This window comes from Rhinatrema bivittatum, chromosome 1 (assembly GCF_901001135.1).
Source record: "Rhinatrema bivittatum chromosome 1, aRhiBiv1.1, whole genome shotgun sequence".
Lineage (NCBI taxonomy): Eukaryota > Metazoa > Chordata > Amphibia > Gymnophiona > Rhinatrematidae > Rhinatrema > Rhinatrema bivittatum.
In genome coordinates this window covers 559768588-560345303 of record NC_042615.1, presented here as the reverse complement: position 1 = coordinate 560345303, position 576716 = coordinate 559768588, and the positions used below count along the sequence as shown (strand labels likewise).

Genomic DNA, 576716 nt, shown 5'->3' with positions numbered 1-576716 from the left:
CTGAAGCTGGACCTTATGTACTATATTAAATACAGCCTGGTATGCATGGACCCTCTCCCTTTGATGAAACCTGTTTGGTCAGGATGGATGAAAGATTCCATCCTGAGCTGCAAAACTTTTGATAATTTGGTTTGTCTGAGTTTAATAATGAAATGGGCCTGTAGGAGCCCCAATCCAGTGGGTTCTTTCCCTTCTTATGGAGCAAGGTAATGATAGCATCTGTCATGTCACCCAAATCCCTCCCTGTTCACCCTTATGGTTGAATAACCATGCTAAGAAGGAGATATGCTTAGCTGAGTACTTATAGATAGCTATAGGGTAAGCATCAGGCTCTGGACATTTTCCTCCAGGTAATGCCTTAACTACAGATTGAATTTCCAACCCTGTGATAGGTTCTTTCAATTTGTCTGCCTGAATCTTTGTAAGCTTAGACAGTGACAAGGAGGTGAGGAAACTCTGGATATCAGCTGAATTTCCCAATCAGGTTTCTGCATATAGTTTTTCATAAAACTCCCTAAGCCCTGTTTCCATGCTTTTTGGGTCTGTGTGAACTGTTCCCAAAGGACCTCAAATTCCCATGGTAATAATCCTACCAGCTTTCTTTCTAATCACTTGGGTCAGAAATGAACCAGGTTAATCACCATGTTTGTAAAACTTGAGCATAGAGTATTTAAGTGCCTTCCTTATACCTGTAATCTCGAGAGATTTCAGATCCCTTCAAATTGCTCCAGGGTCTTCAAGGTCTGCTGCGAGCAGTCCTCCTTATGTTGTTTCTCTCAACTACCAATCTTTGCTAGGACGTTATCCATCTTTTGCAGCTTCTGCAAATGACTAGAGTATGATATTTTACCTCGCAGGTAGGCATTGAAGGTCTTCCATCTTAAAAGAAGAAAATAATCTGCTTCTGAGTTGAAAGTGTCAAACTCCTCTATTGCTCCCTTCAACAATTCAAGGAATCTTTTATCAACCAGGAGTGATGTATTAAGCCTTCACATTGAGTTCTTTAGACCCCTGCCTCCCAATTCCAGGACAACTACTACAGGGTTATGATCTGATTATAAAGGAGACCAGAATATCACTCCGAACTATTTTTTCGACACCAACTCCAGACAATAATCTGTCCTGCTATACATAATGTGCCAGTTAGAATAGAAAGTATAATCTTTCTCATTAGCATTTTGGTGTCTCCATATATCGGTGAGATGAAGACTCTCCAAGTATTTCATCTCTCTAAAGGTCCCCAAATTAGTTTTAAAGGATGAGGTTTTATCCAAGAATGGATCCAGACATTTCCAATCCCCTCCTACAAGGAGAGATTGTGACCCCCCAATCAACTCAAGTTTGTAAATTTGCTGAAAAATTCTCTCTGGTCTGTTAGAGCCATAAACATTTGCCAGAGTAAATGAATTCCCCCATAGTGTACAGTTGAGCATGACTGTGCCTTTCCCACCTGTAAAGAGAGAGTTTTATGTATCAGAGTTTCTCACAGGACAAGCAGGATGGTAGTCCTCACATATGGGTGACATCATCAGGATGGAGCCCAATCACGGAAAACTTCTGTCAAAGTTTCCAGAACTTTGACTGGCCCCTACTGGGCATGCCCAGCATGGCACTAAGCCTGCAGCCAGCAGGGGGTCCCCCCTTCAGTCTTCTTTTTTCCGCGCAGCAGTAGCCTCACGGTTTAGGAGCTCTGAAGAGATTCCTGACAGGAATTTTCCTCACGGACTTAATTAAAATTACTTTGCCCCACAGGGGTCCCTCCTCTAACTTTTCTCAAGCCGCGGTACTCCGGTAAGTTTTTCACCATTTTTCGTTGATTACCGTCGAGTTTGGCCCTCGCGACCTACTGGCCGTCGACCGCACCGCGGCTCAATTTTTCTATGGCCATGGCGTCGGGTTTTCGTCGGTGCCCGGACTGTACTCGTACCATGTCTATCACAGACCCTCATGGAGTCTGTGTAATGTGTTTAGGCCATGAGCATGATGTCCTCACTTGCACCAAATGTGCCCTTATGACACCGAAAGGTCGCAAGGCCAGAATGAAGAAGATGGGACTCCTTTTCCGTGCTCACACCCTGACGCCGTCCATCACATCGTCATTGGAACCGGCACCATCAAAGTCGCACCAGCATCGACAACCGTCCGGTGACCGCCCGCCATCGACATCTTCACGGCCATCGACTCCCGTTTCTCCCCCTCAGGATCGAGGGGATCGTAGGGAGAAGCATCGGCATCGTAAGTCTCGGACCATCGAGGGAGCGAAATCATCGACCGAGCCACCGTCCAAGCCACCATCGAACAAGCCCTGTCCAGGAGCGGCACCGACCACTCCTGCGACCGGGACATCGAGGCCACCCTCACCTGATCGGGGTTTGGGAGTCGCGATTCCGCCTGTAAAGGCGGTCCCTCCGACTGTGCCTCAGCCTCCCTCTTCCATCACGGAACCGGAGCTGATTGCCCCAGATCTCCGGGAAGAACTGGACTGCCTGGTCCAGGGGGCCATCGACAAGGCGATGCAACGACTCCAGGTCCCTCCGGCACAGAGAGTGGAACCGGTCATCGACCTGATTCCAGCAGCGCTGGCACCGCTGCTATCCCGGATGGAGGCGTTCATGACAGCCCTTCCACCGGTGATTCTCGGGGCTCCGGTGCGCTCCCCGATGACTGCTTCATCGGGAGGAGAAACACCGTTCCGCATTCCTCCTTCAGGGGTATTGCCTCAGCCATCGATGCCATGTTATCCCTCGCCACCCATTCATTCATCGGGGGCGATACACACATCTGCGCCTTCGATGCCGGCACCGATGCCCCCCAGGGCATCCGCGGTGCCCCCAGCGATTCCTTTGATTTTCTCGGACCCTCAGCCGGGCCTGTCGGGTATCCAACCCCCTTCTCGTCCTACAGGTCAGCCTGCTGATCCTTATGACACCTGGGGTGATGATACTTCCACAGACACCGATGATTTGCCTTCACCTCCTTCTCCTACTGAAAGTAGAAAGCGTTCTCCAGAGGACCTCTCTTTCGTTAACTTTGTGAAGGAAATGTCCGAATTGGTCCCTTTTCAGCTTCAGACAAAGCAAGTTGATAGGCACCAGATGATGGAGCTTCTCCAATTCCTGGATGCCCCTAAAGTGATCACTTCTATTCCCATTCATCAAGTTCTTCTTGACCTCAAAAAGAACTGGGAAAATCCTGGATCTATTGCCCCAGTACATAGAAAAGCTGACACTACTTATCTAGTACAGTCAGCCACGGGCTTTCAAAAATCTCAGCTTGACCACCACTCAGTTGTGGTAGAATCAGCTCAAAAGAAAGCGAAAAGGACGAAGCCACACTCCACTACCCCTCCTGTAAAGGAACACAAGTTCCTAGACAATATTGATCAATGAGTGTTCCAAGGGGCCATGCTCATCTCCAGAATTGCTTCTTACCAGCTGTACATGACCCAATATAATAGGGTCATTTTCAAGCAAATATAGGACTTCTCTGAAACCCTGCCTGACCAATTCCAAGAACATCTTCAAACCCTTGTCAACAAGGGCTTTGAGGCAGGGAAGCATGAGATATGAACAGCTTATGATATCTTCGACACCTCCACTAGAGTGTCTGCAACTGCCATTTCGGCAAGACGCTGGGCCTGGCTCAAGTCTTCTGACCTTCGCCCAGAAGTACAAGACAGGCTTTCTGACCTGCCCTGTATAGGAGATAATCTATTCGGTGAACAAATTCAGCAAATTGTGGCTGAGTTAAAGGACCATCATGAGACCCTTAATCAGCTCTCATCGATGCCTTCTCACTTCCCTTCTAGACAGCCCTTCAAGAAGGACTCCAAGAAGTCATTCTTCTGTCCAAGGAAGTACTATCCCCCACCAACAAGGTCCCAAGTTACGAGGCCTTATCAAAAATCTCAGCCTCGCCAGCCCCGGTAGCAAAAGCCACAAGCAGCTCCCCAGCTGGGGCCTGCTTCAGGTTTTTGACTTTCACTTGGAGAGCAGCAGCCTGATCCCTCTGCCAAGCATACCAGTGGGAGGCCGATTATGCCACTTTCATGGAATATGGCAATCAATCACAACCGACCAATGGGTGCTGGCAATCATTGCTCAGGGTTACCATCTGAATTTTCTTGCTGTTCCACCAGACACCCCACCTCTACAAGCGTGGAGAGTAACCGACCACTCTGTACTTCTGGAGCAGGAGGTTTCCCTTCTCCATTTAAGAGCAATAGAAACCCGTTCCTCTTTCACAACAAGGCCTAGGGTTCTATTCTCGGTACTTTTTGATCCCCAAAAAATCCAGGGGGCTTCGTCCAATTCTGGACCTACGTGCCCTCAACAAGTACCTCCAGCGGGAAAAGTTCAAAATGGTAACCTTGGGCTCGCTTCTACCTCTTCTAGAAAGAGGAGACTGGCTCTGCTCTCTGCTCTCTGGACCTCCAGGATGCATACACCCAGCTTATCGCAAGTACCTCCGGTTTTTAGTAGGCCCAAGGCACTATCAATACCGGGTGCTTCCATTCGGCCTAGCATCGGCACCACGAGTCTTTACCAAATGTCTCGTAGTTGTTGCAGCTTTTCTCAGGAAAGAAGGTGTTCACGTCTACCCCTATTTAGACGACTGGTTAATCAGGGCCCCATCCCAGCAAGCCGTTTGGTCATCCCTGGATTTGACTCTACACACTCTAATCTCTCTAGGATTTCTCATCAATTACGAGAAATCCTATTTAGCCCCATCTCAAACCTTGTCTTTCATTGGGGCAGACTTGGACACCTTACAAGCAAAAGCCTTTCTACCTCAACGAGTGCAAACCCTCGTGTCTCTCACTCACCAGTTGCAGTCTCAGTATACAGCAACGGCGCGGCAATTCTTTGTCCTTCTCAGAAACATGGCGTCCTCAGTCCATCTCACTCTAATGGCCCGCCTGGCCATGAGAGTCATGCATTGGACTCTGAGGTCACAATGGATTCAAGCGACTCAGCCTCTGTCAACCATTGTCCACATCACCGACACACTCCGTCTGTCTCTCGCCTGGTAGAAAGATCAGAACAATCTCCTCCAGGGACTGCCCTGTCATCTACCAGATCCTCAACTCATTCTCATCACCGATGCTTCCAACCTCGGCTGGGGAGCTCATGTGAACGATATACAAGGATCTTGGTCTCCAGAGGAAGCCAAACACCAGCTAAATTTCTTGGAGCTTTGAGCAATGCGATATGCTCTCGGAGCTTTTCAGGATTACCTATCAAATCATGTCATCCTAATTCGGATGGACAATCAGGTGGCCATGTGGTACATCAACAAACAGGGAGGCACAGGTTCCTTCCTTCTGTGTCAGGAAGCTGCACAGATTTGGGCGGAAGCGCTCTTTCATTTGATGTACCTCAGGGCCACCTACTTACCGGGAGTGCACAATGTCTTGGCAGACAAACTGAGTCGTGTCTTCCAACCGCACAAGTGGTCTCTCAATCCCTCGGTAGCGACCTCTCTCTTCCAGCAATGGGGTTATCCCCAAATAGACCTCTTTGCGTCCCCTCAGAACCACAAAGTAGACAATTACTGCTCCCTCATTCGGAGCGAATGCTCTCAGTCCAGAGATGCATTCTCCCTCTCCTGGGCAGCCGGTCTGCTTTATGCATTCCCTCCACTTCCCCTTCTCTCGAAGACTCTTGTGAAGCTCCATCACGAGAAGGGAGCCATGATCCTTATAGCACCTCACTGGCCATGCCAAGTGTGGTTTCCAATACTCCAGGATCTTTCCATCCACATGCACATTCCCTTAGGACAGGACCCGCTTCTGATCACTCAGAAAGACGGATGTCTACGCCATCCCAGTCTTCAGGCCTTGTCCCTGACGGCATGGATGTTGAAAGGCTAATCCTTCAGCCACTTAACCTTTCAGACTCTGTTTCTCGTGTCCTGATTGCTTCGCGAAAGCCTTCCACACGGAAATCTTACTCCTATAAATGGAAAAGGTACACATCATGGTGCACTGCGCAGTCCCTTGATCCCTTTTCCTGTCCAATCCCAAGGTTTTTTGACTATCTCTGGCATTTGTCTGAGTCAGGTTTAAAAACCTCTTCAATCAGAATGCATGTCAGTGCGGTAGCCGCCTTCCATAAAGGTGTCTGGGATGTCCCTATATCGGTACAACCCCTCGTAACACATTTTCTTAAAGGCTTGCAAGCAAACAAGCATATCAAGCCACCCTTATGTCCTCCTGCCCCTTCTTGGAACCTTAATCTGGTTCTAGGGCGGCTCATGAAACCACCGTTCGAACCTCTTCACTCCTGTGACCTAAAATATCTCACATGGAAAGTGATTTTCCTTTTGGCTATCACTTCAGCTCGCAGGGTCAGTGAGTTACAGGCCCTAGTTACCTATCCGCCTTACACTAAACTCCTGCAGGAGCGGGCGGTACTCCGCACTCACCCTAAGTTTTTGCCTAAGGTAGTTTCGGAGTTTCACATTAATCAATCCATCATACTACCTCTCTTCTTTCCCAGGCCACACTCCAACCCAGGGGAACAGGCTCTGCATACCGTCAGTTGTAAACGGGCTCTAGCATTCTACCTAGACCGTACAGTTGCCCACAGGAAGAGCACTCAGTTATTCGTCTCTTTCCATCCCAACAAATTAGGGCAACCTGTGGGTAAGCAGACTCTCTCCTCCTGGTTGGCGGACTATATATGTTTTTGCTATCAGCAAGCAGGCATTCCTTTCCAAGACCGTGTTAAAGCACACTCTGTGAGGGCCATGGCGACTTCAGTAGACACCTATGATCGGTGCCGCATCCTGACATTTGCAGGGCTGCCACCTGGAGCTCTCTCCACACTTTTGCAGCCCACTATTGCTTGGATAAAGCCGGAAGACAGGATTCCATCTTCGGCCAATCTATCCTGCGTAACCTATTTCCAACATGACGTACCAACACCCTTCCGCCTGCCCGGTGGGGTTCAGGATGCCCTCTACCAAATTCCACCCCAGTTGTTGTGCCTGTTGCATGCCGTTGGGTACATTTGGTGCATGTTCGGATATCCTCAGCTCGGTACTCACCCATATCTGAGGACTACCATCCTGCTTGTCCTGTGAAAAGCAAGTGTTGCTTACCTGTAACAGGTGTTCTCACAGGACAGCAGGATGTTAGTCCTCACAAAACCCGCCCGCCGCCCCGCGGTGTTGGGTTCGTAACGTTTTGTTGTTTTATTTCTTCGGCACTGCCTGTAGCTATCAAATAAGACTGAAGGGGGACCCCTGCTGGCTGCAGGGTTAGTGCCATGCTGGGCATGCCCAGTAGGGGCCAGTCAAAGTTCTGGAAACTTTGACAGAAGTTTTCCGTGATTGGGCTCAATCCTGATGATGTCACCCATATGTGAGGACTAACATCCTGCTGTCCTGTGAGAACACCTGTTACAGGAAAGCAACACTTGCTACAAACACCCTTACTTTACGAGTTGAAAGAAGAAAAGTATACCTGTCCCATCCAATCTGTTTTGAGCTTTTCATGTTCAACTTGTTAGATGAGTCTCCTGCAATAGTAGGATATCCACTTGATTTCTACAAGCAAATTGAACATAAGAAATTGCCATGCTGGGTCAGACCAAGGGTCCATCAAACCCAGCATCCTGTTTCCAACAGAGGCCAAACCAGGCCACAAGAACCTGGCAATTACCCAAACACTAAGAAGATACCATGCTATTGATGCAATTAATAGCAGTGGCTATTCCCTAAGTAAACTTGATTAATAGCCGTTAATGGACTTCAAGAATTTATCCAAACCATTTTTTAACCCAGCCACACTAACTGCACTAACCACATCCTCTGGCAACAAATTCGAGAGTTTTATTGTGCATTGAGTGAAAAAGAATTTTCTCCAATTAGTCTTAAATGTGCTACTTGCTACCCTCATGGAATGCCCCCTAGTCCTTCTATTATTCGAAAGTGTAAATAACCGATTCACATCTACTCGTTCAAGACCTCTATCATATCCCCCTTCAGCCATCTCTTCTCCAAGCTGAACATCCCTAACCTCTTCAGCCTTTCCTCATAGGGGAGCTGTTCCATCCCCTTTATCATTTTGGTTGCCCTTCTCTGTACCTTCTCCATCGCAACTATATCTTTTTTTAGATGCGGTGACCAGAATTGTACACAGTATTCAAGGAGTGGTCTCACCATGGAGCGATATAGAGGCATTATGACATTTTCTGTTTTATTAAGCATTCCCTTCCTAATAATTCCTAACATTGTTTGCTTTTTTGACTGCTGCAGCACACTGAGCCAATGATTTTAAAGTATTATCCACTATGATGCCTAGATCTTTTTCCTGGGTGGTAGCTCCTAATATGGAACCTAACATTGTTCCATATCCATACAGCAAGGGTTATTTTTCCCTATATGCAACACCTTGCACTTGTCCACATTAAATTTCATCTGCCATTTGGATGCCCAATCTTCCAGTCTTACAAGGTCCTCCTGTAATGTATCACAATCCGCTTGTGATTTAACTACTCTTAATAATTTTGTATCATCTGCAAATTTGATTACCTCACTCGTCATATTCCTTTCCAGATCATTTATATATATATTGAAAAGCACCGGTCCAAGTACAGATCCCTGAGGCACTCCACTGTTTACCCTTTTCCACTGAGAAAATTGCCCATTTAATCCTACTCTCTGTTTCCTGTCTTTTAACCAGTTTGTTATCCACGAAAGGACATCGCCTCCTATCCCATGACTTTTTAGTTTTCTTAGAAGCCTCTCATGAGGGACACTACATCTACCGGTTCACCTTTATCCACATGTTTATTAACCCCTTCAAAAAAATGAAGCAGATTTGTTAGGCAAGACTTCCCTTGCGTAAATCCTTGTTGACTGTGTTCCATTAAACCTTGTCTTTCTATATGCTCTACGATTTTGATCTTGAGAATAGTTTCCACTATTTTTCCGGGCACTGAAGTCAGGCTCACTGGTCTATAGTTACCCGGATCGCCCCTGGAGCCTTTTTTAAATATTGGGGTTACATTGGCCACCCTCCAGTCTTCAGGTGCAATGGATGATTTTAATGATAGGCTACAAACTTTAACTAATAGATCAGAAACTTCATTTTTTAGTTCCTTTAGTACCCTAGGATGCATACAATCCAGTCCAGGTGATTTGCTACTCTTTAGTTTGTCAATCTGGCCTACTACATCTTCCAGGTTCACAGTGATTTTGTTCAGTTCGTCTGACTCATCGCCCCTGAAAACCATCTCCAGAACTAGTATCTCCCCAACATCCTCATTAGTAAACACGGAAGCGAAAAACACATTTAGTCTTTCTGCAATGGCCTTATTTTCCCTAAGAGCCCCTTTAACCCCTCTGTCATCTAATGGTCCAAACAACTCGCTCACAGGTTTCTTGCTTCGGATGTATTTTAAAAAGTTTTTATTATGAGTTTTTACCTCTATGGCCAGCTTCATTTCAGATTCTCTCTTCACCTGTCTTATCAATGTTTTACACTTAACTTGACAATGCTTATGTTTTATCCTATTTTCTTCAGATGGATCCTTCCAATTTTTGAAGGATGTTTTTTTGGCTAAAATAGCCTCTTTCACCTCACCTTTTAACCATGACGGTAATCGTTTTGCCTTCCTTCCACCTTTCTTAATGTGTGGAATACATATGGACTGCGCCTCTAGGATTGTATTTTTAAACAATGTCCATGCCTGTTGAACACTTTTAACCTTTGCAGCTGCACCTTTCAGTTTTTTTCTAACTATTTTCCTCATTTTATCAAAGTTTCCCTTTTGAAAGTTTAGTGTTAGAGCTGCAGATTTACTTATTGTCCCCCTTCCAGTTATTAGTTTAAATTTGATCATGTTATGATCACTGTTGCCAAGTGGCCCCACAACCGTTACCACTTTCACCAAATCCTGCGTTCCACTAAGAATTAAATCTAAAACAGCTCCCTTTCTTGTTGGTTCCTGAGCCAATTGCTCCATGACGCATTCATTTATTACATCCAGGAACTTTGTCTCTAGCAAGTCCTGATGTTACATTTACCCAGTCAATACTGGGGTAATTGAAATCTCCCATTATTATTGCACTGCCAAATTGGTTAGCTTCCCTGATTTCTCTTAGCATTTCATCATCTGTCTGACCATTTTGTCCAGGTGGACGGCAGTATACTCCTATCACTATACTCTTACCCAACACACATGGGATTTCTACCCATATAGATTCTACTGCGTATTTAGTCTCTTGTATGATCTTTATCCTGTTGGACTCTATACCCATCCGGACATAAAGTGCCACACCCCCACCAAGTTGATCCTTCCTATCATTGCGATATAATTTGTACCCTGATATAGCAATGTCCATTGGTTATCTTCCTTCCACCAAGTCTCTGTGATGCCAATTATGTCAATCTCATCATTTGCTGCTATACACTCTGACTCTCCCATCTTACTTCTTAGACTTCTGGCATTGGCATACAGACATTTCAAAGTGTGTGTTTTGTTTGTATTAACAACCTGCTTTTCAGTTATTAGGAATAATTTGGAAATCATTAGCTTCGGTGATTTTTTACATATAGACATATGGACTAAGTTTGCTTTTAATGGAACCTCTCTGTTGGGGTGCCCCAACTCTCCTGTTTCATTAGTATCCTTCAACGATACATTTCTCCAAACCATGCATTGCTGAGTGACTGTCTGCTTTCCCCCCTTGTTCTAGTTTAAAAGCTGCTCTATCTCCTTTTTGAAAGTTAGTGCCAGCAGCTTGGTTCCACTCTGGTTAAGGTGGAGCCCATCCTTTTGGAAAAGTCTCCCTTTTCCCCAAAAATTTCCCCAGTTCCTTACAAAGCTGAATCCCTCTTCCCTGAACCATCGTCTCATCCACGCTTTGAAATTCTGGAGCTCTGCTTGTCTCTGGGGACCTGCACGTGGAACAGGAACCATTTCAGCGACTGCCACCCTAGAGGTTCTGGATTTCAGCTTCCTACCTAAAATCCTGAATTTGGCTTCCAGATCCTCTCTCCCACATTTTCCTATGTTGTTGGTGCCCCCATGTACCACGCCAGCCAGCTCCTCCCCAGCACTGTCTATAATCCTATCTAGGTGACACATGAGGTCTGCCACCTTCGCACCAGGCAGGCAAGTTACCAGGCGGTCCTCATGTCCACCAGCCACCCTGCTATCTACATTTCTTTTGATAGAGTTGTATATCCCATGCACATTAGGCGACACACATTTAAATCGAGAACTCATAACACTTCTTATTTCTTAAGCCCTGCATAGGAGGAATTGCAAAGTGTACATGTTTCAACCACATACAGAAATGCATCTCAGTCTTTCTGATTTCCCCATTAGGTGCATCTCTACCGTACCCCTAAAGTCAAACCAGGATAGCATGCTACCATAGGCACCAAACACACTGCCCTCAATACTCATGCCTTTTACTTTCCCCCCCAATAATAACCCCCCCCCCCATCCCCCACAACCATTCTAACAACCAGACCAATGAAACCCCCCCCCCCCAGCCTGCCTTTCAAACCACCTCCCCCCCCCCCCCCCCCCCCCCAAAAAAAAAGCCCTCTCCCTCTGAAACCCACAAGTGAGGACAAATCTCAAAAACCCCCAGTGGGATTCAAATCTGGACTGGGTGTTGGGCCCTCCCCCAATCCCTTTCTGCTCATTCTGCCTCTCAATATCCCACGAGGCCTCCAAATCAAACTTCTGCAATGAGTCCTCGAACTTAGTAAATTATGAGTGAACACAATGGCCCATAACAACAGCCAGCAAGTCAGAGATAGGATACTGTCGCCTCTGTAGTCTTCTTTGCCACATGCCCAAGTGTCTCAAATAAAGCATTTGATGACTGCTGAATGAGTGGCAAGCTAACTGATGGCCCACTTCTATAACAAAAGAAAAAAATTAGTCTTCCAACTCTCAGGGTCAATTTCCCTCCTCAATGCTACTCTTAGGTTCTCCCAAAAACAGAAAAATATCTACTTGTAAATGGAAAACCTGAGCTGTGTTGAAAATTCACAGATCGAGGCTGACCCGTTGCCCATAGCAAAGGATACAACGCCAAAAGCAATGAAAAGGCGATTAGGCAAAGATATAAGCACAAATTTGAGGTCCTGAGAAAAGATGTTTCATAGAAAATTGCCCCATTCTTATTAACTTCCTTCAAGAAGGTAACTTCTACTGCTCTTCTGTTGTGCTTCCTGCCAAAACCCAGGAAATGGCTGTTGTGTGCAGGCAGAAAGAAGGAGGAGCGTTGGCCCACGTGCAGCAGAGTTGCTGCTGCTGCATACCTGTATCTTGTGGTAGCTCAAGAAGAGGAATGCCAGTAGCAGGACTGCTGCAAAGCCCATCTCGCAACTGCTCAAGAAGAGGAGGTCCAGAGGCGAGAGGGAGGCTGAGGCTATGTAGAGAGTGTGTGTATGTGAGAGAGTGAGTTGAGAGCCTGTGTGTGAGAGAGAGAGCATATGACAGAGCGTGTGTGTGTGTGTGTGTGAGAGAGAGAGAGAGAGAAACAGGCAACGTGTGGGCTTGTGTGTGTGTGTGAGAGCATATAAGAGAGAGAAATAATATGTGAGAGACAGCCTGTGAGAGTTAGGAGCCTTTGTGTGTTTCAGAGATTATGTGAGAATGAGAGCATGTGTCTGTGAGAGAGAGAAAGTGTTTGAGAATGAGTGCTTGAGTGTGTGATTGAAGGAGGAAGGGAAGAAGATAGGGAGCAAGAGAAAAAACAAAGAAAAAGAGAGACAGTAGAAGGAATTGGAAAAAGATCAAGAAAGGGAACATGGAACTGAAAACACTGGGACCAACCAATTAGAAAAATAAGATTAGACAACAAAGGTAAAAAAAAGTATTTTGAATATTTAGTGATTGGCATATGCTATATTTGGGAATGTGCATTATCAATGTTCCCTTTAAGGACTGGATTGCTGTGAGCTTAACATTTTTTAGCTTTTTGCATCAAAGAAAGGATAATAAAAGCAAACATTTTTGCTCACAGCAATTCAGTCTATAGAGGGAACATTGAATGGGAGCTGTATTTTTTTTTCAGCACATACTGGGAGCTTTCCTGAAAACTCCAAGCCCTGCTGCACAAGAGGCCCAATGAAAATGTCACGGGGCCACATGCCTATGGAAGTGGAGCAGAGGCATCCTTAGCCCTGTGCGCATGGGGCCTCTGGTGACTACAGCGCTGCAAAGAAGGAAAAGTCCATTGAGTCCACCATGGAGCCTATCACTCAGTGGCCAAAGAAGAAGTCCATCAATCTACCAGCACACTCTAACCTACCCACGGGCTGGCCAAAATAAAAAAGATGCTATGGGCTGCACAGCTCAACCGCCGCTGGCCATTGGCAAAATCAAGAAGCTACATGGCCACAGTGCATCTCAATCCGCCAGCGGCCTCAGGAAGAGGCTGCAGGACCTTCCACTTCCTCCTCAGATTTCAAAAGAGGCAGAGGACCGGGTGAGAGGGAGGAGTGTGGGTGCATGTGTGAGAAAGAAGGAGCTTTTATGTATGTGTGTGAGAGCCTGTGTATATGAGAGAGAGGGTTTGTGTAAGCATATGTGTAAGAGCCTGCGTATGTGGGTGAGAGCCTGTGTATATGAGAGAGAAGGTTTGTGTAAGCATATGTGTATGAGCCTGCGTATGTGGGTGAGAGCCTGTGTATATGAGAGAGAGGATTTGTGTAAGCATATGTGTATGAGCCTGAGTATGTGGGTGAGAACCTGTGTATATGAGAGAGAGGGTTTGTGTAAGCATATGTATATGAGCCTGTGTATGTGAGAGAGAAGGTTTGTGTATGAGCCTGTTTATGTGTGTGAGAGGGCGCTTATGTATGGGTGGGAGAGCCTGTGTATATGAAAAAGAGGGAGCTTGCATGTGTGTATGAGCCTGAACTTATGAGAGGCCAAATAATGACCTGCTGGAAAAGGACCATCGGGAGAGGGGTGGGATAAATCATATAGCAGGTTGTGGGGGAGGAGACTGGTGAATGACTGACAGGGAAGGAGAGGGTTTTAATGGAAGAGAGGGGACTGGAGTGAGGGAAAGGATGTTGAGTGACTGAGAGAGAAGAGGAGGGAGCAGAGGGAAAGGGAGGAAGCCCCTGCTTGTTGCTGGTATTAGTCACATGGGATCTATTTAATGTTTGGGTACTTGCCAGGTACTTGTGTCTTGGATTGGCCACTGTTAGGGACAGGATACTGGACTTGATGGATCCTTAGTGTGACGTGGTGTGGCAGATCTTATGTTCTTGTGAAGGAGGAGTGAGAACGTGGAAGAGGAGAGTGAGAAGGACATATAACAAAGATATATTTTCCCTACGGCCATCTCCAGAAGATACACTATACTAAATCATTCCCCCATGTTATTTACACCTCCCTCCCTACCCTTTCATCATCCCTCTTCTCAGTCAGAATCAGTCCCTCCAGTTAATATAAAGCTTCCACTTATCTGTAAACATCTTTAATTTATTCTTCCAGATGGCCATTAGACATTCCATTCTATACATCTGCGCCAATCTTTTATCAACCTGTAATATAGTAGGAGCTGTCGCCACACCCCTCACAGCATTGAAAATTTGAAGTATTAACTTGCTTACTTTGCTAGGAGCTTCTATAATCACATTAAAGAGAAAAGTTTTTGAATCCCACATAACATAATTTGTCAAAGACCGAATATACCTCCTAATTTCTTTCCAAAACGGGGCCTATTTTACACATTGCTATCAAATATGGCCCATAGTGCCCTCCTCCCCACACACCCTCCAAAACAGGCCCAACACAGAATCATAAAATTTTATGCAATGTGAATGGAATGAGATACCATCTGTATTCTTCATGAGCTTCTTATATAACCACCAACCCATTCCTCCTCCCATAATACAAACTGTAAATCCTTCTCCCATGAAATCTCATGTTTAAGTATAGCTCTCAGCTTACCCAAAAGGAGTTTATACAATTGAGATGATAACCCTTTAATTTTTATAGGTTTGGAGTACATCCCTTCCATTTTCGATCTCTTTTTACTTAACCACTCCTTGCCCACATTATGATTTAAAAAAATGTCTAATTTGAAAATAAGCATACAGATCCCCCTGAGCCAGACCATATTTATCCTTCAAAACTACAGACTCTGCCACTATCCCTTTAAAAACAATCTGCCTCAAATCCTTCAGCCCCAAACCCATTTTTTAAATACCTTCCCATGTAAACCCGGAATAAATCCTCTATCGAACCATATTGGTGTGTATAGAGAAAATTGCCCCCATGACACTAACCATAGATAATACTTATCCCATATTTTTAAAGTGCACTTAATATATGGATTGTGTATTTCCCCTTGGATTCTATATTTCTTCTCCACCCATGGAGATATGTGTTCTATACAAAGCTTAACCCTCATCCCCCTACTTTGATGCCACTCCACAAACACCTTAAATTGAAAAGCATTATAATATCAATCTATATTCAGTACTCCTAATCCTCCAATTCCATACGTTTACTTATCCTCGGGGCCTATGTCTCCAAATTAAATTTTAAAATGTATTTTCAATTTGATTAAGCATATTTTTGGGAACTTCAGTTGGAAGTCTTGAAATAAATAGGCTAATCATGCCAAAGCATTCATTTTCAAAACTGCCACTCTAAGAGCCAGGAAATTGATTCAGTGGACCAGATCTCTTCAGACAAAGGAGGTGGAGAGGAGAGGAGAGACTGTGCGTATCCAGTGGCCATTCCGGGGGTGATGAGGAGTTCCTGGCCCCGACAGGGCTCCAGCTGGTCTTCCCTGTGCTAATTCCAGATTCTGATGTCATTTAAGAGGGATGCACGAAGGGCTTTAAAACCTGCCCTGTAGTGGCATCCCAATCAAGGTGGAGAGGTGAGTAGAGACTGTGCAGATCCAGTGGCCATTCCAGGGGTGAGGAGGAGTTCCTGGCTCTGAAGGGGCTCCAGCTGGCTAATTATATGTTAGGCTTTTTAGTCGGTTCATTTTAGTTAAAAGTACATTTCCTGGTATTTTCACAGTCACACGACCAGTGGGTAATGAATGTACGATACTTTAAAATCTGGTTTGGTGCTCCATGAGGATCAAGCAAACTTGAAAGTGTGCCTCGCTATAAAGAAAGGTTGAGAAGCTGAGCTGTAGAACATAACAGAGAAGCAGAATGGTTGCCCAGCATACAGGGGGCATATAGAAAAGGCAAATATCAAAACTATGGATTGGCCCGAAGTTACACCAATTGAGCCTAAGAAGCCAGGTCAATGCGAGCTCCAAATTGGAACAGCCCTGGCCTTGATGGAGTGCCCAACTATTGGCTAAAATATTTGACTTCTGGCTAACTGCAAAAAACTAATTAGACAGCCAGAATTAACTCCACACTGGCTAATAACAGGAAGAACACTCCTGCTCCCCCAAATTTATCGTCTCATAACCTGCCTGCCTACAGTTTTCAAGCTATTCATGCAATCAATGAAGACAGAATATATGATCACATTGATTCTAGTAAAATACTGGCAACAGAACAGAAGGGTAACAAAAGGGGAGCCTAAGGAAGCAAAGACCAGCTGATGCTGAATAAAGCCCTCAAGGCCAGCTGTATAAATAGCCAAAACCTTAGCATAGCATGGATCAACTACAAGAAAACAAAAACAAGACCGACGCCTTTGAAAGAAGATTTATTCAATAGAACAAAACCCGCCCGACTCTGGCCGAGTTTTGCCCTTTACGGCTGAAGCAGGGGCTCTAAAAAATACAATAAATATAGACTTTAATATTGATATAATCATCCCAATAAAAATAAAGTAAAATGAATTAAGTAACATTGAAATAAAATTGAAATAAACTGAGAAACTACGTATATCACAGTAAATGAGCAAAGGAGACGACAAGTTTAGAGTTAAAATCAAGGACAGAGAAGAAAAAAATCAAACAATGTATGAGTAAATATTACCTTGAATTTGAATAATATCTAGAGTATGTACTCAGGCACAATGTGTGATTTCTGGAAGTAACAACATGCAATACACTAATGTCATCACTAGAATGATGTTGGCATAGCAAGACATTTAATTGTTTAGTTTCCAGTCCGGGTGCATTATGTAATAATTTTGAATTGAGTACTGTTATATCCACGAGACATGGAATAGACTTAAAATGTTAACATACTTTTGCAGCTGTTTGTAATAGGCTCCAATCTGTAAGTTTCTTGTGTTTTAATTGTATATTGGATATTATTCCAAACCCACAAAATTAAGCAATTACCATAGATACCCAAACATGCTCCGGTTATTTTGTTTCCCTAAGTTGGTTAAAAAGATTTTTTTTGGGGGGGGGAGAAGTAACGTCATCATTTGGAGATGGCCGCTTAGAAATTTTCTCTTACTCTCCTCTAAGCGATAATCGCTAATTCATCCAGTTCCAGCAGTGCTCTTACTTGAATTTTCACGGATTCGGAGCCTTAAACAGAGAGATCATGGTTGCGAAGAAAAAAGCAGTGGACCTTCAGCAGTTTTCGTATGATTCGGGCGGATCCCGATTCGCGGCCCTGGGAACTGCCACGGGGCCTGGAGAGGGACCGGAGGACTCGACTCATACACTGCATTCTGTGTCGCAGGAATTCGGAGGGGATGCTGATCCGATACAGAAACGAGTTCTGCAGGTCTGTTTTCAGGACTTAAAAAATGATATCAAAATACTGACGGACGAATTTAGGGACGCTATTTCTACCTTGCGTACTGACATCAAGGAGTTGGGGTGCCGCGTGGAAGACAATGAGGCATGCATGGAAGAACACGACGCTCGAATTAAGTCATTAACCTCGGAAGTAGCTCTTTTGAAACAGACGCAGGAAGACATGACTTTAAAACTGGAAGACATTGAAAATCGCACAAGACGTAATAATTTAAGGATCCGGGGTTTACCGGAGAAGTCCGCGTATGCGAGTACTGCCGACGTTGTACAGCTAATTTGCATTGCGATCCTCCAGGCCGCAGCATCGCTGGAATCCGGAGAGGTGGCGGAAACCCCTGCAAATATAGTGGTGGAGAGGGCACATAGGGCGCTAGGACTGGCTCCGAGAAATGGCTTGAGAGACATTGTGATATATCTTCACAGCTATATTATAAAGGAGGCTATTATGAAGGCGGCTCGCAGACTGGAAGCTTTCGAATGGGAAGGACATGTATTATCTGTATACAATGATCTTTCTCCGGCTACTTTAAAGCGACGCAGGGAATTCATCCCTGTTACTACAGCTTTGCAAAAAGACCGTATAAATACTGGTGGCTATATCCTTGTGGGATGGCTTTTACTGTTCAAGGAGTCACATCAAGGGTTAAAACAGTGGAGGAAGCAGTCACCATCTTGCGTGCAGCAGGAGTGGAAATTTCCAATGTGACCTTATCTGCAGCGCCAGTGACTGCGACACCAAACGTGGAATCAACAAAATGACAAAGGGCTGGAAAAGGAGGTCGTCGCTTGAAGCGGTTGTCTGGTCCGGGAGATGCGTGGCAACCAGCCTCTGCTAAAAATCGGAAGGAATTACCTCCTACATGAAGATTTTTAGACTGCAGGAGGGAATTGTATCTCTAATTGTGGTCATCGGTACTTAGAGGCACACTGCCTTATTGCGAGACAAATTGGAGCACAGCTGCAATTTAGGCATATCGCTTGCCTAGGTGTTATGTTTATATTATATGATTCTTTTTGACGGAATTGGAATGTTATTTTTCTATGTTGATGTTAGAGGGAGAGATTGGGGAAACCGGATGTAAGTTCCTCCATCAGAGGTCTGCCACTTGCAGGGAGGCTTCCGATATGTTAAGGCTGAGGGAAGGGGGGGGGGGGGGGAGGTTAGGGGGATTTATACAACAGGTATGGATGAGTATGCATGTGAAAATAAGGTATGCCACACTTTTTGGAGCTCTGGCTGTAAGAGGGAGATAAGGCTTCATGACTCCTCTTAGGTTTCTATCCCTAAATATAAAGGGTTTAAATTCACCCAGGAAGCGTAAGCAGCTGTGTAATGATCTTTCCAGGCTCCATGCATCTGTGGTTTTCTTACAAGAAACATATTTAAGGCGCCACCATGAGCATTAATTAAACCTCGATCCTTTCCTCACAGATACTTTGCAGCTAGTACTCCGGACTGTAAATACAGCGGAGTAGGGATCCTGTTTGCCAATCATGTAGGGGTCAAAATACTTGATAAAGTGGAAGGTTCAAGGGGTAGATATCTCATATTGGTGGAGATTGACAATTGTAAATTTACACTGGTAAATGTGTATTGTCCCAATCAAAATCAGGGGGCATTGCTGAATGAAATCAACCAAAAACTGCTGCACTTGGAGGGTGGTTTTTTAGTTATTGGAGGAGACTTTAATTTGGCTATACAGGTGGGCAAAGATACATCTTCAGGGAAAGGGGGTTCTACACAGACCGACAGGCGGGCCCTTCAGCGGTTAATGACTGACTGGCATTTAATTGACATATGGAGAATGTTATATCCGCATAGTCGTAATTTCTCATTTTACTCCAGACCTCATGATACGTACTCTCATATTGATTTCTTCTTAGTGGATAAATCTTTAAGCGATCATACGAGACTAGCTGATATAGAAAATATAACATGGTCTGATCATGCTCCGGTGTGGTGGGAGGTAGATATGCCTCAATGGGAAACTGGTGTTCGCTTTTGGAGACTGAATGACAGTCTCCTAAAGCATAAATTATACTTTCTCAAGGCGCAAGGCCAGTTAGAAGATTTATTGCTTAACAGCACGCCTGAGATTTCCCCAGTGACCTTATGGGAAGGGCTGAAAGCAACTATGCGGGGGAATTTTATTAGTCTGGGAACGTATCACAAGAAGCACAAAGATATTCAGAGACAAAAACTTGTAAAACAGATTTCGAAACTGGAAAAGGAACATAAGCAAAGCCAGCTACACTTCGTAGTTTGGATGAAGCCCGTCAAGAGTTAAAGGGGCTAGATGCGGAACAAGTTGCCCACCAATTAGATCTTGTAAAACACTTATATTATGAGCAGGGGGACAAGGCTAGCAAATTACTGGCACATAAATTGAAAGGCCAGTGGATATTATCTCATATTCAGGTTATAAAAGATAACCATGGTCAGGAACAAACCAGGTTGTCTGATATTAAGGCTAGCTTTATGCACTTCTATGAGAAGCTTTATACTACCTATCAAAAGGCCTCGGAGGCGGATATTTCTCAATTCTTAGATAGGGTATCACTACCATCAGTGCCAGAAAGGGAGCAAACATTTTTGGGGTCTCCTATACAACCACTGGAAGTTCAAAATGCTATTAAATCACTAAAAGCGGGAAAAGCCCGAGGATTAGACGGGTATACACCCTTTTTCTATAAAAATTAATGGGAATCTTAGTAAAGCCACTTACAGCCATGTTTAATGCTCTAAGGGAAGGTCATCAATTATTGCCTAATGGTAACACTGCAGGAATAACTGTCATTCCCAAACCTGGAAAAGATGAAAAGCTGTGTAGTTCTTATCGCCCGATATCATTGATAAATATAGATCTCAAATTGCTAGCTAAAGTATTGGCCACTCGCCTTCAAACGGTGATTTTAGCTTTAGTAAAGGAAGACCAAGCAGGTTTTATGCCGGAAAGATCCACATCAGATAATGTTCGTAAAATTCTCAATATCATGTCTATATTACAACGCACCAAAACTCCGTCCCTCTTGTTAACTATAGATGCCAAAAAGGCATTTGACAGGGTTCACTGGCCATTTTTGTTTACGGTGATGGACAGGATGGGATTGGGTGGTTACTTTTTGACATGGGTAAAGGAATTATATAGAAATCCGAAGGCATGTATAAAAGTGAATGGGGGTTATACAGATACTTTCCCGATTTTCAGGAGCACTCGGCAAGGATGCCCCCTATCACCTATGCTTTTCGCTCTCAGTGTAGAACCTTTAGCTTGAATTGGTTAGGATATCTGGGACTGTTACTGGGGTGCAGTCAGCTAATTTTCATTAAAAAATATCTTTATATGCTGATGATATTATATTCACGGTTACTGACCCAGCCCGTTCACTGAGTGCGCTGACGACAATATTGGAGCAATTTGGGGCAGTGTCTGGATTTTGAATTAATATGGACAAATCGGAGATCCTGCCCCTAAATCTTTCGACCTCACAACAGTCTATGTTGTCACAAATGTTTTCATATCGTTGGACGAAGGGACCTATTAAATATTTAGGAGTTAATTTGGTGACTGAACACAAAGATCTCTTTAGGGTGAACTATGAGCCTTTACTTAGCAAATTGTATAAGGACATGCAGAAGTGGGATAGATTCCAGGTTTCTTGGTTGGATAGAATTGCTATTGTGAAAATGAATCTATTCCCTCGCTTGAGTTATCTTTTTCAGATGTTGCCCTGTCTGATTCCTGATGTATGGTTCTCAACGGTACAAAAGAAAATGCTGTTAAATCTTCATCTGTAAGCATAGACCATGACTTATTTTTACATTTTTCATTCTTGAAAACAATTGTTTGCAGCAGTAGGTGCTATCAAACAAAGCAATGAACTTCTTGGCATCTTGTGACAGATTGGGGAAACTGTGCGATGAAACATAAGCACTGTGGAATCTCAGAAGATCATGTTCAGTAAAAGCTTTCTTCAAGTCACTGTCATTCTTAATGTCAATGAGTTCCATCTGGTATTTATCAACAGTCTTTCGGATCAATTTGAAACGGATTACTCAGTAGCTTCATGACGTCAGTATGTTTTCTGAAATCATTACTCCTGGGGAAATTCTGCGCAAAAAATTTTAAAATTCTGCGCACAAAAACTTAAAATTCTGCAAAATTCTGCAAACTTTATACTGGTCAAAATAATACAATTTACATGACAGTATATAAGGAATTACATTTTTAATTAATACAGAAAAAAGTTAGTACTTAGAGATGCAGAATTTTAAAGATTTTGAGCAGAATTTCCCTAGAAATTCACTGTAAGAGTGTCCTTCCACTCGCTCTCCCTACTCCCCTGGCCATTTTATCCTCTCAGCCCCCAACTCCTCCACCTACCAGTATCTCTCTTCTCCACCTCTAGGCTCAACCCCATTCACTCTATCGCCAGACCCAGAGTTTGACCCCGTTCTCAGTACTGCTCCTCACACAGGCTCCCTCTGACCCTCCCTCTCTCACACAAATGCTCCCTCTCTCTAGTCACATTCACACACCTCATACAGGCTCCCTCACACTCTCGCACACACACATCCCCTCATACAGGCTCCCTCACACTCTCACACACACACACATCCTCTCTTGCATACACACCAACACAAACTCTCTTTCTCTCTCACACATACATCCTCACACAGGCTACCTATGTCTCTCTCTCATGCACCCCTTCACACAGACTGTGTCTCACACATACACAATCCCTTCACACAGGCTAGCACCCTCACATACACTCGATTCCTTTTTCATACACACGTGCTTCTAATCTCTCACACACATGCACACTCCTTCACAATCTCCTCATATAGGCTCCCTCTCTCTGGCACCCACACTCAAGCATCCTGCCCCCCCCCCTCACCTCCCATGCTCTCTCTCACACCCTCTTGCTCACCCCCTGCTCTCTCACCCCCCTGCTCTCTCTCTCTCACTCTCCCTGCTCTTTCACCCTCTCCTCCCCCTCACCCTCCTCTTTCCTCTCTCACCCCCTCCCCCCTCCCCCACACACCCTTCCCTTTTTCTCACACACATACATTCACTTTCACCGGGGCCTTCATCTTCACTGCGAGCAGAGCATACTCCATTTGTAGCACATGGGGGCCTTCATCATCGCCGCGAACGGAGCACGTTCTGAGGCACATGAGGGCTTTCATCTGCACTGCAAACGATGCTGGGGCCTTCATCGTCGCCGCAAGCGGAGCGCGTCCCGTGGCACACAGGGGCTTTCATCTTCGCAGCGAATGGTGTGGCATGCCAGGGTCTCCTCTGCCATTTTCTGTACATAATTTGGCAATTCTGCGCAGAAAATGGCAATTCTGCGCAGGGGAGAAATTCTGCACAAATTCTGCGCTCCGCAGTAGTGCAGAATTACCCCAGGACTAAATCCTCAAACCTTTGTTTGAAGTCATCAATGAGTATGACAACTAATTCTGAGTACTTCTCATGTTGCACTGTGTCAGTAGATCTCGTGGAAAGGACTGTCAAGTCTACAACTTTCTTCAGAATCATCTGTGAATGAATAAGCTCCACTTTCTCAATGAATATAACGACATGTTCGTACAATTTGTGTGCCAGCTGATTCTTTCCTTGAAGTTTCACATTCTAGTCTGCCATATATTTGGTCATATCAACCATAAATGCCAAGTCACTCACCCACAAATTATCATCTAGGAAACTTATATCCTTCCCTTTGTTGGCCATGAATGTCTTTATTTCACCACATAAAGTCCACGTAAAATCTGGATAGCATGCCTGATCTGCTGAGCCATCAAACTTGGCTGAAGTAAATCACATCTAAGCCCACTTCCTCCAGAAAAGATTTAAATTCCCTGTGATTCAGACCTCTGGATCGTATGAAGTTGACACTTGATACAACTTTTTATTCACATTCTTCATTTCCAGTTTGTTGGTGCACAAGTTTTCCTGGTGAATGATGCAGTGGTGTATGATGACTTCCTGTGGCACTGATTTCTCCAACAAGGTCGCAAATCCATTCTGCTTTCCTGCCATGGCTGGCACTCCATCTGTTGTTATGCCAATCAGTTTGTTCTCACACAAATTGAACTTCTCCATTACCTGCTTGACTTTGTCAAAGATTTCCTTTCCTGTTGTCATGCCCTTCATAGGACAGATATCAAGCAGGTCCTCGAATATGGAAAACTTTTCTGTATCTCCTCTTACAAATATTGCAGTTGAGCTGTCTCACTTATGTCTGTGCTCTCATCAACTGCTAAGCTGTAAAACTCACAAGCATCAAGTCTCTTGATCAAAGTCTCTTGAATGTTTGTCGCCAGGTCATCAACTCTTCTAGAAATAGTCTGATGAGAAAGGCTGACATTTTGCACCACAGACTTCTTATCTGGGCAAACCACATCCGTAAACTGTTCCAAGCATTCCTTAACCAAATTCCCATCTGCAAACTGTTTTTCTCTCTTGGCTATGGTTTCTGCTATTAAAAAGCTGACCTTTGTTGCTGCTTTGAACTCTGATTAGCTACTTTAAACAAAGACTGTTGGCTGACGATGCTTTGTTTCAACAAGTTGATGTGATCAGTTCATGGTTGACCGAGGCTATCGAATTTACTTGCATGCTTTGTAATGTATTGTCGCTTTATGTTGTACTCCTTTTGAACAGCAATTGTTTTTTGGCAAATCAAGCACAAACCTTTACCTACATGTTCCACCACGAAAAAGTCATCCATCCATGATCTTTTGAATATGTGGGTTTCGACATCCATAACTAAAAAGGACCAATACCCTCTTCCGCTTATTCCACAACTACTTGATCGACTTCAAGGAGCCAAGATCTTTACCAAACTGGACCTGCGCGAGGTTTACAATCTGGTCCACATTAAGAGTGGAGATGAATGGAAAACTGCATTTAATACGCGAGATGGGCAGTATGAATACCTGGTTATGCCTTTCAGTCTATGTAAAGCTCCAGCAGTCTTCCAATTTTCAGAGACTCCTGTATGGTAGTGTAGTGGTCTATCTGGATGACATTCTCATTTTCTCCAAGGACCTTTCCTCTCATCATTGAGATGTTTGTCAAGTGCTCCAGAGACTTTGAGTCCACAAATTGTATGCCAAGTTGGAGAAATGCTTATTTGAAAAGGAGAGTTTGCCCTTCCTGGGGTATATAATTTCCAGCAAGGGTTTCCACATGGACCCAAGAAGGTGAAATGCATTTTAAATTGGCCACAACCCTCCAGCCTCTGCTCCCTCCAGAGATTTCTGGGATTCATAAATTTTTACCGTCATTTCATTCCCAATTATTTTCAGATGGTAGCCCCCCTCACTGCTCTTATCCGGAAAGGGGAAAACACAAAGGATTGGCCTTCAGAAGCAGTCACAGCCTTCTTAAACCTAAAGCAAGCATTCCTCAAAGAACCATGTCTTCGCCATCCGGATCCCATGCACCCCTTCATCCTTGAAGTTGATGCTTCCTTGGAGGGAGTGGGAGCTGTTTTAAGCCAAAGCTCCGAGGAGGGAATTCTCCGGCCCTGATCTTTCTTCTCTAAGAAGTATTCACAAGCCAAATGAAACTATGGAATCGGGGACAAGGAACTGCAAGACATAAAATTGGCTTTTGAAGAATGGTGGCAATGGTTGGAGGGGGCACAACATCACATTACGGTATACACAGACCATAAAAACCTAGAACATATCTGTAATGCACAACGTTTAAATCCCCGTCAGGCTCGATAGTCACTGTTCTTTGCCCGCTTTGGTTTCGAGGTGAAATATAGCTCGGTCTCCAAGTGTTGTGGCTCCCCTGGCCGGGCCCTCCAACTTTTCCGACAGGCCGACTGCGGCCTCAAATGTGGTGGCAACACCATCCTCCTCTGTCCGGCAGAGCTCTCCCTAGGCGAGCGTGCGTGCAGGAGACTCCGCCCTTTAAAGGGGCTGCGGCGGGAAACATCGGCCCAGCCCCAATGGATGACATCACTCCGGAGGGGTATTTAAACCCCACAGCAGTCTCCAGCTCTTTGCCTTTGTAACAGGTCATCTCCTTGGAGTTCTAGTTGCTGTTCCAGACGTCTCTCATTCCTGTTCCTGCCTTAATCCTGATCCTAGTTCCATTCCTGCTTCAGCCCTTGAGTTCCTGAGTCCTGCCCTGGCGTTTCGGTTCCTGCTTTCCTGCCCGTGCCTCCATTCCTTGTTTCTGGTCCTCTCCTCGATCCTCAGTTCCTGTGACCTCATCCTCGGCTTGATCTCCTGGTTTGACCTCAGCTTGTCTTCTCGTCTCTGCTTGTCTGCTGCCCGTCTTGACACTTGGCCTGGTACTTTGCTCTTGCCTGCTTGCCACCTACCCTGGATCTTTGAACTGGACCTCGTTCTGCACCGTCGTTGCCTGCCTAGACCCGGACCTCTGATCCTGTCTCCATCCTCCGTTTCATCATCTTCAACGAGGCACCCACACCTAAGTCCTGCCGGCCCCGGCACCCAAGGGCTCAACCTGCGGGGAACAAGGGCTGGTATAGGTGAAGGTCCTGCTGGGTTGTCCTCACCAGCTCCACCTACCGGATACGAGTTTCATTGGGGGCAATCCCTCAGTGGTTACTTCACTACTCGTCCCGGGCCCAAGGGTCCACAACCACAACACCAAGAACATCCGTGCTGATGCCCTCTCTCAATCCTTTGAAGTGGAGGATACTCTGAAACCCCCGGGCCACATTATCGATCCTGCACAAATCCTCCTGGCCGCCTCTACTACTGTCCCACCTGGGAAGATGGTAGTTCCACGCCGCTTCCATCAGAAGGTGTTAGAATGGGCACATGAATCTCAAATTGCAGGCTATCCAGGTCGAGCACAGACACTGAATCTGCTTCAGCAGCTTTACTAGTGGCTACAGGTGAAGAGGGTCGTCAGGGCTTACATGGACTCTTGCCCCACCTACGCTCAACAAAAACCAATGGTAGGTTGACCAACAGGCTGTTACAACCTCTACCAGCCCCCAAATAACCATGGACTCATCTATCCACTGATTTTGTAGTAGACCTCCCACTTTCAGACAGCTATCGAATCATCTGGGTGGTTATCGATCTCTTTTCCAAAATGGCTCATTTCATGGCTCTCATCACTGTTCCTACTACACCAGAATTAACAGAGTTATTTACTACACTATCTTTCGCTTATATGGATTACTGCGAAGCATCCTCTCGGATAGAGGTACATAATTCATGACGAAATACTGATGGTCACTCTGCAAGAAATACAATATTACATTGGATTTCACCACAGCTTACCACACCCAAGCCAACAGCCAAGCGGAGCACACTAATCGAACACTAAAGGCGTTCCTGTCCGCATTCGTCAATGAGCACCAGGATAATTGGGCAACTCTTTTTCCCTGGGCTGAACTTCCACTTCAATGCTGCTAACGGGGCCTCCTCATTCCAACTAGTCTATGGGTGACATCCAACTCCGCCACTGCCCCTGCCGCTCCCCTGCAGCCCAACTGATGGCTCAGGAGCTCCAGAATCTATGGGTTCACACTGAGGCTATGGTACGGAAGGCTGCATTTAGAGCCAAGAAGACCGCTAATAAACATCATTGCCCAGCTCCGCAATTCAAGCCTGGAGACAGTCTGGCTAAGTACCTGATACATCTGGCTCAGGGTACCCTCTATAAGGCTTGCACCTCTTTACATTAGAATATTCCCCATTATCCGTCAGATAGGACCCGTCACATACCAGTTACGTCTACCAGCTGCCCTAAGGATATACAACGTCTTTCTCTTTTCCCTCTTCAAACCCCTGGTGTTATCTTGGCCCCCTGAAAAATCCCGGAGTCCTTGACGATTTCATCAGCTGATGATCAACTGTATCAAGTAAATGATGTCCTGGACATCTGCTGACGGAACCGAAGATGGGAGTATTTGATATCCTGGGAGGGATATGAGCCGGAGGCCAATACTTGGGAACCTGCCTCAAACATTTTGGATAAAAAATTACTTAAGCAGTTTCACACTTGTCATCCCAAGAAGCCAAACCTCCTGGAGGGGGCGTAGAAGAGGGGATACTGTTGCGCTTGCCGGCCGTGGGAATCCGTGGCTGGCTTTCCTCACCCGTCAGGGTCACAAAGCTGCTCCCTCCAACTTCGCAGTGACAGGAGACCACTGCTGACGTCACGCTTCTTCCTTGTGGCACAGGAACGCCACCAGCATGAACTCCTGACACCCGGCAGCAACTCTAGTTGTGCACGCATGCTTCTCCCAAGCTCTTAAAGAGGCCGCAGCAGGAGAATTTCTCACGGTCCCTATCCTGATGCCATCAAGCAGGGACTACTTAAGCCTAGTCCATGCTCTTCAGCCTTGCCTCTGCAACAGGTCATCTCCTTGGAGAAACTGGTTGTCTGCCTTGCAATCCTGATCTTGTGTTCCTGCCTTGTGTTCTTGACCTGATGTTTCCCAACCGTGTGTTCCTGCTCTCTTACTCCTTATTCTCTGTTTTCCCCCGACATCCTCGTCCTGTCTCCTTCAGAATGATTTCTCGTCTTGATCCTTGGACTGTTCGCCGGATTCTGCTGCCTGCCGCCTGTCTTGACCCCTGGACTGTTCACCGGATTCTGCTGCCTGCCGCCTGTCTTGACCCCTGGACTGTTCACTGGATTCTGCTGTCTGCCGCCTGTCTCGACACTTGGACTATTCACCAGATTCCGCTGTTTGATGCCTCTCTCGATCCTTGGACTGTTCACTGGACTCCGCTGTTCTCCCCTGTCTTGGGCCCAAATCCCCAAACCTCCATGATCCACCTTTCAAAGACGACTACCTGTGGGGTCCTTCTCTACAGGTAGTGTTGACCTCGTCTTGGCTCAGGGGTCCACCGTCGCTACACAGAATATTATGGATTGGGATGGCTACTGGCTTTGCCAGTGTTTTCAGAATTTGAAGGAGGCCAAGATGTTTGAGTGAGGATCTTTGTCCTTATACAGATTCATTCTGAGCACTATTCCCAACTTGTCCAGAAATTTGGGGTGGAGAAGGTCCTCTGGTGGAAGCGAGTGTTCTGGAGGCACTGAAAGAGGATCAGAAGGGATTCCTCATGATGCACATCTTTTCACTGTCTAGACTCTACTGCAAGCAAATGCCATGAGCTAGAACCATCTCACAGGGGTTCTGATGGAGTATTCATGCAAACTGGAAATACTGAGGCTCCCCCTCGAGGGAGTAAATCTGATATCCTGAAAAGAAAAGACTGGAAGGTTCCCTCTTTATCCTTAGCCACTGAAGAGATAAAAGAAATCCTTCACCAACTCCGCTACTTCGCCGAGGAACTGACGTTCCTTTTGTCCTAGCATGGGTGGTGGCACATCCTCTTCTGATACCATAATGAAATTCTGCACATCTTCCAGGTTCTGCAAAATTTGAATAGGGGGTCAATTAGATATGAGAGGTACCAGACAGCAAATGGAATCAGATGTTTCCAGACATTGCACTTATTCCATTCATTTTGTTGGTGTAAGGGTCCTGGTATTTGGTGGGGGTAGAAATATCATATCCCCTTCTGCCCCTGTCAAAATTCTTGGTAGGCCAACATATAGCTGTGTTGGATATACTGTAGCACAATGCATCAATGATGGAGCCTGATCTGATAACAAGGGTGTTGAGGATTGATTAATTCCTTGTTCTGGGGCTCAGTGCATTGAATGCATTGAGAATTTATGTGTCAATGGCACCGAAATTTCATGCATCAACAGTGCCAATGTACTGTGTATTGAAGGTCAATGCATCAGGGAGTGCATCAACAGTAATGAGACTTATTTTTTCAGTGCCAGCTACACCATGAGCATGGATCCTCTTCTCTTCAACACATTCCACTTATTTACTCAACTCCAAGGAGTCAAACTCTTCTGCCGGAAGGGGAGAACTTTTGGAGAAGCATCTGCTCAACTCCATTCCTGGGAAGTTGTAGCTAACGTCAGGTCAAATACTGTGGCTTGCAAATTTTTAAGCAAGTTGCTTATTTAATTTGTATTGTTTAAAGTAATTATGAGTTGATTAGCATATATTTACATGCTAAGCAGCTCATTATAATATATGTGGTGCCGGGGATGAAATGTGAGGTATTTAAAATATCTTGCATTATCCCCATGTTAGGCCATTTACTGTGTGGTAAATGGCCTAAAATAGCTTTTGTGTATGAACCCCATTGTTTACAAAAGTTATTTCTACACTTTTTACCTCCTTTCTCACTCCATGCTCTGCTGTCTACCTGATACATGAGTCTTGGAGTACTGCACAACGTACTGTATGCATGCTGCTGTGAATGAAAAAGGAAGGATGCTAATTAGGACCAGAGAGAAGCATGTACCCCAGTTTCCATGGCAAAAAAACAACAAAGGGACTACCTTACACCGTGGAAGATTTTATTAGAGGTGCCCTCTAATAAAATCTTCCACGGTGTAAGGTAGTCCCTTTGTTGTTTTTTTGCCTTGGCTACGTGGGACCGCCTTCCGATTTGCTTTATTGGACCTTCCCCAGTTTCCATGTACAGTACAGTCTAATTAAGGCTTTGTAGCTTCCACCAGCACTGGAAGGTGATTGCCATAGAAATTGTTCAATTACAGGTTTTGTATTACAATTAAGTATTAATTGCAATACAAGCTCAGTTAAAACTCCTTGCTGCCCAACACTGTGACAGAATGAGTGGGGCAGTGTTACTAATCACACTTCCTTGATGCCAGGCATTGTTCCATAGTGTTAGATTTTGGTGTGGGCAGTCATTTATTTACATTAGCAAGCTCCCTGCTCCCCAGTGGCAAACAAAATCCATGAGACTGAGGACAACTGGTGGTTAAGAGGAGGTGACTGTGTGTGCAGGAACAGCTCAAGGTAAAAGTTGCCTGAGGTGAGAGATGAGATGGCGCTCCCCACCCCCAAATTTAAGGCCAATACATAGCATGACCACACAAATACACACACACACACACACACACACACACACATACTGACTAGTCTGTCTCATACACATAAATCATTCCCACTGACCATTCTCTCTCTCTCTCACACACACACACACACAATTAGTCCCCCCACCATTCTCTGTCTCGCACTCACTTTCTCACTCACACACACACACACCCACACACACACACACCTCACCTCCATTGACTAGTCTCTCTCTCACACACACACAACACTCCTCCGACCAGTCTCTCTCACACACACACATCACTCCTCCGACCAGTCTCTCTCTCTCACACGGACTAGTCAACCCCACCAACCAGTCTCTCTCTCTCACACCCACCCCCCCACACACACATTAGTCACTCCCACTGACCAGTCTCTTTCTCTCTCACACACTCACTCACACACACACACACAATAGTCACACCCATCGACCAGTCTCTTTCAAACACACAAACTAGTCGCCCCTATCAACCAGTCTCTCCCATATATGCAGACACATTAGTCACCCTCACCAACCATTCTCTATCACACATAAACATTAGTCACCCCTACTGACCAGTCTCTATCTCTCATACACACACACACACACACACACATATTAGTCACCCCCAGTAACCAATCTCCTTGAAACACACACACTAGTCATCCCCAGTGACCAATCTCTCCCACATACAAACACTAGTCACCTTCACCAACCAGTCTCTTTCAAACATGCACACTAGCCTCCCCCACTAACCAATTCCACACACAAACACTAGTCACCGCCACTGATTGGTCTCCGTTACACACACACACATTAGTCACCCCAACTGAATAGGATCTCTCATACAACAATCACCCTTCAACCAATCTCTCTCTCACACACACATTCACACTAGGGATGTTCATTTGTTTCATTCATTTTGGAGATATGGACCTTATAGTACATGCATAACAGATAGTGTGTGTGCACTTTTAATAGCTCGAACTATGTGCATATTCTCCGGTTTTTTACACTAGTTACATGTGTATCTCCAAAATGAATGAAACAAATGCACATCCCTAATACACATACACACACACATACCCTTCACCTCCCCACCCAGCTTCTCTCAGAAAAATCAGTCACCTCTTTTGACCAGTCTCTCTAACATATACACATCAGTCACCTCTCCTGACTAGTCTCTCTCACACACAACCAGTTAGCTCCCTAACCAATCTCTTTCACGCATACACTAGTCACTTCCCCCAACCAGTCTCTCTCTCACACACATGCGCACACACCAGAAACTTCCCCTGACCAGTCTCACTATAACACACACACACAACAGTCACCTGCCCTGATCAATCTCTCTCTCTCTCACATATACACACACACCAGTTACCTTCCCCACCCTGACCAGTCTCTCTCTGTCTTATCCCACCCCCACCCCTTCTCACCAATGTTCTGGAAAATTAGTGTAGCCTGTCAATCTGTAATCAGGTAAGTGTGCTGCTACTGCCTGCTCCATAGGGAGGGACTGCAAAATCTATTTCAGTGCCTCCCTTTCTCTCCAGCCTTTTCCATAACTCTGAGCACTTCTTAATTGGGCTGCAGAGCAAGAAGGAGCTGGAGACAGACTTTGGCCCATTCAGTGACGTGAGATTGTCCCTGCAGCACTGCTGACAAAAAGGGACCTGTGCAGCAACTTCTGCCACTCTCCTCCAGCCCATGTGCTGCAATGCTGCCTCAGCTCTCCTGGCCACTCAGACCCCTGCCTCCCTTTCATTCCTGGCTGATGTACTGCCTGAGTCTCACTCACCTCTCTCGTCTCCTTGGAATATTCCCTCTTCTCCAGCCAACTCCCTTCCCGTAAACAGCTGTCATGTGAAGTAAGCAATGGAGGAAAAGGATAACAAATGCAGAACCCAGCAGCAAAGTCATGGGTTACATGGCAATTGAACTGGTATTAGACAGAAAACAGGGCAGGCTATTTACAGCTCAGCAAGAAAAAGCAGAGCAGAGCAGTGGGGGCCTGATCAATGCCTTCAGACTTTACAAGAGGAAGATTTACAGCATGAGGCAGAGCAAAATATGTTATGAACATGAGCCTGTGTGTCACGGTGATATCCAAAGCTGAGGTCTTGGGAGGTTCTGCTACTCTTAAATATCTGCACTGTCACTCATGAAGTGAGTGTTATGAGTGCCGTTCACAGTAGACCCGCGGCACGGGTCCCCCCACCTCTCTGCAGTAACTCCAGCACCTGGTTCCTTGTTCCTGGCAGCGATAGGCCACCAGCTCCGTCCTCGGGCCTCTCCTTGTCCCTCCGGCTCAGCTACAGTCCTTGGCTTTCCCGGTCCAGCCACCACTTCCATTGCTGCACGTCGGGCCTCTCTGCGTGGCCCATGGAGAGATGCTGCTACTCGGCGCCGTACCCCTCCCTAGATGCGTGCATCACTAATGCTTAAGTAGGGCCCGCGGCGGGAACCGAGCCACGGTCCCGGATAATGACATCAGCGGAGCACCGGTACTTGAGCCCGGGCTCCGCTCCCTAGCTTTGCCCTTGCAACAGGTCTCCTTGCTGGTCGAGTACTCGTTGCCTCCTGAGAGATTCATCTCACTCCTGTGTTCCTGTTCCTCGCTGATCCTGGTTCCTGACTCCTTGCTCCTACGTTCCTGCTCTTCACCTTTCCTCGGATTGCCTACAAGGACTTTGACTCTGCTTTGCCTGACCACGCTGTTCACTCTCTCCAAGCCCAGACCTCTGCTTCACCTGACAACGCCGTTGACTCTCTCCAAGCCCGGACCCTGCATTGTCTGACTATTCCGTTGCCTCTCTCCAGACCCAGACCTCTGCAGTGCCTGACCAAGTCATTGCCTCTCTCCAGACCCAGACCTCAGCATCGTTTGACTATGCTTGACTATCTCCATGATCAGACCTCCGCCTTGCTTGCCACTGCTTCCAGATTGCCACCAGCCCTGACTCAAGCCTGTTCCTCGACGCCTCTTCAGCCTACTTCCTGGACTTGGTTTATTCAGACTTCGGCCTGCTCTTGCTTTGGCGCCCGAGTATCCAGGATACTACCTTGTCCAGTGTAAAACTGTACCATCTCCCTCCTGCTGTCTCTAGGCTGATCTCGATCTCCTCATCGACCACATACAGAGGCCCACCTAAGTCCAGCCGGCTCTGGCACCCAAAGGCTCAATCCGCAGGGAACGAGGGCTGGTATTGGTGAAGCTCCAGCTGGCCTCTGTTCATCAGCCCATTCCGCCCATAGGTCCCTACCTACGAGTTGCGTCAACCCCACCTCGGCCCAAGGGTCCACCTCTGGCGCAACAGTGAGGCAGCTGTTGCACAGGTGTTTTGGGGGGCATTTTTTGCCTCCATAAAATTTTGTCTTTTGAGGTGGCCATCTTACCCCACCTAATAAAAGAACTGCCCCTGCTTATGAAGCTGACATCACTGTATTGCTGACAAAATATGTTGAAATACTAGAATGTAGCCCAAAAGTCAAAACGTATGTCACATTCAGCCTTAAGTTTCATTCCTGCCCTCTAGGTTCTATTTAATTTAATTTAATTTACTTATTTATTTATTCATTCATTATTCATTCATTAAAATTCCTATTCTGCCAATGACAAAGGCTCAGGAAATCACATGACTTGCAAGAATATCAGCTTCATATATGAGATAAAATAATAATATCTCCTATTAACAGGATTTTGTGTTAATGTCATCCAATTAGGAAATGTTATGAGAACAAACTAGCTCACTGGTGTGCAAATCGGATTTAATCTATTGTGTAAACAATGCTCTCTGAGACTGCTTCTGAATTGTCTTCTGAATTGTCTGAATCAACAGCAGGGATAAATGTGGAAAAGAGGATTTACATTCAGACAATATCCAACAAGGCATTGGTCTGTGTAGTCTGGGTATAAGAACATAAAAACATAAGAACATGCCATACTGGGTCAGACCAAGGGTCCATCAAGCCCAGCATCCTATTTCCAACAGTGGCCAATCCAGGCCATAAGAACCTGGCAAGTACCCAAAAAATAGGTCTATTCCATGTTACTGTTGCTAGTAATAGCAGTGGCTGTTTTCTAAGTCAACTTAATTAATAGCAGGTAATGGATTTCTCCAAGAACTTCTCCAATCCTTTTTTAAACACAGCTATACTAACTGCACTAACACATCCTCTGGCAACAAATTCTAGAGTTTAATTGTGCGTTGAGTGAAGAACTTTCTTCGATTAGTTTTAAATGTGCCACATGCTAACTTCATGGAGTGCCCCCTAGTCTTTCTATTATCCGAAAGAGTAAATAACTGATTCATATTAACCCGTTCTAGACCTCTCTTGATTTTAAACACCTCTATATTATCCCCCCTCAGCCGTCTCTTCTCCAAGCTGAAAAGTCCTAACCTCTTCAGTCTTTCCTCATAGGGGAGCTGATCCATTCCCTTTATCATTTTGGTCGCCCTTCTCTGTACCTTCTCCAGGGGCAGATTGTGGGAAAATAGTGGCCCGGGGGATTTTTCTCCATACTGGCCCATGGGTACCCAATTACATATACAATATAATTTACATATATAATTTACATATATATGTACACACCCCTATATTTCGGCATGGTCCTCAAAACTCAAAGAATAACAACCCCACCTATGAAAAAGAATACCACAAATATTACACCAGAATCTAAAATATCAATACACCTCCTATCAGAAAAACAGAACTACTACAGATCCCTACAGAGAAACCACATGCTAAAAGAATGCTTCATCTCAGTCTTTGCATGCAGAACACAAACTCTCACCAAATACAGAATAAAGCCATATAAAGTATAAATAGAAATGTGCAGACAAAAACTAAACTGTAGAACGTATCACACCAGACTCTATACAGTACAACAATGGAAAACCAAAAATGTCACCATTCCTCATGAAACAATCAATAAAATCAAGATATATAAATCATGAATCATAATTATAAAATCATACTAATAAAATAATTTCAAAACAGCTGATGAATAGAATATCCAATAATTAAAGTCTCAAGCAAATTTTGAAACCTTTACCAAACACCAATAAAATATTTCAAACAGCAGACACATCACATACTACCCAATAATTAAAATGGTAGTCAATCAAGAAAAATGAACTTAAAAAGCCACCTTTCTTACCCTCTCCAGCAGTTCTCCTACTCCTTTCCCTTGCAGGCCACACCAGAAGCAGCAGTAGCTGCTGAAGCTGTCTTCACGATCCTCTTCCTTAGGGCCAAAACCAGTCTCTTCTCTCTCTCTCTCTCTCTCTCTCTCACACACACACACACACACACACACACACACACACACCAGTCATACCCTCAAGAGCAGTTTCTGTCTCTCACACACCAATCATCTCCCCAACCAGTCTCTCTCTCTCTCTCTCTCACACACACACACACATACCAGTCATCTTCCTGATCAGTCTCACACATACACACGTCACTTCTCTGGCCAGTTTCTCTCAATCACACAATGCTCTCGCTCCCTCTTACACACAGGATTTCAATCACACACATGCTCTCTCTATTTCACTTACACACAAGCTCTCAATCACACACATGGTCTATCTCAGTTACAGGTACACAATATTTATGCAATGCCCGGATTTACGCGAGCAGGGCCTTGCGCGCCGGCGCGCCTATTTTCTATAGGCCACCGGCGCACGCAGAGCCCCGGGACGCGCGTAGGTCCCGGGGTTTTTTGAAGGGGGCGTGTCGGGGGCGGGACCGGATGACGCAGCATTTCGGGGCGGGGGGCGGTGTTTCGGGGGCGGGACCGGGGGCGTAGTGCTGGCCCGGGGGCGTGGTCCAGGCCTCCGGACCAGCCCCCGGGTCGGAAGACGGCGCGCCAGCAGTCTGCTTCTCGCAGGCGTAAATCTAGGGACAAAGGTAAGGGGGGTTTAGATAGGGCCGGGGGCGTGGGTTAGGTAGAGGAAGGGAGGGGAAGGTGAGGGGAGGGTGAAAGGAAGTTCCTTCTGAGGCCGCTCTGATTTTGGAGCGGCCTCAGAGGGAACGAAGGCAGGCTGTGCGGCTGTGCGGCTCGGCGCACATAGGCTGCCCAAAATCGGCAGCCTTGCGTGCGCTGATCCAGGATTTTAGAGGATACGTGCAGCTATGCGCGTATCTTATAAAATCCAGCGTACTTTTGTTTGCGCCTGCTGCGCAAACAAAAGTACGCGATCGCGCTGTTTTAAAAAAGCTACCCCATTGTATACATCCTGTTCACCAAACAGTATTCACCAAAAACCCACTTGGAAGGTTGAAAAGAGGTACTGAAGCCGGCAAGGATGTGGAGACGTTGTTAAGACTTGTATTTTTAAGATCGGAGTTTAAGACTAAGGAAAGTCTCCCGATGCGGAGTGTCATTTTAATATGATGAAGGGATATGCTTGATATTGCTACTAACTTCCGATACTGTTGCAAACCTCAGAAACCTGATGGCGGTAACACATTACATGTGTATGAGGTGTTGAAATTTTTATGGTTTTGTCCATGGCTTTGTGGGGACTTCGTGTATACAATTGAGAGGCGCATGGTTCAATTCCTTGAAGACATGATTTCAAAATGTGATAGATAATCATTGGGAGAAATATCAATAATCCAATGATGACATGCTGAAAATTAATGAACACAGTATCTAAGAAGCAAATTGTCAAATATTAGGAACAATAAGATAATAATTCCACAGTGTTTGAATTATTGAGTTTCCCTGAGGAAGCCTGGTAATTCAGGCGAAACGAGAAATCTCGTCGGAGTATTGTAAACCATGTCAGTGGGTTTTTGGTGAATACTGTTTGGTGAACAGGATATATAATAGAAAATGTACGTATAAAGTCACATGAGTACATATGTATCAAGGGTTTTTATGAGTGAATGGTGTGAATGTAGTATGTGTGTATGTATAATGGTTAAGAAATGTATGTATTGGTTTAATTTTAACTGATCATAGATGTATAAGATTCTCACACAAAGCTCGGATGTATACAATGTATGTATTAAGAATGATGTATATACAATAAAAAAATTGTTTGGCATTCTACATTTCCAAGTTTCCTCTGGAATGTTGATCTATCTCAGTTACAAACAGGTTCAATCACACACATGCCCTCTCTCACAGCCACAAGCCAGCCAAAAACATGCTCCATCTCTCTTGCACACACACATTGACACACACAAGCACCCTCCCTGACTCACATACACACCACTTACATACAGAAGCACCCTCCCTGTCTCACATGCACATTACACTCTCACAGAAGCACCTTGCTTTCAGACTTGCAGCATTTTTCATTTTTACTAAAAGTGAAAGTGATGATCCCAACCATTAAATAAGAAAACCACATTCCTGTCAGAAGGTGAAATTACACCCTTCCTTCAGGTTCTGTCCTCCCAAGGGACAGCCACCCACACCGTACAGCTTCTCTTGTTTTACACTTTCAGGTAATAAAGCAAGTGTCTTTCTTCAAACTATCAGTCATATGATTATTCATGTGGGAGATATGAAACCGAAAGACATTCTTAGTCAACTTCCCTTTTAAATGGGAAGATTCCAGTCATTTAAAAATATACATTTTCTAAAGCTTAAAAAAAATAGCAAAACCGTTTCAGATTGGAGCTATTCTAGTCTTCATGCTTAAATTATGCTTCAAAAAAAACAAAAACCAAACCCTACCTGGCATCAGTATCTTAAATTTGTGATTTTGCTGAGATGAACATTTTAAATATTTTAATTTTTTTTTTTGCTTTAGTATTTGTCTCTAACCACTTTGCTAAATTTTATTTTTCAGAAGAGGGATGCTTAAAATTCAGTAATTTCATCTTTCATCCAACTTTTCAAAAGTTGCGCTACCAGCACAAAAGTTGAGGTATATGTATTATCACATTTCATTTTTTTTTAATCTGGCAGATTCCTTTCTCACATACATAACACACACACACACACACACACACACACACACACACAAGCACCATTCCTTTCTCACACATCATACATACACACACAACACACACATACAAGCACCGTTCCTTTCTCACATACACACAGAAGCACCCTTCCAATCTAAGGCCCCCAGCTGAACAGCTGGTATCCGGCAGCGGTTAGCAGCACCGGTGTTCACTTCTTCGGCCCCCACCGGCCTCGATTTTAATTTCTTCGGCCCCCCGGCTTGGTCTCCGGCGGGGTTCGAAGAAATTAAAATAGAGGCCGGCAGCGGGGGCTGAAGAATTTAAAATTGAGGCCAGCGGAGGCCAAAGAAAAGAAGATGGGCGCCGCCCAGCCAGCCCCCGCTTGAGACTGGCTGGAAGATGCCCATCTTCTTTTCTTTGGCCGCCGCCGGCCTCGATTTTAATTTATTCGGCCCTCGCCGGCTTGGTCTCCCGCAGGAGCTGGCTGATCTTCTTTTCTTCGGCCTCGATTTTTATTTCTTCGGCCCCCGCTGGCTTGTCTCCGGCAGGGGCTGGCTGAGAGGCGCTGAGGCTGGGCTGAGGAAGAGCTACGCAGTCGAGACCATGTGACCAGCTAGACCGGCCCACCGGGGGAAGCCCGATCCCCCGATAGGCCAATCTGCCCCTGACCTTCTCCATCACAACTATATCTTTTTTGAGATGCGGCAACCAGAATTGTACACAGTATTCAAGGTGCGGTCTCACCATGGAGCGATACAGAGGCATTATGACTTTGGGGTAACTTGCTTGATGCGGCTGTTACAACCCTTAACCATTAAGCCTTATGCTCACCTTTGATGCAACTCCAACATTACTCTCTGCATCAATGGCAGGGGATGGCAGGAAATTTGAATCAAACAGTTACCAACAAGGGCCCTGAACTTGGTGGTTGGTGAAACAGATATGTATGGGAAAATAAGTGTGGGAGCTTGCTGCGCAGACTGGATGAGCCGATTGCTCTTTTTCTGCCATCATTTCTATGTTTCAATGTCTTGCTGGTAATCTGGCACTCTCCTAGAATATTCCAATACTTTATCTAAAATAAAAGATTTTTCTTAAGCTGCCAGTATAAAGCGTTTATTTTTGGTTAACCCACAACAGATAATCATATCTGATGATCTCAAGGTAGCAAAACAGATGGATAAAATGATGGCAAAAGCTAGAAAGATGCTTGGGTGCATAGGGAGAGAAAAGAATAGCAGAAAAAAAGGAAGTGATATTGCTCCTATATAATGTAGAATTCTGGAGGTTGTACTTCAAGAGGATATGAACAGGATGGAATTGGTCTAGAAGGTGGTTACTAAAATGGTTAATTGTCTTTGCTGTAAAGTATATGGGGACAGATTTAAAGATCTAAATATGCATACCCTAGAGGAATGGTGAGATAGAGGATATGATAGACTCTTTTTTCTAAATTATATTTTTATTGAAATGTTCATTAATTATAACATCAACACAATGTTCTCGGGAAAAATACAGAGAAACAAAGGAAAAAAACTATTAACATAAACATTAATCATGTTTAAGAAACATTGTACATCTCTGAATATCATAAGATGGGTGGGAGTCAAGATTACAAAAAAGCAGATATTTTTAAGGAAATACCAATATTAATTACAGACATGCATAATACCACTGCCATCTCTCTATTAGCCTATCCCCCTTGGAATAAATATTAGGAGTGTGAGTTTAGATACTCTAGGAGATATGATGGGTCCACAAAGATATATTTAGTATTTTGAAAAACCACAATGCTTTACAAGGAAAACGTAAATTGAATTTTGCTCCCCTAGTTACCACCTCATTTCTCATGCTCAAAAATGTTTTCCTTCTCTCCTGGGTTACTTTTACAATATCTGGGAAGACTCGCACTACTTGACCATGAAATTGTTGAGATGAATTTCGAAAGAAAAGTCTAAGTACTGAATTTCTTTCAGATATAAAAGTAAAAGTTACCAACAGGGTTGCCCTGGATTCAATAGGCATTTCCAATGATTTTTCCAAAATCTCAGTCAGATTTAAGGGTGATACCACTTCATTTCCCTGTAGCTCATTTTCCTTGCGATCATTCAGTGATGATATGTAGTAAATCTTCGATATAACAGGAATAGCAGACTCTGGAAATTTCAGAACATTTATCAAATAACTTTTAAACATTTCCTTAGGTGGTATCAACTGGGACTGAGGAAAGTTCAAGAATCTTAAATTAGATCTCCTCATCGCATTTTCCAATTCTTCCATTTTATTTGTATGTAAAGATTCCGACCTAATTAAATTAGCCTGGACTTCTTTGACTATTTTTATTTCATTCTCCAATTCTTTCATAGATGTTTCCATAGATGTTGTTCTATTTTCAAGACTGGATTTTATTGACATTCTCTTTCAACATCAGCGTTAAAGAATTAATAGATTTATCCATAACTTATAACAGTTTCCACATTTTTTCCAAAGTTATTTTCTTCGGTATATCCATTTTATAAATCTCACTGGTACCCAAAACTTCTGCTCCTACCTCCAGGAGATCTCTCCAGCCAGCGTCTGGATTCCTTCCCCTCTGGTCCTTGTCACTGCAGCCTGTGGAGCCCTGCACCGGGCTCGCCGAATCATTCAGCGTTTCGCTGGCGATTCTCTGGGCAACAGAGGTCAGTGGAGTGGCTGGTAAAGCTGTTTTTCCCAGATATTCCTCCATTCTTTTGGGAGGTCCATACGGAGGGCTGGGAGTTCTAGGCGCTCCGGGGCTGAGGGATGTTTCTTCGACCTGGGCGGTCGGCGTCTGCCTCTTGTCGGTTGCGCCAGCGGCCCCTCCCTCCAGTCTCACGACAGCGGGTCTCGCAAATACCTCCTCAATCTGTGGTTGCCTTCTGTCAGATGTTGGAGTCGAGGTAAGAATTTCATGAATCTGTGCTTTTCTTTTAGTGTGCGGCATGTTTGAAGAAAAATAATTATGATAGAGACATTTAAATACCTCCAAAGTATCAATGCACAGAAGGACCTTTTTGAATGGAAAGGAGGTTCTGGAACAAAGGGTCATTGGATGAGGGTGAAAGGGGGTAGAATCAGGAGCAATCTAAGAAAATATTTCTTTATAGAGAGGGTGGTGAATGCATGGAACAGCCTACCAACAGAGGTGTTAAGGATAAGGACAGTATTTTAAAGGATAAGGGGCAGATTTTAAAAGGTACGCGCGAGCATACATTTGTGCGTGCTACCCGGCGCGCACAAATGTATGCCCGATTTTATAGCATGCGTGTGCAGCCACGCGCATGTTATAAAATCAGGGGTCGGCACGCGCAAGGGGGTGCACACTAGTGCAGCTTGTGCACACCGAGTCCTTGGGGAGACCAGCTGGCTTTCCCTTCCTTTCCTCCCCCACCTTCCCCTCCCTTCCCCTACCTGTCCTGCCCCATCCCGAAAAAAAAACACTCCGTACCTTTATCTCGGAGGCATACGTGACTTGTGCGCGCCGGCCAACTGCCAGCGCGAGATCCACCGGCACAGCGGCTGTTCAGAGGCATCTGGCCACACCCCCGCCCCACTCCTGGTTCGCCCCACCCACACCCCGCCCCTTTTTTCAAGCCCTGGGACTTACACGCGTCCCGGGGCTTTATGTGCACCGCCAGGCCTTTTGAAAATAGGCCCGGCACGTGTAACCCCCCCTACGCACGTAAATCCTCAAAAATATGCCCCTATCTGAATTCAAGAAATCAAAGGACAAGCACAGGGGATCTCTGAAAAAGTGGTAAAGATTGTATAGCTAGGCAGACAGCAGACTAGATAGGCCAGGGGTGGTCAACTCCAGTCCTCGAGAGCCATAAACAGGCCAGATTGTCAGGATATCCACAATGAATATACACGAGATAGATTTGCATATAATGGAGGACCTGAGTTGGCCACCCTTGAGATAGGCTATATTGACTTTTTCTGCCATTATGTTTCTATGCTTCTAATTAAGAAGCATAACAAGTTTTGTAGCCATTTTGATTATAAGAGGCTTTTGATTCTTACAATCTTCTTGTATTATTTTATTTCCACAATTTCCATTTCGCTGATCCACCAATCTCAGTGGATTACAGTCAACATACACAGAAAAGCATAATAAAACATTTTATTTATTTATTTTATTTATTTTTAATTTTTATATACCGGAATTCCTGTATGCAATACAAATCAATCCGGTTTACAAGTAACGAAAAGGTTGCCCTGGTCTGGGGGGTTAGACCGGGGTTATTTTACATGGAACATTGAACAATAACTAATCATACAAACAATAATAACATTACACAACACAAAACATAAACATGCCAGAACAGCTAAAAAGCAAATTTACTATACATCTCTTGCAAAAAAAACCTCCAAAAACATAACAAGATCAAGCAATATGTATGTTGGCCAATTCCAGAAGAGTTTAATTGTTCATGAAGGCCACAAGGACATGATATATACTAGGAAATCTTAAGAAACAATTGTTTGCCTACCACACAATTGAAGTTCTAGGGAATTAAAAAAATCTACCTGAAAAAAATTGATTTTTTAATATACATATTTAGTATTCTTATCCAGGGCTTCTTAAAAGCGATTAGAGCACATTACAGTCAGGATGATATAAATAAAGAGATCAATAACTGACAACTCATGAAAAAGTGAGGTGAAAGAAATTAACTTTTAGTATACAATGCAAGGTAGCTAGAGATATGATATAATTTGAATAGAGGAGGGAAGATTATTCTAGAGGGAAAGGGGTATGTAATAATAAAAAATGGATTCTGCTGATCTCATAGTGTAGTAGTTTTAACCCGCAGTAACCCTTGTCGGCTTTGTTCCAGTGGTCGTTAATAGTACAATATGAGCTCTTCATTTGTTTCCTTCGCTGGTCACCCAGAGGATTCCAGTTGTGAGTGCTGTTGCTATTACTACTACTACTACTACTACTACCTAACTTAATTACTGCTACTACTATTACTTACTCTGTAGTGCTACTCAACATACACAGAGCTGTACAAACAACACACCAGTGACATTCCCTGCTTAATAGGGTTTACAGTCTAATTAAGACAAACGTACAGGTCAAGAGACAGTGGTTAAAATTAGTTAATGAGGTTAAAGGTGGGACATCAGGTTTAAGATTTAAAAGCAGCCTCAAAAAGGTGTATTTTTAATTGGGATTTACAGAAGGTGAGAGAAGGAGCCTGATTCACCAGTTTAGGAAGTCTATTCCAAGCACATGATGCAACCAGGTGGAAAGTACGGAGTCAGGAATTGGTGGTAGAGGAGAAAGGCATAGATAGGAGTGAGTTTTCTTCTGGAATGTGTTCCTCTTCCAGATGTGTCGAGGTGTATGGAAGCCAGTTTAGACCTGTATGAGTATTAGCCTCTGTGTGTGTGTGTGTGTGGGGGGGGGGGGGGGGGGAACGGGACAATGATTAACTGAGCCAAGTGTGTAATATAATTTTCCTTCATGAACTGTTAACAAGGAGAAATCCAGCATCCTCTTTCTGATTAACACCTCATTCACCTGAGAAAATTAATAAGGAAGAATCCAGTACCCTCTTTCTGATTAACACATCATTCACCTGAGGAAAAAGTATCACCTTGTTGCACAAATAACATGCAGCCGATAGAAACCACCAGAGGGCACAGTTTACCCATTCAGTATTTTAAGATGTAGTCATGTGTTCAGTTTATTTAATCTCCTCATATGATTTCTCAGTATTTTAAGGGTGTTTGCAAACTTATAGCAGTGTTTCAATATATCTAGTATGAAAATGTGATCCCTGAATTTTGTTTAATGGGCAAGCTCACCAAAAAATATAATCTATAAATAAAACCTCAGTTATTGTTAATTATGCTCTAGAGAAATAAAGTTGCATTGATCCAAAGCATTTTTTTTTAAAGACATAACCTTATTCAATAAAATTTGTGGTAAAAATTAGTTTTAGTATACAATTTGGTAACATTTTAACATGAATATTAAAATGAGGCTTAATGTGCTAGAATACGTTTTATAGAGGTCGTACCAAAACTTTCTCTTCATTTTGTGGCATCAGTGCTAATGTGGATGTCAACACCCAAAAGTGTAACATCCAGCCTAGCTGCCGAGAAATGTCCCTTGCTGACCAGTCTGAAGTGAAAGGGCTGCCTAGTAGTGGCAATTTCCACCCTCAGTCCTCCCTCATGCCTCCCCACCCCCCCCTCCCCCCACCAAACCTAACATTACACAGCCCCTCCTCCTAGCAGCAGTGATGTAGCCATCATCAAGGCTACCCCCTACCCACCCCCTCCATAATGAAATATTACAAGACTGAACCGTGTGGACATATTACAGGAATAACAAAAGAAAGTCACAGTTGCACAAACTATATATAACGTCCTTCATTTTTCCAATCCTTGAAAAAAGGACGAAAAAGAGAAAAGAAAAAGAAAAAAAAAACAAAGGCCACCATTTTCATTTACCAATAGTATCATTCCCACAGGTTTTTTTTTAAACCCCTATCCCTCAAACATCCACACCATTCATACCCACACACTCACATATTCACCCAAGGGGAATTTGATCAAATAAAGACACAGAATAGTGGTTAAATCATGTGAAACTTTCCTAGTACAGTGCTAATTGTTTTTATCCAGAAAAAAAATCACCATGTAGTGGAGTACCCATTTATATCTAAGGATAGTTGAAATTTAAGAGGTAATAATTTACATGTTTCCATCCATAATTGAATGTAATCCTTATGTACATTTTTACGTACATATAATGCATCAAGTCATTCAATTTGCATCCAATCAGCCAACTTTTGATACCAAATCAGACTTGGAGGGCCATGGGGTTTAATCCAGGTAAACAGAATGCATGCTTTTGCCAGTAAAATCAATAGCTTGGAGTTTGGAAACCCCTGGCAAATCTTGCATGGAGCCCAATAAAAAAAAATTATCCACAGAAAGGAGCTCTTTTTCTCGTTAATTTCTCTATGATTTTGAAAACTATTTCCCAAAAAGTACAGGACAGTCAGAAAGTTGTATGTAAATAATCCTTTGTGCATATAACATTTAATACAAATGTCCACTTGTGTGATGTTCATTTTACATGCCTTGATCATATCTATGTATTTCGTGTGCAATAATTTGAATTGTATCTCCTGAAGTTTGGCATCAATCATTGTTTTAAACACAATAGCAAAATAATGAATCATTTGTTTTTCTGTTATAACAGTTCCAATTGCTAATGACCAAAAATGAGCGAGAAGAAAGCAGAGGAGCAGCTTCAATCCTGAAGCACAGATTGAACCAACAAGACAATGTATTATTGTACTGTTTGGATTTCTTTATTATAGTAATAAATGACTCCAGTGAGCATACATTTGATGCCTGAGAAATCACTTTATTTGCATAATTCCTGGCTTGCAAATCCTTATAAAAGTGTTGGGAATTGATAGAGTAACGGGAGGATAACTGTTCGAAAGAGAACATAGTTTTCTGTTCTATACAGTAAAGATGGTCAATACTAACCAACCCTTACTGCTTCCATGTCATAAAAGCTGAATTTTGCAGACTGTGGGAAAATTCTGGGTTACCCACTAATTCAATCAATTCTGTAGCATAGGGGATAATACCCCACCATTTTCACATAAACTTCCAGGCCATCAAAGTGGGTCTGACTAAAACGTGTGTACTCTAAAAGGGAGGAAGGGACGAATCTCTAAGGTGAAGTAAATTAACAGCTGAAGTCGGGTGGGAGATATTGTCTACTAAGTATGGGACTTCAAATGTAGATTGTCTTCTACACCACTCCCAACAAAAACGAACCTGGCATGCAGCATTATAATACCGAAAATGAGGACGTTTTAGCACCCCATATTTTTTTGAGCACATCAGAGTAACAAAACTAATTTTGCAGACTTTGCCCTGCCAAATAAAATGACCCACAATAGAGCACAAATATTCTACATCTTTTGTTTTCATCCAAACAGGAAGCATTTGCAACTTATACAGCAGTATTGACAAGAGAGACATTTTAAAGAGGGCACATCGCCCAAATGATGAGAGGGGGAGATCTTTCCATAGCAAAAGTTGATCTTTAATAGAGAGGATTAGTTTAGATATAGTCAGCTCATACAAAGAGGATAGATTCCTAGCCACCCATATCCCCAAATATTTGAAACAACTCAATGACCACACTAAGGGAAAACACCCTTGCCACAAATGTTGCATAGTGGGCGAAATTGCTAGGGCTTCTGATTTAGAAAAATGCATTTTCACGCCAGGAAATAGACTGAAATCACCTATCAAGCCCAGAAGCTTGGGTAGAGAAGCATAGGGATTCCTAAGAAATAATAACATTTCATTGGCAAATAAACCGGCATGATGGGGTTCCTAATCTCGTGAAAATGGCATGATTTCCTGGCGTGGTTCCTAATCTCGTGAAAATCTCGTGAAAATCTCGTGAAAATGGCGTCTATTTCCTGGCGTGAAAATGCATTTTCACGCCAGGAAATAGACTGAAATCACCTATCAAGCCCAGAAGCTTGGGTAGAGAAGCATAGGGATTCCTAAGAAATAATAACATTTCATTGGCAAATAAACCGGCATGATGGGGTTCCTAATCTCGAATGCTGGTATAGAAAAATATAAAAATAAATAAATAAATAAATAAATAAGCATTCTTTAACCTCTCTAGTACCTAAGTGAAACCCCTCAGTCTCTGATGTTACTCTGATGCTGATAACTAAAGGTTCCACCATTCAAATATAAAGGAGATAAGCAACATCCCTATCTAGCGCCACATTTCAACGAAAAAGGAGTAGACATTTCACCGTTTATCAGAATACTGGCAGTAGGTTGAGTATATAATAACCATATCCATGTAATAAAATTGGGAGGGATACCATATTTATGCAGCAGCCAGAACATATATGGCCATTGAAAATTGTCAAATGTTTTTTCAGTGACTAAGGGCCTCATTTTCCAAGCACTTTACCGCGTGCGATAAATTCGCAAATCGCGTTAACAGCTGTTAACGCGAATTAGTCATTTGGTATTCAGGGGGCGGAGTTGGGGCGGAGCATATGTAAAGCGGGAACCTGTGTATCGTGTGCGGCGAAACAGCCGCAGTGTTAGCGTGGCTGCTAGCGCGGCTAATAACTACAACTCCAACCTCGCGTTATGGACTGCGCTACGGGCCAGAAAAGGAGTATCGCCATCCACGATACCTCCAGACAGCCTGTTTCAGGCTCCCAGAGAGAGAGAGAGAGAGAGAGAGAGAGAGAGAGAGAGAGAGAGAGAGAGACTTGCTATAGTGTCTCCTCCCTAGACAGGTATTTGTATCCCTATGGGAGGCCCACCTAGTAACTCGAGGTGGGGATTAGGTATGAGTGTAGGGGGTTGGGGCCACTTTCACATTCAACATGAGACGTACGAACAGAACAGTGCTCTCTTGTGAAGATTTGATGGCCTTCAGAGTGAGGAAACTCACTCCAAGAGAGTGTCCATCAAGCTAGGTTGAGAGAACATTGCCCAAATCTCAAATTTAAATTTAATTTGTGTGCCAACATACACCCCCATCTGTGCATTCAGAAACTTGTGTAAAATAGCTAAAATTCTAAATTGGTATTTCCAACATAATGGCAACCAATGCAAAGAGAAAAGAACAGGGGAGATATGGTCAAAATGGCCAACACCACCTACTAGTCTAGCTGCGGCATGTTGAACCGACTGCAAGGCCTGGAGAACTTTGGTCAGAAGGCCAACCAAGGATACTATAAGATACAAATCCTTAAAAGATTAGATGAAGATTTCCGACCTGTTTTCCAAACTTGAATGTTTTCAAACATCAACTACTGCATTTTCTTACTCCTGGGATTTCCAGACAGTTCTCTAAAGGCACTTCATATGCTTCAGAATACTACAGGTCGTATTTTACCAGGAAGAAGGAAATATGACCATATCACACCTGTTTACATTCACTACATCGGCTACCCATTCAACATCTTATTCATTACAAAAACTTTACGTTAATTCACAAAATACTCTCCAATAATGATAATACTGTTTTGGCTTGGAGCTACAACGCACTGTTCTGCATTGGCCTGCAGGTTATATAAGGGTACCTGACCAATCCCAGCACCCAAGGCAGGAAAAATTCTTAGAGATGGTCCAAAAATGTAAGAAAACACTCTCCAAAGTTGGAAAAGGGAAAAATTAGTGGTAAGCAAGCAAAGCTCATCTCACATATATTTGGAAGGTGATTAGACCTTATGATTAGCAACCTAGCGTGCATAAAAGGCCCTTCCTTGCACATTAAGCCTTATTATGTAGGCCCTAATGAGCATTGACAGGCATTAATACATATATAAAAATGTTCACTACTATTTATTTCACAGCTAATTAACATTTTTGGAGCATTGTAGTAAATTGATTCCATTACATTAGCATTGATCAGCATTTGTTAAAAGGTGGATTGCTAAGTATAACAAAGTCTTACACTAATTCATCAAACATAACTCATTAAAGTTTATTACAGATTGAACCTGTAGGCTGCTGTGGGCTCCAACCTGAAATATCTTTCCCAGTGTTGGGCCTCCCCACTTCCCTTAGATTATAAGAAGCAAGAATCTCAAAAGTGCATTAGCAAGGACAGTATTTAATTAAACATTTTTTTTTTACAGGATTTCTGCACTGAATCCCGTGCTCATTGGATATCATGTTTGTGCTCTACTGGAAGGAACATGATGTGTGTGCGCTGGAGTTGGTCCCATGGGCGTTTACTCTGGTCCAGCAGTGTTGTCGGAGTGTATCATTTAGTTCTGCAGACCTGGATGAGAGCCCCTTGATGATAATCTGTCAGCAGATTGCCGTGGGCCAGCTGTCACCCTCGCCCCCCCTAGCAGTGGTCTATAAATCAGACTGCTGAGAGAGGTGGGAAGTATGGCAGGAAGCTCTCGCAGAGGAACCCCAAAATCAGCATCCAAGGCCACTGCTTGCTCTGCCTCGAGGAGTCCTCCCTGCGCTGTGGAAAGCTTCTGATCATTTTGTGCGAGCAGCAGCAGCAACAGCAGGGTGGTAACGCCAGAAAGCTCTCCCTGTTGTGAATAGAGGGAAGAGTTACTAACAAACAGGCCGATACTGTAAAGTTCGCGGGAGAGCGGGCGATACAGTAAAACAAAATATTTAAATTAGGGCCCACGGTAAAAAGAGGCGCTAGGGACACTAGCACGTCCCTAGCTCCTCTTTTTGGAACCGAATGGCGGCTGTCAGCAGGTTTGACAGCTGACGCTCAATTTTGCCGGCATCGGTTCTCAAGCCCGCTGACAGCCACGGGTTCGGAAAGCAGACACCGGCATAATTGAGGGTCCGGTTTTCAACCCGCGAGCCGCGGGCTGATTTTACTTTTTTTTTTTTTTTTTACTTTTTAACTTTTGGGAGGGTGGGGAGGAGGAGTTGTAGGGGTTTCGGATGGGAGGAGGTATTGGGAGGGTTTCTAGCTCCGGTAACTGCTGTTTTCACTTGGTGAGTTTTGCAATTGCGGTTGATACTGTACATTCATGCTCAGCATTTACTTTTCCATGCATGGGAAGCTGAAAGAAGCCTGGATGTACAAAGTCAAGCAACATTAACTGGCTAGTGGAACAGGAAACAGATGTTAATGCTGCCTGGCCAGAGCAGTTCAGGTCCCTGATCACTTATGGTTGCAGGGGCAGTACTAGCATTTTTGCTGCCCCCTGCAAACAATTACTGTGCTGCCCCCCTTCTCGGGGTTTTTTTTTTAAACTCAGCATAACCCATCTCAATTAAACATGCAGAACACAGACTCACCCTCACCAAATACAGAAAAGGAGACTATAAATTATAAACAGAAATGAACTGGAAACTGTAACAAGCCAGACTCTGTATGCAATACAGCAATGGAGAAACAGAAATATCACCAGTCCTCATAAATCATTCATCAAACAATAAAATCAAGGAATATAAATCAATCAAATTGGTAAAACCATACTTATAAAACTAATAGTTCCAACAAGCTAAAGAATAGAATACCATCCAATAATAAGGAGCTCATAAAAAATTTAAAACATGTTTCCAAACAATATAATATTTCAAAATGGCAGACACAGATACCCAATAATTAAAACTAATAGGGATGGAAAATTCACTGCTCTCCATACCTGAAAACTTTTCATTTCAAGTCATCCTGAGTATGGCATGGATTAGTGGAACAGCACAAACTTTCTTCACACATACACACACCCAGGCAGGCTCCCATTCACACACATACACTCTAAACAGGTTCCTATACATACCCCTCCACACCAGATAGGTTCCCATTCATACACACACACACACACACACTCACTCACTCACTCAGGTTCCCATTCACACACGCTCACTGCCCAGTCAGGTTCCAATTCACACACACACACACACACACACACACATATCCCAGGCAGGTTCCCATTCACACACACATATATACTTAACCCAGGCAGGCTTCCATTCACACACACACATATACTTAACCCAGGCAGGCTTCCATTCACACACACATAAACTTCAGACAGGTTCCTACAACTCCCCCCCCCCCCCATACACACACACACATCAGACAGGTTCCCATTCATTCACACACCCCAGTCAGGTTCCTATTCATACACACACACACACACACCCAGGCAGGTTCCCATTCACACACAGAAACACCACAGAGAGTTTACCATTCACACATACACACCCCAGGCAGGCTTTCATTCACACACACATTCACTTCAGACAGGTTCCCATTCATTCACACACACATACACACACACCCCACTCAGGTTCCTATTCACACCCGCCCCAAGCAGGTTCCTATTCACACACACACACACACACACACACACCCACCCATCCATCAGATTCCCATACACACACACACAATTTGTGAGCCTCGACACAGGGAATATGCCAGGCTACCAACATGCAAAGGACACTGCTTCTGATTGAGGTGTGTGAGGGTCAAGACAAACTGTGGCCGACAATCTGGATAATGTCTCACGAACTGGCCACACATGATCATGCAGTACCAGCAGTGTGGGCACTTCAAGCTTGTCATTAACCAGTGAGCTTTAAATAGCTCCCAATGTTAGGATAGGAAGGGGGCCATTTTGAAAATGAATACATTGAAAGTGTATAGTGCTTGCTTACACACCAAGCTTTAGGGCAGGTGCATTGTTTGCCATTACAAGATTAGCAGGCATCTGCAGCATGGGCTGAAAAAGCCAGGCCCTGAGTCAATGGGCTGCAGATGTAACTGTGCAAGCCACTTGTCATGGCAGCAATGCTTTTCCTCCCCCCAGCCATCCCCCATTTCTGTGCCATTTGCCAAAAACACATAGCCAAGAGAACCGTCACCAAGGTCCTCAAAATGTTCAAAGAGTCCCGATTGCCTAAGAATAAAGGAATCATGCATAGTTCCCGGGTACCTGGCCACCACGTCAAGGATGTGCATTCGAGTGTCACAGACCACTTGCACATTGATGGAGTGGAAGAGCTTTCTGTTGTGGTACATCTCCTCCCTGTCACGGGGTGGAATGAGGGCCATATGAGTGCAGTCGATAGAGGCCCAGAACATGGGAAAGTTTGCAAAGGCATAAAAGCCTCTCTTCAAGTCCATCAAGTCCTGCCTATCCCGAGGAAATATTATGTAGTGATTAATGAGGTCAGAGACTGCTGTGATGACCTGGTCCAGACAGCGTGAAAAAGTGGTTTGGGACATTCCCCCCATGACCCCTACTGTCATTTGGAAGGAGCCAGTCGCCATCAAAAGCAGGGTGGCCACAGTTTGGTGAGGCCAGGCACAGCTTGGGACCTTTCGGTGCCCGGATCCAAGTACCCTTGGATTTCTTCATATAATTCCAGGATAGCCCGAGAGCCGAGGCGATACTTGCAAACCACATAGTCCTCTGGCATGCCCAGCAAGGATGTTCATGGAGGAAAGATGCGCTCCCTGTATCTCCTCTGCCATGGCCGCCTGCGAGTCAGGGGCTGCCCTGGGCCTGTGATGCTGCCTGCGATGCAGACACTTCCCTAGGAGGGCTGGGAACTGGCCTTGCCTGTTTTTTGAGGTTGTTGTTCCGCTTATTGTTGTATGTGGTGAGCCTCCCGAAGTATCCAGTATCCCCCAACAATTAAACTTGCCACAAACATTATGGGCCAGATTTTAAAAGGGTTAGGCACATAAGGTACGCGTGTAACCCTTTTAAAACCCCCCTGTGCACGCCGAGCCTATTTTGCATAGGCTCGGCAGCGTGCGCAAGCCCCGGGACGCGTGTAAGTCCCGGGGCTTGCAAAAAGAGGCGGTCGGGGGTGTGGCCAGGGGGCGTGGTTTAGGATTGGGGGCGTATCCGGGGGTGTGTGGGCGGTCCGGGGGAATGGCCAAGTGCCCCGACACAGCGGCCTGTGTCGGGGCCTGCCGCGCCATTGCGCGTAAGTTACTACTGCCCGGAGGCAGTAGTAACTTTTCAGATAAAGGTAGGGGGGGGGGGGTCCTAGATAGGGCCGGGAGGGAGGGTTAGGTAGGGGAAGAGAGGGGAAGGTGGAAGGAAAGTTCCCTCCAAGGCCGCTCCGATTTCGGAACGGCCTCGGAGAGAACGGGCAGCGCGCGCAGGGCTCGGCGTGCGCAAGTTGCACAAATGTGCACCCCCTTGCGCGCGCCGACCCCGGATTTTATAAGATATGCGCGTATCTTATAAAATCCAGCGCACTTTTGTTCGCGCCTGATGCGTGAACAAAAGTATGCGCGTGCGCGCTGTCTTTTAAAATGTACCCCTGTGGCTTTAGGAAGCTAGGTAAGGTAAGAATAGGTGTTTTTATTGGGGCAGGAGGGCCTAGTAGGGATGTCTGTTATCATTCCTCTTTTTATCGCATGCGGTAATCACTGTGATAATACGATCCGCGATATCAGCCGCAATAAATACTATTTTCACCGTCCCAAAAAAAAAAGTGTAGTTATTTCCGGTGTTAAATCCCACGATAGCGTGCATTACTGTATTGCACGCCATGCTACCAGACCCTCATTTCAATTTACTCAGCCCAAACTCATCCTACTCGAAAACATATGTTTAATTTGCATGTGCATTTTGCGATTCGGTATTTATCGCGTGCGTTATGGCCCTAACGCGGAATGATAAATGACCCTGTTAGATTGCGCGCCCTCTGGGGATAGGGATTGACAACAATCCCTATCCCCAGAGGGCGCGCCTAATCAGAACATAAAATGGAATGGGTCTCTTCAATAATAACTCTTTTTGCAATTTATAAAATGTGGATTGTTTTTAAGCATAATTGGTATAACTTCATTTGGTGCCATAAACAAGGGTTTCTCTTTTAGACTAGGAAAAATATTATCTGGCTAGCAGCAATACTGTTTGCATGTGTTTCCAGCTCACATAATTAGCAATAATAAATGAATATAAACAAATCCCCTAATTAGAAGGCAGCAGTAATATCTTAGTTCTAACCCTGGGGCAGTCCAATTCAATTGGTTATTAGCAGCATAGTAATCAGTCATGTACTGCATGCATATTGCCCTGACAAACCATACTTTTCCTCACTTCAGGAACTTAAAAGGACCAACTGCAGCAGCATAGGAACGCTGTTTAGTGCATCCTTGTCTGCTGCAGGGGGTAGTGGCCTTCAGCTTGTCTTCCACAAGATTAGGAGCTAATGATTGGCACCGATGTAGGGTTGGCAATGCTCTGGGGTATTCAACTCCGGTGTAGTGCCAGGAGGTTCCGTCCAGAGCAAGAGGAAACCCTAAGTTCAGCTCCAGAAACTCCTGCTCCAGCCCTGAAGCAGCTCCAAACTGCTGCACTAGCTCCGGATTTATTATTTATTTTTATTTTTTTTACCAGGCTCCAGCTATGGAGCCTTGAGGGGACAAAATGTGAACAAAAGGCATGAGATTGCACTACCCTTAATAATATTTCTAACTGCTGACACTGGATAATAAATATTTATCTATTTATTTATTTATCTAGTTTTATATACCATCATTCAGTTTCGCCATCATAACGCTTTACAAAAAATACAATGTTTAGAAGGTTAAGGAGGTTAACAAGGTTTTCAAAAAGGTTCAAATGATTGTTAACATAGAGACACCGTATACAAGTTATTTGCTGTTCAGTTTTTTACGTTTCAGTTTTTTGTTATAATATATACTTGGGTTGAGTTTCAGTTTTCTTAAGGTTAGGCCGGAGGGGGTTGGCTTTGTTTTGTTCATTGGGTGAGTTGGTTTGCTTTGGTAAACATCCATGTTTTTAGGTCTTTTTTGAAAGATATTCCAACATAGTTATGCCTTTGAGTGAAAAGATATGATACTTAAGCTGTTTATTAAACCTGAATTGTTTTATTTGTATATCTAACAAATCAGCAACTATGACATCAAGACTAGGGCTAGGAAAGTGATATGTTTTTCTTTTAAATGATTAACTGGGACAGAAACATTTTCCCTATTTGTATGACAATAACTGCCTACTCAAACAACCAAATCAAACTTCCTAAACAAAGATTTGTTGCTATTGCTTTGTCCATTGTTAAACTGGTTTTCCAGCATCCCCATTGTTCACTGCATATTCAAGGATAGGTTACAGTTCATCAAAATGATTTTCTCAGCATTTGCAGAATCCAGTCTTGTTCTGAGATCAGCGATAGGGTCTCCTGCTTTACAGAAGTCTTTTTCTTTCTACACATGTTGCTGGTACACAAAAAAAACCACCACAAAACACATTTTTGCACTATATACCTTCAGCTCATTGTGGAAAAGAGAGGAGAAACTTTCCGTGCTGACATCTTCAGGACTGCTATAAAAAGAGGTCACAGATACTTGCAGATGTGCAGGCCGTCATGGCTGGAACTGGCATTGGCATATTATTTTCACTAAGTGAAGATGCGGCAACAAACAAACCTATCACAGCTTCCTTTTGCTCAGTGTCAAAAAGACAATGCTTAAAAACATGAACCTAGAAAGATAGATATTTGACAATCCATATCATTCTCAAAGCTTGACAACATTGTACAGATTTGACTCAAAAGATAAGTCTTTCATTTTTCGGCCAGATTCAGCTTTAGTGCTGTGTTTTCCAAGCACTCTGTGAATTTCTACTATGGCGGAGACAGCGAGCGATGCAGTTTGTTGCACCAGAGTTATGATGGGCTTCTTGGAATTGTTTTAGCATTTCACACACTTCCTCTAGAAGCGTCTTATCTTCAGCAGTAATGTTTAAAGCTAGTTTCTTTAAAGTCACAGTTGCAAATTCCAATTGTTCTGCTAGTTGGACCACTTTTTCAATCATTGGCAAGCTTGAATTCCATCTTGTAACACAGATCCAGTTTCAGCCTGGTACACCTTAAAATATGCATGCCAAGCATTAGGTACCATCTTAGAAATCACCACAGATATTTCTTCCACAAATGAAATCTTTCTGAACTACTAACCAAAGAAACTATTTTCTTCCTTCACTAACCCCAGGGAAAGCATCTTCTTGAATCGCTGACCTTGTGAGGGCGCCCTCTCCAGACACTGACTTTGTGAGGGTGATCAGAGGTGACTTGTCAGAAACAGGGTGTCCAAAAACTCTATTGCAATCCTAGCAGATTACATGCAGTTCTAAAACCATTTAAATATGGAACAGATAACAGGTACATGGCTGCAAAGATAAAAACACTTCAGTCTTGTACCTTCAGAAACAGAGACGCACATATACATTTACCAGCTCACAACCTGCAGCTTTAATTACATTATGCATAGTAACATAGTAATGATGGCAGAAAAAGAGCAAAATGGTCCATCCAGTCTGCCCAGCAAGCTTCGCAAGGTAGTAACCGCCGCTCCGTGCAGGTTACCCCCATGTTTCTCTTAAGGGTAGTAACTGCCGCTCCATGCCGGTTTAGCTTTTTTATTCATTCCCATCCTCTAGCCTTTTAGGGATCCACAGTGTTTATCCCATGCCCCTTTGAAATCCTTCACAGTTTTAGTCTTCACCACTTCCTCCGGAAGGGCATTCCAGGCATCCACCACCCTCTCAGTGAAGAAATATTTCCTAACATTGGTTCTAAGTCTTCCTCCCTGGAGTTTCAAATCGTGACCCCTAGTTCAACTAAATTGTTTCCAATGGAAAAGGTTTGTTGACGACCATGGATCATTACAACCTTTCAAGTATCTGAAGGTCTGTGCCATATCACCCCTGCTCCTCCTCTCCTCCAGGGTGTACATATTCAGGTTCCTCAACCTCTCCTCATAAGTCATTCAATGGAGACCATCCACCATTTTGGTCGCTTTCTCTGAACTGCCTCCATCCTATCTCTGTCTCCTTTGAGATACGCTCTCCAGAACTGAACACAGTACTCCAGGTGAGGCCTCACCAAAGACCTGTACAAGGGGATTATCACTTCCCTTTTCTTACTGGTTATTCCTCTCTCTCTATGCAGCCCAGCATTCATGTGGTTTTGGCTATCGCACTGCTTTGTTGACTTCAGGTCGTTAGACACTATCATCCCAAGGTCTCTCTCCTCCAAGCACATCAGCCCTTCACCCCCCCATCACATACAGCTCTTTTGGATTACCACGCCCCAGATGCATGACTCTGCATTTCTTGGCATTGAATCCCAGCTGCCATATGTTCAACCACTCTTCCAGCTTACTATGCTTAATTTAAATATTTATCAAAGACCAGATATGTTTCCTCTAGTTTGGTGGTGCTTGGTGTGAAGACCAGTAGAGAGGTGGCAGAAAAACAGCGGCATGCTTCAACTCTCACAGTTGCAGGAGCCATCATAATAACTGGATGAACTAACACATATTCGGAAGGTTCCTTTCCCTCCCCCTCTCCTTCCCCCCTTCACTTTTGGAGAGGACCAATGAGGCTTTTATGGGATCTCTTGCCTTACAGCAGTGGTTCTCAACCCTGTCCTGGGGACCCCCCCAGCCAGTCGGGTTTTCAGGATATCCACAATGAATATGCATGAGAGAAAATTTGCATACACTGCCTCCATAACATGCAAATTTTCTCTCATGCATATTCATTGTGGATATCCTGAAAACCCAACTGGCTGGGGGGGTCCCCAGGACAGGGTTGAGAACCACTGCCTTAGAGCCACCACCTGTTGTGGAATTTGGTGCAGACTCAATGTAGGATGAGATTGCGGTAGAAAGAAATTTGGCTTATGAGGTTGATCTGGCACCAGCATAGAGCTCTGAATAGACTTTGGCAAGCGCTATACAATTTAAGTAAGGACTTGCTCCCTCATACAAAAGTTTTTAAAAGTAAAGTGCAGTTAATGGAGAGCAGTCTGCCTTTCCCCTCCTGATCTTTCACTCTTCAAATCATGTACCCTCACTGATTAACTTTGTATTATTGACCACTACATTATTGCCATCTAACTCCTCCCACCCTTTGATGAACTTATTCACAGAATTATTTTTGTATTATTTACTGTTAGTTCGCTCTGGATACATTTCCTCCTGAATTTTATGTAAACAACATGCTTTATTTTTCACTATGCCAATGATCCTGTAACTTTGCTTCGCCTTACCTTATTGATCGTTTCTGCTCGTTATCTCATATAATTCCTTGTTTTGCATACAGTTATAGTTACTGTTCCTTGTCTCATATAGTTATTGTTACTGTTCCATGTAAAGGCTTTGCCTAAAAGTTCCTAGTTATTTGTAAACTGATACGATGTGCAAACGGATGTCGGTATATAAAAAATTCTAAATAAATAATAATAAAATAAGATAGAGTTTGTGTCTATTTCTATGGGTAACCTGGAAAGTAAATGGAAGAAACTGAATCTTTTAAAGTTGTAGTGGCCAAAGACAATTTGATTCTTGCCAGCAGAACTGAAATACTGCAGACCGACTTGTGAAGAAAAAAAAAAAAAGCATTCAGGGTGTTAATGTTCCTCATGATAACATTATTTTAAAAGTACTAGGTAGAGCGTTTACAGTTTATGAGTGAAACTACCTCCTTTGTGTAAGGTCTCATCAGAAATCCCCCTCTCCCCAGCAGGGAGAGGTTCTGTGGCACCACAGTGGACGGATGCTAAACGTGTTTACATTTTACAGGAGAGCAGGCGTCATCGTTCCACAGTCACCAGCAGCTGGCGCTGAAGGGGGAACTTGATGGTTGGTGGCAGCTGGAGCAAGAGAGAGACATACAGCTGGGGTAGGATTGCCAAAGTTCCTAAAATTGTCACTATTAATTAAGATAAAGCAGTGCTTGCTTAGTTCTGGCAAAGTTCAATAGAAAGTAAAGGAGACACTAAGTAATCCCTTTTCCTTTCCCTGCTTGCTGTAAGGCAGATGTATGCAATATCTTTTTCATTCACTATTCCTCCATTGTGATAATAAACTCTCCACTTTATTAATGATCTGCTTGGGAATAATTGTATCCCAGGTGAGAAGCTGTGTAATGCTAGTGGGGGTCTGTATTTCTCTGGGAACTGACGAGGTTTGTGGTGTCAATGTCCCCAGAAAGACCCTCAGGGAATAGCTATGTGGGTAGGTATTGTTCACAAGCAAGCAGAACTGCAGTTGGTGGGTGGATGGTTACCAGAAGGGCATGTGTGGAGGTGCAGATGAGACCTCCACAGTGCCTACTGGGACCTCCAGATGACTATGGGTCTAAGCTCTGGTGGGTGTTCATACATGTAGAAAACTTTCACTAGTGTTATGTCACAGCTAATATTTTTGGAGCGCTGTAGCAAATAGATTCCTGTAGGCTGCTGTGGGCTCCAAACTGAAATCTTTCCCACTGTTGGGCCTCCCTACTTCCCTTAGATTATAAGAAGCAAGAGTCTCAAAAGTGCATTAGCAAGGACAGTATTTAATTAATTATTATTATTTTTTTTACAGGATTTCTGCACTGAATCCCGTGCTCATTGGATATCATGTTTGTGCTCTACTGGAAGGAACATGATGTGTGTGTGCTGGAGTTGGTCCTATGGGTTTTTACTCTGGTCCAGCAGTGTTGTCGGAGTGTATTATTTAGTTCTACAGACCTGGATGAGAGCCCCTTGATGATAATCTGTCAGCAGATTGCCATGGGCCAGCTGTCACCCTCGCCCCCCTAGCAGTGGCCTATAAACCAGACTGCTGAGAGAGGTGGGAAGTATGGCAGGAAGCTCTCGCAGAGGAACCCCAAAATCAGCATCCAAGGCCACTGCTTGCTCTGCCTCGAGGAGTCCTCCCTGCGCTGTGGAAAGCTTCTGATCATTTTGTGCGAGCAGCAGCAGCAACAGCAGGGTGGTAATGCCAGAAAGCTCTCCCTGTTGTGAATAGAGGGAAGAGTTACTAACATTGTGACTGAAGAATAAGAGACAGTTTTTATAGGAAACATGCTCTCCTTTTCCCAAGGACCAACAGGAAACAACCCTGAAAACTTTTCAGGCCTGACCCACCTAATTATTCACACATTTTGTCATTTCCAAATCTGTGCTGTTTAAGAAAATGTTTTCCAGTCCTCTCCTGCAGCCACACCTAGTCGGTCAGGTTTTCAGGATTTCCCCAATGAATATGCTCGAGATAATTTTCATACTCTGGCTCTCTAATGTATGCAGATCTATCTCATGCATATTCATTATGGATATCCTGAAAACTCAACTGGTTAGGTGTGCCTCCAGGAGAGGGTTAGGGAAACACTGGTTTAAGCCACAACTCTCGCAGCTCAAACTAATAACAGTCACTGTGATGCTATACAAGAAACACAGATCTGAAAAGCACCTCAAGAAAACTATTAAAGAAACATCAACAATACAATGACAAAATTAGTTTATGAAACAAGGAAACATAAGACAGGGGTGGCCAACTCTGGTACTCGAGAGCCACAAACAGGCCTGGTTTTCAGGATATCCACAATGAATAGGCATGGGATGGGCATGCACTGCCTCCACTGTATGCAGATCTATCTTATGCCTATTCATTGTGGATATCCTGAAAAACTGGCCCGTTTGTGACTCCCAAGTACCGGGATTCGCCAGCCCTGTCAGAAGGCAACAGAAATACACATAGTAATTGGGTAACAACTAACCTTATTTGGGGGGACACAAATGAATCTCTCTCAGAAAGCAGTAAGTCTCTCCCTTTCTCAAAACGAGCACCATAGAGAATGGAGGAAGGCGGCCAGAAAGTCAGGATGTCGCTGGCAGTAACACAGCTGGCAGAACAGAGGCCATGACGAAGGCAACAGGCGGCCGAGAAAGAAGCTTCAAGCTGCTGCCTGTCACACAGAGGAAAGGAGGCAGTGAGGAGGTAGTGGAAGGAAAGAGGGGGCAAGAAAGGGAGGAAATGAAACCTGACAAGCTTGACAGAGGGTGAGAGGAAGAGAGAACGGATGAACAGAAGAATAAGAGAAGGAAGGAGAGCCTACGAGCCAGCACATCAGCACGTGGCCATGAAAAGCAGACAAATCTGAACTGCTTGAGAGGTGTGTGAGGGAGAAGGGTAGTCCAGGGGATATCACATCACTGCCTTTCCCGCTCTGTAACCACTGCGATGGGCAGCTGTTGTGGGGGCTGCATTACCAGTGCAAAATAAACAGAAAGGAATGAAAAAACAGAATGAAAAGAAGGGGTCATGGTCCCTCACAGGAAAAAACAACAAAAACCCTGCACCAGTACCACACCAAGTTTAAAATTAAATGCCTTACCTTGGGCCTACTCTTAGTCTCACTCTCTCCTACCCGCCGCCACACCCATCTTACTCCATCCCTACACCCATTTTATTCTGCCATTTTGAATAAGGACCCAGCAGGGCAGGAGCAATGGGGGGAGTCACTCTTGCCCCATTTGGATTTCCAAAACCCCACAGATGAGGTAAGATGGTTTTGGGGGCATGGGTAGGCCCGGGCGGGGGGGAGGTGTAAATAAATTACACGACAGGTTCTCTATCACCCAGAAACTGGAGGTGTTTGAATCTGAAGCTGTTTGGAACAAGGGGGACACTATTAGCAAGGTTCAGATTGCACGTTTTCTTCCAGAATATTGCAAGAACTTTCATGGGTCTGCAAGTCGGAATTTCTCCTGGGGTTTCTTGCACGACACGGAACTTGATGGGAGCCACCTTTGCACTGAAATACCACAGCAATTGTAGTATTTGTTTTTATAAAAATGTTAATTACTTATTTTGGGAGCCTAGACAACTTTCTGACTTTATATTGAAGCATAGCTTAGTACACCTGCATCTCCCTCCCTACCTGAAATTGTCTCTTCAGATGGCATTGAATAGCATAATCATGTACTTTTGTTCATATCATGATTGGGTTTATTTTTTTCTTTTGTTTGTAAGATTTGCAACTGGTCAGATTTTTTTTTTTTGGGGGGGGGGGGGGTGTTAAATTGGCTAATTTCCTTGTATTCCCATTTTTTGCTTTACTTTGTGGATCTCTTTCTTGGATTGTTTTATTTTTAAGATTATTTTGTTTTTCTCTTATGTATTTTGTCATGTAGTCTTATGGAATATCTGTAATGTACATGTTTAAAAATATAACAATACAATTTTTTTAACTTTCTAATTGAGCTAGACAATAGGGTTTACAAGCTCCATTCACAGAGAATTAGCTGCTACTATGGCTCTGGCAGCAACTGGTTTCCAGATGAAAAGGCCCCAACAGCAGTGCAGCACTTACAATTTCTGATATTGTTATGATATCTTACAGGATGATTTCTTTGGGCTCATTTATCATACCAACGTACATCTTGTAGCATGTGAAAGCCATGAATTTTAGATTTCCAGAGATGTCAATTTATTTGTATAAAAATCTGCTCTCTCAATAGTATGACTAAACTGCAGATTGATGCAACAGAAAAATACCTCTCAAATTAAGTTGAAAGCAGACTGTTCCAGAGACTCAGTCTTCAGTTCCAAACCTATCACAAAGCTGGAAACAGTATAAACACCTAAAGCAAATGTGGACAAATAAAACAAGAATTTGTTTTTATTTTTCTCTCAGGCAGTTTGACTTTCCAATATGGCTGTTGAAAGCTGTTTCAAAACATTAATTATTTTGACTGACAGTTGCTTTGATCAATAAGGCATTTTAAGGCCTAGATCTAAGGATTTATGAGGCTGTTTTGAGTCAAAATAAGGTCCAAACTGTAAACCATAAAGATTTCTGTAGTAAGCAAAATATACATTGCAATCTGTCCCAAGTTTTTAGTACATTTCAGTAAAATGAACTTTTATGTCCCTTTTAAACGACTAGGGCTTGATCTTTTTTCGTATGATCTGCATTTTTCTATTACCGGTCAGGCCGATACAGAACAGTGCACTCGGCCGAGTGCACCATTCAGCCCCCATTTGGCTGTGCGTTTTTGATGCACTATTATTACCCCTTATACAGTAAGGGGTAATAGCGCGTGGAAAACACGCGGCCAACCCCCCTGAACTAATAGCGCTCATCACATGCAAATGCATGTTGATGAGCCTATGAGTTAGTCACCCGAAATACACAAAGTAAAATGTGCGGCCAAACCGCACATTTTACTCTCAGATATTAAGTCGGAGGCTCCAAAAATTAAAATAACCAAAACTAAAAAAAAATCTGCCCGCGGGTTGGAAAACAGATGCTCAATTTTGCCGGGCATCCGTTTTCCGAACCAGTGGCTGTCAGCGGGTTCAACAACAACCGCCAGTAAAATTAAGCATTGGTTGTTGGACCCGCTGACAGCCGCCGCGTCCGCTAATAAGGAGGCGCTAAGGTCACGCTAGTGTCCCTAGCACCTCCTTATTAGCGTGGGCCCTAATTTAAATAATCACGTGCCCAGGAGAGGTGCCTGGGCATGTGTCGGGGAAGCGGGCGCTCACCTACCATCTGCTGGAGACAGAGCATACTGGCAAACTGAGGTCAGCACAGATGTCTCCACTGTCTGGACTGGTCTGATTGGAGTAATAGGAAGAGGATGAAAAGGAATAGGAATTTTTGAGCCAGTCCAGCGGCTCAGTGCACGTACTTCCATGTGGAGGGACCTGGATTCAATCCCTGGCACAGATCTTCTGCTCCCCAGGTCGTCCAGGGGCACAGGAAGCAGAAATTATAATGCACAGATCTTCTGAGGTATTTACCCAAGTAAAATGACTTGTAAAATTACTTTTTTTAAATGTGGATAAAAGTACCTACACATGCTATACAACTGCATTTTTATCTACACTAACAAAAAAAAAAAAAAAAAAAGTATTCCTGTGGGTGTTTTTAGAGTGGAGATGGGAGGGGATGGGTAAAATAGCATGTACACATTCACTGTTCAAATGTATACATGCTATTTTGCCTTCTCCCCTGCCCACGCACTTGCTAATTTTCAAAGAGAAATAATGTGGGTAGTTTCTGTTCAAACATTTGTAGCAAGTCCGCACTTTAAAAACACCCATGGATTTTGCAAAGATGCAAGCTGTTTGAAAATTGTCTCAGAACATGCTGCCATTATTTTTTTCGGTCTGTTGGCACTTTTCTCCTCTGCAATTACATAGCTAGCCTACAGTATTTAAAGTACAGTAACTGCATAATCCCTTTAACTACTCCAACCAGGCTTGCAGGGCTGCAACTTTAATCTGGATTTTTTTAAAAATTACCCTTTTGATTTAAAATGCCCTTAAGAAAACAATGTGACATCACTAAGATTTGGAATGTTTAAGATGCAAGAACAATTAAAACCAGACAGCCAACCCAACAAAACATCTGAATACAAGAGATGCCCCATGTTAGATCTCACTTTAACATTGTCACAATTTCAGAAACTATTTCTGAAACACTCTTTTCAACATTAATGATAATAAAATGCTCAGGTGCCGAAGGAGGCTCCAGAGTGTCAAACTGGGACTGAAGTAAGGCTGAAGGCATAAAATGTCCTTTCCTTCCCTCCAGCCGCTGACAAATGACTTCCATGGAACCATCCAGATGAACGAAAAGGGGGCGACTCGATGGAAACTCTTCTTTTTTCACTCGTTGACCACAGTTGGGTAAGAGGGTACTTTCCCCATTTGATATAATATTTCTGTACGCTTGCTTCAGAGCAGAACAGGCCAGAACTACATTTTCACTCGATAGTCCTTCTCTGTAAAACAGAAACAAAATGTATTGAAGATTTATTTTCAAGAAACAAGGCATCTAGCACAAAAAAGGGGTTTGGACAAGTTTGAGTAGAAATCCAAAAAAAACATTAGCCAGCTAGATTTGGGGAAAGCCAGCACTTATCCCCGGGGGGGCCCACTCTTTGGGATTCTACTAGGTGACCTGTGAGCCAGACTGGCCACTATCAGAGACAGGAGATTATAAGAGCGTGGCACATCTACTGCTCTTATAATATCAGGGATATATTTACCTTTGGTAGTCAGAAACTGTAAATCATAGGTGAAAATGAAGAGATCTATAAAATCTGCATACTTAAAAGAGCAAGGGCTCAAAACCACTAAGGTGGGAGATGTCGCTGCTTAAACTGGGAATGCGAGCACAGGCAGGCAAGACAAACCACCTCGTGCCCCCTCATTTCCTTCTGCAGGGCACGTCCTTTACTAAGCACAGTTGAGAATTCCTCCCCAGTATCTCTTCGCTTTCAGGCCTGGCGCATAATATTCCTCACCGCATGAATTTAACACACCAGGAAACAAAATCAGCCAAGTCTGATTGGCTGATGCAGTCTCTCTCTGGTGCATACTCCTCTTGATAGAAGAAACACAATAGCCTTGAAGATTTGAATAGAAGTTGATAAATTGTTCCCATCCCATTTTGTGCCCATGGGAAAATAATGGTAGTGAAAAGTTTCACTTTGCTCAACTAAGTCCACCCTTCACAGAAACACCCACATAGACATGACCACACAGCCTGACCAAATACTGCATAGTAGGCTATAGAAGATATTCAAGTAGGGAAAAAATAGATAAGTAGGGAGGGGCTAAGGAAAGAACTTAAAAAAAAATAAATAAAAACTACAATAACCACCATAAGTAAGTTAAGATGCTGGTTAGTTTGCACATGAGTTACTTACAGTGAGCATTAAATCATCTAACACAGAGTAATTTAGAAATCAATATATTTTTGGACAGATATAATCTACCAATCTCACTTTGTCAGCTGCATTAACAGGCCGATACAGTACAGTGCGCTCTCTGCCCTTGGACGCGCGTTTTCCCTTACCCCTTATTCAGTAAGGGGAGGAAAACGCGTGTCCAACTCGCGGCACCTAATAGGGCCCTCAACATGCAAATGCATGTTGAGGGCCCTATTAGGTATGCGCACGGGATACAGTAAGTAAAATGTGCAGCGCACATTTTACTTTAAGAAATTAGCGCCTACCCAAAGGTAGGTGCTGGTTTCTGCCAGCACCGGGAAAGTGCACAGAAAAGCAGTAAAAACTGCTTTTCTGTGCACCCTCCGACTTAATATCATGGCGATATTAAGTCGGAGGTCCCGAAGTGTAAAAAAAGTTAAAAAAAAAAAAATATAAAATGGGCCGGCGGCTGTCGGGCCGAAAACTGGACGCTCAATTTTGCCGGCGTCCGGTTTCTGAGCCCGTGGCTGTCAGCGGGCTCGAGAACCGACGCCGGCAAAATTGAGCTTCGGCTGTCAAACTTGCTGACAGCCGCCGCTCCGGGCTAAAAGGAGGCGCTATGGACGCGCTAATGTCCCTAGCGCCTCCTTTTGCCCATTTCTACTGCACCACCTAATTTGCATACTGAATCGCACATACCGGCGAGTGGCCGGTGCGCGCGCCGGGAGAGCGGGCATTCGCCCGCTCTCCCACGGACTTTACTGAATCGGCCTGTAAGTTTGCAGTTTTTCCACCCACAAAACTAAGAATAACTAGCTATGATGTGAATGCAATTTTGTAGCAATATCACCTTGATATTCTCCCTAAAATGAGATGATGTCTTTCCTATCAGTTGTTAATCATTTTACTAAAAATAAAAGTGAACTTCCAAATTATTATAAATTTTGATTAATAAAACAGATAATGGGTTTTTCTAATTGCTGATGTGCTTAGTATATTTATTTATTTATTTCAGATTTTTATATACCGGCATTCGAGACAGAAGTCACATCGTGCTGGTTCACATAAAACAGGGGTGCATAGTAAACATAACTATAACAATGGTGTTGAAAAGGCAGTTACATATAACAGGGTAATAAGAACTTGGCTGAGAAGGAAGAGAAAGGAAAGGTTATTAAATTCACACAGGTAAACGATAGAAGATAAGGATGACCATGGTGTATTTGGAGATTAGTTATATATATAGATATAGTTAGATATATCATACAATAATATATATATATATATAATATATATATAATATATATATATCATACAATAATAATATATACAATATATAGTTAGATATATCATACAATAAGCAATGATAATAGCATTCAGGGCTTCTTGTGATATTACAACTCAGGCCTAAGGAGTCTTAATGTCAAAAGATGCCTGATATCTCTAACAGCTTTATTCATACTGTTGGAGATATTTAAAATTCTTTAATGGACAATCCCTCTCTTCTTCCACCTGAAAATACCTTGTTAATCTTTAAAGTAATGTGCTCAAACCAGTCTTGTGGCTCACTCTGCTCTAGCCAATTGGGCCGTCAAGCTATCCTGCCCACAAAAAAACCATAATGAATATGCATGAGAAATTTGCATACACTGGACACACAATATATGCAAATGTATCTCATGCACATTCATTGTGGATAGCCTGAAAAACAGGCTAGCCGTGGGTTTTCCAGAACAGGTTTAGGCAGCTCCAGACTAGTGGGAGCCTCAGTGACTAATCTGAGCACCACTGCTCTAAGCAGACAAGTTCCATTTTCTGCAGAAGGCCGGAGAGGGGAAAAACTGTCAGGGGCACTAACACCACAAGGGACCCCTTGGCAAAGATAAGGGAGGTCACCAAGGCAGAGCTTCAGGATGCCTGGCACTGGCTGGGCTCCATCCTTCGTTTCTGCCCTGGGTCCCAATATGTCAGGCAGCAGACCCGAATAGAAAGAACCAGGTTCACGATGCCTGTGGTTTCTTCTCTTCTGCTCTGTTTTGGAAATTACCTTTGTACTGATCATAGTGATCACTTACTATAGGGACCAGTTAAAAAATCATTCAAGTGATCACAGTTCGATACAGATATTCCAATGTACGACGACAGTAAGGAATTGCAATAAAGTTGCCTTCTCCTGCACTTTACAGATTTTATTTTTAAAATGTATACGCCACATTATCCTAGGGTTTAAGCAGCTTACAGTCGAATACCTACATCATTGTATATGGCAGTATGTTCAAACAAGTCACATAATAACAACTTTAAAATATTAGTTGGATCAACCATGTAAATGTGGCATTAGGAGGACAACATTTAACAGATAAGAAAAATGTCTCCTTAAATAGTTGTGCTTTCAGGCTTTTTCCAAAAACCTTAAGACTGGTTTTCTTGCTGATTGAAGTAGGTAGGCAGTTCCACAGTGTTGGGCCCGTAACTGAAAAATTTCTTTCCCTGGTTTCTGCCAGTCTGCTTTACTCAGAAGTTTGGGATGTCTAATAAGCATTGGCCCAAGGATCTCAGCGATCTCATCGTTTGATACATTTCAAATAATGAATTATAGAATAATAATACTGGCTGGTGCTTTGCCACTCATGGCCTTATCTACCATTGTAAGAACTTTAAATTGGATTCTTTGTTTACTCCTGGTGGAATTCTGAGCAAAAAAATGTAAAATTCTACACACAAAAACTTAAAATTCTGCAAACTTTATATTGGTCAAAATAATAATATATATGATGGTTTTTCAGTAATTACATTTTAAATTAATACAGAAAAAAGTTATTACTTAAAGATGCAGAATTTTAAATATTTTTAGCATAATTTCTCTAGAAATTCACTGTAAAAGTGTCCCTTCTACTCGCTCTCCCTACTCCCCTGGCCACTTTGCCCTCTCAGGTCCCAACTCCTCCACCTGCCAGTATCTCTCCCCTCCACCTCTAGGCTCAACTCCTTCCACTCTATCGCCAGTCCCATAGTTTGACCCCGTTCTCAGTACTGCCCCTCACACAGGCTCCCTCTGTCCCTCCCTCTCTCACACACATGCTCCCTCTCTCTAGTACAGATACACACACCCTCATACAGGCTCCCTCACTCTCTCGCACACAGACACATCCCCTCATACAGGGCCCTCGCTCTTGCATACACACCCACACAAGCTCCCTTTCTCTCTCATGCATACATCCTCACACAGGCTACCTATGTCTCTCTCATGCACCCCTTCACACAGGCTCTGACTCACACATACACAATCCCTTCACACAGGCTAGCACTCTCACATACACACGATCCCTTTTTCATACACACCAGCACGAAACAAGGAGAAGAAATGCACTCCAAAAAATTATTAACCACACAATATGAGGGAGATACAAAAAAAAGTAATGATCCAAACAAGGAATAAAGTTAATTCTTTTCCCAAGTTGTCATTTATTAGGTTTTCATATTTCAAAATAAAGCGGCTGCCTCAGAACTTAACATACTAGATTACAGTTCTCAAACAGGTCCCCCAATTTTGACACAGACCCATGTTTCACTCCAAGCTGCATCGGGAGGGACTAGAAATTATTTTAAACACTGTAAATCAAAGCAAAAAATACAAATATGTGAATAACATTGGACCAAGTAAAAGGGGGCTGTACTTTAAATAACGCTGAGACATAGACCTTAATGCTGGTATTTTGTTGAACATAATTCGAGTAAAGGAGAGCGGACAGAGCTGACTGTAGCGTCCATTTAAAGAGCCGGGTTTTGGCGCGAAATGCTACACCAATCAAGGAGCACCAACACAAAGCAAGTGAACCAATAAGAAAACAGTAAATCAATGAGGAAAAATAAAGAAACAAACAAAAACTAAATAAAATGAAGCCATTCTATTTCATTATTGAGACCTTTAGGAGCCAGACAATCCAATTTGAAAATCCATTTTTGCTCCCTGCCTAACAAAATTTCTGAAAAGTTGCCCCTAGGTTCTGGTGGGGGAACCTGTTTTGAGAACAGTAATCTAATATGTTGAGTTCTGGAGCAGCCGCTTTATTTTGAAATATGAAAACCTAATAAATGACAACTTGGGAAAAGAATTAACTTTATTCCTTGTTTGGACCATTACTTTTTTTTGCATCTCCCTCATATTGTATGGTTCTTACACACCAGCTCCCAATCTCTCCCCCACATATACACTCCTTCACAATCTCCTCATATAGGCTCCCTCTCTCTGGCACCCATACTCAAACAGCTCTCTCTCCCCCCCTCCCCATCTCTCATCCTCCCCTCCCCCTGCTCTCACCCTCCCCTCCTCATATGTACACACACACACACCCCTCTCTACATACATTCATGCTCACCGGGGCCTTCATCTTTTCCACGAGTGGAGTGCGTCCCGAGTCACGCGGGGGCATTCATGTTTGCAGCGAATGGTGCGCTTGCTCTGTTTGCGGCATGCCAGGGTCCTTCATCTTTGCCGTGACCGACGCCCCGGGGGGCCTTCATCTTTGTCGTGAACGGCGCACCGGGGGGGGGGGGGGGGGCCTTCATCCTCACCGCGAACAGTATGCTCCGTTCACAGCCTGCTGGGGTCTCCTCTGCCTTTTTCTGCGCAGAATTTGGGAATTTTAAATTACGTTTGCAAGGGAACCGAAGTAGGAAACTCGCGCCCTTGGCTAGTGCTTCGGAGTGAATAGACAGAAAAAACTTCCTGCGTTGTTGGGTGGTTCTTGAAAGGTCCGGATAGACCCTTTCCACTCCTCCCATAAAGGGGACATTTATATTTTTGAAATAAGCTTTCATCAGCTGGCTCACCTCTTGGTCGGTATAAAAGGAAATAAAGAGAACAGCACGTTCTATGACATCCACACTAGAATTCTCCAAATAGTCTGTAAGATTTGCAAAATCATCCCTTACTCCCATCAAGGGTGTCCGGGAGGGACTCTTTCTTGTAGTCAATGGAGAGCAAGACATCACAGAAGGGGGGGGAGAGAAGCTTTAGCTGAATATTCATGTCCAGGGTTGGCGTTAGCTTTATTGCTGCCCTGTATCACCCGCTCCTTATTCTAACGCCTAATTTTTATTTTTTTTTCCCCCAATAACTAACACACAATAGAAACAACTTCCATAGATCTCAGTTTCTCTCTCTTTGTCCTGGACCCCTTTTTTTCCTGCCCCCCCCCTAAAAAAAAAAAAGTCTGGCTCCCTCCAGCAATCCAACCTTTACAAATTAACACCCCCTCCCCAACCCACGGCAGATGCAGGGGTATTAGGTGCCCTAGACAAACCTTACAGCCTTAGCCCTCCTTCCCCCAAAGCCCTCTTCACACAATTAAAAATGATGTATTAATAAAAAGGACATTCAAAGTACAGCCCGAGATTAAAATATCACTTACAGCAACGTGTATATTATATTTACATGGACTGCTGTGGTGCTAACCAAAAAATCCTGCAAAAAAAAGACCCTCGAAACTAATATGGTATTAGTCCTATTGTAATGTGTGCTGGGTATGGGCTTCGGCCTTCTCCCCTGCTGCCCCCATTCAGTCTTTCCCCCCTCCTCAATCTCTCCCAAAGACAGCATGAAGCCCTTCCCAACAAGATCTCATCAAGGTCTCTCCCCCCCCCCCCCTTCCCAGGCTCCGAGACTCCAGCAAGCACTTCCCCTCTTTCTTTCCCTAGCCCTCCCAGTTTTACAAGGGTTTTCTGACCATTTCTAATTAGTTTCAATGTAACAATCCTTACTGATTTATGAAGTCAAAAGATTATTTACCTTATTGTTCTGTGCAACTCAGAAAGCCATGGGATCCTGTCCTATAGAAGAAAAATAGATTATTAACCTTCCAACTCTGAATATATCTGGCTGTTTTGTGCAAAACTGTCTTTTTTTTGTATCTTTATTAACAACTGAAAACATACAGAGCACAGTTAGTATATCTGCAACAATATTTTCACCCCAACCCCACCCCACCTTTCATTGTAACAGAGAAATCACAGCAGAAGAGGTCCCTAAGCACAAACAGCAATCAAAAATATTACAAATCCCATACAAAATAGTGCATAAAGTAGATATGGAATACAAAGCTTTACTAAGCTCAGTGCTTAAGCGAGCAGCTGTCATCCTAGAGAGATAAAGCAAAATGAGTAAGCATCAAAAAGGTATCGACTGGATCAGACTTTTTGAAACTGTAAGCATCCAGAGCAGGTAATGTTTGCACACAAACAGATCCCGAATACCATGAAAGAACTGTTTGAATTTAGTGGAGCTGTTTGAAACTCCACAGACCGGTGCCAATGCTTCCTTGGCTTCCCTCTGTGCTCAGCCTGCTCTTTCCCCCCGGTGCTGAGGTTGAAAATGAAGCACCCGATGTCCTTGATCTGGAAGACACTGATAGTAGGGGCTGCTACCCGTTGCCCCTAGCCCGCCGGTGGCATGGACGGAGTGGACAGCCCCACCGATGACAATGGCTCTGTGTCCATTGGTGCGCCTCTACGGTCCTTCGGCGATGCCGATAGCGCGGACGTTCTCACCCCGAAGAGCTTCTCCATCTTCCCGAAGCAGGCGCGAGGTTCCTTCGGGGGGTCTTTTGGTCACACAAGCGGCACCCCTGAAGGTCATGCGGATGCCCCCTAGGAAGAGAATGCACACATCGTGTGGGTTCCGTGATGGCCATGGACGAAAACCCGACGAGGCCATGACGATACAAACTTAAGGGGCGAAAACGACGACGGAGGGAACGGGCGATCAATGCTGGCGGGCACCGAGGCACCGCTGCCACGGGGGAATGGAAGCAAAAGAAAAAACTTACCGGACCGCCAAAATACCTGACTAGAATATAGGGGACCGAGAGGGACCCGCATGCGGGAAAAATCCAAAAATGATCGGCGGAAAGTTTTCTAAATACTTAAAATAAAATAAAATAACACAAGCTCAGTAACCACGAGGCAAAAACTCTGCAGAAAAAAAGAGACTGAAGAGGGACCCCGCGTGGTATAGGGCATGCTGGGCATGCTCAGTGTACCCAGTCAAATTTCTAGAAACTTTGACAGACGTTTTCCGTGCCAGGCTCCATCCGATGATGTCACCCATGTGTGAGGACTACCATCCTGCTTGTTTTAGGAGAAATGTGTCTGCTATTTTTCAGACAGGCTAGTCCGAAGCCAAGGCAATATTTATTTATTTATTATGGGCCTTTATTCATGGGTATCAGAGGTTTTTCACAATTTTGATTTGGCTGTAAACTGCCACTTCAAAAAGCTCATCCACAGCACTCCCTGCAAGTTCAATTTCAACATACATCTCTCTACAGTCACCAGCTTCTTGTTTTTCTGTGCCCTTTGTGCGTGCTCAGGCTGCAAAATAGAAGGTTATAGTACTATCCAGCAATGCCACAGGGATATAGGCAGCTGGACATTCGGGCAACAGACTCAATTTTCATAACTGTTTAGACCCTGTAATTCTCGACCCAGTCCTTGGGACATACCTAGCCAGTTTGGTTTTCAGGATATTCACAATTAAGATGCATGTTAGATTGGTATGAACATGTAGTGTAAGCACCTTATGCATATCTATCTCATGCATATTTATCAATCCTCCATAAATTAATCACAGGACAACAAAACCTTTGGCTAACTGAACACATTGAACGACATGCTCCAAAAAGGAATCTTCGCTCAATGAATAAAGGCCTCCTCAAAATTCCTCATGCTAAAATCACGCACCTAGTATCAACCCGAGAGAGAGCTATATCCATCGCCAGCCCATCGCTATGGAACGCCTTTCCCCTAAATCTAAGAACCCAAGATGACACCAAAACTTTCAAAAAAGAATTAAAAACCTGGCTTTTTACCAGAGCTTTTTCAGAAGATCTCAACTATCAACACCAACAAACTCCCAACCAGACAACGCCAAAGAAAACAGACACCATCCTATCAACTTACGACAGACTAATCAAACCACAAACTCTATAATAGAAATCTAAATTTTCCCTATATAATCTAACCCCTTTTATCCCCATTGCTAACCAACTTTATCTTTAAATTGTATTTGTTAAAACTCTAATGTCACTCTCCTAATGTAAACCGTTATGATGGCAAAACCGAATATATGGTATACAAAACATGTTAAAATAAATACATATTCATTGTGAATATCCTGAAAATCAGCTTGGCTGTGTATGCCCCAAGGACTGAGTTGAGAACTTCTGGCTTGGACTACTACAAAGCCTGGTGAAGGGGGGAGGGCCTGGGTGTTCGACTAAGCATGGGAACTTGTATGCTCATCTAGCCAGGATAAAGAGCTAACAAAATTGACTTGGAAAAGGAGGGATCTCTAACCAGCAAGAGTGGAGAAGTAGCCTCTGAGCCTAGGAAATCAAGGTTCAAATCCCAGCAATGATTCTTGTGACTTTGGGCTGCAGGTACAAACTCAGGGTGTAATTTACTAAGCATTTTTCCCATAGACCCAGACTGGGAGAAAAGTCTTAGTAAATTAAGCCCTTAGATTGTAAACCCTTTGGCGACAGGAAAATGCCTACAGTACTTGAATATAAACTGCTTTGAAGTGGCTGACCAGTTATGAAAAGCAGAATATGAAAAAACAAAACCCCACAGCTGAAACGTATCTTTAACAGTGTAAACCAAAATAACTGGGCAGACTGGATGAGACACTTGGTCTTTATCTGCTGTCATCTACTATGTTACTATTAGGCCAATTGGTGTAAGCGTATTACTACATTATTTATTGCATTTCCCACTAGTTCTCATGGGGCCTGATCACTAATAATGTGCGTTATTGGACTTTTGTGAATAGGCCTATATACAGAATGTTACTACGCAAAAACAAGCCCTTCTGGAAGACAGCAGTGCTTCTGGCTCACAGTGACTTTCCTGTGGGAGAATTAAAGCAGCAGCACATTAGTAATATACTTCAAAATATCAGTTTGCTAGTTTCTGGGCTCCATTGTTTCTTTTTCTGATATTATCTAAGGCAGTGGTTCTCAACCTTTTTTTGGCCGAGACACACCTGACATGTGGTTCTCACACGCGACACACACTGAACAAATGACCGACATGAGGCTAAATGTAAACATGCACTCTGCATCCACAGGAACCCCCTCGACCCCCAACAATAGGTGCAGAGCTGAACTAGGACATTACCCTGTACAACTTGCCATACAAAAAGATATTATGGTTCTGGTGACATCTCAGTAAAAGCAAAACAAACTCCCTGGCACAATAGCTCTTCTTATGAAAAGACTGTAATTTACCACTAATGCATGTCCTATTGAGAAAACACAACAAATAATATTGATACAAATGCCTAAATGCTAGTAAAATACCTCACCTTGGTCACACATACAGAATTGACCTTCACCAAGTACAGAAAGACCACCCAGGATTCCATTCACACACACACACACACACACACATCTAGGCTCCCCTTCACACACACAAATACTCACACCCAGGTTCCCATTCACACATACACCCACACCCAGGCTCCCATTCACACACACACCCAGGCTCCCATTCACATACACGCGCACAAATACTCAGGCTCCCATTCTCATACACACGCACAAATATTCAGGCTCCCATTCATACACATGCGCACAAACACCCACACACACACCCAGGCTCCCATTCACATACCCCCACCCCCCCACACACACCCAGGCTCCCATTCACACACCCCCACCCCCACATCCAGATTCCCATTCACACACACACGCACAAAACACCCAGGTTCCCATTCACACACACACCCAGGTTCCCATTCCCAAACATACACAAACATCCACACACCCAGGCTCCCATTCACACATGCATGCACCAGGCCTCAGCACCAAATCTCTTCTTCCTTCGCCGCAGGGATGGGCTCCAGTTGTGATGCGGCTTTACTCCGGTGGGCCTTCTTTTTTTGCTGCCATGGGGATGGGCTCCTGTGGCGGCCTTGCTTCGCAGGTTCGGGCTTCCTCTTTGCTTTCATGGGGATGAGCTCCTGTGGTGACTTTGCTTCGTGGGGTTGGGCTTCCTCTTCGCCGCCAAGGGGATGAGCTTCAGTGGCAGCCTTGCTTCACGGGGTCAGGCTTCTTCGCAAAGAGATGCCCCTTCTTCCTGCCTCACCAGCCATTCGATGACTTCCTCCCTTCTTCCTACTCCCACTGGCAGAAAGAAGGGAGGAGGGGTCTGATTGGTCCACGGGAGCAGGAAGAAGGGAGGCTTCCCAGTGGCCTATGGGGAGCAGGAAGAAGGGAGGCTTCCCATTGGCCCACGGGAGCAGGGAGAAGGGAAGCACAACCGAAACAGTGGGATACCGGTAGCTGCGATACACCTGCTAGTGGCTTGGTGACACATTAGTGTGTGGTGACACATCGGTTAAGAATCGCTGATCTAAGGCAGAGGTTCCCAAACCTGTCCTGGAGGACACCCAGTCAGTCGGGTTTTCAGGATATCCACAAGGAATATGCATGCAATAAAATATGCATGACATGGAGGCAGTACATGCACATTTATTCATTGTGGATATTCTGAAACCCCGACTGGCTGGGAGTCCACCAAGACAGGTTTGGGAACCACTAGCCTAAGGCATTTTTTCTTTTTGTCTATTTATATTTTTTACATTTTCATTTCAAGAAGTGTGTAGCTTTTATTATCGCCATTCCCAACAATGGTTAAATATTTCCTTCTTGGTATTTTCTTTGCTGAGTACAGACTTTGATTATTCACATGTCCCATGTTTCGGCGCTGTGCCTACACAGAGTTCTCAGGAGGACCAGCAGCAGTCAAGGATGGCTAAGAAGGAACGATTTTTAGCCCTGCAAACACTAATATCCTCACATACGATAGACATCTAGATGAACAAAAGTGATTTTAATTATTTTAATTATCAAATGAATTATCTAATTTTATTTATTTCCTAGTACCGCCGCTTAGAAAGTGACATGTTTTATCTGATGAAATTCTGATCAGGCCAGTATTTTGAGTTGGGTTTTTTTTCACATGGCACTTTCCTCCTGCTCCTATGGGCTTCCAGCTCAGTTGGAATTATCTTCTACTGGTCTACAGGTTCATAAGCCTTCATTTGCAGCTATCCAAGAGTTCTCCTTCTATTTTATGACCCTCCTCAGCACCACCACCTAGTCCATCCATTGTCATGACAGTCCTTCACTACAACTCCCATTGGAGTACAGGACCATCTCTATCCAACATATCAGTGAGCTGTTGTGTCACAATATGGTCCAACAGGAGAAAGCAGTAGAGCAGGGATGGCCAACTCCTGTCCTCAAAAGCCTCAATAGGCCTGGTTTTCATGATGTCTGTAATGTATAATCTGTATATTGTATAATCTCTTGCATATTCATTATGGATATTTTAAAAACCAGGCCTGTTTGTGGCTCCTGAGGACCAAAGTTAGTCTCTAGTGCAGAGGGAGGCTATTACTTAATGTAGTGCATTTTATAATGTACACTAGCATTGCAGTATGTAATCATTTAGACTCTGGGAGAGCTAAAGCCTGATGACGGCAATGGGTTACAGGATCACTTATATAACTAGGCCACAGCAATTTAGTACAGCCATGAACATCTGTGTTTTGCAGTCCAATTATAGAGGTAAGCCAAATGAAGTGCTTAGTAACCAAGCAAATAGCTTCAAAATCCACGACTGCTTAAATCTTTGTTTTCCATTTTATGCATTTTTAAACCATAATACCCAATTAATGGAAGCTCAACAATAATCTCCACAATTTGGTCAAACTAATGCAGCACAGACCTGTATTAATAAACTGACACTGAAGTGGGTTTAGAGTGGGCAGAAGGGGAGCAGAGAAAGCTGTTTGTCACAGGGATAGTTTGTGGATTCCCCTAGCGTGCAGGCACCAGACAATTCTAAAGCAGCACACAAACAGTTTTAGTAGTTCAATCTGCAGCTGGAAAAATCAGAATTACAAAGCTATTCCTGTTTCTGAAGGATGTGTGTTTGAAGATTTTTAAAAGGTTTTTCTCCTTAATTGTTATATGTTATCTTTAAGGCTGGATGTCTCTCTCTGGGGCTCATCAGAAAAACTAGATTAGTGTCATCCACAGAAATATTAAAGTAGAATTAATAGCAAAATACTGTTTAGATAATTCAATTCACACTTGAAAAATTCAGGAGGATCAATTTTTTTCCATCTGATTTCTATTTCATGCCAAAGGAAATTAGTACAATTTTTAGAGTGCCTAGTGAGCCAATTCTACTGATACGAACCAAAGTAAAACACGACACTAGCATGCTAATCCCAAACCGAGCCTCACGCAAGCAGCACATGTAGAAGACCACCACAGGATGAACTGAGGAGGAGAGCTCCCTTCTCTCCACTGGTAGAGAGTCATCTGAGGACACAGCACCAGAACACAGGGTCATGAACTGTGCACGGAGGAAATCTGATAAGGGTTTGGACTCCTGTGGGTAAGCATTTCCCAATCCAGGCCTGAGACACACCTAACCAGTCTGATTTCTAAAAAGCCAGAAAGAATATGCATGAGATAGATTTGCATGCACTGGGTCTCAATACATGCAAATCTATCTCATGCTCATTCATTACAGATGCACTGAAAACAAGACCAGTTAGGCATGCCTCCAAAAAAAAAAGTTGGGGACCACTGCCTTAGGCGACTTGTGTTTTACCATCCATCACAACAAAGCAAGAGGTTCAAAGAAAAGAGTAGAAAAAGATGATAATCCACAGCTGGACCAGAACGCAAGATAAAAGTAGCTGTGAGGCAGCAGATATCTTGGATTTCCCCTTCATGAAGTACATAACTAATTTAAAAAAAATGTAAAAATGCAAAAAAATAAATTAAGATAGAAAAGAACACAGAAATAAAACCAGATGATTAAGATAACATCAAGAAGTACTATGACTATAAAATCCTGTATAACTACAGCATACACATAAAACACTAATTTGTGATGACTGAAGCTACCTGGTCAGTGAGCGGTATTCCTTCTGCCATCTTCATTTTGTTTTCTTTAGAATGATAATCATCTGCATCATAGAATTTCCATCCCAGCTAAAAAAAATAATAAAAAAAAATATATATATATATATATATATATGTATATATTTGTACAATAAGGATTAGGTTAACAGAAGGTCACTTTACCCTCCATTGCCTCAGGTACAGACTTAGATTGTAAGCCCTCTGGGGATAGAAAAATACCTACAGTACCTGAATGTTGAACCGGAGTGATATGTATTGTATACAGGAACTTCCGGTATATAAAAACCTAAAAAAATAAATAAATGTAAACCGGTATGATATCTCAATTGAGATCAAATGTCGGTATATAAAAATAATAAATAAAATAAATAAAATAAAGGTCCGCTTTTACCTATAGGCAAAAAGGGGTAGCTGCCCCAGGCTCTGCATAGCTTGGGGTCCACTGCATGAGTACACAGGGCTCTGTCCTAGTGACACTACTGGCCATTGCCCCAATCTCAGAAAGCAGAAAACCCTCTGAGTCCTGCTCCAGACCCTTCCCTTCTGAGAAAGCCTGCAGGGAACAGGAAGAGGGTTGTGCCTGGAGCAAACAAGATCCAATCCACTCCCTATTCAGCCCATCCCCTTTCTCCTGTTCACCCTCCCCCTCCTGCTTATCTGAGTTATGGGAATTGGTGCTGTTTTAGTATGGTGGGATTTTTTGCAGGATCTTGTGGAAAGGAGGGAGTTACAACAAAATATTACATTTCTTTTCCTGTGGTAAGGGGAAATATCATATTTCAACCCAACCCACCATTTCAGAGATTACCTTTGACCAATAAAGTATACATTTCTTTTAATTTAGAAATGTATTTGATTTTTTTTTGTAGTCTACCCCCAAAACACAGATTATGCATTCAGATACTGAAATGATTTCTGAAACACATTTGTGTGTGTGTGTGTGTATATATATATACACACATATACATATTTAAAGGATTATTCTGGGAGAAGCAATACTATAGTAAGGTCATAGTGATTGTTGAGAAATGACTACTTACCTGATAATTTCCTTTTCTTTAGGACAATCAGATGAATCCAGAACAAGTGGGGTATGCACCTCTACCAGCAGATGGAGACAGAGCAATCTGATGTCACAGTTTATACACCCCTGCAGTGACCTCAGCCCGCCAGTATTCGTCTTCAAAAGCAACTGTGCACAGACTAGTTTCATGAGTAGTAATCGTAAGCACCCAATCGTCAGTTTTTTCAAGCTATCTGTTAGCTGTCACATACGGGGTTTCGGAATTCACGCCCCTTTATTGTGATTGATGTCTCTCTTTTTTAAGTTGTTACATACGGGGTATTTGAGGACACGCCCCCTTCAGCTGCTTGACGCGATTTTTCGCGCGTTTTTTCGGCGTTTAAATCCCAGTATTGAGTCTATTCTTTCTTTTCTGAATCATCTGCGAATGCACTGTGCAGAGATGCGTACCCGCTGCTAACAAATGAATGGGTGAGTTCTATCATATACAATTTAATATATACGAGTCGAGAAAAATAAGAGTGCCCTTCTTGATTTTTTGCGATTATATTTCCAACCAGTTTGGTGTTTGTTTATATGAGTTGAGATAAATAAAAGTGTCTTTTTTGTGCTTGTGCGCGTGTTGATACATTTTTAGTCAATAGCTTTTGTCTGTTTGTCACAGTACAGTTTATTTTATTTCATTACTGATGTAATCAGTACCACATTACAATGATCCACTAGTGTATGTGTTTTGATACAAGCAGTACTGTCCAAAAATTTTACCACATTTTTTAGTTACTTTAGATAGCGTTTTTGGCGCATATTAGATGTTATATTATAGCCAGTGTGTTAAAAAGATAGCATACTTTAAATGAGAACAATTGTTGCTTTGACACTGGTGATATTTCATTTAGTGTATTCATTGATTTTTACAATAGCACGCTACAACATTATAATTATTATTTTGACTTTTTTAATTTAGCATGCAGCTGTATGTGTTTATGAAAGAACAACAGTGACTCCAATACATTGTTCAATTTACAAATTTTATATGAAGGTAAACAAAATAAGATCTACACATTTTTACATTTTTTCTTTTTTTTAATGATTTTTTTAATCATTTTTGTTTGTTTCTATATTCTGACCTACTTCATAATAATTGATATGTCTTTGTCACATCTTCCAGACCAGTTTGATGCAATTTAGCATACTCCACCTGTACCGATATGAATATGATTTGATTTTAAAAGAGGTATGTTTGTACACACTCTATGTTCTCACTTTTCATGTTACCATTTTATATGTCATTTGTCATGTGCTTTTATTATTTGTTTTATTTATTTATGATTATTCGTGTATTTATTTATGTATTGTAGCCCCTGATGCAGCCCCATTGATATAGGGCGAAACTCGGCCTGAGTCGGGCGTTGTTTAATTTTAAGTCTTCAATAAAAGATCGGAATTTGGACATATTGGCTTCTAATCCTCATTTTGTTGCCCCAACGACTTTGTTAGATAGCCTTCCTTGTTGCTTTCTCAACCCATTCAGTAAATGGGCCACATCAGGATGAGCCGACAAGGATCTACCATTTATCTGACCTGTGAAACAGGCAAAAGCTGCTAATTGTACCTTTAAGGAATTAAGGGCCAAGCCTTTATTCAAGCTATCCTGCAAAAATTCCAAAATAAGCGGGATTTTGTCCGAACAAGGAAGAGTACCTCAGTCCTCAAACACTCGCCAAACCCACACATAGGCCAAGGAAGTAGAGAACTTTCTAGCTATTAGCAAGGTGGAAATCACTGCTGCAGAGTATCCACGTTTCAGCAAGCAAGCCCTTTCAAGGGCCATACCGTAAGACAAAATCAAGTCGGATCTTTCTGAAGAACAGGACCCTGCTGCAACAGATCCCTGTGCGCCAGAAGTCGAAAGGGTGATTCCGCCAGGAACCACCACAAATCTGCATACCATGGTCTCCTGGACCAATGAAGAGTACCATTCCTCTGTGGTGCTTGATCCTTCGGACTAATCTGCCCAAAATGGGCCAAGGAGGAAAGGCGTACAGCAACTTGTCTTCCGGCCACTCCTGCACCAAGGTATCGATACCCAATGACTTTGGATCTCTCCTGTGACTGAAGAATTGTGGAACTTTCGCATTACGAGAAGTAGCCAGCAGGTCTAGAAATGGGAAAACCCAGCAACCCAGAATCAGCTGAAATGCCTCTTTTGATAGTGTCCATTCTCCTAGGTTCAGACTCTCCCTGTTGAGAAAGTCTGCTCTTACATTGTCTTTTATTGCTATATGTGAGGCCGAGATCATCTGGAGATGCAGTTCGGCCCATTCCATAAGTTGATCTATTTCCTGCGGCACTTGTTGGCTCTTGGTTCCTCCCTCCCAATTTATGTAAGCCACAGTCATTGCGTTGTTTGACCTTATCCAGACCGCTTGACCCTGCAACTTGTCGCCGAACTGCAAACATGCCAGCTGGGCTGCCTTGGTTTCCAAACAATTGATGTTCCAGAGAGACTCTTCTGCAACCAAGCATCCTTGTGCTGTCAGCTCCTAACAGTGAGCTCCCCAATCATGGAGGCTCGCATCTCTCGTCAGTACTAGCCAGTCTGGTGGTGCTAGGGAAATTCCCTTTGTTAGATGATCCAGCTGTAGCCATCACTGCAGTTGGGAGAATTCCATCAGCAGGTGGAGCCGAATCAAAGAGTCCACAGACTTTGGGTTCCACTGAGACAACACGGAGCACTGAAGAGGACGCATATGTGCCCTTGCCCATGGTACCACTTCCAAGGTTGCTACCATTAAACCAAGTACCTGCAGGTAGGATCATATGGTCGGGTGCAGAGTGTTCATCAACAGACGTAGCTGTGCCATCAACTTCTGAATACTAGCTTCCGGCAGGAAAATCTTGACCTGCTTCATGTCGAAGTGAACCCCGAGGTATTCCAATGACTGAGCAGACTGAAGACTGCTCTTGGCCAGGTTTACCATCCAGCAGTGCTCCTGCAATAGGGAGATCACCTTGTGGGTCACTAGATGGCTCTCTTCCAGCGACATGGCTTGAATCATCCATTCATCCAAATATGGGGGTACTAGGATCCCATTCTCTCTCAATTCTGCTGCAACTACTACCATTATCTTGGAAAAGGTCCTGGGAGATGTGGTCAGACCAAAAGGCAGTGCACGAAAGTGATAATGGTGACCCAGAAGTGCAAACTGCAGAAAGCTTTGATGCTCTATTTGGACAAAAATGTAAAAATACGCCTCAGACTGGTCCAAAGAGATCGGAAATTCCCCCGATTGCACGGCCATTATCACTGAGCACAAGGTCTCCATGCGAAAATGCATCACCCGCAGATGACGTTTGACACTAAAGGGGTGTATGCACTGTGACGTCAGTTTGCTCCGTCTCTATCTGCTGGTAGAGGTGCATAACCTACTTGTTCTGGATTCATCTGACTGGACGCTAAGAAATGAGTTTAATTATCAAAATCTCAGGGAGCAGGCTTATGGGCCTGACAGTTAATGGAGGTGGCGGGGGGGCCTCCAAGGCTGAAGGTTCATCTAGGGTGCCTGATATCTTTGTACTGAACCTGCCCATAGCACAAGACCCTTAGCACCAACGCCTGTGCCAGCCAGTATGGGCCAAAGAACACCTCTCGCCACATTTGCATGGGCTCAGGTGGGCCACATGATGGTAGAGATGTGCCTGTATCAGCCTGTGTAGGCCAGGAGGCAGCGGCAGGACGTGGCTGCCCTCCCATCAGAGAGGGTAGAGGAGGAAAGCTGTAGCAGGCAGGCCAGCAGCATCAGATTACCATGGGGAGGAGGGAAGAAGGAAAATAAGGGTGGCAGTCAGTATGGAAAAAAATAAAAGGAGGCCCATCCACAAATGCGTTCCCAGAGCCCCTTAAATGGTTAAAGCACCCGTAGTTAACAGGAATCCAAATCCAGTTTATCTAATTGTACACCTAATTCCACGTCCTAAGCAAAGCACAAACAAATTAATATAAACAAAAGATACAAAATACACAAATTCCATTACACAAAATATAAACTTATAAAATATAAAGTTTACCAGCATACAGTATAAAACAAACTAGATATGATCATATTACACTTGTGCTTTCTGAGTTGTACTGGTTACCCATTCATATGAGAATTCATTATAAAGTGATTGTGTTGATCTACAAGATCTTGACAAATACTGATGTTTTATGATTGGGAGAGGCCACACATATGCATAATCCTCAGCATTTATGGAGAGCGGCAAATAGGGGCCTAATGCATATCTCCACAATACATCAAGCACATGTCGGGGAGGTTTGAGATTGAGCAATTTTGTGGAACTCAATGCCACAACAACTTCGAATAATGTCAGAGACAGCTGTGTTTAAAAAAATGCTGAAAACATGGTTGTTTCGGTAGGCCTATTAGATAACAGACTGTTGATAAAGTGCATAGTGCTGATAGGTAGGTAATATACTCTGGAGATACTAGGTGATGTGGCAATGATTTTTTGAGGGGTATTTGTATTGAGTTTTGTGTTCAGTGATTAACTGATTTTATGTATGTTTTGTTGTATATCTATTATTATAAGTTTTTATTTTATATGTATGTCTGAGCTTTTGTAAATCGCCACAATCTGAAGAGTATGTGGTTGATAAATTATTTTAAATAAACAGATGACTACATAAATAAAGCAGAGTTGCTTACCTGTAACAGGTGTTTTCTGAGGACAGCAGGCTGTCAGTCCTCACCCATGGGTGACATCATCCAATGGAGCCTGGCATGGAATACTTAAGTCAAGTTTCTAGCACTTTAATGGAGCATGCCCACAGCATGCATTATACCTCATGACCATGTGGGTTCCCTTCAGTCTGATAATATAGCTAAATAAAAGAAGGGTAGACCCAACTCCACAGAGAGGCAGGTGGGAATCGTGAGGATTAACATCCTACTCTCCTCGGAGAACACCTGCTACAGGTAAGCAACTCTGCCTTCTCCAAGGACAAGCAGGATGGCAGTCCCCCCACATGGGTGATACCTAGCTACGGGCAGCCCCCAACAAAAAAAGAGGAACAAAAATAGTACCAATGGGCACAAATAACAATGAGGTCAATATTCAAAGCTGGCTGTTTAAGTAATTTGGCTGGATATAACTTACTGGCTACGTTACACAGTATATTCAGCAGCATGGCTATTTTGCTGAATACACATGTATATATTTGTGCTTAGCTGCATAAGTTATAACTAGTCTAGTTAGACCTGCTCTAAATATCAGTGAACACACTTTGAATTCTGACCTCAATATTTTTTTTTTTTTTAATATATAAATGTATGCCATAAGGAGGGGGCAGCCTGAAAGAAAACCAATGGGCCCTAGGTGAGAACAGATTTGGGTTCTACACCTCAAACAAATTCTGGAGGACAGACTGGACAAACCTGCTGTTGTGTCGATCATCCCTATCCAAACAACAGTGTGATGTGAATGAGTGGAGAGAACGCCACTTCGCAGCCTTGCAGAACTCCTCCATGGAGACTGATTGCAAGTGAGCCAGCAATACTACCATGGCCCGGACAGAGTGAGCCTTGACATGGCCCACCAGAGTCAAGCCCGCCTAGGCGTAACAGAAGGAGATGCAATCTGCTGGTCAACAGGACAGCATCTGTTTGGCAATGGCAGTCCATACTTGTTTTGATCAAAGGAAACAAAAAGCTGAGTGGACTTTCTATGGGCTTCTGTCCACTCCAGATAGAAAGCCAAGGCTCTCTTGCAGTCCAAACTATGTAGGGCTTGTTCACCTTGGTGAGCATGTCACCTGGGGAAAAATATTGGAAGGTCAATTGACTGGGTGAGATGGAATTTCAACAGCATCTCAGGCAGGAACTTAGGGGGTGACAAAGACCACCCTATCATGAAAAAATGTTTGTGTTAAGGTGGATAAGTCACTAAGGGCTGAAGCTCACTGACCCTGGATACTGAAGTAACCACCACCAAAAATACAACTTTCAGGTCAGGTACTTCAGGTCATAGGAATGCAGCGACAAAGGGAGCTTTCATCAGCTGGGACAAAACCATGTTGCAGCTGGAGGTCTGCAACAAAACCATGACACAGCTGGAGGTCTGATGGGAGGCTTCAAATGAAGCAGACCCCACATGAAAAATAGGCTTACTTTCTCCATGATGATAGTATGCGCCAATCGCACTAAGGTGTAACCTAACCGAATTGGTCTTAAGATCATCTTTAGAGAGATACAGAAGGTATTCAAGCAGTTTTTGTGTGAAGCAGGAGACAGGTTCTAGGACCTTGTGCTCACATCACACAACAAACCTCCTTTAATTAAGATCACAGGATTTCCTAGTAGATGGCTCCCTGGAAGTCAAGAGGACATGAGAGACATCCTCAGAAAAGTCAACCGGTTGCAGGATCAGCCTCTCAACATCCATGCGGAAAGCGAGAGGGACCAGAGATTGGGATGGCACAACCTGCCTTGAGCCCGAGCGATGAGATTGGGGAAATCCCCAGTCTGAACATACAAGTGGAAACAAAATCTGTCTTGGTCAATGAGGGGCTATGAAGATCATGGTTCCCCCCCCCCATCCTCCTTGTGCTTCAACAAAGTGTTTGCTACCAGTGGAACCAGAGGGCAAGTGTACAGAAGACCCTGTTCCCCAATGAAGAGCAAAGGCATCAGAGGCTAGCTTGCTGTGTGTTCTGTGCATGGAACAGAAGAGGGGAATCTTCCTGTTCCAAGGAGCTGTGAACAGATCCACCCCCAGGATGTCCCAGAGATGGAGGATCCAATTTGCTACTCCCTGATCCAGGGATCAAATGTGGGGTCTTAAGGACCAACTCAGTCAATCTGCCAACATATTCTCCATGTTGGGCTGATAAATGGCCCGGAGTACCATGCCCTGAGAGTTTGCCCAGGACTATAGCTGGACAGCCTTGTGACATAGAAGGTATAAGCCTGTACCTCCCTTCTTGTTGATGTAGCATATCGCTACTTGATTGCCCGTCTGGACAAGGAAAACTTTGTTGGACACCTGATTTCTGAAACCCCATAGAAAGTATCTTATCACTTGGAGCTCCAAGAATTTAATCTGATAATGACGTTCCTGGGCAGATCAAGAGCCCTGTGTGCAGAACCCATCGACATGAGACCCCACCCTCCAACCCAGGTTGGATGCATCTGTGGTTAGGACAATTTTAATGGGTACTCCCTGAACCAGAATGGAATTGTCCAACTACCATGACAGAGATTTGTAGTTGCGGAGTGACATATAGATCTGGAGGTCCTGTGTGGTCTGAAGCCACTGCAACCTCAAAGTCCATTGGGCTCTTCTCATGTACAGATGCCTCTCCTGAGGAGCCAGGAATAACTAACAGGTCAGCTGTCGCAGACTCCAATGCCTCTCTGAGTCTCAGTGACAGATCTGGCACTGACACCAATGTCTGTGTTGGTATAGCGCTGATGAGCACCTGCAATGAACCAAGTAGCAGCTCATGAAACAGCGGTGCCTCCCTCAGTGCCCTCGATTCTGTGATATTGAGGTTCTGCAGTGCCCTTTCCATGGCTTACTGGATGAATCTCTCCAACTCTTCTTCAAAGATAGCTAATGCCACTACAGACTGGGAGGCAGGAAGAGTGACCACATCCTCTTTGAACAGTCAAAAAGATCAGTAGCAAACACCAGGACCAGTACAAACCATGGCGAGCCTGTGCTATTTTTTTTTGAGGATGAGCTCTCCTCACTGAGAGACCACTTTTGGGGGGGTCTCAAGCAGCCACAGGACCATTACCAGGCATCGATGGAGACTGAAGTTTCTTCAGCTTCCCTCCAGGTCAGCATAGGGGCATCCTCAATGCAGAGGTTGAACCCAAAAGACTTCTTTGAAAAGGAGGAGCTGGATGATGGCCTGTCTCTAGGGTCCCTGCCAATTGTTGATACCAAAGGAGCTGATGACCCTTCTCCCACAAATGCTGACAACTCCACCTCGGTCAGTGAGGCTCCATGGTCCACTGATGTCGATGCTCTGATGCATCAGTCTTTCGGTGCCTGTAGAGATGTTCCATTAACACCAAGCAGGACCAGAGTCCTTTTGGGGTAATTTCTACTCAACTGCAGCAACCCTGGACATCATGCGATGCCCCCAAGCAGAGGACACATCGCTTATGGGGATCCATGACAGACAAAGTCCTCTTCCATCGAGGACACCGCTGGAACCCTGAAAACACGGCATCACAAAAAAAAAAAAAAAAGGATGCAATATCGAACTCAGTGGCAGCAGTCGTTGTTGGCCGACAGGTACCAGTGGCAACACCACAAAGAAGGTAATGACTGCAAAAGGAAACTTGGAAAAATACCAAAAAACCTAACTAGGGACACTATCGGAAAGATCGTGAGACCCTACAAACAGTGAGTACAAGAACATGAGAAAAAAAACTGCAAAAAAGAGCTAAAAACTTATGAAAAGAAAATAGAAAGACTCCTACCATGACCACTGAGCTCCGCGAAAAAAGAAAGACTACGTGGACGTGGTAAAATGTATGTTATGGGCATGCTCAGGGAGGGTCAGTCAAAGTTCTAGACGTTTTGACATGTTTTACATGCCGGGCTCCATCGGATGATGCCACCCATATGTGAAGACTGCCATCCTGCTTGTCCTTGGAGAAATAAACCTTTACCAGCATGCAACTAAACAAATTACACAGCTAAAACTATCCTAGTTTTATTTTATACTAGTTATACCTAACTAGTATAAAATAAACTAAATCAAATGTCAAATTAAAGAAACAATCAATGTAATCATTAACAATGTTGAGGGAAAATGACAGTCTGGCTACCTGAAAAACTGAAACCAGCCTTCACAGAGCAGGAACAACTGCAGCCTGTTTAACTATCAAAGGTCTGAGAAAAGGGTCAGGCAGGTCTTTAACAATTTCTTAAAAAGAATTCAACTTTGGCTAGTCGAGTATATCTCTTGGACTGAAACTCTATAGCTCAAGGACAGAACAGTAGGGAGACCAATCAAATATTCATTTAAAGAACGCAAGGAACACATGGGCAAACAAATGGAAAATCTGGCAGAGATATTCCAGGGCCAGGCCATGAATCCTCCTTCCCTCTTCCACTGGTCTCAGAACTTCCTTCCCAATCCCCATGCCTCCCCCTTTCTCCTCCCCCAATTCCCCATTTCTCTCTCGATCTATTCCTAAAACCTCCCTCGTCTCAACTATCCTTGGGAACTCCTCGCTATGCTAATACCTGTGATCTTTTTTCCCCTGTCCAAAAAAAAAACCCACAATAAATTGTACAGATACTCAAATAATAATTTTATAAATTTAAAACATCACCTGTCTTATTTAATATGCATATTTTTGCAAATGTGGCAGATCTGACAAAGAATTTCAGAAACTGCTGCAGAATTTTCTAACTTTTGCCACAGAATCTATATCTGAGCTGCTGCAGGACACTGGGGACTGTGACAATACTAGCAATGTAACAAGCTAAACTTACATATTTACAACTATAAAACCTGGGAAACATGTTCATAGGGCATGTGAGAGGGCTGGAAGGGAGAAGGAGGCAGCATGCCCTAGCACCTCTGGTTCCCAACTTGGGGTCCATGAACCCATCACAGGCAGTCTGCCAAAAGGGATGCAACCAAAGTGCAACTGCTGAGGAATAGAGCATGCTGATGTCACCTCTGAGGAGCTCTACTGGAAGTAAGACTCTCAGATACCTAACCCCCACCTGCCTGATCCCATGCCAAGGAGAAGAAGATTGCAGCCTCAAGAAGCCCAAACTGGCATGGAGAGGAGGCAGGCTGATTGCCACCACAAGGCGTCTGAAGCTGCGCCAAGAGGAGGGGGTAGCTGTTTCGCCACCTGACCAGAGGGAGCAGGAAGCTAGTTGATGAGCCTCAGGAGCATTTCTGACCACTGTCGTATGTGCTCTGGCTATCCTGTTGGCCTGACATTGAGGGATTATTATGGTCATACTGGGGGTCAGAGGAATGGAGGCAGTAGGGAAGGGGCCATGGTGGGATCAACACTCGGAAAGGGACAGAGAAGGGGGTCAAAGGGAGAAGAGAAGACAGCAAGAGGAAGAGCATAGGAGTGAAAACACTTGGTAAGGGCCTTAAGAGGGAGCAGGGCGTGCTATAAACTGCTTGGCACCCTATGGGGTGGCTTAAATGTGGTGTGTGTGTGTGTTCATTCTTTCTCCTGCCCTCTCTTTGTGGCCCTTTAATGAGTGCTTTTCCCTACCTCCACCATGGCCTGTTCTCAAGTGCCTTCCCTCCTACCCTGCTTGACCTCCACCTATGGCCCCTTCCTTAATTCTTTCCCTTCTGCACTGAATCTGTGTGTGTGTGTGTGTGTGTGTGTGTGTATATATATATATATATATATATATATATATATATATATATTTACATATCTATCTATAGCATGCCCTGATCCTTAAGAGGCAGCAGGGCATGCTATAAACTGGTTGGTACCACACACACACCTCAGATTGCAGTAGCATGTTTAAGTCACCCCATAAGGTGCCAAGCAGATTAGTACACCCTGCTCCCTCTTAAGGAGCAGGGCATGCTATATACATACTGCACACACATATATATCTATATATCTATACATACACAAACACATACATACAGATTCAGTGCTGAAGGGAGGGCATTAAGGAAGGGGGGGTCATAGATTTAATGGAAACAGGGTAGGAGGTGTGGAAGGCACTTGGGAATAGGCAATGGTAGAGGTGGGGAATAGCACTCAGAGGGCAGGAGAGAGAGCGCAGAGTTTATAATCAGAAGCCATTCCTTATTCAATATTGTTTTATACCTTATAAATGAATCTGGAGTGCATATTATTATTTATTACATTAACCAGTTTTCTGTATAGCATTTAACTGCATGTAAACATAAAAGATGTATGTGGCAGTCCACAAACTTTTTGGAGGTTGAAAAGGGGTCTATGCTCCCCTAAGGTTGGGGACCCCTGCCCTAGCCTTTCACCTCTGGAAATGAAGGTTAAATATGTAAGGACTGAATCCACTGAAATGTGATAGTTTTCTCCAAATCGGCTCCTAAAATTTACTTGCCCATCCTTAAAAAAATACTAATTTAGGTTAATTAATTGCTGCTATTGAGAAGAAAACTGTAATGTTAAAAAGTAATGCAGATCCGGGCTGGGATTCCATACGATGCCTCAGAAATTCTGCACCATGCTGGCCCTTCATACTAGGCTCTTTCCAGTGCTTTTAGTCCCCATCGCAAGCACTAATCAGTCCTTTGAAAAATACAGTGCCGGGAAAAAATATATATTTCTAAATTTATAACCCACTCAATCCACAGTATTCAGCAGCTAAAAGTGGACATATATAATAAAAAAACCCCTCTATCTACATCTGAATCAATAAACATTACCTTATTCGCCAGTAATGACCCCACGGTACTTCTGTAAAAGAGCATAGGAACAGAGCTGAAGATTACGCCTCCAAAATGTTTTCCTTACAATGACTAATAGACCAAGAGAAATGCAGTTGATGGTCTTTTCCCAGTGCCTGGCATTTACCCAAACAAACCCTCACACAACATAGCAAGGTCCTGCTTCAAGGGGAATCTGAAACAGAATAAAACCAGGACAGTCAGCTTCCACTGATAACAAAATGCCAGACCTTGAGTGCCACAAACAGGTCTGGTTTCCAGCATAGGAAAACTGTGCAAATGAGCTGGCATCTTGGTGCAAATATATATCATGAATATTCACTGAAAATCCTGAAAGCCAGACCTGAGCTTGGCACTTCAGGATCAGACTTTGCTCTCCCTGCTCTAGACCATGCTGTACTACCATCTCTGTATCTGATTTATCTTGAAGCTGGACCTTAGACATTCTTGGGCATTTGCAACCAGAGGTTTGTGGGAACAAGGGGGTCAATATTCAAAGCTGGCCGCGTAAGTAACTTTGCTGGATATAAAACCTATCCGATTAAAACCTAGATTCATCATTTTGCTATACATTTTGCATGAATAGTGCCCGCGACAAAAAAAGGGCCCACAATATTTTCACATCACTAGCTGAGAAAAGCTCGGACAGGCACTTCCACGTTTTGGGGGAGGGGCACATAGCATAACACCAGGAAAAAAAGGTGGTGTTATTTCTGGCATTAAAACGTGTGTTACTCTATCGCACGCAATGTTAAACACCCCTTATTTCCATAAACTCCACCCAAACTCCTCCTTTTTGACTAAATTTTTGGAATTTGCTTATGCATCTCATGCTGCCGTAACGCCCACGATAAGGCCCTAAACGTGATCTGATGAATGACCCTGTACGTTACGATGTATATTCAGCGGCACGGCGAAGCCACTGAATACACACATATAAGTGCAGACTTCGCCAGATAAGCCTACCCAGCTAAGCTTAGACCTACTCTATGGGGCATCTAAACTTAGTCATACACTTATACTCCGAACCCCGAATATCCGTAGTTAGGTGTATAAGTTATACGTCTAACCCGCTCTGTCCCGATCCGCCCAATGCATGCCCACTTTTTTTGTGCGTACATTTTAGGCATAAAAAGGTCGTGTACAGCTAAGCGGTGGCCGCTGAACATGAGCACATATTCAGCGGTCACTAAGCCAGATAAGTCCCACTTAACCGGCTAAATAGCGCTGAACGCACTTTGAATATTGACCTCGAGAGTTTTCTAGCTACTTGGTCATTTCTGGTTGGTGTTTGATTTGTAGGATGGTTCCATGTATTTTTAAGATATCCTGCATTGAACTCCTTTATCAATTGGCTTTAGATTTTTATTTTACAGTGGCTATTTTCATGCAGTTATTACTTCACACATTATGAAACCTGAATGGGTATTTTTTTCCATTTTTCATATGAATATCCTTAAATGTTACATATACTATTTTATTTTAAAAATAAACAAAAACATTGGACTAGCTTTTTATTTTTTGGTAACATAAACATAGTAAATGACAGCAGATAATCACATTTTAGGAATTTTATAAATAGTGGTCTACCACCAGCCTGACTGGCCCGCCAAAGCTCCTTCAGTCAGCATGAAATTAAAGGAAGTAAAAATGTATTTAATTTGTATGCCATCTTTCCAGAAAAAGCTCAAGATGGCAGAAAGCAAGTAACTAATGCAATACAACAATATCATAAAAAATACTTGAGTTAAATAAATCAAATATCTCATATAAAAAAACTCATCCTCCTCATACATCATAAATTATCAGATACTTGTAAATTCATACAAATACTTTTTTTAGAGTAGCGATGAAAGCTGAGAAGAAAAGATTCCAAAGTAGGCCGCTAGTGTCAAATAGTTCAGCAGAGTTTCAAAAGCTGTAATTAAGACACTGAGCTGAGGCAACAATGAAGAAAAAGAAAAAACTTCAAAAATGCCAAAAAACCTACCTAGTGAAAGCAAGGCGGTGAAAACAAGAAACCTGACAAAGCTACACCAAAGACTCAATTCTTCCCTCCCCTCAGCCCCGAATAATAAGGAAAACCCATCCTAAGCCAGTGGCTGCAGCAGTCCAGCGGGATGAGCTCAGACAAAAGCAAAACGGCAAAACTGAGAGGCAGCAGGTTTGCGGGCGCATGGGAAACTTTTTTTGAACTATGCGCAAAAGGTGGAAATTTTGCAGGCATAAGGCCAAAGAATGCCGGATGTTTGACCAGCACATACTATTATTTCAGGATTTTTATTCCCTGAGTCTCATCACAGAGGAAAGAATTTGCCTTGGTGTGTTCAGCTTTGGTGAGCAGGCAAATCCGCTTCGCGCTCCTACCGTATTTCCAGCTCGTCTATGAGTCTGGCACAAAACTTCTGCTCATCTTTTTGCGACCATGGGAGAAGCACAAAACTTTCTGGAAAGTCTACCCAGATAGTGGCAAATGAGCTATGGAGGTAACTGACACTGCAGTGACAACCAACTCTAAGAGAAAAATGGGTGGATAGCGTCTTTTGTGAGAACTGTGATTTAAGTCGGCGCATAGTCCTGGTACAGAGGTGACTGCTTTATGTTACGGTAGTTATCTCAATAAGATCGAGGATCTGTCGTTCACCAGTTTATTTTTCTAGCGGTTATGCTCCTCGGATCCTTTTCCCTGGTCTGCATGCTGCTGTTGAAGTTGAAATATGGTGCTAGACATTTCTAATTCAGCTAGAAGGCACAAGAATATTATTACTGATATGCTGATTTTTTCTGTATGAAATCTTGAATGGGGCAAGACATCTAAATGCATCTAAGGTGATCTTGGTCTTCCATTTGTGGGAAGCAAATTCTTTTTTGTTTTCTTTCTGGGGAGATCTAATGCCGAGGTTTGCTTTGGGGGGGGGGAACTAGGGAGGGAGAGGAGTTACTGGTAAGTTTCATAAATATCTTATTTGTGGAACAATGTACATTCTACAGGTCACTGCACAGCATAGTATGAAAGGGAAAGTTTTTCTGTACCAGTGGAACCACTATTTGAGATCATCAAGGGACTGCAGCTCGAGTTGGGACAAGGCAGTCTCACTGTTAGTTTAAGGGACTTAGCCTTGAGAAGGACGAGTGATATATGGGCTGGGGACCCCAGTTGAGATAATAACTTGGAATGTAGCAGGTATAGGCGCTCCAATAAAGCAAGAAAAAATATCACAACTTAAAAGGTTAAAAGGGACTATCATATTTCTCTTCAAGAGACACATATGTTGGAAAAGGAACATCTAAAATTGAAGAGGAAGTGGGTATCACAGGTATTTTCCACACAAGGTTCTACTAAGAGCTGTGGGGTTGCTATTTTAATCCATAAAAATGTGTCGTTTCAAATGGAACAAGTTAAGATTGATCCTGAGGGACGATTTATATTGGGGGGGGGGGGGGGGGGGGGAGAGCTTAATGTGAAAAAGATCATTCTGGCATCAGTGTATGCTCCCAATAGTTATAATCATAAATGTTTTGCTCCTCTTATCAATAATTTACAGGGCACGGGTTCAGCTCCCATTACCTTAGATGGGGGGAGACGGGGGGGGACCTCAATTGTATTGCAGATAATGTATTGGATAGGTGGCCCAGTTTAAAAGTAGGCCCTATTAGTGAGAACAAGGGGGTCAATTTTCTATGTTCAGTGTTGAATTTATTAGATATATGGAGGATCCTTCACCCAAGCGCATTATTCCAGAGCTCACTCAATCAAATCTCGAATTGATTGTCTACTTATGTCTGAGGGGATGTTTCAACAAATAGAGTCCACGAATATTGGACCCTTAGTCATATCAGATCACTGTCCGGTTATCTGTTCATTAACACGAACCAATCCTGCTATACAATCTCTGTTTTGGCAAATGCCTGCATGGTCAACTAATGATACTGATTTCAAATCATATTTGGAAGGAAAATGGCAGGAGTTTGTTAAGCATAATCATCAACACTGCTCTACACCTATTATCTACTGGGAAACAGCGAAAGCTGTCGTAAGAGGTGAAATAATTAGTTATATATCTTCTAAATATTTTAGCGTTGCATAAGCAACTTGCTGCACATAAAGCAAATTTTAATAATTAGGGACTAACGACTAGAAAGAAAAATTCTTGTCAACTCAGAAATTATTAAATGATCACCTCCATAAAAGGGCGATGGGTTCTTTGTTTGCAGTAAAACATAAGCTATATAGGTTTAGCAACAAATCAGGTAGGCTTTTAGCCAATTTGGTGAGAGCACACAGGGGGGTCTGTGCAGGTTAAGGGTCTTAAGAACTCTAAGGGAGACATCTGTGCCAATGTGAAAGAGATAGGAAAAAATCTTTCGTGATTTCTATCTTGAGTTGTATACTGTTGATATGAACAAATCCACTGTAAGATCAGAATTTATGTCCAAGGTACAATTAACTAAATTTGGAGGAAATGTTACTGTCGAAGTTGAATAATCCAATCACTACAGGAGAGATAATGGGAATTATGAAGAAATGGAAGCACTTCAAATCTCCAGGGCCAGATGGTCTTCATGCTACATTTTACAAGGCTCTGTGTGATCATGTGCAAGAGCCTTTCAAATGTCTCTTTGATGCTATGATTCAGAAGGGAGAAATGCCAGAATCATTACGGGCATCAGTGATAGTAGTTTTACCTAAACCGGGCAAAGAACTGGACAATCACGCTTTGTATAGGCCTATTTCATTGCTAACTCTTGATTTAAAAATGTATGCAAAATAACTAGCAAATAGGTTGAAGCATTTTCTTCCAAACTTTATATCAATTGAACAATCTGGTTTTGTTCATGGCAGACAATCTAATTCCAACATTAGACAGCTACTCTTAGCTATGGAAATGAGCCTATGCAACAAAATACCAGACCCAATTGTTGTCAGCTTTTTTGCAAAGCCTTTGATAAGGTTTCCTGGTCCTTTAAGTATGTACTACAGGAGAATGGGTTTTTGGGAATTATCCTGGATGCGATAAAGGTCCTATACACCAAACCCTGGCCTATATCCAGGTCAATGGTGCATTATCGGGGGCATTTTCTTTACACAGAGGCATGAAGCAAGGATGCCTGCTATCCCATTTATTATTTATTTTGACCTTGGAGCCATTAATAAGGACAAAACAGGAAAGCTCTATTCAGGGAATCCAGATAGGGTGTCTGAACTCCAAAGTAATGTTGTTTGCAGACGATATCCTGATGACATTATCAATGGCTCAGCAGTCACTTCTGAAGGTGTTAGAGTTGTTAACTGAATTTGGGAAGTTCTTGGGGTTGAAATTGAATTTAAGTAAATCAGAGGGCCTAAACGTGACCAGGAAACTCCAAGATAAGTGGGCTTCCTTTCCATTACGGTGGGCAGGGGAGAAGATTAAATACTTAGGGGTAATAATCCACCAAGATCCTGTGCAGTGGTACAGATGCAACTTAGTAACCCTTTCAAGGGAATTCAAACAGAGAATACAAGCTTGGATGGAGTTTCCAATATCAGTTATGGGGTGAGTAGCTTTATTAAAGATGATACTGATCCCAAAATTACTAAATCTCTTGCACATGATTCCTATTGTACTCCTGAGGAAAGACATCAATTAACAATCTTTGTTCTAGATGTATATGGTAATCAAAAAAGGTGAGCTTTCTAGTGAACAAGCTAAGTTATCCTAAATTAGAAGGGATGTGGGGTTTTCTCACATAAAATACTATAATATGGCATGCAATTTTACGGTGATTTCTAACTGGTTAGGTGGCCGGAGTAGTAGCAGCTCTTTGGAATTAAAGAGACAGTTTGCCTCTCATCTTAATTTAAAATACATTTTGCATGCCCCAATAGATAAGCTCCCTACCTTGATTTCACAATCGATGCTGTTTCAAACAGCTAGAGGGGTATGGAAATTGATTAGGAATTTATTACATCTCTCCTGGGAAATATCTCCATGCTTGCCACTGACTGGTAATCCCCAGTTCTGTCCCGGAGAATCACAAGCTGTGTTTAAGTGATTAGAAACAAAGTAAAGGGGTAGATTCATTATAGTTCTTTTCGGATCTCAACACAGGAAAGTTACATTCCTTGGAATATTGCATTGAGCATTTAGGTATGAGATAAAAAAGACTATCTGGCTTATTTTCAGATACAGAGTTATTTTGTGGGCTCTTTGGGAAAATAATGCTCTAAGTATACGTCTGGTACCTTTCAAAGGCTCATGCATTTAATGAAGGTGGGAAAAATCTCAATGTCCAGGCATATAGATATATCCATTTTGTCACCAATTATTGTTTACTACAGACGTTAGCAAAGGATTTGGGCAAAGGAGATCTCTGGGGTTATTCAAGAGGATGACATTATGGCAGGGTTATTAGCTAACAAGGCTACAGAGAGTATGTCTTTGAGAAAAATGCAGTTTAAAATATCCGTAAGTTGGGTTTTTTTTTTCACCTCTAAAAGCCTATAAAGCTCATATTGCCCCATCTGATAAATGCCTGAAATGCTCTATAACCGGTGCCACATTACCGCACCGTTTGTAAGCATGTATAAAAATCTTTCATTCTCTCTTCTACACATGCTGTGTGGGGGTTCGCACAATTCTGGAGTAGGACTAGAGGGGTGGGCTGCGGAGGGGAAAATTGGGAATTAAATGTAATTTCAAGGAAAATGCTTAATTGTGGTTTTGTTGCACTTCTTTTGAATATGCCAACAAAAATACTTAAAAAAAAAAAAAAAAAAAAGTTATAATGGCTGCCTCCCCCTCCTCAAGCCCCTGGAGCTCCTCCAGTTAACGAGAGCCTTCCGCAACCTTCCAGCTGACAGACTTCCTAGCAGAATAGGGTAGAAGCTCAATGCCTGCCTACATTAACAAGCAAAGTACCCAGGGCAGTGAGAGTCATCACAGCGACCCAGGTTGTTGGCAGCTCCTTTACTTCTAGAGCACTGCTATTACTATGTGCAACCACTCTCAGGAACTAATTTTAACCTGCTAAAAAGGTAAGCCTTCGACAGGCATAACATGCCAAGCATACAAACGAAAGGCAAAACAAATGGGGTTACCAAATGAAGGGTCCAATGATGGACCATAACCCCTGGTAGCTTTCCATTTACATTTCATTCTCCTTACTTTTCCGTCACTTTAAATAGTTTCCTTTAGCTTCTTCATGACTTATTTTTGTCAGGGATTTTGCAATATGTATGTTGCTGGGAGTTTTCTACCATCTGTGGATCTTTAATTACTTCTCACACTGTCAGTTTTTGTAAAAGAGAAAAAAAAATGTAATAACTTAAAGATTCTGTGCTGTTAAAATTGCACCTTCTTCAAATACTTTTGGGAGAGGAAAAAAAAACAAAAAACCAGCCTTAGATAAAAATACTACAAAATAATAATACTGTCATCAAAAGCATTTAGATGTTCCTTCACAGCTTTAGACATTAATATGATTTTCTCACTCTTTTCTAAAATTTGCCAAAACAAAATTGCAGTTCTGGTTAGACTTGAAAGGTGAAAAGACAGGGTCAAACAAAAGGGTGATGTTTTAAAAAGTTCTTTTTAAAAGCATTTCACCCCAGCTAACTATGACTCAAGCACAGCACTGCAGCGCGGGAGACCCGTTTTGAGTCCTGTCTGTCAGGGCTTCAGCAGGCCACAGTAAATAAAATAATCACACTGACTGGATCTTAAAAAATAAGAATGCCTCTATTAGTACTGAAGGGTTATCATATACCTTCGAAAGACAGTCGCACTCGACATTGACCCATAAAAACAATCATATGCGCCTTGTTATAAATGCATCTAATCTTTTTGTGATGAGAACAGAAGACTCTATAGGGCATCAGATTATTTTTTATGGGCCAGTGGGATGTGTGACTGCATCAAGAATATACTGTAGTACATCACTAATTTAGATTTTTTTTTGTTTTGTGTGATTCAGCCATTGTGATGATTACATTTGGTTGGGCCTCCTTCCGCCATTGTTACACAGAAAACAAATCTTGATCCGAGGGACTGGCAAGGGAGGGAAAAATGAATGGTTGTGCACAGGCAACCACAAAGGGTTCCAAAGCAGCACCCATTTCCAACAAAGAAGCTGAATCTTCCCAGGGAAGTGCAGAAAAGGAGTACGAGTGAATGAAGGCCAAAAAATGTGCGATTTTATAGTAAAAATATAACTGGGAGCAGACAGTCTACAATTTGTAACCTAGCGGGGAGCAAGTATTCCAGACCTAAGAACATGCCATACTGGGTCAGACCAAGGGTCCATCAAGTCCAGCATCCTGTTTCCAACAGTGGCCAATCCAAGTCATAGGTACCTGGCAAGTACCCAAACATTAGATAAATCACAAGCTACTATTGTTTATTAAATTACTGTAATAGTTTATGGATTTTTCTTCCAGGAACTTATCCAAACCTTTTTTAAACCCAGTTATACCAACTGCTGTAACCACATCCTCTGGCAATGAATTCCAGAGCTCAAGTATGTGCTAAGTGAAAAAGAATTTTCTTTGATTTGTTTTAAATGAGCTACTTGCTAACTTCAAGGAGTGCTCCCTGGTCCTTCTATTATCTGAGAGAGTAAATAACCAACTTACTTTAACCTGTTCAAGTCCTTTCATGATTTAGTAGACTTCTATCATACCCCCCCCCCCTCCCCCATCTCTTCTCTTCCTCAGAGGGCAGCTTTCCATGTCCCTTATTTTGGTTACCCTTCTCTGCAATTTCTCCAGTGCAGCTATATCCTTTTTGAAATGCGGTGACCAGAATTGCACACAGTATTCAAGGTGCGGTCTCACCATGGAGCAATACAGAGGCATTATGACATCCTCTGTTTTATTAACCAATCCCTTCCTAATAATTCCTAACACTGTTCGCTTTTTTGATTGCCACAGCACACTGAGCCGACAATTTCAATGTATTATCCACTATGACGACTAGATCTATTTCCTGGGTGGTAACTCCTAAGACAGAACCTAATATTGTGTAACCACAGCAAGAGTTATTTTTCCTTATATGCATCACTTTGGACTTGTCCAAGTTAAATTTCATCTGCCATTTGGAAGCCTAATCTTCCAGTCTTGCAAGGTCCTTCTGCAATTCATCACAATCCACTTGAGATTTAACTATTCTGCATAATTGTCTTATCTGCAAATTTGATCATTTCACTCATCGTACCCCTTTCCTGATCATTTATAAATATATTAAAAAGCACCATTCCAAGTACAGATCCCCGAGGCACTCCACTGTTTACCTTTTTCCCCACTGTGAAAATTGACCATTTAATCCTACTCTGTTTCTTGTCTTTTAACCAGTTTGCAATCCACAAAAGGACATCACCTTCTATCCCATGACTTTTTAGTTTTCTTAGAAGCCTCTCATGCGGGACTTTGCCTTCTGAAAATCCAAATACACATCTACCGGTCCACCTTTGTCCAAATGTTTATTCACCCCTTCAAAAAAATGTAGGAGATTTGTGAGGCACGACTTCCCTTGGGTAAATCCATGTTGGCTGTGTCCCATCAAACCTTGTTTATCTATGTTTTGTGATTTTATTCTTTATAACCGTTTCCATGATTTTGCCCGGCACTGAAGTCAGGCTCACCAGTCTATAGTTTCCCAGATCACCCCTGGATCCCTTTTTAAATATAGGGGTTACACTGGCCATCTTCCAATCTTCAGGTATATCGGATGATTCTAATGATACGTTACAAATTAATTGAAATAGGTCTGAAATTTAATTTTTTAGTTCTTTCAGAACCCTGGGGTGTATACCATCTGGTCCAGGTAATTTACTACTCTTCAGTTTGTCAATCAGGCCTGCCACAACTTCCAGGTTCACCGTGATTTGGTTCAGTAGATCTGAATCATTACCCATGAAAACCTTCTCCGGAACGGGTACCTCTCCAACGTCCTTTTTAGTAAACACCGCAGTAAAGAAATCATTTAATCTTTCCGCAATGGCCTTATCTTCTCTAAGTGCCCCTTTAACCCCTTGATCATCCAACAGTCCAACTGATTCGCTCACAGGCCTTGTGCTTCGGATATATTTTAAAAAGTTTTTATTGTGAGTTTTTCCCTCTATGGCCTTCTTTTCAAATTCTCTCTTAGCCTGTTGCAATGGAGAAGGTACAGAGAAGGGTGACCAAAAAGATAAAGGGGATGGAACTGCTCCCCTATGAGGAAAGAAAAGAGGTTAGGACTTTTCTGCTTGGAGAAGAGATGGCTGAGGGGGGATATGATAGAGGTCTTTAAAATCATGAGAGGTCTAGAATGGGTAAATATGAATTGGTTATTTACTCTTTCAGATAATAGAAGGACTAGGGGGCACTCAATTTAGTTAGCATGTAGCATATTTAAAACTAATTTAATTCTTTTGCACTCAATGCACAATTAACTCTGGAATTTGTTGCCAGGAGTGTAGCTGGGTTTAAAAATGGTTTGGATAAGTTCTTGGAGGAGAAGGCCATTACCTGCTATTAATTAAGTTGACTTAGAAAATAGCCACTGCTATTACTAGCAACAGTAACATGGGATATACTTAGTTTTTAGGTACTTGTCAGGTACTGGTAGCCTGGATTGGCCACTGTTGGAAACAGGATGCTGGGCTTGATGGACCCTTGATCTGACCCAGTACGGCAATTTCTTATGTTCTTATCAATGTCTTAAGTTTAACTTACCAATGCTTATGCTATATCCTATTTTCTTTTGATGGAACCTTCTTCCAATTTTTGAATGAAGATCTTTTGACTAAAATAACCTCTTTCACCTCACCTTTTAACCATGCCGGTAATCATTTTGCCTTCCTTCCATCTTTCTTAATGCGTGGTATACACCTGGGCTGTGCTTCTAGGATTTTTTATTTTTTTTTAACAATGTCCACACCTGTTGCACACTTTTTACCTTTGTAACTGTACCTTTCAGTTTTTTTCTATTTTTTTCATTTCAAAGTTTCCCTTTTGAAAGATTACTGCTAGAGCCGTGGACTTACTTACTGTCCCCCTTCCAATCATTAATTCAAATTTGATCATATTATGATCACTATTGCCAAACGGCCCTACCACTGTTACCTCTCTCATCAAATTGTGCTTTCCACCGAGAATAAGATCTAAAATAGCTCCCTCTCTCATTGGTTCTTGAATCAATTGCTCCATGAAGCAGTCATTTATTCCATCCAGGAACTTTATCTTTCTAGCATGCCCTGATGTTTCACTTACCCAGTCAATATCAGGGTAATTGACATCTTAAAAAAAAAGGGGAACCTAGAAAAATACATTCATCAAATATGCCTAAATGAAGGTTTCAGCAAGCCAGATGTATATATGAAACAAAACCAACCGGTCTTCTCAATCAATCATTCACCTTCATTCAAAAAACATTTTATTCAAAAATATTTTTTAAATCCAATTTTTTAAAAAGAAAAAAATGTTGTGAATAAAATGTTTTTTGAATGAAGGTTATGATTGAGAAGACCGGTTGGTTTTGTTTCATATATACGTCTGGCTTGCTGACACCTTCATTTAGGCATATTTGATGAATGTATTTTTCTAGGTTCCCCTTTTTTTGTGATTGATTTCTTTATCCTCTTGGGTAACCTTTGGAATCTTTTTTGAATGAAGGTAATTGACATCTCACATTATTACTGCACTACCAGTTTGGTTAGCTTCCCTAATTTCTCTTAGCATTTCACTGTCCATCTCACCATCTTGGCCAGGTGGTTGGTAGTATACTCCTATCACTATTCTCTTCCCCAGCACATAAGGGAATTCTACCCGTAAAGACTGAATTGTGCTTTCTGTCTCATGCAGGATCTTTATCCTGTTGGACTCTATGCTATCCCGGACATAAAGCACCACACCGCCTCCCAGGTGCTCCTCTCTGTCATTGCGATATAATTTGTACCCCAGTATAGCACTGTCCCATTGGTTATCCTCTTTCCACCATGTCTCTGAGATGTGAATTACGTCTATGTCATCATTCACTGCTATACGTGCTAATTCTCCCATCTTACTTCTTAGACTTCTAGCATTAGCATACAAACATTTCAGGGTGTGTTTTTTGTTTGTATTTTCATTCTGCTTTTCAGTTGACAGGGATAAAATGGAATCTTTTAGCTCAGCTTTTCATTTCCCAGGCATGGCAGACAAGGGATGGCTCATCTATTCAGTATCATAGCTTAGGAAGGGCGAGGGAGAGGTTGGGCCTGGCAGTTTCCTTTTGCTCCTTTTGGCTTTGAGCTCACTCTGAACTGGACCCTATAGTGCCATGAAACTTCATGCCCAGCTGCCCAGTGTACCAATTTATAGTGATGGAAAAATGACTTATAAAGAGGTTAGAATATTTGCATTTAACCTTGCATATGATCCTGAAAATGAAGATATTACAATTTTCTTTGCTTTTTATCTATCCCACGGCGTTAATTTTGATGAGGCTTTTTCTGACTAACCTTTAAGCTAATCATGGTTAAAAAAAACAAACAACTAAAACAAACAATATTTTGGTTTTACTCAAAATATTGATCCAGGTCTCGTGAAGCAGGTTAGCTGGGAACTCTGGTATAATAAATATTCAAAGCCATCTCACAGCACAGGTTGGCCACCTCAAGCTCTTCTGTGTATCAGCAGACATGGGGAGGGCAATTTTATAGACATTTACCTGGATAAAATGGCTTGACTGAAAGCTAGCCTCTCCATATGCAAGCATTTAAAAAAAAAAAAAAAAAAAGGAGAGAGACATTCCTATTGGTGTGTTTTAGTCAGCAGAGTAAAATAGTACACATACTGGTGATCTTTCACAGTATGCATCCTATTTTGCCCAATTTTGCCACCTGCACATACAGCAATCACAAAGTTTACAGAAGCTATTTTTTCATAGGGCAACAGAGTTGAAAATATGCATGCACATTAAAAGTGCAACTATATAGACTACTTGAAAATTGCTCCCTTAAAGTCTGTCTAGGACAGTGGTTTCCAATCTGGAGTCCACGAGACCATCCCAAAGGATCTGCTAGAAGGGATGCAAGGAAGTTAATCTGGGCTGCTGCTGTCCGTGATTAGTTGAGCTGTTGCAACAAGCCAGAAGAGTGGGGCCTATTGCTGCCCTGAAAGCTTCACCCCAATTTGCTGCAGAGCAGGAAGGGGACAGAGAGGGGGGCCATTCGCACCCATCAGAAACTGTAAACTGGGGAAGAGAGGCTCATAAACCCTACGGCTGCCTTATGAGAATGTGAGGAAGAGAGGGGTTGATTGTGGCTGTCAGAATGCAGGAGGTATCAGAATGATCGCAGAGATGTGAAGCATTTCCTACTACTGCCACATGCTCTGCGCCACTGGCCTAACAGAGATCGGAGGGGACAGCTGCACCAAATGGTGTGCAGAAATGCTCAAAGGAAGAAATGGGACTGGGGTTGACAGTATAAGGGGAAATAGTGGAGAAGGAATAAGACAGGAGTGAAGGAAGAAAAGGAGGATGAAGAGAAAGACAGGAATCCATGATTAACCTGGTTAAGGGGAATGAGAGTGGTTCGCTGCTTACCAGGAGAGGAGAGGATCCCCAGGAATCATGCTGGACCAGAGATAGAGAGATCAAGAGGGAGGGATAGAGGACTACTAGGGTCCAAGAGGTTAGGGAGACATGACTGCCAGCAATCAAGGAGGAGGGAGGAAGAGACAACCAACAGGTGTGGATAGGACATTAAACAAAAGTTATTTAGGGAATATACAGACATGCAGATTCATAAGACTTCTTCTCTTTAAAAAGCAGACTAGTTTGCTTTTTCTAAAGCTTAACTTATTTTATGACTATCATTTTCTGTGTGCTTGTAAGAATCATAAAAGAAAAAGCATAAAAGAAGCAGGCTAAAAGGGGGATCAATGTTCAGGGAGGGCAAGTTTTTAACTTTTTATATAAGTAAACACCTGATAACCCTCATGAAAAGACCCTTTGAAAATTACTAATTTCTGCCACCAAGGGTAAACATACCTACACTGTGAACAGCATGCTGCCTTCCCTGCAGGGAAAATAAGAGCATGGCTAGGCTGAGAGAGGGAAAGTACATGCACAGAATTAGTTTTGAAATCCTTGTATGTACTTTCATGCACATACTCTGCACCGACTTCAAAGCAGGTGCAAAGTACATAGGTACAAAAGGACTGGTTTCCCCCAGCAGCCTGAGTTTTCAAAAGGAAGCTCTGCGGGCAGGTCAACAGGTGCTGATTTTCTGCCAAGTCACCAACCTGGAACTTTTTTTTTTGTTTTTTTAACTTGCTTCCTTTTCCCCATTGCAGCTGGATTGGAATACAGAGGCCATTGTTGGCCTCAACTTTAAAGAGGCAGTTACGCCCATAGGGCTGGATTTTCAAAAGGCCCGGTGATGTGCATAAAACCCTGAGAAGCTTGTAAGTCCCGGGGCTTGCAAAAAGGGGCGGGGCGGTCCGGGGGTCAGAGGGTCCCGGCACAACGGCCATTTGCCCCTGCGCACAGGGGCAGGGAAGGGGGGGGGGGGGGTAGGGAACAGGGGAAGGCAGCACAGCTTGGCGTGCACAAGGAGGTGCACAATTGTGCACGCCGACCCCGATTTTATAACATGTGCGTGCATGTTATAAAATTGCGTGCGCACATGGACGCATTCGCACTGATTTGAAAATCTACCCGAGTGTATCGTGGTGCACAGGCACCATTAACTGAGAAAAGAGGTGTGCTGTGCCACACCAAAAACTCTCCAGGCTTCCCCAATCCAAACATCAAAACCGCACAATTCTCAGTGGAGGCTGGCACCATTTCACTGTATGGCTGTGCAAACAAACCGGCAATGGCTGCCTCAGACATCACTATGATGTTTGTCTCATGATCAACCGGCATCAATTTTAAGGAACCTTCTCAGAGCAGAAGGCAAGTGGGCATCCTTCCTATTCCTTTTTCTAACCAAGCCCCTATGGATGGGGTTGAGTGGGGGCCAGGGTGGCTCCCAGCACAGGCACTTTTTTCAGGGTGGGGCCCACCACTGGTGCACCCCCAACTTTGTCAGTCACCTTATGCTCCTGCAACCTTCCATTATCAGGGCAATTTTTAAATAGCTTTGAAAATTGCCCTTCTTACATAGTTAGTTTAGTTCAAAGTTTTATACATTATAAATGATTCTGGAATGCATCTCATTATTTCTTTTGGCCGACCGTCGGCCCCTATGACATAGTGAGGGCAAAGGTAGCGCCGGCACCATTTTGAATACTGGCAATACGGCCGGAGTGCAGGAGGTCGCTCCCGGACCCCCGCTGGACTTTTGGCAAGTCTTGTGGAGGTCAGGAGACCCCCCATGCTGGCCAAAAGTCCCTGGGGGTCCAGCGGGGGTCCGGGAGCGATCTCCTGCACGCGGGCCGTATTGCCAATATTCAAAATGGTGCCGGCACTACCTTTGCCCTGTCACAAGGTAAGGGCAAAGGGCCATCGGCGCCATTTTTTTTAGCGCAGCTGATAGTGTGGGAACGGGAGATCGCTGCCCTCGGCCCCCCTGGACCACCAGGTATGTGTAAAAAGTTTTTGGGGGGGGGGTTGGGAGAGTGGGGGAGGCTAAGGGGGTAATTTTAAAGGGTTGGGTGGGGTTTTTTTTTTATCGGGCCATCGGCACCATTTATATTAGTGGCAGCCAAAATGGCGCCGATGGCCCGAGAGCGGGAGATCGTGCCAGGACCCCCCCACTGGACCACCAGGTAATTTAAAACATGTTGGGGGGGTTCGGGAGGGTGGGGGATTTGTTTTAAAGGGTCGGGGTGGGTTTTAGGGTTGTTTTGGTGTGCCGGTTTTCCCCCTCCCCCGATTTACGATTTTTCACGATAAATCGGGGGAATTTCTATTGTATCGCGACTAACGATTTTTGACGATTTAAAATATATCTGATGATTTTTTTAACGATTCACATCCCATATATATATATATATATATATATATATATATATATATATATAATGATCCTTGTGGATGATGATCCACAAGGACATCCACAACATCGCCCCTCTCAAGCTCAGTAGTCAACTCCGTCCACACACCTCAGACAGACCAGTCAGGAGAGCGTACAAAGGCTCCCTGTACACCCCACCGGCCAAATCTTCGCTAAGAAAACGAGCATTTTCAACAGCAGGACCCACTCTATGGAATTCTCTTCCACCAGACTTACGACAAGAACCTAGTCACCAAACCTTCAAAAAAAACCTGAAGACGTGGCTCTTCATGCAAGCCGTCCCGGAAACTCAAACTCACTCCGACGCATCTCGAAGGACATGGACTAAGACACGAGGATAAATGCTTCACACTCCACTCTCGACACAATCCCCGTGGCCATCAGGGGAGCCCCCCCTTTTTTCCTCTGGGCTGTAGTCTTTTACAATATCACAGCAACAACATCCCATAGTTACCTCGCTTTTGGTTCATAAAGTCTCCTTTTCTTCATGTACCCTACCTATGTTCCCATTGTTATGATACTCTAATATTTTATTTAACAGCAGGTTATATTATATTAAATTGTTCTGATACTCTAATATTATATTCTATTAATTGTTCTGATACTCTAATATTTTATTTATCAGCAGGTTATATTTATTTATTTTTTATTTATTTATTTATTTAAGGTTTTTATATACCGGCAATCATGACAACATATCTTGCTGGTTTACATAAAACAGGGGTGCAGTATATACATCAAACTGGAACTGTGTGTCAGAAGGTGCAGTTACATATAACAGGGGTAGCAGAACTGGGAGAAGGAGGAAGAGAAAGGATAGAATAGTAGCGGTTAAACAATATACAAATTAAGTGCTATATACAATGCATGGTTGAAGGCTGATAGTTTTGAGGAGGTGATAGTGGGGTCGTTAGATTGTGTCCGGGAACGCTTGCTTGAAAAGCCAAGTCTTAAGTTTGTTTCTAAAAGTTAGGAGGCAGGGCTCCTGTCTGAGATCTGAAGGAATGGAGTTCCAAATGAGGGGACCAGCTGTGGAAGTGGCACGATCTCTTAGGGTAGCGTGTCTGGTCGTTTTCGCAGGGGGTGCTAGGAGTGTACAAATTGTTCCAATGTTCTAACGTTTTTATGTTCTATGTAATCGCCTTTCGCAACAGTTCTGTTACACTGTAAACCGGTATGATCTGTATACTTTACAGGAATATCGGTATATAAGAATTCAAAATAAATAAAATAAATAAATATATAAAATAAAAATCCAACATGTAAGGAAAGATTCTGCCTAATGTTACTCTATGGCTCGCCCACCCTTATTCTCCCAGTAGGAAGAAAAAAATTGTTATGGTGCATTCTCTGAGAACTCAAATTTAGAAAAAGAAAGCAAGATCCCCTTACCTCCCTTACTGCCATGTTCTGGGTCAGTATTTCTCCACTCTTTTCAGTCAAGAATCCTCTGACATTTGACTAACTCTACTGGGCAGCCACAGCTGGTGTGCGACACACTGGGGCCCAAGACAGAAACAAAGGAGTGAGCCTGGCCAATGCCCCGAAGTTCTGCCTCTATGACAATACTTAATATTGCCAAAGGAGCCACTCGTGGCACTGGGGCCTCAGGCAATTGTCCTGATTGGCCCCTCTTTCCTAGCCCTGTAGATATTTTACTTTTCCCAGGCTGTCTAGACACTCACCAGCAGCAGAAATACACTCAGCAAACCTAGGAACTCTTGTGTTTTACTCATCCTGAGAATGGCATGGGAGGAAAAAAAAAAAAGTTTGCCTCAAAGTTTTCTAACACACACATTACTGCACCTAAACCATCCGGTAGGCAAGAGATCTCCCTCCAGGCTGGTTCCACCCCCACCAATTTAAGTGAACCCTAGACTGCCGCAAAATCTTTTGCCGTACTGTGGGTGGGTTTATTTTTATTCCCTTGTTGATACTTTATTTTCCCTACACCTAAGGTGCGATTTCTGCATTTCCTCCTTCATGTTTACCCATCCTCCCCCGGGTAGGTGTGTGCCTTTTCTCATAGTTGGGTTCCACTATTTGGTGCACTACCCTGCACGCGTCCTGTGCTTGACCAGCAGAGCCGGGGCCTCCATCGGCACAGAGCTGCTCTTCCAGTGAGGGAGAAAGACGCTTCTTCCCTCAAGGAAGCCCAGCTGAGGAAGGCTGGTAAGGCGTGCAGCAGGCACGAGAGGGTGGTGCTTCTCTTTCCCCGGGAGCAGCTCTCGCAGCTAACAAACCCCGGCGCTTGCAGCCGGGCAGAGGGGTGCAAAGCTTAACCGAGAGAGCTTCTCCTCCCTCGCCTGCCCCAAGCAAAGGTCGCTGATCGGACGCGTCCGGAACCACCCCGCCCCAGTTTAGGAAGGAGAAACGGCGGCTGCCCCGATACCTACTTCCCCGAGCCGCTCACCCCCATTACCACCACCAGCACCATGGCGGCCGCTCGCTGCCCAGTCGGCCCCAGGCCCCACCCCCTTCTCCCGCGTGACGTAACAGGCCAGAGGGGGAGGCGCACGCCGAGCAAGTTGCTGGGCTACTTTAAGCCTTTCAATTTTCTTTTGCAGTGCGGGTGGGGGGTTTTTTTTGGCGAGGGCTCGCGGTTTGTTTTCTTATTTTTGGATTGGCATTTTTTTCACCAATGCGGAATCTGCGGGGCCGTTTTTCGGCTGCAACTGGGCTTGCTGCGGGAGTACCATTAAGTTATCGGGCAACTTTTTTTTATATGTCTAAAACATTTTGGCGTAAATTAGGTTCGGGGGGAGGGGCAGAATGGGTAATGTAGTGAAGGAAGAGAAAGCAGTACAATGACGAGGGAAAAGAAGAGAGGATACTGGGATGAGGAGTGTCATGTTCTTCTAGACCGGACGTTCCAAACCTGCCCTGGGGACCTCATAGCAGTCAGGGTTTCAGAATATCTACAATGATTATGCATGAGATAGATTTGCATATACGGAAGTTCCATGATATGCAAATTTATTTCATGCATATTCATTGTGGATGTCCTGACAAGCTGACTGGCTGTGGGGTCCCCAGGACCAGTCTGGGAAGCCCAGTTCTAGACAGTTATGTATAGGTTATTTAGATATGATTAAGCTCCATCACACAAACTTTGCTATGAGGTCTGAACAGAAACATTTACCTGTTATTCCATTCTAGCCTTTGTGCCCCATGACCAGATGAGAGGTCATGGGATAGGAGGCAGTGGCCTATTTTGGATTGGTAACCAGATAAAACGACAGAAAATAGGGTAAAAAAGACATGGTCCCTTTTCCAAATAGAGAAAGGTGATTAGTGGAATGCCCCAGAGGCCTGTATTGGACCTGTGCTATTTAGCATATCCATAAGTGATCTGGAAAAGAGAACAAGGAGTAATGTGGCTAGACTTGCAGATGACACAAAATTGTTTCACGTTTTTAAAACAACAGCAGATTGTAAAAAATAGCAGAAAGACCTTGAGAGATTAGAACAGGGTTCCTCAACCCAATCCTTGGGACACACCTAGTCAGTCAGGTTTTCAGGCTATCCACAATGAATATGCATGAGAGAGATTTGCATGCATTGCCTCCATTATATGCAAATTGTCTCATGTATATTCATTGTGGATAGCCTGAAAATCTGAGTGGCTAAGTATGTCCTGAGGACTGTTGAGAATCACTGGACTAGAAGACTGGGCATCTAAATGGCAGATGGAATTTAATGTGGGCAAGTGCAAAGCAATGTACACAGGGAAAAACAATCTCAAACACAGGTACACAATGCTAGATTCTGTTTTGGGTAAAGGATGTCCTTGTGGACAATAGCTTAAAATGTTCGGCTCAGTGTGCAGCGGCAGTCAAAAAGGCAAATAGAATGTTGATTTAACCCCTGGGTAGGACGGATCCTTTATGCCGCACCAAGGGGCACATAGGAAAAGAGATGATGATGGACCCTTTCTGCACACAACTCCCTTTTCAATCTCTGTCTCGCCTCAGATAGCATTTACATTCTGAGTTCCAGGGTTCCGGGGGGGGACGACAATGATGACACAATAATTCCAAGGCCCTTTTTGCAGTAATCCAAGTACAAGCCCCTTTCATTCCTTAAAATCCACACTAGCAATAATCACAGGCGTTTGTATCCATAAAGCACACTGAGAAGCAATGTAGTTTCCAACTTCTTTTACTGATAGTTGATTTGATTGAAGAATATTTACAAATTCATTTTGAGTTTCAAATAAAGTCAATAAATAAAAGAAAAGCAGAAAGATTAATAAACTTGTGACCTCACTCTTTTAGCAAAGTCTCTGCATAATATGGATAACAAGGACATTCACTTCCTTTTACAAAGAATCACACAATAAAATACACAGACTACAGGGTGGAATCGAAAAGGCCGTAGCTTTATTACAACAAACCACCAGATGCCCGAGTCCACCAGAACAAATTTAAGGAACTTAAGGAACTCCCAGTGACGACCTGCCACCAGTTAGCAAGATTATCACCACCAGATCACCCGGCCTGCAGGTTCCCACATAGCACGATCTCCTACAACCCCCGCAATTGCCCAGAAAGGAGCTGTAATTGGACAGCTGCACCCAGTTGTCCACAAAGAGTCTAGACATGACCACCATCAAGTTGGCAGACAATTCAGTATAACACTGACCCTCAGATCGGCTTGGGCAACCGCCAGAGATGCGGCCCCGATTCCTAACGGAACAAGTCCTCCAAGGCCTCCTGAAATGAATTCAAGAACAAATCCAAACCTATAAACAACAAGTGAACCCCCATCACTCTGGAACAACCCCAGATTCATGTCCCAAGACCACTCATAATGAATGTGATGACCCCCAACAAGCCCAACCAGGAACCAATCTGTTAACTGGCCTTCGCCTGACTCCTACGCCAAATTACCTTGTTCATCTCAGAAGGCCATGCAATTATATTGGACCAACAAATTACAGCGGCAGGTAACAATATAGAAATAAAACATTAAATCTTTCCTGATCATGCTGATGAATTTGCGGCCTGATATTTTACCCCAATCGTTCCCTCCTAAGTGAATAATCAGCAATCGTGGCTGATTAAAAAGTTACAAACCCCATTGTAAACATGGGATCAATTCATCCCATAGCATCCCCCTATGTCCCAACCAGTGAACAATCACGCTGTGTTGAGATAAGTCCAACTGAGACCCATATGGTCATCCACATGTGTGCCTATATACCCACACAATACAGAAGTGTCCAACAATCCATGCACCTTCCCCCAAGCATGCAGTGCCTGAAAAGAAAAAACAATTAGTAACATGCTTATAGCTCATAGAGGCCCTGGACAGACATAGCCCTCAAATGCGTCTGATCTTCACCTACCGAGCCTCCGAATCACCCCACCGGATAAGCCCAAACGAGCTGCTGAAGTTGCAGCTCCAATCCTAAACAAGTGAGTCCCAAAACGACCTACATCTAACCCAACTGCAGTCAAACTAGACCACAACACCATTGCGAATTGATACTTCATCAGCGGGCCATGGTCAGCATGAGCCAAAAAATGCAAGCCCCCCACAGCATGAATTCTAGAGATGTGAATCGTGTGATCGCTCGTCTTAATGATCGATTTCAGCTGGGGGGGGGGAGGGAATCGGATCGTTGCAGTTTTGTTTTTTTAAATATCGTGTAAATCGTAAATCAGGGGAGGGCGGGAATACCGGCACACTAAAACAACCCTAAAACCCACCCCAACCCTTTAAAATAAATCCCCCACCCTCCTGAACCCCCCCAAAATGTCTTAAATTACCTGGGGTCTAGTGGGGGGGTCCCGGTGTGATCTTCCACTCTCGAGCACACTAAAACAACCCTAAAACCCACCCCGACCCTTTAAAATAAATCCCCCACCCTCCCGAACCCCCCCAAAATGTCTTAAATTACCTGGGGTCCAGTGGGGGGGTCCCGGTGTGATGTTCCACTCTCGGGCCACGGGTGCATTTGATAGAAATGGCGCCGGCGCTACCTTTGCCCTGTCATATGACAGGGCAAAGCGTAGGAGATCGCTCCCGGACCCCCGCTGGACCCCCAGGGACTTTTGGCCAGCCGGCCGTATGGCCATTTTGCATTACGGCAACACGATTCGAGTGCAGGAGGTCGTTCCCGGACCCCCACTAGACTTTTGGCAAGTCTTGTGGGGGTCAGGAGGCCCCCCCCTAGCTGGCCAAAAGTCCCTGGGGGTCCAGCGGGGGTCCGGGAGCGATCTCCTATGCTCGTGACGTCGGGGGACAGGAACCAAAATGGCGCCGGCGCTACCTTTGCCCTGTTCAGGCAAAAGGTTAGCGGCCGGCGCCATTTCTATCAACCCGTGGCTCGAGAGTGGAACATCATACTGGGACCCCCCCACTGGACCCCAGGTAATTTAAGACATTTTGGGGGGGTTCGGGAGGGTGGGGGATTTATTTTAAAGGGTCGGGGTGGGTTTTAGGGTTGTTTTAGTGTGCTGGTTTTCCCGCCCTCCCCCTTCCCCTCCCCCCGATTTACGATTTTTGACGATAAATCGGGGGAATTCCTATTATATATCGCCTTTAACGATTTTTGACGATTTAAAATATATCGGACGATATTTTAAATCGTCAAAAAACGATTCACATCCCTAATGAATTCAAGAAAAAAATCAATGAATTGGCCACGGGACATGTCCGTAATCCCGGAACTGCCCGTAGAACCATGGAAACTCCCTTACCACCCTGATCAGTCTTGGATCTAGGGACATAGAGAATGATCAAATCACTACTTAAGATCACATGTTGCACTAACAATCCAGTGTCCTCCGTCCCATTTGATGCTCTGGCCACCAACTCGCTAACTCGAAAAGTCCCAAAGAAAACTAGAACAAAAGCCATGTGAAAAAGACAACATTCGTATGGAGATGTATAATACTCGCCAAAACGTCCCAAAGCTTGAGCAGGATATCATGCGTAATGGGCAGCCACCCATCTACACCACGCATGACACCTCTGGACCATCCAAGCAACATCCGCCGGATCAGGAAATGACCCACTGGAAAGCCCCAGCCGTGAGCCCACATGAAAAAAGAAAACCCTGATAATTGCTGAGATAGAGCTGACTTAGAAGCACTGCCTTAGCTTTTTCAATAAACTGCAATAACACATCCGGACCCCCATCGCTAACCCAAGGGTGCAATGAAAGACACCACCTTATTAGTACCATTCATATAACTCATCCAAGTAGAAGGGGCTAGTGATGCTCCATGCTTCCGGGAACCAAGCTCCGTACTGATCTGCTTCTGGAGCCAACTTCCAAAACAGTTCCCACTTGGAACAAGAAAGAGAATCAGCCACACTGTTAGCCTCACCTGGAATGATGAGCCCAAACTGTCTCACTTAACACCATACAATGAAGCACTAACTCCTGCAGCAAATCAGCAATCATCATGCATTTAGCCGACCTCTTATTGATAACTTCCATCACACCCCGGTTATCACACCAAAACACACCCTTCTTATCTTGGAAACACGAACTCCATAAAATGACGGCGACCATTTTTGGAAACAATTCTAAAAAGGTATCATTTCTAGTAGTCCCGGTTGATTTCCATTCATCTGGCCATGACGCCACGCACCAAGAACCTTGACAATATGCCCCAAAACCCAGGGAGCCAGCTGCTACAGTGTACAATTCTAAACCATCGCTAGATAAGGAACTCAACTGCTAAAGTGAAGACTCATTAAAATCAGACAAAAAACTATCCCAGTTACGCAAATCCTTAAGCATCCCAAACGTAACACGAATATGGTGATTGCTCTTCTCGACACCAGACATCATGAAAGACAATCTGCAAAGAAACATTCAACCCAAGGGATTTACCCTACAGGCGAAATTCAAGCTGCTCACCAGAGACTGCAACTGCTGCAAGGTTAACTTCAAATGAAGTAATGCTCTCTCGACCAATCCCTTCATTTTTACTACCTTGTCTGAAGACAGCAAGGAGATCATGTCCACAGAATCCAACTCAATACCAAGAAAAACCAACCACGTGCAAGGACTCTCCGTTTTTCCCTCAGCAATGGGGATACCAAAATTAACAGCGTCTCCCTGAAAGCATCACAGAAGATTCGCACACTCACCTGAATTGGCTCTTCCAATGATATTAGCCGACCCAGACTGCTGCTTTACCACCCAATGCACAAAAGTGCTAAAAGCCTCAAAATACGCACATGCAACCGAACATCCCATAGGCATGCATTTTTCAAAATAAAAGGATTCATTGAAACAAAAACCCAACTAATGACAACTTACAGCAGAGCTTTCCAAACTTTTCATGTTGGTGACACACTTTTTAGACAAACATAATTTCGGGACACAGTAATTCAGTCTACTAGCAAACCAGAGGTTAAAGGTTAAACAAACGAAATGTATTTCGACAATTTATGTATGTTTCCTTAAATATATACATAATAAACTGTTTCACGACACAACCTATCTTTTGAAAACCTTTCATTTATATTAAAAATATATAATATTCCAAGATTAATGTTATTGTTATAATTTATGAGTAACAATAATAAAACAAAGTTATTGTGTTATTCAATTTACCTCTTTAATGAGATATATGAGCTTGATGGGATGAAAACAGCTTTGAATATTTGGTGTTAATAAAAAAAGTCCAAAGGGTCTTCTGCGTAATTTTAAAAAGCTGGCCAGTTTCACATTATATAATTATTTGATAGCCTCATTCAACTAATTCTATATGGCTATGAGAGTGAAATCTGGAATTTATAGGAAGGGACAGAATGTCAATAAAAATCCTGCACCTCCAGTTCTGTAACTCTGTGCATCCACTGAAATTCCCCCAAACAATGGAGCTTGGATGTTTCCCTTACAGCTTATCATACTAAAAGATATTTTCAAATTCTGGTGTCACCTCACAGTAACAGCAGCACAAACACCTTCTACTGCCAGGCACATTGTGAACTAACACAAAACCCCGCAAAAAAGACACTCAAAATCTACTCTGCAATCCCATCGTAACATAACAGTAATAATATCAAGGACTCAAACAACAATAATCCTACCTGTGAAAAAGCAAGGGTAAATATTACACTGGGTCCTAGAATACCAATACACCACCTACTGAGGAAACAAAACAAACCAGATTGCTATAGATCCCTATGCTAGCAGAATCTCTCATCATGGCCACACACACAGAGCAGAGACAGACCCTCACCAAATACAGAATACAAAATAAAGGAGCACAAATTAGACAAAAACTGAAATGGAAACCCCAAGAAGCCAGACTCTGTGTATTAACAATGGAAAAACAGAACCACCATTCCTCATAAAACAAATAAAATCAAGAACATAAAGCATCAGTTATAATAGTAAAACCATACTAATAAAAGAATATTTTAAAACTACTGATAAATAGAATTTCTATTAATTAAAATCATATACATTTTTTACAAGTTCCCAAACACCAATAAAATATTTCAAAACAGCACATATATCAAATAACATCCAATGATTAAAACTAATAATGATTTTAAAAAGCCCCTGCTGTCCATACGTGGGAGCTCTTGATTTCCAGTCACCCTGATATTGTCAAGGATTAGGAGGTTATCCTCTCTCTCTCACACATACTCACATGTCCATTCTCTCTCATACATACACTGTCACATATAAACACATTCATGCTCTTATACCCACCATAACCTCTCGCTCTCACAGACACTGACACACTCTCTGGCTCTAAGACACTCTCTCCCCCTCCACACATACCCCCCACACAAACTCTTACTCCCCTGGATTTTCTCATACACACTCATGCTCTCACTCTCTCTGGCTCCCTCACATACACACAAACACACACACCCAGGCAAGTTCCCAATCATTCTCACACAAACACACACACCCAGGCAAACTCCCAGTCATTCTCACACACTGAAACTGACCCCCAGGCAGGCTCCCATCCATTTTCACACTACTCCCTCACCATCCCCCAGGCATGCACACATTCATTCTCACACAAACAGACCCCCAGGCAGGCACCAATTCATTCTCACACACACAGACCACCAGGCAGGCACCAATTCATTCTCTCACACACACACACATACACCACCCACAGGCAGGCACCTATTCTCACACATACAAACCCAGGAAGACACCCATTCATTCTCATACACAGACACACCCTCAGGCAGGCACCCATGCATTCACACACATACACCCCCAGGCAGACTCCCATTCATACACATGCACACACTAAAGGCAGACCCCCCTCTCTTTCTTTTGCCAGCAACCTTGGAGTCTCTCTCATTCCTCTGCTGCCACTGTCACTGATGCCGCATGGTTTTGGGGAGGCGCTGATTGCTGCTATTGGCACTGAAGCCCATTCTGCTGCCTCCTCAGTGCAGGCCCCGTGGGTTTCCACTTCTTCCATGTTGATCTCGTACATTGTGAGATCCGCATAGAGAAAGTGCCACTCTTGCACATTACCAAAGATTACATGTGCCAATCAGTAAAAAGTAATTTTTTTTTTTTTTACCTTTGCTGTCTGATCTTAGTTTTCTAATCGGTTGGTCACAGGCTTTTTTGTTCCACCTCCCTTTCTTATTATTTTGCCAATTTCTTTCATATTGTCTTTTTTTTCTATTTCTTTTTTCTCCATCTATCTTCTTCCCTCAAACATACAGTCAGGTTCTCATTCTCACATGCTTTCTCTCTCTCTCTCTCTCTCTCTCTCTCTCTCACACACACACACACACACACAGGCTCTCTCTCATACAATCATTCATACACAGTCTCTCTCTTGCACATGCTGTCTGACTCTCACACACCCAGGCTCTCTCTCACTCCCACATGCTGTCTTGCTCAAGCACAGGCTCTCACTGTCACATGCTCTCTCTCATACAATCATTCATATACACAGGCTCTCACTGTCACATGCTGTCTCTCTCATACACACACAGGCTCTCACATGCTGTCTCTGCAAACATTCAGGTCCTCACTCCCACACACAATCTCTCAACTCATCTCATACACGCACACAATCTCTCAAGTCATCTCATACACGCACTCTACGGGCCCTCAGCCTTTCTCTTACCTCTGGGCCTCCTCTTCAAGGGTCGCTGCAGGATGGGCTCTGCAGCGGCCCTGATCTTCTCGGGCCGATCCGCGGCAGCGGCGGCCCTAATCTTCTCGGGCCGATCCACGATGGGGTCCCTGCTACTGGGCCTCCTCCTCTTCTCAGCCCGCTGTAACAACGCTGCTCCTCTTCTGCATGCAGCTGATGCTCCTCCTCCTTCCTCCCATGCAGCTCCGGCAACATTTTTCTTCCGGGGCCGCGTGGGCAGGAAGGAGGCGGAGCACCTGCACGTTTAGACGTGACCTTTTTCTTCGGGCCGTGGTGACGTGAGCTCCACCACGGCCTTGCTGATCTTCCTGCTGTGTGTCTCTGGCACACAGCACAGCCCAGCCCAGCGAAACTTCACTGCTCAGCCGCCAGTGGGATGAGGTCCACCGGTGGCCACATTGGCTCCCACTTGCCGGTGTGTCACGTGCACCGGGCTTGCGCGACACACCGGCACACTGCAGGTGACACACTAAAGTGTTGTGACACACACTTTGGAAAGCTCTGACTTACAGGGTGAACCTGCAAGAGCCGAAAAGCAGTTTCAATATCAACCTTGGCCATCAAGGCCCCACAACCATAACGCAATAACTTCCGAAAAGCCGGATCATGAAGCATACTGTACTCCACAAAGATCCCGCAGAATAAAATCATTCACAGAATTACCCTCCGGGAAAGACAAATTATGTTTCAATCTAAACTTGCCTAATTCCTTTTTAGGGATCACCGCCAAAGGCGATAAAACCATCTCCTGAAATGGAGGATCCCTGAAAGGCCCTGCAATTCTACCCAACTCAATCTTGCTCCACAACTTATCCCTGACCACATTAACTATCTTCCTTACTGAAGGACAATTCTCACCACCCTCTACTAATATAGGCCCTGAAAAAGGAATACGAAAACCAAACTCAAATCCTTTATATAAAAGAATAGCGTCTCAACTCTGGGGTAAACCTCAAGCCAAGGCAACAGCGCAACCACACGAATCGGGATGGGCACATGCTCTAACGACTTACTTCGCAGGTCCCTTTGTGGAGGATACACCCGAGGTTCCTTCCCCTACTCGCTTAAGACACTTGACAGCAGGATGACTTGCTTCACAGCTAGAACATAAGTGTCTAAACTTGCAGCCCGGGAAGTTCTTTTTTTTTTTTTTTTTAAATTTATTGAATTTCTTATAATATTTAGATACAATTCACAGAAAACAGCAAAAACATAACACAGAAAACAGCAAATCAAACAATTTTTCCATATGTCTATGAATATCATCTTAGCAATAACAATCATAGGAAAATTGAGAGTATGGCGAAGAACATAAGATCAAGAAGCAGTCTTCAATTAAAGTAAATCAATAATTATTAATTATGTCAACACTCACCATTTTACTTCACTAGCAGCACAATAGAGATTCTTAGGATTGGGTATCCAAATATGATCTTAACTGATTAGATTGATTAAAAACATATTTAATTCCCTGGTAGGTGATATTACATCGACATGGAAATCTTAATACAAATTTGGCCCCTCTTTGTAGAGCTTCTCCTCTCATTGATAAAAATTCCTTTCTTCTGGTTTGTGTCTCATGGGAAATATCCGGGAAAATCCTTATACTCTGACCATAAAATTTCACATTCTGATATCTGAAATATAATCTTAACAATGAATCTCTCTCAGATAGAAAAGAAAATTGCACAATGAGGGTAGCTCTGGTACTTATATTTGTCTCAAATGATTTTTCCAAAAAGTCAGATAAATTCAAATCAGCTTGATTATCTTGTTTTTGATTTTCTGATTCCTGATATTGGGGCATATAATATATTCTAGCAATTGCTGGTATTGCTTCATTAGTGTACTTTAACACATTCACCAAATAACTTCTAAACAAATCTAATGGAGAAATCAGATGAATTTTAGGAAAATTTAATATTCTTAAATTATTCTTCCTAATTTGATTTTCTTTTACTTCCAATTTATCAAAGTGAATTTTCTCAGATCTAATTAGATTTGTTTGTACTTTAAGAACATAAGAACATAAGAATATGCCATACTGGGTCAGACCATGGGTCCATCAAGCCCAGCATCCTGTTTCCAACAGTGGCCAATCCAGGCCATAAGAACCTGGCAAGTACCCAAAAACTAAGTCTATTCCATGTTACCGTTGCTAGTAATAGCAGTGGCTATTTTCTAAGTCAACTTAATTAATAGCAGGTAATGGACTTCTCCAACTCCTTAACTTTAGCCTCCAAAGAAATCACAGAACCTTCTACTTTATCAACCTTAGTCTGTAGGACCACATTCTTATTCAAAACTTCCTGCAATGTATTAGCAATGTTGTTTATAGATCTTTGCATTGAGACTAACATGGCCCCAATTTCTTCAAGAGTGAAATTTCTCGGTGTAATTTTAGATATCCCAGTCAAAGGACCATCTTGGATACCACCACTTCCTCCCTCTATTGGAGCCTGCCCGGATGTGTATTGAGTAGAAGAAACACCATTTTGTTCCCTAGAGCCCAACTGTGGGCTCACCGAGGAGCAGATTAAACTATCTGCTTCTCTCTGGTCTCACAATGGCATACAATCCATTTTAAGTTTGGGATCTTCCAAAGAAAAGACCCAGTTTCTCTTCCCGGATGGTGGCTCTGGTGTTGCTGGTGCACCAGGGGTTAATGATGTTTCGTGGGTCTGGAGAATCATCCCCTGCTCCCGGTTTGATCCTCCTGTGACTCCTCCTCCTGATATCTCTGTGGGAGTTCTTGCAAAGCAGTCTGCTATTTTGGGTTGATTATCAGTCAAAGGCGTAGAAGACAATTCTCTCAGCTTTGCCTTCCTCTTTGTGTGAGGCATTACAAAGAGGAAGCTCAGCCAAACCCAATATTATAAATTCAAGATAGAAAGAAAAAAGAAAAATCTTACCTAGGACTCTTTGCACTTGACATAAAAAAAACCCCTTTTATTTCCTCTCCATAGTCTCACGGCTGCTGGACTATTTAATCAAGGTTCTCTGCCAAAGCCAATCATGCCAAGCTAAGCCAAGCAAAGCCGTGTGCCCCTTAGGCGCACGCGGCTTTGGCGGCGCACCGGCGGCTGCAATGCACCGGTAGGACGCCGCTTTTGTAGGTGTCTCACTCAGCTCCACCCCCGACGTTCAGGCCTCGCAGGGAACCAGGTAATATGAAGAAAATTCACCTCCGGGCAATCAGAGCAAGCCCGCAGCAAGTGGGGAGCTGTAGGAAGCCGCTTTTGTAGGCGTCTCACTCAGCTCCGCCCCCGACGTCCAGGCCTCGCAGGGAACCAGTAATATGAAGAAAATTCGCAGCCGGGCAATCAGAGCAAGTCCACAGCCAGCCCGGGAAGTTCTATAAGGAACGGTTGAACTGCCAGCAAACATCAAGAATTCCTTATCCAGACTTTCCCGTGCCACCTGATGCGGGCCCTGCCTGAAAGGGCCGATCACTCACATTAACCGAACCACCAGAAGTACTCGCAGAAGAAGGGACCTTACTGTTCATCTGCGTCAACCACAATCCTATGTCTTGAGTACCAGAGGACATAAACTTATTCTCCTCCAAACGGTCCCAAAACCGCTCATCATAATTGAGCCAGGACCACCCCTTGTATTCCTTGCTAGCAGCCAAAATTGCATCAGCATAAGTCAATAAAGGCCCATACTGAAAAGAGTCATGATGACCTACCACACTCGCTAATTGGAGAAATGACCAAATCCAATTCAAAATATTGCCAGAAACCTTCTTTTGCTTGGCACTCCCTTTCTTCTTCTTCTTCTCCTTCCTCTTCCCTCTCCGAAACTCTAATAGCTGGAAAATATCAATGTACTTCCAATGCCTAATCTTCTTCCTAAGAGCCCTGGGAACATTCTCCCACAATTCAGAAAATGTCATTAATGCCAGAGTTCCTCTATCATCACCTTTATCCTTTGATGCACCACTGAAGACAAAGTCTGCAAAGAACCCGAAGGGGATGAGGAGGAGGTAGACAATGAAGAATCGGACGAACTAGATCTATCCCTCTTTTTAAGCTTAGACCAAACCTGCTTCTTAACCGACTCTCCAGACTTGCCCCCTGCAGCAAGCGATTCCTCTGCATTCGACACTCCCACCACCTGGTTTGTCATTGAAACAGAAGGGACCGGGGAGCCTACCTGGAGAGAGACGCTCCGAAAGGAGAGAGGGCAGCCGGGACTGAATGTGACTTGGTGAGCGGAACATCGCCTCTCCTCCCCCCCGTGACGTCACTAACAGCGACGCATTGCTGTGCGGATATAAGGAGAAGCACAGCGAGAGAGAATCGGGAGCCTACCTGGAGAGAGACGCTCTGAAAGGAGAGAGGGCAGCCAGGACTGAACGTGACTTGGTGAGCGCAACATCGCCTCTCCTCCCCCCCGTGACGTCACTAACAGCGACGCATTGCTGTGCGGATATAAGGAGAAGCACAGCGAGAGAGATTTGGGAGCCTACCTGGAGAGAGACACTCCGAAAGGAGAGAGGGCAGCCGGGACTGAACATGACTTGGTGAGCGGAACATCACCTCTCCTCCCCCCCGTGACGTCACTAACAGCGACGCATTGCTGTGCGGATATAAGGAGAAGCACAGCGGTGCGCAGCCGCCGGCGCGCTGCCGAAGCCGCGCGCCAAAGGGGCGCGCCCCTGGGGGAAAAAATTTTCAAGAACTGTTTGGCTACATTTATGGGTAAAAAGAGGAAAATTAAGGTTATAACATCGACTCCATTGGGGAAGGAGATGAAAGGCCCAATGGATACCCATATTATTCGGAGCCAGACCTCCAGAGAAGTGGCCCAAGACATATCTTTCTCTTCGGGGTCTACTGTGAGTCCAGCCCAGGACCAGAAATCCAACGGGCCTCCTGATCAAGAAGGGGTAAGTGTTTTAAATACCCCCGACGTGAGGGAGGGAATAACACCAAAAGAAAATGGACAAAAGTCCCTAGAGCAGGCTTCAGAGGAGATTCCGGTGCCTGATAACATCTCCCTATTGGACGTTTGGAAAGCCATCACCAAAGTGGAAAGGATGGTTTCCCAGTCCATAACTCAATCCACTGTCTTCTCTGCAGAAATTAATGTGAAAATGGAAGATCTTAGTAAAAGAATTCAACAAGTTGAAGCCTCTAATTCAGTGATGGGCCCTCAAATAATGTCCCTACAGACAACAGGGACTACCTTCATAAAAGACACTGTGATATTATATAAGAATCTAGAGAGTATGGAAAATTTACTACGTAATAAGAACTTGCGATTTTTAAATTTTCCATATACGAGATTACTATCTCCTCAAGAACTTTTCAAAAAATATACTAATGAGATATTACATATTACTAATGATATATTGATATCAAAAATGTATTATGTATCCAATTACAGGAGAGAGGTAATAGAACCTGAAGGAGGAATAGATATTTTGAGTGGAAAAAGTCCAAACTTAACATCTTTCTTAGAGGCTTCAATGGATGATATAGCCACAAGAGCCACATTAATTGTGGCTTTCTGTTTAGAACAAGATAAAAATCAGGTTCTACAGAAATATTTTCAAAATAAGAATTTTCTTTTTTGTGGCAAATTGGTACAAGTATTTCCTGATGTATCAAGGAATACTCAGTGTAGAAGGAGACAATTTCTTGTGATGCGACAAAGAGTGTTGGCCCTAGGGGCAACATTTTTTCTTAAGTTTCCCTGTAAATGTCTTGTGACTTACCAGAAAAATAAGTTTGTTTTTCTTGAACCTTCTAACTTAGAAGTATTCCTATCAGATAAAGGCGGGTAGAGATTGAGTATAGTTGGAAGTATAAATGGTCAAAAAGTTTTTTTTCTCTCTTATATTCAATAGAAATGAATATTACTGAAAATTATTTTTCTTTATTAAGCTCCCCTATAAAGTGGACTTTTATGTGAAAATAAGGGATGTATTTGCTTATAGTTTGATTTAAATGTGGAAAGTATTTGCTTGTTTTTACATTATGCCTTTCTTTTTCATTGTAAGAAATGTTTGAGAAAATTAATAAAGTATAAATAAAAAAAAGAAACAGAAGGGACCGACGTACCAGTCTCTCCCTCAGACCCAGGTAAACTAACAGCGGTCAACTCACCCGCCTGTGTTGACCTCAACTCTCTCACTCCAGGATCCTGGGTCAGAGGAATATGCGCATAGGTCACCATCGACACTGGATCATTACATCATTCTTCCTGGTGAGAAGGTCCCGACCATCTGATGAGCCTCACAATGCGTGACCTTGTGAAGGAACACAGGAAACTGAAGCAACAGACCCACCAAACCCTGCCATACCCATACCCCTCTCTACCCTGGATCCCTCATTCTGAACACCCCAACCTGAATAAAATCCAGGCACCGGACACCATCCACTCTGGCCAGGGATCTCAAGCAAAGGACACCCAAAATTAGACCCAAAGGGCCAATAGAAAGGGGGCCCCCCCCGGCCACCTCCACCCTGGCTGTCAGGACCACCCCTTGTATTCCTTGCTAGCAGCTGGCGTTAATTTTGGCTGGCACCGGGAAAGTGTACAGAAAAGCAGAAAAAACTGCTTTTCTGTACACCCTCTGACTTAATATCATAGCGATATTAAGTCGGAGGCCCCAAAATTTAAAAAAAATTAAAAATTAAAAAAAAAAAAATCTGCCCGTGGCCCGGAAGACGGATGCTCAATTTAGCCAGCTTCCGTTTTCCAAACCTGTGGCTGTCAGCGGGTTCAAGAACCAACGCCGGTAAAATTGAGCGTCGGCTGTCAAACCCGCTGACAGCTGCCGCATCTGTCAAAAAGGAGGCGCTAGGGATGCTCTCCCGAGCGTTTTTCTGTATCGGCCTGTTAAAGTATATGGATGTAAATTAAAAAAACAGCATTTTATATGGCGTTTTCAAAATAATACTGAAAAATTTGTAAATGTTTGATTGTTATTTCTGCTGTATATACGCCCCCCTGACTGCTGCACCTTAGGCCATGGCCTAGGTTGGCCTTATAGGAAATCCGACCCTGGAAGGGAGTTCTGTCCATTGCAGAAAACAGAAGGAGCTGAAGGTATTAAGAACTCAAGTGAGAGGGGAGTGCCTATCACCCTCTAACTGGGAGAGCTAAAGTACTACAGAAGATTTCAGGAAAGGTATGAGAACTGGTGTTCTGGGTCAGGCAGACATCCGAGTTTGCCATCCAGGCAGCTAAACTTTTTCTCCAATCAGTCCTCAAGACAAAGATTCTTTAAGTTTGAAATTATTTATTGTACAGTTAAATTCTACTTACAATTGTTGCATCTCAAACGCAAGCCCCAGGGCAAAGATCTTTGGTAACTGGAGAATGGGTAGCAGGAGGGAGAAGGAGGTCTCTTATGTTGCAGGAGTTAGTTTATGGTAGAGGCAGGAAGCTTGAGGGATATGAGGCTGATTTAGTCTTCAGACGAAGGCAGTAAGAGAAAAGGTAAAAAACCTGATCATTTCACAAAGTTTTACAGAGCGCTGCTGGCTCAGAAGCAAGCATGGGCAAGACTGGGCTCTCGTCGAGAGCTGCTAAAGGAAACGCCTCCACAGGCTGGGGGCAGGGGTCAAGGTCCAATGGCAGTGAGCCTAAGAACCATGCGACATGAGGGAGCATGAAGGGCAGTCCCTTGAGCCTATAAGGCACCTAGGAAGACTCAAGTTAGATTGAGGGGCATTCAAGCTCTTCCGATAGTGAGAGAAAGTGGAGGGGGAAGGGAGCTGATCTTAAAGGCAAAGGCTCACAGAGTTTTATCATGGGTTTCAAAAAGTGTTTCAGTATCAAGAATCCTCAGAAGGGAGGACTGCACTAAACACAGTTAAACTACAATATGTACAGATACAAACATGTACCACTGCTGGGGACAGAACAACTGGAACGTTGGTCTAATACAGGGTTGGGTCTACATTGCTAACTACCGTACAGTGGGGAGAAGCTGGGGATTAAATTTGGAGTTGGAAGAGGATTAAACTATCTTCAATTTGATAAATCTGAGTAAGCCGAGTAATTGGATTAACTGAAAAAAAGAAAGAGATCAAGTGTTAAGAAGTGTGCTTCCAAAAACGTTACTAGACTTTGTTATCAGGGTGAGGTTAAAAGTGTATTAATCTTTCTGCTGTCCTATTATTTTTTGACTTTACATAAATCAAAAAAGCTGTAAATATTCTTCCATCATCAAAATAAACTATCAGTAAATGAAGTTGGAAACCACTTTGCTGTTGGTGTGATTTTTGCTGCGAGAGTCTTAGGAAATTATTAGTGCTGTGTACTGAGGAAGGAAAGGGCCTTGGAATTATTATTCCCCTCCACCGAAAGCCTTGGAACTCAGAATGCAGTTGCTGTCCATGACGAGACTGAGAGAATTGTGTGCAGAAAGGGTCCATATTTCTTACCTACGTGCCCCTGGGTACCAGCTGAAAGAATCTGTCCCACCCAGGGGCTACGTGTGGATTAAAGTGGCATTTGGACTCTGGCAGTCAAAAATGGAGGACATGGTCTGCCAGAGGATGATTGCAGGGGATGGAGGAGATCAAGGATTTTATATGCACATCTTCCTGATCAGTCTGGCCAGCCCCTGCTTCCTAGAGCTGACCCCCATCTCCTGTGATTTGATAGAGGGGAACATGCTGGATTTTGCGGCCTTTGTCACAGCCTCAGGAGACCAGTGGTCCCCACTACCAGTAATTTCTAAAGTTCTAATATTTATTTTATGTAGTTAGCACACACATATATAAAAGTGCCTTTCCATTTGTTACATAATGGCACACATATCTCTAGTAAGAGAAAGTATAAAAACTATGTAATAATGGCAGGAAGATATTTAAAAAAAAAGAGATTAAGGTACTGAAAGATGTAAGGCTTAATGGAAAGAAAGGAGGGATATGATAATGCCTTAGGATAGCACGAAAAGGAAGCATATAGTTCAGGAAAAGATTAAAGCATTAAAGAGATGTAATCAAAGGATTGGTAATGAATGCATGCAGGAGCTTGGCTCGTTTGTGTAGGTATGCATGTGACACAGGGAGAGACACATACACAAATATTATACAAATATCTGACTTGTACCTGCAGTGCATAAATACCTGTGAACTTTCTGGGTTTCACCTGGAGACTCCAGGAATCTGTTTGAATTGCCAGGTCTCTGGAGAAACACTAGAAATCGGGTGCAGATGCTAGGGCTGCCTGAACCTGGACACATGGGCCTGGAGGAGGAGGAATTTGTGTCACATTGGCTCATACAAGCTGAAAAGAGGTAGCAGTGGCGTGAGGGACTGTTGACATGTGTGGGTTGAGGGGAGGAGGAGGAGGAGCTGAGACTGACTTGTCCCATGGCAGCCGCAACTAAACAGGTGGGAGGATTGAAAGTTGGTGGGAGGGAAAAAGAATACTGTGGACGGGGAGAATGCTGAGGCGAAGGAAGAGAGAGAAAATGTGTGTATGGGGATCTCAGCAGCTTTTACTCCTGTTGCCTCAGGCAGCCACCCAAATTCTGTGGGAAAAGTGTAAAAGTCTACAGCATATGGGAATTCTGTGCAAATTCTGAATTGTGCAGTGGCATAGAACTTCCCCAGGCGTAACATGACAATTACACATATACATCTAACATTATGTGCGCATGTTTTTATACACATATACTATAGATGCATTTTCTCAATTTCAGAACTACATGGTACACATACCTATTTTGTGAAAATACATGAGGATTTTTATACTTGCCTGTAGCTATGCACCTAACTCTGCAGTTAGGTATATTATGGGAGATTTCCATATTTTTCATCTTTGACTGCTGTCGGACATGTTGTGTAACCTCATGGGAGAATGACAGGTGCTTGTGTGAAAGAGAAAGTTAAAATATATATATATATTGTATACACACACACACACCAGGGGGCAATTTTTCATTATTAGCAGTGGAATCTTCTGGCAATCATGTTGAATCATTTAACTGGGCGTACAGGTGGGAGCTTTTAGCTCAGAGAATCCCAACAGCAGGCAGCTTTTGAGCCACATAAGTGAAAAGAGCAAGTCTTGAGAGGAGAGTTTTTGCTTAGGGAACAGAAAGACAACATGATAGATAAATTGCTCTCATTAGCAAGAAATAAAGGAGAAAAGGGAGGAGCTGCATAATTTACTTCAATTCTATCCTGATTTTCCTGCAAAACTGGTGTAAGGACCCATAGGATCTTTACCAAATATATAATATATGTCCTCCCAGTGTTAGTGGTGAGGGTAGAGATTTTGGGCTAAAACATCTTCTAAGTCACTCCCTCATAGGAGTTGCTCGAATGGTCCAGTCTTGGCTTTGATTAGTGTCTCCAGAGAGAGTGTTAGAAGGATAAGGAACTGGAGTGTGGCGAAAGAGGTAGTCATTCTCTTGCAAGAGTTTCAGATCATGCAACACAGAGTGAAACAACTGTGAGGCCGTAAAAAGGGCTGCTGATTTTTCCGTTCCTGGTGCAGTACTGGAGCAGAAAGTTTCCCTTTTTCTAAGGGATGAAAGAACATGGCTCATAGGTTTATTTCCAAGAGGAGAAAACCCTGGTCAAAGTTTTGATTTGAACTGAGATTGCAAATTTTGTGCAACATATTTTGAGAGGAGGGGACTTGTATCAGCTTTCCTTGCTGAGGCAAAGGTGTCATCCAGGCATTGAAACACATAAGAGAGAATGAATTAAGTTCCTATCTGGGAAAACTTGCAGGACAGACTCACTGATATCCCGTATAAAGCATAATGTTTTTGGGGACAAGAAAACCTTGTATGTTACCAAGGATCATCAAATCACCTTGCATGTCCCCTAAATCACCTCCAGTCTGCCTTTCAAATACAGGAATTTTCATGAGACTTGTTTTAAGTAAATATATTTCCCATGCTAGTGACATTTTTGAGAGCCTTCCCAGCACAGACAAAGGACTTGAAGTCATTCGTTCCCATCCAGTTAAAGCCGGTGTCGTGTTTGTGACTGAATTCAGAAGAAATAGTCAGTGTTTCTATCCATACTCCAAAGAACCTTTATGTAGGAAGAAGGTTAAGATTTCTTTTGTAAACTGTTGACATTTAAAACAAATTGGAGAAAATTCTTTTTCACTCAACACACAATTAAACTCTGAAATTCATTGTCAGAGGATGTGGTTAAGGCAGTTAGTGTAGCTGAGTTTAAAAAAGGTTTGGATAAGTTCCTGGAGGAAAAGTCCATAAACTGTTATTAATCAATAGGGAATAGCCACTACTTGTTGCCGACATCAGTAGCATGGGATAGACTTAGTTTTTGGGTACTTGCTAGGTACTTGTGACTTGGATTGGCCACTGTTGGAAAGAGGATGCTGGGCTTGATGGACCCTTGGTCTGACCCAATATGGCATGTTCTTATGTTCTTAAAGCTGCAGAGAGATAGGTTCTAAGGAATTTATTGCTAGACACAACTTGGATAAAGGTCTATCTTCTCAACCAGAGAGCCCGAGATGTCATAGCAGGGGAGAAAATTTGAGTCAGAAGATATCAGCATGGACCATGTTGAGAATTTTATGCCTAAGAGCAGCAATGCAAGTTACTCCCATAATATATGTTCATGTGTGGCCCCTGTTCTGCTGGCTATGAGGGCTCAGGGGCTCGTTTAGGAGTGCTGGGGCCATATTTGGACATGCTCCTGGGTCCTTTTCCAGACAAAGGGGTAAGATAAAGCCTTTCAAGGCCTTTAGGCGGTTTGGAGGTCTGGCACTGTGAGTGGTCTATGGTTGCTCATAAACTTTTTATTGCCTGCAGAAAAAACCCCAGAAACAGCACTGCTTACCTTAGCAGTTTTCAAAAGCAAAACTATAGCAATATAATTCACAGCTAGTCCTTATTGGCCTTTCCTCAGCTTCTGTCTCTTCCCCTGGGGCTCCTTCTTCTTCCTGGGCCTAGATGTTATCCCCTTCTAAGGAAAACGCCATCAGAGCAGAACTCTTTTCCTGCTGTGGCTTAAGGTGGAGCAGGGTAAATGCCTAGTCCATCTATTATACACACTTTTACAGGAGGTCTTCTGCTATCTTCTAGTAAACAACCCCCCCAAAAAACACTGCATACAGTTAGCTGTTCAAAAATAAATCCTATTAGTGATTAACTTGATTAAAGGGAAATATTCAGAGCAAGTACACTTAGGAATAGTTTTTTCAATAGAAAAAAACAAGTTCCAATAAATCACAGATACATTCGCTGGTAAATCTGCATTTTTTGGCTGTAAATACTCTTAAAAAGGGATCCTCCCAGGGCACTTTCCTCAGATGGTACCTGCAAGCTGGTTGCAGATTCCTTCCCAGTAGGAAAACTGGAAAATCCTCCTTAGAAACTTTTAGATGAATCTTGGTTGACAAATTCTTTCAAAAGCAATTCTTCACGTAGATTTCCAAAACTGCAGTACTTAAGCTAAGTCCAAAAAGAAATCTACTCTTTGGAAATCTTAGGTAATCCTCCCATGGAGCATGAGGACTGTAGAACAAATTATCCTTTTTCCTTTGGATCATCCCTTGGTCCTTTCCACTCTCAAAATCTTCCTTGGCTCTGAGGAACATCTCCCAAGTCCTAGAGCCTGGGAACCCCACCCTTGGGTCCTAGGCACCCTCTCAGGATAGAAGACTGAAGGAACAAAACCCAAGTCAAAGAGAGCTCATGAGTTTTATTAAACATAGACTTCTTGCAAGACACCTCCCACTAGGAAGTGTCTGCCCACTCCTCCTCTCTCTGACCTCATGCATTCATAGTCTGTGCAGACTGATGCACTCTTATACATGTGATGCAAACCCAATAGACATTGAAGTTTCAGTGGTCCCAGTCCACCCAAAGACTATAGGACTAATCCAGTTCACAGAACAGCTGTGGGTCTTGCTGACCTGCTGGCTCACCCATTTCACTATGACTAAGAGCATTCCCTTCTAAAGCACACACCATTAAATTATATTAACCACAAATGCATCCAGCTTGAGTTGGTGAATTTGGCTAGAGCCTTCTACCTGGTCTCTTTGGAAAAACAGATGAGGTCTTCAGAAACCAGGTGACCAACAGAATTATGTTAGCACAGGTAATGATGAAATCATGTATTACCCAAGGAAGCAGGGAGGAATGAGATCCAGTCTTCAGTGTTAAGAAAGCCATAAGCTTGTGGAATTGGTCAGTCTCTCAAGGAATATCATAACTGTCGGCTACCTACTGGGAAAAGAAAACATCTTGATAGGCAAACTGTCAGGAAATTTTGGACCTGCATGAGTAGTTCCTGTGTCAGGGAGTAGCAAACAAAATCATCCTTCAGTGGGGCCTAACCAAGGTGGATTTGTTTGTAACAGTTCTGAACAGGAAAATTGAAATGTAATGCTCCAAGAAGAGATCAGAAGAAATTAGCAATAGACACCATTCGCTGAAGAAAGGTTCTCCTGTATTTATTTATTTATTTATAACTTTTTTTATACCGAAGTTCAGGTAACAGCATTTCTTCACCTGCCCCCATAGCCAAGATTTTAGTAAACCAAGGGAGAGACTACAAAGGCAACATTCACAGGCCCTGGGAGGAAAAATATCAGCGATTTCAAAATGGCGACACCTACAGACAGACAGAATGCATATTGGATCCTAGAAGGAGCTACAGCCTGTGGTCTCTGATCAGAGCCTACTGCTACTTTGATTAGGTTAGATGAGTAGAAGGACCCCTGGGAAGTTATGAACAGAGCTTAATTTGTGGATAAAAGGAAAATGGATTTGTGGTATGTACATATGGTTGCTTAATTTTGTGGAACTGTAGGCGGGAGGGCGTATTTTCTGTCTCCCAAACACACACATGCTGTCTCATGCACTCGCACACACAGAATTATACACTGGCTCTATAACTGCCTGTTTCCCACACATATAAACACACACACTCACTTTTTTTCCTTCCCCCAAGGGACGATCTGAGCATTCTCTCCCTTCCTGCCAGCCTGACTCCAGCACTCTCCTCCTCCCCAGCCTAACCCCAACATTCTGCCCCTTTCCTCCACCTGACACCAGCACTCTCCCCTTCACCCTTCAGCGCACCTCTATGGCTCCAGGATGATTCTGCCACTGCTACTGCTTCCTCCAGCCCATTCATCTGCCACCACCCCTGATTCCTCCTCCCTCTGATCCATATGGGCTGCTTCTACTCCTGGGGGAATTCTGCACAAAATAATTTAAAATTCTGCGCACAAAATAATTTAAAATTCTGCGCACAAAAACTTAAAATTCTGCAAAAATCTGCATACTTTATATTGGTCAAAATAACACAATTTACATGACAGTCTTTAAGTACATTTTAAATGAATACAGAAAAAAGCTATTACTTAGAGATGCAGAATTTTCAATATTTTGAGCAGAATTTCCCTAAAAATTCACTGTAAGGGTGTCCCTTCCACTCGCTCTCCCTACTCCCCTGGCCACAAAATAAAAGAGGTTGAGAAGCACTGACCTAGAAGGTTGTATTTTTCTGTGACTATTCCATGCAGATTCAGTGAGTGTCAGGCCTCAGTGACTTATCCATCTTCACTAAATGTCACCATAACTGAATGATGCTGAAAGGACTTCATGAAAAGGGTCCTAACAATACAAAATGACTCTATAAGATGATAAAACATTATTTTTCTTTCCCATTCTAGTTGCTAGTAAGCTTCAGCAGTCATTGGTTGCCTGCAGGATATTCAGAAACTATCCTCATAGTCATTAATATTGAAAGTACCCATAGAGTCCACTATCCTCTCTCTGTAAGGCCATCCAGTCCTTCCCAGAGGGCTTAGAGAAACCAATGAAAAATCCCATTGGACAAGAGAAGCTGGTCCAATGTGGATCCAATGTAGCTCGAGACAGTAGTAGTGAGTATGCAGGAAAATATCCATCACCAAGTCGACAGCTCGCTACATAAATCTCCAGGCTGAGAAGCTGTAATTTACCAGCTCAAGAATGACATTAATCCCCTCTTCTCCTGAATGGCACGTCCTAGGACACTTGGAGCTGGCTTCTAAAGATGTGCTTGATGGAAACTTTGGATGAAATATGTATTACTACTACTACTATTACTATTTCAAAAGCACTAGCACGTGCATTCCTAGCTGGCTCTCTTGTGCGGTCTTCAAGGACTTACTCTTTCTAGTTCACAATATAGTAAAGGCAGCCTCAAATTCTATTGGAATCTAGAGTTTCTTTCAGCATGACTTCTTCTTGGCCCTGGACTATAACTGGAGGTAGAGATGGTGGCCTGGGAATGGGCTGCAAGGATCTAATGAGAATGTATTTATTGATTCTGATCTTTCTTGTTTAATATACATAGATGCTTTTTATTCTTTGGGTCCTAACTATACCTGTATGTGATTTGTTGCTGTGTGTTCTTAGTTCAGACAAGTTAATTAATTGTGTCTGTTCTTAGGTTCTGTTCTTATTAGTCTTGTTATTGTTTTTTACAGTTCTGGTTGATACATGTTCTGGTTTTAAGGTCATGTTCACATTAGGTTTGTCACTGTGTTTATTTATTATTTGGATTTATTGCCTGCCTTTTTAAATAAGAAATCCACCTAAGCCAGGGTGCAACAAAGAAGTGGTAGTTTACAATCCAGAATTATTAGCAGCTTATTATAAAATAAAATACATACCATTATTATTAGACTTTAAATTAGTATTAATGCCTACTTTAAATTAGTGCCTAACAACACACTAAACTTTATCTATACAAGTATCTCAAACTAATTACTATATTTTAGCAGCACATTTAGGAAATTATCGTGGTGCACTGGCAGTTTATCACAGGTTTTCTATTATTTTATTATTTATTTTTACATATTTGTGTGAAGGAGTTTATTCCCTATGATCAACAGCAAGGGTTACACCGAAAATAAGAGGCAAGACCTTACAGGAAAGAAACAAGTTAAAACTACAGTTCACACAAGAACAGTGTTTCCTAACCCTCTCTTGGAGGCACACCTAACCAGTCAGGTTTTCATGCTAACCATAATGAATATGAATGAGACAGATTTGCATAACTGGAGACCCAGAGTATGCATAACATGATATAGAGGTAGAACATTCAAGCCTCCCCACATACATATCTGTATTTAGTATTGAGTATCAAGTTCTCCCCCTCTACATTTTCAATTCCCAGTTGTATCGCCTTGTTTTATTGTAACTTTTCTTCATCAAGTTATGGTTTAATGTTTATTGTTATTGTTAAGATCTTGTTCTCTGTAAACCGAGTTGATTTGATTTGTATCGGTATAAGTCGGTATAAAAAAGCTCTAAATAAATAAATAAATAAATAAATAGATATATCTCATGCATATTCATTATGGCAATCCTGTGTTGCGTTGATGGTGGACCGTTGGCCCGAGGTGGGGTTGACACTACCCGTAGGGCAAGTCCCACAGGTCCCCACCATTGGGAGGCGGAACAGACCAGGAGATGGAGGCCGACTGGAGCTTCACCAATACCAGCCCTCGTTCCCCGCAGGTTGAGCCCTTGGGTGCCAGGGCCAGCTGGTCTTAGGCGGGCCTCCGTCAGTCAACTCCCAGTGGATGTTGTAGCAGGTAGCCAGGGACCAGCAGAGGTATCGGAGGGACTGAGGCAGGTCCGGAAGAGGCAGGGATCCCGAGGCCCGGACAGCAAGGATGGGCCAGAAACAAGTGTAGGTGATACCTGGGCAGTAGAAGGCCGAAGCCTGACAAGGCCAAGTCCAAAGGGATACCAGAGGTGAGGTCAGGGATAGGCTGGAATCTGGGCAGGTGGCAGTGCTAGGCAAGGTACAGCGGAGCAAGGGTCAAGGCCGGTAATCAGTCCAGAGCGTACTCCAACGAAGCAAGGGTCAAAAATCAATCCTGAGCATAGTCCAATGAAGCAAGGATCAAAGCCAGTAATCAGTCCTGAATGTAGTTCCAACGAAGCGAGGGTCAAAGCCAGGAATCAGTCCTGAGCGTGGTCGAACGAAGCGGGGGTCAAAGCCAGTAATCAGTCCAAGGCAAAGCTAGGTAGGAATCAGGAATGGAGTCAGGAACAGGGACCAGGAACGAAGTCAGGAACAGGAACCAGGAACGAAGTCAGGAACAAGCGTGAAGACCTTTTGCCAAGGCAAGGAATGAGTGGTGGGCCCTACCTTAGGTAGCAGGACCCGATGATGTCATCACCCGGGCTGCGGGTGAGATTCCCGCTGCGGCCCCTTTAAAAGTAGAAGAAGCCTAGGAAGAAGCAGGATGCTGGGCGGTGGCGCCTCCCTGTGGCACACGTGGGGAGACCCGCCAGGAACTGGAGGAGTCTGTAGAGGAACAGGGAGAGCCGGAGGAGGCAGCGGGGGTGCAGGAGCACAGATGGCTGGCCACCGCCGCCAGAGAGGATGAGCCAGGTCAGGGAGCCGGTCGCCGGAGGTGAGTAGGCCTGGTCGCGTGCCTGCCGCGGCTGGGATTCGCAACATCCTGTGCACAGGGCCAAAGCTTCCTTTAGGAAAACTAGGCAGTCACCTAAAATGCCAAATTTTGGAGGTCTAACTTATCTAATTAACTTAACCACATAAATTCAAATATTGGCAGTTATCCATAATGAATATGAATGAGATAGATTTGCATAACTGGAGACCCAGAGTATGCAAATCTATCTCATGCATATTCATTATGGAAATCCTAAAAACCTCAATTGGCTAGGAGTGCCTCCAAAAGTGGGTTGGGAAACACTGCCAAAGAGGTTGAGCAGCTTAGGAGCTGAAGGGAGTAGACTCCAGTGAGGAAAGAAAACCCACACAGGACTTTCTACTGCATATCTCATGCATATTCATTGTTGAGATCCTGAAACCAGACCCATTTGTGGCACTCAAAGATCAGAGTTACCCACCCCTGTTCTACTGGAAAAACACCCAGGGCATTGCCAGAGAAAGCAATGCTTAGCAGCTGCTGGGCAGGATATTGGAGAGTTTATTCTCTTGGTGCTGTTTTCTTCTTATTGCAGGACCTGGATTTGAATGCTCTTGTCAGATATTAGGGAAAAACTATTGAAGGATGCATGGAGTAAGAGGGTGGAAACTTGCACCAGGGCAGCAGTTGAAGTAGTCAGACTGATCCTTAAACCCAGAATGAAAAGAATCAAGGACTGCATCTTTTGAAGGGACTTTTCCTTTAGCCCTCTTGTTTGAAGTAGTACTATACATCCCTATATATACAGGGCGTCATTTATTAAATCACATTTGGACAACTCCGGTCCTTGGGAGCCACAGACAGGCCTAATTTTCAGGATATCCATAATGAATATGCATGAGACACATTTGCATACAATTGAGGCAATGCATGCAAATCTGTCTCATGCATATTCATTGTGGACATCCTGAAAACCAGGCCTGTTTGTGGCTCTTGAGGACCGGAGTTGGGAGTGGGGATTGGGGCAGGAGATCCCCTAGACTACCTGGGATGTCTGACTCTTTGTTGGGAGTGGGGGAATATTCTGGGGCCGGGAGGCCTCTTTAAAAGATGGTGGCCTGGGGATGCGTGGCTGCTAGGGACGGTGACTCTTAAACATCCTCATAGGCGCACAGTAACGAGCATATGCTGGCTCGCATCCAGAGATGTGGCCATTTTATAACATACACAGGCTGACTGTGTGTACATGTGTGCACAATTTTATATGGACACGCGCATGTGTGCGCAAATGCTGCCTCTACCACGTAAGTGGGGGAAATTTTATAAGGGATGCATGCCGACGCCACCGTGTTTTCCAAGTTTGTTCTCAGTTCGCCCAGTTTAGACATAGCACTTCCAAACCCCTCTAATTTAATAGCCTCTCTTTTCCCCTGTTAGCCCCATCTCTTAAAACCCTGCTGACTAGCCTAGATTTGTTTTGCTTTTGTACTTACACGCCATCCATAGCAGTAGTAAAGTTACACGGCAGGGGACCCTGGCGCACGCATGTGTGCGTAAGTATTTATGTGTCCATCTCTTGGCCTTTCCCCAACATGCCCAGACCACGCCCATGTCCCGTCCCTTTTTCTGAACCTTTGACTTGTGCGCGTACTGGGAGATAACGTGCGTACATGGGTGGTTGGTGACCCGGGGATCCATACAAGTTAGAGGGTGTGATGCGGAGTATAATGTTTTGTGCGTAATGTTCAGCAAGAGGCTGTGTTAATAAAGTTGTTAGCAAATGTCATGGGGCACCAGAGGGCACCCTGGGAAATAATAAACAAGTTCACTGCTAGCATTCCCCCAGCTGGGAGTTGAAATCTACACAAGGGGAGAAGTTATGAGCACAGGGCCAAAGCTTCCTTTAGGAAAACTAGGCAGTCACCTTTTGGGGGTGGGAGGTCTAACTTATCTAATTAACTTAACCACATAAATCTGAATATTGGCACTTATCCAGCTAAGCTATCCGGCTAAGTAGCACTGCCTTGTTACGCCCATGGCCCACCCACTCAGTATCCAGCTATCTACTTAGCTGGATAAGTGGCTTATCCGGCTATCTGGTGATCACTGAATGTAGCTGAATATTCTGTGGCTACCACTTAGACGAATAAGTTGTTACTTACCTGGCTAAGTAGTGCTGAATATCAGGTTCAAGGCTTATTGTAAGATGAAATGTGGTAAGGGGGGAATGATCTTACCAGGAAGTTGCTTCTTGAACAGGACTCACACCGGAAGAGGGTCTGGCTGGAATCAGGGCAGGTGTTGCTGATAAGGGAGTTATCGCTATCCCTGCATGCCCACAGTGACCTAGGAGAAAAAGGGATAGCGGAGTGTGGCTCATGGGAGGAAGTGAGTTGACTTCTTTATCTGGGGAGGATTCAGCCATGAGGTTATTTAGAAGAGAGGAGCTGGGAACCTTCATCGCAAGAGTCTCACAGGCTTTGGGGCTGACTGAAGAGCAGCCAAAGGATGTGACACCTAAAGGGGATTCTACTCTGGCAAGGATAAAGAAGCCTGCCAGGACATTTCTTATACATCCATCTACCTAGGATATAATTGGGGCCTAGTGAGAAAAACCAGATTCCGTGCTAAGGTTTAGAAAGTCTATGGAAGCTTTATATCCACTCTAACAGAATGAGAAGGAATGCTTATTTAGAATACCAAAAGGGGATGCTTTGGTGGCGGCAGTCACACAGAAGACTACTGTTCCGATTGAGGGAGGCACAGGACTGAAAAATCCTCAGGACAGAGGTGGAATCTATGTTCAAGAAGTCATTTCAGCTAGCCAGCTTATTGCTTTGGGTAGCGGTATGTGGGGCCATGTGGTCCAAGTGATGATTCACTGGATCCAACAATTTCGATCAAAGATGGAGAAGGAGATATCTCAAACAGATAGTGAAGAGACCTGCCAGCCTAGAGTCAGGGGCAGCATTTTTAGCCAATACATTAAATGATCTGATTAGAATGTCATCTAAGCAGGTAGTGACAGCATTGATGGCCAGATGTCTTTTATGATTGAGAAGCCGGTCAGTGTACTGTGTATAAGGCCAAATTAAGTAAGTTGCCTATCAAAAGACATCTGCTCTTTGGGGAAACGTTAGAAAAACTGCTGAAGAATTTAGGGGAATTGAAGCCCCAGAGGGTCCCAGAGGATAGGTCCAGGGACACTGTTAGAAGAAGATTACCTACAAATCACCTGACAGACATCAGGCAAACATGTCTAGAGCAGCGGTTCTCAACTGGTGTGTCGTGACACACCAGTATGTCGCCAAGCACCAGCAGGTGTGTCACGGCTCCCGGTGTCCCACTGCCCCACTTGTTTTTCCCTTCTCCCCAGGGGTGGGGCCGAAGAATGGAGAGACGCTGCGCGCCACCGCCGGAGGCCAGGCCGGTGGTGTCTGAAGAGTGGAGAGACGTGTGCGCCACCGCCGGAGGCCAGACCGGGGGGGGCCGAAGAGCGGAGAGACCCTGCACACCGCCAGAGGCCAGGCCGGTGGCGGTGTGCAGGCTAGGCTTATTGGGCCAAACAATGTGTGTGTGGTAGAATGGGTGCCTGGGTGGCAGCTTTGTGTGTGTGTGGGTGTGTGTAGTAGAATGGGTGTCTGGGTGCGTGAGTGGCAGCTTTGTGTGTGTGTGGTAGAATGGGTGCCTGGCTGCATGAGTGGCAGCTGTGTGTGTGTGTGGCAGAATGGGTGCATGTGTGGTTGTAAGTGACCAGAGTATGTGTGAGCTTGTATGTATGTGACAGAGCATGTGTGTGATTGAGAGAAAGAGAGACTGGTCGGAGGTGATATGTTTCTGTGAGAGAGAGACAGACTGGTCAGGAAGATGACTGGTGTGTGTGTGTGTGTGTGTGTGTGTGTGTGAGAGAGAGTGAGTGAGAGAGAGCGAGAGAGAGACTGGTCAAGGAGGTGACTGTGTGTGAGAGAGAGACAGTGTTAAGTTCTGTGTGTCTTGAACTAATAGTGGGCCCTTGAATCGTGGCGAGTGAAGACTCCGCCCACAGGGAGGAGCCCTATGGGCCCTTACCACAACAGGCAAGGTCTCAGCAGTGATGGACAACAGATGAATCAACTTTATTATACAGCCAATGGCCAAGGAGCGGATCAATAGAGTCAGTCCAGAGAAAGTGACCTGCAGCTGGTCGGTCCGAGTAATAATCCTTAGCGTGACATGGTCCGGTGAATTCCTTCTCTAAGCGTAGCTTGTGCTGGCAATTCCGGTAGTGATCCGCAGCGCGGGATAGGCCGGAAGCCGATGGGAAGTTGCCCAAGACTGGAGGGATCCGGTAGTGGCCCGCAAGCAGGGTAACCCGAGGATCCGTGCCACAAAGGTAGAAGAGCAGGTTCTGTACTCACTCCGGTATTGTAGAAGTAGATGGAGGATGAGGCACCGAGGAGGTCCGAATAAGAACAGCAAAGGGTTGTCCAAGGACGATGCAGGAACTCACTGGAATAGAGAAAGCAGCAAGTAATGGCTCTCCGAGGAGCGGATAGCCCTGAATGCGGCAAGGCCCCCGAGGAGCGGGTACCTAGGTCACCCAATTGGATAACGAGACGGAGTCCCAGTGTGGCGGAACTAGCAGGACAGGAATCCTTGCTAACTCGTATTGCTAGAAGTCAGCTGAGTTTAAGTATGGTAGGTGGATGATGTCATGCGGTGGGGATGCCCACGAGGTTCCCGCCATGTCATGTTTAAGAAGGGGGCAGGCGCGCATGCCTTAGGTAACCCCGGATGTAAGATGGCTGCTGGGAGCTCCCATGCCATCCCGGGCACGCCATGAGGGTCAGCGTGTGGAAGCAGAGGCTGCCATTCTCCCCAGACTCGGAGCTGCATAGAGAAAGGAGGTGAGCAGCAAAGGTCGCAGCCGCCTGCGACCAACAGGCGCAACAGACAGAGACTGGTTAGTGAGGTGACTGGTGTCTGTGTGAGAGAGAAAGAGACTGGTCAGTGAGGTGACTGGTATCTGCATGAGAGAGACAGAGACTGGTCAGGGAGGTGACTGGTGTGTGTGTGTGTGTGTGAGGGACAGAGACTGGTCAGGGAGGTGACTGGTGTGTGTGTGTGTGAGGAAGAGATACTAGTTAGGGAGGTTACTGGTTTGGTGAGACTGGTTGTGACTGGTTGTGGGCCCTAAGGAAGAGGACCATGAGGACAGAGCTTCAGCAGCCCTTGCTGCTTCTGGTGAGTGCTATTGGCCTGCAAAGGAAAGGAGTAGGAGAGTTACTGGAGAGGGTAAGTAAAGGTGGCTTTTTAAGTTTATTTTTCTTGATTGACTGCCATTTTAATTTTTGGGTGTTATGTGATGTATCTGCTGTTTTGAAATATTTTATTGATATTTGGACAATTTTTAATAATTTTTATGAGTTTTTAATTGTTGGATGTTATTCTGTTCATTAGCTGTTTTGTGTCATTTATTAGTATAGTTTTACAATTATTTCTGAATGGGGATCTATCTATAGCAGCTTGGCTTGCTCTGTTTTCCTAATAGGAGGTGTATTAGTGTTTAGGACCTGGTTAAATATTTGTAGTGGTAAATTACTGTATTTTCATAAGGAGGAGTATTGTGCCTGCCAGTAAAGAGAGTTTGTTTTGCTTTTACTGAGATGTCATTAGAACCAGAATATCTTTTTTTGTGTGGTGAGTTCTACGGTAATGCCCTAGTGCTGCTCTGCACTCATTTTTGGGGGTCGAGGGGGTTCCTGAGGATGCAGAATGTATATTTACATTTTGCCCCGTGACAGTCACATGTTCAGTGTGTTACGCATGTGAGAACCATCTGTCAGGTGTGTCCCGGCCGAAAAAAGGTTGAGAACCACTGGTCCAGAGGACAAGACTACCTGGTAAGGGTCAGCCATTTTGGGGGAGTAGACGAGAGATCCAGAGGCCTACAATGAGAGTTCAAAGGGCCACTCCTCCCCCCCACCAGTAAGAGATTGGTTACAAGGATACTACGAGGAGTGGATCATTATCACAGAGGACCAATAGGTTGTGTAAATCATTTGGAGAGGATATGCCATCAAACTGAGCACGTCTATACCATACGTATTTTTTTTATTCCTGTTGCAAAGATGGTGTCTATTCAAGCAACAACAGATGGACTGCTTCGGCTGGAAGTAGTAATGCTGGTCACAGAATTGGAAATAGGAAGAAGCAGATATTCCATTTATTTCAGGATCCAGAAGAAGGAAAGAAAGTTTCAACCCATTTTGGATTTAAAAGTTATCAGTCATTTTCAGATGGAAACCCTGAAGTCAGTAATAAATTCAGTAAGACAAGGAGAGTTCTTGTTATATCCCTAGATTTATCCAAGGCATATATCCACTTTCCCCATCAGGGAATAATAGCAAAAGTACATCAGGGAATTCCCCATCAGGGAATAATAGCAAAGGCACACACCATGAACATTCAAACAAATAATGATGGCGATAGTGGTAGCGGCCTTCTTCTGCAGGGAAGGCGTTTTAGTACACCCTTAACTAGATGACTGGCTAATCGCGACCAAGTCCTTTCAAGAAATCTTCATTCAACTCAGTGAGTCTTGCAACTTTTGGAAAATCTATGTTTGGTAGTAAACAAAGACAAAACTCAGTTACAGCCCTCTCACTCGCTCCTATAAGGGCAAGGTTCAAAACAAGCAGCAGGAGAGTATTTTTGATAACAGAAAAAATAAGCAAGCTGTAGGAGCAGGTGAGGATATTCCTGGCCACAAAATCAGCATGAGCTTGGTCTTATTTACAGGTGCTAGGTTTGATGGCAGCAGACATAGAGGTAATGCAAGGGGCAAGGGCCCATATGTACCCCTTTGCACAGGACTCTCCTGTCAAAATGGTCTCCACAGAGTCAGACTTTGAAGCAACCTTTCCCATTAAACAACAGGCCAAGAAAAGCCTGGAGTGGTGGCTGATCAAGGCCAACCTAGAGGTAAGAGAAATTCCAGGTGAAAAGGGGAATACAATAGCAGTGGAGGTGTATTACTGTCCACCTGGCCAGAATGAACAGACAATGAAATGCTAAAAGAAATTAGAGAAGCTAACAAAATCAGCAGCACAGTAATAAAAAATCAGCAGCACAGTAATAAAAAATACACTCAGGCAAAAGGAGAGAATCTGGCGCAAGGATCCTACCCCACAGCACTCCGCTAGCTACAAATCAGCACTATACCTCTATAGACACCTGACCCTGAAGCACAAACGGGACTTTTATGCAGCTAAGATTCATGACTACAGATATAACCCCAAAGCACTTTTCTCCTATGTTTCAAGCCTCACCAAACCCACTTCGCCTAGTATTACAGACTCCAATGATGACGCTAAGTGCGAAGAGCTTGCACGTTACTTTCACGATAAGATAGCAAACCTTCTTACGAGATTCCATGAGTCCACTCCCCCCCTTCCGTCAAACTTAGCCCTCTCCACCCCTGCCCTCACCTCTCTCGACCTCACTTCTTCCAAAGAAGTAGAAGCCATACTTAGAAAACTCAAACCCGCATCCCATCCGAGCGACACCATTCCCCCTAAAGCGCTCCTCGCCACCCCCAATTCTGTTTCCAGAGCGATAGCAGACATCACCAACTGCTCTCTATCTTCTGGTTCTGTCCCCGACACATTGAAACAAGCCGTAGTCAAACCCCTCCTGAAGAAAACCCTCCCTTGACCCAAGAGACCCTGCTAATTTCCGCCCCATCTCCAACCTCCCTTTCATTTCCAAGATAATGGAAAGAGTGGTCAACGCTCAGCTCATGGACTTCCTGGAAAACCATAACATTCTCCACGCTTCTCAATTCGGTTTCTGAAAAACACTTCAATACGGAATCCCTACTGCTCACCCTCTCAGACCATCTGCTCTTTGGAATGGACCAGGGGCGCAGCTACCTCCTCAAGCTCCTAGACATATCTGCGGCCTTCGATACGATATGCCACAACTACCTTCTTACTCGCCTTGAAATCATCGGTATCTCTGGCCTAACGCTTTCATGGTTTAAAGTCCTACTTATCCAATAGAAAATTCTCAGTCAAATTTGGTAACGCCATTTCCACCCCTTACTCCCTGCAACAGGGAGTCCCTCAAGGCTCTTCTCTTTCTTCCACTCTGTTCAACATCTATCTGACGCCCTTATGCCACCTGCTCTCTGGACCACCACTCATAATTTAAATCACTTTCCAATTTTGACAACTTTTTGCTTATTTGAACCTCTAAAACGCTGGTAGTTTTTGAGTGTTCACGATCAATGCGAATGCTTTCCCATTCAAACTTTCAAACAAACGCCGCTGCTGATTTAGAACAGCTCTCTCAACTTCAATAAATCCCCAGCGTGCCGGTATATTTTAAATGTTCACATTCAATGTACTTGATCTCTTAATTTGAACTTGTAAATGAACACCGCTGCTAACTTTAAACGGCGAAATTGGAAAGTGATTTAAATTATGAGTGGCGGTCCATTGGAGCATTAACATCGTAGCATCACTTGACGAGTTAATTCAACAATGCGTCTGTAAACAGCTACAAAATACACACATTAGAGTTTGATGGACTTTAATGATTTCAGTTAAAAGCTCACAAAAAATTTGCTACAAGGATTTTTAAATACTTTGATCTTATTCAACTTTGAATTTATAAAAATAAAATATTGGTAGGAGGAAGGTTGGTTCATGATTACAAATTATCAATTACACTGCATGCAAGGCTTATTACAGCAGGTTGCAGTTATTCTATGAAACCATCCTTTCCCTACTTTCAACATTTTTTTGTGTGATAGTACATAAAATATAAAAATACACAAGATAAAAAAAATTCAAAAATTAAAATATATAAAAACATAGAAATTCACATGTGAGGGGTGGGGAATTGAGCTTCTAACCCATGCACAGAAGGTAGCCTTCAGTGAGAAAAGGGCCTGAAAGAGGGAAGAGGCAACTCGGCAGACGTGTGTACAGCTGATAGAGGCATATGCAGTGCTGGCACAGCAGCTAGCCACCTTACAGCAGCCGGACCAAAACAAAGTTCCTAAGTATACAAAAACATAATGAGAAAAGTGGCAGTTCTGGAGAAACAGGTGGCACAGGCGAGATGTGACTGTGATCAAAGATTGCAGCTCTGTGTGCAGCCACCAAGACACAGAACCGGGAGCTGGACACCATCCAGCAGTGCATCCGCCTCAAGTGCACTCCTGTGGCAAGCGCCCAGGAGGAACAACAGCGTCTCCAAGCCACAGTGAACAAGCTCAGGCAGCAACTGTGCGAGCAGAAGAGAGGCAGAGAACAGTGAAAGAGAAGCAATGGGAGAATGAGAGATTGCAGGCTGAAAGGTTGTCCTTGCAGGAGCAGGAACCGAGCAATACTCTGCAGCAGCTGCCACAAGAAAAAGCAACACAGATGGATCACGTGTCCCAGGAAAAGTTTGATGCCATACAGCAGACAGTGAAAAGAGCCATCAAAAACCCGCGGAAAGAGCTGCCCCTGACAACGGTAAGGCAGGCGCAAACGAGGGAAGCACTGAGGCAGCGGGAACAGCAGTAGGATCTTTGAATAGGTGCAGCTGAAGGAGGCACGGGAGAGAGTCATTAGTGCATCCAGAACCACCTGGCAGAGAGGGTGACTGCTGTCCAGGCCAAGGACGTGGAGCTAGGCTTATACTTAAGCCTGCAATGGAGGGAAGTACTAAAGCTTCAGCAGGACTTAGAATCTCGTACACGAGACACTTCTATCCATCTTGAAACAGAAGTTAGCCGTGTGCCCGACCAAAGTGCTCCACTGAACCAGGAGCAACAAAATGAGATCGTCAGGCAAGAAAGTTTAAACGATGCTACAGAGCTGCAAAATAGAGTCAAAAGGATTTCTGGAGAGAAGGAATCTCGGAAAAACAAGCTTGAGTATGCCAATAAGAATACAGAGGTGATAGAACATTGGAAATTAAAACTGAAGTCAGAACAGCAAAATGTAATGAAAAGGGTAAAAATCAGTAGAGATGTGAATCGTGTCCTCGATCGTCTTAACGATCGATTTCGGCTGGGAGGGGGAGGGAATCGTATTGTTGCCGTTTGGGTTTTAAAAATATCGTGAAAAATCGTTAAAATCGTGAGCCAACCCCCTAAAACCCACCCCCGAACCCCCGCTGAACGACCTCCTGCAGTCGATCTCCTGCCGGCGCCATTTTCCGTACGGAAAACGATTCGCGGCAAGAAATCGCTTCCTGAACCCCGCTGGACTCCCAGAAACTTTTGGCCAGCTTGGGGGGGCCTCCTGACCCCCACAAGACTTGCCAAAAGTCCAGCGGGGGTCCGGAACGACCTCCTGCGTCGAATCGTTTTTGTCTATGGCCGGCGCCATTTTGCGGTGGCCATTTTGCAAAATGGCGCCGGCTGAAGACAAAAGGATTCAATTGAGGGGGCCGTTCCGGACCGCCGCCGTTCTGGACCACCGCTGGATCCCCAGGTAATTTAAAGCATTTGGGGGGGGTTCGGGAGGGTGGGGGATTTAATTTAAAGGGTCGGGGGTGGGTTTTAGGGGGTTTTAGTGTGCCGGTTTTCCTGCCCTCCCCCTTCCCCCGATTTACGATTTTTTAACGATAAATCGGGGGAATTGGTATTGTATCGTGGCCCTAACGATTTTTGACGATTTAAAATATATCGGACGATATTTTAAATCGTCAAAAAACGATTCACATCCCTAAAAATCAGTCAAGTTACTGAGAACTCTTCCCTTGCAAAAGAGACTGAGTCTTTGGAGCCTTTGCATTTCGGCAGCATGGAAGGAAAAGAGAGCGCTTTGGAAGCCTGGAGGTTCAAGTTAGTAAGTGCAGAATAGCAACATCTAATAAAAACAGAAAATGTTGCGAGAAGACTGCAGGTGGCAGCATAAGCAAAATGCAAGGAACAAACGGGAGTGATGGACCATTACACATCTTAAGGGAAAGCCAAATCTGAAGAGAAGTTGGGGAGTCTGGTACTGAAAGAGAAACGTGAGGCATCAGAGATACCAATAAACAACGTGGGCACAGAAAAAGATTCTCACAGAAGTCCGACACCTGAGGTAGCCAGACTGCTGCTAGAGCCAGAGGAGAAGCGTGCTAGTTTTGAGAATACATCTGCTGAGAGTCAGTTCAACGATCCCTCAGTGAAAGAGCTCCAGATTTGGAAAGAGAATTGGGAGCTAAGAGGCTCCAGGAAAGAAAGAAAAGTTGTGAGACAACTAGAAGAGAAACCACAACAGCAGCACCCAAGAGAAGTCACAAAAGTCCTATGGGGGGGGGGGGGGTTGGGGGGGGGGGAAGTGGAACTCAGATCCCCAGAGAAACTCAAATGAAGGTTTATGGCTGGTCATTGCGCACGAGGCACACTGGGTGGTGATCATAGTGATATCTGGGGTAACCCTAATGTATGGGGGTGAGTGTGACTCTAGAATCCCAACCCAAAGCCCAGCTGGTGGGAGGCCAGATGAAAGGGAGTGGGGTTGTGTGGTATTTCCCTGCAGGAGATCCAAGGGGAGTAATAACGCTTGGGTGAATGGGTCCAAGCTAGGGGGGGGGGGGGGGTATGTGGCAGATTGTCCCTGGTTTTCCACTTTGAACCTGTGCGAGACCAGGCATTGAGCCTGGTCCACCTTAAATTTCCATAGAGGGAGAATGCTTTATGGGCAGGACCCTGCTGGGCAGGAGGAGCTCTGTGGGCAGGACCTGTTAGGGAGCGCTTGGAGAGCGGACCCAACTTGTGGAGATAGTGTGCCCTTAGGCCTTGGCACGACCCCAGAGGACTCCAAGGCAGCACCGAGGTAGGCAAGACTTGTCCCAGCATGGGTGGAGATGGACGGTCTGACTCTCTGCCGGACCTGCATGCTTCTGGAGCCAACACATAGTGTTGGTATTTGAACAGTCCTCCGACCGTTCCCAGCCCTTTCGGACCTGCCACAAGGAATGACAAGCAGCAGCAGGCCAGACTACGGACGAGGGCAGACGAAGGCTCTGGAACATAGAGAGTCTAGACGTAGACGAGGAACTTGGAGGTACAGATGAAGACTCACTTGAGTGCGCAGATGAAGACTCGTGCAAGGACTTTGGACGAAGGTTCAGAAGCAAGGTACTGCAGGCAAGGTATTCAGAAGCAAGATCAAGTACTGGGTTGAGACTGCGACACAGCGCGCGCTACACAGCCCACCACAGGGCGGACCCACAGGACTGGTCGCGGACCACGCTTGAATGCGAAGCAGGCTCTAGACGAGGTGTGGAATAGATGAAAACTGGAACATGGTGAAGATTCGGTAGAAGCCTGTACCAAGGCGCGCCCTACACAGCCCATCCTAGGCTGGTCGCGGACCACGCTGGAATGGCACAGGTTCAGTCAGAGTCTTTGGCATGGATGGTGTGATGGAGTGCAGCGCTGCCGGAGGCAGGAATGGATAAGATTCCATAAGGCGGCTGGTAATACTAGAGCCAGCCAGCAGGGGGAGCAGGTGAAGGCGAGAACTACAAATCCCAGGTTCCTAGAACCACCACCTGACCTGTAGGGAGAGCCTGGAGGACAGCAGGTGGCAGACTTGGACTAATGAGTCACACAGGTGAGCCTAGGGAGCTAGAGGAAGGGGGCGTGCCTAGGTAGCGGCAGTGGCCAGAAAAAGCCAGTGCCAGGAAGCAAAGAGAGGGAAATGGAGGTAGGTTCCGGGGGAGAGGAATCCTCCAGCTGTCTCAGGGGCACAGCCTAGCCTGAAAAGGGAAACAGAGAACCTGTACCCTAAGGGAAGTTAGGGCAGGTGTGTTTGCGGGTGGACTGGAGAGCCGGGGGGGCTCAAACAGTACCTTTAATCCAGCACATGTGTTAAGGGGGTTTGCTGGTGAACTGGAGAGCCAGGGGGGCTCAAACAGTGCCTTTGCTCCAGCACCTGTGTCAAGGGGTTAGACTGCTGGAGAGCGGGGGCAGGGTCATTTGTTCAGCTCCTGAGGGGACGGAGCCAATGTAACAGATTCAGCTACTCTGCTTTATAAAATTGCTTTGAGGAACCTCTTTCTCTCTGTGTTATCTTTGGGGGTTGGGGGACTGCTTCAACCCCACTCCATTCAAAGAGAACCCAGAAGCCCCGCAAAACCAGGGCCTGCGGAGACCTGAACCAAGGGAGTCCTGTGCGACTGAGGGACTCCAGGGATATCCAGGACTCGCGAGGGGCCTGAGCTGGAGGCAGCGGAGCGGCACCCAGGGCAGCACGGGCGGTGAGCCTTCACAATGGACACAATGCAAGGAACTCCGAAGACCGGGACAATATTCAAGCACAGGATTCAAGATTTTCTAGGATTCAAAGACAACTCAGGATTCAAGACTTAGGACTGAAGCAGAAGTCTTCCGTTGGCTTGTACTGCGGAGATGAAGATGGCCTTTGTACCGTTAGGCGCCCTACACAGCCCGCCCGTGGGCTGGCCGTGGACCACAACGGCACACCAGGAAAGTGGACATCAAGGAACCTGGGGTACAGGACATCAGGAACAGGCGAGGAACATCAGGATGGGATTACTGACATCAAGACAAGACATGAAGCTCCAACGAAGAATGAAGGCCTGACGGAGCGCTGGAAGGCGAGACATCAAGGAGCAAGTAACTCCAGTGCAAGGCAAAGCAGAACTGAAAGAGAAGTCTTTTTATAAAGCAGGAAGCAGGTAACTTCCTGGGAGGAGTTTAGATGGGCCACACCCGGCTGGCCCTATAACTAAAGAGAAGAGCTGCGGGCCGACCCCTTAGGAAGAAGGGGCGAGGCCCAAATCAGAAAGTCAAGGAGGAAGCAGAGCAGGCCTCAGGTAGGCCCAGATGGCAATGGTGGCCTCCCAGGCCATGGAGCAAAACCGGGATAGACTGTCCAGGCAAGGCCCCGGCTTCGGTGTGGCATCTAGAGAAAAGTTGAGAGGCCTCTCGTGGCCCAGCTACGAGAGGAATCGTAACAGGACCCTTGGGGGAACCTTAAGAGTGTGAGCTCAGCTGGGATCAGGGCCCCATATCTCCAGGAGGAGGAACTCCTGACCCTCTCTAAGGAATTGTCTTAGAAGTATACTGCAAAACAATTTTAAATAAAATAAATAAGGTAGGCAGACATTGATAGTATTAATTTCTGTGTTAATAAAGGTTAAAAACTGCATGAGAACAGGTTGAAGCCAACGTGTTTCCTGCTCCAGCCCATACAGTTGCTCAGTTATCCTCACACACCTATACCAGCCCACGTTCCCCTTAGGTTGAGCTCTCAGGAGCCGGGGTCGGCAGGACTTAGATGGGGGCCTCTGCTAATGAACTGAAGGTCCCTGGAGATGGTCGAGTTGCAGGCCAGGGGCCGAGGCAGGCAGAGTACAAGCATGGTCAAGTGTCAGGCAGAGGTCAGTGGCAGGTGGGGTTCAGACACAGTCAAGAATCAGGCAGTAATCAATGGCAGGCAGAGTTCAGACATAGTTGAGAATGAGGCCAAAGTCAGAACCAGAGATCCGTCCAAGGGAAGGTGTTATGTACCAAACATGCTTATGGCGCTTCTTCATGTTCACAAGAATATTGTACTTAGATTTTGTAGAAAGTATAATTTTTTGTTGAGCAATATAAGTATTCTTGGGAGATGCTGGATGCCAGTTCTCTGACAAACTGATCAACCAGTATCTCGTCTGCATATATGAACTGATCCTTCTTTTATAGATAAAATACAATACAGTACTAGGTCAGAAATTCTTAAGTTGCGTGACCACCTGGAGTATCATTTACGTAGGCTGTCATGTCAACAGCATGATAAATTATCCCTAAATTACCCTGATCAGTTCTCCAAGTTGGGGCCCATTTACCATCACTCTTTTAGATAATCCTTTGTTCTGTTAAAATCTTGCTGCTCAGGGCAATCTTCATATCTTAGGCTGTGTTTACAGATGCCCCTGTAATCGACTGTTATCGATCAGCTCCCCTCGGGGAGGAGTTAGCAATCTGTTAGAGATCAGCTCCCCTGAGGGGAGGAGTTAGCAATCTGATCAATGCTGTACCCAAAAAGGGGAGGAGCTGGCAATTTATAATACTCCGTAGGCAGAGTTATCAATCTGTAGTGGGTTGGCTCCCCACAGAGTGACAGTCTGTTACAATACAACTCTTGTATGGTGGGGAAGAGCACCCAATGTAAGTTGGTGAATCCCTGGGCCGATGGCGGATGACAATGCCCCCAGGAGGATATCCTGAGAACGACCACCGGCTAGGCTGGAGAATGGAGACAGACACAGATAGTTCTTTATTTAGACAGGTAGTAGAACCACCAGAGGTGGCAGTGGTGAGCTGATGTGCCCGGCAGGGCTGAAATCCCTCAAATACTGGAACTGCAATCTCTGGATTTGCTGAGCTGTAGAGAGAGACTATAGATAGTGAGTAGACAGGGTATGCTGGATACATAACCAGTAGATGATACACTCACAATTGTAGATATATCTGTAATGGCTCCTATGCAACAGAGAGTCCTCAGTATATTCAGGATCAGGAGCCTTTAGGCGAGTACTGGTTCCTAAATGCAATCTGGAATAAGAACTCACAATACACAATATCTGTGTATGCGATGGCTTCTAAAATAGAAGAGAGTCTTTGGAGGGTTATAAAAGAGAGTCTTTGAAGGGTTTTAGGAACATGGGCCCTCGTGGAGCGAGTACCGGTTCCTATCTGCGATAGAACTCACAGTATTCACTTCTGCGATCGCTTCCAGGCAATAGGGAGTCTTCTGAGCATTCAGAGATGTAGGCCCTCGAGGAACGAGCACCGGATCCCGTCGTAGAATCTGAAATCAAGAAGAGAGAGCGGGGCCCCCGAGGAGCGGGTACCCCTTGGTAAGTTTGTGGAGGCAGAGCAGCGGAGAAAGAATTCCCCTTGCTAACTCGATTCGTAGTTGCAAACAAAGACCTTTTAAGGTGGAAGCGGATGATGTCACTATGTGGGGACGCCCCCGAGGTTCGCGCCCTTGCCGGTACAAACTCTGGAGCGCGCACGCACGCGCGCCCTTACATCATCAGGAACATGGCAGATCCGCAGCGTCAGGCCAGCCCGGGGACTCCGGGAAGAAGCAGCGAGGAGAAGCCGCGGCAGCATCTGTCCGTCAGACCCGAAGGGAGTCACCACAGAGGTAGAGAGGGTGGAGCGAGGGCGAAAACAGGCACGAATGCAACATCGACATTCTAGCCTGAGGTTCTGACCGTTGCCTTCTGCTCTTCTGACCCTATAATTAGGCATCACAAATTGTTGCCAGCTTCAACTGTTGTCCAAATGTACCTGGAATTCCTCCAGGTCAGGCTCAGTAGGGCATTTAAAGTTCACCTAGCCAGAAAGGCTAAGATAGCAGAGGATTCTGGGTCAGTTGCCATCTCCATGTTGATCTCAAGCTCAGGCACACATATCAAAGGTGGCACAGACAGACAGGAAGGTGGGGAGGCAAGGAACAGCATAGGCAGAGAGGAGAGATAACAGAGGATGCTGAAGAACTGAAAACTGATCACACTATGGAGGACGAAGACCACTGGAACAGAAGATGGAGGAGACCGGGATCAGAAGACACGAAGACCAGGAACTGATGGCATGGAGATGAGAAACTGAAGACATGGAGACCAGGAACAACTCACTCTACAAGCTGTAATGGACCTATTGCCGAGGTGAGGACTGCGAGGGGAATGGGCCTTTTATGTGCCGAGGCTCCTGACATCATCAGAGGGCATAGTGGGGAATTTCCCACCGTGGGCCCTTTAAGTTGAGGCAGGTCAGGCATGTGCGCACCTAGAAGCAGCCATCATTGGCGTTAGCAGCATCTCTCCTCGTGCTATGTTGGGCCTAGTCATGCATGGCAGTCTGCCACACACTCATCCAAGGGTCTTCCCTGGCATTGGGAACACTTACAGCCAGCTCAAGGCTGAAGGTAAGTGTGGTGTACACAGGGCAAACTGAACACTTAGTCCTGAGCGGAACACAGGATTTTCTGTGAGAGGTAACAGTGTTGGAGCCACTTGGCAACAGTGATAACAACATGATCAAATGTGACTTAATAATTGGAGGGAGGACACTAAAATAATCTACTGTGACAGCATTTAACTTTCACAAGGGTGACTATCATAAAATAAAGAAAATGGTTAGGAAAAAACTTAAAAGGAGCATCAGGCATGGACACTGTTTAAAAATACCATTTTGGAAGCCCAGATTAGATGTATTCCACGCATTAGAAAAAGTGGAAAGAAAGCTAATTAACTACCAGCATAATTAAAAGGTGATCTAAAAAAACATCTGTCAAGAAATGGAAAAGAGATCCGAATGAAGAAAACAGGAAACAGCATAAGCACTGGCAAGTTAAATGTTGTTACGATTCAGAAAGCAGGTAAAAACATTTTTTTTTCTCTCAAGCTTTTCCTGACAGAACTTGGTTCGCTGGTTAATGAATATTTGTCTTTCTTCTCATGATTCTGTTTTATTGTTTTTCACTTTGTTTTGTAATCAATTGCTGTTTCATGATGTATTATTGCTGTTGTTAAATATTTTTGTGTATGTTACTTGTATTATGCTGAGATATGTGGATCAGTGGAATATAAACTATTTAAATAAATAAATGAACCTGGAAGATGTGATACGGCAAACTAATGAGTAGAATATCACCTAGATTAGATGGTATATATATCCCAGAATGTTGAAAGAACTGAAAAATGAAATTGCAGACCTACTATTAGTAATTTGCAAGCTATCATTAAAATCACCTATGGTGCCTAAAGACTGGAGAGTTTCCACAGTCATACCAGTTTTAAAAAGGGATGATCCATGAAACTACAGACCAGCGAGTCTGATGTCTATGTCATGCAAAATGGTAGAAATTATCATATAGATCAAAATTGCTGAGCATTTAGATAGGCATAGTTTAATGGGACAACATTAACGGAGTTAGCCAAGGGAAGTCTTGCCTCACCAATCTGCTACGTTTTTTGAGGGCCTAAATAAACACATGGATAAAGGTAAGCCAGTTACTACAGTGTATCTGGATTTCCAGAAAGCATTTGATAAGAGTCCCACATGAGAGGCTTTTTAGGAAATTAAAAAGTCATGGGATAGGAAGCAATGTTCTATTGTGGATTGAGAATTGGATAAAAGATAGAAAACAGAAAGTAGGGCTAAATGGTAAATTTTTCCAATGGAGAAAGGTGAATAGTGGAGTGTCCAGGTATCTGTTCTGGGACCGCTGCTTTTTACTATATTTATAAACACCCTGGAAATGGGAACAAGTGAGGTGATCAAATTTGCTATGATACAAAATTATTCAAAGTTGTTAAATTGCCAAGAGGATGGTGAGAAATTGCAAGAAGACCTTGCAAAACTGGGAGACTAGGCATGCGAATGGCAAATTAAATTTAATGTGGACAAGTGCAAAGTGATAAACTTAGGGAAGAGCAATCTAAATTATAGCTACACAATGCAATGTTCCATATTAGGAGTCACCATTCAGGAAAAGGACGTAGACGCCATCGTTGATAATACATTGAAATCTTCTGCTCAGTGTGCTGCAGCAGTCAAGAAAGCAAATAGAATGTTGGGAATTATTAGGAAAAGAATGGAGAATAAAACAGAGAATATCATAATGCCTCTGTATCGCTCCATGCTGCGATATCATCTTGAATATTTTGTGCAATTCTGGTGAGCACATCTCAAAAAAGATATAGCAGAATTAGAAAAGGTACAGAGAAGGGCAATCAAAATGATAAAAGGGATGGAACAATTCCCCTTTGAAGAAAGGCTAAAGAGGTTAGGACTCTTCAGCTTGGAGATGGCTGAGGGGAGATATGAAAGAGGTCTATAATATAATGAGCGGACTGGAGCAGGTAAATGCGAATCAGTTGTTTACTGTTTCAAAGAGTACAAAGACTAGGGGACACAATGAAGTTACTAGGTGATAACATTCAAAACTAAGAGAAAATGTTTTTTACACAATGCATAATTAAGCTCTGGAATTCATTCTTAGAGGATGTGGTGAAAGCTATTAGCGTAGTTGTGTTTGAAAAAGGTTTGGACAAATTCCTTGAGGAAAAGTCCAAAAACCATTGTTAAGGTGAATTTGTAGAAATCCACTTTTTATCCCTGGGATAAGCAGCATGGAATCTATCTACCCTTTGCGATTCTGCCAGGTACTTGTGACCTGGATTGACCAGTGTTGGAAATAGGATACTGAGCTTGATGGACCTTTGGTCTGACACAATATGGCAAATGTTATGTACTTATGTAGAGTCAGCATAATGCCTCCAAATTTGTATGTGGCAATGACAAACGCAAGCATGACTGGATGGGGAGCTCTCTGTCAGTGTCAGGTAATGCAAGAGCTCTGGTTCAGGACAGAGGCATCATTGCTGATAAACTACCTGGAGATCAGGGCCATCAGGTTGGCCTTCATCAACTTTTTTCTGCAGATAAAGGGGAAAGCAGCCACAGGCAAGGAAAAACCAGAAGCCCACACAGTACGATAAGACATGGTCTTGAGCATCGATATATTAAAAATAAATAAATAAATAAATAAATAGCGAGAGAAGCATATCAGTTAATGGCCTAGACAGAAACACATCTCTAGAACCTTTCTAGCAGGACACATAAAAGGAACAGGCAATGTACGGAGGGATTATTTCAGCAGACAGACGCTAGACCTGGAGAATGGGAAATATCAGGGCTAACTGTAGCTAGATATTCAATTCTCCGGGGAGGCAGATGAGTATTTAGCATGGTTAATTCATCTTGTTCTTTATAGAATAGGCCATTTATAGTAGGCAAACTTGCTTTTCTCCGCCAATAAGCAGTCTGAGTTGGCCATGAAATGTTGGGAATCCCAAGCTGAGGTTGCAGCAGAGTGTTTACTGAATAAGCAACCTGGACCCCATTGTGGAAAGTAGATCACTGGGAAAACAGACTATGCAAAATTAATTGGCTGAATTTGTCAGTCCTTGAGATTGTCCACATAGTAGTGGGACGTAAAAGTGTGTATTGACATCCATGTTTGCAGCTTTGCAGATGTCTTTGAGAGATACTTCTTGGAGATGAGCAATAGAAGAGACCATAGCTCTGACTTGATGGGCTTTGACAGCAACTGTAATTTGTAAACTTGCGTCTATGTAGCAGTGCTGAATGCAGTGCGCTATCCAGATAGAGAATGTACATTTGGTGACTGCTATGCCAAATCTATTAGGATATTAAGATATGAAGAACTATGAAGCTTGGTGATGTGATGCCACAGGATGATGTCATCTGCACATTATGGCTAATTCATCCTGCTATCTATGGAAAACACTGTTTACAATGAGCAAATTTGCTAAACTTCCTATACCAAAAGTGCACATCCCTAAAGACTTGAAGGGGTAGTGTAAATTTCTGCATGGAGGTAACCTTCATGGAGCAGCACTTACTACCCTTAACAGAACGCATGGGGGTAACCTGCAAGGAGTGATAGTTACTACCATAAGCAAATTGCTGGGCAGGCTAGATGGACCAATACTATGTTACTATTTAAGCACTCCTCCATACCCACACATGCTGGCTCCACTCTCTCTCCTCCACACACACACACACACGTGCGAGCTCTGGCTCCAGTTCCTTGCCTTCAGTTGGGTTGCAGGCCTCCTCCTCTTCTGCCGCCGGGTGGGATGGGCTCCCCCGGCAGCCATGGGCCTCCTCTTCTTCTGCTGCCGAGCGACATAGGCGCCTTCGGTGGCCATAGAGCCTTTTCTTCTTTGGGCAGGATGGGATCCCCTACCCCTTTGGCGCCTCCTACAGTGTGGCACTCAGGGGCCTTTTCCCCCTCACTATGCCACTGCTGGAAACCACAACAAGTCAAACCCTGTATAGAGTGCAACAATGGAAAAACAGAATCACTATCATTTCTCATAAAACAATATAATCAAGAAATATAAAACATCAATTATAATAGTGAAACCATACTAATATAAAGAATATTTCAAAACTGATGAATAGAACATCCAATAATTAAAAACTCATATAAACAAATTTTTAAATTTCTCAAACTCCAATAAAATATTTCAAAGCAGTAGGCATATCAAATAAAACAGAATAATTAAAACCAGTAAGGATAAAAAAAAAATTACCTACTCTCCATACCTGGGAACTTTTGATTCCTGACACCCTAGATTGTCCTGGATTAGTCGGGGTGAGAGGGTGTTCACAAACTTTCTTCTCTTTCTTATATACAAACATTCTCTAACACACGTTTATTCTCATACACACATATGCTCATTCACAAGCGCACACTCACATACATGCTGACTCACACATGCTCACTAACTCACACATTCTCCCTGACTCACACACTCTCACATGCTCACAGTCATGCTCCCTGACTCATACACTAACACACATGCACTCCCTCTGTCTTTGAATAAGTAAAACAAAAAATGTTTTACTTACATAGGTGATCAAGGGGATTCAGGCAGGGCCCCAAAAGAATAGGATCTGGATGGACTCCTTATTGCTGCTCCTGATCTGGAGGTAGTATCCCTTGTTTGGGAAGGGGGGAAGGGCTAGAAGGCCCAGATGCTGTTTTTTTAAAATTATTTTTGCTGCAGTGCCAGCTGAAGAGAGCCAGTGGCTGAGAGCAATGGTGAGGCAGCAGCAGGTCTGTGTGGTGCCTCTGGCCAGCAGAGGCAGAGGGAGTACCGTGGTGATGGTGGGGGAAGGATGCAGGCCCGTGGAGCCATTGCTATTGCTGCCATTGCCATGTGGGAAAAATGAAGCGGCTGGAAGGAGAGCCTCAATGGAGGCTCTTGCTGCAAGAAAAAAGCTGTTGTGGTGCTTGGTGTTGGTTACAGCAGCTCTGCAGGCATGGTGCCACTGTGACTTACAACAACCACATGATTGCCCTGACTAGCCCACTGGGGCATGCCTGAAGCCTCGATAGGACAATCCACCCTTGGGCACACTGGTTGGAAAATAGTGTATTATGTTACTATAAAGCTGAACAGGAGATGTGGAGGGCAAACTAGATGGGCAGACTGGTCTTTTTCTGCTATCCTATTCTATGCTTCTGTGTTCCTAGAGTCCCGTAATTGCAGGAAACATACAACTAAGGCACATTTTACTGCTATGGCAAAGCAACTGACCACTTGAAGCTGTGGAATCAATGTAGGCTTTGACTGAGTGATCCTCAATAAAATGCACTGAATCTAATCCCTCCAAATGAGACCTGGAGAAGGGAAGTGGCCACGTCACTTCAATACTTTGCATTGCTGACAGTGACAGCAAAGTTAGGAATGGCAGCAGAAGATGAGGCAACAGCAGAGGTGAAGGCAGTAGCCTTACTCGTCCTGAATTTCTTCAGATTCTCTCTCTCTATTATTATCATTCTTTTTTCAAGGAAAATAGTTTTAATTTAAATCTATATCGATACTACAAATGTTGTTCAAGACAACAGTTCAGAGATCCCCATGCTAAAGAGAACTGAGAGTACATTTAAAAACATAAAAAAAAAAAAGAAAACACGAATCAAAGCTCAGTAAATGAAATCAAATAAGATCAACCCTAGGTAATCTACATAGTAAGCAAAACTTTTTTTTTTTGTGTCCCTTCGGTAAAAAAGCTTGGGCACATTATCCACACTTCCGAATAAAACCAGGCAGCGACTCCTGCACAAGACACACTTCAAGCGGCCAGGAAGCAGGCAGCTCGTCTCCTCCTCCTCCGCAGCTCCCACCCCGGAGAGTTCAGCTCCCGGCGGCCGTGCCCGATCAATAGAGGCAGGGAAACCCAAGCGACCGCTCCGTGCAGGACCGGCGAGCGAGGACCCTCAGCCCCGGGCTTTGCGGCTGGAGATAGGGAAGGGGGCGGGGCAAGGGGCGGGGCGTTCCCTCCCCGGGCGGGGGGAGTGAGCCTGTGTTCGTAGGAGAGAGGGAGAGAGCCTGACGCAGCCACAGCAACAGCGCTCTCCCCGCTTGCCTGTGCTTCCCCTCCCTGCCTTCCCATCTCACCACTGTTATTTTGCTTTTTCTTCCGTTCGCCTGCCACGTTTGTTTCCAAGCACGCGTTTTTGTTTGTTTGTTTGGTTTTTTTTTTCTTGTTTATGGGCAGGTGGGAGGAGTGAACAGAAATGTTTCGTTTCAGCTAAGAAAAGCTCTTCCCTTTCCTCGCTTTTATTGATATTTTTTTTGGGGGGGTGGTGGTGGTGCATGTTTTCCTGTGAGTGCATCAGGGGGAAAAGGAGTCTGAAAATGATCCGTTTCCGGAGCTCGAGTGTGAAATCCTTAAATCTGGAAATGAAATGCACGATGAGGCTGTTGGATGACTCCGAGATATCCTGTAACATCCAGGTAGGGGGGGATGGAACATGTGGGATTATTTTGCTCCTGGGAGATCGGGGCAGGGGTGTTATCCGGTGGCTTATGAAAATGTGTTGTCTGCGGTGTGGGAAAGCAAAAGAGTAACACTAGCGGGGCAGAGGGCTGAGTTGTGTGACAGGGACACTCCACGCCAGCTGCCACCTCCTACAACATGACACAGCTGGTGGAACCGAGGAGTCTCTCCCTTGCTAGTTTGTAGTTTCCAAGTGCTCTGTCGTCGTCCCCCCCGTAATCACGCTTTCATGGGTTATTTTTAAAAGAACTAGTCCGTGCGGCATCACTTGGTCTGCTGATGCCAGGGAGGCTGATTTGTGTATAGACAAGTTGTTGTTTTTTTTCCCCCCCAGGCAGCAAGTCTGTAGCAACAACAACAGAGAAAAAGACACCCATAAATATAAACTTTACTACTGAAATATTTATAAAGTAAAATGTTTGCATGAAATTCTGAAACTGGGGGGAAAAAAATATAAACTTCCAAAAGTTGCTTTTGGATGGGCATGGGCTGAGCGGATAGTTTACAGATGTTTGGGCAGCAGAGTGCAGAGCTCACCCTGCTCTGGAGAAGAGCTCCCCTCAGCTCTCTGTCCTGTTGCTGGTACAAGAAAGCAGGTGTTTATCCGCCTTCAGGTCCGTGAGAGAAGAATTGCAGCCATTGGGTAGGCTATGATGAATCCCCCCCTTTATTATTTTTTTAATGACCTTATTTTATGTTTGCTTATGTATTTATACTAACAGTAGTGCTGTAAAATTTCACATGCCATTGGTTACTTAAAAGAAAATTCCCATCTTCCACCTGCTTGGAGAGAGCTGGTGGCCTATTGATTAGAATAATGGACAGGGAGCATATTCAGCTCGGGAGCCGCATTTATCTTCCATCCAGCACCTCCTTTGATGTTATCAACCAATGGAAGAAGCCAGAGACATCCTCATGGCCAATCCATTGCAAGAACAGATGTCTCTCTCTATTGAAATGCTGTACATTAGTCTGTGAAACTTGACATGTGTAGAAAATAAAAAAAATCACAATTACAGTCAGACCAAGTAGGTGGGACCTATTACAGTACTGTGCTGATTGTGGGCCAACTTCCGATAAAGTTTCCTTTTCTACTGTTTGGGTACTGCAGACATTCTTTGATGCTTTATGAATGCAATGTTGGTGGATTAATTGTTATACCGTATATAGCTCAGCAAGTTCTGTCAGTGGTGGTCCCCAGCGCAGTGGAATTTACTTCTAGAACTGCCTGTAATAGAAGCTCCTGGTCCAGAACTCAAGTCCGGGACCTTTATAGAAAAATTAAGAGCAGTTATCCTTCTGACAAAGGGGGCTGTCACTTTCAGAACATGCAAATGCTTTAAAGAGTCCTGCTTCTCAATCTTGGACACTCTTCTTGCAGTGGCTTCTAGTGCTGCTGGTGAAGAGCATTGGCACATACCATTAGATGGTTTCCGTACCCGTGCATAGCTACTGCATGAAAGCTGAAACCGCCAAGTTGGACAATTTTCAGAATGAAAATGGTGATTTGTCCGTCATATTTAGCCTTCTAAATATATTAGAATCCCTTTGCAGATTCAGTCATTTGTACACATTCGTGCCTCTGGCTGCTAAAACTTTGCCCTGTCTAATTTTAAATAGTCTTCTATTCAAGATGCCTCCGTCCTGTTCGTGATCTGCTCCGGAGTCTTATCACCCAAACTATATATATTTTTTGGGGGGGGGGGGGGGGATTTGAAAAGTAAATTGTATTCTTGATTGGTTTGAACCTGTGCCCATGAATAGCTCATCGCATAAGGCTTTGTCTGGCACCTCTTAAATACTTATACATCTATCTACTATATATAATAGGCAGTTTGTTTGCATGGTGTTTTGTTTCAGTGGCTCCCGTTGTGGATGCGTGGGCAGATGGGGGAGGGGTTCTGCTGATTTTGCGTAGCACTGGCCCTGCTGAAGTAGGCGCTGGCGGGTCAGCAGCCAGAGATGGGAGCGGCCCAGGTGGGCTGCTGGGTTAAGGGCGGCCAAAGGACAGATGAAGCGATGGGCAGTGGCAGTGGCCACGTTGGTAGGAAGGGAGGGCAGGGTACAGTCTGGGCTTCTGGGCGGATGTGGGGGGAGGCAGTCAGCCTGCTGTTTTTGACGAGCCTTTTTCACTAGTGTCATCCTATCCCCAGATTAGCCTCATTTTTGCATCAGTGAACATTGCTAATCTTTCAGGGTAGGGCACAGAAACAGAGGATATGACAGCAGGCGAGGAGCATAAGGCACAGCTGGAGTGCCCAATTTGCTTTCTTTTCCCTTCCCCAGACCTCTTTTTAATTAAGGATCCTCTTAGCCAGGGCTTTCTTGAATTCTGTTACCATCACCGCCACCTCCACTGGGAAGCGATTTCATGCATCCACCCACCCTTTCTGTGAAGTATTCTTCTTCCTGTCTCTGCCACCTCTTCAGCCTTATATTTTGACCTAGAGTTTCCCTAAGCTCGTGCATCCCTCCTGTAGCATTTTGCTTCTGCTCTTTAAACTTCCCCAGTCTTATCAATCTTTCTCTGAACAGTGCTTCATATTCTACATGTGGGCTTACCAAGGCTTGGTACAGGGATAGTATCACCTCCATTTTTTGGAAAAGAATGATTTTTGTAATGTGAGCAGCCAGCACGATCCACTTTCCCTTGAAGGATATTTTAAAGTTATTGTAACGGACTGAATGCTTGGCTGAAAATCTGTCATCAAGGCCATTAAAAGATGGGAGGTTTCATAGCCCAGAGGATAAACCTTTTGGGTTACCTGGTGATATTTTCTGACTGCAGATTTGAGAATGTGCTGGAGTTGGTATGGAAAGTAAGTCCTAATGGATGCTTGTGAGGACTTTTCTTTTCCATTCTGCAGTTTAGCTGCTGACTTCCTGTAGGGAGCCATGCACTTGTTGGCGTTGCAAGGGCACCAGTCTATCATTGTACTGTAACTTGGAGGTCGCGCCATGAAAAATAACTTCTTGTCCTTGGGTGACTGTCCGGTGTAGTTTGCAGAAGGTGGGTGACTTGTATGACAATTTTTATTTATTTAGGAGTTTTTTTTATATACCGAGGTATATAAAAAAAAAAAAATGCCTTCACTCCGGTTTACATTTATAACAACCTGTTACATCTAACGCAATGCATTTACATTGCATTACAATGTAATTTACATTGCATTACAATGTAAATGCATTTACAGGCCGATACAGTACGGTGCCCTTGGCCGAGTGCACCGTTTAACACCTGTTTGGACGCGCGTTTTTGGGGATAACAGCGCCTGGAAAACGTGCAGCCACCCCCCCCCCCGAAACTAATTGCCCTCATCAACATGCAGATGCATGTTGATGAGCCTGTTAGTTATTTGCCCAGAATACTGAAAGTAAAATGTGGAGTCAAGCCAACACATTTTACTCTTAGAAATTAACTCCTGCGCAAGGGCAAGTGTTAACTTAGAAAGCACCGGAAAAAGTGTACAGAAAAGCTGAAAAATCTGCTTTTCTGTACACCGTCCGACTCAGTATCATAGCGATATTAAATCTGCCCGCCGGTTGGCGGGTTTGAAAACAGACGCTCAGTTTTTCCGGCGTCCGTTTTCTGAACCCGTGGCTGTCAGCGGGTTTGAAAACCGATGCCGGTAAAATTAAGCGTCGGTTGTTGGACCCGCTTGATAGATGACTCTTCCGCTAATAAGGAGGCACTAGGGACGCACTATTGTCCTTAGCGCCTCCTTATTAGCTCTCGGCCTAATTTAAATACAGAATCGCTCGCCCAGGACAACAGACGCTCAACTCGGAGCACCCGCTCTCCCGCACCTTTTATTAAATCGGCCTGAAAATGAGTGTGGGGGGGGGGGGGGGGGGCGGAGTAGGCTTTCAGAGACAGGTTTGAAGAATGGAAGAGCTTCAGGGCTCGTTTATGCATTGTTTCAGTACTGTCCCCGTTTGGCAGAACACTAGAAGGCAGTATGAGACAAAAAAAATTGGTTTTCCTGATAGGATTGGTAGAGGTCAGCGACAAAGGTATTTTACAGAGAGGTAAGACGTGTAAGATGTGAGTCTTCAGACAGATCATTTTTATATTTAAATGGGGAATCTCCTCTGAGGAACAAGTAAGCCTTGTGTCCGTCCAGTCAGGGGAAAACTGACTTGGGTTTGGATGCCGTTTGAAAAAGCTTTTGCCTGTAAATTGGCTTTGTGCAGTAAAACTACTTGAAATCCTTCTGAAGTGAGTTGGCTATCACATTTTTTTGCTGTGCAGTTGAAGCAGTTGACATGAACTACTGTGCTCCTTTCAGCGAGCTTTGTTTTAATCAGCGTGCAGTCAGAATTTTAGTCTCCTCCAGAGGCCGGATTTCAGAATTGGGCAAAAGAAAAGTTCAAAGAGCCTACACTGCAGTTTGCTTGCACCATTTTGGAATGTTCCATCTTTAATTTCCTGTAAATTCTGGATGGGAAACATTCCCCAGGGAAGAAAAAAAATCGCGCAGGCACAGACTGGTGCAGAATCTCGGGTAAAAGGCCTGAATTTAAGATGCTTTCCACATAAGGCTTTTGCCTGCATGATTTTTTTTTTCCTGTTCGCAAGTTTTGATTTAATTACAAATATGAGCTCAAGGCAAGTTACATATCAGGTGCTGTAGTTCCCTTCCCCAGAGGGTTTACAACCCAAGGGCCTGATTTACTAAATATTTTTCCTATAGACTCAAAGTGGGAGAAAACCGTATTTATTTATTTAGATTTTTATATTCTGCTTTTCACACTTTTTTCAGCGCTTCAAAGCGGATTACATTCAGGTACTGATGGTATTGCCCTATCCCCGGAGGGTTTGCAATCTAAAAAAAGTTGTACCTGAGGCAATGGAGGGTAAAGTGACTTGCCCAAGGTCACAAGGAGCAGCAGCAAGAGAAGCAGGAGGTGACCCCTGGATCTCTGACCACTGGGCTGCTCCATTCCAGTTGTGGCCAAGTAAAGCTTGGGGGGAGCAGGTATTTCAATGCAAGCTAACTCACGGGCATGATGTGCTTCATTGCCCCCAACTGTTGCCCAGTTTTAGTCACAAGGCCTCTGGTTCCTAGGGGCCAAACGGCGTGACAATATGCAGGGATACCCGGCTTCCCTGATCGGTTTCAGAGCAAATAGCTTTTGGAAAGTCGAAGCATTATTCCCTACTTTGTTCACCCTAAGCGGCACTTTCCTTTATTGCTTCATGCACGTGCCTCTTGTTTTCCTAGCATCTGGTTAATACGTATTTTGCCTGTTTCTTTTGTTAGCCTGGTTGCCTACGGAGAAAGACGTTTTATAAAATTGCCATTCAGATTTCTGGCACAGCTAGCTGGACATCTAATAGCCCCTCTCGGCCCCCACCTCACACTTTTCATGTCTCCGCCCCTCCCCCCGCCACCTTCCTTTCCCCTTTCTGTATTTATTTAGATTAGATTTCCTTCACCTTTCCTTGCAAGCGCAAGACAAGTTCGCCACTTTTTCCTTCCCGTAGAGAAACAGGCCAGCTCCTTTCAGTTGAAATCTGCAGGAGGTCAGAGCCCTCTGTGTGATGTCAATGAGCAGCAAGCAGCGAGGTCGGACCTGGAAGCCCGGCAGTGCTGAATTGTTCAGAGGACACGGCTCCTGGTTTACCATTTCATTGTATTACCCGCAGGGTTTGCTTAGATTTTCTCTCTCTTTTTTTTTTTTTCTTCTCAGCAGTAATGGCCATCAGGTTTCCCACTGGAATGGATTTAGCATTCCTTGGTGGCTTTTTGTGTGTCCCAGATGGGGACCATCCCTCAAAGACAGTCTGGCTCTGGCAAAGGCTCGGTTCAGCATTCTGACCCCTTGGAGAAGTGAGAAGAACAACAGGCTGGTCCCCCCTCCCCCCCCGATGGGAGACCGGTGACCATAGGGACAGCATGCCCACTGCACGGAGAGGTGAACTGCGGCTCACAAAAGAGACGAGAAACTGAAGAAAGGACGAAGAGGAAAAGGCTGGGAAAGGATGAGAGGGAGTATGGATAGCAAATCTGAAAGAAGAAAGGTTTTCTGTTATGTGGATGGGGGAAACAATTCCATAAGAAATTAGAGGGTTAATTTCTGTACGTCGGGTGCTGTGAGACCTGTGTGCTCACATCTCCCCGTGATACCTTCCCATGCTACACACACCTTTCTCCCAGGCCTTCTCTTAAGCGTTTGGTTCTTTTATTTTCTGGGGGTTTTTTGGGGGTTTTTTTTGTAATTAAAGGTTTTTATTATTCCAAACAGTGCAAGAAGTAAATCATGCATGGTACATCCAGAAAGTAACAGAAGAAACACAGAACAGGGTCAGGGTACAATATCAACCTTCAGAACCAGAAATAAATCTGTAGTAAAAGTTGTATATCATAAGCAATGGATAGATTCACACACCATCATAGCTACCAAAACCTTTTGTTATCACCCTAACCCTCCCCCCCCCTTGCCTCTCATATATTCACCTAGCCCTGATGAATTGATTAGTAATGCTAGAGATATAAGGTATAAAGGAGATATCATGTCAGTATCTGAATTCTCTATCGAACAGAGCCTAACTGGTAATTTGGGTTATCGTCTGTTCCTGGGCACAGGTTTCCTGAGAGGACAGCCATATTTGATAGGTTTGCCATGTCTTTTCAAAGCGAGAGACTCTCTTGTTCTTATAGGCTGTAATTTTTGATAATAAATAAGTTTTATGCACCTTTTTTTGTATGTCTGCTTTTGTTGGTACCCTTGGAGACTTCCACATTCGTGCAATTTCACATCGACTGGCAGTCAATATGTAGTGGGCTAAACGATTGTGGTCATTCGTGATCCCTGGAATTTTTGTACCTAATAATACCTGTGCAGGCGTGGGTGAGGCTAGTCCTGGAATCAGATCTCTCATCCAGTGAAACACCTCCTGCCAGGCTGTCTGTAGCTTTGGGCATTCCCACCACATGTGGAAATAAGTTCCCACATCCATACATGTCCGCCAGCCTATGTCTCAGTAGTGTGATGCGAATTTATGCAATTGTGAAGGGCAAACATACCAACGGTAAAGTAGTTTATATGAATTTTCAATTCGAGAAGTAGCAGTATAACCTCTGCCCATATTCTGGAAAATATTCTTCCAATCCCGGGGTGTCCAATCTACCTGGAGATCTCTCTCCCACACCTTCTGAAATGTATGTGTAGGCCCATCCTGTGGAGATAATAAGTGGTATATCGTGGATAATACTTTAGTGCAACAATTGGCCTTCTCACAGACCTTTTCGAATTCTGACTTTCCTAAATTGAGATGTAGGTCAATCATGTGCGCTCGTGCAAAGTGAGCTAATTGTGCATAGGGGTATGCAGCAGATGCTGGTAAGGCATAATCCTGTTGTAGGTCTAAAAAAGAACGCATGTTATTTTGACCCCAGATATGCCCCCATGACCGTATTCCCTGCCGCCTCCACACTCCAAAAGCCTGACTCTCAAAACCAGGTCGTAACTCTTTATTAGCGTATAAACTAGTGCTGGCATGATATTCCCTCCTGCCCAGCAATCGAGTTCCATGCTGATGCCACAACTGTAATAAAAGGAGGGTGGAGGGTGGGAGAACCATGCTCGGCTCTACGGTCCAGGTTTTTCTGGGCTGCCATATAAGACTACTAAGAGGTACATGCCCCATTAATTCTTGGGTTATTAGCACCCATTGTTTAGACTGTCGTTTAATGTGCAAATCAACCAACTTTTTAAACTGGGAGCCCAGTAGTATCGAGCGATATCAGAACATTAAGCCCCCCCTGGATTTTAGGTTGAGTACGTACCCGTCTGGCCACTCTTGGCCTACGTCCTGCTCAAATGACAGTCATACATCTCGTTTGCCACTGCTTTAAGAGCGGGGCTGGGATCAGAATTGGTAGCATCTGGAATAGATATAAAAGTTTCGGCAAGATAGTCATTTTAAAGACAGCCATTCTACCCATCCATGAAATGTGGTAACGGCTCCATTCTTCCATGTCCTTAGAGGTTTTGTTCCATAAGGGTATATAATTTATGGTGAGTAAATCCTGAGTGGTACTTAGCTGAATTCCTAAATACGTAATCTGCGCTTTTGCCCACTTAAATTGAAATAGCCCTTGTAAGCGAGTGACCTCTCTGGATGAAATATTGATGTTAAGTATCTCAGATTTTTCCCAGTTAACTCTGAATCTCGAGACTCGACTAAATGCCTCCATTTCATCAGTCATATGCTCAAGTGAGGTCTCCGGATCTGTGAGTGTGAGTAAAATATCATTGGCATAGAGGAAGAGTTTAGTGGAAATCCTACCCACATCCAACCCAGTGATATCAGCGTTGCATCTGACGTTGATTGCAAAGGGCTCAAGAAACAAAGCGAAAAGCAATGGAGATAGCGGGCATCCCTGCCTAGTCCCCCTACCCACCACAAAAGTGGGTGAGTAACCTCCATTGATCTTAAGGCAGGCCCTGGGGGAACTATACAGCTGGCGGAGCCACTGGATATAGGGGGCCCCAAATCCCATATTTTCCATAGTATGGAAGAGGTAAGGCCAGTGCACCATATCAAATGCCTTTTCGGCGTCAATTGATAAGGCTATAGAGGGGAGATTGTGCTTTTGTGCATACCAAATGTTATTCAAGATCTTGTGGACATTGTCAGCGGTGGTCCTCCCTGGAATAAAACCCGCCTGATCATTATGAACCAGCTGTGCTATAAAACAATTCAAATGATTGGCAAGAATTTTCGTTAGTAATTTAACATCAATATTCAGGAGAGAAATGGGTCTGTAGGATCCACATAGTGTCGGATCCCGCCCAGGTTTTACCAAAATCATAATCCCTGCCGTGTTGGCCTGTGATGATAATGAAGTCCCCGTTCTCAAAGAATTAAAAAATTTTAAGAGTAGGGGCGTTATTGCTGTAGAAAATTGTTTATAAAGCCTCGGTGTATACCCATCTAGTCCTGGTGATTTGCCAGGTTTTAGGGATTTAATAGCTTTGTGAAGTTCTCCTTCTGTAATATCTTTATCTAAGAATTGCCGCTGGGAAGTTGTCAAGACTGGGAGTGGTATATCGGACAGGTAAGCGGTAATAGCTCCAGCCTGTATTGCCGGATCACTGCTATATAATTGAGTATAAAATTGATGAAATCTTTGTCTGACTGAGGTGTTATCTGTTAGAATCTTCCCCTCTGAATCTTTAATTTTTGTGATAGTGGCTTGGGCCTGCCTACGTTTGAGAGCTCGGGCCAGATACCTCCCAGCTTTGTTCCCTCCCTCAAAAAACATCTGCTGAGCCAGTTCCAAATGATGCGCAATCCATGCTGAGTCCAGCGCCACTAGTTTATCCCTTATCTCCTGAATGTTTTTCCTGAGCGAGGAGCGAGCCGTATCCCGCAAATGAGACAGTTCAGTCTGGTGTAGAGTAGTCATCAAGTGTTGTCTTTCCCTCTCTCTCTGTTTTTTAACAAAAGTGGCCCGGGCAATAAAAAAGCCCTGCAATACACTTTTCGTGCACTCCCAAAGAGTCCCGGGATTAATGTCTCCAGTATCATTAAGATGTATATATTCTTCTATTTCCCTTACTATTTGTTTTTGAAAAGCACTATCTTCCAGTAGGGAATCGTTGAGCCGCCAATATCGCTGCCCAGTATCATAATTGTGTAAGTGTAATTGAAACCAAATGGGAGCATGGTCAGACCATACTATGGGTTCAATGTCCACCGCTCGTACCATGTTAATTCTAGTTTTATCTATCAAAAACATGTCTAAGCGAGAGTAGCAATTGTGAGGATGTGAGTAATAAGAATAAGATCTTGAGATAGGAAAGTGAGATCGCCAAACATCTACCCCCGCTATTAGAGTAATGATGTTTTTGAGTGCCTTTCTAGAAAGGGTAGAATCCGAGCTGGTCCCCGTGGAGTTATCCAGATGCGGATTAAGCGTTAAATTAAAGTCCCCACCGAGAATTACACTCCCCGCTGCCTTGTCAGCTATAAAAGTGTGAAGAGTGGCATAGAAGGTTTCCTTTCGGGAGGTGGGACCGTATACTGTACATAGCGTGAAAGATTCCCCCCCCCTAATTTCACATTAAGTAAGAGATAGCGGCCCTGAGGATCAGGGTGTGAGCCCACCAATTCAAAGTGTAAATCCTTATGAATTAGGATTCCCACCCCTGAGTATTTAGAATCCTTGGTTGCCGCCGCCCAGTACTGGTGCGGGTATTTATCAGAGCTCATTAGACCTTCATATCGTTTTCGAAGGCGTGTTTCTTGCAAATAAATCTCATCAGCTTTTAAGCGACCCATCTCCTGATATAAAAGCCTTCTCTTGAGGCCAGAATTTAAACCCTTAACATTAAGGGATGTAAATTTAACCGTAGACATGATGATCCCTGTAGATCTCCCACCAGTGCGCATACCTAGCACAATCTTCGCCTGGGCCCAACAACCACAAATTGAGTGGCTCATGTAGAACCCATAGCCTAAGTTGATAGAGAAAGCTAGCCCTGGTAACCCATTGTTCAAGTTGGTACATAGGAATGACTGTTCTCCAATTTTATGTATATATACTATGAGGCAAAATACCCAACCCCCCCTAGGTCCTTCTGTTCTAGCTTCGGATGATTAGATGTATTTTATTGTTATGTGGGATGCAGTCCTCATGTTGTGTTTTGTCTCTTTATGGTATTTTTGTTTTATCTGTTCTATTATAAAATAGTTATGTGACATTACCTCGCCCAGAGAGTGTCTTTTAGATGAGTGGGCTAGTGTCAAATCTGATAAATACACACAATAAATAAAATAGTACTTCAGGAATATAAACGCAGCCACCTCAGGATGATCTGCCAGCCCATTTCAGACTGACGACCTGCATGAAAGCTCCCAGAGGCCTGCAGGAAGTAGGAGCATATTATTTGCATTCTTCTTTCTTTACAGTTAGGTAAACACACAGAGCCTCCCGAGGAGGTGATTTCAGCCTTCACTATAGGCTTTCTCCTTTCTTGTTTTTAGTTTAGAGTTCTGGCCAGTAGTAACATAGTAAATGCAGCAGATAAAGACCCAAACGGTCCGTCCAGTCTGCCCAGCCAGATTCCTGGGTGGTAACTCCTGTTGCATGCAGATTACAGATTATACCCTCCCCCCACCCCCCTCCTGTGCTTCTGTTATTGGTGCAGGTAACCCCCATCATGCTTTCTGTTAAGGATAGTAAGTGCCGCTCCGTACAGGTTACCTCGTTTAGAAATGTTATATCTAAAAGTTAGCGATGGAAGGTTGTGTCTTTTTCCCAGTTAGTGAATACTGTGTAAAATCTTTAATTTCTTAACCAAAATGTTTTCCAAATAACTAACCAAAAAAAGCCACAAACTGAGAAAATGTACTTTTCCATATTTACTTTCCAGCTCCAGTGGCAGTAGCTCCTGGAGAAACCTGGAGGCTTTGCATGTTGTGATCCCTTTTCTTGTATCCACATAAGAATTATTCAGGCACAGGGAGGCACGTGAGCCTTCAAGAGCGCATCGGTCCCTTGTGCATATGTTAACTTGGGCTCGGGAGGATTTATGTGGGCTCAAATGCTGTCACTCATGTCCCGTGGAGTCTAGTTTTTTGTTCCAGAATTGTTATGCCTGCTAGGACTCTCTGCTTCTTAAACAAGCAAGCTCTCCCTTCATGGAGAATGGCACCTGGGCTGGTTTTGCTGAACCCATGTTCAGAGAGGTTCCAGGAACCCTTCCTGATTATAAATGTGCACCTCAAGCCCCTTCTTTCGTCAGCTATGTCAGACTTAGCTGTGAGCAGAAGGCAGTGCTGGAAGTCAGGTGGTGAGAAATTAAACATCCTTGTCGCTATTCTTAAATGCATATTATAAAAAAAATGGCTTAGGAAGCCGGAACACTATTGCTTTTCTCCTCTCTGCTGATTAAGTGTCATGGAGTGACGTGTGTGTGTGTGTGTGTTAGAGCTAGGACATGTACTGTGCTGTCTCATGGCACTTCAGGACTCCAAGATTCAGTGGGTTTTATTATGCTCTGTGTGCCACAAGTATTGACTTTGTACCAGCGTGGCTCTTTTAGATGCCTGTGTCTCTGCTTTCTTTTTCTTTTCCTCTCTAAGGCATGTTGGAAAATCATTTGCAGTTTGCGTTGCGAGCCTTGTAGCTGCACACTGGTTCTAACGCTGTGTTTCATTGCTTTCTAAAAACTTTCCTTTTTCAGAGAGGAGTATTGTTTTTTTTCTCTGGAAGCCTGCTTTACTAATGCTTTTTCCTCAGTCTGTGTCTATAAGGAAAAAGCTTTGTAAATCAGGTCCTACCTATGTGTACGTTTTCTTGTTCCCTGGCTTCCTCCAGAGTCTCATCCAGAAACATATAGATAAGAAAACCATGTTCTAGAGTCTGTTCTGCTTTATTCTAAGGAGATAATGGAGTTTGTGCAAGTAGAATTTGCCTGCATGAGGCCAGTGGCATGCGGTGACATTCAAAGTAGGGGATTCAGTAATCGCACTCCTTTCCCTGCCCCCACATCCCTCCCTGGCATTACCACCTCCCTTTCCCTCTCCCCGTTTCCCTTCCTGGCATAATCATTTACCTTTCCTTGTCCCCTCCCCCCATCTACCTACTCTGCATCCCAAAAAGTGAGACTTACCATTCCAGTGAGTGAGGCTGAAGGCTTCTGGTGATGTGTCTGTGGAATGAATCTGGAAAGATTTTAGTATTGTATTGTATTGTTTTGCAAATGGAAGAAGCAATACAAAATGATATTTAACTTTCTTTGGTTTCTTTTATATTGTAATTAGTTAATCCCACATGAAAAATCCTCCACTCCCCCAGCACCACCCTAGATCCTCCCCCTTCCTCTAGCCTCATCCTAGGTCTTTTTTTGCCCTCCCCTCCCCTATCCCCATCCTAGGTCTTTTCCCAATAATATATTTTACATGAAAAAGGACATTCAAAGTACAGACGTGCGAGATAAAAATATAACTTACAACAACATGCATTGTTTTGGTGCCAACTAGAAAACCCTGCAAAATAGCAAAAAAGACACATGGAACTCATGATATTAGGCTTATTGTAATACGTGTTGAGTGTGGGCTTGGCGATAAGTAATCTAAATTATAATTACAATATGGTAAACTTCCCATGCCAAAACAGTACTAACTGCCACCACTCAAAACAGCAACAATCCTACCTATGAAAAAGGCAACACTGCAAATATTACACCAGGCCCTAACACACCAATATACCTCTTATTAGGAAAACAAATAAAGCCAGGCCGCTTTAGATCTTACACAGAAACTACACACTAGCAGAATACCTCATCACGGTCACACATGCAGAAAACATAGTAGACCAAACACAGAGCAAAGAGACCATAATTAGAAATGTGCAGACAAAAACAGAACAAGTCAGATTATGCATGCAATTAACAATGGAAAAACAGAAATGTTACTATTCCTCAAAAATCAAACAGAAGCATCCACCACTGGGTTATGAGTGGGAGAGGAAGCAACACTTGCAACCTTTTCAGGGTTGCTCCCTCCATCCTGAATGAATCTCCCAAAGCCCTGGCATTGCTGGCCATAACCATTCCAGATATGCTAGTGGAGAAGGTATCAGTCACATTGCTGGAGGCATTCTCCCTAACTCTGGAGACACTATCATTAGTGTCTTCAGCTTAAATCACTAAGGAGAGCAAGGGTCTCTGGTGTTCATCACACCATCAGAGTAACAAACTGCAGTTATTTAACTATCAGGAAATGACTATAGTAAAAACGTTTTGATTGATCCAAGTGAATATTATAATTTATTATCTTTTAGATTTTAAATATATGATCAATTGCATTAAGGAGTTTTGAATTGGTTTTGATCTTTAGAAACACAGCTGATGATGCTACGTAACTGAGGTGGAGAATATATTTATAATTCTCAGTAAAGTGCACCTCTGTTTTTTTAAATCCATGATGCCCAGACAAAGAAGTTGTAATGAAAAAGGAGAAGAATAGGATGTAGTGTGATATAAAATGATGAAATTGAGAAGGAAATTTGACTGTATTTGGTACCCAATAAAGGGCCGGATTTTAAATGCCCTGCGCACGTAAATCTGGCCGGATTTATGCGCGCAGGGCCCTTGCGCGCCGGCGCACCTATTTTGCATAGGCCGCCGGCTGCGCAGAGCCCCAGGACGCGCGTAAGTCCCGGGGCTTCGTAAAAGGGGCGTGTCGGGGGGCGTTGCGGAATGACGCGGCGTTTCGGGGGCGTGATGTGGCGTTTCGGGGGCGGGCCCGGGGGCATGGCGCCGGCCCGGGGGCGTGGTCGAGGCCTCCGGACCAGTCCCCAGGTTGGGTGATGGCGCACCAGCAGTCCGCTGGCGCGCGCATATTTGCGTCTGCTTTCAGCAGGCGCAAATCTGCCAACAAAGGTAAGGGGGGGGTTTAGATAGGGCCGGGGTGGTGGGTTAGGTAGGGGAAGGGAGGGCGAAGGAACGTTCCCTCCGAGGCCGCTCCGAAATAGGAGCGGCCTCGGAGGGAACAGGCAGTGCGCGCTGGGCTCGGCGCGCGCAGGTTGCACAAATGTGCACCCCCTTGCGCGCGCCGACCCCGGATTTTATAAGATATGTGCGGCTACGCGCGTATCTTATAAAATCCACCGTACTTTTGTTCACGCCTGGTGCGCGAACAAATGTACGCGCGCGTATGTTTTTAAGATCTACCCCATACTTTACTAAGTTTAGTACATTTAGGGGGTTATTTTCTAACCCTATTGCACGCGATAGCTAGATCGAGGCGTCGTCGGGGCAGACGCTGCGGAAACTTCGCTGGCGGCAATAAGTAAGACCCCTTATCGCTACTAGTAGCGCACCCAATAGCACCACCTTTCACAATGGTGCTATTGGGTGCGAAAGCCAGCAGCGATAACACCGCGGTGGTGCGATGGCTGCCGGCTTTCGCAGGCCCGGCCCCCGCTTGGCCCCCCCCCCCGCCCCCCAGTTACCGCAGGATTCAGAGAGGTGCGTGAACATAGAAAATCCAGCCCTTAGCCCTCTATGTTGGAGAGGTTGTGGGAGGGCGGCGTAATACGTGGCAAGATTGCAACATGGTGGTTGCATTTGGTCTGATATAAACAAGGAAATACAAGTATTATTGGTCAGACTTTCAGTTTTTCTGCTGTTATTTCGGCTAGGCAGATGGGAGATGGGCACATGTACTGCTAAAGTCCGGATACTTGTTCCCTATTTACTGCGTGATGCCAGATTGACTATTGCGTTCCGTTGGAAATCAACACCACAGTTGGAACATTGGAAGACTGTGGGAGTCGAAATAGCCTCCATGGAAAAGATTGCCTAAGAGGTAGATATTCAGAAGCCATTTAGACGGATAACTCACAAGTTATCAGTTAAATTAAAGGGGCCAGCGGGCCAATCCCATCCCTCACCCCCCTGTCAGTCTGTGCTGTCCTCACCCCCTCAAAACCTTTATAAATTAAAATAAGTCTGTGCCCCCTGCCCTCTCTCCCACCCATCCGCAAGGATGCTAAACAGCGAGGCGCCCCACCTTCCCCCCTGACCCTCCCCATCTCCACCCCCCCCCCTGATATCTTCCCTTTTGTTGCTGGGAGCAAGGGACCCTCTGCCCCGCTCCTGGTGCCTCCAACGCTGCTCTAAGAGAGGCAGCTCTGAAAGTGCCGGGAGCAGACAGAGGGTCCCTTGCTCCCAACAATAAAAGTGAAGGTATCCGGGGGGGGGGGGGGGGGAAGGGGGCAAATGGGGATTGTCGGGGGGGGGGGGAATGTTAATAGCGCTCTATTATAATCATTTGGAAATAAGATTATAAATTCATTGGAATGATTTTAACATTTTTTTTTTAAATTGATTTCCTTGAAGCAGAGAAATTAATTGTCGAAACATGGTCCATGTTGATGTTTTTTGAGCACATGCTAGCTTTTTTATGTATGTGCATGTTTACTGTAGCAATTTATTTATGGACCACTGAATTGTATATTCAGAGCTAACACAGAAGCATATTCCATAATTAAACCACTGTCAGTGTTAAAAAAAAAAAATCATTTCTGTTGATTAAGCTTAAACTTTCTTTCTAATGCTGATGGGCGATTCCTGTGAGTTTATTTTGAGTTTAGTGTTTGGGCTACTGCTTTTAGATTTCAGCTTTGTTATTGCACTGTGATTAGGATCCCTGAAGGGTTTTTAGATTAAAAAAAAAAAAGATGAAAAAACCCCAAGCATACGGGTAACCTGTAGGGAGAGGCAGTTCGGCTCATAACATCAGTGGTATGAGTGTTGTATGATCCCAGGAATGCATTGGGATAACCCGCATGGAGCAGCAGTTTCAATGCTAAACAGCACTGGGCAGGACAGGATGAACCATTTAGGCCTTTTATCTGCTGTCATTTACTATGTTAACTCTAATTTTAGTCGCTGTAAGTGCCTTCCATGTGTAATCAGTAGCTAATCTCCACTAGCGCCAGCTGATGAGGTTCAGCAGGTCTTGCTGTAAGCCATAAGGAGCAGAGTCCTGCTGTGGTGAAAGTGAATTTCTTGTTCATCCTTCTACCTAATGGATAAAGCTCCTATTTTTTTTTTTTTTTACTCATAATTATGAGAGGCACTGGTTCTGTATGAAAGGTAGGGAGCAATTTTCTTTTGCTGGCCTACTTAGTTAAAATAAAAAAAAGGTCACGTTTCGTGGAAATGAAGTGATAGAACAGGCTTGTCCAACACGCCGGGCAGAATGTGCCCGCCAAACGCTTCTGTGCCGGACACTATCTTCTTCCGCTGTTAGTCTGCTCAACATTTCTAACACTCATAGGCTGACTCTGCTAATCTTAGCAGAGTCAGCCTATGAGTTTTCACTTGCAAGTGAGCAGCTTCTAAAAGCAGGCTGATGGAGATAAGGAAGAAGGATAAAGCAGTGCTGTACCATGTCTTCTCTAAGGGAGACTTTCATGGGCATAGTTTGGTGGGTGGGATGGGGTGCAATGCAATCTGCCACCTGTGTTGTTAGGTCCACAAGGTTTTGTTTTTTTTCCTTTCAGTCTCGGATTTTTTTTTTATTTTTTATTGTCCCCGGCTGTCTTACTAGAACAGTGAAAGTAACCACGGGGCTGGCTGCTTTTAGCCCGGGAGGAAGAAGTAGGATCTAGCAAGCCCTGATGTGAGAGACATGGCCCAAGTGATGTGGAGGACAGGGCCCGGGGTGGCCCAAGAAGAAGCTGCCCCAGCCGATGTGAAGGACAGGGCACAGGCAGCCCAGGAAGATGCTGTGGCAATCGCAAGAAAGTACCAGAAGGGGGAGGGAAAGGATCTGCAGGGAGAAGAGAGAGGTGAGGGCAGGGGGTAGAGAATGCCTGAAGAGAGAGGAAGGAGGGGAGGAGGGGGCATGAGGGAAGATAAAGCTGGAAAAGAAGGGAAATGGTGGAATGGGGGGGGGGGGGAGAGAATGCTTGGATGGAAGGAATGGGGAGGGAATGCTTGGAGGGAGAGGTAGAGGAAGGGGAGGGAGGGTAGCCAGGGTAAATAGGGAGGGGGATAATGGCTGGAGGGAAGGGTAGGGAAGAAAGGTGAAGAGTACCTGGAGGGAGGGAGGGAATTGGGGGGGGGGGGGGGGGGGGGCAGAGAGAATTGCATTTAGATCTTGCTTAAAGACTAGGGAGACCAAACGTGTACTTTTATAATGCTGCTCCAAACTGGACTTCTCCTAAAAAGCTATCAAGTCAAGGGTATCCATTGCTGACTGAGCCAAATCTTGGGCCATCTTATTCCTACCAGTTGGGAGGAAATAAATCTTGTGTTTAAAATCATGAGATGTCATGAATGAGTAGATGTGAATCAGTTGTTTACTCTTTCAGATATTAGAAAGACTAGGGGGCACTCCATGAAGTTAGCATGTGGCACATTTAAAACTAATCGGAGAAAATTCTTTTTCACTCAACGCACAATTAAACTCTGGAATTTGTTGGCAGGGGATGTGGTTAGTGCAGTTAGTATAGCTGTGTTTAAAAAAGGATTGGATAAGTTCCTGGAAGAGAAGTCCATTTCCTGCTATTAATTAAGTTGACTTAGAAAATAGCCACTGCTATTACTAGCAATGGTAACATGGAATAGGCTTAGTTTTTGGGTACTTGCCAGGTTCTTATGGCCTGGATTGGCCACTGTTAGAGACAGGACGCTGGGCTTGATGGACCCTTTGCTGACCCAGTACAGGCATGTTCTTATGTTAATGGATGGAACAGTGTCAGCGGGCATATGTAATATGTCGGTTAAACATCTTTTAAAAACATCTTGTGGTGTTGTCCCTAAAATTTTAGAAAAGATCAAAAACTGCTGGCTTCAGTGTCTCACATGATTTTCCAAAAATCCCAATTCATGATGCAAAACACCCCTATCTTGAATTACCACAGCATTTAAAGATTTAATTCTCCTTCACATTCTTTTCAAGAATCTCCATTCTTTCCATTTGGTCTTGTAGCAATAGCTCATGGCTCTAGGCCAAAGATTCCGCTTTGCGAGATAAAGAATTGATTTTAGAAGAATAGTCCGCCATAGAGGCATCCAATCTAGCCAGGACAGTCCACAAAGAGTCAAGTACGACCACTGCAGGCTTCACTAGCAAAGTATGGGATTCACCCAGTTCAGGCTCCAACGTGCTCCTTGATATTCTGTCCTCTGCTGTCTCTCAGGCATTGGAGTTGGCACAGTGCTTCTCGCCTTCAGTTTACCATGGCTCCCTCTGCATGTCAGCTTCCCTCTGCCATCACTGGAGCCGCTAGAATCCAGGGATGCAGAGTCCTAGCTGTTTCTCCTGCATCCATGGTATTGACATCATCAGTTCGCCAATCCCAGCCCCCTCTTCCTGCTCAGTGAGGGGCCTTTGATCCAAGGGGACTCAATGCTGTCTCATCCACTTGCAAGATTGACTCTCCTCCATCGGTCTGAAAAGCATGGATATTCAAGACACTTGCACTAGAGTTCTGAGCTGCTGACCGGAGAAGGAGTCAGAGCCTCAGAAAGAGAGAGAGAATCTGGCTTTCCCCTTTTTTTTGAGCAGCATCCCGAAAGGAAAAAAAAAAAGAAAAGAACAGAAAGCACAAAGAAAGAAGGTAAGGCAGCCATCTTAGCTCTTTTTCTGTTTTAAATTTTCTGCTATTTTGATTTATAAGTTACCTGCATGACCAGGAATTTTGAAAGGTCTTGCAATTAGTCACCCTACCTGATCACGATGTGCTGAAAAGAGCCAAGCACACCTAGTTACTGGCTGCTGCAGAGCAAGATCCTGTGTTAACTTGTTGATGGAAATCTATTGTAAATATGCAGTAATTTAATCTTAGGGACATGGAGGCCACAAGGAAGCCAGGTTGGTATGAACAGGATATAACTCTCTAAACACTAAGCAGGTCAGTACTGACAGGCTGGCAGTGGCCTGTCACTACCTGCATTACTACATTAATATGCTAATCTACAATATGTAAATGTGCTGTTTTACCTGCCATACATCAGCAGATATGTAATAGATTTGCTTTAATTGCAGTGTATCTGATAGTGCTCTCCAGTGTTAACAACTGCTTAAATATTTTCCTTCGTTATTGAGTATACAGTTATAACTTTTACATAATTGATCTCTTTTTTTTAATCTGATGGTGCATTAATGATCGTTATTGTAAAATTTAATTTTTATCAATTAAGTTTATTTGGATTAAAACGGATGGTTTTGTTTAAAGTTCACCTGTTGATAAGAGTGAATGAAGATTTTCAGATGTGCTGAACATTGTTCCCTAAAGGAATTCGGCCCGATTTTAAATGGCCCGCGTGCGTAAAAAAACAGGGGTTACGTGCGCAAGAGCTGGGCCTCAGCAAAGGGGCGGTCCAGGGGGGCGGGGCGGGGCTGGAGGTGGCCGGTACAGTGCCGGTGCGCGCAACTTGCTACTGCTCCTTTGGAGGAGCAAAAGGTAAATTTAAAATAATAGGGGTACCTAGGATAGGAATAGGGGTGCCTATCTTCCTTTTTATTATACTCAGTTCAGGAGCAAGAGTTCTGTCTTGTATGTGTACAAGTATACGCATTCCTTTATTTATAGGATCATAGTTCTATGTATTTGATTTTTTTTAATGTATATATCCTGTATTATAAAACCTAACTGGGTTATATTTTAAAACACATATAATTTTAATAAACCAGACAAATAACAAATGAGAATATACAATAAAAAAAAAAATAAAAGCAGACTCGGAACGACTTGAATATATTAATCAAGCAGGCACATCTTAAACAATACATAATAGGACCAGTTAACAAACAGGAACTAAGAATAAATAGTGGATTTGGAATAAACGCAGCCTGTAACTTAAAAAATAGAAATCAAACCACTGAACCAAATGCAAAAGTGAAAAAATAAGCCTTCACTTGTTTTCTGAATTTTTTTATAGTCATATAGTACCCTTGCGGATTCAGGGAGTGAATTCCACAGGGAAGGTCCAGGAACAGAAAGCATACATTTTCTGGATTCTTGACAACAAATAGACTTAACAGTAGGAATAGACAGTACTTTTTTTTTTCCTTGTGATCTCAGAGGACACGTTCAGTAGTTCCGTGCAGTAAGACTAAAGTCAGGCACATGAATCAAAGCCAAATAAAGACAGGAAAATAAACAGAGGTGTGGCTACTTAAACTTATGAAATACCAGCCAGGTAAAGAGGTCACAAAAAATAATTGCTCACCTGCACAATGAGACTGCTTAATGTAGTAAACCACATTAGTCCTCTTGTGTTTGGTGGTCTGCAGGCTGCTCCCGTGAACTGCCACACTTGCCTTAATGGCTGGGCCTTCCCTGTCGGCTCCCAACGTGGCATGACTCCCCTGCTCTTCTCGCGGTGGGACTCCGAGCTCCGATGTAGCGAGAAGCTGCTGATGCTGCACGCGGCAGGATACTGCCGACTTTAGCTGCCCCGCTCTCCCTAAGACATGTGCGCACCCGACGTCGCCGTATTAAAAGGAAAAGCCTGGAGTTGCCTCCTGATGACATCACTTGCACAGGCCTATAAAAGACCCTTGCTAACGCTCCTCCAGCGCCTCAGCAACAGGACCACCTACTCTGAATAAGTGCGGGTTGTTACAGTATCTTGTATTTGTTCCAGTGCCTTGCCCTTGATGCTTCAGCGTTCTTGTCTTCGGTTCTTCAGTTCCAATGTTTTTGTCTTCAGTTCTTCAATTCCAGTGTCTTTGACTTTGGATAATTAGTTCTTCATTGTCTCCCTCGTTGCCTGCCTGTGCTTCCCCTGATCTTCCAGCCCTGCTTATCTGTTGCTTCAGTCCCTTCGGATTGATACCTGGTTTGATCTCAACCTGATCTCAGACATGCTTGACCTCTGCCTGCCACTGACCACAGCCTGCCTCTGAATACACTTGACCGCTGTCTGCCATTGACCATTACCTGCCTCTGGTTATGCTTGACTGCTACCTGCCACTGACCACTACCTGCCCCTGGATATGATTGACCACTGCCTGCCACAGACCATGGCTTGCCACGGATACACCTATCCTCCATCTAGTCCATCTCAGCTTCTCTACGATGAATCTCTTTGCCATCAGCAGAGGCCCCCCACCTAAGACCTGTTGGGCCCGGCACCAAAGGCTCAACCCAAGGGGAACGTGAGGTCGAAAAAGGCAAAGCTCCAGTTGGGTCTCTACTTCATCAGGGTCTGCCTGCCGACAGTAGGGACCTGCAGAGCTCTTTCCTGCAGGTTGCGTCAACCCTACCTCAGCCCAAGATCCACAAACTCAATAAGTTCTAGCACAGTTTGCAACAAAGTAGACTAAGAGGACCTGTATTTTCAGTGGCACACCCTTTTTTTTCTGTCACACACAGCAAAACATCTATAGTCATATAACCATATTACCATTGTTTCTGATGTTTGTCCTGTAGAAGATGGTATTTGGATGAATGTGATTCTTTTTGGATTCCAATATATTGCCCTGATTTGGATCTCATTTACTTGTATTTCACTTTGGTTTTAGATTTGGCTGATCACTTCTGACCTAGATTAAATCTCTTCTCTTTAAAGAGAGATTCAGATTTAACTGTTTTCCACAAAATCAACATGAGATGAGAAGTCAAAGAGGTGAATTAATTCAGTAGGATGACTCCCCCTTCTGTTGTGGGTGAGGGTCCTGAGAGCATAGTAACATTGGAACATAGTAGATGACAACGGATAATGACCAACTGATCCATCCAGTCTATTCAGTTTTTCTGATCTGTGCTGCTAAGGATATGTCCTGGCTACCAGTCATTGAAGCTTGACCACTTGTAGGATATCACTCCTTATCTAAGTCAGTTTTTATTATCTTTCACTTTGGTTCACTATCATCCTGCTAGATAAGCATACAAGGTCTCATATTTAATCCAACATCTAGATTCTCGTCTTCCTCATTCTCTACCATGTCTTACCACCAAAATTTATAGTAATCTAAACATCTGCCAAAGTTAGCAAGGCTGCTGCCCTGTGTCCATACCTGGGAACTTTTGATTTCCAGTCACCCTGAGATTGTCATGGAGTAGCAAGATGGGGGCAAGTATGCTCACAAACTTTGTTTTACACATATACATGTTCACTCACATCTTTGTTCACACACATACATACTCATTCCAACTCATCTCCCTCTCTCTCTTTCACACACACACACACACACACACACACACACTCACACTCACTTTTCTCCTTTTCACAGCTTGATACACTCTCATTCATGCCTACCCCTGCTCTAGTTCTAGGCAAAGCATCTATCGTGAGCGTAACCCAGAGGATCGTGGGGACAAAGAAAAGGAAAATCCTGTGGTTGGAAGTGTGACTAGTTGCTTAAAATAAATGAATAAATAATAAAAATAATAAATTTTACCTGGAGGTTTGCAAGATGCCCCTTGCAATAGGTGTTCAGGCTGGAAACTGGTGCTGACCCCTGAGTTGCATGGCCCTGGTATTTCGGAGCTGGTGAAAGGCATACCTGGGGCCACCCGTGGACCCCATCCCAGTGGCGGCGAAGGCAAGAAAAGGCCCGTGCATGATCCAACTGGGAGCAGGAGGGAGCTCATTCAGCTGCTGCTCCTTCTCCAGTGCCAGCCCTGCGATATTCAAAAATAGCAGTGCTAGCCCTTCCTTTCTCTCATTAAATAAAGGTGCCATTGAGCCCTTCAGATCTGTTTCTGAATATTGCATTAATTCAGGCTACAGTGTATAGCCAGAGGTTAAGCTCAAGAGGCTAGAGATTGTGTTTGAGCTGTTGAAAGGAGACACGAGCGTTCTATGTCTCTTCCACTTTGAATTACAAGGAGCACAGAGGATGTGGGAGGGAGATTTTGATTTCTTTGGTGTGCTGTCAGATGTGTAAGACAGGGTTCTTTTTACCAACGTATTTTTTACCGTGATCAGCAAATTCTAGATATTTAGCACCATAAAGGAAGAAATACATGCAAAAACCTCATACAGCAAAAGGAAATAGATAACAGAAGAAAAGGCTTCCTAGAGGGCAGAGCAGTGGACTTTTGTATTTGACAGAAATGAGATGTAGAGTGGAAAAAGAGCATAATATTGTGGCAGGAAAGTGTAAAATAAAATTTGAAGTGGTCTTTGAGAAGAATTAAACGTGCCTTTTTTTTTTTCTCGTTTTGTTGTTTGTGGCTTAGATGATAAATCATGTAGCATTGATTTACCAAGAGTTTTCCCCAGGGTCAGAGAACAGAAGAAAGACCATTAATTTCTTAGCCAGGTTCTTGAAGATCATGGACCTTAAGTACATGTGTTGTGTAGGCAAAACGCCATCCAGTTAGCCTGGTATGAAAATGTCTCCTTGTATAGACGCACGTGCGCGTGTGCACACACACAAAAAATATACAAATGAGAGAATAAGCCTGCAGCCAGTAATAACTGACACGCTTTACTCAGATCCACTCATTTTACTTACGAAAGCTGTCAGGTTGGAGGCAGTATACTAATCTTCGCTGCAGCGCCGTTTTTTGGCTTTTCAATTTCAGATTCTATTATAACGAGCAAGGATGTTGTGCAGAAAGGAGCTCGAAAGGTTTAGCAGCTTGTGTTTTAAAGCAGCAGCAGCGTAACACAGCTGAAAACAAGTTGATGTGGAGCTATTAAGCTGCTGGGATAGCTCTGCATTCTGAGGCATCTGCCTGCTTGTCACATCTGTGGCTGCTTCAGCCACATGTCCTTTTCAGGCAGATAAAGTGAGTGTCACATTGTACTGTGTGGCTGGGAAGCACTTTGTATAAAGGTGCAATATAAGATCCGTCATGTCGTTAATATATTATTAGGTGCTACAGTAAGTCAGGGGGTACAGGTAGTAGTAATGTTAGCTGTTTACATACCTTTTGTATTAAAATGTCACTTAAAATTGTTGTTTGACATTTTCTAGGCAAGGGGTAAGTAATGAGGTTACTCCTAACTTCTGAGCACCTGATTCTGCTGCCATAAGGTAACTTTTGGGTTGTGAGAGGACAGTGAGTATCTTTGAAAGAAGGAACATGGGAACCTGGCAGCAAGAAATGATATCTACAGGCTGAGGGCTATTCAGAACTTGTTTCATACTGGACATTGTGGGATTGATAATCAAAACCTTGGTGAGCGAATAAGATAACTTTACATGCATATTCAGGTGCATATACCTGGATAGTTAGGTGGCTGACTATCTGGCTAAGTCTACATGCTCAAGATTTGAGTGGGGAGATGTAAGCCTACTATTTGCATGTCTGGGGTTATTCGTCTAAATGTATTTATTTTTAGTTTTTTTAAATGCCATAGTGGGTCAGACCAAAGGTCCATTAAACCCAGCATCCTTTTTCCAACAGTATCCAGTCCAGGTCAAAAGTACCTGGCAGGACCCCAGATAGATTCCGTCTTGCTCATAACAAGAGATATGTAGTGGTTTTCCCAAGTCTATGTGGCTAATATGGTTTATGGACTTCTCCTTTTTTTCTAACTAATTTCTGCATTTTATCATAGTCTTACTTTTTATAGTTAAATGCTACTGCAGTAGCTTTCCTTAATATCATCCCTTCATTGATTAAATTAAATGTTATTATGTTATGATCGCATCTTAGCCTGCATCACCATAAGGATTAGATCTAGAGTATTCCCCCCTCTCATCGGTTCCAGGACCAGTAGTTGCAGAATCATTCGTTTATGGCACATTTAGGATCCTATTTACTAAGCATTTTTCCTTTAGACACAAAATGGTACAAAACCTTTAGCAAACAAAGGCTTTGTGCCATTATTTGCACAAAATCTTATAACCCCTTAGCCAGCTATTGCTGAATATCTCGCTAATCGACTAAGGGCCTGATTCACATAAGCTGTTTTCCGAAGGCAGAAAGCCTTAGTGAATCAGGCCCTAAATTTGGAATATGGAATTCACTATTCATAAGAATTCTTTGAAGGTGTGGATAAGGGTGAGCCTTTCAGAAAGCATTTATTAAGGTTCCTCATGGGTGGGCGGGGAGGGGCAGGGCAGGGGGCAGGCTGGGACAGAGCCATTAGAATTTGTCCTGGGGAAGCGTGTTCCGGCAGCTGGCCGGCCCGCGGAGTTTATTTCTGCTCTGGAGGAGCAGTATGTATAAAAATAAAAAAATTGGGGATAGGTAGGGTTAGTTTAAGGGTTGGGGAGAAGAGAGGAAGAGGAAGAGGGTGGAAGGATAGGATTAGGGGTAAGGAACTGGGGAAGCCCTACTTGCATTGCCATGCGTAATTTAAAAAATCAACCCCGTGTGCGTGGAGGAGGCCACCCGCCCACACATGCGCACGCAGGAATCCTATCAGGGGGAATGAAGAAATAGGATTTACATCCAGCCAACATCTAACAAGACATTGATCTGCGCGGTATGAGTATGCAAACATTGGGGTAACTTGCTCGATACGACGGTTACTACCCTCAAACATTAAGCCTTATACTTCACTTTGATCCAGCTCCAACACTGCTCTCTGCATCAATGGCGGGGGTGGAAGGAAATTAGAATCAAAAAGCTACCAATAAGGGCCCTGAACTCAGCAGTCGGAGTAACAGATAAGTATGAGAAAATAAGTGTGAAAGCTTGCTGGGCAGACTGATGGGCCTATTGGTCTTCTTCAGCCGTCATTTCTATGTTTCTATGTTTCTATAACATGCGCGTGCCAACGCACGCATGTTATAAACTAGCCACGTCCATGCGTGTGCACCGGGAACCACGCACACATGGACAGGGCATTTTAAAATCCACCCCATAATGAGCAGGTTGTAAATAGAATTAGAAAGCATATGTTTAATTGTATGTATGCAATGCTAGAAGTGTAAGAAATAAGACTGGTATGTTGCAATGTATGGCATTATGAAGATAGAATTAATAGGCATCTCAGAAAGGTGGTAGAAAAAGGATAACTAATAGGACACTGTAATTCCAAGGTTCAAACTGTATCAAAGTGACAGGGCAGACTAAATTGATGGAGAGGTGGCAATATATGTTAAGGATAACATAGAGTCAAACTTATTTGTTTCTGCAGGAAACAAATTTCACTCTGGAATCTTTATGCACAGAAATTCTGTGTGTAACAGGAAAAGTATAGCAGTGGGGGTCTATCACCTAGGGTGACAATATAACTCTGTTATGCTCAGGCTTGTGAACTCTTGGGCTGATGGGAGGATGGAATACCTTAGGAGGAAGATCCGTAGGTTCTCCCATTGGGTGGCGAGGCAGGAACAGAAGACGTGACCGGCTGACCCTCAGCACTGAAGACAGAGGCGACTGTGGAGGCAGACGAAGAGTCATGACATCGAAGAAAGGAAGTGTGTCTTCGCCACTGGAAGTCTGCAGTCCCCCCAGGAGGAGCCCATAGGGACCCGGACCGCTGGGACTTAGGTGGACCTTTGAGAGGTCAATAAGTTCGGTGCAAGGGCTGACTGGAGCTTCACCCCTGGAAGCCCGCGGTCCCCCCGGGAGGAGCCCGTAGGGACCTGGGCCGCTGGGACTTAGGTGGGCCCTTGGAGACGATGGTCAAGAAGGAGTCCGAGGTCGACTGCCAGAGGGTCGTCGCTTACCAGTCCGCGGTCACACACCGAGGGATCACCACTTGCCAGTCCGAAGTCACACACCAGAGAATCACTGCTAGCTGATCCGAAGTCAGGAACCAGGAACACCAAGATGAAACAGGAACAAGGATCCAAAGCACAAGAACTCACCAAAGCAAGCAGACCTGACTAACCACGGAAGTTGCCAAGTCAAGGAATGGTCAGAGGAAGTCTCCTTTTATACTTCCTCTGGCCCAATGGATTGGAATCAGCTGTAGACAATTAAAGGGACGAGGTCCCTTTAATTCTGGTGAGGAGGCGCAGCCTCGCGCCTAAGATGGCGGCGGCCATCTTGGATCTCGGGCCGCGGAGGAAAGCTGCTAGCTGCCGTGAGGGAGGAGCAGGGACGGCTCCTGGCCCGGCAGCTAGCCTGGAGGCCTGCACCGACGCATGGGGGCACCGGCACATGAGGTAGAGCAATCTGCCCTGACGCTGCCGCGGTGGCCGCCACGGAGCTCAGGTAGGGGGGCGCGCCCGCGGACGGCTGCGGGCGCGGAACACAACAAACTCCATGTCAAGGGGGACAAGCCAGTCCAGTCCTGGTTTTACCACATTGCATTCATAGAAGTGTAGTTCTGATTTCTCTATTGATTTCTATAAGAAAAGCAAGACAATTGCACTGGTTGTTTTTAAAATGTATCTTTGCATGTAGAGTGACCGACCAAGTAGCTCCTTGTCAATGCAGATAAAATGAACCAGCTCCTGGCTTACCCCAATGCATGCAATGAGACATAGTTCTGCCTTTCCTGTGGAAATCAATAGAGAAATCAGAACTACATGTCTATGAATGCAATGGGGTAAAACCAGGACTGGATTGGCTTGTCCCCCTTGACATGGAGCTATCTGGTCACCCTACTATTACCACTAGCCTGGCAAGAATGAAGAAACAGACTGTGAAATACTAAAAGAGATTAGACAATCTAATAAAATTGGCAACACAATAGTAATGGGAGATTTCAGTTACCCCACTGTTAACTGGGAAAATGTCTTATCAGTACATGCTAGGGAGATAAACTTCCTAGACGTGAAAAGGTAGTACTAGAACAACTCCCTGAACACCTGACCACCACTTAAGCCCTCTGGGGATACGGGAAATACGTTCAGTACCTGCATGTAATCCACTTTGAAGTGTCACAAAAGGTGGAATATAAATAAAAAAAAAAAAGTAAAAATTTACAGGCTGCCACTCTTCTGGCTTCTGGCTACATCACAGCACAGAAACCACACTGATAAGCCTGGTAGATGAACTTCAACTCTATTTATACTGAGGGAAACCAGCCTTATTAATACTCCTTGATCTATCAGCAGCTTTTGACACGGTACACTACAATCTCCTCATCACCCGTGTAAAAGATCAAGGAATAGCGAACCCTTCACTTGCATGGTTCACCTTCTTCCTCTACGGTCTTACCCATGCTATATATCTGGGAGCAGCTCTCTCAGGAATCTCTCAGAAGTACAACAGCTCTCATGCAGTGCTCCACGAGGCTCCATCCTGCCTCCCACACTCTTCAACATCTACATGGCCTCACTAGGCAAAATCATCAGAGACTACCAAATCACATACTACACTTATGCCGACAACATCTAACTACTGATCCCATTCAATGTAAACTAGACACAGCCATCACCAACTTCAACAACTGCATGGACAATGTGACATACTGGCTACGACAAGACAAACTAAGTTTAAACCCGAAAATAACAGAAATGCTATGGATTGGGAAACATGAACCCTATCATCCTCACCAAACTGTGACCCTTGATGGAACAATAATAACCCATAGCACCCAAGCCTGGAGTCTGGGATTCATTTTGAATTCTCAACTAACCATTAAATCCCAGATCCAAGCAGTGACCAAAACAGTCTGCCATCTTTGTCCTCTCCTGGATGTCGCTGCCTTCGTAATTGCTGTTCATGTCACTATGATCGCTCTTCTAGACTATTGCAACTCACTGTACACTGGAATCCCTAAAAACACTTGAGCATTTCTTGCAGTTTGTATAAAATGCTGGAGCTTGTTTGTCAATAAATGCAAGCAAATTTGACCATATATCACTGAACTGGCTTCCAACACACAACTGCACCAAATTCAAACTCCTAACCTTTGCCTAGAAAGTACTCAAAGACTTAGTGCCAACATTTCTCAACATTTTACTAACCCCTTACACACACACTCTCTCCCTTTGATCCATGACCCAAGCCCACCTGGTGGTGCTATCCACACAGAGCCATGCGCCTCATTTACAACAGGAGAAGAACTTTTGCAGGATCAGTCCCTGCTCTATGAAACTCTCTACCTTCCCCCATCAGACATTCACTGGATCTACTATCCTTCAGAAAACTGGTATAAAATGGCTTTTTGAGACATCTTTCTGTGATCACTGCTAAATTCTGCACAACAACCCCTCTGACTCTCTGAGCAACATTAACCATCTCAAACTAGCTATTCATCCATAGAAAAACCAGATATTGTCCCTGACTTAACCAACTGGAATCACTTACTCTTGACCATTACCAATGCATTGTGATGTACTCATCTAAACCATATCTGTACTGTCTTGGACTCAAATATTTAGTAGTTAGAACTACTATATATTGGCAAATTATTATATATCTATACCTCATACATACCACTACTGTGCTACCTCAATAAATCTATTATGTATCTGAAAATCACTGAATACATATCTATACCTCATATTGTTCATACCCCATATAGCATTAGCATGTGTATTGTATTACATTGCACTGTAAAGAACGGTCCTATCTATAACTTGCTTTGAACTCCACTGCTGGAAAAGCGTATCGTAAATAATTAGTGATGATGATGATGATGATGGTAAATGCCATAAATGACTTCTTCATGGAGCACTGGTCTTTGAACCAATGAAAAGGGAAACTACTTTAGATCTAATTCTCAGTGGAACACATGTCCTCTTGTAAAGGGTAAATATAGTGCAGCCGCTTAACATTAGTGATCACAATGAAATCAGCTTTGACATAATCACCGGAGGAAGAATACCAAGTAAAACTAGTGTTCTAGTACTTATCTTTAAAGAAGGAGACTATGATAAAATGAGAAGATCAGAAAAAAAACCTAAAAGGAGCATTTGTAATTGTTAAATGTCTGTGTGAGGTATGGAGATAATTTTAAAAAACATTTTGGAAGCCCAAATAAAAGTATTCAACACATTAGAAAAGGTTGAAGGAAGATAAAAAAAAACCTGCCAGCTTATTTAAATGGTGAAGTGAAAGAGGCAGTTAAAGACAAAAAGTTATTTAAAATAAAAAATGAAAGGTTGATTCAGTGGAGAATAGGAAAGAACATAAGCACTGACAAGTTAAATGTAAAACAATAAGGCAGGCAGAAAGAGAATTTGAGAAGAAACTTGCCACAGGCAAAAACTAATAATAAAAGCGTTTTCAAGTACATTAAAAGCAAGAATCCTATGAGGGAATCAGTTCGGCCACGAGATGCATGGGGGTAAAAGGGGGCACTCATGGAGGACAGGGCCATAGCAGAAAGAACAAATTAATTCCTTGCTTTGGTCTTTACTGAGGAGAATGTTGGGGAGAAACCCAGACCAGAAATAATCTTTGAAGGTGATGATTCAGAGGAACTGAAGCAAATAACTGTGTGGTCCATGTTCAGACAAAGTCCGAATAGCAAAGTTAGCCAGATAAACTTATCCGGCTATCTTTGGAGGTGTATTCAGTAGTGCAGCCACCCTATGGACTATAGCCGGTTCTCTTAAAGTTAGCTGGCTAACTACAGGAGAACTCTTTGACCCGTCCAGACTTAGGGCCTCATTTTCTAAAGTATCACAAGCCTGCGATACTTTAGAAAATCGAGCTAATGAGGGGTGGGGGGTCGAAACGGGGGGGGGGGGGGGCGGTCCTGAGCTAGCCGGCAGCGATCGCACCGTCCCGGTGCGATCGCTGCTGGTTTCGCACCCAATAGCGCCACCGTGAAAGGTGGTGCTATTGGGCGCGAAATAGGACGCGAAAAGGCTCCTTACCTTTTCGCCGTCCGCGCCTTCTTTGCAGAGTCGGCCCCGGTGACGCCCCGACCCCTCCTCTTCTGCGGCCGACTCCGCCCCCATATCGCTAGCGCACGCTTGCGCTGATAACGCAAGACTGCGCTGCTAGCGCAAGCGTGTGCTAGCGTTGGAAAATGAGGCCCTTAGCCAGCAAAGTCATCCAGCTAACTGAATATCGGAGTTAGGCAGTTAACTTAGCCAGCTAAATTCAACTCCTCCCAGTTATGCCCCCAGAACACCCCTAACCAATCCGGCTAAATTCTAGCCCCCTAACATTAGCTGGCTAGGACTTAGCCAGATATGTGACAAATATTCATTTAGCCGGCTAAGTTCTTAGGGAGCCAGCTAAATGGTTTTGAATATGGATCTCTATGAAACTGGACATACTGGTGATTAACAAATCACCAAGACTAGATGGTATAAACGTGAACCGGTAGATGTAGTGTACTTGGATTTTCAGAAGGCGTTTCACAAAGTTCCTCATGAGAGGCTTCTAGGAAAAGTAAAAAGTCATGGGATAGGTGGTGATGTCCTTTCATGGATTGCAAACTGGCTAAAAGACAGGAAACAGAGAGTAGGATTAAATGGACAATTTTCTCAGTGGGAGGGAGTGGGCAGTGGAGTGCCTCAGGGATTTGTTTTGGGACCCTTAATTTTCAATATATTTATAAATGATGTGGAAAGAAATATGACGAGTGAGATAATCAAATTTGCAGATGATACAAAATTGTTCAGAGTAGTTAAATCACAAGCAGATTGTGATAAATTGCAGGAAGACCTTGTGAGACTGAAAAATTGGGCATCGAAATGGCAGATGAAATTTAATGTGGACAAGTGCAAGGTGATGCATATAGGGAAAAATAACCCATGCTATAGTTACACAATATTAGGTTCCATATTAGGTGCTACAACCCAAGAAAGAGATCTAGGCGTCATAGTGGATAACACATTGAAATCGTCTGTTCAGTGTGCTGCGGCAGTCAAAAAAGCAAACAGAATGTTGGGAATTATTAGAAAGGGAATGGTAAATAAAACGGAAAATATCATAATGCCTCTGTATCGCTCAATGGTGAGACTTCACCTTGAATACTGTGTACAATTCTGGTCGTCGCATCTTAAAAAAGATATACCATATTTTTTGCTCCATAAGACGCACCTGACCATAAGACGCACCTAGGATTAAGAGCAGGAAAATTAAAAAAAAAAAAAATTGTGTGCTAAACTGGCTCTGTTCCCGGCCGTCTGTGCGTCTTATGGAGCAAATTAGGGAAGGGCATAAAATGTTTTTTTTTGTCCCCATTCCCCTTCCCAACCCTTTAAATTTAATTAACTACAACCCCTCACCCTCCTGACCCCCCCAAGACTTGCCAAAAGTCCCTCGTGGTCCAACGGGGTCTGGGAGCGATCTCCTGCACTCGGGCCGTCGGCTGCCAGTATTCAAGATGGCGCCGATAGCCTTTGCCCTTACTTTGTCACAGGGGCTACCGGTGCCATTGGTCACATGGTAGGAGCACAAGATGGTGCTGGCTGTCCATTGCTCCTACCATGTAACAGGGGCCGACCAATGGCACCGGTAGCGCCTGTGACATAGTATGGGCAAAGGCTATTTGCGCCATTTTGAATACTGGCAGCTGACGGCCCAAGTGTAGGAGATCGCTCCCGGACCCCCGCTGGACCACCAGGGACTTTTGGCAAGTCTTCGGGGGGGGGGGGGGGGGGGTCAGGAGGGTGGAGGGGTTGTAGTTAGTTTTTTTGTTTTTTTTTTTATATTCGCTCCATAAGACGCACAGACATTTCCCCCCCACACATTTGGGGAAAAAAAAGTGCGGCTTATGGAGCGAAAAAAACGGTAATTGTGATGGAGATGGTACAGAGAAGGGCAACCAAAATGATAAGGGGAATGGAACAGCTCCCCTATGAGGAAAGACTAAAGAGGTTAGGACTTTTCAGCTTGGAGAAGAGATGGCTGAGGGGGGATATGATAGAGGTGTTTAAAATCATGAGAGGTCTAGAACGGGTAGATGTGAATTGGTTATTTACTCTTTCAGATAATAGAAAGACTAGGGGGCACTCCATGAAATTAGCATGTGGCACATTTAAAACTAATCGGAGAAAGTTCTTTTTCACTCAACGCACAATTAAACTCTGGAATTTGTTGCCAGAGGATGTGGTTAGTGCAGTTAGTGTAGATGGGTTTAAAAAAGGGTTGGATAAGTTCTTGGAGGAGAAGTCCATTACCTGCTATTAATTAAGTTAACTTAGAATATAGCCACTGCTATTACTAGCAACACTAGCCTGGAATAGTCTTAGTTTTTGGGTATTTGCCAGGTTCTTATGGCCTGGATTGGCCACTGTTGGAAACAGGATGCTGGGCTTAATGGACCCTTGGTCTGACCCAGTATGGCATGTTCTTATGTTCTTATGTATTCACCTCAGATTTGTAAAATAACTCAAATATGAAATTGCAGACCTGTTATTAGCAACCTGTAATCTACCAATAAAATTATCCGCTGTGCCTGGAGGGTGGCCAATATGATGCCAGTTTTTAAAAGGGACTCTAGGGTGATTCGGAAACTGTAAACCAGTGAGCCTGATGTTGGTGCCAGGCAACATAACAGAAGGTATTTGTGGCTAATCTGCGGTTTTGCATAATTTGTCGTTGTTTGTTCTGCCCTGTGACTGGTTTTCCCAGAGAGCTCATTGTGTTGGCCTACATGTAATGTTTGACTTCTACACTGTAGTTCAGAGACTTTGGATGCTGGCTTGACTCAGGAAGCTTGTACAGCATACATCCCCCAGTATCCCTGAGGAAGTTGAAAGCTTTATAACCTGCAGCACCATTGGTTAGGAAGCTATTACTAATCAGAGGGCCATTGGTGAGAAAGCTATTATTAGTACTTTGTGCCCTGATTGGCTCTTCAGACAGAGAACTAGCCCTGAAGGTGCTAGACTTCTCTAGTTTCGGCTGGGAATATAGAGGGAGCAGATTCTGAGCTGAAGCCCTGTTCATTTCGTGTAACAGCCATTTTCCTGTTCTCCCCAGACACTAAATAAGTAGTGGAAGTGTTAATTTTTACTGTTTAATCCTTGTTGTTTTACCTGTTCCTGTTTGAAGATTAAATCTTTTATTCGTTCACTGTTCTTACTTTTAGTTAATAAACATACTAGTTTGTTTGCGCTGCCTGTCTCGGACTGATTAATGATTCTGCTTTGTGTGTATTTAGTCTATGGATGTATTTCTAGGAACTGTGTGACTCTTGGGTTTTGTGGGGTCCTATTGTCCCTGGAAACCACCAGGGAATAGCTTGTGGGCAGTGAATTTCCCTAGAGGCTAGCAGGAACCTAGTTGGCAGGTGGGGAGTTTGCCAGTGTAGGAACAGGTGCGCAGGTGCAGGGATTGGTAGGATCCTCCGACTGGCCACAGGTTCCCATGAGTGGGTGTTAGGGATTGTGCGGAGGCATTACATGACAGTATTCTTCAGAACAGAATTATTGAGCATATGGGTAAGAATGACTTAATGGAAAAGAGCCAACATGGATTTAACAAAGGGAAGTCTTGCTTTACCAATCTATTAGAATTTTTAAAGGTGTAAAAAAACATGTAAAATAAATAATAGTGATTCAGTCGGTATAGTGTGTCTGGATTTTCAAAAGGCATTTGACAGAGTCTCTTATGAGATACTCCTCAGTAATCTAAAAAGTCATGGGATAGGAAGCAGAGTCCTGTTTTGGATTGCTAACATGGCTGTTGTGGTGAAGAAGAGAGAGGGAAGGGAAAGTGATTATATCATGAGATGGGGTAGGGGAAAGGAAAAGTGATTATGCTGGGGGTGGGGGTGAGGATGGGGTGGGGAGATAGTGATAAAGGGAGGGGAAGGTTATTTTTGCCAGAGGGATAAGGAGAGGGAAGGAGATTATGTCATGGGATGGAAGGAGGAGGGAGGAGGGGTAGGTGGGAAGTGATGGTGTGCCACGCAAAGTGAACCCTGTTAGATTTGGAAGTTCGCAGCTCTCCCCCACAAACTGCCGCACTCATCTCCTCAGCAGGCCTATCCAGAGGGGTCCACAGCACGGCTCAATGTCACTTATCCTTTCTGCCATCAGGTGCTGTGCTTCCACTCGGCTACACACCGACGGCCCTGTCATGGCGGGACATTGCTGAACCCATCGAGCCACGTTTCCCCCTAGGCGCGTGCATGATTTCTCTCTTCTTAAAGGGCCCGCGGCTGGAAAAAACCCGCATCGCCCACTGATGACATCAAACGCTATGCCCTACAAAAGGCTTTTCCATTCCTTCCCTCATTGCCTCAGCAACAGGTCCACCTACTCTACAGTAGAGCATGATGCTTCCAGCGTCCCCGTCTTCAGTTCTTCAGCCCAGCCTTGTCTTCAGTTCTTCAGCCCAGTCTTGCCTTCAGTTCTTCAGTCCAGCCTTGCCTTCATTTCTTCAGTCCAGCCTGTCTTCAGTCTTGTCCAGTTTGTCTTCTGTGTTCATCTGCATGTCTCCAGCCTTGTTCCTGCTGTGCTTGCCCTAGCCTTCCTGCCCTGCCTATCCGTCTCTCGCCTTCTCCCTCGGACGGATACCTGGTACTGAACTCGGCCTGATCTTTGACATGCTTGACTACTGCCTGCCTCTGGCCTTTGCCTGTTCCCAGATACACCTGACTGCCGCCTGCCTCTAACCATCGCCTGGACCCTAGACTCATCTGATCTCTACCTGCCTTCGACCCAAGCTATCCAAGGACCACCACTTCTGCCAAAAGCAGAGACCCCACTTAAGACTTGCTGGCCCCGGCACCCAAAGGCTGAACCCGAGGGGGAATGAGAGCTGGTACAGGCAAAGCTCCCGCTGAGTCTTTGCTTCGTCTGGGTCTGCCTGCTGACAGTGAGAACCTGCAGGGCTTCTTTTTGTAGTTGCGCCAATCCTGCCTCGGCCCAAGGGTCCACAGATACAGCAAACCCATTGCTGGATGTACCATAACACACACAAGTTTGTAACCTATCATTAAAATCATCCATTGTATCTGAAGATTGGAGGGTGGCCAATGTAACCCCAATATTTAAAAAAGGCTCCAGGGGTGATCCGGGGAACTATGGGTAACTATAGACCAGTGAGCCTGACTTCAGTGCCGGGAAAAATAGTGGAAACTATTTTCAAGATCAAAATCGTAGAGCATATAGAAAGACATGGTTTAATGGAACACAGTCAACATGGATTTACCCAAGGGAAGTCTTGCCAAGCAAATCTGCTTCATTTTTTTGAAGGGGTTAATAAACATGTGGATAAAGGTGAACCGGTAGATGAAGTGTATTTGGATTTTCAGAAGGCGTTTGACAAAGTCCCTCATGAGAGGCTTCTACGAAAACTAAAAAGTCATGGGATAGGAGGCGATGTCCTTTCATGGATTATAAACTGGTTAAAAGACAGGAAACAGAGAGTAGGATTAAATGGTCAATTTTCTCAGTGGAAAAGGGTAATCAGTGGAGTGCCTCAGGGATCTGTACTTGGACTGGTGCTTTTCAATATATATATAAATGATCTGGAAAGGAATACAACGAATGAGATTATCAAATTTGCGGATGATACAAAATTATTCAGAGTAGTTAAATCACAAGTGGACTGTGATACATTACAGGAGGACCTTGCAAGACTGGAAGATTGGGCATCCAAATGGCAGATATAATTTAATATGGACAAGTGCAAGGTGTTGCATATAGGGAAAAATAACCCTTGCTGTAGTTACACGATATTAGGTTCCATATTAGGAGCTAACTCCCAGGAAAAAGATCTAGGCATCATAGTGGATAATACTTTAAAATCGTGTGCTGCAGCAGTCAAAAAAGCAAACAGAATGTTAGGAATTATTAGGAAGGGAATGGTTAATAAAACGGAAATTGTCATAATGCCTCTATATCGCTCCATGGTGAGACCGCACCTTGAATACTGTGTACAATTCTGGTTGCCGCATCTCAAAAAAGATATAGTTGTGATGGAGAAGGTACAAAGAAGGGCTACCAAAATGATAAAGGGGATGGAACAGCTCCCCTATGAGGAAAGACTAAAGAGGTTAGGACTGTTCAGCTTGGAGAAGAGATGGCTGAGGGGGGATATGATAGAGGTCTTTAAGATCATGAGAGGTCTTGAACGAGTAGATGTGACTCGGTTATTTACACTTTCAAATAATAGAAGGACTAGGGGGCATTCCATGAAGTTAGCAAGTAGCACATTTAAGACTAATCAGAGGAAATTCTTTTTTACTCAATGCACAATAAAGCTCTGGAATTTGTTGCCAGAGGATGTGGTTAGTGCAGTTAGTGTAGCTGGGTTCAAAAAAGGATAAGTTCTTGGAGAAGTCCATTAACGGCTATTAATCAAGTTTACATAGGGAATAGCCACTGCTATTAATTGCATCAGTAGCATGGGATCTTCTTAGTTTTTGGGTAATTGCCAGGTTCTTGTGGCCTGGTTTGGCCTCTGTTGGAAACAGGATGCTGGGCTTGAAGGACCCTTGGTTTGACCCAGCATGGCAATTTCTTATGTTCTTATGTTCTTATATAAAAGGGGCCTCTTTTAACTAATATTCTACTCTGACAATTGAACTTTTGTGCACAGTTGTTGTGTGCACAATATAGCATTAAAATTTGTCTTTGTCAAAGTGATATTGTCCAGTATAATTAATTGCCGCACATCATTCTGCTGCTGCTTATGTAAATACCCACAGTACCTGAATGTATTCCGCTTTGAAGTGTCTGAAAGACGGAATATAAATCAAAACAAATAAATAAATAGCCACTGGTATAGACTGCTAGGGTTTACCCCAGTAGATTCTGGATGATTTTCAGCAGGAAATCAGCTTGAACTTAGCTAGCCAAAGTCCCGCGGGCTAAGAGAAATGCTGAGCCTTTTTTGACAACACACCCCTCTTCTCTGTGCTCAGATTTAGCTTGCAAGCTCTTTGAGGGAGGCACACTGACCTATGAAATTTCTTGTGCAGAGCTGCCTATGGTGATGACATATATGATTAATAAGTATTTTAATTTAATTGTGTAGTTATAAGTCTTTCCAACCACATAATTATACTCTACAAGGAAGGTATTTCTTCTTAAATAAAAAAAAATCACAAAAGGATAAAGCTAGTTTTGCTCCGACCTATAGGTCTTTATTAAAAATGACTCCAATAAAAAGAAGCAAAATTGGCTTTTTTTTTCCTCCTTATTGTAAATAAATTTCTTGGATAACTTCAGGGTGAATATTGGTTTTGTTGATCCTGTGAAGCATGACAGATAGAGCATTCAGACAGATACAGCAAGAACTAAATGAACTGAACTGTCTTTGCTGCTTTTCGTTTACCATCCACGCGTGCAGCTCCATTTGTGCATAAGAGATGATAATCGCTCAAGTCAGTTCATAGCAAATTATTGCAGATGCTTAGAGTAAAGTATGCTTGTGCTAAAACAGAGGCAGGGTGCCGTGGATTATTTTACATTTGAGTCTCCCAATTATGGTGCTTCAGATTCTAGAGAGATTTTTGTTTCTGTAGTAAATGTTACAGGAAATCTGTCACTAAAAATAAAATTCAAAGTGCTTGGCATGCATGACCTCATCTTGCTTCAGATATCAGTTGTCATTAACACATAGAGGCACCTATTCACAAAGTGCTACCACACCAAAATGCAAGTCATTTACCTTAAGCCCTGCTATTTCCAGTGAGTCCTATTCACTAATCGTAAGCATTTTGCATCTTCAAGAATAGGGGCTATAACGGCTTGTTACCCAAGATCTTGGAGCACCCTATAGAGAGGTTATGGTTATGTAGCCTGGGTGAGTTATGCCAGTCCAGCTGCATGTTTAGGGATTCTTTTTAGTAGGGAAGAGAAGAGTAATCTTCAAGTCCCCCTAGTGGGGAAACCTTTCATCTTGACTTTCACAGTCCCACAAAATGTACTTTCCATGCAGGTTGTCCCAAGGACTTCGTTTTATTTCGAGGTAGAACTAAATACAGTCTATTTACATTTGCTCACAACCAGTTGCAATAATAGGGATATTTACTCATCTTAATCTGCCCTTTGCTTTAGAGGACTGACTGCCCGCACTTCTCTAACTTTGAAGTGGAACAGCAGTTACTAATTAAACAAGGAGGTTTCCCCCTGCCCTCCAAAATTCTCTCCGACGCCTTCCAGCGCAGTCAGTTACCTCTTGCAGTAGGGTATCCTGCTGCTGCTACTGAAAAAACACTGCGACGGCCCCTTCCTTTCCATAAGAGTACTAAAACTGTTTCACCTGGGACCCACTTTCCCACTTTGAGTTTACTGACTGGACCTGTGGTGGGATGATGTAGAAGTTTGTTGAGCTCCATCTCACAGCCAATCCCAGGACCACCACCAGCATCTCCAGACACTCTTTCTGTCCCGATGGTGACTGCTTGATTCTATAGGCACTCTTTTCTGGGCATTGCTTGCATCCAGTCAAATCAAAGCAGTGACTGGAAGGTGCTATTACCAGCTCTGTTTTAGGGGTTGGATTTCACCATCCCTGATTTAGAGAATGGCTTTGACTTTAGTAAAGTGAAAGTGCCTTACAGTTAAAACGTAAAAAGGAACAGGACATTTATACACCTTTGTGGGTGATTATGAAGATAAATACAGATAATTGAAAACCAAAAAAAATTTTTTTGAAAAGAGGTGATAACATTTGTGTTATTGAATTACAGTTAAAAACGGCATTCTTTCCGTCTCCCTCAGAAAGATGAACCTACCATGGTTTGAACTTGCAAACCATGCATTTCATACAGGGGAGCAATCCCCTGGCTTAATTTGGTATTTGTGTTCAGCAAGTGAAGAACGTTCTTCTATTTAAGAGTTTTCTATGGAATACGAGCTAAGTATAATCATTTTGAATTGCATCTCTGAACTTTGAAATCCTTGGATGATAAAAGATGGCTTTTGGACTTTGTAATTGCTTCCTAATTAATAGATTTTTAAGAAATATATTTTTTTTCATACAAAAATGGTTTTGAGGAGGGTGAATCACAGCATGATTAAAACATATTCCAAACATTGGAGGTTTTTCTGGCTCATGATTTCTCCTTGTCACCAAATCTGAGAATATAATGTCAGATTTGAAATCGGAAGTCTTTTTCTCCATAATTAAATAAAAGTTCATCTTGATGGTGTGATCGATATTAATAGGGTACAATATTTTGCTATTGTGCTTAGTATTCATTGTCCTTTTTGCCTATTATTTTTTGAGCCTGCTAACAATAGACACTAATTTTATTATAATTTATTTTAGAGTTAATTTATTTTTATTCTGCCTTTCAGACACTTCAAAGCAGACTACGCTCAGGTACTGTAGGGATTTCCCTGTTCCCAGAGAGCTCACAATCTAAGGGCCTCATTTACCAAGCATTTTTCCAATAGAGTCAGAATGGGAGAAGAGACTTAGTAAATCAGGCCCTAAGTTTGTACCTGAGGCAATGGATGATGAAGTGACTTGCCCCAGGTCGAGCAGCAGCGGGATTTGAATGTTGGTTTCTCTGGTTTATAGCCCACTCCTCTAACCATTAGGCTACTCGTCCAGCAGAATTCTTTGCTATATCAGGAAAGAGCAGTTACCCTCCTAATCTGTCAGAAATTAGAGCAAATGATAACAGATATACGTGCTGGACAGAGGAAAAATCCTGCATGCACATTTATAGCAACTTCTGTCTGTTTCTTATGAGGTAACTGTGAATCATGTTGTTTTTGCATTTATAATTAAACTGTAACAAAAAGGAATTTTATTCACTTTGGGTTTGATTCTGCCAAATTCAGGGGATAGATAAGAATAATGCATGGGCATATCTATTGGACATTTGAATCTCCAATCCAATTTGAAATACACCCTGCATGGATTTTGAATCCAATTTCCCCTCTGTTCCCCAAAATGTGGACCTCCAATTTAATACTCCTCCTTCCCAGTATGGACCTCTTATCTGATTTCCCTCTCTCCCCTTTTCACATTGTCTTCAGGGCTTGGGCACCAGCTCCAACGGTGCTGCCATCAGAAAGTAGTGAACATGGGAACTGGCCTGAGGCAGCCCTTGGTCCTTGTATGGAAGCCCAGAAGGTTTCTGGAGCTACTTTAGTATCTGAGTGTGGGGCATCTCTGCTGCTGGCAATGCTGCCAGAGTTGGAGCCCAAGCCGTGTGATCTGTGGGGGCATGCCAGGAGGGAAAAGACAGAAGATTCAAGGCAGGGGCAGGCAGGAAGATTTCCTCCTATAGAATCTTGCCCTTAGTTGGCCTGTGCATAAATCCAGGCCTCTATACTGCTCAACAAAACTAATGAGAAGAGTAAAACAAGAAAATGCCTGTTGTTAGAAACTTAACGAGCTGAAGAATTTAAATACTTTTTAATTAACTTTTCACAGTTGGTTTTTCAAAGATAGTTTAGTGTGATTTAGTGCTTCAAGACTGCTGGATTGAATTTCAAGAGACTAGACTGTGAAAGAGGGTTTGTGTTTGTGGCACACTTATTACATTATTCATGCTGCTGTGTGTGTGATGTACCAGGCATTAGGCTCTGGGTGCTCTTCATATATTATTCACACATTTTCTTTTTCTATTTATAACCTGTGCTTTGCTGCTTTACCAAATAATGTTCAGCGCCTTCAGTGGCTGCAGCAGACTACCTGCATACAGGATCCAACGTATGAACAGTCTGAAATAAAATTAGTGGGCCAATTCTGATTAGAATTATGTTGGCCCAAATGTTACATATCACAACCTACAAAGAATCCACTTCTCACAAAGACTAGACTGGCAACTAGAAAAGTATACCATAATTTGTCTTTGGTGTATTAGCAACTGTGGGGCAGATATGAAAAAAAAAAAAACTGAGCTCCTAAATTAGGCACTTATTTTCAGCTGAACTTAGATGCCTAAGTTTTCAGCTGAATATTCAGGATGCTATTTATTTGCCTAGATTTAGGACCTTAAATTAGGTGCTTTGAGAGAGAGAGAGGGAGAGAGAGAGAGTCTCTATAAGGCTCTCATAGCTCTCATATAAGTAAACTATATCACTATAGGAGGGGCAGCTAGTAACTTGGGGTAAGGTTTTGGTGGTGGCCTAGGTTTTGGGGGGAAGTTTTACATGCGCACTCAGAGGTACGAACAGCACAGTACACATCAGTGAAGATTTGATGTGATTTGGAGTGAGGAAAGGTACACAAGGATTTGTACATTGTACTCTCGACCTAAGCTTGATAGCAACTAGGAAGAGAGTGCATCAAACTAGGTCGAGAGTGCAATGTACAAATCTCATTCTTGTGTACCTTTCCTCACTCCAAATCACATTAAATCTTCACTGATGTGTACTGTACTTTTCGTACCTCCAGTGGCATACCTAAATTATTTGGCACCCGGGGTGGATACTTCCTTTGGCAACCCAACCCCATGATTCACTTCTCTGTCCCGCCTCCCCCCCCGCCCAGTGATCTCCGGTTCCCCTTTCCCTCAGACAGGCTCTCTCGCTCTCTTGCACACACTTTCACACACCCCTGCACACAGGCTCCCTCCATTTCTCTCTCTCATACACACACACCTCACACAGCTCCCTCTTTCACACACAAACATGCACCCTCACTCCTGTACACACAGCCATGCTCTCACACACACATAGACACAAGCACACTCTCTCTCACTTCCTATCCCGCTCCCCATCAGAAGCACAGAAGCAGTTTCCTCCTTCAGCTCCCACGATAGATGGGGACTCTATTTTTCTTGAGGCGGCATGAGGGCTGGTGCGGCTCTACTACCTACATCTGCGGTGGGGAGGGTGGAGGGGCAGCACTGTTGCTCTTCCTCTTGTTTCGGGCCGCGACTGCATGACCTTTCCTTCTTCCCGCCATACAGACCCACCACTTCCTCTTCCGGGCCACGGGGGGGGGGGGGGGGGGGGGGCAGAAGAAGAAGAAAAAACTAAGCAGTTGCCAGCTCCAAACCCGTGGTGCTCTAGGCGGCCTCCCAGTGCTCCTACCGCTCGCGGCCTATTGACCTCCCTCTTCTTCTAGCGCAAGCAGGATGGGCTCCACTCCCGGCTGTCAAGCGGGGCAGACCGCACCCCTGCACCCCACCTTAGTACGCCACTGCATACCTCTGCTGTGAATGTACAACTGCCCCCCAGAACCTTGGCCACCACCCAAACTTCACCCTGAGTTACTGGTTGCCCCTCCTATAGTGGTGTAAAAAGTTGACTAATATGTGTGCCTCCCCAGAGCTGCTCGCTCTCTCTCTTTCACAATAGGATTTGTGATTTTTAGTGCAAATCCCATTTCGGGCATATCACCCAGCATAACACCAGGAAAAAAGGTGTAGTTATTTCCAGCGCTAAAACCCGCAATAACATATGTTATGCTATCACACACAATGCTAAGCACCTCTCATTTTAATTTACTCCACCCTAACTCCGGCCAAACTCCTCCCATTCGGGGAAAAATTTTAAATTTGCATACGCATCTCACAATGCGTTATTTATCATGGGCGTTATGGCGTTATCACAGGCGTTAGGGCCCTAATGCCCGTGATAAGGCCCTAACACGATTTGATAAATGACTCTTTGTTTCCCCGCCCTAACTCTGCCCCTGTAGCCACCTATGTTTTAGGACCCTAAATTTAAGAACATAATGAAACTAAGCCTAAATTTAGGATCTCAGCCCTAGTAAATTTTCAAAAGGGCTAATTTTAGGAGCCTAACTCCAAAGGTTAGGAGCCTAAACTTTGAAAATTGGTGCCTGTGTTTATCATACCTACAGAAAAGAAAATAATAGGGCCTGAAATATATATTTTAGTGCAGACGCTGGAATAAATGAACCTGCACTGGTGCTTGATGTTCTAGTATAGAAGTTTCATCCCATATTTCGTCACAATAACTGAGCCATTAACAAGGTTATTAAGGAAGCCAGCAATGAGAATACAAACCAGAAGACAGAAAAAGACCAAGGATTCCAAAGGCTCAAAAGAATAATTTGCTTGGAAGCAAGGCCAGTGCTTCCATTTGGCAAACTAGGCAGTTGCCTAGAGAGCCAACATTTTGGGGGCAGCAAAATCGCACCAGCATGAGGCCTGGAGAAGCAAAGCCAATACTGCCAAAGAAGGGAGTGCTGTCCTGGAGCTGTGCCAATAGATAGGTTAGAGGTGGGGGGATGTATGACTGAAGGTTTGCCTAGGGTGCCAAATACTCTTTACTGGCCTCACTTGGAAGTAAATCTAAGTAGCCTCAACTTTATAAAACCCTTCTCTCTACACATCATTGCTATTGATGTAGGCTTGAAGGCAGTGATAACTCAGGCAAAGCAGGCTGGGGAGTACCCAGTAGCCCTTACAAATTGAAATACTGCTTCCCGGAGAGACCCGATGTTTGGCCATTGAAAAAGAGACACTGGTGGTTGGAAGCCTTACGCTATTACCTGCTGGGGCACCAGTTCATTCTGATAACTGACCACAAACCCCCTCAAGTGGCTATGCCAAAAATAAGCAGTCAAACCCATGCATATTGAGGCAGTTCCTTTTCCTTGGGTTCTTTTCTTCTAAGCGGAGCATGGACCAGGTTGTGGAAATGCCATTGTGAACATCATCTGCTGAGAAAAAGCTCAGGAGGAGGCAGGTATTCAACAACATAGCCTGGCGTTGAAGGAAAGGGCATGTAAAGTTTCGAAAGGAAGATGAAAGCTAGTCCGCCTTAACAATACCAGTAGAGGACACAGGGTGGTCCATTTTAAGATTAAACAGAAATCTGTTGACTTGCCAGTAAGATCTGTGTTTCAGGATAAAAACAAACCAGGAGGAAGCAGGAAAGAGAGGGGACACCAGAACCAAGATCACAAGAAGCTAGAGAGACCAAGGGAGCAGTTTAAATCTCTGTGGCAAGTATAAGAAAAGGACTAGAACCCAGCTAGAGTGGCCCTGGGTCCGGACTTATGTAGGAGCGGATCGACCTATCGGGGAGTTAGGCATCCCCATGGAGCCAGTCATTCTGATCATGTGATTTCCTCTCCTCAGCATTTGGCTGCCGGGAGCAGGGGCAGCAAAATACCGTAAGCCTTTGCCTGCCGGTGACCAAAGAAAAAAAGAATGCCTGCGGCCCAAAGAAAAACCCCAGCGGGGCTGCAGTGGAGCCCATCCCACCTTGGCCTGACAAAAGCCCTGATGGAACTGTGGTTGAGCTCATCCCACCATGGACTTGAACAGAAAGGCCTGAGGGGCTGCAGTGGAATGAAGGAGGAGACCCTGAGAATGTGTGTGTGTGTGAGAGAGAGTGAGAGCCTGTGTGTGTGTGAGAGTATGAGAGAGAGAACATGTGTATGTGTGTGTGAAAGCACAGCTGAGTGGGTATGTAAGAGAGCACGGGTGGGTGTTTGTATATGTGTGTGTTTGTATATGTGTGTGCATGAGCATGGATCTATGTATGGGAGAGAGAGAACCTGTGTATGTGTGTATATGTATGTTTGTGTGTGTGAGGGAGGAGGGAAAGAAGAGACCCTGAAAAAGGAATTAGGAAAAAGTGGAAAATCAAGTGAAAAAAAAGGCCTGGACGAACCCATTGGAAAAATAAAAAGATCAGACAACAAAGATAAAAAAATATATATTTTGAATTTTTAGTGATTGAAATATGTCATTTTTGGAAATGTACATTTCTTATATTTTTGTGTTTTGCTCTTTTTTTTTTTTAGAGTTCTACTGTCAAAGTCTGGTTTCTCTTAGCTTTCCATTTCAGTTTTGTCTGCATGTTTCTAATTTGTAGTCCCTTATTTCTGTATTAGGAAAGAGTTGGTCTGTGTTCTGCATGTTTGACTGAGGTTCAGTAATTTTGCTAGTGTGTAGGATTTGTAGAAGTCCGGCTTGTTGTGTTACCCCATTTACAGGTCGATACAGTAAAGTGTGCTCAGTCGGAGCGCACTGTCACCCTGCTCTGGACGCGTGTTTTCCCTTACCCCTTATTCAGTAAGGGGAGGAAAACACGCGGCCCACCCGCGGCACCTAATAGCGCCCTCAACATGCAAATGCATGTTGATGGCCCTATTAGGTATGCCCGAGCGATCCAGTAAGTAAAATGTGCAGCCAAGCCGCACATTTTACTCTAAGAAATTAGCGCCGCCCAAAGGTCGGCGCTAATTTCTTCCGGCGCCAGGGAAGTGCACAGAAAAGCAGTAAAAACTGCTTTTCTGTGCACCCTCCGACTTAATATCATAGCGATATTAAGTCGGAGGGCCCCAAAAGTAAAAAAAAGTAAAAAAATAAAAATAAAAATTTTGAATTCGGCCCGCGGCTGTCGGGCCGAAAACCGGACGCTCAATTTTGCCGGCGTCCGGTTTCCGAGCCCGTGGCTGTCAGCGGGCTCGAGAATCGACGCCGGCAAAATTGAGCGTCGGCTGTCAAACCCGCTGACAGCCGCCGCTCCAGGCCAAAAGGAGGTGCTAGGGACGCGCTAGTGTCCCTAGCGCGTCCTTTTCCTCGTTTGCACCGCGTCAGCTCATTTGCATACTGGATCGCTCACACCGGCCAAGGGCCGGTGCGTGCGCCGGGAGAGCGGGCGTTCGTCCGCTCTCCCACGGACTTTACTGGATCGACCTGTAAGTGATGTATTAGTGTTCTAGGGCCTGGTGTAATATTTATATTGCTGCATTTTCATAGATAAGGTTGCTGCTGTTTGAATGCTGAAAGTTAGTGGTGATATTGTATGATATGGCAAGGTTCTAGGTGTCTTTTTTTGCAGGGGTTTGTGTTACTTCACAAAGTGTTTGGCAGTGGAGGGAGTTTGTTTTGCTGTAACTGAGGTGACACTAGAATTTCTTTGCATTTGGATTGTAATGTGAATGTTCTAAATCTTAATTTCTTTTGATTGTTATGATTATATTGCTATTTTATTGTAGTTATGAGGTTCTCTGCCTTTGTGGGAAAAAAAGGAATCATGAAAGAATATATTGATATTTGTTTTATTACATGATCTGATGTTTCTGTTATATATTCTTTATTTGTTTTTGTTACATTATATTCTTCTTGTGTACAGTATTTATAAAATAAATTAATACAGAGTAATAAAGCATTTTTAAATTTGGTAAGTGCTTGAAATAATTCAGTTGAAATATTTTAATGTATCATATATATAATGCATGATGGCTTTTGTAGACTATTTAGAAATCCATTGTTGGGTTCACTTTAAGGCATTATTTACTGAGCAACTAGTAGGGCTCAGGCTTGTATGCCTACTGCCCACCCATGTTAACCTTGCTGGATGCCAAAAATATCATTTCTGGTTACACCGCTTGCCGTCAGAGAGAGCGTGCATGTGTGTGAGTGTGAGAGTGTGTATGTGTGTGAGCGAGAGTGTGCATGTGTGTGAGCGAGAGTGTGTATGTGTATATATCAGTGAGCATTTGGGAGTGAGTATATGAATGTGTGTATATGAGAGAGAGAAAGGAGAAAGTTTGTACAGACAAAGTGGATGTTTGTATCTGAGAGACTGTGTGTGTATGTGTATGTCTCTGACACTGGCTGGCAGTGTAGTTGTCTCATTAGTTGGCAACTGGTTCAAGAGTTGATTGGCAAGAGACTTTTACATGAGACCAGGAATCCAGGATATATAGATACAGAGTATATCTATATATCTATATATATAGATACAGATATATAGATAGATATATGTAGTATACAAAACTTAGCACTTTTATTCAAGTGTTGTATTGGTAGGCTTTATATTTGTGTATATATAATGCAAAAAATGCCCTACTCCCTATATTCAATTAATGTCACCTTTATTGTTCTGTTCAAATTCCATTTCCATAAAACTTTATAGCAATGCTATATTTCTTTTTTTTTGTCAGAATAATTTTTATTGGCAAAACACAACCAACCAGCCAAGGAAAACATAAATTATCAAAGATCAACCCCATACAAGACTGACAAACTGTATGGGGCTTGCTGGACTCAATGTGTTCTATTGCTGCCGGCCTCAGTCCAGGCCGGACTGCAGGAGAGCGGGTATACTACTGATTGGATTGATAATATGGTCTCTGGAGGGACGGGGTTGGGTAGGGGGGGGGAGGGTGGCCCGGTGTGACTGTAGTGTGCGTGGGTTGGTTGGGGGGTATGTGGGTGGGTGGTAGGGGGGGGGGGTGCGGTGTTAAATTCAGTAAAAGAAAAGGGCAGAGCGCATCTACTGGCAATGCTATATTTCTAAAGGCTTCTGGTTTTGGGGTAATTTGTAGTTTTATATACATATATATGAGAGATGTAACCAAACTTACGAGGGGCTGTTCTGGGCTCAGACCATGCACACTTTCATTCTGCCCTAGGGGCTGTAACCTAGGGGCTGATCTCACTGGGGTTTACACAGGGAGTTACCTGAGGGGCTTGTCACCTGCACGCACACAGGACTGCCTCGGGGACTTACCCAATGTAAACACACACAATTACTGGGATTATACCTGGGGGCTTGAACCCAGAAGCTTGTTTCTCACACAGTTAGTCACATGCACCCTCTGACTGAGTACATCATGGTTTCAGGTATTTTTGGTAGGTTTATTTGAACAATTAGAGGATAGAACAGAGAATAAGTAAAATCAGATCTTACGGAAGAGGTATATAAAGCTTACATTTCCAAGAGATCGGTCTGCTCTATCATGTCCAGAAGTGATCTCTCTCTCCCGTCTAGCTGTTGAGTTCAGTTCTTAAACACTAAAACTGGCAGTTTGTGCAGTTTGTTTAGGATAGAAGCAATGTTTCCTCCCTCCTTCTGCACTTTTATCAGTTCCAAGCACAGCTGTGTGGCCTTTACTCTCTCAGACTTTAGTATTAGTTAATTACTTACTTTCCCATCTGGGAACTACTAGCTGTACAGTTCTCAGATTTCTGTTTGTTTGTAAGCATCTTTTTTTAACATTTCACAGTTCAAAACAGTAAATATGAATTCACTTAGAGGTGGGAATGTGGCCTTCAAACTAGTCTGTGTCTGGTTGAGAACTCAGAATCCACTATGGCCTAACCTCGAAATACATCCTCAGCCAGAGTAGTTAGAAGTAATTCCATTACAGGAGCCCAACAAATGGCATGGATGGAAGGGTGACTGCAGTTCTGTTTGCTTAACCCTGGTCTAGAGTGTGCTCTAGTACTTAGTTATTTGTGAATTTTGTAGTGTAGATTTTCATTACTCAATTCTGCCAGGCTTCTGGTCACATGATGTACCTCAGCTCTCAGGGGTCAGCTTGGCTTACTTTTGGGAGCTGTTGAAGCATGCACTGCAGGGAAAACACATGAGGGTGACAGACAGTTACCCTGTTGGCTGGTTTTGAAAAAATCCCCTGGACTTATGTGTTGTAAATCTAAAAGTGCTATATAGATGCACGAGGGAATAGAAAAAGCTGCATGCTAAAGAAAACCTTTTATGAGTTATATTGATGTCGTGAATTGATCTCCCACATCTCAGGACTCCGGTCTCTTCTGTTTGCATGTGCTCGTGCTATAGGGGCTCCAGCGTCTCAAAACAAACTTGTAGAGGTTTTTTAAATTTTTGCCCCTGGTATAGCAGTTCAATGAGGCAAAACAAACACTTGTAGATGCTTTTAAATTACTTAGATTTTATTCTATCCCTTCTCTGGCACAATATACCCTTTTGTCTCCTGATTCAGTATACATGTTGGAAGATTCCACCCACTCTGCCCTAAGGATTTCCATGTGCCTGAGTGTCCTTTCCTAGTTTTTTACCTCATAATAATTACTAGCTCACTGGTTGCCTAGGAATGGTAGGAATGTGCCATTACATAGCTCTCCCTTTTTAAATAGTTTATAAGCCTCATTTCTAGTTTCAGATTCATTTCTAGATAAGTTTCCTTTACGTCTCTATGTACTGTGTAAACCTGTTGTTGCGACCGGCGGACTGCGATGACTTCGCCCCGCCTACCTTACTCTTCTTGCGGCTCCTCCCGCTCACCTCGGACTACTAGCTGCCGCGGCATCTGTCTGCAGACCTCTCCGGCGTCCCTGGACCTGCTTTGGTGCTGCCTCTCGCCATGCTCCTCCAAGGTACCATAGGATGCGCGTGCGCATGCCGCCCTCATCTTTATTTCCTCGTTGGCGCGGACCTCAGGGGCGTCCCCCTGAGATGACGTTACCCTGCCCGGATATTTAAGCCTACCACTTTTGCTAGCTAATCGAGTTAGCAACTCTCGGATTATTACGGATGGGATTCGCTCTCCGTACCGAAGCTACTCTGCCACTCCAGCGTTATCTGGAACTCTTATCGCTAACGGGGTACCCGCTCCTCGGGGGCCTCTTCTGCTTCTTTCAGGTGCTATCAGGAAACCAGTACTCGCTCCTCGAGGGCCCATGTTCCCTGAGTCACTGCCTGCATCTACAACCCTTTCTACTTGAAAGACTTCACTAAGTTTCCATCTGTGAGTACAACTACCATCTGTTCCACAGTACTGCTTCCCTGGAACCAGGTACTCGCTCCTCAAGGGCCTGCCCTCTGTTCCAGTGCCAGACCTCTCGTCTAGTGGAATCGCTGTGTGAGTACAATATCTCTGAGTCTCCCTGCTCTAAGGGATCAGGCTCCTCAAGGGCCTGCTCTCCCTATCTCAGAGCTTCTCCTATTCTACCTGGGACTCTGTATGTTTCTCACTGTGTACTCATATCTCTCAGTCTCTTTCCACTACAGCACAGCCAAGCAGAGGATTTGCTGTTCCAGCGTCCTGTGGAATACTCGCCCAGCTGGGCTCAACATCTACTACTCACTACTGCCACCTCTGGTGGTTTTCAAAACTGTTTAAGTAAAGATTCAATCTGTGTTTGTGTGTCCAGAGTCTAGCCTGACATCGTGGTCCCTCACGGGGCTTCCCCCTGTGGGCATGGTCAGCTGCCATAGTGTCCAAGAACATAAGAACATGCCATACTGGGTCAGACTAAAGGTCCATCAAGCCCAGCATCCTGTTTCCAACAGTGGCCAATCCAGGTCATAAGAACCTGGCAAGTACCCATAAACTAAGTCTATTCCATGTTACCGTTGCTAGTAATAGCAGCGGCTATTTTCTAAGTCAACTTAATTAATAGCAGGTAATGGACTTCTCCTCCAAGAACTTATCCAATCCTTTTTTAAACACAGCTATACTAACTGCACTAACCACATCCTCTGGCAACAAATTCCAGAGTTTAATTGTGCGTTGAGTAAAAAAGAACTTTCTCCGATTAGTTTTAAATGTACCACACGCTAACTTCATGGAGTGCCCCCTAGTCTTTCTATTATCCGAAAGAGTAAATAACCGATTCACATCTACCCGTTCTAGACCTCTCATGATTTTAAACACCTCTATCATATCCCCCCTCAGCCATCTCTTCTCCAAGCTGAAAAGTCCTAACCTCTTTAGTCTTTCCTCATAGGGGAGCTGTTCCATTCCCCTTATCATTTTGGTAGCCCTTCTCTGTACCTTCTCCATCGCAATTTTATCTTTTTTGAGATGCGGCAACCAGAATTGTACACAGTATTCAAGGTGCGGTTTCACCATGGAGCGATACCGGGGCATTACGACATTTTCTGTTTTATTCACCATTCCCCTTCTAATAGTTCCTAGCATTCTGTTTGATTTTTTGACTGCCGCAGCACACTGAACTGACGATTTCAATGTGTTATCCACTATGACCCAAGATCTCTTTCTTGGGTTGTAGCACCTAATATGGAGCCTATCATTGTGTAACTATAGCATGGGTTATTTTTCCCTATATGCATCACCTTGCACTTATCCACATTAAATTTCATCTGCCATTTTGATGCCCAATTTTCCAGAAATTTATCACAATCTGCTTGTGATTTAACTACTCTGAACAATTTTGTATCATCTGCAAATTTGATTATCTCACTGCACCTGCTAGTAGAGGGAGTTTGTGATGCTGGCATTGAGATGACACCAGAATCAATATCTTTTTTTTGTATGGTGAGTTGTACAGGGAAATATCTTAGTTCTGCTCTGCACCCATTTGGGCCGATACAGTAAAAGGCGCGTGCACAGGCCACTCTCCTGTGCGAGCGATTCTGTATTCAAATGAGGGCCCGCGGCAAAAAGAGGCGCTAGGGACACTAGCGCGTCCCTAGCGCCTCTTTTTGGACAGGATCAGCAGCTGTCAGCAGGTTTGACAGCCGATGCTCAATTTTGCCGGCGTCGGTTCTCAAACCCGCTGACAGCCACGGGTTCGGAAACCGGACGCCGGCAAAATTGAGCTTCCGGTTTTCAAGCCGCGGGCCGATTTCAAATTTTTTTTTTAAACTTTTTTAAACTTTCGGGACCTCCAACTTAATATCGCCATGATATTAAGTCGGAGGGTGCACAGAAAAGCAGTTTTTACTGCTTTTCTGTGCACTTTCCCGGTGCCTGAGAAATTAATGCCTACCTTTGGGTAGGCGCTAATTTCTGAAAGTAAAATGTGCGGCTTGGCTGCACATTTGGCTTTCTGAATTGCACGGGAATACCTAATAGGGCCATCAACATGCATTTGCATATTGCGGGCACTGTTAGGTTCGGGGGGTTGGATGCGTATTTTCGACAAGCTATTACCCCTTACTGAATAAGGGGTAAAGCTAGTGCGTTGAAAATGGGGGATTTGTTAACGGGAGAGCATCAGTGATGAATGTTCGAAAGATTCTAGCGATCATAGATCAGGTCTCGCGCCAGAAAATGCAGTCCCTGCTAATCAGCTTTGATGATGAAAAAGCCTTTGATAGGGTGGACTGGACGTTTTTGTTCACTTCTTTGAAATATCAGGGCTTTGGGGGACCTTTTATGCAATTTTGTAATATTTTGTATAAAAGTCCTCATGCAAGAATTTTGGTTAATGGGAATCTATCTGCTGAATTTATTTTGCACAGAGGATCTGGATAAGGACATTCATTATCTCCATTATTATTTGCTTTCTCTCTAGATCCTTTTCCATGGAATACTGTCCGTAACTATTATTATTTAGGAGAGTTGTGGGTGGATCCTTGGACCTGTGGCAGATGACCACATCCCCGAGGGAAGATCCTGAGAGGGACCACCGGTCAGGCTCAGAGTTAGGAGACAGATACACACCAGTTCTTTTATTAGACACTATAGTGAACCACCAGAGGTGGCAGTAGTGAGCTGAAATGCCCGGCTGGGCTGTAGTCCCTCAGATACTGGAACAGCGATCCCTGAAGGCTGAGCTGTAGAGAAACTGAAATATAGTGAGTAGGCAGGGTAAGCAGAGTTCATGGACAGAACCTGATGGTAACACTCACACAATGTTTCATAAAAGCCCAGGAGCTGGAATGAAATAGGCCCTCGAGGAGCGAATACCTGGTTCCAGGGAAAGCTCTGAGAGAGCGATGGTAACTCACACATGTAGTAGACAGCGATGACTTATAGGCAGAAGTGAATTCCGAAGAAGTCCGGGAATGAGGGCCCTCGAGGAGTGAGTACCGGTTCCAGACTGCAACCTACAAAGTAAGAGAGAGAGGCCCCCGAGGAGCGGGTACCCCTGGTAAGTCCGAGGAGGCAGAGTAGCGTAGATAGAACGAATCCTTATCCGTATCCTTATCCGTTATCCTTGCTAACTCGAGTTGTCAGCAATTCAGAGACCTTTAAATATCTGAAGCGGATGACGTCATCTCAGGGGACGCCCCTGAGGTTCGTGCCACTTCTGGTACTTGAGGCGGGGCCGCGCCGCGTGCGCGCGCCCCTAGGCATCAGGTCAACATGGCAGATTGCAGTGTCGGGCCGGTCCGGGGACGCCGGACGAGGTTGACAGAGAGACGCCGCGGCAGCCAGCCCTCCATCAACCCCGAAGGGAGTCGCCAATGCGGTAAGGCGGGCGGAGTGGAGACGGGCAGCGACGGTCGCAACAGTAACCCTCCAATACAGGGGATATAAATAGGTGCCCACCAATTTAAACTTTCAGCCATGGCAGATGACATTTTGATACACATCTTGGAACCCGCTTCTTCTCTGAAGGAACTAATTGGGGAATTTCAATGATATGGAAATTTGGCGGGATTCAGGCTGAACCTTGATAAGTCTGAAGCTCTTCCAATTGGAAACTGGTATTGACAGAACTAAGGAGATTTTCCCTCTGAAATGGGTGGATGGGATGGTTAAATATCTGGGAATACCTTTGCTAAGATCTCAATGTTAAACGGCTACTTATTACTAGTAAACAATTGTAAGAGCTTGGACACCTTTGACTCTTTTGCTACTAGGAAGAGTAGATTTACTCAAAATGTTTGTACTATCTAAATGGATTTATGTTTGGGATGCTTCCCCTTTTCTTGGACAGATCATCTTTGGTTCCTTTGGTTCTTTTTTAAAGAGAAATAAGGAGCTACCTATGGAGGGGGGCAACGTCTCGTATCTCATTTGCCCATTTATGAAACCTTGGAGAAAGGGGGTTTAAGTTTGTCCACCCTGAAATGTTATAATATGGCAGCAAACTTATGCCGTATAGGTGACTGGTGTCAATGGACTAATTATTATATATCTTTGCGCTTTGAATCAGTATTACTAGTTCCCTTTTCTCATTCATTTCCCATACATCTGAAGAACCATTGTTTGCTTGTCCCTTTCCAAAGGACCTGGCATTGTTTAGCTTGTAAATTACATTTAAATTTCAAAGTCTCCCATTTTCTGCCCTTAGAAGGTAACAGCAATTTTGTGGCAGGTACACAGTCGGAGATGTTTGCCGATTGGAGATATCAAGGATTGGGAGTAATGGGACAGTTGGGAGAATATGGGAATCCTCTTCCGTTTGCAGAGCTAAGGGACTCTTTTGCTTTCACGGGAAGGGTTTCTTCAGCTATATACAAGCACGTCATCGTTTGGGATCCTTAGATCGCTCTGAACTAAGGAAAAATGGGAAACCTTACAAGAATGGTTTGATGTAGAAGATCCAGGAAGGGCCACCTTGTCCTCGCTTTACAAGTGGGATCCCTCCTCGTTGTGGTCCAGATGGATGGTAGAACTGCAGATACAATTACCTGTAAAAGCTTTCTTAACTTGTTTTCTAATGTCCACAAGATTTCCAATAACGAGAAACTCATTTTTAAGTTCTTAAATAGAGCATTTATTTTACAAAGAGAAGCCTTTTTAGCACAGATATCTGATACAGATGTAGGTATTAAATGTTCATCTGAAATAGGGCATCTCAGATACCCTTTTTGGTCCTGCTAAAAACACAATTTTTGGAGGAGAGTATACTCCTATGTGGAGTGGATCACTGTGCAATCGTTGGTCTTTGATGCTTCCTCAGCATTGTTTGGAGATATTCGTTCCTCGACTTATTGTACTACATCGCTGAGGTCATGGATATGGAAGGTCTTTTTATTGGCTAGAGTCATCATATTGCACTTCTGGAGACAATCTGTAACTCCTTCTATTGCCTTCTGGAGAAATAAAATACACCAACTGTTAGCTCGAGGATCTCCTAGCACAATGGATCCTAGAACCATTTCTGCATTAAAAAATGGGCCATTGTACCAGTACTGTAGGGGTTACAGGGGTAAAGCAGCTTTTGCAAATCAATCAGGAGACAGAGTTTTTTTTTTAATTTAATTTTATTTATGTTCCACTTTTCAGGTACTGTAGTTAGTTATTTCTCTATCCACAGTGGGCTCACAATCTGTACCTGAGGCCACAAGGAGTGGAGACAGTGGGATTTGAACCCCGGCTTCCAGCCCACTGCTCTGACCACTAGACTTTTACAACCTGCGAGTAGAGGTATTTCATGGATGGAGCTGAGGCAGCGCTGGAGGGGCGGAGTCAGCAGAATTTCAAATGACCCTCCGACACAGCACAAAAGTCGAGCCATGCACTTGGAAAATATATTCTTGGTGATGAGCAGGACTTGTAATTGTCAGTATTATTTGCCTGGTGTATTGAGAGAATGTTGTTTTTATTCAGATGATCTTCAGCTGGTCAGCAGGTAGCAGTATGAGTGCAGTGTTCCACTGGTAGCAGGAGCTGGAGCTGAGGAGATGAATCCCAGGACCGATGTCTTCACTCTGCTGCTAAGGTTCTGAGAGAGAGAGACTGTAACACTGAAAGAGAGATGCTCGTTTCAGCAGATATTGCACTGCTGCTGAGGATCTGTTAAGAGGGATAGAACGGGCTGAGAGAATGACAGTTGGAATTAGCAGAAAGAGAGAGAGAGAGAGAGACCTGTTTCAGCTGGGAAGTACAGCTGTGGGTTGACAGGAAAAGGTTGCACAAGACCCTCATATCTGACTGGGAAGGATGCAGCATTTCACTCTGCAGACAAACTCTTAAGTACCAGCAATTAATGTTCCTTTTCTTTTCCCCTCTTTGCTGTTTCCAGTTTTCCCAAGTCCTTTGGGGTAACTGTAAATCCTTTTCTTATATACAATAACAAGCATTCATTTATTAGCACTGTTTCTATGAATGATTAGTGACAAGTGAGTTAGTACTGGGTTTCAGCAGGGTCCTGCACCAAGTCTCACACAGCTCTTTCAGGTTTTTGTGTCAGATAGATCTGGAGCAACCAACCAGCATCTGAATCAATGAGGAGGTCTTCTGACCACAGATTGTGCTAATAAATAAACATTTGACTGCTATTTAGTGATTCCTCAGTTGTTATATTTATTGTTTTGTCTTTTCTGGGTCCTTTTTCTAAGGTCTAAGCTCCTTCCAGAGGAGGACCTAGTTTAGGGTAGTGAGTGGACTAAACCATTTGCTATGGCTCACTGGGGTAACTATAGAGGGCAGACGGTTCCCTGTGCTCTGAGGGACTCCTCGTCTCTGAGAAATCACTGATTAGCATTGTGAAGTCCCTGAATATCAACAAAAGGTTTCTTCATTTATATTTATAAACTAATAGGTCCATGCAGCGGTGCCGAGAGCAGGAAGTTAGCTGGACTTACCCAGGTACAAGTTCCCGCTGGATAGACCCAAAGACAGTGGAGTAAGTTTATCTAGCTAACTTCAGGGCTGCTACCCAACTAAACATAAGCCCCACACCTGGTCATCTCTTTTTATCCAGGTAAGTTAACCATTCATTGGCCCACAATTTTAACACTTTGCGGTTTGTCCAGCTAAATTCCAAACTCAGCTGGACAAATCTGCTGACCAAGGACCTTTAAAAGTATTACAGGGCACAAAGTGATGTTTGCAAAGGTCCTTACCACATGCTAATTGTTGACATTACGGCAATCACACGACACGACAGGGGATGGTAAGGGAAACATCTGATCCATAGGCGCAGAAGTCAGCAGGACGAGCGGAACCAGAAAGAGAAAGAAAGGAGATGTGTGAGCATTTCCTGATGTCCTATTTTCCATCTGAGTTACAGGCATTGATCTTGGGTATCACAAAGTTAATTATGTCCATTTCTGTAAACAAAGTATGGAGCAAGTTTTCAGAAGAGCTGCTGAGTGACCACAAGAGTTGATTACGTTTATTGGAATAATTTTCAATCACAGCATGGTGGCTGGAAATGTTCCCAAATTTAGCTTAGCCGGTTCAGCACTGAGAAGCTTCCTGAAAACTTACCCTGAGCAGCTCCAGAGGATCTACCCTCACTGAAGGACCTGCCACTTAATCTAAAAAAATACCCACCTCTCCCCCAACCCCAGAGCTCACCCTCTCCCCTGACCTCAGAGCTTACTCCAGCCCCAGAACCCTCCCTTACCATGACCTCTGACCTCACCTCCTCCTGACCCCAGAGCTTACTCCAGCCCCAGAGCCCTCCCTTACCATGACCCCTGACCTCATCCCCTCCCGACCCCAGAGCTTATTCCAGTCCCAGAGCCCTCTCTTACCTTGACCCCTGACCTCACCCTCTCCCGACCCCAGAGCCCACCCTTACCATGACCCCTGACCCCACCCCCTCCCATGACCTCAGAGCTTGCTCCAGCCCAGAGCCCTCCATTACCATGACCCCAGAGCCCACTCTTATGACCCCTAAGCTAACCCTTCTTCTCCAATCTCTGACTGCATGTCCCCCTCCCCTGCCCCCTGGGGCTCTCATACACTGTGGTAATTACCCTTGACCTGCCAGTGATAGAACACAATCCTTGGCCATCGTGCATCCCCCAGCAGATAATTCCGTCCCTCAGAGCAATTTCACTGCTCCATCTTACAAGAATATCCCTCCATGGGCACTGTGCACCCTCACCATCAATCGGGCTGCACTGCCAGTGAGAGGATGATGCCTCTAGCTTGTAAAGTGCATAATACTTTACATCTAAAGGCCAGCAAGATTAGATAATGTGTCTGAGCTTAAAAATAAATGGAATAACATCAGTTATTCTCTCTCTGCTGTTGGAGCTAGATAAATAACATAAGAAATGCCAGTCTGGATCAGACCAAAGGTCCATCAATCCCAGCAACCTGTCTCTGAGAGTGGCCAATCCAGGTCAGCAGAATCCCAAAGAATGGATTGCTCGCCCTCATTAAATTTAATCTGCCATTTAGATGCATTAATAATACATATTTATCAATAATGTCTCTATTCACCTTCCTCTCCCTCATCACCTGGAAGGGGCAGGGATTGATAGTGGGGAAGAAGATAAAGGTAAACCCAGAAAACTCGGAGGGCATTTGTTTTACTAGAAATGTTGATTAAATTCACTTCCTACCCTGCCGGTGGCAGGACCTTCTATTCAGTTAAGAAAAGTGTTACTTTATTAGGCGTCAAGGTTGATAACTCATTAAGTTTTGCTCCTCACTTCTCTTCTAGCACAAAGATTTGTTTTTATTTTCTTAGGCTAATTTGCAGGCTCAGACCATACTGGGAAGTCCATGATCTCAAATCTCTAACATATTCCCTAATCTTAAATCATTCAGGCCATTGTAATTCCAGGTATCATGGCCTCTTACTTCCTGATGAGCCTGCAAGGTGATTACGTTCATCTCTGCCGGCATTACTTCCAGTTCCCCCTCCTAGAGAAATTGGTCTGGAGTATGCAAGAGAGAAGGGGTTTTCCTATTTAGCTGCATATTTTGGAATTCTTTTCCTGTCTTTACTCAGTGAGAAAGAATTCAAGATTTTTAGGAAAAGCCTTAAAACCTGGCTCTTTGAAAGAGTGTGTGAAGTTTAATTTCACTTAGATTATTTTTATTTTGCTCTGGACATTGTGAGTTTTGTTCATTTCTCTGTTACTGATTTGCTGTTGGATTGTTTGTCATGTTTTCTCTTTAATTATGATTATAATTTATTAGCTTGATAAATCACAAAATCTTACAAAAGTAAATCATTGCAATGTACAAATAATAAAATAAACAGAATTCCCTGCTATAAATAGATGTCCATAATAAATGCATCCTGTTAAAACTAGTAACAAAGACATAACTAGGGCTGACAAAGAAGAGGGAAATCTTATAGGGCTGCATAAAGGGACAGTGAGTGCTGTCTGCATGCTGAAGCACTTCCTGCATCCTGCATGTTTAGCATGAAGCACTAACATCTTCTCTAGAAAGCCCCAGAGTTGACCTTGAACTACTTTTTCAATAATTTTGGACAAGACAGGCAAACTTGAGATAGGACAATACTTTTCAGGAACATTTGGGAGAAGATGGGTATTTAAAGAAAAAAACGGACAGACTGTAGCTGTAACTTACCGGGTTCTGAAATGGGATTGATGGTGGGAAAAGAGAAAAGGGAAGGGAGTCAAGGATGGAAGGGGCAAGGGAGTGGGAGGTTAGACAAGACGGGGGGAAGGTGAGGGAACACATTCATGCACATTCATGCACATTCATGCACATTCACACGGGGACGGAGGAGTGGGGGCAGGGGAGGGAGTTACAGGGGTGGGATCACATGGAAGGGAATAGGGTAAGGGGAGGACAAGGTCTGGGGAGGGGAGGGGGTACAGTCACTCAGTCTTCTTCTTTATCTGTTAAAGAAAGGTTCAGACTTTAAAATGTGCAAGGCTGAACACACATCACCATTATATACAGGGAGGACAATAATGAAAGCCATTTCCGGGGGTAAAGCGCTCTTTTATCCACAGAAATGGGCTGTTTGATTATTGTCCATCCTCTACACAAGTAAAAGTAGGAGCATATAACAAGGCATGGGCTTTTCCCTGTGTAATTTTGTAAATATTTCTGGTTTGGAGTTCGGACAGGGGGAAAACTATATACAAAGTTTTCCTTTAACAACGTGCCCTCACAAAAAGCAGGAAGGGGTATTTTTGAGGGGGTAATAAACAAAGCAAATCTAGATGTGTACTTTTGCATTCCTTATCATAGCAAACCTCCAGGTTAAAATTCACATGGGATTGGCCAGACCTTGCATACTTTGATTATTTAGGTCAAGGCTGTGAAACATCCAGACCCAGACGAGACCCACAGCTCAGTCCCAGGCAGCCACTGCCAGAGCCCCAAACCAGAGGTTCATGGAGGGAGCTTTTGCTCCATGTCTCTGATTCCTCTCCCACCCCCCCCATAATCAAATGTTCACGGCAGGAGCGAGCATGATCTGCTGCCACAGCTTTGGTTCATCCCCTGACCGTGTCCTTGAATTAAATATTCATAAGGACTGGAGAGTGGCACAAGAGCTCCTGCCTCATCCTTGGCTCCTTCCTGCAAGAATTAAATGTTCACAGGGGAAACAGAGCAAGAGCTGCTTCTGGCTCCTCCCCAGCCACCCAGAATTAGATATTCATGGCAGGAATGAAGAGCACACATCACATCTCTTCCTTTACCTCCCTGGAATAAAACATTCATAGCAGAAGTAAAGCAAAAGCTGCTTCGGCTGACACTTGGAGGTTAAACCCTTGCTCACTTGCTTGGACCTTGAAGATCCTAGCAAGCACTGCAGAGGCCTTGCCTGCTCTTGCACTTGTGCCTCTCTCCTGACAATCTCCCACCCGCCAGCTGGGTTTCCCTTTGGATCTGGGACAAGTAACGTCCCACCTGCTCCTTCATGAGGATTTTCTGGGGACATTGTGACTCCCTAAGCCTGGTGTTTCACAGTACACAGACAAATAAAGATTGTACATCAAAAAAATACAAGAATCACTGAAAAACTCGCTTACCTAGGATCCACAGTGCTAATAAACAGAGCTTGTTATGATGGCAGAATAGTGAACACAAAGGATTCTAAATAAACTGCATTACAAGCAGGGGAAGAAGAAAAGGAATTTCACAGTAACTCCAAGTGGTGTTTAAGTGAAGGTTTTTGCAGAGCTGAATGCTGCACCTGTCTCAGTCGGCGGTGAGGGTGCTGATAAGATCAGCTCAGACTGTACAACTGGCTGCGCTTCCTTAGCTTTACAAACTCTCCCTGTCTGTCCCTATTACCCCACCGCTCTGTCTCCCTCAGGGACCCTCAGCAGCAATGACTCTAAGGTAATAAAGGGAATTTTACACGAGAGGGAAATAATATTAACCACTAAAAGTGATTTGTTAAAAGGAGAAGTTAGGGAAAGGAAAAGAGGAAAGGGGAAGCATAAACAAGACAGAGAAAGGGGAGGAAAAGTAGAGGCAGGTGGGCAGAGAGGAAGGAGCAAAGGAGAAAAAGTAAGATGGAAGGGGGAGAGCAGGAGATAAGGCAGGGAGATTGTAGTTCATTTCCATGTTGAGTCAATGCTCCTCCCCTTTCTCCTCTTGCTTGTAGTTCATTTCCATGTTGAGTCAATGCTCCTCCCCTTTCTCCTCTCGCTTGTGGTTTATTTCCAGAAGCTTCAAGTCCTTTGTTCTCTTGATATCCAGAGCCCCAATCAGCAGAAATGCTCACAGCTTGCTGTCATCCTTTGCATTTAGAGAGACCCTGGCAGCTTTGCCTTTTATTACGTCACCTCCTGTCATCATAACATCACAAGGGGATGGGAGAGACCATGTGAGGCTGATGGTGAGGGGAGAAGAGAGGTGGCAGAGGAGGAGCAACAGATTTCAGTTCAGTACAAATTAATTAAAATAAACTGACTATAATAAAGAGGAAAGTTGCCCCATGCCTGCATCTCTGGCTTTCAAACTGAACTCCACCCCTTCCTCCTTGTAGTCTCCAGCTCTGTCTGTATGGAACTTGAGCTCCTCCCCTCTCATTCTGCACTCTTAAGCTCCTCCTTCTCACGCTGTGCTCTCCAGCTCTGCCCCTCTCTCTCTCACCTGTGCTCTCCAGCTCTGCCCCTCTGTCTCTCTCATTGTACTCTCCAGCTCCTCCCCTCTCTTGCTGTTTTCTGCAGCTCTGCCTCTCTCAATGTACTCTGCAGTTTCACCCTTTTCTCTGTCAGAATTGCCCAATCCACTCTGCTAGGGCTCCCACACTCCCATAATTGTGTGACTGTGGCAAACGCCACAAAATTCAGCCCGTGCCAAGGAACCAAAACCTTTGATGGCAGTGAAATAGCGCATTTACCCTCAACTGCCCACCCCAGAAGAGAAACATTGATGGTAGTGGATGGCACATTAACTCTCTCTTACCTACCCACCTGCCCCAGAAGAGACATATTAGTGGCAATGGACAGCACAATCTTCCCGCTCCCCTCCCCTGGATCTCCTCACTCACTGGCTCCTATCGGACAAACAGGAGGAGGAGGAAGACTGAGGCCTTGCAGATCCTTCAGTGCATCCTCCCTTCTTCCCCTCTGAGACCTGAATGGTGCAGTTTGAACCCCTTGGTTCAAAGCAGGATGCTCAAGTGCAGTGAGGGAGGAGGGAGGATGTATCATGAACACTGCAGGGTTTCTGTCCTCTTCCTGGTTTGCTGATAGTGCCCTCTGAGTGAGGGGGTCCATGGGCATGGGGAGGTCTGTTAGAGTGTTAACCTGAGATTGCAGGGTGGAGGGAAGAGAACAAACTGACTGGGAATTGGGGAGGAGGGGAAGTGAGTGAACTGGGGAGTGAACTGGGGATGAGGGTAGTGAACCAGAGTAAGTGAAGGGTTTGTGTGGTGGAGGAAGGGAGGAAGATAATGTATCAGGGTGAGTGAGGGGTTTGGGAGGTGTGAATAAACCATGGGCAGGAAGCCAGGGTGAGTGAGGGGTTTGGGAGGAGTGAATAAACCATGGGGAGGAGCCAGGGTGAGTGACGGGTTTGGGAGGAGGGAATAAACCCTGGAGAGTGGGGTTCACAGGGGGAGGGAGCCAGGGTGAGAGGGGCTTGGGGGGGGGCAAATTATTTGAGTGACCAAGGGGTTTATGGGGGGGGAGAGCCAGGGTGAGTGAGGGGATCAGGTGGAAGAAAGAAGTGAAAGAGAGAGGGTGAGGGGGGGTCAAGGGGGCTTTGGAAAGGGGATCAGGTGGGAGGAGCAAGTGAAAGAGAGGAGTGAAAGGGGCTTTGGAAGGGGGGATAAGGAAAAGAGAGGATGGGTGGTGTGATTCTGCTACCAGGCATCTTTATTTATTTATTTATGTATGTATTTAGAAGGTTTTTTATGCCGATATTAGTGGGTACATCATATCGGTTTACATTAAACTGAGGGTAGAAAATACATGGAACAGGTAAGGGGAAAGGACTGCTGTGAACAGAAACTAGAGTAGAGAAGAGAGAGGGAAACGAGAAATATAACTATATAAATATAAATATAACTGAAGAGAAATAACATGTTAACATAATAATGTAAAATTAGTAATTTAGAAATATAATTCTGTGGCAATGGGTTTATGGTGCAAGGGCTCTAATCCGGGGAAACCTGTTTGAAGAGCCAGGTCTTTCACTTTTTCTTGAATTTGATGGTGCAAGGCTCAAGGCGGAGATTCCCGGGTAGTGAGTTCCAGCGGGTGGGGCCTGCAATGGATAGGGCTCGAGCCCTTGTGGAGGAGAGGTGTGCATTCTTGAGGGATGGGATGAGGAGGGGGCCTTTACGGGTTGCTCTGGTGGGGCGGAAGGAGGGTGTGAAATGGAGGGGCTCGTCGAGCCAGCTAGAGTTGTGTTTGTAGATGGATTTGTGTATAATGGTGAGGGTTTTGTAGAGCAGGGGTCCCCAACCACTGGTCCTCGGACCAGGTCCGGGCTGTTGGGGGTATTTTGCCGGTCCGCGGAGCGGACTCTAAATTAGGTCCCTAAGTTAGGCACCGATTTTTAATTAAACTTAATTTCCAAGTTTTCAGCTGAAAATTCACATAAATTTAGTGTTCTAAAAGTTAGGCTTCTAAAGTTAGGACTGCTATTTATTTGCCTAGATTTAGGCTCCTAAATTAGGAGCATAGTTCTGAAAATCTGAGCTAAGTTCCTAACTTTGTTTCCCTGCCTCAATTCAGCCCCCATAGCTACCCACTTTTTAGGGTCCTAAATTTAGAAGCCTATTGAAATTAGGGACCTAAATTTAGGAACTCGGCTTTAGTTAATTTTCAAAAGGGCTAATTTAGGAGCCTAACTCCAAAAGTTAGGAGCCTAAACTCTTTGAAAATTGGTCCCAGTATATTTGCTGTACTGGGTCAGATCAAAGGACCATCAAACCCAGTATTCTTTTTCCAACAGTGGCCAATCCAGGTCACAGGTACCTGGCAGGATCCCAAAAGGTAGGCAGATTATATGCTGCGTATCCCAGGGATAAGCAATGGATTTCCACAAGTCTACGTTAATAATTGACTGGCAGGGATTGTCCAAATCTTTCTTAAACCCAGCTACATTAACAGTTTTCCCAAAATGCTCTGACAATGAGTTCCAGAGATTAATTATGCATTAAGTAAAAAAATATTTTCTCCTGTTTGTTTTAAATGTACTACTTAGTAACTTCACTGCATGTCCCCTAGTCTTTGTAATGTTTGAGAGAGTGAACAACCAATTCGTGTTTACCCATTCGACTCCACTCCCCTCAGCTGCCGTTTCTCCAAATTGAAGAGCCCTAACCTCATTAACTTTTCCTCACAGTGGAATCATTTTATCCCCTTTATCATTTTGGTTGCCCTTCTTTGTACCTTTTCTAGTCTGCTATATTTGTTTTGAGATGCAGTAACCAGAATTGCATACAGTACTCGAGGTGCAGTTGCACTCTGGAGCGATACAAAGGCATTATGATATCCACTGTTTTATTCTCCATTTCTTTCCTAATAATTTCTAGCATTCTATTTGCTTTCTTGACTGCCACCACACACTGAAAAAAAGGATTTCAACATATAATCCACAATCCCTCCTAGATTCTTTTTCTGGGTTGTGATGTCTAAGGTGGAACCTTGAATTGTGTGCAGGCCCTGCAGGGTACGAAATTCAGTCTTCTCTCTTGACTGCTCTTCTGATGGGATCTGCCAGTAACTTTTGGTTAGGTCTAACATGGTGATATATCTGTTCCAGCAGATCCCACTCTTGGCATGGGGTAGGCATTAAACTTGGATACTGCATTGACCTGCTTAAAGTCAATGCAGAATTGTGCCATACCTTCCTATTTAGGACTCCTCAGTAACCCTATTTTATCACTTTCTCTTTCTATTGCTCTGGCAAGCAGTAGGGTCTTTATCTGACAGTCTGGCTAGGTACAGTTACAGTTTCATGTCTTATTAAGGATGTTTTACCAGTACAAGGAGAAAAAACATCTCTGGTTTCTGCTTGTATGTTGGTGACCTAAAGTTTCTAGCTTTTTGATAGCTGGGGTTCTATCTGAACTTCCTCTGCCCCCCTGCAACTTGATCACCAGTGAGCCTAGCTCCTCTAATACCTTGACCAGACTGATAAAAAAATATTCTGGAGTTATCCAAGGTTTCAACAAGTTTAAATGAAACACCTATGTCTGATTAATATGTTGGGTAACTTTATAGTTTACCGAACTCAACTGGTGGAAGACTTCAAAAGACCCCTTGAATTTTGCCTATAATTTGTTTGGAACAAGGAATAACAACACTACTACCTGATCCCTGGCCTCCTTGTTAAAACATTATGTCTGTACTTTATGTGTGTGCTCCCGGGTTAACTTCACCACCAGGTTCAGCCTGTTCTGCAGGCATAGTACATTTATTTATTTATTAATCTATTAATTTATTTATTTACTTAATAAGCATATAGCCTGCCAATCCACAATTATAAGTGGGTTACACTGTCACATCCATAATCAATAAAAACAGAAACATAAAACCAAACAATAAACATATTCAATAAAACAATTAATTACATAAAACCACATGAGCCATTAGAGCACTGACCTAAACATCTTGAAAGATGGACAAAGCAGCTGCCAAAGGCAGCCAGCTTTTGAAGAAATGATGAAATATAAATTAGTAAACAAACAAAAATGTAAAAGATTTACCTAAAATAACAGCAATTGCATGACTATCAATGCATAATCAACATAATCAAACGTAATCAACAACACTCTTAGAGACATCTATGACCTCTTCACAACTTTCTTGTAGCATACTTAGGGCACCCCTGGGTTTTCCATAGAGTAACTGAAATGGTAAGCTTGTAGAGGTTGGGAGATTGTTACGATTTCAGCTGCTATGCAGCCTTATCGTACCCTGACCATGGTGCTTCCTTGCCAGTAGAGGTCTCCTTGGAGCTCTGTCCATGCTATCCATGTTAGCTCTTCACTACTCAGCCAGTGGAGCAGACTCCTCACCACCAGGAGTCCTTGGTATGCCTGCTCTCCAGCCTTGCCAAGATCCTCCTTCTTGCTTGCACCACACCCAAGTCTGAACCCTACATAACCCTGTCTGTTCCCTGCTTCGATGCCTTTGCATTGAGTTTGTCTTGGCTCCTTGCCCTGGCCCCTGTTGCCTCGTGGCCTCCAGGACTTCTGACCTTTGCCTTGCCTTGCCTCGCCTCATGGTCTTCGGGCCTTCTGACCCTTGTCTTGCTTGCTTTGCCTTGTGGCCTCTGGGCCTTGTAACCTTTGCCTCGCCTTGAGGCCTCTGGGATTTCTGACCCTTGCCTTACCTTATGCACTTTAGGCCTTCTTGCATCTTGCCCTACCTTCTGACCTATAAGGTCTTGCATTGCTCTGTGGCCTATCGAGGTCTCTCCATTTTCTTGCCCCTTAGGTCCTTCCCTGCCTGACACTGCCTTCGGGTCTTTATGTTCCATGTTCTGTTTTGTCCTTGTCTCTGCTTGCCCTGTCCTGTTTTAGTCAAGCTCCAGTTACATTCCTTGTTTGCACTCAAACCTCTGTTCCAGTCCTTGCCTGCATTCAAACTACTGTTCTAGTCTTTGCCTACATTTAAGATCCAGTTCCAGCCCTGCAGTCCAGTCCATTCTTCTCTGTACCAGGCCTGCAGTCCAGTCCTGCCTTGCCTGTAGCAGCTCCTACCCTCACCAGCATTCACCAAGATATACCGGTGGTGCAACTAAGCCCTACTGGCCCCCAGATCTCAAAGGCTCAACCTGTAGGGGAGGGGCTGGCTAGGTGGAAGACTGGTCCTAGCCCTGTCCTGCTGTCTTGTGGCACTCCCAGGATGGTGGTTCCACAGTCCGGACCAGCCAGTCCTAACAGGAGTGATGAGGCTCACATATCACATACAGAGGTATTCGCCGCCCAGGCCGGCCCAGGACACATCACGTGGTCTGCTGAGCACGGCTCTGTCACGGCAGACCACGTGACTGGAGCGATTGGCCCACCGGGGGATGCCCAATCCCCCGATAGGCCAATCCGCCCCTGATCACATACAATAGAAAAGATAGCATCTTATCCCAATCCTTAAGAGTACTCCCTACAAACTTGTGTAAAATGTCTTTTAAAGGCTTGGCTTAACCTTTCCACTAGCCCATTGGTTTGTGGATAGTGGCTGCTGTAAAGAGAAACTTGAAGCCAAAGAGGTCTCATTCTTGTGTAAGCAGCCATGACCTAAAATTGGTTCCACTTTCTGTAAGAATTTCCCTAGAGAAACCTACCTTGCAAAATATCTTCATGCATTCTCCCGGCAAGGCCTTATTTGTTATGTTTCTCAAAGGAACTGTCCATGGGTATTGGGGGACATGGGTATTGGGGTGTCTTCGGGCAGCTCTGGCAATAGATCCCACGATATCCATTGCCATACAGGAAGAGTTCCTCTAACATGGGGAAGGTGCTGAAAGGTAAGCTAAGCTGGCCCTTGGGATGACCAGCAAAAATCTATCACTTCCTGCATACTGGGCAAAATGAATCGGGTTTGAATCCAGTCCATCATCCGTTTTGCCCCAGGGTGTCCTGTTAGGGGTTGAGAGTGAGCAAGAATTATAGCAGCCCTTTGTAAAGTCTGGGGTAGCAGTAGCAGTCTGATTAACTACCCTGACTCTATTCCCTTTTTAACCTGATACAGTAAAACTTATTTCACTTCAAAGTAACGGTAACCCACAGGATCTTCTTTATTAATTTTTATCCCGTCACATACAGTGGCATGAATGAACATGTCTCATAGACTTCCATCAGTAGCCTACGCCTCCTTAAATCTGGGAACTCCTAGCATTACCTATTCCTCCATGTTCGTGATACCCTGCATGCTGGAAAATATGGCTGGCTCCATCAGGTCATGGGATCCCTTCTCCTAGGGGAGCCCTCTGCTTCCCCTGCGTTCTCTGGGCTTGAGGCTCTTTCCTTTCCTGGGCTGCCTAAGCCCTGTTATCACTCAAATGGGAACACTTGTCCCAGCTCCTCATTTGCCTCCTTTTCCCTGATGCTGGCTTGAGATTAAGTAATGACGTACACTCCCTCACTTTGCTTTCCAGGCACCAACTCTTCCCTTTCTGTCCTAAGGGCAATGTCAAACGGCAAGGTGGCAATCACAGCCATTTCTACGGTTGCTTTCTCTTCATCCATCTATACTTCTAATACAATGGTAGGGTATTTCCTCCCGTCGCCTGACTTTCCTAGATTTCAATTTTAACTGTGTAGCTAGGCCTGCATCATGACAGTTACTAGCCCTCTGGTTGCCTAGGAATGGTAGGTGCCTACCGTTAGAATTGGTTTTGGTAATTTATGTCTAAAGTAGAATCTGATATGAAACCACTGAGAAGAGGACTCCCGTTGGTGGCATAATTAGTGTAAAAGGAAATACCCGGGCCTGGGAGGTAGCAGAGGCTAGCCACAACATGCTCATAGACTCCTTGATAAATACATTCCCCCAATAGCAGGGCTTTCAAAGACGTGGCTGAGCCCTTATATCTGAACCTTTTTAACTTATTCTTATGGTTGTCAGCCTGCCCCCTCCATTATCTCGTTGATGGGCTTTCCCCATTGATGTAGCTGAAAGTACACTGGAGGGGGAAAGAGCAGATGGGCAGGTATCAGGTTAATTATGCTTCTTCCTTAATTAGTTTGGAGATTTTCCAGTAGGTTCATTCTTACTATCGGTTCATTTGGTTTGTAGAAGTTTTCTTGCAGTAGGAATGTTCTTTCTTTGCCCTTTTGACAAGGGCTATGCACACATTTGCCACTTTCAGACTTTAATACAACAAATTGACATTCAGTTTGTGCCTTCTACAGATCCCCTCTGCACAGCAAGCATTGGAAAGAAGTTACTAATGTTCAGAATAAGAAACTGCATTATTTAAACACAGAGCTGGAGTATTTCAGAGCAGGACTCTGGCTGTATGGTGCAGAAGAGCACTTTCTAATCATACATGAAAGTGCTGGTTTTGACATCCAGAGAAGGGATTGATGCAGTCTTGAAAGTACACAGGCAGCCCCATCTTCGGATAATTCTGGTGTTTGTCCAATAAAAGGTATTGCAGGCTGCAAAGAATCTTGTTTTCTCCCCTACCAGAATGGCTATGTAAGATAGCACAAGAGGTTTGTAATTCTCAAAGGACAAACACATGCTGGACTCTTTTTCTTATATAAACTTTATTTACAAACGTGGCTTACCATCAGCCACATTCACATTCAGCATTCATTTTCAGTATTCATATCTCAACATTTATCTTCAATATTGACATCTCAGCATTTATCTTCAGTATTCACTATTCACTTCTCAGTATTTGCAATCATTTTTTTATCTTCGGTATTCAGCTTTTTACAGGAGCTGCCTTATGCTGGAGACCTGGGACTTATCTGTTCCCAGCTGGCTCAAACTCTTATTCCTGCTCTCCGGGGATTCACCCACTGAGCTACCTGTGTCTTTAGATTTTAAGGTGTGCCTGGTCCAGCACTGGTTAAGGGGGGTTTCCAGGGACACTCCTTCACAGACTACTAGAAGGCTGCACTCAGAACCAAGCTTAGGATAATAGTGAATGAATGTTATTAACTATCTGGAAGTTATTCAGCAGTCGATATGAAATAAGTTGGTGGCCTTAGTTCAGCTTCCAGTGAACAGGTCTCCAGATCACATAAAAAAAAAAAATCCAAATGTAACACTAAGTGGCACCCTTGTTGGCAATCTCAGCCAAGGATCCCAAGGTGGAATGGAATTGAATCCCTTCTCACCGCTAGAGGGGCCTCCAGCTCTCTTCCACCACCGGAGCAGGGTTGAGGCATATCAGCAGGGCAGTACGTATGTATTTATGAACATTTGATATTCTGCTTTTTTTTTTCCAAGAATATAGGTAGATGAAAAGAATGGGCTTAAATGGATTAAAGATACATTTAACTCAAACTTACAGGTGCACTATAGTACAATAACAATAGTTGCAAAATCAGCTTACAATTAGAAATGAATCATGTACATAGAGAGTGGATCATATTTACAGTAATTACAATAGGGTTAGCACCTGATGTACAAAAGCAAGAAGCTAGACAAAGTTCAGTGGTATCTAAATTAAAGGTTTGAACTGAAGTTCTGTTAGTCATGTCAAAAAAGTGGGAAGTTCTGCAGGGAGATTTAGGGGAAGGCTGGTCCAACAGGCGGAAGAAAAGTTCCCTCCGAGGCCTCTCCGATTTCGGAGCGGCCTCGGAGGGAACAGATAGCACGCGCTGGGCTCGGCGCTCGCAGGTTGCACAAATGTGCACCCCCTTGCGCGCGCCAACCCTGGATTTTATAAGATACGCGCGGCTACACACGTATCTTATAAAATCCAGTGTACTTTTGTTCGCGCCTGGTGCACGAACAAAAGTACGCCCGCGCGCACATTTATAAAATCTACCCCTGTGGGTTTAGGAAGGATTGGGGAACAGAGTCAATATTGCTGTCTGTGACGGATTTTGTTTTGAAGGAAGTTATCAATGTTTTTTTTAGATATATCCTCTGCATTTAAGTCTGTATCCCATTATATTTTATTGCAGAAGTTGGAGGAGGTTGGGATTGGGGCATAGTTTGTCACTGGTTTGGTTCTTTTTTAGAAGATCGATGGCAACAGGTGCGTATTGCAGATTCTAGTTAGGTTTGGGTCCCAGTGTCCCTCAAGGGTCATCTCTGTCATGAGTTCTCTTTAATCTATATATGCTTTCCCTTTGTATCTGCTTCAGGATCTTGGGGTCCTTTTTATGAGCCATGCTGATGATTTCAACTTGTGTTAACAGTGGGGACAAGGTTGGATGTCTCTTTGATGAAGAAGTGGATGAGCTCAAACCATTTATTGTTGAATGTGACAAAGACTGATATTCTTTATATCTCAAGGGTGTCGCGTCCGTCGGTGCTAGATGGCTTCGTCCCGTTTGTCTCACCTTGTTCACGGCTTCTCCCGCTTCCCTGGGAAAATGGCTGCCGCCGCATCTACAAGCCAACCTCTCCGGCGTCCCTGGAACGGCTATGGTGCTGCCTCCCGCCATGCTCCTCCCAAGGTCCTACTAGGGTGCACGCCCACACACCACCCACATCTTTATTCCAGCAATGGCGCAAACCTTGGGGGCGTTCCCCTCAAGTGGCATCACGCCATCCGGGTATATAGCCTGTACTTTGTTGCTAGCTCGTTGAGTTAGCAAAAGATTGGTTTTGGCCAGTCTAAGCTACTCTGCCGCTTCTGTGCTGCCGCTGGAAGCTCTCTCTCTGCCCTTCGGGGTATTGCTAACCTGGGTACCCGCTCCTCGGGGGTCCTCTGCTTTATTTCAGGTGCCTTACAGGGATCAGGTACTCGCTCCTGGAGGGCCTGGTCTCCCTGCCTCGTTGTTGCTACCAACTTCTTCAACCTGGTGGAATCGCATACCAACAGCAACCATCTAGTGAGTAATCTAATCAGTCTATCTCATCCACAGTACTGCCTTGCTGGGAAATCCACACCAGAATCCCCCTTTACCAACGGTGTGAGAAGGGTCCCCTCTGCCAAGGGTCCTGAGACTGCTACATCCATACTACCTCACTACTGCCACCTCTGTTTAATAAAAGAACTAAACTCTGTGTTTGTGCGTCTGCGTTTAGCCCAGTACTGCGGCGCCTCATGGGGCTCCTCCCTGTGGGTGTGGTCATCTGCCTCAGTACCCAAGAATCTACCCAAACACCACTTAACCATAATAAAGTAGTCTTACAAAGAGTATTTCTGCACAGATATATTTTGATGATATGATGAATCCAATTCTGTCTTCAGTTAGAAATCTAGGAGTAGTAATGGACTTGGTTTTTTCTTATCTCAGTAGCCAATACTTTAGAGGTGCAGTGTAATCCATTTTTCTAGAATGTTCTTATCGTGTTTCATTCTCAGAACATAGCTGTGTGTACCTGTGTTTACACATTTTGGTGAAAACTTGTTTTCTTGCTCCCCCAAATCATATAACCAGGCTGGTGTACAATGCACTCTGTGTAATTAATAATATAATAAATCCTTCAATCTCCTTGTTCCCTTGCAAATCCTAGGCCTTGTTCCCTTTTCTTTTTCTCTTCTGGTAACAATTAAACTGTTTGGGTGCAGTCTTCGCATAGCCTGCATAGCTGCAGAGTTCACAAGTCCTTTGTACCCAAGGATCTCGGAGCTCATTTTTAAAGGGGAACTACTTGGGTCTTTTTCCTTTCAAAACTGCCTACAAGGTCCACGTGCCAAATGTTCCCACAGATTTTGCACTTGCAACTTGTGTGGGCAAACCTTTGGAGAAAAATAATTCGTGTGGCTCTGAAAATCAAATATACACATTTCCTCAGTTTGTGCTTTTTCCACCCTTGGAAATGTCTTCCCTCAATACGGCTAAAAGCACGAGTACAGTGGAAACCGCCACTCACTTTTAGCAGCCAGAGAAAGGCAATTTTCAACCCAGTCAGTTTATCCAGGGAAATCACTATTTAAATGGCTTTGAAAATTGTCCTCTCCATAAATAACATCTCTTATCTTCAAATTTTGGTAAAATAGTTGTAGCCCCCGTCCCGGGCAGCAGTCATTGAGCAGGCATGGGCCCTATGATTTCCCAGGGTTCCTACATAAGGGGGGGAAACTGTTTTTCAAGGCCCATAGGGGTTTTTCTTCATACTGGGGTTCTTCTGCTCTCTGCCCAGTCACTCCAAAAATCACCAAGCTGACACTCAAATTGTTGTTCAAAAATAAAGTTTTTACTGATGACGGTGAACAGATAAAAAATTTGTCCCACAGCAACACACAAACTATAAACTCAGTATTTTATCCTCATATTCAGCGCAGTTCCGAAAAGTCAGCTAACAGGAGCAGGAGTAATATGATGGTTGTTTTATTGTACATCGTGCAGGGCTTTTTGCTTAAGCGATCGACAAATTTTAAATAAAGATAAAGGAAAGGAGATTTTGCCAGAAGAGGATTTCTGGAGAAGTCTGGACCAGAGAAGGTGGAAACACCAAAGAGAGAGGTGCTCAGACCTTACTGGATAAGAGTGTGAGATGAGAGGTTAAAAAGAAAACCACATTAATCTCAGAAGAGAGGCCAACAAAATAATAAGCTGAGAGGAGAGATTCACATCAGAGAGCTGTTGAAGGATACAGAAGCTGCCCTGCCATTGGGAGGAAGAATTCTGGGAGAATGTTATTCAAGACGGAATTTTCAACTAAGAAGCTCCTCTAACAGGAGAGATTTGTTGGAGAAAGGAGGTGTCTGTACTACCAAGCAGGTACTGTGAAGGTTCTAGGGAGGAAGGGTTCTCAGGCCTTCCCTGCGAAGGGACACAGGCCCAGCGTTGGTGCCCCTTTGTGAAAAGGCAAGCATGCTGGGCTCCAAGATCTGGAATCCTCCAAGGTCGCCTCCTTCCTCTTTCTACATCTCCCCCCTGCATCACATGGGTGCGGAGATTTTATTAACTCCCATGACCTCCCTTAACGCTTCAACCATGCCACATCACTACAGGGGGCAGGGTCTGGTGGAGAAGCCCTGACACATACTGAGGGCACTCAGACCGGCCGAGGCCTTGTCAGTAAAGAACCTTCACTGCTAGAAAGGGGCAGAGCTTGACAGCCCCTTACTTAACCCTCCGGGAATCTCTTTGCCTTGCACCACCACCCAGTCGATATTCCCAGACTCTCACATTGTCTTAATTTACTGTACTTTAGTTTTAGAGGAGCTCACAGAGGATGAGTGCCAGAAAATGGAGAAACGCTTTAGTATATCTGGTCCATAGAAAATTCCCATCCTTTGTAAGCATTCCTTCCAGATCTTAGGAGCATTATAAATTATTGGGTTTATCTTCTGCTTTACAATTGTGGTAAGTGCTACTGTATGAGCCAATTCTTGTTCCGAAACAACTGCTGAATTTCATCGTTTTCTAAACCAATTTAATATATATTATAATTGCCTTGCTAGATAATAAGATTTCTTATTTGGAAGCTATGGTCCATGAAGTGCATAGGGCTATTTAAGGATTTTCAGACTTATCCTATTAGGTTTAGTGTTCCACAAGAAATTTCTGAATGTAGAATCCAGCTGTGAAAAATATATATTTTGTAATGACATTGGTGTCACTTGCTAAATAATACTGTATATAGATTCTGTTGCAGCACCATCATTTCAATATTGTTCCCGTGTCCCATTAAAGGCGATGGCAGATCATTCCTGCTGCTCTACTTTTCTGGATTTGATAGTTAAACTTGTACATTCCCTCCATTGTGTTTGCTATTTCATTTCCCAAGTATCTAAAGCTGGAGGTGATGAGCTGCTCAGAAAGAATCTACTATTGATACTTGTTAATCTTCTTTCCAGTGGCAAGCAAATGGACTTGAACCAGTTCATTCTCAGACTAGATATATTACCAGTCTTTATACAGCAACTGCAGATAATGGTGCAGTTACACAGCCCACCCACTCATATTCTACATCGTGCATACAGTACTTCTTTCTAATTAAATATAAACTCCATGCAGAAACCAAATAATGATATCGTACAGAATCAAAAGCTTTTTCATTATCTAACAATCCTTTCACTTCCCTAGCTTTACAATTTTATTTAGAAACAATTCTATAATATAAAGTTGACTGTAACTATATAATACAGGAATAACAGGCAGATCATTTTAGAATCACAGAAAATTATATAGAGTCCAAAAAAACCACGAATGCAAAGAGTATAATATCAAAACAATAAGCATTCCAACAAGTTTATAAACAGTAAAAAATAGTGACTGTGACACTTTTAACATAAACTGCCGAGGACCTGGGTCATTTTTAATCACTGGTCTTGAATGAACTTAATGTTTTGTAATTTCATACAACGCTTACTGATGCCACTGCTTCTCACCAGAGTACTTCTCCTTCTCATTCTTCAAGGGAAGTAATTCACTTTTATTTTGCATAAACATTTTACAAAAAATGAAGTTCATTCAGGACCAGTAATTAAAAATGACCCAAGCATTTAGTGCATAAACAAGCAACACGTCTGGGTGTTATGAAGGTCCTCGGCAGCTTATGTTAAAAGTGTCGCGGTCACCATTTTTACTGTTTATAAACTTGTTGGAAATGCTTATTGTCTTGAGATCATTTTAGAATACATAAATCTTCCAAATGAAAGAAAAGTCAACTCACCTTTCATAACTATGATTATGTTGCAACTCATCAAGGGACAGAGATGGGCAAACTTATTTAAAATAGATTCATTAATCAGCTTGGCAAACCCGAGGACATTTCAAAAGTTTATTGAGTTGGTTCTTCAAACATTGTTTGGTTTTTTTTGGTTCAGCAGTTTCCTCTGCTTCCTTTTTTGGGGGATTCCAACTCAGTGCAGGGATACTTTGCATTTTTTTTTTTTTTTTAATCTTTTGAATTTTCTCCAAATCCACCTGTAAAAGTCCAGACGGATTTTCCCGGCAAATCAGGGGAAAACCTGACAGGTCTGTCCTACGTGAGCCAGGCTGAGTTCAGCTTTGAATTATTTGCCCATCTTCACATGCAGCTTTTCCTCAGACACCTGCACATTTTATTTCTTCCGCTTTCCTGATTCTTTTGGCCCCTATTTAATTTTGTTTCATTCCACTTTTTGGACCCGAAGGCCATTCAGGCGCATGATCTTTCTGATCCGCTTGTGCACACGAGCTCTCTTCGTAGTTTCGATAATTCAGAAGTGTGCATTGTTTAAAATAATATTCGAGCTCTCAGGCTCCCCCCTGTTACCAGTAAGAATACCAGAGACTGTAGCAGGGATATTGGAGATAGATTTATTATGTCGCAAACAGAGCGATGGTATAAGATTTCCTGGAGCCACTGCAGGTGGTCCTGTTTCCTTAACCCGGGGGGGGGGGGGGGGGGGGGGGGCAGTCTTAGGGGCTGGAAATGGGGGCAGCCACCTTTTTCGTTGCGCTTGCCACTGCAAATGAAAAACACACGTGTGGCGAAGGCGCTGGCAAAGTGTGTGGGGACGTGCGTAAGGCAGCCTCCCTTGGGCCACCGCCCCCCCTCTTGGACACCCCCCCTGGTGAGAGGCCCCCCCCCCCCCCCGGTGATGCTCGCGCCTCTGGCTTTTCACCCTCCTAGGGCCTTCCCTGCCGCCCGCCTTTGGAATCTGCTGGCTTGCTTGTGTCGCTGTGGGATACTGGCAGCCGTGGCTTGTTGTGGCTCAGTAATACGGTGCGTGGATACATTAGTCCATGAGACCTTAAGATAATTGTTTGAAGCTTTAATGAGATATTTGAGAGTGTAATTTCATCAAACAGAAGGCACATTGTGCTGGCATTACTCATAGTTTAGCATATTCTGTTGCAGAGCGAGTGCCAAGGTAGTTTGTGCTGTCCCCAGCAGCTTGGTTTAGTGCACTGTACCGCCTCCTCTTGTCTGAGAAGGCCTTACAGTCTGAGGTGGACGCCTGAAGCCTTTTCTGTCTGAATTATGGGGTGGTTTTCTTAATTTGATCGCTTTTTTGGGCCATTGACTGGGGTTGCGATAGGACACCTCAGGCATTTCATGGCACTGATACACACCAACCTTCAGTTTTGCTTTGGTTTTTGTTACACCTCTTTACTACCTAAGCCATATCATAAGCTTTGTTTATCTGTCACCAGCTGTCATGCAGGTTTGTTGTTTTGTCAGGAGGATCTATGTGACTGATAATTGGTTAGAATACAGTGGCTTGCTTGTTTTTTTGTTGTGTTTTTTATTATTATTACTATTATTATTATTATGCTTTGTGTAACTTTGTAAGCCACTTTGGGCATTCTCCTAAGACTGGAAAGGTAATACATACATTTTTAATAAAAGTGAATAATGCTTGGGCGCAGAAGTGACGCCTTCCTATCTGGATATTGAACTTTATTGATTTCACGGGCTGCACTCGTTGTCTTCAAATTCTCCTCGATGATCGCTGTGCTGTGTGTAGAGTAAGAAACAGTCCCATTGAGGCTGCGGTCTTGCGGGGGGGATGGGGGCGGCATGGTGGGTGCAGTAGGCCTTGCCAAACCTTATATGACGTACAAATGTCGGAACCAGCACCAGTCGTTCTCACTTCAGCAATACCCTCGTTGTCCGGCTTCTTACACTGCTCAAGCGAAAGCAGGAGGCAGGGTTTCTCCCTCGGTTACAAAAGCTGACAAATAAAAGTACTGCTATTAGTATTAATAATAAAAAGCTGGTCAATTTCGGTTCCCGTCGGGCGCAGCGGAGGGCACTGGAAATAGTTTTACTTCATCACCCTCGGCAGGTCGTTTTGCTTGTGCTCTGGTTCCTTCAACACAGCGCACACATAGCGCACCGGCCTCCCTGGGGGTCCCACGCCAGTTGTGGCAACTGCAACAAACTGGGGGCTGCACGGAGAGGACCGACCGCACAGCTTTACACAATCGGCTGCCTGCAGGCAGGTGCTGAGTGCTCTGTGTTAGACTGAACTGACCATCAAGTCAGAATATCAATCATCAAGTCAAACAAATAAACCTCCCGGTTTTAGCCATTGGAAAAATCATTTCTCTGACATTGCTTCTCCAGACAGAATTACAAGGGCTTTAGAGCAGTGCTTCCCAGCCTTTTTCACGTTGCTGCACACCTGGCGATGACCTCATTTCATCACTGGTTTTTTTGGGAGGCGGTGTGTGTGTTTCTTCTTTGGTTAGTTTTTTGGAGTTTCTTTCTTTTTTTCGCTTTTTAAAAAATCTGTTTTTTAGTTTAGTTTTTTTTTTTCTTTTGTCTCCTTTTCCTTTATTTTTTCTTTTCCTTTTCTCTCCTTCCAGGCATGAACCCCTTCCTTTACCTACTTCTTGCACACCAGAGCCAGGACGTCCCCCTTCCTTCAAGGCATCACTTCATCCTCTTCCACCCCTCCCCCTCCTGGCACACTTAATAACAGGGGTGCCCAAGGGTTTTTCCTAGCCTGGTCATCTCTCCCTCGTCCCCTCTACCCCATCCCCCCTCGGTGCAGTCATCTTCCCCTTCCTTCCACCTCACATTCGTTGGATCTCCTGAAAGCCTGACTGGCCGGTGGGGTTGGGGCATCCCCCAGGTAAGGTTTGAGAGCCACTGTCATAGCCCAGTGCACTCTCTCCCAACCTCCCCGGTGCAATAATTCTCTCTCTCAACCCCAGTGGCGCAATCGTCATCTCTCTCACCCACTCCTCCAGTCATCATCATCATCATCTCCCCCCACCCCACTGGTGCAGTTATCTTCCTTCCTCCACCACATCTCTGGCACAGTAATCTCTTCCCCACCCCCTTGGCACAATCATCGTCTCTCTCCACCCATCCCTTAGTGCAATAATATTCTTTCTCCCCTCCCCCCCAGTCATTTCTGCTCCCCCCAACCCTGGCACAATAATCTCTGCTCCTTCCTCCCCCCCCCCCCCCCCCCCCCACACAGTCCTCTTCTCTCCCCTCGACTCCTTTGGCTGCTGGCAGGTGCAAATTTGGATGCAGGGTCTGGATGGTAAAGCACTTCTGGCAGCCAAAATGTGGGTAGCCACACCCCTTATATGTGAGAGAAACAGTGGACTGCACGTAGTAAATTTGTTACAAAATCCCTCCAAAACTTATATTTGTAGCTACTTTGTGATTGCATTTTTTTTTTTTGGGAAAATGTAATAAAAGTGCCTCTACTGGAACAGTCCCAACCGTTGCTTCCGCCTCTCCCTGCCACTGGACCAGTCGAGCTGACACCTGGTGCTTTGCGCCGTTTCTTCATTTTTGTTTTTTTTATGCAGTGCACGAGATGATGCAAACACCGGTCCCAGTGACCCAGCTGCCATTGGGAAGCTTCCAGAATATCCAGGCAAGGAAGCCGCGGCAGGTACATCACACCAGCCTAAAAACCTCGGCAGATAGCACAATGGAAATCCAATTACTCACACAAGCCCTACCGACGCAGACGTATGCAAACTGAATGTCACTCTTGCTCAGCTGCAGAAATACAATATCACTGTTTGACCAACAGACGATCTCTCCTAACTGCAGTGCACTTATATTACAGATTCTGCAATGCGTTTTTTTTTTCACATGTATGCAGTATCTGCCATTCTTTCATATTATAGTGAAGACTCCCATAAATTATAAACATGCTCCACTTTGTGAATGGTTACCGAGAACGCAGCTGCTTGCGTGGGTATAAACCCCGAGTGACTGGAGCTGCAGTTTTATTATGAACCATGCTGTAGCTAGAGAATTCAGCTTCCCCTAGACCCAGGGCTTCTCATACCTGTCCTGGTGACCCCCACAGCCAGTGTGGGCTGTCAGGGTATCTTCAGTGACTATGCATGAGCTAAATGTGCATACTTTGGAGATCCAGCATAGGCAAATGGATCACATGCATCTTTAGTGTGGATATCCTGGAAACCCAACCGGTTATGGGATCACCAGGACAGGTTTGGGAAGTCCTGCCCAAGTTGTTTTTTTTTTTTTCGTTGCGTGGGTGACAGTAACTGTTCTTGCCACTGCTTTACCTGAGTTTACAACCTCTCTCAACCTTCCGCACCTCTCTAGATACGACCCTGGTTATGAAATTAGATTACTTTTCAGTGGCCTATCTGAGAATTTCCTGCTGAATAAAGTGGTGTAGTTGCTGTCTTTGTCCGCATGTAGAAACAAGGGTCAACAAACAAGCTGCAGATGATACCTTTTTATGTATGGGGCTAGCTGAACACATTTGTGATGCTTTTTCAGGCGCTCTGCTCCCTTCATCGGATCAGTGGAAAATGAGCTGAGGATGATGTTGCCTGAATATACAAATAAATTGTAGGTCAGATTACTCTTACTGCTACTGTTAATCATTTCCATGGCGCTACTGGATGTGCACAGCACTGTACATTGCATCAGTGATTTCTCAGGGAAGATAAATGAAACCATTAATTACCTTAATCTTTTATTGTACAGTGAAATAACTCAGGCAGGCAGACTGGGCAAATAGCCACCACCTGCTACCTGAGGGTCGCTATTCAAAAGAGTTATGTGATTAAAATCTGCCTTTAACTACATTAATCTAACTGGTTACAAATTCCAGCCCTGTCCGGCTAACATCTTCCCACATAATCGCTGCATGCACAGATTTAGCTGGACAGTAAAAGGGGACTGGGTAAGGGTGGAGCTTTGATTTAGACAGCACAGTACTATGCGTTAAACATCATAAATGTGCCCCCACCTTAATGTAGTCACACAAAATACCTGCCTTCAATCTAATCGCACGACCTTTGTTGGTTAAATGCAGCCAAATATCCGGATGAAGTTAGATGAGTTAAAGTGATCTTCACTGCCTGGTGGATCTTTGAATGTCTTCCCCCTTGTTTATTAATTGAAAGTCTGCAATGTAGGGCGAGCAGTTTTCAGAGCCTTTCCTGCGGTTAAACAGCTATTTACCCTTGGGGACAGCCTCGCTGAAAATGACCCCATCCCTGCTCTGCAGAGGGAGGTTGGGAGAGCGAATGTCCCGGCGGACTTTCCATGGGTAAATTTGCAGCAGTTTCTAAGGGAAACCCCCAGGTGGGGTTTCCTTATGCAAATGAGCTTGCAGTTCTGCAGGAAATTTCAAAAAATTGCCTCCCCCCAAAAAGGTATCAGAGGGTTGTATTTGTTTTGTTTGCCTTAAAAGATTCTAAACTACTTTTTAGCTCAGTGCTGTGCAGTCATGCTCCTGTGGATAATCCAGAAACATTTTCTGAGAAAAAAATTGGGGGAGCATTTTGCAACTCTGATTGCTGTCAGGATACTGAACAGTAATGTGGGTTTTGACGGAGTGTATTTGCATGGGCTACAGAGTTCTACTGCAGTCACATGACACCTGAGTTTCCTGGGGCGGGGGGCGCATGATTTCGATTTCTAGGTCCTATTAACAAAGGACAAAACAGTGACCAACATAACCCTAGCTCCACCATTTGCGTCAAGCTTTGGTATTACGCAGATTTATATACGTACTCCGTTGAAATGAAAGGATCACCTTTTAGAAGACTTTTTAGGAAATTGGAAACCGCTTTTATAGCCCCGTTGCAACCTTCCTCGCCAGCCCACTTGAAAGTGCCACCGCCCATGGGTTTGGTTCTGCGGCTGATGATGATGTCCGCCCGATGGTTGGTCGTCTAGGTTAGCGCCAGCGAGGACTTCACCTCCTCTCACTCCTTCCCAGCAAGAGTACTGGAGGTGTTGCTCACGGAGAAACCGTCTGAACCCTAGCAAGATTAGGAAGAATCAGGGTCAGGTGGCAGCGTACTCCCTCACTTTGGGAACGACTCTGAGGTCGCCCAGTTTTTCAGAGGCTAAATTTATTTTCTAATGTTGGGGGCAAGCTGGCTAACTTGCTTTGAAAATCCAACCCTTGTTGTTGAGGTGGGTGAAGGGTGGTGGGATTGACCTGATGTTTCCTACTTTCTCTTCCAGTTCTTTCGGAACCAGTGCTGGTTTCCTGGCACCTTGAGCTTTAATTTGCAGTTATCCGGATATTTTTTTTCCCCTTATTTTAATAGGCTCCTAGTCTGGTCATCGCAGCAAGGCTTCTGAGACTGGGAGCCTTCTGAACCCCTGCTTCATAAGTAACCACCCTTGGGGTGTGAAGGCCTGTGAGAGTGGGGGGGGGGGGGTTATCTATTTATTTATTTAAAATTCTTCTATTATGCCTATGTTACACTGTTAGTCTAAACAGATTACAGAGTAAAACATCAAACATCATTACACTAACAATACAGACAGAACATAAAATCAGATTGAGGCAAAAGCTTTGCTAAAAAGAGCTGCTTTCACATGTTTCCAGAACAGTTTAAAATCTGCCTGTTCACGATGAGCATCGGGTAAAGCATTCCATAAAGAGACACCCCTAATTGAAAATGCCCGGTTTCTAGTGTCCTGATAATGTACATCCCTTCTGGATGGAAGTACTAGAAGCTTCTTATTGGCAGAGTGCAATGATCGACAGGGAACGTACTCGACAAATAACTCAGAGAGATATTTAGGTGCTTGATGGTGGCCCACCTTAAACATTAAACTCAAAATTTTGAAATTAATTTGAAAATTAACTGGTAACCGTGTAGCTGAAACAATAGAGGCGTTATGTGCTCCCGGCGAGAAACATTAAGGACTAACCATGCTGAGGAATTCTGTCAGAGCTGTAAAGCTCGAGTCTTATATCCAGGAGTACCCAAATACAGGGAGTTGCCATAATCTAGGGAAGTCATAACAAATGCCCATACAAGAATACAAAAATCATCCTGATCAGTAAGAAGTTTAAGGTGTCTAAGCTGCTTGAGTTTATAGTACTCTGAAACCAAAACAGTATTAATTTACTTCTTGAGGTTTAGAAAAGAATCTAAATAAAACCCCAGGTTTCTAACAGAATCGACAAAGTCAATACTTTGCTTCCCAACCAATATTTTGGGCAAACTTTCTGGCCTTGGGTCGCGTGAGAACCATACAGCCTCAGTTTTAGCTGCATTCAGGACCAGGGCATTATCCTGCAACCAATTTACAACAGTACCTAAACAGTTAGTAATTGAGTTAAATGTTACTTGGTGGTCCACATCAACAATGAAATATAACTGTACATCATCCGCAGAAATTTTTAAAAAGATGAAAGAATCCAGTACAGTACATAGTGGACAAAGATAGATGTTGAAAAGATTTGGGGACAGGGAAGACCCTTGAGGCACACCCCTCCCTACTGTATACCAGTCCAAACTATTTAAACCTACACTTACCTGCTGGCCTCAGTTAAATAAAAAAAGAGGAAAACCACTGAGAAACCAAGCTCGAAACTCCAAGAGCCTGGATGCATGCACAGAAAATATCATGGTTAACCAAATCAAAGGCAGATGATAAATCAAGATAAACAGTGATAATTGAGCGACCTCGATCCATATTTCTTAATGAAAAGTCGTTCACTGAAAACCACTTTGATTAGAATGTAAAATATTGTTAGTATCCAAAAAATCACTAAGCTGAGTTAACACTGCTTTTTGTAATAATTTACCAATAGATATCAGATTAGAATAGGACTTCCCTAGAAAGTGGCCCCCTCTTTTTGATTGGATGGACAACTGACGTTTTCAACGCATCAGGAACCTTGCCCTCAGACAGTGAAGTATTGATAAGAACTGGAGTAAATTGCTCATTCAGTGATGAAAATACCCACATTGGGCAGGGATCAAGGGAATTTGTGAGGCCCACAATTGACATAAAAGACTTTCGACCTCCTTCCTAGATAAAGTATCAAATGAGTCCCAGACCCCAACTCTTGGAGAGGATAACCTAGAGCATGGAGCAAAGTGAGAAGACAGTACCGGTGGGGAAACCCCACATTTTTCTTGTAGATGGCCAGCGTAGACAGCTGGGGCAATACTAACATCTGATGGTAAAGGGTTCTTCGAATCCATCATTTTCTCAACTATCCCAAAAAGCTCAAAGGTTTATTTAAAGAGGTCTAGATTTTAGGAGAAAAACCTTTCCTCCAATTAACCATAAAAAGAGATCTAATTTCAGCATGTAATAATTGATAGGAGATCTTATTCTCTGCCGAGGGTATATTTTAAGCCACTTCCTTTCCATCTCCGAAGCACCCTTTTTTAAAAAAAATCTAAGCTCATTATCATACCAAGGTACTCTACCATATTTTATAGTGGACTGAACTTAGTTTCATTGGGTTTATTAAGTTCATTCATTCCTTCTACAGTAGGAATTAAAGTATTGGCCAGGGAGTCGGCCGAATCAAAGCACAATTTGTAGGTATCCTTCTCCCATTTAAGTTTGAAATCAGTCAAATCAAGTGGACCACATTTAACTCTAATATCCAAGGCCTTGTTATTATTAGAAGGAGAATTCTTTAATAGAGATAATTTAAAGGTGGTCAAATAATGATCAGACCAGGGTCCTGGTAACAAATATAAATTATTCACTGTCTGAAGGCGAACCATATTCTCAGGATTGATAATTTGATCAAGTTATGCCCTTCCCTATGGGTTGGATCTTGAATAATTTGGACCATTTGAAACGAACAAAGGTCAGACAAATAGTTATCAAATATTCCCACAGGCTTGCTATCACTGTGAATATTAAGGTCCCCCAAAGTGACTATTTTATTGCTCTTTAACGTTAACAAACAGCAAATCTGCAATAAGGGAGAGGTCATGCCTCAATAAACCTGGTGGGCTATAGATTAGCCCGATTAACCAGTCCTCTGACCAGATCACCAGGCTTTCTGTGCTGCCTCCTAATGCAAATTGAGTCAAAGAAAGAGGCAAAGAAGATAACACAACATCCCCTCCCCCTCGTCTTTGGCTTAAACAGGCCTTATGATAAAAGAAACCCCACTGGGACAGCATAGCCTGAGAAGGGCCTCATCAAAATCCCCATGCCAGCTTTCAGTTAAAAAAGACAAATCGAAACCTTCATCAAGTAATAGATCATAGACTATTCCACTTTTCCCTTTAATGGGACAGATATTAACATAACCAACAGAAGAACTCAACCGGAAGGAACAGTGATACTCGGTGAAGGACCAGGGCTGAAGACTTGGGTACAGCAGAGTCCTTGGACAGAGATTTGATAATACCCTATTAGGGCGATAACAAGGGTCATATCACCCCCTCCCCCAGATGGGTAAAATGGGGCCACCCCCAGCAAACATTATAAAAACACAAGCAAGGAACTAGTGTCCAACAAGCTGCCATCGAAGCTCTCGGCAAAGGGACAGGGCCCTTTGCTGTGGTTCTTTGCTGGTGGCCTGCCACCGGCGTGCCCACCTGTGGGCCACTGGCTTTAGCGTCCTGCAGCACCGTGGCAGCTGAAAATGAAAAAGGGACACTATTACAATAGTAAAACACAGATTCCTGAGGATGGAGACAAAAAGCCCAATATTCTGGACTCTCTGCTCATGCACAGCCCTTTACCGAAAATCAACAGCACATAGGGCTGGGTATGAGTCATTCGTTTACTTCCAATCAATAATCAGGTGAGTAATCTGTATACAAGTATGAAATCATAAATCAGGAATTGTACAGCCAACAAAGAAGCAAATGAACAGCACTGCAAATAAAAGTTATCAGCACTGAGCACAGGTATCAGTCTTGTTATAAAGGCCACTCAAATCTTCACAATGTGGAGAGAAAAATGGGAGCCTCCAGTCTCTGTACAGATTTAAGGCACAGCGGCAAAGCCAGTAGCTCAAATCGCTGGCAGCAGTGGGAAAAACAAATAAACGCTTATCTTAGTCTAGCACAGTGTTTCCCAACCAGTGCCTTCAGACTTGATCAAGTGTGCCACGGAAAAAAAAGTCACCACTGCCTAATGCTGAGATCCAGGCCGGCACCTGTGCTGTGCTATCAGCACCTGGCAGCAACAAGAGACACCAGTGACAACTCAAGCTTGAAAGAAAGCCTTTCTGAGAATATGTGTAATCCTGCATGTCTTTTCTTCCTGGCTGCAGCATGAGCCCTGAGTGTGCTAATTGACGGGCAGCATGCAGGCATATATATTGTAGCTGTGACCCACTTTGTGCAGCATACACACATCACACAGCACTTAAGAACATAAGAACATGCCATACTGGGTCAGACCAAGGGTCCATCAAGCCCAGCATCCTGTTTCCAACAGTGGCCAATCCAGGCCATAAGAACCTGGCAAATACTCAAAAACTAAGTCTATTCCATGTTACCGTTGCTAGTAATAGCAGTGGCTGTTTTCTAAGTCAACTTAATTAATAGCAGGTAATGGACTTCTCCTCCAAGAACTTATCCAATCCTTTTTTAAACACAGCTACACTAACTGCCTTAACCATATCTTCCCCATCTTTGATTCCTTTCAGCCCCAGGTTGAGTGAGACTGGCAGTGCGTGCACTGAGCACCGGATGTGACTCGCTAAGCATTGGGAGCAGCAATAGCAGCAGTGAAGGAGATCTGGTAGCCACATGAGGTAGCCAAGGTGACTACAGACCTGGCTGCCTGCACCTCACCAACTTCTCACTTGTCCTATACTTGTATATTCAGAAAACTGGCCCATTGTAATGTGTTTATAAATATCTTTGGCCCCTTTATTTAAAAATTTGGAAAAGACTTGGACGTTCAGTATTTTCCTAGCTTTTTCTTTTGGCCATATTGATTCCTTTCCCTATCAGTACTGCCTATTCTGTAGAGACTGGAATGTCACACCACATTTTTTATTAATGTAAGTGTATCTTGAGCGTGAAAAGGTTGGGAAACACTGATCTAACTAACTAAAAGTAGCAAATGGATGGAGAGAGAGAGACCAATTTTTCTGAAAATATAACTGTATATACACTGGAAAAATTGGTTTCTTCATAAGCGAAACATTAAATCAAGTATTCATTAAATGAACACAAATGATAATTTTGCTAGTTATCTTTTTGACTCTGTAGCAGAAAGAACCACAGGATTTTCCAAGTTCTCAATCCTTTTGCTCTGTTTACTTTTTATTTATTGGAAATTGTTTTCCCAAGCAAAAAGGAAAAATTAACAGTACAAGAAATGCTTGTTTATATATAATACAGTGATAAAGGAAATAAAGGATAAAGGATAAAGGAAATAAATAGTATTTATAGAAAGAATTCACCAAAGTTGTTAAATCTTTGCAAGTATAAATATATGTTAATTTTACCGGATATACCACTAAACAAAAGAGAATCTTACATTCAGGTACTCTCTAAACAAATCTTGTCAGCAAGAAATCTTTTTAACTGTGAAGAATCATAAAAAAATAAATGTATTCCCTTAATATACAATAACAATTTACATGGAAATTTCAGAAAATAGGATGCCCCTGGTCTCAACACACGAGGCTTTAATTGCGAGAAAACTTTTCGCTGCATCTATGTGCTCCCGGAAAGATCAGGAAAAACAGTAACCTTATCTCTCAAAAAAGGGAGAGCTCTATTTCTGAAAAAAAAAAGTTTCAAAACTAAGGGGGTCATTTTCTAAGGAGTTACCGCAGGAGATAAATTCGCAAATCGCGCTAACAGCCGTTAACGCTATTTGCGAATGCAAATTCTTAATTTAGTATTCAGGGGGCGGAGTTGGGGCGGAGTTTATGTAAAGTTATCGTGTGCGGCGAAACAGCCGCAGTGGTAGCGCGGCTCCTAACACGGCCAATAGCTACAACCCTTTCATTCGCGATACGTTGTGCGCTACAGGCCGGTAAAGGGTTATCGCGGTTCACGATTTGGGCAACGTTCTCTCAACCTAGCTTGATGGACACTCTACCTGGGCAACAACAAGCTAGGTTGAGAGAACGTTGCCCAAATCTTTTCTTGGAGTGAGTGTCCTCACTCCGACGGCCAGCAAATCTTCACTAGAGACCACTGTTCTTTCCGTAGGTCTCATGTTGAATGAGAAAGTGGCCCCCAACCCCCTACGCTCATACCTAATCCCCACCCTGAGTTAAGGAAGGATCTCTCTCTCTCTCTCTCTCTCTCTCTCCCCCCCCCCCCCGGGTACTGAAACAGGCTGTCTGGCATTATCGTGGACCGTGATAAAAGGTGATTCGCGAAAACAGTGCCACACACAATGTTGTTTCCGCGATTAGCGAAAACATCACCGCACGCGATGTTTCCCCACTGCACGTAAAAAGCCTCATTTGTATGGGAAATGCCCCTTAATGCGATATTGGAAAATGAGGCCCTAAATCTCTATCCATTTCTAAAGGAAACTATCAAGGTTTCTCTGGCAACTATATTCATTACAGAAGTCTCCAACCAAGCAGAAACATCTAAACTAACTGAGGGAGTCAGTGGTTCATTGCCATCTTCATGATCAGCATGCACTTGTTTCTGAAATTCTGTCACCTGTAACTTTCTTCCTTGCCAGGGGTCCAGTGCTGGAAGTAATCTTCTGGCTCCATTACACCACCTGAAAGGAAGGTTCTGCAACTTGAGTCCTGCAACCCACTTAGATTTCCACTGGCCGGTGGCCCTACTGCTGCATGTTTGCTGCCTCCTCCGGGGTCTGTGCAAGACTGAGAAAACCCCGTCCTCCTCCTGGCTATGTGGAACTGTGCTGTTTCTCCAACTACTGGGCATGTGTATTGCCCATAAACATGGTTGCTGTTAAGCAACGCCATCCAACTGAGCATGCTCTATACCTGTCTCTCTCAAATTTTCTTAAAAGGAAACCCACTATGAAAATACATTCCATGGGGGGTTACAAAAGCAGAAGTAATAAGTGGCAATAATGTAGGGGTGGCCAATTCCAGTCCTCAAGAGCCACATGTAGCTCTAATTTTCAGGATATCCACCATGAATATGCATGAGAGAGATTTGCATGCACTGCCTTCATTATAATCAAATATATCTCATGCATATTCATTAACCAGCCCTGTTTATTGGTCTTGAGGACCGGAGTTGTCCACCCCCTGCAATAATGAGATTCAGCTGAAATTTGGAACTCACTACACTCTAACACTGGGTTGAGCAAAGGTGAATCTTCCAGCCTTGCAGAGGGAGCTCACCCTGGACATCATGAGTAACCTGGAGAGTGGGGTATCGCAGGAGTCCTGGGGGGCTTTTTTAAAGTCAGGCATTTTTTGGAATTTTTTAAATGGCATCACATTTAGTCAGCTGGGTGGGGATAGGGATACAAAACAAAACAAACTGAAAAAGAAACACAATTTTGTTTCATTCTTTTGTTTCGTTTCTAAAATGAAATGAATTAGGGCTTGTCAACGAAAACACTTCCTTACCTAGAAGCTTCTGGGAAGGCAAAGAGCCTAAAGACTGCCTGGGATAGTGGCCAAGCGGAGAGGACCAGGATAACCTGAGAACCGTTACACTGGCATGGGATAGCTCTCTATCTGCAGTACTTTTTTGGTTATGTCAGAGAAGCTATCATAGCCTACATGTAAATACCTCCTGTGTATGTTTGGGAATGCCCTGATAATCCATGATTTGGAACTGAGGTTTGGGAGAGGAAAAACGAATACTGTATGAGCTCAGAAGGCAGGCTCAGTACTTCGTAAAGCTGTTAAGGGCGAAAAAGACCAGGAAGTCAATAGGCTAGACCCTGAAGACTGCCTATGGGTTTTTGGGGGTTCAGGAACCAAAAAAAGTGAGAGATTACCTACAAGGAACAGTTACTAGAAAATATCTTTTGATAATTTTGTTTTCATTTACAATAAACTAAATCACATTTCTATTTTTTGTTCTGATTTTTACTTACTATTTGCAGAGATAGTAACATTTAAAGATTTTGAAAACTCTTATTGAATCACTTCCACCATGAAGGGAGTCGTTTTGTAATATTGTTCCTAAATTACCTGGCAAATACAGGCATATGTTTTTCAAAGCGGACTTACATGTGTAAGTCCTCTTTGAAAATTATACCACTAAATTTACCCCCACACACTTAAGAACATAAGATCGTAAGAATTGCTATACTGGGACAGACCAAGGGTCCATCAAGCCCAGTATCCTGTTTCCAGCAGTGGCCAATCCACGTCATAAGTACCTGGCAAGTACCCAAACATTAGATAAATCACAAGCTACAATTGCTTATTAATTACCATAATAGCAGTTTATGGATTTTTCCTCTATGAACGTATCCAAATCTTTTTTAAACCCAGTTACACTAACTGCTGTAACCACATCCTCTGGCAATGAATTCCAGAGCTTAACTATACACTGAGTGAAAATAATTTTTTTCGATTTGTTTTAAATGAGCTACTTGCTAACTTCATGGAGTACTCCCTGGTCCTTCTATTATCTGAGAGAGTAAATAACTGATTTACATTAACTTGTTAAAGTCCTTTCATGATTTTGTAGAGTTCTATCATATCCCCCCTCAGTCGTCTCTTCTCCAAACTAAATGTTAGGAAGTTAGGGCTCTTCTCCAGCCCTAACTTCCTTAGTTTACCTCATAAGGCAGCCATTCCATGCCCCTTATCATTTTGGTCACCCTTCTCTGCACTTTCTCCAGTGCAACTATGTCTTTTTTTGAGATGCGGCGAAAGAATTGCACACAGTATTCAAGATGCGGTTTCACCATGGAGCGATACAGAGGCATTATGACATCCATCGTTTTATTTGCCATTCCCTTCTTAATAATTCCTAACATTTTGTTTGCTTTTTTGATTGCCACAGCACACTGAGTCGATGATTTCAATATATTATCCACTATGACACCTAGATCTCTTTCCTTTCCTAAGATAGAACGTAACATTGTGTAACTACAACAAGGGTTATTTTTCCTGTTATGCATCACTTTGCACTTGTCCACGTTAAATTTCATCTGCCATTTGGAAGCCCAATCTTCCAGTCTCGCAAGGTCCTCCTGCAATTTATCACAGTCCGCTTGAGATTTAACTTCTCTGCATAATTTTGTGTCATCCGCAAATGTGATCACTTCACTCGTCGTACCCCTTTCCAGATCATTTATACATATATTAAAAAGCACTGGTCAAGTACAGATCCCTGAGGCACTCCACTGTTTACCTTTTTCCACTGTGAAAACAGACCATTTAATCCTACTCTCTGTTTCCAGTCTTTTAACCAGCTTGCAATCCACAAAAGGACATCGCCTCCTATCCCATGACTTTTTAGTTTTCTTAGAAGCCTCTCATGCGAGACTTTGTTGAACGTCTTCGGAAAATCCAAATACACCACATCTACCGGTTCACCTTTGTCCATATGTTTATTCACCCCTTCAAAAAATGTAGGAGATTTGTGAAGCAAGACTTCCCTTGGGTAAGTCCATGCTGGCTGTGTGCCATTAAACAATGTCTATCTAAATGTTTTGTGATTTTATTCTTTATAACAGTTTCTATGATTTTTCCCGGCACTGAAGTCAGGCTCATCGGTCTATAGTTTCCCGGATCACCCCTGGAGCCCTTTTTAAATATTGGGGTTACATTGGCCATCTTCCATTCTTCAGGTACAATGGATGATTTTAATGATAGGTTACAGATTAATTGAAATAGGTCTGAAATTTCATTTTTTAGTTCTTTCAGAAACCTGGGGTATATGCCATTCGGACCAGGTGATTTACTACTCATCAGTTTGTCAATCTGGCCTACCACATCTTCCAGGTTCACCGTGATTTGGTTCAGTTCATCTGAATCATCACCCTTGAAACTGTCTCCGGAATGGGTATCTCCTCAACATCCTCTTTAGTAAACACCGAAGCAGAGAACTCATTTAATCTTTCTGCGATGACCTTATCTTCCCGAAGTGCTCCTTTAATCCCTGGATCGTCTAACGGTCCAACTAATTCTCTCACAGGCTTTCTATTTTGGATATATTTAAAAATGTTTTTATTGTGAGTTTTCAAATTCTCTCTTAGGGCCTCATTTTCCAAGGAGTTAATGCGTGTGATAATTCCGCAAATCACGCTAACAGCAGTTAACGCGATTTGCGAATGCAAATTTTTAATTTTGTATTCAGGGGGCGGAGTAAATGTAAAGCAGGGAGGATTTATCATGTGCCGCAAAACAGCTGCACTGAGAGAGAGAGAGAGAGAGAGAGAGAGCGAGAGAGCACCTTACCATAGTGCCTCCTCCCTAAACAGGTATTTGTATCCCTATGGGAGGCCCACCTAGTAACTCGAGGTGAGGGTTAAGTATTAGTGTAGGGGGTTAGGGGCCACTTTCACATTCAACATGAGACGTACGAACAGAACAGTGGTCTCTTGTGAAGATTTGCTGGCCTTCGGAGTGAGGAAACTCACTCCAAGATGAGATTTGGGCAAGGTTCTCTCAACCTAGAGTCTAATAACTCTTCTGTAGGATGTCTTCCTATTGGTTATCATATCTGCAGCAGCCGAAGCTCACATTCCGTAGTGCCAGAGAAGGGGGTGTGGTTAGCAAAGCTTCAACAAACACAGGCAGTCTTATTTAATGTGGATCCTGTCAAATTATTCTCAAAAACATATCTACGTGCATCCCAAAAGCCATGTGAGGGGAAGAATTTGTAAAATTAGTTGTTCAGGAGGGCAAATGACTACAGTAGGTCTTGCTCGAATTCAGCTGAGTTGGGATGAAGCTACGGCAGAGCTGCTCTGAAACAGTATTTCAATTTTGTTGACTTTTTTTTTTTGCAGCATAGCAGAATTTTGTCAAACCACTGATAATGAGAATAGTACATGGCATGAAATTAATGACAGTCAGTTTAGGATTAGGAACATACCATCAATCATGTATTATCTGGAAATTGGTAACATAGCAAAACAAAAAAAAAAAGGTGACATTTAAAGATAATTTCAACTAGAGTGGAACCGTAGAAAATCATATGATAAAGCTGTACTGGGGAGGATTCATCTGTCAAACTCTTATTAACCTGTGAAATATTAAAAATGACCTTTCTCTAAGGGAAAATATGTATTTTTTGTGTGTTATCATGTTTGTTCTTTCTGTTTCCATGTTCTTTGCTCTGTATTCAGCAGATGATCTGGGAAATATGATGAAGTGCTTTATATGTGTGCCAGGGTTTCTGCTCTAATACACAGGAAATCATTCTTGCTTTTTTTTTTTTTTTTATTTACGGAAATTGATGTCAAGGATGCTGATGGCCTGCATTAGAGCACAAAGTTTATAGAAACCTCATTTTTGCAGAGATGAGGATATTCAACTGTAAATCCCTGCCAGATAAGGCAGCATGAGTCATTATTAGTCACGTGGAAGCCTTTGTGACCTCACTGTGAGAACAGGGACAAGGTCAGATTGCTGTTTTGGACTGTTACTACAACAGCACGATGTGTATATTCATGTATCCCTTGCATGTGGAAGAAATGTCTGGAAGGTGCACGAGGCCAGGAACATCCTTAATGGTATTAAACCAGGGCTGTATCTTATGCAAAATAAAAAAAATTCACATTAGTAGAAGGATAATCCTTATCACAGTAAGGTTGAAGAATTGCCAAGTTGATTATTTGAATAGTAAAAGACCACAGTTCCTGGTAAAGTAGTGTAGCCAGTGTTCTGGTTTCTGAGTCCCTATATGGCTATGTGTTGTTGTTTTTTTTTGGTAAAGTAAGTCAAGCAAATGTTATAGTGGACTGTAGATGGTAAATAAACAGTAAAAGTGCCTTTCCATCTGTGGGTAAGGGCTTCTGATTCTATTAGAGGTCTCAAAAATTCAGATTATACAGTAGTGGTGGTCTCAAGCGCTCTGTCTATATTTACAAAAGCTGATAAGAAGATGCACATCATAGGGATAATCCATTTACTGTTTTCCTTTTCAGCATTGAACCTTTAAACAAAATACAACATTTCATATGAGCACGCTTGCTTCTCTTTCTTTCAGAGTGACCTGATAGAATCCATGGTGCAAAGGGAAATTTTAAAGTCAGGATATCCTGCCTGGCAGCAATCTTTTCCACACTAACTGGGATAAAGTTCTAAGGGCTACTACAGCATTTAGCTTTTCCTCTGCTTTCTTGTCTGAGGAACCCTTTTATCTTTTCAGGTGCTTAAATCACATGCGGATCCCAATCCAGTATGTAGGCCTGCTTCAGCCTTAAAAAAGTTCATAGGATCCCATATGACTCATGCTCCTGGCTGTAGACATGTGGGTTTTGAAGGCATGGTCACTTCTGTTCGCATCTCAATATCGTCCTGCCAAGGAGCTATTCATATTCAACTGCTCCACGGGAGATATCTTGCTCTTTTCTCTCAAGCAGGCTCCTTCCCTCTGCCTCTGCTTTGTAGGGTAAAGACTCAGAAGAAATCTCTCCAGCATCCTCGCACATATTCCCAATTATTCCCTGGACACGGCCACAAAGTGCCCCTTCACATTGTAACCAGGGGGGGCGGGGGTCACATTATCTAGCAGTTGAGGCTCGCCAGGTGACTCAGTCGCATGCACTGTGCACTGCTATACAGAAGCCTGGCTCCTTCTGTCCTTGCTATGCAGAGATAGGGGGATGCTGCAGGAGAAGGAATCCCAGCTATCGCTCTGTAGTGGCTTGATTTAGTCTGCATGCACTGCAGGATCTGGAAGGCGCTGTCGTATCTCCCTCCTGGGCTTTGCATTGGGTTGAGCCGGGTTGGAGATTATAAATAAAAAAGGGGAAAATCCCCTGCTAGCTGCGATTCAAGTCTCATGGCATCGGAAACCCTTAAAGGTCATGTCGGATTGATCTAGAAATCCAAAGGAGCAAGAGGAAACTGCTGAGCCCAAAACATTTAGAAACAATATTTAAGAAATAAGGTGCATCATCCTGGGTCAGACCAAAAGCACATTGGGCCTAGCAACCCATCTCTGACCAATTCAGGTTACTCAGAAGTACTCGGCAGATTCCGAAAAGTAGATTCATTCCTTGTTGCTCACTGCAGATATAAGCACTGGCTATCCCCTCGTCTACCTAGCTAATAATTGTTTATGGACTTTTCCTCCAAGAACTTGTCCAAACATTTTTTTGAACGCAGCTATGCTAGATGCATTGAGCACATTCTCTTACAACAAATTCCACAGCTTAATTGTCCGTTGAGTGATAAAATACATTTTTCAAATTTGTCTTTAAGGTGCTAATATTTACTTTAATGGAGTGTCCCCTATTTTTGGCACTATTTGAAAGAGTAAATACTCATCCCCTATTTACTTGTTCCACCCCACTCATGGTTTTATAAATCTCAGTCATATCCCCTCTGTCATCTCTTCCCCAAGCTGGCATCCATTCCATATCCTTTATCATTTTGAGTGCCCTTCTCTGCACCTTTTTCAGAGCAGCTGTATCCTTTTGAGGTGGTGCAACTAGAATTGCACACAGTGCTCAAGGTGTGCCCTTACCACAGTTTTCTACAGAGGTACAATGATATTGTTAGCTTTATTCTTAATTCTTTTTTGAATAATTTCTAACATGCTATTTGCTTTTTGGCCGTCGCCACCACACACAGAACTGAGGATTCCAGTGCATTGTCGACAATGACTTCAAATTCCTTTTCCTGAGTGGTATGTCCGAACATGGAACTCAGCGTTGTATGTGTGTTTAGTTAAGATGATTTTTCCCTCTGTGCATCACTTTGCTTATTTTATTTATTTTTAAAATGTTTCTATACCACTTAATCAAAAGAAATGTTACTAGACTGGTTTCCAGTGAAACATAAACAGAAAGTTTGATAGACATAGACATTAAAACAACATAGTTAAAACAATAAAAAGTAATAAAACCAAAACAATAATTGACTATAAAATAATAAAAAAATCATCAATGGCATCAGGTCACCAAAAGCTTTCACAAATAAATGAGCCTTTAGCTGTTTACGAAACATTTTTATGTCAGAAATAAATCTTAGTGAATGAGGCCATAAATTTTAATTGTAGGGCCACTAATAGAGAAGGCTTATGATCTTGTTTTTACAAGCCGATTTTCTTTCAACGACAGTACAAGTAATAAAACATCATCCTGAAAATGGTAAATACAAGTTGGTTGGTAATGAACTATCATTCCTAACAGATGAGAACAACTGTCTATAACATCTTGAAGATTAGGACTGCAATTTTAAACTTAATGTGTTGTTTTATAGGCAACCAATTTAGGACTAGATTTATTAAACTATTGTATGTGATAGGAAGAGGGGTATGTTTTATGGTAATAGCCTATTTATCACTGTGTTTGTTATCTTAGCACAGGTATTAATGCAAAGTATGTTAACTTTTCACAGTTTGTGGTAATACTGCAATAACAGCATTTTCCTACCTGCAAAATGCTGATTTCACCACTTTAGAGGGGGGGGGGGGAGAGAGAAAGAGAAACTATCTACAAGGCCCTTCTAGTGGGTACTATTTATGCTACTATAGGAGGCCCACCTAGTAACTCGAGGTGAAGATTTAGGTAGTAGTGTAGGGGTTAGGGGGCCACTTTCAGAGTGAGACGTACGAACAGAACAGTGCACTCTTGTGAAGACTTGATGGGCTCTCTACCTGGGTAACATCAAGCTAGGTTGAGAGAACATTGTACAAATCTCATCGTTGTGTGAGTTTTTGCATGCGAAAACGCCATAACGCGATTTGGAAAATGACCCTGTTAGTTGGGCCAGTGTAGGAGATATATGCTTATGATGTTACACAGAAAAGATCAGCCGCGCAGGGGTGTTCTGCAAAAGCTGAAGAGATTTTAAATAACATTTGGGCAAGCCAATAAGCAGAGAATTCCCATAAATCCAATACAGAGAGTAAATAAGTGTGAACCACAGTTCTAAAATCTTTTCTTGATAGAATGTAACGTAATTTCCTCAACAGACACAGTTTATAGATTCCGGTTTGCAGTAATTCAAGTATATGTGAAATACAACTTAAATTAGAATCTAGAAGGAAATGCAAGTTCCATCTAAATTCAACAAAAGGAACACAGAGATCTTCTATTGACATGTCGGGGGGGGGGGAGGAAGCAGTGAGTAGGAAATCCACATGGACTCGTTTTTTTGGAAGTTCAGAAATAAACAGAAGACATCCAGCACTTTATTTGCTGCAGATGTTCATAGATTAAATGCTGAGAAATTGAACCATCTTTCTGAGCTGGAAGAAAACAGCTGAATGTTGTCCACATACATTTTAAAGAAAGGGAAGTGTTTTTCTAAAATTTCTGTCAAAGGTGTAAATATTAAACAAGGCTGCGGCTAGCACAGATTCTTGAGGCATCCCCACAAGTGGAGTCAGGCCATGAGGAACAGAGCTGGCTGCTTCTAACCTGAAATGTCCTTGCTAGCAAACATGAAGAACACCATGAGAGACCTTTGCATTTGTCGACCCCGAAGTTCACCTGCCACTTATACGCCAGTTTCCCCAGTCTAGCAATCGAGAAAGCGATGAAAGGACCTGTGATCTTCTTTTGCCTCATCTTGGTATTATTTATGCATTCTCTTTTGTCACCTGGCTTACTAACTAAGCTCAGAACGGAGCACTGTTTATTGAATGTTTATCTTATGGATTTCCAGCTGTGTTATGCAATTTGCCGAATAAAACTCATTTACAAAAAAATTAAAAAGGTCTTTACAGTGGAACAAACATAAAAATATAACAACTAAAAGGGGGGAATTTTGATGGAGCTCCAAACTGGTGGCTCTGGGCATGGGATAGATTGTAGCCTGATGAACATTTTCTCGATTCGCGTTAATTTAACAGGAACGGCATTTATTTCCACCATAGGTCAGTTTTAGAAAAACGCTCCATTACTCCTTCATCCTGACTGTGATAAGGGCCCTTCTTCTGTTCAGAATCAACCTGAGTTTTGCCCTGAGGAAAGGGCACTGGTCCTTTAAAAGAAATAAAACATGTTCTTGCTGGTATTTTAATCTCATTATCTTTTTCCTTGTGGGAGTTTGTCCCCTTGCAGTTCATGCTGTTACTGTAGGGCATGCCAGACGTTTTCCCCCTAATATGCTTTTTTTGCCAGCTCAGTGGAGAGCGTTTGTCAGCCTGAGGAAACCTAAGAACGAAAACTGCGCAAACTCAGGTTTCTGCGAGGCAGAGCACCGAGCTGCAGTCCTCAGATATCGCTGTTCTAATTTGGGGGTAAAGTGATGAAAGAATGAAACAAATAGGACTGTTCCACGCAGAATTAGGTTTCCCAGGCCGTTAAAGGCACCGTGCCGCACTCTCTGGTGCAAGGAGTTACTGCTCGTTTCGTCCCATGTGGTATGGCTGCTGATTCGGTTGCCTTCTTGCAGTGTATGCCGTGTATTTCTTGCATTCATGGCGGTTTTTCCGTGCAGTAATTATTTGCACATATGTATAGCTCTTTCAAAACAATGGGTTTCTTCTGGCGCTTTGTTAGCGGCTTTGACGTGATCAATTTTGATTTATAGCAAACTCATTGAGGGCCTGATTCACTAAAGGCATTTCTCCCATTCTTTGTCGATGGGGAAATGCCTTGGTGAATCAGGCCCTCAGCTCCATTCACCAAGGGGTTCACGGACAAAGGGTTTTGTCCGAGTAACTTTCAGTCACCTGAGAAAAACTCTCGACATTAATATTATTTCCCCCTCTCTAACTGGCTAAATTTTACTCAGGTGAAAAGTGGGAGGAGGGCAAGAGGTATTCCAGGGACACAACTTAAGTTTAGCCGGGGAACGGGCAGGTTAGTTTGGGTGGAAAGAATGCTGAGCCTAAACTTACCCGGATAAGCTTCCTGGTGCTGCTGAGATTTGACATACATAAAAAAAAAAAAAATTCATGCTCCCCATGCCCCCTCCCTTTCCTTGCATTACAAAATAAATCAATTCTGGGCTGCCCCTACCCTATGCCCCCCCCCTGTAAAAACCCATTACCATTCCCTTTAATTGTTTAAAAAAAACCCAAACAAACTCTGATGGCTATGAATGAACCCCTCCCCGCTTCACATAATCCTCCAAGTGCCCCCACCTCCCTCCTGGTCCTGAAGCCCCCCCCCCAGACCCGTCCAGTACCTGCCAAAGTCTTTCCGAGGCCCGAGCAGTGGAAGAGGCAGGTTTAGCTCCTCCCCCTCGGCATCCTGCCTCGCTCCGACACACGGCAACACTGGGTTTATGGTTCCCCAACAATAACAGTCTCGTTTCTCGATGCACACGACACAGAGAAATATGTACAAAAGGCAAACCAGTGCCTGTAAGACAGTTAAATATTAGCAGCTTTGCAGAGGTTTTACAACATATCTGTTCTTCCTTTTCCCCAGCAGAATGGCCAAATAGTTCCCACCCAGGGAGTTATTTCTCCCCCACCAGTCAACTGCTTGAGGAGGGTCACTGAAGGGGGTCACAGCTTCCCGCAGGGGTTTTCCTCACAGTACTGGTGGATGACAAATCCAGATGTTGACAAATCTTATTCCACAAGCCTCTGCTGCCGACTCCGCAGGGGTCATACGATGAGCTCTCCTCTCCTCTCCTCTTCATTTCAGGATTCCCTTTCCTTAGAATTCCCTCACTCCAGGCTTCCAGTTATTCAAAGATGTTATTACATTTCCTGGCGCCCGTTTTGCTTATTTCACTGAAAAAGGTGAACACGTTGGGATCCTCCGCCCTTAGCTCAGGCCTCCAGCTCTCTACCTCCAGTTGCTTCCCTCCTGTCACAGGGGCAGCTTCGGATTCTGCTTCCTCCCACCTGGGAGAGCTGGAGGGCTGACTCTTTTCCTGAATGGGGCTCTGCCCTCCATCTCCAAGTGCTCTCCTTCCGCTGAAACGTTAATACACTGGAGAATACATTGACCCTTCCCCAAGGAAAATCACTCCGCAGTAAGGACAACGGTGGGACGACCAGAGGCCTTGTTCATTCCCCGAGCTTTGCCGCTCCGTTTCTGAGGAGGTTGTTCGCAGCAAGAGAAAGAGGAGGTGGTGCAGGCATCGTAGCAGGAATGGCTGTGCTGCCCAAGGTTTTTCCAGCCTGGACAATGCCGGAGGGGTGTGAAGGCCGTCGGACGGGATGCGTGCTCTGCGTGCCGCTTGTTGCCGGACCCTGCGTCTGATTCAACTGAAATGATTCTCTTGCTGAGGAGAACTTGTGTGAGCTGGAATTGTCCCCTGGGTTGACACCCCCCCCCCCCCCACAGCTTTTGGGGCTCTGCTGCACTTGGAGAGAGCTTGCAGTGTCACTGGAAGGCCCTGTCAAGGACTGTCCGTCATCCCCTTCGAAGGAGCCCGGGTCTGCCCCAGCTCAGATGCAGCCCAGCAGTGACAAAAGCCTGGGATCCCCCCCAGAGAGCACGGTCAGACGCCGAGACTCAGGGGAAGTGGTGGGGTAATTTGCTGAGAGGAAGGCCCCTATGGATTGTTACCTTTCTGCAGCCCAGAAATTTGCAAACTCCCCCCCCCCCGTCAGTGGGTCTCTCAGGTCTCTCCGATTATATTGCCAAGGTATGGAGAGGCTGTTGCCAGATGAGGAGAGAGGGAATGAGTTTGAAGCCTGTCCCAAGGCTGGGGGGGACAACTGCCCAGCCCAGGGGAGGAATCCAGGCCGGTGGGCATGAGAGTCCCGCAGAAGAAAGAAGTCACCGCTTAGTACCATAGATGTGAGACGAGCGGTTTATAAATTTTATTAAATAGAAGAAAGGAAGAAAGTTGTCCTGAGATTTTTTGTTTTGGAAGAACCTACTGGGAGTTGCCGGAAGGCTCGTGCTCTATCTGAGGAAGCCTGAGCCTGGCATTGATGGAACTGAGTGCCAAGGGGGAGATGGTAAATTCACAATGGTTTGTGAACTTCCTGGAATCAGTGAGGATTTCTTTTTGACTTTCCTCCACAGGGGACGAGAGTGGCTGTTCTCTTTGATAGGCTCACTTGGCCACAACTCAGCTTTTCCACACGATGACTAAACCCCTCCGTATGTCACTAACCCTCGTTTCTTATTTTTTTGCTCTTTCCTTCCTTTGTAAGGCACTCTGGGTAAAGGACAGAAATGAATACCAAGGCTACAAGGGCCTGATTTTCAAAGTCATTTAAGGTGCATAAACCCCAGTTGTATGCACGTAAATAGCTGATATAAGATAGCCCGGGGCTCAGTTTGCATGATGTAACCCGTTTTCGCGTGTATTTTTACGCTCAGTGGGGATAGGCATTCTGGGGGGATTTAGTGCAAACTTTTTAAAAAGCTGTACCTCTAAGTTCACCTGTGGGAAATATGCGCTTGCCAGCAAGCCATTTCATCAGGTTTAAACACTAACTTCCCTTCTCCCTGACATTTGCCTGAATAAAAGCATCACTTGTGCTTAAGTCTCTGCCTGGGAAAGGATACCTGACTGTCATGTATTTCTCTAGTTTATAATTAATCCTGTTAGCCTGAAAGTAGGGCTGGGTGTTCCCTAGTCAGAGGCAGGACAAAGTCAGGAGGTATAGATTTCAGCAGCCAATGAAATGATCCGTGCACACCCCCTGAGCCAAAGCCAATAGTGTAAGGACTCGTCTGTTGCTATGGGGAAAGTAGCCAATCATGTAATGACACATCATCTGCCTTTGTATGAATGTACAATAAAGGAGAGCGCAAAAGCGTGCTCCAGTCCTTTTGCCGCCTGCGATGAAAGCTGCCTCAAGTGTCTTCTTTGCCTCCATACTCTACATTCACCTGCACGAGTTATACCTTTGAGAGCAGGTTTAGCTTTGCGCTGACGAGTTTATGCACATACTACAGAACTTATATGCAGATTTCCAAAACACAAAGCGCAATTACCAAAGTACCCTCTTTGGCTCAGCTGGCCTTAATGAATGATGCTGCTTCTGAAGTCTGTGTTCCCACTTTACTCCTGGGGAAATTCTGCGCTACTGTGGAGGGCAGAATTTGCGCAGAATTCCCGCCCGCGCAGAATTTTCATTTTCTGCACACAATTTGGAGCAGGCACCAGCGTGCTGCGAGCGGAGCCCATCCCATTTGTGACGAAGATGGTGCAGGCCCGGTGAGAGTGGAAGTGAGTCTGTTTATAGAGGGTTGTGATGTAAGTCTGCTATCCTGTGTGTAGGGGTGTGTGTGTCTGAGAGAGAGAGCGAGCATGTGAGAGTGGGTGGTTCTGTGTGTGCCAGGAGTTTGGGAAGAGTTTTTAAATGTGGGGAAAAAGGGATTGTGTATATGTGAGAGAGTGAGGGTGCTTGTTTGTGAGAGAGATAGCCTGTGTGAAGGGATGTGTGTGTGTGTGTGTGAGAACGAGAGCCTGTGCGAAGAGATTTGTGTGTATGTGTGTGTGTGTGTGAGAGAGAGAGGGAGCCTGGGTATAGGGGTGTGTATGTGTAAGAGAGAGAGGGAGCCATTGTACAGGGGTGTGTAAGAGAAAGAGAGATAGGTAGCCTGTGTGAGATATATGCATGACAGAGAAAGGGAACCTTGTGGGTGTTTGTGCAAAAGAGAGAGGGAACCTGTGTGAGGGAGTGTGTTGTGCATGCGAGTGAGAAAGAGGGATCCTGTATGATGGGATGTGTGTTTGTGAGAGAGAGGGAGCCTGTATGAGGGGGAGTATATGAGCAGGAGAGAGAGAGGAAGCCTGTGTGTGTGTGTGTGTGTGTGTGTGAGATAGAGAGGGACAGAGGAAACCTGAGAGAGGAGTCGAACTCTGGGAGTGGAGTTAGAGTGAAAAGGGTTGAGCCTACAGGGGGAGAGAAGAGATAGTGGAGGGTGAAGGAGTGGGGTCTGAAAGGGCAAAGTGAAAGGAGTCTGGCCAGGGGAGTAGGGAGAGAGGGTGGAAATAAAGAAACAAGCACCCTTACTCCCTCACATACCCTTACAATGTACTTCCATGGAAATTCTGCTCAAAATATTTAAAACTCTGCATCTTTGAGTAATAACTATTTTCTGTATTACATTTTAAATTAACTACTTAAAGACTGTCATGTGTATTGTTATTTTGACCAATATAAATAATGAGAATTTTGCAGAATTTTAAGTTTTTTGGCACAGAATTCCCCCAGGAGTACCACTTCAGCAGTTTATTGATCCTTTGTTGCACACTGGGAGATGTGTTGTACCTTTCTACAGGTGTGACAGCACTCACAACAGATTTCAGGGTCACACTCAGTTACTAATTATTAGTAGAAATCAGTGAAGGGCAGATTTTTGTGTGTTACTTAAATAGAAGTAGTTCAAATTCAAGTCACTCCATTTAGTACGGCAAGTGGGGACCTTACTAGAGCTCTTTACGCTAGTATCACATTTGTTCTGGTACAACCAAACTGTCCATTTTCTATTTTCTTTCAAAACATTGACAACATCTTTTCCTTCCCATCTCTTAAACCCAGCAATTTCTTCCTACTCCTCTGAGCTTCCAACTCAGTCGGAACCAGACTCTATTCGGCTACGGTACCAATAGTCTTCATTTGCAACTATCAAGGTTTTTATCCATTATATTTCCGCCCCTCCCCGTCCAAACACCTACTCAGCTATCACGTGGATAAACCACAGCTCCCTCTCAAAACCAATATGTGCAAACCCTGAGTGTGGCCATTAGGTGTCGCCATAGTGCGATGAATGAGATTCCCAGTCCCAGCAACCCATCTTTCCTTGAATGCATTTTCTATTCAATGAAGGCTTGGCATACGTTTCCTCACGAATGTTTATCACAATAAGTCTTACCTTCGAGGCTGCCTAGAAAGACTAGGGTGAATCTGGGCAAAGTCCCCTAAACTAACAGCACTTTTCCAGAAGGAAACCTCAGTGGTTCATGTACTTCTCTCTTCACTCCTCCCTGCCCCCACCCTTTTTTCTGGGAAGGGTAGTTTCCATAACAGTTCTAATTGGCCACTAATCTCTAAGGCCCTTTCAGAAGAAATGCCTAACCTTGTACCTAACTGTTGCTTTGCTTAGAGAGCCTTCGCTGGCCTGCTCTGCTTTCTAAGATTTTTCTTAGTTGAAGCAAATAGAAGTTCAGAAATCGGCTCTGCTCGCAAAACAGAACTCCAGAGTCGCCTTTGGGTGTCATTTGTTCCCGTGGAGAGCGGAAATGGAACCCGCTGCCTGATGGAGCAAAAGAATTCTCATTTTAATGATTTGTGTTGCATCTCTTGAACTCTGTCACTTGTAGCACGGAACAAGAACTTACACAAAAGAAATAAATTGCATGCAGTGCATCACATTTTTATCTCCCCGTGGGGTGGTGCGCCCGACATTTTCTGAATTGCTTGTGCATTGCAACACGACACCTTTTTTTTAATTTGTTTTTATAAGCATAGTGGTATTACGGATTATGTGAAACATTTCTGTTTGGTAAAGAGGAATATTTATCATTATGCATAATGCGATCATTGGCAAAATGTCAGCCTCTCTCTCTCACACACACACACACACAGCATTATTAAGCAGATTCCTCAAAACATTCCCTTGCCTGTTTCTTGGCTCTGAATTTAAGGTCTCCTTTCTCTGTTTTATGTGTTAATATAGCCAAAGCGTTCTTGTATAAAGACTGTGCACTTTTTATTATGGCCATCACCCTTATGTTACAGATCTCCTTGCCAGAGTTGTTCATGCTTCATTTGTACCTTATATCAGTGTGATCTCTGCATAGGATTTTGAAGAGGACAGTCCCCTTGGCACCCCTATTTACTTACTAATGTTGACAGTAGAGTCAGTTTGATATATATATATATATATATAAATAAAAATGTAAATGTTCGTTTGTTCAAAATCTTAAATCTCCGAAAGTTCTTCACCGATTGCTTTGAAATTTTGACACAACATTGCATTTGAATACGCGGGTGTTTTTATATACCTATACAAGCCGTTAAGCCCGTTAAAACGGGCTACATCCCTCTGTCTCTCACCTCCCCCTCATTCTCTCTCCCCTCACTCTCCCCCACCCACTCCTCTCCACCCTCCCTCTCCTCTCACTCAGTCCCTCCCTCCCTCTCTCCCCCCTCTCTCTCACTCCCTCCTCTCCCTCACTCCCTCCCACTCAGTCCCCCCTCTCCCTCCCTCCCACTCACTCAGTCCCCCTCTCCCTCCCTCCCACTCAGTCCCTCCCTTCACCCGCCTCCATTTCCTTCCGACGCCGTACTCGCGACTCCTCGCAGCCCACACCCACCTCCATTTCCTCCCGGCGCCGTAAGCGCGACTTCCCGCAACCCTCACCCGGCTCCATTAACTCCTCCCGCTCCTGCCGGCAGATCTCGGGGGGGGGGGGGTGTCACTCCCCGCGCGCGCGGCAGTGACCCCCCCCCCCCCGAGATCTGCCGGCAGATCTGGGGAGGAGAAGTAGCGGCACCGCGCGCGCGCGCGGCGCCGCTGCTTCTCCTCCCGCTCCTGCGGCCCCACCGCCATTTTTTTTTTCTGACCGACGTCCTTGCCCGCACATGCGCAGTAGAGCTGCGCTCTACTGCGCATTTGCGGGCCGTCGGTCACAGGCCATTTATAAGGTAGATTATATAGATGTCACACCTGTGACAGGTAAAAACATGCTTTTTTGGAAAAACAGCGCCATCTGTTGGACGTAAAAGCAACACACGCTATATACAATATAAATGGGCTCTGACCGACGGACCGCAAATGCGCAGTAGAGAGCAGCTCTACTGCGCATTTGCACATCTCTACTGCGCATTTGTACCTCCTCCCCTCTGCGACACCCCTCTGCGGGTGTCGCAGAGGGGAGGAGGAAAGGGCAGACGAGTTGCCGCTCCGAGAAACGGCTCAGCCCGTTCCTCCGTCGCTGGGGAAGGGGGGAGGGAGTAGGGACTGCCGGACAGTTACACACAGGAGGAGGAAAGGGTAAAAGAGTCGCCGAGCCAGTCCGTCCACCGCCGGGGAAGGGGGGGGAGGGAGTTGGGACGGCCGGAACAGAGCTAATGCGCATTGTGAAATTAAACCAGACTGAGCCACGGCAACGCATGGCCGGGTACGGCTAGTATATATATAAATCCCATGTTAAACAATACTTCCTTGGAAATTACATTTAAAAACACATTTTTTTTCTTTTTAGCTAACTGCATTATCTAGAAATATTAGCCCTGCTGTTTAAAATGTATTAGATGTGTAATACATTGCTGACAGGCTGCATAAATTATTGCTTTATGCAGGGCTGAAGAAACACTTTGGGACTTATTTTCAAAGTGTTAATGGCGGCACTAAGGGCTTCCTGCCGGCGAGGACCCTGTCACTGCAGCTCCATAGCAGCTCTATAGCCTCCAGTGCTGAGGGCAGTTTTGTATATTTAAGTGAAAGCTAATAGTGGTGTATTAGTGCCTGAAATTCATGTGAAAATGAAGGTGCATAATAGTTTAGCAGTATGAAAATGAATTTTAAGGAGAGGGGAAAATCTCCCCAGGCAATTCAATGAGATTTGTGCTCTAAATTTACTGCTGCAGAACAGCAGGGACCCGGGCAAATGTGGTCACATTATTTTTTTAAAACTCTTCTGTACTTTGAAAGACAAAAAGTTCTTTTTTTTTTCTTTTAGTTTGTAGCTCTCCTTAGAAAACTGACCACCTTGACACAGTTTTGCTGGCTTCTTGGCTGGTTCGATGGAGAAACAGCTTTTTTTGCCCCCACCAAGCTCTGACCAGCCAGGCAGAGACTGATAACTGCTAGGTACCAGACCTGGCTCTTTCTAAGCAAGCACAGGAGTTTGCCTTGGGAATCTCTATCCCACTGCTGGATGGTAGATTTGTGCTTCAGTTCAGCGCAGGGCAATAGAGGCCCCAGCACTGTCATTCATGAGCAGCAGCACAGTTTGCAAATGATCTCTTAATTGTTTATCCCCCACCCCTTTTATTAAATTGGCAGATGGGACATAGAAGCTCCTCGCCGGAGTTGCCTGTGAACAGGATTTGGTGGTATGTGTGCTGGCAACACAGGGACATCTCTGTTATAACCGCCTGATTAGCAATTTAATTTTAGCTGCTACTTGTAAACATGTTTGATAAAACCCTCCTGGCAAACAGAAAATGGCTGCTAGCCAGTCCCTTAAGGAAAGCAAACTGTTCCATTGTTGTTTCTGTTTTTCTTTCTGCCTCGATCAACATCAATGCCCACTATTTGCTTTATTTATTTATTTACAATGTATATCCTGCCGTAATTGGAAAGAAATTGTTCTATATGGGTTACAACTAAAAAATATAACAGTTTTATAAAACTAACAATTGACACTACAGCATTATTTCAGTAGCTAAATATTAAATGCACAAGTAAAACTATTAGTCAAACCCTTGAACAAAATAAAAAAGCTTTGACTTAAGAACATAAGAAATTGCCATGCTGGGTCAGACCAAGGGTCCATCAAGCCCAGCATCCTGTTTCCAACAGAGGCCAAACCAGGCCACAAGAACCTGGCAAGTACCCAAACACCAAGAAGATCCCATGCTACTGATGCCAGTAATAGCAGAGGTCATTCCCTAAGTCAACTTGATTAATAGCAGTTAATGGACTTCTCCTCCAAGAACTTATCCAAACCTTTTTTAAACCCAGCTACACTAACTGCACTAACCACATCCTCTGGCAACAAATTCCAGAGTTTAATTGTGCATTGAGTGAAAAATAATTTTCTCTGATTAGTCTTAAATGTGCTACTTGCTAACTTCATGGAGTGCCCCCTAGTCCTTCTATTATCTGAAAGTGTAAATAACCGAGTCACATCTACTCATTCAAGACCTCTCATGATTTTAAAAACCTCTTTTCATATCCCCCCTCAGCCATCTCTTCTCCAAGCTGAACAGCCCTATCCTCTTGTTTGAGAAAGCCTTTAAAATCAGCAATTTCTCTTAACAGACACTGGCAGACTGTTCCAAAGAGTAGGCCAAGCTACAAAGCTGTCTCACCTGTGCATCTCCTGAAGGTGTTGAGACATAAGAGAAGGCATTGCCATCGAAGATCGAGAGGCAGAGCACAATAAGTGTGACAGGACCTGCCTATGAATCAAATCAAATCCAGAACTTGGGGGCCTCTCCTTTTCACAATTATAAATACAAGCATAATAACCTTCCAATGTATTTTGTGTTCATCTGGAAGTCAGTGTAACTCCTTGAGAGATCAAGTAAGATTCTCATGTAGAGGGCAGCCTGTGATGAGATGATCCTGTAGCAGTGGCAGAACATGTTTTGTTTTATTTTATTTTATTTTTTTTATTTATTCGTTTTTATATACCGTCATTCGGTTTAGCCATCACAACGGTTTACAGAATCAAAACAACAATCAGATAAATTATACATAGTTGCAAAAGAAGAAAACAATAACAATAGTGAAATGATAGGTAGAGGGGGATGGTGGGGTGAAAGAGGGGGAGAAGGGAAAGATGTAAAAAAGGAAAGTAACAAAAATAGTATTAATTCATCTTAAAGGAGGGCTTCATATTAAATTTCTGAAATTGTAATACTTAAGGTTGATTTTATTTATTTATTTATTTAACGTTTCTTTTATACCGATGACCGTTCGCACATCGCATCGGTTTACATTGAACAAAAAACCATTGGGCAGAGCCCTTACAAATAACAGATAACATAGTAAACTAGGTAACATATAAATAATATTTGGGAGGAGCCCTTACATGAAATACAAACATCATTGAGTAAATGCTATGGGCATATGCTAAGGGATTGAGCTATAACAGAACCTATATACAGATTAGGGCACAGTACAAAATCAGCAGGCAAAAAGGCATTCATACCAGGATATCAGAAAAACATTCGTAGGGGGAAATCATGTAATGGGGGGTGAGATGGAGTAGGCTTGCTGGAAGAGCCAGGTTTTAAGTTTCTGATGCCAGTTGTAGTTACTGTTTTTTCCTGTTTGGGTTTGAATGGTTGAATTGATTGTAGAAGGATTGTTGTTAAAGATGATCATTGATGTAGACTGTATGGAAGAGGAAAGTTGTACAGTTGATCTGCCAAGTCCAGCATAAAGGGAATATTACGATAACGCAGAGTACTCAGAATCCAAGATTGAACAACTGCATGGAAATCTTTTTGATTCAAAATATATTTTAACTGATACAGAAGTGTGACAGACCTCCGGTTGTGTCACCAGTAGGACCTGGTTGAGCCCTTTGTTCAGCTAGAAAGAGAGAGAGAGAGAGAGAAAGAGAATAGGTTAGAGTTAAGGGAAGATCCATTCAAATACAGCCCCTCCTTCTGCGGGATAAACCCATTTGAAACAATATATATATATATATCCCAGCCCTTGCTACAGTTTGGGAGGCAGTCCATTCAGGTTAGCACAGAGTGCAGAGGTGTCAGGAGTTGACTTTTGTTGTTTTACAGGCCCAGTCAGTAAGGGCAGGCTAACCCAGGCCGTTGGTCCTGACCAGGGTCGGGAGGGATTTCCTCTGGTTGAGTTCCCTCTGGGTCTAAGTTTAGGGATTTTTGAGATTCCATTTAGGAGCCTCACTGGACACCTGGGCCTGTCTTACACGTAGGGATAGGGAAGAGGCAGCCCTGAAGTGGTGGTGACCTGCTGTGAGGAGGGGAACTCTGCTGTTAGTTTCTCTTCCTTTCTGGGGAGGAACACATTTGTTAGAAGATCCAGGAGGAAGATTTTGGCTGCCCCCTTCCTTTCTGCTAGAGGCAAGAGAACTTCTACATCAAGGGTGCGGAGAGAGTACTAAAGAGACTGTGTAAGATCAAGGAGATCCTGAAGATCTGCTAACTGGGAGTAAAGGAAAAGCCATCACTGGGACACCCATCTGGTGTTTACCATACCTGGGGAGAGAAAGGAGAGGATTTACCCTCTGTGCCGTAGACTTTGCTGTTTTTATCAGCCTGGAAGGGGTTTTGACCCTGCCCATTTGGGAGCTCCACTTCATTTTAAACCAAGAAGAGTGGGTGTCTCCCTTGCCCTGATACGAGTGAGTCCTGCACAGATAGAGGGAAGAGGCTGGAAAGGAACTGAAGAGAGATTTCTGTGGTGCTGCGGTTTGAGTTTTGTGACATTCACCATCACTGCTGAGCAGTAAGGCCTCTTGTTTTGGACACTAACCAAGTGGCTCCAGAGTATTTATTTCTGTACTCACTGTGCCCACAACAGAGACCAGCATCCTGCCCAGGGGAAGCACAAGGGAAAAGTGTAGGAAAAACCCACCTCTGTCACATCGGGACCTGAGAGGACTCCTTTCTATCCCCCAGTCCAGGGAATCCACAGCTTGGGAAGCAGAGGAGGTACAAGAGCTGGGCAGGGTCCCTGCCCCAAAGAGTATAAATAACTTTATGGCCTCACCCGTGCTAGACCGGCACACTGGGGTGGGGTTACTGAAGTCTGGATTTAAAAAAGGCTGCCTTCAGGGCTCTCTTCATCTGGGTCTTCATTGTTAACTTGGTTTCCCACCCAATACCCAGGACACAGACTTTTGCTATAAAAGGAAATGTTCCCAGGAAACTGCTCTGGCAATGGGGCCACCCAGCTCACGCAGCAAACTTTCTACTCTGGAGCAGACAGTAAAGTTCATTTCTGTTTTCTTGAGACATGGATGTGACTGTTTAAGTCAAGCCTTCGATATCCTTTAGATCAAAACAAAGTAGTTCCCTAAATGTGAAAAGAGAAGTAGGGAGGTTTAAGTTAACGCACTTCATGTCTGGGAATTTCTTTACTAAGAATATTTTTGTTGTTGCAAACTCACTCACCTGCAGATTTTTCATCAGTTTTCAAAGGAAAACTACATGTGCACGTTCCCTTTAAAAATGATCCCAGAAAATCTCCCGGCACGAGTTTACATCTGCTAATTTATGTGGCTAGGTCTCCAGAGAAAATATGCGCATGCCTTTGCTCTGAAGATCATCCCAGGGAGCTAGCCGCACACGTTTATACCTGCTAATTTGCACAGGTAGTGGGGGTTTTTTTGGGGGGTGGGGGTGGGTGAAAGGCGTGCAAACTTTTGAGAATTCCAGCGTCTGTGCATAAGTGCAGATCCCTCCCCTGGGAAGACCTTGCCCCAGTGCGGGTGAACTTTTCATGCGCACGGGTGCCACGCGCCCACGTTCACCCGCAGACAGGGCGGCCAGGTATGAAGGAAGCCATTTCAACCGGTAAAACACTGTTTTACCCGTGGAAATGGCTTTTACTATTACCCTCTGAATAGTCAGTTTATTTAGCATTTTGTATGACTTTGGGCCTCATTTTCTAAAGTATCGCAGGCCTGCGATACTTTAGAAAATCGAGCTAATGGGGGGTGGGGGGTCGAAACGGGGGGGGGGGGGGGGGGGCGGTCCTGCGCTAGCCGGCAGCGATCGCACCCCCGTGGTGCGATCGCTGCCTGTTTCATACCCAATAGCACCACCGTGAAAGGTGGTGCTATTGGACACGAAAAGGCTCCTTACCTTTTTGCCGTCCGCGCCTTCTTTGCAGAGTCGGCCCCAGTGACGCCCCGACTCCTCCTCTTCCGGGGCTGACTCCGCCCCCATGTCGCTAGCGCACGCTAGCGTTGGAAAATGAGGCCCTTTGTCGTGGCATGTAAAAGATAACGGTGGGAGAGGAATAGTTGATTGCGGGATGTGGGTTTAAGATTTAATGTTAAATATGTGTTGTGTTTATTGGGGAGCTATATTTTTTTATGTACAGTATGACTGGATTATCGCTGCAAGATCACTTTGGTGTTTGCTAAATGAAAATAAATACAAATATAAATTTTGGGGGACGCCGATAATAGCCACAGAGCTCTAGTGATTTTAACCATCTCTCCGGAGCATTTTCCAAGAGAAAACCTTTTTTTTTGAATATTTTTCTTTTTATTTGAAATAACTTGTGCACATTCAACAATGAAAATGAAAAAGATCTGCATCAAAATAAATATAGTGCATTAGTTTCAAAAAAGGAAGCAAGGCAACTACTTCTCCATGTACCCTGTTCTGCACCGATTCCAGAAAGGCATGCACTGTGTTTCAGTTGTCTTCTGCTTCAGGGGTGTCAGAGGCTACTAAGAGTCAATTCCATCATCGCTTGCTAGACTTGAGTATATGTTCATGCTTTTCTCTATTGCTGCAGTGTCAAGTGTTTGTTTGTAAAGAAAGACAGAAAGTGGCCGTTAGCCCAGTTACTAATTGCAGTAAATCACTCCACAGTTCCTCCTGTTTTCTTTCTGCCTGCATCAACACTGTTGCCCACTAATATGGACTAAACAATCAAGTTCTTTTTTCTTTTTGGCCTAGACATGATGGTGTCGATCATTTCTTTACTGTCCAGTAACCACCAGGCTGGAGAAACGTCTTCTCTTTTCCAAACCTCAGGATTCTAAGTATAAAGAAAGCTCGTGAACATTTCTGTTCCAGTTGCTCAAATCTGCCACATGAACTAGGAAAGATCGCACTTGGTTGCAGGGATTAACTTGAAATGCCTTCCAATTCTAGAAAGATTGACTTCTGACAACCCTTGTCAGCGACAATAACTTGGAATAGATGGTATCACTGCAGTAGAAGTAGTGTGTAGATGTGTTAGAGATTGCTCTGCAGAGCTAACTGTAAAAAATACACTTTGTTCTCAGTCAGAATCTTTTAAGCTCAGTGTACCTTAATTACAATTTTATAGTTCTTTGCTTCTGATTCAGTAGAATCAACAACCTCATTCCAGATCCAGTGCCACCAGATGTGCAAAGAGCAGCAGCAGTCACAGTAAAGCCACAGGCCTCACAAATCCACACAGCCATCAGCTGCTCGTCCTAGAAGAGATGATGGAAAGAAAAATGGTAATGGAATTCAAAAAAAGCATGGGATAAACACAGAAGAGCGTTAGTGCCAAGAGGACGGTAATTAAGCACAGGGGTAACCAGGGCTGGTGCACGCTTTTTTTTGCTGCCCTGTGCGTACAATTACTGTGCTGCCCCTCCTCCCCTGTTCATTCAGTCTCTGTCCCGGACTGACCAAAACAAACGCCAGTTCCTTCCAGCAATACGAACCTTCACCCCTGCCCCAGAATCCATGGCTAGTGCAGGGGTATTAGATACCCTAGGCAAACCTTATAGCTTTGCACAACACACCCCTCCTTCCCCCACCCCCACCGGCCCTTTCTACACATACAGTCAAGAGTTATACATTTATAATTACATTTTACATGAAAAATAACAAAGGACAGTATTCTGAGGTAAAAATATCACTTACATTATATTATATTTACCTGCACTGCTGTGATGCCAACCAGAAATCCTTTTAACAAAGACATTTGGAACCCATATGGTATTAGGCCTATTGTGATGTATATTGGGTGTGGGCTTGACCCTCTGTTAGGAGAATGCCTCACCTCAGTTACACATGCAGAACATAAACACTCATCAAATGCAGAATAGAGCAACCATAAGTAGAAATACAAACTTACAGACAAAAACTGAACTGGCAAGAAGCCAGAGTCTCTATACAGTGCAACAATGGAAAAACAGAGCTATCACCATTCCTTAAACATTGCACAATAAAATCAAGAAATATAATAAATACATAATCATAATAGTAAAAATATATTAATAATATTTCAAAAACAACCAGCAAATAAAAGATAGCATAATTAAAAACTCATATACAATTTTTTTAAATGTCCCAAATATCAATAAAATATTTCAAACAGCAGACACATCAAATAACACCCAAAAAATAAAACTAAAAAGGATAAAAAAAATTCACACTCTCCATACCTGGGAACTTTTGATTTCCAGTCACCTTGAAATTGTCGTGGATTAGTGGGAGAGGGGTGCATAAACTTTCTCCTCTCTTTCTTTTATATATATATATATATATATATTTATATATATATATATATATACACACACAACTATATATATATACATATACACACACACATATGCTCATCTCATGCATCATGAGATGAGCATACAGAAAATGTTAGCAATGCGAGTGTTGAATACCACGGGGCCAGCACATGAGCAGGAACTGCAGGACTGCTTCATCCTCTGAGTTTTGGAGTGGGGGTGCTTTGTTTCTTCTGCTGCTAGTGGGATCAGGTCCTTCAGTGGCCACATGGGCCTCTTCCTGCTCCTGACGTTGCCACCTCCAAGTATGCCACCTTGTGTAATTGCGCAGTTTGCACAGCTGGTGGCACCAGGTCTGGGGGTAACATTCATGGACTGATATGATTATATCAAACCTCCAAGAAAGCACTGGGATCATCTGCATGGAAGGACCATGGTTAAAACTCAAACTCCAATGAGCATGGATAGATTGGATATTTTTTAACAACAGCATCACTAACCTTGCTAGCTGTGTGGATTATTATGGTAATAAGATATAGAAGGGGACCTGGGTAGTGACTTAACTATTGGTCTTGTATGAATCAGAGTTGAAGATGGCAAGACCTGAAATGGCCCACTAAGAGAAGTGGTGGAGATCATCACTCTAACAGATTTTGAGCATGCTTGGAACAGATAAGGAGGGCAGTGGGAGAAAAATAGTTGAGAAGCCAGGTAAAAGACATGGGGGACAGGGGACTTGATGTTGGGCTGTATATGAAAATCTATATGTTGATCCAGCCAAGATGGAAAAATCTCAATTGAGCAGACTAGATAGGCCTTTTATTCATTATCTGTCATCATTTACTATGTTACTAATCTCACTGTTTTCACATCTATCACGTGTACAAAAATGCAGCCATGCCAAGTGTTGCGTTTTACCATGTCTTTTTTGTTTATTTCTGTTGTAACCCCCTTTCTCAAAGCAAGGGGTCATTTTCAGATGCTGTAGGGATGACAAAAACCTAGCTGCCACCCCGGATCAGATTTCTTCCATGAGTGACAGCAAAGCTGTAAAGCCCAAAGGGATCACTCACAAAGTCTCCCAAAATCAGAATGTCCACGGCTTGGTGTAGTCCCAAAATAAGAGTAACTTTTACTGATGATAAAATGAAAAGCTTGGCAGTACAAAAAAATGGAAAAGTAATTGTAAAGATTCAATAGGCCACCAGTAATAAATAAACATGGATTCTCATGCCACTTAAGTAAGTGAAGGTTGCAAGGTTCCCTAAGGTCAGGGCCAGGGCTTCTGTAGCTGCCTTTGGGAGTCCAGGAGATTTTGACAAGGTTGTGCATCTTTGAACAGGTCTTACACCTTTTCTTTATTCCAGTCTTTTCATTCCAAGAAGAGTCTGAAGGATAGACCTGCAGATGCTGGCTCCTTCAGATCATTGCAATGAGGGCTTGGGGGCCAAATCTCTGGTACTAGAGATGGATAGTCATCTGTTTAATCAGAGGTTGGCCAAAATTGACAAACCAGTGGATCCTCGATATGGTTATGCTCTGGAATTCGTGCTTCCAGTTCGGCGCTTTTATGGCTTCTCCTTGTCATACCGGAAAGAGGTTGTGCAGTCCTCAGTGTCGCGATTTGAAAGCTGTCATTATGGTGCCCAAGGGGCAAGGGCGATATTTCATTTTGTGGTCCCAAAGAAGTTGTCTTGCTGTATTCTGGACCTGAAGTGGGTCCTCGACTTCTTGAAGGTGGCTCACTTTTGGACGGAGACCTTGTGGTTGGTAATTATGGCAGTGCAGAAAGGAGAATTCCTGATTTCTTTAGATTTGACGGAGGCATATCTTGGTTTTTCAATCTGAATTGGATCGTAGATTCCTTCATTCAGTGTCGGATCAGCATTTTCAGTTTCAGACTCTAACCTTTGGGCTGGCTATGGTGCCAAGGACCTTCAAAGGAGAAGGAAGGTATCCTAGTGCATCCTTATCTGGATGATTGGCTGAAATGGGTAAAATACTTCCAGGAAAGCATTATGGTGGGTGATCCAATTACAAGACCTGGGTTGGATTGTCAACTTTTCCAAAAGCAATCTTGTTTGGGTAATTGCCAGGTTCTTGTGGCCTGGTTTGGCCTCTGTTGGAAACAGGATGCTGGGCTTGATGGACCCTTGGTCTGACCCAGCATGGCAATTTCTTATGTTCTTATGTTCTTAAGTGAGGAGCAGCACTGGGACCTTCTCATGCTCCCTTTAGGGTTTCTTTCTCTGCAAATCCCTTCTTGGAAGTCAGACGTTGTCATCTCCCACTTGGAAAATGTGACAAATACCTGGTTGGTGTTTTCAGCCTCCCAGACAAGCTGTCTTGCCACTGAAATCTAGGGTCAAACTTCTTCCAGAGCACTGCAGACTATAGGACCCTTCCTGGAATTCCTCCAACTTCCTCAGAGAGTGAACACCGCTCCCGATGGAAAGGAAACACAAAACCTCTTTCCTTTCAGAGATCCACAGCCCTTGCCGCTACTCCCTTTCTCGCTTTGTCTACGACGTCCCCTTGTGGTTCGTGGAGTCACCTTAATAAATTGTAACTAAAGATCCCCCCTTTCAAGGATGGACCAGAGAAATCAATTTAAAAAATAGCTGCATACCCAGGAAACTTCCCACTACTGGAATTTTCCACATTTCCAGAAACAGTGAGGCCTAGTCAGCCCTTAACTTAAAAAAACCATAAAACCTAAACTGCAAGGTGTTTGACTCCCCTTTGTGTCTATGCCTCTGACAGAATCCTGAGCTGCAAGCTTTCAGCTCTGTATTGTTACCATGGGGTTTGGCATGGCCATGGGGTGACTGCTTAAGTTGGTGGTGCACCAGAAAGTTTCCTGCTGCCATGTGACTACAATATCAAATTAAGCACAAATTATTTAAATGAAGGGATAATAATGCGTCTAAGCTCATATCATATTCCTTATGCACAAAAGTGCATTAAGTTTCTCATGGCAACGGCACTGGGCCGGGGAGAGTAAAAAAGGCTAGAGCACCGAGCCTGCACCACAGGGGGTCACCAAGCTAGCCTCTTCACAACCACAATCTAACACAACATGGTCACCTAATCTCCCAATCCCCACCCCATGACACAAATCCTCAGATGCCCTCCTTCCTTCTTAAGGCCTCCTTGGTCTCCGGTACCTCCCTGCAGTTAGAAAAAAAGAGGTGTTTACATTTTGCATGAATAGGATAAAGGAGATGGAGGACTGGGAGGGGGTAAGGGAACGTGGGGGAAAGTTGTTGAGGGGTTGGGGATGGGATAAGAGAATGGTGGCTGAGTGGGAGTTAAAGACCAGAGAAGGAAGAATGGAATGGTATTTTGAGGATATAAGATGGAAAAAGATGGATGCAGGAGAAAAAAAATAAATGCATTGCAAAAGAATAAGAGGTTGAGGTGATGTTGGGTAAAAGAAGCAAAGAAGAGAGATGGGAAAGGTGACATAGAAGGAAGTGGGAGAGGAGGAGTGTCATAGAAAGAAAAGTAACATGGAAAGAAAATCAGCTTTAAGCAGCTAATTTTCTTGCAAGAAATACCAGCATAACGACAATGGTTGCAGATGATGGTAATTGACTCGCCCATTTTCAATTAATAATATTAAAATGAAAATTAATCCAAACCCCTAAGAATCAGAAAATCAGCAGAGGCATAAAGGAGCAGCTCCTTAGTAGCGCTTCTTTGTGCACATGACAGCATGCGTGCGTCGCGACAGCGCGTGGTGCCTCTGGTATCAGCCTCAGAGATTTAAAGATGGCACCTAAATGACATATTCAAGTGGGCGGAGCAGTCAATGCCAGCAAAGAAACAGCTCCTGGTGGAACAGGCAGTGCAGAAATCCCCAAGTGGCTCACAGGAGCCGAGATGTTGCAGAAGAAATTGACAGGTAGTTGGCTGAGGCACAGATTAAAAACAGTGCAAGCAAGCTGATACTGAGGATATCAGGGCCTCTGGCATCAGCCCCAGGGATTTAAAGATGGCATCTGTATGACATCATCAAGGGGGTGGAGCAATCAGTGCCAGCAAGGAAACTGCTTGGAATGGCGCAGGCAGTGCAGAAATCCCTAAGTCACTCGTAGGAGCAGAGATGTCACAGAGGAAATCATTAGGTAGTTAGATATTTTTTACATTTGTATATGTATTTTTTAAATTCTAGCTGTAATACCTGATACCTTAACTCTATGAGCCGTAATTTTGGATGTTAGTGGAGGGGGTGGGGAGTGTTGTGCACAAACTGAGTTCTGCTTCTCTCCCTTGCAGTCCCCTCCACTGTCTCCCTGAAGTCCATAATCCAAACTTGAGGACCCTGAATATATATTATGGAGTTTATTTTCAGGACTGGCACACCGTAGATGGCAAGCTATAAGAAGCAGTAAAATCGTGTTCTTTTGCCGCCGCCTCCTCACTTCAGCCACTTTTCTGTGCCATATCTTTAACTCCACACTGATGCCCTCCCCTTTCCCCCACTGCTGTCCTGGGCAGCCATGGATCAAGCTTTGGGCTGCAGCATGCTCACAGTCGATGTGATGCCACAGTTCTGATCCCTCCCCCTCTTGGGCCTAGGTAAGGGGAAGAGGCAGGGCCGCAGTGCTGCAGGGACCATGAGCATGTGGCGACTCGGAGTGCCCACATTCAGGCATGTTCAACTGCCTAGTGTACATTTGAGGAGTTCAGCCGATGTGTTAGCCGTGATGCAGGCCTAGTGGGAGGCATCAGCAGCCCGGAGTAAGGGAGGCATCTTGGATATCAGCAGCCAGGGCTGAGGGGGGGAATAGGGCATCATCAGGAGTGGTATTGGCTAGAGGTGGTGGGGGAGGGAGAACCCAATTTTAAGTTTCCATAATTAGCCTTCATCCCTCCATTCAGCCATTATGCAAAGTTAGGATCTCCTTAGATTTCCACAAAATTTTACTTGGGCTTAGTAAGACATTTATTATGGCAATTTTACAATTACAAAAAAAAAATCTTCTTTATCATCTTGTTATTTCCTTTCTAAATTTTTAGCCAGCGTTCTTTCTTTGTCTTCCTTTCAGCCGTAATGTTAAGTGATGGAAGGATAAAACCACATTTGACATGCTCAGAATGAAAGCACCATGCAGTGGGCTTGTCGATGAAGGGAACATAGATATTGTATGCTAGTCACAGATATTTTAGGTTAGTCCAATGAAAAGGTGTAACCTTAACCTACAATGTGCTTGTTTAGTTCTGTTTATCCACATGGACCAACGTGGTTACCACTGTATCATGACAGAGTTAGCTTGTAAGTGGTTCAGTGCAGAGTCACCGCTCGGTGGTCCGTTGGGAATGAATCTGCAAATAAAGAGGAAATGTGCTGGGAGAAGCTGGTGGAATCAGGTTATTAAAAATAATTGATGTTCAGACCTTGGCACCTAGAGTCAGAAGTTTAATTCTTAATGGGGGAAGGTGATTGCAATTGGGAGGCATTGGTTGAGGTCGGTCTTGGGGGAGTTGAGTAATTGTGATAGGGGAGAGTGTAAAACGGGGGAAACGTGGAACCTTTTGATACTAGGAAGGGGCTTTTTAGGATAGGAAGCCGATAATCTCTTTTTTTGTGGGTCAGATTTGTGTCCTGTAACTGCTTAGGTTACCACATGTGTACCTGATAGGTAATCAGAAGATGGTGGGGATTAGACGAGGGATAATGTGTTCTTTGTGATTTGGGTCGCAGAGGGTGGGGAAAATTGCTGTAATGCTGACTTACCTTTGTGCTGATGTCTTCAGGGTGCATAAGAAACACTGTATCCTGAGGACTTGTTTGCATTTGTTCTTGCTGCTAATAAAAAACATTGAAACGTTGAAATTGATATAACAGTCAGAGTTCCTGTTTCAATGAGCCACCTCCAATCTCTTTGAGTGAATGGTTCATGTCCATAATAGCAAACGCACAACTGTAACAGATAAAGGAAGAGACAAACCTTGTATTTGACAATATTCCATATATAAGAAAGGGGTTTCTGTAATGGGCTGTAGCTGCTGCCAAAGTGACCAATCCCATCTCTACCTCCACCACAGTCACCCTTTGCTTGCTACTTTGATTCTGAATCCAGAGCAATGGAAAATATAAATTTTGCTTCTCATAAATAAAAAGTTAGTTTCTTATTTCCTAGGGTAGAGATGATTTCACTCATGTACCAAGCTTTTTTTCTGGGAAAATTTTGCATCCTCCCCAGCTATTGGCTACCCCCACCCTGCTTTTGGGATTGGTCACTGTTCCCCTATATAATCCGGGGTTGGGCATGCTTAGCTTGTGTTGGCTGTAGCTTTGGTTTGAGGTGTTTTGCTGTATTTTAGAGTTTGGAGGCTTGATGGGTTTTGTGCTTTTGATTCCAGTAGGCCCCTCCACCTGCTATATATTGGGAAAAAAAATCCTATTTTTTTGCCCTAACAGACCAGAGAAGAGATTTTGGGGTTTTCAGAGCGTGAGCCTGTTTTGTGACCTGATCAGCCTTGAAGGGAAGCCCCCTTCTTGTCAGGAGCAGTACGGGTACTGTCTGCCTACCTAACCTGTGTTTAGACTCCTTAATTTGGGATCCTATCCATGGCTTAATGCCCTCTTGAAATTGTATCAGCCTTCGTGTCAGTTAAGATCTTCACAACGAGGTTTTCTGGACGTTCCATCTTTAAAAAGTGCTCGCCTATGTGTTACAAGGGAATCTGTATTCTCTAGTGCAGGCCCAGTTCTATGAAATTCTCTTCTCATGGAACTGTGTTTGCTTGAAAACATTCAGAAATTTGTTAAAAACCTTCCTGTTTAAAAAAGCTTATTAATGAATGAGGTCAGGTTTAGCTTCTTATCACAGGATTGTTCAGTAAGCTCACTTTATTTATGTTATTGTCTGTTTGTTTTATTTTATTTGAATTTTATGAGTGTTTTTTGTATGTTGCCTTTTTAGGCTTATACTGTGTTAGGCGACTAATACATTTATATTTATTAAAAATGTAACAGTGAAGTGGGCTTGCAGGGCTCAGGAAGAGAGCCAATGGGCCGAAGAGAAGTTATGGTTGGGATTTTTTTCCCTATTTTTGAGGGGAAGAATTGTCTTGGCCTTCATCTTCCTACCCCAGTTTTGAGGCGTGTTTTTCCTTTTTCAATAACGGGGAAAGGACAGGAGTTGGACAAGGAGACAGTGATTTGGGGAGTCATCACTCTTTTGTTTATAAAGATGATTTTTGCTGTCCTTCCATGGATACTTTTCTTTCAATTGCAGTAAAACCTTTTGTTTGAACGCCATTCCCATTCCCTGAAGGTTTGTTTTTTTTTCCAATCCCAATTTGGAGCTTTTGACTGAAGAGAATTATTCCTAAGCGAGTTACCTTGTGGCACATTGAGAATGTAGAGTGAGAAACTGGCCCCGGAGGCTTAGATCTTCCTCCCCGCTGGTGGGTCAGAAGTCTGAATGCATGACCAGGATGGTGAGAAAGGCCCTGGGCTTTGCTGTAACCCTCTGGACTTGGGATTTTAAAACCAAGAGAGGATTGCAATAGGTTTAGCACTAGATCATTTTTTTCAGGGAGCATCCTTAAAGCGACTCGGTAACGCTGCAGTAGAAACACATTAATTGACCTCAGCGGGACAGGCTGAGTGCCATTTTGTATTCATTGGAATTAGCTGGAAGTCCTCGTTCTCGCAGAGAGCGGTGACACCTGGCTATGCTATCAGCCGTGACACCAAATACCATGATCAGATTGCAGTTAGCTCATGCTGCTGTTGTACAGCTATTGCATCGGGAGAGGACCAGCTAGCTGAAACAGCGACCAGCCAGTGCAGACTGCTGCCTCAGGGCCGGATTTACCAGGCTTTTCTTCCTGTAGACACAGAATTGGAAAAAAAGCCTCAATAAATCAGGCCCTAACGTGATCGCCAGCTCTGACTCTGCTTAAACTATGAAGGTTGGTTTGCTTGTCTGTTGGTAGTTGTTTGACAGTCCATCGGTCAAAACAGTTTAATTAGCATGTCAGGGCTGGCTGGATGAGGCCTCACGAGGCCTAGCATCATCCAGCGAAGCTGTAAACATCATTTTATGATTTCTGCTGGGTAATTGTAGCTCCAGGAAAAAACAGCCAGGATGTAGAGCTCAGAGAAGATTAGGTATAATGCTCTCTATATATAGGGCATAAATGTAGGGAAAACATTTTTTTTTCTTGAATGATGCTGCCTAGTCTGGCCCCAATTTGCAACCGTGCAAACCTAAGGAACTCTCCAATTGCTCTCTTTCCCAGAAGGAAAGAACATCCCTCACTCTTTCTAGGCAAAGAAATAAAGATTAACAAGTAGAGGGAAAAAAAAGCAGTTCTACCTTTTTCTTGGACTAACTTAAATTTTTTGACTAACTTTAAGGAGCTAACACTCCCTTCCTCAGGTCAGAATAGGCATTCATGATCTTCTCAGCAACTCCATATGAAAACGTAACAAATAGAATATATAAAGAAAAAAAGAAAACAACTTAAAGGAATAAAATCCAAAGAAACAGGCCAGTAGCGATTTGGAAGGATCTAGCTAATACTTTTTTTTTTTTGTTAAATTGAGAATGGACTAAAATAAACATGTTTCCTGTTACTCTTACTCCTTATCATTTCCACATCGTACACAGGGCCGTACAGATACACATGAGAGACAGTCCCTGCTCCAAGGAGCTTACAGTCTAGTTCAGATGCCCACAAAAGCAAATACATTGAGTGGAATCTACCATCTTACCCAATGCTTCTCTGCCTTCCCCCGAGCTCACCCTGAGATGAACAGCAAATAAAAGTATGTGGTCAGGGCCCCCAAATATCTAAACTGGTCAGACATCCTCACAAATCCTCTAACATGCACCAAATTACCCAAAAGCAGTGGTATGGAGATTTTAAAAGGGAACAAGATTTTTCTTGGGTGGGGGGATTTGCTCTTTTCCAAGCAAAATGACTAATCTCTGGTTAAGTCTCCCAAGTCGGTGCTTTACAGTGTAAGCTCTGGCATGAACCCAGCCATGGAGTGGAGAACGGCTGAGCTGGAAACCAAATGTATCCCTGTGACCTATTCTGACAGCTGGAACCCTGTCGGTTTCCAGCAAAGAGTGCTCATAAACAGGACACCGGCCGTGGCTATTGACGCTGCCCAGCTGGTCAGCCAGGATGCTCAGGCACTGCTGCTGCTTCCCAGCTGGCAGGAGCAGAACACAGGCTAGAAATTTTGCTAGGGGGGAAAGCGTTGCTGGTTCCTGATCATCCTTTCTGCTGTCTTTTGCCTGGAAACCTCCCAGCCCTCTGGGCTGTCCCGTGCTTCACTCGTGGACAGGCTTGGTAGTCTCTGACAGGTTTGTAGTTGTCTTTTTCGAAGACTGCGTGAAACCCGTAATCTAAAAGAAAAACCAACACAAATAAGTCAGTGAGTGATGTGCGTTCTGTTCTTAGACCGGGTCGCGCCTGAGTATTCCTACTGGCAGGAGCAGCATCTTTTAAGATGGGCTATAAATGTTCTTCCAGTGCCTCTTTCCTCCTTGTTCCTTTCTTTTCCATCTTTCCCCTCTTGTCCCCCTTGTGTTTCACCCTTTCTATCTTTTCTTCTGTGACAGATGGCATTTTTTGTTGCTGCACACCGTACAGCTTCCAGCGTTCTGCTTTCCCTTTCAGAGTTCCATCGGTGCAGCGGCAGTAAACCAGTTGATAACCACAAGAGCAGGAGAAGTGCATTTAGAGGCCAATATTCAACAGGCCGTTTGGAGGACAAGTTATCCGGCTACAGGTAGCCGGATAACTTGTCCAGTATATTCAGCGGGATAAATGATCCCGCTGAATATACACGTTTAAAGTTATCCGGGTACAGGTAGCCGGATAACTTTAACCCTAGCCGGCCATTGATTGAAATGGCCGGCTAGGGTTAGATTAAAAGGTATCCGGCTTCGTGTAACCGGATAACTCGCTGCTTACCTGGATATCTTCAAAGATATCTGGGCAAATAGTGCATTTTGGAAACCCCCCCCCCCCCAAGTCCACGGGCCACCCAGCCTGATGCCCACCCCACCACCACCACATGAATCTATTTCCCCCCTCCCCCCCCCCTGGTCCCAACAAGCTGCCGGAAACTTAATAACTTTCAAGACATCACCGCCTGGCCCGCCCTCCCCCACCCCTGCTAAAAATACTTAAAATGTCCCTCCTCCGCCTTCTGCAATCATCCCCCTTCCTCCTCCACGGCCGATACCCTCTCATTCACCCGTTACCTCCAAGAATGGCCCTTCCTTTGTGTGCCGGGATCGCTGTTGTCAGCGATCCCGGCTTCATGCAGCATAGCTTAGTCTATTACCCGAGTAATGCTTCCAGCGTTGTGTAGGTAATAATGCTGGAAGTGTACTTTTACACCACACAGTATGCTGCAAGCGTTAGGTAGGCAATAGACGACTATGTTACACTGCAAGTGGCCGGGATCGCTGACAGCAGAGATCCCAGCACACAGAAGAGGTAACGGGTGGGGGAGGCAGAGGAGGGACATTTTAAGTATTTTTAGTAGGGAGGGAGGGGGGAGGGCTGGTGATGTCTTTTGAAAGTTGTGAAGTTTCCAGCAGTTTTTTGGGACTGCGGAAGGGGGGGGAGGGGTGAGCATCAGGCTGGGAGGCCCGTGACTTGGTTTTTGTTTTGTTTTGTTTTCAAAGATGCGGCTACATAGCTGGGTATCTCTGAGGATAATCCGGGTAAGTAGTGAGTTATCCGGCCACACAAGGCCGGATAACTTTTAGGCCTGCTGTGTTTCCAAATAGGAAACTCCTGCGCGAGGAGAAGAGAGAACCACTGTGGGAACTGGGAGCGTGTGCTGGCTCACTTTCCTGTGCTGACTGGCAGTTTGCTGCTGCTGTCGCTGCTGTTTGTCTAGCAGCTGGGCCAAGCAGCTTCTCCAAGAGTGTGGATGTCTGGATGTGCCTGGTAAGGTAGGGAGGGGGTGAAGTCGTGGTAGAGTGGTGATCGGGTGGGGGGAGGGATGTGGAGAGGAGGCAGGCGGCCACCAGATTGCAGGTCTTGCTGGCTGCTGGCATCCCTTAATTAAACCCAGCCAGGCAGGCCAATTACTGGCAGATTGGCAAAGCTAGCTCCTGTTGTACTTATTCAGTGCTAAGTCCTCTTTTTTAACTCTCCCATAAATGAGTTTCTAAGGCATTTACCATTGAACTTTCTTTCCCTTCAGCTGACTGATCTGCCAAGTCATGCAGAGAACTGCGATATCTTCCACTTTGCAGCATAGAGCTCTAGGCATCGAAGGCTGAAGGAGGGACCCGGGTGCTCTGGAAAGCTCACTTGCATCATCATTGCCAATAACTCCTTATGAGCTGGTCTGATTAAAGCAATCCCCCAAAAAAGCCCTATCACAATCATTAAAGAATGCAAAGACATGTATTCTCATACTTCATGGATATTTAAATATGTTTGCAGTTCAAACAGTAATGCATTAAAAGTAATTGGCAGTCAAGTTGCTGCCAAGTGCGCTCTCTGGGAACAGTCTGATCACAGAATATTTCTGTCCATCTCTGTGGATGATCTTTAAAGGGAAATCCATAAAGTAAAAGAAATATCATATCTGTTTGGGTAATAATCTAACATGTCACGGTCATAGGTTATTTGGCATTAATGCTTCAGGTTTGTTTTGCGGCATGAAGAAAAGGTCTGTGTTTTCAGAATCCAAGAAGGGCAATAAAGAGATGTAAGACCGCACAGCCTGGAAAGTGGTGGTCCAGTTGCAGACCGCTTCATGTGAATATTTTGCAGCAGATAAATGTAGCCCCCTGGGATGGTTGAACCCGGATACGGGTTCCAGAGACCATATCTCAGTTATGGTCACTGATGATAAACTTCCCTGCTAAGTCCAATGCATTATTAACCAGAATTCCCTGTGCGGCTGGGGGAGGGGGGGAGAACTTTCAAGGCCCTACACACGTCAACCACTTAAATCTCGTATACGGCAGTGATGATAAAGCACTAATAAATTAATAATTTCCTATGCAGTAAGAAGCAGGCTGGAAGATGACTTGGTTTCCAACATCACTTTTACCGAGATGTTGTGAAATGGTGAAAATAATCTTCATAGCTGCTTGGTTCACTTATCAGTGTGACAGGTATCTCTCAATTAATTTGTGACTTCTTAAACTCTTGTTTAAGGTTTAAGATGATAAAACTAATTTGCTCTTCTTTCTTTCCTCATGGGTTTAGGCAAGGTTTTTGAGCTTCCCTTCCACATGGTTGGTAAAGAGAATGTTTTATCCAGTTTGGATCTGTGTCCAAATGCAAGTGTCATATCTCCCACCTCTCTCTCCATGTCTTATTCTTCTCTGAACTCATGTTCTCCTCAAAGTATCAGACTGATGCTGTTTTTACTCCTCTTCTCCCAAAATCTTCAGTAGATGTTCTCGGACCCTGTAGAGGGTCCATCCCAACTCCTTTACCCCCTCTGGAGATCTGAAGTCATCCTTCCTTTGGATACAGACAATCCTCGGGCTCCTTCTCAGTGAAGCAGCCTCTCTCACTGATGTTAGAACAGCAAAGAAAATAACTTGAGTCCCTGGTTAACGGGTACTCAGAACTCAAACAAATCAACATAAAAATGTATAAGGGACAGGGAAGGGTGAAAGAAACTTTCATCCAAAATACAAGTCTCCATGGAGGCATTAAGACTTAAACAGCAGAAAAATCAGGGGCAGCCATGTCATGGTGCCCCTGGGAGGGAAACAGAAAATCCACAACATAAGATGGTGGTCAGAGTTTTTATATCAAAGGAGCACACCATGCATACTGTCCCACATGGGGAAAATCTACCTATCCATATTATTACTACGTTTTCCTCTCCACACAGGTGGGTATATTCTGTGTGATTTCTGGTAGGGATCCACAGGATTTGTTATGGCAAAGACTGATTTGGCATGTTAGAAACATTTATGCTAAATGTGGAGCCGTTTCCCAAAATCAAGTGAAAATGCTCAAATGTTATTTCATTAATATTGTTTCCAGTTTAGAATGATATGGTCAAGGTTTAAATATTGTATCGAAAATCATACGGGGCAGTTACAAGGAGGGGAGCAGGAAAGTCACAGGAAGAATAACCAGTTACAGGTGTTGCTGCGTAAGTTCAGTCTACAGATTATAGGCCAGATGGGGGCGGATTGCAGGCAAATATCAAAACTGGCCCATAGGGTATCTGGGACTCACTCCTGCACTTTCTGTGTAGCGTGTGCTTCAACAGCTCCCAAAAGCACGCCAAGCTAATCGTTGAAAGGAACACCTGGAGGCTGGCAGAACTGAGACAAAAAAATCTCCAAATAAAATTTCACATTTTTTCCTAACAACCTGAGTACTTCCTAGAGCAGGGATGAGCAATCTGAGCTGCAGACCCCCTTCCATCCATGTAATTGATTGGGCCCCCCACGTTTGGTTACATCTCTTATATATATCCTGGATTCCTGGGCTGGGGTTAAAGTCTTTTGCCAGCCAATCAGCTCTTGAACCAGTTGCCAAGTAATGAGACCACCACACTGCCAGCCAGTGACTCAGACACACACACATTTGCTGTGGTGCTGCTTCTCTTGTGCTCAGTGACAGCCCCCTGCCCCAGCACTGGTGCATCATTATGTAAAAGTTGATGCTTATTGCCAGCCCTTCCTCGACCTGCAGCATTCTCGCCCTTATTCTCCAGAAGATTGATCGTTTCCACAGTCAGCTGCCCCTTTAAAGTCAGCCCAGCCACCTCTGATAGAAGTCTCACTAACATTGCCCATGCTCTCCCTTTCTGACAGTAGTTTGCTTCACTTCTCAGGACATTCCCCTCTCCAGCACATTCTCATTGATTGTGTGCTACAGTCTGCTCCTACCATGTGACAGGGGCCGACCAATGGCACCGATAGCCCCTGTCACATGGTAAGGGCAAAGGGCCATCGGCGCCATTTTGATTAGTGGCAGTTGACGGCCCTAGAGCGGGAGATCACTCCCGGGACCTTGCTGGACCACCAGGGACTTTTGGTAAGTCTTGGGGGTGGGGGGGGGAGGGTGGATGTCAGGCAAGTCTTGGGGGTCAGGAGGGTGGGGGGTTGCAATTAATTAAATTTGAAGGGTTGTTTTTTTTTTTTAATGTGCCCTTTCTCACCCCCCCCCCCCCCCGAAATACGATAAGAAAACCACACAAAGCTTCATGGGTTTTCTTATCGTTTTGTTGCCCCCCCCCCCCAAATGCAACGAAATAGGAAATATCGTCTCTATTTCCTATTTTGTTGCAAACGAATGCACATCCCTACTGTTTATATGGTTCCCTAGACTCTGCTCTGCCTACCTACTCCTGGGGAAGTGAGGACTAGAAGTGATCCATTCTGCATGCTCCCTCCAGGACTTAAGAAAAAGAAAATTAAGCCGTGGCCAACACTATAAGCATCACTGCTGCAGCCAGGACTGAGGAGAGCCCAGGCCATGACAAAATAGCTCCAAACCAAATTCTGCTCTCCCATAAAGTGGAGCTAGGGCAGCCAGGACTGGTGCCAGAGTATTAGGCAGCCTAAGCAAAGCTTACACCTTGCAACCCCCAGCCCCAACCTACATACACATGTACACAACTAAAAACTATGCATTTATAATACAATTTAACATGGAAAAGGTCAAAGTACAGTCTTCTGAAGTAAAAACATATATACTGTGAGGTAGATTTTCAAAGGGTTACGCGCGTAACTCCGAAAACCTGCTCCTGCGCGCACAAGCCCCTGGACGCGCACATGTCCCGGGGCTTTGAAAAAGGGGTGGGAAGGGGGCAGGGTCGTGGGCGTGGCACCAATCCGGGGGCGGGACCGAGGCCTCCGGCACTGCGGCTGTGCCGGCAGTGGGCCGGAAGGCGTAAATAAGTAAAACAAGCCTCTCTCAGTTTATTCTTTGGCTGCCATTGTCTGGACTCTGCTGGGGTCCGACAGTGGCCCGCAGCCCGCAACTTCTCCTTTTCTTTTTTGGCTGTCGCTGGCCTGGGCTCCAACAGCAGCCCACAGCCTCTCATTTACTTCTTTGGCTGCCATCGGCCTAGGCTCTGGAGGCAGCCTGCATCCTCTCCTCTCCAGGATACAGCAGTGCCTTTTCTGGGCCATTCAGCAGACCGTGGGGGGAGACAATAATGATCACGCTACTTCCTATTACCATGTGGCCAGTTTGACTGGCCCACCGGGGGATGCCTGATCCCCCAATAGGCCAATCCACCCCGGGCCAGATTTAAAATTTCAGGCAGAAGTAAGGAAAATAAACTTGCAAAAAGCCTGCAAGCTGATTTACTTGGACAGTTTTGAACCAGTGCATCTTTTGCCCAAGAACTTAATTCCCTGAAGCTTGGGGGGGGGGAGGGGGGGGGGGGGGGGAATGTGTGCATCCAAAGCATTGGAGAATTTTGACCCAACGTACTGAATTCAAGAATCGGGCAACAAGTTCCTTTATTGGAGGAGTGTTGCATGGCCTGAGAAGTACTTTTGCTTAGAGTTAATTGCAAAGTGTTTCTTTTCTCCCCATGTCTGCAAGTGCTTCCTTGAAGGGTACTCGGCTCTCATCACTCAGGGGCTGTGCTGCTGCAGTCTGCTTTAAACTGCTTGCTGGGCAGGGTGCAGGTTAGCCAGACAATGCAACCAAGCTAAAAAAAGAAACTAATGGATAATAGATTTTATTACTGTTGATGACGGTAGCCTGCTAGAAATAGCCATAGCTCATCAGAGATTAGGTGAGGCTGTGAGGCAAGCGCCCTGAAATGATAGTTGACACCGGAAGATTGGTTTGCAAATTGATTTCTGCAGTATTTTTTCGGGGACTAATAGGGTTAAGGTCTGCCCTTTGTGGGTATCATGAAAGCTTGCCGTACGCGTTTTCATCAGCTGGATAATTATCTTGTGCAGAATTGTTATCGCTAGCATACATTTTCTTATATATTGCATTGCATTACATATCCAAGGGCCAGTGGTACGTTATGTGGATTCAGGCTGTTCCCGTCAATTGTGCCAGCAACATTTTGTTATGCTAATTATTTTGCGTCCTGCTTCAGCTTACGTTATGTAGATTTTTAGCTAGGACAAAGCAGGTTCTATTTCCCAAAGCATTTTTTTCCATTTTGTTCTTCTGAATTAGGTCTGTTTGGGGGGGGGGGGGGGGGGAAATGAAAGACCCCAGTGACTTTTTATGGAAAAGTGCAGCTGGTGGGAGTATACATTAGCATTCCTTAGGAAACAATTTGGGAGTTTGTAGTCCCAGAGCACAAGCGCTGCTTGCGAACAGCATGGTTTTACTGCATGACAGGGAGGGTGTGGATTTTATTTACTATTCAAAACAGAAAACTTGGAATGCAAGTGGGAAGTTTAGCAGAAAATGGGCATCACTAGAGCCTTCACAGATGATGTGCACAATGCATACATTGACCTGCAAAAGCCTTCCTTTCTCTCTTGTTACATAAAGTCTCATGCTGAGTTTGCTCAGAGCTTCATTCTCAGGCTGATGTACTAAGGAAGCACCTTGTGGCTGGATTTAGTGCCCATGATTGCAAAGGCCCTGGTCGAAGACTCTCACCACAGTGACTTGGTCCTGGAAGCCCAGAGCAGCAGGAAGACAATGACAGGCCATCCAAAAAAAATCAAGAAAGAATAAAACACAATACAACAAGAGAAATGGGCTAACCCAGCATCTGCCAAAGACCGAGGAGCTTTATTTGCAAACTGAATCCCGCCTTGGAGCTAATGAACACTGCCATCTAGATTTAGACAAACAAGGATCAATATGCTTCTTAGGAAAAACGTGAAATATATATTTTTCTAAAGACTTTATTTTAGATTGCTACTTGCATCATCAATTCTTATTCCATTATAGTTCCTGCAAAGATCTAAATATTCATATCCTAACCTAACAGGTAGATTTTAAAAGCATTGCTCGCACAAAAAAGGCCCTATACACAACTGGGCCACCCGTGAGCAGCGTGAATTTTTAAGAAGCTGCGAAGTGCTCGAGCACATACCCGTGCACGCGTCAAGAACAAGGAGGCGGAAAAGGGGCGGGGCACGGCTGTTCCTAGGCGGGGCCAAAAATGGCCCGTGTCGGCGTGTTATCCGTGTGACTTTTACAGCTGGTCCTGATGGGGAGCGAGTTTGGAGGTCTCGAGTTCAGGGATTTCAGCACAGCCTGAAGGCTCAGGGTCAAGTGGGTGGCTGACAGGATGAAGAAGCAAAGGGGTCTTCAAGACTGCTGAACTACCATATATATATATGAGAGAGAGAGAGAGAGAGAGATATTCTCTCCCCCCCGACTCCCACAAGCACATAAAAAAACTGGTTTTCCCCTTGTGTGAGCATACGTGCGTAAAAGCTGCTAAAGCCTTGGTGGCAATACGCGCAGGACATCTACTCGAGCCACCCCTTAAGATTAAGCGGATCAGGGGTATTTTAAACGATGTGCGCGTATGTGCGCTCACAGTATAAAACTGCAGCCTCTCTCTCCTCGCGCGCCCATGGGCGCACGTGTGTTCTTTTTAAAATTAGCCATTAAATGAGAGGATAGGTAGAGGAGAGGGATATGATGGAGACATTCAGAAACTTTAAAGATATAAATCAGGCACAAGAAGCAAACCGTTTTCAGAGGAAAGAATGCTCTAGAGCAAGAGGACACAATAAGAGGCTGCGGGGAGAAGGCTGAGGAGCAACATCAGAAAAATCTCTTCACCGAAAGGTGTTGAAGGCATAAACGCACATGCACTGAGAAATGGGAAGGTTCAGGGCATATTTTCGTGCTAACCATTTTTGTTAATACCAATTTCAGCTATAGTTTCAAAACATTAGACAAAATATAGTAATACAAAATAAAGCCAGTACCATGCAAAAAAAAACAAAACATTCCCCTCAGTAATGAGGCAGAAAAAGAGTTAAAATGAGTTGTGCATATATTCTTGTGGGCCCTGATAGGCCATCAGAGTATGTGCTATTTGCAAAACTGAGAACTTTCCAGCTGTGAATTGTATTTGGAATTGGTATTGAGAAGATTTTTCCAGGTATCAAGCACCGGACTGTGCTATTTATTTTTTTTTCATCTTTTTTATCACTGTCTGTGAAATTTGGACTCTGAAATAAATTCCTTATACTAATTTTGGAACAAACATTTTGGTGTGGACTCCTGCTTTTCCAGTGTGTGATTCTCCTTGGGCGGCCCCATCGCAGGAGCTGCTTCCCAGTGGAAGGAGCCCTGTTCCGAGGCTGCAGTCAGGTTTCCCCCACCTCTGCAGGTCATAAAAGTGGCTTGATCCCCCCTCCCCCAAAATGGCACCCAAACAGGAACCTGAGGGGGAATAAACATTTTGGTCCACATCTGTTCTTTTTTGTTTTGCCTGAAATCTCTGTATTTTTCTACTTTTGGAGACTGCTTAAAGAAGATTTGTGAAGTTTCCTATGAAAATTTCAGGTGGCTACCATTCCCACCAGCAGGATTTAGTGAAGATGATCACGTGAACAGGAGAGACAAGAACCTGTAACTCCTGTGTGCATCGAGGCCCAACAACAGCAAGACTATAGAGTAGAAGAGACTGATAGGGAGTGCCCTAGATGTGGGTGCCATCTTGGAGGGGGACATGTGAAGAGCTGGAGGGTGAGCAATTCTGTTGGATCCTGAGCAGTTAAGAGAGAAAACAGCAAAACAACAGCTTGATGGTTTGTTGGAGTTAAGGCACTCTGTGAAAATGACTTACTGCCTGCATGAGAGAGTCTGGCTCTCCATTAAGTCAGGTGTGATAGTGGCCTACGCTGAATATCCTGAGTTCTATCAGGTGCAGGAGCCCCATCATATCCTCTTTCAGTTCATTTACTGGCAGGAGGCTCTTGGGCCTGATGTCTCCCTGCAGAGATTATACAGGAGAGATATAACTACTCTAACCCAGAGATCATATGGGTGTCTTTTGATGTGCAATTTCTCCACCCCTGGAAATTAATGCAAGAAAAGTCATGAGAGTGATAAATGGTTTTCTACCAGTTCCCAGTGTGACTGGTAAAAGTTTTCTGTGAAAGGCAAAACAGTTTGCTTATGATCTAAGTGTCTCCGTGAGTATTTGGCATATGTTGTACAATTAAAGACTCGTGAATGGGTTTGCCATTCCTCATTTTCCATAGGATGTCAAGATTCAGGTTGGAGCGTACCATTTTGTAAGTTGATATTATGATATGCAGGCTCTCTGAGACTCAAGATGTTAAAAAGTGGTAGAGGTTAACATGTTTCCGTAGTATTCTAAATATTCTTTACCTAAAGAAGAAAGCCTAAGAGGTAATTTACAATTGCTACTTTTACATGTGCAACTCCTTTGAAATTTCACCGAAAAAATGGACCTTATGCACGTAAATGGGCTTTTGAAAATTTCTACAATATATGCTACTTTTATATGTGTAACTCCTTTGAAAATTCACTCCTAAGGGTTTTGTGTTAATATGTATATGTGATGTGTAATTAACAATTTTATCAGCAGGTGGCAGTAAATTCTATTCTTTTCCAGGTGCTGTTTCTGTGCTGGACAGTCACTTCATTGGCTAGTTGGTATACTGTCTTGGATGTTCCTATTAATTACAGATACTACTACTTCCCTGTAATTCTATAATTGTGATGCGATATGAAGATGGAAAAAATTGTTCTCTATTTAGGATTTTACATTTTTCCTTTTGTATTTGGGGGAGAATATGGCCTCTGTTAGGCCACCAGAGTATGTGATATATGCAAAATTGAGAACTTTCCAACAAAGGAAGGTTCTGGGAATTGTTCCTAGAGAGTGAGAAGAAGCTTGCTAGAGAGGCAAAAACTAATAATAAAAGCTTTTTAAGTACATTTGAAGCAAAAAGCCTGTGAGGAAGTCATTTGAGCTACTAGATGACTAAAAGGTAAAAGGGTTACTCAGGGAGGATAAGGAAATAGAAGAAAAACTGAATAAATTCTTTGGCTTGGTTTTTGCTGAGGAGAATGTTGGGAACCTGCCTATACCTGAAACATTCTTTAATGGTGGAGATTCTGAGCAACTAAAATAAATATCTGTGATAATGGAGGATGTAATAATCAGACTGACAAACTAAACAGTAACAAATCACCCGGACTGGATGGTATCCATCCCAGAGTCTAAAAACACTAAAATTATAAACCTATTATTAGTAAACTGTAACCTATAATTTAAAACAGCCATGATACCTGAAGACCAGAAAATGACCAATTTGACACCAATTTTGAAAAAGGGCTCCAAGGGTGATCTAGGAAACTATAGACCAGTGAGCCTTACTCCAGTGCTGGGCAGAATGTCTGTATACAAATGCTAGAAGTCTTAAAAATAAGATGGGAGAATTAGTGTACACCATTGGATGAAAAGGTTCGTATAACTGGCATCTCAGAGACCTGGTGGAAGGAGGATAACCAATGGGACACTGTAATACCAGGGTACAAATTATATCAAAATGATAGATGGATCAAATTGGTGAAGGGGTGGCACTATATATTAAAGCGAGCATTGAGTCAAACAGGATAAAAGTTCTGCAGGAAATACAATGCAATGTTGAATATTTATGGATAGAAATTCCAGATGAAAAGGGGAATAAAATAACAGTGGAGCTACATTACCGTCCACCTGGCCAGAATGAACAAACAGACAATGAAATCCTAAAAGAAATTAGGGAAGCTAACAAAATCAGCAGCACAGTAATAATGATTGATTTCAAATCATCCAGTATTGGCTGGGTGAATGCCACATCGGGACATGCTAGAGAAGCAAAGTTCCTAGATGAAATAAATGACTACTTCATGGAGCAGCTTCTACAGGAACCAACAAAAGGGGAAACTATTTTAGACCCAGTCCTCAGTGGAACACAGGATTTGGTGCAAGAGGTAACAGTGTTGGAGCCAATTGGTAATAGTGATCACAACATTATCAAATTTAACTTAATAACTAGAGTGAGGACACTAAAGAAATTTACTGCGACAGAATACAACTTTCAGAAGGGTGATAATGCTAAAATGAGGAAAATAGGAAAAAAGTAAAGGAGCGGGTGCAAAATTTAAGAATTTACATCAGGCAGCCCAGACCAGATGTGTTACATGCATTAGAAAAGGTGGAAGGAAGGCCAAACAACTGCCTTGTGGAATTCATGGTCATGAAAACTTTTAGTGGGAAGGTGCTAGAGGATGAGGCCTTGCTATGGAGTGTAGGGGAAGGACTGGCGAAACGGCCAAGCTTTGACTTTTTTTCCCCAGAAAGTGAGGTATCAAGTTTCCAGGTGCAGCATTAACATGAACTTGTTCTATATTTTAGGGGCAGAGCAGCGGAATGCACAAACGCTTGTGCATGTTAGCCAAGCTAATGCCAATTACATAGAAGGGCCTGTTGGAAGGATTGAAATTCCCTTGTGGGGGTGTTAGGAGAGCAGAAGTTGGGAATGATAGTTTGGAGCAAGCATAGACCTCATGAGAAACAAAACATATTAGCACATTGAAGAAAAGAAACCTAGGAATGAGACCCAAAGAGGAAGGCACAGATTTTAAGTATTATCTCCTCTCTTTCTCGCCTATTCACCTATTCACTTATATATATTTAGAAAACTAAAATGCTTTCTTTATATAACAGCATGAATATGTTGTGTTAAGTATGCTTTTTGTTTTAAGAAAAGAGCTGAGAGATGAAAGTAACTATCTGTTTAGAAAATGATGTAATAGATAATGCAAATTAAGTAAATACAATGATAACAAAATATACTGGAAATGCACGTCAACATAGTTCAGATAATACACACACAAAGGGCAGAATTTACAAGGGATGAAGTACATGAGCACAAATATACTCCTCTAAAAGGATACATATACACAGGGAGGGTAATGTTTGAAGGAATTCCTGCAGGTGACAGTGCTTTTACTTGCCATAATGGCCCTTTAGAATATAGTGCGACTGATATCCACTAGGGGTGTGCATTCGTTTCCTACGTATTGGTAATCCGCAACGTATAGGGCCATATTCGTTGTATTCGTAGGGAAGCGAAACGTATCGCGATTCCCCATGAATACAACGAATTCATGGGGAATACAACAAATTATTCGGGGAATACACGAAACGTATCGCGATTCCCCATGAATACAACGAATTCATGGGGAATACAACGAATTATTCGGCCGTCTAAAGGAGTGAATTTAAACAAATCCCTCCACCCTCCTGATCCCCCCAAGACTTACCAAAACTCCCTGGTGATCCAGCGGGGGGTCCTGCACTCACGCCCTCGGCTTCCGGTATTCAAAATGGCGCCGATAGCCTTTGACCTTACTATGTCACAGGGGCTACCGGTGCCATTGGTCGGCCCCTGTCACATGGTAGGAGCACAAGATGATTAGGAAGTTATAACAGAGTATAAAAGGAAAAGTGAGTGAAACAGAATTCTTAAATGGAAACATAACCAAATGCAAAAATGAGCAGCATCCACTACTGCAAACAGGATAGCACTTGCCAGCCCCTGTTTATAGTTAGCCTTAAATAGGCGTGCACCTCTTGAAAAGCAAGCACTGCATAAAGTATCAAGCATCCGAGACCCTGCTAAATCCCTTGTCAAGGTTGAAAGTGCAGATTTTGGGTGTGTGTGTGTGTGTTATGTATTCCTTTTAGGGAATGTAAGAGCGCTAGGCGTCTAAGTCTGTAACACCAAAATAACCGTCGATTGGCATTGATGTGAAAGCGTAAATGTTGCATGCTGAGGACCAGATAACAAATCGGGCCCAGAGAAGGAAGTAAAAGCAAGCTTATGGTATAAACATCAGACCTTTCGGGTGGCATTACTTCTGGCAAGCCTGTTCAGAATTCTTTATTAGGTTGTTTCTTTTTTTTTCCCTTCTTCCCCTAATGAAGCCAGTGACACAGATTGCTTTTTTTTTTTTTCCCTTCTCCATTTCTCTAGCTTGAAGCTTTTGCTCTGTTCCCATGACAATGGTAACTTTTAAGCACTGGCCCAAAGCAGAGCGAGGAGACTGAGTGTTTGTAATTCCTGTTCAGCGCCATGGAATCCCCCTCTGTGCAGCTCCATCGCCAGCCTGGAGTGTCTGGAGCAGTATAGACACTAATTGAATGTAGAACAGCTATTTTGGTTCCTGAAAGAATGTGCTTTAATGATTCTTAAAAGAAAATCCTGGCCTGCCTCAGCTGAATCTAATTGAGGTTTTGGACTGAAAGCATCTTCAGCTGTTGAAGGAAACCGATTGACTAGGGACTGATTTATTAAACCTTTTCTCCCATTTTGTGTCTAATCAGTCCCTTTAATAATTTTGTTGAACATCATAAAAGGACAGATAAAACTGTAGATTTGTGGCTTCATGTTTCTTTTTGATGAAAGATTGCTGTTTATCAGTTTCCCTGAAATGCCATGGGAATCGTTCTGTTATGGCTTTCTTCCATTTTGTGACTATAGACAATGTGCTCAGAGAACAGGTTCATTAGGGATTACAGAAACAGAAATTTATGACAGCAGATAAAGACCACAAGGAACTTCTTCTCTGCTCATTTTCCAACCCTGATGCAGTACTGCAGAGCTTCCTTGATCTAGGGATTTGCTGTTGTTTGAAACGAAATAGGAAATGTCATTGACATTTCCTATTTTGTTTTGTTTTTGAAACAACATGGAAGAAAAACAAATGAAATGTCATTTGTGTTTTGTTTTGCAACCATTAAAGCATTAAACCCCACTGCCATTTTTAAATAGCCCTTCGGGGCTTTCACTCGTTCCCCATGCCCCCATCCCTGGAATCTCTCCCTTGGGGCTCCCCCACACCACACTTTAAGCTGGGTCTCTGCCAGGGGCTGGAGTGATCCCCAGTCACTCCTGTCTTACTGGTATTGTTTCTCAAAATGGCGCTGGCCTTTGCTGTACTAAAAAAAAAAGTCAGGCATGCACCATTTTTTTTCTACAGCAAAGGAGGGCGCCATTATTATGAGAAATGGCACCAGTGGGACAAGAGTAACTGAGGATTGCTTCTGCCCCTGGGGGGAACCCAATTAACGGTATGGTAAGCTGAAGTCCGGGGGACACATGCAGGGTCTGCATTTTCTACCTTAAATGGTCTCCCAGCATTCCTTTGGCTTGTTCCTCTGCTAGCTATGTAGTGCTGTTCTCTGGGCAGGCTAAACAATACAGCCCTTTTACCAACTTGTTCACACTGTGAGTACTGGATGCTGGTTCTTGCAGAACATTTGTCATTCACTGGAGAGCCCACAGGGATTTTAATGTATTTTTATATTCCTTCACCTTGTCTGCACAGTTTCTGCAGGGTTGAAAACCCATTTTTGGCAGATCCAAAACACATCCCTCAGATTCAAAAGCAGCTTTGTCCACCTTGTAAGATTCCAACACATGATAAGCTCGTGGGGGCAGGAACCTGGTTTATGTTAGCTTGCTACACTATGGACATTGTCTATAGTCTCAAAATACAAGAAAACCATTAATTCAGCAGCACCTAAGGAACAGAATTGTTACATAACTGAATAATGTTTATGGCGTTTCAGGGAAATTAGTGAATAGCAATCTTCCATCAAAGAGAAGCGTGAAACAAAAATTTCATAAAGAATAATAACAAGATACAGATCTTCAGATTTTTAGCTGGGAGAAAGCCTAGAGTAGCTATGTAGAAAAGGAGGTTGGTGTTTGGCTTTAGTTCGTGCTGTTACAAAATAGTTTGCACTGACACTAAATGAAGTGAAATGAAAAAAAGTGATACAACCCTGCCCCACCCCCCAAACCACCTCCACGGACAAAACAACATGAAATGACAGAAAAAATAATTCTCCTGCACACTCGTAGTTTGATCTCCTTGCGTTTTCTTCACATCCTCACAACTAAGGATTCTCTAATTATCCCATGCTTTCTTGAATTCTATTATTGGGTTTACTTCTGTCACCTGCGTTGGGAAACTTTCATGCTTTCTCTACCCTTTTGTGAAGAAATATTTTTTTCACTCTGTTGAGCCTCGCAAGATAACCTGTTGTTCTAGAACCTGTTGCATTTTGCATTGCATATTTTTACCCCCGTGATATTTGAACGTTTCTAACATTGCTCCCTTGTTAAGTCTCATTTTCTAGGGCTGTGCTGCAGACTCTGCACTGTTTTGGCAGTCTTCCTCCAGACTGCCTCTGCTCTGTCTAGATAACCAGGCCTCAGTACTCCCGATGAGGTCTCTCCAGCGACCTGTGCAGACACATCACCACATCCTTGTTTTCTACTGCTAATAGCTCTTGTGCATATTGTCATTCCTCTGGCTGGCGCCCTTGCCTCGACGCACTGTTTGGATTCAGGTGCAGTACTTAGGATTCACGTCTAAGCCGGACATGTGTGGGTAGTCAAGTTCATTTCTGCTGTATTTGAGTGTGGTTTGCACTGGGCGCCGCAGTCCTAGTTGCCCTTTCGTCCCTGTGGGATCCTATGAAAGAAAAGCTTTAGGAGCAAAGGAACCTAGAAAAGAGAGATTTATATTTTTCGGTCTTCTATCCTAAAAATGAGGCTGTAGGCGCTGTACAGTAAAAGTAAGTCAGTGCAGCACAGATAAAAGACAAACTGCAGAGAGCACGAGGCATGTTCTACCCTTCCAAACACCTGGGACAATAAGCAGCCATTAAAGTTATATTTAGCATCCGATTGTTTATAGAGCTGCACTCTCATGGGGGAGTGTTGCGGCAGAGCCAGCTCTGGGGGTCAGTTATGCTGAAATGCTCCTTTAAGCTGACTCTTTTCTTGACGGGAGACATCCGTAGGCTGTATGCTAATTTATCTCATGCATGAGCAGTTTCTGTCTTTCATGGACCGCTGTGGTCGAACCTTGAAGAAATGAATAAAAAAAAAAACCCAAAACACGCAGAGCACAAAGAAGAAAACCAAACCCATCCTTATTCTGAAGAAAAAAAAAAATCACCAGTTGCCAAACTTGTAAATGAATCCTTATGTTTTTGTTCTGTAATGTCTCATTATTATGAGTGTAACACTGCTGCAAATACTCTGTTAGTGCAGAGAAACAAGTTCGGTCCTTCCATCTTGCATCCAAAAGCTTTTTATTTTGCTCTCACCTAGAGCTGGAATGGAAGAGGTCCTTGGATATATAATGTCTATTGACACAGCAGAGAGAGAGAGGAGAGCAGGCAACCCTTGCAGAGTCAGGAAGGGAGCATTTATCGTCTCCTACATCCCCCCGTTAGAGGCTACAAGAGCTTAGTGCATCTTTACAGGGTTGCACACTTCATTCCCTCAAGCAGCCCAGCCGTGGGTGAGTCCCAGCTTGTCGGATCTCAGAAACCCAGCAGACGGGTATGTGGACGAGAGATCAGCTGGGAAGACCAGGTGCTGTGGGCCGCCGAAAGCACTGACAAACCACTACAGCAGCTCGCCAGGAAAACCATGATCACACAGGGGGCTGTGATCACTAAAGTGGGTGAAAACATTAAAGGTATGTGCGGCCACCACCAGCACGCACCATTCAAAATCCCAAGAGGTGCACGTTATGTAAGAAAAACCCCTGACCCTCGCTGCCTAGTGCTGTCAAGTATGGTTACAAATATTTCCAAATGCAGTATTTTTTTTTTGTTTAGTTCAGTCTGGTAATTATTGTCTAGGAGATACATTTTAGTCAGGGCTTCTGCTAGGAGCAATGAGAGAATGCGAATGATTAAAATGACTCCCAAGAAAGAAGAGTGCATTTGAGTCATGCCTTATGAAATAGAAAAGCCACTTTTCAGATGTCCAATACCCTGCAGATCACCAGTGTCAACAAAACCTGATATATTAGTCATTTTTTTTTTAGTACTGTCATTGACTCGGGGAATATTCTGAAGTAACGAGCCTGAATCCCTTGAATCCAGTTCTGTCTACCTTACAGCGCATCAGCATTAACAGATCAGTCCCAGAGGGAAAAAGGACTGGGCTTAGAGGAAAGGTTTAGCAGCATGCAACCGAATGCTCAGACATAGCCTAAAATCATGCCATGCAAACACAAGAAAACAAAGCCTAGAAAATACCAAACAGTGCTCGCGGTGCTGCCAGCAGGTCGGTAATTTAAACAATAGAAAGCAGTACAATACAGCCTCTGTCCTCCTCAAGAACTAACGCGGTTTCAGTGAGCTTGTAGGAGGGACCAACCCGAGGCTTGGTCTCCAGGTTGTCTAATTCACAGCGTTCAATATTTCTGTGGCATGCCACTCATTACAGCTATTAAAGCAGGTCTGCACTGAGATCTGAGCAGGAGCTGGCAGCGAAACATTTGAGGGATGAAAAGAGCTGAGCATCAGAAGGAAAACATTTAACGCATTCAACATCAGGTCATCTGTCAGTTTCAGGATGTTATGTAGCATCTTCATCCTCCTCCTCTCATCCTTCCCAAAAAATGATTGCTTGGCATGGATATTCATGTATGCTAGCTACATACATTATTCTCGTAACCACCAGTGAATCACGTTAAATAGAGTTACATTTTTAGCACATTTTAAGAAATAAAAAATGCGCTTATGTTTTCAGTCTGTCTGTGACACTGATGTAGCTTGCTGTCGGAGCAATGCTGGACGCCCTGGGAGCCGGATGCAAGATCTCCCTATGAGGTTTGGGGTGTGCAGGTGGGACAGGAGGGTAAGGGCAGGGATGGAAAAAGGGCGGGAGGGGAGGAAGGTTATTGGTCCTAAAAGCCTGCAATGTTAAATAATCACTTTGTGGGGCTTGGCAGGTTTTTACTGGGGTGCGGGTGGGGGATCGGGCCACAAGGCCCACTCAGAAGTTTTTTTTTCCCGACAGGTAAACACTGCTTAATCAGAGATATTCTTTGAATATCGTTTGGAAGGGGAAGAATGGGGATCAGCTCATTCTGAGTTTTTAACCAGTCGTTTCCCCCTCAGACCAGCAAAGGCCTTCATCAAGGTCTCCTGCAAGATCTCCTTCCTCATCATCACAGAGATCAGGTGAGGAGGAGTCCATAGGGAACCCTTCAAATCTCCCACCTGACTTACTTACCTCAGCATATTCCTCTGCAAGATCTCAACTGCTCCCATTTTCTGGACAAGAGAGAAGATATTGTCCATAAATGTGAGAAAGGAGCAGGACCTCCCTGCCCGTTATGATTATCCGGTCGGAATCTCTTAGATGTACCCTCCCTGAAACTCACACATATACGGTAGTTGAAACGAGGGCGAGACCTTTTTTCAGTTGCAGGTCTTCTGCTCTGGAATTCAATTCTGCAGCATTTCAGAGATGAGATCTGTTTAGCTACTTTCAAAAAACATGTGAAGGGTTCTTTTGTTTGTCCAGGCTTTTGGGCAGCAAGACTAAAGTTGTCGAAAGTGTTGACTATTGAAAGCCCTCACAGTTTTTTATCAGTTTGAGATCGATATGGAGTCTTCCTGAAATCTGTGGCTGCTACTGGTTCATAACATGTGAGCATTTTTCCTCTTTGTATTACTATTGATATGAGCTTGCTGGTATGGTGACTATGGGTAGTGGCATCTGTTTTGTTTGATTAGTAATCTGTTTTTGTTTGATTTTATGATTGCTTTATTGTTACACTGCATAGAACATTGGATAAAGCAGTATATAAATGTTTTAAATAAATAATCAGATGATTTTGGCTCATTACAATTTCTTCAATGTGCAGCAGACAACATCTATCTAGATCCATAGCCTCCTCAAGGATTTGCTAATGAGGATATGGCAGGCCCCAATATATCTTCCAGTGGCTCAAAAGATTGATTTGAAGTATTAAGTTCAATTCCTCTCTGGTTTGAGGTAGTTCAAATTCTGCACCACTCTTTTGTGGAGCTGATGTTGAAAAAGGCTAAGTGGACATGGGACCACTCTAGTGCACCTTCTTGGAAGAATCCCAAGGCATTGGATAGGTTTGGGAAGATTTTGCAGGGTTCCATGCTTAATGCTCAGATTGCAGCGAACCAGGTATTCATGGTGCAATATCTCCATGAGTGTGTCCTGAAGCTGAAACCATTAACTGTCTTGTCAGACCCAGGCCATTTTGACTTTGACCATACTGTAGAAAATGTGGAAGAGAGTCAGAAGCTTCTCATACGTTCTGCCTGTGAGGTCTTCAACATGGTGCCAAGACTGTGGCTGTGTCTATCAGCATATGGATAGTTGCATGGTAGAGAGCACGTGGGCTCTGTGAAGACATACATGATTGACTGGCATATGTGCCTTTTACAGGGGAAAATTTATTCGGAAACAAGCTGCAGGAGACAGTGGCTCTGAATAAGGATCAATACACTCTACAGCAGCTGTCTGCAGCAGCAGAGGATCAACCAGCAACTCCTAGACATCACTACTTCACCTATGACACCTCTTCTGACCTTTTCAGAAAGTCATCAAATTACTCCTTCTTTACCACAGCAGCTACCCACTAGAGGTCAGCGGAGGGAAAGGTGTCAGCCAAAGGCCCAGTCGCAGTCACAGCCTAAGTCTGAGACCAGATTTTGATGTGGAGTTTGGATTCTGCTTGCACTTCTCTTGCCCTCCTCTGACCCAGTGAAGTTGAGTCTTCAGTTCTGTGGCTTCTTTCCTTCAGCAGAAGATGATCGAACTTGTCACACCAAAGATTTATGGTCAGGAGTTCTACTCCCAGTACTTTCTAATCCCCAAGAAAGCAGGGGATTGAGGCCTATCCTGGATTTATAACAGCTGAAAAGATTGTTTGTCCAAGAGAATTTCAAGATGAATTCTCTCCAAATGATTCTGCCCTTCATTCAATTGATGGATTGGTTGTATGATCTGGATATGAAAGGTGCTTATGAGCATGTAACCCCCCTTAGTGGGGTGCACTGAAAAAAAGGGGGTCACACACTTCCCAGAGCATCTCCTCAATGTCCCGGACCTTCCAAAGCTTCTACCTTGTTGTATTCTGGTTGCAATCAAAAACCCCAGAGAGCAAGAATCAAGTACTGCCCTCCTAACATAACACTAGTCTAAAATATCTCCAGTACTTCTCTTCTTCTCTTATCCCTCCAACACCTTTTAGTCGATCCACCAGGCAAACATAAAGACTTCCTGATTAATCCTCTGTACTAGATAAAAGACTGTTTGCAGATTCTCCAAGAGGCAATTTATACCCCTGAGGTCCATCTCAAAAAGGGGACAGCAAAATGCAGAAGGAGGATCCCAAAAATGCAAAAGACACCAAAGCTGGAAAATAGGGTTAAAATTAGTAGCCGGGGCTACATGCACATTCCCATTCACCACATCCATTGAACATTTCTCAGATTTGTGGTGAAGGATGTGTACTACAGAGCAAAGTGCTCCCATTTGGCATCTCGATGGCCTCGAGTATTCACAAATTTCTAGCAGTCATGGCTGCATAGCTTTGTTGGCAGGATGTCTGTGTGTTCCTATCCCTAGATGATTTGTTGAAGTCCCTCAGCGCAATCATTCAACTTCAACAGTGAGATTTCTGATGAATTTTTTCAAGCTCATTCTAGTCCGTCCCAAAGGATACTGTTCTTAGGAGCCTGAACAACTTGCTTCAACAGAAGATGTTCCTTCCTGTGGAAAGAATCAGAATTTTGATGAGTCTGATGGTGATCCTTCTTCATAAGGATGATTGGTCCTTGTTCTTCTAGAGCACATGGCTGCAGCAGTGCTTGTGGCTCCTCTGACTTGTATGCAAATGTAGTATATTTAGTGTGCCCTCTGAGCCCAGTGGGATCAGATCCATCAGCTATTATTCCACCAGATCTGAGATGCAAATGACCCTTCGGTGGTAGATGAACCTGGAAGTTCTAATGAGGGATCTCTCACTATGTGTTCCAGCACATCAAATGGCCCTATCTGCTGAGGGGAGCACACACTGGTGTTATGTGAACTCAACAGGTCTGGGGTCTAGTGGAGAACTACCTGCAAATCAATGTTCCAAAACTACGGGCCATTCAATACGCTGTAAGGGCTTTCTTTCACATCTCTCAGGCAAGATAGTATTGATTCAGATGGACAATTAAATGGTCATATTCTATATAAATAAAGAAGAAGGCATGGGCTTGTACGACTTCTGTGAAGAAGCTCTCTGAATTTGGATGTGGGCCCATCATCACAATGCCCTTTTCCAGATGACCAGGAATTCAGAAAAATTGGCGGACCTCTCAACAGGGTGTTGCATAAGTGGTCCTTGGATCAAATGATTGCAGATCATTTGGGGAATACTAGTGATTGATTTGTTTGCTTTGGAAAGACCATATGAAAATTGAGAAGTTATGCTTCATGCATCCAGGCAGTTACAAATCAGCTCCCAAAGCTTGTGAGCTGGACTGGAGCACTGGCCTAATTCTTCTTATTACCAGGATTGTCCAGAAGGTCCTTCAGGATAATCCTCAGAACAATGGCCTGGCTATGGCAAGTGTGATATCCATATCTTGTCCATCTGTCAATTCATTTCCAGTTCCAGTGGGGATGTCTCTAACCTTGATCATTTAGAAGGACAGAAGGTTCTGCTATCTGAACCTGCTATCGCTGGTCCTCATGATATGAATATTGAACACATAGTTTCCTCCTTACTCCTTCCTAATAATTGACGAGTTAGCAAGGAGTTCCCTCTTTGCTGAATCCACTCTCACGCACAGAATTCCTGTTCCTGCATTTGGCATGAGACACCTTGGGTACCCGCTCCTCGGGCACCCTTCCTTGTCTCTGGCTATCCGCTCCTCGGAGGGCCTTCTGCCTTGGACTGCTGCCTGTTCCGTTCCTCGGGACCCTTCCTGAAACTACCCTTCAGTGCTTCTGGCAACAAATTCCAGAGTTTAATTGTGCATTGAGTAAAAAAGAACTTTCTCCGATTAGTTTTAAACGTGCCACATGCTAACTTCATGGAGTGCCCTCTAGTCTTTCTATTATCCGAAAGAGTAAATAACCGATTCACATCTATCCGTTCTAGACCTCTCATGATTTTAAACACCTCTATCATATCCCCCCTCAGCCGTCTCTTCTCCAAGCTGAAAAGTCCTAACCTCTTCAGCCTTTCCTCATAGGGAAGCTGTTCCATTCCCCTTATCATTTTGGTAGCCCTTCTCTGTACCTTCTCCATCGCAATTATATCTTTTTTGAGATGCGGTGACCAGAATTGTACACAGTATTCAAGGTGCGGTCTCACCATGGAGCGATACAGAGGCATTATGACATTTTCCGTTTTATTCACCATTCCCTTTCTAATAATTCCCAACATTCTGTTTCCTTTTTTGACTTGATGTCCTGGTATCTGAGTTGGCACTGCTGCACAGAATGCCTTGCCATACCCATGCTGCATTAGTGGTATTGTTGTTTCAGATTTTAACCTTGGCAGAGTTTGTCTTCCTCCGTAACTCACTTCCATAGTACTGGATGACCCTTTCCTCGATGATATCACTCTCCTCCTAGATAAAGCGGAGGTCTCTAAGATGCTGCCTGAATGGCGGAAATACCCTGCTGGGCTCTCCCTGTTTATCATCAGGCGGCTGCGGTGGTTCGCTGCCTCCCTCTCCCTGCTTCTCTCCCTTCACTCCACCCTCCACCCTTTTGGGTCTGACTGGCTGTTGGTGCTCTCCACCCACTTCCATAGCCTATCCTTGGACAATATCCTGCTGCTCCTACTGAGTTCCTTCCGCCTTTGCCTGTGGCGCTGTTCCTGTCACCTGCTTTCCTCTTCCTCCCCTTGTGGCATATGCTCTCTTCTCTTCTGCTCCTCCTACTCCCTATCCTTCCCATCCCTGTGCTGCTCTGTGCCTGCTGCCCAGAGATGCTTCTACCAGTCTCTCCTCATGCACGCTTCTTGCATGCCCCGTCTGCTCCTGCCTTGCTCTTTTCCTTTCACACGCCGGTCATGCCCAGATGCTCCTTTCTCGCGCACTGTAATGCAAAAATAAGGAAAAAAAGAGACTGAAAAGGAACAAACCACAAACACTTGCACCCAACCTTCCACACCCCCAGACAAAAAGACAGAAGAACAGTGAAAGAAAACAGTTATGACAAAAGACACAGCAGTGAGATTTTACAAAAGCAGCTCTCTTCTATCTTTTCTCTGTTTCTCACCAAGCCACCTCCAGAGTCGAGAGCTCTCCTTCCCCACTTACAGCACTGACAAGGAGTTTCCGGGTATATATACGGAAGGCAGAAGTTGCACTGCTAGCGCCAGTGCTAAAATAACGCAGCATGCATCAGTGCCATTTTTTAAAATGCCCACACCTTTGTGAATGTACATTATGGTGCTGAGCTAAAAATGTGGTTTTTACCACATTTTCGTGAATGGACCTGTTAACGAGAAAAACTAATAAAAGGAGGCATTGACCTGGTCAATAGATGAAAAATAGAAGCAGGGTATTTATTCTAGTCAGAAGATATGGTAGTGTCTGACAGTGTAATTAATTTTGAATTCGGTGTAGCTTTGTGTTGTGCATTTATTCACAAGATGAACATGAATAATTTTTTTCTAAAATAAGTTTTCATTACCCATTGTGGGTATTTTGAAAAATATTTTAATGGATCAGTTGAAATATTTTTAAAATAAAAATTATAGTGCTGTACAATAGTATATTGACATTTAAACATGCAATGACATAACCCATTAACCCAGAAATGCAGCCGTCCATAGGAACCCATAAAAATATCCATCACATTCAATTCATAGTTATTTACAGCCTGAATAATCAGATCAAGATCACCCAACACGCACTAATTCCAGAGGGAAATCTATATATCTGATTCCAGTGAGTGAGATAGGAAGCATATTATTGGATTGTTAACCTACCAATAGTCTTAGATGAGGAGAATAATAAAATATATTTTCTAGCAAGGAGAGTTTCTAATTACTTAGGGGGTCATTTTCTATCCCTATCGCACGCGAAAAGTCCCTTTTCACGTGCGATAGCTGGATAGGGGCGGAGTCGGGGTGGCGTTGGCACCGGAAGAGGAGGAGTTGGGGTGGCGTCAGGGCGGATGCCGTGGAAACTTTGCTGGCGGCGAAAAGGTAAGACCCCCTTATCGGCGCTAGTAGCGCACTCAATAGCACCACCTTTCACAGTGGCGCTATTGGGTGCGAAAGCCGGCAGCAATAACACTGCGGTGGTGCGATCGCTGCTGGCTTTCGCAGGTCCGCTGCCCCCCGTTACCGCGGGATTCAGAGAGGTGCGCGAAGATAGAAAATCCAGCCCTTGGTTTGGCAGGGATTACAAACTGCTCTGCTTCTGCCATGGCCAAGGAATATTTTGGTTGAAAGGCACTACTTTTCTTCCATTTGACTGAGCTCCATGGACCACAGTGTGAAGAATGTTCTTTTTTTCTGTGTATAACACAGAGTAAGCGGCATTCCCTTTAACTCTGGTACAGAGTCATATTTAGAACATGTGCTACCTTCAGAATCTTCAACATCTGTCAGGGACGATGTTGCCTGGATTGAATATGGGACAGCTTAGCCTAGCAGTAGGGCAGTAACTGTTTTAAGCCCCTGGGTCGATCAACGCTGGAATTAGAGGAAACGTCAGGAAGATTTCTGAATGGGAGCACTCAGTGACTTTTAAGAAAATCAATATTGAAATGGATCCTGCCTTCACTTGCCTCGTGAAGGCTGCTCTAATGGAAGCGTAGCAGAGTGAAGCAATTGAAGTCCTGTGTAGAGCGAGGCACCACGGAAAGCTGAGCTTCCTGCTGGTCAGGTGATTGTTGGGCGCTGGCTGTCAGGAGAATGTGATAATACTGGAAGAAATTCACCCAGCTTAGCTTCTGAGGATATGGTATTTGTTGCTATTCCAGTTGATGAGGACCTGGGGATCCACACCATGTAAAACTACCATTTGTAATTTGCTTCTGGGTCAGGCTGATTTACTGTGGGATAGAAGACAGTTCAGTAGTAGATCAATGAAAAACAAATTACTTGAGGCATTATCTCTGTTCGCTGCATAATAATCCACTGTTGTTATCCCATTCTGTTGTCTATTCTTAGCAAAAAGTGTAGCAGTTGCTTTCCTGTACAATTATTCAGTGACACTGGATTCAAGGAGTTAGAGATGATTGATGTTCTTTGGTTCTATATGTAGGCTTTGTTTCTCAAAAGCTCTGCCTAGCTCCCGTTGCTCCTAGTCCATGTTGGAAAGCATTGGTTCGGATGGGATTGACACTTAGTGAGACAGAAACTTGAGTAGTGGGGGAATCATGTTGTAGAGGGAATATATTATTGAAGGACTGATTAGCACCTTTAACCTGTTTCCTCTAGCTTTGTTTAAAAGTAAACTGCGACCCTGGTGAAAGAGTTACTGTATTAAGGAAGGTGATTGCTTAGAGGCTAATAGGCATACAGATTAAATGTATTTAGTTCTATTTGCACTCACACTGGCTCCAGATTTTCAGTACAGGTTGATCCAGTCCTGGGTTTACCCCATTGCATGCTGTCTTATTCTGATTTCCCTATTACATTCCCTAAGAAAAGCAAGACTATAAGTGCCTGCATGCATAGGAGTAAATCCAAGACTGGCTCAACCTGTCCTGAAAATCTGGAGCCAATTGACAATCCTGCTCACACACTGCTGACAATGAAGGTGTAAACGTGCCATTTTCTTAGCTGCTCTAAGCTTTTATTGTTTGGTGTATCCCTGGTGGCTCTCGACACAGCCCTCGGGACAGAGCCAGCTGGATGGGTTTTCAGGATATTCGCGATGAATGTGCATAAGATAGATTTGCACTCAAGGAAGGCAATGCATGCAAATCTATCTCTTATGCATATTAATTGGAGATATTCTGAAAACCAGACATGCTGGGTATCTTTCAACTGGGTTGAGAAGTACTGATGTATCAAGCAACCACAGACCACTTGAATGAGCTGAGCAAAGAGGAAGTGATGAACCAGCTACAAGGGAAGAGTAAAAAATGTTGGCCCCTGTAAGCTAGGATTTTCATTTGGTTTTCAGCACAAATCCAAACAGCCCAGGTTCATAATCAGGTCAATACAGTAAAGTGCTGCCGTGGTTACCCTGCTTCTAACCCGCCTTCTACTAACAATTTGGCCGCGTTAGTCCAACCCGTGATTCACTATCCCCTTTAACCCATTCTTACCGCCTCTTTAAATCAACGGGAAACCCTTTCCGCCACGGCATGTATATGAGATGTAAACGATCGGATTAGCTATTCCCTCCCATACAGTAATGCGCGCCCCGATTATCGCTTTTTAAACCTACAGTTTTGCCGCGCATTTAACCTGCTAACTTACCGCCTACCCTTACCCCTGCGTTAGAGGCAGGGGTAAGGGTAGGCGGCAAACTTTCCCCCAGCCCTCGCTCACCTGCCCTGGCTGCGTCCATGGGTGCTGGTCTCCAGGGCAGCCCAGTCCTCTCTACCCTCCTCCCGAAGCAACGAAAAGCGAAAAAAGCGAAATTTGGGTGCTCATGTGACATTTGAAATCCCCTCGCGACTCGACATGTAAAGTTTAACTTACTTTTCTTGCAGTCCTCCTCCGGAGACGGACTGCGGCTTCCCTGCCTCCTGGGGGCTGCCCCCTGCCTCCTGGCAGCAGCCGGCGGCGAAAGCGGCCCCTGCCGCCGGCGAAGATGCATGCCTGCACGGGCCCTCTGCCACGATCGCTCCCGGGCGAATTCTTTACTAAAGCACGGCCTCTCCTCCGAAGCTTCTTCGCTCTTCTGCCGTGATGTCAATTCGGGCCCCCAAGCCAGCAAAGCGCACGAACGGGCGTACATTTGAAATGACAGGTACCAGCGCACCCAGGATACTGTATAGGAGTTGTATAGCGCTCTATACAGTAAAATGGATTGCGCGGGTCTAACGCTTCACAGACGCTTCTTGGACGCGGCTTGCATTTGCAAGCTATTTAAATACAGTATCGAGCGGTAGGTGAGCCGGACTGTGCGTGCGGCAAACACGGATGCACCCGGCACTAACACAGCTCTTCCTACCGCTCCTTACTGTATCGGCCCGAATGTTAGCTGCAAGGAGAATGGCTGCAGCCAGAGGCGGGGAGTTGGAAGTTAACAGGAAGTAGATCCTCTTCGTCTTTCCCCCTCCCTCTACCGCCCCCCCCCCCCCAAATTGCCAAAATAGCACATTTAAGTTATAAATAGTCATGTGAAGGAGCAATAAGGGAAATCATTGCCATTTATCAATTAACTAATTACGTCTACATAAACCGAAAAATACAATAAAAGTGGTTCATAACGCAACAATTCGTACAGGAATCATTTTTTAAAATTAAAAATACAAAGGTGAACTGCCAAAATGTTATGCGCATAAAAATTAACATATGCAGTACGCGATATTCAGCACTTCTTATCCAGATAAGGATGGACTTACCTGGCTAAGTGGCGATGGCTGAATGTCTGCTGGAGATCAGCGGTCACCACTGAATATACAGGCTAAGTTAGCCAGATAAGTTTATGTGGCTAACTAGCCAAACCGCACAACGGCTCAACATCTACCTCAGTATATACTCACATGTATGCTATTTTATAAACCTTAAATATTCATGTGTAAATAGGGTTCGCGTGTAACTACACGCATGTATAAAAGAGGCGACCTAGGCAGGTTCTGGGGCGAGGCCAACCTTTACACATGTTAAGTTATTGGCAACTTATTTGCATATATTTAAACCTGCTCATTATCTGATGTAAGGGATACTAAACGTCTTTATTGTGAAGTACTGACTGGGTGGGAGGTCTGGGTGAACTGGGAGGAAGTTCAGGCTACAGAACCAGGAGGGTCTCAATGACCTGTAGAAGGACTGGGCAAACTGGTGGACCAGTTGGTAAAACTGGTAATTTCATTCACGTGCATATGTTAGAAAATTTGCGGACTTACACATGTAAAAAGCAACTTTCCCAGGGTAAGTGCTACTTAAATTTCACATGTAAAATTTCTACACTTATATTTTTAAAATGTAAAGTAAAAAAACACGCGTACAGCAGTTATGACTTATCTGGCTAAGTGGCTGCTTTACTGCTTCTTAAGACGCATTAGTCATAAAATGTGCTACTTTGATAAATAAGTCTCAAATAGTGCTGCTTATCCGGCTAAGTAAGATAGCTGGATATGTCTTAAATAGTGCAACTTATCTGGATAAATAACTCTATTTGAGATTTATCCAGCTGTCTTAGCTGGATTAGTAGCACATTTTAAGACTTATGCAGCTAAGTGGTGGCAAAGCAGAACTTATCCAGCTAACTTGAATATCTATGCACACGCAGTTTTTAAATATGTATGAATGTTGAGGGTAGAATTATGTGTATTTTATAACCCACAGATATATATGTTAGAAATATTGGGGTAGATTCACACATAGCCATATACATGTGTATATGGGCGGTATAGGTCTTTTAAAATCATCCTCAAATTGTATATCTTTATAAAATCTAGCATTTGTCTGTCTGTCTGTAATGCACTCCCTACTGTTCAGTCCAAATCCTGCTGAAGTAGTAGGAACCTTTCTATTGATCACAGGAGGACCAGGGACAGGGTCATGAGGGAGGAGAGATGTAAAAGGGAGAGGAACTGGGAAGAGGCTAGTTTTAACTCTTTAATGTTGTCCTTTTTTATAGTCATTTTAGCTACTAGAATATATAACTTAATGTTGCAAAAAGTTATATATTCAAGTAACTACATTTATATTTTTACTAACTTTATCGTCCAGTGTTTCATCTTCCTATTCATACTGTTGTATCTATTGGTGGTGGTGGCAAAACATTTTTCAGATATATCAGAGAAAGGCATTGTAAGTTTGAAAGGAGACCAGGAGGAAGGTGTGGAAAAAAATGAAGAAACAGCAGAAATATTAAACAAATACGTCAGTTTGGTTTTCACCAAGGAAGACACTGGAGAAGCACTATTGCTAGACAAAAAGAGTATAGATGAGAGAGAGGGAGATATATCCCCATTTACAGAAGAGAATGTTTGGATAAAACTAGGAAACCTGAAAGTAGAAAAGACCATGGGGCCAGATACTGAGGGAGCCCCGAGAAGTGCTGGTGGGTTCACTGAAAGACCTGGTCAATAGATCCTTGGGCTTGGGAGAGGCACCACAGGACTGGAGAAGGGAAATTGTGGTCCCGCTTCACAAAAGTGGGAGCAGGGAGGAAACTGGAAACTATAGGCCAGTTAGCCTTACCTCGGTGGTGAGGAAATTAATGGAGAGACTGGTAAAGGAACGGATAATGAACTATCTGCAATTTCATGGGGTACAGGATCCGAGGCAACATGGTTTTACCACAGGAAGGTCCTGACAAACAAATCCAATTGAGTTTTTTTGATTGGGTGACCAGAGAATTGGATCAAGGATTGGATTTCAGCAAAGCTTTTGATACCGTCCCACATAGGAGGCTCATAAATAAAGTGAGAAGCCAAGGAGTGGATCTCAAGGTGGTGAAATGGATTATAAATTGGCTGACTGACAGAAGTCAGTGAATAGTGGAAAATGGAACCTGTTCTAAAGAAAGAAGAGCGACAATGGAGTTCCTCAGGGATTGGTTCTAGGACAAGTTCTGTTCAATATATTTGTGAGCAATCTTATAGAGGGATTAGAAGGTAAAATTTTTCTTTTTGCAGATGGTATTAAGATCTGCAATAGAGTGGACAACACCTGAAGGAGAGGAAAGAATGAGACCTAGAAAAACTGGAGAAGTGGTCGAAGGTTTGGCAGTTGGGATTCAATGCCAAGAAGTTCAGAGTCATGCATTTGGAGTGCAGCGATTCAAAAGAAACTGTATGTGTTGAGGGGAGAAAAACTTATGTGCATGATCTGGGAGAGACCTCAGGGTGATAGTGTCTGATGATCTGAAGATGATGAAGCAATATGACAAGGCAGTGGCTAAGGCCTGAAGGTTACTGAGCTGGATTGAAAAAGGTATAACCAGCAGGAAAAAGGAGCTGATAATGACACTGTACAGATCCTTAGTGAGGTCTCACGGGAGTACTGTGTTCAGTTCTGAAGACCTCATTTCAAAAAGGATAAGGAAAGGATGGAAGCAGTCCAGAGAAAAGCAACCACAATGGTTAGTCCTTGGGGAATTCTGCGCTACTGCGGAGCGTGGAATTCCCACAGAATTCCCCTCCTTTGCAGCTGCGCAGAATCTGCGCAGAATTTGGCAGGCCCCGGTGTGCCGCGAACAGGACAGCCTCTGCTCTCGGTGAAGATGGAACAGGCCCCTGTGTGCGGCGAACAGAGGCCGTCCTGCTTGTGGCGAAGAAGGAGCATGCCCCGGGATGCTGTGAGTGGAGGCTGTCCCGCTCACTGCGAAGACAGAGTAGGCCCCGGTGAGAGTGAGTCTGTTTGTATGTGTGTATAAGACGGCGAGCCTGGGGGTAGAGAGAGAGCATGTGTGAGGGTGCGTGGGTGTGGGTGCCAGAGAGAGGGAGCCTATGTGAGGAGACTGTGAAAGAGTGTGTATATGTGAGAGATTGGGAGCTGGTGAGTGTGAAAAAGGGATTGGGTGTATATGAGGGTGCTTGTTAATGAGAGGCGTCTGTGTGAGGGTGCTTGTTTGTGAGAGAGGGAGGATGTGTGAGGGTATGTGTATGTGTAAGAAAAAACCTGTGTGAAGGCATGTGTATGTGAGAGAGAGAGGGAGTCTATATATATGTGTGTGGGGGGGGGTGAGTGAGAGAGGAAACCAGTGTTCAGGGGTGTGTGAGAGAGAGACACATAGGTAGCCTGTGTGAGGGTGTATGGGTGAGAGAGAAAGGGAGCCTATGTGGATGTGTGTGGAAGAGAGAGATAGGGAGCCTGTATGAAGGTGTGTGTGAGTGTGTGTGTGTGTGCGAGAGAGAGGGGGGGAGTCTATCAGGGTGTGAGTGTGTGCATGAGAGAGAGAGAGGGAGCCCCTGTGAGGGGATGCGTATGTGCGAGAGAGAGAGAGGAAGCCTTTATGAGGGGATGAGTATGTGCAGTAGAGAGAAGGAACCTGTGTGTGTGTGTGTGTGAGAGAGAGAGGGACAGAGGGAGCCTGTGTGAGGGGCAGTATTGAGAGAGGGGTCAAACTCTGAGAGTGGAGATAAAGTGGAAGGGATTGAACCTAGCGGGGGTGGGGAGAGAAAGTGGCAGGTGAAGGAGTTGGGGCCTGAGAGGGCAAAGTGAAAGGAGATGGGCCAGGGGAGTAGGGAGAGAGGATGGAAGAGACAATCTTACAGTAAACTGCTAGGGAAATTCTGCTCAAAATATTTAAAACTCTGCATTTTTAAGTAATAACTTTTTTCTTTATCACATTTTAAGTTAATTACTTAAAGACTGCCATGTATGCTGTGTTATTTTGATCAATATAAAGTATGCAGAATTTTGCAGAATTTTAAGTTTTTGTGCACAGAATTTTAAATTTTGTGTGCAGAATTAAAATTTTTTTTTTGTGCAGAATTCCCCCAGGAGTAAATGGTGTGGGATCTGTAAGGGAAGCCATTTGAGATGAGACTGAAGGACCGAAATGGCAGATGAAATTTAATGTGGATAAGTGCAAGGTGATGCATATAGGGAAAAATAACCCATGCTATAATTACACGATGTTGGGTTCCATATTAGGTGCTACAACCCAAGAAAGAGATCTAGGTGTCATAGTGGATAACACATTGAAATCGTCGGTGCAGTGTGCTGCGGCAGTCAAAAAAGCAAACAGAATGTTGGAAATTATTAGAAAGGGAATGGTGAATAAAACGGAAAATGTCATAATGACTCTGTATCGCTCCATGGTGAGACCGCACCTTGAATACTGTGTACAATTCTGGTCACCGCATCTCAAAAAAGATATAGTTGCAATGGAAAGGTACAGAGAAGGGCGACCAAAATGATAAGGGGAATGGAACAGCTCCCCTATGAGGAAAGACTAAAGAGGTTAGGACTTTTCAGCTTAGAGAAGAGACGGCTGACAGGGGATATGATAGAAAAGCTTAAAATCATGAGAGGTCTAGAACGGGTAGATGTGAATCGGTTATTTAGTCTTTCAGATAATAGAAAGACTAGGGGGCACTCCATGAAGTTAGCATGTGGCACATTTAAAACTAATCGGAGAAAGTTTTTCTTCACTCAACGCACAATTAAACTCTGGAATTTGTTGACAGAGGATCTGGTTTGTGCAGTTAGTATAGCTGTGTTTAAAAAAGATTGGATAAGTTCTTGGAGGAGAAGTCCATTACCTGCTATTAATTAGGTTGACTTAGAAAATAGCCACTGCTATTACTAGCAACAGTAGCATGGAATAGACTTAGTTTTTGGGTACTTGCCAGGTTCTTATGGCCTGGATTGGCCACTGTTGGAAACAGGATGCTGGGCTTGATGGACCCTTGGTCTGACCCAGTATGGCATGTTCTTATGTTCTTAATGGGGTGGATTTTTAATGGCCTGCGCGCGTAAATCCGGGCGGATTTACGCGTGCAGGGCCCTCGCGCGCCGGCGCGTCTATTTTGCATAGGCCGCCGGCACGCGAAGAGTCCCGGGACGCGCGTAAGTCCCGGGGTTTTTTAAAAGGGGCGGAAGGGGGCGTGGCCAAATGACGCGGCATTTCGGGGACGTGATGCGGCGTTTTGGGGGCAGTGACATGGGCGTGGTTTCGGCCCGGGGGCGTTCCAGGGGCGTGGCCGCGGCCTCCGGACCAGCCCCCGGGACCGGAACACGGAGCGGGGCAGCCGGCCGATGCGCGCAGATTTACGTCTGCTTTTTGCAGGCGTAAATCGTGGAATAAAGGTAAGGGGGGGTTTAGATAGGGCCGGGGGGGGGGGGTGGGTTAGGTAGGGGAAGGGAGGGGAAGGTGAGGGGAGGGCGAAGGAAAGTTCCCTCCGAGGCTGCTCTGAAATTGGAGCGGCCTCGGAGGGAACAGGCAGCACGTGCTGGGCTCGGCACGCGCAGGTTGCACAAATGTGCACCCCCTTGCGCGCGCCGACCCCGGATTTTATAAGATACGCGCGGCTACGCGCGTATCTTATAAAATCCAGCGTACTTTTGTTTGCGCCTGGTGCGCAAACAAAAGTATGCGATCGCGCAATTTTTAAAAATCTACTCTAATATGTATACCCTGGAAGAGAGAAAAGACAGGGGAGATATAGAACAGACCTTCAAATACCTAAAAGCAATTAATGATGCGCAAAAATTAAATCTTTTCCGATAGAAAGGAAGCTGTAAAACTAGAGGGCACAATATGAAACTCCAAGAGGGAAGTCTCAAAAACAATGTTAGGACATATTTCTTCACAAGGAGGGTGGTAAATGCATGGAATGCCCTCCCAGAAGAGGCGGTGAAGACAAAAACGGATATGGAATTCAGAAGGGCAAGGGATAAACACAGAGGATCCCTGCTGGCTAGAGAATGGAAATGAACAAATGTGGTAACTTTACTTTTACACTTAGGGGTAGAAACAATGGCTCTGTCCCGGCCCACCCCCAGCCTCGCCTCTCCCCACCCAGAACACACACCTCCGGCCCATCCCTTCCAGGAAGCCCAGCTCTTGAGCACATACCAGCCTTTATGCGCATGGCTGGGCCTCTTGGAAAATTCGCCTGGCGAGCACAAGGCCCAGCCACGCACGTAAAAGCCGGATTTTACGTGTGCAGGGGTTTTAAAATCTACCCATTAAAGTTTACATTTCTGCTTGGGGGTAGCCTGCACGGAGTGGCCGTTGCCACTACCCTTACAAAAATACAAAAAAACTTGCTGGGCAGACTGGATGTACCATTTTATTCTTTATCTATTATCAATTCATTATGTTACTATGTTACTGTCTGCTTTCGTCTCCTCTGTCTTCTACTACAGCTTTTTCGTACATCTCTCCTTTTCATCCCTGCCTCCCTGACTCTCCAACATTAAGCTTGTTCTGCCTTTAATTTTACTTCTCTCCATTTGTCTTTTCTGCTAATCTATGTCTCTCTACCCCTTCACCATATCGTCTTGCCTCTCTTCTCTCCATCACTCACTCTTCCACATCCCCATATCTAATTTTACTCTTTTGTAATCCCAGGGCTGCTAGTCCTAGATAGAAAGTCCCAAAGGCCCATGCTTCAGTCACAGTCTCTGTTGATACACTTCCCTTGATGCTCAACTATATTAATATTCAGGATTCCCTGAGCGGAGGGAAGATAGTTCTTCTAGGCACAGTGCAATACAGTTAGTAAGTCCCAGTTCCAAATTCTTGTATACAGCACTGATAATCTCCAGTGGCTCATTAACAGCAAGTAATCATGCTGGAAGTTGAAATGGTTTCCAACAATACCTTTACTAACGTATTGCGCAATGATGAAAATAATCTTCACAACTGTATTTTATTTTTTTATTTCTGGTTCATACAATTAGGTCTTCTTTTACTTTTTAATAAATGTAACAAGTCAATTATCCAAATTCTGTACATTTTTATTTTCTCTCCTTCCCATGGTATGGAGCAGTTGTAAGCTTCCCTCCCATGAAGTTGTTAATGTAAGTGTCGTCTAATTGAAGAATCCCTAGTTGAACAGTCACCTTTTCTCCTACCTCCCTGTAGTTCTTCTTGTCCTGTACTCTTATTTCCTTCATAGCGTCAGATTGATACTTGATGCACTCTATCCCAAGATCTTCAATGGCTCTTACTGAACCCTAAAGGGGCTCACAATGATGCCTCTCTCCCCTGCTCTCCTCCTTCTCAATCTTGGACAACCGTAGTTTATCCCTTCTTAAGGATGCTGCTGATCCAAGATTCCTTCTCAGTGATGAGAACGTCTCCCTTTTGTGGTGACAGACCAAAAAGACTGAGCCCCTTGTTGATGGGAACTCAGTAAAAATGAAAAGAAAGTCCTTTTACAGAAAAGAGGAAAAACAGATGATTCTAGGAGGGTGGAAGACATTCCCAGCTCAGCAAAAGGAAGTGTTCTGAGCAGTGGCTCTTCAAAGTAAAGGAAGCCTCTCTGGTTCTCCATCCATCCCAGGTCTCACGTCTGAGAACACCAGAGGCCTTTACCCTAAACATAATCAAAACAAGGAATAGCTAGAAGCATGTTGCTCTAGTCAGGAAAACTAAGAACTTCCACACAACAAAATGGTGGTTAGAGTCTTTACATCAGAGGAGCTTACCATTTTCCCGCTCTCACATGGGGGAGCTCACCATCCTCACACTACGGTTCTATTCCATCCCCGTAACATTGGAATATTCCACACAGTTACTGGCAGAGATCCAAGAGGGAGCTCTACCCTTCTGACTCCCCGTCTCTTATCCCTTGTTCTTCCTGTCATCATCTCTTATACTTTCTTTTCTCACTTTCTCTCCCCCTGCAGCTTCCCCTCTCTAATTACCACTGCCCTCCCCGTCTTCCTATTTAAACTCTCTATCCGTCTATGTTCCCCATTCCCTTTAAGTTCTCCATATCCCCTTTACAGGGCCCCTGTTCAGTCCTTCGTATTGTCTTTGTGGTTCCCATTTTTAGCCTTCCATCTCCCCTATACGCTTCTCCCTTTCAGCCCTTCTTCTTTTCGTCTCTCCATATCCCCTCTATGGTCCCTCACTTTTAACCCTCCAGTTTCACTGTGGCTTCACCTACTCCTCTCCAGCATCCCATCCTCCCTTTCTGGCTCTCCTCCAGTTCTCCATTCCCTCTCTCCGGCTCCTCCACTTCCCCATCCACCCATGACTGCCCTATCTCCTCTTTCAGCCCCCATGAATCATCTCTCCCTCCCCCCCTGGCTTTAATCTCTTTCCCCCCTCCGTTCTCTGTAACTTCTCTCATCTCTCTTGCTGGCAGCAACAGCAGCAGCAGCAGCACAAGGATCAGAAAAAATGAGCTGCCCACACTGTCCCTGTGTGGCAGCAGCCCCTCTTCTCCCCTGTTCCCCCCCTAGCAGATCCACTGTCCCTGCAGGAGCTCCCCTCCTCTTCCTCCAGGTGTGCGCTTTATTCCTAAGCAGGAAGTGCATTGCGGGGAGAAGAGGAGCTGCTGCTGCCTTCTGAGAGTTCCTTACCCCATGGCATGCTGCTGCTGCTGCTGCATCGCTTTCTGCCCAGAGGTTAAACCGATGCTACCCTGGGGCTGGAGGATTGTGGGCTGTCTGCAAGTAGAGTAAACACCTGCTGCCATATCCTCTTCCCTCCTCCTGAGTTTTGTAGCTTTCCTAGTTAGAAGTCTCTTTTTTTTAAAAGGAATTCCATTTCCTTAAAATATTATTATAATATCTATTACAGAACATCCCTTCTAGGAAACAGAAGCTGCATGCAGTATTGTTTAGTCCTTGCGATTGATGGGTGAAGATCTGTCAGGTAATATAGATCCTGTTGTGAGAGAAAACAGCTCTGTAGTTTATCTTTTCAGTCTTTTAAAATAGCTCTCCTAATCTGTCTCCTGGGGTACAGCAATTTGCAGCAAATATAACTGAGATCCCCCTTGTTAAAACACTTCCAGTGCCTGTGGGGGACGCATAAGCATGCCACACATAATCCTAGGACGGATTCGGCATGCGCCACAATGGGAGTAATTCAGTACAGTGCTGTTAGAGGTCACTTATTAATATGATGGGGTTTTTTTGCCTTTCAAGACTGGTAGGTCGGAGGGAGAGGGAGATAGACGATGTCAGCAGAAAAGGACCACTTGGTCTACTCAGTCTTCCCATTTGTGCCTGCTTTCTGGGCCGTCACAGGCCTTCTCCCTCCTTGCGCCCTTTCAGGCAGATGCAATATCTGCGTGGGAAAAACGGGGGCTCGTGACTGAGCGTCCGCATTCCTAGCCTGCGCCCATCCTCCTCTCCCGGGCGCGCGATGCGGTAGGCTAACGAGCAGTTGCGTTAAAAAGGTGGCGCTATGGGAAATTGTGCCCCCCCCCCCCCAGCACCACCTCGGCATCGTGCGCCCAGAAGTGTCTGTGCGGGTTAGGAAAACAGACGCTCGATTTTACGAGCGTCCGTTTTCCTAACTCGTGCACAGCCATGGGTTAGGAAAATGGCCGTTTGTAAACTGAACATCCCTTTTTCGAACCTGACTGCCAGCAAGGCATTTTCTCAAATTTTGTTTTCACATTGCTGCCTTTCTGGTATTAGTATTGCCATGATATTAAGTCAGAGGAACCACAGAAAAGCAGTATTTTCTGTTTTTCTGTTAACCTTTTGGGGCTCTTCAAGACCTTAACGCCAGCTATGGGGCTGGTGTTAATTTTTGAGGGTTAAAATGTGTGCATCGGGCACACATTTATTTTTTTACATGAGGGGTACTAGCTAATAGCCTCATCAACATGGCATTTACATGTGCTGAACACTATTAGCCATGCACTGGTTTGGACGCGCGTCCAAAACATGCATCCAAGCGCGGGTTAACCTGAGCGCACGGTATTGCATTGGCCTGTTTGCGTCCCCCCCACGTGTGCTGGAATTCTGCCTTTAGAAGTTTGCGCCAGCACCCTCTCAGTGAAAACCTGCTTTCTTCTGTTCCTTTTGAACTCCCTCTCATTAGTTTCATATGATGACCCCCATGTTCTTGAGCTTTTCATTTTATGGAAAATGCCTGATAGATATTTGAACGCATCGTATCTCGCCTTTCCTTTCTTTCTTCTGGAGCAGGGGTGGGCAACTCTGGGCCTCAGGTGCTGCAGACAGGTTTGGCTTTCAGGATATCCACAATTGATAATCTCCATTGTATGTAAATATATGCCTCATGCATATTCATGAAGGTCAGACCTGTTGTGGCACCTGAGGAGTGGGGGAGCTACCTGCTTGTATTCTCTAGAGAATACATCTGTAGCTCCCTTAGTCCTTCTGCAGGTGGCTTTTAGTGCAGTCAAAAAGCACCGTTTTGGTAACCTTCCTTTGAATTGCTTTGTTAATGGCCTTTTGTACTCAAGGTGAGGGGGAGAATTGGTGTCTCACCAGAGACCTGTACACAGGTAATCTTTAACTTCCTTCTTTCTACTAGTAGGCTTCTACATATAACCTCTCTTTAGAGAGGTGATGGTCATTTGTTAAGACTGTTTCTGGAAACACCAAAGCCTAGGTTTTCTTTTCCTCTATTTTGAAAATCCTATGGGTTTTTCTCAGTAGCTCAGAAGGCCACCTGAGTGGTAAGAAGGCAGTGAATGCCCTTTATGAGAGAATTGCCTTCCTTCTGTTACTTTTTTAGACCCCTCAGCAGGTTCCTCTTGCTCCTTTAGCTGTCCCGCTCAGTCAGAAGGACTGTGGAGATCTTGGCACTAAGAGCCTTCATTGGCAACTGCCCAGGGATTTCCCCCCCTATAACCCCCAGTCATTGCAGTGACAGTCCTGGGGCTGGGGGTTGTGCGCCAGGGTTCCTTTTGGAGCTCTGCAGTCATTGACCCCTGTATCTGACCAGTAACGTTCACTCCAGTGGTGATCATGACTTTGTCCCCATCCCGAAGATTGCGAACTGCTGCCTCTGCAGCAGCCCCAGCCTACCCGGGGAACGGAAGAGCTGACTCGAGGATGAAACTGGGGGACCTTCTGCATGGCAATACACAGTAGAGATGTGCATTGTTTTTTGTGTTCGTGTCGTTCTTCGTTTTTCGGCTGCCATGGAAAATGTCATTTTTTTTTGGTTCGGGTCTTTTTTTTCGCGAAAAATTGATTTTTAGTTAGTGCGCACTAACTCCCCGTTAGCGCGCGCTAACAAAAACTGTTAGATTTTGTTACTTTTTGTTACTTTTTGTTAGTGCGCACTGACGCCCGTTAGTGCGCACTAATCGGAAAAACGAATTTTTGCGAAAAAAACGGGAAAATCCTGATTTTTTTCGGGCTCCCTGAAACATGCCGAATTGGACAATTTCGTTGCAATTTTCCAATTCGGCAAAAATGAATGCACATCTCTAATACACAGCACCATCACCGGACTGGCCTGGAGAAATGTCTTCTATTCAGACCTTTCACCCTGGCATGTGGAATACAGTAGCCCCACACAATAACTCTGAAATCAAACTGTAAATACTTTTCATTTTATTTCATCTAAGACTGTATTAGAGGCTTTCAGGATAAAGTTTCCAATACCTTAATTGGGAGCAATGTCCATGCGTCTAGTTGTGCATTTTCAGCAGACTGAAAATATATGTGCTTCAGTACATTACATGTATAAATGTATCTGCAGAGCAAAGGGCTGTGCCAGGACGCATTGCAGGGTGTGTTAAGGATGTACCCAAGCAAAGTGAATTTTCACACTTATTCACATACATAGCATGATATTTACACATTTAACTTTGTACCCCCTTTTGCAACAGGTAAAATTATGCATAGCAACCTGATCTTCAAAGTCAACTTGTGCATGTAGCCAGTGTTTAAAAATCAGATGGGTGTTGTATGTGCTTCAGATGATGCGCATAACTCTGCAGTTATTTATATTTACTGTATTACTTGGATTTATATCCTGCCTTTTTGAATATGCAAGGTGGACCGCTTGATGTACAGGTTCCTAAAAGGGAAAGAATTGTTTTGTTTAGCAGTGATGCAATCGATGGCATGCATTATACATCACTTCAGTATAATGCTGTATCATAATGCCGTGCCTTTCTAACAAAACACGGTTTCCATAGCTCTCAGGCTTGCTTTTGCCAGCAGGGAGGAATTGTTTGTTCCACTCCTGATTGTGTCTCGTTTTCCAGTTGGACTCGGCTAGGGGGCTCTGCTGCAGGAGGTGACAGGGATGCAACGGGAAGCTGTGGGTAGGGCAACTGGAAAAAGCGTCCCAGTATTACCAACAGACAAATTAGCTTCTTAAGTCGTCGCTTTCCTCCTAGGAAGCAGAATAATGCACACGCATGAATGAAAATGTATTTCAATCTAACGTACACAAACTCTCCACTTTTGCAGTGGCAAAGTAATGCTAATGTGGTTTTTATTTTTGTGCTGGTGTAGCTATTTTCTTGATTATATTCTAAAACCCACAAGATTCTTAACATAACCTGCTTTTCAGGCCTTGCAAAGAGTTTTCCTTCATTCATTTTTCCTATTTAACCCTGGGGAAGAGGTTGAAGCCTCTGCAAGCTGCTAGGTAAGGGGCAGCTGGAACACTTTTCTGTAAGCAGTAGATTCATTTTAGCATATGGCTTTCTTCAAATGCTAAGGGGCCGATGCAATAAAAAGCACGGAAAGCGGGCGCTGAAATGTCAGCGCCCACTTTCTTAATGCGAGCATGGCGCCCGCAAGGGGGGCACCATGCTATACCCAAATTAGGGGGTCGCGACCCTGCCGCGGCTGCCGGTTATGAAAACCGACGCCGGTAAACTTTTTTACCTACTGTCTTATAAACTCGGCGTCCGTTTTCTTTACTGGCAGATGGCTGGTTAGGAAAACCGATGCCGAGTTTACCAGCGTCGGTCTTCAATACAGTACGCTCGGCTGAGTGCACTGTATTGCATCGGCCTCTAAGTTTGGACTGACTTGTGATTTAAAAAAAAAAGGTTAAGGTTGATAAGACAGTAGGTAAAAAAGTTATGTATTCACCTTTTGGATTATGCTGATGAACTGCACAGGCTTTGATATGGCAGACTCAGTGTGACAGTGCAAGACCCTACTGGAACTTCCCTAAATTTAGAGACAACATTTATCACTTCTCCATGAAAAGCTTGGCTCACCCAGATTGATTTCTGTCAGAGAGATATTCACTGAGATTGATGAATAAAAATAATTAGGTCTTATGTAAAAATAAGCAGTCCAGAGCCCCCTGTCTTGAGAAAACTGAATAAACTTCTGTAACATGCCCTCCACTTGGAACTGCATAATCTATTGTCAGCTTCAGTCCAATATGCAGGACTCTTGTAATTCCTTTCCTGATTTATGACGCTGCTGTCCTGACATCCAGGCCCGGCACGACCGGGTGTATATGCTGTGCATTTGCACGGGGCGGCACACCCAGGGGATGCGGCGAGCCGGTGGCAGCATGAGCCGAAGAAGGAGAGAGGTGCAAGCTGCCAGCGCTCAAGCCACTGGCGGCCGCCGTCGGAGAGGTCTGTCTCTGTTTGCGTGTGCACGTGTGGGTGCGCTCCCAGCTTCCACTCTCCCCCCCCCAATCAGGAAGGCCCGTGAGAGAAAGACAGCCGGGGAGGGAGGGGGGGAGGGCAGGAGAAGGATGCAGCGCAGTCACTAACACCAGCCCTGCTGACATCACCAAGATCTGCTGAGTACACAGGTGCCAGATGCAGTCAGACATGCAGATAACCGTAATTTGTCTGGTGGCAGAGGACTGGCAGATGCCAATCATGCCTCCTGCCACAATCTGGAAGGAACTGGTAGCTAGGTAACACAGAGCGATCAGTACTTGCACATCCGCAACCAAGCTGTGAGGGCAGTTGACAGAAAAGAACCAGCGGTCCACACAACTGCTGGCACATCTGGGAGCTGAGAGGTCTGATGAAGTAAAACCCAATCAGGCCCTCCGTCTTAGTCAGCTGTTCCAGATCCTGGCTGTGATGAAAGAATCCTCCTACAAGAGCCTGAATTTCTCCTGTGATGTTCAGGAAAGAGTAGGGTTACTTCAAAGACAAATCTATTGTAACTAATCTAAGCTGGAAGGAAATCGTATCCTATATTCTGGCCTTCTGATAACAGGCTGCCCACCGTTAACATCCATTTTCCCTTTATCTGTATCAGTTTTGTGAAATGGCAGGATCTGGACATCAAGAAGTTGCTGCAAGTTTTTTTTTTTTTGGCAGTAATGTCACTAAATGTATCAGTCATGATTCTGGGGCTGGCCTGCCATTCGGGAGATCTGGTTTTGATTCCTGAGCCCAGTTTCCGCACCTTAGACCAGCTGGAGATGCTGCAAGGCAGCAATCATAGCCCCCCCCCGGGGATGGGAGTCCCAGACACTGCATGACTGCCACCTACTGGCCAGACCGGTTGTAGAGTAAGCCGTGGTCTGTGGCCCCTGTCTGAGGCTGGGTTAGATAGGGGAGCGTTATAAAATGGAGAAACCCCCCCTCCCCTCCCCCAGGTACCTGCAAATGAAGGCTCATGATGCTGTAGGCCAATGGAGGCCATCTCTGATTGAGCGGGGGGGGGAAACTGCTGGTCCCCCTAAAAAAAAATTTAGATTTTCTTCCCAAATACCAAGTCGTAATGATATAGTGACGAGGCCACCACTGTCCTGCAGCAACTGGAGGGGAGATCTGGTAACAGGGCATGAAAATCTACAGCACTTCTGCAACAACTGCGGCTTGTCTGCAGTATAAGCTGTGAAAACATATCACCTACTTACTGCAAACTGTGCTGAGAAGGAAAATTATTATTTTAGTGATCAAATAGTGAAAACCATGTCATTACAGCTACTTAAGCCAGCAGTATTAGCAAGGAGGCTTTTAAATAATTCAGTTGGCATTTAAAGCAAACAAAATCATTGAAAGAATACTCAGGGTAAACGTCATATGGTTTTCTGTGCGGATGATATTCAGATTCTGATACTTTTGAACAGAGATTCTTCTGGGAAGGTGCAACAATTTACATCTTGTATGAACTCTAAGTGCCAGGCTGAAAGAAAATAAATTAATTTTAAATTTAAAAAGACAGAAGTATTATAAATTGGGGAGTCAATAGAGAGACATTCTGTTAATTGATGGAGTAAAGGTAACTGCTGTTGACACTGTGACGTCATTGGGTGTTAGGCTGGATGGCCATTTGAATTTGGATGAACACATTTCTGCAGTGGTCAGGGCATCTTATGCTCGTATAGGACTGCTCAGACAGCTCTGACCTTTTTTGAATTTTCAGGCTTTGAAATCTGTCTTATGCTTTAGTTGTAGAAGTAATTGATTACTGTAATGCAACTTATTGAGGTTTGCCCGGAGTTGTCACTAGGCGCTTACAAGTGATTCACAATATGCAGGGCCGGCGCATCCCAATAGGCGAACTAAGTGGTCGGCTAGGGTGCCAGCCACTAGGGGGCAGCAAAGAGCAACAATATGGGGCCGCAAGTGGAGCCCATCCCACTCATGGCTGAGAGGAGTAGAGATTCGGCAGGCCGCAAGCGGCAGAGACTTGGCGGGCCATGAGTGGCACCTCTGTTTGTGTATGTTGTGTGTTGACCAAGAGGGATTATTGTGTGTATGAGAGAGCAATGGTGTTAGTGAGAGAGAAGGAGGGGGGTCTGTGTAAGGGTGCGTGTGTGAATGAGACAAGGAACCTAAGTGTGTGCAAGAGAGAGGGGGGCCTGTCTGAGTGAATGAGGTTGGGGCCGGAGCCAGGGCCTGGACTGGGGGGGAGGATGAGGGAGCACAGGGTGCCTAATACCCTTGCACCGGCTCTGACAATATGGCAGCCAGAGTTATAATGGGACGTTCAAGGAGGACACCAGCTCTGCCACTTCTTTTGAAATTGCACTGGCTGCCTTTTAAATTGTGCTGTAAGTTTAAAATTCGAGTTTTAGCATTTAAGATTCTGCCGAGGGTCTTGTCTCCCACACTGGTGCAATCAAATCTGTTGGTCTCAGTCTGGAAGGTCACTGTGATTACAACATGAACACCAACTCCAACTGCCTCCAGTGAAGGCATTTCATAAGCTCAGGTTTCCGATAGAGCTTTTTCTTCAGCAGTACCAAAATCATGGAATGACCTACCTGTGGAAGAGAGGCAGGACTTTGTGTTGTTGTGCTTTAGGAGGAAATTAAAAACTTGCTTGATGATGTCAGAGATGGGCATATGTAAGAGGTTAGACACAGCTGTAATGTTATGTTATTTCTGGAAGGACCGTGGTCAGTTAAAAAGGCAGAGAGCTGATATTTCCTTTTATTATTTCTGTAGTTATCTATAAGTTTTGTCCCAATTGTATTATTTTATATGTTAAGTTTTGTACATCGCTTTGGGCGATTCTTTTGAATCTGTAAGGCAATTCATACATTTTATTAAATAACTAAAATAAATATGTGTAGCCCCCTGCTTCAGGTGTTACAACCAGGTTGGGGGAAGGAGTCACACTTAGTCCCGAGGCTAAGTCCTAACACAGTCTCATAACAACTCCATGGCATGGATTCTCCGAATTGGGGTGGGGGGAGAGGGAGGCTGAACCTCCAGGGCCCAAGGGGTAGGGGGAATCTCAATCTTCCTCTCTTTCTCAGCTGCGCTCGCAGTTTGATGATTTTTATCCACACATCCTCTGCGCCAGTACCTAAGACTCACAGGACATTCAAGTGGGGTTTTCCAGAACAAAACTTTGACTGCAACAAATCTTCAAAGTCAATCACAGGGATCCTCTTAGTTAACCTTCGAAAACAAATCTAGAGATATTTATTTAAAATATTTTTTTTCCTGCCCCTCCCACAAGTTTGAGGTGGGGGTACAGTAAAAATATTCAGAGTTCAAGTGTTGATAAAAACAGTAGAAACAGACAATCACTCATGTGTGCTGCAGACAATACATCTCAGGAGTAAGAAAATAATATATTGGTACAGAAAGAGGAGAGAGACACCCTGTAAACATAACTGGCATATGCAGAGAAACCACAGTCTAGCTTATTGAAGCAAGCACTTCATGAAATTAAGAATGTCCTGAGTTTTTGAATGCTTTAGTGTCCCTCATCATGGCAGGGACTGAGAAACAAAAACAAAGCGGTCCCTCCAGGTAGTGGAAGCCAGGCTCCTAATGGGGTTACTGGAGTCTCCGATTTCTTATCTGGTGTTCCAATGGGATTTCTCAGAAGGAAAAGTCCCCAAGGCAGCAAAAATGTACTCCTCAACTTCCTCTCCTGGGCAAGAATGGTGGGCAAAAATTCCTCCCAAGCAAAGGAACAAAAACCTTTTCCAAAATACAGCAAGCTCTTCTGTAGCTAGACTGGTGTTACCAACTGGCTCCAAGATTTTCAGGACAGGTCGATCCAGTCCTGATTGTACCCCACTGCATGCAGGGATTTGTAGTTCTGACTTAACTAGGCATGCCTTAAGAAAAGCAAAACTACAAGTCCCTGCATGCAGTGGGGTAAAACTAGGACTGGATCGAGCTGTCCTGAAAATCTAGAGCCAGTTGGTAACCCTAAGCAAGCCACTGCTGTCCCTCTTTTCTCTGACCTCCTCCAGGCAAGGGAAAAAAAAATCTTCCTGAAGCCAGGCACAAAGATTCTTCTCAAAATACTGGCCAACAATTTCCAACCCCCTTCCAGACTGACTGGGTAATAATTAAGAATGTGCCTCTTCCCCTGTCCTAGGTATCAGGCTGTGGGGGTCTAATGTTAGGGACTAGGGAGACTCCACAAAACTCTCTCAAAATTACTGCACTGCTTTCTTTGCCTGATTTTATGCAGGCTGGACTGGACCGATCCAGCAGCCTCACTGGAGGTGCTAATCAGGGAATGGTCTGCCCAGGGCCGGCGTAACTCAATAGGTGAACTAGGCAGTAGCCTAGGGCGACAGCCATTAGGGGGCTGTAAAGAGCAGCCATGTGGAGTCACGAGTGGAGCCCATCCCACTCACTGCTGAGAGGAGTAGAGACTCAGCGGGCAGCGAGCAGAGCCTATCCTGCTCACGGCTGAGAAATGCAGACACTTGTTGGGCCGTGAACAGCGTCCATCCTGTTTGAAGCTGAGAAAAGCAGAGACTGGGGGAGGAGGAGGGGGTGGAGGGCGCAAGGCAGAAGGTTCGCCTAGGGTACCTAATACCCTTGCACCAGCCCTGAGTCTGCCCCAACCCAGGGCTTGAGCTAGGGACATATATAGTGGACACCTAGGGATCTCTACATATGCAAATTATTGGTAAAGCTTATATGGATTTAAAAGAAAAGGTTTTTGATATGAAAAAGTGTGAAAGTTTGATTTTCAAATTATGGAAGATGTGGTTTAGAGAGATGATTTATGAGTGATTAAGGAAGTGACAGTAGTGGGAAGCACCAACAGGTCATAATTAATGGCCCATATTCCATTTGAAATGAGCTGTCAAGTGGAATCCTACAAACTTGGACCACTGCTATTTCAGAATTTTATCAATGATCTGGAGGGAAGAATGAACAGCAATAGTGTCCTTTTTTTAATGATGATGTCAAGCTGTATCACACTTAAATACTCCTGTAGGGCCGACTGATGTAACAGATGGGTATACATAACATAGAATCTATTGGCAGAAAAGTGGCACATAAAAGTTAATGGTGAGAAAAGAAGGGGGATTACATTTAGGGTACAAGGAATGTAAAATGGGGCAGTCTCTGCCATTATTAACCAGGAAGCAGATTTGAACATGCTAGGAGCATTGTTACATACCAGTGAAAGCTGGGAACAAATGCATCCTGCTTCCACAGTAGAAAGTCATTATTTAACTTAGGTCACATTTAGTTAGAGTTTAGAAACATAAAATGAGTGCAGAAAATATTTATTTATTTAAAAGTTTTTATGTACCGCAAAATAGGACAGGAGTCTGCCCGTCTAAGCGCTTTACAGTAAGACATTCATAGTTAAAAGACAAACCATGCAGTTATAAAATACATCACATTCACAATAAATTTAGACTGGAAGACAATCTCTGTTATGAGTAAGTGGTAATAGTTATTGGATATTGTAAGCAGTAGTAAAAAGGTAGGTTTTCAAAACTTTCTTAAATTCTTTGGTGTTCGCGGTTAGTCGGATTTGTTCAGGGAGGGAGTTCCACAGGATCGGACCCGCAACGGAGAAGGCTCGCTTTCCAGTTAATGCTAAACTTGCTATTTTTACTGAGGGTATTCTGTCTAATGTGCCCATTCTCTCTTCTTATTGCTGTCCCAACTTGGCTTCTGGTTTTGCCTCTGTTTCCTTACCGCCAAGGGTTCTCTGTGCTTGTGCTATGATTTCTTAACTTCTGATGCTGTCCTGGCCTCCATCGCTGGGAGTCTGTTCCATGCGTAAATGTACTCAAAGCTCAATTCAGGATCTGGATTATTTTCATTTTCCCTTTAGTAAACACTTACCAGCTTCTCGGCAAAAAAAAACAGAGAGGGAGAAACAGTTCTTTGTTTTAACCAAAGATATAACTTTGTTTATATAACTTTCATTTTAAAAATTTCTTTCTTCATCAATTATGAAAATAATATCAATTCAAGTATTCACCAACTGAATGCAAATGATTTTCTGCAATTATCTTTCTGATTTTTGTAACAGGAAGAACAAACAGAATTTCTCAGTTGCCCAGTCCCTTTCCTCAGAGTTCAGACCTTTTGTTGCTTGTTACCTTCTTTCATGAGAGGGGTCCAGTTCCTGAAGCAGTCTTCTTCATAAGGAGTATTTTTCTGACTCCTACTACTGTTAGGCGTCTATTACACCAACTAAAAGGAAAGTTTCCAAAACTTGAGTTTCTGAGTCAGATTTTCACTGGCCTCTTGGGCGTAGGGACACATGCGTCATGCAAGGCCCCATGGCATCCTGGGGCTCTCGCACGGGGGGGGGGGGGGGGGGAAGAAAGTATTTCCAAGGCCCTTAGGGTTTTTCTTCACTCGGGGGCTCTTCTGCACACCAGTCCAGGTACACAAAAGAAACCATAATCCACTCCAGACTGTTGTTCAAAAAGTCTTCACTGCAAATTGGTGGAAGGAGAAACAAAATCCAGAACACAGCACACCAGAGGATTGTGTACTCCAGCAAACACAGTCCAAAGTACGAAAAATGATCTCTTTCACCTTTTTTCACTCTCTCTCTCAAACATAAAGGTGAGCTGGTAGATGTGGTGTATTTGGGTTTTCAGAAGGCCTCTGACAAAGTCCCCCAAGAGAGACTCCTAAGAAAATGAAAGTCATGGGATAGGTGGCGATGTCCTTTTGTGGATTGCAAGCTGGTTAAAAGACAGGAAACACAGAGAAGGATTAAATGGTCTGTTTTCACACTGAAAAAAGGTAAATAGTGGAGAGCATCAGGGATCTCTGCTTGGACTGGTGGTTTTCAATATATTTATAAATGAGCTGGAAAGGGGTAAGACGAGTGAAGTGATCAAATTTACAGATGATCCAAAATTATTCAGAGTACCCTATATACTCGTGTACAAGTCGAGAAATTTATGCCAGAAAATAAGCCCAAAAAAGCTGGCTTGACTTATACACACATACTATAGTTGTGCACAGGGTGGGGTTTTTTTTGTACCCGTTTTGTTTTCAGATTGGGGGTGGGCCATTTCGGTTCACCCCCGGATCGGAATCTATTTTTTGTCAAAATTTCATTTAAAATAAAACATCTCAAATCCACCCCAACCCTTCAGATCATTAAATATAAATCCTCCCCATCCTCCAAACCCCCTGCAAAGCTCATCCAAAGTCCCTGGTGGTCCAGCAGGGGGCCCGGGAGCAATCTCCCACTCCCGGGCCATCAGCTGCCAGTAATCAAAATGGCACCAGCGGCCCTTTGTCCATACCATGTGACAGGGGCCGGCCAATGGCAGCCCTTTGCCTTTACCATGTGACAGGGGCTACTGCTGCCATTGGCTGGTCCCTGTCACATGGTAAGGGCAAAGGGACACCGTGCTATTTTGATTACTGGCAGCTGATGGCCTGGGAGCAGGAGATTGCTCCCGGGCCCCCCGCTGGACCACCAGGGACTTTAGGTGAGTATTGGGAGGGTCGGTAGGGTGGGAGGCTTTATAGTTAATGACATTTGAAGGGTTAGGGTGGGTTTGGGGGCATTTCTTTTAAACCAAATTTTGATGAAAAATAAATTCCGATCTGGGGGTAGACTGAAATGACCCACCCCTAATCTGAAAACAAAACGGGCACAAAAAAAAACCTGTGCACAACTGTATATGAACTGTATATGTGTATATTTAATGAAATTTGAAGGGTTGGGGTGGGTTTTGGGTTGGTTTTTTTTATTCTTCCTGATCACTCATTTTAAATCCAGACTTATACATGGGCCAATGGATTTCAATGGATTTTTGTCTCTAAATCGCCCATCGACTTATACATGAGGACGAACTGTACATGAGTATATACAGTAGTTAAATCACAAGCAGATTGTGATTAATTGCAGGAGGACCTTTTGAGACTGGAATATTGAGTGTCAAAATGGCAGATGAAATTTAACATGGACAAGTGCAGGTGATGCTTATAGAGAAAAAGAACCCATGCTGTAGTTACACAATGTTAGGTTCCATGTTAGGAGTTACTACCCAGGAAAAAGATCTAAGCATCATAGTGGACAATACATTGAAATTGTCGGCTCAGTGTGCTGCAGCAGTCAAAAAAGCAAACAGAATGTTAGAAATTATAAGGAAAGGAATGGTGAATAAAATGGACAATATCATAATGCCTCTGTATCACTCCATAGTGAGACCACACTTTGAGAACTGTGATCAATTCTGGTCACCAAATCTCAAAAAAGATATAGATGCACTGGAGAAGAGCGACCAAAATGATAAAGGGGATGAAATGATTCCCCTATGAGGAAAGGCTAAAGAGGTTAGGGCTATTCAGCTTGGAGAAGAGATGGCTGATGGGGGGCTGATAGAAGTCTACAAAATTATGAGAGGACTAGAAAAGGTAAATGTGAATTGATTGTTTATCTTTCAGATAATAGAAGGACCAGGGGGCACTTCATGAAGTTAGCAAGTAGCACATTTAAAACAAATGGGAGAAAATTCTTTTGCATTCAATGCACAATTAAGTTCTGGAATTTGTTGCCAAAGGATGTGGCTAAGGCAGTTAGCTTAGCTGGGTTTAAAAAACACTTGGACAAGTTCCTGGAGGAGAAGTTCATAAATTGCTGTTAGTCAAGTTGACTTAGGGAATAGCCACTACTATTACTGGCATTAGTAGCATGGGATATATTTAGTGTTTGGCCACTTGCCAGGAACTTGTATCCTGGATTGTCCACTGTTGGCAGGATGCTGGGCTTGATGGACCCATATTATATTCTTATGTCTTCTTACATTCTTATATGCTTCTTATATGCTTCTTATATTCTTATGTCTGCTCGTTGTGCAGGTACCCTTCCTTTCTGGACCCTCCTAGTACTTTTTGAGTGATAGAATCATCTTCTCTCTTCTTTAGTCTCTCACTTTTGTTTCTCTCTAGAGCCTCTGACTGATTTGCTTGATCAGCCTTTAACACTGTGGATTTTCCTAGACAAGTTGATTCTCCTCTGAAAACCTCCCTGGTACACTCACCAAGATAGATCTCTGAAGAATTCCCCCTTCTCTCTTGGGTCTCCTTGGATTATCTTTTTTTTGAGGGGGGAAATTTTCCTTCAGCACACTGTGGACTCTCAGGACTTCACCTCTCCTGGAATCTTTCTCCTGGAACCTTGCCTGTGGAGGGAGAAAACTTCCACGTGTTTTCCGCAAAGAGAGAAACCTGCTCCACTCAGACCTTTGCTGAGGCTGATTCTCAACTCCCCCTATGTCACGTGAGCACAGGAGTTTTGTTAATGTTCAAATCCTTCCAAATGGTGAGTGGTACACCTCTCCAACACTCTACTGACATCACAGGGAAAGGGTTTGGTTGAAGACCTGTGAAAATCATTTCAGGACCTTGCATGTACATTATTATAGTAGTAATGTACATGCAAGGGTCTGAGTTGACTTTCCCAGGGCAGTGAGTTCAGCAGAAGATTGACACAAAGGCAGGTATTCATATAATAAAATATTGTATATAAGTATAGAGACCCCCAGGTCTGCACTAGATGGCCCTAGACCCTGTCCCTGGTAGTACAGGTAGAGGGAGAGACCATTTCTTACATCATCTCCATCTGAGGCTATCTGTGATGCTTTGATCTCTGTCTAGAAGGGGGGCTAGGCGTAGAGTAAGTGTGATCTTTTGGTTTAGCTTTCAAGGAGTGAAGATCTATTTTTTGGCTCCTTTGACTAAGTTGGGGACGGTAAACCTAACTTGGTGCTTTTCGGTAGCAGGAGATTCTTTGCAGTGCACTCCCTGCCTGTGAGGATCTGCCTCCAGTTTGTAAAAGAGACTTTGTTAGACCTTGGTTATATTTTTGGATTTCGACTGGTGTGGAGTTGAACCCTGCTCCAGTCCTGGTGAAGGACATGCCCCGGATCCAGAGGCCAGGGAGTTGAAGATCTGCTAGCCCCTGTCCAGGCAAGGGGAGGAACTGCAGTGACAGTGTCACCCCAGAGGAGAGCTTTTGAACTTTGAGAGTGTTTTCTCCTTTCTAGTTAGTGGGAAGGGATTTTGTACCACCCCTCCTCATACTGGAGCTGGAGTGCAATAGCTTGGGTCCATTTCCTTCAGAGAGGTCACACCAGGAGGCGTCAGGAGAAAGATGCAGGATTGTTTGGAGACCCTCTACTGGATCTCAACCTTGGGAACACAGGACACAGATTTAGGAAGCCCTGAACTTTGTCAGAACTCATGTATGCTTTTCATGGAACATAAGAACATGCCATACTATGTCAGACCAAGGGTCCATCAAGCCCAGCATCCTGTTTCCAACAGTGACCAATCCAGGCCATAAGAACCTGGCAAGTACCCAAAAAACTAAGTCTATTCCATGTTACCGTTGCTAGTAATAGCGGAGGTTATTATCTAAGTCAACTTAATTAATAGCAGGTAATGAACTTCTCCTCCAAGAACTTATCCAATCCTTTTTTAAACACCGCTATACTAACTGCACTAACCACATTCTCTGGCAACAAATTCCAGAGTTTAATTGTGCGTTGAGTGAAAAAGAACTTTCTCCGATTAGTTTTAAATGTGCCACATGCTAACTTCATGGAGTGCCCCCTAGTCTTTCTATTATCCGAAAGAGTAAAAAAACGATTCACATCTACACGTTCTAGACTTCTCATGATTTTAAACACCTCTATCATATCCCCCCTCAGCCGTCTCTTCTCCAAGCTGAAAAGTCCTAACCTCTTTAGTCTTTCCTCATAGGGGAGCTGTTCCATTCCCTTTATCATTTTGGTAGCCCTTCTCTGTACCTTCTCCATCGCAATTATATCTTTTTTGCGATGCGGCGACCAGAATTGTACACAGTATTCAAGGTGCGGTCTCACCATGGAGCGATACAGAGGCATTATGGCATTTTCCGTTTTATTCACCATTCCCTTTCTAATAATTCCCTCAAAGCTAGGATTTCCATGCCAGACTGGGAAACTTGCCCATTCAGAGCAGGAAGGGGTAAGCAGCCTCTCAGAGAGTAGTACCAGGATGCATATACAGAGGATGCAGTGAATCCCCTAACAAAGGATTATATAACATATAAGCTTGTTGCAGAGTTATAGTACAGAGAATTGTGCAGGTGTCATACTGAAAGAGAGAGAGAGAAAGAGAGAAGGGGAAGGTATGATGAGAGAGTCAGAGGTGAGAAAGGTGGGGAGTGGTGGGTCCTATGTGTGAATCTGAATGTACCTTTTTAACGGTCCGAGATGGTCTGTGATGAAATCAAGAGAAAAAGGGATGATATAAGAAATATGCTCTCTTTCCCCCCAAAAAATTAAAAAATAGATTTCCTTCAAGTTAATATCTGTCTTCTTGCTAAGTGATTGTTCTTGATGGTTTTGACCTTTGTTAGACAAAGGCTGTAACTCGGTCATTTTGTGTCTCTTAGTTTCCAGAGTAAGCCTTTTAGCAAAGATAGAGTTCCTTTCGAAATTGCTCAGTGTCTTATTAAACAAGCCATTGCTTCCTACTAAAAAAGGAGCCAGTGAGTCTGAGGGCTTCTTTCTTGGGCAGTAATTTCTAGAAGCATCAGTTCAGGCCTGATTAGGTCCAATGAAGTATATGTGTATTGTGAGTAGGCCCAAGAGCCTTGCTAAATTATATTGTGGATATGTATGTAACCCCCTTTTCCCTCGGGGGTCACCTTCTGAGCTGCAGAGGGATTTGAGTGCCACTGCTGCAGCCCTGGGAACAGGTAAAGAACACCAGTGTTTGTCAATTGGAGACCAGACTGTCTCTGGGAGGCCAAAGGACAGACTTACCAAAAACACAAAGTCGAATTTCCACACCGTAAATTGATTCCAAAAGTGATGAATTATTTTGTAAATTTAAAAGAAATCAGATAACTTTTCAGAAAGATGATTCTTCAATTAGCAGTAACAGGTTACAGTTCAGCAAACTCAATTTCTCATACTTCTTCAAATATTTCTTTGCAGATAAATCTCCAGTTCAGGCTTCAGCCCCAAGGCCTCTGGGGCAGAATTTTTCAAATAGTAACACACCAGTCCCTTTTTCCAGGAGCTTCTCCAGCAGGAATTCCACCCTCTCCTTGAGGGTTTCCTCCTTCTAGATGACTAGAAAGAATCTTCAGTAATTTAAAAAAATTCAAAATCTTTAACACCCGGGATCCCTTACACTCCAGAGTACTCCTTCACTGTTCTCCCCCCTATTGTGATTCTGCCTGTTATGCAGCTCCCAACCACCAGAGGCCCTTGGGGAGCTGCTTTTACCCTCTCTCCAGTCATAGCCACCATGATCCCATGACTCAGCAGGGTTCAGACTATTTAAATCTGCCCCTGGTTATGCTCAGGGTCTAGTCAGCAAGTCTACTTGGCTCCCTGTTTGGCTCCATGTCACTGAATGCTCTGTGGCTTTCCTAAGCCTTCTGCTCTAGTTTGTTTCTGTGGCTTTCCCCAGCCTTCTGCTCTAATTTGGCTCTTAGGCTTTCCTAAGTTTTCTGCTGTAGTTTGCTCTGTGGTTTTTCCAAGCCTTCTGCTCTAGCCCTGTCCTATGGCCTCTTTGGCTTCAGACCAGCTCTGCGGCCTTCTCAGGCCTTTTGCATAAGTGACTTTCGGGTCTTCTGTGTACGGCCTCTGGGCCTTCACTGTTATCTGTCTGGTCTAGTCTCTGTCTTGTCTGTGTCTTGTCCTGTCTGGTCCTGTCCTGTTCCTGTGCCAGCCATTGTCTTAACCTTAGTCTTGTTGCAACTTCCAGTCCTGCAGCCTGTACCTCCAGTCCTGCTCAACTTCAACGGCATCAGTTCCAGTCCAGTCTGGGTTCCATTCCAGCACTACCCTCACCCTGGCTCCTGTCTAAATCCTGCCGGCCACCAGAACCCAAGGGCTCAACCTGCGGGGGAGTGGCTGGTATAGGCCAAAGATTCCCTAGCTCAGGTTCTGTCTTGTTCTGTGGGGGTTCCCCAGCCTGGCTGGGTCCTCAACCTCAACACACCAGAAAATGTCTGGAACCGCATCTTAAATAGCTTCTCACCAACTCATTCCCTGTGTAGAGAAGGCACCCCCCCCTTTCACCAGTTCTATCTCTCTACAGCAAGCCTTACCTCATTCCCCTCTGGTACCCCTCCTTACAGTGGATGCTTGCAGATCTCAAGAGTTCTTCAGTTTACACAGAACTCCTGGTGAACCCTGGACTGCAGGAACCATCCAGATAGCTTTAGAACCCATGAAAGCTGTTATGGTTAAGCAGTGTTTGGGTGGATCCTTGGATACTGTGGCAGATGACCACGCCCATGGGGAGGAGCCCCGTGAGGAGCCACAGTATTAGGCTAGACTCAGAATGCACAAACACAGTTAGTTCTTTATTATACAGCTTGAAGAGTACCACCAGAGGTGGCAGTAGTGTGGCAGTCTGGTAGTAACAGTCTCAGGGACCTCGGCAGAGGGAGCCCTTCTCACCCCGTTGGTATAGGGAGGTTCTGAAGCAGGTTTCCCAGCAAGGTAGTACTGTGGATGAGACAGACTGAGAGTTAGAGTACTCACTAGGTGTTTACTCTAGGTACACGATTCCACCAGGTTGAAGAAGATAGTGCAGGCACCGAGAAAGAGCAGGCCCTCGAGGAGCGAGTACCTGTTACCTGGAAGGCACCTGAAATAAAGCAGAGGGCCCTCAAGGAGCGGGTATCCAAGTAGCAGTTACCCCATAGGGCAGAGAGAGAGCTTCCAGCGGCAGCACGGAAGTGGCAAAGTAGCGTAGACAGGAACGGATTTGAGTCCATGCTAACTCAACAAGCTAGCAAATTAGAATAGGTTATATACCCGGATGGAATGACGTCAGCAAGGGGGAACGCCCCCGAGGTTCACACCAAGGTTGGAATAAAGACGTGGGTGATGTGCGCGCGCGCATCCTAGTAGGTACCTGGGAGGAGCATGGCGGGAGGCTGCACCATAGCCGTTCCGGGGACGCCGGAGAGGTCAGCTTGTAGACGCGGCGATAGCCATCTTTCCTAGGTAAGCGGGAGGAGCCGTGAACAGGGTGAGGCAAACGGGGTGAAGCCGTCTAGCACCGACAGACGCAACAGAAGCATGTTAGTGACCCTTGCTATGGTTACATATATAATACTGACAACATTCACTACTCACAAGCAGACCACATGAGGCCACTACTGCCATACCACTAATGGGCAACCAGTTCTAGGAGGGGACAGAACTGGGCACCTTATCACACACGGGTTAAAATCTGCAGAAATATAACATTGTCTGCAAGTAAAACTATCAGTTAATAAAATTATTTAGCACTAACCCGAAAGGAAACTTTCCACGATTTCCAATGGTTTCTGGGCTACAGCTATCCTCTTGGTAGCATAGGTTTGCTGTTTCCTGCAGGGTCCATACAGAATTGAGAAAACCCTACCCTCCTGCTGGCTATGTGCAGCTATTCCAGTGTAGTTTCTCCATCTACTGGGCCTTAAGAATGGCTACCGTAAAGCATCAGCATCCAACTAAGCACACTCTATGCTCTCTCTCAAGGCTTCTTATAGAGAAACTCACTGTAAAAATACAGTCCATGGGGATTGCACATGCATCCACCACCTTTTCTGTGAAGAAATGTGTTACTTCTGAGTCTATCCCTTTTCAATCTCCTATCATGACTCCTTGTTCTAGAATGTCCTGTCCACTGAAAGATGCGTCTCTCTTCTGTAGTATATTTGCCTTTATTTGAATGTCTCTATCATGTCCAGACTTTATTTACTGTTTTCCAGGAGTCAGCTTAGGGCATACCTGTCCACAAGAAAAGATCAACACTGAAACAGGTTGAGAAATTTGATTGCTCATATTTCAATCCCACATTTTAGATTAACAGTATCCCAGATAAATCCTAGATGTTAGAAATTTAAATTTGTTTTTGCTTATCCTCAGTCAAATTGAGTGCTGCTGCACTGAGTGCTGTCTGCCAGAACTATGTAACTCTAATTTATATACAGTATTTTTAGATGGTATTCCTACAGAAAGATGAAACACCGTGGATGCATATATTTGTATGGATATGCTGTTTGATCACACTATAACTAGAAAAACAGGGCAGGATCTGAGTGTTTTCATAGGCAGGTCATCTCTATGAAAAGCTTTAAAGCTGGGTTACAGTCCTTTGGATCTAAAAATTAAACCACCCCTGTCAAACTGTACAGCAATTTCTGCTTTGCACAATTGCAGGAAGATCAGGGCGGTTATAAGGAAAGCCCAAAATGCCATCCAAAACCCCATCTATCAACCACATATTTACTGGCAGGGTTTATTAATGAAACTTCTGCAATCTAACTAAAAATAATCCACAATACCCAGGATAAAATGACAAATATAAATCTGTTTATTTTTCTTTCAGTTTCACAAGATTTGTGTGAATCATATTTTAGTTCATAAACCAATAAATGTCACCCAGGGGTAAATATCCAAATAATGGGAAGGCTTCTGCATTGTGAACCAAGATGGTAATCTCAGCTTGTAAGATTTAATGCAGGCTTTTTTGTAATTCTAACTTATGTTATTAAAACCGTACCTTGTTTGGGGAATATTTATGAGTCCCCTGAGACAACATTTTCTGGAGCACGATAATTATCTGGGATTGCCCTGAAACTGCAGTAAATAAAAACCGTTAGCCAGTGAACTGTGTGCTGATATAAAAAGGACTTTCTCTGCATATTGATTAACTAACACCTGTCAGCTCCAAAGTAGATTTACACTGTCTTCCATTTCTCTGCAAATGGTTAAATTTTAGGGCCAGAATTACTCAGATTTGTGGTAGGAATGAATGTTACTGCTCACAAACAAGCAGGACTAAAGGACCGAAGGTAGCCAGCCATGCTGCTGGCAGATGTTTGGCAAGCATTCTCCACACAGTCTTGCCAATGTATCGCATTAGCGTTCTGCATTAACTGCTGCAACCCAACCTGCTCTTCAAAGATTGAAGGTTGCTGTCATATGTATGTATGTATTTATTTATATTCCTCTTTGCAGCACTTCAAAGCGGATTGCGGTTCAGGTACTGTAGTTATTTCTCTGTCCCCATAGGGCTCACAATCTAAGTTTAGTTTAGCCCGGGCCAAAGGAAGGGCAGTTACGATAGAAGAAATTGTCTTATTACTTCCTGCAAATCTGCTTGTCTGAGTGGGGGTAAGGCAACATCCCAACAGCCCGTTAATACCACACTTGGATCTCCCCACACAGATTATTTGAGCCGTAATACTTCCCCTCGGTTCAGCGCATCTAAATATGCTGTCAACAAGAGCAAGAGTTTTCATTTTTACTGGTAAGCAAAAAAAAAAAAAAAATGATATAGAAGGAAGAAATATTGATATCATGGAACCCACTAGTAACAATAACAGGAGACAGGGATAACCCAACCCAATGAAACACACTTTGCACAACAGTCAATTATTCATTTGTATCATTCACTTATAGCAATTAGTTGATTACCTACCTGATCAATTGTATTGTAAATATAGCATACGTATAGCAATGCTGAATATTCTAAGATTGACTGGTAACTCTAATGGTGCACATAATATTCACCGTTGGGGCAAGCTGGGGGCTTTATTTTCTTCTCTATTATACATAATTCTACCCAGCTCACTATTCTCTGGCTTTGAGTCCCTTGGGTACAAATTCCCAACTTGACCTCAGCTCCTCAGTGTAGATCCCTGGGGCAGCACACCCCCATTTTAGTAATGCAGTTAAATCAGGAAATGCTGGCGAATCCTGGCAGAGCTGGGAGATTAATTTTCTCTCTTACCGAGCTATCCATCCACTCAGACAGGTGGAGTAGATCCAAGAATACCTTCTAACTGGAAGCCCCTCCAGAGAAACTCTGTCCACTGAACTGTTGGGTGCAGCAGTCAGATACTCTGTCCGTCCAAGGCGGGGGCAGGTGCAGACACTCCGCTCGGGTCATTGAATTCGTGAAACAGCTGGTAAGTGGCTCCTACCAAGGCAGGAACGGCTCTGTCTCTCACAGCGTGGCACATCTTTCCTCTGCTCTCAGCTGCCCAGGAGATGCAAAAGCCAAGCCTGAGCTACTTTTTTCTTGTCACTATTTATTCGTGCAGGGATTCTAGCGCTCCCATTGGCTCCGGAGGTCATCCACTCCTTGTTCTCCATGTAGCTTCCCTGCTTCCTTCCAGCTCATATCTTCTGCCTGTTAACACTTTATTGGTGGGTTCTGTAGACAGCGGCTCAAAGCTGCGCCAACAGGAGGCACGTTAGCTTATTTCAATGAAATATTTGAGCAAATTGTGTGTATACATTTAAAACACAAAAAATTGATAGTGGTGGGTGATTTCAACATTCATGTTAATGATAAGACAACTAACTACGCTAAAACAAATGTTGTCACATCTGGCATCAATTGATTATGTTTGAGTAAAGGTGCCTACACTTACTGCAGAGCATACCTTAGATTTATTGATTCATAATGAAACATTGGTTCAATATGTATCTGCCCCTATTTAAAGAATTTTATATGGTCTGATCATATGTCAGATTTTATAAAAAAATGTCTGGAGAAAAGGTTCAAAGTTGTTGCTTGAAGAAAAAAATTAAAAAGAAAGTGTGACCTACACTGACTACAGACCTATTTGTGAGGGAGTTAAATACTGTTTGTGCCAATATTACTCTAGACATAGATGCTGTAGTTACACAATGTTAGGTTCCATATTAGGAGTTACCACCCAGGAAAGAGATCTAGCATTATAGTGGATAATACATTGAAATCGTCGGCTCACTGTGCTGCAGAAAATGTCATAATGCCTCTAACGCTCCATGGTGAGACCACACCTTGAGTACAGTGTGTAATTCTGGTCACCGCATCTTAAAAAAAGATATAATTGCTCTGAAGAAGATACAGAGAAGGGTGACCAAAATGATAAAGGGGATGGAAAAACTCCCCTATGAGAAAAGGCTAAAGAAGTTAGGGCTTTTCAGCTTGGAGAAGAGTCAATTGAGGGGGAGATATGATAGAGATCTATAAAATCATGAGAGGACTAGAACCGGGTAAATGTGAATTGGTTATTTTTTCTTTCAGATAATAGAAGGACTAAGGAGCACTCCATGAAGTTAGCAAGTAGGACATTTAAAACATTGCAGAAAATTCTTTTTCACTTAGGGGAAAATTTTTAAAGAAGCTACTTGGCGCGCATAAATGTACACCGCGCGCATGTTATAAAATCCAGGGTTGGCGCGCGCCAAGCCCTAGGGGAGCCCCGATGGCTTTCCCCGTTCCCTCCGAGGTTGCTCCGAAATCAAAGCAGCCTCAGAGGGAACTTTTCTTCCGCTCCCCCCACTTCCCCTCCCTTCCCCTATCTAACCCGCCCCCCAGCCCTACCTAACCCCCCCCCCCCCCCCACCTTGTTTCACTTTTTACGTCAGCCAGCTGCCAGCGCGCCATCCCCCGGCACAGCCGCTGTGCTGCAGGCCTCAGTTCCGCCCTTGGACTGGCACCACGCCCCGCCCCTTCCCGCCCCTTTTTCAAAGCCCCGGGACATACGTGCGTCCCGGGGCTTGTGCGCTCCACCAAGCCTATGCAAAATAGGCTCGGCGCGCTTATGTTCTTATGACTTGCTTCATCACACAAAAACATATTCCTCTTCTGTCTTCTCCTCACTTGAACCCAGACCCTAGAAATGAGTTCAGTCCAATGCTAGCTGTGATGGTTCCATGTTGTCAATTTATTCAAAAACACAATTTATGATATTTAACAAACTCCAAGCCAAAGGCTTCACAGTGTAAAGGTTCTCAGCCATTACCAGCACATTATAATAGTAATTTTATCTCCCACACGATTAGAATTCATATGCTGGCAATTCGGCTCAGTTTATCTTCATAAGCAGATACTCTACTTACATAATTCAGAGGATTGAGATATATAATAAGATTTCTAATAGATCAGATTTTCCTTTCCTGGGACTTTATATTCCTCATAGGGGATTCCCTTGGGTAGCTGGCTATTGGCCAGACATACAGCACTAAGTATATGCCCTCCATTAGGTGAATATTGAATGTCAGGTTTTTGAATCAACAACTTGCAGATCTCTCTCTGATAGAATCAGTAGAGCCCCCCTCTAACTCAACCACAGCAACACTCTTCCTTCAGCAAAGAGTGCGCTCTCTCTCTCTCTCTCTTTGGAGGTGACCACTAATGAAAGTCTCACCCTTTATACCCGCAAGGCTCTACTAATGACATCACCACTTCTTAAGGGCATAGGATTCTTATTGGTGTCAGTCTTTTTTTTGGTTAAGATCCTAGTGTAGTGTCTGAGCAGTAAGGCGGGGATGATCCCTTTTGGGTCTGTTGTGTGATCATGAGAGCCCATGCAACATAGACGGTGAATGCTCTGCCACTCAGCCCCTCTCTGCACATAATAATATAACTTTCCTTACCAGAGCAGGAGGATTACACTACCTGCAAATCCCTCCCCCAACCCCAAAATATCCGATTGTAAAATTTATATAATCAATCATGTTTATTTTGCTTTTAAAAAAATGCTTTTTCTTTGGCGATGTCCCTTTACAGTGCAGTACGCATAACAGTGCAAGCCAATAGTGAAACGGCATTTAATTGGGGATTGCCTGCTGGCAGCCACAGGCTTTTTTTCAGTGGTCTCGGTTGTACTTTCCTGTACGTCTCTTAATTCATGCCATAACTGAGTAGCAACATCATCAGCTTCTCTTGAGAATCTGTCATGCTTTCCGAACTTGTCAGGACTTTGTTTGGTGAAAGTGGCGTGACATTTTCCCTGAAGTAAACATGGAATCCTCCAAGCTGCTGCTTTGCATGATGATTAATTTTTTCTTGCCAGGATGAAAAATAGAGGGCTTGGCTCTGTGGAAGAATGTTAGGAGCGCGGAAGGAGTGAAAGAATAAAATAATGTCAGAGAAGCAAAGCTTCCTCTTACCATTATTTTTATTTACTTTTAGGGAAGTGCACAAACTAGTCCCCTTGAAAACTAATATCCTTCGTTTCTGTGGCACTCCACCCCCCTTCCTTTCCCAGAGAAAGTATACCGTAAGCAGTACCAGAGCACCAGTGTGCCTAGGGATCTTATTCAATAAACATCTTTTTACGTCGGGCACAGATTGTGACAAGGCTCTGGGGTAGTGCACTAATGTTTGTATCTGGGTACATATTGGCACTATATAGTGCAGCACTGGTGGCGTTTCTGTGCCTCCATCTGTAAATAAGTCCTTTAGTCTCTTGTGACAAGAGGTTAAATAAGTTTCCACCTGTATTTAGTTGTCTTTGCTTCTAGTCAGGGGCAGCTCAAGGCAATCTGCTGCCCTAGGCGAGGGATGAGATAGTGCTCCCCCTGCCCCTCGCCCCACCCCCTCCCCTTTCTACACACAGCCATACATGCATACACACATATACACACATTCACTTCTCTCCCTCTTCCATACACACACGATACATGCCCTCTCTTATAAACATACACACACATACCCCTACCCAATCGTATATATATTCAACCCCCACAAGCCTCTCATACACACTCACCACCTCCATCAACTTCTCTCGAACACACACATACCTACCCACCACCCACTTATACCCACTCACCCATCCTCACCCACCCACTCATATATACATATACTCTTACCTATCCACCCTCTCATATGCACAGACACACATATAAACCCCCACACACATACACACACACACTCCCAAACATACACACACCCTCACCCACCCTCTCATATATACGCACACACACTCATCCTCTCATTCACACACACACACACTCACTCATACTGACACTCCCACCTCCCTCTAATACAGACACACACCCTCTCATAAAAACATCCACCCCCACCCACCCTTCCTCTCATACACACACACAAGCTGCATCTCCACCCCCCAAGCTAGCTGCCACCCACACACACACACATACACACAAATTGTACCCTTTCTTGTTCTTCAGCCACCGTTGTCTTGGGATCCAGCGGCAGCTGCAGCTCTTATTTTATTTCTTCGCGGCCTCCAGCCTGCGCTGCAGCTTCCTTTCTCTTTGGCTGCCACCGGCTTGGGTTACGGCGGCAGCCCGTGGTCTCTTTTTTGGCCACCACAGACGACCCGCGGCTTCTTTTTCCTTTCTCCACCACCCCCCAGCTTGGGTTCTGGCGGCGGTGGCACTCGGGCATCTTTCTTGTTCATTGGCCGCCACCGGCTCCAGCAGCAGCCTTTCCTTTTTTGTTTATTTCCTTGCCTGCGGCCCACGCTCTTCTTTTAATCTCTTGGCCGCCGGTGACCTGAGTGCTGGAGGCGGCCCCGCTGCCTCCTTTTCTTTCCTGATGCCGCCGGTCTGGGCTCCGGAAGTGGCCCGCAGTCTCTCTTCTCTTTTTTTGGCCGCTGGCGGCTGGCGGTCTCGCTTCTCTTTGTCTCCACGCCGCCAGTGCTGCAGGTTTTCCTGCCTAAATGAAGGGTGAGGCGGCAGTGGCAGGAAGGTTTCAGGGGGCAATTTTGCTGCCTCAAAATCTTGCCGCCCGAAGCGGCCGCCTCACTCTGCCTCATTATAGAACCGCCCCTGCATCTAGTTTACCAGTGGTGTGAAGTGCGTGGCTGTTTTTTAGTCATCTTTACACTTGTCCATTAGGGATGGACTGAAAATACCAAATTTGATTACTGTTTGATAAAAGGTGCCTAGCAACCTTTAGGTAAGACCGATGCATTATTTACTGACTTGGGTCGGGCGCAGATTTTATGCATAGTGCCAAATTTTGAAGGTGCCATGTTATCCCCATACTCCAGCCCTTCCCCTTCAGGCAACTTGCAGTGAACAGGACGGAAGGGGCTAGAGAAGGGAGCAGAGAAATTGTTTTATTTGTTTTCTCTTCTGGAGTGTCTCCTCCAATGTCACCCCCTCCCCTTTGGAGGAATCCTTACAGATCTGAAAGGGTTAAATGCAATTATAGTTTCAGTTATTTTCACTTATAAGTTCAGTAAGGATTCCTACCTTTGCCTGTCTTCACAGGAGGAAAGTGGGAGAGGCTGGAGCAGACAGTGTAGGCAGCGTATGAGGACATACAGGAGAGGAGAGGTTGGAACGAGAGCGTCTCATTTGTTTTCTGCTCTGATGGGATAGCTCCAGCTTCACTTTTCCCCTTCCTTGCCCTCCCCACCACCATAATCAGGCAGCATGTGGAGGGAAACAGGAGGGGGGAGCCTGGAGTAATAAACAGCAGCCTGAAGCCGTCTGTGATCCCAGTACTTGGGGGGGGAGATGGGTGGGAGGGAGGGGGGGGAGATGGGTGGGAGGGAGGGGGGACAGGGAGCCGGGGATTAATTTTCTGGAGGGAATGCTTTCCTAAAGAGCCAAGTTTTGAGATTCTTTCTGAAGGAAGGCGTTGAAGGGTCAGTCCTGAGAGAAGCCGGGAGGTTGTTCCAGATGTGGTGGCCTGCTATTGTTCTCTTGTGGAGACTCGATGAACTTCCTTATTGGAGGGAGTTGTAAGAAAACCTGTGTTGGTTGAGCGGAGGTTCCTTGTAGGGTTGCAGTGGTCCTTATAACCATCTGGCCTTATCATTGTGGATTGCTTTGTGGATGAGCATGAGGATCTTATATTGAGATCTGAATGGGTTGGGTAGCCAGTGGAGTTACTTGAGTAGGGGCGTGATATGATGTTATCTCTGTGTTAGGCCATTTATGGTGAGGTAAACAGCATTTCCCGCTTGGTAAATGCCCTAAAAGGCCTTACTAACTGGTTGATTTTAAAAGCCTTAACGCCCTCCAAAACTGGGAGATAAGCGCGTGTCTCGGAACTGCACGCGCTGCACGGATTTTAAAAGGCCCGCAACCATGCACGCATCTCCCATTAAAGGGGTGGGGTGTGGGCGTGGTCTGGGCGGGGCGTGGACAGAACATGGGCAGGCCAGGTCTGAAGCATGAATTCAGCACGTAAGTATTTACATGCACAAGGGTGCACCGGGGTCCCCTACCGTGTAGCTTTATTTCTGCTTTGGATGGTGTGTAAGTTGTGAAATATAAAAAAAATAGGGTGGTCAGCGGGGTTTTAAGGGTTGGGACTAATAGGGCGAAAGGGAAGTGAGTTAGCTAGGGGTGTTAGGAAGTCCCCTCCTTTACTGGGGCGAACTGGGAGCGAATTGGGAAAAGAGGTAATGGCGTCGGCACGCGTCTAGTAAAATTCCCTCCACGTATGCGAGTGAGGTGGCGTTTGCGCACACATGCACGCGTCAGTAAGAAATTGTGCGCACATGTACACGTGACTAGCTGCTTTTTAAACATGTGCACGTATACGCGCATGTACGTGCGTGTGCTTTAAAATCACCATGTCCATGTTTGTGAGCCGGCACATGTGCGCCTGCGCGTGGGTCTTAAAATTTATCTCTAAATGAGCCCCTTAAATTTTTTTTCTCTTCTATAATCTGGGGGCTTTTCTCCCGTTTTGTGTCTATGAAAAAAATGCTTAGTAAATGACCCCCTTCATTTGCAGACGTTTGTTTTCTGCTCGTGACCCTGACATGTTTGGGCCACCCGGCTCTTCTGCTTGTAGTCTTCCTCACGGGGAGCATAGACACCATTGCAGCCAGAGTCTAATGAGGTAAAAGGTCCCTTATAAAGCCTTTGCAAACCCTCTGAATCCACTCTTCCACTTTTACTACTGCAGTCTGTGAGAGACACGCTGGAGCCAAGGAAAATATCTCTGCATGATTTGCTCCTCGAAATTGCTGATGGCATCCCTGCAGCAAAGGTCCACTGGTTCCCAGTCTGCAGTCCAGCATGTTTTTTGGGTGACACATTTAGTCTCTCTTTCGTTTCTTTTCAGTTTTCATGATGTCCGTTACCATGGTTTTCTCTGCTATATCTGTCTGAATAATCTCCACTCACTTCATGTGATATCAGACAGAAATATTAGCAGCTACACAATTTACTATTTAAATTGTTTGTCTTCTTGTGTTAGAGTCACAAAACAGGCAAAGCCCTCTTACAAATTTCACCCAATTCATATCCGTTGGGAAAATCTTCAGTAAAACTGGTTCCTAAAACAGAATTAGTATTTTATCAGTGTTATTTTTTTTCTTCAAATATCAATGCTACCAATATATCTAATAAGGGATCTGAAGTTTTCCAATTTTTTTTTTTTTTGCCCCCAAATCTCGGGATTATAGTAGAGTTTAATTTAGGCATGAGTAGTCCTGGGGGAATTCTGCGCTACTGCAGAGGCAGAATTTGAGCAGAATTCCCCTCCTGCACAGAATTGCCAAATTCTATGCAGAAACTAGCAGAGGAGACCCCGGCATGCCGCAAACGGAGCGTGCAAAGACAAAGGCCCCTGCCCGCCGTTCCCAGCGAAGATGGAAGGCCCCTGTGTGCCGTGAACAGAGTGTGCTCTGCTCGCGCCAAAAATAAAGGCCCCAGTGAGAATGTGTGTGTGTGTATGTGAGAGGAGAGGGAGAAGGGTGTGAGAAAGGGGAGGAGGTGTGAGAGAGGAGAGGGGAGGGGGAGGGGGTGTGAGAGAGGGGAGGGGAGGGTGAGAGCAGGGAGAGGGGTGTGAGAAAGGGGAGGGTGAGAGAGCAGGGGGCTGAGAAAGCAGGAGGGTGTGAGAGAGAGAGCATGGGAGGTAAGAGAGCGGGGGGGGGGGGGAAGGATGCTTGAGTGTGGGTTTCAGAGAGAGGGAGCCTATATGAGACGATTGTGAAGGAGTGTGTATGTGTGTGAGAGATTGGGAGCTCATGTGTATGAAAAAGGGATCGTGTGTATGTGAGGGTGCTAGCCTGTGTGAAGGGGTGCATGAGAAAGAGACATAGATAGCCTGTGTGAGGATGTATGTGTGAGAGAGAAAGGAAGCTTGTGTGGGTGTGTATGCAAGAGAGAGGGCCCTGTATGAGGGGATGTGTGTGTGCGAGAGAGTGAGGGAGCCTATATGAGGGTATGTGTATGTGTACTAGAGAGAGGGAGCATGTGTGTGAGAGAAGGAGGGACAGAGGGAGCCTGTGTGAGGGGCAGTACTGAGAACAGGGTCAAAGTCTGGGACTGGCGATAGAGTGGAAGGGGTTCAACCTAGAGGTGGAGGGGAGAGATACTGGCAGGTGGAGGAGTTGGGGCCTGAGAGGGCAAAGTGGCCAAGGGAGTAGGGAGAGTGAGTGGAAGGGTCACTCTTACAGTGAATTCTAGGGAAATTCTGCTCAGAATATTTAAAATTCTGCATCTTTCAGTAATAACTTTTTTCTGTATTAATTTAAAATGTAATTACTTAAAGACTGTCATGCAAATTGTGTTATTTTGACCAATGTAAAGTTTGCAGAATTTTACAGAATTTTAAGTTTTTGTGTGCAGAATTTAAAATTTTTTTGTGCAGAATACCCCTGGGAGTAGGCATTAGCAAGGCTTCGTATCTGAAACAGGTCCTGGATACATTACCTTCTATGAATGGGGAATGGCCTTTTTGGAAACAACCCGGTGAATAATTATCCCCTAATTGAGCTATGGATTGATTTCTGTTGGTGAAAATCCCATTTACAACGAAGAGATGCAGAGCATAGTACATACACAAGGAGAGCCAGATCTCAGTAGTTTTAGCTGGGGTTTTGTTTGCTCTGTGTGGTGTGGCAAAGGCATTGGAAAAAAACATCACAATCTGCTATCGGCTTTACTATTTATTCCCTTAATTTGAATATCTAAAGTAAGGGAAAAGTCCACCAGGTTAATTATACAAGTGCAACATTTCAGAGCCGCTTGTACAATGAAAGTGTGATTTTCGAGTATCAACACAAGCAGGGAACTACAACTTGTTTCTTAAAGATGAGTCTTCATAGCAGTGGAAGGGAATACACAGACGGTCTCCTGGCTGATGACAGCATCGTTGTCACACTCAAACAAACCACAACACTATTAACTATGCAGATCTTTGTTTATTTAGAACCTGAAATCTGATGTGCAGATTTTTGTTCTTTCAAAGATTGTAAATAAATATTGGGTATATAGGAAGAAATATACTTAGATATGGGGAGGAGAATTTCCATCCCAGGGTTGTACCTTTATCCCAGGCAGAGCAATTCTTTCACAATATGACTATATTTAGACACTCTTGGTGTAACCGTCCCCGACGAAAGAGACTGTTTCTATAGTGGGTGCCTCAGGTCAGGTACTCACTGCCCCTCTGCAGAAAGAATGAACTATACAAGTAGGCGGGACCATGGTATCCCTTATCGGACTGGACCTGCTGTGTAAGCCTCAGACCACATTGAGATTTCAACCAACAGGGGAAGTTAAAGCCTCCTTCGGGGACCATCCAGTGATACTCATCTGTCCCCTCCAAGAAGAATGGAGACTACATCTTCCCATAGTCGAACGAACCATCGAAGAGAGGAGAGTGGAGGAGGGTGAGAGGAAGTGTCTGTAATTGAATTTTCAGTTCGCTGTCAAGTAGGAGGGGTTGACATGATCCCATGGTGCTAACAGGAGCCAGCTCTCGGAGCTGAGAAAGTCTTTCGAGCATGCATGGGATTTCCCACATGTGGACACCTCCTCGTGATCCCCTCAGTCTTTCTTCGTTCTGGCTATGACATAGACAATGTTTCTCAGCTTTCTTATTTTTCTGGCATTCTTCCCACTTGAGTGACATCATCAGATGGAGCCTGCCCAGAACTTTGATCTCAAAGATTCTAGAGCTTTCAGACTTACCTTACTGAGCATGTGCAGCTGTAGTTATTACCCTGCCCCCTAGGCAGAATCCCTCAGTCTCTTATTTTCTGCAGAGCTGCATGGTCATGGAATCTGGATGGTCACGATATTCTGCTTTGTTCCCTCTCCTCACAGTTTTTGTTGTGATTTTTTTTCTGGAGCTGTAGCTGTTTTTCTTTTCCATATGGTAGTTTTTGTTTTTTTATTCTATTTTCTCTTCAACTTTCTGCCAGCCGCAAGGCAGGCCTTAGTCACTGTGCAGTCTGGCAGAGTCTAATTTTATTCCTTAATAAATAAATACCGTAACTGCAGTTTAGTTTCTGTATCCTCTCCTTGCTCTGTCTACTTTTGTACCTTTGTCTGGTGCTGAAAGGACTGATGGAATGCAGTCCATATGTGGTCCGTGTAGGCTACTGAGCTTGCAAACTCGCCTGAGTTCCACATGGACAGGAGTTCCATGTCGTTGCACCAGTCCATCGACATCAGTAGAGGCGCGGACAATGAAGGGATTGAGGACTGCACCATTCCTGTGTGGGACAGAGCTCATCCTCTCCACATTATAGGGAACTAGTCTCCATGGGCATGAGCCCTGGATAATGTAGCCTCCCCTCCTGCTTGCCAGTGCTGGCAATGCAGTCTCAATGTGAGAGAGGATGAGCAGGAGCTTGGGCAAGCAGCATGGCTTTTTCTTTCAATTTGGAAGACATTAATGAAGTCCGACAAATGATCTCATCGATATTCAAGAAGTCCCATGCAGAAAGAATGGAGCAAGCGCTTGTGCATCCATGCATATATGTGGACTTACCCCATGCACTGTCAGGATCCTCTTGGACCTCCTGACTTGTTCTGAAAATTTGGTATGGCTAGGACACAAAACAAGAATTAGTAGGAGAGACAAAGATAGACATGGCAAGTAGACTGAAAAGTAAACTCTTTTATATGCTTAGGCTGACAGAACAGCTCACTTTAGCTTTGTATTCCTCTCATTCTAAGCATGTGGAGATTTAATTTAATCCTTTATTTATCGAGTTTTATATACCGTCGTTCAGTTTCATCTATCTGCAGCTTTTGACACTTTTGATCATCCCCTATTCCTTGATTCTCTGTCCTAACTTGGATTTCGGGACTCTGCCCAGTCTTGGTTCTCTTCTTACTTCTTCCATCACACCTTTAGTGTTTCCTCTGGTGGATCCTCCTCTACTGCCATCCTACTATAAATTGGTGTGCTTCAGGGTCTGTCTTGGGCCCTTTTCTTTTCTCTCTGTAAACTAATTCCCTTGGTGCTGTGATTTCCTCTCATAGCTTTCAATACTATCTTTATGCTGATGATTCCCAGATTTACCTCTTTATACCAGAAGTTTCATCAGGAATCCAGTCCCAGATCTCAGCCTGCTTGTCTGACAATGCTACCTGGATGTCCCTCCACAATCTTTATCTCAACATAACCAAGACAGAACTCCTTATCTTTTCCACCAAGCTCACATCTCTTCTTCCTCCTTTTTCTGTTTCTGTGGATAACACTATAGTCCTCTCAGTTCCCTCAGCCTGTGAATTTGGAGTCATCTTCAACTCTTCTCTCTCCTTCTCTACACACATCCAAAACACTGCTAAAATGTTACATTTCTTCTTCTATAACATTATCAAAATCCATTCTTTACTTTCTGAACACACTACCGGACCCCTTATTCATTCTCTCATCACCTCCCACTTAGACTATTGCAACCTGCTCCTCACGATCCCAGTGAACCAGCTCGCTCCACTACAATTCATCCAAAATTCAGCTGTACTTATATTTCACCAAAGTCATTAAACCCATATAACCTCTCAATTCATTACATTGACTCCTTTTCCATTTCTGTATACAGTTCAAATTCGTCTTACTCACGTACAAGAGCCTTCACTCTGTAGCTCCTCACTACCTCTCTTCTCTTCTTTTTATACCCCTCCTCATGCACTCTGCTCATAAGGTAAGTAATTCTATTCTATGCCCTTCTCCTCTACTGTCAATTCCCAATTTCATGCTTTCCATCTGGCTGTACCATATACTTGGAATAATCTTTCTGAGCTGTAAAGCTCACTCTCTTACATTACTTAAATCTCATCTAAAAACCCACCATCTCATTTATAGCCTGATTAATTTTTAACCATTTTCTTAACAAATGTAAATCTGAAAGTCTCTTTCACCGTGTATTATTGTAAGCCCTACTGAGAAGGGACTGTCACTTATGTTGTTTTGTACAGTGCTGTGTACGTCGAGTAGCGCTATAGAAGTGTTAAGTCGTAGTAGTAGTAGTAGTAATGGAACAAACTTGGGTCAGAATAGCATCACAAAGCCTTCTTTACATAGGGACAGTAACTTTCAAACTGGTGTGCGGTCACACATTTGCGCGTGTGCTTCAGCCAGCGCCTTGGGACGCAGTTATTTTATAACTTTCACGTGTATATGCCAGATTTTAAGTTAGCGCGCATATCCCACATCTCCCTCGTGTCGTGGATTTTAAAAGGGGCGTGTGCCCACGCCAATCTCAGTCTACCAGTTCATTCACCAGTTCAACCAGTTAACAACTGGGTCCTCCACCCCCCTAGTTTGATAGCCTACCACCCCCCCCCCTCCAGTTACCCCAGACCCTTTAAATCCATAAGAAATGGCTCGATCCTTTTATTTTTTAACTTACATGTCATCCATAGCAGAAGTAAAGTTCCATGGCTGGGGACCTCAGAGTGCACCAGGAAGCATAAGTATTTACGGGCACATACCGCACCCAGACCACACCCATGCCCCACCCCTTTTTGGAAACTTTCGCTGCTGCGGGAGAGCTTATTTCAGCACCAGGGGCAATAGAAAACTCCCCAGCGCTTCAATCCAGTGCAGACCGCATGTTTCGCTGACATCAGTTGGAGACATGATATCCGGATCATGGAGCTTGATCAGGAGAAGAAAAATAAATGTAAAAAGATCACTAAAATAATAAAATAAAGCAATTAGATACATGGTTAGGGGATAGTGGGGCCAGAGCAGACTCCCAGAATGGTTTTTAAGCAAAACGAACTAGCAATTCTAAAACTAGTTCTGGTTAATTAAAATTAGCCAAAATGTATAAAAATATATAAAAACAAGTTCGGGTTCCAGCAGTACAGTGGTAGGGGGTCTGTAAATATACCTCCCAACCCATTTGAATGACCTTACGGCTAAGTACACTTTGTTATTTAAAGTTTGATATTAAGCTTTCAAGCCGGTTGGGTAATAATATATACCCTTTAATAGATACTATAGAATAAAAAACACAAAAATAGTTTTTGGAATTTAAATAGTATTAAAATTATTTATAAAAAAGTTTACAATAGAGACAAAGAGACAATAAATGATTAAAATATCGATACTCTGAAGGCTGACTACTGCCTGGGGCCCTGTAAGGGCGAGAGACAACAGATTAAATCTTTCATTGAGTATATACCGATGATATTGTCTCGAGTCTGGTTGTAAGTTTCGTATGAGATAATAGTTTATTGCTATTTCCCTCTCTAAAATTGGTCACTTTTGTCGTGAGAAGTTTAGGAGTAAACAGAATGAAGCAGCCAGCGGAAGAACACCAGAGGAACGCTGTGACCCCTAGGGTTTTTGGGGACATTTTAGATAAAACCAATATCTTCAAAAATGTTTATAGTTGATTATCACCTGTAGCAGAAGGGTGCAGTGGGTACAGAGCACCATAAATAGAACTTTAAAGTACCTCATACGCCTTACTTTTCCTAGTGACATCATCTAAGCATGGATGCCATCTTTAGAAAAGGTTGTCAGTGAAAGAAAAAGTAATGTTGAGCTGTTTTAATCAGAAGTATTGCAGCTGAGCTCTACCTCAAGGGCAGGAAAATAGTTTTAAACACTATAAAAATTGAAGGAACGTATATGAGTGTATGATTTTGTGTGTGAGTATGAGAAAATATTTTAAAATATCTTGAGAAAATGTAAAAAGATAAGAATTTTGAGTAGTTAATAGTAATTACTGAAAATGGACTATGGGAAAGATATTATTCTTTTTTTTTCAGAGGAGTAAATGTTTGAATGAAAGCCTGTTCAGGAGCATTAAACATTACTTTAGTTTCCTGAAGTCATCAAGTATTCTAAACCTTAAGGGACACTAGCATTATAAAAGTAAGTTTTCCCAAAAAAACTATAATAGGCTTCAACCTTATATGTAGGAAGTTTTCCAGAGGTGTGCAGAAGTCTGACCTTTGTGTAAAACTGCTAAGACTAATTACAACCTAATTTTTAAAACAAGTGACTAGAGATTAGGTTCAGAAGGCTTAACCTTCATTTTATGAATACTGTGGGAGCCTGATAAAGTGGCATCTGAAAATATTGAAGAGGAAAAGAGAAATGTTCAGATATAAAACAAAGAGACTATATTTTAACCAGTTAAGCCTGTTTAATAAACACCTGTTTGTTAAAGATCCATAGAGAACGCTATGTTAAAGATATTGACAAGGGTGAAATATATTGAGAGAGTAAACTAATAAATAATTCCCTAGATTCATCAAAATGCTATAATTTCGCATAGATAACGCCCGCAATAAGAAAAAGAGGTGTAGTTATGATAATTTTAGAAATACTGCACCATGTGTTTTGCATAAGTAGTGTATTAAAGTTTGAGAGAGAGAGAAAGAGAAAGTAACTCTTTATAAGGCCTTCCTAATATTCAGCTATAATAATCACTATAGGAGGGCCAGCTTATAACTTGAGGTGAGGTTTTGGTGGTGGGTTAGGGTTTGGGGGCCAGTTTTACATGCAGAGTGAGATGAATGAACAGCACAGTACACCTCAGTGAAGACTCAACGTCATTTGCAGTGAGGAAAGTCTCACAAAGATGAGATTTCTACTATGTTCTCCCGCCCTAGCTTGATGGACTGAAAAATGCAAATGAAAATTTTATGTATGAGACCTGTCACATTAAGAGTCTGCCTATTGGACTACTAGAGGCATATGGTACATGTAGTGGTAAGAGCGAAGCTGCGAGTATATTAGAGAAATAAGGACGTTTTTCATTCCCTTGGAAAGCAGCAGATTTGAATAGTGCATCTAGAGTTTGGCTGACATTTCTTTAGATCCATCCTGAAGAATGCAAAATTTAAAATGGCTTTACCTTTTCAATTCCTTTTCAGAGGGAAACCAAAGGTCAATTTCTCATAGACTATGTCTGCAACCATTACAGCCTGCTGGAAAAGGATTATTTTGGTATTCGGTATGTTGACCCAGAAAAGCAGCGGGTATGTATCTTAAGTTTTCAAAGTTACTTATCCAGGGAAATAATGATGTACTCAGACAAACTGACTTGGCTGAAAAGCACTCTCCTCTGTCTTTCTAAAGGTATGTGCTGGCTTCCACTTTCAGTCAGACTGAAGGGAGACATTCCTAGGGGCAGGAAGAGGGTGGGTTAGAGAATAGATTCTTAAGTTGATTTTTCCAATCTACACACATTATTTTCTCCCCAAATTGTAGGTGCAAGAACATCACTGGGCACTTTTAGCATGTGCATAATTTCTCTTTGAAAATGAATTACAAGTCCTAAAAGAGCCTGTGGCCTTAGTAGCTATACTAGCTGTTTGAAACTTACCCCCATAATATTCTATAAACTTCATTTTGCCTTGCATTGCATTTGACTCCTCTTCTATACTGTACACTGTTGTGTATATCGGCAATAGTTTATGGTTAAAAGACATTTCAGCTTTTCTGACTCGGCAAAGATGAAGTGCTCTTGAGGGTTATTGTGATGTAATCAGGGGTTAAAATGTAGGAATTTTAAACAAAGAAAGCTGTTTTATTGTGCGTTTATGTACTGATGCAAGTGGCTGCTCCGTCTCTTCAAGTTAAGCTGGGAGCTGAGCTAAGAAAGCAGCTGCCTGTATGTGATATCATGCAAGAAAAAGCAGGAGACAGGCAGGTGAAAGACGGAGAAAACAGGAAGATTTTGCAGAGATAAGAAGTTGCTACCAAGGAAAAAAAATCACAGCAGGAGTTGTGCAAGAGATTTGTGAGAAACAAAGAGGCTGATGACTGAAATATTAAGGGACAAGGAAACTGACATTATGGCTCTGATTTTCAAAAGCATCTATGGGTTTTACACTTGTAAATGCACTTTTCCCCTGTAAGTGGGCTTTTGAAAATTGCTATAATATATGCCATTGCATTGTCCATAGGATTTACCTGCATAATTGCAGTTGACACGAGTAAATGGCTTTTGAAAATTGCTACAATAGTAGTTAATGTTTACATGTCGTAAATTCTTTTGAAAATTATCCCCTAATTATCTGGGAACAGAGACAATGGAAGATCTGAAGATTGTTATAATGTGAGACAGGGGAATTATTCAACCTCTTTTCTGGGAGTGCTTGTGTGAAAAAAACCTAAGCAGACAAATCCCAGGGAATCCAGGAGGGCTGAAGCCGGTGTTTTGGGGCAGAGATTGAATACCTGATTTCGAAAAGTTGCTGAACTGTGACAGAATTTGGGAAAGTGGAGCTTGTTGTAGTAATTACTGGAAGAGGACCTACAAAGAATAATTTTAGTGTGAATGACTGCAAGTGGAGATAAGGGAACTATCAGAGACATTGAGGCCGTTTCCTCCTGCTCAGTCAGACATAGGCCGGTGCGCAATGCAAACTGCTGTGATGTGACAGTATAGGGAGGCAGGTAATTTCCGGAAGACAGAGTGACAGGATCAAGAGGTGCTGTGAAAGCCTGCACTGAGGGACCTGCTTCATGTCATTTGAACCTGACTGTGGTGCTGGATGACAGTGGCTGCAGACCACCTTCGACTGGGCCCCATCAAAGTGGAATCGTTAGCTTACAACCGTCATCACACACTTACCTAAGATCAGAAATTATGATCAGAATTTTATTGCTTTGGATAAATGACAGGTGTGTCTGATGGAAACTGAGTTGCTATGAAAGTGTTTTCCAGACCATGTTAATTCTTTTGTTGGTGGTCATGTGTGTTGTATAATTATTCCAGAAAGAGAACAGGGAAAGAAAGAATTACTAAGAGAGTTAAACCTGAGATATAAGACAGGAATAAATAAATTTAAAAAAAAAAGAGAAACTCTTCTGCCTGAAGTTGTGTTTGTAAGGAAAGTGAAGTATACCAATGAATAGAAAAAAAGCTGAAACAGAGTACATGTGAAGAGTGTTACCTTTGCATCTGAAAGTTTAGTGATTCATCCATTTTACAGATTTCATCCTTCTACTAATAGCCACTCATCTTTCTTAACCGAACAAATAAATACATGTTTTTGCATTGATCAGAAGTCTGGTTCTTGGGACAGTTTTATATATTTTTTATACCCTCCATCATACCCGGAGTGGAATAACTTTTCTTTTCTTTTTGCGTCTTGGTCTCCCTTCTCAACCTCCGAGGGCCATGTTGATCATGTGGGTTTTCCCATTAAACAGGTGTACCCGGACGAGAGGTAGGACTGCAGGGATCAAGCAGTGGCCCCTCTTTGTGTACGTCCCTGGGAAGGCAGCAAGCTCCCCAGATTCCATCTTGTAACATCTGAAGCCCAAGGGGTTGCTATGACTTAAAGTGTGAAAGGTACAAAGAGTAGTGTACATGCGCCCCCAGCCAATTTACAATATAACATAAAACAGTGTCTCCCACCCTTTTCAAGTCCAAATGTTGTGTGGCACACCAGAGAGCAGGCAGGGCAGACATGGAGAGGACTCACATGGTAGAAAAAAGAGCTAGGGAAGTACTGTAAGCCCTGCCAATCTGTCTTCCGTATTTTAAAAGAAAGGGAGAGAAGTGGTAGAGACATACAAGAAGTCATCGCAATGCGCCAGACCCCTCTGTGTACTAGTGCAGCAGAAGGCAGACGTTGATTCGATGCAGGCAGCTGGCTCAGTTAGTTGCCTTGGCTGCCACATGTGGCTTCCAGAACTCCATCACTGCCGTTGCTTCCAGCACTCAGGATGGGTCGCGTCCAGTGCTCATTCCATGCTCTCCCTGACTCACTCAGCCTGGGGATAAGACAAAGCTGGAAAAAAAAATGGGGAAGATGAGGAGATGCCGTGTGCACAAAGCGGGGCCCAGGTATCCATGCCCTGCATGCTGCCCATTAAGAGGCATGCATGATTACACATGTGCTCAGAAAGGAGCTCCTACATGTTTAAGAGCCACTGCTGGTGAATTCTTATTGCTGTGAGGTAACGAGAGAGAAGAGCTCAAGTGACGGTCTGGATCTGAGCATCAGGCAGTGGTGACTTTTTCCGTGGCACGCTGGTTGGGAAATACTGATACCAAAATATAGCACCACATACTGTGAAACATAAAATAACTTGCAAATTGTAAGATTTTCTTTGAGATTCAGGTCTTGGCATGGGTTAGGAGAAGACTTGCTCCCTTCCTACTGGGAATGGGGACCTTTGAAAAGAGGGTGTTTGTGGTTTTGAAAGCTCACACACACTACTGCATCTTTTTTTGGGTGGTCCTTTAAAAGATATCACAACCTGGAAAGACTCCAGTTTTCTCCAAGGCCAATATGGTTACTAGAGCTTCTGGCTCGGGTGGGCTAGCATAAATGCACTTCCACTTTTTTTTCCAGCCTATGCAGGCAGATGAACACTCACCTCTGTCTTCTTCTGGAGCACGTGGACCCATGCGGTGCAAACGAATTGCCTGCACTGCCTCCACTGCATGCAGATTTACTCGTGCATATTCAGGCTGACAGGCTGGGGGTCACCCAGGACAGGTTTGAGAACACAACTGCCCTAGGAGAAACTTCAGCCTTGCACTGCACGCCCCGCTTAAACTCGCAGGTCCATAGGCCCCCTTCCTTCTTAGGTTTTGATAATTTAATCTCAATCATTATCATTAGGGGGTGTGCATTCATTTCTAAAGCAAATGAAAAATGAGATCAGATACTTGTCGCTGCCCCACCTCCCCCTAGAAATTTATTTCATTGACTTTCATTTGAGAAAGTCCATGAAAAATGCCTGAAGGTCCTGCAAGTCACCCCTTCTCCCCAGATCATGCGTAATCCTTCTGCAAGGGTAGAAAGGGGCAGGAGAGATCCAGGCCAACTCTTGGCAGGAAAATGGTGCCAACGGGGCCTGTGCAGATGCCAGTGCTATTTTCTTGAATGGCCGTACAACTGTACAGCAAAATAGCACCGGCTTTAGGGTTGGCTGCTTACATTTTTGAACCAGGAACTGGCAGGGCAGGAGCAAATATATATCTCTTATTGCCCTTTCTCTATCAAAGATCCCTGTGGAAGGGTTGAGCCAGGTTCAGGGGAGGGGTTAAGGGTGAAGCTTTCTTTTTGTTGTTTTTTAAAATATATATTGAATATTTATTTTGTTTCAGCAAACGAAACAAACTGCAATAAACAGTAAATGAATCGAAACCCAAATAAAACCTGGTCCCCTGAAACAACATTTTTATTTTTTGCACATCCCTACATATAATTAGATATTAACAGGCCAATATTCAATGGTGTTTATCCAGATAACTTTTGAGTTATCTGAGAAAAATGCCTAATTTTGAATATCCCCAGTTTTTATTCATCTAAATGTTAGCTGGGTAAGTCATTATCCGGTTAAAATTTAGACAGATAATGCAAAGGCAGAGCTGAGATAGTCGAAAAATTTATTTGGCTAACTTCAATATTTGGAGTTAGCCGAGGAGGGTTATCGGGCTGTGTTAAGACGTGAGTGGGAGGAGGTTTAAAGTTATTCGGCAACGTTTTCCCAGATAACTTTAACTTCAAAGAATGCCACTGGTTAAGCAGTGGCAATGTTAGAGAAAACATCTCCCAAGCAGGCCTTGCAGCCCAATCCCTCCCCAGTCAATCATATCCAAGCCCCTGGAGCGCCCCAGAACCAATATGTAAGTTGCAGGCCTTTAGGCCGGAAAATCATTCCTTCCCTCCTCTTCCCCCTCTCCCCAAAGTGTAAATAAAAAATAATGCAAGGGCCACAGCTTTGGTGACATCCGCCCCACCCCCCTCTCCTGTCCCACCTATACTCCTCAAACCAGTCTGAGCCGTCAGGAGCTCTGATCTCGCGTCTGGGTCCCAGTGCCTTCAGCGTTGGAAAGGGTAAATAACCATTCCTTATTTACCTGTTCCTCCCACTCATGAAGAGACCTCTATCTTATCTTCCCTCAGCCATCTCTTTTTTAAGCTGAAGAGCCCTAACCTGTATAACCTTTCCTCATATGGGAGCTGTTCATCCCCTTTATCATTTTAGTCACCCTTTTCTAGTTCTGCTATATATTTTTTCAAATTGGCAGCCAGAACTACACCTAGTACTCAAGATGCGTTCATACCCTAGAGCGATACAGATTTCATAATAACGTCCATTTTATTTTTCATTCATTTCCTAATAATACCTAACATTCTATTTACGTTTTTGACCGCCACTTCCCACTGAGCCAAAGCTTTCAAAGTATTGACCCCAGTGACTTTTAAGATCCTTTTCTGGAGTGATGCCGCCTAATGTGAAATCCAGCAGCATGTACTTACATTTGGATTATTCTTCCCTATTTGCATCATATGCACTTGCCCAATTTAAATTTCACCTGCCATTCAGATGCCCAATCCTCCAGACTTGTAAGGTCCTCTTGCAAGTCTTCTCAGTTGACTTGTAATTTAACTTCTTTGAATAATTTTGTGTAATCTGCAAATGTGATCACCTCACTCATCACTCCCTTTTTGAGATAATTTATAAATATATTAAAAAGTACCTGTCCCATTACAGATCTGTGGGGCACTGCACTAATTACTTTTTTCCACTGAGAGAAATGACTATTCAGTCCTACTCTCTGATTCCTATCTTTTAGCCAGTTACCAATCCACAGTAGGACATTGCCTCCTATCCTATGACTCTTTAATTTCCTAATGAGGCTCTCAGGTTTTTGAAAATCCAAATATACCATATCAACTGTCTCACCCATGGCTACATGTTTATTAAACCATTCAAAAAAATCTAATAGATTTATACATCAAGACTTCTCATTGCTAAATCCATGTTGGCTTTGTCTTACTAATCTGTGTCTATCCAGACAGCCAGTAATTTTGTTCTTCAGAATAACTTCTACCATTTTGTCCAGCACAGATGTCATACTCACCGGTCTGTAGTTTCCTGGATCACCCCTGGAACCCTTTTTAAAAATAGACATTACGTTGGCCACCCTCCAATCCTCAGTAATATAGCTGATTTGAATGAGACATTCATACTGTATTCATGCGTTGGACATCTCAGAATTAGGGAGCAAAGGGGCTCTTCTTTGTTGTGTTTTGTGCTGTCTTCTTCAGGCTCACCCCTCCCCTCTTGTTCCCTGCACACTTTCTGGGATGGGAGAGGAGGTACTGGAACCGAAAGCAGAGGGCTGTTCTCTACTGCCTGAGATAGGCACTGGCCAATAAGGTCACAGGGGCAGAGCTCTGTGTACTCATGCAATGGATCCCCTAGGCGCATCGTAACAGTCCAACATCCAAAAATGCAGAGTTTAATGGCCCAGTGTTATCTAGATCGATGAGCGCTATTAATAGCACTAAAATAAAAAGCTAAACCGGTGGCTGATGTTTCTTCAAGTCTAACAGCATAAATCCTTGAAGTTAAGGACATGCGGTGATACAGATGTACTTCTGTAGATAAATTCTAGACATATCTGTGTTTCAGTGAAGAATGCCATATCCAGAGCTGCTTCTATCATTCTTAATATGGAACAGTCAATGGAACTTCACCACCATCTTGTTGTATGTGCCATCAACCTTCCTAAAGCAGTCAGATCACATGATTATCTTTTACCCAATGATAGCTAAATTTACACCCTGGCCAATAAAAATAAAAACTGGCAGGAAATTACTGAAATCACATCATGATCTAAAAAAGAAGTTCCTGTTCCATATCCATCTGGACTATTTTTGTCTTTGCCATCTCCTTTGGGAGTCCATTCCATCGATTTACCACCCCTTCTCTGAAGAAGAAATATTTTTGGATTTTGCTTCTGAGTCTACCCCCTGGAGCCTCATACCAGCCTCATACCTCGTCTTCTAAAGCAGGGCTTCCCAAACTGTGGGTCGGGACCCCAAATCAGGTCACAAAACCTTCAGCTGGGGTCACAAGTGTCTCAAATGGCTGCACTCTTCAGGTGTCATCAGCAGCAGTATTCATAGTGGAAGTCAGCGTGGAGGAGCATGTGAGCTAGCATGCACTCACAGGCTCTGCAGCGGCATGAGTTTCTGTGGTAATATGAAGCATTGCACAAGGAGGGACTGAGACCCAGCAGAGACTGTGAGCTTGCACTAGCTCACAGGCCCTGTGCTGACTTTCATTACTAATGCTGTTGCTGCTTACAGCAGATCACTGTCAGGCTGTGGACCAGCCACGAGTGGAGGGGAGTGCTAAATGTGCATGAGCTGGTAGAGATCTCTTCTTACCCACCAATGAACCTAGCCAAGAGGAAAATATTGCCTCTGTCATCAATCTACCATCTCTTTCTACCAGTTGTCATCTACCTTTTGGGCCTTGGGGGCCTAAAGAAAAATGTGTCTGCTGATCCTGGCTAGAGGGATGTTTAGAGGATGAGCTGTTTGAAGGGATGGATAAGATGCAGGATGGGTTTGAGAGTTGAATCAGGTGGACAGAGATTGGTTGTGGAGGGGAGCGAGTGGGAATGACAGAAGGTTGACTATGGGATGAAAGAGAGGGGCTGTGGTGAGAGGGGCTCAGCTGGGAATGCATGAGAGAAGAGTTGGAGAGGAGAAGGTGAGAAAGGGGATGGGTGAGAGACAGGGAATGACATAGGATTATTTGGGGTAATAAGAAGGGCTTGATAATGAGAAGGAATCAGCTTGGGGGATGCAAAAAGGGGCTGGAGGTGGTGAGAGGAGCTGGGGGATGTAAGAGTGGATCAGCTGAAGAAGTAGAAGTTGAAAACGTAGGTGCTCTGGAGAGGGTGGTTGTTGAGAGAGGGAATCAGCTGGGGTCAGGGAAGGTGAGAATGGAGTGATTGTGAGAAGGGGCCTGCACCCCTGTTAATTTGTTTTGGCCATCCTCTAGGAGTCCTGTGCTAAAATAAGGTCACGGTGGCTAAAACCTTGGAGAGCCCTGTTCTAAGTATTCTTTCCTCTGAAAAAGGCTTGCTTCTTTTGCCTGATTTATGCCTTTTGATATATTTAAAACTCTATCATATCCCACCCCATCTCTCATTTCCTTCCCCTCTATGACTAAGAATGGGAACAACTCTAGTTTGATTCAGCCCCTGCAAGAAGTGATTTGAATGGAATATTTCCTGCCTATTGCCTTTGGATAGAGAGTATAAAGACTGTTTTCAAGTTTCTGCTCTTCACTGTTAATTTTGGAAAGAAAGCAGTATGAAACATTAAGCCTGTGCATGAACTGTTTATTACAGAACAGAGTGAGATCACTCCAGTATGTGTTTCCCCTATGTAAAATAACCCTTAATCCCATCTCAGGTCCCCAACAGATGCTGGGCTACAATGGCATAATACATTAGCAGCTTAATTACAATATGTATGATCCACATTATGCTTTTGCCATTAAGCAGAGTCATTTTCTTAATGACTCCAATATTTAGAATTGAGGAAGTGCTCTGAGCATGCTATTGCTATGCTATCAGCTCAAAGTAAGTGCAAGAAGATAAAAATGCTTGCCTAGACTTCACTGACCATACCGCCTCATTTACAATATTAAAAATGGTTACATAGCCTATAGAAATCCATAAAGAAACAAGGATGAATATATGAAAAAATAGAAATCTTTCATTTATTGTGCAAAAATACACTATAAAGAAGTAACAAAAAATGTTATTCAAGAGTTAGGCAAAATGTTTTATGTTGTAATCTGAAAAAAAAGGTCTCATGTACACTGTACATTTTGACAGGATGTCAGATGTACACTGGTGGATTAATGGGCACTACTGTATGCCTCCTCTAAAACAGCAGGTGGATGTAGGAATAGAAGTGACAGCCAGAGAAGAGAGGATCCCCATTATCAGCTACAGATACACAAGAAGAGAACTTCACTTAAAATACTCACTTGACATTTCCCTCATTATACTACAAGGACTCATTTTCTTTCACACTGATCCAACAGCAGTGCATCTCGAGGATCACGATCATACATACACAGGAGGCTTTGCCTTAATAAACTGGCATCACGGCAGACCAAAAACATTTGGACAGCACATCAATTACCAAACGTTGTACATGTGGTATGAAATAGGGGTTTGAGTTACATACGTATACATTAGCTTACGTGACTGACAAATGACTGTATTTAGTGATATTAGTGCTAGTAGTAGCCTGCATGACTCAGCTCAGCTCGCCAGTGTGGCAGAACAGTATGCCAGTACTGTATTTGTCTTTTAGTATCCCTACTGTACATGGTATCATGACTATGTGCTACACATTTCATTAGGTGAGCGGTAGATATGAGAAGAATAGTTTGCATGGATTTATAAAGTGTATAGACTGCAAGTGAGAGATTATAAGCTCTGACTAGATGAGTGTGAGAAAGAGAGGACGTGCAGCTGAGAATGCTAAGAATAGGATAAGAGAGATGGTAGGCGTGTTATATATGCTAATGGTTGCCCAAGATGTTTAATTTTATAATTGTGGTTTAGGCCTGGCAGTTTCCTGCTGCTCCTTTGGGCTTCCAGCTCATGGAACCAGCCTCTGTTGTGCAACAGCGCCATGTGCCTTCCTGCTGAACTATCTGGGGTAACGTAACATAGTAATATACTAAATGACAATAGAAAAGGACTAATTGGCCATTCAGTCTGCCTAATTGTTTCCATCCACACTGCTAATAATGTCTCCCACCTGCCAGCTTTAGAAGTTTGGTTGCTTGTAGGATATTGCTCCTTATCCAAGTCAGTATTTGTTGCCCTTCTCATTGGTTCGCTACTCTCCTGTAGATCCTTTACTTAAGCCAAAAACACCCTACTCCCCCCCCTCATGTCCTACCACCAATCTTTGTAATATTTTTAGGGACCATTGTTTTCAGTTTTTATTTTATTTTTCCTGGGAATTTCTCAGTATTTATTGTAACAAACAAAAATGGGAGAAAATCAGTGAGGGGAAAAAGGTCCCATAAATAGTTTACACTTACTGTATGAGCCAGTAGGTTGACATGACCAAGTCCATTTTAAATGCAAGCGTCATGCTCCTCTGGAAGCAGAAGTAGCACTGGTCATTTAAAAAGGTTTTTTGCTTTGCAAATTTATCCAATGTTTAAAAATAGGGGACTGTTTTAAAATTTATGAGGTGTTATATGATGGAATAAAATGTAACACTTAGGCTGGTATCCTCCATCAGAATTCAAGTGCACTCCTCACATACTAGGGTTTAATGTGTTATCCAAGTCACATTATATTCATTACACCATATTTCCTTCCAGGATTCCCTGTATGGAGATGATTTCTCTGCAAGGTCCTGGGTGTTATTAACCATCCATTACTCTTCTTGAGTGAAAATTACTGTTACTGGTGAGGACCCTTGGGCCGAGACGAGAATGACGCTACCTGCAGGGAGGAACCCTGCAGGTCCTCGTCATTGACTGGCGGAGCTGGCCAGTGCGGACACCCAATAGGACCTTCACCAATACCAGCCCTCGTTTCCCACAGGTTGAGCCCTTGGGTACTGGGGTCGACTAGGCTTAGGCGCAGGTCTCTGAAAGCGAAGAATCCCATGGAGGACAGTAGGTGTGAGTAGAACCAAGGCATTCCTAGGGACAGGGCAGGCAGCCAACAGTGAAATCCGGAAGACATACCAAGAGTCGAGGCAGGCGGCGATCCAGCGAAGTCCAGAAGGCATACCAAAAGTTCTGGCAGGTGGTGATCCAGCGAAGTCCAAGAACAGTCCGAGGTCAAGGCCAAAGAAACAATCTAGATGAAGACAAGGTGAGACACATGGAGTCATGAACATGGAGTCAGGCAACTAGCTACTCACAAGGAGCCATTTTTAAAGATGGCGCCGGCCATCCAGTGCTCCCTCCATGTGACAGGGGCCGGCCAATGGCACGGATACCCTGTCACATGGTAAGGGCAAAGGCCATCGGCGCCATTTTTATTAGTGGCAGCCGACGGCCCGAGAGTGGGAGATCACTCCCGGGACACCCACTGGACTACCAGGTACCTGTAAAATGTTTTTTGGGGGGTCGGGAGGGTGGGGGAAGCAAAGAGATTAGTTTTAAAGGGTCAGGGTGGGTTTTTTGTTTATTGGCTCGGGCGCAGCCGATAAACAAAACCATGATCGGGCCCGATGAAAAAAACCCCACATGTGAATCAGAACCGGAATCCGAACCAGTTCTGGTTCCGATTCACAACTCTATTAAAAACTGGACTCCCCCGATGGGTTTAAGTGACATATAGTGTGCAGAGTTCGCATCAGGGCATATAGCCAGACCTGGGATCTCAGCAAGAGTAACTGACTGATAAGTCTTGAATCTCTGTATCCGGAGTGTCAACTTTCTGCTGGTGATGGAGACATTGCAAGCTCAGAGACCAGAGCAGTATTGCCTGCAGCTTGCTGCTGCCACCAGTTCACTCACGCGAAATGCAGCAAAGAAGGCAACACAAAAGGCAGCTCGCAATAGGGCCAGCACAAAATGGTCATGTACACTGAAGGTAGACTATGCCAGATCATATAGGATTGGACGGTATGCATCGGAAACATAGTGATTATATAGGATTGGACGGCATGCATCGGAAACATGCAGATTGAATTTGGCCCATCCCCAAAGGACCTGCCTAATGGCGAAGTCTTTCATTGGGTTGGCCAGCCCTGTGCCTTAGCGAAAAAGGCATAACCCACCAGATTGGTCTGCATCAATCTGGTAGGCTATGCCAGATTGGTGCAGACATGCTGCACTGTTTAGTTTGTGCTATGTATTCTGCTATCCTGTGTGGAAGGTCAAGGACCTTTGACTGGTCAGATTCTTCCAGGAAATCCATTACTTCATTATAACCCCTCAGGTATGCTCACCAGGTAGATGGTGTGATCAACTAGTGCAGTAAGTCGAGTGTATCCTGGCTCCAGAGGTGTATAGGCACTGGCGTCCCCTTCTCTTCGGCACCCAGCACAAGTCTCAAGAAATCTTCCCACTTGTATTGAGAAAGACAATCAGCAAACCACTTGCGAAGCCCGGGGATGTGTCTAGCCCTTGCCATCAAATTTATCTGCAGATATTTCAAGACCAATAGCCTCAGCAGCACAGAAACTGGAGTGCACTTGGCAGACTTGCCCATTTATTATGTGCACAACCACTAGGTTGTCACACCAGAATATCACTATCCTGTTAGCCAGTTGCTCACCCCACTACTGGAAACAGCTCTAGGAAGGTGATGTTTGATGTGATCCCTGACACCACCCAACTCTGTGACCATGACTCAGCATATCAGGCTCCCTGTCAATACAAGCCAAAGCCCATCAGAAAATAGCTTCAGGTCAAAACTAGACACTTGGGGGGTGGCCATACCACTGAGCCATTGAAATCAGCTAAGAATCTTTCCCACACTTTGAGATCCTCACGCATAATGAGGATCCTCATGTGGTGGTTCTTCCTTCTGATTGTCATGGATGCATTAATCAGTCGGTGCAGAAATCGTGATAACCTGACAGGCGAAAGCCAAACTTCCAGTAAGGGAAAGCACAATGGCTAGGGTTACCTTGCGAGCCAGGCTTGCAACATGGATCAGTTCTGATGGCACTGAATCTTATTGGCCAGGAGTCTGACATAATCTGAATTGTGTCCAGCTTAATGCACTTTAGTTGGCGGCTCCAACTTGTCCACTGCCAGCGGTATGCCAAATTTTCGGGCCATTCTTTGAAAGCTGCCAAAAGATCCCAGCACACACCTGAGTCACGAGGGCTGACAAATAGAAAATCGTCTAAGTAGTGTACAATGCTCATTATGCCTGTGCGATGAGACAATTCCCAATGCAAGAAGATGCTGAAGGCCTCATAACAGGCACACGAAATTGAGCATCCCATCGGCATGCACCTATCAAAGTAATAAGCACCCTCAAAGAAGAACCCCAGCAGTGGGAAGCTGTCTGGATGCACAGATAAGAGCCAGAAGGTTGACTCTATGTCTACCTTAGTCGTGAGAGCCCCCTCCCCACAATCCCTGAGGAGGTCAAGCATACTGTTTAAGGAAGCATATTGGACCATGAAGAGCTCCTGAGGGATAAAATCATTCACAGCCTGACCTGCCGGGTAAGAAAGGTTGTGTATAAGCCTTAACTTACCCAGCTCTTTCTTAGGCACCACTGCCAGGGGCAATAAAATCATTCTGGCAAAAAGGAGGCTGGGGGAAGGGGCCCACAACCCTACCTACGGTAGGTTAATCTCAACCGTCGGTTTCACCCTCACCACCTCAGCAAACCTGGCTCACAGAAGGTGCATTTGTGTGGCTTGCTGGATTCAGAGGACTCTCATAAGGGACTCTGAAGCCATCTCTAAAACCCTCATACAGAGGAGCAACTGCGCAGCTGTGGGGTAAAGGCTCAGATCCATCTCCAGCTGCTTCTATCTAATAGGGGTCAAGGCCCTTTTGTAAGGACTACTTGCCTTTCCCACCAGGTGCATTTTTGGTGCATTTAGTGTCAGGGTGACCTGTGGCACAGGTGGTGTAATGTTTGTATATACAATCTTGCACAGTACATCCCCCTTTATTAAAGTGCCAGCAGGCTTCAGTGGTGGAGTGAAATGCCCACCCTTGGCCTTGGGAGGCCGCCTGAGGCCAAAAGGAGCAATTGGTAGCTTGCGCGACCGAGCTCCAAGCTGTCATGTGGGTCAGCCACAACTCAACGTCATGGGTGCCCCAGGACATGCTCAGGGTGTCTGCCATCCTCTCCCTGAAAACAAGCAAATGTCAGAAACAATATCCAAGCATCTGAGCTGCAAGGAAGATGGGGCAATGAAGAAGCACTATGGGCCGACCTAAAAAAAGATGGGGCATCCATTTTTATTGGAGTGGTTTACAGGCCTCCAAACCAAAAGGAAGAGCTGGACAGCGATCTAGTTGAAGACATCCAAAAGATAGGAAAGAAGGGAGAAGTGGTGATCGTTGGAGACTTTAATATGCCAGATGTAGACTGGAGAATCCCATCTGCAGAATCTAATAATAGTAGAGAAATAGTGGATGCCCTGCAAGTAGCTTTGTTCAAACAAATGGTAATGGAACCCACGAGAGAAGGAGCTATACTCGACTTAGTGCTCACTAATGGAGATAATGTCTCTGATGTCCAGGTGGGCGCCCACCTCAGCAGCAGTGATCATCAAATGGTATGGTTTAATATCACAAAAAGGATACGGAAAAGAAGCACAAAGACCCGAGTTTTGCAGTTCAAAAACACGGACTTTGATGAAATGAGGAAGTACCTGGAAGAAGAACTAAAAGGCTGGGAGAACGTGAGAGATGTGGATCAACAGTGGACCAATCTAAAAGGAGCAGTTACCAAGGCAACTAATCTATATGTTAGAAAAGTAAAGAAAAGCAAAAGAAAAATGAAACCTATCTGGTTCTCAAACGAAGTGGCTGACAAAATAAAGGCCAAAAGAACAGCGTTCAAGAAATATAAAAGATCCCAAAGGGAGGAGCACAAAGAAGAATATCTGGCAGAACTGAGGGAGATGAAGAAATTAATCAAGACAGCAAAAAGTCAAGCGGAAGCGAGGATTGCCAAGGACGTAAAGAGAGGTGACAAAACATTTTCCAGATATATGAGTGAAAAGAGAAAAGTTCAAAGTGGTATAGTGAAATTAAAAGGTGGAAAGGATCAATGTGTGGAGAGAGACAAAGAAATGGCAGAAATATTAAATGAATACTTCAGTTCTGTATTCACTAATTCGCTAGTTAACAAGAAACTGGAGGGGAGTGGAGTAGATTTAACTCCATTTACAGTAGAGCTGGGGAAACTGAAAGTGGACAAAGCCATGGGGCCTGATGAGGTTCATCCCAGGATACTGAGGGAGCTCAGAGATGTGCTGGTGGGTCCGCTGTCTGACCTGTTCAATAGATCCCTAGAAACGGGAGTGGTGCCGAGTGATTGGAGAAGAGCGGTGGTGGTCCCGCTTCACAAGAGTGGGAACAGAGAAGAGGCTGGTAACTACAGACCAGTTAGCCTCACTTCGGTGGTGGGAAAAGTAATGGTGTCACTGTTGAAAGAGAGAATAGTGAACTATCTACAGTCGGGAGAATTGCTGGACCAGAGGCAGCATGGATTCACTAGGGGAAGATCCTGTCAGACCAACCTGATTGACTTTTTTGACTGGGTAACCAAGGAATTGGATCAAGGAAGAGCACTCGATGTCATCTACTTGGATTTCAGCAAAGCTTTTGATACGGTCCCGCATAGGAGACTGGTGAATAAAATGAGAAGCTTAGGAGTGAGTGCCGAGGTGGTGGTCTGGATTGCAAACTGGTTGACAGACAGAAGACAATGTGTGATGGTAAATGGAACTCTCTCTGAAGAGAGAGCGGTTTTAAGCGGTGTACTGCAAGGATCGGTGTTGGGACCGGTCCTCTTCAATATCTTTGTGAGCGACATTGCGGACGGGATAGAAGGTAAGTTTTGTCTTTTTGCGGATGACACTAAGATCTGCAACAAAGTAGACATGCCGGAAGGAGTGGAGAGAATGAGATGGGATTTAAGGAAGCTGGAAGAGTGGTCGAAGATATGGCAGCTGAGATTCAATGCCAAGAAGTGCAGAGTCATGCATATGGGGAGTGGAAATCTGAATGAACTGTATTCGATGGGGGGAGAAAGGCTGATGTGCACGGAGCAGGAGAGAGACCTTGGGTGATAGTGTCTAATGATCTGAAGTCGGCGAAACAATGTGACAAGGCAATAGCTAAAGCCAGAAGAATGCCGGGCTGCATAGAGAGAGGAATATCGAGTAAGAAAAGGGAAGTGATTATCCCCTTGTACAGGCCCTTGGTGAGGCCTCACCTGGAGTACTGTGTTCAGTTCTGGAGACAGTATCTCCAAAGAGACAGAGACAAGATGGAAGTGGTCCAGAGAAGGGCGACCAAAAAGGTGGAGGGTCTTCATCAAATGACTTATGTACACCCTGGAGGAAAGGAGGAGCAGAGGTGATATGATACAGACTTTCAGATACTTGAAAGGTTTTAATGATCCAAAGACAACGACAAACCTTTTCCGTCGGAAAAAAATCAACAGAACCAGAGGTCACGATTTGAAGCTCCAGGGAGGAAGACTCAGAACCAATGTCAGGAAGTATTTCTTCACGGAGAGGGTGGTGGATGCCTGGAATGCCCTTCCGGAGGAAGTGGTGAAGACCAGAACTGTGAAGGACTTCAAAGGGGCATGGGATAAACGCTGTGGATCCATAAAGTCTAGAGGACGTGAATGATGAGTGGGTGGCTCGCGGGAATGACGGCTACTACCTGGAGATAATACCCTTATTCAATAAACATACACATGGTTAATGCAACTCCAACATTGCTCTAAGCTTCAACGGCAAGAGGAAATGTGGGAAAAAAGGCTTTGCATTCACAAAAAAGCGGGGAGTAGCTTGCTTGTTATGGCGGTTACTACCCCAAACCAAATAAGCCTGATACTTCACTTTCAACGCATGTCCAGCATAGCTCTCTGCTTCAACGGCAGGGGAAAAAGACCGATACTTCACGCATATCCAGCATAGCTCTCTGCTTCAACGGCAGAGGAGAAAGACCGATACTTCACGCATACCCAGCATAGCTCTCTGCTTCAACGGCAGGGGAGAAAGACCGATACTTCATGCATATCCAGCAGAGCTCTCTGCTTCAACGGCAGGGGAGAAAGACCGATACATCACGCATATCCAGCATAGCTCTCTGCTTCAATGGTAGGGGAGAAAGACAGATACATCAAGCATATCCAGCATAGCTCTCTGCTTCAACGGCAGGGGAGAAAGTCTTCAAGCATATCCAGCATAGCTCTCTGCTTCAATGGCAGGGGAGGAAGTCTGATACTTCAAGCATATCCAGCATAGCTCTCTCCTTCAACGGCAGGGGAGAAAGTCTGCTACTTCACTTTCAATGCATATCCAGCATAACTCTCTGCTTCAATGGCAGGGGGAATGAAGAAAAGTGGATCTATATACAGACAACCAACAAGGACTGAATTACATAGTCTGGGTAAACAAATAAGCATGGGTGTAGCTTGCTTATTGCGGCATTTACTACCCCTAACTAATTAAGCTAGATATTTCACTTAGATGCAGTTCCAACACTGCTCTCTACATTAATGGTGGGGCTGGAAGGGAAATAGAACCAAAAGGTTACTAAGAGCTAAGAGAAACACATAAGTATGAGAAAAAAAAAGTGCGAAGTTTGCTGGGCAGACTGGATGGGCCGTTTGGTCTTCTTCTGCTGTCATTTCTATGTTTCTATGTAAATTCCTCATATGTAGAATGAGCACTAACAATGGTGTCCAGGTAGGACCACATTGCCAAATTCTGCAAAGGGTCAGCTCAGCCAACTATCGATGCCATCCTGGTAAAGGACCACAACCAGTTATTAATGGTCTTTGGGACCCCTGAGAGCCTTTTGCTGCATGTGCAACTTTCACGACCCAACCTCCCGCCTGTATCCTTTCATCAAACTAAATATATCAACGTACTGGCACGATGCATGCATTGCTGGAGCGAATGCGGGACACCTTGCCTTAACTGCTTCATAGTGTTCAGGGCAGGCAAGCCTACACTAGCAGCAGTGGTGTTCCACTTACCCTCCCCCACCGACAACCCACGGAACTGGAGGAGGATACTGATAAGGAGCTTGTACTACCGAAGGAGTCGGAGTGGTGGGAGTGCCTCCTGCTTTTCCTTTTGTGCTTCCAACTTGCAGTCTTGCTGTCCTCTGTGGGGAGCTAGTCAATAGCGATCCCATCAACCCCCTGCAATTCAATAGGAGGCTCCCCAATCCTGACTATAGGAATATCCACATGAGATTCGCCTTCCACAGACTTCAGGGCTGCCGACTATACCACAGAGGCCAGAGCTGGATCTGCAACATTGGAGGTCCCAGGATCATTTGAGCCTGAGGTACAGGTGCTCCCACTTAGCGAACCTGGAGCTGGAGCCATGCTAGAGGGCTGAGGGATGCAACTGCCTTCATCAGGGTGACTATCCCCAGGATGCCCCATTCCCGTCTTCCCTGGTGTGCTGCCGGTCACAGGGCTGGTCACATCATCTGTCGTGTTCCCCGGAGGGAACTGGGACTCTTGCCCGACTCCTCCACAAGACTCCTTGCGGCCTCTTTGCCCTGCGCCACCCTGGGTGGGTTTGGAAGGCAGTACATCCACTGATTCCTCAGCGGGTAGAACTAGACTATCAGCTTCCCACTTGGGGCTGGGCGGCATGCTGAGGCTCTTTGCTTGCAGCCACGTGGCATGGCTGAGAGAGAGAAGGGATTTAAATATACTGCTAGCCACTCAAGCAGTTTTCTGCCTTTTCCTCACTTTTTTCTAATTACAGCTCTTCTTTTTTTTTTTTAAAGCCAATCAGCCAAAAGCAGCCTAATCATAAGGCCAAAATAGCATCCATGGAGGAGAAGGACCTACCAGCATTGGAAGAAGTTTACAGGGAAGGCAGCAGCGCGGGTTGCAGGAGTGAAAAGGGATGGAACCAATCAGTGCGGCCCAATTACCTCCCCATGCTGCTGAATCTGCCCCTGGGATGGCCCACCAGCTTCAAATGGCCCAATGGGCTATCGAGGAGTGACCCGGCACACCCCCAAATCGTTGGACCCTCCCCAGGTACCCCCTCTTCTCTCCTGCCTGCGAGGTCTCAGTGCTCAACTGAGCATGCCCACATCGGGGGGGGGGGGGGGGGGGTGTGTTACAAAATTTTATTGTTAGATCAGTGATATGGAGCCCACACTGGCTAAGTGCTGGCCCTTTGCTTCAATATCTTCATTGGCTCCCCAAGATCGTGGAAAAGCTTTACCTTTGAATTTTTGGATGACCTGTGGTCTGAGCCTTTAGAAAAAAAGTAAACATGGAATTTTCTGGATAAATAAATCTAATCTAACTCCCTTTGTCAGGAGTTCTTAGCCCCTTTTGAGTAATTTCATAATATTAACAAGGATTTGTTTTGAAATTTAGGTTTCCAATATTATTCGTGATATTATGAATTGATGTTCTTGTTAAAGGATGCAGCAGTGGTTGGTAAAAATTAGACTGCTTATATCTTTTGGATAAGGCTCTGCCATTATGTTATGTGTCTGATAACATCAGTAGTTATGTAGACCTTTGTAACTGAGCAAAGGAGAATGTGTGATTTTGTAAATATCATGGTCCTGTTATTTTATTTTATTTTTTAGTGTTTTTTGAGTTTTGCGTTTATTTATTAGTGTTATATTTTGAACTGTTTTGTTTTATTATATTTTATGCCTTAACTGGCAACATTGTACACCACCTTGAATGGCTTTTATCCAGAAAGGTGATATATACAAATTTTCTAAATAAATAAATAAATATCACAGACTGAAGGAATCCATTTTTCTCCTGGACCAATATACCTTCTGTAGGGCCCTACTTTGTGAGTTAAATCTCTTTCAATATCCTATTGTTCTGCAATATACATAAAAGCCTATATTCAGCTACTGTTTTGAATATATCTAGCTATCTAAAAGTTAACTGAATAAGTTTATCTGGCTAACTATAGGACAGGTCTACAGGCTGACCAGAGTTAGCTGGATAACTTAACCAGCTAACTCAACTCCAGCCAGTTACACCCCCGGAATTCCCCTAATTTACTGAATCATTCATCAAGTCATGTTAGGGCATCATTCAGACCCAGCTAACTTCAGACCCATAGCAAACCTTCCTATGATTGCCAAAATCATGGAGAAAGTTGTTAACAGACAACTCACTGAATATCTAGATGAAAATAACATCCTCACCCACACCACCTAACGCTAGCCAACGTCAGGATACCTCCGCGCACTCCACCTCACAACAAGTAAAAGACCTGGGAGTCATCATAGACAGCGGATTCAGCCTCAGCAAATTCGTTAATAACACAACAAAAGAATGTTTTTTTAAACTTCAAACCTTAAAGAAACTAAAGCCACTCCTCCTATACAGAGATTTCCGCATGGTACTACAAGCTATCATACTCCCAAAACTGGACTATTGTAACACTCTCCTTATAGGCTTACCAGCATGCACCACAAAACCACTTCAGATGGTCCTAAATGCCTCGGCAAGAATTCTCTCAAATGCCAAGAAAAGAGATCATATCACCCCTATCCTTCATCATCTCCACTGGCTTCCGATTAAATACAGGATCCAATTCAATTCCCTGATGATGATACATAAGGCCTTATACAACATAGCTCCTCTCAACTTAACGTTTAAAATTCAGCTACATACATCCACGAAACCAACTAGAAGCGCGTATCAGAACAGACTAATCACCCAACCCGCGAAATCCTCTCTGAGGAAACGTGCACTATCTACAGCGGGCCCTTCGCTCTGGAACTCACTTCCTCCAGACCTTCGCCTGGAACCATGCCACGCTACATTTAAAAAGAAACTTAAGACTTGGTTATTCAAACAAGCATTCCCTTACAGTTAGGAGCAGGAAGAATGACTTTACCATGTCTATTTGCACTTTCAAAGCCCCTAGCATATAACTTACCGAGGATATAAAACTTTCAAATTGTACGTCCATTTTACCATTTTTAGGATACTTTATATAATCATATATACATATATTCATGTTGACAAACATATCACCAGGCTATCTATTTATTAACTCGCATGTTTATGAGCTGCTTAGTAAGATACTCTAATTTGTCACTTACGTTTAACCTCTCAATTTAAATCGCTATATGAAGCATTAGTTTTCTGTTTTCATGTTTAAGTATTTCATGTTTAGTATTTCATGTTTAAGTATTTGTTACTTAGTTTTTTACATGTTCAATGTAAACCGCTATATGAAGCGATAATTACCGTTCCTTGTAAACCGGGGTGATATGTATATTATACAGGAACCTCCGGTATATAAATCCTTTAAATAAATAAATAAATAAATCATTGCGCGCTAAACCGAATCTAGCGCGATACACACATGATGCTTATCACAATGTGCGTTAGTATTTAAATATGATAATGATTATGCAAAATCAAGATAATGCAAGTGAAGGACTCCTACCACATTTTACAGTAAAATATCGCATATAACGTAGGATTTAACATGGGAAATAACAATACCTCTTTGATTTGAGGTAGGGTGGCAAAAAAATTTTTATAGCAGCCATTATCATGGGATAGCTGCCTTCTTTGGAGCTGCACATGATTCCTTTATTTAGGAAATCTAGCCTGTTTGAACAATTTGAAGAAGGCCTCTATGGTGACGGTTGGCTAATAGGTAAGAGCTGTGCTTCTTTCTAAGAAATGAAGCCTTCTCTCTGACAAACTTACACAGTCCTGGTGAGCCAATAAAAACACCTTTTGTTACCTGCCCTGTCTTCCTAAAGCCAGAACGTTAGGGGGAAAATGTGCTAAAAGTGGGATACTGGCTTCTTCAGTCTGCTCACGAACAACAATTTCAATGACAATAACAAAACAGCAACAGGTAAGGGAGATTCAAACACCTCCTAGGGAATTTATTTATTTATTTAAAATCTTTTCTATACCGTCGTCCAGTAACATACCGTCACAACGGTTTACATAGAGGCACATATAGTAAAATTGTACATGTATCTGTTCCCGTTATTGAGCTCGGTAACATAGTTTCATAATAATGGCTAATTGTTCAATGTTGTCTAATTTGTCCTTTAGCTACAATAAAAACTGTTAGATTATACATTCAAGTTAAAAGGTGCAATAAACAAACCGAAACATACATACATATAATGTGCTCTGTGCTGCATGAAGATTTTGTGTGTACAGCTTTCAGCGTTTCTCTATTTCTCGCTCTCTTTGTGCAATGCTTCTCTAAAGAGTCATGTCTTTAAGCTCTTTTTGAAGGTCTTGAAATCTCTCTGTAATCTTATCTCTGTGGGCATGGTGTTCTATAGTATCGGCCTGGCCAATGATAGTGCTCTTTCTCTGACTTGTGTTAGTTTTGCAGTTTTGACTGAGGGGATGGTTAGGAGGGCTTTGTTGGCAGATCTCAGGTTTCTGTGTGGGACATGGACGCAGAGTGCTGTGTTTAGCCATTCAGCTTTTTTGTCGTGGATTAGTTTATGTATTGTACCCACACTGGAGCCAGAGCTGCAAGTTCCGCTGGTAGAGAGCAATGGCCCACGTCAGGGCTTTCCATGCAGGATGACACAAAGGCGGTATAGGGAGCACATCTTTCATCCCTGCACCACATTGCTGGGGATGCCAGATGACCACGAGGTTATGAGATATCGCCCGAGCTCTCAGCCTATCATGGAATTGTATCAAGAACTCAGAAGGAGATGGATCCAGTCACTGTCGCCTAGGAGGCGTTTGAATCCCAGGCCTCACCAAACTATTGTGCACCCTGCATTTTATGGCATATGGCTCTTTCCAAACAACAGTTGGGGGTCATCGGGAGAATGTCGCAAATATCATTTTCCCACTTTCTGGGCCAGATCATAAGAGCTGTACGTAGCTGCATTAATCATTACATAAAATTCCCTCATGAAAGTCAGGACTTGCTGGACTTGAAAAGAGGAATTTATGCCATAGCATACTTTCCAGTTGTTCTGAGAGCTATTGACTGCACTCATTTAGCCATCATCCCACCCTATTGCAGGGAGGAGATCTACAATAACAGAAAGCTCTTTACGAAGAATGTTGTGTATTATGCAAGCAGCTGAATCTTGAATGAGTTGAAGGGGGTAAATGGTCGAAGCAGGGAGTCCTAAATAGAAGGAGTTACAATAGTCAAGACCTGATAATATTAATGCTTGTACAGCTGCACAGAAATCAGAAGGAAATAGGAGAGGTTTTAGATTTTTAAGTATTTGTAGTTTGAAGAAGGATTTTTTAACGATTGCAGAAATATTGTTAGTCATTGAGAGCTTTGAATCGATTAGAACATCTAAATTTCTGAAACAGTTTGTTATTGGAATCGTGTGATTTTCAAATGTGAAATTGTCTGGGAGACGGCGTGCGGAGTCAGGGACAGAGGATAGAAAAATCAATTCTGTTTTTAATGTGTTGAGTTTTAAGTGATTATGTGATAACCAGGTGTTTATTGTTTTTAGATACAGTTGTAATAGTGATAGGATTTGGGGCCATGAAACTGAGAAGGGAATGATAAAATTAATGTCATCAGTGTAAATTTTGAAATTTAAGTCGAGACCAGAGAGGAGGTGACAAAGAGGAAGCAGGTATATATTATGTTTAAACATTTTTATTAGGTTTTTATATAGAAAAAGAACATCACAAGAGAGAGTGTAGTCAGATCTCTCTCCTGAGGCAGGTATATATTAAAGAGAGTGGCGGACAATGATGAACCTTGAGGGACGCCTGAATTAGTATAGTACCAATTGGAGTTTACATCACCCGGGATGTCTCTTTGTGGATGGTTAGCAAGAAATGATTTGAACATGTCTAGTAATACCTATGTGTTGAAGGTTTGAAAGGAGAATTTTGTGATTTAAAGTATCGAATGCTGCAGAGATGTCAAGAAGTACTAAAATGTAATCAGTGTTAGAATCGAATCCTCTGAAAATTGTGTCAAATGATGATAAGAGGAGGGATTTGGTATTGTACCCCTTTCTGAAACCATGCTGATTTGGGTGAAGGAAGTTATTGTCATATATGTAATCTGAGAGTTGCTTAATTACAACAGATTCAATAATTTTGGCTAGAGATGGAAGTGTGGCAAAGGGACGATAGTTGGTGATATCAAGTGGATCTGTGGTTTTCTTTTTAGGAACTGGAAGAATTGATGTTTGATTTAAGATGGATGGAAATGATCCTAGGGAAAGAGATGAATTAACTATGCTGGTTATTGAAGGAGAAATGTGTCCTTTAATATTTGAGCAATTGCCAGGGATTGAAGGGACTATTTGAGGCTTTGGATTTAGTTAATATGTGAGTTATTGTATTGGAATCAATACGGTTGAAGTCAGAAAATAAACTAACTGCTTGAGGGAGATTGGGAACTGGAATCAGTAGTAATGTGAATTCAGAAGAAATGTTCTCAATTTTTTTCTTTGAAGTATTGGGCAATTTTTTTGCAGAAGTTATTGGTATAATGAATGGATAGATTTTGAGGTACAGATATAAGGGTCTTTACAATGCTGAAGAGAGAGAGTATGTGGATTACCATTGGCCACTTGTATTTTTGAAGCATAGCCAGATTCCCTAGCTGACATCTGTGTGCATCTGAATATATACACATGTATATCGGATTCATAGTCCCAGACAGGCATGCAATTTTCAAAAGCCATTAACGCACATAAAGTACACTTACACATGTAAGACCTATTGACAATTCAATGGTATACAGTATGTCAATTTTCAAAAGCCCTCTTACACGCATAAAGTAAATTTACACATGTAAAACCCAGTTTTAAGGTGTGAAGACCTTTGAAAATGACCCCCCTTAGAGTACTGTGTTCATTTCTGGCCACCATATCTCAAAAAAGATATAGTTGCATCAGGAAAGGTACAGAGAAGGGAGACTAAAATGATAAAGAGGATGGAACGGCTTCCCTACAAGGAAAGACTAAAGTGGTTGGGTCTATTGAGCTTGGAGAAGAGACATCAGAGGGGGGATTTGATAGAGGTCTATAAAACATTGAGTGGAATAGAATGGTTAAATGTAAATTGGTTATTTACCTTTTCAAAAAATACAGAGACTATGGGGCAGTCCATGAAATTAGTGAGCAGCACATTTAAAATAAATCAGAGAAAATACTTTCACTCAGTGCACAATTAAGCTCTGGAATTCATTATCAGAGGATGTGGTTAAGGCAGTTAGTGTAGCTGGGTTTAAAAAAGGTTTGGACAAATTCCTGGAAGAGAAGTCAAAAAACTGTTATTAACCAAGTAGACTTAAAAAAGGGCCACAACTGCAGGATAGCAGCATGGGATCTATTTACTCCTTGGGTTCTTGCCAGGTACTTGTGACCTGAATTGGCCACTGTTGAAAACAGGATACTGGACTTGAGACAGTGAGAGACTGTGTGTGTTTGGGAGCCTGTGAGAGCAAGAGCCCATGGGGCCCATGCAATAAATTTGCGTAGAAAGTGGGCGCTGAACAGTCAGCACCTGCTTTTTTAATGCGCCCCCAAGGGGGGGGGGCGCCATGCAATATTTAAATTAGGGGGCGCGTCAGCAAGGAGGTGCTAGGGTCGATTGCTCGCCCCTAGTGCCTCCTTGCTAACGAGAACCCGATCGGTTTTCCTAACTCGGCTGTCTGCCAGTTAGGAAAACTGACACCAGTTTAGCGGCATCGGTTTCCCTAACTCAGCCGTCCACCGGTTAGGAAAACCGATGCCGGGGGTTCAGGAAACAGACACTTGTCAGTTGAGCGTCCATTTCTTGCACCCGACTGTCAAGTGTTTTTTTTTTTTTCACTTTTCTTTTTAAAGTTTTTCCTCCTACTTAATATCGCAACGATATTAAGTTTGTGTTACTACTTAATATCGCAACTTAATATCGCATCCGGCAGGATTTACGCGCGCAGGGCTTTTAAAATCTAGCCCAAAGTGTTTAGTAGTGGAAGGATTTTGTTTTGCTCAGGTGACACCAGACTCAATACATATATATATTTTTTTTTGCATGGTGGATAGTAATGTGAACTGTCCTAATTCTGCTCTGCACTCGTTCGTGTGGTTATTATGATTATTGCTATTTTATTGTACTTATGATGATCTCTACGTTTCTAGAAAGAGGATTCATGAAAGAATACATTGATATTTGTATTTTTACATGATTGATTGGATTAGATATTTATTTTCTTTGTTTTTTTCCATGACATTCTTATGTATTTATAAACTGCAATAAATATAACATTAATAAAGGTTAACAAGGAATGCTTGAAATAAGTTAAAATATTTTAAAGTTTCACTCATGATGCATAACAGCTGTTGGACTTAGAAAATCTTTGTCAGTTGCCCTCTAAGCCATTATTTATGGATAAGGGTACAATTAGTAGGGCTGAGACCTGTATGCTTACTGCCCACCCATGTTAACTTTGCCCCCCCCCCCAAAAAAAAAATCAGTTCTGGCTATGCCACTGATCCTGCCGCGTCCCGAAGATACATGTGCTGCAGGGAAAGTGCATGAGGGCATCAGATACCCCATGGGCCACTTTTGAAAAAATCCCCTGGGCCGAAATTTTCCTGCAATCCGCCCCTGGACACCAGCATCATGAAGAGAGGCACCAGCAGCAGGATGAGATGAAACATGATGAGATGAGACAGCAGAAGGACAGTGACTAGAGCCCTCAGCAAGGAGGCAGGATTCTAGACAGAGCACAGAGGAGGGCATAAGAAGGAAACTGCAGGACAACACCGGCTGGAGCTTCACCCTGTTCCCCGCGAGTTGAGCCTTTAGGTGCATAGTGCTGGCTGGTCTTAGGTGGGCCCCTGCAAAGACAGTGGATTCACATCCGGAAGAGTCGTCCGAAGTCAGTCCAGGATCAGAAGCCAGAGCATCGCCGATAGCCAGTCCAGAGTCAGAAGCCAGAGAGCCATCGATAGCCAGTCCGAGGTTGAAGCCAGAAGAATTACCGAAAGCCAGTCCGAGGTCAGAAGCCAGAGAGTCACCAATAGCCAGTCCGAGGTCGAAGCCAGAAGATCCATCCGTCGGAACCACAGGATGGGAGATGGAGCAGGAATGGGACTCGGAAGGCAGAAACAGGATGCAAGACACCAAAGCAGCTCAGAAGACTCCACCAAGTGAAGCAGACTCATTGCCAAGTCGAGGAACAGGAAGAGGAGGCTCCAATAAATAGTTCTCGACTCCTGACGTCATCCGGGAGGCTGAGCTGCATCAATTGGTGCTGACTCTTTAAGAAGGCTTAGGAGGCGTGGCTGCGCACCTAGGGAGAGCCCTGCCCGACGTAGGCTGCTGGGAGAGGAGGCCTGCGACCTGGTGCCACGAAAGGGGCCCGGGAATCGTCCCGGCTGCCGCACAGTCTGGCATAGATCCCGCGGCAGGGCCCGCGGGAGTGGAGGAGGCCCTAGGTTTGTGGTGGGAGTGACTCCCCGCTGCCGCACGGGTGCCAACGCCCAAAGCGGAGGTAAGGAGGGCCGGCCATGGCCACCTGTGTCGTCTAACAGGCGCACCACACTTGACTACATAAAAGCTTGTTAATATCTTTATTTCATTTATTCCAGGCATATAAAACTAATATTGGAAGGTCTGTTCTTGAATACGTTATTAGACGATTTACCTTGCTGAAGGTCTCAGTTTGGAGACCAAAATGGCAACTGCATTGAGTTAATAAACTATTTCTTTTCATTATTACATTTTGTGGTTGGTTAAAATATCTGTTTAGATATGTGAAAGTCATTGAAATATTGAAAGTAATGAATTCTGATAGCATATATAGATATTGAAGACTCTGTGTTAACCCTTTTCCCAATCTATAGGGTGCTCACCATATCAACCACATCTACCACCATAGTATATAAATTCTTGTCTTTTCCAATTTCTTGCATGGAGCACTTCAAGTTTTGAGATAAGTATTTCATTTATAGTAGGTTTCTGAGCTGTGCATAGACCATATCTTTAATGTCCTCATTTTCCATACTTTTCACTGGTTCCTTAGCTGTTTAGATCCACAGCAACAGCAGAAACGTCAAGCTCGAGGTTTCTCAATAGCATGCTTGAGCTTGTGTTAGGGATAGATTTTATTGTTTATCTTATCTGACTGCTTGCAGTGACTGCATTTCTACCTCCACAATTATTTGTCCAAAGATAATTACAGATTCCATATTTTATACAATACTAAGAGCTTTCAGCTAAGAAAGATGTGGTTTGAGTAACAATCTTTCATGAATTAGAGGAGTGAAAGCTTTTGCAGCAGTCTAGTCTTTAAGCATTTCAGTTGCTTTAACCTTTAAATTACAAGAACATATCAATTCTTAGAGGGCAACAACATATGAAGTGACAAACTTATCAGGATACTGAGCTATGTGTCCCCTTAGCTTTAATCACCAAAAAGTAACATCTATGCTTTGAAAGAAAATGTATGTTCCACTGGCAAGAAAATAAGGGGAGCAAGTAGTATAACAACGGCTGTATCTAATCTTTTGACATCACCAGTTAGTGGTAACTGTTACTGGATAGATGGAAACAGAAATAAGACTCAGAGGAAACCAGAAGACGTGTACACAATCAGACTAGTAACAGCAGCATCCCACCTAAATAGTTGCTGCTGTATTTCCTCTCTTGTTTCGGTATGTTGATCCTCATGCTTGCCATCTAGAAGTAGGAAAAGAAAACAAGGTTCTTTGAAAACCTGTATTAAAAACCCAGAGAGGCAATGGGAGAAAAACCAGAACTGGCTCAGTCTGTTCCTTTTGATGTGTTATTTAGTTATCCTTTATTTTAGTTATAGACTTTATCGTTTTATTTTCATAGAGGATCAGTAAGACACTGCACTAGCTAATGTTACTTCTTTAGAGGCATCATGACGTAAGCAAACACAGACCTACATCAAAAGGGACTGCTGTGCCCTTGAAAGCTCATGAACAAGAGCACCTGTGCTTATTTCTTATGTGGTTCCAATGCAAGGTCTCAAAGTCTGCAAAATCTCCTCCAAGACCAGTATGGCTTATAGAACTGTTTACAGCAACACACGTCTACCATACTCTTAATCGTAAGTAGTTTGAATAGACCCTTATACTACTGGATTCCTTTTCTGAATGCTCTGATCTGGATGTTTCTATTTTTGTTTTTTCTAAATTGTGTATTTGATGTGGGAGCCATGAGACAATCAATACAACTTCTAAAAGTTGCCTGCAAACAACACCAAGAGGTTCTCTTTCTTACTTTTAGCTGCCAAGCACGAGGATCTCCACAATAAAACGAGGCAGAATATGATTGTTGTAGAAACTGCTTTAGTGGATTGCTGTTTTTTTCCTCAGAACAGTGCATCTCCTGGGGAAAAACAAAGGAATTTTGTGTTCCAAGGATACAACACAACATAACTTAAGTTGTTTGACCTCCAAAGAGTCCATTTAGTATGCCACTGAAGTGCTCTCTGTAATACGGGCTTCTACAGTACTTTAATAAAATTATATGGTATCAGAACCTCTAGATTTAAGTCTGTTCTACTGTGTTGTGCAACACTTTAACCACTGATCTTTGCTTTTCTTTTTCAGCATTGGCTTGAGCCCAACAAGTCCATTGCCAGGCAAATGAAATGTAAGTGTTGACAAGCCATGCGCATAATTTGCTGCCTTTATTTGAAATGCCCGCAGAGTAGGTAAATGTTCCCTGCCTCATTCTTTTGAGTTTACAAGTTTATGCTGTACTTAGTAAACACCGCTGCCATTCTAGCAGGAGCGTCACATACAACACAATGCAGCAATCAGTCATCAATTACTGTAACAGCCGTAAAAAAAAAAAAAAAGAAATGAAAAGCTTACATTTCATATTGTACATTGGTTTAAACTTGTCATAATGTATTGTTTAAAAATCATTTGTAGTAACACTGCTCAGTCTGAGGCTTGGGAGCTGTTCGGTGTGGCTCTTTGAAAACAGAAAAGTTTAAAACTGTACAGGTGAAAAGTAAGCCAGGTTAAAAATTGATGATATTCCAGTGCTGCCTTTTCAAAGTCAGTTCCAAGAGTCGCATTGAATTTTTGGATTAAGATCAAAACTGTGCATAGATCTGAGGGCTCCCTATGTCATCAAATCATAAACTCTGCATTCAGTTCCTTTCTGTCATGTCCATAAGACAAATCTTATTCCAGTCATTAGCAAGATGATGGCAGATCCAGTAGTTCAAAATATTGTAAAATGAGCATTTTCCTAAAATGTCATAATGATTACTAATGATCCTAAGCAGTTTTATTTCATTAGGAAGTCTGTAAATCAGTGGTGCACAAGTTTTGTGCACCATTTCCTTGCAAAAGTGCTATTTGGCACAAAACACCATCTTACACTGCTGATCTTTTATTTCATTACAATAAAATGTTTTATTACTGGCTGCCAAGTGCAAGGTGTTTGTCTTTTGTATTACACCTTAATCGTAGTCCTTTCTGAATTCAGTCCTAGAATGTACAAATATATTATTTGTGGCTAAGTCATCTCACATGCATCAGGGTAATTACCTTTCTGCAAAAAATTCCAATCAGGGTTAGGTAAATATACGAATGGAAATGGAGGGGCCTACCTAGGAAGCATTCTTCCTGCCACACTTGGTGGGTCATCCTGATTAAGGTGAGGCTTCTTTTTCAAAGTGGTTGAACAGATGATGTAGTGGACCTGGTGAGTGAACTTTCACTCCAAGGGTGACCAGTTCTCTGTACAGCAGGTTATCCTGTGCAAAGACCCTGGAATAAGTCCATATAACTCCCGAAACTGTGGTTCTAAAACAGGTCCATTTTATTTGTACGGGAAGATATTTATAAATTGTTTATCATAGGAGCAATGAATGGCACAATTCTCGGTCCATGTGCAGGGCAAATTAGATTGTCAGTTTTACATATGTCATAGCAATCAGAGGTTTCCGATTATTTCCCTCCAATCAGCTCATGGACAAATGTAAATTATTATTCAGTGTGCTGCTACTCCTGGTCTTCCAGAGGTGACAGGCATTCCTCATTCCTTTCCATTATAGACGTCTTCCTAGTGCTGTTACCCCTAGACCACTTGGACACTGGTTAAAGGATCTTATAGGCCACAATTGGGAGCTAACATCCCTCTCCTTCTCCCTTTTCTTAGCCTATTCCTCTTTCTTCGCCCTTCCAACAGGACTCTCCTATTTTCCTGCCCTCTCTCCACACTAACCTTCCTTGTCTTTGCCCCTGGTGTCATCCTCCTGCCAAAGTATCCCGAACCACTCTTCTTAAGCAGGAAAGTTAAAATCCACGGATCATGTGTTTGTTTATTATTATGCTTCAAAGTTTTAAAGTGCCATTGTCCGAGAATTGTTCTTTAGGACCCCCTTTATGCTATATTAGCATTTGTTCATATGTTCGCTTATTTATACTCTTTTAGACACTATGGTTCATGTTACGCCTTAGCAGTGATTGTATTATATGTCTTTTTTAGAAGCTAGGATATTAAGACGCTTTGTTTTATGTTTCAATGTAACGCCTCTGCTGCGATTGTTCTGTTGTATTGTAAACCGACATGATTTGTATATTATACAAGAATGTCGGTATATAAGAATCCAAAATAAATAAATAAATAAATAGTATAAGTTTAATTTGGAGCATTGTGGAATCCTGGTTTTGCAGTCCAATAAACAAAATCATTAAAGAGCAAGGCCTGGATATTTCTAGTCCAGCAAACTACAAGCCAATTTCTTCTTTTTCTTTCCTAGCCAAACTGTTGGAGGGCATTGTTATACAAAAACTAACCGCTTTTGTTGAAAAACATCAAGTCCTTGACCCCCATCAGTTTGTTTTTAGGAAAATATTAAATACCGAATCTCTTTTGATATCACTGATTGACAAAACCAGAAGGAGGCTTGACAACGGCACTAATTATATCGTGATCTCTCTAGATATCGCTTCAGCCTTTGATACAGTAATTCTAATCCAGCAGTCGGGAGAAATTGGTGTCTCTGAAGCTCCGCTTGTCTGGTTTACTTCTTATTTAACTGAATACCCTAGGCAGATCAAAATCGGTAATAAGCAATTGCATTGGTCTTCTATGACTATAGGTTCCGCATTATCGTCTAGGCTAGTTAATATCTATATTGCTCCTATTTGCAAAGTTTTAACAGTTCTTTCAGACAATTACAAAACATATGCGGGTGATATTCAGCTTCCGATTAAGATTCAACCAGCCCGGGATGAAACTAATGAAATGATTGGAATATGCCTGATCACTGTCAAGTGATGGCTATTGCAGAATAAGCTATCATTGAATACAGCAAAATCTGAGTTGATTGTCATTCAACGACCATTTCCCAAAAAAATGTCATCTGCTGTTACTGTGGAGAATATAACATTTCTTTTACTCCTCTATTTAAAAAGCCTGGGAGTTTGGATTGACACCAATCTAACTTTTAAACATCACATTAAATCTGTTCTTCATGCAGGATTTTTAAACTGTTTTTTCTCTGTGGGCTCAAACATCTCCTGGAATACTTTGACTTTTGAATGGTTGTCCAGGCCTGAATTCTCCCTTTGTTAGACTACTGCAGTGTCATCTACCCTGGCCTTCCTGACTGTTCTCTGAGACCACTACAGTTATTGCAGACTGCGGGTGTGCGCCTGACTGCTGGCGTAAATCGATACAATCACGCCACACCAATTTTACTTGACTTGTATTGGCTTAAGGTACGCTGTCGAACTCAGTTTAAGGTCTGTACAATGGCTCATAAAGTGATTAATGCAGATCCCACTCCATCAGCCCATGGGATCACTGCGCTCTTCACAGAGGCACCTGTTAGATATTCCGTCTAGAAAACATGAGAGGAGCTCCTTCTTGGTAGCAGCTCTCACACTCTGGAATTCTTTGTCTGAAGGCCTGCAGCGCCCAGAGAGTATGAAGTCTTTTAAAGCAGAGCTTAAAACAGTGCTTTGTAAATTGGCTTACGCCGTGTACTTTTATGTTCTATTTTAAGGTATCAGTTTTAATACGAGCGTTTTTTAAGAACTTAACTGGTGCATTGCCTGGCAGCCTTGGCTTTAGGCGATCGGTACATTTTAGTAAAGTAAAATAAAAAGCAATTGATTACCTTACTCCCAGCTTCAGATAAGCTACTCAGAATAAAACTGTAAGATTCCCCGCAGATTTCCCAAGAAACTAATCTTTTGACTCATTTTCCCCCTCTCTCAGGATCCTTTGCATCCCAAAGTTACACTATGCAAGGGCGTTTCACTCCTGCTCACAGTTCGACTTGTACAGAAGCTGTGAAGAGAAGTTGTTTTTTTCTCCTTCAGGAATTAAGATGCTCTATAGTGGTAACTTCGTGGTCCTCCTAGGACAGGGGTCAGGAACCTATGGCTCGGGAGCCAGATATGGCTCTTTTGATGGCTGCATCTGGCTCGCAGACAAATCTTTAATAAAAAAAGTAAAAATCTAACAAAATCCCCCACCCTCCTGATGCCCCCCAAGACCTGCCAAAAGTCCCTGGTGGTCCAGCGGGGGTCCAGGAGCGGTCCGGGAGCGATCTCCTGGACTTGGGCTGTCAGCTGCCAGTAGTCAAAATGGTGCCGATGGCCCTTTGCCCTCACTATGTCACTGGGGTCGACCAATGGCGGCGGTAGCCCCTGTGACATAATAAGGGCAAAGGGCCGTCTGCTGCCAGTAGTCAAAATGGCGCCGACGGCCCTTTGCCCTTACTATGTCACAGGGGCTACCGCCGCCATTGGTCGACCCCAGTGACATAGTGAGGGCAAAGGGCCGTCGGCGCCATTTTGACTACTGGCAGCCGACAGCCCAAGTCCAGGAGATCGCTCCCGGACCCCCGCTGGACCACCAGGGACTTTTGGCAGGTCTTAGGGGGGGGGGTCAGGAGGGTGGGGGTTGTAGTAAATTAATTTTGAAGGTCTTGGGGGGTGTCAGGAGAGTGGGGGGTTGTAGTAAATTAATTTTGGAGGTCTTGGGGGTGTCAGGAGGGTCCGGGGTTTTGTTAGATTTTTTACTTTTTTATTAAAGATTTGTCTGCGAGCCCTGGACCCCCGCTGGATCACAAGGGACTTTTGGCAGGTCTTGGGGGGGTTAGGAGGATGGGGGGTTGTAGTAAATTAATTTGGCAGGTCTTGGGGGTGTCAGGAGAGTAGGGGGTTGTAGTAAATTAATTTGGTAGGTCTTGGGGGAGTCAGGAGGGTGGGGGTTGTAGTTAGTATGGCTCTAACGGAATTACATTTTAAAATATGTGGCTTTCATGGCTCTCTCAGCCAAAAAGGTTCCCGACCCCTGTCCTAGGAGCTAATGTAAGTTGTGCAGGGAGCTCAGTGACTACTTACTCTGCCATGCGTTCGGGTGCGTCCACCTTCAGCTCACCACAGCTCTTCACACAGACAAACTCAGTAGACATAGCTGCAAGAGTGAGCATCTCCCCCTGTTGAGTGCTTACAAACATATTTGGGCTGACAACGAGGGTCTAAAACACAGGGGTTCATACCCCCTAGGTCATATCACATATCATGTGGGGCCACTTTCCCCTTTATACAACATATGAAAAATATCTTTAGTATATCAGACCTTTAGTCGATATTTTGAAGCCTATTAGCTGCGACTGAAGATCTGACTTTCAGCTAACTCATATAACTTTACAGAGTCTTTTGATTGTGTTTGAGCAGTGCCATCCTCATCTGCGGAACAGCATAAAGCAAAGTAAGAACATAAGAACATGCCATACTGGGTCAGACCAAGGGTTCATCAAGCCCAGCATCCTGTTTCCAAAGGTGGCCAATCCAGGCCATAAGAACCTGGCTATTACCCCAAAACTAAATCTATTCCATGTTATTGTTGCTAGTAATAGCAGTGGCTATGTTCTAAGTCAATTTAATTAATAGCAGGTAATGGACTTCTCCTCCAAGAACTTATCCAGTCCTTTTTTAAACACAGCTATACTAACTGCACTAACCACATCCTCTGGCAACAAATTCCAGAGTTTAATTGTGCATTGAGTAAAAAAGAACTTTCTCCGATTAGTTTTAAATGTGCTACATGCTAACTTCATGGAGTGCCCCCTAGTCTTTCTTTTATCTGAAAGAGTAAATAACTGATTCACATCTACCCGTTCTAGACCTCTCATGATTTTGAACACCTCTATCATATCCCCCCTCAGCCGTCTCTTCTCCAAGCTGAAAAGTCCTAACCTCTTTAGTCTTTCCTCATAGAGGAGCTGTTCCATTCCCTTTATCATTTTGGTTGCCCTTCTCTGTATCTTCTCCATCGCAATTATATCTTTTTTTAGATGCGGCGACCAGAATTGTACACAGTATTCAAGGTGGGGTCTCACCATGGAGCGATACAGAGGCATTATGATATTTTCCGTTTTATTCACCATTCCCTTTCTAATAATTCCCAACATTCTGTGCTTTTTTGACTGCCGCAGCACACTGAACTGATGATTTCAATCTATTATCCACTATGACGCCTAGATCTCTTTCTTGGGTTGTAGCACCTAATATGGAATCTAACATTGTGTAACTATAGCATGGGTTATTTTTCCCTATATGCATCACCTTGCACTTATCCACATTAAATTTCATCTGCCATTTCGATGCCCAATTTTCCAGTCTCAAAAGGTCTTCCTGCAATTTATCACAATCTGCTTGTGATTTAACTACTCTGAACAATTTTGTGTCATCTGCAAATTTGATTATCTCACTTGTCGTATTTCTTTCCAGATCATTTATAAATACATTGAAAAGTAAGGGTCCCAATACAGATCCCTGAGGCACTCCACTGCCCACTCCCTTCCACTGAGAAAATTGTCCATTTAATCCTGCTCTCTGTTTCCTGTCTTTTAGCCAGTTAGCCAGTGATACAGAAATAACTGCCCAGTGAAAGTAGCTTGAAGTACATTGAATCAATGTTGCCTTGCAGTCAAAGTAACTACTGTGGCAGATCACCCTCTTCCGTTCTTGTCAGAGTCCTTAGCTTGGCCCTTGTATACAGCACCGTCAGGAGGAGGCCATCTGTAGATTTCCACAAAAGAATAGCTTTGTTAGTCTTCCAAAAGTTGGGTGCTAACTCTTTAAACAACCAGGGGTTTTACTACAGAAAGCCTTGTTCACGTAGGCTTCTAACTAAGCTTGAATTCTTAAATTGGTTATAAGCTAAATGTTTGAGGGAAGATATTTTGTCTGGTAAAGTTTTCTTTTTTCCCAGAGCAGTTTCAATACTGGCAAAAGAACACCATGTCTCTCTTCTTGCTTTGATCTCCTTTCTCTTACCAGGTTTGCCACCTCATTCCAGGCCAACCAAAGACTGGCCCAGGCCTGGTTTTGCCCTATTGAACGAATGGATCTATAATTTTGAATCTCTTAGGGAAGTTCATGGGACAGTCAGTACTACAAATTCTTGCACGCAGTAGGGAAAAGCAGGACCGGATCAGCCTGTTCTGTTGACATGAGGCAAGGTGGCAATCCTACCTGGTGTTTTCTGTTTGAGTCCTCTGTGAGCCTCTGGTCCTTCATGCGTCATCCTGGGAGGCTTCCCTCCTTCGCTTTACTACTGTAAAGCTTATGGTCTCCTTTTCTGTCCTATTTAGAAGTTTATTTTAAGCTCACTGCTCCATCAAGCAGGTAGTTAATTAATCAGCAGCTGAGAGCTCCTGGTCTGATCTAAATACTCAGGATTTCCAATCTCAAATCCAGGCCTCCTTGAGAAGCCTGCAGTTGAACTGTGACTTCACAGCTCTGTCCAGGGCTCCAGCTGGCGGCCAACTTAAGAGTACACAGCAGCGACCAGAGGCAGCAAGCAGCAAAGGGAATGCCCTCTGTGTCCAACACTACTCTATCCCTGCTTTTCACAAACACCTCCGACAGAGCCGAGGTAGAGGGGTAACTTGGAACCGAGACTTTCCCCTCTGCTTTGTGCTGTGCTTTTGCACAAGGTGCTACTCAGTTTCATACTGTACTAGTGAGTAAACATGCTGCTGCATTCTGGACTAATTGAAGAGGATACAGTGTGTTATCAGGGAGACCAAAGGAAAGTGAATTGCAATAATCCAAACCTGTTAGAATTAGAGTTTTGCAAGACTGAACGAAAGTCATTTGGATTCATTAGTGGTTTTAATCTCATTAGCAAATGTATTTTATAGAAGAAGCGTTTGATTGCTGATGAGATATTGGTAGTCATGGATAATGTAGAATGACACCTGGATCGCGTGCTTGTCTTATAATCGGAATAGCAGTATTGTCAAACTTGAATTCTGATGGAGGGGCGCTTGCTGAATCTGTGGAGGAGTTGATAAAAATAAGATTTCGGTTTTTGCAGAATTTAGGGTGAGTCGATTGTGAGACATCCAGGTTTTTATTGATTTTAAGTATGGATGTAGCATAGTGTTTAAAAGTCCACCTCAGAGGTAAAATAGTTTATAAGAACAACTCTGATTCTACTTTTGATTAATATTCTGTATTGTAAATCATATGCTATTCATACACAAAACAGATCAATACTCAGGAAGCAAAAAGTACACAGGAAGCAAATATAGCAAATATATACTTACATAATAAAGAGCTCAGCGCTGGGCTCTGCAACAGATACAGAATCTGATGCAGAGCCCAGCGCTGAGCTCTATTTAAACAATAGAAAAGGTGTTATTCCATGAGATGTTCTAGCGAAATCCGTGCTGATCTGCTTGAAGTATGTCGTTTTCATTGATGTATTCATTTAATTGATAAAGTACCACTGATTCAATAGTCTTTGCTAACTTGGTTAAAGAGGCAATTCGATGTTAATTTATGAGATCTTTAGGGTCTTTAGATTTCTTTTTGGGAATCGGAAGGATTGCGTTTTTTTTTTAAGATATCAGGGAAGGTGCTGGAAGATAGAGACAGGTTCACTAATTTCTTCAGCAATGGAGAAATGGATTCTTTGATTTGTTTTAGGAACTGACCGGGACATGGATTATAAGGGCTATTTGATACTTTCAGTTTAGAGAGAATATGATTAGTTGTGGAATGGTCAATTAATGAAAAATCAGACCATAAGCTGATTGCTGGCGGAAGATTAATTGTTTTCTTTGGGAAACAGGAAGAGAAAAGAATAAAGAGGGGTAGGAGAGAGAAGAGAGAAAAAGAGAAGGGACAGAAGAGAATAGGGGAGAGGAGGGTATTATGAGGACACACAAGCCATGGGGGGGCTGGGGGTGCTGTATGTGGCTGGGAGGATGGTACAGGATGGGAGAGAGTGAATGGGATTGATCTCAGGGAGGAAGACAGTGACTTGAAGGATGGCTCAGAGGAAACTGACTGAGTGGGTGGCCTAATGCATGGGAGAGTGACTGGAGGCAGGATACAGGAAAGATGTTAGACTCCTGTGATCCTCAGGGTGAGCGAAGACAAATGTTCTGGGAGGAGTAAAATAAATACGTCCTTCTTGGGGAGAATGGATGGGAACATATGAGAGAAGGGAGGGTGGAGGTTGTGAATAAAAGAAGACAATGTGCCATGTAAAAGTATATTTTGAACAGAATTCAGGACACCCAGACATTCCTAATTAATTTCCATAGTGTAGATGTTTCTCCTTAACAGTGCTTCCACAGCTTGTCCAGTTTTTCACTAAATATCCACAGGACATCCTAAAGAAGGGTTTTTGCCTTCTAAATTTAGTATATAACCTAGAAATTAGTGCATGTGATTGACATATAATGTAGGTACAGTTTTGGGGGGGGAGGAAGGTACACTGATGGCAAGGTGTCCATATGACTGGATGCACATCAATAACGTGGGGATGGGGGGTAACGAGAGCTGACTGAGGGTCATAATGAAAAGCTGAAGGATGCTCTGCAGTGCTATGTAACAGTCACGCAGGAAGCAGGCAATCTTCAAACAGCCAACGTAGTTGAAAAGTACATGGATGCTTTCAGCCTGCATCCCTCATTCTACGTTTCAAAGAGAAATGTAGGGTAAAGGTGGATTCTTTTTTGAAAACGTGCCCAGGTGCTTTGCACTTGCCATTTTCTGCGGGCAGTTGAGAGGGGTGAAATAGCACTTGAGCATTTGTAAGCATCATGTACCCCTCTCCCCTCAGGAACGTCCACTCTCAATCCAGCTCCGAGAACCTGCACTATATGGAAGCTCATAGTGCATTGTCCTTCATAGTGGCCAGATGAGGGCAGTTTTCAGATGGGGCAAATCAAAGTGCATGAATGAACTTCAGTGCAGCCTCTGTCGCTTTGAAACTTGCCAAGCCCCTGTAGAATGTCGATCTGTTTTCTACCGTCCTCTGGAGAAACCTTTGTAAGGATGGGAGACCTGGTTAAAAAACAAAGAAATAATAATGCTTGCAGAAAAGTTCACCCTAAGCTGTACGGAAAGAAAACTCTCCAGCTGCTCGCAGGCTTTCTGAGTTTGAACTCCAAGCAGAGATGTGAAAGCAGGATTTTAAACAGGCCAATGTTTCACGGAGGACTTCTTAACGGCGGACCTCAGCACCAAAGCATTCCTGGCATGCGGATAACAACAAGGCTTCATTTCTTCAGACATGCTAGCAAGAGCTAGGGTAGCTAGGAAAATGTTATAAATGTAATGTATTCATATAGTCAGTTATTTCAAAGTAACTTCATGCGCTTCTTTTTTTTTTCATTTTGCACACTTGATTTGATTTGGAAAGCAGATGTGTAGGTCCATAAATTCTTACTTCCTTATGGATACCATATCTTTCTATTCTTGTCCTTCGTGTCCCTTAGAAACCATTTCTGGGTGTGGCTATAAAGCGCAGAAAAGGCCGGCCCTGTGGTTGAGCGGCAGCGCTGCATGGTGCCATGCCGAGGGGCCTGGTCTCGGTTTCTGGGTTGGGTCTCCTGCTCCCTGGGTGGCAGAGGGGTGGACGAAGTCCCAGTCATCCTAGTGGTTGGATTTAGAGCACGGCCCCCAGCCGAGGACTGGCACTGGCACGGCTAGGCTAGGTGAGTTGGGAAAGGGATATTAAATGGGGGTGGGGTGAAAACCCCCTGGGTATTTGCAAATAGTACTTTAGCCCAATGTAGGCGGGTTCAGACTGAGCTGAAAATCACGGACTGAATGGAAGAGAATGTCAGAAAACGTAAAACACATGGTAAAAATTCCGAAAAACCACAGAAGTGCATCACCTATTGTTTTGTAATTCTTTTGTTTACAGTTTTATCGTCAAAATGATACAAAATGCTTACAGACGTGTATAATTGTGGCTCTGATTTTCTATTGCAGCACAATGAATAAAGCTAAAATCCCCCAGTGATACAAAAGAAGCATTTGAGAAGATCAGTGTCTTAAAAAACCCCAAACCACATGGCATTATTGTTAGTCCCTAATCACCTGGGGTAGATATTCCATAATAAACATTTAAGTGAGTTAGCCGGATAAGACTTATCCGGCTAACTCACACGGGATATTCAGCAGCATGGCTGAATAAGTTGTTTTTCACTGATTTCTTGAAATTCACAGGAAAAATAAAATAAAAACTGAAAATGAAGGTCCTTATGCATTGTTAATTCTTGTTAAAAAGGAACATCAGCCCATCCATCTCAAAATGCTGTGTGCAGGTTTTAACATCAAATATACATCCACACAAACACAGAAGGAGGATGTTCTAGACTTTTAAAACTAAGAATTTGTTTCCTAAACTATAGGGACTATATTCTGGGTGCTGCACATATGGCTGCCCTTTGACCACCTCCTGGGCCTATCAGGAAGCTCCACTGTAGGGGGTGCAACTCAGCCTTAGGCTTCTCAGTGGGCTATGGTGCCACAGGAAGGAGTTCACTTACTCTTGGTGTGTGCAGATTTCCAACTTTCAGAGAAAGCAGATTTTCAGCTGATGCGCTGCTTTCTAGGGTATGGAGTACTCTATTTTAGCACTCTGCACCTATGGGTGGCAATGTAGTTGAGCTGAGTTTTTGAGCTGGCCAGGTTGAAGTAACTAATCTCTGGTGTACCCATGCTTTTTGGAACCATGTGTGAGAATGTGTAACACAGTGTGAAATTACTAACTGTGTAAAGCATGATTCAGAAAACAAAAGAGAAAACAATGGAAATGTCAGAAATCCAAGAAATGTCATGGAAAATAAAATGCATCATGAACTTCTGTGAGGGGTGAGACAGTCGTGCAACCCCTTATTGGGATGCTGCTTTCTTAGCAGGAGGTGGTGATAGCAAATTTTTCACTGAAGTAAGAGTTTAGGTCGTGTTACTTTTTGTGGGTGGTCGCAGTATGTGATTGATGCTGTAGTCTGAGAGCTGGTGCTTCCTCCGATGACAAAAAATGTAAATCTTGTGAAAAAAAAAAAACAAGAGCAGGTCAACAGTTTGCAGCCATGCAGTAAGTTCAATGGATGGCGGCGTTTAAACAGAAAATGACACGCGTATCTGTTGGACACATGGTGATGGATGACACAAAATAGGGCTGAACTGGTACAGGTTTGAAACTTGTGAGCAGCAGTGATCAGTCATCAAGGCTGAATGCCTTGCCGATGGGCGATACTGCTCGCAAATGTCAGTCTTGTGTGCCAGTTCAAGCCTTCTATGTACTTGCTCCTTTTTTTGTAACCTGGCGCTGCCCATCGCCAAGTCCAACATGTCCTCGCTGCCCCAGGAGAGGATTTTGTTTGTCTTGCTTGAAGTGCTGGTTTCAGTGGCACTTAGCGATGTCTCCATTTTTTTTTTCCCTCTTGTCGTGTTTCATTTTTTAGAATACACTCAAGAGGCGAGGAGCTATAATAAATATAACACTGTGACATGGAAAAACACTGACAAATTCTATTTCATTATAAACATTTGTAACCTGCATATGCTTTTGGCCTCCCCTATCATGCTTTTTTAATTTAATTTAATTGCGCTGCCTGAAGCTGCAGTTCAGAGCCATCCCATGGGCTGTTCACTTAAAGCGAATGTCAGCTTCTCCTGTAAACATGTCACTGAGGCTCTATTCTTGCCGCTGTTTTCATGCTTTTTCTTTATAATGTTGCAGCTCATCCACCATACACCATGTGCTTTAGAGTGAAATTCTACCCACATGAACCCTTGAAGATTAAAGAAGAACTCACCAGGTATTTTTTCTGTCTGTGCGTTTGGTTTGAGCCCTTCACAAGGCAGGGGGACCAGGAACTTGGAGTGCAAGGAGAATGATCCCAAGATCGCTGGGGCGTGTAATCCTACTAGGGAGCTTCATTTTTGGTTTTTACTCCTATTTTTTCCTGGGAATTTATCGGTGTTTATCACCACAAGAACAAAAATTATTTACCTGGAAAAATGACAGGTCATTTTTTGCCATCTTATTTCCCCCTGTTTTTGGTTCTTGTGGTAATAAACACCGATAAATTCCCTGGAGAAAAATGCAATACAAAGTGAAAACGAAGGTCCCAATGCATATATCATGCATCGACATTTCTACTGATTAAGCCATATTGCCCATGGCAGAGTCATTATAGTGGCCTGAGCCTCATGGAATAAACCTCATGAGGTCATCTAGTCCTTCTCCCTACTTCTGGGCAGGATCCTCGGGACCTAATCTATTCCAGGGATCTAACCAGAAAGCAAGGCCAATTAACGATGAGATTATGTCCTCTGCCAAGGGCACTGTTGCTATTAGAACATGGAACCCCCCCCCACAAAAATTGACTTTCAGTTTAGAAAAAATAATGGAATTATTGCATCAGTGGCAGGGTTCAAGAAGGCCTCAAATATCATGGCATTGGAGTATTTGGTCCTGGGGAAGAAAAGAAGAATGCTGCTGCTGCTGCTGCTATAGTAACAGCAGTGCTGAGTGTATACCCTGGAGGAGGTGGCCCTCTAGCCTTGGGACAGGCAAGGGTTTGCCTGCTGCTGCCGCTGGTGGCATGGGCATCTAGGAAGGGATGGGATGCTATGGGATGCTAGGGAATAACAGAACTAAACCAACTGCATCTGGCCACTGATGGACCAGGACCGACGTTCCATGCTCTAATGTTTACCACACATTTTCATTACTCAGGTTTCTAATTATAAAATGCAGGCTTGACAGCTTTAAGTCACACAACAACCAATTTTACCCCTTGAGAATACAAAACACAGGCTCGTTGAAGAAGGAAAAACACATAGAGAGCTTGTGACGGTCTAACATCACTCAGTATTAAAATAAGATGTTGTGCTCAAGTGCTTCTGATGTGTTCAGCAAAACCTCTTTTTGCCATTACCTTTGCCAATTAGGAATATTCACAGGTACCCAAGGGATTTGCCTCATTTGTGTGAATGGGAAAAATACTTTTGTGCAGGCTGCCACAAGGAATCCAGCTATAGGCAATTATGTACAGCCTTTTTCCCAGGCGGGCAAGGTCAGGGGGGCGCATTTCTGCTGCTGGGAACAGGGCTGTCAGAGTAGGTGGGCAAGATGGGCACCGGCTGTGGGGCACCAGCCTGCCGTGTCGCCGTTACCACAGCCGCAGAATGGAGCTCCTGTGCAACTGCTCTCGTTGGGCTGTGACATTGGAGAGGGATTGCCCCTCCCTGCTTTGATCACCCAGGGCGCCATTTGGCCAGGCAAAATCCTGTCTAGGAGGAGGAAAAAGAAGGGAAGCATTCGTTGATGTTTCTGATTGTCCCAGGTACACAATGAGGAGTTTTAGTTAAAATCCATCTTACCTAATGCCACTGTTTACGACCTCATGCTGCCATTTCCTTGTATCATGTACCCTGGAATATACATTAAGGGACAGATTTTTAAAAAGTACGCGCGCGCGCACTTTTGTTCACACAACCGGCGCAAAGAAAAGTACGCCGGATTTTAAAAGATACACGTGTAGCCGCACATATCTTTTAAAAGCCGGGGTCGGCGCGCACAAGGCTGCACAAAATCGGCAGCCTGCGCGCGCTGAGACGCACAGTCTGCCTCCGTTTCCTCCGAGGCCGCTCCGAAATCGGAGCGGCCTTGGAGGGAACTTTCTTTCCAGCGCCCCCGACCTTCCCTTTCCTTCCCTAACTAACCCGCCCCCCAGCCCTAACTAATTCCCCCCCCTACCTTTATTTCAAAAGTTACGCCTGCCCGAGGCAGGCGTAACTTGCGCGCGCCGGTGCACCATGTTCCGGTCCGGGGCTGGTCCGGAGGCCGCATCCATGCTCCCGGAACATCCCTGGGCCGGAACCACGCCTGCGGCCCCGCCCCCAGAACGCCCCTGATGACGCGCAGGCCCCGACACGCCCCCCAGGAAAGTCCCGGGACTTATGCGCGTCCCGTGGTTTGCACGCGCCACCGAGCCTATGCAACATAGGCTCGGCGCGCGCAGGGGGTGGAAGGGGCAGCTTTTCGGGGGTTACGCGTGTATCTTACGCATGTACCCCTTTGAAAATCTGCCCCTAAGTGATATTTATGAACTTATTGATTATATAACATAGTAGGCATGCAGGGTTTCTTTACTTTTTAACATGCAATGAAAACAGTAAAAAGGTTGTAAAATATAAATTAACATTTTTCCATGTGAAGATTTCAGATGTTAAAGGTAGAAAAGCACATGTCCAAATATATGGACATATGGGGGCCTATGTACTAATGGACATCAGTGTTAAACATGTGTTAATGCAGGCATTAGCTAATGACCGTGTGCACCTTGTAGAATGAATGCATATGTGTTAGCATTGCCATTGTGTCCCTGATGCTAGTGTGCAGAGAATAATCAGACTGACTACATTGCTCCCATTAGCTATAGATTAGTACCTCTGGCCGGGTTTTTGGAGGGGTGTGGATTCCAGGTTTTTCTGACTGAAAGGCCCTCTTCTCATTCTTGGAGCTGAGGGGTTTTCTGGTTGGGAGGTCCTTTGCTTATTTTGCAGGGAATAGAGAGTAGAGGCTCCATGTTGGCAGACCACCCGGTAGTCCCCTGTGTGCTGTGGTCACTAGCCCTATTTATCAGGGTTGTTTTACTGTGGGCTACAAGGAACAATGCAGGACATGGCAGTATTGAAATTGGCCGTTGTAACTCCGCCAGATTCTGCATACCATTTCCTCAGCACATTAGGCATTAAAACCCGGTGTTCCGTCCACCTCAGAACCAACAGGCCGGTTCTAATGTGGGTTAATACTATAGCTGGTGCCTACCCTCAGGCTCACATGAGTTCTTTTCCTTATAGGTCATAAAGATGTAGAATTGGTCCTCCAGCAAGGATGGGGTGATGAGGGGGCTCTTTTACCACACAAACAGATCCGCACACACAGAGCTCTGGGGTTCTCAATAACTTGCCCTTTATTTAGAGGTACAAACATTGCAGAGATTTACAGAACAAGGCAGTCTATTAACATCCACAAATACCTGTTAGTACTGAACAGGTATTTAACTCCTCTCCCCCTGCTCCTCTTTGATACAGTTGCACACTGTGTAATGGGTTTAAGTCAAGTTTTGCACAGCAGGGCCTAGAGCACAGAAGGTAAGCCTTTGACTTGATGCAGAAAAGGTCCCAATGATGTCTGACCTACAGTATAAAGTTCAGCAGTCTGTTACTGACTGGCCACCTTGCCAAAATATGGGGTTTGTCACTTCCTCTCCCCCATCCTATTGGAGCACAAGTAGTCATGGTTTAGGGATGTTATTTCCCAAGTCAAATCTACTCACAAGTCCCATAGAAGTGTGGTCCAAGGTAAGCTTGAACCATCAGAAGGGCAGATAGCTTCTCCAGTTGCCCACCCTATGGCTTAGGGTTGCAACTTGTGAAAGACTCTTGCCTACAATGTGGGCTGGAGTTGGTATTGGATTGTGCTGGATCCTCACAGTGCCTCTTCTGGTATCCATCCCCCAGGAAAGCACCTCCAGCAGATATAAACGTCTTTGAGGGATCCTGGTACACCTCCTGCTGGCAAAGTACACATGTTGTCAAACCAGAGGGATACACTAGACTGTACCATCCCTGAAAGAGAATATGGAATCTGCTAGGCAAAGGGGCTTTACAGTACATAAACCCTTTGGGAGCACAAACATAAAAAGGTGAAATTAGCACAGGTGAGCAGTAGCATCAAGATTTTAACCTTAGTTGCTGACCATTTGCATGTCTCACATAAGCATTCATAGTTAAATATCACAATTTGAAAAGGAGGAGTAGAAGGCTTAAGGGAGTAGAAAGGAGAATTAATTTTTTTGTACAAAGGTACTGAACAATGAATATGAATATTTAAAAAGAGCAAATTGTTAAGAGGCTACGGGGGTCAGTGTTATATGTGGTCCATCATTATCAACTTTATGATGCATCTTTGCATTAAAAATAAACAGTCAAATTGAGTTACAGTAAGATTACAATACATGTCAAAGTAAAATACAACAAATTATACTGTAAACCCACCCTGATTTGCATGTCAGGCACTGATGGGGCCATGAATGTATTTGTTGTTTTGGGACTGAGCTCTCCTGGTTGGAGGGGAGAAGGTCTGCTTCTTGGCCCCGAGTAACAGGGGTGTCCCTCATACTCAGTTCTCTTCTTGCCAGATCTCCCATGAGGAGGGGGGTATTTGTATGTGGAATGTGCCAAATAAAACAATTGGAGCCATTGAGTTACTGTCCAAAATAGTCTTTACTTTTTGTTATGAAAATGGCACAGCAAATTAATTGTCAGCACCACAGGAATCTTCCTTCTACAATCCCCTCCCCAATCTGGGCAGGAAGGTCTAACACCATCCAGGGGAATTTCTACCCCCCAGGGCTTGGAAAAATAGAGTCCCCAAGCGGGCAGGATATCCTTTTGATGAGCAGAACACCCTTTCCAATTGATGAAAAATAAGTTACAGTCTCTGCACAGCATGATAAACTCTTTCTTTTCCTAGGGGTTTAGAAGCACAGGATGGGTATTTTCAGTGATGACAGACTTGTCTTTACTCACAGTTAGATGGTCTATTGGGCTTCTTTGTTTCTTGTGCAATCCTTTACTCTCTGGGGCTGATTTTAAAAGCCCTACGCGCGCCGGGCCTATTTTATAAAGGCCCGGCGACGCACGTAAAGCCTCGGGACGCGTCTAAGTCCCGGGGCTTTACAAAAGGGGGCGGTCCGGGGGCGGGGCAGGGGCCAGAGGTAGCGCGCACACATGTACCCCCGCGCGTAGGTATGAAACTCTACCCCTCTTTCTTCTGTTGTGATCCCTGATGGAAAGAATCCCCCTGAAGCAGGCAGCTCTCTATGCTTCAGTCAGGAAGGAAGGGCAGCTAGAATTTCCTCCTGGATCTTGAAATCAGTTTTTTACCAACTGAAGATAACACCGGAGTGTATCCTTGCTGCAGGTCACTGGCACCCCTTTCTTGTGGAGGGTACAGAGGGCAGGTATTCCCTAACCTACACAGCCCCCAGACACAGGGTTCCCTGTTCCCTGGGCCCGGGCGGTGTACAGGCTCTCGCAAAACTACTACCACTTAAAATATTAAATTCCAAAAAAATGTATCCAGAGGGAAAGATCCAAATCAGCCAGGGAGTGGACTGGAAAGAAAAAAAACCCCTCCTGACCCTGGTCAGGGCCACCAAGCAGGGCTTGCCAGGCTCCTCTGTCTGGGCCAGTAAACCAGCAAAGGATAAACTCCTTTCTACCTCTTTAACTTGTACAAACCAAAAGGGACTGCCTAGCTAGCAGTAGCCAGGGAGCTGCTATAAAGGCTCACCAGGGGGGATGGCTATTCCAAACCCCTCAGAAGGAGGGGCTGTATTTGATTGGAACCTCCCCATACAGCATCCCACTCTAACTAGCTGATACTTTAGAACCCAGAGCTTACTGGTAGCGTGGCCGCAGTGTCTGCTACAATACAAATACAGTAGATCAAAAAACAAGACAAGAGGAAGATGAAGATGGCAAGATCACTGAGAGCCTAACAGCAGACAAAATAACAAGAATGTGGCCTAATCCCCCCTCCTCCAACAACCTCAGTTGCTCATTGTTGCAGAATATACAAAAAATGAAATCATGATAAAAAGCATAGATCAATAGAAGACCAACATTATTTTAAAAAAGCTAGAGCTTGGTTTGGGGAATTAGCACAGGCACATGCTGTGCAGCCTCCCCTCCACCAGAGGACTCCGGTGAGCCCCATTCAGTACTGTACTCTTCAGCATCTCCCTGGTCTCATGCTCCAGCCGGTCTTACAGCCTCCATTCTACCAGGGGTCTTCCATGAGCGCACTCCGCAGGCTAGCCAAGCCCCTCTCTACTACCTGCAACACACCCAGGCTCCAGCACTATTTAGCCTACTCTGTCCCTTGCCTCGATGCTTTGGCATCAAGTTCCTATGTGCTCCTTGCTCTAGCCACTTCTGCCCTGTGGCCTTTTTGGGCCTTATCTTGTTTTGTCTCTTGTCCTTTGGGCCTTCTGACCAGGGCTGGTGCTAGTGTTTTGCTGCCCTATGCAAAAAATTAGTGTCTTTCACCCACCCCCTGATTCATTCATTCAGTGTCATCCCGGGCAAATCAAATAAAGCCCAGCTCCATCCTGCAATCTATATTTTTTTAAAAACTGACACACATATCACCCAGAATCCATGGATAGGGAAGGTTATTAGGTATCCTAGGCAAACCTTACAGCCTTGCACACGTCACCCCCCCCACACATATGCTCCCATGCTCATGCAAAGAAGCCTTACACATAATTTTACCAAAATGCCATAACTGGCACAAAGGACTGAGGAAGTGAGACTGCTTACTGCAGAGAATATCAGGATAGGAGATACCTCCATTCCTTGCTCAACCCTTTTTCATACAGCAAAAAAAATAGGTCCAGCTTAATATGGCAAGACTTGCCATAGGGACTGGCACTCTTTAGCCTTTTTCATTGATTTTGCTTTTTAGTTTCCTCCTGCTTTATTTGCTCATCTCGTGCCCACAGTTGAATTTACTAAGTATTCTTGGAGGAACCTGTTACAGCACTGGCTTGAAAGGTTGCTAGTTACAGAACAGCAGTGGCTGCTGCTGCCTGTTTGGGGGCCAGCCCCATGGCCCAATGACTTTCACCTGGGGCTATGAAGCAGAAGATCTTGGCTCCTGATTCAGGCTCCTACTCCTTAGTCTGGCTGGGCTTGGGTTTGCTGCCGATATAGCCCTGACATAGCCCTTGTGGGCAAAGCTGTGTTCTGTTCTTGGAGCAGCCTCTAACCGTCCTCCGTAGAACAGCGCTGGAATGACATTTCACCCTAGTCTTGGGTGGATCAGGGTTTGGAGGCAAATAACAGGCAAAATATTGGAAGCCAAGGGCGGAATGCAAAGAAGCAAGCAAAGGGGCTATGCAGGAGAGGATAAAAGCTAAGAAGATCCATCCTTTCAGAGAGACAACAAATGTTCCTTGTGTTCTTAACAAGTTTTCTTTGTTGCAGATAGCTCAGCATTCTGTCTCTTCAGACATGTGTTCTGGTTTATGTCTCAGATCCACAGGTTAGTGTATAATTTATAGGCGTTCCGAGAGCAGACTGCCGATTTCTGGCAGATGCTTTCCTGAAGCCTTCCGTCATCTTAGGAGAAATATAATCCTGTTTATTGCTTTTTAAGTGTACAAATTATTTGAGTAGTGCTGACTGCCGTGGGAAATCAGGAAGGGGTATTCTGTTAAAACTGGCTGCCACTCCTACCTCCTCTTAGACTTACATAGTAACAGTAAAGGACGGCAGATAAGGTCTGCCCAGCATTGCTTATGGTAGCAACTGCCACCCCATGCAGGTTACCCCCCTGTCACAGATGTGAGCCCTTGCGCTGTGACGTGGTTGACCCAGCCTAGCAGGCGAACCTACTAAGCCCACGCCGATAGCAGGTGGACTCGCTCTTACTAGAACTGGATTGGGGGTTTCACATATACCAGACGTTCCCCGCAGGTTGAGCCCTTGGGCTCCAGGGGCTGTCAGGACTTAGGTGAGCGGTCAGACGTAGTCGAGACTTAGGCAGTGGTCAGGGCAGGCAGTGAGAAAACGGTATCCGGGTTCAGGGCAAGGTTTGGGCAGGCAGCAGGCAGGCTGATCGAGGTCCAAGCTGAGGTCAGGGCAGGCAGCAGTCCAAAAGAGAAGTCAGAGTCTGTAGCAAGGGTCATGACCAGGAGTCAGGCAGAGGCAGATATACAAGACAAGAAAAGTCACAATGGACCAAGACACAAGCAGGACAGACAGGGCAAGGTTACAGCGAGTCAAGGCAGTGCACGTCAAGGGAACAATGAGGCAAGGCAACAATGAGGCAAGGCAGGCAAGGCAATGAGGAAATGAGGCACCTGAGTAGCAACACGCACTGCAAGGCTGCAGGGGGACCTGCTGCTGAGGCAAACATCCAGGGATCCAGTTGGGTTTAAATGGCACAAAGGGTCTGACATCATCAGGAGGCATTGAGTCATGTTTTCCGCCGCGGGGCCTATTTGAGGTGAGCTGGGGCGCACATGTGTGCCTAAGGAAGGCAGCGGTGATGGAGCCATGAAGCAGCATGTCAGCGTCTTGGGTGAGTGCAACCGGTTGTGGGACCAGCTCGTGACCATTCAAAAGTTACACCCCCATGTAGAAATATTACACCTAAAGTTAATGCAGGTTACCCTATTTCTTCATTACCATCCTCTAGACTCTAGGGATCTGCAAAGTTTATCAGCCATCCCTTTTGAATTCCAATACCGTTCCAGTCTTCACCACCTCTTTCAGGAGGGCATTCTAGGTATCCCCTACCCTATATTTGTCCTGACATAATCCTGGTGGAGCAACCTCTCTTGCCATTGCTTTAGCGGGAGGGATGCTGATACTTAGCAAGGTTTGCTCTGCTAATAAATATCATTGCAATCGGAGTTTTAAAGGGTCTCACGAAAAATGGGAAGCTGAACAGAGACATCTTTAGGCCGGAGCAGGGCCTAGTGCGTTAATGAAATGTGGAACCTTTATATATATCTTTCTATCTATGTAGAGACCCTAGGTCAGAGATGATGAACTCCAGTCCTCGAATGCCACAAACAGGCCAGGTTTTTGAGGATATACACAATGAGTACGTCAACAAACCAACTTCTGGTTTGTTGGCGTCTCTGCTGCATTGGATCGGCTTCCGTGCTGTTTTATACACGATGGGTATGCATGATATAGATTTGAATAAAATGGAGGCAGTGCATGCAAATCTTTCTCATACACATTCATTGTAGATATCCTGAAAACCTGTCCTGTTTGTAGCACTCAAGGACTGGAGTTTTGCCATCCCTGCCCTAGTTCTAGGTCTCCACAAGATGGCTCTAGTCCTATCCCAGTGTAAGTGAGTCAGGAGAAGGGGCACACCAGGCTTGCTGGAGTGGTGAGCTCCTGTGAATAAAGGAGGGGGAGTAGAAAACGTAGTGTGGCAGTCTTGAGTTGCAGTTTGCAGGATAAGAAGGGGGCTCTTTTTTTGTTTTCCCCAATTTTGGGTCTCCAGCCTAGAACCTGGGGGTGACACTGCCCTTGCCAACTCCTTCACAGGTCTGGAAGGGAATGCTGGAAGAGGAGACAGTATTGTGAGTTTTTTTGTCTTTCAAGACCTGTGCCTGTCCTGGGAGTCTGTTTCCCCTGCCTTGGAAGGAAAGGAGGGTCCTGTGAATCCCTTCATCCAGTTAAAGAGAGAAAAGCAGTGACTGAAACTGTGCTGAGACAGGCAAGTGGTATTTTTCCAAAGTTTTACTTTTTTTTCTATTTTGGTTTTTGGGAAATAAGCTCTAAGCCACCCTTCCTTACCCTAAGGCTGGGAAGCTTTAAGAACTGTCTTTCCAATGTGAAGCCTTTTCTCCAGAGAGCTCTACTACAGCAGTTTGGGAGAGAAGATCTGGATAAAGGCGTTATGACATCTGGAATCCCAGGGAGTCTTCACCCTGGGACAGAGAACCCTGGCAGGTTTTTTTTTTTGGATGATCTGGAATGCATCTGGACCTCAGGTACTGTGGGGAATGGAATACCTCCATACTTAGGATACCCCCAACACCCCGAGAAACTTAGCTTTCCACTCCTTGAAGATTAATCCATTCTCAAGAGCCAGCACTGAGGGACATTTCCACAGAGAGAGAGAGAGAGAGAGAGAGACATCTAACTTGTACTCCAAGAGAATAGTTTGATCCTGGATGTAACTGGAAATCACTTTGCTTATTCAACCTGATTATTTTGAACCAAATCACAGTGCATTTTTAATTTGGAACACCCCACCAGTGAGTCCAGCCTGTTCTTTTCAGTGTATCTGCCCCAAAGAGCTGATCATAACAAAACAAGGAAGGGATTCTACCTATGCCATAGGCCTCGAAGGATAGCCTTCCCCCCCCGAGAGAGATCAGGAACCCACACCTAGGGGTAAAAGGACTGGAGCCTGTACAAATGGGACTTTGCAGAATTCAACAAACACCCTGAATTGGGGGTTACATCTGTATGGAAATATTTTATGGCAACATTCTTGTATAGCAATTACTGCTACATGAAAAAAATATTGCATAGCAGTGAGTTAAAATCATATAGCAAATTTTAAATGCAAGAGAGTAGATAAACCTTTGGTTCTAGCTTCTGGTGTTTTCTCTCCCTCTATACCTTATCCTCTTTATCTCTTGTTTTTTTGTCTGTTCCTTCTTTCTTTTCTCTTCAGACACCTGAATTTGTCTTTAGTTTACTATTTTCTTTCACCTGTCTCTTTCTGCCCTTCTTTTACAAACCAGTCCTGTCCCCTGTTTTTCTCTTCTTCTTCCCTAAATTCTTCATTTTCCTTATTCACTCCCTAGCTTTCTTACCCTCACTCACTTCATCTCTCCACCACCATTTCTTAGCCTTCTTTCTCCTCACATCATCCCTATGCAACTTTTACTCTTTCCCCACTCCTCCCTGCACAGCCTCTTCTCTTGTTTCCTCCCCACTACTCCTTGACCAACTCTTTGTCTTCCCCTTCCCTCCCCGGGCATCCTCTTCTCTGTCTCTCCCCCCCCCCCCCCCCCATTCCACCCTCCGTGATATTCTCCCTCCCCCACGTCCCTCTCTGGGCAGCCCTATATCTTGCTCTGGCTTCCTCGGCCTCCTCCAACTAACACTTGGCTGCTCCAGCCCATTGCAGTCATCTGGAATTGGCTCTGCCGCACCCTGTTGGCTGGATTTGCCACACCTCCTTTCACCTGTCAAATTCATATGGGCCCTGGGTGTTATGAGTTTCTCAGATATTTTAATACTTTTTGGATACTTCAATTAACAAAAAGTTACATTTCAAAGAGGAATGCAGTGGTGACTGGAGAGCGGCCATCTCAGCTTCCAGCTCTCAGCGCGGCGCGTTACGGCTGCTGTTTAACATGTAGCGCAGTGCTGAATGAGGCCAATAAACCCTGGCAGTCTGCAGTGTTCTGCTCAAACTGTGGGCCGTCTCAGCAACCCTTGAAATCCGTAGAGCTCCAGCAGGTTGCCAAGGTAGGTTACCCAGACAACAGTGTATGGCTATCGGTTTTGTAATTGTCTGCAGAATTTCAGGCACGAAAGAGAATGCACAGGAACAGAAGTGGGCAAAGCCAGAAAATTTGATAGGTGAGCTGAGCCAGAGCCAGAGCCAAGCTGAGGCTGGATTTTTTTTTTCAGGCCAAACACAAATTAATTAATTAGCACAGAGGGAGCCAATCGGGCTGAGAGGTCTGGGTCCTGGATCATGGTGAGAGCAGTTGGAATCTACCTTCTATACCTAGTCCTGTGCTAGCCTCCTGCTGCTTGGGGATGATTTGCAATGTCAGGTTTTGACAATTTTAACATGGACTTCGACCAGAAAGTTACAGTATTTGATGACCAGGCACAGTCCCATGATTACAATGCAGGAGGGGGGGCAAGCCATACAGAAAACAATATGGTACTTGTGAGTAGCCCCAGCAGGATAGCTTTGTCTCTACAGAGATGGAGGGACAAATCCAGAGATCAACAGCAGCCTTATACAGGACAGATTTATCAGTCAACACAAACATTCACTCGTAGTACATTTCAGTCTGACAGTGGGAACAGCTTTGAGGATGAACCACCCATACTAAAAGAACTAAAGAGAAACTTTGACCACATCTGGCAAAAGACACTACAGTCTTACACCCCTTGAAAGTGGCAGATAGCAGCATCCTTCATGAAATAGATTTGACTAAGCAGAAAGCCATTGCTGGCTGGTAAAATCCGAATTGGCTGTGTGCATGGGATCAGTGCAATTGGATGTTTTGGGGAATGTTTTGACTTCTGAATTTAATGAATGTGACTGGTATGTCAAATGTCTGTGTTCCCAGCATCTTAGGCCACTGCCTGCTTCCTATGATTGCACTTTCTGGTTTTGCAGTGTCTTGGTTTTATTGATGCACATTGGAATGCTAGAGAATCATGTTTGTTTGTCTTTCCCAATAAATCTTTATTCCAAAAACATTGGTGAGTAATATATCTAGAAAAAATATGTAATAGGCTCCTTATTTATTCTATTTATTGAAACAGTGTTTCATGTTCATAAAAAAAACATCATAGTGTATGCACTAATTAACTTGTACCAAAAAGGTATTATCAAAGTTTCAGTGCAGAATATAATCATAGGTCCATGTGATCTTTTTTCTTTTTTTTTTGTGCACTTTAAAATTTATACCATAGTCAACAAAACTGACACAGTACTGCATTTCGAGATGGCTTGATTTGCCAGACCTCCTTTCACCTGTTGAATTCATATGGGCTCTGGGATAGCCGCCTGTACTGCTCCTTTTGCTGGTGGTCCATGTCTAGTGTGGGTGTGGGTGGGTGTGGCTGCTGCTGGCTCCGGTGTAGCTCTGCCATTCATATCAGCCTAAAGACAGCCCTGATGCAGAGCAAAATGAGAAATGTAATAACGGAGAACTTCTGCGATGAAAGCCGCCAGTGTCTGAACAGGAGCTAACTTGGAACTGCTGCCAACACTGTGCTTTTTTAAAAGGAAAATTGCTGCTCAGATCGCTGTAATGTGGCATAGAATATACATGTATAGATACATCCCAACATGCAGAATGCAATCTATATCAATTATGAATACCCTAACACATAGTATCATGTTCATAAAAACACATTTCAATTAATGTCAGTGTTCGGCCCCATGGGATGTGTCTGTCAGTCCAGGATTTGTTCTCGATCACCACAGGGCTGGTGCTTCTGTTAGGCGGTCATCTAGCATCAATATTTTTGGTCAGCATGTAGCCCAGAGGGGGAGTGCTGTGCAGAAGCTGCTGCCAATAGGTAAGTTTGGGGTGGGGAGTGAATGATTGAAGGTTTGCTAAGTATTTCAAAAACTCTTGCATGACTCTGGATCACCTCGTGAATTCATCTGCACAGTCAATTACTAACCATCGTATGCTTGAAAAGAATGATTAAACTGTGAAAAATGTTCAACTATAGGTGCCTCTTGCCATTGCTTTTTAATGAGGCTTCTGTGTTCAATCAGCTGAGTTCAAATCATTCTCTTGGTTTTTCCAGGGTAAGATTTCCTCAGGGGCATTCAGTCAAGTACACTACAAATGTTGAAGTGCAACTGGTATGAATTCTTCAGTTGGATGCAAAACTCAGATTTCGTAGTAAAAAACATCTGTACTTACAGCATATGAACACATGCTGCAAATATTGCAAGGATGGTGTCCTTTAACATTTAGCTGTGTTAGGACATTCTCAAATCAGATTTCACAAGAAATTCTTTAAAATTTTTACCCTGTGAAAAACCAAATCTTGGTGACTAAGAAAATAGAATACAAATGTAGTGCTGCTCAATGCTTTCTGATAATTTGGAAAATTGTAGGTGACAAAGTAGAATGCTGCAAAATGCATACTTGCCTTGTTTATGTTTCTTTAAAAGTATATTTATTTCATTATTTTAAAAAAGCATTCCATGTAATCCCACAATATTCAAACATGGATTACAATATACATTCATAAAACATTAAAACAAATATAACATCAAAATAAAAAAAATCCAACATAATATAAACATCTTTAAATAATGCAAAATGCAATACATTTTCAACTACTGCTGTCCCTCAAACTCACCCTCACCAAATGATTTGTGAAATAATTATGCTTTGATTAATTTTCTAAATTTTAAATAATCATATTCCCTACGTACCCCAGCAGGCAGATCTTTCCATATAATTGATGCATAGATAGAAAAGGCTGTAGTTCTAGCTCTTTGCAACCGATATTTGCAAAGAGGGGACTGACAATAATTCTTGACTTGATGAGGTAGAGCTCGAATAGACACATACCCCTCAAACTTCTCCTGTAAACTTTGAGAAATATTATGCACTTCCTTATGGGTAATAAGCATTTTAAACTGCACCCTATAGCTGATTTGTAGCCAATGAAGTTTCTGGAAAAATGGTGAAATTGACACCCTCCAAAGAAAGTTAAAAATTACCTGAACTGCCACATTCTGCACCAACTGTAAAACTGTTACGGTAGTGGATCCTTGGGCCAAGGGGGGGTTGACGCCACCTATGGGGAGGAGTCCCACAGGTTCCCACCATCGGCTGACGAGGCCTGAGAGTGACTGAGACTCTGAGGAGCCTTCACCACTACCAGCACTCGTTCCCTGCAGGTTGAGCCCTTGGGTACCGGGGCCGGCTGGACTTACGTGGGGTCTCAGGTACGGGAAGTCTCGTGGTCCAGAAGCCAGGCAAAGGATCAGGGCAGGCGGCGGTGCTCGTGGTGCAGAGGTCAGGCAGGGATTCGAATCCAGAAAATCCAAAGCGAAGACAAGGGTCCAGGAATTCCAAGCGGAACGGGAGCCAGAGGAAGCCAAGGCAAGGTCTGAGAACAAGCCTTGCATAGATATAGGCCAGGGCTGGAAATGGAAGTAGGGGCAGCGCCCTGCTGCTGTCCCTTTAAAAGGAGGGAGGAAGTGCACGCACGCACGCCTAAGGCAGCCAGGAGGAGGAAGCTGCAGTCGGACAGGCTGTGCATCTGTTGTGGCTCCCCGCTGCGACCACAACCCAGGGAGCGAGAGGGACCCCGCGCGACGCCGGTAAGTGGAGGGGGCTGGCTGCGGGCCTCTGTGGCTGGTGCCCCTAACAAAAACCTTTATTAATTTTATCAGCAATCCATAGTAAAGGGAGTTACAATAATCAATATAAGTTAAAACCAATGGGCCAGGTTTTAGTAGCTATGCGCGGGCGTAGATTTGTGCGCGCAACCTTGTGCACCTTGTGCACTTGTGCGCCTTGCACGCGCCGAGCCCTAGGGGAGCCCCAATGGTTTTCCACATTCCCTCCGAGGCCGCTCCGAAATCGGAGCGGCCTCGGAGGGAACTTTCCTTCTTCCCCTACCTAAGCCGCCCCCCCAGCCCTACATAAATCACCCCCCCCCCCCCACCTTTATTTTATAAGTTGCGCCTGTCTCTGGGCAGGCGTAGGTTGCGCGCACCGGCCAAGTGCCGGCGTGCGATCCCCAGGCACGGCCGCTGTGCCGGAGGCCTCGCCCCCTCCCCGCCCCTTTTTTCAAGCCCTGGGACATACGCACGTCCCGGGGCATGCGCACGTCGCCAGGCCTATGCAAAATAGACTCGGTGCACGCAGGAGCGGGTTTAAAAGCGTTACGTGCGTATATTATGCGCATAACCCTTTTAAAATCTGCCCCAATGATTGTACAATGATTGTACAAGCCCCATAAAATTCTCAACTGTTAACATTTTTCTCAAGGGTCTAAGCAGTTTTAATCTATAAAAAGCCATCCTTGCTACTTTAGTCTCTTGTGGCTTTAAGTTTAATGATGAATCATGAGTTACCACCAAATTACGTATTTCTGTGGATAAGGTCAACTCATATTTCTCAAACTGAATGGGTAAAGGAGATGGCAATGGCGTATTCCCAACCACATATTTGATGTCGTCTCACAATTTAACAGGAGTTCATTATCTAACATCTGTTCATTAACCTTTGAAAGACAGCACTGATGTTTTTCCAAAGGAACATCTCCCGGGCTATCACTAGGAATAAATAATCTGTACATCATTAGATAAACACTTACCCAGCACCCCCATATGATAGCATCTTACTCAGAGGACTTAAAAAATGTTAAACAGACACGGGGAAAGGCTGGTGGAACCTCTTCTTCCAGAGAATACCAATCTGAAACTTTTTTTTTTGGCAAACTCTGTTTCCCGTGACTTAAAAAAAAAGATTAAAACCATTGCAGGATAGATCCTGTCACCCCTATAATCCTGTAATCTAGCAAGCAGCTTACTGTGACATAGCGTGCAAAACGCTGACGTTATATCTAGCAAACAACAAACAATAAATGTCATCCATCCATCAGGTATAACAACAGAGTTTCAGTGCCATTGTTTTTCCTAAACCCTTAGGGGTAGATTTTAAAACTTTGCGCGTGCGATTTTATAACATGCGTGTGCTGGCACACGCATGTTATAACGCATCAGGACCTTCCCCAGGTTCCCTCCCAATCCGCTCCAATTAAGGAGCGGACTGGGAGGGAACTTCCCAAGCCCCTAGTCTGATCTCCCTTCCCCTTCCCCTATTCTGCCCTCTCCCTCCCCCTCCCCCTATCCTAAACCCCACCAAAATCATTAACTCACCTTTTGTGCCTGCTTCTGAGCAGGAGCAAGTTGCACGCGCCGGCCGGCACGCGATCCCCTGGCACAGCAGCGAATGGCTGCTTTGCTGGGCGCCTCCAGCCCCGCACCCGGACCTCACCGCCCCCCCGGACCGCCCCTTTCACTAACTCTGGGACTTACCCGCGCGTCCCAGGGGTTTAGGCGTGTGACTGGGCCTTTGAAAATTGGCCCGGCGTGGGCAAGGCCACCTTTGCACGTAAAACCCCCTGGTTTTATGCGTGTAGGTGATTCAAAATCCGGCCCATATTGTTCATTAACATAAATTCTGGCAGCAAGTGCGAATTCTTCCAACTGTTTCAGTATCCACTTCTCCAAAGTGAGATAATTTGGAGATAGGGTGATAATTCGATACATTTTCTCTCGCAAGCAAAGGGTTCTTTTGAATCGGTGTTACAAAAACCTGTTTAAAACTAGCTGGAACAACCCCATGAATCAGTGATAAATTCAAAATTTCAAGCAGGAAAGTTATTGGCAATAAGTAAGAAAGGAAAGGGATCCTGAAATTTAAAGGTTTTCTGAATCTAAGACATCATTTCCTTCAGCCTGCTCTCATTAAACAGGACTAAAGTATTCCAACAAGAGTTTACTACAATCTCAGCAGTACTACTAACTGTCTGCTTGCTACTAAATCCAGATTAGCAAATCTGGCTTGAATGTATGCCTGTTTAATACATTTATATGGATACCCTTTATCTAAAAAGCACTTGCCAATATCCTTAGATTTGCTTTTAAAATCTTCAATATCAGTACAAAGTTGTCTGAGCCTCAAAAATTGACTGATAGGAAGGCTCAGTTTAAAACATCTAGCATGAAACTTTCATATCTCAGCAAATTATTTTTGCCTTTGGGTTTACAGTAAATAGTTGGCAAAAATAGCATCTTGTTTGATGATTTTAATGTCCAAAAAAAGAAATGGCCATTGGATCATAATTTAAAGTAAACTTCAAATGTGGATCTTGGCAGTTTAATCAACAGTGAACCTCAAAGAATTCAAAGATCCCATCCATAAAGCAAAAATGTCATCAATATATCTTTTCCAGCACCACCAATTTGCTTTCCAGTTACTTGAATACAAAAATTTCTCTTCAAAAAAGGAGACAAGATTGGCTATGTTGGGAGCCACTGTGGCTCCCATAGTGGTACCCTGTACCTGACAAAATAACTTCCACAAAAAAACAAAATAATTGTGTTACAATGCCAATTCATCAATCTCACATTCAAACTCTGTGGGTATTCTGACAGGAATTTAAATTGTGAGAAATAACCTCTAATACTTCCTTTTCAGGAATACTGGTGTTACAGGGATTTGATGTCAAAAGTGGCTAAGAAAGTTACATCATTTATGTTGTCCAAAGAACATAAATATGTTAACATTCTATGCCTTGGGGTATTGCTGCCATTCTTCTTGCTAAATTGCTTTGTATCTATGTTTTGGGTTATAACGCCAGTTCTCCTGCTACTTTGTCCCTTTCTTGATGCCCTACTGTGTTTTTGGCCTTCACTCCAACTGCTTTGGCTTTTACTCAGTTCCGTGGGTTTCAGGGTTGGTTACACACGATACAGGCAATCCACCATCACATCTGATCAATCGTACCATCAGTTTGGATCCTCTCTGCACACTGTATTGGTCTTACCCATTTATCTCTAATGGTTTCATTACTTTTTCTTCAAAGTTCTTTTCAAATTCCCTTATGGTATGGTACGAGGCTATTGGTCTTGTCTAGCATATGGGTGCACCTAAATTAAATAAAATCATTCAGAATAAAACCTTGAGTACCTACAGTGCACTTTGGCTCAAAAAAAAACACAACACTGTAAAGTTGATCCAATGCTTTTTGTACTTGCTGCACCTCTCATAGTCCATTGGCGTCTTCTTGACACTGTGCCTGCTTCATCTCTTGCTTGCACTTTGTGCCGTGGGGCTTTGATGCCACTCTTCTTCCTCTAGCTTAGTGTCTTGAGGTGTTGATTGCACTCTTCTTGCTGTCATGATCCGCAGTCAGTGTCTTTGGGTGTTGATGCCAGTGCTTCTGCTGCTTTGTGCTTATCTTGGTGCCTTTGTGTGCTTTTGTGTCTGCTCCAGCAGTTCTTATCATATGGTACTTACTGACTATTGGTCTTGTCTGTTATTTTTACTCTTCCTTGGAGTATACCACCCATTTTAGGCCGCATTCCCAAACAACCGGCGTGGAATGAAACAATACCTTTTTTAAGTCATTTTTCCTTTCCATGTTTACAGGCCTCAGATAAAAGCTGTATTGAAGTAGTAAGAGTATGTTTGTTGAGAAGGTAACATTGTTTTAATGCGTTAAGATGAATTTTAGAACTCTATTACTCCTGGATAAACAGAGTCTTTGGGGTACGTGATACCTTTTTAAAGGATCAATCAAAGAAAGTTGCTGTGCATGCCACTGCTCCTGATGCCCTGTCCCCCTCACAGTGCCTTGGGTTGTTCATGCCAGTCTTTATGCCACTGTTTCTGGTGCTTTCTCCTTCTTGCAGTGGCTGGAGGTGTTGATTTTATCCCGACTCCTACTCCTTGACCCTCATTCAGTGCCCTGGCATGTTGATGTCACTGTTCCAGCTTCCCTCTTTCGATGCTTTAGGGCAGAGCTTTCCAAACTGTGTGTCGGGACACATTAGTGTGTCGCCTGCAGTGTGCAGGTGTGTCGCGCAAGCCCGGTCAACTCTGATGCGAGTTTGGGCTTTTTTTTTTTCTAGAGATTCACTTTTTTTTTTCGGTTTATGGGTTGCTTATTATTGGGTGATTTTTGCTGTCAATCACGTTTTTTTGGGGGGCTTGGTGGGTGGAACGAGCCCAGCCTTGGCATTGGCTGCTGCTGCCGATGAGGCCTGGCCATGAGGAGTACTGACTGCAAGCAGCAGTGTCTGGTGATCATGGAAGGCAGTGAAGCACTTAACTGGCAACAATCAAAAAGACGAGGTACATGAGTGTGGGGGCCAGACATGTGCTGGGGGGAGAGAGATGAGTGAGTGGGGGGCAAACGTGCTGGGGGGACAGACATGTGCTTGAGGGGGAGAGATATGAGTGTGTGGGGGCCAGACATGTGCTGGGGGGAGGAGAGAGATGAGTGTGTGGGGGACAGACAATTTGTTTAATTATTGTTTCTCAAATTATAACAATAACATGAATCTTGGAATATATATTTTTAATATAAATTTAAGGTTTTCATGAGATAGGTTGTGTCGTGAAACATTTTATTTATGTATATATTTAAGGAAACATACATAAATTGTCGAAATATGTTTCGTTCGTTTAACCTTTAACCTCTGGTTTACTAGTAGACTGAATTACCGTGTCGTGAAATTATGTTTGTCTAAAAAGTGTGTCACCAACATGAAAAGTTTGGAAAGCTCTGCTTTAGGGTGTAGATGCCACTACTCTCGCCACTTTGCCTTTCTGTCAGAGCCTTAGGTTGTCATTGCTTCAGTTGCCACTGCCAGTGCCTTGTTCTTCGCTTGGTACTTTGGGATACGTTTTACACCTCTGTTCTTGCTCCCTTGGTCCTCCTCCTCAATCAATGCTTTGGGATGTTAATGTGACCACCGCTTAGTCTTTGGTGCTCACTCAGTGCCTTATTGTGTTAATGCCAGTGCTCTTGCTACACTCGTCCTCTCTCATTACTTTCAGGGGAGACTGGAATGCTGGGGACCTTGTCTTCCACTACAAAATCAGCTTCAGCAAGTCATAGCAAAAGGAAAATCAATCTCTAAATCAGATACGCCAGCCCCTTCCCCAAATGATGCCATAGGGAAACTGTCAGGACCACTACAAACATCCACTAGAGTTTCCTCTGGCTTCATCCTGCCCAGGGATAGTAAGTTCACCATTTGTCAGCTATTAAATAGTTTTTGATTAGTCTTTCTCTCCTATACCCAGACCTGATTAACTAATTTTGACATCAGGAGTTCTACATACTTTCTCTACAAGTTAATTAGTTTCAGGTTACCATTTGTGCTGTATTCCCACCCTTTGGTGCTTTGGGCTATTCCTTTCACTGTTGGTGCTGATTTGACTCTCTTATGGTACCTTGGGGTGTTCCTGCCACTTTTGGTGCTGCTTTGCTCTTTCATGATGCCTTGAGATGTTCATATGTTTGGGCTGCTCTGCCCCTCTGAGGGTGTCTTGAGGTGACATGTTCATGCTATTGTTCTTGGTGCCCTTTGCTCCTCCTTTTTGGTGCCATTGGGTGTCCTTCCATTCGTGGTTCTGCTTCCCTCTCTCACGGTTGCTTGGGGTGTCCATGACACTGTTGGTTCTTCTTTGCCATTTTCACGGTGCCTTGTGGTATTCCTGCTACAGGTGTTGGTGCTCTTTGCTCCTCTTTTGGAGCAGTTGTATGGCTGGGCAGATTAGACAGAACATATGGTCTCTAGTATCATATTTTTATGTTTCTATGTTTCTATTTTTACATGCAGAACTCCTGGGTTAATTTTAAAGTGTGCTTTATCTGCATAAAACTCCAGGGTTTTATGCAATTAAAGCGTACTTTGAAAATCAACCCTGTATAAGGAGTATTATGGTCTTTTTCTCTTTTTGGTCTCTATCACTCCTTCCCAATGACTTCGTAAATGGCAGCATCCTTCAAACTGGTGGCAGCTATCTTTCCTCCCTCCCAGTTTCTCGGTGCAACATTGCTGGAGCTTTCTGATGTGCAACTGGCCCTAAGAAATGACCCCTATGTGCAATTAATAATTTAAACATGTTTTATGCAGAAGAAACAGTTTTGTGCAGGGCCAGTGTGATCTATTTATTTATTTATTTATTTGCAATTTTTGTATACCGACATTCGTTAGGAAAACATCACATCGGTTTCCATGTAACATAAAGTGGACAACTGGGCTTTACAATGAAACTGATAGGCGAACTGGGTAGAGGGGAAGAGGGGGGAAAAACAAAGGTAATACCATACAAATTGAAAAGCGAAATAAAATGGTTAGATATACGTAATGAAAACATTATACACAAGTGAATTATTTACAAAAATAATTAGGGAAGGGATTTAGGAGGTGGGGAGAGCGGTAGTATGCTTGGTGGGCGAGGGGAGGGGGGGATCGATGGTGTGCTTATAGGGAGGGGGATTGGTGGGGGGAGAGGAGTGACAGGTTGGGGGGTTCATATGTAGGCTCGAGTAAAGAGCCAGGTCTTGAGATTTTGTTGGAATTTTTTGGAGCAGGTCTCAAGGCGTAGGTGGGTGGGAATGTTGGAAAATGACTGAAACCAAGAATCTTGTTTTGCTTATATTAATGAAATCCTTTTGCAGTAAGTATGCATTATTGGATAATCTATAAATAACTTTAATAATTTTTAAAAAGAAGAATTGGTTACTTTAAAAAAAAAGTATTTTTCTAATGATCAGGTTTAGAGTGTACAGGGAATGTGGCATTAAGAACATTAAGAGGGTAAATGTATAAATTCCTGCAGAATTTTCCAAGGATTTTCAAAATTGCATAAGGGGATTAGCTGGTGCCTATACAACCCACGTCCAACTGTGGGTTAACAGTGCGCTGAGCTAAGCACACTGTATTGCATCAGCCCTTATGCATGTTAAGTCCGCCCCCAACTCCACCCTCTAGGAACACTTATTCCCAGTGAGCAACAAAGTATGCTTGGAACTGGGTTATGCACAGACTTTTACGCACATTGAGTCTGGTTGATTCTTAAAGCGCCACTTCCATACATAAAACGGGGTTTACGTGTACAAATCGCATTGAAAATCAGGCCCTAATTTATGTCTAAGACCTCATTGCAGCTTCTTTCCCTGCAGTCATATTTGAAAGCAGCATGCATGTTTTGCCTTCGCTTACACTAGATGGAGATTAGAATATCCAGAGTAATTTGATTTCAGAAGGAGAGGCCCAGAGTGTAAAGGTTAAAAATAAATCCCCCCCCCCCCCCCAAATAATCCAGGATTACCTTCAGAGGAAAGTGGATATTGGAGCAGGAAGATGCATTAGGTGGATTATTCCAGGAGGTTTGCTGCAAACACCAATTTATCAATCTGTTGTTTTGAAACAGTTATTGGATCATTAATCTGGGATGCAGCAGGAGATATGAAAATATTTCTACCTGTAGTCAGGACCAAAATCAGATTGCCATTGTTTGCTGCTGACTTGTATTTTTTTCATGGTTTTCATACAGCCAAGTAGGCATGAGGCTGCAGTTCGGAGAACTTTCTACTACACTGTCCAACAATAACTACCGTGTTCCTTCCCCCATGTAAAAGCTGTGTTTAGAAGTTTTGTGTTAGGGTGTTACAAGTTTTCAACCTAGTGAATTTAATGTTATGCTTTGCATTATATGGTTATTTTATTCTATATAGGCTTTAATTGTATTTTGTAGAGTTTTCGATATGCTTTCTTTTCATGCTCACATTGATTTTGAGTTTTACTGTATTTTTTTGTTGCACACTGCTTTGAGTGGGACTTGCTCCTGGAAACTGGCCTGTAAGATGTGTTAACAAACAAATAAATAAAATAAGCTGTCAAATATACTTCCAGAACAAAAGGCAGACACGTCAGCCACCCCACCCTGTATAATAGTACTATCACCTCCTTTTTTCAGCTATTTTCTAATATTTATGCCTCTCCTCTGGCCACCGTGCTTTCTTGAATTGTTTTACTGTTTTTCATTCTACGACTTCCACTGGGAGACTGTTCCATTTTCTAATATTATTCTTTAATCCTAACCCCTTCAACCTCTTCTTCTAGAATGTCTTTTCCACTGAAAAATATTTGCTTCTTGCGCACAATTTTAAACCAGTGCCCCTGGTCTCCTGTGATTCCACAACTGAGGGAGGTGCCAAAAATCCAATCCTGGAATTCCCTCTTTCCTATGGAATTGCTGCAGGAGAGTAAGCGGTGACTCACATAGCTCTGTCCTGCTTCACCCTGTGCAGATACCCCTCCTATCCCCAATGTTGATTCATTCTTGATGGTTAGAGAGACCGTGGAGGTGCAGCACCTCAGCTTGCTCCCTCCTTTGCTATTTGGGGCTGGTGTGTCACAGTTTAAAACATGTGCTTCAAATACCCTGGCCTCTGGCAGCATAGGAAGTGGTAGGGATCGAAGGGAGGAGAGGATTGTCAGGGTATGGGGGGGCGAGAAGAAGGGATCGGTGGGGTATGTAGTGTGTCAGTGAGAGAGGGGATCTAAGATTTGGAGTGAGTGAGGGGATCAGAGGGTGTGTGGATAACAGGGCTGGATTTAAACAGCCTGTGCCCACAGGCAATGGGAGGGGATACCCCCTCCCATTATCCCTACCAGTTCCCTGATTATCCCTACCAGTTCCCCTCCTCTCGGGGCATACCCCCTCATCTCCGAGCTGTGGTGCTGGCCCTGCAGCAGCAGCAGCAGCAGCTGGTGATAGAAAATTCAGCGATGGGCCCCCTGCAGTCATCGTACATTGATATAAGCTCTATGGTGCCCGCACGCTCCTTCTCCTCCTGCATGGACCTCCTGTTACCATGGGAACCCAAGCAGAGGGCAGGGCACCACAGGGCCTATCAGCACACAAAGGCTACAGGATGCCCCATGTTGAATTTTCAATCACCAGTTGCTGCTGCAGCTGCAGGATCAGCACCACTAGAGAAGACAAATAGTGCCTGGATGGTGTCAGCGATGCTCTGACGCTATAAAAAATTTGGCTCCACAGATAGTTGCCTACATTGCCTATAGCTAAATCCAGGCCTGGTGGGTAACTGAGTTAGGGAATTGGCTGGGCTGCGGGGTATGTGTGGGCTGTGTGTGAGAGAGTGAGGGGATTAGAGGAGATGTGGTAAGTATATGTGAGTGAGAGTGAATTGGTGTTGGGATTGGGATGTGAAAGATTGGATCTTCATCTCCCTCTCTCTCCTGATCCAAGATCTCTCCTTCCCCCATCCAGAATCCTTCTTCTTTTTCCTCCCCACTCCTCAGTCCCCTTTCCATTTCTTTCCCTCATTTCCTTCCAGTTCCCCTGCTCTTTCCCTCATTCACAATCCCTTCTATCCCCTTCATCTCCTATCCCACTGTCCCTCCACCCTGAGAACCTTTCTTCATCTCCTCTGAGATCTCTTCCTTCATCCCCAGACCCCCTTTCCTATCCCTTATCTCCATCCCCCTCCTCCTTTCCCAGCGCTAGATCTCTTTCCCCCAAAAGAACAAAATAAATAATCCATATACACAAGAAATGTCTGAAAATGACTATAAAGTAAAATACAAATATACAAATCTATGCACATGTATGGGGACTTTTCACAAAATTGCTGCAGAATTTTCTAACTCTTGCTTGTATTGTTGTAGGAAACGGAGGGGGTTGTTAAGGCATCTAGTTTTCCTGTCCTCTAGGGTGTACATCTTAAGTCTCATTCCATAGGGCTTTTAATTCAGATTTTGGATCATTTTGGTAGGCCTTTTCTGGGCCGCCTCCACTCTCTCTATGTTCCAGAAATGGACTTAATGCGGCAGGTGGGGTCTTCCCAATTACAGCATCATTTGGTAATACAAATAATGTCATATTGGCATAGAGAGCATCACGTCATGGTGAGTGATGATTGGTAGATTATTGCAAGTTCAGAAATGTTTTTTTTTTCTTAAAAACTATCAACAAAGGTGCTATGAAGCAAAACCCCCCAAACCCATAAAACAGAAAAATAAAAACTGTACTGATTGCACCTGTAATGGGAGTCTCTGTTTAGTGGACCTTGGGCCGACCTGCTGGAGACTGGGAAAGGTGGTCAATGTCTCTAGTGAGAGGCAGGCCGGGAGGCAGATGTTCAGACAGGACGTAGATGCTTTTCACCCTGGAAGCTGGTACTCCCCCGGGAGGAGCCCATAGGAGCCCAACCGCTGGGACTTAGACAGCTTCACCCTTGGAAGCTGAAGCCCCCCCGGGAGGAGCCCGTAGGGGCCCGGCCGCTGGGACTTAGGCGGGTTGTGGATCAGGACAGGTAACTGGAACCAGACTAGGACAGTAGCAATACTGTAACTGGGTTCAGGTTCTGGAACCAGGCAGGAACTGTAGCAGAATTCGGGTACTGGAACCAGGCAGGAACTGTAGCAGGCAAGCAGGTACTGTAGCAGGCAGGCAGGAACCAAGCGGGTACTGTAGCAGGAACGGAGCGACGAAGCGAAGCGAGTCACTCCGGGGCACAGCGCAACAGGAAACCGGAAGGCTAACCCGTTGCAAGGCAAAGACTGGATGTCCGTGGCTGGCTTATCAAGGCCGCGGCGTCTGACGTCAGGAGTTGGGCGGAGTCACCACTGGCGGGAAACGGCCTAGAAAAGCGCCCAAGTGGCGCGTGCGCGCGCCTAGGAGCCGGGCATCCATGGTAGGGCTCGCAGCAGCGCAGCCCCAGCGGGGACGCCGCCAACCAGGCCGCAAACCAGGCCTCTGGAAGCGGGAGCAGGTCTGGAAACCCGGAGGTAAGGGCCTGGCCGCGGTGCTCGCGGCCAGGCCCTTACCTCCGGGAGAGCGGATTATGGTATCCGCTCTCCTGTCATGTGTGCACCTGCACACATGACAGGAGAGCGGATACCATAATCACCTGCTTGGTGAAGAACATTGAACAAAAGCATTAGCACCTCAGCTAGATTAGAAGTCACATTGACATTTTGATTGCAGACATCAATAAATATATTGTCTACATTTTTTAATCCATTAAGATGCTGCTGCTTTGTTTTCTAATGTTCTTCAGGTTACTATAAACACATAACTGATTTAATTTGATTTACAAAAAAAAACAGAAGAGAAATTTTTTTTTCCGTTCAACTTTTTGAAATATTATATAACATTCAAAAATGCAACACCAATTATAGACAGAACATATTTCCTACTTTATAGAAACAAATCTAAAATACAAAAGGAAAACAAAGAATCAAGGAAATCATAATATATGATTTGCTGAGAGAGTGACTGAGTCATTTCTTTAATGATCATCCTTCCTATTTTCTGCATTGGAATTCACTGAGATGTCACCATTTATTGGTGTGACCAGCTTTGGGGGTCACACACCATATAGCTCACAGCTCACAGAACTTGTAGACCATAACCAACTCTTAGTTATATATTTATGTCCTGTGTAAATCAAGCTAATCTCGCCATAGCATCTTAGTCCCATGCCCACCCAATCAGTCTAGTTTGGGATTATATATTAGCTTTCCAGTTTGCCACCAAGATTCTAACCGCCACTAGTAGATGTCTTACTTCTTTTTCTTTTACTGTATAACTTCCTTTTATTGGTACACCTAATAAAAAGAAAACTTCAGGCATCCAGGAAATGTCTTGGATCCAAGGAATGTGATTTTTCAAACCTCTGGATCGCTGGACTGTGCAACCACATGGACGGATAGGTTCCCTCTTGGTCCCAAACTCTCCAGTATTTTGTTACATGCTAAGTACCATCTCACTGTAACTTTATGAGCATCATCCAGAAATGATACTGCAGTTGCAGACTGTTTTCCTCTCTTCCAAACTGTTTTCTATTGAGCCTCAAAGGCTTCCCTAGTTTGTTTTCCCATTTAATGCAATAATTCAGTCTGGACTATTTTAGTCTCCCAACCAAGCTATGTAGAGAAAAATAATCACCCTACTGGATTTCCTGTTGGTTATAAGATCCTCAAAAAATCCTCATCTGGGTAAAATGTGAGACCTGAAGATATGCAAAGCGATCTTAGTCCTTGAATCTAAGTTGCTCTTTAAAGCATAGAAATGAATCACATGCCCTCCTTGTAGCAGTTCTCCCTCCAGGCTTTAACACGTTTAAGTCCCTCCCAGGAGGAAAGGGTAGGTTTCCCATTAGTGGGGGAAATCATTCCAAAAGCTTTTTTCCTTCCCATATAGTTCCCAGAGGCTAACCATGGGCTTGCTCACCTCCACAGAAATGACCTCTAATTTTCCCTGTGGGCAGCTAACTTTGCTCCAGTTTCACCCACCCTTCATCCAGTCAGTTGCCATGCATTATAGTAATTAGTCATCTTGGGAGCTCCCAAACCTCCTCTCATTTTGTCCAAGTATAATACTTTCCTAGAAATTTTGGGCAATTTCCAGTTCCAAATAATGTGCTTGCTTTGTGAAGTCTATTTGAATGCACAGAAATAAAAGTCAGTAAAGAAAAAGGAATTGTGTAAGGTGATGCTTTTCTTTTATTGGACTAACAATACATTTCTTGGGTTTCACCTCATGTAATTTGTTTCTGTTTTCTGGTCTTTATTTCTGTGCAGTTCCAATTATAATTCAGGAAGCTTTCCAGCTATTGTCCTCTCTCACTCTGTTTGGGGTATTCATTGGCGGAACTTGAGAATAACAGCACAGGTTAGGCACAGAAGAAAACTAATTCTGAAGTGAAAGGAAGTTAAGGTCTAGTCGGGCACCTGCAGGGGAGGTAGCTTCTGCCAGGGGTCTCTGCCATTGATGAGAAGGTCCGGGATGGAATATATGACAGCACAGGCAGGTTAATGTGGATGGATCTGAAACTGACAGGAGATAGCAAGCAAAAATGACAGTGATGACAGCCCTCTCGCTGCCCCCCCCCCCCCCCCCGAAAAAAAGAGTAATAACTTGTCTAAGCTTTGACATGGTCTCTTGTGATTATCAGAGAAGGAACCGAGCACATGGCAGCAAATTTAATCAATTTCCAGCAGCCACGTTAGAGCGGCTGTGGGCGGTGAGTTTTAATTGAGAACATCTCTGCTTATCTCTGGCCCACCTTCTGCAGTGAAATTTGACTTTCATGGCTGCAAATTAAATATCTCTTAGTGAAGAGCAATTAGCATTTTAGAAATATAGGACCCACCATATCTTTACTAGTGCAATCTGCCAGTTTTTTTAAACTACCAGATTTTGAGAATGATTTGAAATGGGAACATTATAAATTAACTTACTCTTCATAATAAATGTATAAGTGTTTGAAAGGAAATCCTTACAAAACTTCTCCTTTGCTCCATAGATCAGGCCCAATATCATAGATGGACCCCTTTCTTGATCCCCAGTCCTTCCTTGTCCCATCCTATGTCTCTCTTTCTTCTCCCTTCTCCTCCTCTCTCTTTTTCATTTCTACCCCACCCCCTTCCCATGATCCTCTGTTCTCTGTGCTAGGTCTTCCTTCAGTCTGCAGTTTGAATGTGTGGGACCCTATAATCACAAACTGAGAGAACCTGACTGGCAGAAGAAGTAGACGTGTGCATGAGACGCTGCTCTGCTCCTGCTAGCCAAAAAGGAAGAGGATCTCACATGGAGGTGGGGGCTCAAGGTATAGAGAGGATTGTGCGGGTGGGATTAACAGAAATTATAGAAGGGCCAGCTAATAGCTCGAGGTGAGGTGTTGGTGGTGGTTTAGGGTTTAGAGGCCAGTTTTACATGCAGAGTGAGATGTATGAACAGCACAGTACATCTCAGTGAAGATTTAACGTCATTTGGAGTGAGGAAAGTCTCATAAAGTTGAGATTTCTTCTATGTTCTTCACCCTAGCTTGATAGTACCTTGTTATAGAGTCTATCAAGCTAGGGTGAGAGAACATTAGCTGGCCCTCCTCTTGAGATATAAATAGTTGACTTTACTGCACCCCAAGATACACTACCTATGCGAAGCACGTGGTGCAGTAATTCTAAAATTACCATAAACATGCCCCCTTTTTCTTACAGCGGGCGTTATCCATGCGTTATTATAGCATTTTGTTGAATCTAAGGGTTAGTTTGTACTGGCAGCTCTCACTTCTTATAAGTTAGTTTATTGAATGATTAATGATATGTAATTTGGAAACAACAAAACTTAAATACAAAAATATATTTTAACATTTTGGAAAGAATCTTGTTATAATCAGTGGAAATAGTATCTAAGACACCATTTCAAAATCTTTTCTACAGTAGAACTATTAAAGGAAGATCTGTCAGCTTGTGTACTTGTAGAGACTGTGCTGCATTAATTGTTAGTGTCTAAAGACTGTCATGAAATAAAAGAGGGCTTATGTTTTTGATTTAGCTATCTATCTATCTGTTGTGACATTGATATCATAGGCAGTGGACCAAGTACCTAAGTACTGGTGGGCAGAGCTGGATTATGGTGATGTGCACGCATGGGCAGCGGGGGTGGGGAGGAGTCATCCTCCTGGCAGGGGCTGGGAGGAGGAGATGATCCCTCCTGTCCAAATTCTCATCTCAGGGTGGCCCCCTTCAAGTCATGGTGCCGCTTCTCTCCTCTAGCAGCGCTGGTTACAGGTCGCAGCACTAACTAAAGATTAAGAAATGTCAACATGGGATCTTGAGCAGCCCTTGCGCACTGATGGACCCAGCAGTGCCCCCCACCCCTCACACGAGTTTCCATGGTAACAGGATACCTATATGCAGGAGGGGTGGGATGAAGCAAAATAGCACATTACATAATGCTGATTTTCACATTAGGTATTAGCACTCAGGAATAGACCCTGGAGCCATTATGGACAATACATTGGAATCCTCAGTTTAGCATGTAGCAGCAGTCAGAAAAGCAATTTTTCAGAAAGAAAAAAAGAATAAAACTGAGAATATCATAATGCCTCTGTCTAAATCCATGGTGCGACCATAACTTGTGTGCAATTCTGGCTGCTTTGTTTGAAAAAATAAATAGCAGAATTGAAAAGAAAAAGACAACAAAAATGATAATGTTGCGATTCCGCTCATGGGACCAAGCCCACAAGTGGCCTCTCACCTCTTTTCAGCTCCCTTTGCGGCCCGGAGTCCGCTAACATCCCGCTGCGTGCCTGGGGCCGCTCCAGGACTGCCTGTGGCCAGGAGGCCGCTGTCAGCGTTCCCAAGCGGCTTGGAGGCCACGCAGTGGCTGAATGCCACTCGAGTGTTACTCCATGCGGCTCGGAAGCCGCCGACCTTACCTGTCCCCTCTGTGGGGAGGGGCCTTCTTCCCCGGTCTCCTTGCGGCTGGAGCTGCCCTCAGTCCTTCTTCTAGCGGCAGGAAGCCGCCTCTGACGCTGGGGCCTGTTTCACAGGCCAGCCCTGCTCCTGCACTCTCAGTGGCAGGGATACCGCTGTCCAGGGTCCTGCCCACTTCCTGTTTCCTCCTTAGGTGCGGGGCCACGCCTCCTTGCTGGATTTAAAGGGCCAGCCCTCCTGGCCCCTCCTGATGATGTCATCATGGGAGTTCTCCTTTAGCCCTATAAAAGGGCTCTGCTTTCATTCCACCCTTGCCTTGGCAAGGGGCTAGTCCTCCTTAGGACTCCTCGCTTCCTGCTCCTTCCTGGCATTCTCCTTGTCTTCGTGGGATCTCTCATCATCCATGTGTATGGTCTCTGCTGATGTCTCCTTGTTCTGATGTTCCTGGTCTCATCCTTCGTTATCTGTTCCAAGTCCTGATGATCCATATCACAAGGTACTATCCTGAAAATCCTGTTGTTCCTGATGTTCCTGATGTTCCGAGTTTCAAGTCTCCGAGACTCAGCTTGTTCCGTCCCTGCATGGTTCATGACCAGCCCGGCTGGGTTTTATAGGGCACGCAGTGGTACGAGTGGTCCGCGACCATCCCAGCTGGGATGTGTAGGACGCTCGGTGGGACAGTTCCATCTGTCGCCGCCGAGGATTCTTCATATCTTTCGTCAGTCTTGATCCTGTTCCTGTTTTCAGATTACCTCCTAGTAGCCTGTCCTGAGTCCAACTTTGGGATGACCTTCTGATGCGTTTTCCACACTGGGTCGGAAGTTCCGTCTTCTTTCGAATGACCTGTCAGGTGCGTCGATCACGCCAGGTTCCTGAAGCTCAGTTCATAACGTTGCTGCTATGAGTCCTGGTTGGATACCGCCATCCATTTGTCCTGACGTCCTCCGTCTCTGAAGTCCAGTTGTCAATCTTCCTGTTCCTGAACTTCCTGAGGGGTCGTCATCCGTCCTGCGCTTCTGTGCTGCTCTTGGTTGAGTGTCCGCGAGTGGCAGGAGGACCTGCACTTTCTTGGAAGCCCCGGACCTTTACTTGTCTGATTTTAGCCTACCTCTAGATGTCTGTCTTGAGGCCTCCAATGTCCTGGACTCTGGCTTCACCTAGCCTCCAGCAGATTGTGCTCACTGGATAGCCCGAGGGCCGTTCTGGCCACTGAAGCCTCCTTTCCGACTGTGTGAGTTAACGTGCTCTCCGGATTCCACTCCATCCTGAGTTTTACTTGCCTTGTCTTGCCTTGCCTGAGTCTTCGTCTTCGTCTGCTCCAGAGTCCTCGTCTTCGTCTGCTCCAGAGTCCTCGTGTTTTTAGTTCCAGAGTCTTCGTCCACCCTTGCCTCCTGTCTGGCCTGCCGCCTCTGCCATTACCCAGCGGCTGGTCTGAAAGGACTTAGAGTGGTCGGAGGACTACTCAGAGACCAACCTTGCGTGATAGGCCTCTTGGAGGCCGTGCAGGTCGGCGGGGGCCTAGGCTTCTGGTCTCCGCCCAGACGAGGCTCCAGCTCACCTCCCTTGGTGCTTCCTTGGAGCTACTCTCCCGATTTGCCGAGGCCCAAGGGCACACTCTACTCATCCCAGCGCAACAGATTGCCAAGGCCTCGAGCGCAACAGATAAAGCGCTCCCTTATGAAGAAAGACTTAACAGTTTAAGGTTTTTCAGCTTGGAGAAGAGGCAACTGAAAAAGGATATAATAAATGTATATAAACTTATGTACGGTGTGGAAGAAATTGATAGGGAATGGTTATTTAGTCTTTTAAATAGTACTAGGACTAGGGGACACTCAATGAAACTAAATCGTAGTAGATTTAAAACAAGTTTAGGAAAATATTTTTTTCATTCACTGAACAATTAAGCTTTGGAATTTTTTTGCAGGAGGGTGTGATCAAGACCAGAGGTATAGCTAGGTTTAAAACAAGTTTGGACAGGTTTCTGGAGGAGATGTCCATTAGCAGCTGTTAACCAGTAGTCTTGAGGAATGCTATCTTTTACTGCTAGGAATGGACAGTAGGATCTGTTAAGTGCTTCTTCCTGTTGGCTACTGTCAGAGATAGGATACTGGACTAAATTGGTCATTTGTCTGACCCATTAAGGTGTTTCTTATGTAAACCTGTTCTTCTAGTCTAACCCAGAAGTGTGCACTTCTTGGGAAGAGCAGCAGTGGTTGCTGTGATAATAAGTATGCTCTCTTTCACTGTATCTCCATCTCCGCAATGCCAATGCTAAGAGAGAATGAAACATCTTTATGACTGCCAGAGGCTGAAGCACAATTCATGCCCTCTTTCCTTAGGCATCACTCTTGACAGAACCTTAGATATAAAAACCTTCGGATTGAGATTACAGTTCAAATCAAAACTCAAAATAACTTTCTTACTAATCTGACTGGTACTTCATAAAGGAAATTTGCTTAGACCTTGAGGTTCTGAGCTGTTGCCATTGTATATTCAACTGCAGAGTACTGTGCAGCAGTATGTGTACAGCAGACTTGTTGATGTGCAACTTATTGCCACACAGAGTATCGATATTGGTACTTTCCGATCAACAAGTGTCTCTTGAGTACTAGTACTGAACAGTACTGGCCCCCTGAACATCATGAGGGTGATTGTAATAGGAGAGCTCTCTTTCAAGCCTGTCCTTATACAGTGATTTCCTTAACTCTCCAGTGATACGGCTTCAATAGCACCAATAGCAAACAGAGCAAACAGAATGTTGGGAATTATTAGAGAGGGAATGGTGAATAAAACGGAAAATGTTATAATGCCTCTGTATCGCTCCATGGTGAGACCGCACCTTGAATACTGTGTACAATTCTGGTCGCCGCATCTCAAAAAAGATATAATTGCGATGGAGAAGGTACAGAGAAGGGCTATCAAAATGATAAGGGCAATGGAACAGCGTTTGACAAAGTTCCTCATGAGAGGCTTCTAGGAAAAGTAAAAAGTCATGGGATAGGTGGCAATGTCCTTTCATGGATTGCAAACTGGCTAAAAGACAGGAAACAGAGAGTAGGATTAAATGGACAATTTTCTCAGTGGAAGAGAGTGGATAGTGGAGTGCCTCAGGGATCTGTATTGGGACCCTTACTTTTTAATATATTTATAAATGATCTGGAAAAAAATACAACGAGTGAGATAATCAAATTTGCAGATGACACAAAATTGTTCAGAGTAGTTAAATCACAAGCAGATTGTGATAAATTGCAGGAAGACCTTGTGAGACTGGAAAATTGGGCATCCAAATGGCAGATGAAATTTAATGTGGATAAGTGCAAGGTGATGCATATAGGGAAAAATAACCCATGCTATAATTACACAATGTTGGGTTCCATATTAGGTGCTACAACCCAAGAAAGATATCTAGGCGTCATAATGGATAACACATTGAAATCGTCGGTTCAGTGTGCTGCGGCAGTCAAAAAAGCAAACAGAATGTTGGGAATTATTAGAAAGGGAATGGTGAATAAAACGGAAAATGTCATAATGCCTCTGTATCGCTCCATGGTGAAACCGCACCTTGAATACTGTGTACAATTCTGGTCGCCGCATCTCAAAAAAGATATAATTGTGATGGAGAAGGTACAGAGAAGGGCTACCAAAATGATAAGGGGAATGGAACAGCTCCCCTATGAGGAAAGACTAAAGAGGTTAGGACTTTTCAGCTTGGAGAAGAGACGACTGAGGGGGGATATGATAGAGGTGTTTAAAATCATGAGAGGTCTAGAACGGGTAGATGTGAATCGGTTATTTTCTCTTTCGGATAGTAGAAAGACTAGGGGGCACTCCATGAAGTTAGCATGTGGCACATTTAAAACTAATCGGAGAAAGTTCTTTTTTACTCAACGCACAATTAAACTCTGGAATTTGTTGCCAGAGGATGTGGTTAGTGCAGTTAGTATAGCGGTGTTTAAAAAAGGAGTGGATAAGTTCTTGGAGGAGAAGTCCATTACCTGCTATTAAGTTCACTTAGAGAATAGCCACTGCCATTAGCAATGGCAACATGGAATAGACTTAGTTTTGGGGTACTTGCCAGGTTCTTATGGCCTGGATTGGCCACTGTTGGAAACAGGATGCTGGGCTTGATGGACCCTTGGTCTGACCCAGTATGGCATTTTCTTATGTTCTTATGTTCTTATCCTATCTGACTGTGTCAGAGGATTGGCAATAGAAATCTTCATTTAGAAATTCCTACCTAATCTCAGACCCCACTGTTCACACATCTTGTTTCCATCTTCTACAGCTACTGTGTGATTCTAAATTGGCCAAAGTATCTGTGCGGCCATTCCACACCAGTGGGTCTTGTGGCTCATCCAGGCTGCAACTGCAGTGCAGTTTAAATTATGACCCACATTACTGAGGAGTGTCCTCTGACTAAACTGGAGGGAGAGTTTTAAGAACTCCATTTTGCCACTGATAAAGCTATTGTTTGACTTGGTGACTATGCACAAGCGAAGTAAATAAATATGTCTCCAGGTCACACACTGCAGCAGCTGCTGTTCTTGAAACGCTGAGAAGGAGAAGGAGGAGGGACAGTGCAATGCTGCTGATCTTATGAACCCAGAATCAGGAGATGTGGCATCAATCTGGGAAGAGGATTAGGCAGCCCCAGAGTCTTCTGGATGATGTGTAGAGATGTGGGATACCTTATTTGGAAGTTGCTTTGGGATCTGCAAACAGTTTGCTTCTTTGGTGGCATCTAAATATATCATTTCAGTAATAATACTTATCATTTTTACAGTACTACTGGACATAATTGAGATAAGTATTTGGGTACAAAAAGTCCTTGCCCCCAAAGAGCTTACAATCTAATTGGATGCCTGAGGCAATGGGAGATAAAATTACTTGCTCAAGGTCACTAAGAGTGCTAGTAGGAGAAGTGTGATTTGAAACATGGCTTCCTTGGTTCTCAGCCTATTGCTGTAATCACTAGGTTACTCTTCCTCAACTCTATGTATATTTCTTATCTCTCTAACTAACAGGCCAATACAGTACAGTGCGCTCCAGTGGAGTGCACTGTTAATCCGCGTTTGGACGTGCGTTTTTGACGTGCTAGCTTTACCCCTTATTCAGTAAGGGGTAATAGCGCGTCGAAAACGCACGTCTAAACACCCCCCCCCCCCCGAAACTAATAGCACCCGCAACATACAAATGCATGTCGATGGCCCTATTAGTTATTCCCGCGCGATTCAGTAAGTAAAATGTGCAGCCAAGCTGCACATTTTACTTTCAGAAATTAGCGCCTACCCAAAGGTAGGCGTTAATTTCTGCCGGCACCAGGAAACTGCACATGGCGATATTAAGTCGGACCTAATGCACATAATAATGCAGTAACACACATGCATTTGTAATGCAAGTGGGAGGAGTTAATTAATGATAATGAGAAGAGAGAGAGAGAGCAATCTGGCACTCTACTATTTATACCATTGTAAGAGGGGGCACTTTTAACTCGGGATGGAGTTTGAGGGAGTGGGGTAGGTGGTTTTACATACACAGCAGGAGGTACAAACAGGAAAGTGCACATCAATGCAGATTTTCTGTCATTTCAATTCATGAAAGGTACAAGAGGAGTTGATTTACTCTACCTAGCTTGTTGCATGTTCTACCTAACTTGTTTGAAGCTAGGTAGAGAGTGCATTGTACAAATCAACTCCTCTTGTACCTTTCATGAATTGAAATGACAGAAAATCTTCAGTGATGTTTACTTTCCTGTTTGTACCTCCTACTGTGTATGTAAAACCACCCCCCTACTTTTTCCTGGTAAATATGTATTATGCCTTGAGGAAATTACCTATGCGATGTGGGAGCAGGGAAATTATCCCAACCATACCCCCTTTTTTATCGTGGTTACTATTCTGCTATATTTATAGCATTTTGATAAATCTAGGGGTAAATCCTAGCCTTCAAGCCAATCATCCATTCATGTTTTCTTTCTCTCTGCTATGAGGCCTTTATGAAACACTTCACCTCATCTTCATCTCTTTAACTTCTTAGTTATTTGTCTTAGCAAAAGGGCCTAGATGGAATGCATCCTTAGATATCAGGGAAATTTAGAGAGGTGCTAGCAGCCCCCTGATAACCTTGTTCAATCACTCACTTGAAATGGAGGCGGGCAGAGAAAAAGAGAGAGGCTGAGGAAATCTAGCTGCACAACTATGACTATGCATTGCCCACTACTGGAAATCAAAATTTGGAATTGTAGACCTTCTCTAGAGGTATTGACCAAGATTAGTCATCATGCCCTTTTCTCTGTGTGTAGAGGTTAGGAAAAAAAACTGTTTTAGCAAACATAATAAACAGCTCTATTAGAACTAATTTAGGGCCTAGGGTCACAAACATCAACCCAGCATTTTGTTCTAGAAAATCGACAAATAATTTGAGTTACATTGAAAATGAATGACTAAGCCATAATATAAGATGAGGGCAGGCTAAAATTGTTGCCGTATGTTAATATTGGAAGTGCTATGGTGTGACAACCATGTTTTTTCACCTTATGTGTTTTGGGGTGCGACTAATATGCAAAATTGCTTCATTGGTGGATGCAAAACGGTATTTAACTGTAGTTTTAACTGATAATGCAAATTAATTATAAGCTAGGATGCCCAGTGTTTAAAAGCAATTTAATGGCATTAAACATGCCATAAAATTTGCCGTTTTTCACTAAATTGAGGTGTAATCCCTCCAATTGCAAGACAGATGGGTGTCCTAGCATGGGCATGGATGTCAGTCAGAAGGAGTAATTTGGTTGAATAGATGAGCTGTTTAATTTTCACTAAGAAAATAAAGCTTGTGATTCTTGACTTCTGGCTGCCTGATGCCACTTATTTCGTGCCTAACAACAGGCACAGAAACTGCAGCCGCCTTTGGTAATTCTAACAGAATTCTGACGAACCTTCCCATTCCTCCCATAGCCCTGCTGACAGGATGAGCCCTGGGATATAAACAAACTGCCACCCTTCCCTCAGTTCTGAAGCTCCGCGGTTTCTCGTAGACCGAACAGCCAATGAAACTCCAGTTTTATAAATAATGTATGGGAATGAATAATGCATGGTCACAGACATGCTGCTTTTGCTGTTATAATAAGGGGAAACCTAGAGCTGCGAGTTGATGTGAAATTAATTAATGAATACGAAAATGGGTAAAAATCGCTTTCAAGTCTAAGAAGCTGTAGTGTATTTTGAAAAATCAGGTCTGAGCAGTCACATCTTAAGATGAATTGTCTCTGCCAATTAGCGTTGGCTAGTTCCTCTTCTCTCAGCTGCCTGGATCCATTTCTGATTACAAAATGGAGTGCTTCTGTCAGTAGAAGCCTCTTGGAATCATCTTTTGATATTATTTAAAATGGGGGTGCATGTGGACTGCCCTACCACAAGGAGAAGTTGCCCCTACCTTTTCTTCAGAGAGCTGTCTTAGACTCAGGACATCTAACGTCTGGCATAGTCAATTAATTTGCAATAATAACCCCTGCCATATAGAATATCACTTGCGCTTTATCATATCAAAGAGAGAAATACTGGACTTTATTTTGAGAATCCTACCGCCCACAGATAAAGCTTAGCTGTAGGAATTACATCGAGTATTAGGCTGACAGAAGACCAGAAATCCAGGAAGTTGCAACAGGGCAAAAGAAGCAAGTTCAAAAAGGTTGTAGGTTGGCAATAGAAAGTCTCAGGTTGGTGACCTGATGTGACCTGGAGGAAAATCATTGCAGAAAGGTATGGGGTGAGAGTGAGGGTGCAGGGGGAGGGAGGGTTCACTTAGGGAGATAAGGGGGATTGGCTGGAGAATGAGTGAGAGGGGGATTGTCTGGGGAGATGAAAGGGGAAGGATCTACTGGAGTATGAGAAGGTTAATTAGCTTGGGGAGTAAGGGGTTGAGAGCAGGAACGACTGGGCGGGGTGTTAGGACGAGCTGGGACAGGGCTGGTTAGGAGGAACTGAAAAGGGGAGAGGAGATAATGTGCCATAAAAATAATTCATGCAATACAGGACTAGTTATAAAACTTTTGTTAGGCTGTTTATGGTGACAATAAAGATAACAATAGGTGAAGTCAGAAATATGGATCAGAAATGGTGACTGAACAGTCCACAAGCATGTGGAGTTCTGCCTACCATACTGGTAAAAAAAGATAGCAGGATGCTGTTCTTTGTAGATTATAGAAAGATTAATGAGGTACTCAAGCACTCTGAAAGAGCTCAGGAGCAGACACACCTCGGCTAAGGGAGGGAGCAGAGGGTGGGGGACGGGCTGGTAAGTGCAGTGTTTGGGGGGGACGGCCCATCCACCAGCCTTTTCCTTCTGTGGATAAGGATTTATGTCCTTTCTCTTCCCTCCTGCCCGCCTACCTTGCTGCTCTCTCCTGCCAAGCAAATCCTTGGTTCCAGCTCGCCTCCTTAGCTCGTTGGCAGCCTCATGTAGCATAGGCTGTGGTTTTCCTCCGTGCACATGCTGACAGAGACCGCTGCAGGCCACGAGCAGAGCCGGGCAGCAGATAATATTGGCGTGAGCCAGGGTGCAGTCTCTGGTCCCCCCCGTCCCCCCTCATAGAGTTAGAGAAGGCTCCTGCAGCAGGCAGCTGCTCCGGCACCAATTTGATTAAAAAAAAGAAACAGAGCGCCTGGCTGCTGTCCTGGCCAGCTTTGTGAACCCTTTTTTACTCTTAGCCAGTTTCCCCAGGTGATGGCCTACTGGCCATCAGCTTGAGGACCTGGTGGACCCGGTGGTGTGTGGCTATCCCAGCACCAGAGTGCTTCCTTGGAGGCATTGTGGCAGCCCCCCCCCACCCGCGAGAGAGCTGGAGTTAGTGGCTGCTGTGGAAGTGCCCCTAAACACGCATGGCCTGGCTTGCCCCTGGTGTGAGCAGCCTCGATCCGGGCCGGGCCTCATACGTTGCTGGGCAGCAGGGGAGTTACCCTCTTCCCCCTGGCAAGAGCGGCAAAGTGTGTGCGGGTCTGAGCTCTCCACATGGTCAGTTGGGGGCAGGCAGTTGGCTGGAAGGAGGCTATGGCTTGTAGCACCAATCTTCCTCCTCCTCCCCTTTTGTCCCAGGCCACTTTTCTCGGACTGCTGAGACCTAGGCAATGCTCGGCGGAAAAGTGGATATGCAGCTAAAGCGGGCCTGTTTGTTTGTTTTTTTTTTTCCCTGGGGAGCCACATGGTGTGTGCGCAGTATGGAAGAGTCATTTGGCCTGGAGCATGCAGCAATGGCCTGCGGTGGGCGGGCGCCTTGAACGAGGCGAGGGGAACGTCCTCCCTTACAGTGTTGGTAATGGCGCAGGCTTGTGTAAAATAAACAAACAAAAAAAATCCCAGGTCCATATACTGCGTCCGCTGAACAGGTCTTGCATTAGATGTGTGAGACTGAGAGTGGACGGTGTACTCAAGTGCCGCATCCGCGGGACGACAAGCTCCTGCCAGCGTGCGGGGCGGGCACCCCGCACACAGCTCAGGTGAACAGATGCTGGATGCCCTCCGGTCCCCACGACTGCTTCCCAAAATCCCCACTCAGGGTGCATGCATGGGCCATGGATCGGTTAGATATGCCATACCGGGTCAGACCAAGGGTCCATTAAGCCCAGTACCCTGGGTCCAACGGTGGCCAACCAAGTCACTTGGCAAGCACCCAGACATTAAGGGGTAAATTTCAAGAGGGTCAAGCGGGCATCCATGTGCGCGTAGTTCCCGGCACGCACAAGTACGCGCCGCTTTTATAACATGCGTGCATCAACACACGCATGTTATGAAATCGGATGCCTGCGCGCACATGCGCACCTGATTTTATATTGGTGCGCGCGGGTGCCCACTCTCATGTGTGTGTGTGTGGGGGGGTATTTTCTTTAACAGCGCACGGCGACGCAATCGGGCCATCCCCGCTTCCCTCCCATTTCACTCCAATAAAGGAGCGGACTGGGAGGGTACTTCCCTAACCCCCTAACTAACCTTCTTCCCTTTTCCCCTCTCCACCCCAACCCCTAAACCCACCCTAATTAACCTAATTTGTTTTTGTTTCTGAACTTACCTGCTCTTCTGAGCAGAAGTAAGTTCCGCATCCAGCAGTCAGCCTAATGGTGCTGCCCTGGCCAGTCCCTGGCCCGCCCCTTTATAATAACCTGGCACTTCCGTGCGTACCGGTAGATATGCGCGTGGCCGGGCCGCTAGGAAAATGTGCTTGGCATGCGCATGGTCCAGCCATGCGCGCATCTGCCGGTATTGGGGTGCGCCGGGGATGTAAAATTCCCCCTTAAATGAATAGATCCCAAGCTACTAATCCTTATTGATTAATAGCAATTTATGGACTTTTGCTCTATGAACTTATCCAAACCTTTTTTAAGCCCAGCTACACTAACTGCTGTAACCACATCCTCTGGCAAAGAATTCCAGAGGTTAATTATGCATTGAGTGAAAAATAATTTTATATGATTTGTTTTAAATGAGCTACTTGCTAAATTCATGGAGTACCCCCTAGTCCTTAGATTATCCAAAAGAGTAAATAACTGGTTCACATTTACCCATTCAAGTCTTTTCATGATTTTATAGACCTCTATTATATCTCCCCTCAGCCATCTCTTCTCCACGCTGAACAGCCCTAACCTCTTTAGTCTTTCCTCATAGGGGAGCTGTTCCATGTTCTTTATCATTTTGGTCACCCTTCCCTGTACCTTCTCCAGTGCAACTATATCTTTTTTGAGATGCGGTGACCAGAACTGCACACAGTATTCAAAGTGCAGTCTCACCATGGAGCGATACAGAGGCATTATGACATCCACCATTTTATTTGCCATTCCCTTCCTAATAATTCCTAACATTGTTTGCTTTTTTGACTGCTGCAGCAGACTGAGCTGACAATTTCAATGTATTATCCACTATGATGTCTAGATCTCTTTCCTGGGTGGTAACTCCTAATGTGGAACCTAACATTGTGTAATCACAGCAAGGGTTATTTTTCCCTATATACATCACCTTGCACTTGTCCACATTAAATTTCATCTGCCATTTGGATGCCCAATCTTCCAGTCTCACCTGCAATTTATCACAATCTGCTTGAGATTTAATTACTCTGCATAATTTTGTGTCATCTGCAAATTAAAGCACCTCACTTGTCACATCCCTTTTCTTATCATTTATAAATATATTAAAAGGCACCGGTCCAAGTACAGATCCCTGAGGCCCTCCACTGTTTAACTTTTTCCACTGTGAAAGCTGACCATTTAATCCTACTCTCTGTTTCCTGTCTTTTAACCAGTTTGCAATTCACAAAAGGACATCGCCTCCTATCCCATGACTTTTTAGTTTTCTTAGAAGCCTCTCATGAGGAACTTTGTCAAACGCCTTCTGAAAATCCAAATATACCACATCTGCCAGTTCACCTTTGTCCACATGTTTATTTACCCCTTCATAAAAATGTAGGAAACTTGCGAGGCAAGACTTCCCTTGGGTAAATCCATGCTGGTTGTGCCCCATTAAACTATGGCTATCTAAATGTTCTGTGATTTTTTTATTTTATTTTTTTTATTTTATCTTTATTCAATTTTCATTTAAAAATCTTTAAACAAAATCGAGAAGTAAGACAGATGTAATCTCATTACCAAATAAACAATTACCATAATAATTTTCATCTTCGTTACTAAATCCATAACATGGGAGAGTCAAAACAAATATCAAGACAAATAAACAATCAAGTCATCAGGAGAGAGAGAATTGAGGTTTCTATTTGATCATCACTATTTCTTCCTAGTACATTTTTATTCAATATGAATGTCTCCAAATGTAAAGGGTCAGAGAAACTATATTTCTTTCCCTGAAAGTTACTAAACAAATACAGGGATATTTCAGGAAAAAGCTTGCAATGTGATTTTATTCTTTATAACAATTTCCATAATTTTTCCTGGCACTGAAGTCAGACTCATTGGTCTGTAATATATATATGCAGAGTATGGCATTTAGACTGCAAAACCCAAGGGAGAGGTACAGTATCGGGGTGCAGTATTTCTAAGCACAAGAAAAGGAATTTGGGGGTGATTGTTATATGATGATCCTGACAACATAAACCAGAAAGATGTGGAGTGGCAGAGGGAGAGCAATGGTCAGTAGATAAAACAGGGGATACATCTTCTCTCTTTTAAGTCCCTGAAAAACATCATTTGGAATACAGTTTTCAATTCGAGAGACTCAACCTTCAAACTGAAAAAAGAAAAAAGGAAGCTGGTTGCAGTCAGTTCAGAGGATTCCGCACAATGGTTGGTGGTCTTCATTTTAAAGCATATGGCCCTCTGCTGGCAGCCTCAGTATATGGGGTGTTAGCTGAGAGGTCCTTTGTTGTTTCTTTGCCCCTATGGAAAGCTTCTTTCAGGTTCTCTCTTGGCCTGCTTCATTGCTCCTCTTGCCTATGTTGCATCACTGGGGTCCGTTTTCTCTTTTTGAATGATTTCCTTCTTGACTTCTTTGTTGTGTTGTGCTGGCAACCATCAGTTTTCTTCAACTATTTGCTTTGGTTTGTCCTTCTGTGCCATGCATTCTGGCTCTTTGTTTCACACTCCTGGCTTTGCATGCAGACATTTTGAGGTCCCCATAGGGTTACTTAATGGTGTCCAGTGATAGTAGCTTCTGATTACATAAGGCAAAGAAACACATATCTTTCAGTCACATCTTCTTGGACTACTATAGTGGATGTTCATAAACGTTCTGCATTCTGGCTAATACAGTTATACTGATTGTTGCATCTGCTTCTTATGCATCTTGCCTAATTAGTGTTTTAAGCTGCCCTCCCTTAATAGGTGCCAGGAGAACAGAAAAGACATAGTTATCATAGTAACGTAGTAAGACTGGCAGAAAAAGACCAAATGGTCCATTTGGTCTGCACAGCAATTTTCTTATGATAATAACTGCCGCTCCATGCCAGCTACCCCCAAGCCTTATGCTAAGGCTAGTAATATTTTCAATCAAAACCAAGCAATTGTCAACCCATAATCAAATCTCTACTAGGAACATTTTTCGGGGTGAGCAGCTTTCTTGATAACTCAGACTGCTATGTGAACATGCTTGCTTTGAGACTTGCTAATAACACTGCATTCTTGTAAATCATATGATTTCTGGTAAATTGAGCCCAGAAGGCAGAAATGTAACTTAACGCTGACTGCTAATGTACTGGCTGACCTTTACCAAACCTTAGCAAGTCAGCAGCCATGGCTATTCCCAGGTCTGGTCAGTGCAATCTAATGATTATGCTGTTACCATCTATTTTCCTTCACCAGTACCAAACCATTCTGTCTACACAGAAGACCTTCGCAAAGCAGCCTCACAACCCCCAGCACTGGTATGTCAGCATGTTCTGTGTGTCATCTATCTCCAGCAGGACCCAAAAAACAGCAGGGTAGGCGATCCAGTGAAACCGTAGGAAAGCAACAAACAGAAGGATGCCACAAGAGCGTCTTTTTCAAACTTTAATGAAGGAGACGTGAAATAAATTGCGAGTGCCCGACTCTGGCCGAGTTTCGCCACCTATGGTGGCTGCCTCAGGGGCTGAATGTTTCTAGAAACGTAATCACGTGATGGTCTGGATAATGTCAACAGTATACGTTCATTTATGTAATCTATACACCGGCAACGCGCGTCTCCTTACAGTGAAATATGCAGCAAAGGAGACGCGCGTTGCCGGTGTATAGATTACATAAATGAACGTATACTGTTGACATTATCCAGACCATCACGTGATTACGTTTCTAGAAACATTCAGCCCCTGAGGCAGCCACCATAGGTGGCGAAACTCGGCCAGAGTCGGGCACTCGCAATTTATTTCACGTCTCCTTCATTAAAGTTTGAAAAAGACGCTCTTGTGGCATCCTTCTGTTTGTCACTTATCTATCTCCAGCAGGTCATCTTGGCAACCAGGCACCTGTTACATGCTGTGATTCGCCCCGGGCAGTAGCACACATGTCACCAGGCCTTCAGACTGCACACGCAGGTCAGGTGCCGCTGCCAGCTTGTTGCTTATTAAGTAATTTTTTTTGTATTGGAGAGCATTTGGTCTGTGGGAGCCCATGCTGTCAGGGTTGGACATTTCAGTGTGACCTGACTTGCTACATTATCTATCCCAGCTTTGAAATAAATTGCTGCGTACTCCTGTACCTCAGCGTTATGCACGTCTCGGGTCTCTCAGCTGATGTCCGAGAACTATCAGAATTCTGTCGGATTATCGGGATCTGCCTCCATCGCTTGCAGGCCAGCATTTTCTGTTTGTCCTCTTTTTCTCTCTTTGGCAGGTCATTTGTTGCATCAGACACCCTGTCCTCTGATGGGACTCACACTTGGCAGAAGCACACATGCTGCTTGGTCTTAAAGAGAGCATGCACAGGCCAGGCCCTTTTGCCTTGGAGATGCTATTGAAATGTGTTGTTAGCCTTCAGTCAGTTAAGTTATTCATTGTATTTAGTGCATTTAATCTTCAGGTGCCTGTACAATTGTGGCTTGCAGCCCATGAATGAGTTGACAGAATAAGTTACCTCTCCAGAACCTGGCGAAACTGCACAGTAATGATAGAGGCGTCTGTCTGCCATCAGAAACTGCGTATCTGTGATTTTCTAGGAGGGCTTTAGAATCTCCCTGCAACTGCTAAGGCTCCTGCTTCATTCTGTTGGTTACCCACTTCTGTGTCAGGATTTAGGTATAGTCTGTTCACGCATTATAATTTTGGCAGCCTTTGCTATATGGCCCTTGGTATCTCTTATTTTTGCAGCTTCAGCATCCTAGCTTGATACATTAGGTTTATATTTTTGGTGTGTTTCTTTACCCAGGCATTTGATAGACCTATAGGCTCTCCCATACATGTGTATCCAGCAGCAGCATGCAGCTGCAATTACATTTACCTCTCATTCTTTTGTCATGCTGTAGGAATGTAGTTTTTGGTTTTTTTGTCTTGTCGGGAAGTACCACTTTACCTTACATGGCAGTTAATATCTGATTTAGAGTCAAAGGCTGGCTGGAAAATTGAATTACTTTTGTTGTTTCTGCCTTTGATTGTGGTCTACTGTTTGGCCAGTCACCACGGATCAGTGGTGGAGGTACTATTCGGTAGTTATTGATTCCCTGTAGCAATGTCCTTACTTTCTACCTTGAGTATGGCTCTTGCCTATATTCATTCCTATGGATGATTTCAGTTATGGTTAATCTGCGTCCTGCTCTGTTACACTGGGGTAGATAGGCAAGCCTGGGAGATCTTGGAACATGGTGGCTGTGTCACCACATACTAGGCTTTCTACATGGATTCCAGGCTCTCTGCCAGGGATACCAAACCTTTGTCTCCTGCGGCTCTGGAGCCTCGTATGCAAGGATGTGGTTGTGCTACCACATAGCTCATGTACTTATCGCTTTCCTTTACATGGTTTTGGCTTCATGTATAACATGTGCTATGCTTACTCTTTTCATAACTTATGCTGTGGACTGGGTACCTGCCTTCATCCATTTTCTTAGAGGTCTCCACAAAGCATGTATTTTCTGCATGAGTTCATTTCAGCCCTTTAGTACAATGTGTTAATCATCCACGTTAGGCAAATGTGCTTGGTGGATCCCTTTTGGGTCAAGTACCGGTAATCAAGGGGTACCAAGTTCCCCTTCGATGGGCTATGCAGCTTTAGGCAGCATTTCCAATTTTATGAAATGACTGCAGCTAGGTTGATGGGATGCCAATGGCAAGTGAGATGTCACTACCATTGTGCTTGTTGTGGGGTTAACTACATCCTGAAGTGCACAACATGTGCAACGTTTGAAAACTGACTAGGCAGAGAATACCAAGTACTGGGGTATTCTGCTTCTTTATTGCATCAGAGGGTTGGAGCGAGATGAGTTGCCTGTCAAATCTGTGCCTTTGATAGCGGGATTGGCCTATGTACCACCCTAAATGTGTTGGCATGCTTAATGAATGGCCCCTGCTCTTTTATAGACCAAGGCCTCGTTGCACTGCAAAGAACTTCATTGGTGATCAAGGACTGAATTTTAGGATAACCTGAGGGGTGAGGCTTTAACAGCCCTGTATCTCCCAATGGTGCTATATTGCTGTAGCATCAATACTCTGTAACACTTTGTAATATTGGGGCGAGGCTTCAATGGCCTTGCATTCTCAATAGCACTGTATTGTTGTAGCATGATCTTATGGAACACTTGGCAAATTTAAATTTAGCAGGTGAGGGCGTGGTCACTCTGGGGACTGAAAATATGTTAATAATAAGTAATTGTTGTTTAATGCTTGAGTTGTTGTTTGCAATAGAGTTGTTGTATGCATTGACCTATTGTTAGGATCCTACCTGCTATGCAGCCTCCCTGCCACAAGAGGTCCCCAAGGAACTAACCTGCTCCTGCTCCAGCTATAGTCGCCATGGGCTTTTGACACAGCAGGGCTTGGCCTGTTTAATCCTGCCTCTTGTAATACTCAATGCCTTGCCATTGAGTCTTCATGGCTCCCTACTTGGTCCCTTTCTTCCTTGTATCGCTCTTTAGCCTCTGGGCCTTTGAGCTCTGTCTTGCTCAACCTTGTGGTCTTCTCAGGCTTTCTGCCTAGCCTCAGTCTTGTGGCATTCGCAGACCTTGTGGCCTTCTCATGGCCTTCTCATGCATTCTGTCTAGCATGCGGCCTCTGAGCATCCTAGCATTTCCCTTTCTGGCCTTTGGTCCTTATGGTTACTGGACTTTGGGGTCTTCTGAACTGCTGCCTGTCCTCTGTTCTATTTTGTCCTGTCCTCATCCATCTTGTCTAGTCATGTTCTTGTCTGGCCCAGTCCTGTCCTTGTATCTAGTCCTTGCCCCAGTCTCCAGCCTGTATCTGACACTAGCTTTGCCTTGCCTCAGTCTCCAGTCCTGCACTGCCCTAGACTCCACTCCTGTACTGCTTCAGTCTCCAACCCTGCTTTGCTTTCTTATCCACTCTTGTCTCCAAGTTCCAGCCTGCATCTCAATTCTAGCCACAGCCTAAATTCTGCCAGCTGCTAGAAACCAAGGGCTCAGCCTGCGGGGGAGGTGGCTGGTACAAGCGAAAGATTCCCTCTGCTCTTCCCCGAAGTCCTGGGCTGCTCCTTTGGATGTCCCCCAGCCCTAGCCAGACCCTCAGCCGCAACACCTATGCTGTGGCCATATCCATCCAATAAAGATCTTCTTTGTAAATGTTGGTGTGATAGCATTGTCTCTTACAAATGCTATGGGATTAGTTGGGATGGGGGTGAATTGAGAGGAGTGATTAATCATGGATATGCGAGAGATGGCTGTCATCTGCACCGGAGACAGTTGTGTTCCTTCTCATGCATTGGCAATACTCTGACCACCTTTTCAGCTTGGAGAAGAGACGACTGAGGGGGGATATGATAGAGGTGTTTAAAATCATGAGAGGTCTAGAACGGGTAGATGTGAATCGGTTATTTACTCTTTCAGATAATAGAAGGACTAGGGGGCACTCCATGAAGTTAGCATGGGGCACATTTAAAACTAATCGGAGAAAGTTCTTTTTTACTCAACGCACAATTAAACTCTGGAATTTGTTGTCAGAGGATGTGGTTAGTGCAGTTAGTATAGCTGTATTTAAAAAAGGATTGGATAAGTTCTTGGAGGAGAAGTCCATTACCTGCTATTAAGTTCACTTGAGGGTAGATTTTTTAAAAAAGCGCGTTCGCGTACTTTTGTTTGCACAGCAGGCGTAAACAAAATTACGTTGGATTTTTATAAGATACGCGCGTAGCCGCGTGTAACTTCTAAAATCCTGGATCGGCGCGCGCAAGGCTGCCGATTTTGGGCAGCTGGAGCGTGCCGAGCCGCGCAGCCTGTCTCCATTCCCTCCGAGGCCGCTCCGAAATCGGAGCGGCCTCAGAGGGAACTTTCTTTCGCCCTCCCCTCACCTTCCCCTCCCTTCCCCTACCTAACCCACCCCCCCGGCCCTATCTAACCCCCCCTTACCTTTATCCATGGATTTACGCCTCCCGGAGGGAGACATAAATCCACGCGAGCCAGCGGGCTGCTGGTGTGCCGAGACCCGACCCGGGGGCGGTTCCGGAGGGCGCGGCCACGCCCCCGGAACGCCCCGGGCCGGCACCATGCCCCCGGTCCCATCCCCGAAATGCCGCGCCCCGCCCCCAAAACGCTGCGTCATTCGGCCCCGCCCCGACACGCCCCCTTCCAAAAACCCCGGGACCTACGTGCGTCCCAGGGTTCTGCGCGCGCCGGCGGCCTATGGAAAATAGGCGCGCCGGCACGCAAGACCCTGCTTGCGTAAATCCGGGCGGATTTACGCGAGCAGGGCTTTTAAAATCCGCCCCACAGAGAATAGCCACTGCCATTAGCAATGGTAACATGGAATAGACTTAGTTTTTGGGTACTTGCCAGGTTCTTTTGGCCTGGATTGGCCACTGTTGGAAACAGGATGCTGGGCTTGATGGACCCTTGGTCTGACCCAGTATGGCATTTTCTTATGTTCTTATGTTCACCTTTTCTGGGTGTGTGTGATTTTCCGCTCTGTATCTGAAGAGTGACACTTTGCAAATGGATTTAGATGAGAGAAAAAAAGTTAAGAACCAATATATAGTTATGGCAATCGCTAGCCTTGTCATTCAGCTTGTGCAGTGTGGCAGCTTATCTTGAGTACCCAATGAAGAAATCCTTAAATGGCTTCTTTTGTCAACCTCTGTTATATGTGTCGATAATATCGTGGTACATGCTGTACATACAACCAGGCACTGTCCCACTTGCAAAAGGTATTTCACTACCTCAGGGCTTCTCATCTGAAAATTAATCATGAGAAATTTCTGCCTCTAGACTGTAGATCTCTTGAATAGTTTCATCACTTTTTAAAGGGGGAAATTCAGATACCTTTTCATTAGAGTGTCACATATATTTTCAGAATCCAGATGCCTAGGTAAAATGATGATTATAAAACAAGCAAAAATATTATTTCCAAGTTGCACACTTTTCAAGGGGAAATCATGACTATGCTGATACTGTAGTCCTTTATCCATAATGGGAGGAAGATTATAAATTCTGTTTGAAGGCTTAGGTAAGAAAATAAGGAGAGGGACAAGATGCAAGCAAGTTAAGAATTTGCCTGCCCAATATAACAGAGCCAGAAACCCTGGCAGTTCCTAGGATTACAGAGGATTCTGTTCCTAATTATGAAAACATGAGCTCATTTCTACAGGATCATGTGCCAAAACAATCTTAACTGACTTTGGAAGAGAGACAGAAAGATACATTAATTGAGGTAGATATTCAGTGCCACTTGGCCAGTTAAATTCAGATTTAGCTGGCTAAGTGGCACCAAGGCTGGGGAGCTCTGGGGCCATTGGCTGGGGGACAGGATAACCTGCAGGGCCAGTACTGGGCCAAGGACACTCCCAATAAATAAAACCAGTGTCCACTCAATAATTGCGCTCCAACATAAAAATATTTTACTGCTGTAGTTTCAGAATAAAACATGGAGAAACAGCACAGTTTCCAAGTCTTCTCACTTCCCCACGCAGGAAATACTGCTTTCTCTTTCCACAGTCTCTTCTTCAGCCTACCCTGACCTTCATTTCCTTTCCATTATCAAAATTAGTTACTCTCAGTGTCCTGAGCTCTGTAGCAAGTTCCTGCTGGCACAGTTTGTCTCCTGGTCCAGGCAAGTTCTTACCACATTTAAATTGCAAGTTTCTTTCAGTCTTCAAAACAGCATCATAAGAACATAAGAAATTGCCATGCTGGGACAGACCCAGGGTCCATCAAGCCCAGCATCCTGTTTCCAACAGAGGCCAAAACCAGGCCACAAGAACCTGGCAATTACCCAAACACTAAGAAGATCCCATACTACTGATGCAATTAATAGCAGTGGCTATTCCCTAAGTAAACTTGATTAATAGCCATTAATGGACTTCTCCTCCAAGAATTTATCCAAACCTTTTTTGAACCCAGCTACACTAACTGCACTAACCACCTCCTCTGGCAACAAATTACAGAGCTTTATTGTGCGTTGAGTGAAAAAGAATTTTCTCCGATTAGTCTTAAATGTGCTACTTGCTAACTTCATGGAATGCCCCCTAGTCCTTCTATTATTCGAAAGTGAAAATAACCGAGTCACATCACAAACCCTTAGTTTCCTTCTCCTCAGGCTTCCTGAGACTCAGGGTGAGAATCTCTGCCTTAACTCCTGCTTTTCCTCTGCAGTCCTGGGAGAGGGTCACAGCTACCTCTTAGCCCTGTGACTCTGGAGAAGCCCCAGACCAAGGATAGTCAGGGCTTTTATAACCTTCTGTTACAGCTGAGGGCCCAACGCGCACATGTTATAAAATAGCCGCGTCCCGGGAACCGTGCGCACATGGACGCCCGCGCACATTTTTTAAAATCGACCCCAAAGGGAATAAACCACCCAGTAATATAATTCTCTCTAAGCGTTTTGTGGTGAAAGGGCAGAATGACCACTGGAAGTCTCTGGAGAACATAACAGAGATTAAAATTGTTAATACATAATTCCTAAACTAAAATATACAGACGCAGACACATTTATAATAACTGCGTAAGGATATTACAGGGGTTCTGTCCACTAGTGCTGGTTTGGTAGCTGCTAGCAGTTGTTATAAATTAAAATTTCATAAGAAATGCCTCTGAATTAAAGATCCTGCTGTTCTGTTTGCACAGAGCCTATTCAATATTACTGATGTAGTTTAATTCTATTAAGTTGAATTTGCCATGAACATTTGGAAAATGAGATTCAGAGACGAGACGTGCTTATAGTGGCTGCAGATTCAACAACATTATTTTGTCAAGATTTAGGATTTTGTTAACTAAATGGTTGCTTCTATTACTATTGATGTCATGTGTTATCCCTTAGAGGGTGGGGATTGAATTTTACTGTAGTATTAGACAAAATGATTACCTCACACAAGGCAACATTTGCTTATATATTCAACTGATATCTGTGTAGTCTCTGTTCTGATCTGGTCCTGCACAAAGGGGCTCATGGGGGAGACTCATGGCCTAGAGCATGTCCAGGTGTAGATTGCAGGAAAATATCAGCCCGGGGGAGTTTTTTTCAAAACTGGCCCACGAGGTACCTGAATCCCTTATCTACTTTCCTTGCAGCGCAAACTTCAACAGCTGACCCTTTAGAAAGAAATCATGTAACCTGGAGCCTGGCAGAACTGAGCCAAAAATTCTCCAAAATAAAATTTTACATTTTTCCTAAATAAGAAGTAGAGGACATCCTTGAACAGGGATGAGCAAACAGAGCTGCAGTCCCCCTTCTATCCATTCAATTGGTCGGGTCCCCCCACAAGTTTGGTTACATCTCTTATATATAGATCGATATCCCAGTACAGTGTTAAAGTCTCTTGTCAATCAATCAGATCTTGAACCGGTTGCCACGTAATGAACCACACTGCCAACCAATGTCAGGCACACACACACACACACGTGCTCAGTTACTCCGACATATTTTCATATTGAGGAAACTTTATTGGCACATGCACAATGACACGCACATACTGTCAGTATCACAAAGACACACACACTCTCTTGCTCTCGGACACAAAGACACACCCACACACTGACAGCAAGAAAGAGCATACGCATCTTTGTGTCAGAGAGAAACACATACACACACAGTCTCTCTCTCTCTCTCTCTCAGGCATATACACACTCTGCTGTTGTGGTACTGCTCCTCATGTGGTCACACAGTGAATGCCCACCCCACCTTCCCCCCCCCAGCACTGCCACATCACTATGTAAAGTTCTTGTTTGCTGCCAGCCCTTCCCCATCTTCTCAACTCCCCCACTCTCCAGGAGCCCCACAGGTTCCACAGCCAGCTGCCCTTCCAAGAGCTCAGCCCAGTCACCTCATAGTAAACCTCACCAGCACTGCACATGCACTTCTTCCTGACTCACCCCCTTCCTTTCTGTGCCTGTAGCTTTACCTAGACTTCTCCGCTGCCCTCCGCCCCACCAGCATATTCCCATTGACCATGCAAGGTCCGCTGCTTTTATGGTTCCCCAGGCTACTACTCTGCATACCTACTCTGGGGGAGGGGGTGGGGAGAACCAGAAGCGATCCATGCTGTTCCCTGGACTTAAAAAAAAAAAAAAAAGGAAATTAAGCCCTGGCTGAAACTGGGGAGAGTCCGTGATGGACAGCAGCACAGCTCCAGCTGGAACCTTGCTTTCCCATGCGGAGCCAGTAAAGCCAGGGCCGGTGCAAGGGTATTAAGAACCAAAAGCGAGTCTTACTGCCTTGCATTCCTCTCTCACCACCAACCTTGCCCTCCCCAAGCACAATTACAGTTTATGCATTTATAATAACATTTTATCTGAAATTCAAATTATAGTCTTCTGAAGTAAAAACATCACAGAAAATCTGCCCCACAGAATGTGGGGCAGATTTTCAAAGGCTGTGCGCGTAACCCGAGAAAATCTGCCCCTGTGCGCGCCGAGCCTATTTTGCATAGGCTCGGCGGCGCGCACAAGCCCCGGGACTCGCGTATGTCCCGGGGCTTGCAGAAAGGGCTTTCTGGGGGCGGGGCTGTGGCGGGGTGCTGGCCCGGGGGTGGGACCGAGGCCTCTGGCACAGCCGCTGTGCCAGAGGGATGGGTTTTAGTTAGGGCTGTGGGGTGGGTGGAAGGAAAGTTCCCTCCGAGGCCGCTCCAATTTCGGAGCGGCCTCAGAGAGAACAGGGAAAGCCATCAGGGCTCCCCTAGGGCTCGGCGCGCGTGCAAGGTGCACAAGTGTGCACCTCCTTGCACGCTCTGACCCTGGATTTTACAACATGTGCGCGGCTCCGCACGCATGTTATAAAATTGGGTGTAGATTTGTTCGCGCCGGGTTGCGCGAACAAATCTACGCCCTTGCGCTGTTTTTTAAATCTGGCCCTGTGTGTATTATATTTAAGTACCAACCAGAAAAACCTTGCGAAAACATAAATGACTGTTGGAACCCATATGGTATTAGGCCTATTGTAACACCAGTTCGACTTGGGCATAGCCCTCAGAAAGTCATGAGTAAACCTCCCGTATGAAAATAGCACAAACTGCCAGCACTCAAACTGTTACAACCCTACCTATGAAAAGGCAACACTTCAAATATGACATCAGGCCCTAAAACATCAATACACCTCCTATTAGGAAAATAGAACAAGCCAGGCTGCTATAGATCCCTACACAGAATCTACAAAGTACTAGAATACATGCAGAACACAGACAGATCCTCACCAAATACAGAATAAAGAGACCATAAAACATACACAGAAATGCACAGACAAAAACTGAACTGGAAATCACTTCAGACTCTATGTAACGTAGCAATGGAAAAACAGAAAATGCCATCATTCCTCATAAAACATCAAACAATAAAATCAAGACCTATAAAACATCAATCACAATAGGAAAATCATACTAAAAATATATATTTCAAAACAGCTGATGTTGGTAGGGTGACTCATACACACATTTTTGAAAATTGATTTAACCTCTCCTCCTCTTCTTCACTCTGAAGCCTTTCAGGCATTCATTCCCTTGACCCCCAAGATTCCTTCCTTCCAGTAAGACTCGAGCAGCCACCTTCCCCGGACAGGAACTATTTTCTCTCTCTAGATCAGAGGTATACAACTCTGGTCCTCGAGTTTTGCAAACAGGTTGGGTTTTCAAATATCCAAAATAATTATGCATGGACTCACATCAGGCTAGGTTGAGAGAACATTGTACAAATCTCATCTTTGTGTGAGTTTCCTCACTCTGAAGGACATCAAATCTTCACAAGAGTGCACTGTTCTGTTTGTACGTCTCACTCTGCATGTCAAAGTGGCCCTGCAAACAAATTTACAGAAGGGTGGGAGAATGTGCATTCTGTTGCTGCTGCGCGGAAAAGCGTGTCTTTAGAAAGAGGGCATTCTTGGGCAGGGTTTGGAAGTGCATGCACATTTCTGTATTTTATAAACGAAGCCCGAGCATGTGTCAGACATGCTTTTATACCTATTAATCAAGTCACGTATATTAAATCTGGCTTCTCTTTTGTCTGCAGTTTTTGGGTGGGCTGGGGGCTGCGGTCTGGAGGTAGTGATGGAGGGTGTGGGTGTACTGGTGGAACTGATGAAGGTCTGGGTCAAATGCTAGAGGAGTCAGAGAATTGGTGCTTGGAAGTATGCACATAAGTAAGTATTTTTGTAAGCAACATGTGCACAAATATCAGCAAACTTTAGAAAATCCTTGCCTCTGCATAATCTGAGACTTTACGTACCCTTGTCACAGTTATTTAATTCGTAAAATATATGCTTGTTCTTTTATAAAATAGGCATATAAACTATGCAGGTCCCTGCATTGAAAAAATGTGGAGGTACTGAAATATATGTGCGTACTATCAGGGCGGTGATACGTGGTACTTTATAAATCCTGCTGTACAATTTATAAAATGCAAGCATAACTTTAGGGGCACCTGATTATGTGGAAACATGCTGAGCTTTGCACACAACTGACTATTGCCTTCTAAAATTTCAAAGGGTACACCAAACACTTCATACAAATACATCCAGTGCTAGAGATCAACTTACAAGCTATTTACTGATGTATCATGTTACTTCAATAAAAATGTATCACATATAAACTTGTTTGTTGACCCTTATTTCTGCTTACTCAAGTGGACAAAATCGAAACCACTATACATTGTTCAGGATTGGACTTGTAATTATGTAATATTTTTTGTTGTCTTATTACAGCTTCCTATTACATAGTTATTAGCAATCATTTTCAGAACGTAATGGACAGGTAGTGATAATATTTTGAAAGTCTGTCTTAAAAAGTATTTCATGCATCATTCTAATGGCTACATTTGCTCAGCTGTGTTAGGCATTTATCACACAGTAAATGCCTTAATGCAGTGGTAACAGGTGGCATTTTAAAAACTGTGCATTATTTTATTCTAAGTGATGCCAAGATGGTAATGAGCCGCTATCACATGAAAGGGACTAAGTGGCTGGCCAGTACTATTTTTACTCAGATGGCATAGGTTCCAGGCCCAGGGGCTGCTCTGGGCCCTACTAGCCCCTCAGGAATTGTAAGATATGATCTGGGGCGGAGAAGGGAGTCAAGAGGGTGGGCTAGGGTGAGGTGTCCAGAGGCCTGAGGAGAGGTCTTGAGGCCTGGGAGTGGTTTAGAGGCTGGGGGAGGGGAGGTGTTAAATTTTATACAGGGGCGGGGTTGGGAAGGGAAGAGGGGGGGCCTTCACAGCGCAACTGTAATTAAAAAAAAATGTTATTGCACTGTGGCTGCCTCTAGAGGTGGCAGAGGTGGGATGAGGGTCTCGCAAGACCCCTGGAGTTTTTCACTCTTTGGAATGGGAGGCTTTGTCTGTTGGGCCCTTTAACAAAATGGCAGCCCCAGGCTGTGCATTATTTCTTGGGGCAGCTAAGCTGTGGTATTTTTCCCCAGTAGTATTTTACAGCCAGGGAAATTACTGTGGGGATTTACTAAACTGTGTTATTATTTTCCTCTATGAGAGAATTTGAAAATAATTTTTTTCAATTTCTCCAAAATGTCCAATTTTTTTTGCTTCGGGCCTCAGGGGGGGAAATCTTTTTTCCCCTGAATTTTTCAGTTTTATTTCCCAGGTCTTCATATCATTAGTCTCTCCTCTTCTCTGTCTCTCTCGCTCTCTCTCTCTCCCTCTCTTCTTGGTTTCTCCCTTGAGCTGCACTCCACATTTCCCGTAACTCCTGTTGTTCTAGCGGACCTATATCTTCCTATATCTTCGCACTGTTACCTATATCTTCCTATGGAAGATATAGGTAACAGTGTGTCCTGTTACCTGAGCTTTTGAAACCACCTAGTCCAAGATGGTGTTAAAAATTAGGTGTTAGCAACCATACTTTCAATAGTGTTCGATGATGACTATACCATGCTAACTAGTGCGTGCCTGCTAAAGCCTCGTTTACCTCTGATGTTCCTTCATTTACATGCACTTACATGTTAATTGTAGCACATGCACGCTAACATCTTTTCTAACTGGTTTAGCCATTACTGCATAGTAAACAGCCTTAGGATCCATACTAAGCTTTAGCGCACAGGCCCCTCAGTATGAGACGGCTGCATAAAATATAACTTTTACCTTGGCTATAATGTGTTCAATTTTTCATGTCTTGCAGGTATTTTTTATATTTACAGCTTAAAAGAGATATTTTCCATGGGCGCCTGCTGTGCTCTTTTTTTGATGCTGCCTACCTGGGTGCCTGTATTGTTCAAGGTGAGTGAGTTGCTCTAATTCAGTTATCAGGAGTAACTCCTGGATGTCATATGTGACTTCTCAGGCTTTCTGTGGGGCTGGTTTCACATCAGTGGATATTTCTAACAGCTAGGGACGTGCTGTTTGCCTCGTTTCACTTTGCCTAGTGCATGCAAATTTGTTTAGTGTGCACTAAATTTATTTAGCATGCACTAAATGGGCTTCAGCAAAACAAAATATTTAGTGCACCCTAAAATGAAACATAAAATGAAATGAAAAATGACGAACAAACAAAACTGAAACAAAACCAAATAAATGGAAAATTTGTAAACGGTGCAACCTTATCAACGGTATAGAATAAAAATGGATCTAGATCTGTAATGTTCATATTAAAGATGAAGGACAACTTGGCATGGTTTGGCTGATTGGGTGGATTATAGAGGGACTAAGCTTGTCTCCTCCAGCTTTAAGATAGTAATTTTATAACAGCCTGAATAAATTAGATAGCAAATATATGCATAAGAAAAAAAAATGTTCAAAGGGAAAGAATATGCATACATATATGTGTGTGCATGTACATATCCTTTTTAAAATTAGCCCACCAAAACCAACTGTAGACTGTTACTCCTGCTAAATTCTGTGTAGAAAGTTTTCAGAAAAAATGCAGACGTATGCACACAAATGCAACCTCCTCCTCCCAGGGGTAACCTTATGTGTTAACAAGACATATGCGCATAAGTTCACCAGCACATTGGGCAAGCAATCTTATAGAAGGCCATTTCTGCAGGTAAAACACTGTACTCTAGCCCATCACTACCATAAATGTTAATCATGAAAAACAACAAAAGCTTGCTGTGAAAGCAAAAACTTGCAATACAAACGTTTTCAGGTACATTTGAAGCAAAAAGCCTGTGAAGCAGTCTGTTGAACGATAAGATGATCAAGGGTTAAAAAGGGCACTAAGGGAGGACAAGACCATAACACAGAGATCAAATGAATATTTTGCTTTGTACTTTATGAGGAAGATGTAAGATAGATACCCATCAACAGCAAAATAATGTGCGGCAATCAATTAAACTGGACAATACCACTTTAACCAAACCCATGCCAGAAGTGATATTTAAAGATGATGATTCCAAGGAATTGAAACAAATGTCAGTGAACCTGGAAAATGTAATAGAGCAAATTGACAAACTAAAGAATAGCCAATCACCTGATCAGATGGTATACATCCTAGCGTCCTGAAAGAATTGAAAAGTTAAATTGAAGACCTACTTTTAGTAATCTGTAAACTATCATTAAAATTTGCTGCGGTACCTGAAGATTGGCGGGTGGCCAGTGTAATGCCAGTTTTTATAAAGGGTTCCAGGAGTGATCCAGGAAACTACAGACCAGTGAGCTTGATGTTAAAACTGGAAAAAATGGTTGAAGCTATTATAAAGAACAAACTTACTGAACATATAGATAGGCATAGTTTAATAGAATAAAGCCAACATGGATTTAGCCAAGGAAGTCTTGCCTCACCAATCTGCTATATTTTATTGAAAGCATGAACAAACATGAATAAAGGTGAGCCAGTGATACAGGGTATCTGGATTTTCAGAAAGCATTTGACAAAGTACCTCATGAGAGACTATTGAGAATATTAAAAAATCATAAGATAGGAGGCAGTGTTCTATTGTGGATTGCTAAGTGGATAAAAGAAAGCAGAGCTGGGCTAAATGGTCAATTTTCTTAATGGAGAGAGGTGAATGGAGTGTCCCAGGGTTCTGCACTGGGACCACTGCTTTTTAATATATTTTTAAATGACCTAGAGATGGAAATAATGAATGAGTTGATCAGATTTGTTGGTGATACAAAACTATTTCAAACTGAGAAATTGCAAGAGGACCTTACAAGACTGTGAGACTGGGATCCAAATGACATATATTTCATTTTATTTCTTTATTTCTTTGTGTTTATATGCCACCAATACCTAAGGCTCTTGGTTGTTTACAGGAAATATATACAATTTATACTCCTGGGGGAATTCTGCGCAAAAAAATGTAAAATTCTGTGCACATTTTATATTGGTCAAAATAACACAATTTAATTTACATGATGGTCTTTAAGTAATTACATTTTACATTAATACAGAAAAAAGTTATTACTTAGAGATGCAGAATTTTAAATATTTTGAGCAGAATTTCCTTAGAAATTCACTGTAAGAGTGTCCCTCTCCCTACTCCCCTGGCCACTTTGCCCTCTCAGGCCCCAGTTCCTCCACCTGCCAGTATCTCTCCCCTCCACCTCTAGGCTCAGCCCCTTCCACTCTATCGCCAGTCCCATAGTTTGACCCCGTTCTCAGTACTGCCCCTCACACAGGCTCCCTCTGTCCCTCCCTCTCTCACACACATGCTCCATCTCTCTAGTACACATACACACACCCTCATACAGGCTCCCTCACTCTCTCGCACACAGACACATCTCCTCCTACAGGGTCCCTCTGTCTTGCATACACACCCACAGAAACTCCCTTTCTCTCTCACTCATACATCCTCACACAGGCTACCTATGTCTCTCTCTTATGCACCCCTTCACACAGGCTCTGTCTCATACATACCCAATCCCTTCACACAGGCTAGCACCCTCACATACACACGATCCCTTTTTCATTCACACCAGCTCCCAATCTCTCACACACATGCACACTCCTCCACAATCTCCTCATATAGGCTCCCTCTCTCTGGCACCCATACTCAAGCATTTCCCCCCCCCCGATCTCTCACCTCCCATGCTCTCTCTCTCACACCCTCCTGCTCACCTCCCCTGCTCTCTCTCTCACCCTCCCCTCCCCCACACCCCTTTCCCTGCTCTCTCACCCTCCCCTCTTTCACAGCCCCTCCCCTCCTCTCTCACACCCCTCTCCCTCTCCTCTCACACACACACATTCACTCTCACCGGGGTTTTCATCTTTGCCGTAAGCAGAGCACACTCCGTTCACGGTACACGGGGCCTTCATCTTTGCCGCAAACGGTGCACCGGAGCCTTCATCTTCGCTGCATTGAGCACATCCCACGGCACACAGAAGCCTTCATCTTCGCCATGAACAGCAATTCTGTGCAGGGGGGGAATTCTGTGCAAAATCTGCACTCCGCAGTAGCGCAAAATTCCCCCAGGACTAAATTTACCACATCACTTGAACATTCATGTAATTAAAAAAAAAACCTAAAAACAGAAAATGCGATAATATATCTCTCGAATTAGGAGAATTGTATGCTTGAAGAATCAGGTAAGCCTTTGAATATCTTAGTACAGCTTGTAAGTCTGAGTTCCTCTGGCAATGGACAAGTGCAAAGTGATGCACATAGAGAAGAGCAATCCAAATTATAGCTAAACAATGCAAGGTTCCACATTAGGAATCACTATCCAGGAGAAGGATATAGTTATCATCGTGAATAATATGTTGAAATCCTCTGCTCAATGTGCAGCAGTGGCCAAAAAAAGCATACAGAAAAAACAAAGACTAGAGGACACACCATGAAGTTAGTAAGTTGCACATTCAAAACAAATCAGAGAAAAATCTTTTTCACTGAATACACAATTAAGCTCTGGAATTCAATGCTGGAAGATGTGATAAAGGCAGTTAGCATGGTTGGGATTAAAAACATTTGTACAAGTTACTGGAAGAGAAATCCATAAAATTATTAAGCAAGTAGACTTAAAAGCAAATTTTAAAATAGATGCACATGCACAAAATAGCAGATGCACATGCAAATAGCGCATATTCATGCAAGTGCTATTTTATAAACCTTGCACATATGCACACAAGTATTGATGTGTGAATAAATTTGCTTATGTAAAAAAGGCGTGGATTCGGGTGGGTCAGGTGCATTCCGGGGCAGGACCAAATTTACGTGCATAAGTTTCAATTTTATAATCTGCAAATGCAGCTCATTTACAGCTGTTACCTGTGCATATTTACTTCTGCTGTTTATGATGTGTAAGTCAGAATAAACTTCTTTATAGCCAAATACTGACTAGCTGAAGGGTCAGGGTAAACTGGAGGAAGTGCAGGCTGAATAAACAGAGAGGTCTTCATGACCTAGAGATAAACTGGGAAAACTGGTAGATTAATTGGTAAAACTGGTCATTTCCTTCACACGTACATGTTATAAAATGTGCTGACTTGCATGTGTAAAAGCCAATAAGTGCTAAGGAAAATACACAAATAACATTTCCTTGTGCAAATGCTTAAAATTAGGAGTACACATATGTGCGAATAGGCGTATTTTATATAATACAAGCCGTTAAGCCCGTTAAAACGGGCTACATCCCTCTGTCTCTCACCTCCCCCCTCTTTCTCTCTCCCCTCACTCTTCACCACCTCCTACCTCCCTCCCTCCCTCACCCACTCCTCCCCACCCTCCCTCTCCTCTCTCCCTCTCCTCTCACTCAGTCCCTCCCTCCCACTCAGTCTCACTCACTCCCTCCCCCCTCTCTCTCACTCAGTCCCACTCACTCTGTCCCCACTCCCTCCGTCCCCTCCCTCAGTCCCACTCCCTCCCTCCCTCTCTCTCCCTCAGTCCCCCCTCCCTCCCACTCAGTCCCTCCCCCTCACTCCCTCCCCCTCACTCAATCCTTCCCTCCCACTCAGTCCCTCCCTCTCACTCAGTCACTCCCTCCCCCCTCACTCAGTCCCACTCACTCTCCCTCAGTCCCACTCCCTCCCTCCCACTCCCTCCCACTCTCTCTCTCCGTCCCGCCCTCCCACTCAGTCCGTCCCTCCCTCTCTCTCTCTTCTCCCTCCCTTGCTACTGGCCGCTACCGCCGTCGCCGCCCGCTGCCGGTACCGCCGCCGCTCACTACCGCCGTCGCCGCTCGCTACCGCCGTCGCCGCCCGCTGCCGGTACCGCCGCCGCCGCCGCCCGCTGCTGCCACTGGACGCCGCCATTGTTTTCTTTCAGACGCTTGCTCAGAGCGACGTGCTCGCCCGCACATGCGCGGTAGAGCTGGTCTCTACTGCGCATTTGCGGCATGTCGGTCAAGCTTCGTTTATCTAGTAAGATGTGCACAATTGCGCGAACAATATAAATTCATGCACATGTGTGCTCGCGCCCACACAGGTGCATAAATGGGTGAGCGCTTATCCCTTTTTAAAGTTACTGTCCCTGGGAATAGCCACTACGTATCACTGTGCAATAACATGGAGAAGAGACACCTGAGAGAAGATAAGATAGAGATCTACAAAATAATGAGTGGAGTAGAATAGGTAAATGAAAATCAGTTGTTTACTTTTTCAAAAAGCACAAAGACTAGGAGAGTCGCAATGAAGTTACTAGGTAAATCATTTAAGACAAACAGGAGAAAATATTTTTTTACTGAACACATAATTAAACTCTGGAATTCCTTGCCAGAGGATATGGTAAAAACTGTTAGTGTAGCTGGGTTTAAAAAAGGTTTGGACATATTCGTGGAAGAAAAGTCCATAATCCATTGTTAAGGTGCAGTAGAGGAAAACCACTGCTTGTCCTGGGATAAGCAACATGGAATCTCTTTACCTTTTGGGATCCTGTCAGGTATTTGTGACCTGAATTGGCCACTGTTGGAAACAGGATACTGGGTTTGATGGACCTTTGGTCTGACCCAGTATGGCAAGTCTTATGCTCTTATGTAACACTCTGCTGAATATCTCTTGTAAGTTAGCTAGATAAGTTTTATCCATCTAACTGAGATGTTCAGTTTTAAATATTTACCTTTTATATTTAGGTTTAAATACTTCTTGCAAATATACCTGCCACCATTAAAGTAAGGCATTTTAAGCTTCTGGGAAAAGCTTGAAGAGGCTAAAACTGCTTTTAAAGGTAGAATTTCAGCTGATGTGCCCTCTCCCTTTTTCTGGCCTCTTCCACCATCACCAGAGAAATCTTTTTCTCCCTAATGGCCCTTCTTTTCTCCCCCCTTCTGGATTCTGCAAAACTGGCCTGCACGAGGCATCAAGCTTTCAACTGTCATGCACCCAAAATTGGGAATGAGCTCCCACTACTCCTTCAAATTGAGTCGTGTCACCTCACTTTCTGAAAAAAGCAAGGGAATGGCCTTCCTCCAGACTGCTCGTTAGAGAAGTAGATATGTCCACTAGACTTGGACATTTAATGTAATGTTGACTGTAGTCGAGCATTCATGATTTTATTATTAGTATACCTGTTAGTTATTCTAATTTGATTGTGATCCTCCCTGAGGCCATTTTTGGAAAAAGGCAGGATATCAAAAGGTTGGAAATAAATAAAAATAAATAACAAAGAGCTCCTGGTATGTGCTGCTCTGACATTTGGAAGAAAGCGAATTTCTCCTGATCAGGATGCATAACCATACAAAGTATTGCCCTCAAAGGAAAGTTTTTAGAGCAGGACCTCAGAGCGCTATTTATAAGCAATAACAAAGCTGAGTTACAAAATCCCCAAAGAACATCAATATAGAGTCCACCTCAAAAGATAATTACAGGGCACACCCCCTATTAGCCAGATTCAGAATGTGCGCATACTGTTGTTATCCTGGTCCAAATTTGCAGAATGAGGGAATTCCTTTATTTGTGCTTTGCCTCTACTGCTTAACCTCTACCATTATTCTTTATGGATGGATGGCTCTGCAGCACAGGATAGCACTTGATTGTATATTCCTTTTAGTAAATATATGGGGAGAGAGTGTCTCTAGAGGGGGGGAATGCTCTGTTAATATATACGTCTGAGTTTCTAAGTGAGGTTGAGATTCTAGGAGGGAGAAGAATAGAAAAAGTCTAGAATTTGAGTCCAGAGGAGCAGTACCCATCCTCAGTTCTGGGAAGCTCTTTTAAAGCTTATTGGCTCTTCCAATCAAGCATGACCTTTCTTTTACAATGAATGTTAGTGAACCAAGGGAATAATTCCTAGGCATGGATACTTTATCTCTTACCAAGAATCCTAGGCAGCGTCATGGGCACAGCTATTATACCAGAACAGTTTCCTGCCAGGAGGAATCTTGTGCTGATGAACTCAGGGTTACTAGTGAGTAATGCCTGGGTCATCATGGGGTCTAGGTGGAAGTTTTTATGTGACAAACAATAATGTGATGTCACAATATACTTGATATTGTCCCACTTACCAGTACCACTCTAATATTGCATGTTACACACACAATCAAGTTGAAAGACTGTGTTCTCTTCCGTGCTTAGAAAACACAGTGCCAACTTGCCAAGCAGTGTTAGCAGCTTGCTAGTGACACAAACTCAGTCTCTGAGTGTATGCAAAAATGTCTCTTTCACACACACACACATACACACACACACACAGAGAAACATATATATATTGTGTATGTGTGTGTGCACCTCTGATTTCCTTTGTACACACACAAAAATTGTCAGACATTGGCAAGGTTGCTCTTTTGTTTTGTCTCTGAAATACAGCAGTGCACTATGAGGTCAGAGACAAAAAAATCATTGCTGTTTGTTCACTGGCACTGCTTTTGTATCTTCTCTGTCCTTTGCCCTGCTCCAGTGAACAGAAAGAATGCAACAGCACCTTATAATGAGAGCACTGTGACAACAGCAGTGAAGATAACAAAAAGATTTTTGCTAATGCCAAAATTTTTCTATCTTCTTTTTAAAATCTTTTATTTGACTCTAAGAGAGCTTCTGGAAAGTCAACATTTTCTTGTGAAATCCAACAGAGAAAATGAAGTTTCTTTGCACATATTCAGACCTTTAAGTGGGAGGAAGTCAGTGTCACTTGATCCAGATACCAGTTTAGGGTGGTTAAAAAAAAAATGCTTCACCTTGATTGGTCCTTCGTCTTGTCTATTTGCCTACTTCTGCTACTTCACAGCCATTTCTTAGATGCTATAGTTTACCGGTCTCACTGCAGCATTTTTCAATGGGCCATATACTTAAATGGGAAACATAAACGAATGAAACATTTTTGTTTATATTCGTGAGCACCCTCTGTTTGTTTTGGGGAGCCACCAATGAAATAAAATGGTCTCATTCATTGCATTTCACCCATTTGTTTCAAAAGCCCCACTCCTTCATTCCTTCTAAGCCTAGTCCAATCCAATATCTTACACCACCATTTTTTGAACTCATAGACTGGGTGCCAGAATCAGAACCAACATCAGGATTTTTTTTTTGTTTTATGTGACCCAAGCAAGAGCTACACTGTGTTCTGTGATACTGGTCCCTGGTTGGAGACTCCCGATGTGATGGCTGGGCTACATGGGAGGGGAGGGAAATATGAGTTGTTCAGATACAGGTACTTTTTGAATAATGCGCTGGGATTGCCACAAAACTCTTTTTTTTTTTTTTGGCAATTAGTGTTTACAGAGATTCTCTCCACTGGTATTATAAGTCATATAACTATTCTTTGTTGGGCTATTGTTAATTTTAAGTCCGGTTACAATTGAACAAGGTATTATATAGAGACACAGAACCAAAACAAAAGTGAAAAGTGAATTGAGTTTATTAATTTAAGAATAATATAAAATAGTAACAGTGTAGGCAGAATCACAGTCAAGAGCCAGAGTCAAAAACAGTGGGGCAGTCCAAGGAAACAAGATGAAGACATGGGAAACACTGAAATAAACAGAAATCAGGGAAATAGGAACAAACAGGAATGTAGCAGTCATGAGTGCGGAGGGTCAGTGCACCAGCAGTCCATTCAATCAGTGCTGATTTCTGCCCTCATGAAGGTCTGAGAAGGAAGGCAGAGCCAAGTGTTTTTAGATTAAAAAAAAAACCCAAGGCATTTGCTAGGAAGAAAGAGAATGAGTTATCTTACTGCTATAGCATTTGGGCTATGACATCCTAGGATGCAGTTTCATGCCTGTTAAGGACCTAACAGGTCCATAACTGCCTTAACCCAGTCCTACCTATGATATCTATGAAGTACTTGGTTCATTACCTGCTAATGGTCTCTGGAACTCCTTCCCCAAGTAGAAGTGATGCAGGATGAAGTAGAGGCAGTAGATAATTGCTTGAAAGGAAAAGGCATTTCTGAAATTCCACTGATTGTTCCAGTCTGTGGTGGTAAAGAGGAGTCCTCAGACTGTTGGGACTTTGTTGCTCTGTGTGACACAGCCAGGACTTGAACTGCAAGATTCCATCTGCAGGAGTTCAAGTCAAGAAACCAGAAAAACACTAGCAGCCTGGAAATATCTGGTGACTGGCTTACAGTTTTTGCTTACATTCATTTGTAAAAAGTTGAAAGTACTATCACTGGAAGAAGAATATTATGTACTATTTAATGCCAGCCTGTTATGAACTTGTAAATAAAAGCAGCCGTCTAGGCTCACCAATTTTATAATGCTGTACCATCCTTGATGTTGCGCTCAGTGGACGGGAGCGCCAGAGGGCACTCCTAAGCGTGGGACAAGATGTGTGCCCCTGCGGTGAGACTAATCCCTCTGGGTAGAGACGAGGAATCTGGAGGGCCGGAACTTCCACCAGACCTGCACGCCCCGGAAAGACCACCAACACTATGGTGGTCTCTGAATGGTCCTCCGACCGTTCCCAGCCCTTTCGGACCTGCCGCAGGGAGCAGCAGAGGCAGCAGTCCGGACAGAGGCGAGGAATAGCCGAAGACCTTGGAACAGACGAGACCTTGGAACTTGGAACAGACGAGACGAGGTCTTGGAGCTTGGAACAGACAAGACGAGTTTTGGAACTTGGAACAGACGAGATGGGCAAGCACAGTCCGTAGGCTGGTCACTGACTACACTGTCCTCCAAGCACCCTACACAGCCCGAAGGCTGGTCGCGGACCACGAGGGGAACAGGCATGCTCAGGAGGAGACACAAGGAAGGATTGAGCAACCCCCAGGATCCACTGAGGTCGGAAGAGAAGAACTTGAGGTTCGGAGCCTCAACAATAAAAACAGGAACCTCTAGAGGCAAGGGTACTCGGAACCTGGGTCATCAGGAGTGGAGCATCAGGAGTGGAACATCAGGATACTGCAAATATCAACAGGATCAGGATATGAAGCCATCAAGGAAGCCAGGCAGGAACAAGACAGAGAAGTCCTAGGGAGGACTGATCCCTTGCCAAGGCGATGAGTGAATGAGCAAAGAGTCCTTAAGTAGGCCAGCTAGGGAAACTCCCAGGTGATGTCATCAGGTGGGGCCAGGGGGACCCCACCTACGCTGTGTCTTTAAATCCAGGAAGAAGCCGTGGATACGCCCCTAAGAGGAAAGAGGCCGGATCCTGGACAGCAGCCATGCTGCCGCTGTGCAGAGGAGAGCAGGAGGAGATGGACTAGGCCTCAGGACAGGCCCGACGATGTCGGCGGCGTCTGCCGTGCAGGAGGGGTCTGGTGGTGGCACAGCCGGACAGGAAACATCAAGGGAAGCAGCCTCCAGGCGGCAGCACCAGATGGCAGCATCAACGGCCTCCCAGGTCATAAATAAAGGCCTGGCACGGCTCCTTCCGAGCTGCGGGACAGCGGCAGCTCCACGTCACAGAAAAGGCGCATGCTTCATGGCCTCTGGGCCAGAGGTAAGAGCCTGCTTGCGCTCGCAACACTTGATGAGAGTGGCCTGTGCACTCGCCCGCTCTCCCGTGACTTTTACTGTATTGGCCTGTTAGTGTAGCTGGGTTCGAAAGAGGTTTGGATGGGTTCTTGGAGGAGAAGTCCATTAACGGCTATTAATCAAGTTTACTTAGGGAATAGCCACTGCTATTAATTGAATCAGTAGCATAGGATCTTCTTAGTATTTGGGTAGTTGCCAGGTTCTTGTGGCCTGGTTTGGCCTCTGTTGGAAACAGGGTGCTGGGCTTGATGGACCCTTGGTCTGACCCAGCATGGCAATTTCTTATGTTCTTATGTGTCAGGCTAACCAAGAAGATGCAAGGAGAAGACTGATCTGATCAAGCCTGTCATCTGTGAGTAACTTTAGGGATAAGAGGAGGATTCTCTAATATTCCATTGGGGTTTGAAGAGATAATATATTAGATTGTGCATGCAATTTAACCCTGAGGACAGTGGCTAGTGAGTTTCCATAGCCACCTAATGTCTACCACATCATCTGATCATCCAAATATAATAAGAATTCATATAGCCATGTGCATACCCTTTATCCAAAAACAGGCTGTACAGATAACACATTTTGCACCTACTGACCTCTGCTGAACAGTAGAAGACAACATGTCGGAAAATCTGAGAGCCAAGTCAAGCCAAGAATTCTAGCTGGAATCTAAGAGACAAACACAAACTAAGCTAAATAAATTAGGACAGAAGAAAAAAATCAAATAGGCAACCTTCACTTTAATTCTACTCTTTTAGTGTCTCTGATTTAATTTACCCAAAGATCTGTGCTTTTTTGTCATCTATCTTTCTTGTCTCATTCTCTTCCCTGGTTATTTCTTCTAAGCAGTCTCTCTCTTTTACCCAACGAATATTGCTGTCATAATCCTGTTCCTTATCAGGCATTTAATTCCAGACATTGTAGGGCTCTCATTCTGTTACTCAAGGCCCTATGGCATCTCTTTCATGTCTTTGAGCTGCTCTGTCCGGAGCTCATGATCTAATCTTTGGGCATGGGAAGCCCTTCTAGGAAATCAGTTGGTTCTGGCCCTCTCCATGCCATCATCTGCTGTCTGCTCACTGCAGGTTCCTTCCAGATCTCTCTCACTCCCTCAGCAAAAACTCTCAATCATTATCCTAGACTTCTTGGTTATACACTTTGGTCCCAGCCACATGGGTCATACAACTCCTCATCGATAGGGATACTTCTGAGATTAGGGAAATGCAAAGCCAATTCTACTGATTGTGATTTATTTATGTGACCTGGCTCTGTGGTCACAATGTATGTTAAGGTTCATGGATAATGGAACGAATGGGGAAATATGCTTCATGTAATTATTCTAAGAAGAATTAACCTCCATCTATAATAAGCAAAGGCAACTAGACTCTCAGGCCATAAATGCCCTGCTGGAGCCAGTGCCAGGAGGAGGACCTAGTTATCAGACTCCATGTGCAGGGCTGTTATGCATCTTCTTTTGTAGGCTGGGACAGATTTGCATAGGGGGAGCAAACACACCTGTATAGGTCATTGCCCACTTATGTGAATAGTGCATAGCTTTGCATGGTGTGTGGAATCATTCATTTGGATAATTACTTCTTCATTAACGTAGTCAACTAGGCACCATGTTTTTGTTCTGATGCATCGATCCGCGTTTTCATAGCAGACAGCCACATAAAGGCTTTAATGATTAGCACAGAGATTTATGTGTGTGGTAAATAAAATTCACATCATTATAGGTACCTGCAAAGTTTAGTGAACAGCAGCAGCCCATGAGTGCAGAATTGGATCTAGGGAGGTCAATGTTTAAAGGATTTGACTGGGTAATAAGAACATAAGAACATGCCATACTGGGTCAGACCAAGGGACCATCAAGCCCAGCATCCTGTTTCCAACAGTGGGCAATCCAGGCCATAAGAACCTGGCAAGAACCCAAAAACTAAGTCTATTCCATGTTACCGTTGCTAGTAATATCGGTGGTTATTATCTAAGTCAACTTAATTAATAGCAGGTAATGGACTTCTCCTCCAAGAACTTATCCAATCCTTTTTTAAACACAGCTATATTAAGTGCACTAACCACATCTTCTGGCAACAAATTCCAGAGTTTAATTGTGCATTGAGTGAAAAAGAACTTTTTGAGTTATCTGGATGAAACCAGACATTTAAATATGTTCCCTTGCTTCCTGGCTAAATTTTGTCCGGGTGACTGGGGGTGTTTCCAGAGCCTGATTTCACTTTGCCCAGGCTGCACTGATATTCAGCGTTGCCCAGATAGAGTTAGCCAGGTCAGTCTTTATGGAAAAGTTACCTGTTCTAAAGCTACATGGATAACTTTATCTAAATATAGTCAGCGGAACATTTATCCAGCTGTTTTCTGCTGAATATCAGGGTAAAGTTCTCTGGGTAACTTTTCTGCTTTTCAGCCCACTGAATATTGCCCTAAGAGTGGTATAAAGTTAAATTATTCTGGAATAATGTATTTATTTTTCATTTTTGGCTTCCTATGATGCATTCGATCCCCTTTCCCTCTTGTTTTTCTACATAGCTGAGATTGGAGAATTTGATCCCAATGAACATCCGGAGAATTACATCGACGAGTTCAAAATTTTCCCCAAGCAGTCACAAAAACTGGAAAGAAAAATAGCTGAAATACATAAAAATGAACTCAGGTAATTTAAGGCAATGCTTGTGAAAGATACTGTACAATCAATGGACAACTTTTTCTCTCTTTCAAGGTCATTCATCAAAATGCATTATGGCGTTATCGCCAGCAATAACACCATAACGCATGCGTTAACACCATAATGCATGCAATAGTTGTGGTAGTATATGGCGTGAATATAAATTTTTGGAAGGGGCAGGATTGGGGAGGTGTTTGGGTGGGATTAATTAAAATGAGGGGTTTTATAACACTGTGAAATAGCGTTTTTAATACCAGAAATCTACACCTTTTTTCCTGGTGTTAAGCTGTGTGGCTATAATGCAGTTCATGATGAAGATTGCAAATTGCATTATGGCCATTTCTGGGCTTGGGGAGTGGGGAGAGGGGAGGGGAAGGAAGAGAGAGAGAGAGCCTTTGGGGAGGCCTTCACAGTAGTCAACTATTTATTTCACCATAGGAAGGCCAGCTAATAACTCGAGGTGAGGTTTTGGTGGTGGTTTAGGGTTTTGGGGCCAGTTTTACATGCAGAGTGAGACGTACGAATAGCACAGTACACCTCAGTGAAGATTTGATGTCATTTGGAGTGAGGAAAGTCTCACAAAGATGAGATTTGTGCAGTGTTCTCTCACCCTGTATAAGAGTCCATCAAGCTAGGGCAAGAGAAAGCAGCAGCATATGTCACTGCATGTTTTGTACACGAAATGCATGATTAGGATAGGCATGTATGGAAGCATACAAGATGATGCTGCATTCTGAGATTTTTAAGATGTTTTGTTTTCTTCCACACCCCCCTCTTTGGGTACTACATTTAAGAATGTATTTTCCTTTTGATTTCCCATGCTGATCTTCCAGTAGGAGACTGGATAGACAGAAAATCCTAAAGGCTTGCGTAATCTCACTAGGAGACTGCAGCCTTGTACAAGAACGCCCTGTACTGGTTTGAATGAGGAAAACAAGCACAACAGTAAGAAGAGTTCAACTTCCAACCTGTTACAGCAGAGGAGCTCCCTAATTATTCTGATTCTCAGGTTATCTGTAACGAATATACATATTTATGAACATCAACCTAGCTCTTTAGACCTAATATAGACAGATATATCTTATGCATATTCATCGCAGATAGCCTAAGAATCAGATCAACTAGGACATTACTGAGGACTGCTTGAGAGGGAAAGTGCTGTACTTGTAATGAGGAATACAAAGAAAATGGGTTAGGGAAGGGTAAGTGCACTGGCGCTACCGTTGTAGACTACATTCGTTTCAAAGTTGTGCGAAAGGTCTTTGGGGTTACAACATGACTATCAAGATTTATCAAGATTTATTATGACAATAACAAAAATGGGAGAAAATCAGTGGAAAAATGATTCATTTCCAGGTAAATATCAGAGTTTATTTTGGTGGACAGAAGTCAGAACTGCAAAACAATATTATGCAGATTCTCCCACCTACCCATTCAGCCGAATCCCCCTCTCTGCTTCCTTCCCCTGCCTAGCATGACCCTCTCTTGCCCTTTCCTCAACCAAGAATCTCCATTTATCCCCCTTCCCAGAATCTATCTCTTCTCCCCCTCCCCCCCTCCTACTGAAGCAGAATTCATCCTTACCGGTAGTGGCTCCAGGTTCCTCCCTCTTCAGCAGCATGCTTGCTGTGACTCCCGTTCTTTGCTGCCCAGCACTTCTGCTTTTGTGCAGGGCCAGGGAGCCTGCCGGGAAGTGCTTCCATCGAGGGGGCCCGCTTCAAATGCTGCATCAGTGGCACCAGATAGCTGGCACTTTGTATGGTTTTGAGGGGAGGGACTTGAAATGCTGCATTGGAGGGCGATCACTTTTGCTAATGAGGGGTGGGACTTGAAATGCGGTACACGCTTTGGCCTGCACTGGCTTCCAGTCTTGAAATTTGCATCCACAGCTCTGGAGCTGCTCTTTAATCAGCCTAAAATTGGGGTGAAAATAGGGAATTTATGGGTGGAAATCAGTTTAAACTGAAAACGAAGGACCCTAAACATGACACATTTTTAAGGGCCTTTATTTTCAATTTTATTTTATTTTTTTTCTTGGGAATTCATCAGAGTCTATTATCGCAAGAACATCAATGAAAAAATTGATTTCTTGTTTTCCATGTAAATATAAGTTTTGTTCTTGTAAAAATAAAATTAAAATGAATGAATATCATTGTCGCATTCCTTTATAATTTGTTTATATTCTGTGGAAGTCTCTCTCCATATATGTAGTAATATAAAGTATAAGCAACTTACTTACAGTTGCTGCCAAACCCAGGTCAGCCCTGAGAGGCCAGTCTACTTCTGGGTTTGCCACATTGCATCTATGGACTTGTAGTCTTTCCTTTTCCAGACAAATTGGAATTACAAGTTCATAGATGCAATGGGGCAAAACCAGAACCTGGGTCAGATGGCAACCCTTAATTTCCTCTGTATCAGGGGTGGCCAATCTTTGACACAAACAGAGAAAAAAGAATCAGAATGCATAGTACCAAAGGGCCTCATGTTTGCAAAAGATAGGGGGGTCCCTTTTGAGGAGCAGGTCTGTTGCAAGGGGTGGCGAGTAGGGCAACTGTCCATGGCACCAAACTGGGGGAATGCCTCATTACTTTTTTGACTCAGTCTGAGAGTCTATGGGTGCCCAAGCCCAAAGGAGAAACGGATGCCAAAAGTAACCCTTGCCCCATGTGCCATTTTGTTCAGGAAAGGCCCTGCATGAGAGAATAAGGAGTGAGTCCCCAGTAGGGATCCACCTTCCCCTCAACTCTACTAATATATCTCTCTCAATATCCCCTCCTTGTTCCAAACCTCCAGTGGCTTTCACCACTGGCTTACACCGTCTCCATCCTCCCAAATCACTGTCTATAGTGCTGATATAGCTGAACTGCTTCCAACATATGTGCAGCCCCCTCCACTAAATATATAAGTCCATTATTGTTAGCAAATGTACTCAGGGCAATTTTATTGTGATAATACTACTCTTGTTTCTGTTCAGGAAATGCAAGAGATTGCAGTTCTGGTAGTGGCCACTAGATGCCACTATCTTTTTATTATAGTAATAGGATACTGCCACCTTGTGGCCACTGCTATTATGTACTTTCCAATACAGACGAGTCCACAAGCATTTTATAACAATAAATTATACAAGGTTTGATATTTTGTACTTAAATGAAAACACAAAGAAAGGTAGAGCCAGACTAAATATTAAAATGTCATAGACTGAGATTGCCAACTCTTCATGTAAGGAATCACGCTATGCCCATTTATTACCTGGGGAATTATCTTATGCCTTTTTATCATTTCTTAGCTGAGGACTTTGTGTCCTTTCATAACTCATTGATTGAGGAAGCACCCCACATCCCTTTCAAAATACTTTAGTTGAGGAGTCACCCTGTGCCCCTTTAGGATTGCGCATGTTTGCCACTGTAATTTAGTTAGGGCAGGTGACAAGTCTCTGTGGAAGGTCCCCACCTTTGGAAATCTTTCACTGATGTTATTAGAACATATAGACCACTATTATTCTTTAGAACCCATTTTTATTTTTTTAGACGTTTAAAATTAATATAGCTTTTATCTACTTTCTTTGTGCTACTGTGATGTACCAATAGTATCTTACAATGTGAATTGACCAAGACAGGAAAGTTAAATGAATTTAATATCTGTTCCCATAGTATCAAAAGTTTCTCTAACCTCTCACAGATGATAGCTCAACTCATAGCCACTAAATGGGTGGCTAATGGTTCCTAGGAAATGAATAGAGCACCAGTAAAACAATTCTGAAAGTTACTGAAGAGCAGTATCTTCATACAAATAATTAACTTACATGGGTACTTTTTGGGGTGGGCTTGAGCTTGGAGAAAGACGCAATGAGAGAGATTTTGGGTTGAGGACTTGGAAGGAAGTCAGCTGTGAAGCTGAGAGCTAGAAGCTCTAAGGAGGCATTTATTTTACACTTTGCCAGACTGAGACATGAAAGTATCTTTCACAGCATTTCTGCTCTCTTCTGCCTGCTAAACTGGGAACCAATTGAAAAATCTTCACTGAAACAAGTAACTAATGCTGACCCGCATTCAACCAGAGCAAGCACAAATAAGCAGGACTGACGTGGTGAATTAAAAGCAAAAGCTTTATTTATTACCGTTAAAAGATCTGTCAAGGCCTGGCTGGCCAGAATGAGAGAGAGAGAGAGGGTTCTCTTGAGAAAATGCTGTCTGTGTAAAAATGCTGTTGGGTTATTGCAGCTTGTTTCTCGCTCTGATCAGTCAGGCCTTGGGTGGTCTTTTAAATTGTATTAAATAAAGCTTTTGCTTTTAATTCACTTCAGTCCTACTTATTGTGTGTGATCCTGGCTGATTGTAGGTCAGTGTTTAGTGCTAGCTAGAAAGTTATTTGTAAGGCTGTTTGAATTTGGAAGTACTGACTATCTGCTTTTACCTAGAATAAGTAATGACCTATCGCTGTTTATGTCCTAGAGGAGGATGCCTATTTCTTGTGGGAACAGTCAGAGCTCTTCATCTAAGTTTGCCCACTTCTAAATGTGCCACATGGCTGTCCCATGCAAACCCCTGAGATTTTAGCCTTAATGGGAGTGCCCAAGTGTGAGCATGCTCTAGAGGAATCATGCCATGTTTGAGCTGGACTGCAGCCTGAGGAGAAGTTGCAGTGAGTGGAGCTGAAAGACAGAGAATCCACAGGAGAAAAGGCTGGAAAAAGAATGACAATCTCCTAGTGAAGTCTGGAGTTCCTGGAAGGAGTATGAAACTCCACTTATTAGAGTTTCTTGTCAGTGAAGAGATGGAAAAGTGAATACAAGGGGATCCTTTGAAAATATACATACTTTAAGGAGAATGTGAAACCCTTCTATATGATACCTCTGGTACAGAAGTATTCACTGGATAGTACCTTCTAAGAAAGAGGAGTATTCAGTAGAGAGTATCCTTTCCTTGAGTAAACTGGGGAAAATCCAAGTTTTAAAATCCTGGAGCTTGTGGAAAACCCTTTTTGAGGGATTTACCTGAAGTTCCCTTGGCCTGGCTTTTGTGCATCTCTGTTTCTACCAAGCTTTAAAGAAAAATATTTTATCTCTAAGAAAACAGAAGGCAATTAGCTTACTTCCTTATTTTATTATCTGATTGTGCATGGACAGACAAAATACTGCCACCAGAAGTTAACAAGATATATGAGACCTCTGCATGATGCAGTAATATTTCACATCTTATATATGATCTTACAACAGTGATTACAAGCCCTGGTCAAATCATTTGTCAGTTTATCATACTCTACATTAATATTTATGACATTATATTAATATTCATTAAATTCTAAGAATCTTGTACCTAATTCCGTGTAACCAATACCTAGGCATAAGCTTACGCTTTTCCCTAAGAAGTAACCGTTACTTTTTGCAGTAAATAACTTTATCTGCCTCCCTATATGATCTTGCTTTTGCTACTAAAGATTATATAAATATATAATTCCTAGCATGCGGTAGCTACGTCCCTTTCAGAGCTTCTGCCTTGCAGCTGTTACTAGCTAGGCCTAAAAGCGCAGTCCCAATCCTCATGATTGCAGTTAGCATCACCTAACAAAGGATTTCAAGCCTGAAATCCAGAAATTCACCACAAGCTTTACTTTGACGAGCATATCTGAAGTCTGAATAAGATGTATCAAAATTATTTGTCTACTAACTCGGATCCATGATCCCAAAGCTCCAAGTTAAACCCATATTCAGGCCGATACAGTACAGTGCGCTCCGATGGAGCGCACTGTTAGCCTGCTATTGGACGCGCGTTTTCCCTTACCCCTTATTCAGTAAGGGGAGGAAAACGCGCGTCCAACCCGCGGTACCTAATAGCGCCCTCAACATGCAAATGCATGTTGAGGGCCCTATTAGGTATGCGCGCGGGATACAGAAAGTAAAATGTGCAGCCGCCGCTCCTGTCAAAAAGGAGGTGCTAGGGACGCGCTAGTGTCCCTATCGCCTCCTATTGCCCGGATCTACCGCTGGACCTAATTTAAATACTGCATCGCGCGCACCGGCAAGTGGCTGGTGCGCGCGCCGCTGTCCCATAGACTTTACTGTATCGGCCCGATTATAAGATAAGGTATCAAGGAGAAGGAATGTGGTGAAATCTGTGAGCTATGAATTGGAACTCTGCTCAGCATGGATGAATAAAATCTGTGTACACTCAAATTGTGCCCCTGGAAAGCTTGTAATTATTTTGCTTTTAAATAAGTCAGATTAATTGAAACCGCGACTGTTGGAGTATTCTGAAGTGATTCCAGGTCTCGACTCACATTAAAAATCAGTCCTGCCATAGATCATATTTGGTCAGCCTCGCTTTTCAGTGTTTTCACCCACAGTCGTCTACACCATCTGATCAACCAGGATGATGATGAACTGACCCCCCTTCCTGCCCCCGAACAAACAGTTATATAAAGATGAACTTTAGATGGTAAAATCAATGAAGTCCATATTCATATTTTTCTTTAAAGATAAATGTATTTGGCTAACTTTGTAGGTATATTCAGTAGTACAGCTGTGATATTGAATACAGTCAGCTATCCTAAAGTTAGCGGGGTAACTTTCGGGCCGATACAGTAAAGCGCGGCTGTGGTTACCCTGTTTTTAACCCGCTTTGGATACACATTTTGGATGCGTAAGGCTAACCCGTGATTCAGTATCCTGTTTTACACGTCCTTACCGCTTGCCGAAATGGACGCGTATCCATCTCCGCACGCTGCATGTATATGATATATTAATGATCGATTTAGCTATTTCCTCCGATACAGTAACGAGCGCCCAGATTATCGCCTTTTTAACCAGCTTATTTGCCGCGTCTTTAACCTGCATATTTACCGCCTACCCTGACCTTGGCGTTAGTGTGGTGTTCAGTCAGCTTCGTACCGGACAGCGCCATGGACAACATGCATATTATTGCTCTGGCGCTATTTTTCATTTGGTTGAGAAGCAGAATGAGAAATGCTCGAATGAGAAACGCTCGAAATGCTTGGCAGATTGGAGAGGCGAACAGGGGAGCCCAGCAGCAAGGAGAACCCATCCAACCGGAGAACCCAGCAGCAAGACCAGAGGAGGTATGTGATATGTTTCGGTTGAACTGTACCATCCATCCATCTCTGGGCATCTCTGAGGCTCCGGACATGGACACCTTTACGGACGCCGGAGAGATGGGTAGAAGCACAGACCCCCATAAAGGCAGCGGGGCATTTCAGTCATGGACGTCCAGAAAGAGACAGGAACGTCCATGAATGGAAGCCGCGACCTCGGACGTCCAAGGTCGCGGCGTCCGTTCATGGACCTTCCCACCTGTATCTGGGCGTCCATGATCAGAGGCCGCGCTGCCTACCCCCATATAGGCAGCGGGGCCTATAGGCGGGAAAGTCCATGAACTGAAGCCGCGACCTCGGCGTCTGTTCATGGACCTTCACGCCTGTATCCGGGCGTCCATGATCGGACGTCCGGCCGGACATCCAAGGTCGCGGCTTGGACGTCTGGCCGGGCGCTCAAGGCAGCAGGGTCTGTAGAAAAGAACTTACCTGGTGAAATGACATTTCAAATGACAGGTACCAGCGCACCCTGGATACTGTATAGGCGCTGCCTACCGCTCTATACAGTAAAATGGATCGCGAACGCCTACCGCTTCATTGACGCGCTTTGGATGCCGCTTGGATTTGCGTCTAATTTGAATACTGAATTGAGCGGCTTGTGAACCAAGATGTGCGCGCGGCAAACGAGGGTGCGCCCGGCACTGCTGCACTGTTTTTTACATGTCCTTACCGTATCGGCTCGTTTATTTGCCTAACTTTAGGGCAACTCTATGGTGCAATCAGACGTAGCCGGATAAGTTATTTGGTTATATCTGAATATCGGATTTAGCCAGATAACTTATCCAGCTAACATAATTCCTCTCTGAAATGCCCTGAAACTCACCTATTTTTTCTGGCTAAATTTTAGCTGGATAATTAGCTATCTAGTTAAAATTTAGCTGGATAAATGACCAAATATTAATTTAGCTGGATAACTAATAAATTATCCAAGTAAATGCCTCTGAATATGGACCTCAATCACTTTAAGGTTTCTTAGAGTAAACCCTTCCTATTTGCTCTTATCCTAAAATAATACTCTTCCTGTCTTTTGTAGGTGCAAATCAAGTAACCTTTATTTATGACTAATTACTTATTTGTCACGTTCAACAAGTTGAAATCATGCCAGGATCTTCCATACATTAAGAAACATAGAAGGTGTCAGCAGATAAGGACCACCTGGCCCATTCAGTCTGCCCATTTTTGCCTGCCTGCTGTCGTGCTCCAGTCCTATTCAATCTGTGCTCTTCTTCCTTTCGGGCCGATACAAAATTGAGCGGCGGCTGTCAACGGGTTATTGCCTATTGAGCGTCCGGTTTTCGGCCCGACAGCCGTGGGCTGAATTCAAATTTTTTTTGTTTTTTTTACTTTTTTTACTCTTCGGGACCGCTGACTTAATATCGCTATGATATTAAGTCGGAGGGTGCCCAGAAAAGCAGTTTTTACTGCTTTTCTGTGCACTTTCCCAGTGCTGGAAGAAATTAGCGCCGACCTTTGGGTCGGCGCTAATTTCTGAAAGTAAAATGTGCGGCTTGGCTGCACATTTTACTTTCTGTATCCCGCGCATATACCTAATAGGGCCATCAACATGCATTTGCATGTTGAGGGCGCTATTAGGTGCCGCGGGTTGGACGCACGTTTTCCTTCCCTTACTGAATAAGGGGTAAGGGAAAACGCGCATCCAATAGCAGGCTAACAGTGCGCTCCGACGCCTGTATCGGCCTGTATCGGCCTGTTTGTTTGTCCTCCCACAAATTAGACCCCTTTGTGTGTGCCCCACCCAGACTTGAATTCTGCCACTATTTTGGCCTTTCCTGCCTCTTCTGAAATTCTACCACCTTCTCAGTGAAAAAGTATTTTCTCACATTCTTTTTGAGTTTCTCACTCTTCAGCCTTATATGATAACCCCTCATTCTTGAGATTTTCATTCTATGGAAAATTTTAACTTCAGGTATTTTTCTGAAGTCTTCTAGATGTTTGAATATTTGTATCTTATCTCCTTTTTCTCTTCATTCTTTGAAAGAGTACATCTTTAAGGGTGCCTATTTAATAAAATGCATTCTTTTTGGAAGGTAAGCTTTAGGTATGCGCTTTTGTTTTGAAAGAACCTGAAAACATCAACAATATGTGTTTCATTTCAGATCATTTTCAAAATGAAATAACAGAAAAATGAATTAAATTTTGTTTTATATTTTTGTTTTAATATACAGCAAATGGTTTTAATGTGTGTAAAAACAAAAAATAAAATGAGGAGAAACGTGCTATGATGCAATTAACCAGGTGACTGCCCTGATGCTGAAAGCCCAGGTGCCACATGTTGTTTGTAAATTTAAATTCTTCCCTTTTGTATCACTTTTTCTACCGAGGTTACAGTCAGTTGTTAACGCATCCCTTGAGAAGGGTATTTTACCAAGTGTGTTGAAAAAGTTAGTGGTGACCCCTTTCTTGAAACTTGCTACCTTGGATAGGAAAAAACTATGCTAGTTACTGTCTGGTGTCTAATTGTCCCTTCCTATCCAAAGTAATTGAGAAGGTGGTGTGTTCCCAGTGAACTAGCTATTTGGGCAAGGAAAGAACTCATTAACGCACAATCCAGTCGGAGCACTGAGAGGAGAGGATCACCTTGCTGGTAGCTGAAAGGAATCAGTAAGGTTTTGCTTGGGACATTGTCTTTTTTAAAAGTATTGGGGCAAAAGTTAACTATTTGGTAATATTATTTAGTGTGTTTGTGTGTTTGTGCTTTTAATAGTAAGTAAGGCAGCGAATAAACAGAAGTTAGACTGTTTGTATTTTTAAATAGTCAGTCAGTAAGGCAGCTAGTAAGCAGTAGTTAGTGTGTTTATTTTTAAAAGTCTGTAAGGCAGCTAGTAAGCAGAGATAGAGGAAGCTAGTAACCAGAGATAGAGCCTTCTCTATTGCGGGCCCTACACTTTGGAACTCCCTCCCCGTCCACCTCCGCCTAGAACCATCCCTGAGCCACTTCAAAAAAGGAATCAAAACATGGCTCTTTAGACAGGCATACCCCAACTCCTCTCAATCCTAATTTTGTCCTACGAACCACCTCAGCTCACACTCAGCCTTCATACCACCCCTCCCTGTTTCCTTCCCTTGCACTCCTAGCCCCCCTTTACCTCTCCCTCTCACCCCCTAGCAACCCCTCCCTCAAAGTACCCGTGCCTTACTGTACCCCTCTTCACTCTACCCCACCCGCCCCTCTCCCCCTGCTCCCTCCCTCCTTTCTCCCCCCCCACTAGCTTTTAACTATACATATGTGCACTTGCCTCCTCTTACTGTAAATAAGCCCTCATATGCTAATTTCTCAAGTGTACATGCCTCGCTTAATTTGTTTATAAGTTCTTTTGCATATTTAACCCTAACTTGAATGCAAAAAGTTGTAATTCTGCTGTTGACTCTCTTCCTTTGTATTTTGCATATTACCCAGTTAGCCCCTCCCTTGTTCATTGTAATTTCCCTTCTCAGTTACTTGTAAACCGACATGATGTGTCCTACGAATGCCGGTATAAAAAAAGTGTTAAATAAAATAAATAAATAAAAATAAGCAGAAGTTAGAGTATTTGTAGACTAAAAAAAAAAGTAGCCAGAAGCTAGAAATAAGCTAGGAGCAGTGTATATCTAAGTAAAAAGGTTGAAAAGTTCAGTTAAGTTACTCACCTTGGAAAAGTGTTGAGGTAGTGTGATTTGGTTTGATTAGGTACCAACATTTGTTAATCAAGAGAGAAGTGAGTCACTCTGGCTGACAAACTGAAGTTAGCCTGTTTGTATTTCCCAACCCTCCCACCCCTCGCCCACCCACTCCTAGCTCATCCTTTAATTTATAGGCAGGTGCCACTTTAAATAAAAACCAAAAAACACCTTATTGAGAGTTTGATCATTGCCCTGTAGGCCACTACCAGACATACACATTTAAAGGACATTAATTAGACACATTCCTACTCCCATAGCAACTAAAACTTAAGTAGGAACTGAACAAATTTGAGATGAAGGCAGCAGTCCAGCAGCAAGAGGGGGCTTCCTAGTCTTTTGCATCGAGTGTCACATGTATGATTTTTTACCCACCGGTGAGAAATTGTACATGTGCATGCAATGCAAAGAGCTCCTGGCTCTCAGAGAACGAGTCCGATCTCTGGAGGCTAGAGTGGCAGACCTGGAGGAGCTGAGGCAGACAGAGTGGTATATAGATGAGACCTTCAGGGACATAGTAGCCAACTCCCAACTTCAGAATGGCAGCCCTGGTGCTGCCTTGGAGGAAGAAGGTCTCATGATTGGAGCGCATCAACCTGATGCAGCAGGAAAGGATCCTGTAGCAAGCACCTGCTCTCCAGGTGATGCATTGTCCTTTCGTACCGAGGATATTTCCCCAAGGCCTACTGCCCAGGAGGGAAGGGTTAAGTCGGCCGTCATAGTTGGTGATTCGATTATTAGGAATGTAGACAGCTGGGTGGCTGGTGGGCGTGAGGATCGCCTGGTAACATGCCTACCTGGTGCGAAGGTGGCGGACCTCATGCGTCACCTAGATAGGATTTTAGACAGTGCTGGGGAGGAGCCGGCTGTCGTGGTACATATGGGCACCAACGACATAGGAAAATATGGGAGGGAGGTTCTGGAAGCCAAATTTAGACTCTTAGGTAGAAAGCTTAAATACAGAATCTCAAGGGTAGCTCCAGAGTCTCAATGCATGGATGAGACGATGTTGCAAAGAAGAGGGATTCAGTTTTGTTACGAACTGGGGAACCTTTTGGGGAAGGGGGAGTCTCTTCCAAAGGGATGGGCTCCACCTTAACCAGGGTGGAACCAGGCTGCTGGCGCAAACTTTTAAAAAGGAGATAGAGCAGCTTTTAAACTAGGACAAAGGGGAAAGCCGACAGTCGCTCAGCAGCGCATGGTTCGGAGAGAGGTATCTTGAAAGGATTCTAATGATGCATTAGAATTAGGGCATCCTGACAGTGAGGTTCCAATTGTAAGAAAAGTAGTTCAAGTGCCTGTAACTAAAAACTCAGCCTAGCTAAAAAATTCTAACCTTTCCCTATCAATTAAAAAGCAGAATGAAAATACAAACAAAAAACAAACTTTGAAATGTTTGTATGCTAATGCCAGAAGTCTAAGAAGTAAAATGGGAAAATTAGAATGCAAAGCAGTGAATGATGACATAGACTTAATTGGCATCTCAGAGACAAGGTGGAAGGAGGACAACCAATGGGACAGTGCTATACTGGGGTACAAATTATATCGCAATGACAGAGAGGAGCATCTGGGAGGCGGTGTGGCGCTTTATGTCCGGGATGGCATAGAGTCCAACAGGATAAACATCCTGCATGAGACTAATTGCACAATTGAATCTTTATGGGTAGAAATCCCTTGTGTGTCAGGGAAGACTGTAGTGATAGGGGTATACTACCGTCCACCTGGTCAAGATGGTGAGACTGATAGTGAAATGCTAAGAGAAATTAGGGAAGCTAACCAAATTGGTAGTGCGGTAATAATGGGAGACTTCAATTACCCCAATATTGACTGGGTAAATATATCATCAGTACATGCTAGAGATATAAAGTTCCTGGATGGAATAAATAACATTTTTATGGAGCAATTGGTCCAGGAACCGACAAGAGAGGGAGCAATTTTAAATCTAATTCTCAGTGGAGGACAGGATTTGGTGAGAGAGGTAACGGTGGTGGATGAAGACCACTGGCCATTTTAGTAGCCACCCTCTGGACTGACTCCATCCTGTTTATATCCTTTTGACAGTGCAGTCTCCAGAACTCTACACAGTATTCCAAATGAGATCTTACCAGGGACCTACACAGGGGCAATATCACCTCCGTTTTTCTGCTGACCATGCCTCTCCCTAAGCAGCCAAGCTTCTTTCTGGCTTTTGCCTTCACTTTATCCACCTGATTGGTCACCTTAAGATCATCAGATGCGATGACGCCCAGATCCTACTCTTCTTTTATGTTTAGAAAACTTTTATCTCTAATACTGTACCTCTCCCTTGGGTCTTTGCAGCCTAAATGCTTTACTCTGCAATTTTTTAGAATTAAATCTTATTTGCCAGTCTCTAGACCATTCTTTGAGCTTTGCTAGATCCCTCCTTATGTTTTCTACTATTGCAGATTTTGATATCATCAGCAAAAAGACAATCCTTTCCCTGAATTCAAGAAAGCATGGGATAAATACAGAGGATGTGGGAGGGAGTGATGGGAATTGTAAAGCTAAATTAGTTGGGCAGATGGGCAGACTAGATAAGCCATATGGTCTTTTTCTGCCATCATATTTCTATGTCTATATTTCTCTGTATTAATAGTGATCCAAATATTGGGTCCTATCTATATTAAGCATTTTTTTTCATAGACACAATGTGGGAGAAAACCTATAGAGGCCAATATTCAGATATAGCTGGTTAAGTAAGGTAGCTGGATAAGACTTGCCTGGCTAATTTACATGGGATATTCAACAGCACTTATCTTATTGAAAGATAAGAAAACTTCTTCTCAGCCTCTAATTCTCATTGGTCCATTCAATATTCAAAACTTGAACGTTTGATATAGGAGTTGTACGCCATTTTATGTTGAAGATGCACGTGAGCTGTACATGTGTTTAAGATTGGATTTCATCGATTAAATAACATTGAGATTTGTCCTATTCATTATCGCACTTCTGCCTCTGAGGAAGAGAAGAAACAAACTGTGTCAGTGGTATTTGAATCAGAAAAAGAACCTGTATCTTCTTCCTAGGACAATTTTCATTAAGATAAGTGCTGCAAGGTCTTATTATTTGGAATATTTTAACTGCAAGAAACAAATTGCTAGAAAAAAATGAATGAAAAATTTATTAATGCATCTAAGTAGTTATGAGACCAATGATTAAAATGTCTGAGCGAGGTAAATGCTTGTTGTTCCAGTTTAAAACAGTTTTGGAACTATATTAAATGAAGGATACCGCTCTGTTATATGAAGGTCTCATTATAATTTGTACTATAACTTATATCAGTCCTGTGGTTTATTATATTTTTGCATTGTATATTTACCAATAGGATTTTCTACAGTTAAGATCTGTTTTTCTATTGAATGGGCCAACGTTTTGATGGGCCTGGTGAAGTCCCTTCTGCAATGGGACTGGATGCCAGTGAGGTTGATTTTTATTGTTGTAAGTCACATGGCCATGAAGGTTTATGTGGTTCCTTTCAGATTTCTGCACATGCAGTGCCTGCAATGGGCCCTCTGAAGCCAATGAGATAACTGCTCAAACCTTTATCCCATTGAATCTCAGTGTCTCCTGAGATGCGGACTTCCCTCCAATGGTGGGTGAACCTGGAGGTTCTAATGGTGGTACTCTTGCTAAACATCCCAGTGCATCAGGTGATCTATCTACTGATGCCTCCACCAGGGAGTGGGGAGTGCATACCAGTACTACATAGTCCCTTTAATCAAACTTTTGGAGCTGTGAGCCATCTGTTATACTCTAAAGGGTTGATTTTAAAACCCACACGCACGCTGTTCCCGGTGCATGCACGTGGACATGGCTATTTTATAACATGCATGCGTCGGAAAGGGTGATCCTCATAGCACTGGCCTGACCACAGCAAGTATGGTATCCATATCTCGTCCATCTCCTAATTCAGGCCTGGAGTTATCAAAATGTGGTAAGTACCGCATGCGATAGCAAAAGGGGTGTGTTTTATGCTAATATAGGATTTATCACAATTTGTGCTAATTACCTGTGTGAAGAGCTAAGTTAGTGCAAATTGTGATACCATTTCAGATTCTGTGATAAGTGCCAGACCTGTTGTATTTCCTGCACTCAACCACTGAGAGAGAGAGAGAGAGAGAGAGAGAGAGAGAGAGAGAGAGAGAGAGAGAGAGAGAGAGAGAGAGAGAGAGAGAGAGAGAGAGAGAGAGAGACTGGCCATAATAGCATGGCCCATAGGCAGGTATTTGTATCCCTAGGGTAGGCCCACCTAGTAACTCGAGGTGGGGATTAGGTAAGCGTGTAGGGGGTTAGGGGCCACTTTGACATGCTACTTGACACCTACGAACAGAACAGTGGTCTCTTGTGAAGATTTGATGGCCTTCGGAGTGAGGAAACTCACTCCAAGATGAAATTTGGGCAATGTTCTCTCAACCTAGCTTGATGGACTCTCTACCTGGGTAACATCAAGCTAGGTTGAGAGAACATTGCCCAAATCTCATCTTGGAGTGAGTTTCCTCACTCCGAAGGCCATAAAATCTTCATAAGAGACCACTGTTCTGTTCGTAGGTGTCATTTACAATGTCAAAGTGGCCCCTAACCCCCTACACACTTACCTAATCCCCACCTCGAGTTACTAGGTGGGCCTACCCTAGGGATACAAATACCTGCCTATGGGCCATGCTATTATGGCTAGTCTCTCTCTCTCTCTCTCTCTCTCTCTCTCTCTCTCTCTCTCTCTCTCTCTCTCTCTCTCTCTCTCTCTCTCTCCCCCTCCCCCAGGGCTCTAGAGCCTTCAAATTGTCTGAAATAAGCCTTACAGGACACATCACAAATGGTGATGAAACCTCACCACATGGTCACAGCATTATGGCTGTGCAATAGCTCTTCACAGGCAGGCTAACCCAGCCCACTCTCTGCCCCTAACTCCTCCTATTTTTGGAATTTGCATCGTACCATACAATATGGTGCGATCGCATGCGAAAACACCTTACCGCATTTTGATAAATGACCCCCTTAGTCTCCAATTCCATTGGGATGCCTCTGATGCTCATCACACAGGAAATCAACAGACTCTGCCACCTGAATTTTCTATTGCTGGCCCTCATGGTCTGGATGTTGAATGCACAGTACTTTCCTTCTTAATCCTCCCTAAGGAGGTGGAGGATGTTCTGATTTCAGTTAGAAAGCCTTCAATCAGAAGATCCTACATTTTCAAGTGGAACATATTCTTGACTTGGTGTGGGACTGGATCTCTTCTTCTGTGGCCTCATCAGGTCTCATCACCTCTTCAGTTAAGTTCATCTCAGCATTTCTGCAGTGTATCACCAGCAGGTGGATGGGGCTGTGATTCCTTTCTACCCTTAAGTATCAAAGTTCATGAAAGGACTATGGTATTCCAAGTCTCCAATCAGTAAACCTCAGCATAGTTCTAGTCCATTTCATGAATCTTTTAATCTCTTGAGCTGGTGGACTTGAAATTTTTCACCTGGAAAGTATTGTGTCTTGTAGCCGTCACTTTGGCATAAAGATTAATCGAATTACAAGCTCAGATTTCATATTTGGTTCTGCATATTTACCCTAAGCTCCTTCCGAAATCTATTGTGCTATTAACATTCCTTCCAATTCACATGTGCACAAAGGAGAATGGGCTCCCCACTGCATGGACTGTAAGAGAGCTCTGGAAAATTACCTGAAGAGGACTCAACCCCTCCATCAAGCTTCTCAATTGTTTGTGTCCTTTAATCCCAATAGGTTGGGAAGGGAAGTTACCAGATGAACTTTTGGTTAATTGGCTAGCGGATTGTATAGCAAATTGTTACACACTGGCTAGTTTAAAGATTACGGTTGCTGTCAAGACTGATCAAATGAGAGCTATGGCCACTTCAGTGGTTCTTCTTAGGGCTGCTCCCATTGAAGACATATACAGAGCTGCTACTTGGTTGTCAATTCACACTTTCATGTCTCACGATAGCATTTCTTGAGAAGACAGTAACTTTGGATGAGGAATTCTCTGCAGCCTTTTCATCCAGAAGTCCACTTTTCAATTGGTGGGGCTAGATTGACTTTTAAGTAATTGCTTGGAAATCCATCCCTCAGCTTGGGATTCCACACACATTATATTTGATCCATGCTTACTTGTCAACAGAAAAAGCAAGTTTGTTACCTATAAATAGGGTTCTTTGTAGACAGCAGGATGAATCAGCCATACTTATTACCAGCCAATCTCCCTGAGGAGATTGGCTTGCTACCTTGCTAAAGCTTAAGCTCTGGAAGAGCATGAGGGAGTCACGAGAGGCTCATGTGTGTGTGGGAACTCCCATGCATGCTCCTTAAAGCTTTACTGAGCTCTGAGAGCTGGGTCTGTGTTGGTGCTGTTGGATGATGAAACTTACCCTGTAATGACTGATGCATTCTGCCTGTCTACGCAGAACCCTATTTATGGGTAAGCAAACTTGCTTGACTGTTGTAAGGGAAAGGGGATTATTAATTCTCCTTATTTGAGACAAGAAGTGATAGAGCAATTATATCAGAGCACCTGGATATAGCAAAAAGGATTAATGAAGAAATTTTTCTGCAGTCATACAGCATCTGGTGACCTGATATTAATAAACATCTTGAGGGCATGGTAAAAAAATAAGTATAGAGTGTGCTCTAATGTTGGCAAACTTTCTGACAGGCCCTAACTACGTGAGGGGACAGCCCATCATGTCATGATACTCTGCAGAGAGATTATGTCAGGCCATTGCTGATTCACATATTCCTAATTGTTATAGATGTATCCTCCAAATAGTCATAGGTCTTACCCACTCCAGCTGGAAGAATTGGCACAGCTTGTGAATTGTTAAGGGATGATTTTGGCCATCTGAGGTGCCTGTGTTTGACAGCAACCAGTGATGATTTGCAACTGCTAAATTGAAGCAATTCTTGGAAGTGACTGGGAATAATTTAAGTGTACCAATTCGGCTCCATGCCGGTCAGCCACAAATAGACTGAATGGTTTGTATGGATAATTACTTGCTGTAAAAATTGATGCTGGGTGTCTTAAATGGAAGTTGGTTGGTATACTGTTGGTGTATCATAACAAACTACATAGGGAGGATGATTTTCAAAGGGACCCTATGGGAAAAGTAGTACTTTACCCATAGAAATAGCCCAATAGAAAACTGAGTGACCAATACATGTTATTTATTTATTTATTTGTGGCTTTTCTAGACTGACGTTTGTTTGCACATCACATCAGTTTACATTGAAACAAGTGGATAAGAAATTACATCTCAAGAAACATTCACACTGCTCAAACGTTTCAGGGCAGTTGAGATAGTTAAGTTAAAGAAGATAGGCTGAAACTTCAGGGCAAGCAGAGATATATAAACAAATAATGGTAATTTTAACAAATATAGAATACACCAAAAGAACTTTATACAGAGGGTTTTGTGCAAGAATTTTGCGTTTAGTGGATTGCTAGTCAGTGTGTGGAGGGTGTCATGAGAAGGCCTGCTTAAACAGCCATGTTTTCAGTTTCTTTTTGAAGTTTGATCTGTTTGGCTCTAGTCTTAATTCTAGGGGCATTGAGGTCCATAGGGAAGGGCCGGCAATTGATAATGCTTGTTCTCGAGTCACGGTGAAGTGTGTGGATTTAGGTGAGGGTATCTACAGGGTTCCGTTATTTGCGGATCTGGTGGTTCTTTGCGGGGTTTGAAAAAGGAAGGAGTTGTTTAGTCAGAGCATGTTTTGATTGTGCAGGGATTTGTGTATTAGTGTTAGACTCTTAAATAGTATTCTAAAGTGGATCGGTAGCTAGTGGAGGTCTTTTAGAATAGGGGTGATGTGTAGAATTGAGTTTATACATTCTGTGTACACACACTTTCATATACACAACATGGTGCTATTAACAAACTGAAAATAATGTAAAATGAATGGTCAAATGTTTGACTACTAAAATTTAATGTCTCAGTACTGGATGTAATAAATGACTGCTTCATGGAGCAATTGGTTCAGGAACCAACGAGAGGGAGCTATTTTAGATTTAATTCTTAGTGGAACGCAAGATTTGGCGAGAGAGGTAACGGTGTGGGGCCACTTGGCAACAGTGATCATAACATGATCAAATTTAAACTAATAACTGGAAGGGGGACAATAAGTAAATCTGCAGCTCTAACACTAAATTTTCAAAAGGGAAACTTTGATAAAATGAGGAAAATAGAAAAAAACTGAAAGGTGCAGCTGCAAAGGTTAAAAGTGTTCAACAGGCATGGACATTGTTTAAAAATACAATCCTAGAGGCGCAGTCCATATGTATTCCACACATTAAGAAAGGTGGAAAGAAAGCAAAACGATTACCGTCATGGTTAAAAGGTAAGGTGAAAGAGGCTATTTTAGCCAAAAAAATCCTTCAAAAATTGGAAGAAGGATCCATCTAAAGAAAATAGGATAAAACATAAGCATTGTCAAGTCAAGTGGAAAACATTGATAAGACAGGCGAAGAGAGAATTTGAAATGAAGTTGGCCATAGAGGCAAAAACTCATAATAAAAACTTTTTAAAATATATCCGAAGCAAGAAACCTGTGAGGGAGTCAGTTAGACCATTAGATGACCGAGGGGTTAAAGGGGCTCTTAGGGAAGATAAGGCCATTGCAGAAAGACTAAATGAATTCGTTGCTTTCGTGTTTACTAATGAGGATGTTGGGGAGATACCAGTTCCGGAGATGGTTTTCAGGGGTGATGAGTCAGACGAACTGAACGAAATCACTGTGAACCTGGAAGATGTAGTAGGCCAGATTGACAAACTAAAGAGTAGCAAATCACCTGGACCGGATGGGATGCATCCTAGGGTACTGAAGGAACTAAAAAAATGAAATTTGTAACCTATCATTAAAATCATCCATTGTACCTGAAGACTGGAGGGTGGCCAATGTAACCCCAATATTTACAAAAGGCTCCAGGGGCAATCTGGGTAACTATAGACCAGTGAGCCTGACTTCAGTGCCGGGAAAAATAGTGGAAACTATTCTCAAGATCAAAATCGTAGAGCATATAGAAAGACATGGTTTAATGGAACACAGTCAACATGGATTTACCCAAGGGAAGTCTTGCCTAACAAGAAAGGGTTAATAAACATGTGGATAAAGGTGAACCGGTAGATGTAATGTATTTGGATTTTCAGAAGGCGTCTGACAAAGTCCCTCATGAGAGGCTTCTAAGGAAGCTAAAAAGTCATGGGATAGGAGGCAGTGTGCTTTCATGGATTACAAACTGGTTAAAAGACATGAAACAGAGAGTAGGATTAAATGGTCAATTTTCTCAGTGGAAAAAGGTAAACAGTGGAGTGCCTCAGGGATCTGTACTTGGACCGGTGCTTTTCAATAAATATATAAATGATCTGGAAAAGAATACAACGAGTGAGGTTATCAAATTTGCGGATGATACAAAATTATTCAGAGTAGTTAAATCACAGGCGGATTTGATACATTACAGGAGGACCTTGCAAGACTGGAAGATTGGGCATCCAAATGGCAGATGAAATTTAATGTGGACAAGTGCAAGGTGTTGCATATAGGGAAAAATAACCCTTGCTGTAGTTAAACGATGTTAGATTCCATATTAGGAGCCTACCACCCAGGAAAAAGTTCTAGGCATCATCAGCAGTCAAAAAAGCAAACAGAATGTTAGGAATTATTAGGAAGGGAATGGTTAATAAAACGGAAAATGTCATAATGCCTCTATATCGCTCCATGGTGAGACTGCACCTGGAATACTGTGTTCAATTCTGGTCGCCGCATCTCAAAAAAGATATACCGTATTTTTTGTCCATAAGACGCACGTTTTTCCCTCCAAAATTGGGGGGAAAAATGGGAGGCCATCCCAACCTTTAAAGTTAATTAACTACAACCCCCCACCCTCCTGACCCCCCCAAGACTTGCCAAAAGTCCCTGGTGGTCCAGCGGGGGTGCGGGAGTGATCTCCTGCACTCGGGCCGTCGGCTACCAGTATTCAAAATGGCGCCGATAGCCTTTGCCCTTACTATGTCACAGGGGCTACCGGTGCCATTGGTCGACCCCTGTCACATGGTAGGAGCAATGGAGGCTGGCGCGGGCCATCCATTGCTACCATGTGACAGGGGCTTCAGCAAATCAGGCTGTTCAATTTCAGTACTCTTTGATTACTATGTGCCAACATCTTCAGACAGTGCGAAAGTACACTTTTGTCTTTTCATGATTAATTTGTTTAGAAAGTACCTTTCTGCAAAAGCTGTTCCTACAGAATTTGATGTCAAACTTTCAGACTAGCAATGAAAGGTCCTCATTTATTAAGCATTTTTATTTATTTATTTATTTATTTATTTATTTATTTATTTAAGTCTTTTCTATACCGTCGTTAAGTAGCTTCCGTCACAACGGTTTACAGTAGGCACATAAAATAGGGATGTTGAGACATTAATTTACACAAGTGCCATATCGGTTCGGTACATAGTTTTTTTAAAGTAAAATAAATTTAATGTGATACACTACTGTTTGGAGTTTTCCCATAGACACGGAATGGGAGAAAAGCCTTAGTAAAGGCTGAAAAAAAAGCAAAATGTGGTGCATTCTTCTCATTAAAAAAGTAGGATCAACAACAAACTTTGTCAAAACATAATGGGCCAGATTTTATAACATGTGTGCGGGCGTAGATTTATGCGCACAACCTGGTGCGCATATTATAAAATCTGGGGTCGGCGCATGCAAGGGGACGGTCTGGGGGAAGGACCGAGGTCTCCGGCACAGCAGCTGTGCCGGGGGATCGCGTGCCGGCAGCTGGCCAGTGCGCGCAAGTCACACCTGCCAGAGGCAGGCGTAAAAAGGACAACAAAGGTAGGGGGGGATTTAGGTAGGGCTGGGGGGCGGGTTAGATAGGGGAAGGGAGGGGAAGTTGGGGGGGAGCGGAAGGAAAGTTCCCTCTGAGGCCGTTCCAATTTCGGAGCGGCCTCGGAGGGAACGGGGAAAGCCATCGGGGCTCCCCTAGGGCTCGGCGCGCGCAAGGTGCACAAGTGTGCACCCCCTTGAGCGCGCCAACCCCAGATTTTATAACATGCGCGCATGTTATAAAATTGGGCGTAGATTTGTGCGCGCCGGGTTGCGTGCACAAATCTATGTCCGCGCGCATGTTATAAAATCTGGCCCCTAGTCTGCTAAAGAGAGGGATAGACTGCAAGGTGAAGAGGAAGTGCATGAGAAAAGTAGGATGCATGCAGGGAGAGAGGGGCAGTGTACAAGGAAGGTATCATAAAAGTTGCCAAAAAAAAAAAAGAAAGTGCATGAGGGATGCATAGAGAAAGAAGAAATGCTTGAGTGATGGACAATATGGAAGAGAATAACCTAATAAAGAGATTTAGTGCTTTTTCTCTTTGCTCTTTTCATTGATGTGCTATAATGTTTGAACTGCTTTCCCTAGTTTTTTCTATTCTATTAAACTAAACTACTAGTTTCTTCTAATTACTGTATAAGAATTTAGGATTCCTAGCAACCTAAAGATGCTGTGAATGACAGCAGAGGGGAGGCAAGTCAGAAGGGCTTACACTGTTCCAAAAGCTTCTTATAACATCCATCACATTTTTTTCATTAGATCTGGGCATGACGATGCTCCCTTTGAAAACTCGGGTGCCAGTGGGCGCTATGGGCACTTTTGTACTTGCGGCGTTTAGACCTGATTTAAAGGTGCAAAGTACACACTCATGCTTTAAGTACACATGGTGGATTTCAAAATATAATCCCCACACATACTCTACCTTCCATGCCCTCCCCTCACCATGCCTCTTTCTCTCATAGGCAAAATTATGTGTAACCCCTGAAATGGCTGAACCTGGATAACAGCTCCAGAGGCCATATCTCACAATTTTATTTAGATGGACACCTGTTATTGTAACACAAGATATATATATCCAGAGTGTCCTGCATGGGGGTAAAGTTTACTTTTAAGGCCTTTCGCATTGCAAATTTCAAGTCCCAATTTTATGTATTGCTTACAGCAGTGATGATCACAGCACTGATAACCAACAATGTTACGACTCAGTGAATCACAAGAATTGTTTGGTGGTTTCCAACATTTCTCTTTTACTGAGCAGGTGCAAATGATGAGTTACAGCTGTGTACTTCATTTTCAAGATGGTACAAGTGCTTCTAGTAAGTTTGTGATTTTCTACAGTCTTTCTTCAGATCTTGGTGGTAAAGCAATTTAATTTACTTCTTAAGTTGATTTATACCTTCCCTCCCATTGGATACAAGTCAAGTTAACGGCTTCCTTCCCAATGTAGGTGATGTATCTTTTTATAGAATTTATATTACTCAGTCATTTTATCTCATAATTCCTCATTGTAGTTTTCTCCTCTGAACTCCTCAGTTTCCTCACTGTACCTGAAAGGCACAAGTCCTTCTTCTTCTCTCCTGTTCATCATCATAAAGATACCTAGAACTCCGCTTCTCCTTATCTTTTGTAGATGTTTGTGAGCCCAGTTGTGGATTCACTCCAACTCCCCTCTCCCCTCTCTCCTCTCTCATTCCTCCTCTCATTAGGATGGCTGGAAGTCATCCTCTCCTTGGACCTTGATGATCTCAAATTCCTCTTGCTGGAAGAAAATCTCTCCCCTTGATTTGAAGAGCAAATTTAAGTAAGCTTAACTGAGTCCAAAAAGATTTGGTACTCCAAATTTAAATAAATTACTTAGAGACATAAAAGTGGGCTATGAAAGTGGAAAGAACTCCCATCCAAATAATATGCTCCACAGAGACAGAAGTTAATCAAAAGAGAAATTAGAGTACAGCACAGGACAAGCTGCCTCTCCAAAAGCAAAAGGGGAATCCGCAAGGTAAAATGGAGCCTTGGCTTTACATGCTAGAGGGACATACTATTTCCAGCTTCCACATGGGAGAGCCGTAAACCCACAATGTTATCCCTAATTCTCTCCCCACACAAATTGGTATATTCTGTTACCTAACTCTAGTAGGAGACTATGTGCAGGGGCAGATTGACCTAATGGGGGATCGGGCTTCCCCCGGTGGGCCGGTCGCTCCCATCATGTGATTTTTATTTTTTGACTTGCCAGCCAAAGAGAAGACGAGGGTCTGCTAGCGCTGTGGCCCAAAGAGAAACCTGCGCGGCCGCAGCAGAGCCATCCTGCCACAGCCAGAAGACAGCCATGCGGGGCTGGAAGAGAGACCTGCAAGGCTGCGGAAGAGCTCATCCTGGCCAGCAACAGCTGAAAAATGGAAGAGGGGCCAAAAGCCCCCGCCGGAGCCCAAGCAGAAAGGGCCATGAGCCGCTGCTGGAGCCCAAGCCAGCAGCGGCTGAAGAAAGGAAGAGGGACCGCGAGCCGCTGTTGGAGCCCAAGCTTGCAGCAGCTGAAAAAAGTGAAGACAAGCCCAAGTGTCACTGCCAGAACTCGGGAGAGTGATGTCGCTGCCAGCCGCGGCCTCCGGAGAAAAGAAGACCAGGCGGCGGGGGGCTGAAAAAATGAAGACCGGTGCTGCCAGCCGCTGCCGGAGACGAGGCCAGCGGGGGCCAAAAAAATGAAGACCGGTGCTGCCAGCCGCCACTGGAGACGAGGCCGGCAGGCCGAAGATGAGCTGTTCAGTTGGGGGCTTTTGTGTGTGTGTATTTGAGACCGGAAGGGTGCTTCTGTGTCTGTGTGGCGTGTATGTGAGGCAGGGAGGGTGCTTCTGTGTCTGTGTGGCGTGTATGTGAGGCAGGGAGGGTGCTTCTGTGTCTGTGTGGCATGTATGTGAGGCAGGGAGGGTGCTTCTGTTTGTGTGTGGCGTGTATGTGAGGCAGGGAGGGTGCTTCTGTGTGTGTGTGGCGTGTATGTGAGACAGAGAAGGTGCTTCTGTGTGTCAATGTGTGTGTGCGAGAGAGAGATGGAGCATGTTTTTGGCTGGCTGTGGCTGTGAGAGAGAGGGGGCATGTGTGTGATTGAGCCTGTTTGTAAGTGAGATAGAACATGTGTGTGATTGAGAGCTTGTGTGTAAGTGAAATAGAGAGAACATGTGTGTGATTGAAAGCCTGTGTGTAAGAGAGAGCGAGAGCATTGTGTGATTGAGAGAGACTGGCCAGAGAGGTGACATGCGTATGTGTGAGAGAGACTGATCAGGCAGATGACTGGTATGTGTGTGCTTGTGTGTGTGTATGTGTGTTTGTGAGAGAGAGAGAGAGACTGGTTGGGGAGATGATTGGTGTGTGAGAGACAGAAACTGGTCCTGAGGGTGTGACTGGTGTGTGTGTGTGTGAGAGAGAGAGAGAGAGAGAAGAGACTGGTTGTGGTCCCTAAGGAAGAGGACCGTGAGGACAGCTTCAGCAGTTACTGCTGCTTCTGGTGTGGCCTGCAAGGGAAAGGAGTAGGAGAACTGTTGGAGAGGGTAAGTAAAGGTGGCTTTTTAATTTCATTTTTCTTGATTGACTACCATTTTAATAATTGGGTAGTTTGATGTGTCTGCTGTTTTGAAATATTTTACTGGTGTTTGGTAAAGCTTTCAAAATTTGCATGAGTCTTTAATTATTGGATATTCTATTCATCAGCTGTTTTGAAATTATTTTATTAGTATGATTTTACTATTATGATTAATGATTTATATATTTTGATTTTATTGATTGTTTCATGAGGAATAGTGACATTTTTGTTTTTCCATTGTTGCACTGTATAGAGTCTGGCGTGATGCACTTTACAGTTCAGTTTTTGTCTGCATATTTCTATTTATACTTTATGTGGCTTTATTCTGTATTTGGTGAGAGTTTGTGTTCTGCATGCAAAGACTGAGATGAAGCATTCTTTTAGCATGTGGATTCTCTGTAAGGATCTGTAGTAGCTTGGCCTGTTCTGTTTTCCTGATAGGAGGTGTATTGATTTTTAGATTCTGGTGTAATATTTTTGCTATTCTTTTTCATAGGTAGGGTTGTTATTCGTCGAGTGTTGGCAGATAGTACTGTGTTGATACAGGAGGACCATGCCGAAATATATCACAATAGGTATGATGCCATATGAATTCCAAGATGCAAAGTTTTCTTGTTGGCATCACAACAGTGAACAAAATTATCACAACAACGTGTATATTAATTTTACCTCAAAATGTCATTTGTTCTGACTCTGGGATTAAGCCGTCAGTTCAAGCTGCTGGTGACTGTGGAACAGTGTATTGTTGTACAGCCACCTGCTTTTCTACTGAAAATAGTAAATGATCTCAAACTAATAGGTTTCTTGTTGAATGAAAGTACTTACTGAAATATTTTATAAATGATATATGTGGGCGCGGCCCATGGATTTTATAACATGTGCATGCCGGGTAGCTTTTTTTTATGTTTTAAGGGGTGTGTGCATATATATGTAAATTATATATGTTAATGATATTGTATGTGTAATTGGGTACCCATGGGCCAGTATGGAGAAAAATCCCCCGGGCCACTATTTTCCCACAATCCGCCCCTGACTATGTGTGATGTGAAACCGTACATTTGACAGCTGAAGAGACTTTTGAGCTTGGAGAATTACTTATACTTACCCAGACACATTCTTTTGAAATTGTACTTCAAAGATTTAAAAGCCAGAATCTCCTTTAATTCATTTAATTAACCTTGTTAAGAGAAGTTCCTTACCTGTAATAGGTGTTCTGCAAGGATAGCTAGGCGATGTCGACTGACATAGCCTAGATCAGAGCTTTACTCAAGCTCTGTACTTTTATATTTGCTCTGTTGAGCATGTGCGGGACTTCCCACATCAGTGGAGTGCACACAGGGCCCTTCTCAGTTCAATATAAAGTTATTAAAATTAAAGAAACCAAATCTGAGGGGAGAAGGGTAGGATTGTGGGGATTATGTATCCTGCTGTCTTCAGAGAAACTCCTATTATAGATAAGCAACTTTACTTTCTCTGAGGAAAAGGACACAGGTCCTCCCAAATGGGCATCCCTAGCTACAGGTTTCCCTGAAATAAAAAGGGGAAAATACGACAATGCCAACGGCAAACACATTTTTTGTTTGGAATAGATCATTTTGTAATTATCCTTTTTTTTATGAGGTAACCTGAAAATCTTAAGAACAGGCCCTAGGGGCGATGGAGGTTGGATTCTAAATCCCAAATAAACCATGCAGGACAGACTGACCAACTCTATCGTCATGTCGGGAGTCCCTATCCAAACAGTAATGCGATGTGAATGTATATATGGAATTATATTTTGCAGTTTTCCGGACCTCTTCCATGACAGCTGCTCTCAGATGAGTCACCATGACACTGCCATGGCTCTGGCACTATGAACCTTGACATGCCCTTCAGAATTAGGCCCACCTAGGCAAAACAGAAAAAGATAAAGTTTATCCAGCTAACTCTGCTAGCCAGATGGTGACTGAATATGGACCTCCTGGAACTCTGCTTTCCTTTACCCTCCTCTCTTAGGGTCCAGTTACGCTCCTACTTCTCCCCTCAGCACTGACAACCAGCCCCATGTGTCTGACTAACTTTTATATAGGTTTAAAGCAAGGAGACAGAGCAATGAGGAAAAGAGAATTGAGCATGCTCAGTTTAGCAGATACATTCTATTATTTTAGTAGCCACGTGCTGTTTAGTGCTCAGGTGGATGAGAGCACTTACTTTTTTCTGTTAGCATCCAGTCTAATTGCGCACACCCGCTATGAACTCTACGTTTTAGCAGGCATGCACAAAACTTTAGTATGCCACCCAATAAGTGTTATTTTAGCATCTATGCTAATAAATTGTTGGCACGAGTTTTAGTAAGAACATAAGAACATAAGAAATTGCCATGCTGGGTCAGACCAAGGGTCCATCAAGCCCAGCATCCTGTTTCCAACAGAGGCCAAACCAGGCCACAAGAACCTGGCAATTACCCAAACACTAAGAAGATCCCATGCTACTGATACAATTACTAACTGTGGCTATTCCCTAAGTAAACTTGATTAATAGCCGTTAATGGACTTCTCCTCCAAGATCTTATCCAAACCTTTTTTGAACCCAGCTACACAACTGCACTAACCACATCCTCTGGCAACAAATTCCAGAGCTTTATTGTGCGTTGCGTGAAAAAGAATTTTCTCCGATTAGTCTTAAATGTGCTACTTGCTAACTTCATGGAATGCCCCCTAGTCCTTCTATTATTCAAAAGTGTAAATAACCAAGTCACATCTAGTCGTTCAAGACCTCTCATGATCTTAAAGACCTCTATCATATCCCCCCTCAGCCGTCTTTTCTCCAAGCTGAACAGCCCTAACATCTTCAGCCTTTCCTCATAGGGGAGCTGTTCCATCCCCTTTATCATTTTGGTTGCCCTTCTCTGTACCTTCTCCATCGCAACTACCATATTTTTTGCTCCATAAGACGCACCTGAAGCCCATCATTTCCATATAACTTCAATACTGTAAAGGATTACCTTATTTTTATTAACCCTCCTGTTTGTGTCTACTCTACCACCCTCATACCCTTTTACAATCTGTTGCAGTTTTGAAGACAATGAGAATACATCCCGAAGCCTCCATTCTCCCAGAAGGAACAGATCAGCTTAGCAGTAACATCGTGTTTTGAACATAGGGAGGGTAATTTTCAGTGACCTGCATAAGTCTGCAAGTAAAAAGAAACTGCAGATCTTAGCTTGAATTTTCAGAACGGCCACTGGATGTGCGGGGAAACAATGACAATGGACATGCACTCATTTATACCTGCTCGGAGCCAGGTGGGAATCTGTGCGTGGCAATTTGCGTGTGCACTTTTGAAAATCGAGTGTGTGAGTAAATGGTTTCCTTTGCACAACTCTGTCCCCCCTGGAATGCCACTTTGAGCAAGCCAGATTTTGTGAGCGTATTCAAATAGCTTTGAACATTTCCCCCATAAAACATAAAGCAGAAAAAGAGGAGAAAATGTTATTAGCTAAGCAATAGCTTGCTTATGTGTGGTGTCAGTTATAATTGCACAGGTAGGGCATTAGCCTTGTACCTTATCTTCATCCTTCCACCACGATACCAAGGCTTTTGAAAGCCTGTTAAAACACGTACAGAAAACTGTAGCATAAAACATTTTTACCGACTGAGATATATTTTATAACAGCACCAAAGCACTAGAACGTGACTTGTTGCTCTACAATTACGCATCTGGGGTGGTTGAAGCTTTTTTAGTCTTGCATCTCGACCCATATTTCCACTGCGTAACTGCGGAATAGCAATGCACATATTGGCATGTTATTTGCAGACCAGCCTTTGTGTCACTAGCACTGCTGATTTCATGGAGCAGTCCGACTGGAATGAAAGAGAATTCTCTGTATCTGATAAGCAACAGAACTTGTCCCTCAGAAATTAGCCTTCCCTGACTTTGGCGAGGAAGGGAGGGAAAGGAAAGATAATTGTTTTCCCACTGGTCTAAACTAACTCATGATATTGCTGCAGCGATGACCTTCATTTAGAGAAAGTCTAAATACCACCGGGGCATAATTTGGAAACCAATACTAACCACACTACCTTTAAAACTGGAGGTGCAGTGAAGATTCAGATTAGTCTGAGTGTGCGTGTGCGTGTGCGTGTGTGTGTGTTTCATGAGACAGGTAGAGGAAAGGGGAGCTGACAGGATTTTAAATCGCCTCCAAATGCTGCATTTAAAATTTCCTGAATTTCTTAACATAGTAGTAGCGTATGTAAGCCGGGAACCTTTAGTTAGTGCAGTTAGAAAGATAATTAGGGGGAGGATCCATTCATTGGCAGCCCCTCCCATTGAGGGTGCGGTAATGGATATCCCCTGCAGGAGGTTTTATAGCAGTCTTAATTGGCGGTTTGAGGGGAAAGTGGGAGATTTCTTCGAGTTGCATTTTGGCCTACCCGGGGCCTTGGAATCCATCCAAGATCCTCCAGTGCAGGTTAGGGCTCCACTGTTGTTCTCTCCTCCAGAGGTGCAGAGTGGGTGTCCAGGGACTAATTTGGAGTTTTGGACTTTTGCGTGGTAGGAGCCAGGCTGAATTCCTGGGCCTTTCCAGGACTCAGGGAGTGGGGAACCCTGTGTTCAGGGCGCTCAGGGGTAGGGAAGACCTGCCTCTGAAGTGGTGGTGACCCATTGCAATTGATCTCTAGTGTTATTTACTTTTGGGGAAACCAAAGAATTTAAGTTTGAAGACATGGGAGAAAGCATTTTTGTTTCTGCCCTTCTTCCTACCCTGCAGTTCCATCTAAGATCCCTCCCATCAGGGATCCCTATTGAGACAAAGGACATCTATCTGTGAGTAAGAAATCACCTTCTCACCCATCTGGGGTCTTCACAACCCCTGGGGAGAGAGAAAATCGCTCTCTGTGCAGAGGCAGTCTTGCCATCTGGGTAGGGTTTTCCCATCCACTAAAGGGGGACCTGACCAAGGGGGATCACCACTTAACCTAAGCCAGGAAGGTGGCCGGATTCCCAGCCTGTTCAAAAGACTCTTGCACAGATAGAGGAGCAAGATTTGTACTAAAGAGCCAGCCTGCTGTCAGTTATAGTCATTGTGCCATCGATCCATCATTTTCTCCAGTAAACTTTTATTTTGGACACTAATCCAGTGGTCCCTGCATCTTCTTTGGGCACACAGCACACAGAGTGTAAAAATTCACCTCACCCAAGGAATTTAAGGAAGGAGTTCAGTCACCCCGCACTGGGACCTGAGAGGACCCCTTTCTTCTCCCAGTTGAAAGGATCCACACCTTGGGAGGTAAGGGAAGTAGAGCTAGTCAGGGTCCCTGCCCCAAAGAGACACCCGTGCCAGACATGCACACTGGGGTGGGGGGTTATAAGTAGATGATGGCAGATAAAGACCAATTGGCCCAAACAGTCTATACAGCTAAAATTCTAGTTTACACTGATAATGATATATCCCAGCTGCCAGCGGTAGAAGCTTGACTGCTTGTGGGCTATTGCTCTTTGATCAAGATTTTTTTTGTGTGTGTGAGTAAATCTATCTAAACTCTGTCCATGTTTGCTTGTAGGCAAGACTTCAGTCATTTGTATAGCACAATTGCCCTGTTTGAAGTCTGATGTAAAATGTATTTTAAACTAGACAATCTTTTGTAATGAGATGGGGGGAGGGAACAGGAAACAGATGCTTAGTCTTAGCTCTTATTAAGATGGTAGATGTATATATACAACAAGAGATAGCAAAAGTTTGCGGGACATTTAATAAGCCTCTGATTAGCCGCATACATCCCCCACCGAGTCTCATGGGCATGTGGAAAGCATCAAGACTTAATTTGAAAGGATTTGCCATGCGTTTGAGCAGCAACAAATATCTACTGAAAGGTCTATATATCTGCGATGCTATAGAAATGGTCTTGGTTTAGCATTCCCTTCTTTTTCTAGAGGGGTGAGAGGGGGAGGCATGTTTTGGATTGAAAAGATGACAAGCCAGATTCCCAAACTGAAAATGCTTTCCTACTGTATGCTGTGTAAGCACAAACTCTGAAACCACTAAATTCTCCTTCTGTAATTCCAGAGGTCAAAGCCCAGCTGCTGCTGAATTTAACTTACTACTAAAAGCACACTCTTTGGAAACCTATGGTGTTGACCCTCACCCTTGCAAGGTAACACAGTGGTTTTTGTATTGCATTGATACACAATGACTTCTGAATCATATATTTTGCCTTTGCCCATGTTTTGGACACCACCTTTGTTTCCTGCCCCCCTTCTTCTGGTAGCTGTACCCTTTTTTGGCAGGACTGCTGGGTTAGGGTGGCTCTAAGGTTGATGCAGAAACAGAAGCGCAGTGAAAGTTCAGTTAGCTAATTCGGGAATCACCGCTTGGATCATTAAAACAATACATTTGCACGCTCTTTTTTTGTCAAATTCAAAGAGCAAACTCGTGAATTCAGGGAAGAGGTGGATTGTGTTCTTATATGATATTATAAAGTCGGTGCAATAGGGGAGAGGCAGCTTGGAGGAGACTTCAGTCTACCAAATGTGAATTGCAGCCTTCCTGCTTTAGCATTAGCCAGGAATGGAGAAGGTTTGGATGCCCTGCAAGGAGGATTTCTTAGCAGCTCTGGAAGCGTTAACTGCGAGTAGCTAATGCTTCCGGAGCTTCTCCTGTTAGAGCAGTGCTGGAAGTTTGCTTCTGGCTGGGGATTGCTGGCCCTGGGGGTAGTCCAGGGCTCCAGAGCTTGTAGGTAGGGAGAATGAAGAATACTTAAAATAAAAAAACCCCAAAAAACCAGGGACGTGGGAGGGAGAGGGTTGACTGGTGGACACATCCCATTTATAAACAAAATTAAAGGGATTTGGGGCGTGGGTGGCTTGGCAGGGCCATGTGTGACATATTGGGGAGGGGTGTCAGGAATCGGGGCACAGGGCATTATTTAAAAAATGTAACAGTGCCCCTTTACCAGATAACTTTGAAGATATCCGCTTAAGTAGCTGGTTATACGGCTACACAAGACCTGATAACTTTAAATCTGCTCTACAGCAGGTCTAAAAGTATCCGTATAACTTAGGGAGTTACAACAGAAAATCGGCTAAGTTAACTGGATAATTTAGGGCCATCCAGAATACCTCTTTATGTATCCAGCTAAATTGTAGCCGGATAATGACTTGCCTTGCTATAATTGGGCTGGATAAATGGCCCAATTATAGCAAGGTATCCGGCTAAATGTCTTTAACTATTCACCTTCATATTTCTTTCCATTGATGAGCACATTTCAGTACTCATGAGCTGGCCTCAGCAAGATCCTGCACCACAAAGGGGTTATCCTTAAGCAAGGGGCAAACCAAAAGATGCTGCGTGGTCTGCTTCTCTCCACAGTCACAGGTCTCAGGTCAAGCAGAGTATCCCTGTTTCCCCATGCTGGCCCTTGATCTGATGACTTGATAGGGAGGCGATTTAGAGCTTTCCAGGGGATCCGTCCCCTTTCTGCCTCTGCAGGTGTCACGCTCTGGGGGTTGTGAGCCCTCGGGCTGCTGCTAGATTGATGCAGCTTGGTGCATGCGGGCACGGACCAGGCGCTAGCAGGTGGCAGCAGGTACACCCCAGGGCAGAGAGGTTGGATGAGGTCTTCACTTTCCCCTTAGGATGAGCCTTTGGGGTTCTGGGGGCCAGCAGTCCCTGGGAGGTCTACGGCAGAGATCAAACAGAGTCAAAGCCCAGGCAGAGGTCAGGGAAGGTAGAGATCAAGCAGAGTCAGAGCCCAAGCAGAGCTCAGGGCATGTGGAGGTCAGGCCGAGGTCAGGGAGATCAGGCAAGGGTTGAAAGGCTGTCTGGGTCAGCAACAAAAGAAAAGTCCAAAGAAAGGTTGACTGGAAAGCAAGGCAAGGTGGAGCAAGGCAGGAAAATGAGGCAGGGCAAAGAGGCAAGGCTAGGCAAGGCTGGACAATGCAGGAACACGGCAAGGCTAAAGCAGGAACATAAGCAACATAGCACCAAGGACTAGCGCAGGAAGACCTGTTGCGGAGGTGCTGGCTGGTAGCTGTACCAGTTTTTGTATTAATTTTGAGTATTTCACTTACCTTTTTGTTTCTACAAAATTGTTTGGGTAACACCATAATCATATAGAAAAAATAAAGAAGAAAGTGCAGAAAATAACCTCATCTGTAAGCCTGCCTCTACAGAATGGAGCTGGAACTCGCCCAGCTATAATCAGGGCTTGTCCCGTGTACAACAGCGCTGAGCACACTTGCTCTGGTATTGGAACATTCTGTGCAAGCAATGCAAATTGACCTCACGTTGTATGTTATCATGGATACCTTAAACCAACTAGTCGCAATAGTTTGTATATTCTTGCTGGAAAAGTGCCACTGGATATCTGAAGAGTCCTGGTCAGGAATAGTTCAACATGAACCAATAGTACAGATATCATAGGCTGTAAGAATCTGCCTGATCCTAATGATTGGTTGGGAATTAGAATAATTTTTAATATTGTTTTGTTTCTCCTTCAGGATTCAACAGGAACTACCACATTTTTGGGCTTCACAGCTGCAGGCTTTGTAGTTTTCCAGGGAAATAAACGAATTCATTTATTAAAATGGTAAGTGCTTGCTTTCAATTAATTAAAAAGCATTTATGGAAGCCAGTTTTATTTTTTTGTTGAACTAGCCAGTCTTGTTTTAAATAGAAAAGGGCATACATTGCCTTCATACATTTCATAGAACTTAGCCAATGTTCCCTCTAAGGACTGGTTTGCTGTGACCAAAAACGTTTTGCTCATGAGCAAAGATTTTTGGTTTCATTACTCTGTGAACCCTACTGTCTTTGATGCAAAAAGCCTAGCAATTTTATGCTCACAGCTATCCAGTCCTTAGAGAGAACATTGGTAGCAGCAGGCACGCAAATTTTCTCACATACACTAACACACTTGCATATTCACTCTCATAATCTTCCACGCATACATACATGCTTATTCTCACACACACACTCACTTTCACACTCCAGACTCTCACACATGCATACTCACTCATTTCTCCTCCTCTTCCACACGCACACTCATCTCAGTAATTACAAACTTTCACTGCCAAACACTTTGAGAAGTAACACAAACCCCTGAAAAACACCCCAAAAAGAGACATCTAGAACCTTGTCATCCCATACTATACCAGCACTGTATCACGACTCAAACAGCAGCAGCCTTAACTATGACACAGCAGTAATGCAAATATTATACTATATCCTAGAACATTAATACACCACCTACTGCTCCAAAGCCCCACAGAAAAACTACCTGCAGCAGACATACTACACCTCAGTCATGCATGCAGAACAGACAGTCCCTTACCCAATACAGAATAAGGGAGTACAATTTAGAAACAGAAACATGCAGACAAAAATAAAATGGAAAGCCCAAGAAACTAGACTCTGAACAGTGGAATACTGAAGAAATAACAAAATACAAATATGTAATACACATTCCAAAAGCTACCATATACCAATCACTAAAAATTCAAAATAATTTTATTTTTTTACCTTTGTTGTCTGATCTTATTTTTCTAATTGGTTGGTCACTGGCTTTTTGTTTCTGCGTTCCCTTTCTTGGTCTTTTTCCAATTCCTTTACAGGGTCTCTTTTTTATTTTTTCTGTTTCTTCTTTCTCCACCTGTTTTCTTCCCTTCCTCCCTCAAACACACACTTGGGCACTCATTCTCACACGCTGTCTCTCTCTCAAATGCTCTCTCTCTCACACACACACAGGCTCCCACTCTCACATTCTGTGTATGACATTCACAAACACATACACATGGCTCTCACTTTCACATGCTGTCTCTCTCATACATACACACCAGTTCTCTCTTTCACATGCTTTCTCACTCTCACACAGGCTCTCTCTCTCACATGTTGTATCACACACACAGGCTCTCACTCTCACATGCTCTCTCACACAAACACATGTTATTTCTCTCTCCCTCTTAAAACACACACACACACACAGATGCACTCACTCTCACTGGCTTCCTCACACACACACACACACACACACACAAACAAGCTCCCATTCATTCTCTCACACTTACACCCAAGCAAGCTCCCACAAACTTCCAGTCAGGCTCCCATTCATTCTTACACTGTTCCCCCATTCCCCAGGCAGGCTTCCATTCATTTTCACACCTATACACAGACCCCCAGGGAGGCACCCTTTCATTCTCTCTCTCACACACACATATACACACACACACACACTCACACACAGACAATTCCTCAGGCAGGCACCCATTTTCACACAGATCCCCAGTCAGGCATCCATTCTCACATACATACAGACCTCCAGGGAGGCAGGCACCCATTTATCTCTCACACACACACAGCCCCCTCAGGCAGGCAAGCAACCATTCATTCTCACACAGACCCCCAGGCAGGCACCCATACATTACACAAACACACAATGAAGGAAGGCCCCCTCTTTCTTTTGCTGACAGACTCTCTCTCACTCCTCTGCTGTCACTGCCATTGCTACTAGAACTGAAGCCTGTTCTGTTTCCTCTGTGCAAACCCTATAGTATTAAAAATTTGCAGGGCTAGCACTTCCTAGCAAGATCAGAATAGAGAAAGTCCTACTCTCCGAGTTTTTAATACTGCGGGGCATGCAGAGGACAGGAAGGGTGCACCTCTGCTTAGCCGCCAGTGGGATGAGGTCCACTGGCAGCTGCATGGCCTGTCTCCCTATTTTTTGGATGCCAGTGGGATGGGGTCCACTGGCGGCCCCATGGGCCCTATTTTGGCCATCAGTGCCCCCCTGCAACCCTGCACCTGGGGCCAGTGGCCCCCCAGCTCCCCCCTTGGTACACTACTGCTGCGTGAGCAGGAAATAGATGGAGCACCTAGAGCTTTGGGGGTCTCTTCTGTGCTTCGGGCCATGGTAGAATGAGTGCAGCTGCCAGAAAAATTGTACGCGGCCACGCAGACGTGCAGCTTAGATGGAACATTGAACTTTGCTTTATGGTTCCGCTTTTTTGCATGGGGCTATGTCTAAAGAGAGCTGTACTCTCTGTATGCTACTCAGTATTTCAGGAGCAGACATCACAAGATGGAAGAATCTTGAAGGGCAATCTTCAAATCCAGTTATTTGGGTAAATCCGTGCTTTACCCACACAAATGGCCGCTTTGAAAATTGCTCACCCAGTGTGTGCCTAGATTTACTCCCATACGTCGATGGTGCATATAAATTTACATACATATTAGGAGAGATGTTCCGGGAAGGAGTTGAGCCTTAAAAGCATACTTTATACTTTCAAAAAGTCAGCGTGCAAATTCCACCAGAAAAAGTTCCAGCACACATAGCAGGTGCAAGTCAGTGCACAGACATTTTCCAATTCAGTTTTCAAAAGGAACCTATTCCCTTTAAAATTTGACGTAAAGTCTGTGGATAAAAGCATCCACTTAGAATAATTTGTATTACTGGAAGCAGAATATAAGAATATTAAAAATCAATCAATAAATAGAAATATTCTGCAGTCTTTACCCTTTTGCAGGATAGCAGATTAAAGAATTTTAAAATAATGACTGGGCAATAGCATTTTTATTTGATACAATGTGTTCTCTGTTTCTGTTCACTCTGATCTGCTATATTTAAAGCCAGACAAATGTGGTGGGAGCTACTGAAGGCAGCTTCTGCCACGCGACTATGACCGCGGCCTGCCTCATTTCCAGGGGGACCAAACATAGAAACCCACCTTTACTAATGTTGGATTCATGGCCCAATGAAGGAATTTCCCTAAAAGTTGGAAAAGAAGACACTACACCCTAGTCAAGGTAGAATGAAAAAGAAAAAACAGGGGAGTGAGGGCCATAACACTAGCAGATGCAGTTTAGGATTTGCTGCCATTTACCCTTGGTGTGACTCCCATGATTCATGGAGGTTAGAAATGTCTCCCTTATCCCATACAGGTCCATCAGGTGTGCCCACTGTCTAACGCTCTTAGCTGCCCTGAGTTGCTGCACTCTTGTTTACTTAAAATTGTTTTTTTTGTAGGCCTGATGTCTGCAAACTGAGGTTTGATGGGAAGACTTTTTATGTGACTGGAATTCACAAGGAGGTCAGGCAGCTTCATATTCGTACTCACTATTTTTGTTATGTTTCAGACCATGGGATTCTGGTGAGATTCTCCTGTGTATCTCAGGGGTTTTGACCACATGACACTGTGGTGCCTGTGCACACTCAGGTGGCTCCTTGTTCCTCAGACTGTGAGGAGAAGTCACAGAGCTTCAGTAGAGATAATTTACAAATAGACTGATATTTCGCAGCGAGGGTAAACCTTACTATATGAGGATATACATAACCCCCAACGGCTCACAGAGGCAACCTCTACTCTGCTGCTTACTTCTCCAGTGAAACCTTATTGTCTCCCACACTGCTGTCCAGCACAGCTTGGGATCTAAGTCTGCCCTGCATGGGGGTTTGGGGTTTGTGTGGCAAACAGTACTGTTGGCCCTTACTGTTGTATGTCATTCCTTCTTAATGCAGCTCTGTCTGTGTATCTAAAATATATAAATATATGATATTGTAGCTTAATTAAAACAAATGATTGTGGGAATTTTGGAGTAAGTAAATTGTGGTTGCTTCATCTTCCCTTTTTTACATTCTGCCTTTCAACCACTTCAAAGCAGATTATATTTGGGTACGTTAGGTATTTCTCTGTCCCCAGAGAGTTTACAGTCTGACAGGCCAATACAATAAGTGCGGGAAAACAGGCGCTCCTTGGTGAGCTCCCGTTCTCCCAACGTGTGCCCATCGACCTCTCCTTGGTGCGCGATCCTGTATTTAAATGAGGGGTTGAGCTAAAAAGGAGGCGCTAGGGACAATAGCACATCCCTAGCACCTCCTTATTAGCGGAAACCCAGGCGAGGTGGCTGTCAGCGGGTTCAGGAAACTGACGCTCAATTTTACGAGTGTTGGTTTTCCGAACCTGCTGACAGCCATAGGTTAGGGAAAACGTACGCTGATAAAATTCAGCATCTGTTTTCCTAACCTGAATGGCTGGCCCATTTTTCTTAAACATTTTTGGTTCCTCTGAATTAATATTGCTAGGATATTAAGTTGGAGGAAGCATTTTCTGCTTTTCTGTACACTTTTTTGGGCTGCTCAGAAATTGGGCAGGTGTTCATTTCTAAGTGTAAAATGTGCAGCTTGGCTGCACATTTTTTTTTCGGTATCCCAGGTGCATAACTAATAACCTCATCAACATGTATTTGCATGTGATGAGCGCTATTAGTTTCGGGGGCGGGGGGGTTGGACACAGGTTTTTGACATGCTAAACCCTTACAGTGTAAGGGGTAATGGACGCACGTCAAAAACCTGCACCCAACTGCGTGTTAATCAGTGCACTTGGCCGAGCGCACTTTACAGTATTGGCCTGTATATTTGTACCTGAGGCAATGGAGGGTGAAGAAACTTGCCCAAGGTCACAAAGAGCATCAGTGGGATTTGAATCCTGGCATTCCTGGCTTATAGCCCATTGCTCTAATCACTAGGCTGCTCCTCCAGTAAACCTCACCTACTTGATCTTTAAAAGGCTGGTGGGTCATAATTCATTGACTCCCTTCTTAACTGACAATGGCCACCTGCAGTTCTCTTTAAATGCTTCATTTCTATGCTTGTTCTTTGTTGCTGGCAGGTTGGTATCTGTTTCACTGTCTAGCCTGCTGACTTTATTAAGCACACCAAGGCCTGATGGTGGCATATTGGGCACAGTCTCATTAGTTTGCCCGTCAGAGCTCGGTATTGTGCAGAATGAAACACTGTAAAGGAAGCCGGCAGTAAGTGACCTCAAAATTGAGTAATGTAGGTGAGGTGGCTGGTGTGGTTATTCAGGAGAAGAATGATGCCTTTTTAAATTGCAAATGGTGAGCTTTCATAACGTCCAACTTGCAAATCCAGTCTTGATCTTAAAAAAGCCAGCCATTCTCCAGAAAATTAAAGCAAATATGGCATTGTTTTTGTTTTAGAGGATATTGATTTTATTTTCTCCTCACTCTTTTCCGAACCATCAGAAAAAGGCTGTGCTAGCGTACCACACCTCTACACCAGCTGCCTGTAAGCATCTTTGGAAATGTGGAGTGGAGAATCAAGCCTTTTATAAGTAAGTAATTCATATTCCGTGCAAGGAGACAAGCAGAATCTAAGTTTAGATGAATGACTGCTGATAACATTTGCTCTGTTGATACCAGCTTGAAAGCAAATGCTGTCTTGATCCTATGGCGGCTGCAGACATGAGTGGAAGTGCTGTATGTATGTTATGTAAGGCAGCTAATACAATTTCACTCCCACATGTCTGACCTCACCAAGAGTGATAGGCATTTGTTGATATTACTGGCCATTTTGAAACTATGTTTTAACATTTTGAAACATCCCATCATTTGGATGGAAGTGGACTGATCAGCTTTTTACATCAGGGAACTGAGAGTTTAGGTGTCCTAGGACCTCTGTGGCTGAAAGGAACTGGTGCTTATTTATAGAGTCTTCAGTTAGTAAGAGTTTAAAAAGTTATCCTATATAAAACAGGTTCCTGGCCTTAGTCTAGGTGCCAGTGGGCAGGTCTCAGCATCACAGATTTGTACTTATGGAACCCTATCTAGCAGCCTCGGCAGAGAGCCTAGAGACATGGAAACCAAATTACGCTATCATTCTTCAGAGCAGTGTGGAGAAGCCTGCACCACCACACCTGGTGCCATTTATGTTCTGTGGAAATATGCAAGGCATCAATTTCCAATGCTGTCAATCCAGCACCTTCCATTAACACCCCCTCGATCAAATCCCATCAAAATTTCTCCTGCAGATACCTGAAACCATCTCCAAACCACTGGCAGATATCATAAACTGTTCGTTAACACAGGGAATTTTCCCAGATGCCCTAAAACTTGCTTCTATTAAACCTCTCCTAAAGAAACCGGATTTGGATCCTAACAATCCAAACAATTTCCGCCCTATCTCCAACCTTCCTTTTGTAGCCAAGATTATGGAAAAACTGGTCAATTCACAACTCTCTGACTATCTCGAAGATCACAATATACTGCAGCCCACCCAATACGGGTTCCGCAAGGCATTAAGTACTGAATCCCTACTCCTTTCGCTAACAGAGGGCTTGGACAAAGGACAATCTTTTTTACTAATTCTCCTTGACCTGTCGGCGGCTTTCGACACCGTTAATCACTCCATCCTTCTCACCCGTCTATCGGACATTGGAATAACAGGCACTGCCTTCACATGGTTCAAAACATTCCTCTGTAACAGAGGTTACAAAGTCAAAATCAATAATAAAGAATCCCCTCGCATCAACTCCTCACTAGGAGTTCCTCAAGGTTCCCCCCTGTCCCCAACTCTCTTCAACATTTACCTCCTTCCTCTATGCCAGCTGTTAACCAACCTTCAACTAAAGCATTTCTTATACGCCGACGATGTGCACATCTTGATCCCCATCAAAGAATCTATCACCAAAACACTTAAACACTGGGAAAACTGCCTCCAAGAGATCAACCGACTCCTTGCAAACTTAAACCTGATACTAAACTCAGCTAAGACTGAACTCCTCATCTCCCCGGAAAACAGTAATACCCCACAAAGTGCACCAGCTAACACCATTGTTACCCAAGCAAGAGACCTAGGAGTAGTAATAGACAACCGCCTGAATTTAAAAACATTCATTAACAACACAACCAAGAACTGCTTCTATAAGCTGCAGGTTCTAAAAATAATTAAACCACTCCTTCACTTTCAAGACTTCAGAACAGTTCTCCAAGCCGTAATATTCTCCAAGATAGATTATTGCAACTCTATCTTGCTAGGTCTCCTGTCCTCATCCATCAAACCCCTTCAGATGCTCCAGAATGCGGCAGCCAGAATCCTGACAAACTCCAGAAGAAGAGACCACATCTCCCCTATTCTCAGAAATTTACACTGGCTACCAATACACTTCAGAATTCTTCACAAGTCCATCACCATCATCCATAAAACCATCCACAGCCAAGCCCGTCTCAACCTCCAAATACCCCTCAGACTTCACACTTCATCTAGACCAGTGGTTCTCAACCTTTCTAATGCCGTGACCCCGAAATACAGTTCCTCATGTTGCGGTGACCCCTCGCCCCGCCCTCGCGGGGCGAGGGCGGGGTGAGGGTGGGGCTTTGGTCATATGGGGGCGGGGTTATGGATGGGGTTGGATTTTAGTGCATATTTATTTATTATGACATTTATAAACAGAACCACCATTCCTCATAAAACAATAAAATTAAGAAACATAAAACATCAGTTATAATAGTAAAACCATACTAATAAAAGAATATTTTAAAATTACTGATAAATAGAATTTCTATTAATTAAAATCATATACATTTTTATAATTTCCCAAACACCAATAATATTTCAAAACAGCACATATATCAAATGACACACAATAATTAAAACTAGTAAGGATTTTAAAAAGCCCCTGCTGTCCATACATGGGAGCTCTTGATTTCCAGTCACCCTGATATTGTCGAGGATTAGGAGGTTATCCTCTCTCTCTCACACATACTCTCACATGTCCATTCTCTCTCACACATACACTGTCATAAATACACATTCATGCTCTTATACCCACAATAACCTCTCACTCTCACAGACACTGATACACTCTCAGGGTGTAAGACACTCTCCCCCCCCACTCACACACACTCTTACTCCCCTGGATTTTCTCATACACACTCATGCTCTCACTCTTACTGGCTCCCTCACAACCTCAGAGCCTCTCAGATAAAAGTCTATGCAGCAGAAATAATGCTGAATGTTGAGAATTGTGTTATGCAGATTAATCTGGAAAATGCACTAATTTCTACATGAGTCATAATGAATCAGTCCTCAGCTGCAGCCTTCAATTGATTATCCTGGCTCCCTTTAATAATGTTTGCCAAATACAGTTCATGTGTAACAGCAATCCTAATTCTCCACCAGATCAAGCTGATTTCACATCCCACTTCATACTTTGTCACCTCCAGCTGAGTCAAACAATTAATCTAATTACTGCCACTGCTGCCACGTGGCTATTGGGGAGGCGCTGATTGCTGCTATTGGCACCAGTGTTGCCAACCTTGCTTATTTACCGCGAGATTGGGCTTCTTTTTGTAGTCATTCGCGGGTTTTTTTTCCGATTCGCGGGTTGCTTTTAATTGGGCTATTTTTTCTGCCAGTCGTGTTTTTTTGGGCTTGTTGGGCAGGACTTGTGCTCTGAATCATGTTACAGTGATTGGCTGCTGCGATGAAGCCTGTCCATAGCAGGCGCACCCTATCCCTATATTGCAGCAGTAAGCCAATCAGAGCAGGAGCTGCAAGCCTTGTTGATGCACACGTCAGGAGCACATTTTGTGGGCAGACCTAGCCAGCACTGCACAGCATCTCACGTGGGCAGAACGGGAAGAGCAGCACGGCATTGGAGCGCAACAGCAAAGGAATCCAGAGTGTGCAGCTACAGCCAGGTAGCAGGAGGGGAGGAATTAGGATGTAGGGAGGGGGAATGAGTGTGTGGGGGGCCAGAGATGTGCTTGGAGGGGTTAGAGAGGTGGGAATGAGTGTGGGGGCCAGAGATGTGCTGGGAGGGGGCTGGGGAATGAGTGTGTGGGGGGCCAGAGATGTGCTTGGAGGGGGGGAATGAGTGTGTGGGGGGCCAGAGATGTGCTCGGAGGGGTTAGGGAAGTGGGAATGAGTGTGGGGGGCCAGAGATGTGCTCGGAGGGGTTACGGAGGGGGGGAATGAGAGTGTGGTGACCAGAGATGTGCTGGGAGGAGGAAATCAGCGTGTGAGGGGCCAGAGATGTGCTCGGAGGGGTTAGAGAGGTGGGAATGTGTGTGAGGGGCCAGAGATGTGCTTGGAGGGGGCTGAGGAGAGAGGAATGAGTATGTGGGGGCCAGAGATGTGCTAGGAGGGGTTAGGGAGGGGGGAATCAGTGTGTGTGGAGCCATAGATGTGCTCGGAGGGGTTACAGAGGGGGGGGGAATGAGAGTGTGGGGACCAGAGATGTGCTAGGAGGGGTTAGGGAGGGGGGAAAGAGTGTGGGGGCCAGAGATTTGCTTGTAGGGGGGTGGGGAGGGGGGTATGAGTATGTGAGGGCATTAACTGCTATAAAAAAATAAAATGTTTTTTGTTTACATCTGCTTCCCTTTCTAATTTTTTGCCATTTCCTTTAATATTGCCTTTTTTTCTATTTCTTTTCTCTCCACCTGTCTTCTTCCCTCAAACACACAGTCAGGTTCTCATTCTCACATGCATTTCTCTCTCACACACACATACACAGGCTCTCACTGGCACAGGCTGTCTGAGTCTCACACACAGGCTCTCTCACACCCCCACATGCTGCCTTGCTCAAGCACAGGCTCTCACTCTTACATGCTGTCTCTTTCACACACACAGAGGCTCTCACATGCTGTCTCTGCAAACACACACAGTCTCTCAACTCATCTCATACTCGCACACACCTCTCTCTTACCTCTGGGCCTCTTCTTTACGGGTTGCCACAGGATGGGCTCTGCAGCGGCCCTAGTCTTCCCGGCCCGCTGCTCCTCTTCTGCACGCAGCTGAAGCGCCTCCTCCTTCCTGCCCGTGCGGCTCCGGCAGTGTTGCCAGGTTTTCATGAACGAACAAGCACTTTTTTCCAAAAAAAACAAGCCCAAAACACATGAGATTGAAACATTTTATTTTTTTATAGCAGTTAATGCCCTCACATACTCATACCCCTCTCCCCAGCCCCCTCCAAGCCAAATCTCTGGCCCCCCCACACTCTCATTCCCCCCCTCCCAAGCAAATCTCTGGCCCCCCACACTCTCATTCCCCCCCCCTCCCAGCACATCTCTGGCCCCCCACACTCTCATTCTCCCCCCCTCCCAGCACATCTCTGGCCCCACACACTCTCATTCTCCCCCCTTCCCAGCACATCTCTGGCCCCACACACTCTCATTCCCCCCCCCCCCCTCCCAGCACATCTCTGGCCCCACACACTCTCATTCCCCCCCCCCCCTCCCAGCACATCTCTGGCCCCACACACTCTCATTCCCCCCCCCCCTCCCAGCACATCTCTGGCCCCACACACTCTCATTCCCCCCCCCCCACCCCCAGCACATCTCTGGCCCCACACACTCTCATTCCCCCCCCCCCCCCACCCCCCAGCACATCTCTGGCCCCCACACACTCTCATTCCCCCCCCCAGCACCTCTCTGGCCCCACACACTCTCATTCCCCCCCCCCCCTCCCAGCACATCTCTGGCCCCACACACTCTCATTCCCCCCCCCCCCCCCCACCCCCAGCACATCTCTGGCCCCACACACTCTCATTCCCCCCCCCCCACCCCCAGCACATCTCTGGCCCCACACACTCTCATTCCCCCCCCCAGTACATCTCTGGGCCCCACAACAGCTCTCATTCCCCCCCCCCACCCCCAGCACATCTCTGGCCCCACACACTCTCATTTCCCCCCCCCCCTCCCAGCACATCTCTGGCCCCACACACTCTCATTCCCCCCCCCCGCACCTCTCTGGCCCCACACACTCATTCCCACCTCCCTAACCCTCTCCAAGCACATTTCTGGCCCCCCACACACTCATTCCCCCCAGTACATCCCACAACCCCACCACACACTCATTCCCCCCATACATCCCCGGCCCCCACCACACTCTATTACCCTCTCCCAACATACTAACTCCTTCCCTCCTGATACCTGGCTGTAGCTGCACACTCTGGATTCCTTTGCTGTTTTTCTCCAACGCTGTGCTGCTGGTCTTCCCGTTCCGCCCACGTGCGATGCTGTGCTGGCTGGGTCTGCCCACAAAATGTGCTCCTGACGTGTGCATCAACAAGGCTTGCAGCTCCTGCTCTGATTGGCTTACTGCTGCAATATAGGGATAGGGTGCGCCTGCTATGGACAGGCTTCATCGCAGCAGCAGCAGCCAATCACTGTAACAGAGCACAAGTCCCGCCCAACTTGTGCTCTGTTACAGTCCGCCCTGATTCAGAGCACAAGTCCCACCCAACAAGCCCAAAAAAAACGCGACTGGCAGAAAAAATAGCCGCGGACCGGCAAAAAACCCCAACGGCCCGGTACCGGTGGTTGGGGTTTAGGCGACCCCTGTGTTGTGGTCGTTCGACCCCCGCCGGGGTCGCGACCCCCAGGTTGAGAACCGCTGATCTAGACCCATCAGAGAAGCCTACAGAAGTTCCCTGCGTGTTCCCCCATCTAAATCCACTCACCATCTAGCATTCAGAGATCGGTCCTTTTCTACAGCGGGACCATATCTATGGAATACCTTACCCCCTGATCTCAGACTGGAACCATGTTTACTAACATTTAGAAAGAGGCTTAAGACTTGGTTATTTTAAACAAGCCTTTCCCGAGTGTAACTGAGTCACCACAACAACAACATCTATTAAGATAACTATTAAGAGACCTTTCAGCACAATGTAAATAATTATTTACTGTAAAATTACTGTAAAGTTACTCTTACTCTTGTTTCCTTCCTTCCCCAGTTCCAGCAACCCTGTTTTATTGTAACTTTTTTGTTCCTTTCCACCTGTTAAATGCTTATGGTTATCTCACCCCCTTGTAACCTGTAAACCGGCATGATATGATTGTATCATGAATGCCGGTATAGAAAAGCTTTAAATAAATAAATAAATAAACAAATAAATAAATAGATAAATAAATAAATAAAATAAACAGTTGAGTTTACTAGAATATTTTAAATAATCTAGAAGGGAAATCAGTAATATAACAAGGCCTCTTAGGTCTTGTGGGTATTAGTCCAGAATCTGTCACCGACTACCTTGACCGTGGGCAAGTCACTTTAGTGCATTTACCTCAGTTTCCCCAATAGTGACTGAATAAATAATAATATTTGTTCTGTTTCTGACTGGAAACTGCCATGTGGTGTAAAAAGCCAATTTGCATTGCAATCCATCTGGTGGCTGCATGCATTTTTATGAAACACTGTAATTGTAGAGAGTCTAGGGACCCAGTCTGGACAAAAAATGGCACTTGAATGGAAATTATTATTTTAATAATAGTGCTATGGGGCTTGTAGTTGTTCATAAAGCTAAGTATAAAATATTTTATATCCCAAGGGTTCGTGAGATTTAGAGGGGGTTTTTTTGCCACCACATAGGAAAAAATGTCAGAAAATAAAATAAGCAAGAGGTTGAAAAGACTTGCTAAGTGGGTGACTGCCTAGAGTTTTGCCCCCATCCCTGCAGCTCACTCCTTTCATGCCTCAGCCGCTGATGGGAAACCCGAGAGTGATTTGCTGACTTGGGTACAGCACTGCATGCTTTTTATTTTAAAGCGTGTCTCTCCCAGGTTGGATGTCTCTCTTTTTATGTTCAAAAGAACAGGGGCCTAAGAGAATATTAATATAGCATGCTCTGATTTAATTTTTTTTTTAAAGCCTTACCTTACTTTCTAGCTTGCTTCAGTCTGCGCTTCTGCTGTCCAGTGGTCTGTCTGGATTTAATCATCGGGGGGGGGGGGGGGGGGTGGAGGGTTTGAAGCATGGTACAAGTCTACCCTTTTGGAGCTGGGAGGGAAACTTGCTGTGGGAAGTCCTCCTCTCACCTGCCAAATGTAAGCAGGCCAGCTGCCAGGGGAAAATATGGATGTGGCGCAACTTAGAAAAACAACACAGCTAGGACTTTCGCTTTTTCCTTTCATTTTAAAGTAAAGCCCACTTAATGGAAGGAGGTGCAGTAAAACAGAATACAGAAAGATCAAGAAATAGTTACTCCTGCATGGCACTGGTTTACCTCTACCTTTCTGGCAGTTCCCTGACCTGGTTATCCCTTGCTGTTCCCCTTCATTCCCTCCTCAAGCTTGGGGGCAGCTCTCACTCGGAAATGAAATTCTATTCACTGGACGGCAGCAAGGCTTTGCCTCACGGAAAGCTGTTCTGTCTTCAGATAAATTCTCCTTTTGAACTCCCAAGATCGCATGAAGTGCAGTGGTTGTAGCTAAACAAATTAGTGTGCGCATGTTAGGAGCAAGGCTGGAAGGGAATTAGAAGTACTGTATGAAGCTAGCTAGGAGAATATTCAGAACTGCACACCGAAGCCTACAAAGGCTTCAAAGGACTGAATAATATAGTGAAGGAAAAGATGCAATCTGAGTTGTACTACTATTCATTAAAAAAAAATCATTATAAATAATTAAGATCCAAAGGAAGAGACCTTCTAAAGCCCTCAGGCATGTTGCAGAATAATCATTCTCTTTATGCTACAGCCACAATCTCCTTTCTTGTACCCAGTTTCTTTCAATAGATTATTTTTTGATGCCCTTTATCAATTTTCAATCTCTTCTTTTTCTCTCTATATACATTCATGCATAACATTGGTCTCTGATACTGCCTACATTTTATTTCCAAGAACCGATTTTTAATTTTACAAAAAAAAGAAAGAAAGACTGCTTTCTCCCAGATACTAAAGGTTCTGTGACCTGTGAAATTCTTGTAATCAAAGAAAGTAATTGGTATCAGACGCACATGAAGATACCACAACAGATCTACTGAATTTTGAATTGTTTATCGTATGTTCTGAACTTATAAAGTTACAATTGCCTCAGAGGCAGCCTCAAGGCGTCAGTACAGAAAATAACAGAAGGTAAAATGCAAAGATTTGATGCAAATATGATGTGCACTCTGGAGTGCAGCTGATTGAATATGCACTCGGCTATAAAAATTAATACACAGTTTGCCAACTGCAGTCTTACTTTGCTTTGAAAATATAGAAAACTGTTCTGTGATTTTGCAAAGGGAGAGGAAGAGCCAAAGCAACTATAGCAGCCAACAAGGACATGCACAAAGGCCTGCACATATCAAAGCTAATGCAATTAGAACATGGATTTTGTTTCTTGTTTTGGCATAACCCAAATCTTGGTAATGCCATGACAGACTGCATACATACAGTTAATACTATACTGCATAATATCATTCCAAGCTTGATACGTATAGTTCGTAGTAACACAGTAAATGATAGCCACAGTATTTCAATTGCTACTTGCAAGAAAGAGAAAACAACTCCAACAGAAATTCTCTTAAGTTCTGCTTCCAATGCACAGTCTTCTTTTCCTGCTCTCATAACCTCTGCAGCGGACATTTACAACTGGGTGGATACTGTCCCTCTTATCATGACAAAATGCTTTCTCAATCCCTGCAGATGTAAGAAAGTTATAAAATGTTCACATGGCAGCCTGGTAGCATGGAGGCCTCCGCCTTCCATAGCCTGCGGATTCGAAACTAGATCTGGGATTCTCAGAAGGAAACTAACATTCAGTGGCCTTAAAGCTACCGTCTCCTATTTACTGACAGCAGAAAACTTGTGTACAGCAACATAGAGTGGACTAATTTTTAATAGCCTGGGTTACTCTTAGACCACAGCCAACATTAAAGGATTTAAAAAAAAAAAAAAAAAATAGATATAGAAGGGCTTGTAGAGGAACAACAATTTTGTCTGCAATGAGGAAGTCAATAAGAGCACTTAAGGCACATTCATGCATATATAGGTATCACTAGAAGATATTTCACACCAGCGAAGCTTTCCCAGCCGAATGCAAGAAATCTTTATTTGTCCATACAACTGCTTTGATTAGTGTTTGGATTTGAAAGTAATATCTAAAAAGTTTTAAATAAATAAAGAAAAGATTGTGACAATTTATATAATCTTCAAGATAGAAGGTACTGGAACTTTCCAGGCATTGCAAAGTTGTATGTGTGCTGGCCTTGCGGTTTCAGCCTTGAAAAGATAAGGGAGCAAGAATTTATTAACTAGTAGAAAAGAGGAATAAAGCTATCAGCATTAAGTCTTTGCAGGCAACTTATTTACCTAAATCATGATATATCCTATTCTAGGAACTGTCTACATGGTCCAAGCTTTTGTTATACACAGTACGCACTTCTCTCTTTCTAGTTTCAGTCACATACACATCCATTTTTGACCGAAGTCTGAGGCCTGATTATTTCAGCTCCCATAATTCCCCCTTTTATGCCCCTATAGCATGACCTTACCTCAAATTTGCACATCCATTAATTCCTTAATTTCTTCTTCCTCTTCTCGGGCCTCTGTATTCATCTCAAGGTACATGCTATGCATCTCTCTTTTCCGGCTGGATTTAGCAAAGTTGTTTGCATTCCTTTAACAGTACTATTCAAACCGCATTTACAGGTGCATTTTAAAAAGGAATGTGCGTATTGGGCATGCGAGCAAAGATATGCTTAATTTTACATCATACATGCGAGTACATGCATATCATTTAAAATATCCCTGCTGCGCGATTGTGTGCACCCTTCACGCTCACAAGTGTCGAGAGAGAAAGACAATCTGACACTCTATATATCTTCCACTGTAAAGGGGGCATTTTCATCTCAGGGTGGGTTTTGTGGGTAGGTGGTATTACAAGGGTCTACAGACCCTTGTACCCTAGGCAGACCAATGTAACACCGCCCCCCCCCCAAACCCACCCTGAGTTGAAAGTGCCCCTCTTACAGTGGGAGATATATAGAGTGTCAGATTGTCTCTCTCTGTCCCCCTTCCCCCAGGATTCAGGACTCCTCTGACTCAAAACCTCCAAACTTGTGTCTCATCAGGACAAGTAGTAAACTTGGGACCCTTACTGTTCAATATATTTATAAATGATCTGGAAAGAAATACGACGAGTGAGATAATCAAATTTGCAGATGACACAAAATTGTTCAGAGTAGTTAAATCACAAGCAGATTGTGATAAATTGCAGGAAGACCTTGTGAGACTGGAAAATTGGGCATCCAAATGGCAGATGAAATTTAATGTGGATAAGTGCAAGGTGATGCATATAGGGAAAAATAACCCATGCTATAATTACACAATGTTGGGTTCCATATTAGGTGCTACAACCCAAGAAAGAGATCTAGGTGTCATAGTGGATAACACATTGAAATCGTCGGTACAGTGTGCTGCGGCAGTCAAAAAAGCAAACAGAATGCTGGGAATTATTAGAAAGGGAATGGTGAATAAAACGGAAAATGTCATAATGCCTCTGTATCGCTCCATGGTGAGACCGCACCTTGAATACTGTATACAATTCTGGTCGCCGCATCTCAAAAAAGATATAGTTGCGATGGAGAAGGTACAGAGAAGGGCTACCAAAATGATAAGGGGAATGGAACAACTCCCCTATGAGGAAAGACTAAAGAGGTTAGGACTTTTCAGCTTGGAGAAGAGACGACTGAGGGGGGATATGATAGAGGAGTTTAAAATCATGAGAGGTCTAGAACGGGTAGATGTGAATCGGTTATTTACTCTTTCGGATAGTAGAAAGACTAGGGGGCACTCCATGAAGTTAGCATGGGGCACATTTAAAACTAATCGGAGAAAGTTCTTTTTTACTCATCGCACAATTAAACTCTGGAATTTGTTGCCAGAGAATGTGGTTAGTGCAGTTAGTATAGCTGTGATTAAAAAAGGATTGGATAAGTTCTTGGAGGAGAAGTCCATTACCTGTTATTAAGTTCACTTACGGGCGGATTTTCAAAGCCCTGCTCGCGTAAATCCGCCCGGATTTACGCGAGCATGGCCTTGTGCGCCGGCGCACCTATTTTCCATAGGCCGCCGGCGTACGCAGAACCCCGGGACTCGCATAAGTCCCGGGGTTTCTGAAAAGGGGCATGTCGGGGACGTCGCCGAGTGACGCCGCATTTGGGGGCGGGGCACGGCGTTTGGGGGCGGGCCCTGGGCGTGGCGCCGGCCCGGGGGCGTTCCGGGGGCGTGGCCGCGCCCTCCGGAACCGCCCCTGGGTCGGGTCTCGGCGCGCCAGCAGCCTGCTGGCGCGCGTGGATTTACGTCTCCTTCCGGGAGGCGTAAATCCATGGATAAAGGTAGGGGGGGGTTTAGATAGGGCCGGAGGGGTGGGTTAGGTAGAGGAAGGGAGGGGAAGGGGAGGGGAGGGCGAAAAAGATTTTACATGCGTTCCCTCCGAGGCCGCTCCGAAATCGGAGCGGCCTCGGAGGGAACGGAGGCAGGCTGTGCGGCTCGGCGCGCGCCGGCTGCCCAAAATCGGCAGCCTTGCGCACGCCGATCCAGGATTTTAGAAGATACACGCGTATCTTATAAAATCCAGCGTACTTTTGTTTGCGCCTGCTGCGCAAACAAAAGTACGCGATCGCGCAGTTTTTAAAAATCTACCCCTTAGAGAATAGCCACTGCCATTAGCAATGGTTACATGGAATAGACTTAGTTTTTGGGTACTTGCCAGGTTCTTATGGCCTGGATTGGCCACTGTTGGAAACAGGATGCTGGGCTTGATGGACCCTTGTTCTGACCCAGTATGGCATTTTCTTATGTTCTTATGTTCTTACACAGGTAACATGGCATGTGTTGCCGTGTTCAGCCTTTGCAGAATTCGGGGCTACGTGTGTAAGTCTTGGCCCATGCCCCGCCCCTTTTCTGCCTTCTTATTCTTGACACGCGCACAGGTATGTATGCGTGCACTTCCTGGCTTCTTAAAATTTGCGTTGCTTGGGCACAGCCCACATACACATGTATGAGGCCTTTTTTGTGCGAGCAACGCTTTTAAAATCTCCCTGTAAATGAGCAAAAAGACAGACAGACCTATGAGGTGGCCAAAGAGTATAACAATGCAAGAGAAAATTTGGCTACCCAAAGTACCCAACCAGGATTATAGGCTCTAGGTTTCTTTATGCTGAAGTTCAGATACTGCCTTTTCTAATCTTATCAGCATGCTCAGTTATCTGGTTTCTATTATCAGGGATAAATACACAACTCTCTTTCCCCACTTCCTTTGCTAACTAGTATAAAATGCAGGGCCAGATGATTTTGTAAAGACATGGTTCTAATAGTGAGCATTTCAGAATTTATTTTATCAAAGGCATCAGAGGTTTTCTTGCCATCTTTCTCTAATATGTTTCCCAGTAGCCTGACTTCTTGTACGGTATGGGCTACTCCATAACTAGAATACAGGTTAGCAAAGAATCTGGAAGTTTCAGAGATATTTCTAGTAGAAAGGGTAGCGAGATGGTGTATAGCAGGAGTAATGTAACTCAAATAACTCCCTGACCAATTTACTAGGGACCATCAATAACTCAATCAGCACAAATGAAGCAGTATTCTTGAAAAGTAGCAATACCTTTTCCCAGGTTCCCTTATCATAATGGAAGGTCCTATCCTCTATTTGGATAGGCCTCGCTTTCCCTGCTAATCGAGTACCATTGTTTTCAATGCAAATGAGTTCCAGGTTGGAAAAAGCTAACTGAATAAAAGCAAGTTTATGGAAGTCCAGGCTAGTTGACGATAGTCTCTTTTGAGTAATAGAACTGACAAAGGAACCTGAAAAATCATTCAAAGTCCATGGAACTGATGCTATTGGAATGCCTCCTTGTGAACAGTGGGGCACATAGCTGCAGACCTAACAGAATAATGTTGCATCATCAACAGGTAGATGTTTGTTCTTAGACATAATAGTCCACAAAATTCCACTTTGTAAATAAGCAGCAATGCCTTCATGGAATGTAATGACAAATCCTCTTTGCTCATCAGGGAAAATCCTCTTCATTAAGGGAGAGGTTGTCAGCACTTCACCCCACTCTAGTTATTGGCAGCAAAAGTTCCAGGAACAAAGCACGGAGCAGGAGAGAGACCTTGGGGTGATACTGTCTAACGATCTGAAGTCGGCGAAATAATGTGACAAGACGATAGCTAAAGCCAGAAGATTGCTGGGCTGCATAGAGAGAGGAATATCGAGTAAGAAAAGGGAAGTGATTATTCCCTTGTCAGGTCCTTGGTGAGGCCTCACCTGGAATACTGTGCTCCATTCTGGAGACCGTATCTCCGAAGGGACAGAGACAGGATGGAGGTGGTCCAGAGAAGGGCAACCAAAAAGGTGGATGGTCTTCATTGAATGACTTATGAGGAGAGATTGAAGAATCTAAATATGTTCACCCTGGAGGAAAGGAGGAGCAGAGGTGATATGATATAGACTTTCAGATACTTGAAAGGTTTTAATGATCCAAAGACAACGACAAACCTTTTCCATTGGAAAAAAATCAGCAGAACCAGTGGTCATGATTTGAAGCCCCAGGCAGGTAGACTCAGAACCAATGTCAGTAAGTATTTCTTCACGGAAAGGGTGGTGGATGCCTAGAATGGCCTTCCGGAGGAAGTGGTGAAGACCAAAACTGTGAAGGAGTTCAAAGGGGCGTGGGATAAACACTGTGGATCCATAAAGTCTAGAGGATGTGAATGAAGAGAAGAGGCATGGGGGTGGCTTGCGGGAATGACAGCTACTACCTGGAGATTAATACCCTTATTCAATAAACATACACATGGTTAATGCAACTCCAACATTGCTCTATGCTTCAACTGCAAGAGGAAATGTGGAAAAAAGATTTGCATTCCCAAAAAAGCAGGGGAGTAGCTTGCTTGTTGCGGCGGTTACTACCCCAAACCAAATAAGCCTGATACTTCACTTTCAATGCATATCCAGCATAGCTCTCTGCTTCAATGGCATGGGGAATGAAGAAAAGAGGATTTATATTCAGACAACAACCAACAAGGACTGAATTGCACAGGCTGGGTAAACAAATAAGCGTGGGAGTAGCTTGCTCATTGCGGCAGTTACTACCCTAATTAATTAAGCTAGATACTTCACTTAGATGCAGTTCTAGCACTGCTCTCTACACCAATGGCGGGGGTGGAAGGTAAATAGAACCAAAAAGTTACTAATAAGGGCCTAGAGTAACAGATACGTATGAAGAAAAATTAAGTGTGAAAGCTTGCTGGGCCGACTGGATGGGCCGTTTGGTCTTCTTCTTCCGTCATTTCTATGTTTCTATGTAAAGGTAGGTTGGGGCAATGTCCTCTTCTGAGGATGTCAACACAAATGCCATCCTATTCCTTCCTGCTACCAGCTCCAGAATTGGCAGTTCAGATGGACAAAGTATTTTTGCCATGACTACAAAGTCAGTAGGAGATGGAGTTTTCTTACAATGTAACAAAGACATTCCACCCCCAATAAGAGCACAATGTCAGCTGTTCTCCTGGTTCTGAGTTGGGGTTGTCTTAGGGCTAATAGGATGCTTCCAGTGTCAGAAGAGGTAAGGGAGAGGTTACTAGCACATCACCTTACCACAACAGTAATGCCAGATGCAAAAGCTTCAGAGTGACCAGTTACAAGAAGAATCTGTGAATTTCAGAGGAACAAGAAGAACCTTTAGCCAGAATAACACAGGTGGTGTTCTTGAGTTGGGCTCAGTATTTTTTCTGGATCAGATGCAGGTAGGTCAGTCGGTGAAGGAGATCATCCTCTTAAAAGAAATGTCTCACCAAAAATGTTTCCCACATTCCTCAATGTCCATGGCTAATTGAAGTAATAGTTGAGAGTCTGTGGAAAGTTTTAGTTTTTAAAATGATCCCGGGAGTGACATAAAGTAGGATGAATCCAAATAAATTTCAGCAAAGAAAAATTAAAGCCAAATGGCATAAGCAAAAGTTCAGGAGTTGGAATACAGAGATTATTATGAACATACATAGTGTAGGGACTTGTATAGTTAAAATTGCATCCAGAAATAACAGTAACATTGCACAGGCATGGATTAAGACCTTCAATGATAACAATCCTTTGATTATCAGCAATAATAAAGAGACATGAAATTCTAAAGCAAAGGCATGATTGGTTGTATCTAGCTATCAGGGACTGAATAGTTCAAGATTCATAAAAGATTCAGAATTCAGTTGTCATAATATAGGCCCAGATACTATCACAAACAAAAAAATGGTCATTTTTAGTAACAGAATTACATAGATCTTGTGACATCAGCTGTGACTGGGAATCTGTAAGATATGGAAATATAGGTCTATCATTTGGAAAAGCCTACACTTAGTGTTGTTTAGTAATAAGTATCTTTTCCCCACACATCTGCTTAATATGCTTCAAAATAAATATTGGAGAAAGAGAACCATCTTCACTGTGGTCCTGAAAGAAAGAAAAGTTAACATATAAGGGCATGTCAGGCTGTACTATCAAAACTTTCAATGGCACCCTGCAATTCAGAGGGATTTATACAATATAACAACAAATAAACCCACAAATCACCTCTTAAAATTTTTTTTTGCCCAATATAAACAGCTGAGTACCCCGATTTCACCATTTTCCATCCGAGCCAAATGACTCTGCCGTCTAGTAAACGCTGAACACTACCGATCCATTTTAAACTTTGGTGAAAGGATAGCTGTGTATCCAATCCATAATTACGCTGCTGTGACGTCGCTACGTTTGAATCATTACATCCAATTTCAAATCGCGCTGCTGTGACATCATTGCACTCCAATCATAACAAAGAACCCCAATCAAGTGCCAATGGCTGTACACCCCACTCAAGATGCCAGGAGCAGTAAACACATACACAAAAACCGCTGACACAAATGCAGGACCTCTGTCTGAATCAATAGTTGGGTAAGAGCAGTGCCAAACCTACAAATAACCTGTGCAAAGTTTTGGCGTGTAGATTGGTTACACATTGATTTGGAAAGGAAAGGCATTAAAAATTCCACTTCAGAAATAGGGGCTGATGTACTGTGCTGAATTTTATGCAAAAAGTCATAATTGTCCACACATATGCAAAGAAACCCAGTGGAAAACTTACAGAGAACTTCACAAAAAAGATAACTTTACCTTTTTGAAGTGTATTTACCTTTTTTTGCAAAAACTGGTCTGCAAAGGCCTTTTTGCATGTATTATAGCGCTACAAATACGGGTCCAGATTCACTAAAGCTTTTTTCCCATTTTGTGTCTATGGGAAAACAGCTTAGTGAATCAGGCTCATAGTTAATTAGCTGATCTGCATAGTTTTGCATTGCAGCAGCTCATTAACGTTCAGTTTGCATGAAATTTTGCAAGGCCAAAACATGTTGCAAAGTCTGTTTCGCTCGTAAAAAGGGAAACTTGTTCACCTAAGCCCAATTTAGGGGCACAGATTGCCATTTTAATGCACAAAGTAGACTTTGTGAAATGCAGTGCGCTGACAGCTGTTTTCTAACAACGCAAATAGACACATCTTCACTTTTACTTCTTAATGCCCTCCCGGAAGAGGTGGTGAAGGCGAGAATGGTAATGGAATTGAAAAAAGACATGGGATAAAAACAGAGGATCCCTAATGGCTAGAAGATGGAAATGAAGGAAGCAGTTAACCTTTGTAGACTTTCGGCGTAAGATTTCTACTTGGGGTTAACCTGCCACAGAGCGTCACTTACTGCCCTAAACAGCGAGCTGAGCACGTTGGATGGAGCACTGGGTCTTTATCTGCCGGCGTTTACTGCGTTACCTGCTCTCCACTTCATTGCTGTAATTTATCATGTCAGAAATAACTAATAATAATTTATGCTTTCTTTCTCCCCCCCCCTCCCCAAAAAGGTATGCAAAATCCAGTCAGATCAGGACAATATCAAGCAGCAATCTGTTTTTTAAAGGCAGTCGATTTCGATATAGGTAAGTGTGGTTACACTTGAGAAGATGTGCAAAATTGTGAGGTCCATATTCAGAAGCATTTAGCCAGATAATTTGGAAGTTTTCCAGCTAAATGAATATTTGAGCACTTGTCCAGCTAAATTCTAGATATAAAGTCATCCAGCTAGAATTTAGCTGGATAAGTCAGGGGCGTTCAGAGTTAGTTAGATAACTTAGCTGGCTAACTCTGGTCAGCCCACACACCTGTCTTAAATGTAGCCAGATAAACTTATCCCGCTAACTTTAAGATAGCAGGATTATATTCAGCGGCATGGCTGCACCGCTAAGTATATAAGCTAGATTAACTAGCAAACAGTGGCTGAATATGGACTTTGGTATTTTTATTCTGCAAATTGCCTTGCAAAGAGTCTGCAAATTTGGAGCCTTTGCAGAACTTATTTGACATAGGCTTTAAAAGCAGTATTTCCTTGCAGAAAGAGAAAGGTTGGAGTTTTACTGGTTTAAAGAGAGAAAAAAAGTGATTTTTGCAGATGCAGTAAATGGCAAATATGTGTTTCAGCTGTTTGGTCAAACGTTTGTCCAGCAAGTTGCACTGCAAAATAACTGGCAGGATATTCACATTCCCTAGAAAGGTGATGGGAATTAGGGTGAGGGAGGAAGTGGGATGGAGAGAACGTTCCAGGCATCACATAATGGTAACTCCTAGTGGCCAGCCTTGGAGTGCACACATACTGGGCTTATGGGTTGTGGCCCCTAGTCAAAGCAGAACTGGTTCTAGGCTAACTGGCTCCTTGTGCAAAAGCTGAATTGGTGCTCCCCCTTGCAGCAGCTCTAACACAACACTCCCTCTCTCAGCAGTGGCAGTGACTCTCTCTCTTCTTACAAATCTCTCACCATCTGCCTAGCATCAGTATCCCCTCTGCCCTTCTGTCTTTCATCCTGTCCACAGCACCTAGCACCCTCCTCTCTGTTCTCTTAGCATATTCTTCTCTCTCTCCCTCTCCTTTTCTGCCCAGCAGCTTCCCACTTTTTTCTCACTTCAGTCCCCTCTTCCTCCTCTTCACGTGCCACCACAGGCAGAAGCCTCCTTTCTCCGGCATAGTGTGTCTGAGTCTCCTGCTTGTGGATATATGAAAGGGTGCAGGAGGAAAGAGGGCAGTGGTGCTTCCTTGAGAATGACGCTCCGTGCAGCTGCACAGGTTGCACATCCCAAAAGCCAGTCCAAGGACAAGGACAATTGCTGTGCTATCTGGGCAATATAGGAGAAGAGGGTCAAAAAGTGGGGAGAAGTCTTGAGTAGTTATGCATAATGAAATGCTCAAGACACTGTAGTCTCAGCAGAGGCAGGTTCTGATTGTTTTGGAAGCCTGAGAGATATTCAGAACAGCCTCAAAACAGATATTTGGGCCATGCAGGAGATGGAGTACACCTCTGCCTCTATTGCTGCCCATCAGTGGCAGTTCACTACCTTTTTTGCCCCTATGAGCTCACAAGCCTGAATATTTGTTCTCCAGTTCAGACAGGGATAAATTCACATGGCCTCCATCCCAAGTGAATATTTCCTTTAGGAGAAAAAAAAATGAATGTTTTCATTTTTTGGAAACCGTGGCAAATGGTAAAAAGTTTCCAGTAAGAATTATAACAAGTGATATGGCAATTCCACATTGCTAAAGATTTCTGGCTTTGAAAGACCCTGCTGAGACATTTACAGAATTGATGGAATCATTGAAAGGAAACATAGATCAAGGGATATGCAACCTAGTTACTAAAACAATTAAAGATTTCAAACTATGGGGCCGATGTACTAACATCTGCCATTATCGTGCCTGAACGTGGTGTTTTTCATGTATACTAATGGCTGAATTTAAGGACATGCAAATGAGACAAACAGTAAAATGCATGCATACTTTACTTATGGATAGTGTTACAAAAATGTAACAATAGCTTCTTTCGATATTGTTAGGTTGTAGTGTTTATGTGTCCGTGAAGCAGTTTGCGTGCATACATTTCAGTACATTAATAGGTAATGAACCATTTAGCACAGATTTGCATTGTTTTACCTCTTTACCATAAATTTCATATTAAAACTAATACAAGCTAACTTATGCATGTTAAACCCAGCTTGCGTGTGCTAACAGTATTTTTTTTTTTTAAACATTAAAGTTTGCAAAGCGTTGATGCACTTTAGTGCAATGGGCTCTAAAATTGTTATCAAGAATAAATAAGGCATACAATAATAAATGCACTTATATATTGCTGTAGTAATAAGGAGAAATACCTATTTGCTCATAGCCACAAAAGTTATATAAAATATGATATAACTGAAATCCATTAAATTAAAATCTGACTTCAAGCCATCCTCTTAGGGCAACTTACCCTGCTATAACAGAATAATAATAATAATAATAATAATAATGATAGAGGACTTATCTTGACAAAGAAATGAGAACCGAAAATAGTACTTTAAGCTCTTTATACACAGTATGTAAGGCACACTGGTCAGTACTTCAGTCAGTGGGTACAGAAAAGGAACATACTGTGTTTGGTTTGCTTCGATTCAATTCAATTACTTAATTATGCTTTCAAAACTACAGAGACTTGTCAGAGACTCGTGGCCTTCTGTAGCTAAAGTACAGGTCATGGCATTGTACTCTTCCACAGCAATGACGTTCCTCTGCATTATAAGCTCCACAAAGCCGGGAATGTCTCTTCTGTGCATCTGTAAACGATATTCAAAGCTGCTTCCAGCAAACAAGAAGGCCCAGCTTCCAAAAGCTGTAACATTTATCATTATTAGGGCCTCAGCCCCCACCAGGGTTACAACTCCTCCCGTTGGCAACACTTTTGAAGCAGGTGGATCCCCGTCATCCAGCACCACAGGGAAAACATGATTATGCAGAAAGGGATTTGGAAGCCAGTGAGGAGTACAATAGGATCTGAGTGTTCAAATAAGGATTCCCACTAGGAATAATGAGAAGTGGCTCATGGTGGTGGCAGAGCACAGAAAATGTTAAACAGACTGCAATTGATCTGTTGTTTATACCTTTGTCTAAATTGTCTTTGAATCCACCCGTATTACGTGATTTCTTCTACCATGTCCTGTGTCATTGGACTCTGTGATACTTACACCAGCTCAGCAAGATGGGGCTGATCAGTTTTAATGAGTGAAAAGAATTTTAGAAGGAAAACATCATCCAAAGCTTTCAATAATTTTTTGTTTTGTTTCAGTGGAAAAGTTGCAAAAGAGGTGGTTGAAGCAAGTTCCAAAATCCAGAGGGATCCTCCTGAAGTACACAGGTACGTAAGCAGTGATATGTGATACCGACCTGATATGGTATTTAACCTTGAAGGTCGGTATAGAAAAAAATGTTAAATACATAAATAAATAAATATGTGGGATTGGCAGCAGCCAAATAAGAACATAAGAACATGCCATGCTGGGTCAGACCAAGGGTCCATCAAGTCCAGCATCCTGTTTCCAACAGAGGCCAATCCAGGCCATAAGTACCTGGCAAGTACCCAAAAACTCACTGATTAGCAGGACTACAATGAGAAATGATTTCCATCTGATGCAATGACTTGCAAGAGATGCTGAAGCAGTTAAACTCAGGGGCCTAGTGTGCCCAAAAATTAGTGTGCATAAGCCCCTCATCCTGATGCGCCTCTAAGCTGGGAGCACACTCAATATCAGGGCTTAGTCTCGACTCAGTCCTGCAAACCCTGGCATGGATTCTCCAGTGAGGGGAAGGATTATCTTCAGGACGCAAGACATTTAGATGGTGTGTAGCCCAAGATGATCATTGACACATGATACTAATTTTTCAAAATAGTCTTTCCAGTTTAAATGAGAAGTTGTAAGTTACAGCCTTTCAGAAAAAGAAAATCCAAAAGCTGGTCCTGAAGGGGTTTCCTATCCTTGCTATTGCACCCTCCTGGGATCTCCTCAGTCTTTTTCCTGGGGTTTAAGGCTCTCTTTCCTGACTCCCAAGGACCCTTTTTGATACTTGATTCTTGAGTGCTTGAATCTTTCTCCGGGACAGCTTTCTCCTTTCTCTGGGCTCCCCTGGACTCCTGGATGTGAGCACCAGAAAGGCAGCGGCCCTTTTTCTCTTTTTTGCTGCCCATATTAATTGGCATCCCTAGATAGGCACCTAACACTCAATTCTCAATCTTATTGCGATTGTCCGGGTTCAAATGTTGAATTCAGATCAGGGTCTTCCTTTCCCCACAGAAAGGCAGGCTTAGGGTAAAAGGTTTACTCTGTCGGAGCAGGGATAGCCTCCAACCCCATTGCTGGATCCCCCAGCTACTTATAATAAAGTACCAGAAGCAGCAACATATAGACTTTTCTACGTGGCCCTCCTTACTCACTATATGGAGACACTGGGGACAGGAGACAGGCTTTCCCCTTTTCCTAAACTTCTGCAGATAGATAAGAGGCGGGACTTTTTCTCTCTCTCTCAGCTCCAAGCCCTCTGATCAGAATAATCTCAGGTTTCTCTGTCCAAACACTGGGCTGCACTATTGTGGACAATCTTAGTGGGGACTGTTGTAGCAAATGGTTCAGTCCACTCACTACTCTGACAATCTCAATATGTTCTCTGGTGGGAGGAGCCATAGACCTTAGTGAAGAGACCATAGGCCCCTTTATATGCACGAAAGCCCTAGCAGGCACAATAAATGGATCCACATTGATGTTAGTGGGCCTGTGCTAAAATTAGCGACAACCTGCATTTAAATAGGAACATCAAATAATAATTAGATTTTAGTGGGTGTATGGAAATATTGTGACATGCTTTCCACTACCTGTTATTTCTCATATACCTGCTAAAGCCTAAAATTGAACATCTGCCTTGAATCATGCTGCATGTTGGACTCCATTTTGCTAACTTACCCTTGAACTTTGGGCTGGTTAGCCCAGGTAATTTCTTACCCCCATTCATCACATCAAGGTCAGCCCCTCCCCTGGATATAGCCCTGGAACTTCCTGTTTATGCTTTGGACCCTTCCCCATCCCCCCACCAAGGGCAACACTTTCATAAGTCAGAGTTCACCCCCCACAATGAAGTCAATCCCCCCCAATCATGAAGAAGATCCCCTTCTTCCTGAAATCAAGTTGGGATTCCCCACTACCCCTCCAGCCCTCTGGAATCAGAGCTTAACATTGTTGAGGGTTCTCATCATCACTGGCAGGAGGAACATGAGACCTCTTCTGCTGGCACAACTACAGATGGCCAAATAATGCCATTAGTTGGTGCTTCACCACTGTCACAGGATAGTGGTGGTGTCACCTAGTGGAATCATTTGATGATCTGGAGCTGTGCTGGCAGGAGGGCTCTCACAGCCTTCCTCCTGGTGAAAATTGGGATCCACTGAAATGGTAAGCACTCAGTTTAGAGGGGTAGGGGTCAAGGGGGCTGAGGGCGAGGTCCTGCTGTCATGATAGGAGAGGGGGTGTGCCTTCATCATGGGTTAGGGGTCCAGTCTACATGTAGTTTGTTACGTGTGCCGCCCGCGGCAGCCCTGCGGCACGGCTCTCTCACCTCTTCAGATGGACTCCAGCTGCTGACTCCTCTTCGCTGGTGGCGGTGGGCCGCCAGCTCCGACCTCGGGTTCCCTCTGGTCCCTCCGGCCCTGCCACATTGGCCAGTGTTGCTGATCAGGATGTCCCTGCTCATCAGGCCTCTCCACGTAGCCCGTGGAGAGACGCCGCCACCAGCGCCGCGCCCCTTCCTAGGTGCGCGCTTGCGCATCAGTGATTCCTTTAAAGGGCCTGCGACGGGAACCTGGCCACGGACCCGGATGCTGACGTCAGACTCTTCAGCGTATAAAATCTCAGGCCTCGCTCCATGGCGTTGCCTTTGCAACAGGTCTCCTCGAACTCCAAGTACTCGTTGCTATTCCTTGGATCGTCTCATCGTGTGTTCCTGTCTTCCCGTGGTTCCCGGTTCCTGTTCTCTTAGTTCCTGTTCGTCTACGTGTTGGACTGATTCCCTGGACTTGACCTTCGCTACTCCTGACTACTCTTCAGCTTTTCTCCAGCCCCTGACCTCCGCTACTCCTGACTACTCTTCAGCTTCTCTCCAGCCCCTGACCTTCGCTACGCCTGACTACGCTTCAGCTTCTCTCCAGCCCTGGACCTCTGCTACGCCTGACTATTCTTCCGCTTCTCTCCAGCCCCGGACCTCTACATTGCCTGACCACGCCTGCCTTCTCTGCGCCCTGACCACTGCCTTGCCTGACCACGTTTGCCTGCTCCATATCGTGACTATTGCTTGGACTGACTATATCTGCCTTCTCAGTGCCCTGACCCTCGCTTTACACGACTATGCGACAGACTCTTCTTCATCCAGAGTTCTTCGTTGCTTGCCACAACTACCATTCACAGCCGGCTCAGAATCCAGCCTGTCAGTGACGCCTCTCCTCGCCTATCCTCTGGACGTGGACTCTCAAGACTTAGGCCTTCCTTTGCTCGGGTGCCTTCAGTTCCCTATTGTTCCTTTGCCACCTGAGCCCTTGTACCGAATCCAGTCCAGGCTAGAACTATGCCATCTACTGACTGCTGTCTCTGGGCTGTTCATCTACTCACCTCTTGCTAACCTCGAGGCCCACCTAAGTCCTGCCGGCCCCGGCACCCAAAGGCTCAACCCGAGAGGAACGAGGGCTGGTATAGATGAAGCTCCAACGGCCTCTAGCTTCAGCCCACTCTACCTGCTGACGGTGTGGACCCATAGGCCCTCACCTATGGGTTGCATCAACCCCACCTCAGCCCAAGGGTCCACCTCTGATGCAACATAGTTGGGGTGAAGGCAGAGAAAATGGCCTTCCTCAAGGAAGGAAATTTCTAGCACACTAGATCAGTTCTTTAGCAGTTTAATACTGGCCTCTGACTGAAGCTAAATTTAAAGTGCCAAAGGGTAGCATTAAATTTAGCTTTTGCCGTGAGGCTCTTTGTACATAATATGCTAATGATTAATGAAGTGGCTATCATGCTATGTACCTGTTTAGCATATGCTAGCATATTAACATTGAGCATGCTGGCATATTAGCTAACCGGCACATTTCTTCTAAGTAGAGGCACATTAATTTTAACACGTTTAGTACAGTGGCTCCATTGGTAGGACAGCAGTCATTAAAAGAGAGGCTACTAAAATGATATAGGACCTGAAACACAAACCCTATACATAGAGAATTAAGACACTTAAAATGCACTTGCTGGAAGCAAAAAAGGAAAGGGGGGATATGATAGAAGCATTTAAATATTTAGCACATTTTGATAAAATACAGGAAGGTGCAGTTTTCAATAGGAAAATAAAATTAAGGACTACTTTCTCACGTCCTAATTATTGTTTTAATATTTTTTAAGTTTCACACTATATTTAATGTTGAATTGGGAAATGTTTATCACTATGTTACTCCCTGCCTCCACACACATGTTAATTGTAAACCGGGTTGATGTGATTCTTATCATGAAACTCGGTATAATAAAAATAATAATAAATAAAAATAAAATGATATGAAATTGGGAGGCCCAGAGGAATTATTATGAGGAAATATTTTTTTTTACTGAGAGGGTGGTAGATATCTGGAATAGCATATCAGCAGGTGAAGGAAATTAAGTATGACAGAATGTAAGCATGTCTGGTATAGATAGAGAGGGTAGTGGCAGGAAAAGGGTCAAAAGCATGGTAAAAGCGTGGTGAGAAGAGAGGCCTGAGTGTTGGTTCATAAAAACATAAGAATATTTATTTATTTGAAGAGTTTTATATACCGTTATTCGGGAAGCCATCATAACAGTTTACAAAGTGAATACATTTTAACAAAGAGGTTTTGAGATATAATAACATGTTGTAATTACAATAATAAACATAACCAAGTAAGTCTCTGAAGATATAAGGTTGAGTGTGGAGGGAGGTTATTTAGGATGAGAATTAAGGTTATGAGTTCATTTGAGAGTTGGTCTGTGTAGATGATTGTGGATCCATGAAGACTTTACGAAACAGTAAAGTTTTTAGGTCTTTTTTGAAGGTTTTGATATTGTGTTGAGATCTTAGGACTTCAGGTAGTGTGTTCCAAAGATTAGGGGAGGCGATGGAGAAGGCTCTCTCTCTTGTTGTTGTTAGATGAGCATCTTTGACAGTGGGGATTGATAAGAGGTTTGAATTGCTGGATTGTAGGTTTCTTGAGGAGTTTTGAATAGTTATGTTAAGGGAGTTAAGTCCTTGATGATCATTGTTAAGGACTTTATGGATGATAGTCATGGATTTGTAAGCGATTCGTGCAGTGATAGGGAGCCAGTGAAGAGAATATGCCATATTGGGTCCATCAAGCCCAGCATCCTGTTTCCAACAGTGGCCAATCCAGGCCATAAGAACCTGGCAAGTACCCCAAAACTAAGTTCCTATGATAGTATAGGATCAGAAAATAAAATAACACAACTGTCTTTGATAAAGAGTGATATCCAACAGGTAGTCAAGTTTGCATCTGTAATTGTACCATATTACAAAAGCATAGATCATACTAGAAGTCTTCAACTTAACCAAGAATTATCTATTCTTGAATACTGCATTTAAATATTTCATTTACATACACTTTTTTTGATGTATCACACAAAGCGATAATTGTGTGACTTTTTTTTTTAAGCTTTGGTATTTGCCATAATATCAAGGGAAAACACTCAGGGAGAATATAAGACTATACATTTTTCAGCCAGACTTTGATGGGGCCTAGGAGTATGAAGGAAGGTCATTTCCAAGTGGGTTGTATTATCTCCTGTTTTTATTCTTTTGTGTTGTTTTTATAGTCATCAGAGCTTCTATGTGTGGCGCTGGTGCCACTAGATGGCGCCAAGATACCATACTTCACTAGGTTCTATGTTTTAACTAGGGGGGTAAAAAGGTTACTTTATGTCTAACATGGGGCAAATTCCAGAGCGAATGCCATAGGTATGAATGGCAGTGTGACTCTGGCCTATGGGGGAGTAAGTTTGAGTGGTATAAAAGGAAGTGTGTGAGGGGCTGCTCAGCTGGGGAAGGAGTCAGTACAGGAGGCCCTGGAGGGTCCCTGTCACATGCAGTGAATGAAGAAATAACCAGTGCTTCCTGCAGAGATGCTGCAGATGCTGTGAGAGGAGAGATCTGAAAAGTGGAGTCCGAGGTGCTTTCCACAGTCCCTGGAAAGAGTTTAAGGTGGAGAGCTTGAGCGACAGCGTGAGAGAGATTGAACGAATCCAAGGTTTCCTAGATTGAAGTGGAGAAGAGGGGTGTGTTGGAGCCAGCAGACCCCCAAGGGGACGTGATGTCTGCCAGGAGTTCCAGAGCGAGCCAGGAGATGCATCTGCCTGCAGAAGGGGCTGAGTTGCCTGGGGGCCCTTCAGAAGTTGTGAGAAGCAAAAGGAGAGATCTTGGAAAAGACACTTGAAGTAGAAGAAGTGAGATTAACTGCCCCTGGAACAGAAAGTTTGGAAAGAGACTGTAGGGAAGTGAGCTGGCATTGCAGAGGTTCTGGGCACATAGAGAAAATTACAAGGTAACATCTGGGAAGTAGAAGAGTATGGACTGTGTTGTTTTTTTTTTTTCAATCTGACCAAGATGGCAAGTGAAGTGACTATGGAAATGGACTGTGATTTGAACTTGATGTTTTCCCTACTGCTATTCTTTTGTTTGAAATAAACTTTTTATTTTTTGGAGCACAATTAAGATGTGGACATTGGACTTTTTGGGACAGTTTCTTCAGTCCAGTTTGGGCCCTGCAGATGAATCCGCTCACCAGCCCATGATGCCCTGAGCGACTGTGTAAGTCCCCATCCTGGCACAGTTGCTCCAGTGCTCCCAGGGCTGGGAAGGTGACTCTTAGAAAGGTGGGATTACCTATATGTTTTGTTCCTGTGTCAGTCCCTATTTAATCTGTAGTATCTTTGTGCTTCCTGTCGAGGTAGTGAAAGATTGCACGTGAGAGGAAAAAAGAGAGAGTATATGAGAGGAAAAGTGTAAGTAAGGCTGACATGAAGAGTGAATATGGGAGTAAGAAACAGAGGTGTGAACAAGGGTAAGAGAAGAGATGGTGGGGAGGAGGAAAGGAGAAGAGGGCAGTAGGAGAGGAAGCTGGAGGGATTCACAGAGGGAAAGGGTATAGTGATGAAGGAGACAGAGCAAGACAACAGCATGACCCACTAAAGTCAAAGCCTGAGACTCCATCATCTGTAGACAGCAGCACATCAGTTCCTCAGCCAAAGCAAAATCTGTGCAATTTTCACATTAGCCAGAAATAGAACAGTATTCTTGTGCAGAGAGACCTGAGCTTTGGGGTCAGTTATATGTTGATGTGTGTAGTTTGGGTGAATAGTCAAGATCTGCAAGAAGAGATAATAAAGAAAAGTTGAAAGAAAAGGTAGAAGCACACGGGAGACGTGCAGCGGCCTGGTGTTCCAGTGCTTTTACTGGGTCTAATGAAATCCATGCAAAATTACAAAACAATTCAGATTTACAGTTAATGGATAACCAATCACAGAAATCCTCTTCACCAGGGAATCTTTTCTTCAAAACCCTTCACTTTGTACTCTAGAGATTCTTCCCCTTCTGGGATCTTCCTTCTGTTGGTATATGTTGTATGATGTGCAGATCTCTGTAGTACAGCAGATGGAAACTATCATTTCAAGAATCTCTTCAAATGATAAAGATGAACTCATACCTACTCTTCTTAAGCAAGTTCTCAGCCTGGTTGTCCTTCCTCTGACTCCAGCCTGAAACTCCAGCCACTCTTTAGATCATTAAGGCAATTCTTCAGTGAAACCAAGGAGTATGGCACTAACCCACTCCTCGGTTCAGTGTGCTGTGGCAGTCAAAAAAGCAAACAGAATGTTGGGAATTATTAGGAAGGGAATGGTGAATAAAACGGAAAATGTCATAATGCCTCTGTATTGCTCCATGGTGAGACCACACTTTGAATACTGTGTACAATTCTGGTCGCCGCGTCTCAAAAAAGATATAATTGCGATGGAGAAGGTACAGAGATGGGCGACCAAAATGATAAAGGGGATGGAACAGCTCCCTTTTGAGGAAAGACTAAAGAGGTTAGGACTTTTCAGCTTGGAGAAGAGACGGCTGAGGGGGGATATGATAGAGGTGTTTAAAATCATGAGAGGTCTAGAATGGGTAGATGTGAATCGGTTATTTACTCTTTCAGATAATAGAAAGACTAGGGGGCACTCCATGAAGTTAGCATGTGGCACATTTAAAACTAATCAGAGAAAGTTCTTTTTTACTCAACGCACAATTAAACTCTGGAATTTGTTGCCAGAGGATGTGGTTAGTGCAGTTAGTGTAGCTGTGTTTAAAAAAGGATTGGATAAGTTCTTGGAGGAGACGTCCATTACCTGCTATTAATTAAATTGACTTAGAAAATAGCCACTGCTATTACTAGCAACGGTAGCATGGATTAGACTTAGTTTCTGAGTACTTTCCAGGTTCTTATGGCCTGGAATGGCCACTGTTGGAAACAGGATGCTGGGCTTGATGGACCCTTGGTCTGACCCAGTATGGCATGTTCTTATGTTCTTTCAGTACACTTTACTTCTAGGTCTTCTCAGTCTCTGGATCCCCTTGGACCCTAATAAGACTTCCAAATCATGGAGACCTGGGAACCAGGGCAGATTGCAGGAAAATATCAGCCTGGGGGATTTTTTCAAAACCAGCCTATGGGGTATCTGACGCCCTTCGTGTTCTTTCTATGCAGCACATGACTCAACAGCTCTGAAAAGTAGGCCAAGCCAATCCTTGAAAGGTATATCATGTGACCTAGAGCCTGGTAGAATGGAGCCAAAATATCTCCAACAGAAATTTCACATTTTTCCTAAATAACTAAGAAGTAGAGCACACCTTTGACCAGGGTGAGCAAATAGAGCTGCAGTCCCCCTTCCATCCATGCATTCGGTTGGGGCCCCAACAAATTTGGTTGCATCTCTCATATATGTATCCTGGGTTCCTGGTCTGGTGTTAAAGTCTCTTGCCAAACAGCTCTTGAACCATTTGCCAAGTAATGAGGTAAATACATTGTCAGTTAGTATCAGGTACATACACACACTAAGTCAGACACAGACATTGAGTCACACAGATTTTCAGATTGAGGAAACTTTCTAGGCTTGCTCTCTCAGGCACAGACAAAGACACACAGTCTATGTCAGAGTATGTGTCTGTCTGAGAGACAGAGTGTGTGGCTGTGTGTGTCTCTCTCTCTCTGACAATTCCACTCACTCATTCTCAGACACACACACTCTGCTGATGGCTGCTATTCATGTACTCACACACAGGCTGATACAGTAAAATGCACGGGAGAGCCGGCACTCCGAGGCGAGCGCCCGCTCTCCCGACGCGCACCCAGGCCACTCTCCTGGGCGCGCGATTTAGTATTCAAATGAGGGCCTACAGTAATAAGGAGGTGCTAGGGACACTAGCGCGTCCCTAGCACCTCTTTATTGGCAGAAGCGGCAGCTGTCAGCGGGTTTGACAGCCGATGCTTAATTTTACCAGCGTCAGTTGTTGAACCTGCTGACAGCCATGGGTTCGGAAAATGGACGCCGGCAAAATTGAGTGTCCGTCTTCCAACCCGCGAGCCACGGACTGATTTAAAAAAATTTTTTTTTTTTTACGATTTTTAATTTTTTTATTTTTGGGGCCTCCGACTTAATATTGCTATGATATTAACTCGGAGGGTGTACAGAAAAGCAGTTTTTTCTGCTTTTCTGTACACTTTCCTGGTGCCGGCCAAAATTAACGCCTGCCTTTGGCAGGCGTTAATTTCTGAGAGTAAAATGTGCGGCTTGGCTGCACATTTTACTTTCTGGATCACGAGGGCCTAATAGGCTCATCAACATGCATTTGCATGTTGCGGGCGCTATTAGTTTGGGGGGGGGGTTGGCCGCGCGTTTTCCACACGCTATTACCCCTTACTGTATAAGGGGTAAAAATAGCGCGTCAAAACGCAGGGGCTAACGGTGCGCTCAGTTGAGCGCACCGTACTGCATCGGCCCGACAATGAGTGGCCCCCCACCCCAGCACTGTTGCATCACTATGTAAAGTTCTTGCTTGTTGTCAGCCCTTCCCCAGCCTCAGCAGACCCCTCCCTTTCCCATTCTCACTCCTCAGCATCCCCACTCTCCAGGAGACTCACTGGTTCTACCAGCTACCACTCTCAGAGTTTAGCCCAACCGTCTCACACAGAAGCCTCACCATTATTGCACAGGAACGTTTTGCTGACTCACTCCCTCACTTTCTGCGACTGCAACCTGCCTCCACTTTTCTGGCCCCCCTCATCCCGTCCTCTCTGACTGTGAGCTACACAGAGTCTGTTGTTTTAATGGTTCTCCAAGCTCTGCTCTGGCTACCTACTCTAGGTAAGGAGAGATGAGTATTGAGAAATGCTGCTCCTCTGGAGTTTAAAAAAAAAGAAAAGAAAATTAAACCCTGGCCAAGACTGGGACAAGCCACTGACCCAAAGCAGCACAGCTCCAGATGGAATGCTACTTTCTCTAGTGGAGTCAGTGCAGTCTGGAATGGTGCAAGGGTATTATTGGGAGGGGAAGGGCTGGCCATTACCTGTTTTTACAGCTTAGATGGGGGCCTCCTTACCCTTACACCTGCACAGAGCAGCAGTTACAACCCTAAACATCTTGCTGGGAAGGCTGGATGGACTATTTTGGTCTTTATCTGGTGTCATTTACTATGTTACTATTAGGCACCCTAGGCAAACTATATACACTTGCCTGCCCTCCCCACATACATGCACTCACCATTAAACATTATGCATTTATAATGGTTTTTCATGAAAAGGGCATTCAAAATACAGTCTTCTGAGGTAAAAATATCATTTACAACATGTATATTAAATTTTCATGCACTGCTGTGGTGCCATCCAGAAAACCCTGCATAATGTACACTGGGAACCTATATGGCATTAGGTCTATTGTAATACTGTTGCGTCTGGGCTTGGCCCTCAGAAAGCCATGAATAAAACTGAATTTCAATTTCAATATAGAATATAGTAAACCTTCCATACCAAAACAGCACTAACTGCCAGCACTCAAATAGTAATAACAGTACCCATGAAAAGACAACACAACAATATTATACCAGCAGTGGCGTGCAGTGACATTTATAGCAGGGGATTCAGTCTCGCTTCTCTCTTCCCTCCCATATACACCGTCCGCCGACCCTCCCACCCCGGTTTACAGCAGTCTTGCTCTATCAACCCCTGTCCCCTAGAGACAAAAGACACATTGAGCCCATATGTCATTAGGCCTGTTGTAACATGTAATGGGTGTGGGCTTGGTCCTCAGAAAGCCATGCATAAACAGTTAAAATATAGTAAACCTCCCACAGCACTAACAGCCAGCACTCAAATTACAACCCTACATATGAAAAGGCAACACTACAAATATTACATCAGGCTCTAAAATACCAATATACCTCCAATTTAGAAAACAAAACGAGTCAGGCTGCCTCAAATACCTGTAAAATAAAAAAAAAATACATACACCTAAAAATATTGGGGCGGATTTTCAGAGCCCTGCTCGCGTAAATCCGCCCAAAACCGGGCGGATTTACGCGAGCAGGGCCCTGTGCGCCGGGAAGCCTATTTTACATAGGCCTCCCGGCGCGCGCAGAGCCCCGGGACTCGCGTAAGTCCCGGGGTTCTCCGAGGGGGGCGTGTCGGGGGGCGGGCCCGGTCGTCGCGGCGTTTCGGGGGCGTGTCGGCAGCGTTTTGGGGGCGGGTACGGGGGCGTGGCTACGGCCTGGGGCGGTCCGGGGGCGTGGCCGCGCCCTCCGTACCCGCCCCCAGGTTGCGGCCCGGCGCGCAGGAGGCCCGCTGGCACGCGGGGATTTACGCCTCCCTCTGGGAGGCGTAAATCCCCCGACAAAGGTAAGGGGGGGGTTTAGACAGGGCCGGGCGGGTGGGTTAGGTAGGGGAAGGGAGGGGAAGGTGAGGGGAGGGCAAAGGAAAGTTCCCTCCGAGGTCGCTCCGATTTCGGAGCGGCCTTGGAGGGAACGGGGGTAGGCTGCGCGGCTCGGCGCGCACCGGCTATACGAAATCGATAGCCTTGCGCGCGCCGATCCAGGATTTTAGCGGATACGCGCGGCTCCGCGCGTATCTACTAAAATCCAGCGTACTTTTGTTTGCGCCTGGAGCGCAAACAAAAGTAGGCTATTCGCGCTCGTTTTAAAATCCGCCCCATTGTGTAAAAGCTTTTAAAACTAATTAAGTCCCATCTTCAGATGTCAGATCAGGAGACATTCACATCAAAAGACGGGTCCTATATTGTCTCAATAACTCATGTACAGTATTTTTGGATACTACTTACATAGCTCCAATGAAAACTAACCACAGCCTGCCAAGAATACAGTTTACCCCAAGAGACAAATCTGCTATATTAAAACAACACTAACTCCTAGGACTCAAACAGCCTCAACCCTACCCAGGAAAGAGAAGTGCTGCAAATATTACATCAGGCCCTAGAAAACCAATGCATCCCTATTGAAAACAGAATAAGACAGTTCACTATAGACCCTGACACAGAAACTATACACAGCAAAATTTCTCACCTTGATAAAACATACAGAACACAGACAGACCCTTTCCAAAGGCAAAATAAAAGACCAACAAACAAAATAAAGAAATATAAAGCATCAACTATGAAAATAAAGCTATACTAATAAAAAGAATAAATATTTAAAAACTGATGAACAGAACATCCATTAATTAAAACCTCATAAAAATGTTTATAAAATTTCCAGAAATACTAATATATTTCAAAACAGCAGACATACCAAACAACATCCAATAATGAAACCTGGGATGTTGTGATTTCCAGGAACTCTGAGATTGTTGTCGATTGGGGGAGGGGGAGCTGAACAAACTTTATCCTCCAACTCACACACACAAACACAGGCTCTCACTCCCTCAAACACATACACCCACACACAGGCTCTCCTCCACACACACACACACACTCACATGCACTAGCTCTCACCCACCCACCCACACATGTACCGGCTCTCACACACACTCTGGCTCTCACCTACCCAAGCTTTCATCACACACACACACACACACACACACACACACACACACACACACAATGGCTCTCAACCTTCCTCCCACACACACACAAACATAGCCTCTCACTCACACATACACAGGATCTCATTGATAAATATGCACCCAGGTTCAAACCCACCTCCCTCCACAGGCAGTTACCCAGCCACACTCACGCAGTCACACATCCTCACACACAGGCTCTCATACATTCACCCCCCTACACACACACAGCCTCTCCCATCCACACACACAGTGTCTAACCCATCCACATAAACACACACACACACACACACAGCCTCTCACTCACATATACACACCGGCTCTCAAACACCTACCCCTTCTAACACATAGTCTCTCTCACACACATATACAGGATCTTACCCCCCCCACGCAAACACATACCAAGGCTCTCACTCAGCCACCCACCCAACCAAGTAGTCATCCACTTACACACAGGCAGTCACTCACACATGCACACCTCCACACACAGGCTCTCACCTATACACACACACAGCATCTCATTCACTCACTCACTGACACCCACCCACACAAACTTTCAACCCCCCCACACACATCCTTTCCACCCCCACACACCCCTTCTCACCCACACACAGACATATGCAGGTTCTCATCCCACCCACATACAAGCAGTCACTCACACAGGCAGTTACCTCCCACCATACCATACCACACCACACCATATCACACACACACACACACACACAGGACCTGTGCCTCTTCTTCAGCTGCCAGCAGGATGGGATCTGCTGGTGGCCACTACGTCCTCCTCCTGTCTTTGGCTACCAGCAGTATGGGGTCTGCTGGCAGCCACCGCATCCTCCTCCTCTCTTCGGCTGCCATTGGACAGGCTCCAAGGTGGCATGCCAAGTTGTGGGTGAGAGACAGGTTCCACAGTGGCATGCCAAGTTGTGGGGTGGGTGGCAGCAGGAGTCCATTTATCCAAATGTCATCTCCTGCTGCCGCGGGGCTGGTCTAGTGATAAGAGCTGTGAGACTGGCCCTCTGGCAGCAGAAGATAACATTTGGATAAATACGACTCCTGCTGCCTATTTGGGGGGGGGGGGGGGGACCATTATAGGGAGGTGTGATGCCACTGATTGAATTGGACAGGGGTTTGGTTTATCCCTGCTCAATCCAATGTATAAAATTGGGATGGACTTGCCACCCTGGAGCAATGCCTATGGGCTGGAGATTCACTGAATCCCTTGAAGACCCTGACCACTTGCCACTATACACCAGGTCCTAAAACACCAAGCTATTATAGACTCCTACACAGAAACCAAATGCTAGCAGAATATCTCACCTCAGTCATACATGCAGAATATAGACAGGCCCCTACCAAGTACAGGAAAAAGTGACCATAAAGTATAAATAGAAATATGTAGACAAAAACTGAACTGGAAAACACAACAAGCCAGAAAATTAGAAACACCACCATTCCTTCTAAAACATCAAACAATAAAATAAAAAAATATAAAACATCAAATCACAAGAAAACCATACTAATAAAAAGAATATTTCAAAACAGCTGACGAATAGAACATTCAATAATTAAAAACTCTTATTTAAATGTTATATAAATTTTTAAAAATTTCCTAAACACCAATAAAATATTTCAAAACAACAGACACATCGAATAACAAAATTCCCTGCTCTCTATACTTGGGAACTTTTGATTCCAGTCACCCTGAGATACCAGTGGATTAGTCTGGGGTGGGAATTGTGCAGAAACTTTCTCTTCTTTCATATACACACGCTTTAACATACAATGCCTATTCTCACACACATGCTCATATGCATGCTTGCTGACTCATACTTTCCATGATGCTGCCTGCCTTTGGACTGAGAACTTCAAAGAGTAAGGGATGAATCTAGGGGGCCAGAAGGAGTGAGGTTGTTTAGCATCAGGCTCTGGGATGGGAGTGGAGACATTGCGAGCTCCAGAAGGGGGTTTGCTTTAAGATCAAGGCTTCAGGTGTGAGAGAAGAGACATTAGCAAGTAGGGGGTAGACTGCTTTAAGGCTTGGGGCTCTGGGAATGGGAGACGAGACAATTTGGCTGCAGGTAAGGAGCTCTGGAGTTGTGCTGCAAAGGTGGATAAGAGCCCTATGGAATTTTCACAGGGGCCTGTTGTTGATTTATGGAATAAGGAGGTAAGTACTATACTTGATTCTGTAGCCCTGTTAAAGACCCACATGATGCAGGTAATTAAGTCTGCTCCATGGTTTTCAGAGGAATTCAGATCACTGAAACAGGTCAGCCAGTGACTGGAAAGCCTTTGGAGTAAAACACATTTTGAATCAAATAAAACATTATGTAGGACATTTGTGGGGAGCTATAAAAATGCAATTTTGTTAGCCAAGACAAATTATTTCTCTTTAATCATTTCATCAGCATAGAAAAGCTCTCAGACCTTTTCCAAATAGTAAATAACTTGTTATATCAAGAAATATAGAAACATGATGTATGACTCATCTAGTCTGACCATTTGCACAATAAATTTAGCTTTATAATTCCCATCACTTACTTGGAGATCCCCTGTATTTATCCCATGCTTTCTTGAATTCAGATACTGTTTTTGCCTTTTCCACCTCCACTGGGAGGCCGTTCCATGTATCCACCACCCACTCTGTAAAGCAATATTTCCTAAAATTACTCCTGAGTCTGTCCCCTTTTACCCTCATCCCAAAACCCTCTTGTTCTAGAACCTACTTTCCATTGAAAGAGGCTCACCTCCTGTGCATGGAAATCTTTGAGATATTAAAATATCTCTACCATATCTTCCCTATTTTGCCTTTCCTAGGGTGTACATGTTTAGATCTTTAAGTCTCTCCCCATATGCTTTAGAATGAAGACCAGTTACCCTCCATCCTGTTTATAACCTTTTGAAAGTTAGTAACTATTGGACAAAAGATGTTTTGTTGGATGAATGCTAGTAAGCTGGTTTTGAATAAGGCCAAAACTGAAAATCTTGGAATAAGGAGGTTGTTTGATGGTTTGGAGACCCGGATGGTATGACCTGTATTGGGTGGCTATGTAATAGTGATTTTGTATATTGTTAAAAGCTTGGGGAGGGTCACATTAGACTCCAGCTTCTCTTTAGTACGTTACATCTATCAGGAGGATCAGCATGCCTACTTACAATTACTAGCTATTAAGCAACTGAAGCCCTATTTAGCTGATTTTGCTTTCTGGACAGTGGTTTCATCTCTACTTCTGGTGGGGGGGGGGTGGCATTAGATTATTGTAATGTTTTGTTAATAGGGATGCCAATTGCTGTGGTCAAGAAGCTCCAATGTATTTGGAATAGTGTGGCTAAGTTAATTTGTGGTAAGAGCAGAAATGAGTGCTGCTCCATTGTCAGTTTACCTTCATTGGTTATCGATGTTGGAGAGAATAAAGTTTAAATTACTAACAGTGGTTTTTTGCTGTTTATAGAGTAATGGTCTAAAGTACTTGTATGATAAGTTGGAATGGTATGTTCCAGATTGCACCTTGGAGTCTTCACAGGGTTTTCAATTGTCAGCTTCAGCAGGATATGGATTTAGGTTGCAACATTTTTGTAAAAGAGCTTTTACCAGCATAGCTTCACAACTATGGAATATGTTACCAATTGGAATGTGGTCAGAACAGAACTATCAAAAATTCTGTAAACATGTTAAAGCTTTCCTGTTCCCTAGTGCTTGGGTGGATGGGAAGAGGGTGATTAGGTTTGTTCTTTTTTTATATTTTTTATGGATGTTTCCAATGTAAACTGCTCTGATAGTTTTGTTTATGGATGAGATCCCTCCCCAATAGGTCCTGATAGTCATGCTTGAGATGCTGCCAAATCATTTCTTCCTGATGGAGCTCTAGTATAAAACCAGTAGCAATGATTGGTTCCACTGTCACTGCACTGAATGTGGATCAGCATGGAGGAGGTGGTGGTAGGCTGAGATTATGAAGGGACCTGTTACCTTTTTATGGGAGTATATAAAATCTTCCACTTGTGTACTTTGGAGAACTCTGTACTTTATTCTAATGGGATGTGCCAGACTAAGATATTCAGTCATTCAGGGAATAGATCTGTGAGTCTTTGACTACATCTTCTGCTCTAATTCCCTCTCCATCTCTGCATTCAACTTCTCCCCTGACTCCCTCTCCATTGTCTTCTTTGTCTTCCTTTCTGCCACTTGCTCTTCCACCTTCTCCTTCATTGCTGCCATCTCCATAGATACTATCTGTATACATCTAGTTTACTTCTCTCCTATCGCATGTTCCTTGGATTTGACTCAACAACTCTTCAAGCACTGGCTCTCCAACTCTTCTTCTTCCTACTTATAATTCCTTTTCTGCGCTCAGTCATTGATACAGATATAACTAATGCTCACCCTAGAATATAGAAATAAAATGCCCAAACACTGGATTGAAGTCTTCTCAATTCTTTGAGTGCATCTGAAGCAACAATCTTAAGATGTGAATCCATATTCAGATTAGGTTGGCGAAGATTCACTCATCCATGTTTTGTTATCCCTGTCCATTTCATATTTTTATCATTATTTTTATTTTTAGATCACTCATAACCCGGGGTCGCAGTTCATACTCCTTGAACAAACAACTTATAATCAATCTGGAGCCTCTACAGCCAATTCTGCCATCTAATATTGAACAGGACGAAGTTCCTCAAGATGAGGGTAAGTCATATTTAGGGGCATAAGTAGTTAAGTAGCCAGATGGCACAATTTTGTTTTTCAGACGGCTCATGGTCTGGAGTCTCGGGGGCACTCTGAGCCCCACTAGCCACCAAGGATTATCAGGCATGGCTATCAGGGTAGGGGGATTGGGGGGTTGGGCTTCTGGAGGCTTGGGGGGTCCTTTGGAAGCCAGGGGGGTTAATTTTTTTCAAAGGGGTGGGATTGGAAAGGGAGGGGGGCTGTCGTCACGCTTTTGATTTTATTTTAATTTTGATATTTTAGGATGCCGCTAGAGGCAGCGGGGGGTTGGGACAGGGGTTTTAGAAAACATACAGGGGCTGGAGTGGAGGTTTATACATGATGGAGTATCTTCTTTCAAACCGCTCTGGCCCTTTAACATGATGACGGCCACAGACAAAGGGGCCACTATTGTGTGTTATTTTGGGGGGGGGGGGGGAGCAAAACTGCTGTATTTTTCCTGGTAGCATTTTACTGACAGAAAAATACCACAGGGTTTCTAAATACTACAATTTAGTAAATAACTGCAGTATTTTCCCCTCTGGGAAAAATACCACAGCTTAGTAAATGACCCCCTTAGATTGTAAGCCTTCTGAGAACAAGGAAATACCTACATTACCTGAATGTAATCTGCTTTGAAGTACCTGAAAGGTGGAAAATAAATGTTTGAAATCAATACATTATACCTGTCTTAGAACAAAATAGTCTGGTTAGCCTGTTTCAAAGGCTTTCCTAAAGAGTCATATTTTTCAACCTTTATTGAAATGTATAAAATCTGGACAGAGGCGCACCTCTGCTCTTAGTGCTTTCCATAGGCAGGGAGCAACAATGGAGGAATCCCTCTCCTTAGTTCCAATAAGCCTAACCTTGGATGTGGATGGCACATTCTGAAAAACTTCCTGACATGAGGGACAATGAAGATCTAAACAATCAAAATAGAGATGAGAGAGAGAATTTTGAATGGTTTCGTAAACTGTATTAAGATCCAGTGAAGTTGTCATAGGATTGGTGAAATGTCTGTGATCTTGGTATTTGTCAAAACCCTAGCTGCAGTGATTTCTAAATGCTGAAGTTTCTTTAAATATTTCTGCAGTAGACCTACACACACACTGCATTTCAATAGTCTAACTTTGAAACAACCAATGCTTGCATACTGCTCTTAAATTTGTTGTTTCAACTGGCTTAATAAATAATAGTTTCCCAAAAGCAGTGTGATAGATCAAACTGATAGTCATTTTCCAACTCACATTATGGCGTTTTCAAATGCGTTAAGACGTTGCCCATAACGCAAACTGCAAATTTTTTTGGCAAATTCCATTTTGGGCATTTTTAGGCTGGGGAAGGGCCTGAGATGGGGGGGGGGGGGAGGACAGAGAGAGAGCCTCTGGGGGTGCACCCTAGTACCCCAGGTAGAGAGTCCATCAAGCTAGTTTGAGAGAACATTACAAATCTCACCATTGTGTGAGTTTCCACACTCCGAAAGACATCAAATCTTCACAAGAGTGCAATGTTCTGTTCGTATGTCTCACTCAGCATGTCAAAGTGGCCCCTAACCCCTACACTACCTGAACTTCACCTTGAGTTACTAGGTGGGCCTCCTATAGTAGCATAAATAGCTAACTACTGGGTTTTCACATGTGGCTAGGCCTTGCATGTGCTGAGCAAATTTTTGAAGAGGCCTGGCTACTCGCGTAAACTCAGGTACGCGCATAAGTGCCAGGCCTCTTCAAAGGGGTGGGCCGGGGCAGCACTATTGATCGCTGTCCCAAAGACCCGCATGCCGGCGGCCGGCTGGGAACTGAAGTAAGTTGTAAAAGAAAAAAAAAGATGGGGTTTAGGGGGAGGGGAGGGAATTTAGGTAGAGGATAGGGAAGTTCCTTCCCAGTTCGCTCCAATTAAGGAAGCGGACTGTGAATGCGTTGCCGCACGGAAATTGCAAAAGTCCCTCCCGTTGCTTGCTGGCGCAAGCATGTTAGAAAATCGGTGCGTCCATGTGCGCGCTGAGAAACACGCACACATCAACGTGTGCACGCATATTTGAAAATCTACCCCAAAATCCTTATGGGCAGGAGAAAAGCCCACTTGCTCCTGCCCTGGCTTTAGCAGGTTTAAAAATAGTGACATCACTTACATACACCAAAATGGTGCCAGCTGCACCTGAGGCACTTTGGTTTCATTTTGGTACTGTCTTCAAGGAAGATGGTGCTATTTTTAAAACTGCTAGAGCTACAGCAGAAGCAAATGGGCTTCACTCCTGTTTGTTAGGATTTTATAAGGACCATGGGGAGAAGGTTAGTGGGGGCCATAAAGGGCTTGGGAAGGCCTAGCAGGATAGGCCCGGGCCCCAGGCTGGGTTTCTTTTGTGGAGATTGGAAGGGTGCAAGGACACCCTGGGTAGATCCGGGGAGGCCCAGCAGGCAGATCTGAGTCCCTGGTTCAATTGTGGAAGGTGCTTCCAGAGCAACTGGTTCTTTTTTTTTTTTTTTAATTGTAGTTTAAAGAGTTTTTTCGGTTTGGAAAATGAACTGAACTGAAAAAAAATTAAACGAACCAAATAATGAAAAAAAAAAAGTCCCCAAAATGAAAAAATGAACCAAACTAAACATTTTACAGCTATGCATCCCTATTATCTAGAACAGTGGTTCTCAACCTTTTTTTCTGTCGGGACACACCTGACAAATGGTTCTCACATGTGTGACACACTGAACACATGATTGTCACAGAGCTAAATGTAAACATACACTCTGCATCCATAGGAACCCCCTCGACTCCCAATGGGTGCAGAGCCAGAACTAGGGCACTACCCATACAACTCACCATAGAAAAAAGATATTCTGGTTCTAGTAACATCTTATTAAAAGCACTACAAAAAGTGGGGAAATCCAAATTTCCCTAAGTCCTAAAATCCCACGTTGGGTAATGCCATCACTGGTCTTGCTTCCTCATAGGTCTCCAGCCCCTGCCCTATACTGAAGCGGGATATATTTGGACGCAGGAAAAACACCGAGTTGTGTTAGTGAGCCCAACTTAACAGGGGTCAGGGAAAATAGCTCTTTACTCTTCAAGAGCCAACTCAAAATGACCACACTCTCACTACCACTAACTCCCCCTAGTGCTCTCAGGATAGCCAATCACAGTCAACTCATAGGAGAGACTCCAGTCCTTACACATAGCCTGTGAAAGGATGTCCACTTGTGTGTGCAGTCAGGCTATTTTATAACACGTGTGCGTATACATGTATATAATATATTATAAAATGGCCAAGTTCCTGGGTGCGGGTCGATGAACACATGCACATGTGTGTCCACATGCCTGTTTAAAAGTTACTGTCCCTTTGTTTTGCATCTATTGATTCTTTTATGAGGAATTATAGTAAACTAATTTGAACACCCATCCATTGAGTCCTGCCTGGTTTGTAAGTGTACCTTTCCCAAAGAGCCATGGTAACATACACTCACCTGGGACAACACTACTGCTTGGGCCAAAAAGGTTATCCTGCATCCCATAGAGACGAATCGCCCCCTGAGAGAAAGGAGAGTTGGGGAAAGGACAGAGGAGCTAGCCATGTATAATAAATTCTTTTATGGCCCTTTGGAAATAGATTCATTCCCCAAAAAAGGGTTACACAGTCTCAGCATACATTGGTTCTTATAGATTAGCTGGTGGATATAAAGGAGTTTTCATGTCCTTAAATACAATTTGTTGGGATCTTTCTGGACCATTCTATGATTCCAAAGCTGTATGGGAGTATGGGGATTGCAGGTTGATCTATGGCTTGTATCTTATTCCATGCTGTTAAAGCACTTTTCAGTATCAGTTCAGTATTCTGTAGTACTCTTTGCTGATCTTTCCTCTCAGTGGTTTTTTGTTAAGATGTACCTTCATCTATATCTAGATATGTATATACACCCTTGTTCCGTTATATTATTTATTCATTCATTTGTTAATATGTACCTTTTTCAACTGTTTTTTGTTAATATGTACCTTTTTCAATTGTTTTTTGTACTGCCTTTGGCTATTGTACAGTTGTATGCACAGCCTCTGGCTAATTTACAGTTTTATGTAAACCGGAGTGATTTGTAATTCTTACAAGAACCTCGGTATATAAACATTAAAAATAAATAATAAATAAAATATTACAGTCTTCAGACAGATATTTCCAGTTTGCTTAGTTTTCCTTTAATGAAAGTTGCTTTAGCACATATGATGTCCTGAAGTCAACTGAGATCTTCACTATTCATTGTTCTGCTCCATGATGATCAAAGGAGTTATAAAGCTTCAAATATCTACAAATAGTAGATGTGATGTTATCTGTTGAACATTTGTTTCTCTGGATTAAGGCTAAATCCATAACCCAAAGAATTAATAAGAGTACTCAGTGGATCCACTCCCTGGCATCATCATTTTCTTTTCTTCCTCCCCCCTCCTAACTCCTGGCATCATCACCTTCCCTTCATTCCTCCCCTCCTGCTCCCCACATCATCACCTTTTCTCTTCCCCATCTCCCACCCCCTCACATCATCACCATCTTTTCCCCTCTCTTCCCTCTCCTTCACTCCACTGAAAGCCTCATCTTCTCTCCACCCCACTGGTAACATTATCTTCTCTTCTCTTCCCTCTCCCCCCACCACCTCTGGTATCATCACCTTCTCCTCCTCTCATCTCTCCCCCTATCCCCAATATCATCATCTTTCCCTTTCTCTCTACCCCCTGCATCTTCACCTTCTCTCTACCCCCTGCATCTTCACCTTCTCTTTTCTTTTCTCTCCCTTCTACCCCCTGCATTATCACTTTCTCTTTTCTTTTTTCTCCCCCCACCCTCTGGTATTAACACCTTCCCCTCCCTTCTCTTTCCTTCCATCCTACTGGAATCATCACCATCACCTTCCCTTTCTACCTTCTCCCTCCACCCCCCTGACATCATTTCCATCACGTTCCCTTTTCTACCCTCTCCTTCCACCGCTCCACCGATATAATCTCCATCAATCTCGCTCCTACCCTCTGACTCCATTCCACTCCACCCTTCCCCCTGCCAGTCACCTTTCTTTTCCTACCCTTTCCCCTACTTGGCATTAGTTCTCTTTCCTTCTCTTCCCTTCCCTTTCCTCTCTCTCAACACCCCTAGCTTCCTAACAAATTCAGCTACCTCTTCCAACAGCACTTACCTAGTACTGCTTCTTTCTTCTGTGCCTGTTTCCCTCTCTAATGGGAACTGCATGGGACCAGCAGGACTTGTGAGACCACAGGCTCCCCTATGCCATTTCTACTGCAGAGGAAAGCCAGCAGAGGAGAAAACAGAAGTAGCAGCAGATACGCACTGCTGTCTGACTCCCCCTGCTGGAAGGAGGATATCCTACAGGCCAGGTGTTGGAGAAAGAGAAACTGAAGGCTGTCACGCACACCAGAGCTGCAGCTACAGCACACTACTGTGCCGCGGCACGCTGGACTAAAGGACCTATCCAGTCTGCCATTCAATCTCTGTTCAGCTTTATAGACCCTTCCTCTCCCTCAGAGATCCTCTGTGCTTGTTCCTTGTTTTCTTGAATTCTGTTACTAATGCTTTCTTACTAACAATCTATGTTACAGTGAGGTTTTGGTTTTTCTTACAGCTGGCCTTGATGGCTTTATTCACCATTAATTGCTCTTTTGTTTTATAACCTCCTCTTATAGTACCCTTTTATTCTATCACCTTGATGTTATTATGATCTATGTGATTACATATTCTGTCTGCATCTGTTCCAGTGAACAGTTTATTAATTATTGGTAGGTAAGTTATTGGCCAGTAGTTATTGAGGACATTACTTCCTTCACGAGGAGGAATGTTCTTCCTGTTATTAACCATTATGGTGTTAGCTGTGTTCATTCAGTTGATTTTTGAAATGTTCCAGGTCTTGGCAGAGAAATATTAAATGTTTGAGCCAAAAGTTGGGCAGTCCATCAGGCCCAGTCTCTTCAAATTTGGGGCTGTTCTTAATCTGGTTTCCAGGTGGTTCTTATTTCTAACTGAAAATATAACAGCTATTCCCAAAAAACTCCAAAAGTGAAAAAAGCATTTCTCTCACAAGCTAATGCTAATAAGCACTATTTGTAAGTTATATTGCCATCATAACAGGAAATGGAGGTGTTAGCAGATTTTTTATAATTGCTACAAATTTGAGGAGAGAATGTTTTGATACTAGGTAATCTAAACATTCATCAAGACTGTTGCCCTAGAGAGATTATGGAGATTAGCTATCTTTGTTAACCTCTTTGGATCTCTGTCAAATGATAACTGTGCCAACACATAAAGCAGGTCATATCCTGGATCATTTAATAATACCCAAGATACTTGCGTATGGTAATGTTAGAATTGCAGGTAAAAGCAGTTCCTTGGACGGACCACTTATTGGTTTCCTGTAAAGCTGATTTTAGCAGTAATATTATTAATGAGGATGTGCATGTTGCACTCAGTAGCGCAATAAAATTGAACCTGAAAAATGTAAAGAAGAATAGAGGAAAGTAAATACTGCACCCAATGGTACAAATGCCACCACATTTGCTACTTACTTCTGGGATAATTTTCAAAAGGAGTTGCACGCGTAAATGTAACTACTATTGTAGCAATTTTCAAAAGCCATTTACTCGAGTAAATTCTTTTTAAAATCAGGCCCTTGGTGAATACCTTGAGCTAGGTTACCAAAATAGTTGCCCCATTATCTATCCGTACTGTAAGGTATAGACATGGGAGGGTACCATGGTTTACTAGTGATTTGTGTACTGCAAAAAGGGTTATGCGTAAGCTTGAATGCAAATGGAGGCGATCTCGTACTGTAAAATTACTGAATCAATATAAAAGTGCTAGGAATGAGTTCAAAGGACTATCATTGCAAGAAAATCTTACTTTACCAACAAAATCAGTAACTCTCTTTATTGGCCTCAGCAGCTATTTATTTATTTATCATGGCTCATAGAATTTTGGAACCAAATCATAATCAAACCTTTGAAATTTCCCCACAGGAATATGCTGATTTTCTTAAAAGTAAAGCTCTGGAAAATCCAGTAAAATGCTCCTTATCAGATACAGAGAATAATGCAATAGATGTAAGGGCTTCAGCTACTTGGAGTAATTTCAAGGAAGATCCCAGTTCTGAAATGGAAACAATGTTTTGGGAATTGAGAATTTCCTTTTGTATTTTGGACCCTTGTCCAACTAGCCTTGTTTTGTTAAAAGATGAATTTATTCAAATGATGATGAAACTGGTTAATCTTTTCTTGTCTGAAGGGATAGTTCTGCAGGTATTGAAACAATTTGTGATTCGTCCAGTTGTTAAAAAAGGAAATCTGCCGATTAATAAATTAACTAGTTTCAAGCCAATTTCTAATCAACTATTGCTTGGGAAATTATTAGAAAAAGTAGTATTAATACCGTTAGGGGCGGATTTTAAGAGCCCTGCTGTGGGGTCCCCAAGTTAGTTTATAAACATCTGATTAACTGGTCTTCCAGATAGCTCATTTGATATGACTGAGCCTTATGACAATCAGTGGGATACTCTGCAATGTCAGCACATTGTTATCAATTGGCTAGAGTTCATTTCAAATCTGATTGGATGGCAAGGCTGTCAATATCAGACCTTAATTGTAGTCATGAACTGTTTAGCAAAATGTCCACAGTACTTTCCTGAGTTTTATATCTGCAGTTACTTGTTTGGACATCTTCCCAAGCTGTGCTGAAATCTTGTACAGGTCTCAGGTTTCTCTGTCTGTTCCATGCTGGCAAATCATACCCTGCTATAACATAATTTTTGTGTGATTAACACAGTTAAACTCATATTCATCCTACAGACCTATTCTGCTCCTCCCCTTCAATTTCCTGCTTTTCTTCTAAACTAGGAAATAAATTCCAATCTCAGAGGAAACAACTGTAGGCAGAAGTTAATTGCCTGGCTCTATGAAATGGATTCAGCGTTTAAACTTAGAAAGGCAAAATAAAATGTAATAGAAATAAAAGTATATATCTTGCAAAGGGTCCTTTACATATACATGAATAAAACTTTTACTTATCTCTTTTGAAGAAGTTATATGGGACCCATCAAAAGGCTTGGGGGATGGGGAAGAAGGGAACTATGTCTTCTCTTTTCTTCCAGCTAAGGGTTATATTCAATAAACAGTACTACATATCTTCTAAAATTGGGCTAATCAAGAAAACTTAGCATGTGCTAAAAAAAAAGGCTTCTATACTATTCACAAAACATGATCTATCCCAGAATAGTGCATCTAAACTTTTTCATTTACATATACATTTAGGGGGTAATTTTGCAACAGCCCATATAAAATAGATGGCAAATATATAAGTTACACTAATTTTCAAAATAAACTTATGCACGCAAGTTTTCTTTGAAAATGATCACAACAAATCTACCCACATGCAATTACACCTGATAATTTGTGTACAGATATTTTCCAAAAAAATTTACCCACAAACATTTGAAACCCTGAATTCCCAAACTCTTCAACATGAACCTCTAACATATTCAACATTCATTATATTATAACTATTACTTCTTCATGTTTAAACTTGTTTGGAATTCTACTACTGATGTACTATATACTTATTATAAACTTTCATACACTGTATAACATGCTTTGAACTCTTTTGCTGGAAAAGCATGAAATAAATAAATGATGATGAGAATCACCTTGGAATATAGGAGTCATTTTGTTCAGCTGTTCTGCAGAATGCCTGCAATCCCCAGTAAGCTTAGGGCTTAGTAGATTGGCTTTTGTTTCATGCAATGTTATCTGATTTGTTTCCGCATTAAGCTGTATCATTGGGCATAGCTAAGCAAGAAAGGTTGCAAGATATTGTGTTCTAGAAATATGTAATTTGACAGCTATTATATTTAGCAGAAAGATTTAAAATTAACCTCCTATTCTATCCTCTTGTGGAATCATTTTGTTGGCCATGTCAGAAGCCTGACATTTGATTCATTATCTGGGATTATCCTAGTTCTTTCTAATGCAGTGGAAACTCAGTAGAGCTTAGAATTATTGTGGGTATTTGTTTTTCATTTTGTGAAATAAAAGCATCTGAGAGAAGGGGAAGGAGAAATAATAAATATGGTGAAATATTTGATAAAGATCCAAACAAAGAAGAGCATTCATTTGCATATGGTGAACCATTCCAAAAGGGATGTGTATGTTCTCTTGATGAGCCATGGACCAAGGATCACAGCTAGGAGTGCTGGTAATGTTAACTAAAGCTTTCTAGGTGGTATTTTACAGGGGGAGCTTGGTTTGAAGCTTATTTTTATAATCTGACACTATTGCAACTGATCACTTCAGTATTTAGATAGAGTGATAGATAGATATAGAAATATGTCTACTAAATCACCTTTTGTTTTGGGGGTGAATTTGGTGCTTGTGAAAGGTGATGGACTGATAGGACTTGAAATTAGCCACACATTTATTCAGATAAGTACAGCATAAATATCAGCTCTGCAGACTTCTCCACACTGCCCTGTTCATGAACTTCAATCCTCTGGGGGTAAGAACATAATTTAGTCTTTGGCCTCTCTGAGGGTATTGATTATTATCAAATTGTGCTGGTGAGTTTTTAGTAATTGTAATAATACTCTATGCTTATGCAAACTGCTATCCATTGGGAATTGAACAGACCACTAAATCCCTTTACATAGGCCATGTAAAAGCTTTACCATTATAATAACTTGTGGTCACTGCTAACTGGAGTTAAACCGAAAGTAGGCAACTGAGATGAAAAATTCTCTGTTCCTTGCAGTCCATTGTATCATCCAGTTCTTAGACTCAGATGAGAAAAGAATGTGTTTTCCATGCACCAAATAAGGGAACTAATGGAGCCCTATTTGTAAGTGCTTCTATCATTTTGTGGATCTGTAGATTGTTTTCAAAATAGGTTACCCATAATGATGAAAATATATCAAAACTCTATTAAATGATAAAACTGTAAAAAGAATAAATGCAGTTTTTTATTGACCAAGTCATACGTTATTGAGCCTTGCTTTTAAAAGTCATTTGCCATATACACAGGACCTACCTTCAAAAGGAAAGAAATCTTCCTGAAGGAATCCTATAATTAACTGCATTTGTGTGTTGGTTATTCTGTCAGTCATGCTGAAAATCAGCTGTTTCTTGGGAGTGTAGGGGGCATATGTTGATGGATTTGGTACCTTTTAGCTCATCTCATGATTTTGCACTCAACAATGGGACCGTGGAAATGGATATTGAAAAAAATATTGAGGTTTGAAGATCTGACTAATTACTGCATTTCCTGCTACTCTGAGCAGCCAACATTGCAGTTACCTCACGGTGGGAAACGGAATATGAAGGGATTAGATATTGCTCCACCCATCTTCAGTTCTAGTCCCGAACCACTAACGTCTTCAGTTAGTGCACCAGTGCACCACTGAATATACAGCTCTAGTTAGCCAGATACGTTTATCTGACTTAACTAACACAGCCACACAGCAACTGAATATGGACCTCCATGATACCTCCTGCAGACAGATGCCTTTCAGATGTTTTTTAAAATTATTAATTATGGTTGTTTGTTGCTATTGAATAACATGTTATTTTTGCCATAATTTTTATTTTGTTACATTCAGTGGTTTCTCTTTCTGTGAAACTAGTGGTATTGTGTGCAGAAAGTAGTTTATAAATACATGCAGTCTGAGTGATTGGAAAAATGTGTTGCTTAAATGGAGATGTATTCTTTATAGATTTATACCCCACTGAACAGAATGATGTCACAAAGATATTGGAAAGCAATGCTGAGTGAGTAGGACGATTGGAATAACTGAGAGATATGCTGCAAGCATCGGAAGTTAGAAAGGGTTCCTTATATTACAGGTGGCATCATTGTAAAGAGAATAATTGCATGCCATTTGCTGTGCTAGAATAATTTGTAGACTATGGCCTGGATTCTCTAATACCGCCGGGCTCTTTGAATCGCGCGGTATAGGGGGGCGACGCGGAGGGCAGGCCTGCGAAAGCCGGCAGCCATCGCACCTCTGCGGTGCGATGGCTGCCGGCTTTCGCACCCAATAGCGCCATCATAAAAGGTGGTGCTATTGGGCGCGAAATTGGCAGGGAAAAGGGTTCTTACCTTTTCGCTGTCCGCAATGTCTTCGCGGCGTCCACCCCAGTGCCGCCCCGACTCCTCCTGTTCCGGTTTTGACGCCGCCCCATTTAGTGATCGCACGCGAAAAGGGACTTTTCGCGTGCGATCGCTTTGGAAAATGACCCCCTGTATGTCTTCTCTTTGGCAATTTTTAGTTATCAATTTTGAAATGTATATAGTAAGAGGATGAGGATCATGGCAAGATTGGTGACAATGTATGAATCTTGCTATATTTTTTGTGATTTTAACTCTGTTCCCCAAGACTTCATCTCAGCTACTTTTAAAAAATATATGCTTCTCTCCTAGTCCACGTTTCTCCCTCCCTCTTCCCTTGGTGATCACGTCCACCTGCAAACTGCTCACTTTTTGATATTTGAATTTTCCAAGGCAACTCCTTAAGAGTTAATCTAAAAACTGTTCCACCATTTCAGATTTAAGCATGAAGTAAGTAAATGTATTTATTTAATAGCCTTTATCAGTCGTTTTACAGATAAAAGTCACCCAAAGAGATGTACAAATTAAAATTCACAAAATAGTTTCCCACACATATACACAATGCAATCTCCCTTTACAAGGCCTACATCTAGTTATTTTTTTTCTTTAATCTTTTTTATTCAGCCAAAGTACACATTGTTAAGATCAATAGTTCAATGCACATTGTACAGATTTAATTTGTACCAAACATACAAAAATAGCTTTTGCATATCTAACCCGAAACATTACCCATGCAGTAAATTTGCATATGATCAAACTAGAGATATGGCATAGAGTCTACATCTTTCCTCTATATGTTAAACTGTACTTGAAGTTGACATAAGCCATGTTTTGAATTTCTCAAATTTACATAAAAAGTTTTTTAAGGATGATTGAATTATGAATGTATGTGAAAGATGCATTAATGTATAAGAACATAAGAACATGCCATGCTGGGTCAGACCAAGGGTCCATCAAGCCCAGCATCCTATTTCCAACAGTGGCCAATCCAGACCATAGGAACCCGGCAAGTACCCAAAAACTGTCTATTCATGTTACTGTTGCTAGTAATAGCAGTGGCTATTTTCTAAGTCAACTTAATTAATAGCAGGTACAGTAACCAGAGTTGAAACCTTGGCGACTGGTGCTACTGATAACAAGTTTCACACTTTTGCTAATTCAGCCTCTTTTTGTGTCTGTTTAGTTGACCATACTGAATAGCATTTTGTAGGATTGTTAATGCTGTATTCTAGTGCATTATGTGCCATTTTGGTAATAGTCCCTCTGGTAGCAGGCAGTTCTGCCAGATAATTTCCTGCAATTGCAGTTAAATGTTTGAAAGCAAAGGTGAGAGCATGTAATGGAAGGCAAGGGCAATGTTTTTGCTTTCAAGGGGCCTCTTACTTTTAGAGATTGCAGTGAAAAAAATAATTTTAAAAGGATTTAAGTTCAGGGCCAGTCTGATGACTCAGTGACAATGCTATGCAGTGCCATGTAGGAAACCTGAGCTTGGCTTCTGCTTCTTCAGCAGGCCAGGGCTGGAGATGCTGCAGAGGAGGGGTACAGCCATTTCACAATGCTGACACCAAGGGGCCAGATTCAGGATGCATGCATACATAACAGGTTCCAGGAGCAGCCACAACCTATAGACCCTGATCAAGGACCATCTGTATGATGACTTAGCCAGATGAGAGAGAGAGAGATTATAAATTTGGCAATCCCTGGGTAGTTGTGAATAAAGGAGTTGCTTCTTATGGAGCAGAAAGGAGCAGGAGGAACCCATTAGACTAAAATAATTAAAAATGTACAGGCCAGTGTACTAAGCTGTGTTGAAATTGGCTCAGTTCCTTTTGGAAGCATTTGTGGGCAGAAGGAGTCGGCAACTGGGGAGAGGCAGGGAGTGGGGGATATTTAGGGTACAACCAGCCCATGATTTACTCTGGAGAAGGGGGAAGATTGATTCCATTTTTTACAGGTGGGGTGGGGTTTGGTGCCCAAAACATGGGCAGTCATGTCAGTTTGTTGATGTGCTCAACAATGTTATCTATTCCTCTTGAGGTGTAGTTATTGTAGAGAACCCCTAGGTTTCCACTAGATGGCTTTAGCCTGAGCCCTGGGTTAGGAGGTAGGAGAGGGGTGTACCATTTTAAATAGTACTTCCTCTGAGGCTTGCTGAAATGATGAGCTCCTGACTGCATAAGTATAGGTGGGTATAGAGAATAGGGTGACATTGTTGTTTGGCTTTAGAAAACCTGGCAGAAATGCAGACATTCACTTAGCCAGGTCTGTTTGGCAAGTTCTGCAGACCTAGGGAGCCAGATATTCAGGTCATGTCCACATTAGTATTGCTGGCTATTTAGATTACTACAGAGCTTTGTGGTTAGATATGGGAAAGATGGGGTGCTGAGGGGAATTAAGTGGGGATCTTATATGCTTATCTACCTAAGTTGTGGAGAACAAATGAGGAAGACATAAAAAGACTGTCCTGGATAAGAAGAAATTTCTTGGTGGTCACAAGCAGACTGTGATACATTGCAGGAGGACCTTGCAAGACTTGAAGATTGGGCATCCAAATGGCAGATGAAATTTAATGTGGACAAGTGCAAGGTGTTGCATATAGGGAAAAATAACCGTTGCTGTAGTTACACGATGTTAGGTTCCATATTAGGAGCTACCACCCAGGAAAAAGATCTAGGCATCATAGTGGATAATACTTTAAAATCGTCGGCTCGGTGTGCTGCAGCAGTCAAAAAAGCAAATAGAATGTTAGGAATTATTAGGAAGGGAATGGTGAATAAAACGGAAAATGTCATAATGCCTCTATATCGCTCCATGGTGAGACCACACCTTGAATACTGTGTACAATTCTGGTCGCCGCATCTCAAAAAAGATATAGTTGCGATGGAGAAGGTACAGAGAAGGGCAACCAAAATGATAAAGGGGATGGAACAGCTTTCCTATGAGGATAGGCTGAAGAGATTAGGGTTGTTCAGCTTGGAGAAGAGACGGCTGAAGGGGGATATGATAGAGGTCTTTAAGATCATGAGAGGTCTTGAACGAGTAGATGTGACTTGGTTATTTTCACTTTCAAATAATAGAAGGACTAGGGAGCATTCCATGAAGTTAGCAAGTAGCACATTTAAGACTAATCGGAGAAAATTCTTTTTCACTCAACGCACAATAAAGCTCTGGAATTTGTTGCCAGAGGATGTGGTTAGTGCAGTTAGTGTAGCTGGGTTTAAAAAAGGATTGGATAAGTTCTTGGAGGAGAAGTCCATTAATGGCTATTAATCAATTTTACTTAGGGAATAGCCACTGCTATTAATTACATCAGTAGCATGGGATCTTCTTAGTGTTTGGGTAATTGCCAGGTTCTTGTGGCCTGGTTTTGGCCTCTGTTGGAAACAGGATGCTGGGCTTGATGGACCCTTGGTCTGACCCAGCATGGCAATTTCTTATGTTCTTATGTTCTTATGTTCTTTATATACCGGCAATCATGAGCACATATCTTGCTGGTTTACATGAAACGGGAGTGCATTAAATACATCAACTAGAACTGTGGTGATCGAAGGAGCAGTTACAAATAACAAGGGTAGCAGAACTTGGATAAGAAGGAAGAGATAGGAAAGAATAAACGGTTGAACGGTATACAAATAAATTAAATGCTATGTAAAAATGGCATGATTAATGGCTGAATATTTGAAGTCCTTGGTTTGTATCTATGACGTGATATTAGATTGTGTCTGGGAAAGCTTGCTTGAATAACCAAGTCTTAAGTCCTTTCCTAAAAGTTAAGAGGCAGGGTTCCAGTCTGAGATCTGTGGGAATGGAATTCCACAGAGAAGGGCCAGCAGTGGAGGTGGCACGATCTCTTAGAGTGATGTGTTTGGTCATTTTCGCAGGGGGAACTTTGAGGGCGCCTCGGTAGACATTTCTGGTAGGTCTTGTCGAGTTGTATACTTGGAGGGGGATTTGTAGATCGAGGGAGATGCGTTGATGAATAGTTTTGAAGATGACACAAATGGCTTTGTATATGATACGGAAGTGGACGGGTAGCCAATGTAACTCTTTCAGAATGGGGGATATGTGGTCTCTCTTTCTTGCGCCTGTTAGTAATCGAGCTGCTGAATTTTGAACCATCTGTAGTGGTTTGGAGTAGGAAGAGGGCAGACCTAGCAATAGGGAATTGCAGTAGTCTAATTTTGCAAAAATGACTGCTTGGATGATCGTTCTGAAGTCTTGGGCATGGAAAAGAGGTCTTATCCTCTTCAGAACCTGGAGTTTATAGAAGCAGTCTTTGGTTGTTTTGTTGATATGGGCCTTGAAGTTTAGCCGGTTGTCTATTATCACTCCTAAGTCTCGAACTTGTGTGGTAGGTAGGTTGGTGGGTAGAGTAGTGTTGGAGATGTTGGTTTCCGGAGAAATGAGAAGGATTTCTGTCTTAGAAGAGTTTAAGATGAGGTGTAGGTTGTTTAGTAGTTGTTTGATTTTCAGGTGGCATGATTCCCAGTAGTCAAGAGTTTCAGAATATGTATCTTTGATGGGGATGATGATTTGGATATCGTCTGCATAAAGGAAGTACTTTAGATTGAGGTTGGTGAGAAGTTGGCAGAGAGGAAGAAGATAGATATTAAATAGGGTCGGAGATAATGAAGAACCTTGAGGGACTCCTATGACAGAGTCAAATCTAGAGGATTCCTTGTTTTGGATTTTAACTTTGTAACCTCTGTTATTGAGAAACATTTTGAACCAGGATAGGACGGTGCCGCTGATTCCTATAGACGAGAGTTGGTTTAGGAGGATGGCGTGGTTGACCGTGTCGAACGCTGCTGAGAGGTCTAACAAGATCAATAGGAATGAGTTTCCTTTGTCAAGGCCCATTAAGATATAATCTGTCAACGAGGAGAGGAGGGATTCTGTGCCTCGATTTTTTCTGAAGCCGTGTTGTGGGGTGAAGAGAAGATTGTTGTCTTCGATGAAATCTGAGAGTTGAGAGTTCACTAGTTTTTCCATGATCTTGGCGATGAATGGGAGGTTAGCTATGGGGCGGAAGTTGTTGGGTTCCTTCGGGTCAAGGTTAGGTTTCTTTAAGAGCGGTGAGATTGAGGCCATTTTGAGGTCATCAGGGCAGATTCCTTGGGCTAGAGAGCAGTTGATGATATTTGTCAAAGATGTGGCTATTGTGTCTGGAATAGATAGAAGTAATTTGAAGGGGATGTGGTCTGCAGGATGAGATGAAGGTTTCATTTTTCTCAGGATGGCTTGTATCTCAGTGGAGGCTACAGGTTCAAAGGTGTTTAAGCTGGCATTTTTGTGTGCAGGTTGTTGATATGTCTGGAGGGCTGCTGTGTCGGGAGGCAGTTGTGTTAGGAGATTGGAAATTTTATTTTGGAAAAACTGAGCGAGTTCTTCGGCTTTGGACTGAGCCATATTGCCGGGGATTTCTCACGGTATGGTTTGAGTGAGGCTGGAGACATAGGCGAAGAGGGCTTTAGCGTCAAAGACCAGGTTGTGAATCTTGGATGCGTAAAAATCTTTTTTTGATTTTGAGGTGAGGGATTTGTACTGGTAAAGTGTGGATTTGTATGATGAGATGGTGGTGTCGCAAGGGGTTTTACACCAGGTCGCTTCTTTTTTTCTTAAAGTTTGTTTAAGTTTTCTGAGTTCGTTGGTGAACCAAGGTTGTCTGTTGGCTGCATTGGTGTGAGATTTTTTTGTAATTGAAGGACAGAGCTTGTTGGCTATATTTTCTGTTATGTTGTTCCATGAACGAATGGCAGCGTTAGGGTCGGATAAGTCTAATTGGGGGAGCTGGGAGACTAATTGGGTATCATTGTGATACAGTAGGAGGAACCACAGAAAGCAGCATCCCCAAGTTCTGGCCCGATTGATCCATTCATTGTCACATGTTAGTAAAGGACCAATCCCCTTTCAGAAGGCTTTCCTGAAAGGGGATTGGTCCTTTCACTGACAAGTGTCAATGAAAAGGACCAATTGGGAATTGCCCTGCCAGTGGGTTTGGGAGGGAGCTCCGTCCAGACTGTTGTGGACGCACAGCCACTCTCCTGGGCACCTAATGCTGAGTGCTAGGGAAGCACAAATTATCCATTGCATGTCCCTTTTAGCACAGCACATCAAGCGCCCGGGAGAGGTGGATGTGTGCATGTTGAAAAAACTTGCGCCCAGTTTAGACGCATGCATTTTATGCGATGATATTGCATCGGCTATGAGGCTGGCAGCTGGGCTATATTCTTCTACTGTGGATGGGATAACTGGCCAGACTGGACTGGAATGCTGTTATTGACTATGTTACTGTGTTGAGCTTTCACTCCCCTTGGTAGTATGTACTTTAGCTGAAGTATGAGCAAGTATTCTAGGCTTGTGCTGTTGCAATTTGATATTGTTGAATGTTTAAGTGACTGGTCTTTGCATACCATTCTAAAAGATATAAATATGCCTTTGGCTGGGGGGTAAAATGTATCAGTTGTTAAAAATGCAAGGGAATTTATCATTTCCTGAACAGATTTTAGATCATCAGTTCATTCCATCATATAGACCAAATACATTTTGAATAAATACATTTTGTGAAATAGTTTCAACATTCTTGGTTCAGTCAAAAGAAAAGTTAGATGTCTGTGTGGATCACTTTTAATGTCGTTTGCTTTACATTACTAGAAGCAGAATTAAGTTTTCATGATTTTTTTTTTTTTTTTTTGCTATTAGGTATCCTGATTCTCAAACAGAAGGATGAGAGTTCCTCTCTGATGACTAGTGACTCCCCCTGTAGAGATTCAGGAGAAACATTAGACTTCAGGAGTGAAGAGGAAGGAGGCATAGAAGAGGAACCTTTAACTATCTCAGAACTGACCTATAACCCAAGTGCCAGCTTGCTTCCAACCCCATTGGAAGAGGGGATTGACATGTTTTTTGAAAGCACCTTAAGAGCAGAAATTGACAGAGATGATACAGATTCTTTCGAGGAATTAGAAGCAGATGAAAACGCCTTTCTGATCGCAGAGGAAGAGGAGATGAAAGAGGCCAGAAGAGCTCTTAGCTGGAGCTGTGATATTCTGATGGGCAATATGCAGCTGAATGCTTTTGTGAAGAGTTTTTCAAGGCTTCTTCTTGTTGCCCTTGGGCTGCTGTTGGTGGTGTTTCCGCTTCTCCTGGTGCTCTTGGAATCAGACGTTGACATCTCTTTTCTTCACGAAATCCGTCAGACACCAGAGTTCCAGCAGTTTCATAATGAATATTACTGTCCTCTTAGGCACTGGATGGCTTGCAAAATAAATTTCATTCTTGACCTATTGGGTAGCTCCTGAGATGAACATGCTGTGCAGCTGAGGGCTTTATTCAAAACAAAATATTTAAGAGTTCAGGCCAGGCCCTCACCATGCCCTGGAAGCAAGCAGCAAGTAGCAAGAATCATTTTATTCGATACAGACTATTCATGCTCTGATTTGTCTCTCGCCGCATTTAAATGGAATTGTTTTAGTCATTGGTTCAGAAATGGCATTTGCATAACCAAAATATCTGTACATATTTTTTTATTTCCTTGAACATCTACTGCTTTACTGCTATGCAAAGAGGGGCAGTATTGACACTAATTTTATTTTTTAAATCTTCTTATGTTACAGTCACGTCATGCTGTCTCTGAAATATGATAGATTTGAAAAGCAGGGCGGGGAAAATATTTGTTTAGCCTGAATCATCTGAATATAATCCTTTGTGCAACAATCTCTAACCAATGCCTTTACAAAAAAAATGTTTATGCTGTTTTTATTTTTATTTTTTACATTTTTATGTGTTAAAAGTATTTTGGTAAATTTTTAGCAAAAAAACAAGTCTTCTTAAATTATTTGAGTGTACAGATTGGTAAGCCTAATGCACATGGGCATGTAATACAATTTTTAATGTTTTGGAGATGTGTTTTTTTTAAGTGTTTTAGTCAAATAATGAGTGTGTTCTAACTGTATACACTAGGTGGTTAAATACTTTGGGAAAATATGTTTGTTTTCCTCAGTTAAAGGGGTGGGGAAGTGAACTGATATAGGATGCTAATAGGTATTTCAGTGATGTAGTAATTCAAGAACATGTTGAAGATCATTGGTTAGATATGTGCTGTGAGTCTTTGCTCTTTTATCTTGCATTACATCATTGCTGTGGAAAGTCCTTGCAAGAGAATGAGAAAAGGTATTGTAAGTAGAAGACAGATTTTTGGGCTAAGTGTATATTACTATATGTAGGATGGAAAGAAGAAAAGAAAGATGAAGAAATAGTAGGTGGTAAGAGATGTGTCTATATAGATCAGTTTGTACTCACGCTCTCTTACAAATCTGTTCCAGTAATTCAAATAAGGCACTAGATCCTATTATTGGAAATTATTTTTCCATTGATTTGAGTTATTGCCAGACCACCAAGTAATAAAAATTAAGTAATTTGTTCTCTCATTCTAATTTTTGTTTTTATGCTGTATAATTTAATAGAAAACTGACTCCTTCCAGTCTGACAATTCTCATATCATTTTGTAATGTACATTGACCTTGTGATGTGGTCTAATACTAATAGCAGGATACTAAAACTGTTGTAATGCATCCTGTATATGAATACCTGAAAAAATAACAGTGCTGTATTTGGCAAATTGGAATATCCTAGATTTTTTTTGAGCGGGGAGGATACAGAGATAAAAAAAAAAGGACTTATAATAATACCAAATAATATAACCACGCAGAATTTGAAACAACTCTGTATGGCCACATATACATTCGTATCAGATACATACATATCATAAAATATGTGTAAGTGTACCCCCAACATAAACACATATGTGTGCTTATTTGTGAATCTATGCAATGCATTGAAAGTGAGCATTTCAATGCATTGAACACATGTACTTTTCCTTCTCATTTTAAAAACATACATGCGTATATTTTATGCATAAAAATAAAGCAGGACTTGTATAAAACCTGATTTACATGCATAAGTCAATATATTTTAAAACATGCAGGCATACTTGAAATTAGTAGCTTTGCAATTCTTCTACCAGTTGGCTCAGTCCTCCAGGTCATCACAATCCTCCTGGTTCTTCAGCCTGAACTCCCCCCTCTTCGCCCATACCTGGCACCCAGCTAACAGTACACCATAAAAAGTCGGATATTAATTACACAAGATAATTAGAAGGTACGAAATTACAGGGTGCCAAATGTATTAAAATAGGCGCGTGACTGTTCACCACCACCCCAGCACACCCTTGGGCCACTCCTTTTCTTGAGCATTTATATGCACACGATAAATGTAAAGTGCACATGCGCTTTTGAGGTTTGTAAAATACAAATTATGTGAGCACATGTTACTTATACATGGACATGCTCATGTTTATGTGCAATAACTCTTTGAAAATTCACCCCAGTTACACAGGGTCTGAATTACTGAAGCTTTTTCCCCTTTTAGTGTCTACGGGAAAAAACTTAGTAAATCAGGGGTTTAGTTTTATTTAGGAAGACTTTAATCCATCAGGTTTAATCTTTAAATTTACCTATATTGGGTGATTATTTGTTTACACTAATATAGAGGAAGGCAAAATAACTTATGGAAATAAATGCGATTTATTGAAAATCTATAAACATCTTCCCATCCCCAAAGGATTAGTATTACCATCCTTGTTCTAAGAAACCCAACTAAATAGTTATGCTGTTGTAAAATCCTCCTTGAAATCTTATAGGATGACGTTGCTTGTAACCATTGACTTGTATCAGTGGCCTTCCAGTTATCAGTGCTGGGTGGAAGGGAGCAGTTTTACTAAAAATAGATACAGAAGAGGTATTGTATACTGTCTGATTCTTAAGCAAAACAAATTAAACCTTCTATGGTGTAGTTATTGGGCAAGATACCTGCAGCGATCGCACCATGGAGGTGCGATCACTGCTGGCTAGCGCAGGACCGCCCCCCGTTTCGGCCCCCTGCCCCTCATTACCGCATTTTTCTAAAGTACCACAGGCCTGCGATACTTTAGAAAATGAGGCCCATAGTTTGCCTGCTTAGGGGCTGATGCAATAAATTTGCATAAAAAGTGGGCCCTGAACAGTCAGCGCCCGCTTTCTTAATGCGCCCCAGGGGGGGGTCGCATTAGTAAGGAGGCACTAGGGTGGCTTGCGCGCCTATAGCGCCTCCTTGCTAAAGCGAACCCGATCAGTGTCAGAGGTCCTCCAGTTAGGAAAACCGACGCCGAGTTTATCGGCGTCGGTTTTCCTAAATGCCGCACAGCCAGGGGGTTCAGGAAACAAACACTTGTCATTCGAGCGTCTGTTTCCTGCACCTGACTGCCAGTGTTTTGTTTTTTTTAACTTTGTTTAATTTTGTTTTTCCTCCTACTTAATATCGCAAAGCTATTAAGTAGGAGGCAGTACAGAAAAGCAGTTTTTTCTGCTTTTCTGTACTGGTTTAAGGAGCGCTCAGCAATTAACTGCAATTAACCTCAATTAACTGCAATTAACTGCAATTAACTGCAATTAACAGCAATTAACGCTTGCCTGCTCCAGGCAAGCGTTAATTGCTGAGCATTAGATGTGCGTCCTAGACGCACATTTTTTTTCTTTGCATCTGGATTGCATTTGCATGTGATTAGCGCTATTAGACTCTCTCCACATTGGACGCGCGTTGAATAGGCGCTAATCCCCTTATTGCATTAGGGGATTCTTTAGCGCCTATTCAACCCACATCTGCTGGTTATACAATGCGTTTGGCTGAGCGCACTGTATTGCATCAGCCCCTTAGTTTGGGAGGTTAAGGGGTAGGGAGATTCGATGGGTGTGGTAGGAGGGAATGGCGGGAACAGGGAGGAACTTTCTCTACCCCCACTTCCAGATTGGCATGGATTATCTTTCTCTCCTCTCAGCCCTGACACTCACTCTGTCTCGTAAACACACACTATCACTCTCAGGGCAATTTAATAAAATATTTGTAAACTTTTGTATTTTGTATTGCTTATCATCTTCCTTTATGTTTCTGGATCATTTTTTAATTTCACATTTCCTCTTCCCTCTATTGTCAATTCCTTTGTCTCACTCTTTCCTCTAGATTTTTATACCTTGTTGTCATCTTTCTTTTACCTATATAATTCCTAGGTCCCATTTCTTTTATTTTTCCTTTGTTTCTCTTTATCTTGCCGTTACTCTTCCATCCTCCCCTCCTCTCCTCTCTTACATACATCCCTTGCTCTTCTCCTCTTCACACACATCCATCTCCACACTCACCTTTTTCACCAACTGTCTTCCCATCACACATCCCTCACTTCTTTCTCTCATCTCTTTTACTCCACCCTTCCTTCCTTATCTTTCTCTTCCTTCCCCCTTTATTTCTTCTTCTCTCTCAGCTCTCTCAAACAAACAGAATGCTAGGAATTATTGGGAGAGGAATGGAGAATATCTTAATGCCTCTGTATCGATCTATGGTTTGACTTGACCTTGAGTATTGTGTGGAAACATGGCGGAACTAGAAGGGCAACAAAATAATAAAGCTGATAGAGCATCTCCTTTATGAAGAAAGGTTAAACAGATTAGAGCTCTTCAGCTTGAAAAAGAGACAACTGTGAGAGTATCTCATAGAGATTAATAAAATTATGGGTGAGGTAGAACAAGTAAACAGGGGACAGTTATTTACTCTTTTGAATAATACTAAAACAAGGGGAAACTTGATGAAATTAAAAACCAGCAGATTTAAAACAAATCAAAGAAAGTATTTTTTCGCTCTGCACAATCAAAGTATGGAATTTTTATTTTACCAGAGGACATGGTTAAGGCCGCTTGCACAATGATCGGCCAGGTAGACTTGGGGAAGCCACCATTTATCCCTCGGAGTGAGCGACAAGAACTAGATCTATTCTTTGGGACCTTCCGATACTTGGGACTCAAAGTGGCCACTATTAAAGACAGGATCCTGGGCTCAATGGACTTTTGGCCTAACCCAGAATGACATTTCTTATTTTCTTATGTCATGAAGGTTGATTTCATCATTTTTCCTCCCTGCTTTATTTGCCTAAGAAAGTGGAATCAGGTCGGCTTCTAGCTCTGGAGTTTCTGATCTCAAAGGTGATTTTTGCCTAGATCATTATTGCTCCATTTTTACTGAATGGCAGCCTAGAGTAATGTATGCTGGAACTTTTGAGAGTTTATAGTTTCTACTGCAGAAATGCTTCCTTCATAAGTGCTATACATTACTAACTGTAGCACAATTAAACCCTTTAAGCTCTATAAACTCGTTTGCAGCCTAACAATCATATGGGGAGGGGGAAGGGGGTTGTTTCAATTCTTTGAATACTTCCTTCTTCTTTCTTTGATCATTTACATCATACTTCATAGCATGTAGGAATAGTGGTCCTTTCTTCTCTGACAAAAATCTTACCGTTGATAAAAGTAGGTTAGAAATTGGATTTCAGGAATAGTGTTACATCTGTGAAAAATCTTTCATTTGAAGGCTGATTGGTCTCTTGCTAAATTCTGGTCCTTATTTGCAGTTCCCCTTCCAAAGGAAAGAAAAAGAAAAATCTTCTGTTTTAAAACACAGCTGCATTACTATGCAATAAATTATCCAGCATTAGAAATATTGAGTATTGTTCTAATCGTTTTAACCAGGAAATACCAGAGAAAAAACGTTACCTTGGAGAAAAGACAAAAGGACAGTAAATTCTGTGTAGAATAAAGTGCAAGTCTTTGAATGTGCATAGGTATTGTGTTTATTTTACCTCTGAATTGCAGTGAGTAATATTATTGGCTCATTTATATGTCTGCCCCTAAAAATCAGCAATAACATTCACGAAAAAATAATTGCAATTAAATGTGGTTTTCTAATCCCATGTTCAGTCAGTGTTTAAATATAGACTGACAATGAGGTCCAGAGAGGAAAAATATTGATCCCTGGGGGATGGATGAGCGATCCTATAGAATATCACAATGCAAAAAGCTCAAAGGTGTATACATTTTTCCATTATGGGACACAGTTGTAAGCATCTATCTACTTAATGAAGCTGTCCTGAAGTAGCAAGAAAATAATCTGAAATGTTATGATGTTATGATATTGGCTGTTATATGGATTCTTGCTTGCTTTGGAGTAGTAGTTTGTTTGACTTTTGATCATGTGATCTCGTGTTACAAAGCCAAGATTTCATATAAAATTTGTATGTTCCATGCAGCATATATACATACATAAACAGGGTTTTTCTTAGTGCAGAATAAAGCTGGATTATGGAGATTTTATGGGACCAATGTTGTGTATTTCCATCCGTGCTTGGACTATATTGTAAGATGTCATGTACTTGCCATTTTATTTTGTGGTTTGTCTGATACTTAGGAGCACAGCTTTGAAAGAACTATTTAATAGAAACATGAAAGAATTGAAGGAAAATGTACCTTTCATTCAAGCCTTATAATCTTTGTATAGTGAATTTCAAGTTTCTATGTAAACATTCAGATTGTTTTGTATGTTAATAAAAAGACAAAAATCTCTAATCAAATCACAACAGTTAAAACATTTATTATTTTGCTTTGAGCACCTTCCAGTGGGATGCAGCAGTACTTCCTGCTGAGGTGGAAAGTCTGACTCTATTATGGGCATTCCTGAGTGATATAGCAAGCAGGAAAGCAAATCCCAGCAAAAAGAAAAGCCAAGAGGTGTTCCAGACTAAGTTGTAACCTGAAACTGTGCAACGAACAGTGATATGAAATGCTTAACATTTACCACAAACTGGCTTGACAATAAAACTTTTCTTGGCTGGTTTTAAAAAATATATTTAGTGCCAATAGGTAAATTCTGTTTACCTGTTTTGATCTTATATATTTATACATGAAAAAGCACATGGGAGTCATTTTACCTCTGGAGATTTTGGCTTCTAGGAAGTGAACAGCAGCAGAATATCTTCTTTTTTTTTTTTTTTGCGAATATCTACTATAGTAAAAGGGAATATTAGGCTGCTAATCAGTGCATTTTCAAACTCAGTTATTCAGAAGGGTCCAAAAAAAGAAATTCAGAGAATGCAGAAAGCAGAGCCTACCAATATTATCAGGCTCCACTCTGCCCATAAATGGTTATTTACACACCTGTACATGTGGCTTTTAATTGCCTCCATAAGTAACTAAAGGTGGCCTCCTTTGGCTCATATAGTTTGGGGCAGATTTTACAAAAGTACGGGCGCGCATATTTTTGTTTGTGCACCTGGCACAAACAATAGATACGCGCGTAGCCACGCGTATCTTTTAAAATCCGTGGTCGGCGCGCACAAGGCTGCGCAAAATCGGCAGCCTGTGCGCGCCGAGCCGCGCAGCCTGCCTCCGTTCCCTCTGAGGCCGCGCCGAAATCAGAGCGGCCTTGGAAGGAACTTTCAGCCTACCCCCACCTTCCCCTCCCTTCCCCTACCTAACCCACCCCCCCTGGCCCTATCTAAACCCCCCCTACCTTTATTATAAAAGTTACGCCTGCCCGAGGCAGACGTAACTCGTGCGCGCCGGCCGGCTGCCGGCATGCGATTCCCCGGCCCGGGAGCAGTTTCGGAGGCCTCGGCCATGCCCCCTAAACGCCCCCGAGCCGGAACCACGCTCACGGCCCCGACACGCCCCTCGACGCCCCCCTCCAGGGAAAGCCCCGGGACTTACACGCGTCCCGGGGCTTGCGCGCGCCACTGAGCCTATTCAACATAGGCTCGGTGCATGCAGGGGGAGCTTGGGGCAGGTTTTCGGCGCGCGTACCCCTTTGAAAATCTGCCCCTTTGTTTTTTGCCCTCCCATGGAAAATTATGTGAGCTAGCCTACGCCATCCTCTTTGCTTTTACTCCAGGACAAAGAAATGTCCTGGAAAAGTCTCTGGAGTGGTTTCTTGATGCTTGAGACAGTGCCATAATGGCTGCAATCTTACTGAACATGTAGACAGGCATGGTTTAATGAGACAGAGCCAACATGGATTTATCCAAGTGAAGTATTGCCTCACCAATCTGCTATATTTTGTTTGAAGGGGTTAATAAACATGGAGAATGATAAGCCGGTGGATTTAGTGTATCTGGATTTTCAGAAAGCATTTGACGAAATTTAGAAAGTCATAGGATAGAAGGCAATGTCCTATTATGGATTGCAACCTGGTTAAAAGACAGAAACAGAGAGGGACTAAATGATCAGTTTAGGTAAATAGTGGAGTGCCCCAAGAATCTGTACTGGGACCGTTGCTTTTTAATATTTTTATAAATGATTTGAAAAAGCACAATGAGAGAGGAAATCAAATTTGCAGATGATACAGAATTATTCAAGGTCAAGTTCTTGGGGATATCCACTGCTAATCCCTGGGATAAGCAGCATAGAATCTATCAACATTTTGGGATCCTTCCATGTATTTGAGACCTGGATTGGCCATTGTTGGAAACAGGATACTGGGCTTGATGGACCTTTAGTCTGAACCAGTATGGCAAATCTCATGTTTTATTCCAAGTTGTTAAATCTCAAGCAGATTGTAAAATATTGCAAAAGGGATCTTGCAAGACTGGGAAACTAGGCATCCAAATGGCAGATGAAGTTTAATGTGGACAAGTGCATTGTGATGCACATGTAGCACTCTCTTCGGCTATACCAGAATGCAGGGGCCACACAAAGTCCCCAGGGCCAAACTCACCATCCTGGAACTCTCAGTCTTCACAGAGAAGGGCGACCAGGAAGGTGGAGGATCTTCATCGGATGACGTACGAGGAGAGATTGAAGAATCTAAATATGTACACCCTGGAGGAAAGGAGGAGCAGAGGTGATATGATACAGACTTTCAGATACTTGAAAGGTGTTAATGATCAAAAGACAACGACAAACCTTTTCCATAGGAAAAAAATCAGCAGAACCAGGGGTCACGATTTGAAGCTCCAGGGAGGAAGATTCAGAACCAATGTCAGGAAGTATTTCTTCACGGAGAGGGTGGTGGATGCCTGGAATGCCCTTCCGGAGGATGTGGTGAAGACCAGAACTGTGAAGGACTTCAAAGGGGCATGGGATAAACACTGTGGATCCATAAAGTCAAGAGGCTGCCAATGAAGAGTGGGTGACTCGCCAGAATGATGGTTACTGCCTGGAGTCAATACCCTTATTAAATAAACATACACATGCTTACTGTGACTCCAACATCGCTCTAAGCTTCAACAGCAAGAGGAAATGTGGAAAAAAGGATTCACACTCACAAAGAGGGGAGTAGCTGGCTTGTTACGGCGGTTACTACCCCAAATCAAATAAGCCTGATACTTCACTTTCAATGCATATACAGCATAGTTCTCTGATTCAACGGCAGGGGAGAAGAAAAACTGATACTTCACACATCCAGCAGAGCTCTCTGCTTCAACGGCAGGGGAGAAGAAAAGAGGGTTCACACTCACAAAGCGGGGAGTAGCTGGCTTGTTACGGCGGTTACTACCCCAAACCAAATGTGCCTGATACTTCACTTTCGATGCACATCCAGCATGGCTCTCTGCTTCAACAGCATGGGAGAAGACTGATACTTCACGCGTATCCAGCATAGCTCCCTGCTTCAACGGCAGGGGAGAAGAAAAACAACCAATAAGGGCTGTATAACATAGTCTGGGTAAAACAAATAAGCATGGGTGTAGCTTGCTTATTGCGGCGGCTACTACCCCTAACTAATCAAGCTAGATATTTCACTTGGATGCAGCTCCATCACTGCTCTCTACATTAAAGGTGGGGGTGGAAGGGAAATAGAACCAAGAGCTAAGAGAAACAGATAAGTATGAGAGAAAAAATGTGTGAAGTTTGCTGGGCAGACTGGATGGGCCATTTGGTCTTCTTCTGCCGTCATTTCTATGTTTCTATATGTTTCTATTAATGCACTGACAGCTGTTGGGGTGCTGGGTTCCACTGGCGAGGAGGAGAAGGGCCCTTGACTCTTGGGGATGGGTACCCTGTACAGTCTCTTGCTTCCTCCAGTCATTCTTTTAATAGTACTCAATTGTGTAGGTCTCAGCAGCCTGGATCTTAATTTGGGAAGAATCGGCAAAAACGGAGTGGTGTTCAACTGAAAATTTACTGTACCTTAAAAAAATAGAATCCAAGCCAAAATAGCAACTCTGAGTCAATGTCCAAGGCCCCTTCCCAGTGATAGGAAAATAAAACCCTCTCTTCTCCAAGTAGGCAAGGAGATGGTGGTGGAAAATTATTTTCCTCCTTCCCACAGACAAAACACAGCTTCTCCAAAAAGTAGTTCTTACTCTTGGGACATTACTAACCCCACTTTCACTATGTGCAGGGCAAAGCAGTACTTGGGAAACTGCAGACTCTGCTTTAACTGGGTGCAGAGCACAGAAACTTAGTCCCACTCCCCTCAGGCAAGGGATAAAAACCCTCTTGGAATAGGAGCAGATTACAACAGAATCCACTCTCTTAAAGACAAAAAATCCTTTCTTCTGAACCTATCTTGCCAAGGCAGTACCCTGAAGGTCTGTGAAGACTCTAATAGGGACAGGGGCAGTTCTATATTGAGGCAGGGTTAGGCTTTAGGCGGCAAGATTTTGAGGCTGCAAAATTGCCCTCTGAAACCTTCCTGCCACAGCTGTCTAACCCTGACTTTATAGAAGACTTTAAGATTATGAGAGGTTTTGAATGAGTAGATGTGAATCAGTTATTTACACTTTCGGATAATAGAAGGACTAGGGGGCACTCTATGAAGTTAGCAAGTAGCACATTTAAGACTAATCGGAGAAGAGTCTTTTTCACTCAACACACAATTAAGCTCTGGAATTTGTTGCCAGAGGATGTGGTTAGTGCAGTTAGTGTAGCTGGGTTCAAAAAAGGTTTGAATAAGTTCTTGGAGAAGAAGTCCATTAACTGCTATTAATCAAGTTTACTTAGGGAATAGTCACTGCTATTAATTGCATCAGTAGCATGGGATCTTCTTGGTGTTTGGGTACTTGCCAGGTTCTTTTGGCCTGGTTTGGCCTCTGTTGGAAACAGGATGCAGGGCTTGGTCTGACCCAGCATGGCAATATCTTATGTTCTTATTATGCCTTTTTATTTTTACTTCCCGCCGAAGAGAAGAGGGACTGCTGGCGCTATGGCCTGAAGAGAAACCTGCGGAGCCGCAGCAGAATTATCCTGCTGTGGCCGGAAGACGGCCATGCGGGGCCGCAGCAGAGCTCATCCTGGCTGGTGGTGGCTGAGAAAATGGAAGAGGTGCCACAACAGGAGCCCAAGCCAGCAGCGGCTGAAAAAATGGCAGAAGGGGATGTGAGCTGCCACCAGAGCCCAAGCCAGCAGCAACTGAAGAAATGGAAGAAGGGCCACTGCCACCGGAGTCCAAGCTGGTGGCAGCTGAAGAAATGGAAGAGGGGCCGCTGCCACTGCTGGAGCCCAAGCCAGTGGCGGCTGAAGACAGAGCCATAGCATGCCTATGGCCAACATGGCCACGGCCAAAGGCACTGCTAAGAAAAGGCACCAACGAGAGCAGTGCGACTGGCCACCAGTGGGTCCTCTGCAAAAGAAAAGCAATGCTGACCCATCGAAAGTGATGGTGTGGTCAGCGTGGCCTTAGTAAGTATAAATGCAGCGTGGCTCCGCTGGCAACCCTGCGGATTCTGGCAGGGCCATGCTGCTTTTCTATTTACTAAGGCTGCAATGACCATGCCATCAATTTTGAGAGTGAACATGTGTGCGGGAAAGTGAGAGACAGCATGTGAGCTTGTGTGTGGCAGAACAAGAGAGCTTGTGTGCTTGTGTGTGGGACAGTGAGAGAGCGTGTGTGCTTGTGTGAGAGAGTGAGAGCATGTGTGCATGTGTGTGTGGGAGAGTGAGAGAGCATGTGTGTATGTGTGTGCGAGAGAGAGCATGTGTGTGGGAGAGTAAGAGAGTATATATGTGGGAGAGAGAGCATGTATGCTTGTGGGTGGGACAGTGAGAGAGCATGTGTGCTTATGTGTGGTAAAGTGAGAGAAAGCATGTGTGCTTGTATGTGGGAGAGTGAGAGAGCATGTATGCTTGTGTGTGGGAAAGTGAGAGAGAGAGCATGTGTGCTTGTGTGTGGGAAAGTGAGAAAGAGAGCATGTATGCTTGTGTGTGGGAAAGAGAGAGAGCATGCATGCTTGTGGGTGGGACAGTGAGAGAGAGCATGTATACTTGTGTGTGGGAAAGTGAGAGATTGAGCATGTGTGCATGTGTGTCGGAGAGTGAGAGCATGTGTGCTTGTATGTGGGAGAGTGAGAGAGCATGTATGCTTATGTGTGGGAAAGTGAGAAAGAGAGCATGTATGCTTGTGGGTGGGACAATGAGAGAGAGAGCATGTATGCTTGTGTGTGGGAACGGAGAGAGAGAGAGCACATGTGCTTGTATATGGGAGAGTGAGAGAACATGTATGCTTGTCTGTGGGAAAGTGAGAAATAGAGCATGTGTGCTTGTGTGTGTAAATATACTATACATATTGTAAGTGATATTTCTACCTCAGAAGACTGTGCTTTGAATGTTCTTTTTCATGTAAAATCTGCATTAAACATGCATAATTTTTAATTGTGTGTGAGGAGGGTGTGATGGGGTGGGTGGTAGAAGGCTATAACGTTTTCCTAGGGCCTCTAATACCCCTGCACTGGCCATGGGCATTGCTGTAGAATCATTTAACAGAATCTCCCACCTCGTGGAGTCATGTCTTGTATAAAGAGGGAGGACGCAGATTTTAACTTGGCCATAAGCACCAAATTGCCTGGCTACAGCTCTGGCTGAAGAAATGGAAGAGAAGCCCAAGTGTCGCCGCCGGAACCTGGGAGCGTGATGGCCGAGAGGAAAAAAGAGGCCACGAGCCACCGCTGGAACCCAAGCCAGTGGCAGTCAAAGAAAAGGTAACGGAGGCCAAGGGCCGCCGCCAGAACCCAGGTTGGTGGCGGCGGAAGAATGGGAAAAGGCACAATTTGTGTGTGTGTTGTGTGTGAAGCAGCCTGCTTGTCTGTGTGTGTGTTTATTAGCTGCTTTACTGACTATTAAAAAAAAACACTATTTAAAAAACAAACACTAACTTCTGTTTCTAAACACTTTAAAAAACAAACACTAAGTTCTGTTTATAAACTCTCTTACTATTTAAAAAACAAACAAGCACACTAATTAATATACCCAATAATTTACTTCTCCCCAATGCTTTTAAAAAATTTCCCAAGTAGAACTTACTGATTCCTTTCAGGCACCAGCAAGGTGATCCTCTCCTCTCAGTGCTCCCACTGGACATCCTCTGGACTTTGCTTGAGTGCCACCTGTCTTGACCTTTGGTACATTTCCTGGACTTTGCTTGATCACCACCTGCCTCAATCCTTGGTACGTCTTCTGGACTCTGCTGTTGGCTGCCTGCCCTGACCCTTAGAATATCTTGACCCTGTTTTCACCTGCTGTCCATCGTGGGACTCCTTGTCATTGGAGACCTGTGCCTAAGTTTAGCCAGCCCTGGCACACAAGGGCTCAACCTGTGGGGAACGAGGCCTGGTATTGGTGACGGTCCTGTTGGGTCTCTGCACCTGCCAGTTCTGCCTGCCGATGATGAGGACCTGCAGGGTTCCCACTGCAGGTGGTGTCAACCCCTTCTCGGTCCAAGGGTCCACCTTTACAATAGTTTGCTGAGGCCATGGACCCAATGGATCTCTCAGACCTCCAGGCCATTCCGGACCTAGCACAGAAGATTCAGCAACAACAGCAATTTCTGGAAGTCCTAGCAGGTTTCATGTTGCAACTCATTGCCCGTCTCGATGCCACCACCACCATGACAGGCACCACGGCTTCGGCGGCTCCTACAACCGTACTGGCAGCATCTACTGTCTGCCTTCCGATACCCCCCCAGGTATGCAGGTGATCTTAAGCTGTGCTGGGGTTTCTTAAATCAGTGCTTTAGGCACGTCTCTCTTCAACCCGCACCAGCACCAGCACCAGCACCCGCACCAGCAACCCGCACCAGCAACCCGCACCAGCAACACCATTAAAATGACCTTTATCTTCTCCCTCCTCGACAGGAAGGCACTGGCTTGGGCTTTTCCCCTGTGGGAGTGGGGAGATGCTTTGCTTCAGGACCTGCAACAATTTGTCAAGGCCTTTAATCAGGTATTCAATGAGCCCAGTTGTCTGGACACTGTGTGGTCTGACCTGCTGCACCTATGACAGGGTACCAGAACCCTGACAGACTATGCCATCAAATTTCATACCATGGCTACAGAATTGAATTGGAGGGAGGACAGTCTCAGGAGCATTTTTTTGGAAAGACTATCTTCTCAAATCAAGGATGAATTAGCAGCCCAAGAACTACCTGAATCACTCGATGCCCTCATCAACCTGGCTGGGAGAATTGA

At 43.9% G+C, this 576716-nt stretch overlaps 2 protein-coding genes and 1 long non-coding RNA gene across 3 annotated transcripts; 1 reads left to right on the top strand and 2 right to left on the bottom strand.

Annotated features, from left to right (window-relative positions):
* Positions 1 to 59408: 59408 nt before the first annotated feature.
* On the bottom strand, positions 59409 to 63164 carry LOC115081552. Its single transcript, XR_003853828.1, has 3 exons — positions 62430 to 63164; positions 60649 to 60837; positions 59409 to 59887 (listed from the first exon to the last, which is right to left on the bottom strand). It is a non-coding gene; the product is annotated as an uncharacterized LOC115081552 (long non-coding RNA).
* Positions 63165 to 64227: 1063 nt separating this feature from the next.
* IDNK (IDNK gluconokinase) lies at positions 64228 to 109508 on the bottom strand. Its single transcript, XM_029616794.1, has 5 exons — positions 109448 to 109508; positions 91062 to 91092; positions 78589 to 78675; positions 71391 to 71431; positions 64228 to 64666 (listed from the first exon to the last, which is right to left on the bottom strand). The coding sequence occupies exons 1-5, from the start codon at positions 109486 to 109488 to the stop codon at positions 64321 to 64323; spliced, it is 546 nt and encodes a 181-aa protein (XP_029472654.1). The 5' UTR covers positions 109489 to 109508; the 3' UTR covers positions 64228 to 64320.
* A 48969-nt stretch (positions 109509 to 158477) lies between these two features.
* Positions 158478 to 564136, top strand: FRMD3 (FERM domain containing 3). The gene is made up of 14 exons (XM_029616768.1): positions 158478 to 158881; positions 355359 to 355463; positions 384505 to 384547; positions 396935 to 397013; positions 453504 to 453601; positions 466652 to 466775; positions 498042 to 498129; positions 500474 to 500562; positions 503995 to 504058; positions 506013 to 506101; positions 523422 to 523496; positions 526704 to 526772; positions 544139 to 544260; positions 562109 to 564136. The coding sequence occupies exons 1-14, from the start codon at positions 158741 to 158743 to the stop codon at positions 562705 to 562707; spliced, it is 1785 nt and encodes a 594-aa protein (XP_029472628.1). The 5' UTR covers positions 158478 to 158740; the 3' UTR covers positions 562708 to 564136.
* The last annotated feature ends 12580 nt before the right edge of the window (positions 564137 to 576716 follow it).

What these genes read in the sequence shown, in the direction of transcription:
- IDNK (XM_029616794.1), bottom strand. Translation starts at nt 109,488, where the DNA reads ATGGTGCTGGTGGTGGTAATGGGGGTGAGCGGCTCGGGGAA. An exon ending in GGGGTGAGCGGCTCGGGGAA is followed by an intron (nt 91,093 to 109,447) that starts GTAGGTATCGGG and finishes GCTCTTTTACAG; the next exon opens with AAGTACCGTGGGGTCATTAC. An exon ending in GGTCATTACTGGCGAATAAG is followed by an intron (nt 78,676 to 91,061) that starts GTAATGTTTATT and finishes TATTTTTTTTAG; the next exon opens with CTGGGATGGAAATTCTATGA.
- FRMD3 (XM_029616768.1), top strand. Translation starts at nt 158,741, where the DNA reads ATGTTTTCCTGTGAGTGCATCAGGGGGAAAAGGAGTCTGAAAATGATC. An exon ending in TTGACCCAGAAAAGCAGCGG is followed by an intron (nt 355,464 to 384,504) that starts GTATGTATCTTA and finishes TTTCTTTTTCAG; the next exon opens with CATTGGCTTGAGCCCAACAA. An exon ending in CATTGCCAGGCAAATGAAAT is followed by an intron (nt 384,548 to 396,934) that starts GTAAGTGTTGAC and finishes ATAATGTTGCAG; the next exon opens with CTCATCCACCATACACCATG.